Source organism: Tenrec ecaudatus, chromosome 1 (assembly GCF_050624435.1).
Source record: "Tenrec ecaudatus isolate mTenEca1 chromosome 1, mTenEca1.hap1, whole genome shotgun sequence".
Taxonomy (NCBI): domain Eukaryota; kingdom Metazoa; phylum Chordata; class Mammalia; order Afrosoricida; family Tenrecidae; genus Tenrec; species Tenrec ecaudatus.
In genome coordinates, this window is record NC_134530.1 from 175,950,495 (window position 1) to 176,527,210 (window position 576,716).

Here is a 576,716-nt window from a genome sequence, read left to right on the forward strand (position 1 = left end):
CACTGGTCAGCTGGCAACAGAGGGAGGTCTAGCTTTCAGAAGAATAGCAAAAATCTGTTTTAATTTTCTCACCTCTATCAATTCAGAAAGATAGCAACAACTACAGAGTGCTACAGCCAAGAATGTACAGTTCACTCTGCCCTGAGCCCCCAATCAGAGAGTCATCACCACTGAGGGTGAGAACATCAGCTTTGTTCATCCTGCCCTGGGCTGCCTGCTGTTGGGGCTAAATTCTGGGCCAAAGAAGCTGTGAGACAATCGCTCTCCTTCCAATTAGCCCCACGTTTTGTGGAATGACGACTTTATCACCCAGTAGCATTGCTGAAAATACTGTTATCTCAGTTACCCTTGTCCAAGTTCAAGATCTAGATTTTCACACAAAATAGGCAAGTCTGAAAGACCTGAGGTATTTGCCTTACCTTACTTAACACATAGCAGCAGAAGGAAACACTGCCGTGTCCTGTGCCACCCTCATAATCGTTCCTGGGTAATGTCCCCACTGTGTCATTCCATCTCTTCCCTTTTTACACTCCCCTCCCACTTTACCAAGCATGATATCTTTCTCCAGGGACTGGTCTCTCTGACAACATGCTTAAAATATGTAAGATCAAGTCTTGCCGTCCTTGCCTCTAAGGCAGTGGTTCTCAACCTCCCTCGTGATGTGGTGATCCCCCTAACCATAAAATTATTTTTGTTGATACTTCATCATGTAACTTTGCTACTGTTATGAACTGGGCAACCCCTGTGAAAGGTTCATTCGACTTCCAAAGGGGCTGCAACCCATAGGTTGAGAACCTCAGTGTTAAGGAGCTTGCTGGTCTTACTTCTGCCACTACAAACCAGTTTGTCCTTTTAGCAGTCCATGGCACTTTCAATATTCTCCAGCACCACAGTTCAAGTGCATCCATTCTTCCACGGTCTTTCTTATCCAATGTCCAGCTGTCACATGTATATGATGCGAGGGAGAAAACCCTGGTTTGAGTCAGGTGCACCTTGGTCCTCAAAGTAGCATCCTTCTTCTTCAATACTTTAAGGAGGCCTCACGGAGCAGATTAATCCTACTGTAAGACATCTTTTGATCTCCTGCCTGCTGGTTCCATGAGAATTGATTGTGGATCCAAGCAAGACAAAAATCCCTGACAAATTCAAACTTTTCTCCATTTATCACGCTATTATCTATTGGCCTACTTGTGAGGACTGGTGTTACATGGAGATGCAATCCATTATGAAGGATACTATCCTTGATCTTTATCAGCAAGTGCTTTAATTCCTCCCCACTGTCTGCAAGCAAGTCATCTGCAAACCAGATTGTTAATAAGGCTTCCTCCAATCCTGATGTCACATTCTTCTTCATACAACCAATTTCTCTGATGATTTGCTCAGCATGAATATTGAACAATTACGGTGAGAGGATACAACTCTGATACACATCTTTCCTGATTTAAAACCATGCAATATTCCCTCCAACAGAGATCTCAAAACTGTTTCCATCCAATAGAGATATTATAAGCTGTTCTTAAATAGATATACTGCACTTGAAACTAAGTGTTTAGAAGCCTAAGTCTAAGAGTGTTCTGAGAAATAGTGAAGGTAGTATTGAAAGACACTGCGGATGAGATTAGTAAATTCACTGAAGATATGGGTAAACTGTAAGACTGGTTAGTTTGCCACAGAGAAACTGAGAGACAATTAGGAGGAACTCTCTTAGGGACAGAAAACCTTGGAGACAATTTCTTCAAAAGAGCTTGAATCTCATAGGATCAGTCCCTGAAGCAATTTACACCCTGGGGCCTTCTTGGAACAATTGAGCAGAACAATCAGTAACAATTAGTGGATTTAACACCTGGGTCTGTTGGGGAGAGAGTTGAGAAGAGCCTTGCCCAGGCTGAAGATGAAGCAGTTCAGAATTAAGGCACTTCATACTACCAGGGGAAAAGACCTTCTCCACAATAGTCCACCCAGTCACTATATGAAGAATAAATAAACCGTTCATACACACAAACAGCAATAACAATAGTGCAAAAGGGTCAGTACCCAAAATTATGCCAATATGTGTATTTCCTAAAAAATATGATGAGGCATGCAAAATAAATGAATAAAATAATACATAACTTGCACATTAACAATACATGTCTAAGCCCCTCTCAGAAGGGCCACATGGAAAGGATGATAAATCCAGGGTGTGGTACGGCACTGATGAATCACAAAATTATCCACTAGTTCTTTAATCTTTCCTCCCCTTACTGTCAAGGCTATTATTTGTTTGCCTCATTAATCATGTTAGATTTGGCTGTGTTCATTTGCATATTTACTACTGTTCAGTACCTGAAAGTCAAGATAGCTAACACTGCAGAAACAGTAACAGGAGTAATGGTTCCCTGAAGGTGTGGGAAGAGAGAAGGGGAGGGGGCGATGGGGAGCTGATAGCATTTATGGCTGCATGACTCCACTGGCTGTGCTTAAACAACAGCATTATATGTGAATGGATATGCTGAATTGTGTAAGATATGTCAATAAAACTATTACTTAAAAATACATGTCGATCAATAATGAATACCACGTTCTGAAGTGAGAGGAGTACCGGTTTATTATGTGTTAAGGGCCATGTCAGCTTGGTTAGGCCATGATTCTCAGTAGTTTGTATTTAATTATATACTTTGGCAGTTATGAAATGATGATTATATAATTATATATTTATCTTTCATTTTGTAATATAATGTAATCATACTCCATTTCTTTAAAATACGAGATTTCACATAATGACCTGGTCTTTGACATCTAACCAGGTTGAAAAGTGGGAAATGGGAATAATTGAAATTAAAATTTCAATAGTAGTGTGCGCAAAGAAATTTTAATGGCAGAAGAAATAAGGTATAACAATAAAAATTACACAATATGAAGAATAAAATGGAGGAAATAAACAGAAACTCAGAGTAACGTGGGTGACGAAATGCATGGGGCCACTCTGACCTCCCCTGACTACACACGAGGGGAGGAAAATTCAGTTCCACATCAGCACAAGGCCAAGGTTTCCTAGAGGGAAACTTCCTATTATAAGTGAATGTTGTGGAAAAACTTATTGTATTTTCTTGCATCTGTCTTGTCCTATGTCCTATAACCTTTGGTTCTTTTCACTTGAGGCAACAGCCTGGGGTATTTTCTGCCAATTCTGAAGGCAGTCCGACATACCTCCACCATCCATCCTTCTTTACATTCTTCTAACACCAACGATCCCTTCCAAGACACTCACTGTTCTCTGCGGGTTCCATGATCCAAGGCAATGGTCATGAGGAATTCACAGAGAACCCAAATATGGGATTTATAATGGTAGCTAACAGTTACAAAGTGTTAGGGATACAGTTCTTTTGTCCACACTAACTCTTCTAAGATGTGCTTGCAGGCACATTCTCTCAGCCACTCAGTCCTGCTTGTGGCCTCTGTCCTGCTCAGGCAGGTTACACAGCTACTTTAGTGCTGATAAATGCCAAAGGGCATTGCACTTTGCAAGCCTGCTTCTGCTTCAAGGCACTGAATTTTACTTGTCCTTTAAGCCAGAAAGTTTGCTGCTTTCCCTCACAAAACTCAGTGCTGATACATTATGAAGACTGCAGACAAGGTAATGTGTACACACACACACTGAATTGTTGAATCGAAAATCAATTTATTCTGTAAACTTTCACTCAACTCACTATAAAAAAGAGTTTTACATGGCAGCTGTTCTTTCAAAGGTATCAATGCAAGATGAATTGTGAATGGATTAAGTAACAGCAAAAGGCAGAAATTGTTAGAATGCATTTAAAAATAAGAGTCTACAAGAAAAAAATTGTAAGGAATTCGCTAAAAGAAGTGTAATCAAATTGAGGGAAATTTGCAAAATCAATATGCAAAATTCAATTTTGTTGCTATACACCCACAAGGAACAATTTAAAAGGTAAATTAAGAAATTAATTCCATTTATACTATTATGAAAAAGCATAAAATATTTGGATTACTTTTAACAAAAGATGCATAGTTCATTGTATAAAAATGCAAAATATTATTGAAATAAATTAAATAGGTTCTAAATAAATGAAAAAGCATCCCATGTTCATGGATCAGAACATTTTATATTATTAAAATGGCTGTGATAGTTAATACTGTCAACTTGGCTGCACCGGGATTCTCAGTGGTTTGACAGTTCAGAACTAGTAATACCCCATAAATATAATTTAACCATGTCAAGGATTGTTTCTGTTTTGAGCAGCCAATCTACTATAAAAAAGATTAAAGTAGGATGCAACACACTCATATCACAGCCCCGATCTAATCCATTAGAAAATATTTCCTAGGGAGGAACTTCCAATATAAATGGATACTATGAGAAAGCTTACTTGGTTTTTCTTGCATCTACTTTGTTTGCTGACCTCTAGTTCTTTGGAATTGATGCAATAGCCTGGCATATTTTCTGCCAATCATGAGAATTGTCATCAGTCTGCCTTTTTATCTGCCAACTTTTAATCCATTTTCATCTGGAGCCAAAAGTCTGTTGTTTGACCTTAGAATATTGGGATTCTCAGTCTCTGTAGCTACTCATGTCAAGAGAAGCCCTCCAGACTGTCATCTGGCCTGTGAGTTTGGAACTTGTTTGCCTCTACAACTGTGTGAGCCCTGATACTGGAGTGGTTATGTTTTGGGTTGCAATGCATGATCAACAGTTTGAAAATGCCAGCAGCTCCAAGGGAGAAAGATAGGGCTTTCTGTGCTCATAAACAATTACAGTCTTGGAAACTCACAGGGATTAGCTATGAGTCAGCATTGACTTGATGGCAGTTAGTTTGGTTTGAAACCTGTGTATACACTTACATACATATGCATAGTGGTGTGGTGTGTTATATGAATCCATCGGTCACTCCACGGGAGAAAGATGAGGCTATCTGCTCTCATATAGAAACCCAAAGGAGATTACGGTTAAGGTTAGGGCTAGGGCTAGGGCTAGGGCTAGAGCTAGGGTAAAGAATAAAAAGAAAAAGAGAGAGAAGAAAAAAAAGAAACTCAAAGGAGCATTTCTACTCTCTCCCATATTGCTGTAAGTTGAAAATGATTTGTTGGCAGTGAGTTTTATATATATACAAGTTTTACTGTTTTTTTCTCTGGGTTCTCTGATAGAATGGCAATGATTTGAACTGATCTACAGATCTCATCACTTCCTAATCAAAATTCCAGGTTATCTCTTGAGTCACTGGTAAAGTTAAACCTAAAATATGGAAGTTTTAGTGGTCTAGTTTTGTCACACAAACCATATACACACACAATCTTAAAAAAATAGAGTTGTAGCATTCATACTTATACAAAGCGATAGTATCGATACAATATTCAATACAATATTCAATACAATGTATTAGCATATAATAGATATGTATAGGTCAACTGAATAAAATTTAGGATTCATCAGTAAATTACACACATCCTTGATAAATTAATTTTTGACAAGTCTACCAAGATCATTCATTGGACAAAAGAAGAATCTTTTTTTAAAAAAGGTGCTGAGACAATGGGGTATTTACATGTTAAAGAATGAACTTGGCTCCTTGCCTCACACCATGTATAAAAAAATGAACTTAAAATAAGTCAAAGATTTAAGTATAAAGCCTAAATTATAAGACTATTAGAAAAAAATCAACACTTAGATTTGCTGATAAATTCTTAGACATAATACCCAAAGCATGAATTAAAACAAAAACAAAAAACTAAATGTGTAAGTTTGGGTAGACTAGAAAAACAAATTCATAGACATGCATATGTGTATAGGAAAAAAACGTTATATAAAGTTTAATTGTACATTAAGAAAACATCCCAGCCCAGGTCAGATCAAGTCCATAAGTCCAATACTAGCCCAAATGTCCAGTACCAGTCTATAAATTCCTCTTCAGACTCACACAACACATGCAATGATGCCAAGTGCAAGAAGAACACACGCCAGTGGGTTGAAAGTCTTAAAGTCTTGTGGATCCAGTGACAGCGGAAGCATCTTAGTGCTGGTGTGGGTCTCCACGTGGTTCCTCCAGCTCCAAGACTCTGACTGCTGTCAGCACAGTTCCATGTGGTTTGTCAACAGCAATGTATCACAGTGCGTGAGTGTGTGTCCCTGTGTCCCACCTCCAGTTAGCTATTTATCTCCATAGTGCCTCCGGGGTCAGTGAGCTTTGACCAGATTGACAGGCTAAACTCCGCCCCTTCACTCTCCCCGCCCCCTTCACTCGTAATAGTCTCAAATTGAAAACAGATTATGGATTATGTAACTACCACAGACCACCCCTTGTCAACGTGACACTTTCACACAACTCTTTAGCCAAATGTAATTTTCAAACAACAATAAAATCATATCTGTACCTAACAGGATAAAACTAAAAGACATACCATTTTTTAAAATGTGTCACCCTCATTTAAATATCACATTCAAAAGTGAACAAGAGATATTCTCTACTTATGTGAACACCTACACCTAAATCCTATCATCCTGTGAATATATTCTAGCACCTGTGAAAGTTTGTAAGCCAGCCACTTCATGCCTTTATCCGCCCAGTCTTAGGTATCCAATTTCTATACTGCCCACTTGCATCAACCCAGTGCTCTGAAGAGACAATCATATTCTTTGATGTGAAGAATCTTCATCCCAGTCAGAACCTTGCGAAGTCCGCATCCATAAGCAAAGTTAAATCAGGACAGGCCATCCATAAAGTCAGCGGTTACATGTACCAGCTCAGAGGCTCATATATCTTCTCTTATCTGGTCAGGTTCTGGTCAACTCAATGTAAGCAGCCTCACTTAGCCTCACCAGGGTGCCCATTGGCTGCCTTGCCTTTAGACCACGGGACCTGTCACAAATTCTCAATAACTCTAGCCCCTTTGGGCTAGGTCCTTAACTTCAGACCAGTCAAGCCACTCTCGTCTTCTCCTCTTGTCCCTGTGAACCAGGTGCATGGGTGCCAGTGACCAGACTCTTTATTGCTGTGTTTCTCTCACTTCCACCAACAAGTGGATCCAGGTGGTGACCTAGCAAGTATTTCTGCCTGCTCACAAGCTCTCTTTAACAGTCAGTCCACGAGAGGGGAGTTTCTTCATGGTTTCAGATTTTTTTCCCACCTTCAAGCACAAACCACTAGTTCAAAATTTTAAAAACCCAAAAAGCTTCTTCTTTTATTCATCAATCTGTCAACAGCCCCTTTGGCAAGTCTCTTCACCTTCAAATGTCCTGAGCACTCAAGAATTATTTTTTCAGAGCCTTCTTTGCAAGCGTGTCCTAAACCCATTTAAATATCTAATTTTAATGGCTAAAGGCAAGTGGTCTTACAATCTATTTTCATACTTCTCAATAATCACTTCTATGAATCATTATATCAACATATATAATAAGCATAAGAAATCAAAATAAACAAAGGAGAATTAGAACCTAAACTCAATTCTTAAAACAGTAAAATTCAATCCTTTTCTATTTTATCTTAATCTTAATCTGAACTATTCTACTGATACAAAATATGACATTAGGCCTGTAACTGCATCAAGTCAGACCCATGCTTTCTGTCAGTCTTTTTCACTATGTAGCATTGTCTCTGAGAAATTCAACAGGCAGTTTCTATCCCTGAACTCAAAATATATATTAACTTCATTCATTTTCCCAATTTCAACCAGGAATAACTGAAAGCAACAACCAAACAAAATAATCAAAACTTTTAACTTCTCATATTATTTCCAGAAAACAACCCAGTGTACCACATGAATCTATCTGACCTCCAGCTAGCCAAAACAGGTAAACTACCATGAGGCAGAGATCAAACAAACATCCACTCCCCATCTTCATGATTTATTTCTCTAGTACCCCACTCCAAATATACCATAATGTATTAATATAGGTAGACTAGAGAAACAAATTCATAGACAGTCATGTATGTATAGGAAAGAGCTTTATATGAAGAGTAATTATACATTAAGAAAACATCCCAGGCCAGTCCAGATCAAGTCCTTAAGTCCAAATGTCCAGTACCAAAATGTAAATTCCTTTTCAGACACATGCAACCCATGCAATCATGCTGAGTACAGGAAGAACACAGGCCAGTAGGCAGAAAGTCTTGTGGATTCAGTGACAGTGGAAGCATCTTAGTGCTGGCATGGGTCTCCATGTGGCTCCTCCAGCTCCATGACTCTGACTGTCATCAGCATAGGTCCACATGGCTTGTCAACAGAATTGTCTCACAGGGAGTGAGTGTGTCCTGCCTCCAGCAAGCTATTTATCTCCTTAGCTCCTCCAAATGAGGGCATCAAGCTGAGATCTACTTGACAGGCTAAACTCCACCCCTTTGCTCTTAATAGTCTCAAGTGGACAGCAGATTATATAACTACCACAATGAAAAATAGCTAACATGTACTTCATCAAAATTTGTACAACAAAATGTTGTAATTGAAGAAGACAACCAAGTAAATGAAAAAACATGAAAATTGGAAGACAATATTTGCAAAAGATAAATCTAGTAAGAGGATTATGCCTATATGACATAAACTCACCTACAATTGAACAATAAAGTGATTAAAAATAATCCACTTTAAAAATGGATAGATTGGTTTCCTCAGCTGCCCTACTACATCACATATTGAGTGGTTTTAAAACATAGAAATTTATTTTTCTCATTGTCCTAGAGACAAGAATGATAAATTACGTAGATTTCTCTGAGGTTTCCCAGGGCCTTCTGAAGCCTTCAAGGGTAATCCTCTCGGAGTTCTTATAGCTTCTGGGAGACCTAGATCTTCCTTGACTTGAATTTTCAAATGGCTACACTTTAGCTGCTGGTCTCAATGTCTCTTCTCCACTTTTATAAGGTAAACATTCTTACTGAATTAGGACCCATCCTACTCCAGTTATAATCTCATAGTATTTTAACTGAGAACAACTTCAAAGACCCTATTTCAAAACAAAGCCACATTAACAGGTACAGCATTATGATTTCAACATATCTTTTTAGCACCTGAAGTCTAGCCTGAGGACAAGTTGAACTTTCTGAGGAATCAGAATTAGGATTAGTACAAAGCTGGTTCTTATGAGGTGTAGGTCAGATACACCTCCACTCTGCAACGTTCTCACCATTATAATACCAACCATTCCCCCTATGGCACGCTACTCTCTTATGAGTTCGAATGTTAGATAAATCATTTGCAATGGCCAAAAAAACCATAAAGACGCTATTCACAATTATGCAGCTTATTAGAGATGTAAAAGGGTACTGCTCAGGATTAGGATCAACTTGGAAGTAACCGGAGAAACTTGAGACCTGGATCAGGAAGCATAAGGGTGAGGTTTGGAAAGGCTCCGTTAGCGTTGAGAGCACCTGCTTCTAATATTTGGTGCAGGTCAGCTTCCAGTCTGGACAGATATTTCAGCAGTCAGGCCCTTCTCCTACAAGTGCATTCCCCCGCAGACATGCACACCCTCTTTTAGCCATGAACACTCCTCCTAGTTTCCAGACCCTCTGCCATGGGGCTTTCCACTGCCAACAACCCAGCTCCTAGGAAGGATGAGTAGCAGTTTGCTCGGTTGTTCTGGTAACAGCTTTGTGCTATCCCCATTGGCTCTGTCACAGGGCCCCTTTGTGTCTTTTAGCTCTAACTCGGTGGCAGGCACCTTAGGATTTTCACCACCTTCAGTGTTAGATCCCTCAGCCCTCATTGCAGTCCTTTTAGGAACTGTTTTTGCCTCCTCTCTCTATTTACCCTCCTCTCTCTATTTACCCTCCTCTCTCTCTCTCTCAGAAACTCTGTGGGCCTGGCTGCTTAAATAAGGAAGCTCCTTGTCAAGTTCAAGTCATAGCCCTCCCACCCACACACAAGCCAGTAGGGACACAAATGGACCAAGCACTTTGGGTAAATATTCAAGCCATTATTTGCACGACATTTAAATCAACTCTGCAAGGTGCATAAACTATACCAATCACAGGGCAGCCTGAAGCCCAAGGCCAGACGAAAAGTATCAAACCATCACATTGTAGATAGCTTATGTAGGGAGTGTTAACCAACTTGGTACATAGTAACAGATCCTCTGGTATCTCAGAACTCTGATGTACTGCTGGGGAAAATGTCAAATAGTGCAACCACTTTGGAAAAGTTTGGCAGTTCCTCAAATGATTAAGCAAAGAAGTACAATGAAACACAGCAATTCCACTCATAGATATCTTCCAGAGGAAAATGAAATCATAAGACCATACAAAATGTGCATTGGAATGATTTTCAAAAACCAAAAGGTAGAAAGGACAAAGAAATTATCTACCAACTGATGAATGGATGAACAAGGGTTGATATATGAAATTCAATGAAAATTTCTGGTGTTGTTAGTTGCTATTAACTCTACTCTGATTCATAGTCATCTTAAGTACAAGAGAACCAAAAGTAGCTCAATCCCATACCCTCTTCAAGATTGCTTAATATTTGAGCCCACTGTTTTGACCACGGTTTCAATCTGTCCCATGGAGGACTTCTCTTACCTTCGCCGACCTGCCAATTTAGCAAGCACAATGTGACTTACTAGCAATTTGTCTTTCTCAAAGTCTAAAAGTAAGTGAGCCTAAGTCTCATCAACTTTGCTTTTAAGGAACATTTAGGATATATATTGTTCCTAGGACAGATTTGTTCATTCTTCTGCCAATCGTAATATATGCAATATTCTTAACCACCATTTTCAACAATTCTTTTTCTGTCTTCATTTGTCATTGCCTAACTTGTATGCACGTGAGGTGGTTGAAAAGATCATGACTAACACTAGGACCTGCTGTCATATTCATACTGCATTTTGTCTTATTGATATCTTCAACACCATAATAGCTGTAACATTATAGACCCAAGCTTTAGAGCTGCTTGCACTGCAGCCTGCATCTACCTGAGTCCTTACCAAGATAGGCCCCACTGAAATCTGGCATTCTTCTTTATCACAAGATATACTAAGCAGACGATGTTCACAGGTATGAAGGAATGTGTTGTCTCCAAAGCACAAAAAGGTCCTCACGTTGTTTGACTTCCTACTTTGTGTTAAGTATCCAAGATGCAGCAATTGCCCTTTACTTTGAGGAGGATACACCAGCACACCACTGACTGGACCCCTTAAAATGCCACAGAACTGACAGATCTTTAAAGCTTCATACTATTTATTTCCCATTCCCTCGAGTACATGTGTCTTATCAACCCCTTAAATATACTAACAACCTCTTGTTCATTCTGTCTGAACAGCATGAAATATGTTATGGACTGCATCAGTCTAATGTTTTGCAGTATATCCTGACAGTCTAGATATCTTTGGGCAATATTATGACAGAGTACATGAGATTTAACATAGTCCTAAGGCAAAACTCTAAAATATTTTGGTTTTTTCCATGTGATTTCACTGTTTTGATGCTCTTTAAAAAAAAAAAGAAAGAAAGAAAATATGGGGGAAAGGCATTTACCAAATCAATGGCCATATAGTATGCACCAAAGCTTTTATTAACCTTCCCAACCAGTGATAATACATCTGGAATAATATCTAAGATCAGGGCTACTACTTGACTAACCTTGTGGTAGTCTATTGTAACTTTCTTGGATGCATGCATTTTCTTCAGGGATACACTGACAAATCAAGTGAGTATAGAATGGAAATTGCCACCTATGTGTCCTTCAGATCTTCAGTGGCAGCACTAACCTCCACCATTCTTCGTTCCCAACCTGGAACCTTTACTTCCCCATCTGTGCTTGTGGTGAGAAGCTGTTTCTGAAGTTTCTACTTGACTTTTCCACTATGATAATTTTTAACCCATAAGCTCAAGACCCGGTGTAATCATTACTCTAACTGTTAAAATATATCAGTGGCAATTATACACTCAGAGATCATAGAATGAGTTTGTGACCACAGTGGTCCATTGTAGACACGAGGTTAGCCAAGACTCCATTTATGACCTAGCTACCGTAGCCTGCACACTAATAGACGACAGTGATGACATTTTGGATCTCTCAATATCAATGTCCCTGCAGATACGCTATTCAACAGTCCTCAACATGTCTGAGGATTTGACTTTTCTAAAGTACAGACACCTGAGCCAGGGACTATACATTGCTTTGGAGATAAGCAAATTCTTGGGGTGGAGTTTCAGGGTCCTTTGCCTTAAAGACTCAGTCATCTCTTCAGTCTCAGATCTGAAAATAGATTCCAGTTCAGGAGGGGAATGAGAGACTGTGACTTTTCATTAGGACAACAGTCTTCAGCCTGTTATTGCATCATGCTTTCTTTTCAGCTCATTTAGAAATTGTTGAAAGCAAACTTATTTCTTGCCCTTGATTTTGCCCTGAGTTGTTCTATGCACTGTTTCCACAACTTTCTTTCAGGTGTTCCCTTCATCCTTGTGTCACTGTGGGCATTGTGGCCCCTAGTTTCTAGCAGTTAAGCACAGCCATCTATTCAGATGGTTGAGCACAGCCATCTTGCCTATATTCAGAGCCCTATCATTATAATTAATATTTTATATATATATATATATATATATATATATATATATATATATATACATGCATGCCTTCTGTACAAAAATTGCTGGAAATTTGTCATTGAGATGTTTGGAGGTGCTGGTGTCATCACCAGCAGCTCAGTCGTGATGAGCTTGGTGAGCAGTGCGACGCTTCTGTGAAAGAGTCATTGGGTGGGTCTTCCAGCTGCATGTAACACAACGACTGCAGCACCTTGATTTCCCTCAATCTCTTTGTTCATCTTTCAGGACAATTCCAGTCTTCTGGGTCACCATAGGAAGCAAAAGTTCATTACAAAAAGAGGAAAGAAAGAAAATGCCAAGGTGGATGTCAGAATAGACTCTGGAGGTAAGGGAAATGGAAGAAATGATGAAGTCCAAGAAGTGAACACAGAGGCTGAACTCAAGAAAACTAAGTTAAATATTAAAATGAAATGTAAAACCACTTAGAGTTCAAAAACCAAAAAGGATGAATATCCTCAGTGTAACTGAAGGAATGAAAGAAAAAAGTTAACCCTCAGGCTACATTTTGAAAGACTCTATGGGCAAAATATTGAATGTGCAGGAAGCACACACACAAAAAAAAAACTTGTCACCTGATTCCCCTCTGATGCATGTTGGGCCAGATCTGGTTTTCAACGTTTTCTGTGGGGTTTTGTTTGGTGTGTGTGTGTGTGTGTGTGTGTGTGTGTGTGTGTGTGTGTGTGTGTGTGTTTCATTTGGGGATTTATCTCTGATGTATTTTGCAGGTGGGGTAACCCTCTTGAATTTTTGTGATGTGTTTCCTGTTCTTTAGCATATGAAACCCAGGATTGTTGAACCTATAGAAACAACAAGGAGAATAAGGTTCCTGGGCGGGAGGGGGGGGGGCGAATATAGGATCAGAGGGGGTAAAGGGGAGGTGACATCAAGGAGTTTCAAGCAGGAAGCGAGTATTTTGAAACTGACTGTGGCAGTTCTGTAATACTGCCTGATGTGCTTGAACAATGGAATAATATGGTATTTCTATTAGCCCCCAATAAAAACGGTTTTGGGGAAAAAAGAAAATGAAAGAAGATATAGAATCCCAGAATCTTAATGAACTAGTCAATATTCAACCATATCAAAAACTAGCATATGATCCACAACCAGTGATGCTGAAGGAAGACATTCAAGCTGCACTGAAAGCATTAGACGGAACAGGACGACAGGGATCAGCAGAGTACTCACGGAAGTGTTTCCGCACACTGACAAAGCACTGGAAGCTTCACTTGGCTTTGTCAGGAAATTTGGAAGACTGCTACTTGGTCAATTGACTGGAAGAAATCCCATTCCAGAGAAAGATGATCCAATAGAGTGCTCAAATTATAGAACTGTGTCACTGATAGCACAGGCAAAGTCAAATCTTCTGAAGATCGTCAACAATGGTTGCACCAATACATCAACAGGGACCTACGGAAGTTTGGGCCTAATTCAGATGAGGGATAGCATTTCTGATGTCAGATGGATCTTTGCTGAAAGCCAAAGATACCAGAAAGATGTTTATTTAAATTACGAATCACCTTGAGAAGAATGGGAATTCCGGAACAATTCATTGTGCTCCTGTGGAACTCGTACATGGATCGAGAGGCAGTAGTATGAAATCAAGAAATATGTGAGTCAGGGCTGTGTCCTATCACTGTCCTTATTCAATCTGTATGTGGAGCAAATCATCAGAGTAGCTGGGTTCTGTAAAGAAGAATGTGGCATCAGGATTGCAGGGAGTCTTATTAACAACCTGCGATATGCAGATAACACAACCTTGCTTGCTGAAAATGTGGAGGACTTGAGGCACTTGCTGATGAAAATCGAGGATTGCAAGCTTTGGTATGGATTGTAATTCAGTTTAAACAATAAAACCAAAAATTCTCACAGCTGGACCAATAGGTAACATCATGATAAATAGAGAAAAGATTGTGGTTCAAGGATTTTGTCTTGTTTCATCTCATAGCCGATGCTCACAAGTGTAGCAGCTAAGAGATTAAATGACACATTACAATGGGTAAATATGCTGCACAAGACCACTTTAAATTGTTGAAAAGCAAAGAGGTAACTTTGGAGATTAAGGTGCATCTGTCCCAAGCCCTGGTGTTTTCAATTGTCCTATACACATGTGAAATAGGGACTATGAATAAGGAAACACAATGCTGGCAAGGAATGTTGAAAGGTCCAGGGACTGCTGAAAGCACAAACACATCCATCTTGGAAGAAGTACAGGCAGAATGGTCTTTCGAGGCAAGGACGGCGAGACGTCCGTCATGTTGTCAGGAGAGAGCATTCCCGAGAGAAGGAGACCATGTTTGGGAAAGTAGAGGGACAGCCCAACGGAGGCAGGTCTCAGACAAGATGGATGGACACGGTGGCTGCAACAAGGGGCTCACACATAAGAACAACCATGAGGATGGTGCAGGGCAGGCAGTGTTCTGTTCAGTTGTCACATTATGAGTCAGAACCAACCATACAGCACCTCGCAAAAACACGGTCACATTGAGTCAGAATCTATTCCATGGCAGTCAGTTGAAGCTTTGGTTCTGAATTGCCCATCATTTTCTCCATGCTTTGGAGCGCCACTCTCAAGCATTTTGCCTTTCCCCTGCATCCTTGTCGGGTATCAAATCCCATGTCCTAGGAGAATGTCCCCCAGTGAAAGAATTCTTGCTTATCCATTCTGGCCCTTTGATCAAGGACCTTCAATATCCAGTCCCAAGTGTATTCTCCAATCTCCTCTCACAATATGCTGTCTAATCTTTGCAACTGCTTTGAGATGTAATCTTCTTCCTCACTCAACTGGCTCAGCTTTTCTCACACTGAGTCATGCTGATAGCGAATGCCAGCTATTGGCCTGGAACCCAGGAATGGAGATAGGTAGGGTTAGTTCCTCAAAAGCCAGCCGATTGCCTTGCAGAAGAACACTCTGTATAATAGCTCTCCCATGGAGAAAATGTCACTTTTAGTCCAGAGAATTAAAGCAATTCTACAAGAGGCAAAAACCTTCAAAGACATCCTCTCAGATAGCTCCAACATATCCCAGCAGTTCAAGAATTCCCAACCAAAGCCCTGACCTTAACACAACAGACATGTTTTAGCTAAGCATTTTAAATCCTCTGGAGCTCTATAACATTAACTATCAGATCCTGGGTTTGCTCCTGCAACTAGATTCGATAAGGACCTCTTTGTAAGCCACAGGTAGCCTTCAGCAGCGTTCACGCTTGTGGCCCCTTTCAGGATAAGCATCAGTAAAGCATTTAGCAACCATGCTGTCATATTAGCCTGGGGCCATTCTTTCCTTTCATCTTATTCGAAATGGTCTTTCTCACCAGCTACAAGTCAGCATCCACTGGAGACTGGATGGCAGTGAGTTTGCTATTTCTTTAATGTAATATAACCCCCCCCCTCCCATATCACCACTTGGCTTCTTGGAACACTTCCAATACTAGTTGTGTCCATTTAGGCCCTCCAAGAAGCAGATGCAAAGACCCAGTTAGATGTCCAAGAGATTTATTGGGGTAAGTGCCAAAAAGGAAAAGGCGGGGAAGAGACTACAGACACTAGGCAAGTCCAGCCCTATCAAAGAGAGGTGGAGAAAGACGTGGATGAGAACAGCCTCAGATGGCAGAGACCTTTTCCCAAAATCTTGGTCAGACTGATGGAGAGTTGTCCAATAGAGAAAATTCCGTCAGGATTGAATGGTTCCTTTCTGGTTTGTCCCCGTTACTTCCAACTCTAATGGATCCTATGGAGTGGAACAGCAACTGGAAGAGGTCAGTTAGATAGGCGTCTACACTGGGATCTTTTGAAAAGAAGCCTGAGCAGGGTATTGATTATCAAGGTCTCCAAAAAGTATACCTTAAACCTGAACGATCAGTTGCTAAGACCTTGTCAGCTTTATACCAAACTCATGTTACTGACACAGAATTTCAAAAGTCAGTACTAGATTGATAAAAAAAAGAAACTGTATAAAACAGCTCACACTGAGTTAGATCTGACCTCCTCTGGCCTCCCTCTGGCCACGAGGTCGGACATGCCTCCAAAGTCCGACCTTCTTTACTACTCTGACACCAACCATTCCTCCCAGGGCACGCTACTTCCACATTGGGTTCAATAATTCATTGCCGTTGGCACGCAGAATTCACAGGCAAAGCTCACTGTTCTGGGGGGTTATTAGGAAAGTTCACGGGATAGTACAAATCAGGATCAGTAAACAGGATACGGTCCTTAGTTTCAGTAATGCCTCTCCTCAGCCAGCAACCACATCTCTCTCCAGCCCTCAGTTTCTCAGCCATGTGGTCCCCTAGCCTCTGCCTCTATAGACCAGGAAGTGTGTCAATTACTCTCACAGTCTCATCGTCGTGGCCCTGATCCTCTGTTCTGTCTCATAGTTTCTTGGCCACAGTCTCTGATCCCATAGTCACAGTCTTTGCTGCCTCTGGTCTCAGCTTCTGTCACATCAGAGACCGGAGTGCTCTTCTGATGGTCCTGCGATTTCTCTTTCTGTCCAAGACGGCTCTTATTCACAAAGAAATGGCAAACACCTGCTTTACAGAGGGCCGTGGATGACAGTGGAAGCCCACAGTCCATTTGCAGGGTCCGCACATGGATTGAGCCTCCAGTGAATCCATTCCCTCTGACCACAGTCGAGGGCTGTGAATGGTCATGATATCTGCAAATCATGGCAGATGTAGTTAGGTTAAATGTAACATCTTATTATTTGATCTCCCTTGTGATACATTTGTTTTATCATTTAATTAGCCTGGTGATACATTTTAAAGTCATTTCAGATTTTGATATTTTCTGTTTCCAGTTCAATTATGGTGATGTTTATATAACTCTTCTTAATATGATTGAACTATGGCAATGTATGGCATGAGAATTATGCCAATAAAACTATTAAAATGGGGGGAAATTCAATATACTAACATATTCCCAAGCACTATTTGGGATTCAAGTGCCAAAAATGTAACTCAACTAATTAAATATTACCAAAACAGTTTAACTGAAAATAGAAGTCTAGAGACACAGCTGGTTTCAGACAGGTAAATTCATTGATGATGACTCACCAGTGTCCTCTCTCTTTCACACACACACACACACACACACACACACACACACACACACACACACACCCTCTTCCTTCTCTTCCGCATAAACTTAAGGCATATTTTCCACAGGTAAAGAGGACATACTTGAATATGTCTTGACTACTTGCTGCTCATCATTCCAGTGAAGCAATAACGTCTCTCTTCCAAGAGTCCCCGCTGAGTCCTCAGAAGACATCTAATAGGATGAGCTCGGACACTATGCCGCTATCTCAACCAATCACAGTGGCTAAGAGATGGAGTACTCGGTAAATCCTGCCCGGGTCACCTGTGCATCCCTTGATGGAGATGAGCCTGAAACAGAAGGAGGCCACCCTGAGGGGACCGCATAGATCCACTATGTGGGAAGCTCATTGAAGAAGAGCTAAGAAAATGGGGACAGGGGTTCATCAATACACTAGTGTATTTAGTAACATTAAACTTCCTATCATTGAATTAATCATTACAGGACAAGAAAAAGTGTCCCTTCCAGGGAGCCTAGTGGCCACTTGGGCTTCTAACCACAACACCCAGTCCTTAGGAGAAAGACTGAGCTTTCTACTCACGTAGAGAGTGACAGTCTTGGAAATTCATCGGGGACATTCTACCCTGTCCTGCCCGGTCACTGTGAGTCAGAATTGTCTCGATATTGGTGAGGAAGGGAAACATGTTTAACGCACACAGTTGTATAACAAACCTTTAGATTACAACATAAGTTAGCAAGGCCAAATATAGGATTTGAGGTTCTGGATACTGCAGAATCCAAAGAACTCAGCAGAAGCTGAAGAACTCAGAGAAGCCTCCAAAAGGAGATCTAAATGGAATGGCCACTCGCTTAAAGATTAAAAATAGCAATAGGAAGTCAGAGTATCCATTACTCAGACAGGACGATTTCAGAAGAAAACACAATTGAAGTTCTTGAGAATACAGTTTGCAGTCATATAACATCAGTTATAACATCAGTTTGTCTCTGTAGCTTTCAATTTACTTCCTTTAGGAACTTTAGTAATATTTTCAAAAACAACAATGGTAAAACTAGCTAACATTTATTAACTGCCTATCGTATACATAGAACATTTTACACTTTGCATAGATTTACTTATGAAATATCTACAGCAACTCTGAGAGATAGACACGCTTTTTGCCTGTATTTATGAATGAGCATAATCATAACCTGAAATTAAGTACTTGCCAAGGTCATGGAAATGGCAATAAGTGAGGTTGTGACTCAAGCCCGAAGAGGCTAATTAGAAAGGCTCCCCTGTTGACTACTATTCCATAAAACAATTCTAAGCCTCACTGATACTTGTAAAACAGAAATAAAACACGGTATTTACTTCAGGTGTTACATATGAATCAAATAATACTGTGACACGTGGTAAATATTCAATAAATGATCATATTTGCTGTTTGTGAAAGAGCTACAGGGTATTTCATTGTGATGGGGAAAAACAAAGACGTTGGATGTATAAGATCTAGTTGTATAGAGCTATTCATTACTAGATTTCTTTATTTTGAACAATCCATTTAACTTCTCAGAACTTCGCTTCCTTTTATCAGTAAAGTTGGAATTTTAACAATGAAGTAGTTATCTAGTGGTGCTATAATAGAAATTCCACAAAGGGATGGATTTAACAAACAAATTCATTTTCTTAATTAATTTTAGGAGGCTAGACATTCAAATTCAGGATGCCAGCCTCATGGGAATGCTTTCGATCTGTCAGCTCTGGAGTAAGCTTCCTGTTCTTTTTATTATTTTTATTTTTTTATTTGATTTGATTATTTTTATAAGCTTCCTGTTCTTTAGTATCACTGAAGACATGCCTACATAATCTTATCCTATTAACATTAATCAAAATGATCCATTGCCAAATATATTATAGCTAGAGGGATTATGGTATACAATGCATCTTTCGGGGAGACACGATTAAACTCATAACAATCAGCAATAGGGGGAGATCGTTTGCTCATGCTCATTGGTGCAGCATTCACCACCATAAAGCTTAAGACAGAACTATGTAAACTTCATGAACACATGAAATAGTATTGTGACTGTACAAAGAGTTTATATATTCTTGCTTTTATCTTATGCAGTGGCTCTCATCCTGTGTGGGAAATAGTGACAAGTTCAGTGTACTGAACTCATCGCTCTGCTTCCACTCAAGAACTGCACATCCCGGGATGCCTTCCAACTTAGACCATTTGGAAAATGGCAAGAACTGAGATTGCATATCTCCTACATTTTTCTTTTGACCCAGATTGATATAAAAATACTCTCCCTTTTGAGTATATATATTTCTGAATGGTTAGTGCGGTTTGTCGCAAGATTTGAAGGGGCTGAGTAGGAGGTCAGAGCAATACCTAGTTTTAGGATCTTGGAGCAGGAAAAGAAGGATCCAAGCCTCGTTTCTTTCCATCGTCTATGGGGATATTATGACGTAAGAAAGTGTTTGATGTTTTATCTGGCATGGCGGTGGGAGTTGTGACACTGATTGGGGAACTGACCCTATTGAATATTTGGGATGTAAACCAAAGCTAAACTCACTGCCAAGGAATTGTTATCAACTCTGTGGGTTTCTGAGGCTACAACTATTCACTGGAGAAGAAGCCCTCGTCTGTCTCCTGCAGTGATTGGAATTGCTGGTCTTGCAGTTAGCAAACCAATGTGTAATCACATACTAATCCTAAAAAAAAATGGTCTGTCACTTACCTGGCATTCATGCTTAACTAAATAACTTGTGTTTTCATTTGCTAAATATGGCAACCCAGTACACACCGAGAAAATCTACAATGCAGGCTTATTCACTAAAGAAACTGCCATGCTCAACACTATCTTCTGAGTCATGAGGATAACAGAACAACAGTCGTGCACCCACATCTCCAACACACTCACTCATAATTGGACCAGAGATTGGTGCCTGAGGTAAAAACTGTCATTGAGTGTCTGGCCAGCAGTGATATCTTGGACCAGAATGAGAACTCTGCCTACCTTGCCACTTTTGAATGGTAAAATAAACCAATAGGATTATCTTCTATCCTTGGGACTTTTCAAAGGAAACACATATTCCACATTGAGTAGCAAACACTTGAATCTCAGAGCCACCATTTGTTCTGTAATGGATGAATCACATTCAAATTCCAGGAAACTTGACTGTAGTGTTCAACAGATGGCTTTCTGGGTTGGCTTATTAACCTGCTTAGTACCTCTCTGTTTTATAAAACCTGAAAGAGCATTATACCCACCTTTATCCTACAAGTATGTTTCAACACATTCACTCTAGGCCGAGGGGAGTTTGAAGGTTCCTTCAACTTCTCTATCAGTGGGGATGGGGATGAAGATGGGGAAGGGGATGGGGATGGTGGTAGGTGTCTTGGTGATGAAAATCATAGTAGTAGTGATGATGGTGGGGAAGCAGTAACAGTACTGTGGTGGTGTTTCTGTGGGTTATATTGGTGTTATTCATAGTGATAGTGGAGTAAGGGCCATAATGATGCTAATAGCACTAATTTGGGCACTACCCCCTGCTAATTGATTAAAGACCAGGTCGAAGTGAAGAAAACATTTCTTTATTTTTCAGGGGATGTTAGGGACTTTTCTACTCTGGTCTTTATATAGGTTCTAGATCCATTACTAGTAGAAGAATTATCAAAAGGAGTTGAGGTTCAAGGCACAGAGTTAATCAAATCACCTTGAAAGAAGGATGGAATGATATACTATATTGATGCATGAGTGAAACAAACCACTCACGACAATTACACTATTTCTAATTTAGGAAATAAAATTTCTTTTGGCCTAGCATATCACTACAAAATCTTGTTATTGACCAAGACATTACCCCATGTACCCAGGGATGCAGACATGATGCATCAGGTATTTGTACACATCGTACCACAGTTTACTAGAGTTGGTCATAGTGTGCGCATACTCGCTGACAGGGCTCTTTGTACCCAGGGATCTTCCGGGGTTACTGGGCATCCAGGAATGCCCTTGTGTGGCAATTTTATCCTTGCCTCTCAGTCTTATCTGAATTGAGGTAGAACCAATTAAATTTTTCCAAGAGCTGATTTCCAACAGATATTGGGACAGGTAGGACAACACTCTTCCTGGATTTGACACCAAAGAAATGTCATCCATGTGTCAGCTGCAACCTGGTGGCAGGGAAGATCATGGCCCCCAGCATGGCATCCGCATTTCTCTTAATGACCTCACTGTTCTGTGACGGGGAGGGTGACAGCCCAGAGCCCTGTGGAACTCAGGGCCTTAAGGGCAAAAGAGCCGTTACTCTTGTCAGGGAGGAATGACTTCAGCCATGTTAGGCCTGAGGCCATGTCGTTAGCTGCCTTAGTTTGCTATATCTGGCTCACTTAACTGCCTCTGCAATGCACACTTTTATTCCATATACTCTTTGCAAAGAAATATAGATGGCTGCAATCCACATAAACACCGAGAAGCTTGTAATTGCATTCTGTTCCATAACCAGCATGACTATGGAGTAGAGGAAAAGGAAGTTCAGGAAAACATTATAAACTTATACTCACATCCCCAAACCACCCGTTCTCACCCATAATGTCACAGCACATGAATAAATCATGACTGGTTATCAAGTTGAATGAAAGTAGTTTGTTACTAAAAATAAAGCATGAACATTTGCATATCATTTACTGTGGGTTTTTTTTTCACAGAGTGCCCATATAAGTAATGCCAGCACATAGAGACTAGGCAAAAATGACAATATTATGTTAAAAAGCTCATCCATAGGAGACCCATGCATACTCCACAAGTGTCTCATGACATTTCCAGAAGCAAATTTCGGCCTCATTTGCCCTCATTCCATAGTCTACTCAAAAAAACAACAACAACAACAACATAATTTTAATCATGTTTATATAAAACAAGGTATGGTAGTGATGTGGGTTAGGTGCTGGGCTGCTAATTGCAAGGTTGGCAGTTCAAAGCCACCATTTCCTCTGTGGGAGAAAGATGAGGTTATCTACCATAGAGATTTATATACTGTCTTTAAAATCTCTGTGTAGGGTCATTCATAATAGGAATCAACGTGATAGTAGTGAGTTTGAGTTTTAGTAAGCCATATTCAAGAAGTCATGGATCAAGTTTGATATTCAGAAATAAATGATTGAAATTGTGTATTTACTCTGGGGCTGGTCATGGCCAGGCCTTGGGTCCAGGTAAATAAATTATCAATGACAAGGCAGAGAGAACTGTGCCCAGGGCTGCCACAGTTCAAGCACAGGTTTGTCCCAGGGTGGGTGAGACCATTTTGCAATTACTTCCAGGATCCAATATGGTGGCTTCACATGAAGGCAGACAGTAGGACAGTGCCGTGTGACCGTTCATGGCCCTGGGATGTCAGTAAGACTCATCTGGCCAAGTGAGGGACCCACAGCCCATCTGTGCTCACATCTCTCAAGCTTGGCCCTCAGCATCTGTGAGGGAAGAAAACTCGTGGCCTTTCCAACCACTATCTTCAAAAGGGTCTGGGGTGCTCAAACCCTTTGCACTGTCTGGCTGCGGCCAGCGCCTCCAGCCAGGGCACTTTTCAGGGCATAAAAAGTGATTCTAGCTGCATGGAAGAAAGCAGTTTGCAGAAAAAGGAAGGAATCCTGCCAAGAGAAGAGCTGCTTTCGAAACTTGAGAGAGGCTGGTCAGGGTGATGCTGAGGACCAACCCTCCACAGCAACTTCCACCAAGACAAAGGCTTAGCATATAGTCCACTGGACAAAAAAGGAAGTGAAATAAAAGACATCAAAATATAAACAAAACTGGTAAAGCACGCTTTTGAAAAATAAGGTGAGGAGGTGGTACAGTATGCCAAAATGTATAGTGTAAAATAAAACACTTAACAAAGCTAAAAGTGGCTTAGAAGTTACGCTAGTCATAGTACCATCCCTCCTCACTTTCCTTCTTCTAAGGAATCCTGAGCTGGATAGAGAGAAACCGAGTTAAGGATGTAATCTGAAAGTGAATTGCATATAACCAGTTGCCTATTGTCACTGGTATAATTTATATAAAAGGTAAGTGCCTTCTCATGTTGTCCATAGGTAACTATTACCATTTAAAATATCTCAGGGCAAAGAAAGTGAGATCCAATATCCTGATTTACCTAGATATACAATCTTCTGTTTATAGATGGAAAATGTTCCAAGAAGGTGGTGTTAACTCTGATGTTTGGATCTCAGAAGATAGTTGTTGTTGTTGTCGTTGGTTTTTTTAATAGACCAGTTTTATACTCACACCATAGAGACAATTCTGACTTATAGCAATGCTATGTTATACAAGAGGCTAATTTCCAGCTCCAATTTAAATATATCCCAGATTGTAATAGATAAACAATGGAAATCTGAGGGTCAAAATGAGGTACCAAGGCAGACTGGAAATAGAACAAAGAAACACTGCTTTGATTCCCATCAAATGAATACAAGTTTCCTATGTCAGCCTAACCAGGGAACTATCTGTTACATATGTAATGAGAAGAACTATTTTATCCTATAGCAATTGACCGGAGTTATACTGGGTTGTCTAGAGAAGCAAAACCAGTGCCATACATCTATGTATATAAAAAACTTGATATTAAGAATAATTTTATATGAAGCAAACATCCCAGTACAGTCCAATTCAAGTCCATGGGTCTGATGCTAGATGGAGCCCTCTTCAGACTCAAGCAGCTGCAGGCCTATGAAGCAGAATCTGAAAGCAGAAAGATGGCAGGTTGTGGGTGCAGAATCCCATGCATCCAAGATTGGTGGGAACATGGCAGCTCCCAGGGTTTGCCGCCCACATGGGACTGCTGGAAGCAGACATAGAACACAAGCAAAGAAGGAGGGGACAAGCAAGAACCAAAGAGAAAGAGATCCCCAGGGCCTCTCTTAGGCAAAAGGCTATGCCATTCCCCCTGCCCCAAGGAGCCATCACCAAGCTTCCACCTGATCAGCAGGATGGATTCCACCCCTGCCTCCACACAAGTACCATTAAGTTGATGTAAAATCTAACCACCTCAATACCCTAACATTTCTTCTCAAGAAAATAGACTCACAAAAATATATAAATATATACAGAAGAAAATGTATATGTATCTTAACTTTTGCTACAAACATATTCATGAATGCAGTGCACCATAAAAGCAACAGAATTATGAAAACTTCTAATACATAACAAAAGTACCTTGAGGAAACCAGTCACTGGGCTTAGAGGCTCAGGACCATTGTCTCAGGGGACACCCAGGTGAACTGGCATAGCACACTTCACAAAGATCATGTTCCCTACCCTAATTTGGTAAATAGTGAGCAGGTTCTTAAAAGCTTTTAACAAGCTTCTAAGATGCAACTATTGGCCTCCATCCATTCAGAGAGAAGAATAGCAAAGAAAATCAAAAGACACAGGGAACCAATTAGTCCAGTGGAGCAATGCTCTGCGTACACACAAAACCTGAGACCAGAAGAACTAGATGATGCCCCACAACCACTACCAACTGCTCTGAAAAGGATAGTCTGAGAGATTTTAGAATAAACTAGGAGAAAAATGTAGAACAGAACTCAAAATCAGAAAAGAAACCTGGCTTACTGGTCAGATAGAGACTGATGGGACCAGTCACCCTTCAGGTCCGGAACTAAACTCGCCTCTGAATTGGAATAATCAGCCATTTAAAATCAAAAGAGCATCATTTACCTAATGAAAAACTCAGAGGGTCAATAAAAAAGGAGAAATGGAAACAGAAAATGCCGGGAAGGAAATGGAATAAACAATAGTGCATTGTAGGGGGTTGCAGTGGATGAGTTGAATCAGAATGTGTACGAATTGTTGAAGGTAAAATTATTGTCTGCTCTATGAACCTGTGTATCCCCTCCACCCCACACTTCCATCGAGTCAATGCCAACTTATACCTAATTCACAATTTAAAAACTTTAAAATCATAAAAAGAAAATAAGAAAAATTGAATGCCTGAAAGTGTGTCCTCCTTAAGCAAGAAATGTGACAAGGAGCTCCTAACGAATACTGTGACCTGTCTGATGAGTAGGAGCTGAAGTGAGAGAGGCTGCGTCCGTCCCTAGGAAGAGGGCGATGGCCAGGTTTCCAGAAAGAAGTGGGTGTGGAAGGCAGTGTGGTAGGGTCAAAACGGGGGAGAGGAAGACAAGCAGGACACAGTTTGAGTGATTACTACAAGCTCTGTCACCAGTGTTTTCCACAGCAGCAGAGTCCCCCACGCTAAGCAGGTTTCAGCAGAGCTTTCAGACTAAGAACTGACATAGGAAGAAGGCAGGGTTGTCCACTTCTGAGTGGTTACCCCCTGGAGAACTTATGAATAGCAGCGAGGTACTATCAAATATAGTGCCAAAAGATGAGCCCTAAAGATTGGAAGGTGCTAAAAATATACCTGGAGAAGAGCTGCCACCTCAAAGTCGAGTCAACCTGAATGACATGGCTGCAGTAAGCTATCTGGGACCTTCATTTGCTGATGATGCGTGACTCAAGATGAGAAAAGGCAGCTGCAAGCAGACATTGATAGTGAGAACATGAAATTAACAACCAAAGCGAAACCCAGCAGGGCTCTTTCCTAGTAATGGAAAGTTGTCAAAAATGAAACGAAGGAGCTGAGACCAAAGGCTCAGTAGAAAGTAAATGTCTAGAAAATAATGATGGCAACATATGTACAAATATGCTTGATACAATTGATGTATGGATTGTTATAAGAGCTGTAAGAGCCCCCAATATAATAATCGTTAAATTTTTAAAAATGAAATGAATACACATATATCGTGATATCCTAGGGAACAGTGGGCTGAAATGGATAGGTATTGACCATTTTGAGTCAATGCAATCACATGGCTGGGGATGCATATTCAAGCGGAATGATATAGAACTCACCTTCAAAAAGAACACTTCAAGATCTGTCTTGAAATATAATGCTGTCTGTGATAGGATATATATTCACGTGCAAGGAAGTCCAGTTACGACGACTGGTATTCAAATATATATATCAACCACTAAACTAATGATGAAGAACTTGATGATCTCTATAAACTTCTTTAGTCTGGAACTGATCAAACATGCAATCACGAAGCATTAATAATTTATGATAATTGGAATTTGAAAGTTGGAAATAAAAAGTAAGGATCAATAGTTGGAAAATATGGCCTTAGTGATAGAGATGATGCAGAAGAATGTATGATTGGATTTTGAAAGATCAATACCTTTTTCATTGAAAACACCTTTTTCCACAACATAAATGGCTACTATAAATACAGACATCACTATATGGAGCATACAGCAATTAAATTGATTATATCTATGAGATGATACGATGGTGAAGCTCACTATCATCAGCCAAAACAAGGCCAAGGGCTGACTGTGGAACAGACCAACAATGTTCATATGCAAGTTCAAGTGGCAGCTAAAGAGAATTAAAACAAGTCCACAAGACCCAAAATATCAACCTTGAGCATATATCATCTAAACTTAGAGACCACTTCAAGAAAAATTTGACAAAATGAATACTAATAATCAAGGATCAGATGAGATGTGAGATGATATCAAGCAAAAAAAAAAAGCAAAAGGTCATTAAAAAGAGAGAAAAAGAAGAAAACAAAATGGGTATCCGTGGAAACTGTGAAACTTACTCTTGAATCTAGAATAGCAAAAATAAATGGAGGAAATTACTTTGTGAAAAAGCTTAGCAGAAATTTCAAAAAGCAGTTTAAGAAGACAAAATAAGGCATTTTAATGAAATATAAAGATTAGGTATTCAAAAATCAAAAGAGTAGAACACATTCAGCATATTCCTTGAGGAAAAAAACCCCTTACATTTCAATGTTGAAGTATTCGATGAGCAAAATATTGAATAATACAAAAAGTATCAAAAGAAGATGGATGGAATACAAAGAGGCCCTCGGTCAACTGACGGAAAGAATTCCATTGCTGTGCGCATTCTGAAGAAAAGTAGCTCTACAGAGTGAGGAAACTATCTAGCAATATCATTGATACCACATACAAGTAAAATTTTGCCAAGGATAATTCAAAAACAGTTGCAACAGTACATTAAAAATGAGCTGCCATAAACTCAAGCTGGAAATGGATGTGGCATGAGAGAGAACATTACTGATGCCGGATGGGTCTTGGCTGAAAGTAGAGAAAGTACAGAGAGATGCATATTTGTGTGTTATTGTCTATGCAAATGCATTCGACTGTGCGGACCAGCACAGATCATGGACAACATTGAGGAGAATGAGAATTCCAGAATACTGCATAGTGCTCAAGAAGAACCTGCACACAGACCAAGAGGCAGCCAATGGGACAGAACCAGAGGCTACTGCATGTTTAAAATCAGGAAAGGTGTCAGGGTTGTATTATTTCACCATACTTATGGTGTATGTTGGATAAATAATCAGATAATCTAGACTATATTAAGAAGAATGGGGCATCTGAATTGAAAGATTCATGCTTTGCAATATGGATATGACACAATCTTGCCTGCTGACAGTGAAGAGGATTTGAAGCACTTACTGATGAAAATCTAAGACTACAGCCCTCAGTATGGATTACAACTCAATGTAAGTAAAAGAAAACTTTTCACAACTGATAGATAACATCATTCTAAGTGAAGGAAACATGGACTTTGTCAAGGATTTAATTTGCCTTAGATCCACCATAAACACTCAAGGAAAGAGTAGTCAGCTATCAAATAACATCTTGCATTTGGCAAATCTGCTGTACAGCATTTTTTTTAACATTTTAATAGGGGCTCCTACAACTCTTATCACAATCCATTCATATACATACATCAATTGTATAAAGCACATCTGTACATTCTTTGTCCTGATCATTTTCTAAGCATTTGCTCTCCACTTAAGCCCTTTGCATCAGGTCCTCTTTTTTTCCCCCTCCCTCCCTGCTCCTCCCTCCCTGCTCCCCCCTCCCTCATGAGCCCTTGAAAATTTATAAATTATTATTTTGTCATATATTGACCTATCCGGTGTCTCCCTTCACCCCCTTTTTTGTTGTCCGTCCCCCAGGGAGGAGGTCAGAGGTAGATCCTTGTAATCGGTTCCCCCTTTCCAACCCACCCACCCTCTACTCTCCCAGTATCGCCCCTCACAGTCCTGGTCCTGAAGGTATCATCCACCCTGGATTCCCTGTGCCTCCGGCTCCTATATGCACCAGTGTACAACCTCTGCTCTATCCAGACTTGCAAGGTAGAATTCGGATCATAGAAGTGGGGAGGGGGGGGGGGGAGAGGAAGCATTTAGTAACTGGAGCAAAGCTGTATTCTTCATCGATGCTACATCACACCATGACTGACTCATCTCCTCCCCTATACCCCTCTGTGAGGGTATCTCCAGTGGCCGACAAATGGGCTTGGGTCTCCACTCTGCACTTCCCTCTTCATTCACTATGGTAAGATTTTTTTTTATGATGCCTTATACCTGATCCCTTCAACACCTCGTGATCACACAGGCTGTTGTGCTTCTTCCATATGGGCTTTGTTGCTTCTGAGCTAGATGGCCGCTTATTCACTTTCAAGCCTTTAAGACCCCAGACACTATCTCTTTTGATAGCTGGGCACCATCAGCTTTCTTCTTCACATTTGTTTATGCACCCATTTGTCCTCGGCGATCGTGTCATAGAGGTGTGCCCCCAACGATATGAGTTTTTGTTCTTTGATGCCTGATAGCTGATCCCTTCAGAACCACGTGATCACACAGACTGGTGTGGTTCTTCCATGTGGGCTTTGTTGCTTCTGAGCAAGATGGCCGCTTGTTTATCTTCAAGCCTTTAAGACCCCAGACACTCTCTCTTTTGATAGCCAGGCACCATCAGCTTTCTTCACCACACTTACTTATTCACCCGCTTTGGGTTCACCAGTTGTGTCGGGTGGGTGAGCATCATAGAATGCCAATTTAATAGAAGAAAGTATTCATGCATTGAGGGAGTGCTTGAGTAGAGGCCCAAGGTCCTTCCGCCACCTTAATACTAAACCTATAAATATAAGCACATAGATCTATTTCCCCATCCTCATATATATTTGCATGTACATGTCTTTGTCTAGACCTCTATAAAATTTTTAAAGTGTTTAAGAGGAATGATATATCTCTGAGGACTATAGTGGGCCCTATACACAAGTAAAAGCTAGACAATTAATACTGAAAAAAATTGATGCATTGAATTATAATTTTGGTAAAGAATACTGAAAGTACCATATACTGTCAAAAGAACAAACAAATCTGTATGGGGGGAAGTAGAACCAGAATAATCCTTAAGAGCAAGGATGACTAGATTTCATCTCACAAACTCTGGCTAGATTATCAGGACCGTCCAGTCTTTGGAAAAGGACCTTGTACTTCATAAAGTAGAGTTAGTGTAAAAGATAAAGCGTCTCAGGAAATAGGCTGACACAGTGGCTGTGACAAGAACCTCAAACATAACATCAATCTGATGCTGCTGCTCAGGACTGGACAGTACCTGATATAAGTCAGAGCCAACTCTTTGACACCGAAAACCAATTCTTCCCTCAAAGAAGTACGGGTTCTTTGGATGACACCAGGTCAAAAAGAAATTTGGGGCATTCTCAAGGGACTCCAATTGTGTTCTTTTGAAGTGTTCTTTGGGTTAGGAGGAAACAGAGTTCTGATAGAGTAATACCAGACTTCTAAAGTTAAAAAATGAAAATGCTTGTAGAACATGTGCAGTTACGCTTAATGAATGGCATTGTAATGACTGAAAATATTCCTCAGCACAGCTCTTCTTTTTCTCAACAATGAGCTTTCATGTCCCTAAGACGTCTACCTAGGACGGTCCCTCTGTGTCCTTCAAGAACATCTATCAGGATTGCCCCTTTGAAATTCTGAACATGTCACCAGAACTTCCTGAGCTCACTTCTCCACCTTGAATCGGACTGCCCCAGCAGATCCCCTTAGAAGCCCCTGTTTTGATTGGATCGTTTGATCTCTGGATCGTATTGACAAGCCCAAGGTTCATCCCCAGTTGAGATTTGTTCCATAGAACACTCTTCACAAACCTTGATCTTGCTTCCAAGATGAATGGAAAGATCAGATATTTGAACTGACTGAAGTTGGTGCAGCACTTTGGCATGCATGAGCCAAAAGCTGGCCAAGGCCAAGATGTTTACCTAAAATTGAAAATGGTAAACTAATGTGAGATATAGCCTTCAATATCTGGTGCATCAAGAGTAATTCTAATGGAAGGATTACCTGTATAGGATGCCATTCCGAGCTTGAAATAATCTGGAATAAAGGCAAGAGATAAAGGCAATGTATGTACATTACATAGTTTGCCAAAGTTCATCCAACAAATTAGCTAGAACTGAAACAGAACTTATGAATTTTGATTACAAAGAGCATGACCTTCCTAATGCCTATCAAAAATCAAGGGCTAATACTTTTTTCACCCTCAAATAAAGATGAACCTAGAACTTCAAGGAGACATGAGGCTATTGTACATTATGGAATTAATTCAGCTTTTTCTATCACTCTCTATCATCTAGGACTATTAAATAGTCCTACGCCTGGTTTGGTTTCAGAAATAAACTCATGTCAAATATGAAAACCTTGAGCAAACAATTTTCCTGTGCATTACAAATGGATAATACAGGCTGTTAACAAATCTTAGTTATTTGGGTCCATTCTTACAATTTAACCAAAGTCATGTTTTAGGGCTAGCAAGTGAATGGATAATGTTCAAAACTCTCATGAACTTTTTGAATACTCAGCCACAATGCTGTGTATACTGTATGATGTTCATTAGATAGTTGGTGGGAAAGAGATGAATGAATAAAAGTTGTTTCATAAAGGGTAAGTTCACACTGTTTGTTACTCAATAAAATGTCCTCTTCCAAAATCGCTGTAAGTTCTTTAATCCACAGCGTTGAGTGTCCCTGAACTTATCAATACAGTTCTATAATCTACATCGTCTTCTTGATTTTTTGTTAAAACGGTAATTCTTTTCCAGAGTAATTCATTACCTGAGCGAAGGTGGGAACCTTAGGAGATGGAGGGTCCAGTTTGGGCTAGGCTATTTGGCTACCTGACGTTGGGCAAGCATTGTGCTCCTCTAAGCCTGGATTTCCTCCAGTGTAAAAGAAACAAAGTGCTTTGGAGCGAGCTTCTGTACGCTTCACAATGCTGCCTGCAAAGGCCAAGCATTCATTTCTAATTCAGTCATTTCTACCCGTCCCCTGCCTGGATAAAAGTGGCTACTGGGCCTGAACTCTTCCCTCCCTTCTCAACAATTACCGTACCCTGTTTGGACTCAAAATGCTTGCCTTGGCAGAAAATTCTTTAAGGCCACTTCTGTTTCACAGCACAGATGGAGACACCAGGGCCACAGAATGTATGTGTCTCTTCTCTACCACACTGGAGACTCGCTCTGGACTGGAAGCATCTTCTGCAAGAGGCCTGGGAAGTAAGCCATCCCTTCATGTCTCTGGTGAGTCTCCCTCCCTGAGGTCACTGGAGCACACCTGCTGGGACAGGGGGTAATCGCCACAGAATCAAAATCAGAAGCTGCCTTTGCCTCATGCGGCATAGAGACACGTGCAAAGAGAGTTGTGGCAGAGGAGCTAAAGGGGAAAAATCATAAAAGGAGAGGAAAACACAGAAAGTACTAACAGGGGAATACAAAAGACTTAATGGAGCAATGATTTAAAACTATGTGCCTTTATAAGGGAGGCAGATTGAAATTCCACAGAGCTTCAATTTTCCTCTAAAATGCTTGCGATTTCAGAGACTCCCTGGGGTACCTGCTCCCTCTGGAGAACCCCTAGCAGGATGGGAGTTCTGCCCCACCCGCTGCAGAGGAGATGATTTTTTGCACAGAGACAGCCCAGGACATCCCTACACTAATCTGAAGAAAACATGGAGGCATTCTTCAGCAAAGAGCGGGCTTAGCCAGAGAACCATGAACAAGCTCAGAGAAAGGCTTCTAAGCTTCACATGTGCCTGAAGTTTCACCTTCCGTGGTGGTTGTCAAGGCAACAGAGATAAGGAAGAACCAGCAGACAAGTGGCATCAGCCTTGCTGGCTGTCTCCACCTCTACCTGCCACCTGCAGGAACACACAGTGCCCTCTCTTGTCCTGCAGCAGCAGCACAGATGCAGGGAGAGAACACAGACATATATCGTTTTCTATATATGAGACCTGGTCAGAGACTTACTAAGAATTTGGGACCCTCTAAGAGTTTCAGAAAGAGCCCTGGTAGTGTACTGAGTTATGCATTGCGCTGCTAACAGCAAGGTCAGCAGTTCAAAACTACCAGGCACTCCAAGGGAGAAAGGTGAGGCGTTCTACACCTGTAAAGATTTACAGCACAGGAATCGTGGCAGGGAAGTTCTACTCTGACCTATAGAGTCACTAAGAGTCAAAATTGACAGATCAGCAGTGAGTTTGAAGGGTTGTTTTTTGTTTTGTTTTAAGAGTTTCATAGGAGGCCTGGTGACTCAGTGTTTAAGGCAGTCTGCTGCTAAATGGAATATCGACAGTTTGTAGCCACCAGCAACTGCAGAGGGAGACAAAGGTAGGAGTCTGCTGCTATAAAGATTTACAGCCTTGGGAATTCTATGGGGCAGTTTTAATATGTCCTACAGGGCACTATGAGTTGGAACTGGTTCCATTACAATGGGGTTCTTTTTCTTTCTTTAATGAGTGAGTCTTTCAAGTGTAAACCCTTACACTGCAATCTGTTTGACTCTGATTGATAAGGGACCATGTATAAGGTTTCTGAGAGGATCAACCTTTACTCCACCTTTCAGCCTCCTTGTTCTCCATCAGAGTGCTTGCTGAGCTTGAAGCAGTAAGCAGCCTATTACTTACCCCCAAGTGACACCAGATGTCAAGCTTCCAAAAGCTTGGTCTCTTTCATCAGAGTCTGCCAATCTAGGATTGTCCTTGATGAACAAAAGCTAAGAAATGTCAGGAAATAATGTCACCCTCTTTCCCCCATAAAGAGAGATGTATGATTCTAAGTGTTTCCTTCATCCTAATTGAGGAGCCTAAAGATGAACCATAGTAAAATGGACCTCAAGAGCTCCAAGTCACAAAGAAAACCAACACCACCCAGATCGGCATGTTGGCATGGAAACATGCTCAAATTGTGGTTTGTTCCCAAGATGCTGGTACATGGATCAAAGGCAGTTGTTTGAACAGAACAACAGAATGTTCCATGGTTTAAAATGTATAAAATGGTGGGAATCATGATTGTCTCCTCTCACTATACTTATTCAATCTAGATGCTGAAGAAATAATCAAGACGGTGAATTATACGAAGAGGAATGTGGCATTAGGATTGGAAGACGGATTACTAACAACTTGTGATATGCAGATGACACAACCTCACTTGCTCAAAGTGAGAAGGACTTGAAGCATTTACTGGTGAAATCAAGCCAGCCGTCGGATGGGTGACAATGCAATGTAAAGAAAACAACAATCCTCACAACTGCACCAATAGGTACCATCATGATCAGTGGAGAAGAGACTGAAGTTGTCAGAGATTTGGTCCTCCTTGGCTCTACAGTCAAAGCTCATGGAAGCAGCAGTTAAGAGACAAATTGCATTAAGTAAATAAACTGCACAGGATCTCCTTTTAAAGTGTTGGAAAGCAAGGATGCTACTGTTAGGACTAAAATATGCTTGAATCACGCCAAGATATTTTCAATAGCCTCATCTGCATAGGAAAGCAGGGCACTGAATAAGGAAGACGAAGGAAAAATCAAAGAAAACTAAGAAAGACCCGAAGGGGGTGGGAGACATTTGAACTATGGATTTGGGTAACAATGTTGAAAGCAGCATTCATGAACTGCCAAAAGAACAAACAAATTTGTCGTGGAAGAAGTACAGCCAGACTGCTCCTGAGAGGCAAGAATGACAAGACTTCATCGCATGTACTTTGGACAAATTGTCAGGCGAGACCAGTCCCTGCAGAAGGCCAGCATGCTTCCTAAAGTGGAAGAGCAGCAAACCAGAGGAAGATCTTTGACGAACTGGATTGACACATGGCTGCACGGATGGGAAGCACAGCTGTGGGATGGCACAGGACTAGGTGTCGTGCATCCGGTTGCTGTGAGTTGGAATTCACTGCGTGGCACCTAACAACAACTTCTGCTTGAGAAATAGATTGTCTCTTGACTCAGAAAGTGTAATTTCTGTGTTTACTTTGAATGTGCTCAGTTACAAGTCATCAATGGTACTTACCAGAACATGGTTATTCAGACCCCAGCAAGGTAACTCAGAAGAAAACGTGCCTCTGAAAGGTTAGCAGCGGTTCTCAACCTGTGGGTTGCGACCCCTTTGGAGATCGAACAACCCTTTCACAGGGGTCTCCCAATTCATAACAGTGGCAAAATGACAGTTATGAAGTAACAATGAAAAAAGTTTATAGTTTGGGGGGGTCACCACAACATGAGGAACTGTATTAAAGGGTCGAGGCATTAGGAAGGTTGAGAACCACTGGGCTAGAGACTTGAACACTGTGTGGATTCTCTGTGACCTGAAATGACAACTCATCTGGTGTGTGTGTGTGTTTAGTTATGACCACAGTATACATTCTACTTATCCTTCTAAAAAGTTATAGATACTTTATAATAAATGAAATGTTAGAAACTGCTGATGTGCTTGCTATGAGTCAACGTACCTAATCCAATCATTTAATTGGGAATTCCACAAAAATGTATAATGAATGATTTGCCCTGTATTTCTTCTCACTCTCTATGTTTCAAGCCTTTGTATTGTGAATTAGGTCAAGGTTTAGAGAGCAGGTATCTATTCAGTGCTATTGCTTCATTTCACTCATCATCGCCCTGTGCTTCCTATTTCCATTCCTCTTTCTTTGTTAATCCTTTGAATTTGGGGTAAATAATGTCCCTTTTACCTTATATGGTTAATTACTCTAACACAAGTGTGAGTTCAGTTCCCAATTTGATTGGTCACTAAGGGTCACAGTCTTGTGTGTACGGTAATCTCTATCCAACAAGTAAGTCTGGTCTTTTATAATTTTGAGTTCTTTTCCACATTTTCTTCCCACTCTACTGAAGATCCTCTATGGTGATCCCTTTCAGAGCACTCGATAGTGACAGCGGGACACCATCTATTTCTTGCGTTCTCAGGGTTAGGTAGGCTGACGTCCACATGCTCCATTGGTCCATTGAACTAAATGTTTCCATATGTCTTTCCATTGTCATCACTCTTCTTCCTTCCAGACAAGGAGAGACCAATAGTTGCATCTTACATAAATGTTTTTTTAATTTTTATTGAGAGTTAATATAAATATCATACCATCCCATAGTTCACCCATGTCAAGCAGAATTGCTATCATAATGAGTTGCTAAACATTCTTTTCTTCCTGCACTCCTTGGCATTGTCTCCCTTTCACCAACGCCCCACCACTGTAACCAACCACCCCCAACCAACCATCCCATGAAACCCTCATTCTACTTGCTGTCCCTATAGGTTCATCAATCCTGGGTTTCATATGCCAAAACACAGAAAAACGTATAGCACAACTTCAAAAGGGTGACTTCCAATGACACAGCCTCTGAGATAGAACAAACAAAACAAAAATAGAGAAAATGTTGAAAACCAGGTCAGGTCCAGCATGCATCAGAGTGGAGATCAACTGACAAAGTGTTAACTGTTCAAGTCAGATTTATCCTTTTGATCGTCTATACTCGTCTCTCCAATGCACTCTGTTTAGTAACTACTTTCCTCCCACCCATCAATTGTGGACAGAGGGAGTTCACTGGAGGCTTATTTTCTATGTAGATCCCATAAATGAATCTGGGGCTCCCATTGTCGTCCATAGCTTTCTGGAAACCGGATTCTCACAATTTAGGTTCTGATATTATTCCCTCCTTCAACTTCAGATTATACAAGAAGGCATCAAAAAATTGGAATTTCGCTGGGTAGAGCGGATCTTTTATTGTATGCATTCTCCCACTGGGTGAGTATCAAGCAACTTGCTCTGAGGTAGTGCACCCAGTGGCATTGGCTAGGAAGGTTCTCTCTGGTCACAGTGATTTTTTTTTTTAAAGCAGTTTTGCTCAAACCTCGTTTTTTTTGTGATGGCCGATTTAAGAGAACAGCGTGTGGCTGTGAAATTTTGTTTCCTGCTTGGGAAAAATGTCTCAGAAACTGTTGTGATGTTAAACACAACTTGCAAGGACAGCTCTATGGGGAAAACTCAAGTGTACGAGTGTTTTTCTCATTTAAAAAAAGTTGAAATATCAATTGATGACAAACCTTGTTCTGGACATCTGTCAACTTCCCGAACAGATGAAAATGTTGACTTGCAGTGCATTTGGAGTTTGTCCCACCAGTTCAGACTGTTAATCAGGCTTTCTATTTAGAGGTTCTGTTAAGATAGTGTAATGGTGTGATAGTGTGCAACAAAAAAGGCCTGATTTGTACCAAATGAGAGACTGGTGTTGCCACCATGACATTGCACCTGCTCATGCAGTCATCTCAGTTCACCAGTTTCTGGCCAAAAAACCAGCATCCCTCTCTTGCTCCATGCACCTTACTCACCTGTCAAAACTCCGTGCAACTTCTTTTTATTTCCAAAAATGAAGAGAAACGTGAAAGGACAGTGAATTGACAATGAAGAAGAAGTGAAGAAAAAATGATGGAAGTGTTGACAGCCATCCAAACAGATGAGTTTGAAAAATGTTTCCAAGAATGGAATTTCAGATTTGATAAATGTGTTAAGTGTAGTGGAAAGTGCTTTGAAGGTGATAGGGTTGTTTTGCTTTTAAAAATTAAATATATAGCTTTGAGGGTTTTTTTAATTTGGGGGGGGGTTACCCCTTGTATGATTTACATTGTCTTGATGACTGATGATGGTTTGCTTCTTCCCTGTGGACTTAGTTGACATCTCACTTAGATGACTATTTGTTAAGACAAGCCTCTAAGACCCCAGATCCTATTTTATCTGCTAGCTTGGCACCACCTAATTTCTTCATCACATTTTGAGATAGCTGCTTTAAATACTTCTTTTTAAAAGACTTATAAGATCTAAGTGTCAATTGTATTCTGCACATTAATGTGTTACTTTTATCCTCACTAGACTGGAACCTCTCAAAGAGCCAGGACAATGTCTAATTCATCGTTGGGCATAGGCTTCACATGGTTTCCTGCATATGTTATTCATTTAATTCATTTAACAAATATTGCAATAGCACATTCTAAGTGCAGTGGATACATAATAAATAAGATAGATAAAATCCCTGTTTCCATGACATTGACTTTTTAGTGAGGAGGAACAATAGCCAAAAATATATACTAATAACCTATTGTCATGGAGTGACTGTGACCACCAAAGATATCTGCCAATCTAGTAGGACCATAATTATCTGGTTTGATAATGATGTAACCTGATGTGCTAAGCCAATCATTGTAAAAGGATTAAGGGTAAATTGAAAAACCCTTACTCAGGTCACCACATTGATAAAATTCATGGGAAATTTCCCTGATGTGTGACTTGCAATAACTTTTATCTTGGAAGAAGTAAAAAAAGAGAGAAGAGGGCAGAATTTAGAAGGACCGACTCCCACCAATAAAGTAGAGCTGAATGAAGAGTGTCTTTGGTATTATGGTCCCTCAACTGAGAGCCTCCTAGGCCCATGGAAAGCTGTATGCCAAGACTGTAGAGATCTCCAAGGAGTGCTGAACCTGTGGATACTGAAAGGAGACAAGGACCTTTGCCCAGAGCCAACTGAGAAAGGACAGCTTCCCCTAGAACTGGTACCCTGAGTTTGGGCTTCTAGCCTCCTAAATTACAAGAGAACTTATTTTTGTTTGTTAAAGCCATCCATTTGTAGGATTTCGATTATAGAAGCATGACACAATTAAGGTACCTGTGATAAGCATTAAGATAGAAATAAACAACAAAAAAAGAAAAGATATAAAAAGGTACATTTTGTTGTTGTTTTTTTAATATAAAGATCATTTTATTGGGGGCTCCTACAGCTCTTATAACAATCCATACATCAAATGTATCGAGCATATTTGTACATATGTTGCCATCATTATCTTCTAAACAGTTTCTTTCTATTGAGCCCTTGGTATCAGGTCCTCTTTTTTTCCCTCCCTTCCCATCCCCCCTCATGACCCCTTGGTAAATTATTATTATTTTCATATCTTACACTGACCACTGTCACTCTTCCCCCACAGTTTCTGCTGTCCGCCCCCCTGGAGGCAGGGTGGGGTTTATGTGTCCATCATTAGGATCAGTTCCCTCAGTTCCCCATTTGTGTTAGACAGGGTTCTCTAGAAAAACAAAACCAGGACACTTATGAATAGATAGATAGATAGATAGATAGACCATAAGAAATAAACAGCTAATGAGTCCTCAGAGCAGTACAAATGGCTCAGTTCAACTCACTTCCATGAGACAGCTAATATACTGTCAATCCTTCAACTCATGAGGGCTGCTGGATGCAAGTCAAGGAAGCAGACAGCTGACTCTTCTGTAGAGCAATACAGGTAGTCTGGCCACAGGCAACAAACAGCAGGACAGGTCACCAACAGTCAGCCAGATGACAGGATCTGACAGTCCCCAATTCAAGTGATGTATACACCAGCAGTGTTGCAAAGCAGGTCTTGAAGGAACCTCAAACTATAGTGACATAATCCATGGGTTGGGTGTCCCACTGGTAGTGTAGCTTGCAAGGTGAGGCAGAGAACTAGCTAAGGTAGCCACACATTAGGCTTATCATCAGAGAGCAAGAGACAGAAAGGTGAGGCTCACTGAGCCATTTATCTCTTTTCCCATCAATTAAACTGCAACCTTATTAATCCCACATATGTTTATTGGCCAGGTTGGCACAATAAGCCTACCTATCACACCCTTCTTCCCCTCTTCTTCCCACCTTTCTCATATCCTTCTGGTATCGCTAATCCCATTCCAATTACTGGATTCCATGTGTCAGGAGCTTTGATCTCTTACATGTACCTGTGCAAATGCTCCAGTCTAGCCAGAAGTGAAAGGCAGTACTGGGGCCATGATAATGGGAGGTGAGGAAGCCTCAAGGAACCAGAGTAATACTGTGTGTTTTATCAGCGCTTTACAGTGCCTTGGCTGACTCATCCCTTATTGTAACCTTTCTGTGAGGGGATGTCCCATTGTCTACAGATGGGTTTTAGGTCTCTGCCCCATCCTCCATGTTCTCAACAATATGGTTTTGTTTGTTTGTTTGCTGTTTTGGGTCTTCTGATGCCTTTTACCCGGTGTCATCAACACCTCATGATGGCAAAGGGTGGTGTGCTTCTTCTATGTGGGCTGTCGATTCTCTGCTAGATGGCAGTTTGTTTATATTCAAGTGTTTAATATCCCAGATGCTATATCTTTTGATATCCAGGCACCATTGCTTTCTTCACCATATTTGCTTATGCACCCATTTTGTGTTCAGTGATTGTGAAGGGAGGGTGAGAATCAAAGATTTCATTTGTTAGAACAAAGTGTTCTTACATTGAGGGAGGGTATGAGCAGAGGGCCAAAATCTTTCTATTACCTCAGTATATTGCCATATACATATGTACCTAGCCAATCCACTATTTTTATGAATTAATATACTTACATATGTACACACTTGTTTATACTTCTATCCATCGCTTTGCTTCCTAGATTGTTCCTTTGTTGCCTTTTACCTTCCTCCTGCCCCACCATGAAGCTCTTCTGCCTCTTAGTAATTCCTCCGAACTAGATTGCAGTTGTTTCATCACCCCCAGGATCTTTATGACCTCCTTGTTGTTGATTTTAATTGCCTAGTTGTTCCCCTGTCTATAGCATTGTTTCCTATCTACTAGCATCCTCCAAGTCTCTCTGGACCATAGGTCTCATTGCTTTCTCCTCGAGCTTGCTTCTCATGCCTAACTTTTATAAGTAGGCAAACCAGGAATAACAAAAACTAAGCACTGAAGGGCTGGCCTCAATCCCAACTACATGGACACCTGCCCCTCCCCCAAGAAGAGTTTATTTCAGAGGACAGTACTGAAGCTGCAGCTCAGAGAATGAGACATGTCTGATCAGAGCACACGGGAACAAATGAAGGGGGAGGAAGAGAGAGTAGAGCACAACTTGGCCCAACAAGTCTTGAGGATGATATTTCTACTCAGAGCAACCAATCCACAGGGAATACTATATGGCAAGCCCCCCATGAGATATGACATCCCTCACTGACCTATAACCCTACAAGGGACAATACTGGAGACACAATGTGCAAATTGAACCCAATTTGATCCCACCATAGAAAGGCAAAACACTAAGGGTGTGCAACAGAACAGCAAGGGGAATAGAGCAACAAAGTCCCCAGGGAATACCAAAAATATACTTAGGGGCCAGGGCTTGGTGCCCCAACAGACTCAACCGGAAAACATTTATGAAGGCCAACAAACAGTCCTTGAACTAACTATAGGCTTTTCTTGTTGTTGTTGTTTTGTCATTGGCTTTTTGTTGCTGATGTTTTGTTTTCTTTTGCTGCTTTGTTTTGCTCTGTATTGTTTTTGTGCATATTATTATCTCCACAGGTTTGTCTAAATAAGAGAGGCTGATTGAACAATCTGGAGGAGAAAACAATGGGACAGACGGTTTGGCGGGGGCATGGAAGAAGGGGTGGGAGGGAAGTGGTGTTAACAAACCCAGCGGCAAGGGAACAACAAGCGATCCAAATTGGTGGTGAGGAGGGTGTAGGAGGCCTGGTAGGGCGTGATCAAGGGTAATGTAACCGACAGGAATTACTGAAATCCAAATGAAGGCTGAGCATGATAGTGGGATAAGAGGGAAGTTAAAGGAAATAGAGGAAAGAACTAGGAGTCAAAGGACATTTATAGAGGCCTAAATACAGGCATGTACACATGTAGTTATATTTATATATGAGGATGGGGAAACACATATATATGCATATATTTATAGGTTTAGTATTAAGGTAGCAGACGGACATTGGGCCTCCACTCAAGTACTGCCTCAAAGCAAGAATACTATATTCTATTAAACTGGCATTCCATGATGCTCACCTTCCTGACACGATCAATGAAGACAAATGGGTGCATAAGCAAATGTGGTGAACAAAGCTGATGGTGCCCAACTATAAAAAGACATAGCATTTGGGGCAAGGGTCCTCAAACTTTTTTAACAGGGGGCCAGTTCACTGTCCCTCAGACCTGTTTGAGGGCCAGACTATAGTTTAAAAAAAACTATGAACAAATTCCTATGCACACTACACATATCTTATTTTGAAGTAAAAAAAATGTGGCAAAAATACCCAGTGGGCAAGATAAATGTCCTCAGCGAGCCGCATGTGACCCATGGGCCATAGTTTGAGAATGCCTGATCTGGGGTCTTAAGAATTGAAGGTAAACAAGCAGCCATCTAGCTCAAAAGCAACAAAGCCCACATGGAAGGGGGAACTGATTATAAGGACCCATATATAACCTCCTCCCTGGGGTATGGACAAAATAAAAATGGGTGAAGGGAGATGCCGGACAGTCTAAGATATGAAGAAATAATAATAATTTATAAATTATCAAGGATTCATGAGGGAGGGGGAAGGGGGTACGGTGAGTGAGGGGAAAATGAGCACATACCAAGGGCTCAAGCATAAAGCAAATATTTTGAGCATGATGATAGCCACAAATGTACAAATGTGCTCGACACAATGGATGTATGTATGGATTATTGTATGGGCCCACAATAAAATGTTTTTTTTTCTTTAAGAGACCTAACAAAAAGAAAAAGTAAAAAAATAAACAAACATAATTCCAGGTCTGTCGGATGACCTTTATGACAACCTCCCCACTGGTCCTGGGGATTCCCAAGAGCTGCCACGCCTAGCCAGAAGTCTATTTGGGGGGCTCCTCAGGGGCTTAGTATCTTGGTTTTGCTTCCACTGCTGATCTGATATGTTCCGTCCTTGGTTCTCCACACTGTTGGGGGGTACAGAATGGACAACCCCCCTGACCGTATGCCCCATCCCCAGTATTGTCCTCTGTCACAGTATGCTCCAATGAGGGGACAACAGGTCGTGAGCTGTTGTCCGCCCTACAGTCCTCTCTGTGCCTTAGCAGCTCCATGCAGGGACATTGTCCTCGGAGTTTGGGGTGCCAATATGGAGTCTGGACCGTCCGTTCTCTTTTTCCTTCTTGATTTGCAACCTGAAGGTTTAGTGTTGCTCTCTGCAGCACATATTTGTAGAGAGGGGTCAGTTTGGCTCTGAATAGGGCCAGCCCTGAAGCCCAATCATGTCATGCATTGCTCCATGTGCTTTGATTACCTTCAAGGTTTGGTGCACCGTGATGGGGTCCGCATGCACACTCCCAATTCTTTGGCGACATAGATACATCCATCATCTGCTGCCCCCACCCCCTCTTTCCATCCCTCCCCCTTTCTCTCTTTCCCCTTCTTTGTGTTGTAATAACATGGATCTCCTTGGGTTTGGTCTGACCCCCACCTGATTGCCTGTACCTCAACCCTGTATTGTGTGAGATAAGTGGATTTTCTTCTATACCTACTGTACTGATTATACTTACCTCAAGGGAATCATGCAGTAGTTGTCCTTTTGTGGTTGGCTAACTTCGCTTAGCATAATTTCGTCTAACTCTTCCCATGAAATGATGTGCTGCATGCAATCATCAGTGCTTTTTAGTTATGTGCCAGAGTTTTCTTTTCTTTTTTTAAATTATTTTATTGTGGGCTTATACAACTCCTATCACAATCCATGCATACATACATTGTGTCGAGCACATTTGCACATTTGTGGCTATCGTCATGCTCAAAATATTAGCTTTCTACTTGAGCCCTTGGTATCAGCTCCTCATTTTTTCACCTCCCTCATGAATCCTTGATAAGTTAAAAATTATTATTATTTCTTCATGTATTACACTGTCTGGTTTACTCACTTTTCAGTTGTCCATGCTCCAGGGAGGAGGTTATATGTAGATCCTTGTCATTGGTTGCCCCTTTCCACCCCACCCTCCCTTCACCCTCCCAGTATCACCACTCTCAGCACTGGTCCTGAAGGGATCATCTGCCCTGGATTCCCTGTGTTTCCAGTTCCTATCTGTACCAGTGTACATCCTCTGGTCTAGCTAGATTTGTAAGGTAGAATTGGGATCATGATAGTGGGGGAGGGAGTGGGGGAGGAAGCATTTCTGAACTAGAGGAAAGTTGTATTTTACATCATTGCTACAATACACCTTGCCTGGCTCATATCCTCCCCGTGACTCTTCTGTAAGGGGATGTCCAATTGCCTACAGTTGGGTCTTAGGTCCCCAATATGCACTCCCCCTCATTCACAATGATTTGATTTTTAGTTCTTTGATGCCTGATAACTGATCCCTTTGACACCTCATGATCGCACAGGCTGGTGGTCTCCTTCCATGTGGGCTTTGTTGCTGGCCGCTTGTTTGTCTTCATGCCTTTAAGACCCCAGATGCTATATCTTTTGATAGCTGGACACTATCAGTTTTCTTCACCACTTTTGCTTATGCACCCATTTGTCTTCAGTTATCATATTGGGAAGATGAACACACAGTGGTATGATTTTTTTGTTCTTTGATGTCTGATACCTGATCTTTTCAACACGCAGTGATCACACAGGGTGGTGTGCTTCTTCCATGAGGGCTTTGTTGCTTCTGAACTAGATGGCCGCTAGTTTATCTGCAAACCTTTAAGCCCCCAGATACTATATCTTTTGATAGCCATGTGCCAGAGTTTTCTAATCCACTTACCTATCAATGGAAATTTCAGTTGTTTCCAGTACTTTGTGATTGTGAATTGCACCACAATAAATATTGCACAGATGATGGGTCATGGCTTATTTCTTAACTCTTCTGGGTATATGCCCAGTAGAGGTGTAGCTGGGTCATAAAGTATATCAGTTTTGATATGCTTTAAATATTGCCAGATCACTTTCCACAGAGGTTGTATATATCTACACAAGCACCAGCAGTGAAGAAGAGTTTCTATCTCACGACACCCCCTCCAACATTTGGTGCTCTTTGATTTTCTGATATGAGCTATCATCAAGGATGTCAGATGGTATCTCATGATAGTTTTGAATTGCCTTTCTCTAAGTGCTAATGATTGGTCAGGAACATTTTCTCATATTTATTGGCCATTTGGATATCCTCCCTAATGAAAATTCTTTGCAGGTCTTTTGCCCACTTTCTACGGGGCTTAACTGTTTCCCTCTTTTTGCAGGCTATGAGGGTATTGTAGATTTTAGTAATAAGCCCTTTGTCTGTTGTGTCATTGTTAAAAATCCTCTCCCAGTCTGTGTATTCTCTTGTTATCCTCTTGGTGAATTCTTTCAACCCACACAGGTGTTTTATCCTTCGTATAGCTCACATTTTATTGGGGGCTGGGAAGACTCATATCACAATCCATCCATCCATCCATCCATCCATCCATCCATCCATCCATCCATCCATCCATCCATCCATCCATCGTGTTAAGAACATTTGTACATATGCTGCCATTATCATTCTCAAAACATTTGCTTTCTACTTGAGCCCTTGCTATCAGCTCCTCATTTTTCCCTTCCCTCCCCTCTCCCCCTCCTCCATGAACCCTTGATAATTTATAAATTATTATTATTTTGTCATATCTTACACCATCCAACATCTCGTTCACCCACTTCTCCACTGTCTGTCCCCCAGGGAGGAGGTTATATGTACATCCTTGTAATATGTTCCTACTTTCTCCCTCACCTTTCCTCCACCCTCCTGGTATAACCACTGGTATCCTGGTCCTGAGGGGTTCATCTGTCCTGGATTCCCTGAGTTTCCAGTTGCTATCTGTACCTGTGTACATCCTCCAGTCCAGCTTTATTTGTAAGGTAGAATTGGGATCATAACAGTGGGGGGAGGAAGCATTCAAGAACTAGAGGAAAACTGTATGTTTCATCATTGCTACACTGTACCCTGACTGGCTCGTCTCCTCCCACAGCCCTTTTGCAAGGGGATATCCAATTTTCCACAGATAGGCCCTGCATCCCCACTGCACACTCCCCCTCATTCCCAAATCTATGATTGCGTGTGTGTGTGTGTGTGTTCTTTGATACCTGATACCTGATCCCTTTGACGCCTTGTGATCTCATAGCCTAGTGTGCTTCTTCCATGTGGGCTTTGTTGTTTCTAAGTTAGATGGCCCCTTGTTTATCTTCCAGTCTATAGGAACCCAGATTCTATATCTTTTGACCATCAGCTTTTTTGACCATCAGGCACCATCAGCTTTTCTCACCGCATTTGCTTAATCACCTACTTTGTCTTCAGCGATTGTGTCAGTATAGGCTGGTGTGCTTTTTCCATGTGGACTTTGTTGTTTCTTAGCTATATGGCTGCCTGTTTATCTTCAAGCCCTTAAGACCCCAGATGCTATATCTTTTGATAGCTGGGCACTATCAGCTTTCTTCACCACTTTTGCTTATGCACTGCTTTGCCCTCAGCAATTGAGTTGGGACAGGCAGGTGTGTTTCTTCCATGTGGGTTTTGTTGTTTCTCAGCTAGATGGCCGCTTTTTTTATCTTCAGGCTTTTAAGACTTCAGATGCTATAGCTTTTTGTAGCCAGGCACCATCATCTTTCTTACCATATTTGCTTGTGCACCCATTGTCTTCAGTGATCATGCCAGGAAGCTGAGCATCTCAGATTGGGTGTTGGCCATTTTGAATCAGAAAATTACATGGTTCAATATGCTTGGAATGACAAAATAAAGAAGAATAACTTTGCATTCATCATCAAAAGGGACAATTCAAGATCTATATTGTAGTATAATGCTGCCTGTGATAGGAAAATATCTCTCTGAATACAAGGAAATACAATCAGTGAAACTATTATTCAAATATATGAGCCCACCATAAATCCTATTGCTGAAGGAACTGATGAACTTCATAGATATCTTCACTTGGAAATTGATCTCACATGCTATCAAGATGCAGTGATAATAATCGGTGATTGAAATGCAAAAATTGCTATTAAAGAGGACAGAATAGTTTTAAACTATGGTATTGGTGATATAAATGCAGCTGGAGCTCACATGATAGAATTTTGAAAGTTCAACAACTTTGTCCTTTCAAATGCCTTTTTCAACAAAACAAAAGGCAACTACACTCATGGACTTCTCCAGATGGAATACACAGAAGTCAAATTGACTACATCAGTGGGAACAGACAATGGAGATGTTCGATATCAGCATTAAAACAAAACAAGATGTTGACTGTGGGATAGACCATCAATTGCTCATATATAAGTTCAGGTTGAAGCTGAAGAAAATTAGATCAAGTCCACAAGAATCAAATATTACCTTGAGTCTAGAACATCACGAGTAAACATTTGATGCACTGGACACTATGACAGAAAACCAAGTGAGCTGTGGGAGGACATCAAGAACATTATTCATGAAGAAAGCAAAAGGTCATTCAACAGACAAAAAAGAAAGAAAATCTCAAAATGGATGTCAGAAGAGACTTTGGAGTTTGCTTTTAATTATAGTATAGCTAAGATACATGGGAGAAATGATGAAGTCAAAAAGCTGAACAGAAATTTTCAAAAGGCAGCTTGAGAAGACAAAATAAAATATTCAAACAAAATTCAAATGTCTATAGTTATAGAACCAAAAAGAAAGACCATGCTTAGCAGATATTAAATTGAAAGAACCTAAGAAACAAAATCAAGTCTTGAATTGCAATATTGAAATATTCCTTGGGCAAAATATTAAATGATGCAAGAAGCATCGATAGAAAATGAAAATCATACACAGAGTCACTGTATCTAAAAGAACTAGTCAGCATAAACCAGAGATAATATATGAGCAAAAGATAATATATGAGCAAAAACCAATGCTATTGAAGGAAGAAACAAAAACAAAACTTCAGAAATTGATTAAATATAAAGTGAAATCTTTCAACAAGCTGATGAAACACTGAACATTGACTTGTCTATGTAAAGAAATTCGGAAGACAGCTACTAGACCAATTAACTGAAAGAAATTCATATTTGTAACCATTCCAAAGAAAAGTGATCCAGCAGAGTTCTCAAACTATTTAACAATATCATTGATATCGCATATAAGTAAAATTTTGCTGAAAATCTTCCAGCAGCAGTATTTGGACAGGGAGCTGCCAGAGGTTCAGGCCAGCTTCTGAAAAGTATATTGAATAAGGGATATCATTGCTGGTATCAGCTAGATCTTGGCTGAGAGGAGAATACCAGAAAGATGTTTGCTTGTGTTTTATGGACTATGCTAAGGCATTCAACTGTGTGGATTATAACAAATTATGGAGAGTCTTGAGAAGAATGAGAATTCCAGAAATTCTCATTACGCCTATGTGGAACCTGTACGTGGATCAAGAGGCAGTCTGAGAACAGTATATATCAATTCTGTGGTTTACAATCAGGAAATGTGTGCATCAGGGTGGTATCCTCTCACCATGCTTAATCTGTATGCTGAACATATCAACAGAGAAGCTGAATTATAAGAAGAGTTATCAGCATCAGAATTGAAGAAAGGCTTATTAGCAACCTGTGATGTGCAGATGGCACTATCTTGCTTGCAGTGAGAAGGACTTGAAGCATTTGCTGATGAAGTTCAAGAATTGTAGACTTCAGTATAAATTAAAACTCAGTGTAAAGAAAACAAAAATCCTCACACCTGGACCAATGTAGAGCACCATAATAAACAGGGGAAAGTTTAAAGTTACCAAGGATTTCATCTTGCTTAGATTCACAATCAATGCTCATGGAAGCTGTAATCAAGAGCTCAAGCGACATATATTATATTAGGTAAATTGGCTGCAGAAAACTTCTTTAAAGTGTTTGTGTTAGTCTGGGTAGACTAGAGAAACAAATTCATAGACACTGAAAGGTGTATAAGAAAGAATTTTATATAGGAGCAATTGAATATTGAGAAAACAGCTCAGCCTAGTCCAGATTATAAATCCAGTATTAGCCCATATCCAATACCAATTTATAAAATCCCCTTCAGACTCATGAAACACCTGCAATGACGCTGAATGCAGGAAGATCTGAGGCCAGTGGGTGGGAAGTCGTGTGGATCTGGTGGAGTTGTAACCATCTCAGTGCTAGTAGGGGGCTCCACGTGACTTCTCTAACTCAAGGCACTAGGGTAGCTCCATGTGTCTTGTCAGCTGCCTTTTCTCCCAAGGAGTGAGCGTGTGTCCTGCACCAATAAGCTATTTGTCTCCTTAGTGCCTCCAAATGAGGTCATCAAGCTGTGATGTGATTGACAGGTTAAGCTTCACCCCTTCAGTCTTAATCCTCAAATTGACCAGATTATGTAACTACCACAGTGTTGAAAAGGAAGGATTTTACTTTGAGGATGAGGACTAAGGTGTGCCTGATCCAAGCCATGATATTTTCCATCGCCTCATATGCATCTGAAAGTTGAACATCGAATAAGGGAGACTGAAGGGAAATGGGTGCATTTGAACTATAGTGTTGGCAAAGAAAGTACACCCAGCATGCTACTTAGATGCAAGCATGGTGAAATTTTGCCATACATATTTTACACATGTTATCAGGAGATACCAGTCCCTGGAAGAAGACATCATGCTTGGTAAAATGGAGGGGCAGTGGAAAGCCAAACGGTCCCTAGATGAGATGGATTGACACAGTGACGGAAACAATGGGCTCAAAAATAGCAACAATTGTGAGCACAGAACGTCACTTGGAGTGTGCCTTGTGTTAGACGTAGGGTAGCTATGAGATGTAATTGCCTGGACAGCACTAACAGCTACAGGTAGAACATAAGAAACTTGCTTCATCTAGAACTAAAATCAAAAAAGTTTGACTTGCAATCTTCCTGCAACATATAACTATTTTATGTCAGGCCCCATGCCAAGAACTGTGCAGTGGAAAGAGGCAGCCTGGGGTGGTAGAATGATTAGAAGTTCTATAGTCAGACATACCTGGATTGAAACCTAGTTACACTGCTTATTCACTCTAAGAACATAGGAAGATGGCTTACTATCCGTAAGTTTGGCTGCTTGCTCATTTCCATAATGAAGGTGAAGACAACTTTTTGGTTTGTTTTACACACCTGTTGGAATGATTAGGAAATATATAGGTTATATATATTCCAATGCAGATGGTGCAAGACATAGAAAGCAAACAGATTTTCTTGTTCTCCCCTTGCACCATGTAGTGAAGGTTAGTAAGCAAATTTATGTGTATGATAGTAGGTATTCATGGTTTTGTCTATATGGTCTATAAGAGCTACTCAAAAGGGATAAGAAAGGACAAAATGGAGATTATTTTTCTCTTTCACAGCCTCTGTATAACACACGGGCACCTACTTAACTGGTGCTACCCTTTCTAGTCCCCCCAAATTTCCAATGTGGACTTTTAATCTAGCCTTCCCTGATAGCTAAGCTTTAGTATAATAACATGACAGAGTTTCCCCAAGAGATATCATGGATTGTCTTCATTATCCCATCCAATTCTTACAACAATTTTATAGGATAAGACTAATTATTCCTTGGGATATTAACAGTGTTCACTGTTAACTGGTCCACCTTGAAACGTTGAGATAAAATTATTCAACTCCTTGAAATTAGGCACAGTCATATTACTGCTGTTGTTGTGATGCTATTGTCACGTGCCATGGAGTTGATTCCAACTCATAGAGACCCTTTGCACAACATAACAAAACCTTGTCCATCCGCACAAGTGTCCCTACGCTTGAGCCCTTTGTTGCAGCCACTGTGTCCATACATCTCATTGAGGCCCGTCCTCTCTTGTTTTTCTCCTATTTTACCAATCTTATGCAGGGATTGGTCTCTCCTAACAACATGTCCAAAGAAAGTAAGAACAAGCCTTGCCATCCTGGTCTCTAAAGACCATTCGGGCCCTGCTTCTTCCAAGACAGAGGTGTTTGTCTTTTCAGCAGTCAGTGGTGCTTCCAATATTCTTCCCCAGCACAATTCAAATGCCTCAATCCTTCCTTAGTCTTCCTTATTCAATGTCCAACTTTTCTATGCATACAAGGCTATTAAAAAAAAACATGGCTTGGATCAGGAGCATCTTAGTCCTCAAAGAAACATCCTTGCTTTTCCGTACTCTGAAAGGGCCTGGTGTAGAAGATTTCCCTCGTGCAACACATCCTTTGACCTCTTGGTGCTGCTTCCATGAGCACTGATTGTGGATCCACTCAAGACAAAATCCTGACAACTTCAGTCTTGTTTCCTTTTACTAGGGTGTTATCTATTGGTCTGGTTGTGAGGATTTTTGTTTTCCTTACATTGAGTTGTAATCTACACTGAAGGCTGCAATCCCTGATCTTCAGAGCAAGCAAGGTTGTGTTATCTGTATATCAATCCACATTCTTCCTTATAAAATCCAGCTTCTCTGATTGAATAGGTAAGGTGAGAGTATACAATGCTGACACATATCGCTCCTTGTCCCTGATTGTAAACCATGGAGTATCCTTCTGTTCTGTTTGCACAACTGCCTCTTGATCCATACATAAGCACCACACGAGGCAAAAGAGCCCTGGTGGCATAGTGGTTATGCACTGGGCTTCTAACCACAACGTCGTCAGTTCAAAATGACAGATCTCTCTCTCTCTCTCTCTCTCTCTCTCTTTGTTATATTACTAAACTCTACCAAAACTATTCTCACTGCTGTCAAGAAATTCTGACTCATGGACACCCTACAGAACAGAATAAGCTGTTCCATGAAAGTGAGTTTAACTGAGCCTTTTATCCTGCTGTGTGGACTAGTTAGCTGATATATTCCTTCCAGCTGAATATATATATATATATATATATATATATTAGTTACATAATCTGGTGCCAACTTGAGGCTATTAAGAGTGAAGGAGTAGAGTGTCAATCAGGTCACTGTTTGATGACCTCATTTGGAGGTGTTATGGTGACAAATAGCTTGCTATAGGTGGGACACACAGACTCTTTGCTAGGTATTCCTGATAACAAGACACATGGAGTTATACTAGAGCCCTGGAGCTGGAGGACCCACATGGAAACCCACGTCAGCACTGAGATGCTTACAATGGCACCAGATCCACAAGATTTCCCGCTGTCTAGGAATCTTCCTGCCTTCAGCGTCATTACACGTATTGTGTGAGCCTGAAGAGGAATTTATAGATTGGTATCATACATATGGGCTAATATTGGACTTATGGACTTGATCTAGACTGGACTCGGATATTTTGTCAATATACAATTGCTCTTGTATATAAATCTTTTTCTTAAACACATGTGAGTGTCGGTGAATTTGTTTCCATAGTCAACCCAGATTAACACAATATATATTATCATAAGTGTCCTGGTTTTGTTTCTTTAGTGAGCACTGCCTAACACATAAGAGTATCAAGTAAATGAGATCCTTTTATTCCTTCTCTGTTTGGCAATAAGAATAAATAGTGACAGGAAATGAATGAAGATAAAAATATCAACTTCATAAAAAGTTGAAATGGAGAACATGATTTATTCAATAATAACAATGGACTCCTTAATATTTTATCCAAGAATTAAACATATCCATCAAATGACAGGAAGGTAGACAACTTCAGTCCTCCTCTTCTCCACCTGCAGGCAAAAATTATCCCAGGAAGACCACTCCATCCTGAGAGAGCCAACCAGAATTCATCCACTCAGTGACAATGAGCAAAGAAAGATTAATCCATTTTCCCCGCCTCCATATCAGGTGGTCATTTTCCCTGTCAAAATGTCCTGATGTGTTCAAGCAAATAATTTTCTCTCTTCTGCCTCAGTTTTTCCTCTATCAAAGCAGGAAATTGATTCAATGAACTCTTATATCCCTCTGGCTCTATGAATCTAAGTAATGTTCAATCATAAAACTAGGAGAAACAATTTATTTGTCGACAATAATAGAAAAGTTCATCAAATTACTACCAAAATGTTTACCGAGTACCGATAGAGTGCAAAATACTCTTTGGTTACTGCAGTGAGACATGCACGGCACCAGGGATGTTTCTACGGAGCACTGCAGACTCTATAGAAGCAGAGGTGAAGCAAATTATTTGATCTGCAGCAGGCGAGAAGGCCAGGTCATGCACTAGTCCTAAAAAGGAAAGTGCCAAGCCTAGAACACAGCCTATTGGAACAAACCTGAGAGAAAATTATTTCAAAATCTCTTTGATTTATGGCCTACCATATGATATTGAGACATTATTTATGATCAATATATGTGCCTGCTGGCTTCCCACTGGTGCCATTTGTGCTGCTTGCACAGTAGGGGGGTGGTCAGCCACTCCAACAGACATACTATCTGTGTTCTGTTGGAGCTGGCAATAAAATCAGATGTAACCATCTAGCTCCCTGTCTGAAAATGGCACTGGTTATTCAATTCCTTGGGGATGACCTAGAGACATGGGCTTGCAAGAAGGCAGGTTGGTAGAAAGAAAACAGAACCACAGTAAGCTTCACTCTAAAAGAATAATTTGAAATTTCTGAAACTATCTTATTATAATTCTCATTGTTTAAAGAATTTATTCAAAATAGCATCAGGTCACATGGACACATACAATAAAACTTCCTCAATGCATTTATCTTTATGTGCTACAAAGGAAATGCCAATGAAGATAAATATCAGTCCAGATTGTTTGGGGAGTTTTGTTTGTTTGTTTAATTTATTGGGCATTCATCAGTTTTACATTCAATGATTCCTACATATTTTGCCTCAACCTATACAATGCATGTACTGCGCAATCTCCTCATTGTGTCATCATTCATTTCACTGCCTCACTGGGTTTCTTGCTTCATTCCTCCTCCTTCTCCAATCTGCCACATTTGTCCTTGGGTACATGCTGTGCTTTTGGTCTTGAATGGCTGATTATTCTGACCCTTGAGTGATTTCAGTTACAGGTTGGAAGGGTGACTAAAGGCCAGTCTTAAGTCTCCCAACTCATTAAAAAAAAACCCCAGCATATTTATAAAGTTTTGCAGGACAACTGCAAAGGCTTATTGTCTGGATGATACAGACCAATAGTTGAAGATCATAATGGTGTGGAAGGGTTTCCCGAAATACATAACCTTACAAAAGACATAGAGGTCAAGGGAAAATGTCACAAGAACGTGGCTGGCAGTAGATCAATATAGCATAGCTACTGTTGGGACTCCTAGATCAGGGCCATGGCTGGTACACATGCATAATGTACGACAGAGGAGTTTAAAATATCGGACCAGCAACCTCCCCGAAAGGAGTCAGGGCAACCCCAAGAGAGTGATCTCCATCACTGACATACCAATTGAGATGGTTAGTTTATTGAACCAGCCTAGCCGATAAACAGAAGTGGGGTTAATTGAAGGGCGGAGAGATATATGGCTCGGTCAGCCTCACCTTTCTTGTTTCTCGCTCTTTGATCATCGGACCAGTGTGTGGCTGCCTTGCTTTTTCTGTGCCTCGATTTACAGACTACACTACCTGTGGGACACCTAGCCTGTGGACTGTGTCACGGTAAGTTGAGGTCCCTTTAAGACCACATGATTGGAATTTACATCTCTTGAGCTGGGGACTGACGGTTGGTGACCTGGCTCACAGTTGGTGACCTGCTTTGCTGTTTGCTGCCTGTGTTGGGATAGCCTGGCTTTATAGTTAGAATCAGCTAGAGCTTTATAGTTAGAATCAGCTAGAGTTGGGTGAGCAGTAATAAGAAGGTCTTGGTTCCAAGTGCACACGTGGGATGGTCGCAAGTTGGCCCGCTGGCCTCTGTGAAAACTGTGAGGACTGCTTGCTGGTGCTATGTGAGGCCACAGTGGGTCCTGGATTCTGGTTCTGGTGGAGGAGGTCTGTACCCTGGTGCCATAGAGATTCATTCCCTAGCCTGCTTGCTAGCACTATGTTAGCTGAACACAGATCTGGAAACTGCTACCATGGAGGTCTGTTCTCAAGCTTGATCTCTGATGCAACAGAGAGCCCCAAAATCATGGTTGGCCAGAAGGCAAGGGGTGCGGCAAAATTGCTGGGAAACTCAGACATGAGTTGGTTCCCTCCGCCTGTCTCCCTTCTTGGTCCCTCAACCTTAAGGAGACGGCGATGTTGATTCACTGCTGGGAGAAGTAAGGCTGGCTTTTCCTTTCTCCATGTCAATTTTTTCCTATTGTTGTACAGTAGGATAATTATGCACATGTTCATCTAGCTTGCCCTGAAAGGCCCAGATTGGTTTGTAATAAATAATTATCACATATCTGATCATATAAGAAATATAAAATGCTTTACTTTTATAAAATATAAGACAATTTATTTTGATAAATTTTAAACTATTTTATTTGCATACATAAAACATTATATTTACATAAAATAAGAACCTTCTTGTCCTCTAGGAGCTCCCTCTTTTTTTTAAATCACTTTATTGGGGGTTCATACAGCTCTTATCACAATCCATTCATACATGCATTTTGTCAAGCACATCTGTACATTTGTTGTCATCATCATAATTTTCTAAACATTTTCTTTCTACTTAAGCCCTTGATATCAGCTCATTTCCCCTCCCTTCCCTACCCCCCTCCTTCACAAACCCTTGATAATTAATTTTTTTAAAAAAATTTTTTATGTCTTGCCCTGACTGATGTCTCCCTTCAACCACTTTTCTGTTGTCCGTCCTCCTGGGAGGGGATTATATGTAGATCATTGTGGTTGGTTTCCCCTTGCTCCCCCGACCCTACCCTTACCCTCTTCATATCACTACTCTCATTATTGGTCCTGAGGGGTTTATCTCTCCTGGATGCCCTGTGTTGCAGGGAACCTGTACCCGTGTACGTGATCTGGTCTAGCTGGATTTGTAAGGCAGAATTGGGGTCATGATTGGGGTAGGAGGGCAAGTAAGCATTAAGGAACTAGAGGAAAGTTGTATGTTTCAACAGTGCTATACTGCACCCTGACTGGCTTGTCTCTTCCTTGTGACCCTTCTGTAAGGGGATATCCAATTGTCTAGAGATGGGCTTTGGGTCTCCACTCTGCACTCCCACTCATTTACATTGATATGATTTTTTGTTCTTGGTCTTTGATGCCTGATACCTGATTCCATCGACACCTCACAATCACACAGGCTGGTGTGGTTCTTCCATGTTGACTTTGTTGTTATTGGGAATAGGAAAAGAAAGCCATTCTCTCCTAAAAATTTACAATCAAGTCACATTCTATCCAATCCAATGAAGATCATCTTACCCCAGGTCTTTGAACACATTTTTCTTTGCTTGTGTCATTACTGTATATACACTCACCATTTCCTTTAAAATATAAATATTATTGCCATCATCACATGCAGCCCATTACTACATTTCTTGTCCTGAACTTCTTGTAAATATCAGCATGAATGTTAATTTTTGCAGAACTTGGTCCAGTTTTTCTAGAATCACAGAGCTGTGTACTTCCTCTAGCATAAGACTCATCACCCTTGACTAGAATTAATTGTTTAGCCTTATATTTTGTCAGCTACAATGTAGGTCCTTGTTTGTCTTGGTCACACAACTCCAGCATATTTGTCATCTTTGTCATCTGACAGGTTTTAAACCAGATATAGTCTTTATCTTCTAGAAATGGTCTTGGTTACTCATGCTCTTGGGGGGATGACCCTGATATATCATTTTGTGTGGAGCAGGGAGATTTTGTGGATTTCTAGTGACTAGTATAATTTTAACAAATAAATAATAGATGATAATGCATGTATACATATATACATAAAAGATACCAGCTGTCAAGTTGATTCCAACTCAAAGATATGCTATAGAGGGTTTCCACAGCTGTAAATCTTTATGAGAGCAAACAGCTCATCTTTCACTAGCAGAGCAATTGGTGGGTTTGAACCACCAACCTTGAAAATAATAGCCAAATGCCTAATCCATAGTGTCACCAGGGATCCTAGATAAATAGATAGATAATGGATATCTTCAAGTTAACTGTGACTCCTATGTACAACAGAACAAAACACTGTAGTCATCATCATCTTCATGACCACCAATATATTTCAGTCCATTGTTGTGGCTATTTTGCCAATCCATCTCACCTAGGGTCTCCTTTACCCTCAATGGCCAACTACTTCACCAAACACAATGTCCTCCTCCAGGAATTGATTCTCCCTGATGATATGCACCAAGCATGTGAATCAGGCAATGCCCTGTGTGATTCATAAGGTTTCCTGTGGATAATGTTTGATACTAGATTGTTAGTCTCTTTTTCATAGCTAGTCTTAGTTTAGAATTTCCACTGAAATCTATTACAACTGACACTACTAGTATTTGAAATAGTGATAGGATAGCTTCCAGAACCACAGGAGCACACAAGCCACCACAGCATAACAAATCAACAGATAGGTGATGGTGTAAGCAAGCAGGAAGTGTTAAATAAATACTTATGGAAGAATAAACAAATGAATAAATGGAGTCATTACAGTAAAAATCAACTGCATATTACATAAATTACTATAAATGCAATGGCTTCCAGCTCATGAAAACTGAAAATCAGACCCAATGCAGCCATTGATGCAAAGGTCAGTTAAGTATCTGTCTTTTGGAAACAAGGGAGCTGATCACTTTATGTACCTTGGATACTATTTCTTGAAAGAACTTCTAATATATATATTTTTTCATTTCCTCACAATGAACATTTAAATTCATTCCTGAGTGTACATCACTAGCTCAATGCAACATCTTAACTCCCCCCTTCCTCCCAACACAAGCTTTCTTTAGAATATGTGCTGCAAGGGCATCATGCTTGGTCAAGCAGAAAGGCAGTGAAAAAGAGGACGACTCTTGAAGAGATGGACTGGAATAGTGGCTGAAACAATGGGCTCAAACATAAGAACAAACGCAAGGATGGTGTAAAAGCACCTAAAACACCACTGTGGTCATACCTAATCTGATGTCAATTTGAGGATTAAGAGTGTAGGGGTGGAGTCTAGGCTGCCAATCTGGAGATAGCCACTGAGACTTCTGTGGGCATGGCCTTCTCCTGAGAATTATGCGAAATCTGGTACTTCCTCCTTGGAGGCAGAAGACACCCCTCTCTCTCTCTCTGCCACTCCTGAGAGACATTGCAGAAGACAAGCCATATGGACACAAGCAGACCTTGGAAGCCAGAGAACCCACAGAGAGACCCCTGCCCGCGCTGAGATGCTTACAGTGCCACTGGACCTGAAGAATTACTATTCACTGGCTTATGATCATCCTGCATTTGGCTTCATTGCATGTGTTTCATGAGTCTGAAGAGGACTTTATAGATTGGTATTGAATATATGGGCTAGTATCAGGCTTATGACCTTGGACTGGACTGGGTTCGGATGTTTTCTTAATGTACAAATTGCTCTTGTATATAAATTTCTTTCTTATACACGTGTGTGTCCATGGTTTTGTTTCTGCAGTCTACTCGTACTAATACAACCGCCATAGTGTGAAGACATAAATTCTTCTTCTGTCTTCTATTTTAGTATCCAATTTTGCACACATATGAAGTAATTAAAGAAACTATGGCTTCATGCAGGTACCTGGGTAAGGAACAGGACCAAGGGACTGTTCTTAGCAAATACCTACAAACAACTCTTCATGGTTGTAGTTATGAGAAGGAGGCAGTGGCCATTGCTCAGTGGGTCATGCTCTTCAGTTAAGTGTTTGGATCTGTGGAGCCTGTACTCCCTTTGCAATTTCTTACTCTATTGACTCTGGATGGGTTTCTAACAATGTGATAACTTGTTGTTGGTTCTCAGAACTCCTTCTTTACCCACATTATTAATTCCACAAGTATGTGTTGAATGCCAGCCTCTGGGGACCAAAGGTGAACACAGCACACATGGCTACTACCTTAATAAAATTCAAAATTTAGTCTGTGAAATAGTCCATAAAATAAGTTTTGCATAATAATTTAAGAATTTTGAGCTTTGTTCTCCGGGATATCTAGGTCAAATAGCATAACACAGTCCATAAAGACAATAGTCTAAATCCTACTATGATAAAGAGTGATTGAGGTCTGAAAAGCTTCAAAGTGGCCATCTAAGACTTGTCTAACTCATCCAGAACAAAGAAGAGTGAAAGCAAATCTCATGAAACAATTAGTCAAAAGGACTAATGGACTACATGAATCACAGCCTCCACTACCCTGAGAAGACCATAAGAACTTGAGGGTCCTGGCTATCTGATAGGGATCACAATGGGAAATCCTGAACACAGTGGACGAAATATCAAAATTGTAAAGACAAGGCTTATGAGTCTGATAGAGACTGGACATAACAATCAGCCAAGTGCGACCAAAAGGCACAAAGAACGTTAGTTTCCCATCATTCAAACCATTTTTACACATGTCCTGCTGCCAAAGTTCAGGATGAAGGGGGAGAAAAGAGGGACAAACAGAACCCAGAAAAAAAGTGGAAAGGGTGCTGTTAATTGAGGAGCTTGCAGCTCACATCAGAAAGTAAAATGTGTGTAGATATTTGAATCAGATTTTCTTTATAAACTTTCACCCAAATCACCATAAAAAATTTCAGTAAAATTATAGATTGTGGTAAATACCTGGGAAAAAAGGGTATATATTTTGAGAGCAAGAAATGAAAGAGTTTTAAATTAAGGGATTGTAAAAAGATTTTAAGAAGCCAGAATCCTAGAAGGTGAATGAATTTAACTAGAAAAAAGGCAAAGAGCAATATGTTCCAAGTGAGGTAAGAACTTACATATGAGGAAATGAAGGGGACATATGAGGGCAGGGAAAGAGGGCATCAGTAGGGCTTGGAGTGAGAGTAAGGGGGTCCAGGGGGCAAGGAAGAAATAACTAGAGGTCTGATTTCACAACACGTGGTAGACCACTTGAATAGGGTTTCTGCACTAAAAACTGTAAGTAGTGCGTTGAAGTCCTCTTTTGTTTTTTAATTTTATTAAGCCTACATATATTTTTTTAATTAAAAGATCGTCTTATTGGGGGCTCTTTCAGCCCTTAAAACAATCCATACATCGATTGTATCAAGTATATTTATGCATGTTGCCATCATTATTTTTAAAACATTTACTTTCTATTGAGCCCTTTGTATCAGCTCCTCTTTTTTCCCTCCCTTCCCCCACCTCGTGACCCCTATCTCCCTTCCCTGACCACTATCTCCCTTCCCCCACTGACCACTATCTCCCTTCCCCCACGATTTTGGTTGTTTGTCCCCCAGGTTGTCGTGGGGGGTGGGGGCGGTGACTATGTGTTGATGGGTGCAATCGGTTCCCTCGTCCTCCCCATCTTCCCCCTCCCCTCCTGGCATCACTACTCCCATTCCTGTTCGTGGATTCCGTGTGTTGTGCACTCTTATCTCTTATCTGTGCCTGTGGACATGCTCCGGTCTAGGCCGCAGTGCAAGGCATGACTGCTGTAGCTGCTTCGGGAGCAGAGATTGCAGGAGGCGAGTGAGTACAAGAAGTTCCGTGGGGAGGTTGCCGTTGTTGGAGAGACGTTTGTGACTGTGTCTAGGGCGGATACCAGAGGAGCAAAAGGAAGTGAATTAACCGAGACTATAACTGAAGATGAAATTGGCAGGTCCCTCGGATCCCCTTTCTCCATTGAGCTCCACTGAGCTGCGGGGTTTGCTCCAGCAGAACATGCTGACATTCAGACGGACTTCGCCTCAGTTCAGATCAGCCGGTCAGACTGTCGACTAAGCAGCCCAGCTCCGAGTCTGCTGCAGTCTGGTTATTTTGGTCAAATGGACGTGGCCTTAATAACTGTCTCCATTCTATCTATAGGCTCAGTGTCAAATCTGGTGTACGTTGGACTAGATTTTTTCACCTCCCTCAGCTCTGTGGGGGAAGTTTCTCTCCCCAAGAGCTCCGTGGACAGAAAAAACTAGCCAAACATGTATAAAATTGCATGTAAAAGGGTAGCAGGAGTTCTTAGAAGGAGAATTTTATGGCGTGTATCCGAATGGATTAGTGAATCTCTCCTCATGAGCAGGGGACTTGGCTGAGATGCTGAAGCTAGCAAATTGCCTGCTTTATGCAGGCACCCTGTCCATTTCAAAATGTTTTCTATGGATTTTTCCCACGTCATCTATTAATTACCTAATTACATCGTCTAATTATGGGATTCTTCATGTATTTACACTGATTACGTAATTGGGTGCAATTACACTAATTAGGTTAATGATACCCGATAACAGACTACAAATTGCTTTAAAGGGACATTGGGAAGGCTGGTAGGGCCAAAAGCCCTTTGGAGGTAGGTCAGGCTCAGTCTAACAATAGCTCAGGGCTTCTCTCTCTTGTCCTCAATCTGACGTTCCAGATTCATTCTAGAGAATAGTGGGGAGGAATTAATAAATCCGTGTGGCATAGGACAAGGAGACCCTGAATAAAGCTATTTTATAGACCTGGTCTGCGTTGATCACAAGACACCTCCAGTTTAGTGGGCAGATACATGACTCCCAAGATGTGCATGTCCTAATCCCCAGAGCCTATGAATGTATTTTGTTGAACGGCAAGAGGGATCTTGACAATGAGAGTAAAGGAACAGTGAGATGGAAAGATTATCCTGGACCATTGTGCTAGGCCTTATTTTATCACATGAGCCCTTAAAAATGGGGAAATTTTCCAGGCTGGTTCAGAGAGATGACACAATAAAATACACAAGAGTGCCGGCAGAGTGGGCCACCACAGAAAAGGATCCAACACCTTCTGTGGCACAGGGCCCGTGTGAAAGGACAGGAAAGAAAACTCTAGAAGCCAATGGTGAGCCCCAGGGGACAATCACCAGGAAAATGGACTGTTCGTTTGTAAAGGGGAGTAGAGAAGAGAGGTACCAGGTAATTGTGTGATCAACGGAGAATTTTCTTTTAGGTTTTTTTTTTTCAGAGATGTTTACCTGGGGTTCTTGAACTGAACTGAGAATCTCCTGGACCCAGAAACAAAAGCTGCACTTTGTGAGATGGCAAGGACCAGGAGGCCTGTCTGAGATGGCTCCGGTGGGCATCCTGTAGTACAGTGTCTGCAGTGGGGTTGCCAGTCCAGGGAGTGAGAATACAGAATGGTGCCTTAGGGCAAGTCCCGACTCCAGCAAGTCCCAACTAGTGTCCTGTGCCTGCCGGCCCATGCAAAGTCCAGCGGCCTGGTGTGCCTGTGTAAACGGCTCCATGACAAGAGTGAAAATGGAGGGGAGGAGATCATGGAAATACTTCATGTGCATCTAAATTCACCACCTCCTTCTTCCTTTCACCCCTACTAAACCTTGAAAGCCATAAAACAAACAAACAAAAAACTCTATGCAAAACCAGGAAGTCATTTGCAAAACAAGACATCCTTGGGGAGATGGCAACCTTATTAATAGTTTAGACTTGTCTGCGGGAACATCTGCTTTAATGGGACAGCTGTGTGTCGCATTTAACAGGATGACCTAGGCTTCGTCTCAGAGAATAGAATGCATTTATTTTCCCTTTGTGTTTTTCAATCCTTTCTTCTACGCAATTAGTCAGTTGAAAGTGCAATCATTCTGCTGGGTCCTGAAGCAGGAGATCAATAGCTGATGGGCAATGCTATGTGCAGAATCCCAGGTAGCGGCCACAGCTAATGAAGCCGAGGCTGAGTGATTTCACCAGTGTCTGAGCTCTGACGCCAGGAAGAAGCACAGGAATGCCACCCAAGGACCATTCTGTCTGAGAGGGGAAGAGGCCAGCTCCCCACGGAAATAGAGGTGCCTTTAGAAGCAGGAGTGGGGGGCGGTTCATGGACACCATATAAACAGGAGAGAACTGGCGTCTAAGGCAGAGACTTCAGCTGTCCTGATACTTGAAAACTGAAAGGTGCATGAAGATAACAGCTAAATCTCTAGCCATTCAATTCTGTCATCTGTTCATTCATTTATTCATTCAGTGATTATCTACTGGATACCTACTATGTGTCAAACAGTTTGTTGTATACTGAGAATATAAAGACAAACATGAAGTAGGAAGGACTTGCTCCCACGAAGTAAAGATGCCAGTGGGTCACATGGAAAGAAATTGAGATGGATAATTACAAGACATTATGTTATACCTAATGACAGATATGTACAATAATCAATCCTAAACAGATTTGACCAATGTGATACATTATTTGTTTGGGGTTTTTGTTTTGTTTTGACTGCTGTGTCCTTGGATGTTGATTGTGGATGCAAGGAAAAATAAATCCTTGACAACTTCAATCTTTTCTCCATTTATGATTTTGTTATCTATTGGTTGAGTTATTGAGATTTTGTGTCTTGAATGTTGCAGTATACGCTATCTTGAAGGTTTTAGACTTTGATTTTCATCAGTAAATGCTTCAACTCTTCTTCCTCTCAGCAAGCAAGGTTATGTCATGTGCATATCTCAGGTTGTTCATCCTTCAATCATGATGCTATATTATTCTCCACATAGTCCAGATCATGGATTATTTACATAAAGTTTGAATAAGTATGGTGAAAAGATACACTCTGATGCACGCCTTTCTCACTCTCAACTTATTTTAAAATGTAATTGACAACAGTTATCTCATACTATTTAATATAATATTCTCTTAACTCTTCGTTATTTAATAAAACATTCTCTTAATTTGGCTTTCACAGCATATTTCCCTTTCTTCCTTCTACTTTGTAGGCTTTTTCCCTTTTCAGGCTCTTTCACTAGCTCCTCCCCTCTTCCTGAGTGCTAAATATTGGGATGCTCCAATAATCCGTTAGCTCCAGCACTAACCCAATAGCACCACCAGGGCTCTGGTGTCTAAAATTCGTGATGTCCTTCACCTCCAAAGATATTCCTTCCAAAGTTTTCCCCTCTCGGTAAATGGCATCAAGTAGCTCAGACCATCACCCACAGAGTCCTCATTAATTTCCCATTTTCTTTCTTGTGACCCACATATAATCCATCAGCAAGTACTCTTGGTTTTATCTTCAAAATATTTGCCAGAATGAACCCTTTCTCATTATCAACCGTGCTACCATCTCACTCCAAACTGCCACTGTCCTTCACGTGGATGATCACAATAGCTTTCAAACCTGTCTTTCTTCCACCTTTGTTCCTGCTGCTTCATATCCACCACTTGACCAAACCCTTCTGTGGGCTCAAAATCACACAAAGAAGAATGTACTAAGTTCTTGCTATGGCCCTCACGTCCTCCCTGGCACATCCTCCCTGGCTGAAACTCTAAATCGACCCACCCCCACCCAAGGATTCTCTTTCTTAGGCTTCTGCAATCTGGCCTTGGATCTCCTGGCCCTTAATGAAATGCTCGGCAATCTCAAGGCCTTCGCCCTTGCTGCTCCATTTACTTGGAATGTGTTCCCTCTTAAAATAGCATGGCTTACTCTCTTCCTTTACTGAGGACCCTGCTCAAGTGTCATCCCTTTAAAGAGGCCTCTTCTAGACACCTTAGCTAAGTTCATCTCCCACCCTGCTATTCTTTTCTTCAAAGCAAATTGCCTGACAATATAGCATAGATCTGTTTGTGTCTTTCTTTCCCTCCCCAACTAGAATGCCATTCCCCATTGTGTCCCCAGAACCTGTAATAGTGCCTGGTATGGAGTGGCGTGCGGCAACTCTTCCCTGTGATTACATGTTCCCACACTTTACAGATAGAGAGACTCAGACCAGGGAGAGTTATACAAGTTTTGAGTTACAACAATGAAAACAAAACTCAAGACTACCCAGCCAGGACCATTTACATAAGGTCCGGTATTGAAAAGAAAGAGCCTCCCTCAGTTCATTAGTTGGAAATGTTGACCATGGAGCAACTCGGAGCAAAAGTCAGACATAGATGGAGCAACAAAGACATCAAGTCTCCTTTTGCTTCTGTCAGCCTTCCTCTACTCAAGAAAGCACTCAAAATATCAAATATAGGAGCGGGCTTGTCTACTAAGATGGATTGTTTTCACCATTCTGATCAAATGATAAGTGATCTGTCCAGGACCTAAAGATTAGGAAAAGTGGACAGTCTCGAGAGCAATTTAGTAGATGATGAAGATGTATTACTTTCCAAGGATTATGGTAGTGAAATATCACGACTGGGTGGCTGATAAGAACAGAACCATCTCCGGAGGGAGCAAAGGTGCTAACCTAAAGTTAGGAAGTTCAAGTTCACCCTGGAGAGAAAGGCCTGGCAATCAACTTCTGAGGGAAAAAAATCTGCCATTGAAAGCCTTGTGGGACACAGTCCTGCTTTGACACATATGGGTTCGCTATGCATCAAGGTCAAAGAGACAGCCACTGGATAAGACCAGAATTACATTGCTTCCCAATTGTTGAAAGCTTAAAAGTTCTAAATCAGGTGTCTCCCCACATCTTTCTCCTCTTTTATAAAGACACCACTCATATTACATCAGGACTCACCTTATTCTATTTCCGAACAAGGTCATGGACAATGACATAAGGGCTGCCACGTATCTTTTGGGGGAGCACAATTCATTGCATCAAAAACGTCTTTTAAGAGGAACTGATATTTTACCACTCTCTTAGCCAAAACACATGGGTTCCCAAGTGTCTTGAACCCCTCTCAAGCAACCCGAGAGGAATATAAATTATTGCACTTTCCAGGAAACATCAAGGAAGTCTTTTTGAAGGAATGGCTAATACGAAGTTAAAAACCTAAGCCTCACATACATTGGACATGTTCTCAGGAGAGACCCGTCCCTGGAGAAGGACCTCATGTTTAGTAAAAAGCAGGGCCAACACAGAAGAGGAAGCGATGGATTGCCATGGTGACTACAATTGCGAGGCCCGCACGGGAGTACATGCTGTTTGTTCTGTTGTGCATGGGGTTGCCAATGAGTCAGAACTGGCTTGACAGCACCTAACAACAACATCAAGGATTCTGAGGTCAATTGTGCCTCTTCTTTTTGCCCCATCTCTTGGACTCTGTTTGCTCACACCTAACAGTTATATTTTATGTGATATTGACAGGCCCCAGGAGCGCTGATGATACAGTGGTTAAACTTCTCAACTGATCGGTCAGTTAAAACTCACCAGCCACTCCAGAGGAGAAAGATGTGCTAGTTTGCTTCCCTAGAGATTTACAACTTGGGAACCCCGAATGGCAGACTTACTTTCTACTATGGGAAACATAGCAATAGCTTTGGATTTTTGCGTGTTTGACTGATCATGCCCCACTGCATGACTTGCTCATCACATTGCACTTTTAGTGGGAGAAAAACAAACTGGGCGGTGATGAGACTGAGGACCAGGCCATTCATAAGCAATAACTGAGGGCTCAGAAAATGTTTACCTGAAGGAAACTCAGAAAAAAGAAAGTGTCAAGCCTTTATATATGTTGTTTAATATATTTCTGAAAGTAATCACGTAAGGAAAAAGTTAAGACCTTCATTTTAGAGATGAGAAAATTCAGGCACAGAGAGGTTCATAGCTTGTCATAGAGTTAGAATTAATAAGTAAGGAAGCTAGAATTCAAGGTCTAAGCGTCCCAACTTCAAAACTGTTTCTTCTAATACAACACACCATTGTTTCATAATAGTTTAAAGAGTCGATATAATGTTTCTTGATTTTTCTCCTACCTCCTTTTGAGCCTTGTTAGCACCTGGGTTTCTGGCCTTCACACTTTGCCATCTTATCTTCCAGATCAGGTTGTCTCTTACCACCGTTGTGGTGTCAGGGCCATATGTTAACCAACGGTGCCACTGAGCTCCTCTGACACCTTCATGGCCTCAAGATTAGTGATTCTGACCACGGCCTGACGGAACTGTTGGCATACCATGGTTAAGCACGCCATTGCTCAGTTGCATCTGTTAGGTGGAGTGTGAGGGCAATTCCAATGAAGAGTCTTGAGGGTAAACTGGTTAATGTTAGGCCTCATTGAGTTTACCCTCAACAGGTGCTACTCTAAAGCCTCCTAGTTTCCCTCCCCATGCTCAGTCCACTAGGCTGAGAGTTAGGCATTTATCATACATAATTTTAAAAATAAGCTGGTTATTTTGAAATCCTGAAACTATCCATGAAGAATCCCTAGTGGTGCAGTAGTTAAGAGTTTGCCTGCTGGGTGAAAGGTCAGCAGATGAAACACAATAGCACCTTCATGAGAGGAATCTGTGGAAGAGAGTTTCTATAAAAATTACCAGCCTAGTTCCGGGAAGGTGGTGACGGAGTGACACATACCAGAGGGACTCCACAGAATCCAGTGCAGGAAAATTGTTTAAAGGGAAATTCAACGCTGCTGGATCGCAGGAGGAGCATCATAAAGAAAAGTCTGTCTAAATAAGATAGGCTGGATGAACTATCTGGAGGAAAAACAAGGGGACTGACAGTTCCGGGGGGACTTGGGATAGGGGAAGGGTGGGGGGGGGTAAGGAAGTGGTGTTAACAAACCCAGGGACAAGGGAACAACATGGGATCCAAATTGGTGGTGAGATGGGAGTGGCAGGCCTGGTAGGGAATGATCAAGGGTAAAGTAACGTAATGAAGAGGTATAGCTGTAACCCAGGTGGGGGCGGAGCATGATAGTGGAGCAGGAGGAAAGTCAAGGGAAATAGAGGCAAAGGGCATTTATAGAGGTCTAGACAAAGACATGTGCATGCAAATATATATATATATATGGAAATAGATCTATGTGCCTATGTTTATAGGTTTAGTACTAAGGTGGTGGAAGGATATTGGTCCTCTACTCAAGAACTCCCCCAATACATGAATACTTTCTTCTATTAAATTGGATTCTATGATGCTCACCCTCCTGACACAACCGCTGAAGCCAAAGCGGGTGAACAAGCCAATGTGGTGAAGAAAGCTGATGGTGCCCGGCTATCAAAAGAGATAGCGTCTGGGGTCTTAAAGTCTTGAAAATAAACAAGCGGCCATCTAGTTCAGAAGCAACAAAGCCCACATGGAAGAACACACCAGCCCATGTGATCACGTGGTTCAGAAGGGATCAGTTATCAGGCATCAAAGAAAAAAAATCGTATCATTGAGGGCACACCTCCATGATACGATTGCTGAGGACAAACGGGTGCATAAGCAAATGTGGCGAAGAAAGCTGAGGGTGCCCGGCTATCAAAAGAGATAGCATCTGGGGTCTTAAAGGCTTGAAGGTAAACAAGTGGCCATCTAGCTCAGAAGCAACAAAACCCACATGGAAGAAGCACACCAGCCTGTGCAATCACGAGGTGTCAAAGGGATCAGGTATAAGGCATCAGCATTAAAAAAAAATCTTACCATAGTGAATGAAGGAGGAAGTGCAGAATGGAGACCCAAAGCCTATTTGTCGGCCACTGGAGATCCCCTCACAGAGGGGTCTAGAGGAGGAAATGAGTCTGTCAGGTTGCGATGTAGCACCAATGAACAATACAGCTTTCCTCCAGTTCCTAAATGCTTCCCCCCTGCCCACTACCATGATCCGAATTCTACCTTGCAAGTCTGGATAGAGTAGAGGTTGTACACTGGTGCAGATTGGAGCTGGAGGCACAGGGAATCCAGGGTGGATGATACCTTCAGGACCAGGGCTGTGAGGGGACACTAGGTTGGTAGAAGGTGAGTGGGTTGGAAAGAGGGATCGGATTACAAGGAGGATCTACATGTGACCTCCTCCCTGGGGGGCAGACAACAGAAAAGGGGGTGAAGAGAGACGCCGGATAGGGCAAGATATGACAAAATAATAATTTGTAAATTATCAAGGGCTTATGAGGAAAGGGGGAGTGGGGAGGGAGGGGAAAAAAGAGGACTTGATGAAAAGGGCTTAAGTGGAGAGCAAATGCTTTGAAAATTATTAGGGTAAAGCATGTACAGATGTGCTTTATGCAATTGATGTATGTATGGATTGTGATAACAGTTGTATGAGTCCCTAATAAAATGTTTTAAAAAAACAAAAGCAAAAAAATACATTTATATACTTCAAAAGAAACATACAGCTTTCCTTTAGTTCCTGAATGTTTCCTCCCTCCCCACCCTCCCCCTCCCACCCCCACTATCATGATCCCAATTCTACCTTACAAATCCGACTAGACCAGATGATGTATACTGGTACAGATAGGAACTGGGAACACAGGGAATCCGGGACAGATGATCCCTTTAGGACCAGTGCTGAGAGTAGTAATACCGGGAGGGTAGAGGGAGAGTGAGTTGGAAAGGGGTAACTGATCACAAGGATCTACATATAATCTCTCCCTGGGGGGTAGACAACAGAAAATTGGGTGAAGAGAGATAGATGTTGAACAGGGCAAGATATGACAAAATAATAATTTATAAATTATCAAGGGTTCATGAAGGAGGGAGAGTAGGGAGGAAGGGGAAAATGAGGAGCTGATGCCAGGGGCTTAAGTGGAGAGCAAATGTTTTGAGAAGGATGAGGGCAATGAATGTACAAATGTGCTTTACACAATTGATGTATGTATGGATTGTGATAAGAGTTGTATGAGTCTCTAATAAAATGATTTAAAGGGGAAAAAATTGCCAGCCTATGGGACAGTTCTACTCTGTCCAACAGGGTTACAACGGGTTAGGTCAATAACACCATTCTTTTTGTTATGTTTTATTTTGAAGCCATAGATATGTTAGATGACCATACCTATCGATTCAATGGTAGATATATCTGTATCGTTATTGCCACTTCAGAGACCGTGGATGAGGGTGACAAATCCAGGTCAAGAGGTAGACTTTGATCATAAATAGAAATAAAAGTTTCCTAGTGCTACCAAAGAAGTATAGGAGGCCAGTTTCAACTTCACATCCAATTTAAGCTCACATCCAAATTCAATTCCTATCAAAATCTTAAACAAATGTATCTCTATTTGGGGGTATTATCAATTTTGACCTCTGCATTGACACTGAAAATTTTGGGGGGAAGAATTCAAGTTTGGCCTATCAATTAAGTGAACCCAGAAATCTAGGTCGTCAAAATTAGATTAGCAAGCAGTAACCAGAATATAAAGAAACTGTTAGACATCTCAGGGTAGAGATATACCTCGATCCTTGACTCTGCATGAGAAAGAATTGACTGAAAACCTGGTTTGTGATCCAAGTGAGTTTTATGAGAGTCAGAAGAAGTTTCAGGTTTACACAAGCACCCGCAGGACCCCTCACCCCATGCAGTCTCCCTAGAAGCTGCTCGGAAGTCACCAGGTCGGCTCCGGGCCCGCCTTTTCAGTTATTCCACAGGGAGGCCTGGTGGATGACCCTGGTCAACCCCATTGGCTGAATTGAATTTACCTGGCCTAGGTGGGCCTATCCAGGTATAGCACCCACACAAGTGTACCTCCCCTTCCTGGCGGGAAACCTGAGCCTCTGAGCTTTGTACCACTCCTTCATGGGCCTGTAGCTCAGACCTCTGAGCATGTGTAATGGACGCCCCAGTCCCTAGCTAAACTACCTAACAAAACCATGTGGAGTAATTGGTAATTATTGCAATTTGGATTAAAAATAATTCTTCACTTCCACCAATCTCTGGATGACATATTGAGGATGAAAAAAATTGAACTTCATGAACCTTCCTTTGACTTGACCATGGATCATCCCAGCATCTCCCCAGGCAGCTCTTTGTTACTATTATTTCCATAGAGCAGAGGGAGGGAATGAGGTATCTTTGGTAGGATGCCTAACTCACAGTGGTACAGCAAATTGAGGCAAAATAAGAATGAGCATTGCAGTTATCTAGTCCATGGTTATGAACCAATCTGCCAAATGATGCAAGACACCATTAACTGAATGCTTATTCACATACACGGTACATTTGCTAGGTGCTCAATTAATTTCATGGTGTGAGTGCAAAGAAAACACAAAACAACGATAACTTATGCGATGATCCACTCAAGTTTGCCACACGGATGTTTCCGAAATGGCATACACAGGAAGTTTCCTTTCCTGAGAACAGGATTGGGGTGTCCGTCAATCCAAAAAGATCCCTCTCCTGCTCATTAAGCAACATGTATGTGGGCGATCTGTTTCCTGGCATGTTAAACATTGCTTACTTCTCCCGACATTTCAGCAAAATAGAAAGAACTCTGCTAACTATCAGCAAAACAACCAAACTTTTAAAACAGGTATTTAAGCTTACTAACTTCTTTTCTTTCCTTTTCATGGTTAATTTGGTTTCCTGGTCTCTGTTTTAATGACTGCCTTAAATTGCTATTGCTGTTGTTGTTAGTTGCATGTCAACTCTGACTCCTGACAATCCCATGTACAACACAAGGAAACATGACCTGGTCTTATGCCGTCATGCGCATCTCCAGTATGCTCAGGTCCATTACTGCAGTTCCTCTGTACTCAGTACCTTCCAGAGGAGCGGCTGAAGATCTTCCAGTGGAAGAGGTGGCAGTGTTCTGTTGTTTCCCAAAGGGTTTGCATGGATGACTTTTCCAAAGTACATTGCCAAGTCTTTCTCCCGAGTCTGACTTAGTCTGGAAGCTCTATGAGATATGTCTACCTTGAGCATGAGGAGGGCAATGAATACACAAGTGCACTGAACACAGTGGATGGATGGATGAATTGTGGTAAGAGTTGTACGCCCCCCCAATAAAATGATTAAAAAAAGAAAGAAGGAAATATGTCTCGTATGGATGACCTTGGTTGTATTTAAATATTGCCTCAATAAAAGTGACTTGACACAATGGATGGATGGATGGATGGATCGTGATAAGAATTGTACGAGTCCCTAATAAAATGATTTTTTTAAGTGACTTCGCTTTCAGCATCACAGCAACATCCAGTCACCACAGTACAACCAACTAGAACAATCTGCTCATTACTATCAGTTATGGGGGTGCGGTGGGGAATGGATGATGTTTTCAAGGAACAGACAATAGTAGATCCTGTGTAGATTTCTCCTTAGTGCTGACACAAGCCAGATGCCCATAAATACCCTTTGGCTCTAACAATGGGTTTGATGGCCATCCAATGACATTCTTTAAACAAACACTTTGAAAATTCCCATTTTCAACTATTGGGCTGTTACCTGCCAGAGTATTGTATTAAATCCTCTTTAGACAGGACAAGTGATTCCTTGCCATTTCTACCTACAAGGTGGATTATGGTAATTTCTTCAGTCAGACTTAGAGATGTGGCTGAAAAGCAATCATCCCTGAGGAGCACATTGTTGTGCTTTGTGAAAGAGCGATCATCAAAACCTGGGGGGGGGGGGGGGGCAGGAAGAGATGAGGAAATAAAAGTTCTGAGAACCGCTGGGGAAGGTACCTGCCTATTTTTCATGGACCAGAAGTCTGAAATCTACCTACGAATCACCTGTTTCTTCCTGGATGTTTTATAATGACAACTCCTTATCAGGCTCACTTGTAGGCCACATAATAGCAATATAATACCAGCAACAAACACAAAACACTCGGCAGGTTTTGTTTGTGCTGGGATGTATGGGTGTTTGTTTATACGGGACTTTGTAGATTTATAATCAAGCTACATGCTATTAATTTATTTAGGAGATTTGGGGGTGAATATCATGCTAGGACAAATGAAAAACTGGGTGGGCAATTTAAGAATGTCAATGATGGCGGGAGATGGTTTGCATTGTCAGTCACCATTTTGCTGGCATTTTGCTTCCTTCTGAAGCCTGTTTCATGAATGTTTGTTTGTTGTTGTCCTTGTTGTTGTTGTTAGGTGCCATTGAGTCCGTTCCGACTCATAGCAGCCCTGCGTAAAATGGAACAAAACACCACCCCACCCTACACCATCCCCACCATTGAGCTTATATATTTGAGCACCTTGTTGCAGCCACTGAGTCAGTGTACCTCGCTGACGGCCTTCCTCTTTTTGGCTGTCCCTCCGCTCTACCAAGCAAGATACAAAGGACATGAGATAAAGTCTCACCACCTTTGCCTCTCCGGAGACGTCTGGCTGCACTGCTTCCAAGAAAGATCTTGTGACAGTTCGTGGAACTTTCAATATTCTTCACCAACACCATCAGTCAGATGTATTGTCTTCTCTCCCGTCTTCCTTATTCAATGTCCACATATTCACATGAACGTGAGCTTATTGAAAATGGCATGGCTTGAGTCAGACACACCTTAGTCCTCCAAAACACCTCCTTGCTTTTCAACATTTTAAAGAGGTCTTGTGCAGCTGAATGCAATGCGTCTTTTGCTCTTTTGGTTGATGCTTGCATGAGCATCGATTGTAGACCTTGGCAAGACAAAATCCTCGACAACTTCAATCTTTTTCCCATTTATCATGATGCTGCCCATTGGTTCAGTTGTGAGGGCTTTTGTTTTCTTTGCAGTGAGTTGTTATCCACACTGAAGGCTGCAATCCGAGATCTTCCCTAGTGAGTGCTGCCAGCCCTCCTCACTTTGAGCAAGCAAGGTTGTGTCGGCTGCGCATCACAGGTTGTTACTAAAGAGGCCTGATACCGTTTGGCTACAAGTTGGGCTACTAGCTGCCAGCTGCTCAACCCCCCAGCTGCTCTGAAGTGGAAAGAGCAGTGTTTCTAATCCCATAAAGAGGTGCAAGCTTGGAAACCCCTAGGGACAGTTCTACCCTGCCCTGAAAATTGGTGTCACGGCCATGAGTTTAGGGTGGGTTTTGTTGTTGTTATTTAATAAGTTTATTTAATGGGTATGTATAGCTTTTATGGGGCCCCTGGATGGTACAAATGGTTAAGCACTCAGCTACTTAACCCAAAGTTTGGAGGTTGGAGTCCAGTCAGAACAGTCTCTGGAGGGCAACTCTACCTAACACATATGTGGTCACCGGTGTGTGTGTGTGTGTATGTGTGTGTGTGTGTGTGTGTGTGTGTGCACGCATGCGTGTGTGTGTGTTATAAGAAAGTCATAGTGATTTCAGAAATATTTCTCCATCCAGGATCCTCCCTGCTGGATCTGTGCTTCAGGCTTGTCCTTCCGGAAAATGGGGAGGAATGTACAGGGTACGGCATCCCTGATGAAGGGCAGAGTGAACGCAGGCACTGATGGCTGCCATCCACACAGAGTCAATCTATTTTTAATCAGACAGCTGGGATGTGAAGAGTCTAAGATTCTGATTCTATTTGTGGAAACGTACACCATCAGAGAGGAAGAGTGTATGACACGTGCCTGCCTTACTCCTGTGCCTGTCCCAACAGTCCAGGGACTAGCTGGCACAGTAGGTCTCCAGCCCAAGTCCCGAGGTCTTCTCAGGAATTCCTTTCTCTAACCTTGAGAAACTCTCTCTCAGAGCCTTAGCTGGGCACAGTGACCTAACGCACAGGTGGGGGGGGGGGGGCAGGCTGTGAGGAATATCTGAGGTAACGTACCTGGCAACCCTTTGCAAAACCACAAAGTAGAGTTAGATGTAAGAATTGGGGGAAAGATATTTATACTTATCATACAGAAAAGTCCTTTTTTATGAGAATTCTTAGCCTTCTGTAATAAATTGAATTAACCATATAGCTAAGTACAATTTCTCGGACTGTGGGGTTGTGCTCTATTTTGTGTTCTGATGTGACTACCATCAGTGTTGTGGTGTGTTGTAAATCCAAACTTGCATATGTTCATGAGGCAGGTCTACTGTGTGTTGAGACACAACTTTACTCCGACCACAGCCTTACTCGAGTTGCACCTCGCTGGAGTAACACCTTTTGTCTTACACATGATCAAAGGAGAGAGAAGGGTCTTCACTAGCTCCAAGAAATAAAAGTTGAGAGCAAAGCTCTGTCTGTGGATCTAGAGTCACTGCACTGAGAACCTTCTAGACCATGAGTAAGATGAAGGCCAAGATGCATCAAGAATGCCAGGCCCACGGAGGGTGAAAGGAGACAAGGAACTTCCCCTAGAATGAACACAGAGACAATCTTCCTCTAGAGTTGGCACAGGAGCGCTGATGCTGCACAAGGATAGGCTTTGGGCTGTTCGCGGTTTGCACCGACCAGCTGCTCTACAGGAGAAAGATGCGGCAGTCTGCTTCTGTGGACATTTACAGCCTTGGAAACCCTTGGAGCAGTTCAACTCTGTCCTATTGGGTCAGAACCAACTTGCTGGCAATGGGTAGGGCTGGTGCCCTGAATATGGACTTCTAGCCTCCTAAACTATGAGATCATACCTTTCTGTTTATTAAACGACATCTGATTGATTGTTTTCAACATTTTAATATTGTAATTTGGTGGGGGGTTACATTTTAGACCATTGACTTTACATTTATCAGCTCAAACCACTAATCAAACCCTCCACCCACTTCCTTTATTTGATTTTGTTTTCTTTTTTTGCTTCCTCTGAGATTCAGTCAATTAAAATGGACATGAGGGGTCAAAGAAACATACAAAAACATGGTTAGCAACAAATCAATACATCATAGTTACAGGTGGGATTCCTGAAGTGAGATTGTGGCCATGATTGGGACACATAAATTATGTTAGAAAGAAGAGCTTACAATATTGATCTTGGTACTTTCCCAAAGCAGTCAGGGCATGACTTATGACTATACAAACCCCAGTAGAGTGAGATCTGTGTTAGGCAGGGTTCTCTAGAGAAACAAAACCAGGATACTTATTTTAGATATTATAAACATCTTTCCCCCAATCCTTACATTTAACTCTACTTTGTGGTTTTCAGGGGGTTGCCAGGTGTGTGTGTGTGTGTGTGTGTGTGTGTACAGTGAGAAGGAATATAACAGCTAATTAGTCCACACAGCACTACAGAGGGTCCAGTTCAATGGAACTTCCATGGAACAGTTAATATACTGGAAGTTTTTCAATTCACACGGCTTGCTGGGACCAAGGTCAAGGAAGCAGACAATAGAATCCTCCCTCAGGCAAGGCAAGCACCAAACAGCGGGGAGTCACCAACAGTCAGTAGCTCAGGAGCTTAGCAAAGCAGACCTAGATAGCATAGCAATTGCAAAAAATGCAAGATGACAGGATCCGTTAGCTTTAAGCTCAAGTGTGTACGCACCAGCAGCATGGCCAAGCAGGTCTCAAAAGAGCCTCAAGCTCTAGCAACACAATTCATGGGGTATCCTGGCCCACAGGTAGTGTAGCTCACAAGTTAAGGCAGAGAACTAGCTAAAACAGTAGGACTCTGCAGCACACTCCGATCACCAGAGAGCAAGAGAGACAGGGAGTGGGCCTTGCAGAGCCATTTATCTCTTTACCCTTCAATCAATCCATTACCTGATTAATCCCACATGTTCCCATTGACCGGGTTGGCACAATAAACCTAACTATCACAATATCCATTAAGAACATACACATGTAAGCCACTAAGGGAGATTGCCCTTCCCCGGGTCGATCAGGGGTGTGGAGAAAATCTACTTCCCAATGTAATCTGTCTGAAGACAAGACTATTCATATGCCTGGTCAATGGTCATAGGAAATTCAACAGAAGCTTAATCAATATGGGTACTCTGCAAATGGATCTTAGGTTTTCAAGCTAGGTGCTCAGAATTTAAACTATAATAGTATTCCCTCCTCTAATCATCGCTTTTATTATTAACAATCCTTGGATCACACAGACTGGTGTGTGCCTTCCATGTGGACTTAACTGACACCTCACTCAGATGAGTGTTTGCATCAAAACAAGACTTTAAAACTCCAGACTCTATTTTTTCTAGTAGGAAGGGACTGTGTGACTTCTTCATCACACTTTTTTTATAGCATACATATATCTTCAATGATCCCTTCAAGAGGACAAGTATCGAGCAGAGCCACAACCTAAAAATGAATAGTTAGGGAAAAGTCACCCACTTGTGATACTTCTGTAATAGCAGCACTAGCTGCCCTCCATCCGTAATTTATACATAGCCATCCCTGAAAGTTCTTCCATCTGCCTTAGTCTCAATTGTACCTGTGGCATTTGCCAAACTGAGGATCAAGCCTCGCCAATATGTCAAGGACCAGAGAGGGCACATGCATTCCTTTTGTTTGTCTGCTTTGGCTCATCCTGGTGTGTTTGTCTCCTTTGAGTCGGAGTCAGTCTTCTTTGGAGGTGAGCTAATAGCCCAAACAGCAGCAAAGCTTGCTCACTGGGAACTCACGGAGGTGCTGTAGAATCAAGACTGTGTCCACTCACAAGAGAAGAAATGGTTGAGACCCTGACCCACTGGGAAACCTTCCAACACAGCTAATAGCTTCCAATCTCTGGACTTGGCCTGCATTTTCAATCACAGTTTATCCTTTCACAGTTCTAACAACTACACCTCACGAACAACCACTACCCACTTTCATTCTTGCGGGACACGCTATCTTTCATAGACCCACAAAGCCAGGTGAATGAATCCAAGGGAAACAGTTATTTGCATAGAGCCCCAACATCAAGGCCCTGAGTAGAAGTTACTGTGTCAGCTTTTTCTCTGTGTGGGCTGAGAAACAAGTTGCAGGTCCTTGTTTTTCTATTTGTAAATTGAGAGAACCACCTATGAAGTCCTTAAGGGAAGGCATGCTGCTAATACGAAGCATTTTTATTATTGCATCATCGAAGATCATGTTATCCCTTTTTTTTCTTCCATAATGTCTCACACACACACACACACACACACAAAATAAGGCTATTCGCTAGATTAGATGCCACTATTGGTGACAGGTTAGGAAAAGAAGCTGGGTTTGATGCAGGCTGACAGCTTCGTAAATTTGGTTTCTAATTTTCTATATTTATTTCTTTTAAAGTAAAGAGGGAGAAGGGGAATACTCAGAGCCACGAAATCATTAAAACCAATTCCCTTCCTAGGCCTGGCCCTCCCTTTCCCTGAGTATGTGTGTGAAACAATCTTTGCGGCTACAGAGCCATCAGAAGGTATCGATCCAGATGTGGAAATTGGTATTGACTGCTGCTGCTGCTCTGTGCACGTCCCTGGCTTTTAAAGACACAGTGTATAGGTGATTTCACTTTGCACATGACATAACTCCAGAGACATTTGCTGAAACTAAATAATATAAATTAAAAATCCGGTTTTGTATCTTGCTCTCCCTATAAAAACCAAATGGGATATCAAAATGCTTCCCAGCAGCTGGAGACAAATATGAAATCAAAGTCCCTTTCCAAGTCAGAGAAAGGACAATTTGCTTGTACTTTGATTTCATCTTGACCACTAGCAAATGTCTAAGTATAGCCCAACACTGTTGAAATCCTTAGAGGAGCCAAAAGCTTAGTAGGAAATGCAGTCTGTTTATGAGAGAGGCTGTCCTCGTTTTCTATTCCTACCCTACAAACTTACCCCAGACTTAGTAGCTGAAAACAACGAACGTGTAGGATCTCACCATTGTGTCCGAAGTCCTGTACAGATTTCCCTGGACTACATCAACGTGTGGACAGTCTCTGCTCCTTTCTGGAGGCTCTACAGGAGAATCTGTTTGTTTCTCACTCAGGCTGTTGGCAGAATTCAATTCCTTGTGAATGTAGGACTGACATCCCAACAGTGGCTGTCGGGAGGAGGCTAGAATTCCCTAGCTCAAAGCCTTAGTTCTCCATCTCCTTTGCCAGCAAGAACAAGATAAGTCCTTGTGTCTCAGGTGTCCTTTCTTGGACCCACTCCTCTGCCTTCTTCCTCTGGTACTTCCCCACCCCCACCCCCCAACATATCATGCAATTTAATCGCTCAATCATATGAAGAAAGGTTATGTTATCATCACACACAACCCATTTCAGAACATTTTTTTCTCGTGCTCATTCTTGCTAGTCCCCAATCTCCCTTGCCATGACCCTCGGTAATCATTAAGCCGCTTATGGTCTCTATAAATTTACCTTTCCTGTATTCGATATACAGAAAAAGCATACCCCCTCGAAAAATGACAAAACAGAAAAATCTAAAAGAAAACAGAAAATATTAAAACTGAAACACTTTAAAATGGGTCAAAAGAGAGATCACATGATAAGACGTTATATTTTAAACTAAATCCATCTGCCATCGTGGACTTTACAATGTTTTCTGCCTGATAAAAAGGCTATTTGCATCCTTTGGTTATGATTCGAGGGGTTCACTGGAGATTTGATCCATGTGGGGACCATGCACGTGGATTTTAGATTTCCACTGTCATCCGTAGCCCTCTGCAAATGAAGGCTCAGAAGTTAAGCTCTGATACTATTCCTTCCTTCAGATATGGGTTTGTTGTTTACAATTCTTGGATCACACAGACTGCTGAGTTTCTCCCTTATGGACTCAGTTGACACCCCCTTAGATTGTTATTTGTTTGATGACAAACCTTTAAGACCCCACACACTATTCTTTTCTGATAGCCAGACACACCTAGCTTCTTCACCACACTTTGCTGTCACCATATTCTCAGTGATCTCTTCATGGGGTGGGTATAGAACAGGGCCATGTCATAAAAACTACTTTTTCAAAGATTGGGGATAAAATTAAGGGTGAGTCCCAAGTCCACTCATACAGCTCTAGTTTATATTTGTCTCTGGTTCATGTTAGATCCATCATCATCCTATATAATCCAGGGTGAATGTGCCACATGAAGAGCCTTGGATAAATACAACCAGAATGCTCCTTAGAAGCAAGAATTATAAGACGTCAACTTACTTTCTTTGGGCATGTCATCAGGAAAGCCCAGTTCCCAGAAATGGAGAGCATGTTTGGCCATGTAGAGGGTTAGTGAAAATGAGGCAACCCTCAATGACTTGGAATAACCAATAGCCACACAATAGATTCAAACATATCAACTGTGGTAGTTACAGAATCACTTGTCAACTTGGAGGGTTTTAAGAGTGAATGGGTAGAGTTTAGACTGTCAATCAGGTTGCAGCTTGATGACCTCATCTGGAGGCATGATGGAGATAAATAGTTCACTGAAGGCGGGACACACTCTCACCACTTCAGCTTCCTGCTGACAAGCCACAAGGAGCCACACTGATGGCAGCCAGAGCCTGGAGATGCATCCACCACCATTGGATCCACAAAACTTTGCACCCACTGGCCTGTGATCTTCCTGAATTCTGCATCGTTGCATGTAACTATGTGAATCTGAATGGTGATTTATAGACTAGTATCAGACTTATGGGCCAATTTCAGATTTATAGACTTGATCTGGACTGGACTAGGATGTTTTCTTAATATACAATTAACTCTTCGATAGAAAGCTCTTTCTTATACACACGTGAATGGTCATGAATTTGTTTCTCTAGTCAGCCCAGACTAACACAACAACAATCATGAAGATGACACATGACTGGACATATTTTCATTCTGTTTTACCTGAGGTCACCATGAGTTAAAACAAGCTCAATGGGAACCCACATAAGCAGCAAGCATTAATCAAATCTGCAAAATTCCCTTTGTTGCATAAGGTAACATGGTCACAGTCTCTAAAGATGAAAACCCTGAGCAGGTCTTGGAGGTGGGGAGCATCATTCTGCCTCCCACTGTCATTGTAATTCTCTACTACTCTCCATCTATTTCCAGAGGACATAGCAGAAATTTTAAAAACAAACTGGCATGTGATGTTCAATAACGCACAACTATGTCTCTTCTGAATTGTATGTGAGCCTGTTCACAATGGATGCGCATTTATATGATGGAGAAATCTCTCTGTCCACTTTTAATACCCTGCTGTAATATCAAACCTGTCTCTTTAAAGGCTAAACTGCTCACTTATTGAATAACTCCTTCCTATGGTTATTAGCTCAGGAGTCCAGGTGTCCTCGTGGTTAAGTGCTTGACTGCTAACAGAAAGGTCTGTGGTTCGAACCTACCAGCGGCTTCACAGGAGAAAGATGAGGCAGTCTGCTTCTGTGAAGATTTACAACCTTGGAAACCCCTCGGGGGCGATTCCACTCTGTCTTAAAAGGTCTCTGTGTGTTGGAATCAACTCACTGACAATGGGTATATCCAATAGTTCGTATGCTAGCTAGAATTCTTGAGAAACCTCTATGAACAAAACACGGCTTGGATTCCCAAGAAACTCACCAGTCTAGAACAGAGAGAAACATGAGGAACGTAATTACAATAAAGCAGGAACCCTTGCTGCCATTATAAGCCGTTGTTGAATGTAGACTGGGATTCAAAGCAAGCCCGTTTGTGTCTGAGAACTATGAGTCATAGGGTTTTCAGTGATTTTCTTTGGAAGTAGATTGCCAGGCCTTTCTTCGGATGCACCTGAAGTTGTGAGCATGTTAGCCTTCATAGCGCTTAAAGATAATGCTGCTGTACTGGTCTCTAGAAGAGAGTTGAAGAGCTCAGCTACCTTCTGAGCACCTCCCTCGGCTGGAGATGCATCAGTCCTCCTTTATAGGTTGCTAAGGTACCATTAAAAACCCGGTCGTCTGTTGCTTACCCTGATGGTGGCAGATGAGAGCACGGTGCTAAGTGTCAGAACATCTTGAGTATTGCTCCCCACAACATGTTATTCAGCCTATGCAGAGGTTGTTCACTTGCCTATATATTTTTGGACATCCCTAAAACATTTCTCACTATTTTACTTGAGGTGGCCATGGTGTGTAGCTTCTATTCCACTGTAAACCCAACTCGGAGCCGGTTTGAGTTACTGCTTATGCCTACAGACACTCATCATGTGCTCTCAGCCCATGTCAGGGTGAAGGGCCCCTTGACTGAGAGTCCTCTGTCAGCCTGAATGGCTAATTGAGACCTCCCATGTGTTGAGCTGGTGCAGATGGCCATGAATGCCACACTGTTAGATGAGCAGAGAAGGGAGGCATCATGAATATTTAATCAGATAAAAGTAAATATTAATGAAACAATTGCATCTTTAAATGGTTAAATTACTTTCCATGCTCCAGTCTATTTTCATTTTCCATGCTACACACACACACACACACACACAGAGCCCTAATGGCCTTTTCATCCAAATCTATGATTTCCAATTCAGTCTTTTTGATGTGAGAATTCCCCTTACAGTGAAAAAAAAACCCAAGTCTCTTCTGAATTCATTCCTGACATGGCAAAAGCACGAATCGGCCCTGAAATGCAGAGTGTACAACTCCTGGAGTTCCAATGACACGCCTGAGCCTCGTCTACTCTGATTTCATGGCACAAAGCCAAGCATGCCACCGGGAGGCAGGAAACCTGGACTTGAGCTCTTGTGTGGTAATTGCTTTATTCTGCATGAACTCATTCTAACTCCCCCAAAACAAGAGCAAAGCTTAATCTTGCGGTATTAATGACCACATCATTTACTCCTTTGCTATCACCTGGTCAACTGCCTCGGTGGCCTGGATGTAGCCTGCTCTTATTGCCGCCTTCCACCTAGTCCTCAACGGGACAACCGGAGTGGTTGCTTCTTATTGCACTATGATCTCTTTGGGTGTTTCCTGGTCTCTTGACATTTTGGGAAGTTTATCCTGCCGAAATTATGATCCTTGGGCTTGTTTTGTATGTTGTTCAATGTCTTTTATTTCCTATCATAGACTTTTGTCTCCTGCCTTCAGTTCTTCTCACTCTTTTTTTTTTTTGCTTTAATTCTGTTATCTATTTTTCAATGACTGGATTTCATATATCCCCTTTTGTACTTCTCTTCTTAGATTATTAAGTCAAATGGAATGAACTTCCTGTCCAACTGCTTAAAGTCACTAAATTATTCCAGAATCCCATCCTGCTTCAGCATGTATAGGCTCTCCTGTCTCCAACAATCCTTACTAGCCCACTGTCTTCCCCTACCCTTTAGTGCATTGCTTCTTTTTTTTTTTTTACATTTTATTAGGGGCTCATACACTCTTATCACAATCCATACATATACATACATCAATTGTATAAAGCACATCCGTACATTCTTTGCCCTAATCATTTTCAAAGCATTTGCTCTCCACTTAAGACCTTTGCATCAGGTCCTCTTTTTTTTTCTTTTTTCCCCCTCCCTCCCCGCTCACCCCCTCCTTCATGAGCCCTTGATATTTTGTAGATTGTTATTTTGTCATATCTTGCCCTATCCGGAGTCTCCCTTCCCCCCCCTTTCTCTGCCGTCCATCTCCCAGCTTCTTTTTAAATCTAATTTCCCAATTTTCTTTTCATGATCAAGTGACATAATGGTCTTCTGTTCATTTCCTCTAACTGTTAACCACACCCCGTCCTCTGGCAATGATAGAACAATTGGACCATAGAAGAAAAGAACCCTTTCCCCAGGCAAATGCATTCTATTTTAAGGGTAATGATTAGTAAATCCTGGAAATTTCTCTGCTAACATCTACTTATCCAGATTCCATAATCAGATCTTATAGGTCATCCAAATTTTTAATAAATCTTGGCATTGAAATTGTGTGTATATCCCTATTGAATACACATATTTGTATAAACCAGGGGAAAGTTCAGAGGAGGGATGGGAAAGGAAAACAGAGAAGTGGGATAAGTGATGATTCACTGTAGGGATTGCAATCAATGAGGTGAAACAAAACCTTACAAATCCGGATAGACCAGAGGATGTACACTGGTACAGATAGGAACTGGAAACACAGGGAATCTAGGACAGGCGAACCCCTCAGAACCAGTGGTGAGAGTGACTACACCGGAAGGGTGGAAGGAAGGTGGGGTAGAAAGGAGGAACTGATCACAAGGATCTACATATAACCCCCTCCCTGGGGGACGGACAACAGAAAAGTGGGTGAAATGAAAGGAGACATCAGACAGTGTAAGACATGACATAATAATTTATAAATTTTCAAGGATTTGTGAGGGAGAGGGCACAGGGAAGAAGGGGAAAAATGAGGAGCTGATACCAAGGGCTCAAGTAGAAAGCTAATGTTTTGAGAATGATGATGGCAACAAATGTACAAATGTGCTTGACACATGGATGGGTGTATGGATTGTGATGAGAGTTGTATGAGCCTACAATAAGGACAAAGTGGGTGCATAAGCAAAAGTTGTGAAGAAAGCTGATGGTGCCCGGCTATCAAATGATATGGCATCTGGGGTCTTAAAGGCTTGAAGATAATCAGGTGGCCATCTAGCTAAGAAACAACAAAGCCCACGTGGAAGAAGCACACCAGCCTACCCCGACACGAACATTGAAGACAAAGTGGGTGCATAGACAAATGCGGTGAAAAAAGCTGATAGTGCCCAGTTGTCAAAATGTATAGAATCTGGAGTCCCATAGGCTGGAAGATAAATAAGGGGCCATCTAACTGAGAAACAACAAAGCCCACATGGAAAATGCACACCAGCCTGTGAGATGACAAGGTGTCAAAGGGATCAGGTATCAGGCATCAAAGACCAAAATTAAAAAATTAAAAAATCATAGCATTGTGAATGAAGAGGAGTGCAGAATGGGGACCCAAAGCCCATCTGGAGGAAATTGGACATCCCCTTGCAGAAGGGTTGTGGGGAGGTGATGAGCCAATCAGAGTGCAGTGTACCAATGATGAAACATACAATTTTCCTCGAGTTCTTAAATGCTTCCTGCCCTCCTCTATCATGATCCCACTTCTACCTTACATATCCAGCTGGACTGGAGGATGTATACTGGTACAGATAGGAACTGGAAGTACAGGGAATCCAGGACAGATGAACCCATCAGGATCAGTGGTGAGAGTGGCAATATTGGGAGGGTGGAGGGAAGGTGAGGGAGAAAGGGGAAACAGATGACAAGGTCTACATATAACCTCCTCCCTGGAGGATGGACAGCGGAGAACTGGGTGAGGAAGACATCGGATGGTGTAAGATATGATAAAATAATAATTATTTCTAAATTATCAAGGGTTCAGTGGGAGGGGGAGCAGGGAGGAAGAGGAAAAATGAGGAGCTGATACCAAGGGCTCAAGTAGAAAGCAGGTGTCTTAAGAATGATGATGGCAATATATGTACGAATGTGCTGGACACAAATGATGTATGTACATATTGTGAAAAGAATTGTATGAGCTCCTAATAAAATGATTTTCAAATAAATAAATAAAATATTTTAAAATAAAGTGCACTAATTATTTAATTAAAAACTGATATTCTTGGTAAACCTTCACCCAATTCATAATAAGAAGCTAAAATAACATGTGTACACATACATATTTCTATACACATATAGATCTATATACGTGCATCATAAAATCTTACTCCCATTTGAACCCTGGTGAGCAATCTGAAAATGAAACGCTGTGGCAGAGATCCATATATCTAGGAGTAGCATTTTAAAAGGGGAAAGAAGATGAGGACAAACCCTAACCTGCTCTCCAGCTTTGTACGAGAAGCACACCCCTGGCCACAGCATCCCGCCGTCAGCGCTTGCTCCCCTCATGGCCATCTCTATGCACATGCCTGCGCCTCTGCCAGAGCAGCCGCGAGAAAAATAAGAACTCATGACTGCGATAACTAGTAGCTAGCATGCTAACTAGTTGCTTGACACTGCGCAAGCCACTTAATGTTTCTCGGCCTCACGCTCTTCATCTGAAAAATACAAAAGGATTAGATGAAAGCCATAGAATAGGTTTGTTTGCTTTTAATTGTTTAAGCTTAGAAACTTTCTTCAACCTTTTACATGGCCGTTTTTGATCAAACAGAAAAGGTAAAACTGCTAGGGTGGAGAGCAGACAGCACCATGTGCTTGACAAGCTTCTTGCTTTGCCTAACGACCCCCCCCCCCCTCCGGAGCTCCCAAGCCACTGCAAGGGAACTTCTGGATTCCTCTGAGCGAATTGGACCAAAACTACTAGATCAGACAAAATCGAATGTCAGTTTTGACAGTGAACATTTCTACAAAAATAATGAAGCTTGGCAATAATAATAGGTCCCTAAGGTGAGGCAAATGGCTAACGCACACTCAGCTACTAACCCAAAGGTTGGAAATTCAAGGTCATGCAGAGGTGCCTCCGAAGAAAGAACAGCTCTTGAACACCCTGTGGAGCAGGGGTCTACCCTGACATACAGCAGGTCACCATGGCTCGATGGCAATTGGTTAACTTTTTAGGCATAGCATGTACATATTGTAGACATATTCATGTTTTTATTGTAGGGTGTGTGCAGCTAACAGAAAACATTTGCCATTTCAATGTGTTCACATTCAAAGTTCTGTGCCATTCCTTCCATACATCACGTTGCATAAACAAGACCATTATTCATTTCCAAATTTTTTTCATCACCCTTAATGGAAGTTCAGGAGCCCTGATGTCAAAGTGGGTTACAAGGTGGGCTGCCATGCAGAAGGTCAGTGGTTCTAGACCAACAAGCACCTCCTCAAGAGAATGAAGAGGCTTCTGAGGAATTGACTCCATGCTGTGTGTCTGCTTTATTTTTTTAATAGTTTTGTTAGCACATAATCCATATATCATAAAATTTAATCATTTAATTATATCCAGAAGAGTTGTACAATCACTTCCTTCCTGCTTGTACTCATTATTATTAGCTCCCCGTTTTCCCTCCAACCTCCCCTGCCACACCCCCAAGAAACCATTAACCCAGTTATTCTCTCTATGGATCCCCCATCCTGGATGTCATATGCTAAAAAGCATACAAAGACAAAAAGCAGAGAAACAAAACAACCTAATAACAGTAATACAATAAATAATAACAATAAGAAGAAAGAGAAAAACCACAATTGGAAAGAAAGTTCTAAAAACTAGTCTCTAACAACAATAAACACAATAAATAATAATAAAATAAGAACAATAAAATAGAGAAAACCAATTGAAAAGAAACAGGAAGCACTAGTTCAATACGGGCAAAAAGGGAGATGAAATGGTAAGGTATTCAATGTTAACCTAACACCTTCTGCCAGAATCCCTTCTCCAATGCACTAGTGTTTGCTTTTCATGGATGCTCAGTGCCCTCTAGCAATGACCTCCTCCTTCCCCTCCTCTTGTCCCTGATAACCACTCAACTGTGGTCTCTACCTAGATCCTTCGTATAAAACCTACTTCACTTTTTCGTAGGGAATACTGGCAAATTATTTCTCAGCTAACATGGTCTCAGAGTTGCTTCTTTGGTTCTGGCTGATCTTCACGCAGTGGCGCCGTCCTCTCCCCTGCGCGCCGCATTGCTTCTCTCTCACTCTTCCTTTCGGCCCGCGCCGCATCACCGCTCAGCGTCCGCAAGGGCCGAGTGTCAGCTGCTTTTCTATCGCCTACATGTCTCTCACACGGTCATTTGACTGTAATGGGGAAATTGCGTTTGATCGACATTGCAGGGAGAAAGCTGCTTGATTAAATGAACTCTGGGACCCAACTTTTATAATCAAGTGCTTTCTTCTTTTTCGTTCTCGCAGGAGAATACTGAGAGTGGTCGCTCTTGAAGCAGGTGCGTGTTCGTTGTGGATGCAAGAAAGCAGCAGTCGGGTGCTTTGCGATGGCGTGCCAGTGTCGCCGGCACTAGGGGGGCAGTGAACTGAGATCCACAGTGTCGTTCTCCCCTTTTCTTCCCTGGAAAGATCGCTGGCTTGAATGAATAGAATCATTTATTTCTGTATCTTATACAGGATCTACCGGGCTTTACACAATGCATTGCAATAATCAATGAAACATAGTACCTGTGTTTAAAGAGATCCCAATCCACAGGCAAGCCACATAAATAGCTAATTACTGCGAGGCAGCATGAGTTAAATACAGTTTGAATAAACGTACTCGGGAGCGAGCATAGAGAAATCAGTTGATTTTTTTCTAAAAGAAAGAAAGTAGGACCCAGGGAAGGGCCACACGGGAGGTAACATTAGAGTTTACCGAGAAGGAAACATCTCCCCGGCCTGCTTCAAGCGGCGGAGCATCACCCCCGAAGACAGGGCGTCGGAAAAGAAGCCGCTGTGGGTACGACCGAGCCGCGTGGTCTGAGCACCGGTTAGGTAACCCGTGGGTATGGACCGTGAGCTGAGAATGCTAAGGTCAGATTCTGAAAATACATCTGATCTTCTGCTCTATTTGGAATAAAGGTTTTTCATTTAAGTCATGCGGATGAAAATCAGACCTGTGTTTTGGAAAGATCATCCTGACTACATTGGAGGTGAGGTTGTGTGTGTGTGCGGGGGCGGGGGGGGGGGGCTGGGGGGACGGGGAAGGGTTGGGGACAGGGTAGGACGGTTTGTGGTTCAGAGAATAAGAATCAAAACGAAACGCATTGAGTCTCTTATTCTGACGCGTGGTGTCCTTGCGGGGTCTAGAGGGCCTGAGTGCTCCAGCGTTTTCTCCGCTGTCGTCTTTGTGGAAAGCAAATCCGCAGGGCTTTCTTTTGTTACACTGATGGGCGCGCGTTTGAACCACCAAACCTTAGATTAGTGGTCAAGCACAGACCACTGGCTCCACTTTGGGAACTGTCTGGGGAATCATTTGATTTTATTTCAATAGTTGCATGTAAGAGATTTCAATACACATATAGACTTAATAATACCAGTCACTCCATCTGGAAAAGATTTCACTTTGCTACAGTTTTGGACACCCTGTAAGATAGCTCTGCTCTGTCCTCCAGAGTCACTATGAGTCAGAATCAACTTGATAGCAGCTGGTTGGGGGGGGGGGGTTGTTTGGTAACACATGGATGGAAACAATGGTAGAGCTGTGGTCGAATTCTTAATTTCTGTGAAGAAAACCCGGGTTCAATTCCTGGCCAATGTACTTCATGCTGGTATGACGCTGAACGGTATTGGGAAGCGTTTCCAGACTAGGACAAATGAGGGAGAAAAGGCCTGGTGATCTCCTTCTGAAAATCTGCCAATGAGAAGTCTGTGGATTTCAATGACCTACCGGCAGCCAATTACAGAGATGGCACAGGACCCACTAGCATCGTCTTCCATTGCTCACAGATGCCTCATTGGCTGATTTGATGGCAACTCAAAGCAACAGCTACGTATTAGAGCTAAAAAGAAGAGAATGGGGTCCAAGAAATTCTAGTGCTCTCTCACTGGATAACCTGGTAGATAGCCATAGCACTAGAAATATGGAATTGAGATGGGACCAGCAATTTATAATAGACATCTTTGAGGCATGAAGTGGAGTGAATTTAGGAAAAATAAAGAATGTGTCTTTGAACATATTGATTTATAAATGCCTTTAATAAGTTTAGATTGAAATGTGCAGAAGTCCCTGTCCAAGTCTTATTGGCTATGTCAAGCAATCTCAAAGGATATTAAGTTTATCAGGAAGAAAGCATTCTCTGGTAATGGTTAGTTCCTGTACAGCCACCTGGGGATTCAGAGCTTGGTAGACTGGACTAAGGTTCAGGAAAGAAATCATGCTGTAGTTCTCCGCATCTTAGAATAGGATTGTGATGAATGCATATGAACAGAGTTAAAGTAGGAATCGGGGCTGTAAATAGGAAATCAGAGCATTGCTCTATGGGTGAGAGGAAGGGGTAGAGGCAGGGCAAGGACCAAGGGATACAATGATAAATTAATTCTATTTTGCTTGAAAACTGAATAAGATAACAAAATAAGTAAGGAACCAGCACATGCCTAATAAGTACTGTCAAAAATGGCCTCTTAAATATGCTGATGTAGACTTCAAAAAAAGACACGCTACAACTATTTTTTTAAGCAAAAGGGAAGAAATTTATTGGAGCCCATACGGGAAACCCTATGGGGCCCAGCATACCCTACTGTGTTGGCATGCCCAGCAACGGGTCATGCCATTCACTGTGCCCCAATGCTACAACCATTATGTCATTTTTATTAAGGAATTATTTGTAGTTCCTTTTAACCAGAAAGTTGGTTTACGTAATTTCACATAGGAGTCTTCCATTAAGTCATCCATTCGTCATAGGAACTTAAGTCCTAAAGGTAATGTATTGGATTCCCACACGAACACCTAATGTGTTCCCCCCATCATGTCCTCACTATTGCCAACTCTTCCCACCTTGTTTGTTGTCATACTTGTCATTTTCCACACACAAGAGGTATGTTTTACAATATTTGCTCAAAAGCAAATAAGTATGTTTAGAAAATAAATTCATAGAGAAAGTTCAGACTGGTGCTTCTTAGATCGCTCTTCCCTTCTCCTACTGTTTGTTTACCCTTCCCTCCCTTAACCTTTACCCAAGGTCCCTTTTCCTGTGTCCTGTCAAGTAGAAAATCACTCTTAACACAGCCTTTCGGAGACAGAAACTGACATGAAGTTGACTGAAACTTCTCACATCCCAGTGATAAAAAGAATATTAAGAAACATTTTCCTGATGTACAAGAAGTTCGATTTTATTATGCAAACTATGTTTCTGAAGGTCAGACCGCTATAATCTCTTCTTTTGAAGATCTCCCACAAAAATGGCACTTTTTAAAATGAAGTCCCAGCAACAAAATAGACACAGCTTAGTTATAAAAATGTATTCATTAAAAAGAACACATTATTCAATTGTAACGTGAATATGTGTTGTTATTGTGCATCTAGATACTATTTATCCATAGACTCTCTGCTTTTGAAAGAGCCGGACGACATCAGCTTTATGTGGTGCATACACTGTTCTCAGGGAGATCTGCAACGGCATTTTTCAGATCAAATAAGAAATATTTCTCCAGGGTAGGACCAAACACATTGCTACAAAATTATAGAAACCTTTATTAAACAAAAATATCGAAATGTGAAATTATTGTTGCTAGACATGGCGTCCCCCAAGGTCTGTGCACTTGTGATGGCGGGTCCGTGCACTTGTGATGGCGGGTCCATCTCTCCAGATGCTCCAGCAAAGATCTTGGTGCTTCCTTCCTTCCACACTGCTCTCACATGGCAGCTGTGGCATCCTGGGGGTGGGGGTGGGGAGCTGAAGTCCAGTTCCTCTTTGAGGTGAGAAACAAACTAACAAAAGCCTGAATGCTCAGATCCAGGGCTGCAGGGTAAATGTGAAAAAGTTTTCCAACAAAATCCTCACAGGCCAGCCCTTGCTGCCCTTGAAGAATGAGCAGTGCGTCGCAGTGATGGGAAATGTTTCCTGGAAGCAACTTTACTGGACTTTTTCTTAGCAATACAGTTTTTCATTGTCTTAAAACTTCTTCATCATAGCCCATCCTTCAGGAACATCTTTTAAGATCATCCCTGTGGAATCCCAAAACATAGTTGCCTTAACCTTCTGAGCTGAACTTTTTGTTTTGAATTTAACCTGCCCAGTAGTTCCTCTTAGAGATCACTGTTTTGATCGAACCTTTTGTGAAAGGACCTATTGAAACTAAGCCAAGTGCATGATTGAGAGGACTTGTCTGCAGCCTCCACTGATGGAATAGCCATGCTGAAATGCATTTACTTGGAATAAATACACGCTTGTGTCGACGGGAGCCCTAGTGGCAATATGTTTTGACTTCCCTTATATCTTATTCACAGGTATTAATTCCTTTTTCTCACTGAAAAATTGGCTGCAAATTTAAACTTTTGCTCTTCAAATTTACTTAAATGTTTTTCTTTCAAAATTCTTTCTTTTTTAAATATCCAAATGTCACTGTAGTTTGCCAAAATTCTGTTGCATTCAGACTAGTAAGAAAAAGGGAGCTAGATCCACTGAGCTATAATTTTCATAGAATAAAAGGAAATTAAGGATCTAAATCTACCAAAGTAAAAATAAACCTATATGCAAATTTCAGTTAAAACAAACAAGCAAATTTACAAGTGGCCCAAGAATGAGGGAATGAACAATGACAAAGGCTGTGTTCTACCATATACACTTTCGTGAGACGAACCAGGAAAGAGAGGAAAACGAAGTAAAAGTCCTGCCAGGGCTTAGTGTGTGTCTCAGTTTTAGACCTTCTTTGGACCTCAGACTAGTATTTTGGTTTCATTTGTCATTTTTTAAAATTCACTTACTAATGAACACTAAGAAAATTTACGTTTGGGTTAACAAGAGACAAATGCAGAATGAGATCCTTTATAAATGTGTTTAGGAATATCCAACTCCCCTAAAAATATTACTTTATTTATTCTGCATTATATGTATGCGTATATATGTATGTATCATTTATTATACGCATAACAAATGTTTATCATAAGCCCATGTCCTTCAGGAAAATCTTTTAAGATTATACCTGTGGAATCCCACGGTGCAGTTGCCCTAATTTACCCTAACATGTGTATATACGTACATATTAATTTATATATACGTATATACAGATGCATAAAACATAAGAACCTGGGCTCAAGCTATATATTTAAATGGCTTAAAGTTCAAGATATGGTTGATTAGATTATATAAGTAAATAGAAAGGCAAGTTACGTTATAGTGCTGTATTGTCTTGACAGCACAATAGAGGCCAGACAAGTGTAGACTGTGGTTTCATTAAGGCTCGCCACAGACATCTGGGTGTGTTATTGATCACCGTTCTCCCCTTTGGGAGACAGGGAACAGGTGCACAGATGTCATGTGGCATTTCAAGTCTCTATCAGTCTCTCCCTATCTCACCCAGCCATCCAGGACCCAAAGAGAATAAATGCTTGGAACTACTTCTTCCCTCCCTTTTCTCTTTTATAAAAATGTTCATTCCCTTTTTTATTAAATACTAATTCCTCTATGTCCACTACTGAGAAAAATCAAGAGTTTTCTGATGCTTAAATTACTTTTAGGAGACCAATCTCATGGCCAAAAAGCAAACAAATCAGTGAGCAGATTTCAATGCAGTTATTTTCGTGGTGCCTTATCATGGAGTTAGCATATTATTCCAAGAATAATTGATAACTATTGATGACATTGATAACTATTCCTTATCTCCTTGGTTATGGGCTTACTGGCAACACAAGAAAAAATATAATAGGTAAACTTATGAAATCATCCAAAACTCACCAGATGAACCAAACAATAGGAAAGCAATGCTGTGTCTACACACACGCACACAAATACCAGATCCAAAGATGATCAAGTTTTGCTGGCTTCCTTCAGAAACATTGGCTAGCAGACTTATTCAATATTTTGTGTATGGAAAAGTATCTGTTTGATGACTGAAAATAGAAAAGTTACCTACAAGGAGTTTAATTTTCACATGCAATAATAAGTCAAACAGTATTGCTAATAGGGTTCCGGTTATTATATATGTACAGGGTATTCCAAACAAAACTTATTTAAACATGTCTCTAGGTTATAGACAAGTTTTCTCAGTAATACGCTTGTCTTGGACTCATCAGAGTGCCTTCCAAAAGAGGTCCAATCAAAACAGCAGTTTCCAAGGAGCTATGCTCTCTTAACTGAAAGGCCACGCTCTCCAGTCGATTGCGACTCATAGTGACGCTGTAGGACAGGGCAGAACTGCCTGTGGTTTCTGTGGCTGTCACTCTTTACAAGACAAAAAGGCCTCGTCTTTTAACTTCAAGACAGAGAAGCCAACCTCAAGAGGATGAGGAGACTGAGGGGGTAAGCTAGCTACATTTCCCCAATTTATCAAGTGGTGATCTTGGTAGGTTTTCTCAAAGGACATGGTATGATCACAGGGGATTGATATGAACAGGTTTTAGTCAAAGTGAAAACTGCATTAGTGAGGAAAAAGTCAGCAAAGTTAAGGCAAGCAATGTTTTCCCATCACAACAGTGCACCTGTTCATTTCTCAACCGTAACATGGACTGTCCTGTGAGAATTCTGTTGGAAAATCTGACCTGTTGCACCCTACAGCACTGATGTGGATGCTTAGTCCTTCTGTTTGTTTCCCAGACTCCAAGAACATTTCAATAGGTCAGGATTTCTGTACTTCAAGGATGCACAAATGTCATTTTTGCAGTGTGATCAACTGAAGAATGCAGAACTCTTTGGGAAATGGACAGAGAGATGGAAATATTGTCTTCCAAAACTTACAGCCCTAGATGGAGGATCTGTTTAGGAATAATAGCATCACATTTTAATATTTTGTTCAACATAGGTTTCTATGGCTTGTAGAAATACTTTTATTACTCACCTTCATAGATGTATCATATGCCCTGGTAAAAGAACTAGAATGTTATATAGCCTTAGTATTTGACAAATATGGTGTGTTGAGGGTATTTATTAGCATGAATAATAGATTTCACAGTAGTAGATAATCAAAAGCTGAAATTAAAGAAGAGATTATTATTTGAATTAGCATTAACGAAGAGCAACATATTGGCATAGCATGAGAATAAAAATAAAGTGCAAATGTGGAACATATAATTGGTGATAAGCTAAAGGGAAAAATGACAGGGAAGCAGGCAGATTGGCTGGGGAGTCCATTTAATGGTTGCATGATGCATGAGAGCCACTGCACTGGTTCAACAAACGGTAACAAGAGACTAACATAGTAGAAGTGGGATGGAGAGAAGGCAGCTATGAGACATGTTATGGGTGTAAATTGACAAGATGGAAATCTAATTGGGTTTAGGAGGTAAGAGATAGGAAGGTATCAAAGATGACTGGGAATTTTAGAATTTGAGAGAGGAGAGCATATCTATCCTATATTATTTGTCACCTAGGAAAACCCCTGGAATTTATTGGATACAATTCTAGTGTTACAAAGATGGGATGTGAGCTCCAGAGAATTTAGATAATGGACTGAACGTCACAGAGCCATTGTTAATAGTGGTAGACTAGAATCTCAGCCTTCGGACTTTCAATGGTGTCATACATTTGTAAAGATTGGCGAAAGCATTGAGAGACATCACCCCCCCCCCCACACACACACACACCCAGGGGGACAAACAACAGAAACGTGGGTGAAGGGAGACAGTGGTCAGTGGAAGATATGAAAAGAATAATAATTTATCACTGGGACACGAAGCGTGGGAGGGTGGGAGAAGGAGGGACAAAAGAAGAGCTGATACCAAGGGCTCAAATAGAAAGTAAATGTTTACAAAATGATGATAACAACATACGTACAAATATACTCAAGACAAGTGATGTATGTATTGTTATAAAAGATGTTAGGGTCCCCAATTAAATGAACTATTAAAAGAGAGAGAGAGACATAATCAATCGAAGGGCAGAGCACATTTGATAACAAAAATAAAAATGTGAATAAAGACAATAATAATCAAAGATTTCACATATATTCTTACACAAACTAACGCTACAGAAATCAGTTGTCATCTGATCAATTTCAACTCATGGTGACCTAGGCCCACATTTTATACAATTTTAAAGAAACAGCTGTAACAAATGGCCTGACCCCTAGACTTTTAACATTTTCTCCTGTCCCTCCAGTTTACTGACTATAAAAACTGTGCGCTCGCATGCTGCTTACAACATCAATTTAGAAAGGGGAGCGGGTAGGGTGTGATGGAGGCATGTGGAAAGGTTAGGATGTGATGGAGGCAAAGAGGGAATGGGGCATGAATTGTGTTAGAATGGAAGTGAAACCAGTAAGGGTGTAGACACGGAAAATGTGAAAGACAAGACACAAGTGAAGTCACAAAGATGAGAATAGGCATGGCATGGCAATTGTCCAGATCTAGAGTTGACAGGACTAAGGACAGAAGAGGCAATTTTTGCACAAAGTTAACCTTTCCCCTATATCGACAGCCTCTCTCCCGCCGGCCCCCATGCTTGTCATCAGCATTTAATATGCTCAAATCTCCTATTTAAAAACAAAAGCAAAAACACAGCACTGTCTTACTCTAACCACAAGTTAAAAACTATAGACAATCTCTTGCCTCCCTTTCATGGCCACATATCTTAAAAGAATATTCTGCACTCACTGTCTCCATCTTCTTTAATGTGTTTGCTTTTCAAACAATACCAGTTCGACTTCTATACTCACCACTCTATGGAAAGTGCTCTCATGAAAGTCCAAAATGAGCTCCCAAATGGGGAAATGTCAGCCTTCTATTGATCACCCTTGCTCAAAAGGCCTTGTTTCCTTGGTCCAGGAACGAGACGCTCCCACACTTGGGCTTATTCTTCCTTTCTGTCCTCTCAGTAAAACACCCTGAGATGCCTGGTGGTGGCTGTTTTCCTCAAGTCTTGGCACTCAGTCTTTCTGCTCTCAGCAGTCTCATCCACATAGTGAGTCTCTGTACAGGGATGGCCCTCAACTCCACCCTGATTACTCTCTCACGCACAAGACCTGTGAAGCCAATCAAATCCTGGCATGGCCTCTGGAACATCTCCAAATGTATGCCCTGGAGCTGGCTGACATTGGCTCACAACTCCCAAAGATTGTGCCTTTCCCTTCGCTTAGGTTTAATTCTACTGGTAGGATGAAATCACCCATGATAGAAATATTTTCAACTTGGAAATTGGCAAATGGTACACATCCAAGGGATTTTTTTTTTCTTCCTTGAGAGTCTGCTGTTAAGTATTCACCAACCACAAAGATTCTATAGTAATCCTGAGTTGATGCTTAACTACTGACCAAAAGGTTAGTGGTTGGAGTCCACCCAGAGGCACCCAGAAGAAAGGCCTCATTATCTCCGGCTGAAAATTCAGCATTTATTTATTTTATCCCCATGGAGCACATTTCTACATGGATGCACATGGAGTCATGTAACCCCAAAATTCACTGCCACCGAGTCCATTCTGACTCACAATGATCCTATAGGACAGAGTAGAACTGCCTCTATGGGTTTCCGAGACTGGGACTCTTTTCTTTCTTTCTTTCTTACTCTCTCTCTCTCTCTCTCTCTCTCTCTCTCTCTCTCTCTCTCTCTCTCTCTCTCTCTCTCTCTCTCTCTCTCTCCCTCTCTCTCTCTCTCTCTCTCTATTTTTCTTTTTTTCTTTCTTTCGAATGGAGATGCAGTCTCTGGGAACGAAGGAGCACCTGTTCTCCTTTTTGTAGGTGCTGAAGCACTCCTTGAAGTCCTGGTAGGTCTCAAAGCAGCTGCCCAGCTCCATGGCCATCCCCTCTGCCCACACCAGGGGCTCAAGCTGACACCGGAGTTCAGAAGTCACCCTGAGGGTCACAGGCTAGCCTAGGTCCCTTTGAGGTTGGGCCCCACTGGCGGGAATGAAGTGTGGGAAGAGCCTAAGAGACAGAGGGAGTTAGAGGGTAGAGGGGCATCTCAAGATGGTAACTCTTTAGGGGAATACAATGCCTCATCTTTTTCGTGTGGATCTTTCTGTGCTGATCTTTCAATTAGCAGCCAAACATATAACCTAATACACCACCAAGATTCCTCGCTGGGTTTTGATGAGTCGAACTCAAGAGCAACTTGTAATGGGTTGTAATGGTTCAGTAACTGTCTTAAAAGGCAAAAGAGAAAGAAAAAACTCGCTGCCATGATGTCCATTCTGCAACCCTTTGGGACACGGTAGAGCTGCTTTTGTGGGTTTCTGAGACTGTAGCTTTTTTCCCCTCTTACTTTTATTGGCGGGTCTGACATCTCTTGTCACAATCCGTACATTCGTTATATGTGTCAAGCACATTTACACATATGCCACCATCATCATTTTCAAAGCATCCTCTTCCCACTTGAGATCCTGATATCAGCTCCCATTTCTTCCTTCTCCCTCCCCTCCCCTCCCTTTCTCACAAACCCTTGAAAAGTTATAGATTACTATTTTTATATCTTATATCATCCTCCGTCACCCCTCACCCACTTTTTGGCAGGGAGTTATAGGTTGAACTTTGTGATCAATTCCCCCTTCCTCCCCCAACCATTCCCCAATTTTCCTGATATCTCTACTCTCCTTGTTGGCCCTGAGGGGTTTATCTATGCTGGATTCCCTATGTTGCGGGCTCTTTTCTGTGTGCATGTTTCGGAGACCATAGCTGTTAATGACACTAGAAACCTTATCTTTCTCTAGAGGAGTGATTGGTGGTTCTGAACTGCTAACCTTGTGGTGTTGCAGCCCATTCAATATCCGGCCGTTTAGGATTAAATTCATACTGTCCGCACTAAGTGTGAGCTGGGTCTCATGTTGTGTGATCCTGGTACAGGTTGCCATGAGAAGAAGTCCAGTCACTCCACTCCTTAATCCCATCACCAATGCTTTTGGGCATCATGGCTCAATGTTTCTCACTGTTTCTCGATTCTGTCCATCTCTGCCTTGCCATCACTCACTTTTACTGCTTCTGCCTACGACAAGATTTCCCCACTTTCCCTTCATCTAATTGACTGTCGCTCATCCATCAAACTAACTTCAAAGTAACTCCTTCAAGGAACTTTCAGTGACCCCTCAGGTTACACCAAACATCTCAATTACCTTTTCAATGAACAATAAATAAATAAATAAACACTTTACAACATGTAACAAAAGTGAGCCATTCAAACCACGTGTGCGTTAGTAACATTTGTTGTGTTGTTAGGGGCCATCGAGTCAGATCTGACCCATAGCGACCCCATGTGGAACAAAACGAAAATGTGGCCCGATCCTGTGCCATCCTCACAATTGTTCTTCTGTTGGAGACCATTGTTGCAGCCACTATGTCAATCCATCTTGTTGAGGGCTCTCCTCTCTTTCACTGCCTCTCCACTTTGCCAGACATGATGTCCTTCTCCAGGGACTCGTGACAACATACCAAGCCTCTAAGGAGCATTCTTACTGGACTTCTTCCAAGACAGATCTGTTTTTCCTTTTGTAAGTCCATGGTACATTCAATATCCAGTATATCAATATTAGAAGTGCCGAGTACTAACAGCCCCCATCCAAATAACTGGTAATGTTCCTGACTATTTATTATTCCTACTACAGGATTACTTAGCATAACCCAACTAGAGATAGATTGACATATGACAATTCAAGAACGTGTTCCTCCTTCAAATCCAGCCATGTCCCTTTTAGAGACACACTCCTTGGAGTGTGGAATGTGAAACCTAGAAAGATTCTGGGAGAATTTGACAGAGATACCCCAAAGTCAGGGACACCTTTGTGCTGGATAAGGGTGGCATCCCTCACTGACTGCAGATATTTCCAAGGAGAATGTGTTAGAATCCAAGCTAGCACGTCGCTGTCAGACACTTTGTTTGGATGTATGTAAGAACTAATTCTAGTAAGAACAAAAGTTATAATAACATATTTTCATACTTAACATTCTTGGAAGTGTGATGATCGCCAAAAATACATTTAATCTTCACAACTAGTACTTATTACCATCATTCTAATTTTACAGATGAAGACAAATGCATAAAGAGGTTAAATGAATAGCTCAAAGTCACACCTTTTCCTCCACAATTCCACAAACCCAGGTGGGGTGAGACTTTGAAACAGGCGTGCGAGCTGCGGAGCAGGCACGCTTGATCAACACACTAACTATAGGCAGGGGTGGGGCTCACGTGATTTAACAACCAGTACGCCGCCCTAATAACCATTTAAAGTAGTTTTTTCAAGCAAATGATATATCAAAAGGTGTATATTATTTCACACAATTACTACTTAAATAAGAACAGTGAAAGAGATGCACAAAATGGGGTTATATCATAAGAGTTTTAAAATATTAATGAAAAAATATTGAATAATTCCTGAAATAAAACAATAAAACTGTTGTTTAGGATATTTCTATATTGCTTCTTAATTGGTGTCTTCGCTTGCAATCTTCTTTGCTTCTATCCAAACATCATCGGCTGTGTGGTTTAGCGTTACCCATATTTCCACTGTCGGAGTAGGACCCTGTTCCTCTAGAGTCGGGCCAGTTAGGCAACAGTCACTGTGTTTGATATATTAGAAGCAGGTAGGCGGCTTCTCTTCTTTGGATAGATTATGTTCAGCTTTGAAAAACACCTTTCCACGTCTACTGAACTTACAGCAGTTGTTCTGACGATAGTTTGAATTATTGGAACACTTTTGGGAATTGTATAATTCACTCATCCTATCTCCTGGGAATTTGGGGAGTAACACAAAGCTGAAACAAGTAACCTCTGGTGTCAGCCTCTGGTTGTCATGCACTTCCCCCTTTACGTGATATGTTTGTTTACTGAAGTAACAAACATAAGGGAATCAAAATGTAGTACTTCACCAAACGTATAAAGGGTTTTATGAAATGAATATATAAATGTGACAAGCATCCAAAAAAACACACTGCCTTCTAGTTGATGCCGACTCATAATGACCCTACAGGACAGAGTAGAATTCCCCCTGTGGGTTTGTGAGATTATAACTCTCTGGCAATAGCTAGCGCTGTGTGCCACTCCCCTCGAGTGGTTAGTGGTTTTGAACCATTGACTTGGTAGGTTGCAGCCCAATGTGTAACCACTATCCTACCAGGTCTCCCTATTACAGGCAGAGTTCTGTCTGATTTATTATACCCATGGATGAAATGAATATTATTACAGGTGCTTAGAATACACTGTTTGTTGGGCAGATGAATCTTAAAAAAAAGAGTAAACAATATAAATTTGTGATTTCCATATTGGGCAGCTGCTTAGCCACCCTCTTTGGAAAGAATCCTGATTACAAGTGCATTTCAACCACCTGTGAACCAAAGTCAGCAAAAATTAGGTATCTGCTCTGCCCAGCTGGTGCGAACTGGCTGAATCTCACCACTAACGCTAGGTTCTTTTTCTCTGTTTAAAGGTTTCTACTTGAGTAAAGAGGTACAGTCTCAGAGATCCACGGGGTCAGTTCTGCCCTTTCCTATAGGGTATCTGTGAGTTAGAATTGACTCAATGGCAGTAAGTTTGGGGTTTTTTTGAACAAGAGCTGGGATTTGTTAGAAACTAGCAAGGGTAAAGCCTAGTGTCATCTGATCCAGTTTCGTTTTTGAGGAGGAAAGCAGTGGTCTTTCTATCCTACAACTTCTGCCTTCTATAAAGCCTTATTAGCTGTCACAGAGGGGCGTGCGAGCCAGTTTGGTTGAGTGTTATCATTCCCGTGGTTTTTTTCTTTCTCTTTCCCATATCCCATTCCCTCCAGCCCTGCTGTTGGAGCCAGCTATTTGTATGCATTTAACTAAAATACTCAGAGGCATAGGGGGAAATATGGATATAATAACCACAGGCTGCCAAACTTAAAGAGACAGGGGAATGGGGTCAATCGATGCCCTGAGTAGACAAGGAGCACCTTCTCTGATACTCAGGGCAGTCCACAGCCAGGATACACAAGATGCTAGCAGCCTCTTCCTTAGTTGGCTCACTGTAGAAGTGAACTGCATGTGTGGATGACGTACTCATGGAGGGGTGAAAAGAAGCACATTCTTACGGGTGTTTAAAGGGTCAGGGGGTCCTGGTGGTGGCATGGTTAAAACACTGAGCTGAGGGTTGGGACCTACTGGCTGCTCCATGGGAAAAAGACGTGGCAGGAAGCTTCTGTAAAGATTCTACCCTTGCTCCTGGATGCTTCCTCCCCCCAACTACCATGATCCGAATTCTACCTTGCAGGGCTGGATAGGACAGAGGCTGTACACTGGTACATATGAGGGTTGGAGGTACAGGGAATCCAGGGTGGATGATACCTTCAGGACCAAGGGTGTGAGGGATGATGCTGGGAGAGTGGAGGGTGAGTGGGTTGGAAAGGGGGAACTGATTACAAGGATCCACATGTGACCTCTTCCCTGGGAGAGGGACAGCAGAGAAGGGGGGAAGGGAGACTCCGGATAGGGCAAGATATGACAAAATAACGAGGTATAAATTACCAAGGGCATATGAGGGAGGGGGGAAAGGGGAGGGAGGGGGGGGGAAAGAGGACCTGATGCAAGGGGCTTAAGTGGAGAGCAAATGCCTTGAGAATGATTGGGGCAGGGAATGTATGGATGTGCTTTATACAATTGATGTATGTATATGTATGGATTGTGGTAAGAGTTGTTTGAGTCCCTAATAAAATGTAAAAGAAGAAAAGAGAAAAAAATGATTAGGGCAAAGACTGTACAGATGTGCTTTATACAATTGATGTATGTATATGTATGAACTGTGAAAAGAATTGTATCAGCCCCAATAAATTGTTAAAAAAAATAAAAAAATAAAGTGCTGGGAAAAAAAAGATTCTACCCTTGGACACGCTATGCACAGTTCTAGCCTACTCCGTGCTTTAGGGGTGCTAGGAGTCGGAGTTGGCTCAATGGCCATGGGCTCGGTTTGGGGGCAGGGCAGTTTGAGAGTCTCTGCTTTCCTGGTGTATTTTAAGGTCTGACTGGCTGTCTTCAGTCTTCTTTTCCTTTGCAGGCCTGTGTGTGTTTTGAAGACAAAGATGTTTGTTCTGCTTTATAGAATTGCTCAACATTTAAAAGTACAAAAGAGACGTTTAAAAATGTAACTGCAATTGAAATGGCTGGAGAGCAGAAGTGAGCAGAAATGGCTAGTATAGGCATGCTCTCAAGCTTTGAGCACGATGTTCAATCAGAAGCACTCACTGCAGTTAACAGAAGCACTATTTACAGAAGCAAAATGTAAGAGGCACACACCCATGTTGGTAGCTGGCACAGCATTCTCTCTCTCTCTCTCTCTCTCTCTCTCTCTCTCTCTCTCTCTCTCTCTCTCTCTCTGACACACACACACAGACACACAGACCAGCTCTTTTTAAGAACTCATTTTTGATCAAAGTTCATGAATTCGGTTAGAGTGGACTTTATTTAACAGTTCTAAATTCATTTAAAATGTACACACCTGTGTGCATGCATACCTCATCAGAGTTACATGCGAAGTAAGTGCATCAGAAGCCCTGCTAAATAGTCTCAGTCTCACATACACGAGACAGGCTCATAGATTCAGCACCAAGGTCATGGTGGTCATCTTAAATATGTCTTTTAGGAAATTTCCGGAAGGATCTGCTTGCTATGAACGTGCTCATCCACTCTGGAGCCATCAAGTCCATTTTCGACTCATAGCGACCCCAGGTGACAGAGTAGAAGCAAATGGTCAGGTCTTCCTCCCAGGAAGTCACTGGATGGATTTGAACCACTAGCCATTTGGTTAGCAGCCAAGTACTTAAAGATGGCTTCTCCAGGAATCCTTCACCCTAGAACATTAAGAAATGAATGGCTTTCCGAATCTAGGCCTAGAGGTCGCAACTATTCCTAGAATTCCACTTTCTTTCATGTCATGCGTCCCTTGTGTGGGAAGTGACATCACCTGCGCCTCATGTCTCATCCACCTGCTCCCCAGGAAGAGAGCTTGGCCTTCCTTGTCACTCTATGTGTTTGTTATGAGGAAGATGGATGCAGGCACCATCCCCCTTTCCTTCCCGTGTTTCCTCTGTCTACCCTCCCTTCTCTGCCTTGGGCTTTGTCAGTTCCTTTCTCTCTACACTGCATCTCTTTTAGTTCCAAAAATAGATCATTCAATTTAGGAAGAACAATTAACTGGAAAGGAAAAAAAAATCTTAGTATGGAGAGGCATTTCAGCTTCTCTATCAGGCATGAAGTAATTGGAAACGCCACGGCAGTGCCTTCACCCCAGATTCTGCTCCATTCTGCAGACTGAGCTTCAGGAAATTCCTGGTCTCAGAAAGGCCGGGCTCAGTTCCTACATGTCCACAGCACTTTGGTTGTCAGCTCCAAGCATGTCACAGGATAATGAGACACAGGAAGGCTGTACTGCTGTGATTTCATTAGTGTTTGTACTAGATTTTCTCCATAAAGCAAACTTGGATGTTCTCAGTGATTTCTTACCCACTAGATACTTATTATCTTCTCAAAGCACAGGACTGTCCCCTGAAACCTAATTATATCTGACTCCATCTGGTAAGTCCTGGGGGAGCTTAGTGCAGCATCGCAGTCATCTCAAGGCGGTGTTCCTCAAAGTGTGAGCCTGAGAAACACCTGAATCAGAATCACCTGGGATCTTAGTTAAAAAGGCAGTCTCAACCCACTTCTGAAACATGATATTCAGGTAGTTCCAATGGGACAGTAACATGTGAGAAAAGAATTCCCACCTTCCTTTTGGAAGACCTAGGCTCCTGGCCAATGTTTCTCATGCACTGCTATGATGTAGGATGGGTTTCAGCAGAGCTTCTAGGTTAAGACAAACGAGAAAGACAGATCTGACAATCTACTTCTAAAAGTCATCCAATACAAATGCAATGTTCATACTGAATTGGGAATGGGGTTACCAGGAACAGGAGCAGACTTGGTGACAGCTATCAACACAACGTTTGAGAACTATGGTTCGGGTTCCGCATAAAGAGCTATCCCAATTCTACCTACAAATCTGGCTGTAGCAGAAGACATTCACTGGTACAGATAGGAACTGGAAACACAGGGAATCCAGGACAGACAAACCCTTGAGGACCAGTGCTGAGCGTGGCAATACTGGGAGGGTAGAGGGGAGGTGGGATAGAAAGAGGGAACTGATCACAAGGATCTACATATAACCCCCTCCCTGGGGGACGGACAACAGAGAAGTGGGTGAAAGGAGACATTAGACAGTGTAAGATGTGACAAAATAATAATAATTTATAAATTATCAAGAGTTCATTAGGCAGGGAGGGTGGGGAGGGAGGGGGGAAATGAGGAGCTGATATCCAGGGCTCAAGTAGAAAGCAAATGCTTTGAGAAAGATGAAGACAAATGTACAAATCTGCTTGACACAATGGATGGATGGATGGATGGATGGATGGATGGATGGATGGATGGATTGTAATAAGAACTGTATGAGCCCCAATAAGATGAGTTAAATTTTAAAAAAAGAAAGAAAGAGAAAAAGAGAGATTCTAGCTAATGTAAACAGTTACCTCTGAAACTTTCAGGGACAGTTCGACCCTGTTCCCCGGGGTCGCTGTATGCAGGCATTGACTGGATGACAGTGAATGTCAAAAAGTTAAAGGCCCTCTCAGGCAGTGGCTCCCAAGCAGGGCTCATTTTGTTTCTCTGCACATCAGGCAACACCTGACGATATTTTTTGCTGTTGTCATACCTGGAGGCTGGGAGTCAAGGCTCCTCACTTCTAGAAGACCCAGAGGCCAGAGATGTGCTAAACTCCCTACAGTGCAGAGACAGCTCTCCACAACAAAGAATTATTTAGCCCCAAACAGAACCAAGGTTGGTTGAAAAATCCTGCTCTGATTCTAACCCGAAGTTCTCAATACCTATGCAGAAATCCAGTTGTGTGAACCTTTTTTTTTTCAAAATATGAATAATTAAATAAGTTTAGTTGTTTTTGATGAGTAATTAAAAGTTTTTAATTGGGGGTTCCTACAGCTCTTAGCACAATTCATCCATCCATCCATTGTGTCAAGCTTATTTGTATATATGTTGCCAGCATCATTCTCAAAACATTTCTTTCTACATAAACTCTTGGTATCAGCTCTTCATTTTCCCCCTCCCTTTCCCACCCTCCCTCACTCATTAACCCTTGATAATTTATAACTTATTATTATATTTTCATGTATGATGTCTCCCTTCATCAACTTTCCTGTTGTCCATCTGCCTGGGGGGTGTTACCTTTAGATAATTGTATTAGGTTCCCCCATTCTCCTCCCACCTTCACCCTCCCTTACTGGTATTAACTACTCTCATTATTGGTCCTTAGGGGTTTATCTTTCCTGGATGCCCTATGTTTCCAGTTCTCATCTGTACCTTTGTACATGCTCGGGTCTAGAGGGATTTGTAAGATAGAATTGGGACATGATAGTGCATGGGGGAGGAAGCATTAAAGAAATAGAGTAAAGGTGTATGTTTCATCAGTTCTATACTGCACCCTGACTGGCTTGTCTCTTTCTTCTGACCCTTCTGTAAAGGAATGCACAATTGTCTACAGGTGGGTTTTGAGTCTCCATTCCGCACTCCCCTTATCCACATTGATATGATTTTTGGTTCTGGGTCTTTGATACCTGATATTTGCTCCCATTGACACCTCATGATTACACAGTCTGGTGTACTTCTTCCACGTGGATTTTGTTGCTTCCCAGCTAGATGACAGCTTGTTTATCTTCAAGTCTTTAAGACCCCAGATGCTATATCTTTTGATAGCTGGCACCATCAGCTTTCTTCACCACATTTTCCTATGCACCCATTTTGCCTTCAGCCATCATGTCAGGAAGGTGAGCATCATGGAATGCCAGGTTATTAGAACAAAGTGTTCTTGCATTGAGTACTTGAGCTGACCCATAGATTTTTAACTGAATGAGATAGGACAGAATTGAATAAGAAAGGATGCACCAGAGTCTATTGCATTTAGTACTATAGGTATGATTTCATGAATTATTCAATGGAGATACATGTATAAACTTAATTATTGTGGATTATACAAGGTGACTTCAAAAGGTTTATGGAAGAAATGGAATTAAAAAATAATGGAATTTCCACAAACTTTTTGAAGCTCCTCATAAATGAGAAGTTGTTAACGGCATTCCTTTTAAAAATTAAAAATAGCACACATCCCAAAAGCACATTAACCATGAAGGTATTGCTTGATGAATTATTGTATTCATTGTATAATTATAAGGTAAACATTGCTTTAATATTACCCAGGACAACAAATGGAAATCACCTAGAAAACCAGGAGCCACTGTGTACCTCTTAATAACTAGACTTCCCTTTAGCTGCAGGGGAGCAAACCCCACTGCCACCGAGTCCAGTATCGGAGTTCATCAGCCGGACCTTGGGTTTCTGAAACTTTGTAGATCTTTACAGAAGCAGACTGCCTCGTTTTTCTCCCATGCAAAGCTGGTGGGTTTGACCACAAGCCAAGGCTTACCCAACGTTACCACCAGTCTGCTCCAGGACCTGTAGACACCACAGCTAACCATTTCCATAATGTTATGGTCATTGTTATCCTTGGTTTTCTGTTCTTTTTTGGTTTTGTTTTCTAGTTTGTATCTATGTAGTTTAAAAGTTCATTTAAATGGAATTCTATTATATCTAATTTATATTTTCAACATTTACTTTTATGACATCCATTCATATTGTATGTAGCCATGGTTCATTAATTCTTATGACAATATAATATTCCAATGTATAACTATACCAATATTTATATCCATTCAAGTTTTGGCACTATGATAAACGATGCTCATGTGAACATTCTTAAGAATCTGCTGGTCGACATGTGTATGCCCAATGTTGGGAATACTGAAAAGAGGAATTTCCCCCTGAAACTATGGCCCTTGGTCACAAAAATAGCTTATTATGTAAATTAGTTTATATTTACGTCCTGTTAAAAGGTAAAGAAAGTCCATTTGTATTTTCCTTCCTCGACAATGTTTTACCGCATTGGTACTTTGAACAGTCATATATTTTAGGATTATCTTGTTAAACCCCTCAAAAAATTCTTAGGGTTTTGGTTGGGATTACCTGGCTGTATACATCAAATAATAGACCTATTAGCCCAGGAGCATGGTATGAGTCTCTACTGTGTTATGCCTAAATTCCCTTTCATAATCATGTTTAGTATGAGGGTCCCACACAGCAGATCTGCTGGCACACTGCTGAAGAGCTCAACCACAACCCAAAGTTCAGCGGGACCACGCCAGGTCTCCACGTGCAAGAACAGGCCTCAGGATATGGTGCTCAATCACTGAGTCAGATTGGACCCAATGGCATACAACAAAGGCATCTCTCACATATTTGGATGGATTTATTCATAATTACTTGATACTTTATGACAATATGAATAATACTGCTAATTTTTGTTTCTGTGTGATTATAGAAATAAATTTTATTCTTATTAACCAAGTATTCACTAATTCTCTATAAATTCTAATACATTATCTATGAATTTTTGGAATTGTCTACATATATATATCATCAATGAATGTACACTGGTGCAGATAGGAGCTGGAGGCACAGGGAATTCAGGGTGGATGATACTTTCAGGACCAGGGGTGTGAGGGGTGATACTGGGAGGGTAGAGGGAGAGTGGGTTTGAAATAGGGAACCAATTACAAGGATCTACATGTGACCTCCTCCCTGGGGGACGGACAACAGAAAAGGGGGTAAAAGGAGACGTCGGAAAGGGCAAGATATGACAAAATAATAATTTATAAATTATCAAGGGCTTTTGAGGGAGGAGGCGCAGGGAGGGAGGGGGAAAAAGGACTTGATGCAAAGGGCTAAGTGGAGAGCAAATGCTTTGAAAATGATGAGGGTACAGAATGTACAGATGTGCTTTATACAATTGATGTATGTATGGATTGTGATAAGAGTTGTACGATCCCCTAATAAAATGTTTTAAAAATAAATAAAGGAAACGATTAAAAAGAATAATAGTTTTATTTCTGACAGTAGTTTATTTCTGACACAAAGGATCTAATACTTAAATCTGTTTTGTCTCTTTGTGGGCACGGCACAGTTAGGAACTTCAGCATGAGGTGTGATGTAACTCTATCAGTCACCTTTTCTTGTTCCAGAGAGCAAAAGAAAGTTTTCAACACCCAAGTGAATTCCTAAATGTTTGTAATAAATGGAATTAAAAGACGATGGAAAATTTCCATGAATTTTTGAAGCCCTCTCAAATAACTATAAAGAATCATGTTGACTGTAGTCTTCTTAAATAGATCATCCATATCAGATTATGAGTGATTCGTTGTGTTCTTTGCTTATAAAAAGGTTTTATCATGACTGAATCTTGGATTGAAGTATAGGCTTTAACTGTGTCTACTAAAATGATACTGTTATTTTCTTCTTAATTCTATTAACATGTAAAATTAAATTGATTGATATTTTCACGTTACAGCAACCTTGTATTAATTAGATAAAGAGCTCAGTCAATATGGATACCTTTTAAACATATATTGAAGGATTTGGTTTACTAGGAGCATATTTTGTACAGGATTTCTGTATCTATGTTCATGACAGACAAAAGTATATACTTTTTCTATTAAATCTTGTCTCTGTTCACTATTGGTATCGAGGTTATACGACTGTAACATAAAGGGGGATGTGTTCTCTTTTTTTAGTCATTTGCGGAAGTGTAAAACTTACATTATTGGTATATTTGTTCTTTAAATGTTATGTGGGATTTTGACAGTGGAATGATGTAGGTCAGAAGGTTCTTTTGTGGAAATTTTTAACTTATAGATCAAATTTCTTTAAGGGCTATAGACCTGCATATGTTTTCAATTTCTTTGTGTTGCCATTTTGGTAAACTCAATGGTACCAGAAACTTTCCATTTTGTTGTTGTAAAATTTTTTCATAGCAACCTCTTAGTATCAGTACTCAAAGGATCCCTGTTAGAGGAATGGTTAAAAATTCAGCTGCTGATCAAGCCTACCGGACACTGGACAGGAGAAAATACCTGGCGATCTGCTTCCATAAGGACTTCCGCGTAAGAGACCCTGTGGAGCAGGTCTGCTCTCTCTCATAGAGTCGTTAGGAGTCAGAGCCAGTTTAACAGTACCTAACAGCAACAATATATCAATACCATTTTTATGCCTAACAATTATTTTTTTTCTATTTAATTTGATAGATTTCTAAGCATTTCATCATATATATATTAAGAATGACTGAGTAGCTATTTGAAAAAGTAAGTTAAAATCTATATCTCAAACATATAACAAAAGAAAAAATGCCACAAGAAATAATGGAAGCATTTGATTTATAATCCCCTTGTGATTATAAATCACAAGGAGTAGTTTTTAAACTTCTCTGTCCTGAAATGGAATATGAATACTTTAGATGATAAAAATAAAAATGTTTTGCATGACAAAAAAGAAAGTCATTGTGTGTAATTTTAATGGCACATTGGAAAACATTTATTAATCCGATTTCAAAAGACTAAATGTTCAAAAATAGGAAACTTTCTAACATTGTGGTACCGTGAATTTACTCGATATGACTTGTCTAGTCATAGTCTTTTATAACTTCCACCAAATCACTGGATGGAATCATCTGAGTAGGGTGCATGAAACTCCCACAAGGAAGTTGGTCAACTTTGCCATCCCACTATGTATAAAATGAGCCATCTCAGAAAGAGGAATGGAGTCTCTCGCCACCATCATGAACGAAGAACCAGTAGTAGAATGCATCCTTCACACTCGAATATTCCTCTTTGATGTAGGACACAGAGTTGTGACATTGAGAAGCAGCAGCAAAGTGCTAAAAAGCATCAACGGCAGCAGGACCGGAGCACAGGATAGAACAGTAAGCTTCCCAGTCCGCAGAGCTAGGTTTGCTGGCCCATGGAGCTAGAGCCTTCTGTTTGAGGTTGGAGGTGCAGTGGTGTGCCCTTTGAGCATCTATCGGCAGTGTTAAAGGAGCTCTGTAACATTTCCCCAAGCAGGGCAAAGACCATGGCTTAGTTGGCTGTGCAATGGAGAACAAGATAGAGAACTGCCTGTGGGTATTTTGGAGGAGAGTCACTCCTAAACCAGAGAACTGTACCCTGAGCATTTCTAAGTCTGAGTTGTAATCAGTCAGCTTCCTTAATGAATCCCATTTTTGTGAATAGAGTCTGTGATTACTTTAAGGCGATACCCAAAACTAACGTGGAATTTTTTTTCAAAGCTTTGTATTAATTTTTTTTTAATTTAAAACAACGTTATCACTTTTAATGTTCTCTCCATTACACTTAATACATTTGTCAACTCTGCCATTCCATTCTTGGAAACATTTTTCAAACTCATCTCTTTGGATAGCCAGATGGCCGACAGCAACTCTTTAGTTGTTTTGTTTTGTTTTTTTCTCACCTCTTCAACTTCGTCAAATCGCTGCCCTTTCATGTCCCTCTTCATTTGCGGAAACAAAAAGAAGTCTCCTGGAGCGAGGTCAGGTGAGTAAGGTGTGTGGGGCAAGAGAGACATGCCGTTTTTTGTTTGTTTTATTTGCCAAAACCTGGCCCACTGAGATGACTTTGTGAGCAGGTGCATTGTCGTGGTGAAAAACCACCATGTCTGCCACAAATCAGACCTTTTTGTCACACACTGTTACTCAGTCTTTCAGAACCTCTAAATAGAAAGCTTGATTAGCAGTCTGACATGGTGGAATGAATTCCTACTGCACTATGGGTTGACATTGTTCATTCTGGAAGTTGATAGACGGGCAGAACGAAGTTTGTTATCAATCGTCATTTCACTTTCTTGAAACAAGAAAACCACTTGTAATGTACACTTGAGTATTTTCCCACAATGCTGTCCTTGTAAGCTGTGTTCAACATCACAACGGCAAACACAAGTTCACAGCTGCATTCTGTCCTCTTAAATCGGCCATCACCAAAAACAAAGTTTGAGCCAAACTGCTCTTATGAAAACATTCCCTGGGACCAGAGAGAACCTTCTCTGGATGCACTAACTCAGAGCAAGTTGCGTGATGCTCACCTGGTTGGAACAAATAGGTACTGTGAGAGCTCCACCCTGTCCAGTGCAATTCTGAGGTTTCAGGGCCACCTTTCGTATGTGGCCATTGCCATGAAGTGTCCAACCAGCTAACGAGAAGACAGTGCTCTCCAAAGAACAGCTGGACTCGGAATGGGTAAAGAAGGTCAAAAGGCAGAGACATGCCTGGCCGCCCTACCGAGGTCTCATGCTGATGGTGACTTTCCTCCTTCCTCTTTGTGAAATCAGAAGAGACCAGGTTCTGCTTCCACACCATTCTTACACAAACCAATAATAAAAAAAATTTTTAACGACTCTACTGCCAATGAGTCAGGTAGTGATCCTATAGGACAGAGTAGTGCTGTCCCTTTGGGTTCCTGACATAGTAACTGTTCATGGGACTAGAAGGCCTTATCTTTAACCCGCAGAGCAGCTGGCAGTTTCCAAGGACCTAGCAGTACAGCTCACAGCCAACTCTGTCAGCAGGCCTCCAGCAACTTCGCCAACTCACAGCAGCCCTCTTGTATAGGGTTTCCTTAAGGGAGCAGAGAGCCTCATCTTTCTCCCATGAAGCAACTGGTGAGTTTGAACTGCTGGCCTTAAGGTTGGCAGCCCAATGCCTACCCAACAGTACCACCAGGGTCCCCTAGACTAACCAATATCAATCCAAAAGAAAATAAGCAAAGGACAGTAATGGGCAGTTCAATCAAAAGGACTTAGATCTATGATATGATACTCAGCACATTAAGACCATATTGAGATGTCATTTTATTTACCCCATCAATGTGACAAGATCAGAAAAATTGCTACATTATTGATTTGGTGAGAAGAGAAAAGGAACTTCCAAACATTGATAGTGGAAATAAAACTTGATCCAACATCCATTGAGGACAATATAATTACATCTATTTAAATTATATACATATTTTAATCTAATAAGTCCAAATTTGTAATTGGTTCTATAAGCACTCTTGTATATACACAAAATGATGTATTCATTTGATTTAAAAAATTAAGGAAAGAATTGTATTATCTTTCTATTTCATTTTCCCAAAATCTTTTTGAAGCCCCTCAAGTATGTATTTTAAATGTGTATTTTACATATATAATTATTTTATATATGTGCACAGTATTTGTTCACTCTTTATTTCATGGCTATATAATGTCTCATTTTCATAATAAACTAAACTAATTTAACGAGTCACTGCTCAATGGGTATTTGGGCTATGTTTAATTTCTTATTATAACAAACAATGTTGCAGGAAATACCTTACTTGCACATCCTTCTGCATAGGTATAAGCATGCTAGTAGTATATTAGAAAAAGTTCAGAACAGAGTTATAGAATAATGTATAAAAGAAGCAGTGAAAGATACATACTTTGTTAATATAGTAAAAATAATATAAATATATAAATGAAAAACTCTTAAGATTTTGTTTTGGTGAAGGGTAATATTTGGTGGCAAAAGAATAGGAGTGAGGAGAAAGATGTTTTCACTACATACTATCTTCTAGCGCTATCATAGTTAAGCACATCATTATTTCTGTTTAAATAAATAACAAGTGATTTAAATAGTTACTTTTAAAGGTTTCTTGCTTGTTTGGTTTTTTTGTTGTTGTTGTTTTGTTCCTTTGCCCATGACCACTTACTTTAACTATGTATTCTAATTTTCCGGTGGGAACAAGAATTTGGTTGTAACAAAGAAGAATCAATACATAAGAAAAGTTGAGCAATGTTTATGCATCTTCCTTAGCAATAAAGTTCGAGATGGCTCATATTGATTTTGCAGTTCCATATCCCAGAGTCCAATTAATAGAAAAGTATAGGCCCAAACTACTGTTCATACAAACATGTTTCACTACATACTGTTAAGTAGACCAGAGGTTAGCAAACATATTCGATTATGATTCACAGTGAGAAATATATTCTGTGACCTCATCTAGTGCCATACACAACAGAAATAAAAATTTCATTAAAAAAAGAAATAAAAATTAAGACTTATTCCAACATTTTTTCATTTTGTACTTTTCAACTTTTTTAGAAATGGTAATTACTACCTCATGTGCATGTGAAAGTTAAACACTGAACACAGACGATCAACCTGTACCCCTTGGACTTAAGACTGAAATTCCCTGATGGGAGAGGAAGCCAAAGATGGCCACCCAAGACTGTGGACATGGCGATCCTTGGCCTTTGGTTGGGACCCCTGGCTTGGTGGGTGTCCAATTAAAGGGCATCCAGAGCCACCACATATTGAGCGTCTCAATGCTTCCTTTGCATTGATATGTCAGGTATTCATCTGCTAGGCAAAGATCTGCCTTTGTAAGAAATGTTACAGTGAATTTTACCTTAGCACCAGCCCCCAAGCTCATTTTAAATAGAGCTCAATCAATTAAGAAATCAATCTGTATAAAGACAACAGCCCATGAATTGCAGTTCACAGCTGGACTATACTCCCATAAACTCCTCATATCAACAGTTCCTTAAATTCTATGACATTGGATAAATTATTGATATCAATGCAATTACTTTATACCTCAAGAGGATTATTGACAATGTTTATCTTTTTTGTTTGTTTTATTTGAGTTTTTTCCATTTCAATTTTTGTTGGTTTGTTACTGTTTTCTTTGGCTTTTGTTCATGTTGAAATTGATTTTGTTTTTATCAAAATATTATTATCTCCAAAGTAAAGCAGAGTTGACCATGGACCAGTAGGTGGACACTGGGCTTCCACTTAATTCTAGCACCAACCCATGAACATTCTTATAACATATCCCTGCTCCCTACTCACCTTCATGAAATGATCACTGAAGACAAAGGTGCTACAGGAAAGTGTGGTGAAGAAAGCAGATGGTGCCCAACTATCAACTGGAATAGTGTCTGGGGTCTTAAAGGCGTGTATTCAAACAAGCAGCTATCTAAGTGAGGAGTCAACTAAGTTCCCATCAAAGAAGCACACCAGCCTGTGAAATCCTAAAATGATGAGAAGAAAATCCAGATATGATGCAGGGAATGGTATCAGAGTTTAAACTGTGAACATCCAATTTGTAGAAAGTTATGGAGGAGAGTAGGAGGCCAGAATCCATCTGCAGAGTACCTCGTCACAGTAAGCTTCTGGCAGATCCCTGCGGCCATGGAAAGCTTTCCTAACAGACAGAGACTATTGTAAACTTGATTACGGTGGATCGAATTATGCTGTAATATGATATTCAGTCAGTTGACTTTCCTCTTGACCCAACCTGAATTTGCTCCAGGCTTAATTATTTCTCCTTTGTTCCAGAGCAGAAATTTCTTCTCCGGTTTTTAAAAATATTGTTGGTATTCTTTTCTTTCTTGCTCTTTGTTTTTATCTTTGTGTGATTATCATTTGCTTCCTTCTGTTTCATTTTGTTTTTACTTTTTCTGTTAGGTTTTCCGATTTATGAAGCACAGGAGTGGATTCACAGAGGCAAGAACTAATGTGATGGTTTATCAGAGAAAGTGGGGAGAATTTGGGGAGTAAAACAATGAATGTGGGAGAGGGCGGAAGCACTAAAACTGATTGTAATTCTGTATATACAACTCTTTTTAAAGGTGAGTTAACTATGGAAGGGTTTTGTGAATTTCGTATTAAGGAAACTATTTTTAAAAACGAACCAGAGTTGCCATGATTACGCGATGGTGAAGAAGGAAGAGTATTTGCTTAGGGAGGCATTGAGTGTATGTTAATGGTGGTGGAATAATCTGGAAAAGGATATCAATGATGGTGACACGACAGAGTATAATCATGGCACTGAATTATACATGTAGAAGCTGTTGAACTAGAGAAAGTTTTGTTGTGTATATGTTTGCCACCATTAAAAATGACACCAATAACGAGTGTTACGAAGAAGAAAATGTTCTAAAATTGACTGTGGTGATGATTGTACAACTCTTCTTGATATGATTAAACAATTTAACTGTATGATATGTAGAAGTGTCAATAAAACTAAAACAATTTTAAATGTAATATATGAATATTCTTATGCTGGAACAAAGGCATAACAGATATTAAATAATATATGTCAGGAAATTTAAAAAGAAAATTTTAAAACTTTGATGCATTTGAATTATGATACTGGTGAAGAATATTGAAAGAACCAAGACAAACCTGTCTTGGGATAAATGCGGCCAAAATCGTCCTGAAGGTGAGGATGAGGAGACTTCATCTCCTATACTTTGGACATGTTCTTAGGAGAGAATGGTTCCTGGAGAAGACATCAGGCTTGATAATATAGTGGTGCTGCTAAAAAGAGGAAGACCTTTGACAAGATGAATTGACAGTGGCTTCAACTATGGGCTCAAACATAAGAATAGCTGTGAAGAATGGCTCAGGACCAGGCAGTGTCTCATTCCATTATATGAGGGGGTACCGCACCAAAACAATGAACAGCCCCACTCGTCAGAGCTTTCATAGTACCTGCTTTTCCTACTAGGTGAGCATCAAATAACTCACTCTGAGTTAGTGCACCCAGTGGCATCCCCTGAGAAGGTTCTGTCTAGTCACAGTGAATTTGTTGGTGAAAGCAGTTTCACTCAAACCTCATATATTTGATGGCCAATTTAAGAGAGCAACATGTGGCTGTGAAATTGTGTTTCCCCCTTGGGAAAATTGCTGCAGAAACCATTGTGATGTTGAACACAGCTTACAAGACAGCGCTATGGGAAAACTCGAGAGTACAAAAAATTAAGCTTTCGTCACCAAAAAGGTTTGATGATAAACTTTGTTTTGGAAGTCTGTCAACTTTCTGAACAGATGAAAAGGTTGACAAAATGCATGTACTTGGGCTTGAAGATCGACAATGGACCATTGAAGAGATGGGGAAGCTTTGTGGACCATCTTGGAACAGAGTTCAGTATATGTTAATGGAAGATTTGGGAATGAGAAGGGTTACTGCAAAATGTGTGCCCCAAGCTCTGACTGACCAGGAAAAGGCGTGTTCAGTGGAAATATGCCATGTTTGAAAAAACTGCTCTGAAGCCACCCAGACTTTTTCCCCACGGTCATTAATGGTGATGAAACATGGTACTATTCTTAAGACCTCGAAAGCAAATATCAGTCAAGTCTGTGGAAGATGCCATGTCACCTAGCCCCCAAAAAGCATATCAAGTGAAATGAAAGATCAAGAGAATGCTCATTTGTTTTTTTTTTTCATATGAGGGGGATAATGTATTTGGAGTTTGTTCTACCAAGTCAGACTGTTAATCAAGCTTTCTATTTAGAGGTTCTGAGAAGATAGCTTAAAAGTGTGCAATAAAAAAGGCCTGATATGTGGGAGATGGGGACTGGTTTTTCCACCACACAATACACCTGCTCACACAGCCATTTTAGTGCACCAGTTTTGGGCAAAAAACAGCATGCCTCTTTTGCTCGACACACCTCACTCACTTGACCTCACTTGATATGATCCCTTTTTGCTTCCGTGAATTCAGAAGACCATGAGAGAACAGTGATTTCATGATGTAGAAGAGGTGAGGAAAAAATGAGGGAGGTACTGTCAGCCATCCAAACAGATGAGTTTGAAAAATGTTTCCAAGAATGGGTTTGCAGATTTGACAAATGTATTAATTGTAATGAAGAGTACTTTGAAGGTGATACGATTGTTTTTGTAAAAAAAAAAAAATAATTAAATACAAAGCTTTGAAAAAGATTTTTCAGTTTTGGGGGGGGTACCCTCTGGTACTCTATCTACTGTGGCTGTAAGTCAGAACCAACCCCATAACAATGGATATTAGAAGCCCTGATGTCGTAGTGGGTCATGCATCTGTGTGGTAACCAAAAAGGAGCAATTCAAAGCCACCAGCTTCTCTGAGTGAGAAAGATAGAGTTTTTCACTCGCACAAAGAGTTACAATTGGGAGATGGACAGCAGAGAAGAGGGCAGAGGGAGACATCGGATAGTGTAACACAGGACAAAATAACAATAATCTATGAATTATGAAGTGTTCATGAGGGAAGGGAAGGGGGGAAATGAGCAGCCAATATTAAGGGCTCAAGCAGAAGGCAAATATTTTGAGAATGATGATGGCAATAAATGTACATATGTGCTTGAAACAATATGTGTCTGTATGGATTGTGATAAAAATTATATGAGTCCCCAATAAATGATTTTTTAAAGAGTTACAATCTCAGAAACCCACAGGGGCAGTTTTACCCTGTCTCTTGACTATGAGTAAGAATCAATTCTGAGTGAGTGAGGGAGTGAGTGAGTGAGTGAGTGAGTGGATATTTGAAAAATACTGTGAAAAAAACAAAACAAAAACCTCACAATTTTCACCACTAAGAATCGTAGCATGGACTCTCGGTGACATTGTGGTTAGGTGTTGGACAGCTAATTAGAGAATTGGCAGTTCAAACCCATTAGCTACTCCAGAGGAAAAGATGAGGTGACTTGCTCCTGTAAAAATGTAATACATAAACCCCATATATATATATATAGAGAGAGAGAGAGAGCCCCCGTGAGCCAGGATTGATTCAATGGCAATGATTAGACATGGAGGGCGTGCTTTGGGGGATACTTTAGCCCCACCATAATTTCCATCCCCACATATTTTTTCAGCCAATCCAAATAAACACACATCTGTCTTAGAAACCTAAGTTTGTTATATGAATTCAGTTTCAAGACAAGATCTGAAGACTTCTTTCGACTCCTTAAAATACTTAGCTCCACATCCTGCATGGACATTCTGGAGCTAGGTCAGGGACAGTTCTGTCTGTCTACAGGGTGACTGTGAGTCACCATTACTCTATGGCAGTGAGTTGCTTGTTTTAGTTTTTTTGTTTAGGAAACCATACTCCTCTCTCACTCTCAGGGGATTACATGGGAGAGGATATAAGCAAACAATGAAAAGAGAATTGGAGAAGAAACAAATGCAAATGAGGCCATGCCACATATATTGGGGAAGGAAAAAAAATGCTTGAATAAGTGTTATCTTTCCCAGGGTTCAAGTTCATCTTATCTGTTAAATGTAGCTAGATGGAGTGAAGAAGAGTCAGTGCAGGCTAATAAAAGGCAAGCCCAATTTTCAGTGCAGGAGATAGAAAGGAAGATAAGAAAACACTATTTCTAAAGATAGGATTCAAAGGTATGGTTAGTAGGGCAGTGTTATTTAAAATTCTGTAGAAGGAGTCATTTGTAGATCTGTGGAATGGTCTTGTCCAGTATGGGCTTCAGTAGCAACACGTGACTCCTCACATTTATATTCATTCAAATTAAACAAAAGTTGAAACTCAGTTCTTGCGTTTTATCACCCACATTTCATCTGCTCAGCAGTCCCATATGGCTGTGGCTAGGGGCTGCTTTCCTGGGCATTGTGGAATATTTCCATCATCACAGAAGGTGTTGTAGGACAGATCCTACATATAGACTCATCTCCTAGCCACTAGGGCCAGATTACAGCATGGGTTCACTTTAGCAGAAGATGGACTTAAAGACACTAGTGATATGGATAGGAGTGATGATCTTTCTGAGAGGAAAATTAAGGAGTTCTGAATGTGAAGACCACAACTTCCTCCCCTATCTAACTTCTGGAATGCTAACACAAAGTTTGCATGACCCAGGTAGAACCCTCGAGGGTGCTTTGGAAACGGAGATTAGATTTTTAATCAGGAGGAAAAAATAGTTATTCAGGGTTCTCAAGAAGAGTATGTTAGTCAAATCATTTTATTGGGGGCTCATACAACTCTTAACACAATCCATACATATGTCAATTGTTTAAAGCACACTTGTACATTCCTTGCCTTCATCATTTGCAAAACATTTGCTCTCCACTTAAGACACTGGCATCAGCTCCTCATTTTCCCCCTCCCAACCCACCCCTCTCCCTCATAAACCCATTATTTTGTCATATCTTACACTGTCCGAAGTCACTCTTCACCCATTTTCTGTTGTCCATTTCCCAAGGAGGAGGTGATATGTATATCCCTGTAATTGGTTCCCCCTTTCCACACCACCCTCCCTCCACCTTCTTGGTATCGCCACTCTCATTACTAGTCCTGAAGTGATCATCTGTCCTGGATTCCCTGTGTTTCCAGTTCCTATCTGTACCAGTGTACATCCACTGAGGACATTTGTCTGGCCCGCCGGGTGTTTTTTCCCCATTTTGCTTTTCACTTCAAAATACGATATGTGTAGTATGCATAGGAATTTTTTCATAGTTTTTTTAACTATAGTCTGGCACTCCAACGAGTCTGAGGGACAGTGAAGTGGCCCCCTGTTTAAAAAGTTTGAGGACCCCTGGTCTAGGGTCTTAAAGCTTCAAAAGTAAACAAGCATCCATCTAGTTCAGAAGCAATAAAGCCCACATTGAAGAAGCACATCAGCCTGTGTGATCACAAGGTGTCAAAGGGATTAGTTACCAGGCATCAAAGAACAAAAAATCATACATTGTGAATGAGGGAGAGTGCAGAGGGGACCCAAAGCCCATCTGTAGGCAACCGGACATTCCCTACGGAAGGGCCTCAGGAAGGAGACAAGCCAGTAGAGGTGCAGGGTAACAATGATGAAGCATACAAATCTCCACATACAGTTTTCAATCAACCTCTCAGTGCCATGAATGACAACAAAATAATGCAAACAACAATAAATGAAAACAAAAAGACCAAGGCCCCAACCAATAAAGAACAACACCAAGCAGAGACCAAGGCAAAGGAGGGCTTGCTAGGAGACGTTATGGTTACTGGTAAATGCCTTCGAACTCATGGCCATCCCACATACAATAGACCAGTGGTTCTCTACCCTCCTATTGCCGCGACCCTTTAACACAGTTCCTCATGTGGTAATGACCCCCAACCATAAAATTATTTTCATTGCTACTTCATAATTGTCATTTTGCTACTGTGATGAATCGGGCGACCCCTGTGAAAGGTTTGTTTGAACCCCATAGGGGTCGTGACCCACAGGTTGAGAACCACTGCAATAGAAGGATCCACTGCTGGGTCCTGTGGCATCCTCACAATTGTTAGGTTTATGCAGCTACTGTGTCAATCCAGGAGACTCTAAATGGATAAAAAAGGTGGTAAATCGATAATGATGGTGATGAGTATAATTAATGCCAGTAAATTGTACCTGTGAGAAATGTTGAAATGAAAAATATTTTGTTACATACATATTTACCACAATGAAAAAGAAAGGAAATAGAATGGACTGAAACCTGAGTGGCATTCACAGATAAAAATGGTGTTGACCAGAGGCCAAATGGCTATCTGAGGGACTTTCAAAAATATTTTGGAAATATGGACTTAAAAGATAATGAAATTTGTGAAGCCCTTCCTATCAACTCTGAAACCAAGAAACTAGGCCATGCATCAGTGGTAAAAAGAAGAAGCTGAACCTGAAAGGCCAGATTAAATCAGGGACCTAGGAGAGATCCTAAAAATATATCTCTCCCATCTAAACTCTGCCATTAAGTCCATTCCTACTCATAGCAACCCTATAGGACAGAGTAAAACTGACCCTGTGGGTTTCTGAGACTGTAACCTTTTTACTGGAAAGCCTCACCTTTCCCCCGTGAAACAGCTGGTAGAGTTGAACGGTTGATTTTGCAGCTAGCAACCCAAATAGTAACCTCCTATACCTCCAGGATTCCAACCCATAAATCCTTACTGAAATACCAAATCACAGCCAATTCTCTGTGAAGGAAAATATCCTCAGTGTCAGACTCCAAGGCTTTTCCATAATTTAAGATCAATCATGACCTCAAAAAAATATCAAGTGGAGAAGATGGGCAAAGGACCTGAACAGAATTTTCACAGGAGCAAAAATCCGAATGGCCAATAAACATATGAGGAAATGTTCCCGGTCTTTAGCCATAAGAGAAAAGCAAATTAAAACAGCAATGAGGTACCACCTAACACCCTCAAAGATAGCCCAATTCAAAAAATCAGAAAGCAACAAGTGTTGGAGTGGCTGTGGGGAGACAGGAACTCTCATCCACTGCTGGTGGGTCTGTAAGTATGTACAGCCACTATGGAAATCAATCTGGCGATACATAAAACAGACGGAAATAGAGTTACCATATGACCCAGCAATCCCCCTACTGGGCATATACCCAGAAGAGGCAAGAAACAAACAAAGGCCAGACATCTGTGCTCCAATGTTCATCATGGCACAGTTCACAATTGCAAGGAGTTGGAAACAATCCAAATTTCCATCAACTGACGAGTGGATTAAAAAACTGTGGAACATACATACAGTGGAGTACTACGTATCGCTAAAAAGCAGTGTTGAACACATGAAACATACTGCTGCATGGGAAGAATTGGAGGAAATTATGCTAAGTGAAGTAAGCCAAGCACAGACAAGTACAACATGAGTCCACGGAGGTAAGTTTTTAAAAAACTATGCAACGGAGAGGAAATGAGCCAGTCAGGGTGCAGTGTAGCAATGATGAAATATACAATTTTCTTCTAGTTCTTGAATGCTTCATCCCCTCCTCCCCCCACTATCATGATCCCAATTCCACCTTATAAATCTGGCTGGACCGGAGGATGTGCACTGGCACAGATAGGAACTGTAAATACAGGGAATCCAGGATAGATGAAGCCCTTAGGAGCAGTGGTGAGAGTGGCGATACCAGGAGGGTGGAGGGAAGGTGAGGGAGAAAGGGAGAACAGATCACAAGGATCTACATATAACCTCCTCCCTGGGGGATAAAGGCAGAGAAGTGGGTGAAGGGAGACGTTGGATGGTGTAACATATGACAAAATAATAATAATTTATAAATTGCCAAGGGTTCATGGAGGAGGGGGAGCTGGGAGGGAAGGGAAGGGAAAAAATGAGGAGCTGATACCAAGGACTCAAGTAGAAAGTAAATATTTTGAGGATGATGATGGCAACATATGTACAAATGTGCTTAACACAATGGAGGGATGTATGGATTGTGATAAGAGTTGTACGAGCCTCCAATAAAATTATTATTTTTTAAATGCAAAAGGGGCATAGGGTAAAAGCTATTGTATACAAACATTCCCGGGGTAAGGACCAGGTAGTATGGCAGGGGCCAGACCAAATCCAGGGATACATATGGTAGCCAACTAAAAAGGAGGGTGGGGAGGGGAAAATAAAAGAAGAGAAATGCATAGCAGGGACTCAGGGCACTAACACCGCAAGGGGAGGGTATTGTTTGTATCTCCACAGGGAAAGAAATATCAGACTTCAAGCCAGTGCCCCAAGATGTGAATGCACCATGCTGGCATGGAGTAGGGAACCAGTGGAGAGGTCTGAGGGGCCAGCCCCAATCCCCACTATGAGGACACCTGCCCCTTCCCCCAGAAGAATTTATTTCAGAGGACAGCACTGAATCTGCAGCTCAGGGAGAGGGGCATGTCTGATCACAGCACACGGGAGCAGATGAAGGGGGAGGAAGGGAGAGTGGGGCACATCCTGGCCCACCAAGCCTTGATGACAAGATTCCTGCTCAAAGCAGCCAATCCACAGAGAAGACCATATGGCTGGCCCCACTATGAGACATGACATCCCTCACTGACCCGTAGCCCTACAGGGGGCAACACTGGAGACAAGTGTGGAAATTCCGCCTGATCTGATCCCTCCACACTGAGGCAAAACACTAAAGGTATGCAACAGAACAGCAAGGAGAACAGAGTTACGAAGTCCCCAGGGAATACCAAGAATAGATTTGTAGCCAGGGCGTGGTGCCCCATCAGACTCAACCGGAAAACACTCCTAAAGGCTAACAAACAGTCCTGGAACTAACGACAAGCTTTTCTTTCTTGTTTGTTGTTTGTTGTTGTTGTTTTGGTCATTGGCTTTTTGGTGTTGTTGTTTTGTTTTCTTTTGTTGCTTGGTTTTGCTCTGTCTTGTTTTTGTGCATGTTATTATTTCCGTAGGTCTATCTAAATAAGATAGTCTGGATGAACAATCTGGAGGAGAAAACAACAGGACCGACAGTTCCAGGGGACATGGGAGAGGGGAAGGTGGGGATGGGGGGGGGGGAGAGAAGTGGTGCTAACAAACCCAGAGATAAGGGAACAACAAGTGATCCAAATCTGTGGTGAGGAGGGTATAGGAGGCCTTATAGGGCATGACCAAGGGTAATGTAACTGAGAGGATTTATAGAAACCCAAATGAGGGCTGAGCATGATAGTGGGACAAGAGGAAAGTAAAAGGAAATAGAGGAAAGAGCTAGGAGGCAAAGGGCATTTATAGGGGTCTAAATAAAGGCATGTACATATTCAAATATATTTACATATGAGGATGTGGAAATAGAACTATGTGCATATATGTATAGGTTTAGTATTAAGATAGCAGATGGACATTGTGCCTCCACTCAAGTACTCCCTCAGTGCAAAACACTTTGTTCTATTAAACTGGCATTCCATTATGCTCATCTTCCTGACACAATCACTGAAGACAAAGTGGGTGCATAAGCAAATGTGGTGAAGAAGACTGATGGTGCCTGACTATCAAAAGATAGAGTGTCTGGGGTCTTGAAGGCTTGAAGGTAAACAAGCAGCCATCTGGCTGAGGAGCAACATAGCCCACATGGAATAAGCACAGTGGCCTGTGTGATCACACGGTGTCGAAGGGGTCAGGTGTCAGGAATCATCAGAACAAAAAATCATATCATTGTGAATGGAGGGGAGAGAGGAGTGTAGACCCAAAACCCACATGTAGGCAATTGGACAACCCCTTACAGAAGGTTCGCACGGAAGAGAAGAGCCCGTCAGGGGGCAATGTAGCAACAATGAAACATACAACTTTCCTCTAGTTCTTAAATGCTTCCCCCACGCCCCTACTATCATGATCCCGTGTCTGTCTTACAAATCTGGCTACACCAGAGGATGTACACTGGTACAGATAGGATTGGAAACACGAGGAATCCAGGGCAGATGAACCCTTCAGGATCAGTGGTGTGAGTGGCGATACTGGGAGGGTGGCGGGAGGTTGGGGTAGAAAAGGGGAACCGATGACAAGGATCTATATATAACCTCCTCCCCATGGGAAAGACAACCCAAAAGTGGGTGAAGGGAGACATTGGACAGTGTAAGATATGACAAAATAATAATTTATAGATTTTCAAGGTTTCATGAAGGAGGGGGGAGTTAGGAGGGAGGGGGAAAATGAGGAACTGATACCAGCGGCTTAAGTGGAGAACAAATGTTTTGAGAATTATGAGATCAATGAATGTACAAATGGGCTTTACAAAATTGACATATGTATGGATTGTGAAAAGAGTTGTAAAGAGTTGTGCCCCTAGTAAAATGATTTTTTTTTAAATCAAATGTACAAGGACACAGATTAACATGAGTAAGATTTAATATGAACTACAAGAATTATGAGGACTTCAAAAGTCTAGATACTAGAATTATCCAAGTCAGAATAAAACTTTTATACTAAACTTTTAAATCAAAATTAGTGTAAGTGGAATACAAGAAATGAAGAGTCTTTTTATTTTAAATAAGACTACTCAAAATATTTGGCTATTTTGAAGAAAAATAAAATACTCCCTTTTTATACAAATAATTCATGTTATATATTTGACATACTGTACAATCCAGCATATTATTTCCATAAACACCATATTTATATTTTTTACATGATAGTTATTTCAGTTTCAGTTTTTAACTGTCCAGCAGGTTTAACATAAACTCTGCGTTTGGGTACCTATTTATGCAGAGGTTTGACTCCCATCAGCATCTCTACAATCCATCCTCTGGTTTCTGTAGCAGCCCTTCTCTTAACAAGATGTCTTCCCTGCTCTGTAAACCACCTTCTCAAATGTGGAAAGAATGCTTTTGTTTGTTTGTTTGTTTGTTTCAGAAACACTCATTTCCAGGGCATCCAGCTCAAGGCCAGGATATGGGTGACTCTGTGCCCTCAAGGCTGAAGAAGCCACTCAGTCAGGCAAGGACAGTGTGTTGTAGCTACAGATGTTCTCTCCCATCATCTGGAGGGCTGGCCACGGTGACTGGGCTGATGGAGAGTATGTCAGAACTTCTTTTACAGAATTTTATCATTTCTACCCAGGAATTGTGGAAAATATAGATTTTTTTAAATAGAATTTTTTTAAATGGCTGAAATTTATAATTCCATGAATGAATTAAATAATTTAATTAGATATAGCTGAAGAGAGAATTAGTAAAATAGAAAACACACATTTTGGTAAATTACTGAAATTGTAACAAGATACAAATAGATTGAAACTATGAATGACAGGTTAATTCTCCTAAAGAAATTTTGCACAACAGAAATTCTGAAAACCTATTCCGTCACCTCAGGTTGGAGCTCCCGGACTTGCCTACTAGAGATCTCAAATCCCTCCAACATTTCAGGGAACATAGAGGTCACCATTTTGATTGTCTTTGAGATTGTCCTCATGGCTGTCGGAAGAGAGTCTCTGTCTTACCGAGATCAAAGAAAATTTGCATGACACATGGAGCAACCAGGCTGCAAGAACGTTTGCGATGATGTCTTTTTACTCTTCTCCTATGTGCACCTCTAGACGTTCAAGATTGCCTTGGTTGCGGCACCTTCAGTGATCAACATGGTCTATGCCATTCATAAATCTGCCAACGTGGAGCATGGTGAAGCGGACAAGACGGCAGCTTGGAGGAGACCCCTGGCAATATGTTGGACTTGCTTGAAGGCACCGAAGAGGACCAGGAAGAGGATCCAGTGATGTGTCCAGAATTAGAAAGCAAAATACGTAATAAATGGCAGGACTAACCTTAAGCCAACAATGTTGGTCCACCATAGATTTGAGAACGATCAGTTTCCTGAAATTATGTGCTACAGTTTTTGTCAAGGACTGTGTTTGAGGGGAGTTTTCTGATAGACAGCAATATTTTCTGTATGGCTTCCCAGTCCACCCATTTTATGTGTACAGCAGACTTTCTTGCCCACGTAAGATAGACTACTTTGGGGTCTTAAAAGCTTGATGGTAAACAACCAGCCATCTAGCTCAGAAGCAAACAAGGCCACATGGAAGAAGCACACCAGCCTGTTGATCACGTGATGTCAAAGGGATCAGGTGTCAGGCATCAAAGAAGACAAAAATCATATCATTGTGTGCTCACCTTCCCAATATGATCACTGAAGACAAATGGGTGCGTAAGCAAATGTGGTGGAGAAAGTTGATGGTGCACCTGGGGTCTTAAAGGCTTGAAGGTAAAGAAGCGGCCATCTAGCTGAGAATCAACAAAGCCCACAGAGAAGAAATAGACCAGCCTGTGTGATCACAAGATGTTGAAGGGATTAGGTATCAGGCAACAAAGGAAAAAAATCATATCAATGTGAATGAGGGGTAGTGCAGATTGGGGACCCAAAGGGCATCTGTGGGCAACTGGACATCCTTTTACAGAAGGGTCACGGGGAGGAGATGAGTCAGTCAGGGTGTAGTATAGTAACGAGGAAACATATAGCTTTCCTCTAATTCTCAAATGCTTCCTTCCCGCCCCACTATCATGATCCCTATTCTACCTTATACATCTGGCTAGACCAGAGGATGTACACTGGTACAAATAGGAACTGGAAACAGGGAATCCAGGACAGATAAAGCCCTCAGGACCAGTGGCAAGAGTGGCAATACCAGCAGGATGGAGCATAGGTGACATATAAAGGGGGGACTGATTACAAGGATATACATATAACCTCCTCCCTGGGGGATGGACAACAGGAAAATGGGTGAAGGGAGACGTCACACAGTGCAAGATATGACAAAATAATAATGTATAAACTATCAAGGGTTTTTGAGGGAGGGGGGAGCAGGGAGGGAGGGAAAAAATGGAGAAGCCAATACCAAGGGCTCAAGTAGAAAGCAAACGTTTTGAGAATGATGATGGCAACAAATGTGCAAATATGCATGACACAATGGATGCATGTATGGATTATGAGAAGCATTGCACAGCCCCCAATAAAATGATAAAAAAAATACCAATTAAATAAAAAAGATAGACTGCTTTATTTTTAGACCTACTGAGAAGACTATCTTCCTTCTGATAATATACGGTGTTACAGGCCTTTGTTTATTAGTTAACATGTGGGGTGTGCTTCCTTTTCTGAAACAGAAAATCCAAAACCACTTCTTATTTTTATCCTTGAGAATTGACCTTGATGAGCCTTGTTCTAGAGTGAAAAAAAGGGACACACTTTAGTTCTTTTGTTCATAACGAAGGCTCCAATATAAAGAGAATGGTGCAGTGATGAAGTGCTCAACTGCTCACTGAAAAGTTGCTAGTTTGAACCTACCCACTATGGTAGAAAGCTGGTTGGCAGTCTCCTTCCAGAGTAGAGCTTTCTTAATCACCAGAGGCAGTCTGACCCTGTCCATAGGGTCACTGTAAGTCTGAATTGACTAGATGGCAGTAGATTTGGTTTGGGTTTAGAAGAAGAGGGTATAAGAGGGGCACGTTTGCATGAGGGTCAGCCAAAGGTTGTGTGTATTTGTGTATGCCTACCATTTAGACGTCACTCCTGGTTGGCTCAAACAGAAATCATTCAATTTTAAAAATAATGGCAAGTCGTTTCCCTTACCTATTTTTCTACTGAATGTCGCCTACTTGATCAGTAGAGATTTGCTTTCACCTGCCTGATAACTTAGGAAAGTGTCATATAAAATCACTCCTAAATCTCAACTAATTGAGGTAGTTATTATTGATTTAAGAAAGATAGTTGCTATTAACTTACATATTTGATATTGATGATATAAAATGCAATGCACTGAAGAGCAGCATAAGACTCTCCGTCATGTTATTATCATGACTTTGTCTATTAAACAATTTTATGCTGCCTTAAAATTTGTTGAAATCCAAAGTGCCAATTCAGGAATATAAAGCTTATTGATTTACAAAGTAAAGCGAAGATTTGAGACAATTAGTTGCATAATTGAATCCTACCAGCTCTTGGTTTTAACTCTTCTGATACAGCTATTTAAAAACGCTAACTTTCTCCTAAGAATTTGGGAGCTAGAAGGGATCTTAGATGTCTTTATAGGTCAACCCCTTTCTGCTGTATGCATCGCTCTCAAAATAATTGCCTGCAAAAATGATTCACTCTGTATGTGAAGCCATACACTCAGATTAATGTTAATTAGAAGAAATAAATAAAAAGAAAAGGGGGAAAATCTGCAGTGTGACCTCTTCCGTCTCTTTTCTTCTTTCTTGGCTATATTGAGTTTTCATGTGCCAGTCACCAAGCACTGAAGTTATCCTCACGGCACTCACAGATCACTGGCAGATACTTAACCATAAGCAAAGAGTTGCGTGAACAGCATGCAGGGGGCCCTCAGGAATTAATAATTCATTTTGCCTGGGCAAGTCAAAAAGGACTAAGCAGCGAAGACATTTGAATTGAATTGCACCAGTGAAAGGAGACACAGTGACTTTTCTGGTAGAGCATATCCTGGTTCAAAGAGGTGAGAGAGTGTACGGCACACCTGTGGAGCAGTAGCTCAGTCCGCAAGCAATACGAGGAAATAAGGCTGGAGATAAAGCCCGAGATCAACGGCAACAGGGCTGGGTCTGTGTGGCCTGTAGCCACTGGGCTCTGCTGTGCACCTTGTACCTTGGGCTAGGACTTTGGCACCGTCGTAATTGTGCTACTGAAAATCGTTTCTGCATTTTGACCGCAGATTATAAATATCTGACTTGCTCTATTTGGACTGTTTGTTATACTGTCCACCTCAGTTTACCAGAATTGATCTAGTCTCCCAAGCACAGCCTGCTCTAAGTCTAAGTCCCAAGCACAGGCGGATCTAAGACCTCCCAAAGGGGTCACTCAACCCACAGGTGGAAAACTGCTGATCTAAGGGAACTCTGGAGAGGGATAACAATCATGATTATTCAACATGAAGAGGATAAACACAGCACTATAATCGATTATACACGTAGAAGTTGTTGAATTGGTGAATGTTTTGCTGCGTATATATTTGCCACAATTGAAAAAAAAGCTACACGAGTAACTATGAGTATGGGTAAACAAACGAAAGTGTAGGGGGAAAAAAACCTCTAGGGCCGCAGTTCTCAAACTGTGGGTCACGACCCCTTTGGGGGTGGAATGACCCTTTCACAGGGGTCGCTCAGTTCATAACTAGCAAAATGACAGTTATGAAGTAGCAACGAAAATAATTTGATGGTGTGGGGTAACCGAAACATGAGGAACTGTGTGAAAGGGTCACGGCATGAGGAAGGTTGAGAACCACTCTTCTGGGGAGAAGTCTCCTCCAGCTTCTTGTAGCCCCAGTGATTCATTCCTGGGGGGCTGTAGAAATCCAGTCTCTCCCCGATCTTCATCTGCTATCATTTCTTTGTGTCTCTGCGTTTCCGTATCTCTTCCTCTTAGGACACCAGTCATGATGTATGTGGGGTCCTTCCCACTCCAGTTATGATCCTAATTTGAAACAAGGTAACCTTCTGAGGTTCTGGGAAAGACATGACTTTGCAGGAAGGTGGGTACTAAGGAACTCCATGAAAACGCGGTTTCAGATAAAACTATTAGAGAGCACACATAAAGCACATACTGTGAGGCTCCTTGTATTGATTTTGCTTTGTCTGTTATTTTGTGTATGGTCAATCAAATCTAAATAATCCTTACTATTGGTAGAGATGTTACGGTAGATAGAGCATAAACTTTGGAATTGTATCAGTAAGTGGCTATACCATTTATTCAGTCAGGTCAAAAATAAAGATGCGATTTCTGATTTCTTCATTTCTGGATATCTCCAGAATTATCATGAATTTGATCATCTATCCATATGTGTGCTCACACCATACTTGTTCAATCGGTATAGTGAGAAAAGCATGAGAGAAAGTGGATTATATGAAGAAGAATGTGGCATTAGGATTGGAGAAAGGCTTATTGACAACCTGTGATATGCAGATGACCCAACCTTGCTTACTGAGGACTCATAGCACTTCCTGATGAACATCAAGAATTGCAGCCTTCAGCATGGATTAAAAACCAGTGTAAAGAAGACAAAAATATTTACATCTAGACCAATAGGTAACATCATGATAACTGAGAATGGTTTGAAGTTGTCAAGGAGTTTGTCTTTCATGGATCCAAAATTAATGTTCATGGGAGCAGCAATCAAGAGATCAAAGGACACATTGCATTTGATAAATCTGCTGCACATACTTCTTTAGAATATTAAAAAGGAAAGGTGTTACTTTAAGGACTAAGGTGTGCCTGACTCAAGCCACTGTATCTTCAATTGCCTCATGTGAGGAGGCTTGATACAGGGGTCCTCAAATTTTTTAAACAGGGAGCCAATTCACTGTCCCTCGGACTCCTTGGAGGCACGAACTGTAGTTTTTGTTGTTTTTTTTTTAAGTATGAGCTAACTCCTATGCACAATGTACTTATCTTATTTTGAAGTAAAAAAATAAGTGGGGCAAAAATAGCCGGCGAGCCAGATAAATGTCCTCAGTGGGCAGCATGTAGCTGGCGGGCTGTAGTTTGAGGATGCCTGGATGGTTATGTGTTGGGCTGCGATCTGTGATGTTGGCAGTTCGAAACCACAAACCTGCTCTATGGGAAAAAGATGGGTCTTTCTACTCTAGTAAACAGTCTCAAAAACTCAAAGGAGGCAATTCTACCCTGTCCCATATAGCTGCTATAAGTTGGCATCAACTCTATGCCAGTGTGTTTAGTTTTGATCATATACATATAAAAGTTGGACCTTGAATAAGATGAAGAATAGGTGCATTTGATTTGTGGTGGTGCTGAAGAATATAGAAAGTATCTTGGACTGCCAAAAGGACAAACAAATCTGTCTTGGCAGAAGTATGGCCAGAGAGCTTCTAAGAGGCAGGGATGGTGAGATATTGTCATCTATGGTTTGGACATGTTGCCAGGGGAAATCAGTCCATGTAGAAGGACATCATGCTTGGTAAAGTAGACAAAAAACCAAACTCACGGCCTTGGAGTGGATGCTGACTCATAGGGACCTATTAAGACAGGGTAGAACTGACCATGTGGATCTCTCCTGAGGAGCAGCTGGTGGTTTTGAAGTGCCGACCTTTCCAATCGCAGCCCAAAGGATAACCACTGTGTCACTCAAGCTCCTTGGTAGAGGGGTAAAGAGGAAGGCTTCCAGGGAGATGGACTGACACAGTGGCTGCAGCAGTGATCTCAAGCAAAGGAACAAAAACGAGCATGGCACAGGGTCCGGCAGGGTTCGCTCCGTTATGCATAGAGTGACTAGGAGTTGGAGCAACAGCATCTAAATGCAGCGCTGTTGGATTTGCCTGTGGTTTCCTCACTTCTGGATTCTGATCTTACGAAAGTCCCCAAGCATCCTTCCTGTTTCCACTCCTCTCCGCACACCTGGCGCCCACTCTGTGCCTTAAGGTGAGCAACAGGTTAAGACAAAAGTCAGATGACTTTTAAAACTCTAAGTGCATTGTGTTTGAAGCCCAATGCAGGGTTAAATGATAAGATTTACTTGATTATTCAAGGCTAGTAGATATAATCTTTTTTAAACCTTAAAATTCCTTGAGATTTGGATCAACCATACACTCCATTCAAGGAAAACTGTAAAATAGTAAATACTATCAAATTTGGTATGTGACTTTTAAGAGTTCATAAATCTTCTAAAGTTCACTCATGTTTAGACTCTGCCTGCATTACTGCTTAAAAGCCACATGCAAGGAAGGGTGATGTTTTAGTTTCTAAGGGATGCTGTAACAAAATACCATAAATTGGATGACAAGAACAACATGGTATCATTTCACAGTTCTGCGGGCAAAAAGCAAGGGAAGGAGGAAGGGAGAGAGGAAGAGAAGAAGGAAGAAGAACCACATGCCATTGAGTGGAATCTGACTCATGGAGACCCCATGTGTGTCAGAGGAGAACTTTGCTCCAGGCAGTTTCTAATGACTGATTCTTCAGAAGTAGAGTCCCAGGCTTTCCTTTGGAGTGCCTCTGGGTGGACTTGAACCCATCTATAAGCTAGCATGTAAGCATACTGCTTGTAGTAGACCCAGGGTCATGTGTCTAGAAGCTAAGTGGCCAAACTCAGGATGTCAACTGTGCTGCTTCTTAGGCTTTGAAGGAGAATCAATTCCATGTCCCTTCTCTAGCTTCTAGTGATGGCCAGCACTCCATGGTGTTCCATGGCCTATAGGGCAACTTCTTCCATCGTGTCATGCCCACATTCTCTCTTTGTCTCTGTTCCCACGTGTATTGGGTTAGGACCTGCTCTACCACAGTGTGACCTCATGTTACTTGAGTTGTTGGCATCATCAAATACCCTGTTTTCCAACAAGTTCACCTTCACAGGTATCACAGGTATCACCTTCACAAGGGTACTTCAACATATCTTTTGGGGGCTACAATGAGGTTCTGCTTAATGAGGCAAGAAAAACAGCATCAACTGGAGGGGTTTCAGATCTCTGTGAGCAGAGAGATGAGAGGGTTGGACAACAGCAAAGAAAGCAAGAGTGGAAACATCAAAGAAATGGAAAAGAGGATAGCTGAAAGAGACAAAAATCCTTGGACATTAATAGATGCCATTCATTCATCATCTTAGATGCGTTGGTTGGTTATAAGGATTGATTCTGCCTCTCTTGGGAAGTAGAGGACTTACAGAAACTTAGAATCCAATTAAAATACAAACATGAAAATGCACAGCAGAATTTCTGCTTAGATGATATAACATCATGGGGTAGTGAATGTACTTTTGTGAGAATGCTACGGAAAGCCATTCCTTTGCGATCAGTTTGTTTTTGGGGGAATGGAGAAGGTTCTTGTACATTCACTTAGTACTCCCTCTTTGTCCTAAAGAACATGAAGATATATACTAGTTGCCTGTTCATGGGGTTTGAAAAAAATAGGATAACTGAGACAGTTCACATTAGTTGACAAGTACATTTCTAGTTGACCAGATTTTTATAATAATTTCTGTCTTTGCAAGATAAATTAGTGGGTTTCAGTTATTAGTCAGAAGAACTATAAAGTGGGTACTTGATCTATTAATTCTTTTAGCTTGTATTTTTAAAACGGCTATAAAAACTCATACACTGATGAGATGTGGAAAGTACAAAAAGTATTATCCATTCCTTGTTACAACTTCGAAAACAGAAATTTTATGTGGAAGTTTTTCCTCAAACTCCACTTTTATGCATTTCTAAATATAAAATCAGGAAGCTTGCTGGCTTTAACATTTCACAAAATTAAGAAAGTTAAGATAAAAAACAAACACAAAAAACCACCAAAGGTTAAAGAAAAAGAGAGAGAGAGAGAGAGAGAGAGAGCTAGGATCTTCTTCTCTGAAGGTATCTTTCAATTCCATTCTTTGTATGAACTATTTGAATCCTCATCATCTTGACATTTCAGCTTACGGCCATTGAGTGAATGTCTACTCACAGTCACTCTATGGGGCAGAATGAAACTGCTCGTGGGCTTCTGGACTGTAAATCTTGACTGGAACAGCTGCACATTTTAAACTGCAGACCTTGTAGCTAGCAGCCCAACTTGAGCCCACCAAAAACCCAACCAACCCAAGCTCACGGTCATTGAGTCCCTTTGGATTCGTGGCGACCCTCTTGGGCAGAGCAGAGTGGCCCCGTGAGGGTCCTGAGACTGTAACATTTTATGGGCGAAGAAAGTCTCATCTCTTCCCCACGGATTGGCTGATGTTTTCTAACTGGAGCATAAAAGAAGATACTAGCTTTTTTTAAAAACCTTTGGTAGGTTTTTGTTTTTGTGGCAGTTATGTAATTGTCCAGTTGAGAGGATTAAGAGTGAAGGGGTGGAGTCTAGTCTGTCAATGGAATCATAGCCAATGAGGCTTCTGTGTGGACCTGGCCTTCTCCTGAGAATTCTGGGAAAACTGGGGTTTCCTCCTTGGAGGTGGGAATCTCTCTTGTCACACTCTGAGAAAGATAGCAGCTGACAAGCCACATGGACCCACCCTGAGACAGAGACCCCTGCCAGCACTGAGATGTTTCCAATAACACTGGATCCAAAGATTTTCTACCCACTGGCCAGTGATCTTCTACATTCGGCGTCATTACATGCGCTTTATGAGTCTGAAGAGGACTTTATAGATTGATATTGGACATATGGGCTAATATTGGACTTAATCTGAACTGGACTGGAATGTTTTCTCAATGTTCAATTGCTCTTGTATATAAATCTTTTTCTTATACACATATGTGTGTCCATGGACTTGTTTCTCTAGTCTACCCAGACTAACACAGTTTTAATCTTGACTTCCTTAATTTTGTGTATTGTATTAAAAATAAGAGCATTTTCATACACATAGTTTGCCAATTAATACATCTAGGATCCTTGGTTTCTTCGCCTGAAAAATTGAGATTATAAACTCACAGGGACGCTAATTTAAATCAGAGCGTAGGGAACACAACCAGCTCTCAGAGATTGTACCCACCACTGTAATTGTTATTCTGTTAATACACCACATCCTTCCCATCCACATTAAACCCATTACTGAATTTGACTGACTCGACCTTGGAAACGGTCCTCACTGCGCTCTCCTTTCCTTTATCCTGCCACTCTCTGAACTCAGGGGCATTCCATCTCCCTTCTCAACCATGCTGTGCTGAGTAACCAACCACACAGTTCACCTGACAACATGCTTTTCTGCCCCCAGGTTTAAAAGAAACCGACAGTGGCTTTCCATTGCCCACCAAATAAGCACAGTCAGTTGGTTCAGGTTCTCGCAATAAGACCTTTCTGGTATCATTGCTATTTTCCCTCAACAGTGTTTCTTCTGTCCCAGTGGTTAACTCTGCCCTCCAGATCCAACTTCTCCTTCAGACCTGCCTCAAAGCCTGCTTCCAACCATCCTAATGGAACTGGCTCTTCTCTAATCCGTTCTGAAGAGCCTGGTAGTGCTGTCATATAAGAGCTGGCCTGCTAATCTTAAAGTTATGGGGTCAGACCCACCAACCACTCCTTGGAAAAAAGTTTAGTTGCCTGTTCCAGTAAAGACTTACAGCATCAGAAACCCTGTATAGAGTCTGTGTGAAGGTGCGTTTAGATGTTGAAAAGCAAAGTTCTTACTTTGAGGACTAGAGTGCGCCTGACCCAAGTCATTTTCAATCATCTCCTATGTGTGTGAAAGTTGAACACTGAATAAGGAAGACCGAAGAAGTGATACATTTGAATTATGGTTCTGGTGACGAACATTGAAAATATCACGGACTGCCAAAAGAGCCAATAAATCTGTCTGGGGTGAAGTACAAACAGAAAGTTCTTCAGAGGGAAGGATGGAGAGATTTTGTCTCATGTTCATTGGACATGTTATCGGGAAAGACCATGCCCTGGAGAAGGACATCATGCTTGATAAAGTAGAGGGGCAACAAAAAAGAGGAAGATCCTCAAGATGGCCTGATACCATGACCGCAACAACAGTGGGCTGAGACAGAAGACCCAGGATGAGGATGGCGCAGAACTGGGCAGTGAGTCATTCTTCTGGACATAGGGTTGCTGTTGGTCAGAATCACCTTGATGGCAACTACCACCAACAGGAGTTGAAATGGATTTGACAGCCGTGTATTGGATTTCCGTTTGGGCTGTTCTAGGGTTTCTAGACCATACTATTACTTCTTTGTTTTTTCCCCTAATCATTTTCTTTTTTTCTCTCCTCTATTCTTTTTTTACATTTTATTAGGGGCTCATACAACTCTTATCACAATCCATACATATACATACATCAATTGTATAAAGCACATCTGCACATTCCCTGCCCCGGTCATTCTCAAACCATTTGCTCTCCACTTAAGCCCTTTGCATTAGGTCCTCTTTTTTTCCCCCTCCCTCCCTGCTCCCCCCTCCCTCATGTGCCCTTGGTAATTTATACATTGTTATTTTGTCATATCTTGCCCTATCCGGAGTCTCCCTTCCCCCCCTTCTCTGCCGTCCATCTCCCAGAGAGGAGGTCACATGTGGATCCTTGTAATCAGTTCCCCCTTTCCAACCCACTCACCCTACACTCTCCCAGCATCGCCCCTCACACCCTTGGTCCTGAAAGCATCGTCCACCCTGGATTCCCTGTGCCTCCAGCCCCCATATGTACCAGTGTACAACCTCTGCCCTATCCAGCCCTGCAAGGTAGAATTCCGATCATGGTAGTTGAGGGGAGGAAGCATCCAGGATCTGGGAGAAAGTTGTGTTCTTCATCGGTACTACCTTGCACCCTGACTTACACATCTCCTCTCCTAAACCCCTCTATGAGGGGATCTCCAGTGGCCGACACTTGGGCCTTGGGTCTCCACTCTGCACTTCCCCCTTCATTCAATATGGTATACACACACACACACACACACACACACACACATATATTTTGCATGATGCCTTATACCTGGTCCCTTTGGCACCTCGTGATCGCACTGGCTGGTGTGCTTCTTCCATGTGGGCTTTTTTGCTTCTGAGCTAGATGGCTGCTTGTTCACCTTCAAGCCTTTAAGACCCCAGATGCTATCTCTTTTGATAGCCGGGCACCATCAGCTTTCTTCACCACATTTGCTTATGCACCCATTTGTCTTCAGCGATCCCATCATGGAGGTGTGCAGTTAATGGTATGATTTTTTGTTCTTTGATGCCTGATAACTGATCCCTTTGGGACCACTTGATCACACAGGCTGCTGTGTTCTTCCATGTGGACTTTGTTGCTTCTGAGCTAGATGGCCGCTTGTTTATCTTCAAGCCTTTAAGACCCCAGTCACTATCTATAAAAACCAACAAACAAAAGCCCCCTCACTGCCATTGAGTCGATTCAGACTTATCATGATTCTAGAGAACTATAGAATATAACTGCCCCAGTGAGTATCCAAGACTGTAAATTTTCTGGGAATAGAAAGACTCATCTCTCTTCTGGGGAGCGGCTCGTTGTTTCACACTACTGACGTTATGGTTAGTAGCCACACTTGTAACCCACTACACCACCAGGATTCCTACCACTTCTGTACGTTTTCTGTAGTATTTTCCATTAAAATTACTAAAGAACCTTCAGGACCAGGGGTGTGAGGGGCGGTGCTGGGAGAGTAGAGGGTGAGTGGGTTGGAAAGTGGGAACCGATTACAAGGATCTACATGTGAACTCCTCCCTGGGGGACAGACAACAGAAAAGGGGGTGAAGGGAGACACCGGATAGGGCAAGACATGACAAAATAATAATTTATAAATTATCAAGGGCTCATGAGGGAGGGGAGAGCGGAGAGGGGCGGGGGAAAAGAGGACCTGATGCAAAGGGCTTAAGTGGAGAGCAAATGCTTTGAAAATGATTAGGGCAAAGAATGTGCAGATGTGCTTTATACAATTGATGTATGTATATGTATGGATTGTAATAAGAGTCATATGAACCCCTAATTTTTAAAAAAAGTTTAAAAAAATTACTAAAGAACCAAGGAAATTCAGCACTTAGGTTGAAGCAGGGTGCAGCTGCCGTAGCTGGTTCCCTGCTTCAGCTGGCAAGGTTCACTTACTGTAAGACATCCCTGAGGAGAAGCCATATGGACCTACCCTGATGCCGCCATGGGTGCTGGAGCAACTGTGTAGAGACTCCTGCCTGTGCTGAGATGCTTACATGTTCACTTATTTGGCTTTCCTCCTGCAGTCAGCATCATTGCGTGTGTTTTGTGCAATGGAGGAGGACTTTGTGGATTGGTATCAGACAGGGTTTCACGTTGGACTTGTGGGCTTGGGCAGCACTGGGTTGGGATGTTTTCTTGATGCTCACTTAACCTTTATATAAAATCCTTTCTTATACATATAAGTCTCTGTGGATTTGTTTCTCTAAAGTACCCAGACTAACACACACACGTATTCAAAAATTGCTCATTATTATTGGTTTTATATTTTTATGCACTTTCTATTTCTTTACTAAAACGCTCCTTCTTACCCCTTGGTGGGGTAATAGGTTACATGTTGGGTAGTTTACCTCAAGGTTTGCATTTCAGAACCACTTGCCGATCTGTGGGAGAAAGATGATACTTTCTACTCTGTAATCCTGGTGGCTTAGTGCTTATGTGTTATTCCTTAGATCAGTAGTTCCATACCACTGGCTGCTTTGGGGAAGAAAAACTGGAAAAATGTCTTGGAAACTCAGAGGGTGTGTTCTACCCTTTCCTTTAGGTTCACTATGAATCCACATTGACTCGATGGCCTTACGTCTTGTTTTGTTTTGAAAAGCGACCCAGTCTCAGAAACCCAAAAGGGGCCGTTCTCCCTGCCTTATAGGGTCGCTATAAATTAGAAGGGACTCTGGCAGTGAATTTTGTTTGGGGCTTATCCTTTGAGCTTCTGTTAGGCTTGTACTTAGAATCACACACCGGCTGGCACACTGATGCATTATCGTCTCTGGGTTGATTTTGTTTTATGCCCTAAGATGTGATAACTTCCTCTGCCATAAGTGAGATGCTAACTCACATATCATATGTTGGTTGAAGATGTAGTTTAGTGCCCAACTTTTGATGAGTGTTGATAAAACAAACAGGTTACAAGTTAGAGTGCATATGTGAATAAAACAGTTGTTAATAATAGGACACTGTCATTACAACGGATACTCACGATTGCACGTCCTCATACAAAAAAGCGCCATGTAGCTTCAGAACTGCTTTCATACGTGCTCCTTATCTTGCCAAACTTGTTTTGCTTAATGATTGAGAAGGAGGTTGGATTAATGAAAAGAATAACATTTCATAGTACCTGATAGGACTAGCCCCATTTTACAGGTTGGGATGTTGCGGTTTGCAGTGGGTCAAGCATTTCCTTTGGGGATACTGCCATCCAGGGAAAGGGCTGGTTACACAGGAGTAGGATATTGTCTAATTCAAAATATGCCGGGCTTTTCCTAAGCCACTGACTGGTCTGCTATGTTTTCTCAAACAGACACTATGATGTGTCACCAGCCAGATCGCCTCTCTTGCCTGTGTTGTGTAATAAAACAATTAGAAGCAAATTCTGCCACACCCTCGAGTATAGAAGGACTTCAGCTGAGGGTTTATTACTACCTTTTTATACTGATTCCATTTAATTCTTGTTTTTCTTTATTCCTTATCGGCTACTTTCAAGTTGGGTCATCGTGTTTAAATATGTGTCCTCGGAGTCCTTGGGTAATCCAAGTGGTTAAGTGGCCTTTCTACTTATAACAGAAAGGTTGGTCTTGCCAGCACACCCAAAGGTGGCCCCACAGACTTGGGCAGTTCGCCACATGAGGTCGTCCTGAGTCAAACTCAGCAGCAGCGGGTTTGGGAAGCTCTTTAGGTCTCTTCTCAAACAAAACAAAACATACATAACTAATATTTGCACTCCTTGTGCTTCCATTAGTTTGAAGCAGGGTCTATAGCAGAAACCCCATTGTTTTTGAAGAGGAGCACACTTGTGTTTGAATTCTACTTCCCATACTTACTAATTGTGGGAACATGGACACGTTATTTAACCTTCCTGAATTCCTTCTCTGTAAAATGGAAATAATACACCATAACTCACAGAGATGTCTTGGGGATTAAATAAGCTAATGCATGTAAATTACTTAGTGCATAGTAGGCGTTCAATAAATGTCAGTCCTCTTCTCCCAGTTAATAATGCTTATTACACTATATTAAAAACGAGAACCAGACTGTGATAATGCATTTCTTTATTAAGTATTTAAGCCAAATAACTAATTTCCCCCAGGGGGAAGGGAAAGAAATGCTGAATTGGTTTCATTTGGCGAACTTATTTCTTAATCTTTTCTTCGGCATTATTTAGTTCCATAGTCCATAATTAGTTTTTATACAATGGAAATGTCACCGCTCAGTATTCCTTTTAACTTTACTTTGATAGTGGTTTCTCATCTATTATTATTTCTGATACTTACTAGCAGTCACTAATTATCGATGCGCTTTCAGAACTATTTCGTGCTGACAAAACTTTTGCTTTCCACCATTTCCCTGAGTTCCAAGGCTTTCAAAGACTCGAGTTTTAAGTGGGCAAAGTTACCGCAGAATAAAACTGGGGCAATTCCAACTCGACTGTGTGCTTTCGTGTTAATGTTTGTAGGTTTGCATTTTAAGTGAAGTCACGTTTTCCTCAAGGACAGAACTTGAGAGAGACAAGGAAAACGAAGTGGAAATGACAAATCCTACTGAAACTGTGGTACCCTTGTACCTTTAAGGACTGGAGACTTGGTATTAGCTCAGCCTCCTTCCCGGCCCACCTCTGAACTCTGATTGACAGGGCGCCGGGTGAGGAGGAGCTGAAGGAGGCTGAAGAGGAGGCACCGGGAGGAAAGTAGGGGGAGGAGGGGCCCTTTTTTCTCTGATGGCCAATCAGGGGAGGGGGGCGTGGTCCTAGACGCCCTCCTCCTTCCTTCTCCCCCCCCCCTCGCCTCCTGGCTTCCCCGCCCCCTCCCCCTTCCCGATGCCCCCTCCTCTCTCCTCCTTCTCGTCCTCCTCCTTCTCCTCCTCCTCCTCCTCCTCCTCCTCTCAGGCTGTGGTTTTTCTGTCTATGTTTCCAGAGTCCTGTGCCTGAGCTAAACAAAAGCAGGAGGCTGCCGGGGCTGCCGGAGTTTGCAGAGACGCGGCGGAGAAGCGAGCCTGTGCTCTGCCTGCCGCCGCGGCTGGGGGAGAGCTGGCTTTGGCAACAGCCCACCCCCTTTGAGATCACTCTGGCCCGGAGTGGGGGTGGGGGGCAGCGGGGGGTGGGGGGGAAAGTTTGCATTGCAATCCCCCTGCCTTCCTCTCCTTTCTCCCGATCCATGCATATTTGCCAAAGGATTAAGCCACAGATTTAAGCGCCGGGAGCCCATTTCTGCCTTGCCAAGGACACCGGACTGAAAAACCAAAAGCCAGCTCTGATTTCTTTTCGCCAAGTGGGAAGGTGGTTTATTTTTCTTGCTTTTTGGAGTCAACACCCTTCCCCACCAAGCCCTTATCCCCACCCTCACCCCGCAACCCCTTCACGCCCCCCTCCCCTTCCCCACTCCCCATCCTCCCACCATCCTCTAAAGAGGCAAAGGGATTTTTTCCCCCTCCTTTTGGCGTTCTTTTTTCCCTCTTCCCTGTTTATCCTGAAAAGGATTCGAAGACAGCTCGAAGGATAAAAAGCCTTGGTGCTTCCCAGCAGCCGCGCCGAGGAGCAGAAGAGGAAGAGCCGGGGCTGCCTTTGCCTTGGGAGATGGACGAGCAGCCCAGGCTGATGCATTCCCATGCTGGGGTCGGGATGGCCGGACACCCCGGCCTGTCCCAGCACTTGCAGGATGGGGCCGGAGGGACCGAGGGGGAGGGCGGGAGGAAGCAGGACATTGGAGACATTTTACAGCAAATTATGACCATCACAGACCAGAGTTTGGATGAGGCGCAGGCCAGGTGAGATGGAGGCTTTTCTTTTCCTTTCTTGGGGTTTTTTGTTTTTCTGCCTCTCGCAGGAGGAAACAATGGGAACGGAATCACCACAGCGCTTTCTTTTAAAATGTTATTTCTTCTCCCTTTTTGGCGAGCAACTACATGGCGGAGGAGTAAAATTTAAAGGAGCGTTGCTATCGAAAGTGTAATCGTCCTTGCCGTAATGTGGCTGTGTACATTAATTCTATATACATATCTATGTCTATGTGTGTCTGTGTGTAGTGTGCCCGTGTGTGTGTGAAAATAGAGATATATATATATATATATATATATCCACAATCACACTGGGAGAGACGGCGAAAATGCTGCCAACTGATCCAAAAGCGGCCCTCGCACTTTTTACTGCTTTAAAAAGTGTCGAGAGCAGGATTGTCAAGTTGTGAACAGCACCCCATGCCTCCTCTTCGAGGGACCTCATTTTCTTACAAAATGAATGGTCCCAAGAACTCTTTTAGTGGCCACTTTTAGTGGACTCCTTGCCTACCTGATTCAGCGACGTGTGATTTTTCTCCCTTGATGGGGCACTCCGAAATTAATTTGTATCTTTTTCCTTGTAGCTTTCTCTCTCCCTAAAAAAAGAGAAAGAAAACAACAACAACAACCACAACCAGGGCACGTCTTTGTCACTCCCCGTCAGCATATTTTGCATTCATTCAATTCTGTACCCACTCCCCCCAAAGAAGAAAATGTATTTTTGCTTTTAGGCAGGTTTGTTAGTTTTAAGAGACTCAGATGTTTAGTTTAACTTTATTGTCTCTCAATTGGAGTCGGCTTACTAACCATTAGGTGACACAGACAGCTATGTATGGTCCTTTAAAAGGGGGTGGGGGACAAAAATCCAGCAGCATGCTTCTTATTCCATGCTTCCTTCAGGACCATTTAGAATGCAACTACATAGAAATGAAAGCGTGTGTGAATTTTATGTCGTTCAATATGGTAGGTCATGAAGATCTTCATTAAGGAAACATTATAAAGAAGCAGTGTGGCTTCCCAACTTAACCCTGGACCGGATCTATGGTTCTGCACTGTAGGATTATATAAAAATATACTCTTTCAAAGTAAAACCTAGGTTAAGTAGCAGCCCACTAACATTTTACCTGGAGCCTGCTCTGCAAAATATATATATATATATATATATGTCTCTGCAGTTAGCCAGCTTTGTTAAATCTGAGAAGTATTTCTTTCAAATCTTTTGAACATGTGCACACAATCCCATATACCACAAATGACTTATTTAGCTGGAGAAGATGCATTATGTGCATCTGTGTCTAGGGGAAAAAGGAATTTCAGTTGAGAAAATGAGAAGCAGCGAAAAGAAATCGTGAATGTTGTGAATTACAGCCCTAGTTTAGCTGCGAGCACATGCAACATGTAAACTGAAAAGTACGCGGCTTGCGTGTGCTTGACAACTTGGAAATATTTGAAGACTAGAACTGTTCTAATTTTTGTTTTTGATGTGGGAAAGTTTTTACTCGGTAGGCTTCTTGAGTTGTATTATCTGACAGAAAAGCTAAGAGATAGGCTCAGTAAGTAGATTTCCCATTGACAACACTCTTTTGAATTGGAAAGATTTCTCTAGTGTATTGTTTCAGAAAACTAGACTCAGACATACCAATAAACCGGCTTCGTAACAAGTTTGTAAAGTAGAAAGGGCCTGTGGGAATGGACAGACGCCACTTTTCTGATGTCAGGTCCCTCTCAGCTTCTGTGACCCAAAGCCAGCCCCAGCTTTTGGTGGAATCCCTTTTCAATGCTGATAGGGACCAGGAACAGTTTTAGAATAGAGGATGTTTTTCCTGTTCTTCCTCTCTAACCCCGGTTGTATGCTGTGGAACTGTAGTATTTCTATAAAGCCCCCTGGGAATTGTTATTAGCCCTTGGGCCTATGGACAAGAATAACATTAATTGAAGCTATTTTTAAAGAGGTAGAAAGAAGTCTTTGGTGTGCTAAAGAGGGTTCCCTCTCCCTTTCTCTCACCCCACACTGGGAACTGACCAGATGACCACCGGCTTTCCTTTGGGTTAAACAATGTAACTCTGCTCAACAAATAGTATGCTTTTTTTTTTAACTATCCCAGTAACACCTTAGTTTACCAAGTGGACAACTCATATTTTAGACACAATGTATACATTCATTTGTATACTCTTGAATGTTGAGCTTGCTACTCCATTGCTGTGTAGCACATAGAGCATGCTTCTGGTTTCTGTTCTTCCTGAAAATATGCCTATTTCTTAATTTTCAAAGGCATTAAAAAGACTCGCACGTTTTTTATGTGCAGGGCTTCCCTTTATCTTCGCATATTAGTGTTTGCTAATGAACAGAATTCCCCTAACTAATAGCTGATATGATCAGCATCTTGTTTCCAAAACAATCTCCTTCTGCTAAGTGATTCTACATAGTGAAATAAAGGGAGAGCTATTGTTTTCTTCCTGGAGTGCATTCTGAATACAAACACACACCCAAGAACTAGGTAAATCACTAACCTAAATGGCAGCATTGTATTTATTCCCCCCCCCCAAAAAAATGGGTGCAAGTTTCTAATTGTAAATAATTGAATTTCAACACCTGCAAATAAGCGAAGTGTGCACAAGAGGCATAATGTGAACATAGACGAATGAATTTATTCCCCATATGGGTATGTTTGCCCCTGGCAATGCATTTCCATACTCTTTAACTTGGGGACTGAAAATTTTATAAATTGACAGTTCTACTCAGAAGACCTTTCAAGCATCTTGTGTTTATGAGAATACAGGGGCATCTGCAGAATGAATTTGAACACATGGATGAATTAAATTTGAACACACACACACACACACAGACTGAGAGGCAGACAGCTCCTAGGTTGGTATGGTTTGCATAGATTAAAGAAAACTGTTAAACCGGTGCCTTTGGCTTTGCTGTATCCATTTCATTGAATAGGATTATTGGTTTAGAATTCCTTGTTGATTAAACCACTTAAACAAACAAACAAATAAAAACCAACAAACAAAACTCAGCCTGAAGGAGCCTAATGTAGGTTAGTTCTGTTCTATAGTTAAATCCCTGCTGCTCTCTGCTGCTAATTAACATGATTTCTTTTTTCTATGGCAAGACTCTGTGCTAAGTCATAAAATAATTGAAGCATGCCACAAGAGTTATGCTGGACATATAATTTTGGCTAAATGTCTGCATTTTTCTTTGCCTGTGTATTATCAGCAGTTTAATCTTGAAAGTCCACCTAAGCTATCGTGTTGTTGTTTCTTTCTTTCAGAAAACATGCTTTAAACTGCCACAGAATGAAGCCTGCCTTGTTTAATGTGTTGTGTGAAATCAAAGAAAAAACAGGTAGGAATGAGATTCCAACATTTAAGCATTTTCTTTGGCCAATTGCATCACTTAAAAACCAGCAGTTGCTAACTCATTATTATTAAAATCTCAGGATAAATGCACTATCAAAATGGAGCATATTATCCCAATAGGATACCCTAATCCTGCTTCCTTTAAAAGGAAGCATCAAGTTTCTTTGACAGTTATCCAGCATTCCTGGTTTATTCTTCTTAACTATTGCTACCCTATTTGAAATTGGGACGGAAAAGGAGATTCTGAAGGAATTTACAAAAACGGAGTCCTTGGGAGCAACGTGTAGGCCACTCACTCTCCTGAAAGACTGTATTTTGCTCCTTATTGAAAACCGCGACTTGTTTTGGAGTTGACCATGGGAGGCCGGATTGTTTGAAGTTTCCTTTCCTTTCTCCCCTCCTTGTAATCACACAAAGCCACAGACCGACCTTCCCAGGCGAGCGTGTTATCAACTACCTTCGTGGAAAGCGCTGCCTACAACCTTAGGTTCTCAGTATTTGGAGGTGCCCTGTGATTTTCTAGCAGGAAGGCGGCTTGCCTCGAGCAGTGTACGCCACGAGACCACTCGTTCTATTGTTTTCCTACTTTCTAGACCTTGTATCATGGACTAACACACTTATAACACGTCCCACGAGGGCATTTAAATTTTAAAGCAACAATTAAAAAATAGCACTCATCAATCAGAGGTGTTCTTGAACAACAGATGCTCGGGGAAGGACATTTAGCAACATCCTCTTGTTTGTTTATTTCCAGCCTTCATTTTACAGAGTGGGGATGGCTCTCCCTGCTAAGAAGAATGGGTGGGGAGGCAATCTGATAACGGGGCGCACACGAGGGGCAGGAGGTGGTGATATAAAAGCAGGAGCTGCCGCTGGGCTCTGTCCCGCTCGCTTCTGAGTGGTGCAAAGTACCTGACATCCCATTTCTTTCGTTCTTTTTTACAACAAGGAGGGTAACGGTCAATAATTCATCTCTAAAGCATAGAAGCAAGGGCATGACATGAATGAAAGTGGCAATAAATATAATTGCATGTCCAGTTGATCTACATTGATAGTTACACGTAAAGCAAAACAAAACAGAAACAGGCGGGTGGTGTTGGCGGGCATGCAGGGTGGCATTTTATTTGAGAGCTGGCTGTGGGTCACCTTAACACAAAAAAGGGAAGAAATCAATAGTTTCTAGATGTGACCATAGATTGGGTATGCAATTACGTGGGCCTTGACATATAGATGTATAATTAGTAAATCTCTCTTCTGTGGAATGCTACGTGGGCTGTGGATACAGCATCCCAGACAAAGCCACCTGAGCGGTGGTGTGGCGACCTCTCAGACCTCCAGGCTGCATTGCCTGAGCCTAACCTCATTGATGCCGAGCTGTGAATTGTTATTTTAGCGGGGAGGCACCTTTTTAAAGAGATTTATGGGTTGTGTAGATACACATATCCGAGGAGCCCTTTCAGTTGGTCACACTTCTTAGTTTGTTTGTTTTGTTTTCTTTCCTCTCAGCCCAGAGCAGGAAACCTAAGTGTGCTCCTATTTCCCCCCACCCTCTTCTCACCATCTCTCTTCCTTCTCGTTTTTTTTTTTTTCCTTTTTTGATCTCTGGTGCTTACTTACTTTGTGAATTTGGTTTGTTGCGATTTGCTTCCAAATGAGTATCAGTTCTTGCTGATATGGATTCATAAAAATGGTGAATCAAAATATAAAGGCAGAGGTGATCACCCAGGCAAATGAGTCGGCTTTTGAGGGCAGTGTATCAGATTTTTTTTTCTTTTTTACTGAAAGGAAGCCGGCTAGGCCACGTAACTGTGCACGGTGGCCCAGGTGCACCATCCCAAGCTCCTCATTAAAACCTCTGGAGGCGGTAGATCAAAGAGGGTTGCTGTGACAGGCATCCTGCTCAGGTGTGGGTTACGGGTTGGCGCGGTGTTCACACTGGCTGAAGTATGGTGATAGGAAGGGGGTGGGGGGGCCAAGAGAGCCTTTGGTCAGAATCATGTTCTGAAGGTGCACGTTAGGTAACATTTTCTCTTTCAAAATTTTTTGACAACATTTCATGTGTTTGCATTTAAAAATAATCTAAATCGGATATCGTATGCTGGCTCTAAAATAACATATTTTTAAAAAGTGTTTATCAAGTAATATAAATGAAAGCTGAATCAATGCCCCTGTGTGCAGAGGCACACACGTGCATTGTGCGTGCGCGCACACACACACACACGCAGTTTTGGATTGACGGTACACCAGGGTGAAAGTTGGAGGGGACATCCTAACCCACTACCCACTGCCCAGCCAATTCCAGAAAAAATAAGAGGGCCTCGCCCCCCCCCCCCCTTCTTTTTTCACTTTGTGTGTTGGAGGAGCAAGGGCACGAAGAAGCCTCCTTGGAACTCTGGGCGCTCTGTAGGAACTCTGTTCAGGGTGGGAGCTCACTGTGGGGTGTGTGTGGAAAAGAATTCCCTGAATTCTAGCACCCTCACTTCGTCACAACTCCCCGTTCTACATGCCAGCGTTTGAGGGGTCGAAGACTCACAACGGTGCCTCGTTAAAGTTGCTGGGGTGTTTTCCTTTAGATTGCAGAGCTCCTGAAAAGATTGCTGGAAAGATCGGTTCACCCACATGCCTTCATTGTTTGGGGACTTGAAGTCCTTTTCATGTGATGGGCATTCCTGACCGGGTGCAGGCACTGTGCAGGTTACTTGACTTGAGGTGGGCTTTGTTTGTTTGTTTGTTTTCTGACCCAGAGCTCACTACTTTCGCCTCAGCCTAGGTCATGATAAAAGGCAGGCAGGACTCTTGGAGGAACATAATGAGGTTGATGTGTTGCTTTTGCGATTTTCTTTCCCCCTTTTCTCTTTGGTTGATGATTTTTTTGGTGGGAAGACCCAGAAGGAAATAGGCAAACCAGTTAAGATTGTCCTACCGACCGTTTGGAACTTTAAAGTGTCATAGGCTCACACACCATGCAAAGTAGGCAGTGTCATCTAAATTACAGTTGATTGATAAGCGTTTAAGTCGGAAATCACTGGGGATAATGGGGCAAAAAAGGGGGGGAAATGAACAGAAGAACCCATGTGTTTTTTGCTTCTGAATGTGAGTAGGTTTTATTTTGATACTTTATTGCTTTTTAAATAAGTCTCAGCCTCCCCGCACCCCCAATGGGAACAAAATGTTTAAGCAGCAAATCTCAAACAGCAACACGAGAATTCTTCTCCAAACCTACAACTAAGTGCATCTCAGATGTGACTTTTGTCTACTTGCTCATTTTGGGCACACAGAAACTCAATAAAGGGTTTTTGAACACTTACTGCTACATTTTCTTTGTATTTATTTATTTAAAACAAACAGAAAAGGAAACCTTCCTAGTCTCTGACCGTAGAGTCATAGGTTGAGTTTCATGTGTGTGTTCATGTGGGTTGAAGAGGGAAAAGTCAAGCATAAATGCATTCCTGAAAAGCACTTTGAATTAATTTTTTAACCTGTATGTCATGATCACACAGTTTAAAAAAAACAGGTAAAGACAAAAAAAATTGAGTTCCATTTTCTAAGAATATTTATAGGTAGCAACCAATAGCTGTAATTGTTTGAGTAATTTTTAATTTTAGAATCTAATAGCTATTTAGGGTGCTTTGTAGCCCGTTTTCCTCTGCACTGAAGTTAACTCAAATCAAATCATTGGAGGAGGTTAAAAAATTATTTTTTGCTCCCCAAACATCCTTTTGTTCTCTCTCTTTCCCTTTCTCTCTGTGTTCAATTAACACCCCCATCACAGAACTATAGTGCTTCTTTTTTTTAAGTCTACTACTGTATTTCACTTTTGACACCCTCCCTTATTATTCTCTCCTGCCACATCTTTTTAATATAGCAATTATGTTATGGGACTTCCACTCCTCCCTGCCCCCCTTAAAGCCTTAACATAATAATCTGTGTTTGAGTTTGTGGGGTGTGTGTGTGTGTGTGTGTGTGTAAGTGTAAGCAGGTGGGGATAGGAGCCGAGCGTGCCAGGAGGCTGTGTAATGCAAGGAATTGCTCTGAGGGATTGGGCCTTGAGTACAGAACAGGAGTGAAATAACTGGATCATGGAGAGACACTCTGCTCAGATATTTTTTTTTTAGGGTTGAGGTGACCAGAGATACTTTTCACAGAAACTTACTTCCAGCAGGAAAAGAGGGGGTGAGGGAAACACCCACTTTCTCTTGCTGATGAGAGAATTCCAAGTATGTTGTCTTTTACATTTCTGTTTTCATGTTTGTTTATTTGTTGGCTAGTGAATGAGGAGGTGCAAATGAAGGGAAGCTACCAGCCAGTTCTACCTGAACACATCACACGCAGCACAATGTGTGAAGGCAAAAGTCATGTGATTAGCCGCACGTTCTTTATTGTAATCTGGATACAAGCTAGGGATTTACAATAATGATTCTCTGAGTGACACTGTACCAGATGAGTTTACAGCAAGCGAGAGGCGCCCCTTCTCTCTCTTCCGTATAATCTGGTTTCAAAGACAGGTTTAGAAAAACTCTGGCATTTGAGATGTAGGGAGGAGAGTGCAAAGAATAGTTTGAATGTAGCTAACAGAAATAGAGGAATGGGGGGCAGAGAGGCACACAGAGGGCAGTGATGTATCTGTGGTGGTTGGAAATGAGAAAGTTTTTAGTAAAACTGAGGAAAATGGGAAAGGATTTGTAGGAGGAAAAACCAAGAACGAAACTTCAATTTAAGTTGCTGTGGGGAGCTGGGTGCTTTGGGAGTAAGGGTGCCTGTTCAAGTTGGGGGGCAGGCTGATTGACTCTGGGCAGAAAGGGAGCAGTACTTGTGAGATGTTGAACTCGTTGCTGGGGCCTGTGCTTTCTACCTGGCGTTTGCCCATGCTTTCTGGTGATCTCCATAAACTTTTTGTTGTTAGTAAAATCATAAAAATACCACAGACAAATGAAAGCCTAGCTATTGAACAATTTCGATTTGAAAGCATTTAATTTTGAATTTAACTTTTTTTGTAACCCATGGGACATATAAATCCCACTTGGATTTTCCACCTCAGGAGTTTCTTGGGAAGCTTTTATCCCATGAATTATGTGCGTTGGTGTCAGGAAAGGGGCTTGTGTCTCATTGGAGACACATTGCTGTCTTGAGAGGTTGTGCATCTTGGAGGAATGAATGAGTAGTTTTAAGACTTTTCTCTCTGGGCTTTACAATGAAATGAGACTTAAAAGTATATTCGCTGTCCTTTGTGTGTTAATGAGAGGGTGTGCTGTTCAGCATTAGTAATACTCAAGGGAATAATTTTCTACTGCCCATGTCATCTGTGCAAACCACCACGGTCCATTGGGACATATATGTCCCACATGATATTGCTCAAAATTCTTCAAACTTAACAAGATATTGAAAATGCTCAATGATTCCACATGCATTAATTTCACAAGAAAGCATGATGTCTGCAAAATCTCACAAACAATAATTTGGTCACAAAAGCCTGGCTTCTTTGAGATGTGTGTTATTCTTAATTTGGTTTTTATACCTCTTTCGCTTGATGCTATTTTCTGTTGCACTTGGTGAAGTATATCTAAATGTACTTTTATTGATTTTCTTCCATTAGAGAATAGGAGGTTGTTTTTTTTTCACCTCAAAGCATGTATATGACAAAGGCAGCGGCCTAGGTTCTGTTACTAGGACCATTCCTAATTCATGTTCTTATAACCCTGAAAACACCTTGACCATTTGAATTGTCCTGTCAGCCTGAGTTCCAACCCCAATCCACTGCCATGCAGTAGACTCTGACTCCCAGTGACCCTACAGAACGTAGTAGAAATGCCTCTTAGGGGGTTTTGGACTGTACATCTTTCCTAGAGCAGACAGCCTCATCTTTTCCCTTTGGAGCAGTTGGTGGTTTTGAACGGCCAACCTTGTGTTAGAGTTTTGGAGAATTGGTATAGTCTGTTTAAGAAATGAGGGGGTAGAGAGGGTAGTCACGTGCCTTAATCCATGACTCTACTAGGGCTCCGTTCAGTCTAGGTTAGAATTATAATGCCACCCCTCTATGTCACTAAGTTGCTGTGGTGAAGTTTAAGGAGTGCAGAAATTGATAAATAAAATTAAGTGGAGGTTTAATGTGCTGTTTGCAGAGTGCTTTGAGCTTCCTTTGAGTAAACCATGTAATATGGGGTGTTTTGTGTCTGTGCTGTAATAAATAAGCCACTGTCTTTTTAATGATGCTTTACCCCAGAATTCATGTTTTTCCAGAAAAACACATCCCCCCTGCTTTATAATTAAGTGCTGGGAATATGAGTTTCCGTGCGTTGGGACTGACTCTATATGGCACCCAGCAGCCACGATGAAGTCAAGGGGGTAGTTGGTATCTTCCCATGAGGAGAGTGCTCTGGCCGCATTTTGCCCCATCTGCCTCCCTGAGACAGCACTTTGCAGTACATGGCAGAGTAATTCCCAGGAGGGAGGAAACAAGTACAGCCGTAGACTGTCATAAGATAATAAAACCTACCTCCTTTGATGGCAGAATAAGGTCAGTAGTGACTTACCAGAAGGTCTGACCTCTCACAGCTCTCTTTTAATTTCAATTATCAATGGAAATCAAGATGGAAATGGGTGGAAAAATGCATTCTTTTTGGTGTAAGCCACTGCTGCAACCATGTAGTCCACTGAAACGTGTGCCAGTGTGTGGTTCCTGGGGCGGGTGCACTGTACCCTGTGCCAGCTCTGGATCGGCCACCAAGAAGTGTAATACCACGGGCTAGTTACTCAAATCATTGTAGGAGAAGGTATAACAGTGGTTGTAAAGGAAATGGTCCTTGGCAGCACCTCTGCTGCTGCTTAGCTGTGTGACTTTATTCAAGTTGCTAAACTTCTCTGTTGCCTCATTTTCCTCATGCTTGTAATGGAGCTGATCCCAAGGGCTCAAGCAGAAAGCAAATGTTTTGAGAATGATGATGGCAACAAATGTACAAATGTGCTTGACGCAATAGATGTGTGTATGCATTGTGAAAAGAGTTGTACGAGCCCCCAACACAATGATTTAAAAATAAATAAATAATGGTAACTGAGAGTTTCTGTAAGGATTAAAGGAGGTAATACATATAAATTTCAGTACCTGGTCATACTTATACACAGACAATCCTGTTAGCTTTTATTATTTCTGGCCCTGTTTTCCTATCTGAAAATGAGAGGCGTGTACCACATGGTCCCTAAAGGGACAGCCAATCCCCCAAATCTGTGATTGTATGCCGAAAAGACACCCAAGTTACTGAATTTAAGATTTGCTTTCTTTTGTTTCTCTTGCCGTTGTTCTCATTTGAGAGTTCTCTAGACCCTGGCTCCAAGGCGGGACTGGCTCTGCCAGAAGAAGAGCAGACAGTGAGCTGGAGCAGAGACAGTCTAAGTTGCCCACAAAACAGACAGCGACTTTAAAATGTTTGAAGTACATGCAATGTGATGGTGTTTTCTAAGCATCAGCAACTGGAGAAGTGGAGATGTCGCGTAATCCTAGTTGAAAGCATTTTCTCTCTGAAAACACCTAGATGCATACATTTCACTCTGTGTTTTAGAGCAGTAAGAATAAAAGGAACTGAATTTAGTGTAATTGGACTTTTTCTATCTTCCGAATATATTCCTTATTTAGGAAGACAAGTATTTTTGTTTTAAGGACAGCATCAATGTATGTTTACTCCCTTTTTATAGTTTTATTGAGATATATATCATGCCCCATAAAGTTCACCCATTCAAGAAATGTATTTCCAAAGTTACACAATTATCACCACAATTTTAGAACACATTCAAAGGGAAACCCAAGACTTAGTGTGACCTAAGCCTATTTCCCCCCTTCATCTGGCCCCTGGCACCTGCTGATGTCCTTTTTTATATTTGCCTATTCTGGACATTGCACCTGAAAGAATCATGTAATCTGTAGTATATCTGTGTAAACTCACAGGGACAGTTCTATCCTGTCCTACGGGGTCACTGTGAGTTGGCATAGACATCGGGTTTGGGTTTTTGCGGCTGAGTATGTTTCGTTGTATGGATATACCACAGTGCATGTGTCCATTCGGCTTGTTTCTACGTTATGGCTATTGTAAATAATGCTGCTGTGAACAGTTCCACACAGGTGTTTGTATGAACATGTTTTCATTTTTCTTGACTAGATACCCTAGGAGTGAGATTTCTGGATAGTATGATCAATCGCTATATATTCCATTTAAGAAGCAGCCAAACTTTTCCTAGTAGCTTCAGTAAGGATGTTCTTAAGCCGTCCTGACAGTAGGTTGTGCCTTCATAATTCCCAATACCTATTTCCACCTCTTTATTCACTTAATGACTTTCCTTTTTCTCCACGTATAGGGCTCTAATATATATATATATATATATATAACCTTACTTTCTGTGGTCACTAGTGACTTTAAGAAGTATGCTTATAAGAGTTGTATGAGCCTCCATTAAAATGATTTTTAAAAAAAGAAGTATGCTTGGTCAAAGGAATGAATAATGACTTTCTAATGTTAGAATTTCAGTTGCCAGGTTCCTCGACAGGAAGACATTTTGGGAAAAAAAGATTACAAATTTTTAGAAGAGCAATTTCATATACCGTATATACTCCAGTATAAGCCAACCTGAATATCAGCCGAGGCACCTAATTTTACCACAAAAACTGCATTAAAAGTGTGCTGAAAAACTCGGCTTATACCTGAGTATATATAGTAATTATGCATGGACATTGGCTCAAGCTAACCTAGGTTCAAACCTTACCATATTGCACGACCTAGCTAAACCTTTTGACTGGACAGCACTTCAGTATCCACACATTAGGTCATTGAAAATACCTACTGTGTTTGTTTGCTTGAAGAATTAAAAGACAATCATTCAAAACACATAAGTCAGTGAGTTTGCCCAATAAATGGCAACCACTGTTGTTTTTCTGAAACCACACTGAAGAATGCTACCTCCTTTCCCCCACCCCTTATCAATTTGCTGTCTGCTTATGTTAGGTTTTCTCCCTGTTTTACCAGAGTTTTGGGGGTCCTCTAAGTGCTCCTATGCTAAACAGTTAACTAACTACATGAAAGAAAAAAAAAAACGGTCTTGGGCAAAGGTCACATTGCAGGTATCCCCTACACTCCTATATCCCACCAAACTAGAGATTCCTAAAAAATCATGCTCTTCCCTGAACACATATGTTATTTTAAATGTTACATTTTAAAATACCTTAGTGTTCCCACTGCAAGGAAAAAGTACCAGGTGAAATTTGTTTTTATAGTATAGGCTATGTAACCTAGTATGTCAACATGATCATTTCAACATGTAACCAACATAAAATCATATTGAGATATTTTACATTCTTTTTTGTTTGGTTTTTGTACCAAGTCTCTGAAAATTCATCGTGGATTTTATATTTACACATCTCAGCCTCAATATGGACTAGTTGCCCCGCATGTTCACATGTGGCTGGTGTCTACCAAGTTGAACATCCCAAACAATGGATATTCTGGTATAAATCTTTGTTTGATTCCCCCCAACCCCCACCCCCCTTTTTGGGGTCATGTTTTCACAGTCTGAAGAGGATATGTGGCTACTCCTGACTTGGACTTGGTCTAGTGCTTCTGTGTAAGTTGAAAATGTTTCCTGGTGGATAGTTAAAAAATAAAGCATTTCTAAGGAGGATTGGTGGCACAGTGGGCTATAGCCAGTTGGAAACAGTGGTTCAAACCTACCAGCAGCCCCATGGGAGAAAGATGAGGCTGTTTGCTCCTATAAAGATTTAAAGCCTTAGAAAGTCAAAGGGACAGTCTACTTGGTCTCATGTAGAGTTGCCCTAAGTTGAGAATCAACTCAAAGGGAGTGAACTGGGAGTTAGAAGGCATCTCTTAAGGGATCCTGGTGGCACACTGAACTAGGTGTGGGACTGCCAAGCCCCATGGTCCAAACGTAACCAATGACAACGGGGGAGAAAGATGAGGCTATCTATGTACTCTTGTAAAGGTATAGTCTAGGAAACCTTGAAGAGCATTTCTCCCATCTATAGGTTTGTTGGTGCCCGGGTGTGTCATGCACTAGACTGCTAACAGCGTCGTCAGCAGTTTGAAACCACCAGCTACTCCATAGGAGAAAGATGGGCCTTCCTACTCTCACAAAGAGTTACAGTCGCGGAAGCTACCTGGTTCTATAAGGTTGCTATGGGCTGGCATCCACTTGATTGTGGTGAATTTGGTTTTGGTATGGTAAGACTGATAGGAGACAGAATCTGTCTTTGATTTGTTGGTCTTAAAGTTGGGTTTTGGTTTGGAAGGCATCTCTTAAGGAGTCCTGATGGTTGCAATGGGTTAAGTGCTTGGCTCTTAACTGAAGGGTCAGAGGTTCAAATCCATCAGCTGCTCGCTCCATTGGGAAAAGAATTGGCCATCTTGAAGATTTCAGCCTGGGAAGCCCTGTGGGACAATTCTGTTCATCCAAAGAGGGCCCCTATGATTTGGAATAAACAAGACTACCAGGCTTCTCTTCTGGCAGAACCATGCTATTACATCCTCCTGAAGTTGCTGCTGGGAGCCGGGATAGGAGGGCTCCCACCATCTCCTGCCCCTCTTCATTTCTTTCTTTCCCTGACTCATCATCTTAACCTTAACAACATTGGAACTATTGCCTGAAATAGAATTAGTGGGTGGATGCGGCCTCCTTGTCTTATCCCGCGAGAGACAATGGAACGATTGCAGGTGTTATCGATAAAGTTTGCTGGACATGGAGATAGGGGCCCCAAGGTTTAACCGCTTGGCCTCAATCTTCCCCATCTGTGGAATGGATGGCTCTTGACAGCCACTAATCTGACCCCACATTCCAGGATCAAGTATTCCAAGATCCTTGCTGCCAGTGCCATGGCTCATAGGAGGGAAGGCAGGTGGAACATTTACAAAGGAAAATTCTTTTTCCATTATGGCCGTTCTAATTTATCCTGTGAGTCTTCCTATCTTCTAGCTGGTCATGTAAAACTGGTTATGGCAGTCTTGAAGATAGATCCATCAATCACGTTGAATTGGAGAAGGCAAAAAGAAAGCAAAATGAATCAGGGACTGTTTTTGTTCCTTTTAATTGAAGTGTTCAACATCACATTGAGGCCAGTTGGAGTTCAGTTGTCATGTAATCCACCACACGCACCGGTGCTTGCCTGAAACCAAATGTTTCATTGCTGTGTCTTTGGGCCCATTGGACTCTGGACTAGAAATCGCTTTTGGAAAATGCAGAGGTTAGAGTAGCAGGATCGAAAGTGCTGGCTGCCTTTGTGAGTGCCTAGGGAGTAGCTGAGAAGTTAAGAAAATTTGGGTTGCTTGCTTGGTAACATTTGCCTCTGCTCAAATATCGACCTAGTCTCTGTGTCTCACCTCCCTGTCAGCGGATTTCTGGAAACTTAAAAGACGGGAGGATATTTCGGAAAGAAGTCTAAGTTTCCCTAAGAAAGTGGGAAAAGGACTTGTGGTAGAAAAGTTATTTGTCTTGTGCATCAAGCCAGGGTTGAGTCTGCCAGTAGATCAAAGGAATACATTTACCTAATGGCCTTTGCTGGTGGGTTATGTGTCTTGGGGTGGGGGTGGGGGTGGTCTCCAGTCGTTTATTTCTTCTGAGGGGGTTTAGGTGATGTGAGACCCCCGCCCCCCCCCCAGTGTTGTCACTATAAGAAAATTCTCCTTATAATGACCATTGTTAATAGAATTGAAACTTTGGGTTTATCTTTTGCCCTGAACAAAGTCTCCCAGCCACCCTAATGGACGAGGCCAGCCTACACGCATTCTGAAAGCCCTCTGTGGCTTGCTCGGTGTGGACGTTAATTCCTCGCTACGGAATTAGCATGCAAAGGCTCTCGGCCCTACACCCGGCTCACATTAATAACCATTTAAAAACAAAGCGCCAGCCACCCAGCGCAGCCTTTCTTTGTGTGGCTCCCTGAACTGGGTGCCTGTAATCCCTAACCCCTCCTGAGGGAGAGCCTGGGTGGGTGCCGGTGGGTGGTGGGGCAGGACGCAGTACCCCGCATAAAGGCTGGCAGGGCGAGCTTGTCGCGTGAGGAATACATTAAGGCGGCTTGGTCGCGAGGCCAATTAAGGGGGAGAGGGGGCGGCGGTGGGGGGAGAGCTTCATAAAAAAGATGAGCGCCTGATCGCGACGACTCGGTGGAGAAGTGAAACCGGAGTCGGCTGGATGGAGTTTGGAAGTGGGTGCATCGCACAATTGAAACTTTTGCAACTAAAACCAAACCAAAATAAATACTCCCACCCCACCAAAAAAACAAAATAAAACCCCCAACCCACCCCCGTTAAAGAACAGTGGCGCGAGCCACATGGTGTGCTGCTAAGAAGGGAGACCCCTTTCAGACAGCGTAATGCCACCGGGTACCGGGCCGGGTCTGGCCGCTGGATCCCGCATAATTAGCCGGGGCTGCCACGAAGCTGCCCCCAAAGCTGTTGGCTTCTCCACCGACCCGCCAGCTGCAACCGGCCTCTACCCGGGCGGGGGCAGAGGGACCTGGGCGAGCGTGGCTCGAACCCTCGGCGCTGGCCGCGCGCAGCCGGAGTGGGCTTGGCAGTTCCCCATCACATCCTTTCTCTTTTCCTCCTGTAGCTGGACACCCCAGTCCGGCACTGGCGTTCCGTGCTGGCCCAGCGGGAACCTCTCTGCCTGTCCGAGGCTCACCCTCCCCCCAAATCCCCCCAGATCCCCTACCGCCAAGCTGCCCCTGTCTTCTCTCCCAGAGATTGCGAAGGAGAGGACCCGGCCTTAGTCTAGGGGGAAAACACGCGCTCGGGAGCCATGATTCCTTTATTAAAAAATAAATAGTAAAGAGCAGCCGTGGGTAGGAGCTGGCCCAGGGTCTGGGGCGCGGGAAGCAGGGCCCGCGCGCGCGGTTCCCCCGGCGAAATGGAAGTGGCCGCGGTGGCGGCGGCGGCGGCGGTTTGGCTTACAAAAGTGAAATTCAGAAGGCAGCGCGCGCGAGCACGTGGGGCTGTGTGTGTTCACACGCACGCACGTGAATTTCCAGCTCCTTTCTCTGCCGTCCCCGGCGTTCTCCTCTCGCCGACAACTATGCCTTGCAGTTGTTGCTTCTTGGCATAGAAATGAACCAAATAATAGAACCCGAAGTTCCTGGAGGCAGGCCCCTCCCGCCGCCCTTCTCTTTCTCTCCGCTCCTACAGTGAGCGCGTCATTGTCCCCTGGGGAGATTTTTAACCCAGAGAACCTTGACGTACTTTAAACAGCACTGACATTTGTTTTCCTTAAGCTTGGTCTGATTTCTTTAACAGTTGAAGGAAGGTTTGGGGCCTTCGAACATACCTCGTTTCTTATATGGCAGGAATGTCGAAAAGGGGCCTTACTTTGCCTTAATTTTGGAAAGTGCCTTTTGCAAAAAATGCAACCTTGATCTTGGTAGTTTACGCCCTCGCACCCATCCCCTGCGTTGCCTCCCCGCCCCATGTTAGGCCGCCACCACCAGGCCAGGAAGGGGCTGTCATCGTGATCATGCTGAAGCCGCATTACTTTATTTTTCTTCGTGGAATTTGACTCCAGTGAACATGTGCTTGATGTGTGATTGTTATTCTTCAGTGCGTTCTTAAAGTCTTCCTATTACTCCTCTGCTACAGCTTCCAAGGGCAAGCACCAGGTCTTCCCCTCCAGGAAGTTCTGTTGACTATGGGAGAACTGCAAGCCAAGAGGTTGAAGTCCCGCATTACTTCGAAAATCTGTGAATTAATTCCCCCTATACATTTCCACCACCCGGGTCCCTGATGTACTTGCAGATGGTCGCCAGGGCCCCTTATTAATTTCACAGGATGCGATTTTTTCACCCTAGTAACTCTGGGGGAGAGCATGGAAGGGTTGGGAAGTAGGTTGAGAGTTCACTCATTCCTTCTGACTGCTACAGATGTTGTAGCTAAAATATAAGGGTAGCAGCAACAATATGAGCAGCGGTGGTGATAACAATGTCCAAGGAAAATAATTGCTTCCCTCTGCTTCTGATTTGGACAGCCCACCGTCCGCTCATTTGCTGTGCAGACTCCATCCTGTAGTGTTTGAAGCCGGGATGTCTTGGTAACCACAGCTGTGGATTGACTTCCCAGAGGTTCACACAGGTGCTAAAAGAGGGAAACAGTATCTCCCTGGTGGCTTCTATTTGGGCATGAGTGTGCAAAGATTGGTTGTCGTGTATAGATCCCCCAGAATATTGCCTCGCCTCACTTATAATGTCACTTTGGATGGTTGCCCTTTAGAATGGGGGTGGGGTGGGGTGTTATGGAAGCTTAATTGTTTTTAGATAAATTTCTCCAAATATTTTTGAACACCATCTGTTCGGGAGATGTTGGGAAAACCTCCTATGCACCGCTGGTTGAATAGTGAAAAGTTAAAAATGAATTTCTGTCTTTGTTGGCTATTTTTTTTCCTCTCTCTCCCAACATGTTAGACATTTTGGTTTCAGACCTTCTGCAGGCTAGGACGGGATGGCAGAGGCCATATTCAGTGTTTGTCCACGCGTTGCTTTAGTGGCTGCTTTGCAGCTCCTTCTGGGTCTCTCAGCATTCTGAAAGAGGCCAAAGCATATTCAAAGGTGTGTAGCTAGCCCTTATCCTCCTTCTGAGGATTATGACATGGGCAGCTGCTTGGCTCCCAGCGCCATGGGTCCCTGACAGTGTTCCTCTGGGCTGGGATGCAGAGTGTGGTTGTAAAGGTTACCCTTGATCAGAACCAAGGTTCATTGCCACCCTGGATGAGTGTGTGTAGAAACCAGCTTTCTCTGGTCCAAAGCTCTCTGGCTTTTGCCACAGCCAGAGCAATGCGCTGTTGACGCCCTTGCATGCGTGGCCATCTTCCCTTTCCCCGCGCGTGGCAATCCCTTTCTTTTCCCTCCTGCCTTTCCTCCTTAACTCTCTTTTGTTCCCACCTTTTCCTCTGGTGGGACCTCTCTTCTTGTAGCCCCCTTCCCCCAATTGCTATTTGCCAAACTTGTGACCTGAGACCACTTGGCATTTCCAGGGATGGCTGGAATTTACCACTCACTGAATAGGCATTCTGTGACATTTGCTCACCTGGGCAGCTTAAGCTACATGGTCTGTGTTAGAGGAGTGTTGAGAGGAAGGGTGAAATTTACCTCTGTGCTCCAGGGTTCCTGCTAGCAGGGAGACAAACAATGATGCTTTTGAGATGCAGAAATTAGTTTTTACCATGGGGTCCATATTACATATAGATGCATGTTTATGTTTGTATCGGTACACACATGTATTATGTATTTAATGCATGCATGCAGACCATTGGTACATGACCTGTCATTCTTGTCATTATTTTAACAAATTAAATGTTCTTGGTTAGCTTCATCTCTCATTCATAGCTACATTCTTCCCCCCCCTCCCTGTCTCCTGCTGGTAGGAGATGGTGGGTGATGGGGCCGCTCTTCCAGACCTTGGGCCACAGCAAGGGTTATGATGGCTAGAATGGTCTTTCCTCCTGGCCCTTCTGGTAAGGAGGTAGCTGCCTGTCTCTTTCGATCAAACTGGTCTAGGAGCTCATTCAGTGCAGTTTCTGGGACAGGACAGTGGTGAAGGTTTCTCCAGTTCTTGGAAGACACAGACGGTTAGTCTGTCTGTCCTGGATATCGGTCTAGGAAGGGAAACAGAAAGTGTTGGTGGTTAAACAGTTACTTTATCCTGGCATTTACCCTGCTCAAGTGATTTGAAGGGAAGTGAGCTCTGGGCCCCACACTGGGCAAAGAGAAGGTGGTTGCTCATCATAGAATGTAGCCAAATGGAAACTATGGGCAGGGGTGCTTCCACCCACTTCCCACTGGAGCCGGGAATGCTTTGGCCCATAGGCGGTGATAGTACATGCACACAAAGCACTCCCTGTACGCACAGGTCCTATTATTATTACCTTACTTTATTAAGATCAGGAGACTGAGACACAGAGAGCATTTAATTAACTTACCCAACGTCACCAAGCTAATGAGAGCCTGAGTTGAGACAGGCTTGATTCAGGAACGTTTTACTTAGTGTAGATCTTTCTATGAAAATAATTCTCAATGAGTGACAGCCCTTCACATTATGATTCTTCCAAGAAAATCCTGTGGAATCCAACTTGCATGTCTAAATAACAATTGGGTTGGCTCCACTCCTGCCTGGTCCCCTTTCTCAAAGAACAGAAACTGTTTTCTCCTGTCTGTGCTCAGCAATAAACCATACGGTAAACAGGATGCAGCCAGAATCTCTCCTTGGGCTTGCCTTCTGATTTTCATGAAATCCCTGCCTACTTTCTTTTTGACTCCACCTCATTTCCCAGGTCTCTTTTGTCAGGTGGCTTGATGTGGCCTGCTCCTTTTCTATCACCTTTTGGCCCTCTCTCAAAAGCTGGGGATTTGACGGGAACATGGAGATTCCTGCCTTTCTGGTCTTGCAGTCCCTTCTGTCCCACGGCCATGTGTGATCACACTTCAGGCACTGCCTACTCCAATGTTACTGAAGAGTGCAGATGGAAACTTCTCTTGAAGAGACCCAAAGTGTCCCCTCTCCAGTGAGAGGATGATTTTGTCCGTAGGACGCTTGGTCCAGCTCATTTGACGTGGGTGGGCTCCGTTTCGAGGAGAGAACATCAGCACTCTCCCCTCACCCCCCTTCGGAGTAGTGGCCCAGAGACCCACCTGGCTACAGGTGATGCCCTTGCCTAGTCACATTTGCTGGGTATGCTCCTTTCGTATCACTCCAGGTGTTCGCAGTGGAAGGTAAGAATGAAAAAAGTAAGCAAAAACAAAACCAAGACGGGATGTCACAGGAAGATTTGTAAAACAGAAGGTTCTATGGGAGAAATTCCCCTCTATTCATTCTACCCTAGCTCAACAGCTGTTTTCAGCACCCCCCACCTCCGAGTTTATACTTTCTTACTGTCATTTTCCTTATGGCTGTATACATTTTCTATTTCTTGAGGATGATTACATACCCAGGGATGAAATCCTCTCTTATTTACCAACAGAACCTATTATTCATCTTACGTATTAATTTAATGCTCATCACCTTCCAAAGAGGTGTTCAAGCAGCTTAGCCTAAGGTACAAGGATGCATAGAAATGCATCACGTAAATGAGAAAAGCAGACAAGGAAATTCAGATACAGCAAAAAGGATAAATGCAAGGGACTGTTAGTAGGTAGAAATACATGCACATGATATTTTCTCATGGTCTTTCCAACCCTTTTCTAGGTAGGAAATAGCTGCTACCTGTATCTTCAGATCAGATGTAGGGACTTGCTTGGTTTAGACGTCTATAGGTTGGCTACATATTTGACTGTGCTTCCTCATAGCAAAGGCAAAGAGGGAAAGAAGATCATTTTCAAATTTCAAAGCATTTTTAACATTTAAATTAAGGTCTTTGTGAGATGCAGGCCCTCCTCTCTTCTTGGATACTAGCTCATGTAAGACATTTCTTTTATAGCCCTCATAATTAGATACTAAGTATTATGCTGGACAATATCCTTAAGACCATGATATACAAAGTATTAATAATGTCTCTCTTTACTATACCCCTGAAAACATAAGCTCACCCTAGAACACACCGAATTTTATAACCACTAGATCCACTTCCTTCATTAGACTGAGTTTCAGGGACACAGGCATCAGGATTTAAATTCCCAGCACACAGTAGATAGTGAAAAAAAATTTTTTTGAATTGAAATGCTTTTATTGCTTCTCCACAAAGGGGGAAATTAATTTTTTCATTAACCTTTATTGAGTACTTAGTAATCTTGAGTCTAGAAATAAGTCCAAGGTTTCTAGAGTTTGTGGTCTTTGGGTAATAAATACAGCCTACTGGGCACACTCACAGCGAACTTATAGGACACAGTGGAACTGCCCCTGTGCGTTTCCAAGATTGTAATTCTTTACAGGCGTAGAAAGCCTGGTCTTTCTCCCTCGGAGCGGTTGGTGGTTTCAAACTTCAGACTTTGCAGATCGCAGCCAGAAGCAGCCACCGTACACCACCATGGCTCCTCTGAGTTGGTATTGACTTCAAGCAGTGAGTTTGACTTTTGAGTTTGAATGGACCTACCAGGTTTAAGCTTGCTAAGTGCTCTAGAAGAGGGGTGTGAACATCCTATCTTTTGTGAGAGGAGGTGGAAGATCATTTAAAATACCATTATCTCATTGCAGGTAGCTTCTCCTTTTGGCAGTTGGATCCTTAAGCCAGCAGGGGAGGGAAAAGTAGAAGAGTGTCTGAGAATTTCTTGAGAGAGGTGATTGCTTGCAGATTTCCTTTTTGGTTTTTTAATTATTTTTCAGGGGAGAGGGATGGCCCTGCTCCTTGACTAACTAGCTCAACCTCCCTAACCCCCAGGTATGTGGGGCAAGAGGGATGGAGACTCCCTCCTTTGGTCTCCGAGCTTAATGTGGTCTTAGCTGAGAAATCGAGGAAACCCGGTGATGTAGTTGGTGACCCATTTAGCTGCTAACTGCAATATCTGTGGTTAAAACCTACCAGCTGCTCCACAGAAGAAAGATGAGACTAGTAATTCTCATACAGGTTTACAGCCCCAGAAACTCAAAGGGGCTTCTCCTGTATCCTGTCGGGTGGCTCTGAGACACATCAACTCAATGACGGTGAATTAGGACTTTTTTCTCTCTTCTTTCTTTTAGTTGAGAAATGCCATAGTTCCATTTTCGGAGCAGCAGAGTTGAAGCCACACACAACGATTTCTGTAGGACGCTTCCTAAAATGTACTTGGGAAGAGTGGAAGAAGTAAATGATGCCATGCCTACTAGCTTTTGACCTTGTCTATTTCATTTTAGACATTCATTACTAAATCGACCAGAGACTTTTTTTATTTCCTTGTTCTCCTTTCTTTCCTTCCCCGCTTCTAGTTAAAAAGCATTTACTAATGACTTTGCTAGACATGGTGAGAGGTGCAAAAATAGGGCCCTGGCTTAAAATTGCTCACCAGGGGATGGAAAAGAGGCCATCAGGGAGGTTGGATCCCTGGTGGCATAGAGGGTTCCACATTGGGCTGCTGACCACGAGGTCAAGGGTTTGAAGCCAACAGTTACACTGCAGGAGAAAAATGAGGCTTCCTAGTTGCATTAAAAATAAAGATACGTTACAGTCTCAGAAACCCACAGGGGCAGTTCTACTCCATCCTATAGAATCAGTATGAATCCGAATCAACAGGATAGCAGTGAGTTTGAGCAAGGAGACATGGAAAGGGAACTGGAGTGTACAATATAGTGCTGAATTCAAAGTATGGCCATTAAAGAAGTCAACATCTGTTTGGTTTTTTTTTTACCTTCCCCCCACCCCCACCCCCACCAAGATCCTAACTTTCCCCTTCCAGATGTTAAACTTTTAAAGGTCATCCTTTGCTTGCTTTTGCATACATAGTCCAGCGCTTGGTTATGGCCATTATACTCCATACTCCATTGTTGAAGGAAGGAAGGAAGAAGTCACAGGTAATCTACTTAGGACTTATTTATAATATTTTCCAACTGAACCCCTTGAGAAAGTGTCTTCAAAATTCTGACTACCTGCAGGTAGGTATTAGCTTTCATGCCTAAAAGATGAACCTGTGTGTCAAAGAATGGAGGAAGCAGGGCAGAAATGCAGCTTAGCTCTGCCTGGGCACGCCAATCACTGCTCCATGCCCAGAGCTCAGCAAAAGACGCTTATGGTTTCAATCAACCTGCTTGGGAGTCGGGGAGCGCTTTTGAAAGGCTCCTTCGATTCAGGTTCTCTGAGTTATGATGTAGGACTTTGTGGTTATCAAGACTGAGAGCGGTATGCAGGGACAGCAAGGGGGTGTATGCAGGCGGGGACACCTGAGAACCGTGTAAAGACAAGCGATAATCAGGTTTAGGAAGCCGGCTAGACACAGCCTCCAGTGGGAGCGGCAGTGGTGGGAGGGGCAGCCGCTCCTTAGCTCATCACTCCGGGCTCAGGTTCCAGCACCTCCCTGATCCTCATCCACAAATTGGCCTGTCTCTTCCTATCTGCTGAGCCTCCCCTTGGCTCTCTCCTGTTTCTCCTAAAAGTTAAAACTTCCATCTGCTCGAGGTGAGGTTTTTACCCAGCTTCCTTGCCATCAAGGCGGTGTCAGTGCTCGGGAAGGAGTCTTCCTACAGGGAGAACGACCGCCACCAAACAAGGCTGGAAAGAAGACAGAACCTGGAGCCTGGCCATTTATCTCCCCCTTCTCCCGCCTTATGGTGGGATGGCAGAAGGGGCTGTAGAAGCTGAGACAGGGGAGGGACAGAGGAGGAGGCTCAGGTACACACACACACACACACACACACACACACACACACACACACACACCCCACAGTTTCCCCCACCTCCTTCCCACATGACCCAGTGTAACTTCAACCTCTCCCTGGGGAGAAGTAAAGGAAACATTGCCCCTGCCTTTCCGCTGAGTCCCCTCCTCCCTCAGAGCAAATTCCTAGTCCGAGTCTGTGGTATCTCAAACTTGGCTGTCACTTTTCAGGGTCATTCCCTGGGGACACCCTTCCCCCATCCCTGTTCACTTCAGATGTTTCTGCGTGAAGAGTTGAAGGCAGAAGCACGGCTTCCCCGATATATCTCTCTCCTCATCAGCTCCATTCCGTGGAGGGTCCTGAACGTGCTTTGCTGGCTCTGCCTTCTCCTGGGGGGTCTTAGGTACGGAATCTCTGCTGGCTTTGAGGAGGGCAGGCCTGGGGACTCGCACATTTCAATAAAAAGCGGCCTGCTGCCGTTGAAGTGCTGAAGATGGAGTTGTTGGGAGACCACTGGGGCTCCACCTTGGACTTCGCTGTGACTCCCGCGCTGCTTTCTTCCCCTGTAGAATCAGGACGGTGCCTTCACACCACACTGTGCTGACCGCTTCGTACGCAAGCTCTTCTAGGTTGTTGACGCTCTCATCTCCACGGGGCACGGTGGCAGATAAGGACAGCGTGTGCCGAGTGGAGATGCCATTAGCAATTTGGCTGTAGCATGTTTTATTTACGGCCCCATGCTCGCTCATGTGTAGTTCTCTCCTGAATAAGGACCCCTTTCTTTCACGTGATGAATGGCAGAATCCATTTTCAATTTACAGTCTCACTTCTTCTCTGTAACATCCATTCCCAATGCAGTTCATCGTTCACGTAAATATTCAGCACATGGCTTCGTACCTGGGTTACTATGTAAAAAGGGAGAGGGGAGTGACTGGGACAGCTGGCAGGCAGACACACATGCGCACAGAGACGATCTGGGCTGTGCTCACACCCTCTGAGAAGAGGGCATTTGTTACTTTGTGGAAAGTACCGTCAATATGGGGGAGCTCTCGCAGTCTTGCTGGTGGATGCACACCCCAAACCCGATAGAAAAATATGCCCAACGTCCACGTCTAAGCGAATCATCTCCTATGGCTCACATGCACATTGGTAAAGTTATTGCCCTACTGTGGTCAAAGAGACAGGCGTGAGAAGAGCATCTGTAGAAGATGCATGTTCATCTCGGGCAGTGTTGGTTGAGAGCAGCAGTTCTCAACCCATGGGCCACGACCCCTTTGGGGGTCGAATGACCCTTTCACAGGGGTCACCCGATTCATTACAGTAGCAAAAGGACAGTTATGAGGCAGCAACAACAATAATTTTATGGTTGGGGGGTCAGCACAGCATAGGCAACTGTATGAAAGGGTCGCAGCATTAGGAAGGTTGAGAACCAGAGGCCTGGAGGAATCCATCCCTTTTGTGAGAACAAATGTCCTCCTGTGTAAGCCCCCCAAGAGGTGTTCAAAGAAGGTGCATTTTGCTCCCTTCATTTCCAGGGCAAACCGAGGCCTGTTTGGAGAGCAGCGTTCTCACCAAGCTGGGGACCAATTCCTGTCTTTCTCTAGCCCCTTTGACTGGATAGGTAAGCAGGGACCCATTTCCCCATCTGTGGCAATGACGGCACTCCTGATGGGGCCCAGGCCACCTTCAGGGTGGTGGTGACTCTCCATTGAGATACGAGTATAAAATGCTTGGCACATTGCAAACATGGTGCAACGCTGAAGATTTCTGTTGTAACCTCTACTGTCACAGCTGCTTGCGACATCGAAGCAAGAGAAAGATGTCACAGATTGGCGGGCATGTGGAGGACTGATTTAGAGCATGGCATGGATTTAGAAATCTTGTTGAACACAGAATTGGTGGGGCATGCAGTGAATATGGAGCCGCCGATCCCAGGAGAGTTGAACACAGAGGTGTGATTGAGAGTTGGATGATGGGGAGAGCTAGAAGACAGCAGTCGCGGTGGCGCAGGGAGCACAGCGGCAATCGCGCACCAGGGCTTTGTACAGAGCATGCGGCCCGGGTGTGAGACCTCAGAAGAATCTGAGTCCTTGGGATGGAGCATGTGGCAAGGTGCTATGAGGCATGCTCAGCAAACAATAACAAGCCCACCCGGGAGGGTCAGCAGCATAAGCACATTTTGTTTGGGTGTGCCCCTTCCTACCTATTTGGTAGCCCCTGGTTTCAAGGTGTACTGTGACTTTTACTTCGCATGGATGCGTTCTTGAAAAGTGTGTTCGTCTGACTTTGGTAATTTGTATCCTATATTCAAGAGCCGCGGCAGAGTGGTGGTTATGCATTGGGCTGTTAACCACTAGGTTGGCAGTTCAAAACCACAAGTCGAACAGGGGCAGTCCTACCATGTCCTATAGGGTCACCTATGAGTCCATATCGACTCAAGGGCAGCGATGTGGAGTTTGCTTCGTATTCTACATTTACGTGCCTTACTTAGCTGCATGGAGGAAATGTGGGGGCAGCGATGTGGAGTTTGCTTCGTATTCTACGTTTATCGTACCTTACTTAGCTGCGTGGAGGAAATGCGGGGGATGACGAGAATAACAGGCCCGTGGTGACGGCAGAAGGCATTTGGTGTTCGTTGCCATCTGGTTGCTTGTGAATCATGGCACCCCTTGTGTTGCCCGGTAGAACCGTACCGTGGGTTTTCTCGGTTGTCATCTTACATGGAAGCAAATGACCAGGCCTTTCTGCCAGCCTGTGACTGGGTGGGTTTGAACTGCCACCTTCAACATCAGCAGTCGGACATGAGTTGCTTACTGCGTTCGGGGGCTCGGCTGCCTGGTCTCTGAAGAGAAGGGGTGAGATGGGAGTGATGAATAGGTCCTTTCCAGGGCTGGGCTTCCAGCACTGCCTTTGTAGAGTGAAGAGCCCTTTTTGTCGTGTGTATACTCACCCTGCAGCTTAATCTGCCTTTTTGTGTTACTTGTTGTTCTCTGCATGTCCGATTTTCTTAGCCGAGGACATCCTGCACACATATTCAGTGTGTGGAGTTGATTCTCCCATTCAAAGGAATGCCGAGTGAGAGGGTTTTCAATGCCCCCTTTCACTTCCTACCCCCCAGTTTCCCAGAAGGCCACTTCATTGGCTGATCCGCCTTTCATCAGCCTCTCTCCTTCACACCATGCTTTCTTTCGGGAAGGTGCCGCTGACTCTGGGCTGGGCTCACGCTGCCCCAGGGAACGGGCCTGGGTTCCACTCCAGCCCAGGGCTGTTCCCAGGAGAGGAAGCAGAGGGACCAGGTGCCAGATGTTGTCGTTCGTCACTGTCGTCCCTTCCCATCTTCTCCCACTGCAGTCCCCAAAGCAAGGGCTGCTGAGAAGCAGCCGGAGAGGGTGAACGAGCCCCCGAGGCCTCGCCTGCACTCACCCCGTTGGGATGCACATCCGGCTTCTCTGTGTTCGGCATGGACAATCAGACTGAGGCACAGAGTTGAGGCCAGAGCCACAGTGACTGCCTGATTGCGGGTGGGCGCAAGATGATTGAATGAGAAGGGGATCCCCAGCACTGGGAGCTGGAAAAGCCTCGCGTCCAGATGTGGTCAGAGAGATTCACGGAAGGAAGCAAAGACCATCTGATGCGCAAGAGACCCACGCCTGTGGCGCGCAGTAGAGAAATCAATCGTCCTGGCGGGGGGTGGGGGGGTGGGAGGCGTGTTAGCTGGATTGGACGAGCATTAGCGTTAGCAGTGGCTCCAACTGTATGTAATGGGGTGCTTTCAGCTGCAGCTCCCCTCCTTGGGGAGGGGAGGAGGGCAGTCACCCAGGAACTGTGGTCAGTGGGACAGAGGAGGAAAGTGGAATGCTGAGAGGCAGGACAATAGGGTTCCAGGGTGTGAAGTCGGCTCCAGTGACGTGTGCTCCCATGCACCCCGCGGGCCTGCCTTTAGTTTGGACGTTCAGAAAGCAATCAGTTGGCGCTCTCTCTTCCCATCCATCCCTGGTGCCTCTGCGTTCCTTTTGCTCTCTGCAAGTCAACTGTGGCTTTATTAGGAATTCCCTTTGCTTAAGGGGGAAGGAAAAAAATCAGAGAGAAAGAGAGACAGACAGACTGGAGGGGGAAGAAACAAAACTAGCTCTTGGCCGGTCGCCCACAGCGTGGGCCCAACAGCCTTCTCGGAGGGTAGCTGTGACCTTCTGTTTTCTTAAGCAATTCCCCCCTTGCCCCCCCTATTTTTTTTCTTAAGGGGGCCAAGGGAGGCTGCTTCTACCCTCTTACGGACCCCCCTCCTTCTCTCTGTTCTTTAAAGACAATCTCGCTCCCTTTCTTTTCTTTGCTTTTTTTTCCCTTTGAGGCTGGAGCCCAGAGAGGGAATGTCTCCTTGCCGGCCTCTTCTCTCCTCCCCCAGCCCCCTCCCTGAGGAAGAGTTCATCCAAAGTTCGCATCCAGACGCTGAACAAAGTGGCTCAGACCTTTTCCTGACTCCTCACCCTTTGTCCTCATCACTCAGTGACAGACAGGAATCAAATGCTGAGGACCCAGCCAGCAGAGGGGCAGTGGGGGAAGGGGGGGGGCAGAAAAGGTCCCAGTCCCTCCCTGCCTCCTCAACAACCAACTGCCCCCCCCTCCCCCGGGAAGGGAGGGAGAAGGGTGGGGGGCCCCCAGAAAGGAGTTTTGTTTAAGTTTCCCCAGGCACACACTGAGCATTCCCAAGTGGCCTGCAGACGGCTTCATCTGGATTCTGTTTGAGCCTCAGGGAGTGCGGGGTGGTCAGTAAGGAGAGGGGGCGGCTTGTGGGGAGAGAGGAGACTGCTGAACCAACAGGATCTGGGGCGCACCCCCCCTTCCCCTGAGTCGCAGACAGGCCCCCAGTCTGAGCCTGCTGTGAGGGAGCGAGGTCTCTGGGAGTTAAGGGTTCCCCTTTCAGAGGTGGATTACACTTTTGAGGACACCAGAGGACCATAGAGCAAATTACTTCTTCCAGAGTGCTAAATGATCCCCGGGTGCCCCGAAAGAGCCCGTTTACCTCCGAAAGGTGAGTTGTTTATTGCCAGAGAGTAGAAGATTGGCTGGAATGCAGGCTCATCCATCCTCTCACATCCCCGCGAGGTGGAGGTGATATTATCCACCTGTCACCACTCGGGAAGGGGCCTGACAAATACCTCTCGGGGTCCTCTCCCCAAGACTGAAGTGCAAGTGGAGGTGGAGGTGACGTGACTTTCCCAAGGTCTTGTGTGAACCAGAGAGGCGCTGGGTTTCGACTCCTGTTGCAGTCTTCTTGTGCTTCGGAGATGAGACCTCCGGGGACTCTCAGTTCGGCCACCCTGGGTATTGGAGTGTGCACGATTAACCCTCGGGCTGCCTCTACCCGAAAGGGGACTGATTTGAAAGTGTGGCCATCTACTGCCACAAACCCAGCCCTTTAAAACTTGATGGTGCAAGTGAGTTCCCTAGTGTGACCCACGTAGGGGGTGCTGTGAGGGGACAGGCCTGGTGGCAGTTGGGTTGCTGTCACTGCAGGGACGGCTGCACAAAGCCTCCCAGAGAAAGTCTGGCCGGGTGGAGGGGGCGGGAGGACTGTGTCTCACCCAGTTCTGCGTGGGAAGAAGGACCCTTTCAGGCTTGTTGGGAATTCCCCCAGGGACTACCAAAGAGAGTTCTTCCTGCCAACCTGCTGTTTCCTTTTTGTGTTCGGGTGGGCTGGGCTCCCTCCCCAACCCTGACTGCCGGCCTGACCCACTGCTGCCCACAGTTCCCTGTCCTCCCAGCCCCTCCCTGTGCCTCAGAGGTCACTGTGCCGAGCGCAAGTAAATAGGAAGTGACTAATGGGGCCGAAATTCGTGAAACCAGACCTAGCCCACTACTTTCAGGAAGGTAAATTGCAAGGTGCTGGGGTGTGTGTGTGTCCCTTTATGGGGAGAACAATAGTGTGAACTTACTCACTTGGATCACTGGCCTTTTTCTCTCCCTGGGCAGCAAAGCCCAGTGACCTGGATGGCTGGTTACAGGAAAGCTTAGGTTCTTAAGAGGAGTGATACCACCAGTTGGAATGCCAGGGTTCTGTTTCTCCTTCTGCCTGCAGATTTACTGAATCCACTAGAAACCAAATGAAGACTGTGTTTACACGTATATATGCTCTGGAAGGATCGTCTTAGTCAACAAGCAAACCTCGAGTGTGGGATTACACTTCTAATTGGTATCGAACATTTATGTCCGTCCCTGTATATAGCATTTCATAGGCATTATTAAATTTTATCCCTTTAAGTATCCCGAGGTAGGATTTAGGATTATTTAGAAGCTGAGACAGCGACAAGAGTGAGTGATGGACTCCTTTGTGTTGGGCCAGTTAGTGAAGAATCCTGTGCATCATTATGGAAGTACAGCACATTTCCAATGCGATTCCTTTCTTTCTTTCTTCCCGAAGAGCTCTAGAGAGCTTTGCAAGAACGGAACTGTTATTCCTCAGGGCAGGCATCCTCTAACTACGGCCTACGGGCCAAGGACATTTGTCCGGCCCGCTGGGTGTTTTAGCCCCGTTTGTTTTTTACCTCAAAATAAGATATGTGCAGTGGGCATAGGACTTTGTTCATAGTTGGGTTTTTTTGTTTTGTTTTTAAACTATAGTCTGGCCTTCCAACGGGTCTGAAGGACAGTGAACAGGCCCCGTGTTTGAAAGGTTTGAGGACCCCTGCCTTAGGGCTTTGTAGAAGGTGGACTTGCAGTCAGTTGAGGCTGAGTTGAATGAGAGCCTGAACCTTTTCACACTTGGGAAGGAGGGGCTTTCTAACTAGCTTCACAAGTGGTGTTCTTGGGAATCTGTATCCTGCTTAAGAGAATAAACTTTTCAAAAATTTAGCAGCAGCATTTGCATATAATAAATGTTTTAATTACTAATGATCCTTGCCGATTAATTAAAAAGTATGTCTGTCATGGCACTGCTTTCTTGGCAGCGATTTTATTGACAAGAGTTTATGTGCACATTTAAATAACTCAGTGACATGTCTTTTAAATGTTTTTCAACTCTGGCTTTCTATGGGGGAACATCCTGTTAGCAGCAAACTTGCTTAGATTTTGTGAGTCTTCCATGCTGCACCCTAAACAAGTCACCAGCTTGGTAGCAGTGGGGACCTCCTAGCCCAGTGCCCCGGCATTTCCCTGCCCTCGGTGTTTCTCCTGTGCTTTTAAAGGCAATGGCAAAGTGGGGGGCTTTTTGTGAACAGGGGTGCTGTGCTGCCGCAGTTAGAGGCAGTCTAGACTTCCCACCTCCCCTGTGGCACTTTTGGCAAGTTGACAGGTATAATTGATGAGTTATTCTAAGAATGTGATCCCTGAGTAACTCTAGAGTGGAGTGACTATGTTTCTGAGTAGTTAATATGACTGGGGGGTGGGGTGGGGTAACAACAGAGGAAGAGGAAGGGGGGCTGGAAGACTGGAGGGAGGAGGGGAGGGAGAAGGGTCTTTGTTCATGCAAAGTTTTGTTCTAGGTCTGAGAGGATGGTGGCAGGAACCTTGGACTGCAAGATCCCCTAATGCAGCGGTTCTCAACCTGTAGGTCGTGACACCGTTGGGGATCAAATGACCCTTTCACAGGGGTCGCCTGATTCATAACAGTAGTGAAATTACAGTTGTGAAGTAGCAACGGAAATAATTTTATATCGGGGGGGTTACCACAAAGTGAGGCACTGTATTGAAGGGTCATAGGATTAGGAAGGTTGAGAACCACTGATCTGCTGGCTTGTGGTTTTGCAAAGAGAAGATCCACGGGGGTTTTCTAGTTCCTTCCAGTGTGTGTCCTGCGGAACACAGCAGAAGATACCCAGCTCGAGCTTGTCAACTTCCACACTGGCCATTTCACTTGAGTCTGTGCCAATTCACCAAGCAACCTCCATTGCACCAGAGTTGCCTGGCTTATCCGACTGTCCAAAATTACTATCGTGCCCAGCTGGTCCTTTAGTTCTCACGGATCTGCAAGGGGAATGGTTTGAAGACAAAGGAAAAGAGATGTTGAGATGTTTCTCATGGTCGTCGAGGGTGAGCCGTGTTTAATGAGACGGGAACGAGCAAGAGAGGCATTTGGGCAGGGTCTAGCCTAACTTTGGAAGATGAATGGGAATGGCCTTGCTGGCATTGGCTTGGCATCTCCACACAACTAATGCGAAGCAGTACAGGATCTCCGGCCTCTAAATCTCTGGGCATCCTCTTAATAGATCTTGAGGACCTTCCCCCGTCCTGCCTCTTAGTGGAATCCCCTCTGCTGACTGTAACTACTCTCTTGGCTTGGGGATGAGGAAGAAGACTACCCTCTGAGTTGTTCTCAGGAGCACTCAGTTAGTACAGGTTCCTGCCTCCCACTGCCCACACCAGGAGCTGGACCTTTCACAACGAGTGTAGGACCCTGTCCTAGGATCTTTTCCAAAAAACCAACCTATCTATTTATAGATCATGGCACAATTATGGGATTGGATTTTGAGGGTGGTGGGTTAGCTGTGGCAGTAATTCTATTTTTCAAATGTTAGGTGGACCCCAGATTCCAGGACTACCTGAGGAAGATTAAGTTAGTGTCCCCCAAAACTTAGAAACACTCCACCGGCCCCATACAATCTTTCCTCGGATGAAATAAACAGTTGGGCACACTTGAGTTTGAATTGAATTGGGTTGAATTGATTGGTTACCAGCTTCCTGGTCCAGAGCAAGTAGTCTCTGAACTTGTTTTTGTCTCATCTGTAAAAATGTGCGTATTTGACCTACATGTAAAAGTTGTTGGGAGTTCTAAAAAAAAATAATGGATAGATACAGTGTCGTGGGAAAATAATTGCCGATTTTCTTCTCTCCTTCCTAGCTTCAGTGAGGTCGAAAACACCCCACCATGCGCTTCCTGTAAAGTGTAGGGTACTCACTCGGTGCTCTGGAGACCAGGGTGCTTTTTACACCCAAGCATGTACTTATGTGATTATCTTGGTTTCTCCCTGGAGCCTGCATGACTGTTCAGGGTCTCTCTTTGCTCCCCAGAGGTTCAGCTCCTGATTCTCCCAGGGTTCATTCGTGCCTGTAAGCTTGGCAACTTCAAGGTTAGGCTGATGGATTCTTCCTGTGGGAGGCATTACACTTTTCCCACTACCCTTCCTGTATGCCTGTCAGTCCATGTTGCTGTTTCTTTGCAGGGCCTCCTGGGAAGTAATAGCATAGTGTGATAATTATAATAACTTAATTTGTATGGCACTTTGCTAATTTCAAGCCACATCCCTATTTCATTTCACTTCAGAGGGGAAATTAAAGAACCCCTCGCTTCTCCCTGTTCTTGTTTTGCTGCCGAGGCAGAGTTGGCGATTTTCTGGCTGAGAGGGTGGTCCTGTCATCTAGTGGAATGTAGGGGGAGCATCCAGGTGGAGGGAATGGTTGGCAATACCACAGCTTTGTAAACAGGTGGCACAATATGCATATGTGGAAATAATGGCATTGCAGAGGAACTTGGTGTGGGGGACATAGAGATAATTTTCCACTGTGTTTCCAAGTTTGTTGTCCAATGAACCACACGTCCCTCTTTCCAGATAAGGAACTTGAGACCCTCTAACAAAGACAAGGCTTGCGTCCTTGCGAAGGTCACCGAGAAGCATAGTGCCTTACAGCTGCAGGAGGCACTTTCAGATCTTCTCATCTGGCGCTGAGAAACAGAAAGATATTCTCACTTTAAATAGAAAATGATGTCTATTTTAGTAGCCATATTAAAAAAAAGAAGTTAAAAGAAACAGGTGACATTAGTTTCAATAAAGCAGTCCATTATGTGTCAAGTGTTATTTCAGCATTTCATAAAAATAGCCATTATTGATGAGATGAGCTATTTTATATTCATTTTTTTTGGGGGGGGGTGGTTTGTGGGAAATACTGAGTTTTACATTGCATCTGAATTTGAGCCAGCCACATTTCAAATACGTAATCACCATAACTAGCTAGGGAGCACCTTGTTGGTCAGCGGAGACTAGTCGATCCTTTACATTTTACTGATCAGGAGACTGAGGGGCAGGACACGATGAACTAATAAATGGCAAGCATGAAGCCAGTCTCTCTTCAGAGTCCTATTCACTGTATGCCACCTTTACTCAACTGTCATCAACTAAAGAACATACTTTTTTTGGCTCCTAATTTTGCATCATAACCCCTTTCATGCTCTATAGTGTGGGCTTCGGAAAAGGTACCTTCTGTTCCCAAGTTCAGAGACTTCGATGCTCTTCCCCAAAGTCATACTGTGGTCTTACCAAATACTGTGCAGAACGTTCTGCTTCCTAGCCATTGTGTTGCTGTATGTGTGGGAAGTAGAAATCGGTTCCCTTTACAAACTTCCCTTCAGAGAATAGAACATTGCTGCTTTGAACTTTCCTTACATTCCCATGGGACCTTGGACATAACCCCCCCACCCCACCCCCCTAAATCCTTGGAAACTGTGAGCAGAACCCTTGGCAGAGGGCTCTGGAGAGCTAAGTGGGCAATATTCAGCGATGGTTCCCCAGAGGCACGCTAGCTGCAAGCAACTGAGGAAGACATGACTAATGACTCCCGAAACTAAGACTGAGCCGTCTTCATGGAAAACGGGGTCACCTACCTGTCTGGAGGATGAATCCAGGAGCCTTTTATTCAAAAGAGAAGTTTTTCTTGTTGTTAGATGCCATCAAATTGATTCCAACTCAGAGACCTTATGTACAAGATAATCTGTCCCTGTGCCATCCTCATGCGCGGACCTATCGTTAAAGCCATTGTGTCAGTCCATCTCATTGACACGCTCTCTTTAAGTCGATCCTCTGCTTCACCAAGCATGAGGTCTTTCCACAGGGACTGGCCCTTCTTGATCCCATGTTTAAAGTGCAAGATGCAGAGACACACGATTCTGGTTTGTATATTGTCCAAGATAGGATTTGTTTGTTCTAGTAATCCATGGCATATTAAATGTTCTAAAACAATACCATAATTCAATGACACAAATTCTTAGATGTTCCTCATGTATTGTCCAACTTCCACAGGCATATGAACAATTGAAAATACGCGACTTGCTCAGGTGTCCTTTAGTTCTCAAAGCGCCATCTTCCCTTGTTTTCCAGCAGAGTTGCCCAAGACAGCATGTAGGTTGATTTCCGGACTCCTGCTTCCATGGGCATTGATTATTGATATCAGTCAAATGAAACCCTCGTCAACTTCAGTATTTTGGACCATGGGCTGTTGTTCTTTGACCTTATTCAGAAAGTGCTTGCGGTCCTCTTAGCTTTCACCAAGCAAAGCTGTGTCACCTGCATTTGCCAGCCTGTTAGTGAACCTTTCTCCAATCCCGATGGGGCATTCTCCTTCATATATCGACATGTCCAGTTTCTTGGATTGTTTGCTCAGCGCACAGACGGAATAAGTATGGGGAAAGGAGACCATCCTGAAGCACACCTTCTTGTTTTAAACCACTTGGCATTCCCTTGTTCTGTTCCAGTGACTCCCTCTCGGTCTGCGTACAGGTTCTGCAAGAGCACAATGAGATGTTCTGGAGTTTCTGTTCTTCTTTATGTAATTTATAATTCCTTTTGATCTCCAGTTTCATGACTTTGAGTCGTCAGTAAAACACAGGTAAACATCTTTTTGGTATTCTCTGCTTTCAGCCTAGATCTGTCTGACATCAGCAAGGAGAGGAGGAACGTTTATTAATCACTCGTTTTGGCGTGTTATGTGTGATCCATTTGCTCATTGTCACCACCCCGCTCCGCTTCCCTTGTAGCAGGTGATCATCAACCTGATAAGATGGTTGTATATTCACCGACTTCTAGAAACTGCCAGTGGGAGAGCGTGTTTACGGTGATGATGGTTATGGCTGTGATGATTGACAGCGGTTGTTCCAAACATCCTTTTTATCTGGTGTGTTAATCAGCAGCAATGTGAAAGGTGCTCTAAAGAGCACGGCATTAGACCCTCTCCTTCAGTATGGGCAAAGAAGAAGAAGACACATAGAAAGAGACACCTAGCCTGGGTTAGTGAGAAAACAAAGATTCCAAAGAAACACAGCTGTCAGAGAACTCCAAAGCCTGCACATTTGGGGGCACAGCTGGGCCCAGTGCTTTCCTTACCCTGGGCATGAACTAGGAAAACTGGGAAGGAAAATGTCCTAGTCACAGAAAGTTGTTTTCATAAAATCTCACTTTACGAGTGAGTTATAAGAGAAAACATGAGGGAAGCGTTGAATTTTTTTTGTTTGAATATGTGCATGTATTTTCCTTTATGAAGCTATGGAAGTATTTTGCCTTATTGAATAAGCGAATGTGGTAAGAGCCGTTTTCACAGTCCTGACCATGGTGGAGGAGGGTGTGGATGTGGGGAAATGAGCACTCGTTTGTGCAGCAGGGTTTCTGCTTCAGTCATTGGGATGTTCAGGACAGCGTGTAGCTTTCTAGCAGTAGTTGTCTCATAACAGTCAGGATAATAGGAATGACATCAGAGCCTTTAGGCAATTAAGGCATTATTTTTCCTCTATTCTACTCTAGTTTTCAATCCACACTGACCTTCAATCTATTTTTACCCTTTCTTTTTGGTTGCTTAATTTCTCTAGAACAGGGGTCCTCAAATTACGGCCCGCGGGCCACATGCGGCCCGCTGAGGACACTTATCCAGCCCGCTGGGTGTTTTTGCTGCCACTGCCTGCCCCGTTTAGCATCCAGTGTGCATAGGAATTTGCTCATAGTTTTCTTTTTAAACTATAGTCCGGCCCTCCCAATGGTCTGAGAGACAGTGAATGGGCCCCCAGTTAAAAAAGTTTGAGGACCCAGAATAAAGTATATCCTGGAGGGACCTGGGGTTCAGAGAGGGTGAGTGAATTGACCAAGGCCACAGAGCAAGTGGGTGGTACCACTTGGTGTGAGGTTGGGTCTCCTGACTTGAGTCAGTGACTTGTGTGTGGACAGTACCTTTCTTCTCCAGTGCTGTTCTTTGAAGGCCTGGGTGTTCATTGATGGAAGCAGACTCCTGATCCCAGGCTTTGTTTTGCTCTGCCTTAAACACATGCTTTTGACAAATGTTTTGAGAATGATGATGGCAACCAATGTACAAATGTGTACACATACACAATGGATGTATGTATGGATTGTGATAAGAGTTGTACGAACCCCCGATGAAATGATTAAAAATGTGTTTTTGAGAAAAAAGGTATTGCAGTTTAAAAGTTTGAAGACATGCTCATGATTTTAAGTTATATTGACTTCTTTTTGAGAATACCATGTATCTAGCTTTGGTGGGTTATATGGGTTTCTTTGGACCATTGGGAGGAAGAGCCCAGGTGGTACAGTGGTCATTTGCTTGACTACTAGCCTAAAGGTCAGCAGTTTGAAACCAGCAGGTACTCTGTGGGAGAAAGATGTGACGGCTTGCTTCCCTGAGGATTACAGCCTTGGCAATCCAATGAGGCAAGTCTACTCTGTCCTACAGTGTCGCTATGGGTCAGATCAGCTCGATGACAGTCCGTGATGAGGCCCCGTGGTGAAACAGTGAAGCACCCTGTTATGAACTGAAAGGCTGTTGACTTGAACCCACCCAGCAGTTCAGAGGGAGACAGAGCTAGTGATATGCTCCAGGGAAGGCTACAGTCTAGAAAACCTTCGGGGACATTCTGCTTCTCTGTCACATTTGATCACTGTGAGGCGACAGTGCCTGGATGCCACCCAGCAACCATAGCAACGTGGTCTTTCAGGTCCTTCTAGGAAGACTCTCCCTCTTCCCTTTTACTTTTAGAAAGTTCAGAGTTAGTGGCTGTCTCACCGAGAGGCCAGTCATCTCATCCAGTACAGGTGCATGATGATCACAAGGTGAGGCATTGGTGTCTGAAGACATGACCTAGTTCTTTGAAGAAGTGGGGCAATCTAGTGTTTTTGGAAGCATGATAATGAAATGGAGCTTTTTATTGTCTGCGGCAGCCTCAAGTGTCCTGGCCCAAGCGCCCCCTGAGGAGGTCCGTCTTGCCTATTGTGGATGTTTCCACGCAGCACGATTCTAAGTGGGTTCAAGTTGTTGCCTTGAAGGGAGACCTGTTGGACACTGTTCCTCCAGAAAGTCTATAAGTTTCTTCCAGTTTTCTGAACTACACCTTAAGAATGGAGGGTTTCAGGCTTGTGTTTGGGGCTTTGGGGCCATGTGAGTAAAGATGGTATCTTTGGGGGTGTTTGTAGATGCTAACTCTGGGTGTACAGAAAGCCCTGGGCTTGTCGGAAACTGGATTGTGGCCATACTTTTCTGAAAGGTCCCCGATGACTGGGTTTCCTTTTTCTCTTCATCTGGCTATTAGAATAAGAATTATTTTCGTATTCTCTGTCTTCTCTCTCTCTCTCTCTCTCTCTCTCTCTCTCTCTCTCTCTCTCTCTCTCTCTCTCTCTCTCTCTTTTGGTATCTCCCTTCCTGAGGGTGCTAGACACCTTAGCTATGATTTCACATACGTGGATGCAAAGGTACGTTGTGGAAAGACTATGGCATTACCTCCCATAGAGTTCTGGCTTTTGTATATCGGTCCATTTTGATTCTTACCAGTTACTCTTTGAAGGTGAGTTGGCTCAATTCACAGAGGAGCTTTCTAATGAGCAAACTCAGGTTCAAAGAGGGTCACTAACATGACCAATTTCTACCTTTGATTTTTAGCTGACTGACTAAAGCTCTCAGTATGCAGGCATACCTTGAAGAACTTCATCATGTTTGCTTTTGCCCCAGTTGCTTCTTAATCTTTTAGAGCAATAAGCTACACTCATTCCAACTTTACTCTGCCTCTATTTTTATCCTCTGTGACTTTTGGAAGGACTACCTGGGCAGCCAAGTTTTTCATGAAGAGCCTCACACCTAAAATAGCTTGACATTTCTTTAGTAGCATAGACTTACAGCACATTTCATTTATATGCTCATTATGATAAGAGTTCACCTTTAGAGAACCCACAGACTGGGGGAAAATTTGGGGGAATGATTTAGCAGATAAAGAGCTAATCTCAAAAATGTACCGAAAACTGTAACCCCGTGTTGGGAAGAAAAAGTAAACAATCCAATCAGAAAGTGGGGAGAAGGCATGAATTAGACCATTCACCCAGGATGGCTTCGGTGGGGGGGGGGGGCAGTAAACATGAAGAAATGATCCCTATCCCTGACCGTTAGGAAAATGCAAATGAAAACAACCATGAGATGTACCCACCTCACACTGGCACTGTATTAAAATTACAAAAACAAACCAACCCAGGAAATCACAAATACCGGAGAGGATAAGGAGCGATTGGAACTCTCATCCACTGCTGGCGGGACGGTGGAAACCTCAAAGCCCGTGAGAGCAGTATGGGCTCCTTCAAACAAAGAGAGACCCTTTAGGACAGGGTTTCCGAGGCTGGGAAAAGTTCAGGATGCAGACAGCCATATCTCTTTCCTGTGGAAGAGCTCCTGAGGCCCAAGTGCTGATGTTGGTCACCATCTAAGAGCTTAGCCAGGACCCCTTGGAGGTAGAGGGAGAGAGAGATTGCCCACTTTAAGGGGGCATGCCCCGCGGGATTCCATGGGTCTGCTGGAGCTTGGATGCCGGTGTGTCTGGCTGCCGCCCTTGCCCACAGACCACGTGGCATTTGTTCACACCTGATGTCATTTTCTCTACCCCCTGACTTCTGATTCTGTTTGCCAAGAGCAGTGTCCCTGTGATGGTCATTCTCTCTTCACACCTGCTTCCAGTGGATTGCTCGCCCCTCTGCTTGGCCATCTCCAACACTGCACAGACTTCGCTCTGTCGTAACTGGGGAAGTCTTAAGAGAGCCTGCATTGGACTCCACAGCCAACGACGACTCCTGGTCCACACTTCCGTCCATTTCATTTCCTTTCTCTTGCCAAATGTCGAACCACTGGGCAAATATTTCACTTTATATATTATGACTATGCATGTCAGGATTACATGTGGTAACACTTTAAATTAATATGTATTATATAAATTACCATATGGTCATACTATCAATTAATATGTATAAATTTACCATTTGACCATATGTCTCTTGTTGGCCTCTTCTTAAACCAGTTTGTTCCGGGGAAATGTTGATAGTTCACACCCAATCTTCTTTGCCTGTAGGAGAACTGTCTCCCCACGCCCGTAGGACGGACAGAAGCCAGGGATGTGGACAGCTGGGAATTGAGTTTAGATGCTTGACTGAGGATACTGAGTGGCAGATAGTGAGGACACTTGCCTGATCCACAATAGAAAGAGGGACGCTTAGAAAAGCTTAGACTGAATGGGTGACATCCTTCTAAGAACACACTTTGAAGGCTAGTAGGACTGGAAATGGCATAGAAACTCCTTTGGGCTTGCTACTTAAAGAGCAGGCTTGGTACAGCACCCATCTCCTGCTCCTGTCCCCCTCTTATAAAAAAGTTTCTATATTCTTAAAACAAATCAACAGAAGTTGAATCTCATGTGTGTGCGCAATACATAAGCAGTTTTTTCCCCAAAGCACATTGTAATTCACTTCTCAGCTGTCAGTTTGTGGAGTGTGTGTGTGTGTAGGGGGCTATGCGTGTGAAATGCTGAGCTCCAACCCAGCCTGGTGATCAGAGGTACCTCTCTCCATGCTGAACATCTAAAATTAAGGTGTTCTTCTTTCCGAAATCTCATGTTTGCTGTCTTTGGCTGACAAGTAGGAGTATAATTATGGGAAACATTAAATAGGATAGTTGAGTCAGGGCTGTCCTAAAAAAAATCCAAGATGTGCTGGCATCCAGGAAGGTGGGACTAAATTAATGAACATATTTAAGGACCGAAACAGCACTATCATTTCCCATGAAAGAGACATAATGCGGACCTACTGTTGCTTCCCCGTTGATGAAGGCTCCACTGTGCCAATTTTAAACAGCATTGCTTCAGTGGTTGAAGCACTCGGCCAGTAACCCGTGATTAGGGGTTCCGTTCCCTGGGGGCCTGTTAGTTTTGCGGGTTCCTGGCCACAACCTCCTCCCTCACGTGGCACAGCCTGTAGCCAGCTCATAAATGTTCCCCTCTGATCACACCATGGTTCCAGCTACTTAGAATAATCCATGCAGATCATTTCTGATGGATCAGCTGTTATATCATCCTCACACTTGAACAATGGGCATGCATTGAAAAAAAAAAAAAAGCAAAACCGGGTCCTCGGCCTTCAGAATATCAGAAGGGAGGAGAGCTTGTTTTGCACTGTTTGTTCTGGAAATGACCAGATGTCCCCAGTTTGGCTTTCTGGCTGACCTGTTCACCAACAGCCAACTTTATAGGGTCTGGTCTCAGAAGGAGGAACTCAGGTGGCACACTGGCTTACCCACAAGTTGTGTTGTTCCCTGGAAAGCTTGGCGATTTGAATCCACTAGCTGATCCGGGGGAGAAGGATGAGGCAGTCCATTTCTATAAAGATTTATCGCCTTAGAAGCCCTGTAGAGGAGATCTACTATGCCCTAAAGGGCCTCGGTAGACTTGAGCTTTTGCATTTTGGTCTCAGAAAACCTATATGATTGCAGTAAAACAAAGAGAAGAAAACGGTATCCTGAAATTAAAGTGGTTACCCAGGGATTCTCATTCATTCTCAGGCCAAGTGCATTATGAAGGGGAGGTTTCCGCACGTCATGTGACCCTGAGTGGCAGGGTTTGCAGCAGAAGCATGGGAGGGTCCCTCGCCCCCCCCCCCGTGTGTGTGTGTGTGTGTGTGTGTGTGTGTGAACGCCAGGGGTGGATGGGATTTTCTATGGTAGGAGGGTGTGCATCTTTGGGAATGGAACCTGGTACTCTATCTAGGTTTCCTATGGAGAACACATCCTGCCTCCCCCATCCCTGCCACCTCCTTCCCTTGTATTTCCAGGGCAGGCTAAGTGGTTTTAAACGCTGCAGTTGGGCTTCTGTGATGGGAGGCTAGACACATTTTTCATTAAGCATCTGAATGTGAGATCCCAGGCCTTCGGGGTGGACTTTCTATGGCCCAGTCTGGGGACACTTGAGAGCGTGATTGGAAGGGGACTTAGGAAGTCGCCATGCTTCTTCCTTCACATGGAGGGGTGGGTGTAGCTCACCCCATCCCAGATTCTGGCTGAGAGCAAAGACCAGCTTCCACTCAGCCAGGAGGGTGTTCTAGCTCTGCACCTCTGTGAATGTTAATCCGGTTAGGCAAAGCTGTTAGTTAAAAAGGTAATGCGTTTAGCTTCTTTCCCGATCTCCTTCAGCCTGCGGAGAGGGCAGTCCATGTCTTCTTCCCAGGGCTCTGCCTTTTGGCTGAGTTTGACTGTTCCTTGTGGCCTGGAGGAGCAAAGCTGCAGAACCAGTTTCCAGGTCCGGGTTAGTTTAAGCTCTCAGTAGGCCCAAAGAGGAACAAAGCTTCAGAGAGCACTTGCTCTGGTGACTACCAGAGGGCCCCACCTCCTGATTCACTTTCCCCACTGAGCTGAGTTTCAGTTTCAGAGCTTGGGGCAAGCTTCTGGGTTCCGCCTCATTCTCCTAAAATGTTCTCGTCTGCTTTTGGGGTTGAATTTGGTCACTAGCACTCAATTAATTAGATAGTATGTTAGTAGGGGTTCTTGTGATTTTTATTTTTAAATTGCTTGAAAAATTTGGCTGCATTGTTCACATTCAAAATACGGTATTGAAATTTACACTTGGTCAGATATTTTTAAACATCGATATTGCTTGAGAAGTTTGGCTTTACCATATCTTGAGCAATAGCAATGGCCACCCACTTAACACCCCCCACCCTGCTGCTCACCCCAGGTTCCATCCACACAGCTCCCAGCATCTGTGCCTGCACACGTACCTGGACCCCGACCCTCCATAACACAGACCAGCTCTGTGTCTGGGGCTGCTCCTTGACACCCTTCTTCTCCAAAATCTCCAAACAGACCACCCCCCCAAAGAGAGGAAAAGAAACAAAACAAAACAGCTAAAAGGTTTGCTGGCAACAAAAGGACTCTTGCCGTTGAGGGGAGCTCTCTAGACACCTTTCTGTCCTGAGCGGTCCCCAAAGGTACTTGTAGGATGCTTGCCCTTAAATGGTTCTAAATGAAGGGCCGAGTGTGGGGAGTGTAATGCGGGCGGTTGGGGAAGCCATTCCTCCCCCGCAGGCTGGCAGGCGTGCAGTTTGAGGAGCTGGCTCGCTAGAGGCCCAGTGAGTCCTCCAGTGTCAGGTTTCAGCTCCCCTTTCTTTCTTCTGCAGTTCTACCCGGCCCCCTCTGCTTTCTCATTCTTCATATCTTCCCTTCCTTCCTCCAGAATGCCTACCCCTACCCACCCTCCCTCTGGATTTTTATACAAGCGACCACAAGGCATAGAGTGGGGGTAACGAGGGCGGGCAAGCAGCAGTTCTTTCTTCTCCCTGTAGGACCCGGGGCCCCAAGGGTTTATTTATTTACTGTGCTCCTCCCTTGTGCTTGCTTTCTCCTGAAGCCAAGGTTGGAATTGCTGATGGCAAAAGAGCGGGGTTTTCAGGAACTGCCTGAGTTAGACAGAACGTGGAGAACTTTCAGCTCCTGCCCAGGCATTAACAATTAAAAATAGGGAAGAATAAAACAATGTTAGCTTTGCGGGACTGGCCGGGAATAGCTAGGGGACTTCCATAACCCAACCCATACTATAACCTCTGACTCCCGACAACCGCATGCCAGCCCTGACAGACTGCCACTGGAGTAAGGAAGGGGCTGTCTCACGTGAAGCAATATGCAATAGCATTATGTGATTTAGAGAAATATACATGGAAACCATCACACATTTTCAAAGAAGTCCTGTGTAAGTCAAGCAAACAAATGTTTTAAACCGCAGTATAGAAATGGTGCAAGGCGAGGTGGTTCTTAGATAACAAGCTTCTGACTCAGTTTAAGGCATGATGAACTTTCCCCCAAACCCATGGCTACTTGGGATATGGTGTATTGATGATCTAGCATGTGGAGAACACCCAAATACCATATACCCCGAGTGTATCCTATTGTCATCTGCTTTAAGTTTCAGCTGGTGTGCTGTGCAGTTTGGTAATAGGGCCTCATCTATGGAACAATAACCGATGCTTTAGAGGGCGTGTAAAGTGTGTACACACAGAGCTTGCTGGGAGAGCACACAGCTCTTTATGTCCATTGTTTGATCTAACTAAACCCCATTCCCATTCTGGAAACAAGGAAACTGGGGAGGACAGAGCCTATGTACCTTGTATGAGGCCATACTGCCTATTCACACTGCTCATGATATACCTTGGCGTGCCTGGGTGGTGCAGGTAGGTAATGTATTGGCTGCTCACGCAAAGGTTGATGGTTCAAGTCAGCTCAGAAGTGCCTCAAAAAAAGGTCTGATCGACTTCTGTAAAAAACAGCCACTGAAATCCCCACTGAGCCTAATTCTACTCTTGTCACACGTATGGTTGACTTGATGGCCGCTAGTATATATGTTTAATACTGCTACTTGCTCTGTGGTCTTGTTACTTTTAAATTTACAGCTTGGCTTCTTAGGACCCTTCTCTCCTGTTCACTCACTCGGCATATTGCGTACCTACTATGTTCCATAATGCCCAGCGACTCAGGTCAGCTCCAAGTAGTTGATGATCCAAGCTTGTCACAGGATCTCATGATTCAGCCTTAACAAATCAGGGGTGGGCCTGGGCCTTTCGTTCTGCCCCGTAAGCCATTGCTTTGGCTCTCTACTTATTACTGTGGTATCCGCGTGTAATAAATAACTTATCAAAATTGCCATCAAGGACTTGGCAGATGGAATGAACTGCTAGAGAAGCCTGCATTAAATTTTAATAGGACGGATTCTCAGTAATAAGCAGAAAATGCATCTTGGTGGAGCGCTGAGTCATTCTGTTGAGGCTCTCTCTAGGACCTGCCCCGATCCAGGGCTAACATTCTTCTTTTAGGAATTCCTGCACTTACAGGCACGATTTTATTTCGAATTTTTCACTTGGCTTAAGAGACAAAAGAACAACGAAAGCATGAATGAATGCACACACAAAGACAGGTGTGGAAAATAAAGAAGCGAAACAAACAAACAGTGGTCCCTTATCCTGTGGTGGTTGAGTGCCTTTTATGTGTCAAGCACTGCGTTTCGAACTCGACGTCTGTGATCATATCATGAACCCAGAACTGAAGGAGGTTGTACATTGGTGGGATCGTTCACATAGCTCATCAGTTAGAGCTTACCATCACCAATTTGATCTACTTGCTTTGGAGGTTAAACATGCTACTAATCGGTGGGCATATAGGTCTAATCCATCCAGAGACACCTTGGAAGACAAGCTCTGAATAGAGCAGTTCTACTCAGTAAGCAGGGGTCACCATGCCTGGAAATAGATTTACCAGCCCTGGCTTAGATAAGCCAGCAGTCCTAGCTCAGTGTACAGGCCTGTCCCCGCCTTACAAACTTCCGCTTTAGGGCCAGGGGTGCAGGGCCGTGGGGAGGAGCTATTTGCTCTTGAATGTTATGTAAATTTGCCCTCACTTTGAAGCAAGTGAACTACCTGACTTCTAGATGGCATCAAGCCAAGTGTGCAGCCAATTCTTTATTGTAATTGTTAAGGCCCTGAGCCCGGGCACTAAAACCAAACCCGGCCCACTGTCATCAGTTGCTTTCGAGTCACAGAGACACTTGAATATTTCCAAAACTAAATATTTATGGGAGCAGACAGCCTTGCCTTTTTCCCAAGGAGCGCCTGGTGGGTTAAATTTGACAAATTTTCGGCTAGCAGTCCAAAAGTAAGGCTTAAGAAAAGCGTATGCACTCACGGATTCTTAAAGAACGAATGACTTTCTTGGGTGGCCTGGGGCTCTGTGCATGAAATGCTGTGATGGGGAGTACGGAGAGCACCTTACCATCTTGATGGAGGGGAGGTGGTTATGGAAGTTTCTCTTGAAGAACTGACATCTAAGCAGAGATCTAAGGTAAATACACATATACAGGACCCCTCTGTCCCTCTCTATCCTCCCTCCCTCACCTGGTCAGCCTGCATGTCTATCCCGGCTTCAATCCACACGATTGCCGGATTGGGCCACTCACAATCACCAAGTCAATGTTGACTCATAGTGACCTCCCTGTGGGTTTCCAAGACTGTAGCTGTTAATGGGAGTAGAAAGCCCTGTCTTTCTCCTGAGGAGCTGCTGGTGGTTTTGAACTCCTGATCATGCAGATTGCAGTCCAATGCATAACCACTACACCACCCGGGCTCCCTTAGGGGATTGGATATGTAACAGTATTTGTCTCTGTTGCCTTTAATCCTTGCCAATCTCCCAGTGTCTTTTATTTTGGAGAAAATTGGCTTCTTTATCCTTTAAAATTCTACGGTGAAGCTTCCGGGATTGTGGGAGGGGTTAAGATGTCTGAGAGCAAATGAGGAAATCTTTTGGCTTAGGCAAGGCAGAATGGCCTTTAACCTTGGCAGGACTCCTCTGAAGGGGATCCCTTTGCTCCTCTGAAGGCGATCTCTTTGCTCCTATGAAGGGGATCCCTTTGCTCCTATGAAGGGGAGTCCCTGAGTGGGCAGAGGAACGCTGCTGACGATCCTTCCTCTTCGTTCAGAGGAGACAGAGTGCGTCCCCTTGATTCAGACCCCAGTGTTCAAAATGTCTGGTGATGGCAGCTCCTCCCCATAAGAAGCAACTGACCAAGCAGGTAAATAAAATCATTCTTAAAACAATAATAATAATGATAATAATACTTAAATAATTAAATTAATAATAATACTCAATAATAAGTATGTGTTGAGTATTTTCATATGTAGGGTGCTGGGTTAATATGCTCTGGATTGCTCAAGGAATTATCTAGCCAGTCTAAAAAGCAAGCATACTTTATAAAGACTTATAAAGGAAAGAGCCTCCATTCACGTACAGATTCCATCTCAGACTCTTCTTGAAAGCAGGTCAGATGGTGTCTCTTTATAGAAAGAGTTGGTTAACAATTAGTGTTTGCAGTTCATAAGGGTTCAAGATTGTATTTTTACTGCAGTGATTTCAGTCCAGGCATGTTTAGTAATTCGTTTCTCCCCTTCCGTTTTCATGGATGGGTCCCATTTTACTGTGGTGCCCTCTTTTATCTTACTTATATTAATGATGGTGGACACACATTACAAAGGGCTGGGGAACGGAGAAAAGAATTCTTTTTTTTAATCATTTTATTGGGGGTTCATACAACTCTTATCACAATCCACACCTACAACAATTGTATAAAGCACATGTCTACATTTGTTACCCTCAACATTCTCAAAACATTTGCTCTCCACATAAGCCCCTGGCCATCAGCTCCTCATTTTCCCCCTCCTCCCACTCCACCCTACCTCATGAACCCTTGGTAATTTATAAATTATTTTGTCGTATCTTGCCCTGTCCGATGTCTCCCTTCCCTTCACCCACTAGAAAATCATCCTTTGCAGTTAGGAGACACTGACAAGTTTTTCATTGTTTAAGAGTCAGAATTGGGTGTACTTAACACAACTTCCAGATTCCAGTCTACCCATCAATCGGACCTTGCAATGAATTTGTGATTGGTAATCGGATTTTGTATTGGCTTCGCATCTGGTTTTACCACTGAACTAGAAGCTCAGGGCAACAGGGACTGTTTTCTTGATAGAGTCTCAGCGCCTGGAATAGTCCTCACCACATATTAAGCGCTGTATATTTATTTATGGATAAGGCAACCAGTGAATGTTTGTGCAAGAACACAATCTGCTGTTTGCAGATTTTGTATAAAGCACAGTTTCTTATGTATGACTTTTTGGGCTCCGAGGGGTGCAAATGCTTGGCTCTCGACCTCAAACTGAAGAGTTGAAGGAAGGTGCTCATTGCCCTACCCAACTGTGCTGTGGAAGACAAGCCTGGAAATCTGCCTGTGTAAATGATATTATAACTTAGCAGACCCTATGGAGTTCAGGTCTGGTCTGTGCCATCGGGGATCAGAGGGCCACGTGGGTGGTTTTAGTGTATAGGTAACTTCCTTTTTTCATGAGCGAGAATAACTTCAGAATTTTGCAAGCGTATATCTGTACTGAGTAGGGCATAGCTGACCCCACTGTAAGGTATTAGTGAAGAATTCTAAAGTGACTTTGGAATGGGGTTTCTGGCTCCCGGGCCTGGAATCACTTTGGATATACTGGTCTAGGCCAGTGCTAGGCATAAGTAGATTGAGGTCAAATTATGGTAAACAATTTAATTTTGTAGGCATTGGGAGGCTACTAAAAATTAGAGGGCAGGGGAAGGGAAAGTGATTAGAGTTTTTAAAAGTCCAATTAATATTTCCGGGGAATTTTGACGACTGGAAGGAGGCTAGATTAAAGTAGTGGTGAGTTGAGAAAACAAATTGAACTAGGAGGTGAGAGGTGATCTGGGAAAGTGGGACACATACCCTAAAGGCATAGTTTTGAGGGTTGTGTAAGTCTGGGTGGACTAGAGAAACAAATCCAGAGAGATGCTCATATGTGTATACAAAAGAACTTTACATACAAGGGCAGTTGAATATTGAGAAAACATCCCAGCCCAGTCCATATGAAGTTCATAAGTCTGATATTACTCCATATGTCTGACACGAATCTATAAAGTACTCTTCAGACTCATGAAACACATGCAATGATGCAGAATGCAGGAAGATCACAGGCCAGTGGGTGGAAGGTCTTGTGGATCCAGTGGCGGCAGAAGCATCTCAGCGCTGGCAGGGGTCTCCATGTGGCTCCTCCCAGCACCAAGGGCTCTGGCTGCCATCAGTGTAGCTCTATGTGACTCGTAGAAAATCATGTCTCCCAGAGAGCCTGCATGTGTCCCGCCTCCAGCGAGTGATTTATCTCGTCAGTCCCTCCAAATGAGGCCATCAAGCTGTGGCCTGGTTGACAGGCTAAACTCCACCCCTTCACTTGTAAGTTTCAAATTGACAGCAGATTATATAACTACCACAAGGGTAAACAAACTATTTCTTCATGGGGAGGAGGGTGCTAGGGAGAGAGAAGTGTTAAGGTCTAGCTGGGAAAGGTGAGAAGAGAGTTAAGGAGCTGGGTGTTGAGTGGCCTGTTGGCTATTCAGGTGCAGCTGTCTAGGAGGCAGATGGAAATTTATGTCTGTCACTGACTCAAGAGGTCAGGGTTGGAGACATAAATTTGGATGTAATCAGCTCAAAATGGCAATTAAAGTCACAAGAGGGAATGCGATTGTTCAGAAAGTCTGTGCAGAATGGAAGAGGACACGGGGAGAATCCTGAGAATGCCCAAATAGTACAAGGTGGGTGTTGTTGGGAGCCGTCCAGTGGACAGCTCAGGCTCATGTGTGACAGGGTCCAGCGGCCGGTAGGGTTAGCCTGGCTGTAATCTGTCTAGAAGCCGCTCAGCAGCTCCTTCATCCATAGAGCAGCTGGACGTTTGACCCTCCAACTTTCCTGTGAGCAGTGCTGTACTTCGCCGCATGCCTCCCGGGCTCTGTACGAGGGTGTGCGAGGAGAGAGGAAGGAAAGGGTGATCCAAGAGGTAGGAGCGAAAGTGGAAGAGAAGTGTGAAAATCAAGGCACGTTTGAGAATTTATGGCTCACCCACACCATCAAATACCATGGTCATGCTCTTTTTGTTCCCTCTCTCAATGTCTTATATTGGAATTTATTCCATTTTTCTGTTTACTGTCTTTTTCCCATGAGGTTTCAAAACCCGGGAAAGCAGTGGCCGTGCCTTCTATCTTTGTGCCTAGGTCCGAAATGGCAAGTAGGTTTCATGTGCCAACGCTAAGAACTCTAGGCTTAGCAGGGTCTTCAGAGAAGAGTGCCTTGCTCCATTAGGCCTTTCTGATGTTGGTTCAGGATCGGGACTGGTGGCAACTTGCCACGTATTTTTCATCTCTGCATTAGGCACTCGTTCATTCATTATTCAACAAATATTTACTGAGCGCTCAGCAGGTGCCAAGTCCTGTGCCAGTTGCTCAGTAAATGTTTATTGAATAAATGCTGCATGGTTAAAGAGTCAATGGCCCTTCGTCAGGAGTGGGAAAGGGACCGGATAGGGACAAAGCCACCTTGGGGAGCCTAGCTGAGGTCAGCCTCAGTGCTGTGTACTTTATTCAGCCCTGTCCTCCAACTCTGGTCAGTACAATGACGCGGTTCACAGAATGGAGTCCGTAAGTGGTCAGCAAAAAGGTTGCAGGGTCAAGTCCTAGTAGAGGTGCTTCGGAAGAAAGGCATGGTAATCTACTCCCAAAAAAGTCAGCCATAAAAGACTCTAACAAGCAGTGGTTCCCAACCTTCTGAATGCCGCAACCCTTTCATACAGTTCCTCATGTGGTGGTGACCCCCAACCATAACATTATTTTCGTTGCTACTTCGTAACTGTCATTTTGCTGTTTTTATGAATCATAATGTAAATATCTGATAGGCAGGATGTATTTTAATTGTTACAAATTGAACATAACTAAGGCATGGTGATTAATCGCAAAAACAATATGTAATTATATATTGTGAAATATTTACTTCTAATGACAAATCAATGAAATTTTGTCTTGAAGCATGGTGTAACATGGGTAACGGTCTTCACACTGGGTGCATGTGTGCATGTATCTACATGTGGGTGGACCTGCCTGGAGACAGATAGAGTAGCAGTGTCTCAGTTCCTAAGACCATCGGAAATATGTGTTTTCTGATGGTTTTAGGTGACCCCTGTGAAAGGGTTGTGCGACGCCCAAAGGGGTCGGGACCCCACAAGTTGAGAACCATGGCTCTAGAGCTTCGTTCAACTCGGACATGCTTGGGGTGGGCAGGATTGGACTCCATGTCAACTGGTGACGGGGCAGAATGCCAGAGGCGAGTGATGTCAACTCTTCCCAGTTTGTCAGCTATGTAGCGTTTTAGAGCACGCTTGCATCTCACTGGGTCTTTGCCCTAATCCATTCAGAGAGGGGTCCCGTATTGTTATCTCTATTGGACAAGTGAGGTCACAGTGACATATAATTTGGGCAGTCCCCTGGTAAGGGTGATAGATAAGATCACTTCCTAACTTTCAGAAATTGTTTGTAAGTCAGACTGGGAGCGATTAGTTCTTGTTTAGCCTTCCTTTAGTATAAAAACCGGAGCCCTGGTGACGTATGGAGTTAAGCATTGAGTGGAAGATTTCACCAGCCCCTCCGTGGGGGAAAGACAAGACTTTCTACTTTTGTAGAGTTGAGTCTTGGAAACTTAGGGGGCAGTTCTGCCCGGTGTGGTAGGGTTCCTGTGTGTCAGAATGGACGTGACGACAGTGAGTTTGTTTTTGTTGGTATGAAATGAGGACCCTGTAGTACAGTGGTCAGATGCTTGACTACTTACTCAAAGGTCAGTCTTTCTAACATACCAGCTGCTCTGCAGGAGAAAGACGGGGTGGTAGCATCCATATACACCAACAGTTTTGGAAGCCCTGTGGGGCAGGTCTAGTCTGTCTAAGATCAGCCCTATGGGGTAGATCAGCCCTATGGGGTAGATCAGCCCTGTGGGGCAGGTCTAGTCTGTCTTAGATCAGTCCTATGGGGTAGGTCAGCCCTATGGGGTAGATCAGCCCCGTGGGGCAGGTCTAGTCTGTCTTAGATCAGCCCTATAGGGTAGGTCAGCGCTGTGGGGTAGGTCAGCCCTGTGGGGTAGGTCAGCCCTGTGGGGTAGGTCAGCCCTGTGGGGTAGGTCAGCCCTGTGGGGCAGGTCTAGTCTGTCTTAGATCAGCCCTATAGGGTAGGTCAGCGCTGTGGGGTAGGTCAGCCCTGTGGGGTAGGTCAGCCCTGTGGGGCAGGTCTAGTCTGTCTTAGAGGGTTACTGTTGTGTGAGAATGGACTCAACTGCAGTGGTTCGGTTTGGGCTTTGGTTTGGGGAGTACAAGAAAGAACTCGAAGCCTTTTCCGTGTTTTAAAAGTTGCATGAGCAGCACGCGAAGGTGATGGTGATGAAGCATTTGTTGCAAATAGAGGTTGGTTCAATTATTTCAAAGTGAGAGTAAATTTACATATCATGGAAGGGTAAGCAGGAGCTGTCCCTAAATTGGACATTCATAACTGGGGACTACCTGTATTCAAAGAGTTCACCAAAGTAGGCCTGGGCAAGGATTAGCACACAGTTCTTGGGGTTCTGCCACAGAGATGGAGATTTCTGATCAAGAAATATTCCTGAACCCATTCACACCTCTTTGCATCTGAAAGAGCCTGATTGACAGGCACTGTGGCTGAACCGCTGGGCTCAGAGTGTGAGGATGAAGCAGGCCTGGGCAGCCTTTCATTCTCTTATACCTCAGGTTGGGGGGACTGACTGCAGGGCACCTAACAAGAACCGCATCCTCTGGAACCCAGTGTGGACCAAAGGCAGCCTTCTGGGTGGTGGAAGGTCAGGAGAAGGCAGGGAAGACATGATTGGCTCCTAGAGACTTCTTGGACTCCTGATTCATGATTCTTCTGTGTCGCTAATTTTTGTTAAGTTTGAGAATTCCAGGAATCTTTCAGGAGTCGGGGAGACCGCTCTCTCCTGAAATATGAAACATCTGGGCTCGGTCTCCTTGGAGCGCACTGTCTGGGGCGAAATCTGGGGAAAAGAGTTGATATGAAACAGACATTGTTTCAAACAGTAAATCCCCCTTTGCTCATGAATGAGAGGATCAATTTGGGGCCAGAGGTGTGACACTTTGCAGGAGGCCTCTCTTCACACAAGAGTCCTGGTGGCATGAGGGTTCAAGTACTCAGCTGCCAACCAAAAGGTCGAGACTCCTTCAAGGGTGACAGCCTTGGAAACCCGGTGGCGCAGTTCTGCCCGGGTCCTATTGGGTCTTACCCTATGGGAGCTGGAGTCGACTCGAAGGCAGTGGGTTTGGTTTAGTTTCTTGCAGCCCTGACTTTTGTGCTGAACCCCACTCCTGCTCCCTGCCCACATGACCCCCCACGGTGATAATGTCTGAGCAGGAAACCAAGTTCCTGAGAGCACAGAGTTTAGGGGGGTGGTTGGACACGACCTCACCCCATCACCCCGCCACGCTTCCTTCAGCAAGCTAGACGGATGTATTTAAACTTGGGAAGGTCGACAGAGCAGATCAGAGTTTCACACGCAACAATTCACACCTTCCGATTGGACTCCTGCCACTGAGGCAACTTCATTTTCGTACGGGCACTTTCTCCCTGGTGACCGGAGACAGGAACACCCGAGGGGAGGGCTAGCGTGGCAGGACATGCCTAGAAATCTAAGAAATGTGTAGGCAAATCCCCCAGTGAACCGTTCTCGGGCCTTTGCTGCTTCCTTTGTCCCTCCCCTGTGAGGCATTCTCCACCGCTGGCGGCTCCTGTTCCCTCCCAGGCTCCTCGCCACCTTCTTGGGGGTGCAACGGAACCTCCTGGATTGCTGTACTCCCCCTAGAACGTTCCCAAAAGAGCTCTGGAAATGGGGAGGGGAGAAGGGAAAGCAGAGGAGTTTGGTGATGGAGAACATTTCTGTTTTGCTTGTCCTTGTATGCCCACGCCCAACCCAGTGACTGGTGTGCTGTAGGCCCCCTGATCGCGGATCTTTGTTGAAATGAAATAGGTCATAATTGGGCGACGTAGCAGTCTGTTGGGGCATCTTGGCAGAGAAAGGAGGCTTGTTGCGGGGTTGGGGGGTGTTCCAAACAAAGTCTCCTCAAGATCACAGACTCTCCAAGGCCTTAGCCTGTGACCCCACCGCGTTGGTGTCTGTCCTCTGAGGTCATCTGTCAAGGGTCCGGCCTTCCATGCTGCCGGTGCTGGTGCTGGTGCTGAGTTCTGTTAGGGTCTGTGCAGAGGGGATGGTTACCACCATGTTGGTTGGCTCCCCTGCATCCCCCACCCCCTCCCCCTCATCGCCATTTGCCATCCACCATAATGCAATGCTGGGGCCAATTGCAGTCTCTCTTGGAGCAAAGAGCTGCTTGAGGGACTGTGATTGTGAGGGAAATGTAAGCTCTGAGCTTGGAGGGTGGTCCCTGGGCCCCTCCCCTTCTCTTCTTTGAAGCAGGGAGGGGGCTGCTTCCAGGGCTCTGTGGGAAAGCTCTTTTGAAGGAACTAGCACTTGGGCCATGGGGCACCATTCCACTATAGTCCAGGAGGTCCCTGTTGTGTTGCTGAGCAAATGCAGTGGGGTTAGCATAAAAGCAGAGTTTAGCAACCCGGATCCCAGGGGTCTGTATGGGCTGCTTTCTTAATTGCTGGTGAATGAAGCCAGGAAGGGTTAGGGGGTGGGTGGGTGGATGGGTGGGGAGAGCTTTTGTAAGAGGTTAAGGTCCTGGTGGAGTGATGATAGGATTAGCCACGATTTGGAGGAAACAAGCAAGCAGAATACCAGGAGCCATATAAGTGATCAGATCTGTGCCATTGTCTGCCCTCTCTGTGGCTCCTCGAGGAGGCTCAGGCCCATTGCCCCTAATGACCACAGGGCTGGCATCTCCCCGACAGGGGGCCCCGAGGGGAGGGCAGGCTGGCATGGTGGACTCCCTGGGTGCCCCTGCCAAAAGTATTGTACATATTCTGCTAAGGATGGCACATTTGCATGCTCCTCTCTCCTCCAAGGCTGAGCAGGGAGGTCGGGGAAGAAAGAAAAGAGAAAATCAAATTAAATGTTTGACCAGGACAATGAATTCTGTCTCCAGCCAGGCTGGCTTCCATTTGTCTCGCTTTTTATTTTCTGAACTTTCTCTCACCATAAATCCTTTTCCCTCCCCTTTTGCCCATTAAAACGTTTTTAATCTTTGTGCCAACACTTTGTCCTCTGCCTGGTTGTGTGTGTGTGTGTGTGTGTGTGTGTCTCACACAGCACTGTGGCCCTCAGTCATATTCCGGCCCTTCCGGAATTTGAAGAGTTCTCCCTCGCCCCACTCCAGATTTTGGGATTTCTTGCTTTGTGGTGGGATATCCACTTGCCGGCCTTCTGGGTGTCTGTTTTTTCTCGCTAGCTTTGGGCCATGTTCTCCATTCTGCCTTTCAGATAAAATTCTTACCCTCCTGTACGCTCAATCATGGGGCCGCTGATCTCCCTTGGGTTTTCTGTTTAGAGAATTGAAGTTGACCCAGGGAGTGGAAATTGTTTCCAGGATGTTGCTATCCAATGCCTGTTCTCTGCTCTTAGGTCAGGGGAATAAAAGTCCCTTCGCTCATCCACTTTAGCTGGAGAAGGGAAGAGGGCGCCCTCAGGAAATGGGGGTACACTGTTTTTCCGCGGGGAGGCTGCCTGGTTTCTTCTGAGATAGGGAAGGCCTGGCTGCGCCTGTTCTCCCACTAACGTTGCCTCCAGCCCAAGGAGAGCTGACAGGGCCACAATGGCCCCCTTTCTTCTCCCAGGGCCAGTGTTTTGATAGTGTCAGGTTCCACCCAGCCTCCCCCTAGCCCATTTATAAACCTGACACGGGCAACATGATGTAATGTTATTTTTCATGATCTCAATGAGGGAATTTTTTGCCCCAGGTCAGAAGAATGCTAGTTGATTTTTGTTGAAATGAACCATGGCATGGTATAATAGATGGGCTGCTAGTCCAAGGAGGCGGGCAGGGGGCTGCCCTACTGAGTTGGTGGGGAGGAGTAAAGCTTTGTTTCCAACCAAAGTGGGCCCTTCCCACCTTTGAGTGTTAGGCGGTCTGTAACTGGTGGGAGCTGAGGCTCCTTAGAGCCACATTCCCCACTTTCTTTGCAGCCCTTTACCATTGTGGAACTGCCCAGGTGGTTGAACCTGAACTAGTGGTAACACAAAGAGGGAAGTGGGGCCCCTTGGGTTGTCACCTCTGGCAGCCCTGGTTTCTACTGGTGTGCTGGACAGTGCTGCTGGACTTGGCTTGGGGAGGGGAAAGGGAGGTTCCAGCGAGGGGACAGTTCCACTTGAACTACTCTCCGGGGCCTTTCCTAAATCCTGCAGCCCAGTCCCATATCTGTGTGTGTGCGCGTGTGCGCGTGCGCGTGCGTGTTTGCATCAGGCTCAAAACGCAAACTGTAAAGAGGTTCCAGTGAAAAGCTACCTGATGCCCGTGAGAGCATTATCTTTGATGCGCAGGGGAGGTAGAGAGCCAGAGGGGCTCCTGCATCAGATTCCATTGACTTAGTCCCTCTGTGTTTTGCAGAGCGATGCAGCATGGTGGTTATGGGCACTGGCAATGGAGTCTAGTTGGATTTTAAAATCCCGGCTCTGCCACTTACGGTGTGGTTGACTTTGGACCAGTTATTTGAACTCTCTCTGCCTCAGTTCGTAAGGATGGAGGATGGGGAGGGTAGCAGAGCTACCATGTAGTTAAAGGGGCAGATGAAATGAGTTCATGCACACAGAATGCTTGGAACACAGCAAAATGAACATTTATTCTTTCAAGTCCTTGCAGAGATATTTTTGCAAATTGCAAATATATTTGCTCTCCCTCTTTGTCTCCTTTTAAAAGGAACCTTCAAGGGCATAGTGGGTTCCATTGCCGGGCTGCTCACTGCAGGCTCAGTGGTTTGGACTCACCAGCTGCATTGTGGGAAGGAGATGTGGCAGTCTGCTTCTATAAAGATGGGCACCTTCAGAAACGATATGGTGTGGGTTTTTCCTGTTCTATAGGAGGAGTGCTGGTGGGATAGTGCTTCTACGTTTCGCTGCAGCCCCAAGGTCAGCAGCTTGAAACCACCAGCCAGTGCCACAGGAGAAAGAGGAAGCTTTCAGCTCCCAGACAGAGGCCCAGGCTCAGAAACCCACAGGGGCAGTTCTCACTTGCGCTCCAGGGTTGCTATGAGTCAAAAATGGAAATGAGTTTTATGTTTTCTGAGGGTCGTTTTGAGTAGGGATTGGCCTGATAGCAGGGGGGCTGCTTTCTTTTCAAACAAGTAATAGCATATTTTACACACTGTTCCAAATCTCGCTTTTAATGATTCTTACGATCATTTGCTTGTTCTTAGCGGTGTATGGTTTGTTGTTAGCTGCCATCTGGTTGGCTCAGACACATAGCGACCTTACGTACAACAGAACAAAACTCTGCCCAGCCCTGCCCCTTCTGCATAATCCAGCTTAGGTTTGAGGCCACCGTAGCCGCCACTGTGTACAGGGCCTTCCTCTGTTGGCTGTCCCTCTGCTTTAGCAAGCACGGTGTCCTCTTCCGGGCATCTTCTCTCCGGAGAGAGAGTGTCCAAAGTAGGTGAGATGAGGGCTCGTCATTCTTGCTTCTAAGGAAACTCCTGGCTGTACTTTTTCTAAGATTCACTTGTTTAGCCCCCCAAGTTCAATGGCTCACATTCAGACCTTATGTTCTAATTTTTGATTCATAAGGTTTTCTTATCCTATGCACAGGCCAGTCATCTGAGGCCATCAGAGTTTGACCAGAAGCCGCCACACGGGGCTGCCAGGGAAAGCATTTGAAACCAACCTCACTGAACTTGCCACCAGTCTCAGAGCAGGTCATGCCCTTTGCAGTCTCTAGGTCTTTGCACTTGTGCCTGGAATGTCCATGTCTCTCCCTGCTTCTAGAACCAGCTCCAATGTCAGCTCTGCCTGAAACCTGTTCTTGACTCCCCACCCCGGCTCCTCCCATGAACTCCTGCAGCGTTCTGCACAGTTCTCTGCCCAGCACATCGGGCTGTAGTTCTGATCTAGGTCTGTGTGGAAATGCCCCCTGCCTCTCCAAGCTCTTCAAGGAAGAGCACCAGCGGTTAGCACACTACCTGTGACAGGTGATGCCGATAGCATTCTTACCTACATTGAGTTTTGCCAAGTGGCGGAGGATGGGTCTCTTCACTTTTCTGTGTGTCTGTTTTCTCCGTGAAGTGAGGAATCAGCCAACACTTTTCTGAATTCTTCCATCGATAGCCCTCTTCGAAGCTCTATGCGTCTATTTCCCAAGTGACCAAAGGACAGCGTTTATGTATGGCCTGCGTGTGAACACTGATGGTCACAATGGTTCAGGGCTTGGCTGCTAACTGAAAGGTCGGCAGCTGGAACCCATCCAGTGTCTCTCTTACTGGAAGACCTGGAGACCGGCTTCAGGAATGATCACAGCCTGGAACACCATATGGGGCAGTTGTGTCTGTCACCTGGAGTCACTCTGAGTCAAACGACAGGACCAGTAACTAACAACTAAGCCAACACCCTGGATAAGGTTTCCAGCACTATAAATCCTTAGGGGATTTTCATCCACAATAGGTTCCATGGTCAGTATATAAAAATAAAGAATATATAAAGAAACGCGAGTCAGAACTTACTTCTTTTTCTTTTGTCAATAATCCATGGCAGTCCCTCAAAGTGGGTCATACTGCCCCTTGGAGACAGTGTAATGATCCAGGGGCTGCGAAAGCAGATGCCCACACTGTATCCCAAGATTGATCCTGGATTGTGGACTATAGCACAGAAGTTGTTCATTGCCAGGGGTTTGGTGAGTAATTTTTTTCTTTTTCTGGAAAGGGGCTGGTAGGCCACATATGTTTGGGAACTATGGTCTATGAGTTAGCTTGCCTCGATCGGCCACTTCTATGCTTACTTATGGCTGAACAATCTTTTAAATAATCACAGCACAAGTTTTAAAAGACAGGTTACTTACTTTTCCCCACTTCCAGTTTTCTCTGCACTGGTATAAATAATAATAATAATACATAACTATTATTTTACTAGAGAAATTGTTCTCTTCCTTTAGGCAAGGGCTCTTATAGTAGAATATTCTTGATTTTATACAAAGTCGAGTCTTCAAAGATGGACAATGTTCAAACTTGAGCCTTCTGACTTTTTGGTACCAAATTAACCTTTGGAGGGATTAATTTGTTTTGTTCGTTTCTCTCTCAACTTTACTAACAGCCAAGTGCTCATATCATTGACTGGATCGACAAGGTGGGGATGAGAAGCAGCTACTAAACATGGCCAAAGTAACCCGACCGACTTTCGTGTGTTTTTGGAGTTCTCCACAAGGACTCTGTTAGTTGGCACAGCATTTAATTGTGCCCACCACAGCTAAATAAAACCCAGGAGAGTTACAGACGATCTGTCATCGGTGGGGAGGAGCAAAGTGGAAGACAGCCCAGGAGGAGGGAGAGGCTACAGGCCTCTGTGAGACACCGTAATTCCCTACTGACTTGGGATTGGTCTTGCCCGGGCTTGATTCCCCTGCAGAGGTCCCAGAGTTACGAGCCGCGAGTTTGTGGGGCTGGAGAGGGTTATTGTGTTTGGAGACTGAGGTGCCTTCCAGGTGCTCACCGTAGAAATCCCTTCCGTGTGAGATCTCCTGCGATGCTGAATGGCAAACATGGCCATGTGGTGCCCGGTCACGTGAACCGCGGGGCAGGGCTGAGCAAGGCTGGCGAAGATGCGGTGGCTTGTCTCTGAAGCGGTTGGCATCGAAAGACTCCAGTTAACTTTCTCCTTTTGTCGCCTGGCTCCTCACTGCCATCCAGTCGATTCTAACTCACAGTGACCTTGTAGGACAGGGTAGAAAGAAGGACAGTTCTGAGGATGGCGCAGGACCGAGCACTCTTTCTCCTGTCCTACATGGGGTCATAATGAGCCGGAATCGCCCCAATGGCACCGCCAAACCACAACAGTCATAAACTTTCAAATGCCTGTTCATTAAACGCGGGGCTCAATCCGTCTTTGAGCAGCTCTAGATGGTCTTTTCTACGGCTACCAGAGCCCCGTCCAGGAGGCCCAGCGTTAACTGCCCCGCGCCCCTGTCTGCCTTTATTTCTGTTATCACTGGCTCCTGCTGCCTGCTCTGCTTATCCTCACCCTCACCTCTCACCTTTGCCTTTGTCCAGCCCCTGCCATCCCTGCTGGGAAACACTGTTTGTTTACTCATCTATGTTACAGTACCAGGGCTGGGCCAAATCAGAATACCTTGCAATTATTTAGCATTACATTGGGTGTATCTCCCTTGAGAAATATATTTCTGGGAGTAGACCAGTCAAAGGAGTTTCAGTTTGCTGAATCATATTTTATACTGACTCAAGTTGTTAGTTTAGAAATCTGTTCTCAAGGACAAAAACCTGACCAAGGCCAAACCACGCTCACATTGAAATTTTCAGCGAAGGTTTTAAGCGGCATATTTTCTGATAAATTACAAAGTAAAATCACTTCCTGGAACAGAAAGGAGGGGAAAAATTCTACAGTTATATTTCCTTGATGCTAACTGAGATGATGGAGTCCTTTGAAATGCAGTGGTAATCACCGGTCTTTATTGAGGCGTCTCATGTGCCGGGCATAGTGCTCAACCTACTGGCATAGATCCCTGTACGTAATCCTCATACATATCCCTCTGAGAAATGCAATGCATTTCTCCTGATTTGGGTACTGAGGTTCAAATAAGTTAAATAATTTGCTCAAGATCATAGTGCTGTGAAGTGGTGGAGCTGAGATTTGAACCAACGTGGCCCCCAGCTCCAGGGGCCATGTCATATTGCCTCCAGACTGTGTCTTTCCTGTCAGGACAAAATAGAATATTTTCATTTTAGGTAGTATTTTAAAAACATTCACGCTGATAAGCCAAAGTCCATTGGCCATGTACGGATACCTTTAAATTTTTATTTCCCTAAGCAATTATAAGTAAGGCCAATGTTGACAGCTAGTCAGCTCAACTTGGTTAGAGATAATGGGGCCACGGTGAAATGGTGCAAACCCTAGGTGAGTATATTAGGTAGGCTGAGTTTCACGATCACACACTTAACCTGTCACCTTGGTCTGTTGCCTCAGCTGTACCTGCACTTGATCCAAGATAAGGACAGGTGAGCTGAAACCGGTCGAGCAGCCTTCCAAGAATATGGATGGTGATTTAGTAATGTTGCTTCTTCTGTTTGCGACTAGACAGGATTGTCATTTAGTCACCCCGACCTCCATACCTTGTTGTGCTCTGGTTTGGTGTTTGTGGTGGGGAAAGGTGGTGTTGCCAAGATAGTTGGCGAAACAACTTAAAGAACTTTCATAACCAGAGGACTTTTCTGAGCCTCCAGGTGCCTTGTAAACCCTTGAGAGGGGTGCACTGCTTTCTCAGGATGCACTTGATCTGAGGACTTTCTCCTTGAGGGTGATCTTAGAAGCCAACTCTAAAATATGTTGTCTTAGAGCGCATTTGCTCTGTTTCTCGGTTTGTTTTAAAACTCTTTAACAGTACTCTCCTTCCACATCAGGGCGCAGTCAGTGAGAATGAAAGGGTCAGTTTCCGCTTCCCCAACCTTTGGTGTGTGTGGGTTTCTTTCAGCAGGTTGTAGCGTTGCTATTTGTATGCCTTTCCTCTAATTTTGTTCTTACTGGCCTGGTTCTGCCGCCACGGGAGAGTCAGCTGCTGGTGATAGCTTGTGCCTCCCATCATTGAAGTAGTAGGGACTAGAACCCAGGCCCCCAAGAAGCGCTCACTCATCTCTCTTTCCCACAGCCTGCGCTGCCTCCCAGTGGACAGAGCATTTCCAGAGAGCAGAGACCTACTCCACTCTTTTCTAGAAAGACTTTGCTTGGAGACTGAGCATTTCTTTGGTTTGCCATTGTTCTTCACTGCCAGATGGCATCCTCTCTCCTACTTGGGCTGACTGAAGAATCCCCCTCTCTGCTCTTAAACATAATAACAATTACGTATTTACAGACACCCCAACACATCAGGTTTGAAGAGCAGCTTCTCTAAAGGGAGAATAGAATAGCACATTGGAGCTACTCAGAAGGCCACCGGCCTTCTCTCAGGCTCTCACAGGGGGCCTTACATGGGAATGCTTAGACACACTTGAAGCTCATCAGTGTTGCCTTCGTCCTCCAGCGCTCACCGTCTCCTCTATTTCTGTTTAATTTTGTACAACTCCGGCCAACATTTTGGTGGTCTGATCGTTTTGGAAATAAGGAGCAGAAGATTAATTTTATTTTTCTTGGCAAAAAAAATCACCCCCCAGTGAAGAATAGCTGTGCTCTATTCCTCAGTAATATTTAGATGCTTCCCCTGAAGAATAATAGAGCTGCCAACGTTTGGTAGTTTCTTCCTTTTTTAAAAAACTAAGATCTGCTTCAGTAATCCTATCACTTGCCTGAAGAATTCATTATCATGAAATAAACACATTAGGAACCCCTTGGTCTTTTCCATCTCTGATATTTATGAAGTTTGGAGGTGCCAAGGCAGCCAATGAGGAATAGGCAATTCACAGCAAATCAATTAACTAGGTGTTAGTCCTCTTCAATTGCAAAATATAGGTGCCCTGATTAGCCCCATATGTGGACTTGCATGATTCTTCAGCCAGTTAGGAGCTAACTAATTATGAATATTGAAGTATAATGTTCTGGTTTTTAACATAAGGCACTTACCTTTTAATTAGCCATCAGTTGTTTTTAGTTCTTCTGCAACTCCATGGGGATTCAGAGGAAATAGAGAATCAGCCAGTCGGCAGAGAAAAGGGTAAAACGAGAGTGGATCATTACGTGGCAGTGGGGAAAGTTAGGGTTGGGAGAGAGGGAGAGAAGCAAAGGAAGGCGGTGGGGTGGGAGACAGAAAACCAGTTCTCGTCCCTCGTAGCACCAGTCACGCATGCCCCTTTGAAAGCACCTTTTAATCCCCTCCTCAGCTTGCAGGTAGGGCTTGTGTGCACTGTGGAGCCGACATCTTCCAGCTTGATCACAGATGTAACTCCTTCCTTCCCCGAACTTGGAGCCAAGCAGAGGGCAGGACGTTGGATACGCACTGCACCAACTTGGCAGGGAAAAAGAGACCGTTAAGGGAAGGCTAATTGAAGCTGGCCCAAACTGCACCCTGCTGGAGCTACTTACAATCTCTCTCAAGTAGGGACTTATTGAGTTGTTCAGTTCAGGGGTGTTGGTGCAGGGGTAGATGGGGAGCACTCAAGGGGAGGAAAATGACCTGGTGGACCAGCTGTTTGAGATGGTGGTGTGTGCGCTCTTAAACCCTCTGAACGGAGTAGCTTCCGCTAGCGAAGACCCTGTGCATCACAAAGGTCTGACGTGCCACTGATCGCGGGCGACCCAGGACCGGTGCCTGTGGAATCGGAGCAGACTTGCTTGCAGCCAACAGCAGCAGCAGCAGCTAGATCTTTGGCACACATCGGGAGCAAGGCACCATGTCTGGGCCATGTGCCCCTTATGTTCTGCCGAAAAGCTAGGCCCTTCGCCCCCCAAACACATGAACTTAGACACACATTTTCAAACTGTAATTCCAGGAACCCCTAAAAGGCCCGCCCGCCTGCATTCTCTATTTGGCCAGAGTAAAATAAGCTTACTTTTTAGATCCAGAGTTAGGCCCAGGGAGTTTTCTAGCACTCAGAACTTATTGTTAAAAACTCTGGTGAATTGTGGCTTTGGTTCCCCGCCCCTCCGCCCCCCGCCGCCTGCCCTCTAGTAACTTGTCCATCATTTCTCCCTTCCTGTTCCACGGTGATGGGGCCCTTTTGAAGGAACCTGTTTACCCCGGAGATGGGCTGTATTTGTTACAAAAACAGATACTAGCTGCTGAGTAGAATCAGACACAAGGCAACCCCCATGTGTGTCAGAGCAGTTGTGCCCATAGAGTTTCCAATGGGTACATTCTTTCTTTATTTCTAAGAAATACATCACCAGGCCTTTCTGACGTGTCTCTGCATAGAATCGAACCACCAGCATTTTGTTTAAGCACCGAGCTCAGAGGTGTGGGCGCCTTCCCCACACCAGCTTCCAGTGCTGCACAAGAAGAGGCCAGGAGAATGATCTCTATCCACGGTCAGATTTTACCGAGTCAGTTTGACTGATTCTGAATATGTCATCATTCTCACAGGGACATGGCTGCAGTTTGCTTCTGTTTTATTTATAAGGCAGAGCATTAAATAAATACTGTAAAAACCTAGGCAGAGTTTCCTAGACAAATATAAAATACTTGAAGGAAAAAAACCACCACCACCAACACCAACAACAAAATCCACACAGCAACAATTTGTATTTGGGCATGTTGAAAACACTCATTTGCATTTAAAATTCAAAATGCAAATCTATTAAAGCAGGGCTTGTATGTGCCTTTCTTTTGAGGTGGTATTTTGTTAACTGGATTCTAGCTGATCCTAATGACTGTATGCTTTAAACACCATCTAAATACATAACTTTAAAAATAGCCCTTTACAATTTAGACCACAATAAAACAAGCCCATGAGCCTGTTTGTGCAGATGTGATTTTCTCCCTTTTACCTCTCCACAGGCCCTGAAATGACCCAGGAGGCTAGTTCACAACTCTATCCCCATGGCCTGCAGCTGGGTCTGTGGCAGGGTAGGTGGTTCAGTGCTTGCTTGGAGCAAGCAGGTTAGGTTTGCCGATGGCAGGCAAAATGTCTTCCTTTCCACTCATCATTCCCATTTTAAGCAATCCTCCTCCTTGTTTCCCTGATCTGTTTGTATGTTGCTGGCCTCTTCTGTTATCCCCAGTGTGCAGAGAATGAAGTACCCAGAGCCTGCTATGAACACCTGCGTGGCTGGCAGGCACCTGGGAAAGAATTGCCAAAGCCTGCCTAGGGGAGAGTTATTAGGGACTGGGCTGTTTGTGATTGGACCTGCTTCAGGGTCTTAGCGGAGGTCGGTGGTTGGCAGTTCTGGACTGACACAGCTGTCCATTCCAGGAGCTACAAAGTCTTCTAGATTGACATAAGCATGAAAAATCTCGACGCCATCTTTTTGGGCATTATAAAGAATCCTTCACTTCTGTGTAATCAATGCTACCGATTTGTACCTGTGGGTTGAGTAAAGGTTTTGATGTGTGTATTCTCACACCAATAACAATAACAATAGTAAAGATTCATTCACACCCAGGTTGCACGCTTAGCCAGTGGGGTTTCTTCACAACTCCATTGAGGAAAAAAGGTGCCCGGACATAGTGAATCAAAAAGAGTTCTGTGGTTCTGGAATGCTGGAATTACACTCAGGATCCACAGAGAATTCCTCCTCATTCTGCCCAATAGTGTGGTAGAGTTAAATTCTACTGTTCTACTGGGACATTTTTTCAGAACATGAATTTTGGACCCGAATAAAAGGCCTCACCTTTCACACCAGACCCAGTCTATACTACCCACTGAGCCTCTCTGATTCCCTCTTCCTCTCCGCGAGCCCTGGCTGCATCATGGGACCGTTGACCCGTCATCTAGGGCATGCATTTGGTGTCAGTTGGTTGAGACAGTCCAGTACACATTTCCAGATAGACACCACTTAAGCTTATCCAACCTTTCTTTAATGGGGAAATGCCAAGTTGACTCTTGTCACCATTGCAGACCTGGAGGCACGATACCATCACTAGCTAGAAGGGAGCATCCCACTGCGAGGGCTGTGATCCTGTCCTCGGGGTTCTCTCTGATGCAGACAGTGGAGGAATCCTATTGTGATAGGTTCTTCTGCGGATTGCACTGCAGATTGCTTTGGGTGCTTCCAGGTCCTCTGCTTGATGTTTCAAGCCCTTGGAAGTGAACGTGGGGAGTGTTCTGCACTGATAGACTAGGAGAAATTTTGGGGCTCTTTGGTTCTTGACTGGCCTTTTTTGTTTAGTAGTGCTTGGAAGAGGTCTTTTGATTGTTTCTGAGGTTGCTCCCCCATGCCTTCAGCCTGTGAGCTCTTGGTTCACGTGGGCCAACCTCCGCCATATTCATGAAGAATCAGATGCTGGATTTGCACCTGCTGTCTTAACTCATCTCTCCCAACTCCTTCATATTGCCCACCCGTCATAATGCTTGTCAGTTGCCTAAACCAAATACTTTATTTTCTTCTTGTCCTGTGAATCCTAGCAGACACATTTAGAAACATTTCCATGAAATATGAAAGCCAGGCTCAACTGGCTGTTTGAAATGACAGTGCGCATCTGGCTCTTTGCCGGCACGGGCGCCCACCTTGCCGGACACACACTCACTACACGTCTACTTGGTTGTTGTTTTTAATGCCCTCATTGCTAACTCTTCTTTGCCTCTCACATGCATATACTCTCCGGAGGTCAGACCTGCCCCGTTACACACACGGTGATCACCACTAACACAGGGCGTGCAGCTAGATAGAGACGTCTAGCAGCTTGCTATTAAAGGGCCTGGCAAGGAAGAGAAAAATGTCGCCCTTAGGTAAGTGTAAGAGTATGTAAAGATGACGGGCCGGGGCTGCTGGGAGGAATGCACCCATGTGAGGTGAGTGGAATAGGGGACATGGACCAGGGTTGTACCTGTTCTTCCTTCTCTTCTTGTCTAGGACCTTTATAAAGCTTGCTCTGCTTAGGCGAATGGGGAGGCCTGCCAGGCTGTTCCCTCCCAACTGGGATGAATGTATTAGGTTCCTTCACCTCCCTGCCAAATTTGCTCCCTAAGTGCCCCTGGCAGTGACTGTCCCATGCTTTCTCCTGGGTGTGTTTTCCTGCTTCTGCCCCCCCCCCCCCTTCCTCCATCCCCCGTGTGCCTCTTCCCTCGTTGTGTGCCTTTGATGGCCTGTGTTGCTCTCCGTGTCTTTGTGGCTTGGCATGGGTGCCCGGATGGATGTTCCCCACTTCTCTGTGCGGCTTGGTTCCTGCCGAGCCTGCCTTGTGCCTTTCATTACCACGTTAACAAACTCGAGTCGTGCCTAACGAGGACGCCTCATACGTTATGCTAATGATCAAGAGACATGTTAATGATATTTTAGAAGCCTAATTAGTGGAATATATAACTATATGCAATTTGGTAATGGACTGTGACAACAAGTTCTTAAAAGGGGGCTTGACAAATCCAGTTGCATGTGGCCTGAGACAAACAGGAGCTGAGAATGGATGAGTGAGACCGAGGCAGGGAGATCCAGGGAGAAGGTGGGCACTGAGGTAAGGACCCTTGTGTCCACTTAGACGTGGGGGTCAGCCCTGATGCGCAGTGTTGTTTTGCTGTGCTTCCACTGGTCTAAAACGACCAGGCGATTGGTAGCTGGAGAATTATTTACTAATCTCTTTGAAGCAATTGCTACTGCTGCCATTGATCACACACATTTATCTCAGAAACGCTATTTTGATCATGTTATTGTCCAAAATGCCCTCACTTTCCTTTTGTAACCAGAATGCACACCCAGAAGAGAGGCTCTTGTGCCAAAGAGAGACTTTGTGCAATAAACCAACAACCAGGACCATGTAAACTGGGGCATCATCTGTATTGTGTCTATCAACATTTCGATAGCATTGGTAGGAGGAACACAAGGAGTGGGGTGTGTGAAATCAGTCAGCTGTTTGAATGTCATTTTCTCTCAGAGGGTTTGGTAGAGGTATAGATTTTTCCTGGGTGGGACTCTTCATCCCTGTACTCTAGCGGTGCCCAGTTTTCAGGCCATGGGGGCCTTGAGGTGGGCGGGAGACTGGAAGTTGTTGCAAAGGTTTGGTAAGTCGATGTCCATACCATACGTTTTGTTTGTAAACAGAATACGCTCTCCCTTTATCTCTCTCTCTCTCTCTCTCTCTCTCTCTCTCTCTCTCTCTCTCTCTCACACACACACACACACACACACACACACACACACACACACACACACACCCTGTGGTGTAGTGGTTACACTTTGGGCTGTGGCCAGCAGAGTGAGAAGCTGCTGGTAGTTTCAGGAGAAAGACTGGGCTGTCTACTACGGTAAACAGTTACAATTCAGAAATCCATCCGCAGGGGGTCCCTAGAAGTCAGTACTGACTTGAGGGCAGACAGTTTGGTTTTTGGTTATGTATGTATGTATGTGTGTATGTATATGTGTGTGTGTGTATGTTTAACATGACGATCAGAAGTTGTTGCTCAAAGAGTAACAAAAGTATGTTTGCACTATTGTGTTTCACCGTGGGCTCAAACTTTTAGAAACATGTATCCAGTATGAAGATGTCTCAGGTTTCAGGCTTTTCTTCTATCAGCAGCTACAGAGACAAATGTAGTGTTCTGTACATGTAGTTTATGGTCTCCAACACTCGTGTATCGGTACTGCCAATGCAGCGTATTTGTAAGTTTTTCTCGATGCTTCTACCCATCACCATTGTGAGGAACTTGGGAGAGTATAGACCTTTTCATTTGTTTCTGATTTGATTTCAGGTCAGGCACAGTTCAGACTGCCTTATGAATGGTTTGGTTCGAGGTTCCCTGTGTGATTTCTTTGAATTTAGCACAGGAAACTGAGCTTGGGGGCAGAGTATCATATTGTTGTTTTAGGCACCATCGACTCAGAGCCTGTGCACAGATAACAAAATACTGCCTGGTCCTACCATGTTTGAGCCCATTGCTGCAGCCAGCTGTGTCCATCTGTCTCATAGAGGGCTGACCTTCTGTTGCTGATCCTCTACTTCTCCAAGCATGCTCTTTTCCAGGGACTCGGCTCCCCTAATAACATGTCCAAAGGATGTGACGTCAAGGCTCATCATCCTTGCTTCTAAGGAGTATTCTTCTGACAGCCTACGGCCCACTTGAAACTCTTCACCGACACTATAGTTCAGAGGCATCAACTCATCCTCAGTTTTCCTGATTTGCTCTTTAGCTTCCTCATGCATTTGAGTTGACTGAAAATGCCCTGGCTTGGGTCAGGCACACCATTAGTCTTTCAGGTGACGTCTTTGTTTCATTCTTTGCATGCTCTTTCTTTGCCTTGTTCAATGTAGCCTTAAAGCACTGACTTAAAGTAGCCATAGATGTATGTATGTATGTATGTGTGTATATCTATCTATCTATCTATCTATCTATCTATCTATCTATCTATCTATCTATCTATCTAATCTATCTATATATCAGTCCACTTATTAAATTGTGCTCTCTTGACATGCCAGGCACATAGTCTTCCGAATTTTGACCCTGCCCATTGCCGTGTTCATGATAAATGCGTGCTGGGGAGGAAACTGCTCTTTAAAGGGCAGCAGTTGCTATCTTTCCAGAAATGGCCAAGGAGACTTACTGAGAAGCCCTTATTGAAGGCAGCAGGTTGAAAATGGAATGGGTGTTCTTCTCTGAGAAAGTTCTCTTTTCTTTCCTCCTGTTTCTCTCCTCTTCCCTGAGTTGAAATGTTGGAGGTTTCCAAGGATTCCAATCTGGAGGACCCGACTCACTAACTCACTCTGCTATATTAATTGCCATGTGACAGAGATTTGTTGGGGTTCCATCGGCTACCATTTTTTGAACTGTATTGCCAGATGACCGTAATCTTAATCTGGAAGCTCCGCTGAAACCTCTTCAGCATTCTAGTCACACGCAAGCCTCCACTGCAGAGGCCACAGGCGTGTTGAACGGGACCTGGATCTGGACCCAGGTTGCCTCGTTGGAAGGCACGCATTCCACCCTCCCCCACCACAACTCGCTCCATAGGACTCCTCCGCTCTAGCCTGCCACTTTCTAGCCTGCTTCCTCCGCCCTGCAGGGTGAACGTCCTAGTCCGCTTCTCCTTCTCTCTTTTTCTTCTACGTTTGTTTTGCTGAAGCAACCAAGGGGAATTTTGTGGGAACTCGGGAATCCGTTTATTACGTCTGATTTTTGTTTCTACTTAAAAAGGAGAATGCATTTTGGAGCGGGAGAGGGGAAGGGGAAGTTTATAAGTGACCCAGTGGAAAAAGCACATTCATTACCAGTGCTTTTCTCACTACGGCGTTTGAAGCTGGGAAAATTAGCAGCCTCTTTGAAGCCAGAAGATCTTTCATCTTTGTGCATGTGAGCGTGTGTTAATATTAAGTTGAAATTCTTTTTCTTGCCACTTATTTGTGTGTGTTTTTTTGTGGCTACTTATGAAATCATAATGAGATCTCTGATGGAATTGAAAAAATGAAAAATATAAACCACCTCACATGGATGATCCTATTCCCCCTCCTTCTGCCTTTCTGTAAAATCTGTTCTTCCTAAGAGGCCTTTGTCTCTGGATGAGAGACAACTGGAGAAGGCCAGGTGTCGAAAGGCCTCCCCCTTTTTGTTTGGGGAAGAGGGCACACAGTTTTGAGGTGCAGGGCGCTCTCCACAACTTCCACCCCCATGTCCAGCTATCTGTCCTGTACCCCTGCCATGCTGGCCCTGACTGTTGATTAAGTGACGATGTTATAGGATACGTGCTGGATTTGTTACAGGTGCATGGCTCCCTTCTTCCTGTTAACGGGAAACACTCTTGGTTTGGCGTGGTGTCTAATGGTGCACGCAGTGCTAGGCTGCTCTCTGAAAACATTAGAGGGTCGTGTGCACCCAGAAGCTCCTCAGACGGGAGGGCTGGTGATCCACTGTAGTAACACCTGTCATGGAAACCCTGTGGATTCTACCCAGACACACATGGCGTTACCCTAAGTTGGAATTGATTCCAACTGGCTTCTTTCTTTCTGTTTTTAAATCAGGGGACCGAGCATCTGTCTTGATTGGTAGGAGGAACAGGACCTGTCAGCACCTTAGGAAAGCTTTGTTGAGGACGGTGCAATGTCTTGGAGCAGGTTTTCCACCCCAGTGCCTCTGATTCCTCTCCCGGGACCCTGGGTCCCTGGGGGCTTTGGGAATTGCCCTTGACGGCAGCAGGTCTGCTGTCCAGCTTGGGTTTCCGCACAGGCATGGACTGGATGGTTCCCCTGGGAGAATGACTCAGACTTCCCTCCTTTGAGAAGTTTGTCTCTTTAGGGAAGGAGATGGCTCTGGCCTCACCCCACGAGAACAGTTCCAGCCTCGACCACTCTCAACTGCGGGGAAACTCTTCCATAAGCCAACATAAGCCTTTTCGGCTCTAGTGGTTTGTCCTAGGCCAGAGATGGGCAAGTGCTGGTTGTCCACGTTAATACTCCATAAAAGTGGGCCCCGGGGGACTCGGCGAGGTAAGACACCCTGATGCCTTTGTGTATGGCTGCCTTCTGAATGGTTCCTGCTCAGGTGTCCTGATGAGCCCTCATGCTCCGTTTCGGGTTTCGCTCCACATCACTCCCCTCTTCCCGCCATCTCACCATTACACGGTGCACTACAGCTGGGGAATCTTTACAGTTGGTGATTTTATATCATAGATCAAAGATCAAAGCAGAGGGATACACAGCAACCGTAAAATTAACTGCTTTTTCAATTTTACAATGCTTTCCGCGATAGAGAATCTTATAAATTTAATATTAATTAAACACTTAGCTTTTAACCTCCTCCTGCATCTACTTTTGGCTGGTGGTTGGGAAAAATTAATTGAGCATCTTAAATCTTGTGTTCCTAACGCCTTGACAGGAGGGGTTTCAAAACCACTTAGAACTCCAGCAAAATGCACTTGGAGCATTTGTCCTTCCACTCGCCTAATTGAACATGCTTTCTCTTTTCTTCCTTCCTTTAAGGGACAATGAGCTGCTTGCTTAAAAAATATATTAAAGGAAGTATATCGATAACTTATAGCCTCGTTTCACAGGCGGAGTCTTAACTCAGCCCCTTGGCACATTTAACACTTCACAAAATGGAAGCTGTTAACCCCCCATTATTCTAAACGCCCTATTGATTTTTGTGTGTGGGTGCAGCTGTGTGTTCTGATCATGTGTCACCTGCAGCCCGTGAGCTGGTGAGCTCTCAGTTCAACAAGTGTGGCTTTCCTGCTGTGGAAAAGACGCCTAGGGCTCAACAGGGCGCTGGTGAGCCCATGGAGAGGCCTTGAAGGTGATGGTGGGTCCCTGGAGAATGGACTCTCATTAGCACCAACAAGAGTGTCGCCCCCCATCCCCCCCCCACACACTATAGTAAGAGAAAGGAAGTCCTATTCCACATGAAGGAAGGGCCCTGTGGTGCTTTATTGTTTTTAAAAATCTATACAACACAGCAGCTGCCAACCTAACATTTTCTGATGGTATGATATCAATTCCATTAAACATGTTGTACAACTATAGCTAAACTTGCCCAATTTCTCCAAATTTCTGATTATAGTCCCGTGTGTCAGCATGCATGCGCGCGCGCGCGTGTGTGTGTGTGTGTGGTGGGGTGGGCAGGTCACACTCCCTGTATTGTCCATCTCCATCTGGATCTGAGAACTGCCTCAGTAGAAACCATAATTCCCAATATGCTGCCTTTCTAAAGTCCCCTTTCTCGGGAGAGCGGCAGCACTTTCTTCCACACTGGGAAGTACTTAGGGACACAGGCAGCATCAGCCTTCAGACCCTAGACATGGTGATGGTGGAAGTTCAAGTTCACCCAGTGGCGCCTTGCAAGAAAGGCCTGGCGAGCCACTCTCCCCAAACCTGATGTTGAAGGCACAATGGAGACAGTTCTACTCACACGCTTTGTCTTGTAGCATGTCCCACGAAATGCCTTGCAGTTCCGTGTTACTTCACTCTCAGAAACAAAAACAAAACAAGGAGGTGGGTGTCAGAGAAATCATTCTTCATAGTTCAAAAATCTCTTAAATGCTCCATTCCAAATGGCCTCTTGGAGGTTTGCTGTGAATTACTACGTCGTGTAGTCCTTGGCCGAGGCTGTAAATCAGCCTTACACTGGGACACCTGGAGTGCACGTGTGGGACCGGGAGGGATAGACGTGCTAAAGCACAGAAGGCCCCCATCTGCTGCACCGGCCTATGACGGTGCTCTCTCCTGGATCCTGACAGTCACCTTGACAATCCCTGGAGGCCGCCGGGAGCTTTTAATCCAACTGTGAAACCATAAATTAACAGTGGAGTCACCACTGGATCCGGGAACCCTCGCTCTGCACTTGCCGTCCCCGCACCTAGCAGCCAAGCTCTCCGAACCTTTTAAGAATGGAATTGATGGGACGCGGAGTTTGATGGCCGATAAATTAAGGATATTGGTAGATTTAACGGCTCCATTAGAAGGTGGTGCTTCCAAAATCAGGTGGACCATTTGCTTGCATGTTTTGTGAGTGTGTCTGTGGAGGTTTTTATACATGTTGCTCCCGGCCTCGCTATCTCTCCAGATATCTATGATATGTGGGGCACTATAAAATTTTTAGTGCCTTAGTTTGGACTGACCGCCTTATTACTCACGAGTGCACTATCCAGGTCGTCCTTAACAAGTGACAGTAAAGGCTTTACAGTACCCCTTACACCACCACATATTTTTGTCTAGGCCACATATTGTCTTTTTTCCTTTCTAAGTCTCCCTTTGCTCATGTCCCTCTCCAGTACCTTGGTTGCCGTGGCAACAGCTCCTTGGTTGCTGAGGGTGGAGCAGCAGAAAGACATCCTCACGCAGGATTCTTTAAGGCAGCGCTGGCTTGGAGACGGACCTCAGACACTCAGCTGGGGCCGGGACCGGGGTCCTTCCTCTGGCCATCTGTGTCCACTCTTTCCTCTTTCCTGCCTGAAGCTCTGTTTATGAGACTGCTTCTACATTAATCATCCCGCATGTGCCCATGGACCTGCCCTCTAAGGAATGTGAAGAAGCGGACACTCAAATAATTTAAAATTTGCAGAGTGGGCCAGGGGAGACACAGTTCATGTTACTCATTTGGAGTTGAATGTGGGGCCGTGAGTGGTTGGGTGTGTCACTCCTACTGCAGCCAGGAGGAAGGGGGAGTCAGGTGCTTCTTCCACACATAAAAGCCCTCGGGATCGCTCCTCTTAGACCCCCCTCTCTGAGACGCGGCGGGAGTTTAGAGACAGAATACCCACTTTCTGCGCAATAGACCCCGCGTAGCTTACTGGCCAGCGCCGGGGGCTAGGGGGGGATGTTGGTGTGTGGCGCTGTGCATCTGCCTGGGTTTTACAGTGCGCTAGGAGGGAAGGCCTGGTGAGCTATTTCCAAACATCAGCCAAAGAAAATCCTTAAAACGGCCCCTGCTGCCACTGAGCATGGGGGTGGCCCTGGAGTGGATGGATGGCACCCTCTCCTGTGGTTGGTTGTGGGGCCCTCATATGTCGGGGCCCCATTTGAGAGTCATCAAGAACAACACGTCTGGCTGTGGTTCTCTTTCAGCAGATGTTTGTCTCCTGGCCACGGGGAATGCCGGTGCTGAAGCAGAGCCGAAAGGGTCATGGAACTGAGCCCAGCGAACTCCCTCTCTTTATAGGGAACCCCAGGCCTTGTGACCTGAGATCGCACAGCCCCTTGGCGGTTCAGACGAGACGAAGGCTCATGCCTCCCAGTCCCTAGTGACATTTAACTTTGCCGTGACAAGGTGCTTCTTTCAGACAAATTATTCACGAGGTTATACGGGAAGGCTAATTTCCCATCCAGCCGCCTCAGCATGTCTGTAAACTGTGGGTGTAACCGTGGTGGAGAGCTCCCGTGGCACAGGTGGGAAAGGCTGTACCTCCCCAATTTCTCAATGCCTGTTCCCACAAGAAGGGTGACTTGCCAACTCCTTGAAAAAAGGTAGGAGTTTCTGTAATCTGTTATCTCATCTGCTGGAGGGCGGTTGCATAGATGACTCCGTGTATTTATGTATTTTATGGGGGTAATATTTTGACGGCTTCTTCTCTTGAAAGACAGTATGACTGAGCATGCCAAAAAAAATCACAGACGATATGAGAAATGCTATCAATAAAAGCAACTTTTCAGGTAGGTGCACGAAACAGCCCCTCACAGCCAGGGAGCACTGCTTCTAATGCCATGTTGCAAACTGGTGAGGAAGGCTTGTGCCTGTGAGTAGCAGGGGCTGGGGAGGGGTTCTCAGAAACCGACCTGGAAGAAGATCCTGTTTTTACTGGGGAGAAGAGCTACAGAGCTGAGAGCCTTCTGGCAGAGACACCAAAGAAGATGGTGGAATTCTTGAACGGCATGAAAAGAATTCAATAGCATTGTCTATGCTTTGCTCTGTGGTCCATCGGGTCGCTCTGAGTCGGAACCAACTCAATGGCGCCGAAGAACAGCCACAAAGCCTGAGGATGAAGTCTTTCCAAACTCCCGCTACTGCCACTGATTCCATTATGACTCACAGCGACCCTGCCGGATGGGGTAGCGCTCCCCCTGTGGGTCTTTGGAACCCTTAACTCTTTACGGAAGGAGAACGCTTTGTCTTTCTCCCACCGAGTAGCTGGTGGTGTCGAACTGTGTTTTGCATAGCCACTATGCCACGAGGCTCTTGTGAGATAAACTTTACGTCGATAGAAAATGTGACACACGTTGGACACACGTTTTAGACCTTCACCCGGGCTTCCCGCCTCTGGAGGCGGTGCGTGCTTACCGATTGGAGGCCTACGTTGCTCTCTTATGTAAGCTGACTTTCGCAGCTGGCACCTCGCTATGAGTTTATCCCTCAACCAAGAACCTCCATACTATTTCACACCAGGTGATAGGATCCGCCACCCCCAACCTAAATATTAGGGAGACGAGAAAGCTAGCACCCACTCAGATCTTACTAAACTGGTTGCTGGAGAGCTGACCTTGACTGGTGATGACCTCGTGTGTCAGAGGAGAACTGTGGGTCTTAGGGTTTTCCAGGGCTGAGTGTTGGGAAGCAGGTTGCCAGGGCTTAACTCCGAGACCCCTCAGGGTGGATTCCATCTTCTCACTTTTCTGTTATTGGTGAAACCGATGGATGAAACGAGAGAGCCTTATGTGAAGTACACAGAATGACCTTGGCGGGACTAATGATCCCCACTGGACAGATGAAGAAACTAAGCCCTGGAGATATTAAGGGACTTGCCCAATCTCATACAACTAGCAAGTGACAAGGCCCATGATTTCATTGTTCACTCGCTGTCCTCTGCATCACTAGGCAAGGACTCCCTTTGGGCTACCTTTGGATCTTTGCTTTGATGATGCGCTTCTTGCCACCCTCCCTCCACAGCGCCCGGTGAAGTCAGAAAGATGAGCTCTTGGCCTTGCCACACAAAAGCCTGAGAAAGGTACCTGTGTCAGGTGTGGCAGGCTTCCAGGTAGAATGATGTCACTGACAGAGCAGATTAGGAGATGCTTGAGTGAATTCCAGGGAGGGATAGAAGCTGTAGGGGGAAGGCATCACCTATCAACCTCGCAAACACACAGAGGCTTAGTCCTTTCCTTGCAGGCTAAAACACGTAACTGTTTTCTCATGATGATTGTGTGTGTGTGCGTGCGTGCGTGTGTGTGTGTGTGTTTCCTCCTCTCCCTAAGATACCTTTTAAAAGACACCACCTAGCTTTGAGTGCCAGATGAAAGATCTGGTTTAATAAAACAAACAGTTTCATAAACCTACTGGCAGGGAGGTTTCCCCCTCACCCGCCTCCATTATGTTCAAAGTGCTTTCTGAACTGACTTGCGTGTCTCTGGATGTAAAACGACATAGAAAAGCCAGAAAACAGAGCTCTCCGACTCAAGCTATAAAATTTGCGGGGAATTAGATAGGCGGGGGACCAAGGAATGAAAGCAAAAGGGGGAAGTACAAGGGACCCCTTTGCACCGGCCCTTTTACTGAGATAATGCGCCACCCATAAATAAGCCATCCGCATGGAGAGTGACAAGTCCACTTATTTAATTCATTATTTATTTTACTTATTGGAGAAGCCCGTGGCTGCTTAGCCTCTGGGCATATTTACAAGTGTTCGAGAAAAAAGACAGTTCCTGCCATTACTGTTTACAATCAACAATAGATAATATAGAAACAAGACATATTGGTGTTGCAGACAGACACATGCATCCAGATAATGCTTCAAGCAAGCAGGAGTAGCGCAATTAGCATGCACATGAAACCGGGACGATCCATCCGCTTGTGCTCCAAATGGAGGAGAGTGGTACAGATTCAAGGTGTCTGCCTCGCTTTAGGCCATCCTTGACCCCTTTGCCTCTTAAGGGAGAGCCGATGTGGCTGCTGCCAAGTAGCAGACTGGCGAGCAGTGTTGTGACTTGCTTGTTGCACAAGCTGGGTCTGGGCAACACTCAGTAACACCCCTCACCTTCATGGGCCATCAGCCATAGCGAGGCAAATTAGCGTGGTGGCATACAGCACAAATCACAGGCTGTTGTTAGCTTCCGTCTGACCCTTAGCGTCATTTCATCCGCGTCCTCGCCAGTTTAATGCGCTCTCCTCACACCGCCACCCCTCTCACTGGACAAATAGGAATGTCGTTATTGTTATCACCATGATCACTTGAGTCTGACCTTGTGCCCTCTGCCCTGACGTCTCCCGGGCCGTGGCTGGGCCAAGGCATTCCTAGCCCTCGCTGCACCTCATCGGCACAGCCTCCTGCAGTTGGCACAGCCTCCTGCAGTTGTGGTGACAAAGAAGGGAAGCATCGTTTTGTGCTCCTTGGTCTTCAACAGGCAACCCCCACCCCATGGAATTAAATTTCATCCTTTCAAGGAATTAGAATCTCAGATATTCTGATTTCAGGCAGAGTGTGAGGTCCGGGAAGTGAGAACTGGTATGCCTGCTGCCTAGCAAGCCGCTCTCCTACTGGACACGAGGGAGGGTAGAGCTCGTTAACCCACCAGTCCTTTCAGGGATTCCTGCCATGTCCTGGGTACAGAATGCCCACTGGGGGCTGGCCATTGCACACAACCTGTGCTCTGCATTTCCTCCTCATTCTATTGTGTGGCAACTAATTCCCCAGTCTACTTAAATGCAGTCTTTTATTGTGACACATGGCCTGGTTTGGGGTCCTCCTGTCGACTCCACTTTATGGTGAGCCTGCTTGTGCGGAGCGAAGATACTCACAGGGCTGCCAACCAAGCCTGGCATCCAAGGTGTGCCCCCTCTCTCACTGCCATCAAGTCCACTCTGGCAACCCTGTAGGATGGGGTGGAACTGCCCCTGGGGGGTTCTGAGACTCAAGCTCCTTACAGGAGTAGAAAGCTCCATTTTTCTCCCGAGGAACCCCTAGTGATTTTGAACCAACCTTTCAGTTGGCAGCTGAGTGCTTAACCACCGCACTCGCAGGCCCCTTGCTGAACCTCACCGTTGTTCATATTGTATTAAGAACTGGCACCACAAACTCAAGCGCGTTGGCTCGAGTCAATCCTGACTCACCAGAGTAGAACTTCCCCTGTGGGTTCCTAAGACTGTCAATCTTCTTGGTCAGTAAAATGCCTCATCTTTCTCTTGCACACCAGCAGGTGGGTTAGAACTGCTGACCTTGTGGTTAGCAGCCCAGTGTGTCACCCACGACACCCCCAGGGCCCCGATTAAGAACTGGAAACTCTCTGCCATCAAGTCAATGGTAACTCTTAGCGACCCTCCTGCGGTTTCTGAGACTAACTGTTTACGGGAGTAGAAAGCCCTGTCATTCTCTCTCATAACTGTTGGTGGTTTCCAACTGCCAACCGTGCAGATGGCGGCCTCTTTACAGGACCTTCGAATCTCCAGCCTCTTGTTTGATAGCTGGAACACTCAGAGCAGACACTGCCTCATTTATGCCATGTGATCAGTGGCATAACTGGGACTCGAACTGGATATCCAGTGGACTGTGGAAGGGTACAGCTCGCCGGGCGTACCCCATCATTTGGATTGCACTACTTGGCCATTTCCCTAAGGGTGTCTCCTTGTACGTGAGTGGAAGTACAGTTTGGCCAAGAGCTCCGGTTGTGGACTCGGACGTTCCTGGGTTGGAATCCCAGCTTCCTCTTTCACGGGCTAGTTGATTAGGACACATTCCACTTCCCTTCGCTTCAGTTTGCTCATTTCTGTGCCGGGTCCTCGAGTAGCCTCGGACGAGTAAAGGCGGTGTTTTCTTCACAGGTGTCCCGCTTGGCGTGGCTCTAGGTAGACCACTTGCAATAGCGCTCGGCCCATTTCAAGCCGCAGACGCTACAGTGCAGAGGGTTGTATTGCTGCTGCTCTTGGTGTCCCTCGCCCTCCAGCAGTGGTCGCGAGCCACCTCAGAGGTTACAGAATGGATCCTTTAGTTGAGTTGATCAAGCAGCGCCCTTGTGACGGCCCTTGAGCACGACCAGCCAGCTCTGCTCCAGCCTATCCACTAGTGGTGGGCGGGCAAGTCCCTAGTGTCAGCCAGCTCACCCCCACCCGTGCCACTCAGCCTCAGTGCCAGCTTTGTCTTCTGAGTCTCTACTAAATAAAACTCTGTCTTGCTCATCCAGCTCATGCCTTCCCCTGGGTTCCCAGAGCCTGTGATTATGGGGACCTGGGGGACTTGGGCAGAGGTTCCCTTAAGCACACCATGGTCAGGTGTCTCTCGTGCCATGATTGATGGCCCTCACCTGCTGAAGCTGCCCAAGATGATAGTTCTGGTGAAACACTGATAGAGGTAAGACTTGTAGGAAAGCTTCCAGCACCCCTGCTCTTTATCTCCGTGACCTTATTATTTCACGAAGGCCCAGAAGGCATTTTGCACTCCAGTCTCTGTTGGAATTGTTGGGACTGGACTGCCACACCGGCGCTTAAAAACCTACCCATTATTTTTGTTACACATCCCCGCCCCCCAAGCCACCACCCCATGGCCATTGGGTTCTGTTTCTGAATTATGAATGGTCAGCATTTAAATTTTCGACAGTATCTGATGGAGGACTGCCAGCTCCCAAGGCCCGTGTCTAATCCCTAGTCACTTGCCAAGCAAGACCTTCTCTGCGCACAGGTGTGCTTCTCCTGTAGCCTGATGATGGGGGGTCAGGAGACCCTTGGACACCACGCAGCCTTTGTCTCTGAAGGTTGCACTCAGTGGCAGGCAGCGTTCTTCGTAATGGTTTCCTAGCCCATAGGGACCCAGACAGGCCCAGGACCTTGGTGGGGCCGGGCCAGCTGCTGGAAGAGTCAAGGCACAGCTCTATACCGGTCTGTCTGATGGCCCCTACAGCCAGCGGTGGCAGGAGGTGGTGAGGCATGTCTTTACAAGTCCCAGCTGTGCATAGGCTTCATCTCCTAGGCTGCTAACACTCTGAGCCCCCTGTCCTTCATCCTAGAGGAGGCAAGAGATGCGGCTTAGAAGGTTGAAATGTGTGTGTCTATGGGTGGTGGGGGGCGGGGGGATAGGAGAGGGTGGGGGTGGGGAGAAAAGGAGGAACAACTGTAAAAATGTTAATTTATTAATCACTGAATATATAGCAGTTCATCTGAAATGCTGTTGCTATGCCAACACCCTGGGAGTTTATTTTCTTAATCCAAGAGAGGAGCTCTCAGTCCCCTGCTGTGCCATTTGAATTTGCTGCTGCCACCGCTGCCACCATGGTATCTGTTTTAAAAAGTGGGGGGCGGAGAGGGGGGCTGCTGGGGGAGGGGAGGGAGGGGCATTCGGGCCAAACCACCAAAGCAGTCACATGCAAAGCAGTAAGAGGCCTTTCTCAGTGCGACTTAGTAAAAATGACACAAATTAATATACTCTACTTAAACCAGACCAAGATTAATGATTCTCTTTCAGTGCAGCTTAGCCCAACTGTCACTCGACAGGCGTTTGTCGGACAAAATCAACACTAATCAACATTTATTCCTCTCTTGCCCTTGGGTCTGAGGAGCGCGCGCGCGGGCTCGGCTCGCTACGCTTTTCACCCTCCATCCAGCTCCGCCATACATCACCCTTCCTCCCGGTGCCGCTCCGCGTGCGCATCCGCGCGCGCAGCTATCAGGGTGCATTAGAGGCATGATAGATTTTCTGTTTTAATTTACATCTATTATATTACAACCTAACGGAGTCTGATTCAGTAGAGACCAGTGTCTTCTGCAGCCGCACTCCTTGGGAGGATTTCTGCATTAACTTATTAAGCTTCGTTAGGATGTGGCTTCAAATAGACTCCCCTCTCCCTTGCTCCCTCGCACGCTTTCTCTCTCTAGCTCGCTCTTCTTGTGCTCTCTCTCTCTCTCTCTCTCTCTGGCATGCTCAGTAAAGATGTCTGGGTGTACCGTATTCACAAGCACCGCTCATTTTCTGTACACTTGGCTTCCTGCGTTGGATCACATGAGCCTGGCCCGGTCGCTCCCTTACTTTCTGATTGGACTTTGATCAGCCAACAATGGGAGCTGGGAGCTCCCCCTTCCCAGACTGGCCAGGGTAAATGGGCCTTGACAAATCTAGTGGCCTGGAGTCAGTGGGCACCCCACCCCCCAGCCCCAGGCTGTGTGTCCTAGCCCCAGCATCATCCCTGCCCCTCCCCCTCCCCTGTAACCTCTCCCCCTCCCCCGCTACCTCTCCCCCTCCTTCCCTGGCACCAGTGCTTCCTTTTTCTTTTGATCCGAATTACCTCAAAGTTGAGGTTTAATTTGGGTTGGAATCCTGGTCAATGGAGATGGAGAAGAGAGAGAAGAAGGAACGGGTAAATGGAGACCAGCAAGGCTGGTGAAACGTGGCTGATGGAGGGAGGGTGTCCTGGCCTTTTTCTGTCTACATGGCGATCTTGAAAGTCTGAATTTCAGCAGGGTGGTGCATGAGCCAGCTTGTTAGGGTTACATGGCATACTTACAAATGTACCCAGTTTCCTTGTGGTAGAGGGCTTTTCCAGCGCCCGGCTGCTGTCGTGGTTATGCATTGGACTGCCGTATGTAAGGTCAGCAGTTCAAAACCACCACCTTTCTACTCCTGTAAAGAGTTACAGTCCCGGAAACTCACAGGGGCCGTTCTGCTTTGTCCTACTGGGTCGCTGTGAGATGAATTGACATCAACTTGATGGCAGCGAGTTAGAGTGCTTTTCCACCTCCTTGATGAGATTGGGTATTTGTTTTTTATTACCATCCCCCACCCCAAATCGAGTCAGAATGGACTTGATGGCAGTGGATTTAGACTGAGGGGCTGTTGGGTTGGTTTGTTGTTTTTTTTTTTTTTTTTTGACACAGCATTCCCCCTTGACTTTGGGTAGGATTAGGGTGCTCTATGACTCGGGATCAGTAAGCACATTAAACTGTGGGGAATCCCTGGCTGTGCATCTGAACAATGTTTGGAAGTCTGAGCCCATCCAGAGGTACCAGGAAAGAAAGGTCTAGGGATCTACTTGGGAAGCATCTGTCATTGGAAACCCAGTGGTGGGCCCACTTCTGCTCTGTCAAGGTCCCAGGTGAGCGGTGGTCCTCTGGGTGCCTGTTTGCTGCCTGCAGAGAAGAGCGCGAGGAGGAGAGAGCGTGCGCTGAGTCCTTTCATTCTGGGTGCTGTACTTGGGGACGCCCGGCTTTGTTACAGACCCAAGGAGATTGTGCCTTCTCCTCTAATTGACTGTAACACGAGGTCCCCTGGCCACTTAGCAGGCCTTGTTCTGTCCCCACCTCCCGGAGCAGTCAGTTCCACCCGGTGGGTGAGTTTCCGTGGTGGCCAATACGGCTCCTGTGTGTTTGCTGTGTGCCCCCTGGAGTGTGGGAGATTTTAGGAGGATGGCTTAGGACTTCTATTTTCATTTCTTATTATGCAGCCATAAAGTAAATGACGCTTAGTATAACTTTGCATCTACAGAACGGTAGCTCAATTTAAGAAACAAAACTCCACCGACCAGAGTGCTCGGTACCTAGAGCTTGGGAAACGGACCTCGTTAATTTTAATGAGGGGAAAAAGACTCCATCTGGGGCCGAGAAGAAAGTGAAATGCCAACGAGGTTATCACTTTGGATGGTCTCCCTGAATTCAGAGTAGAATCCGAGCAATGGTTGGAGAATTTTCTAACCTCCTGTGGAGAAACTTAGGGGAGAATGTATGTGTCCTTGTTAAAGCAGAACTCTGGATCCCCAAAGCCAACCAAACCCACTGCCAACAAGTTCATTGTGAACGCATAGACCACCCGTATAGGGTTTCAGAGATCCTAGACCTTTTCGGGAGCAGACAGCCTTCACTTTCTCCCTCGGAGTGGTTGATGAGTTTGAACCACTAACCTTATGGTTAGCAGTCCAACACTTAGCTTCTGGCGGGCCTTTGGACATATGTTGATCGCCCTGAGGTTAGGGGAGGTGGGCCAGTGAGCTCTGATATTCAGTAGGCAGCTATTTGATTTAAACAGTAAGTGGACGACTTTGGCCTGGCTGTTAGGGAACTGAAAGATTGTGACCAATGAGCTTAGGGTGACCGTGGTCCAGTTTTGCCCTCAGGAGAGCCTTGCCAAGGAGTGCTGGCATTTGATCAAGGACCATGGAAAGAAGCATCACCGTTTAAGGTAACTGGTGGTCTTGCTTTATCCTTGTCCGATGATGGTGGATCATGAGAAGTACAGACCTTCTCCAGAACGAGAGATGGCCTCACCCCATCTCTCTGGCACGTCCACTGCATTCACTAGAAGACCTGTGACACCTCAGCTCCAAATGGAAGTGTCACTGCAGGGACATGTTCTTATGACATGGGGCGATTCAGTCCTAGGGCCTATGCATTCCCATGAAACCCAGCCCCTTTCTTTGAAAGCAGTTATAGAGACTTGTGCTGCTGCCATGGCTGTGTGTGTATGTGATGGGAGATGCCGGTTGCCAAGCAGCAGGGAATGGACATAATCATGCTGCCTAGCAACAGCGGCAGCGTGGTCACTTGCGCAGGTTTCTGCCCCTCTTCCTGTTTGGTGTGCTGGGAAATACAGATGGCGTCTGTGGGTCTCTCTCTGCCTGCCCACAATGAGTTAGAAGTAAACGTTATGAACCAGGGCAGGTAAACACACAGGTGCAGGCTGTTGAATGGTGACTTTCCAAACTGCCCTGGGCCGAGGCCGGTCTTTGCACAGCCTCCCTCAGTTTCCCTCCTTGAAGTTACTGCTGTCAGGTTGACTTGGGAGGAATCTGAGACAAGCTGCCAACTCCTCGAGTCATGGCCTTTGTGAAGCCTGGCGAGCTTTTCTTCTGCGTGTGTGAATATGAAACAGTTTTCCGATAAGGCTGGAGACACTGGCACACACACACGCACACGCACACGCAGCAGAGCGTGGCTACTGGCTGTTGGGTGAGGCTGGTAGGACAATGCAGTTGGCAGAGAGCATGACCAGACGGGTCCAGTTGACGTGCCCTTTCCCTGAGCGCTGAGTCACTCCTCATCCAGGTCACCAGCTCGCCACAGAGTCAGAGGTTGGCGCGGGGCGTAGCTCCTACATTGACACTTCTTGGTGGTTCTCTACATGGGACACTGGAAGAATCTGGAGCTGGATACTTAAGGAAGAGATCGTCTGGTAGGGTGGCAAAAAAAGAGTGAACACATATACCCCCGCCAAGAGAAGTAGGTGCCGTCTGCCCGTTTACTCTGTGTAGCAGCTGAACAGTAGCCAAAGTATAAGCTTGGCATTGATCCTAGTCTCTGCTGCCTACCAGTGGTGTGTCTTTGGGCAAATTGCTTGTCCCTTCGGAAGCTTAGTGCTCTTGTTTAGACCACCAATTGCCATCGAGCCCATTCTAATGCATGGTAGGCCCTGCCTGTGTCAGAACAGAACTGCCATCCCGTAGAGTTTTCAGTGACTGACTTTTCACAAATCAGGTGCCAGGACTTTCTTTCGAGGCACCTGTGGGAGGACCCAGACTCTCAGTCTGCTAGTTTGTGGCTGTGCCCCATTGGCCATATGCACCACTCAGGGGCTCCTCTGATCTGGAAGAGAGAGTGATATCTGTCTAACAAGGGGCTTGAGGCTTCCAACCGTAAAAACCAAACTCACTGCCATCAAGGTGATGCCGACTCATCTAGACCCTATAGGACAGGGTAGAACAGCCCCTCTGAGTTTCCAAGACTCTAACTCCTTAGGGGACTAGAAAACCCTGTCTTTCTCCCTTGGAGTGGCTGCTAGTTTCAAACTGCTGACCTTGCAGTTAGCAATCCAATGAGTAACCACTATACCACCAGGGCTTGGGGCTTAGAGATATAAAGTGGGAGGAGGGGAGAATATATGGGTGAATTTGTTTGGCAGCAAGTGTGAAGAAGTTGTTGGAATCTGTCTCCTCCCAGGAGATAACAGGAGAGGGAGGGGGGGCTTTGCAGACGTCCATCTAATGCCCAGCCTCAGCATCTTGGCTCTTGTCCTTCAGCATTGCCTTCCAAACCCCAAGTCTTTTTGTCCCTTTGTTGAGGTGACCGAGGGATGGAACCTTCTCTCCTTGAGGTTTGACTTGGTTCAGCGGGTGCCTTGAAAGTACCCCTTTATTCCTAGAGCTTTCTAAAATAAAGCTCACAGAATCAGGTGGGATGGCTTGTGCCCCTTTCACGGGTGTGGAGATGATAATGCCTAATAGTGAGAGAGTTTGTGTGAGATCCTAGAGGTCAGTTCTAAGATGAGGTCACAATCCTGGGAGTAAAGGAGTGGATGGTGGCGGGGGTCCGTAGAGCCCATGGCGAAGCCAGAGAGTCTGGGGTGAGGCGGAGAGAGACAGGTAGGGAGGTTTCTGAGATGTAATACAGCTGGAGTATGGGCAAGCAACAGTTAATAGTTCAACCTCCCTCTCCAAGGAGGGATGTGGCGTCTCAGAGCCTCTCTAGCTAGAACCTTCAAAGATCGGACCTGTCCCTGATTCTAGACTCCTTGGCTGTGCGCCATTCTGTGTGCGGGAGGGCCATCGCCCCGCCCTCCGGAAGCTCCCCTCATGGCAGCCTGGCAGCAGTAAGCTCAAAGCAGTGTGGTCCTCAGATTCCAGGTCACCTGTTCATTCAGTGTGTCCTCTCTGTCACATTCCATGGCCCTTTGCCACAGCCAACTCGTGATCCTGGTCTTCAGAGCTTTTCTTGGTTGGGTGCATGTGCGTGTGTGCGTGCGTGCGTGTGTGTGTGTGTGTGTGTGTGTGTGTGTGTGTGTGTGGAGAAGAACAAGGCGAAGACAGGGGAGGGGCAGGAATAGGATTTGTTCCTTTAGTTCTCTACCGGCACCTAAAGGGGTCCACTCGCTTTCACTGTGGCCCTGAGGAAACTAGCCCAGCGACCTAATCTGGACAGTGAAGTGAGTCTGGCATCCCTGTATCCCTTCCACTCGGCCTCATCTGAAAATAACCTGCCGTTATCTACCTACTTCCCTGGGACGAACACTTTGGTCACGACTCACAGCAGTTTACCGAGAAGCCATTATTGGGGAGGGGACTGTGTTGGCTCGAAGGTAGACTCCTCTTCTACGTGAGAGGCCTGGGTTTAGTTTTGGCCAGGGTGCTTCATGAGCAGCCACTGCTCCTGCTGTGGGGGAGGCTTGCATGGCCAGACTAAGATTATGAAGAAAGGCCTGGAAATTGTAACCAATGGGACGCCTGTGGGTCACCAGCCTGTCATGGGGACGGTATGGGAGTGGGCAGTGTTTCCTCATGTGCATGGGGTATTCATATATTGGGGCCAACTTGAGGGTAGCTAACAGATTTTATGGACAAAACCCACTGCCCCAGAGGCAGAGCAGAACCGCCCCTTTGCGTTTCCGAGACTTTAAAGAAAACAACAAATCTTTACGGGAGCAGCTAATGACCTGCAGTTATGTAGCCAGGACTCCTACCATCCTTGCGAAGCAGATACGAGGAGAGCAGGGTTTAGGAACAAATGTGGAGCGATCTGTTGCTTCCCGTGTACTCTTTTATTCCTGTGGACTTTGAGAAGTTCAGCTCTTGCTCGGTACCCAGAGACGTGCTTGTGTGCTGAGCCGCAGTCCTTCATGCGCGTGGGCTTGTGGCTTTGCATTTTTTGCGGGGCAGCTCTCACATTCTGAGTTTGGTTCAGCACGGTCATGGTGACTTTTGGTGTTCAGCTAACACCCTTCCTCTGAGGAAGTTAGAGCCCTTGATAAGCTTTAAGCCTTTGATCCTTACAAATACCCCTGGAAAACTGAGAGATATAAAGTGCTATGATTAGAGTTACATGAACTTGTTTGTTGTTTTTGGTATTTCTCTTTTTTTTCACTCACTCTCTTGCTTATTTTGTTGAATGAGGGCGGGGAGAGGAGCAGGGGTGGGCAGAGAATATGTAGGTTAGCAATACTTTGTTTTTAGCTGATAGGCTCCATCGTTAGGCCTGGTTTTTTTGGGGCCTGCCTGTTTCTCAGAAGAACCTCTGCATTTCCCCATTCCCATCACCAGCTTCCCAAGAAGGGTTCAGGGGAGAAGTCAGTAGTGATCCCAAGTCAGACCAGATGGAACCAAATGCGAGGGTGAGTCTCTACTTGGGATCTCCAAACTTGGGGAGACTGAGTCCCAGCACATAGAAGTGTCTTGCCTATGGAACGAGACCGTGACTATGAAGTGGGACTGAATACGGATCCCACGATTGACTGTGACATTTCATCCACCATTACATCCCCCCTGGCATTCGCCTCTGCCCGGGACTTTCAGTCTGCTCTCTGTGCTGGGAAGGCCGAATCAGGTGTCGGGTCGATTAGCAGACCAGACAGATCCTTTAGGAAAGGAGGTGAAATCGGGCAGGGCGGGGCTTAGGGTCCCTAGGCCTAAGGACTGGCATGGAAATCTCGTCCTGGAAAGGAGCTGTCGACATCCCTACCATCTGTGTTCCAGCTACATTTCTTGATTTGAAAAGATGTCAGTATTATGGGGGGTGCAGGCCCTTTCATACCAGCAAGGGTTAACAAATGTGTGCTGCTTGCCTCAGAGAACTGGACTGCAGGAGGTGTGAAGAGACCTTGGAAAAGCCGTCTGCCCTCAAGGCACTTGGAGTTCAGTGTGGAGCCTGGGCAGACACACAGAGTCTGCTCTCTGACTGGGCTGGCGCCTCTTGGAGGGGGTGACGGGCAGGAGCCTGCCACCCTGCAGTCTTCCCGCTGTCCTAGCAGCTTCTGACGAGACCCGAGACCCGCGCAAGGCGGGCTCCTGCCATGATGGAGGTGATGTTTTATTTTCAGATAAAGTGTGGAGGCTGATTGATGGATTATAAACTGGGAGGTCCAGGATACCGCTTCATTCTGGGGGCATCAGTATATTTCACTGGGAGCCTCCTGGGCATTAATTCTGCCGTTAATTTTGTTATTAGAGACCTAACCAAACAAAGGGAGGTGGCGAGGCTTGAGGCTGGTTTAACCTTGATGAAACAGTGATTTCACCAAGGATGATGTTCCCCCATCTATCTTCATCCATCAAGGCCCTGCTGAAATATGCTAATGGAGCCCGGAGATAGGAGCACAGAGCAGTTAAATGGGGCGTTGCAGACGCTCTCCGTACCCCCGTGACAGGGCGATGCCACTTACTGTCCAGATTTAGTATAGGAAGGAGCGCGATGCTGACGTGGCATTGCGGTGGCAGATAAAGTATAGGTGGAGGTTCCACTTAGCAGACAGGACGGGCGAGACGCAGAGGCATGCCTCCAGAGCCAGATGGAAAAGTGTTGCTTTCTGAGACGGGCCTGGTTTCCTTCCCTCTCTTGCACGCCGCTTCCCACCTGCCCACATGGGCTGCCGGCTGTACACTGTAGGGAAAGGCGCATTTCTGTTTATAATGTTCCAGAATGCCATCTCTGGTTTTTGCCAAACCAAGTAATGCCACCGTGTCAATTTTCAATGAGTAAAGGAACTGATAATCCCTTGACATTCCTCCCCCCCCCCCCAGTTAGTCTACCACGTACTTTTTGAATGGGCTCAGCATGCTCCTGAATTATTTTCTATACCTTCGGGTTATTAAAAGAATCCCTGGTGGCTTACTTGTTAAGCAGTTGGCCATTAATCCACCCGGTGCCTACGCGGAGGAAAGACCTGCCAATCTCTTCCCATAGAATTGACAGTCTGGAGAAAACCTATGTGACATGTGCTTCTACTCTGTCACACGAGGTCACCATGAGCCCCAGATGGACTTGGCAGCACCTAACTGCGATGCCTTCAACAGCACAATGAAATTCTTGCAAGCACCCGAGGATGACATTATAGGGCACCATGGGCTTCGTGTGGGGCTGCCAACCCCAAGGGCAGTGTCTCAAACCCACCAGCTACTCCAGGGTAGAAAAATGAGGCTCCCGTACAGATAGATACACCGTCTCTGGAACCTCCTGTAGGGTTGCTATGAGCTGGGATTGATTGGATGGCAATGGGTTTGATTTGGTTGGTTAGTTGGTTGGTTTAATTTAGAATTGACATTTAAGAGTTGAAAATTCACGTCCAAAATTACAAAGTGGCATGCCTGGCATTCACACTAGGTCCGTGTGCCTCCGAAGCCCATCCTTGACTCACCACGGAGTGACAGTTCTTATGCAGGGAGTGGTGCGAGGACCACGCTAGCCATTGGAAGCTGTGGGGTCAGTTTGTCATTTATGCATTCTTTAGACTCGGTGTAACTTCAGCTTTAGTTGTCCCTTCTTTCTTCCCCCAATAGATGGGGAGCTCTGTGTGCCCTAGGTCCTAAGTCTGGGTCCCAACATGCCACTGGATGTTTTGATTGATACCTCATTTCCCAATGGAATCAAACTCCCTGCTCTTGATTCTGACTCCTACTTATCCTGTAGGGCAGACTACACCTGCTCCTGTGGGGTTTTGAGACTAACTCTGCACACGAGTAGAAAGCTTCGTCTTTCTCTTGTAGAGTGGCCGGTGGTTTCGAATTGCTGACCTTGTGATTAGCTGTCCAACGCATAACCACTGCACCACCAGGGCTCCTTTTATGCATTACTTAGTTCTCTGTCTTCTACCTGAGATCATTATTTTTTGGCCCGGTGCTTCCAAACCAGTTGCTGTTGAGTCTGTTTTGACTGACGTTGAACCCAGTGTATCAGAATAGCACCGAACTCCCCACGGCTTTCAGTGGTGGATTTTTCAGAAGTGGATTGCCAGGACTTTCTTCAGAGGTGCCTCTGGATGGGTTCAAACCCCCGGCCTTTAGAGAAGCAACCCTGCATGTGGACCAATTGCACTGCCCTGGGATTAGGCATGCTTCTCGTGGGATGGTAAAGTAAACGCGGCCAACCGTTTCTTGGTTTTCATGCAGTAGGGCTTCTTCTATTGACAAGTGAGTCCTGTTGAAATCATAGACTGATTTCTGTTGCACTCAGTTTATATGGATTCATTTTTGTGTCTTCCAAGTCCCATCTAGAACAGGATGGGCCATACAGAGAGAGAGAAAAAAAGGGGGGGGGAGAAATTTTATGATATTTATCAAACAGCATCTTTGGGCCAGACCATGCTTGGAACTGTGTATATAATTGAGCGGCCCTAGAGCGTTTCTCCAAGGGAGTGTGCTGGCCTCCGAGATAATGGGGGGTGGGCCCTGCACTATGAGGTGGTTTTAGGAAAATCAAGCGAAGGGATTTCCAACTCTTAAGTGAAATGTTTGAAGGATGGATTTAAAAATCAACAACAAACAAGTAAGTGAGATGTTAGGTAACACCAGGTTCCTGAAAATAAGCTGTGCTGGATTAATAACTCCATCTGAGCCTTCAATCCTATTCTTCCCTTGACTAACCCAGTTCTGAACTGAGGGGGCCTAGGCTGGGCTGAAAGAGTTAATGCCCAGAAGCCCAAGACTTGCCAAGAAGGAGCCTCCGCCCGTGGACTCAGTTGCACTCTCCGTCTGGCAGTTCTGTCTTTCTCAGCGGCGTCGCTGCTAGCTTTTAGACAGGGAGTTCATCTACAGTAAATCTTGCTCTTAATAAAGCCGTTTTTCAAATCTGACTTTGGACTGGGGACTGCTTTTTCTCCAAATGCAACAGCTGTTGAACATGGAGCATTGGGCATGGCGTGTATCTCTTTGTTTAGTTTGGGGCTTTTAATATGAGCGGAGGCATAAAGGAGTGGGAGGACTCATCGATTTCTTTCTACCCGTGAGTCAGCGACTGGGTTTGGAAACAAGGCCTCCAGCCATGAAAGCTCCCCCCGTGCCACCCCCCCGGTTCCCCGGACTACTCACCCTTAAGGATGAAGCCTATTGTCCCCCCTAATAACCAGCACAGCGCCTCACCCCGCACTCTTTTGGGGAGAGAGAATTGTGAGCTCAAGGTGTCAGCCAGCAGAGGCCCGCCCTTTTGGCCCCTATCTGTCCTGGTAACGTGGGGAGAGTCGTTTTGCCCCCTTCTTTCCCGTCCGTCTGTCACTGTCTCTGTCCCCAATGCATTGGGGAGCATTAACTCCCTGCAGGGGAAAAAAGTTCACAAAAGAAATGAATTATGCATATGGAATTCATTTCCTTGATGAATAGGGAATCTCAACCAACTCCATGGCTGTTTGATTTTAAGGCAGAGGGGAAAGGGGGTGGGTTAGGGCTAGAGAGTAGAATGGGGGGTGCGGAATAGAATTTGGAGGAAGAGAAGTGGGAAGAGGAAGGTGACAGAAGGACCTGAGTTTGAAATAGAAAGGACAGAGTAAGAGGCCCTTCAGAGAGTTCCTGGCTCATTTTTCTTACCCGCGTGCACATGTACACACCTGCCTCTGGAGGCAGGAACTAATTCTGCAGCACAGGAGCTGAGGCGATGGTCAGTTTGGGCTGGAGGGAGGTCACAGCCCTGGGGGTGGGGGGACACAGCCGTGATGAAGGGAAGTTTCCCAGTGATGTCTGACTGACTTGAATGTGGGGGAAGAAGGACGCTTGGGATCGACATGCAGGCGTTGCGTGAGGCCGGGTAGAGCAGTGCATTTACAGGGGAGCACTTGGATCCAGGCTCTCTATTCAAATGTAGTGACCTTGGGCAAGCCATTTCATCCTTCTCAGCCTCTCAGAGTATAAGGAGGGACGACTCTTCCATGGCACAAATGGTTAAGCCCTCAACTGCCAGCCAGCAAGTTGTCCATTTGAACCCAGTGGGCACCTCAGACGTCTTGCTTGGTGAACTGCCTCTGGAAGCCCCAGCCTTGAAGACTATGGGCCAGCTCTGTGCATCCGGATCCACGCAGGGACAGCTAACAACACTGCCTGGTAGAGATCGTACGCGGGCCAAATCAAAGTGCTTTGACAAGTAACATAGAATACAAGGCTGGTGGGATTTAATTTTATCTTTCTACCTTCTCTGCTTGAAGGCTTTCTCGGTGTTCAGACCTAGTCTTTAGAGCATGCCGGGATTTCTTTAAAGCAGAACAGAAACACAAAGGAGAAATGGATTCGGGAGCAGCAGCAGCGTGATGATTAGAAAAAAAATAAACAAGTGGACAGCAACAAAGTCTTCGTACGCTTATCTCAACTCTGTTAGGGAAACAACTTAGAATAGTGTCTGCCGCCTATGATCAGTGTAGCCTCGGAACCAGTCCTGGGTGCTGGATAAGAAGTTGGATCAGGTGTAGGAAAGTTTGTCACCATGACCACATAGATTAGGAGTTCACCTGATGTGATTGTTAAAATGTTTGGTAGGGCCGATGATCAAGAAGCTGTAACTTCTCTCCTGGATGCCCATAGAGGATCTGTAGGTGCCTTGTCCATTGGGGTGGGGTGGGGGGGGAGTGTGTGGCCAGAGTTAATGCTCCCCTTCCAATTATCTTGCCTCAATCTTGCATTCTGAATTAACTGAGAGCTTGGGGACCCTAAATTTTCAAGTGAAATGATAAACACACACACACCCAGAGAAGAGATAGAGAGATGTTAGGGCTGTTCCCCACCTGGCTTTTTTGATCATCCTGGGTTCCCGAAATCCCATTTCAGGATTGAGCAGTGCTTCTTAATTTGCTTTATAATCCAGTTTGAAGAGGCGCTGCTTTTACTCTCTCATGCTCATTACAGCCAAGGCCACCTCCTCTGTCCTCCTCCTGCAGCTGGGAGAGGCCATGCGAGGAAACATGCAGCCTTTGGTCTGTGCATCACAAACACGCCCGTGTCCCCAGCACTCCGGGAAGAATGAGGAGGTGCCCCAGGGTTGGCTGCTGGGCAGTGAGGGGCTGAACCCGTGAGGCTGTGTGCGCTTTGCCTAAGGCCATCCACTGCACCTCACATTCATGGCTTTTACTCCTGTGGCTGATGGATCAGGCTCTGCTTCTAAGAAGTCTTTGAAACCAGTGCAGAGTCGGCCACTACTCGGTATGAATTATTTATTTGTTTATTAAGATTTCCACCGCACCTTTCCTCACAGAGCTTAAGGCGCAATGCGGGGCACTTCACACGGACACAGTTTAGCACTAGGGATGGGAGACGAGGCCAGCTGATGAAGAAGCAACAAATACTGGGGAGGGTGGGAAAATCAAGTGCCCAGCATCAGCAGACACACGGCGGTGCTGACTCAGAGAGGCAGGTGGTGGAGACCTAGTCAGGCAGGCTGTTGGCGTCCCCGCTTAGGCCAGTCTCGCAGGGACAGCCTCTGGACCTCTCTGCTGTCCCTAAGTGGAGGGTGCATTATTTGACCTCCAGAGCCCCTTCCAGCGATGACCTTGCAGGGAGACTGAGGAGCTTTCTTTCCTTTGTAGGCAAAGGGGCCTCACCGTCTTGTGGAATCGTGATGGTAATAAAAATGGAAATAGAAATGTGTTTTTAATGTCCTGCATAAACCTTTCAATAACAAGTGTATTTGGTTCAGAGTGGTTTTCAACCCTGGCTACGCATTAGAATCACCTGGGGAACTTTTTCAAAAAGACCACCAATGCCCGGGGTCCCTTTGGGGTCCCTTTGGCTCCGTTCACTCAGATTCTCTGGGGCGGGGTGGGTGGGGCAGTGCTGAGGGTCTGCTTTCTCTCCGAGCATCCCAGGTCTTTGTGTTACGCACTTGCAGTAACAAATACTGCTGTGGGGCAACTGGGGAGGGTGAGTCCAAATCTAACCCAATCCCCGAAGTCATTTTTATTGCCGCCGGCCGGAGGCAGACTTCCACAGCTTTCTCTGCCAGGGGCTGGTGGGGGTGAACCTCTGCTCTGGCAACTCGTAGCTGAACGCTCACCTGCCTCTCTGTGAGACGGTCACTAGGCGCGCAAAGAAAGAAGGGCGGAAAGAGAGTGATGCTTTCATTACTTCTTAGCTGTCCTGTGGGGCCGGGCAGGGAAGGAAAAACAATGCGGGTCCACTAGCTGTCGGTTGGAAACCCACACGGGCAGTTCTACCCTGTCCTGCAAGGTCACTGTGATGGGCATGGACTTCACGGCAGTGAGTTTGGTTTGGAGCTGTAGAAGGTTCTTGGAGGGAATGCTTCTTCTGGCTTGTGTTGTTTGTTTGTTTTTCATCTTCTTTGAGGCTCTGAAGCTTCAGAACTGCCACGGCATCTCCTTTGGAGACTGGCTGCTGCCTGACTCCCTGATGAAAGAGGAGCTGCTCGCTGCCACGCTCTGTTTCTGATGGAGTACACGTGTGAAATTTCATGTGCACATACTAATGAGGGTGAAGGAGCCCTGGGTGCCCCGGGACTGTGGGGTTGCTAACTGCAAGGCCCAGTTACTCCTTCAGAGGCAGCGATCTGCTCCTGTAGAGAGTCACGTCGGAAAACCTAGAGAGTCACTAAGTCGGAATGGACGCCATGGGAAACCAAGGCCCCGAGAGGCCCCACGACTTGAGAAGAGCCAAGAAGGGAGTCAAACCTGTCTGTGCTCCCGATGCCCCAGCTCCCCGCCCACCCCTGCCACCATTATTCTTCCGGCTTCACATCACATTACCAGCTGCCCTCTCTCCATGGGAAGGCCTTTGGCTCTCTTCTCTCCACTAGACCAAAAAGAAAGACATGAAGGGAGAAGTCAGCTTCAGAAGAGATTCCCTCTGAGAATAATGAAAACATGCAAATGAGGGGGGCCCATTTTCCCAGGCCCACTTGAAATCAAGACAGGACAAAATGAAATAAAATTATAGGGGAGCTGAATGTGACTAGTAACGGGGACAGACCATCCCTTTAACTGTCATGGCTGTGGCGCCCTTGACGCCAGTTGAGCTCCCAGGGACGTTGGGAGGCCCTGGCTGGTGAGCAGAGTTCACAGCTGGCTCAGCGACTAGTTGGGACTTTGGAGGTTCGAGGCTCCTAGCGGCAGCCTGGAGGAAAGGCCCATCAACCCCCAAAGGCAGTCGTTGGTCTCTCTGTGGAACAGAATTCGCCACTGCCGCACACGGCTGCCATGAGTCATAACCCACTGGTGACACGGTATTCCCTCTGCGTCCTCGCGAGGGCTTTGCTAAGGGCTCCTGGACTCACTGTGACAGCACTGCCCCCAGATGTCTTCCGTTCCTCCCAGAGCCGGACCCCGAGTCATCAGACTGCCACCTTCCAGACAGCGTCCGGTGTGGGTCTGCTTCCCGCCACACAGGGCTTCTAGCAGTGTATTTCCCAGCTGCAAAGTAGAATTGTCTCTCACAGGTAAACACTTGTATAGCACGTTCCCGAGTGGGCTGCTTTCCTTCAGGGAGTGAAATACTTAGTATGAGGTGCTAACTCCTCTCTTGTCACATTGGCTAGGGAAGGAAGGCGTTAGCTATTTCTGATGACAAACTAAGGTTCGTCAGTGTTGAATGCAGACATGTTTTTCTTTGGAGTCTCCAGCCTTATGACCATGACCAGTTTGACAACACTGCCATATCTCGTGGTGGGGGGAGGGGTCTGGGCAGGTGTAAGTCTCACTCATGGTGAACCAAGCAAGAGTACAACTGGCCCATATCTTTTTCTGGATCTATCTATGTATCTATCTATGTATCTATGTATCTATGTATCTATCTATCTATCTATCTATCTATACTTTCTTGTGCTGCAGGAGAAAATTGACGTAAAAACGAGCTTTTCTAGTCAATAGTTCATCCATACACTCATTGTTCTGTGACTTTGCTTGCATCTCCCAGGATATGTCTTGACACCCCCCACCCCCATTTCTCCCTGGGGTCTCCATTACTATTAGTTTACTTTCCCCACTGCTCCCAGTCTCCTTACCTTTGACCTTGGACAAACATTGTCCTGCTGGTCTTGTCTGGTTGATTGTACAGAGGAGCACATTCTCACGTTGTTTAATAGTCCCGTCAATATTCTGGCTAGAAGGTCCTCGGTGGGAACGTCTTCCTTTTCAAATTAGATGTTTTCTTCAAAGCCACTGTCTCAGGAGTTCCTCTAGTCTTCTTCCGACCAGGAAGTCATTTTTTTGGGGGATGGGATTTTTGACTTAAAAACAAACAAACAAACAAACAAGCACCTTCTCACTCTGACCTTCATAGTGGTGGTCAGCTGGGTGGTAATGGAGGCTGGGCACCATTGCATTCTTCTGGTCTCAAAGGAAACACGTTCTTTTGGACTAACTGCCTTCTTGACTTTGCATTTTCCTTCATTCTTTTATGTTCCGATGGGAAAGTCCCATAGGAGCTTCTTAGATCTAGGCTGTAGTCTTTGTGGGAACAGCCTGCTAGGTCTTTTCTCCCATGGAGTAGCTGGTGGGTTCAGAATGCCAACCTTGCCATTAGCTGCCCTAGTGCTTAACTATGGCACTACCAGGTCACCTTCAAAATTGCCATGGTTCCCTGGGAAGATGAGACACTCCCAAGGTGTCATTTATCTTCCAGTGTCAAAAACAAACCAGCATTCCCACCCCCACCCCTCATCAGTGGTTCACACCTGTGCCACCTGGTGTCCTAGATCACAACCTCCTAGGTTCAAATATAAGGAGCTCCCAGTCCTCCAAACCCACAGCTGGCCTGCGGCAGCCTTCATATCCTTGTGGTGGACCACTTTCAGACTCGCAAGTTAGCCGTTTTCCTTTTTGCCCTCCCTGCCTCCCAGCAGGGATCTGATAAGCCAGACTTTTGTTCATGCCGCTCACAGTGATGCTCTTGCTGGATCTGGTCTAAGTTCGAATTCTGTGTTTGAGCCAGCTTTTAAATGCTTTCTCTTATGAATTTTCTCTAATGTCAGTCAATAAAAATATGATGGCTTTGCTTCCCCTTCCTATAATAATATTGCCAGCTTTGGGGGATGCTTTGAAAAACACGTTGCTTGAGGAACCCCAGGCCAAAGGAAACAGGGGTATTTGGCTTTAAAGTCTGAGCTCTGGCTCAGCGAGGGTCTCCCCGAGAAAGGCTGAAAGAGGGAAAGAGTTGACCATGCATTCCGGGAAGAGGCTAGGGGGAAGCTCTTGACTCCAGCTGTACAGATTGTAGCTTCAATTAGGGGGAAAGATGCCACTGGAGATGCCAGCTCAGGGCTCCCTACGGAGCCACCTTCCTCTTAGGTCATTGGAGAGAGAAGCCTTTTCTTCGCTCTGGCCAGGGTAGGATTATTTCCACTGGAAGAGAGGGAGACCCTGGGTTACAGTAGATTTACCGCCACAGAGTCAATGCTGAGTCGTAGCAACCCCTTGTGAGTTTTCGAGACTAAAACTGCCACGAGAGTAGAAAGCCCAGCTCCTTTCTCCGTAGGATCTGCTGGTTCGCTCCGAACTGCCAAACATGCGTATCGCACGTGTGACAGGGTTATAGTACGGAATGGTTCATTATGGCTACATTGGGGGAGAAAAGAACCAAACCCGTCGCCATTGTCGGGGCTGCCTTATGGTGAGTTAGCATGTCTCCGTGTCCAGCGCGTTCCACATCGTTTTCTATGGTTGGTTCGGGGGAGGAGGAGCAGGGGGAGTGGATCTCCAGGATTGTGCTCTGAGGCGTCCTCTGGGTGGACTCAAGCCTCTTCACTTTTCAGGTAGCACCCAAGCACCTTCTAGGAGAAGAGCGACCACTGCCATCCAAAGATCTTGCCAGCCAACCCTGACGTCGGTCTCTGCTACTTAACCAATAGGAATCTGGGCCCCTCCTCTGCTCCACAGACAGGTGCTTTCTGCTGTGCCGGCTCGCACAGGTTGGGCCTGAGTTCAAGTTGTTCCTTGGTCCAGTGCATGCGGCCTGAGTTTCCTTTGTCACCTCCCTTCCCGCTCAGTGCCAACCCAGAGGAAAAACGCAGGAAAGCCAGCATTTTTGGCTTCTGTCTCTCTCCTTGCCTCCTCTCCCTCTCTTCCTTTATGGACAGGGAGAGATGGAGCAATGGCTGTTGATGGTGGGGCGGATTTATGCTGCGCCCAGAAGGAAAAATCAGCCAAGAGCATCCAAAGCTGGCGGACTGGGGGGCGACTGGGATGGGGACGCGGGAATTCCAAGCTCAGCCCAACCCAAGCTCCCACGCCCCCAGCCTCCTTGCCCCAGGTCTCTGATGAATTCGGTTTCTGCCACCATTAAACTGTTGAATGAAATTTGTATGTTAAAACAATGATAATTTAATTGCATTTTCTTTCCCATCCACACTTCCATCTCAAGTGCGCGCTCCCCACCCCCCACCCCCTTGTTTTATTTTTTATTTTACTCGCTCCTCAGCTTTGGGTAAGGAAGGCGAGGGCTGTGTGGAGGGGGCGGGGGCCTTTGCAAGCTGTCGGTTTGCATTGTGCGGACGGGGAAAGGTCTCTACCTGGCTCGTTTTGTCCCTTTTGCGAGGCTGTCACTGCTGACAGTCCTCATGTTTATTTCATCTCGCGTGGTGGCTGTCTCGTTTCCCTATCCTCCGATGTCATTAACGCACAGAGAGCGGGCCCTGCAGTGTTGAGCCTAATGAATGCCGCTGCGGCTGCTCTGCTCCCCACCTCGTTACCAAAGCTCAAGGTGTCAAATTAAACCCAGCCTAGAGAGAAAGAGAAAGTGCTGGAGAGAAAGCAGGAGCAGGGGGAGAGGGGGTGCCCAGGGCACACAAACAACCCTCCCCAAAGGAGAAGAACATTTGAAGGTGGGAAAGAGAAGGGCAGAGGTGTGGGCTGGAGAGGAGCCCCACAGATGGTGACCGCCTGTGACCAAGTCCACTCCAAGCAAGACGACATCCTGCCTGTCCCCAGGACCTAAAGCCCAACCCCCCCCCCCACCCCCGGTGGGTGGGGACTCGGCCTTGTCTCCGCATGTCGGCGTGTCACCTTTTTCTCATTGCCCGGCTGATTTATCTTCCTGGTTTTTATGCAGATTGGGAACCTTGCAAAGCAGGTGCGGAGTAGGGAGAGCAAGGGGGGGGGCAGTCAGCCGCAGGGTCTGGAGGAAAGTGTGTCTCAATGCACCATGGGGGGACAGCCAGAGACCACGAGGATACCTGAGTGTATCAGGGAGCGTGGAGACCTAAAAGTGTCAGGGGCTCTGAGAAGCTGCAGAAATCCTCGTCTTAAAATGGTGGCAAGTGGATGTCCTCATGGGCTGTAACTAATCGCTGTGGGGAGGCTGGCTAGCAGACCCTCTCTCCTCACCTCTGCTTCAGTTGAGCGTAAGAGGCTGTCCTCTGTCTCCTTTAAAACACGTGGCATGAGACTGTGCACACAGATTCTTTTTTCTGTCCTCCAGTGGGGTTTTCTCTTTGGAGCTTTTGGTGCAGACTTCTGTTCAGAGAACATCCCCGTTTTACAGATGGACGGAAATGAGGACGACACAGGCTAACTCACCTGTTCACGCCATAGAATGAAAATGGCAGAGTTCATCTGGCGCCTCTGGTGCAGAAGTCGGTATCATTTTACTCTGGACCGCTGACCATCCTTAGCCAGGGAGGTACAAGGAAGCTGATGATGAATGCCTTGGTGGTTTTTAAGGAATTGACGCAAGTTCCAGAGCAAAGCCCCAAAGAGCCGTCCTTGTGCTGACGCCCCGTATGTATCTGGGTAGAAGTGTACTCCACAGGGTTTCCCGTGATGGCATTTTTGGGTAGTAGATTGCCAGTCTTTTCTTCTGAGGTGACTCTGAGTGGGTGCCAACAGCCAACCTTTTGGAGAGCAGTCACTGAACATGCTAACGGCTTGGGTCAGCCCTGAACTCTTGGGCTAATTTGCAAACAAAATGGATAGATCTCAAGTCTACAGTTAGATGCATTTTAATAATGGTATACATCCATGTAACCAACACGTTAAGATTTATAACATTTGATTCCCCAAAGAGGGGTCTTTTCAGTTCAGCCCCCTCCAAACCCAGAAATGGCTGTTGTTCTGATGGTTAGCATCCTCATTACGTTTTTGCCAGTATTTGAACTTCTTACCAATAGAACCATGCACTATACCCTTCGTGTCTGGCTTTCACACATCAAAATGCTCTTAAATATATATTTTTTAATTTGGTGAAAATATACACAGCACTCCTCCCCTGGCCCAGTTTATGGATGTACTGATCAGTGACATTAGTTACAATCTTTATGTTGTGTCAACATGATTGTTACTTCTGGTTCTTTCACTTCCATTTACTTAAGATCCCGGCTTCCCTTCCCCTAACCTTCTTTTCTGTGCTTTAAAATAGCTGTTGGCGTGACTTTGGGCCTTCCAGAGTTTTTTATGAAAACCCCATATTCGTGGTGGCCATCTCTTTGGGGGGAACGGTTCCTTCATTTACAGATGGCTTCAGGATGTACCTTCAGTTCAGGGTTTGACGAGCACCCCAGAGTGTATGTAGTTTTGAGGACTCCTCCAGTCTCTGTAGACCCCGGAAGTCTGATTCCATTACCCTCCTTTCATCAGGATTCATCTCCTGTGTTCGTGATGAGAACAGACAGCAGTGACGGCTGGGCACCATCTAGTTCTTCTTGTCATAAGGCGAGATCTTCTGAGATCTCTGTGGTGGCCTGCATCCACAGTTTGTTCGTGTTGTTTGCTGAAGGCTAGTCCCGTGTCTGAGTGCACCCCATTTTATTTATCCCATCTCATGGTGGTACGTGTTTGCTGTTTAGCACGCAAGGGTCAGAGCACAATGGGGGGACCATCTAGGTGGGTCTGCTGCTCTGGATGCCTTATTACAGTGGTTCTCAACCTTCCTAAGGCTGCGACTCTTTAATACAGCTCCTCATGCTGTGGTGACCCCTCCTCCCCAACCATCAAATTATTTTCATTGCTACTTTATAACTGTAATTTTACTACTGTTAATGAATAAGGCGACCCCTGTGAAAGGGTCATTCTACCCGCAGAGGGATCGTGACCCACAGGTTGAGAGCTGCTCCCTTATTGGCTGAGCCATTCTGCCAGCCAAGGAGGAGCTGAGGTGCCAGGTAAAGACAGGCTCTGGGTGCATTCCTTTCGAACTTTGGGCCTGCAAATCAGGTTTTGAACTGGTTTGGCCTTTATGTTTCCTGTTAGGGAAAGTGCCCCTTGCTGATATGACAGTGAGTATGACCACGGACTAGATTTTCCCCTCTTCTTTGGGGTTTTGCCACTCTGTGTTGGCTATTTGATTAATAAAGTGGACTCTTTATGCTTGAGAAACTTATACCATTCCCTTCCCAAATAGTAGAGAGCCTTTCTAAGTATATTACAAAACAGCAAGAAAAGCCAGGTTCCTGGTGTATTTGTAGCCCCAGTGCTTTGGTGGTGCTGGTGCTGTGTGTGTTTTTCTCTCAGGGCCCCTGAAAACTGCCACTTTCTGTTGCTGCCCTATCTTTGATACTCTGGTCACAGTTGATGTCACAGCAAGTCATCAGTCCTCAGGTTTCATTGATTTAGAGTTATTATGTATAGTGATTATCTACTCACTGATGGTCTTTTTCATTAAATTCACTCCTTCAGCCATGCTGAGCACATTAGCGTAGGAATAGGATGAAGAAGGGTTTGGAAAAATGTGGACAAGTGAAGCAAGACATCCTGGAATTTAAATTCTCTCCATCTTTAAACTTTTCCCTGACTGTGGTTGTTCCATCCAAAGAGTTAACATTGGGGGTAGGGGCAGTGGGGGACAGGGTGGCGGTGGTGGTGGGTGTGACCAAAGAAGAGAAGTTTGTGGGCAACATGTCAATAGCCCTTCCTCTCTTCCTGACATATACATGCCTTCAAAGAGATTCAGTTGTGTAGCATTATAAGGGCCTATTCTGGAAGGTGTAGTCAGTCAATGCAAGAATCAAGGCAGTTAAGCAAACCATCCATCCATCCATCCATCCATCCATCCATCCATCCATCCATCCATCCATCCTCCATCCACCATCTACATGTATTTATTATAAACTGTGGAGAATGAATATGGTTAGCTGCTGCCCTCGGGGACTCACCATTGGCAAACCATATGTGGTAAGTGTTTCCTTGTAGAGGAGCGCAAGGTGGGATGGGACACTGGGGAAGGTATATTCTTAAATGGTTTCGAAACAGTGTGTGCTACTGCTAAGAGAGTCAGATTAAGATAGCTGGCATCATCTGAGTCATCAAACAGAGTTGGAGCTGGGTCAGAGACACCACCCTGGAGAAGATAGCTGGCATCATCTGAGTCATCAAACAGAGTTGGAGCTGGGTCAGAGACACCACCCTGGAGACTATAGCTGGGAGAGGAATGGGTTTTAAAGAAAGGAGTAGAAGGAGACAGCTGCTCATTCAACCTGTCTCCACTTGCACCTGTCTCTGCAGGGCGCCATTCTCTGGGCCTGTGGTCGGGCAACCCCGAGCAGGGAAGGCTATTGTTCAGTGGCATCTGAAGAGACTCGTGGGTATTGTGATGATATTTTTAGCTCCCCAAAGGATGAGGTACTTCTGGTATTGTCCCATTGGGATGATCAAGAGGATGTGTGTGTTTTCGGCAGTGGTCTGTGTCTTTTATTCTTGTGGTTGACCTACATATTGTGCGTGCTGATCTCGGGGGAACCAGTTACCTCCTTGTCTGCCTTCATTGGGTTTTGCTTGGTGTGTTGGTTGACACTGGGCATTAGTTCTCACGCAAAAAAATAAAACACTGTGTTGCTTCATGAAAAACTGCCTAAACCTTAGGGCATATTGGCTTTATCACGGCAACTACTTCACTTGCTAGACTCAAAAATGCATCAAGGCTTTGTGACTTCAATTCTGCAGCCAACAAGACCATGGCCATTCTGTGGGTCGGCCAAAGGAGGGGGCTTCCAAGAGTTCATGGACAAATGGAATTGAATGATCATGGAGACTTTCCATGGACCTTTTGAAACCTTGTCATCTATAGAACCAGAATGCAATGTAACTGTTTTCCATTACACAGTGTGCATCACATGTTGGGGGGTCATTTGTGGATATTAGCCTTCATGTGCAGGTGGACAGTGGAATATGCATCGTATATTCTTACCTATTTTTAAAATGTGTGTTACAGCTAAGAGAGTCAAATTAATAGAGCTCTCGTTATCTGATAAATCAATCAGAATTGGAGCAGTGCTAAGTGTAATGGAGGAGCCCTGGAGGCTTAGTGGTTATGTGTGTTGGGCTGTGGAAACTGCCAGGCGCTGCACAGGAGAAAGAGTGGGATTTCCCCACTCTTGTGATGATGTATGATCTTAAAAACCCACAGGGCAGCCTTACCCTGTCCTGTATGGTCGCTATGCGTGGAGACCGACTTGATGGCAGTTAGTTTAAGATCCTGACAATTGGGAGACTGCATGGCGTGCAGTGGTTTTATGCTCAGCCGCTAATGGCACGGCTCGTGGTTTGAATCCACAGGCCTCCCCATGGGGCTGAGATGTGGAAGTCTGCTTCTGAGAAGCGCTCAGCCTTGGAAAGCATATGGGCAGCTCTCCCCTGCCCTGGAGGGTCACTGTTGGCATTGGTGCAGTGACAACAGGGTTGACTTTCTTTGTAGGGCTGCTTTGAGTCATAAGCAACTTGACTACAGTAGGTATTTTATAAATAATTGTTACAAACAAACAAACAAAAACCAGGAACTTTTCCCAAGTAAAGCATAATTCAGGAGGCAAATGTATATATATCGTGGAGGACATTTCCCCCGGCTGCAGTTGCCTGCAGAACCTGAGGTCTGATGACTATGTAATTCAGAGTCTGCCGAGGCTGGAAATCCCAAGGATCCAGAGTTCCAAGCAGCTGAGATGGTTGGGATTAACCACAGGCAGGTCGTGCAGAAGCTTCTACTCTTCCTGTCACAGCTGGAGGAAACCATACTTCTTCATAGCCTCTCCAGACTAAGTAGGTGCCCAAATTTATAAAGGACCAGCAAACAGCCATTCCCTTCATTTTAGACACATCACTGAGGGTTAGAACCCTGGCTGGAGTTTGGCTGAAACATGGCATGCCATTTGGTGCCACTGGAGGATTTGCCGCACGTCACTTTGGGAGTGAATGATGGGCACTGAGGAAATGAAGAGGGGGCGGGGGGAGAACAGCCTTCTTAATGGCAAATAGAAAGTGTAAAGGACAGTCAAATGCCAAATGACAGGACAGTCTTATAATGTGACTATCCATTCTACTTCTGATTTCCTATGTGAGAGAAATAGTGTACTATTATGTTATATAGTGCGTTGTGGGGAGGGTGTTGCCATTGAGTTGATTCCGACGCATGGCAACCCTGTGTGCACCAGAGCACCGTGCTCCAGGGTTTTCAGTGGCCAGTACCTTGGAAGTAGGTCTCCAGACCTTTCCTCTGAAGCAACTCTGGCGATTGGGAAACATTGGTCTCAACAGTAGACAATAGTTATAGGGTTGGACGGAAACCTCCAACCATTTAGTTAATAGTCTAGTACATTAACCATTTGCTTTGCCCAGGGACTCCATAATTTATACTCTATAATATAATGTGCGTTGTAGAATAGGTTTTATAATATACACAATGCAGTATAACATGTTTAATCTATATGTTACCTAATACATTATTTCACATTGCTATACTATTTAGGAGCCCTAGTGGTATAGTGGTTACGTGTTGAACTACGAGGTCTGAGGTTCAGAACCATCAACCACTCCGCAACAGAAAGATGGGCCTTTCCACTCCTGTCAAGAGTTACAGGCTTGGAGACTGCCAGGGTAGGTTCTTCACTGTCCTACAGGGTCACCATGAGTCGGCACCAACTCGATGGCTGTGAGTTGAGTGTAGGTTATGATTACTCTAAGCAGCATAACTGATAAACTTGTTGGTGAACTGGTGCTCCAAATATGAATTTCTGAATGTGTGCATGAGAGTGAGCTTGTGTTAAAATATAACTTCCAGGGAGGAGAAAATAATATTAAGACATTATATTCCAGTCTGGATCTGTTAGATAAACCAAACCAAACCAAAGATAAACAAAAGAAAAGAAAACAATGGAATGTATTTGCATTGTGAAGAAAAATAAGAGAATATGTAGAGCTGATTTAAAACTGTCGTTTACACCAAGGCAAAGCTTCAGAAATCAGTGGTGGGTGACCGGGGCCAGGGCAGTGACCCCTTACTGCCGTCCCTGGAGTACTGCAGTCTGCTGCAGTCAAACCGCGTGAGGACTTAGGAGAGGCGTCATGTGTTTGCTCTCTGTCTGCTCAGGTGAGAACACATGTGGCCGGTCAGGCAACTGGGACACAGCTCAACAGCAGATCATCATCATCATCATGATATAAACCAAACCCCATGTTATCATGATATATTAAAACTGTATTAATCGAGGCAATAAAATCCAAATGACCGCAAAGCTTAATGCAATCTGTGAATACGATGTACATCGATATCTGAAGTAGACCATAATTTCACGGTTCCAGCGTACCTCATGATACCTGTTCGGAGGGGGCAGAACCGAGACACACCACTTCCCTGGGAGATGCTGCTAACTTGACTAGTGCGGGCTTGTGGAGCTCTGGCCGGAGAGCACTTCTTACTACACCCTCCTGCTTAGCCCTAAGTGATCTGCACCAGCCCGCTGCATCCTTGGGGCGCTGCCCAAGCAGAACGGAGCCCAGCTCTTACTTTGACAGGGTGGCTGAGAGGAGAATTGCTCTTTTTCTTCCAAGTTAGATTTGCTGTCTTTTTGCCTTTCATTTACTCACCCTGATCTGTGGCTTTATTGACCGCTGCGGTTTAAGTCCGTGCAACCTGCATGCTGTGTGGGAAAGAAAGGTGACAGACAGATAGTCCCAGAGTTAAACCAACTCCTGGTGCCCCTGCCACTCCACAGCCCGTCGTCCCGTCACTCCAGTGGCTTTGGGGATGGCCTCCTGCTAAGGGCCCACTTAGAAGCGCCTACCAGCGGCCTTGGTGTCAAGACTGGTATTTGTGCCCCACTGTCAGGCAGCTTGTAGGCAAGGAGTGGGCAAGTGATGGGTGACAGGTGGGTGTTGCGTAGGGAGACCTCAAATTCGAAGATTGGTCCTTCTCTCAGCTTATAAAAGCATTCTGAAATGATGGCGACTTCTGAAAGAAAGAAAGAAAGAAAGAAATCAAAAAAGTAAATCTGAAAAAAGTACCCAAACCAATCAGCCTGACGTCCTACCCCAGACCTGTAGCCATGACTGTTTTAACCTGCACCCAACACTAACCAAACGGATGCTTCATTTTGAATGGTTCTCGTCAGCCTGAAGGATAAATCAGCCATTTGCAAATGTTTTTTTTCTCTGCTGTCGTTGTAGGGATTTCTGGGCAATGTCAATGTTTACCCTTCTCCAAATGACTAAACATAGATAATTACTATAAATGAAAAAGAATGTCAAACCTATTGTTGTCAGCCAGGCACTCCCAGCTCACAACCACCTTATAGGACAGCAGAGAACTGCCCCATGGTCTTTCCAGACTACCCTATATGGTAGAGGCAGACTGCCATCTCATTCTCCCATGAAGTGACCGGTGGGTTTGAACTGTTGACCTTCTGGTTAGCAGCCAGTGCGTAACCACTGAACCTCCAGGGCTCCTAGGGAGAAAACACGAGAGAACTCTTCTTGCAGTTACTTGGGGGGACTATTCCTTAGCATCGAAAGCAGTGGGACGGCAGCTTTCCTCTGGACCAAAGCCTGGTACCCCCGAGTGTGTCGGACAGCTGATAGGGACCAGACACCGACTGTACTGCTCCTTGACGTCAAGCTTGAGTGTGCCATCCCCTCCCTGCTACATGGCTACACAGAAGGTCAACTCTTATGCCCTTGGACAGGCTACTTCTGAGTACTTCTCTGTAAAACAGAGATGGTAATCAGCCTCCTCCAGTTCTACCTCAGGCTTTAACAGAGTGGAAATTCCTGACGATCATCTTTGTGGAAGCACATCACCAGGAATTTCTCTCAGGGGACCACGGAAGGTGGGAGCCACCTTCAGGTTCCTAGTGCACTGCAAACCACTAGCTACCTTGTCATAGAGTAGCCAATATTGATTGACGCCTGGGCACCAGCTACTGTTGCAATCATTTTATACATAGTTTATCCATTCTAATAGTTCACCAAAGTCCTTTGAATTGGAAACTCTATTCTCCTCCTTTTGCATGAGGCAAGGAAGGACAGAGAAGTTAAGAAACTAGCAGAGCTGGCGAGGAACATACTCACCGAAGCCCTTAGTCTGTACAGTAGCTCCCAAGATCCTCCACGGAAACCATCCAGCACAGAGCCTGGTGGGCAGGGGGCACTCCGAGAGGACTGATTCCTTTACCCTCACCTCTCCCTACCTACAGACTGGGTGGCCTGGGTATCGAGAGGGGACAGTTACTTCTGTCAAAACCCCAACGTATTCTGTTTGTCCTTTCAAGCTCTGGAACTCTCCTTCTGGGACGGTGGTCCCAGCATCCCAGCTCCAGAGAGGGAAGGTTCCTGTGGAAAGCTGGCCCAGACCCTGCATCTCCACCCTCTCTCCGTAGACTTGGGAGCGCTTAAACATGGCGCCTGCAGTGTTCTCTGCCACCTCTTCATGGGAATGTAGCCCCTCTCCCCTTACGTAAGCGCCTGTGTTCTTTGGGGAGCAGGACTGGAGCTGCACTTCCCCCACTGTCCCAAAGACCCGTGGAAGAAAACACGGGAGGACTGCTCCACTGGGTGTTTTTCCAAGGGGCGGGCCTTTCCAAAGGCGATCTCCAGGCTTTTCTTCCAGTGTGCCGCGGGGTGGGCTTGACCCGCCACTGTAAAGGTGGGGAACTGAGCGTGTTAGCTGCTTGCACCTCCCAGCGCCTCTTGAGTTTCCAAAGCACCTGACATGGCATGAATAGGTCCTTCATATTCAGTACCTCCTAGCTAGCCCAAGTGGGGGCCTTTGTGCATGTGAAGGGAAGTTGGGACTTGTATTGAATCAGCAGGAGATGCCTTGTGAGGTCTCCTCCCTGGGGAACTGCAGTGGCTGCTTACAGAGCCTGCCTCGACTCTGCACGCCTCAGGGATCCCTGTTAAGCCTCCTCCTGCCAGGAGTGAGTATGGGGACATGCGCACACAACACTTGGCCAAATTGGGGGTATGTGTCTGACCTTGAATTTTGAGGGCAAGAAGTAGAGAACCGGGACGACTGCAAATGATTCCCAGAGGTGGCAGCGGGATGGGGTGTGGTGGCTGTGGCGGGTTGGTATCCCCCCAGCGAGCAGGGCTCATGTCCGTCTCCTAACAGACTTCCTGCGGCAGCACCACGGCCGCCTTCTCAGCTGCCCGCGCTTATTTTTCTGAGCTTGGTTCTCCAGGCTTCCTGTTGACTCTGCGAGGCACCGCGTATCTGTCCAATAAATTCCTTTCCTGGCTAGGTTAGCCAGAGTCCATTCTTGTTTGCAACCAAAAACCTTGACTGGGGTGCGAGGTTCGGGTGGACGCAAATGCCGTCTCAGCAAAATGCCCAGAGGGAAAGGAGGAAGGGGCTGGGGGGCCTTTTTCTCAGGGTAGATTCTTGATAAGCACTAGGCTTTCTCAGTGAGCCTAAACATTTCGGGGAGAAAAGGAAAAAAAAAAAAAGCATGAGGTCACCAGAGAAGGAGTGCACCTGGCTTTGAAACATAAGGGAATGTTGTCTAAACCTGAAATACTGGTTTGGGTTTTGAAAGGAGCCTTTTGGGGACCTTGTCTGCACGGACATGCCGACATGCCCATGCCGGGGCCTGGTATTCTGGGGCAGCTCCCGGGAGAGGGGGAAGGCAACTGCCAGAAGGCCAAGGACTCTCAGCTGTGGCTGACATGTGGTGCCCAGATGACGCAAAACACCTGCAGGGTGAGACTGGCCAAAGGTCAAGGACAAAGTAAGATCTCCTGGGAGAACACATAGGGTCTCTGCCTTTGTAACCTGATCGCCTTTGTGTTCAAGTGCTGCTCCCTGTCATTCCCTCAGCCGGATGAAACCAGAATCGGTTAGTTGGACGCCGCATGGGCAGAGGAAGAAGGAAGTGGTTTTGTCTAGAGTTTACACTTAGTGGTTGTACTGACGCCTGCCGCGAAGGCTTTCTTCTCTGGTTAACAAACGGTGCTTTCAGGAACATTATCCTTGCCTGCAGCTCTTCAGTGCGTTTGCCAGATGCGGAGCTTAGAGAACCAAGCACAAGTGGATTCTTTTTCTGCAACTGCCCGCCTCCGCCGCCCCCTCCCCTTAATGCAGAATTTCATGTCGGCTCTAAGAGTAATACAGATTGTGGTCTATGCCTCTGAATAAATAATGCATCCGCTGTAGATACTAATTCCCTATCGAGGATTTATATTCTCCTCCCCACAAGTTCTGTTCAGCGCTAGGGTTACCTGCCTTACCTGTGGAGCCAATCACCTTGATTCATATCTGTGCCGTCCATCTGTCCGCGGTGGGCAGCCTAGATGATTGCCGTACGAAAGCGGCTGGGCACCATTGGAGGCAATCTCGTGGCTTACTGTCATACCTGTTCACCTTGTTTGCATAAACACAGGTGGTGGCACCTGCCCAGGGCAGAAAATGTCTTCACCTCCCCTGGATTTGTCAGTTCTTCTTCCTTGGCCTCTGTGTGCTTTAGAAAGTGAACCCGGCTCCATTCTCTTGGCCTTTGCTTCATCAGCCCCCCTCGTGGTCCCGAGGGAAAGCAGGGTGATGTTCTGAGCATGTGCCTGGGCTCTGCTGAGTTCCCGCTCTCCTGGGAGTCCAGAGGGCACTGCCTCTGGGATGATGGCAAAGGCGGTTGGACAGTGTTACCCAGGGCGCCTATCAAAGAGACCCTCGATTCGGTAAGTCGTGCCCGAAGATCGGCTTTCTTCTACTGGACTCCAGGGTGACTTGGCAATTTAACCACAAGCCAGTGTCTTTTCTTTTTGTTCTTCCTTTCCTAAATTCCTTTTATTTTTATTATTATTGAAAGATAGACATATCAGAATAGATACCAGCTCAACCATTTCTTCATATACAATATACAATCGTGGTGTTGATTACATCCTCCAAGTTTTTAGCCATACTTACCCCCTTTTCTGAATTGCTCCACTCCAAATCATTGTAAACCTAATGCCCCCTAACTTTCCTGTCGAACCTTTCAAGTTGTCAGTTTTCCCCATATGGATGCAACGAGGACATAAACCTAAACTCCTTGCCATTGAATTGACTCCGACTCATAGCGACCCTATAGAACAGGGTAGTCCTGGCCCCGTGGGGAACTGCCCCGGGGAGTGGAACGCTCCTCTTTCCTCTGTGGAGTGGCTGGTGGGTTTGCACTGCAGACTTGGAATGCTACCAAGGGTCCTGCCACAAGGGTACTGCTTACAAATGCGTAATGGTCAAAGCAGACTTTTTCTTAGCATTTATGCTTACCTGTCTTTAAGAGCCCTTTAAGTGAACCCAAAGGTCATTGGTTTTGACCCCTAAGCCTCTCTGCAGGAGAAAGATGTGGACCGTCTGCTCCAGTAAAAATTACAGCCGGGGCTGGGGCAGCTCTTCCCTGCCCTAGGTCAGAGTGGACTCAATGACAGGGAGTACTCGTGGTGGTAGTAGCAGTGATCATGGTGCTGTTTGGTTTAACGATATCCGGAGTTATTTTTGATTTAGGCTTTAACTATTATCTCAGGGGAATAATGTCAGGGGTTCGTTCAGCCTCAATAGCCCTAGAAAGTCTTGTAAGCCATATTATTTTATTGACCTTTGTAATTATAGTTTTTGGTTTTAGTTCATGTGTGCAAGTATTGTTACCTCATTGGAAGTTTGGAAAGAGAGTGCCAGCTTTTTGAATTTCTAAACCATATTTTCAAGCAAGGGTAGATAGAGGAGGAGAAAAATAAAAAACTAAAGGCCTAAAAATACACTCTCCCATGGAGACATCAATTGTCTGAATGCTTTCTTTTTGAATACTCTCCAAATTCTATCAAATCCTCTTCCTAGAGTAGAAGAAAGAGCCCTTTAAAAATACCCCTTTCATATTTTTTTCAGAAATTTCAAGTTCACCAGACTGTAGGATTTCCAGGAGATAGTGTTTAGGCGAGAATTTAAGGGCCTTTTATTTCAAAACTATGATAACATCTCAAAACCATGGGAAACTGCAAGTGCATCCTTTGTGCTCTCCCCAGGACCAAGCCTGCCTGGAACCCCCACTGTCAACTGTGGTGGTGGTCTGAAACCTTTCCAGATGGCTCAGTCAGAGGAGAAAGGGTGCACTCCTTCCTGAGAAGCTAGAGCACCCCCACCCCCGCCCCCCAACCATGAGGGAGTCAAGAATGTGGCCTTTGACTGTTCCCTGGATGAGGCTGGGCCTGGTGCCCAGCAAGCAGGAGTCTTTGCCCCACACTCCGGGTCTTCCAGGCTTGTTCATCATTGCATGGATTTTGGTTGCTCCCTTATTATGCTCACTCTCCCCCATTGCTGTCTTGTTACGCGAAGGTTGATCCTTTTCTGTTTTCCATGCATGCCAAAGGCATGGATATTTACTTGCTATTTCTGTGTTCCACTGAGTCCGTTCGGACTCGGAGCCTCAGTCGAGGACAGAGTCGCACTGCCCATCAATCGGGTTTTCTCAGCAGGTATCTTTATGGCAGTGACCGCCAGGGATCTTCTCCCAAGGAACCATTGTGAGGTTCCAACTGCTCGCCTTGCAGTTAGCAGCTGAGCTTAGCTTTCGCAGGCCCCAACCAAACTCCAAACTCATGGGTTGATGCCAACTCATAGTGACACTATAGGACAGGGGAGAACTGGCCCTGTGTATTTCTAAGACGGTGACTCTTGATGAGAGTAGTGAGTCCCATGCTCCTCCCCTGGAGCAGCTGGGGGTTTCAAACTGCTGACCTTGTGGTTAGCAGCCCAACTCTTAACTACCATGCTTCCAGGGCTGCACATCACAGACCCAGGACTTCATTTTTCTCTTTTGCTAGCAGTCGAGCCAGTCACGGTGCAGTGTAGCAACAATGAAACATACAGCTTTCCTATAGTTCCTAAATGTCCCCCCCCCCTGCCCCCGATCCCACTATCATGATCCCAATTCTACCTTACAAATCTGGCTAGACCAGTGGATGTCCACTGGTACAGATAGGAACTGGGAACACAGGGATGCAAGACGGATGATCCTTCAGGACCAGTGGTGAGAGTGGTGATACTGGGAGGGTGTAGAAAGTGGGAACCGATTACAGGGATCTACATATAACCTCCTCCCTGAGGGAGGGACAACAGAAAAGTGGGTGAAGGGAGATGTTGGACAGGGCAAGATATGACAAAATAATAATTTATAAATTATCAAGGGTTCATGAGGGAATGGGGAGCGGGGAGGGAGGGGGGAAAATGAGATGCTGATGCCACAGGCTTAAGTGGAGAGCGAATGTTTTGAGAATGATGAGGGGAACGAATGTACAAATGTGCTTGACACAATTGATGTGTGTATGAATTGTGATGAGTTGTATGAGCCCCCAATGCAATGATTAAAACAACCCAAAACATTGGCCAGCGGTACATGTTCTCCCTCCTGAAGTGCAAACAGCACCCTTACTTTTGTTGTGTGTTTGGCACAGAGCACTGCGTACCTAAAACCACCCATGTTTTGAAGTTGAAGATCACATGGAGCAATCCACCCTGCTCACGCCAGCACCACACTAGAAAAATATGCCCTGGCCGGCTGTGTCACCGTCTTTTGGCTTCTCTGAAGCCACGAGATTGTCAGCCGGAGGGATACACCTGAAGACATTACAGCAAAACATCGAGTTCTCCTCCCCCAGTAAAGTGTTTTACTGGAGATTTGGTCAGAGAAGTAGATGTCTTCGTGAGGCACCTCTTCTCTGGATGCAGAATGATCTGCTTTGATAAGTTGTCACCGTTCAGGAACCGACTGTTCAGTTTGCTGTGCTTTGGGTGCACTGGCCCGCAGCTTGCCTGAGAGGCTAGGAAAGTACAGGTACTCATCTTCGACACGCCGTGTGTTCTTTAAAAGTAAAAGCTATATCAGAGATACTTACGTTTAATGAGATGATTGCACCTGTCTGTCACCGCAATTAAAACATTTATGAGATCATCAAACACGTTTTTGAGTGCTGCTCAATGTATTGCTCTTGGTGTGATATCCTATCCATCATAGTCCTAGCAAATAATTACATTAGCAAAGGGTGCCGAAGTGTGTTGGCTCCTTAAATAAAATATCAATTGCCAGGAAAGTTTGGGGTGAACCCTAGGCCACCTTTCAGAGTAGAGCTATGACTAATCAGATGATGTGGAAGCTAATGATTCTTCCCAGAAGCCTCCTGTGGAGGAATGTTAGAGGTGGTGATCCCATGAGTGGGAGCGGAGCACCTGCGGAACGCTGCCTGGCTGTCTTATCACAGGCTTCCCAGAGCCGCCCTCGGTGGGTGTGACAGGCAACTCCTGAGGGAATGACAGGGCTGCATTGTCGACTGGGGACAGAGCAACCATCACAGCCTTCAGGGAACACAATGAGTTTCTCAAGATGAAGCCCCATAACCCAGGGAGAAGATGATTTGCTGTCCTCAAAAAAGGGACATAGATGTCTCAACTGGTCTACGGAAGCATCAAGCCTATCCCTCACAACAATGTAAAAATTATTGGAGAGCCGAATATGTTTCTTCCAACACATGAAATCACCATTATCTGAATGCGATCTCTTTAAAATTTTTTTCAGTTTTACTTCAGAGCCACATGAATGTAACAAAAGAGCCCCGTATACTTGAGAGCCACAGTCTGCTGCTCCTGGCCTCCATGAAGTGAGACCGTGGAGTTTGGAAAGTGCAGGTTCCCCTTGTCTTCACAGAAAGGATTTCCTTCTAGTTGCTGTGGATTTTCGGTGCGTTCAAGTCCGTTCTAGCTTATGGTGGCCCGTGTGACAGAGTGGAACTCTAGGATGCTCTAGGGTGCTCTAGGGTGCTCTAGGGTGTCATTTTTAGGGAGCAGAGCCTCTTGTCGGGCTGGGGTCCACCAGCCTTTGGGTTGGCAGCAAAGCCGTAACAGGGACACCACCAGGTGCTCTGTCCTCCCCGTAGAGTACGCCTCTCACTCACCAGCTGGAGGGCCATGTCCAGGGACCTCTGAGACTCCCTGCGCGGGATGAAGGACGCCCTGTGTAAGGTGAGGCACAGGCCTCTCTAATCGGAGGCCCCGATACTAACAGTGTCCACAATGGTCACAACGGTCACAGTCTCAACCAGCTCCGTTCTTCAGATCTGCACATGAGTCGGCCCCGTCAGGGGAGATGATCCTCGGCTGCTGTCTGCATCATCGTGTTGGAGCTTCGTGATGGCACAGACCTGGGATGGGTTGTTTATAAAAACAAACAAACAGATGCTTTTGGCCGCAGGGTGAAGGGAGTGGCGAGCTTTCCTCAGTGGAGTTTCAGTCCGTCCTGTCTTGAATTTTGTGGAAAGTTTAGTGGGAAGATCCCTGTCTGAGTGGGTAGAAAGGATCGATGAGCTCCTTCTTGTACACAAGCATCAGAGCCGTGTTGGTCAGAATGTTTAGTTGAACTAAAATAATATACACTATCCAGTTTAAATGACAACATTTTTACAAGACTTTGGATTGAGGGGGAAAGAAAAGCTTAAAATATTTTGGGCCTTGGCTTACATGCAGTTTCTGGGAGGGCCAGCCGCCCGTGTCTACAGCCCCCGGCTGGACTATGGCTGCTTCTCGAATGGAAACACGTCTGCCTCTGCTCCCAGCAGCCATACCGCTCAGGGCCTGAGGCCAGGACAGGGCCATTTCTGCTTCAAAGGATCACGTGCGGCCCAAAGATTGAGTTCCCTTCACTTGACTGCTTCTGTTCTTTAGAATCAAAGGCTGACACAAGAATTCAGGACAGCGGTGGTGCCCCTGGTACCTGACTCAGGGGAGTTGAGGGTGGGGTAAGGGGGTCACCTTTTCTGTTTTCAACTTGGGAATGTGGGAATTACCTACATAATAGTGTGTCCAAGGCAGCTTAAAAGCCTTTGTCCAGTGTCCACTCTGACCAGCGTCAGCCCATGCGGGTTAGGGAAGAGCTGCTCCACAGGGCTTCCAGGCAGCAGTTATCTTGGCAATAGCTCACCAACCCTTTCTTCTGAGGGGTGTTAGGCCAGGTTGACTAGAGAAACAAACCCGATGTGTAAGAGAGATAGCCTTATATTAAGATGTAATTATGAATCAATAAAACATCCCGGCCCAGTCCAACACTCAAGTCCATAAGTCAGATACTACTCCATAAGACCCTCTTCAGATGCTCAAAGCCACGTGCAATGTTGCAGAATGCAGGAATGGGAGCATCACAGGCCAGTGGGTGCAGTCTTGTGGATCCAGTGGTAGCAAATGCATCTCCAGGGCTTGCGTAGATTTCTACCTGACATCAACAAGAAGGTAAAGGTAGGGAGAGAGTGCCCCATCGTCAGCAAGTCATTTATCTCCATGGCACCTTCAAATGTGGTCATCAATCTGTGACCTGATTGACAGGCTAAACTCCACCCATACTTTCTAACGGGTACCATGTTGGCACCCAAAACCCTAACTATTGCGTTAGATGACTGAGTGGATTTGCACCTCCAAACTTTTGGTTAGCAGCAGTGTGCATTAACCATTTGTATTACTCCTCAAAGGTCCTCGAAGGCATTTGTTGTCGTCGTGTGTCGCCAAGTTGCTTCCTCCTTATGTCAACCCTGCTCTAGGACAGGTAGAACTTGTGGCTTTCTAGACCTTGCTAGACCTTGTCACCTGTGGAACCGAGTGGGTCCAAATCACTGGCCTTTTGGTTAAGGCCAAAGGCTAAAGCAGTTGTGTGCTTTACCACTGCACCACAAGGACCCCTTGTAAAGATGCTTGAGGGTTGTCAACCTCAGGGTCTGGGGTTCTCAATTAGAAGGAGCGGTGGGGAGACCAACTGGATTGGAGGAGACCGAGCCTGGGCCTCCCGGGTGCTGTTCCCATGATGACCTCCCTTCCCAGAGGAAGCCTGCTACTTCCCTGCTTGTGAGGCACAGCTCAGTGCTCTCAGTGGGCTGACCCCACGGCAAGCCAGGTCTTCCCAGGGGTCTCGGAAGTGGCTGGAAAGGAGCCCCTGTTCCCTCCTGCATTCAGCGGACACATTACAAATACGAATGGGAGGGTGAAGTCCATTATTGTCATTATTCTTATTTGATGCCTTTATGTATAAATGTGCCCAAGGTTTCAAAGATTCGGTGATGTATTTAGCTGATGCTGATGTTGTTCTAATGTACTCATGTGTTCATTTCTCAGATTAGCCTGAGAAGGAAAAATGAAATAATGAGACTTGCTCTAAGAAGCCTGATAACAGATTCTGGCTGATGGAGCAGATATTCTGCAGCTTGATAAGCTCAGTCGAACTATGGGGCTTTTGTTATTGCTATTCTAGTGATGGAAATATCTCCAGACGAGCTTCAAAAAATATCTGTAAATAATGCATATGGGCCTAGGAGAGGGGATGAAAGAACTGTGCCGTCTGAGGGCCGAGGATGAGAGGATCCATGAGAGTTTGTCAAACACACTCCAACCAGACTTCCGGTCTCAAGACAGTTCCCCCTCCTAGTGAGCCTGTGGACAGAATATTACTGCCCCTGTGTGTTTCCCCAGCTGTGCCTCTCCCCCCCGCTTTTTTTGCCATAATGTTTTGAGTGTAGCTTAGGTGGCTGTTTACATTTCAGAACGTCCACCCTGCATTCCACCTTCTAAACTACCAATCAACTTTTTACGACAACAGAAAGCTTCATCTTTCTCCTGCTGAGCTTAGTGGGTTCGAACTGCCGACCTTGTGGTTAGCACCCCAATGCGTAACCCACTAGGCCACCAGATCTTAAAATTGGGAGGGGCTTCGGAGATGAAAGCCCCGACAACTGCCAAAAAGAAAACCCCAAAACGTGGGACAGTACGTAATAATTTAATAATGGCTACCTCTGATCGAGTGCTAACATCTGTAATCCTTGTTGCTGATCACCATCACGCTGACTCCAAGTCCAGATGACCCTGTAGGATGCAAGCAGAACTCCATCTGAGAGGGTTCTCGAGGCCTGTGACATGTCCGAAGCCGATCATCAGACTTGTCTTTCCAAGAGCCTCTAGGTGGGTTAAAGCCACCAAGCTTTCTGCTTGTGGTTGAGAATGAAGCCATCTGCCCCATGGAGGGATAGGGCATCCCTTTGTGGGCACCTCATGTAATCTGCCCCATTCTCCTAGGAGGCACTGACTCTGCTTCTCAGATGGAAAAAGTGATGCTTAGGGGCTCTACAAAGCCAGGCTGTTGTCCCCTCTGAGGTGCGCCTGAGTGTTCTCTGACACACTAGACTACACCCTTCCAGACACCCGCAGCTTACACCATTAGACATTTTGGCTGCTTCTGAAGGTCTTTTCTGGTCACCTGCTTCATCTTCATGGACGCCCTTTGCCTTCCTGAGATCACCTTGAACACCGGGGCTGTACATTCAGTCCCATCTTTGCATGGCAGTGAGGGAAGTATAATGAAGTGCGAGCGTTTTTACGTAACTTGAAGCCTTTGCCTTATACACATGTCTACTCTGGAGCAATACATGTTGGCAGGACAGTTGCTCAGACCCTGGCACAGATGGTTAATGCCATTGGCTGCTAACAGAAGGGGTCAGAGGTTTGTGTCTACCCAGAGGCACCTTGGAAGAAAGGTCTGGTGATCTACTTCCAAAATGACAAAAACTCAGCCTTGGAAAACCTTACGCAGCACAGCCCTACACACACATGCACGCATGCACACACACACGGGGTCCTTGTAGGTCTGGATGGACTCTCTGGTAAGCAGCGGACATTTGGGTGGAGACCAGCCTTGGACGAGGATCCACACTAGGCTGTGCCTGGGACTTCTTGGGGGAGCCTCTTCAGCCGGCAGGCGTCCCATGGACAAAAGGCTTTCTCAGAAATCGATAAGCCGTTTCCCACGTAAAGCACCTTGGCGTGCAACGATTTAATATTCTTGCTTTCAACTATTAAAAAATGACCACAAGTGGCTACGGCATGTAATCAGCTGCAATTCTGCTGAGGCACAAATTTGAATTACTTGTGCAAGAGTGAGTCATTTAGCCAGCGAGAGAGCCCAGCCAGCTGCCAGCAGCCGCATGGCCACGAGTGGGTTTCTAGCTACGGGGATTCCCAGAGGTCTCAGGGCAATGGGACTGACTGTAAACACAGTTGATGTTCCTGTGACCATGTGCCCCTAGGCCCAGGTGGCCCAGATAGTGAAGTACTGGGGGCCAGCAGGCTGTCCGTCTGGCCGTCCACAAATGGCTGCCTACTCTTCCAGAGTGGGTGGCGTGCAGCTTGCAGATCTGGCCCTGACTGACAGGGCTTGTCTGTAGAAATAGAGTGATTAATGTCCGTTTCTGCACACTTAGCCGAGTGAACCGCCTTTGCATTTTGGTCACTAGCTGTGTTATCATTTTCATCCTTCCAGCACCTCTTCCCGACAGTCAACCTTCTTGCTGCACGGTCCTGAACTTGTCTTTTCCAGACTCAGTGAAGTGGAGCACACAGTCCCCCCCAGGAGACTCCTCTCCCCACCACCTCCTTGGAATTCCTTTGTCATTAAGCGAAGCAGTTGCTAAAGGGGTTGGTGTGCTGTGTTTATTTGGAGTTTTCCTCACTGAACCTGCTTGTGTCTTTATTTGGGCTTTGAGGCTCAGGAAGCCTTCAGCTCAGGCCTGGGACTGCCTGTGGGACAAGCACACACAGATCTGTCTCCCCTCCGGGGGCAGCATCGTCCCGCCCCCTTCTATCATGACTCAGGGAGATGCTGGGGTGAGAGACTACTGGTCACCCTGCCAGAACCCAGCGGGGCTGGGTCCCCAGGTGACCTTCAGAGACAGGGGCGGGCAACAGGGAGCCTCAGTGCCAGGTCAAGATCACTTGGCTGCAGCCCCAAGATAACATTTGAGGCCTACTCCATGTGCTGGAGAGCGCGAGCGTCTGAGACGCTCTTCCCCTCTGGCCTCACCTTCCCCAGGCTTGGCCCGCACGTCTTTTTATCAGATGAGCTTGGCACTGCCAGGACAGGCTCCTGGAGCCAATGTGGCAGCAGCCACAGCCCCTCAGCTTGTTAGACTGAAAGAATGTGCCGTTTTAATTAATGATATGTAAATATCCTTGAATGGGCTGCATTTGCATATTAAGAGAGATTTGCGGAATCTGCGGAGTAATATATTTTAATTAAGGATTAATTAAAAATAATGGGAATTTCATTTCGCCTGGCAGAATCCGTTTAGATTTTAGCACACGTCTGCTTGGGAGTCTGGTCGGCAGGCTCTGTGTTGCGATTCCCGCCGATGAGAGAGACACTCCGGCTTTTATCATCTCGAAGCCCCACTCGGGGTAGCGCGGGGAGTAAAGAGGGGGCCCGGGTTTCCTCTCGCTGCCCCCACCACCCTCCCGTCTTCTTCCCTCCTCTTTGTGATTTTAGGGCTGTTTTGGTATTCTTTATGGTAAAGTAAGTAAATGGCTCTGAGACACGGAACACTAGTTGTGTTGGCAATTATGTTAATGGGATGCTATTAGGCTATGATTCTATATGAGCAATTGGGGAGAAGAAATGCCTTACTGAGAGAGAACGATACAACAGACGTCTGTCTTATTGATATAGCTCCAGTGGTGCTTTCTGCATAATTACACTCGGCCACTTTCCGTAGGTGGGGGAGAGGCCTCTGCACTGGGGAGTCTGGAGCAAGGGATCGTCGCACGGCTGCGCCCTAAAAAGGCACAGAGGACGTGGTGGGTGGGTGGGAGGTGGAAACTCTCCTAGCCCGTGTGGGTCCTGCAGGTGAGCAAAGCTGCTTTCCCGGAGTCTCTCCTCCGCTTTCTTTTCCTTTCCACTTCCAAGAAGTAGTCGCCAAGGTGGCCGGAGTCCTGGCTCCAGTAGCCGCTGTTGCCTCAGCTGGGTTCTAGAATGTACTGGCGGCACACCTCTCTCTGACCTTCTGCCTCTTTGCTAGGATTATGTGAATCCCCAGACTCACAGGGAATCCCCGGTTCCACCCTTGGCCCCAAACACTTACTCGCTGCTTTTCAATACTTTCTGCCGTCCAGTTGGTTGCGGAGACCTCGGTGCCCATTTGGGCGCTATTCTTGATCCCTAGGGCTTCTGCAGGTCGTCCCCCCATTCTCTGTACCCCAGCCGTAGCTGGGGTAGAGATCTGACGGGCAGCATGCACTTTTCAGGGGCTGGAAATATTTCGACTTGGACATTTTGCTGCTTCCAGCGTGTGTGAGGGAGCCTGTAAACCGTGGGGAGAGAGAAGCCAGGCTCTGCCCTCCGTGGCCAAGACCCCAAGCCCCCCCAGGCCTGAAAGCTGCCACCAGGGAAAAAGCGCATTAGGTTGTCTCCTCGCACGCGGTGGGACAGACCCTTAGGGAGCTGGAGGGGAAATAGCCGAGGACCTCTGTGAGAGCCCATGGCCTGAGGCTTGCGTCTTTAAAGCAAATTTCCGGATTGTTTCTGATGACTGCCACGGTGAGGAAATGCTGGGGAGGATCCTGGGGGCCAGAGATGAGCAATTATGCTTCCACACACCATTCCCTTTCCAGGAGAATCCCCTGGTGGGAGATTTCAGCACTTCCACTGGAAACCTTAACTCTCTTTCCCCCTTACTCTCATTAAAAAATAGGTATGTCAGCTCTCCCCTCTCCTCGTCCTCCTCCACCGTCACCCCATCCGGCGTTGTGATTCGTAGACGTTGGAGAAATCCACACACAAGCGCTGTTGAGATGGTCTTTTCCTGGTAGGCATTCTGACATCTCAATAGCCAGCTGACTGAATGCATCCAGGGTCAGGTTTGAAAGGAAGATGGGGGAGCGGGCAGGAGAGCGTGCTAAGTGGAGTGTATGGAGACTGCCCAGAGCAAGGCAGAGAAGGGGCCTTAGAGAACCAAGGGGAAACTCTGGGGCGGAAGGATGGGATGGAGAGGGGTTAAGAAACTGATAGAGTGAGGCGTCCTCTAAGCCCAGGCCAGGGCGCCCCTGAAGACTGAGGGGCCAGTGGACAAAGAGTGAGGGTGGGAGGTCTGACAAAGTGCTTCCCTTTCTGCCCGTGTCCGCCCGCCTGCGTGCACTTTCCAAAGGCAGCGCCGTATCTAATGCAAATGGAGAAAATGCAGTTTCTGGTAAGTGCTCCCTAATAAATAACATCAAGTCTTCTTCCCTATCAGCCAGTGACATCCCGCATTTCTCTTCCCTATGCACCAGCCCTAGACATTTAATGATGTGGTGCTCCTTATGAGATGTGAGGGCCATGCTGATGTCTCCACACTCACAAAATGGTGGGGACAGATCTCAGCCCGACTCAATTATTCTCCACCGACAGAAATCATGCAACAAAAATGCACAGTTTCTGAATACACAGAGAGCCCCACCCCACCCCCTCTCTTTAAAAAAAGTCAACAAGTTACTCTTTTTTTCTTCTTCCTCCCCCTCTTTCTTCTTCTTCTTCTTCCCCTTTTCATCATGCAGAAATCCATCCAGGGCTAGTTCTTGGCCGCTGGAGGATTTCATTAACGGAATGAAGTAAAAATAATCAATTTCAGATGCTCCCAGTGTTTGCGGTAATGGGCTCTCTAACAATTCTGATTAGCCATGTGAGATGGAATTTTTCTTTTAAATTACTGCACGTTGACGTCCAATATGGGCAAACTTCGTGTGTGCCTGCGCTCTTGTGCGTGCTCTGCCGGCGGCCTGCCGTCGGGGGCCTTCTGGGCACCCTTGCCCCTTCCTTCCCTGCTGCCCCGCCGCCGGCTTATCTTTAATTTCCCCTGCCGTGACCCTTCCCCTCCTCCAGTACCATCTAGGAGAAGACTGTTCGCTGCCCTTTGAGCTCTCCCCATAAGTAAGACTGGGCCATTTCTGGGAATGTGTGCGGGGTGGGGGGGTGGGGGGGGGGGAGTGGGAAGGGTGCCTGTGTGCGCACGCGCGCCGTGGGGGAGGGTAAGAGAAGCTGGTAAAATCTGCATTCGAATCAATACAAAGCCATTCGGCCTTTGGAGGCCAGGTTTGTGCGCGCCTGGGTGTCTGGTCCGTGGTCCATGTTAGCCTGGTCTCTCCGCCAGCCGCACTGGGGGCTCATCAGAAAGTGTTCGTGGGCCCAGATGCCTTACCTTGTCTCTCTCCCCCAGACCCCCTTGTACTTTCAAAGAGCGAATAAATTAAACGGAAAAGAGTCTACCTCGGGGCCTTCCATTATTAATTTGTTTCCTTTTATTTATTTTTCATGTATTTTTCTTACTCTGGCTGTTTCCCTTTCTTCCCCTCTCCACCTTCCCCGTGCTCCCCCCACCCCACCAAGCTCTCTTTTCTTCTCCCTTTGACATGCCAGCACCCAGCCCCCCCCCCCCACCCTTCCGCCCAGTGAGCAGTCCTGAGGAGCCAGCCGCTGCTCTGTAGTGTGCTTGCGATTCTGCACAGACCCCCGTGGCTGTGGACACACCGGGGAGGGCCACCGCGTGTGTGCATTGTTTGTACTTTTTCCCTTTGATAAGCTGTCATCCGTGGGCCCTGCTCGGGGATTTGATCGTCATGATCTCCCGACCCCATGGAAGACATTAAACACCCTCCCAGACCCTTTGCTCTGCCTCTGCTGCTGAACCTTTCACTCGCCTTTAATGAGAATTCCTCCTAATTATTTCAGTGGCTGCAGCAGAGGGACTGCAGTGTACTTAGATCTCGATACCGGGACGTGACTGTTATGCTGATAAAGGCAAGAGATCAATAATTTAGGCCCCAGCTTTAATGGCCAGGCTGAGAGCTTAAGTGTCTGCATTCAGGTTGAGTCTTAGAGGTTCTTGGAATAGTAATGATTTCCATAGGATTTTCTCCTTTCTTTTTACACTGCAGCAGACCGCCTTCTCCGATCTGCTACATGCTGTTTATCAGAAGACGCCGGCCTTGGCTGTGGGAACATGTGCCTGGATATCACATACATGTGCTGTGGCATGCCTGTGCCCGGTTGTGTACATCTGGCTAGTCACCGACGTGTGCACACCCAGGAGCTTCATCTGTTTTGTTCTTAGCTGGGGAAGAGGCTTCAGTCACATTGCCTTGCCTTTTGGGCTACCGAGGAGCTGTCCTTTCAGAATTCATCTGGCAGTGTGCCGCCACTTCAAAGCTGGGCTACAACGGCGTCTTTTTTCCCCCTCCCTCCTCCCCTCTCCTTCCCTCTTTTTCTCCTTTATCTTAAAGCCACAATTTTGCTCCACTTAAAGGAGCCACACCACCAGCCTGTGGGTGTGCCTGTGTATCTAGTAAAATTCGAAGTTCCCCCACAAGGTCATTCCTTGAGGAAATCCAGGACACTTATGCATTTCAGCCCCCCACAGATTTGTATGGTACTCACCCAGGGGCCAGGCAGATACACGCGTGCATATGAAGATGATCATACTAGATGTTTTAGAAGAAGGTTGCAAGTGGAAAACGGAGACCGCTCAGTGGACGGGCTCAGGGGGCCATTGGTCACTGGAATATTCGTAGCCTACAGTGGTGCAAGGGCACAAGTGAGGAGGGAGCCTGCCACAGTGCAGCGGGGTTCAAAAACCACAGCCGTGTGGAACTGGTCCTCTGGTCAGCCCACGGCTCTAAGGCCGGCCATAGCTCTGGTCGCTCTACTGTTTCTGCACCACCTCCCCCACTGACATCTTTCACGTTGGCCTCTTTTCGTTGCTGATAGGTTCACCTTGTAAATTAAGAAACGGAAGCACCGCTTTCAACCTTCAACTTCCTGAGTGGAAGAAACTATTAGGTAGGGAATGTAGTGTGATTTCACGCTGATCTCAGCACGTGCCACCCCCAGCCACTAGGGGGCAAAGCGACAGACATGTGAGGTCTTTGCATGGTTTCTGGAAGAGGCTGCGCTTGTCTATGGTTATAACAGCATCACAATAGGTGATACTCTTTTCCCTTGTAGAGAAAGCGCACCAGGGGCCTGGGAACTACTAACTCTTTACACACTGGAAACCTGGGCCACAGAGAGGAGGCACAGACTGAGCAGAAACCAGGACACTGGGACACATTCACGCTACGGTTTTCCAGCCATGAGATGGTTTCCCCCATCCAGTTGTCCTTCTGTCATGGGTCTGGTTTTGTTTACTTTCCGCCCCCAATCCCTGGTTGGCCTCAGTCTCTGCATCTCACATCCATTAAGCTTGGGCTTCCTAATTTCACGGGGAGATGGCATTATGTCCGTGTCCCTAAGAAGCTTATTTCTACAACAGATTTCCTTTCCTGGCATCAAGTCTGGTTACCCTGGGTTCATCACTTATCCCTAGACAGAGGAAGGAGGGGGTTGAACTCTAGCCCAAAGAGCATCTTTGCGTTTTCAGTAAGTTTTGTCTGCTTTTGTGATTCAGGTACCCAGACGGTTAGTGCTAAGGAGCCTTGGCGGTACAATGGTTCTGTGCTTATCTATGAGCTGAAAGGGCAGTGACTCTTGCCACCAGAAGCTCCTTGAAAGGAAAGATCCAACAATTGGCTCCCCTACGGATGCGGACCACAGTCTGAAACCCCTGTGGGGGCAGATCTGCTCTGTTCTTATTGTCAGGAGTTGCAATTGACCCTGCGCCACCCAGCCACAACACCAGGAGTTAGTTTTGCTTTCTCTTGTTCTTTATTTTCCTCTGCTGTGCAAAAGGCACCGTGGCTTTTGCTAAGTGGGGGTGCTAGGTCTGCATTTTTGGAATCACCGCCCCAGAAGCTTTTCCAGTTAGAGACAGCCTAGGGACTTGAAGCAAAAACTAGGCGCCAAGGAGTGCTGAGTATAAACTCCAAAGAGGCATGGAATGCCCGGGATAATTCTGCGGTGAAGGAATTAATTCTGAGCCACTAAGTACCATTAAAAACTTGATGCCGACTAAATAGGCAGAAATTTGTTGCAGATGCTGCCAGAATTTAGAAACCACCCAGTGCGCCATGGCTTCCGGGGAGCCAACCGACCCCCTCTGACATCCTGGAGACAAGGAAGAAGTGCTTTGGAAGGCTGAATGCAAGTGGCCAGCCCTAACTGAGACCAAGATGGTGCCTGGCAGTGAGTCAGAGGAAGCCAGGGCAGGCCCATCCACTTGAAAGGCTGGTAGACTTCATGCAACTGGTGTTACGATTTCATGGTACTCACAAAAACACGCCCTTCTCTGACACCATGCTCTGCCGTTTGCCAACTGCTTTCACATCCATAGTCCTGTTTAATCCTCACGACACCCCTAGGAGATTGGCAAAGAAAAGAGGATTAACTCCGTTTTCAGATGAGACAACTGAAACAGAGAGGTCTAGAACAGCTTGCCTAATGCCCTGCCATTGGTAGATGATAGCACCATGTCTTTAAAAGGTCCCCAGCCCCAGGCAGGTAGACGATGTCATCAGCTCTTGCCCAATGAATTTTGGTGGTATATTGTAAGCATGTTCCTCTGTGGAAATAAGTGTAAATAAAGGTTTCCTTCAGGCCTTTACTCGACCCCTGGCATACAGTCCTTGGCATTGAAGGGGACCAGGGTGTTCTTCCTTTTACAGTTCACACGAGAGGCATGGACAAAGAACCATTCGTGCATTCCTGGCCGCTGCACCACCTGTGGACGTACCGCTGGTCTGCCGGTGGAGGCTTCCCTGTTGCTGTGATGCCAAACAGGTTGTAGCAGAGCGTCCAGACCAAGCTGGGCTAGGTGGAAATGCCTGGTAGTCTACACCTGGAACTTAGCCAGTGGAAACTCTGTACATCACAATGACCCAAATCCCTACCTGTTCATGGGCTTGGCACAGGACTGGGTCATATATATATATATATATATATATATATATATATATATATATATATATATATATATATATATATATGAAGTGAGGGCTAAGTTGGCAGCAGCTAACACCACCACCACTGCCTTCTGAGCACCTCATCAACCACTACCCCCTTCCTCAAACCTGTTTGGCTGGGAACCAGCTAGAATGAGATCTGGCCAAGCATGAGGGATTTTCCTCAGCCATCAGAGGCATGAGGAATTGCTCTGATGTCTCCCAGGTACTGGCTGCTTCTTACCTGCCAACCCATCTCAGGGTGTCCCCCACCCCCCACCCATGCCCTACTTGTATAACTACCAAATCCTTAACCAGGTAGTACTCAGATCATCTGGAACGGATGCTTGTACTGTGCCTAGACCACTGCACTGCCTGAAAGTAAGTATCGTCTTGGCGCTGTCTCCCACTGTACTCACTTGAATGAAAACTTGAAAGCACACCATCAGGTCCCGTTGACTCAGTGACAACCGGCAACTGATGGAGGACAGGGCGGATGGGGTCCGGTTATGAAGAGGGAACAAAGCGAGCTACCATGTGTTTTGTCACGTGAATTTAATTCTCACAACCACCAGACCCCTTCAGTATTAGTGGCCCTCTTTTACAGGAAACATACATGAGGGTGTACAGACCCAGCTCCTTCCGAAAGCCCGTGTTCCTCTTTCTGTCGCCCCCTGGGGCCTCACGCTCAAGGCAGGGTTCTTGGCTTGGTGTGGCTGCTGGTGGGGAGCCTTGTGGAGCTGGCAGTGGAGGTGGAGGGTTGCAAGCTGAAGGTGAGCGCTTACTGCACCTGACCGCTTCCCTGGATCAAGACCGAGGGGGTCCCTCGGCAGGACATAGAGAGCGCGCATAGAGGCAAACCTGCATGTCAGACACTGACCCTGGCGGCGGCAGGCTTGGGGGTCTCCCCGGGCTCTCTGCATCTCAGCTGGCAGCAAGGAGGGCTCCTTCCCGGGCCCGTGTCTTTATAATTTATGATGCTTTCAGATTACCAAACACAATTCATTTGGCAATGAAAGAAAATAGTTTTGTGCAATTGCCCTCCGTGTGTGGGAAATTATGTTTCTGATGAGCAGAGCTGTCGGCCCTCCCCACGTGACAGGTAGGAACACGACCCGGTGGTCACAGACTCCGAGGGAGAAATCTCTGCGACTGGTGTTCTCTGCTGCCACGGCCTACTTTGGGGAAAGTTAACCCCGTCCCTGAGACGCTTTACGCCGCACTACGCTGTCTGCTGCTGGTTTTTGCCAGGCCACGTGTACAGTCATGGCTAGTAAAATAGCTCCTTGTTCAAGAAGGGGACGCCTTCCTGGGATAGATGTCACGGGCAGAACACCCCTACCCAAAGAGCGTATTGATGCTTGAATGAGGTGTGGACATGTGTCCGGGTTTTCCTTTCAGCTTCTGTGTGCTAGTTGGCAGAGGGGGGTATGGGGGGCAGTGACGTCAGCAATCCTTCTCACATCTCACGGTGTTTCAGGTGAAAGGGGCATGAAGCAACTGGCTTGTCTGGGAATGGAGGAAAGGGACAAGAAGGAGCAGTGCAGGTTTCCACCCTTCTCTTGCGTTGGGTCCCTGCTGATTCATGCCAAACCATCAGTTCTCACACTCCCTGGGCATCTGGGTGGGTGGCCCCTGCAGTAGAAAGATGGTCTCCCCATTGCTTCTAAGCTCACTGGCCCTCAATGTTGGGGACCAATAACTCAGTGCTTCTTAGACCCAAGTCAAGGGAACTTTCTCCCATAAGTCTCTGCCCACTCCCTGCCTCCAACAATGGACAACTCGCCCTCTTGCCTTCCATATCTGGTAACCAGGGCCTGCTGCAAACCACATAAATCGAGTTCAAAATGAGCCCTCACTCCTCCCACCTGCAGACTTGTTTCCATTGCCATGCAGTTTCAAACGTAGAGGGACCCTGTAGGGCAGAGAATCCCTGTCCCATAGGGTTTCCAGAGAGAGCCATGGGAGCTTTCTGCTAGGCGTTGAGTTCTTGGCCACCGGCCACTGAGGCTTTCTTTCTAGCATGCAGCCTGGCTGGCTTACCACGTTGTCAGGGAAGGAGGGCCTGGTCTGCAGGCGGAGGACTGTACAACCCGCACGGACCCCATTTGTGCCTTGACAGGACTACATCAGTTCATGAGATAGTGTGCTCCTGTGACAGAAGAGGGGATGGTGGCCACATGGGGGATTTTCAGGCCTTTCAAAATGTAGTGCTGTTGTCGCACGAGCGCCACCTCATAGCCACTCAACCAATGCGTAACAGAACAAAGGACTGCCCTGTCCTCATGGCGCAGCACTGCGTCAGTCCATCGCATCAAGGGTCTTCAATTTTACTGAGCATGATGCCCTTCTCCAGGGTCTACTCCCACCTGATGATATGTCCAGCTAAGGGCCCCCTTTGGAAATAGATGATGGGTCATGGCATGTTAGGCAGGGTTCTCTAGAGAAACAAAACCAAGACACTAATGATTATTCATTTACATAGTTATATATTTTATTGTATATATATTATAAACATATTTTAAATTTTATTATATAATATGTATTATATATTATATAAATATACAATATGCATTATATATTATGTATATAAAACACAAGAAATAACAGTTAATTAATCTATAAAGCAGTACAATTGAGTCAGTGTAACTCACTCCCGTGAGACAGTTGTGAGACACTAGCTTCAAGTCTTGAGGGCCACCAGGTAGTCCTCCATAAAGCAATTCAGGCTATCTGGGCACAGGCAGCAAACAGCAAGGCAGGTCACCAGCAGTCAGCCAGATGACAGGGTCCGATATCTCCGCAGCTCAAAAGATGTATGCTCCTGTAGTGTGGTGAAGCAGGCCTTGAAGGAACCTCAAATTACAGCAACACAGCTGACAGGTTAGGTCTCCCACAGGTAGTGCAGCTTGCAAATTGAGGCAGAGAACAAGCTAAAGCAGGCACACATTGGTCTGATCATCAAAGAGCAAGAAACAAGAAAGGCGAGGCTCACCGAGCCATTCATCTCTCTGCCCTCCAATTAATCCCACATGTGTTCATTGGCCATGTTGGCACAATAAACCTGCCTAAGTAGACAATGGGACATGGCATACACATTTATCTGGGGGTTGTATAGTCACTCTTTGAGCACATCGGATTCTGCCGCCTCCAAAACAAGTACAACAACAACTTGGAGATCACTGGGTTTGACACCAAGCCTGGTTTTCTTAGATGTAAAAACATGTTTATTTAATTATTGTATAGAAAGTTAAAATATATTTGACGTTACGTAATGTTTTAGGATTTTAAAAATTTACTCTGGAAAAAACTATTCACTTCTACGTAGGCTGGTTGGCTTTTAAAAGCTTTTCTCATTGGGTCACATTTAGTCCTTAGCACTTTCCTGTGAAGTAGGGTCTCAGGGCAGACATCTATCTCCCTTCTTAAAGTTGGCGTATTGGAGGCTGCGATAACTGAAATTGGGGTTCACAAAACAGGTCTCCTGACTTCGTGCCCCTGCTTTTTGTTGTGGTGGTTGATGCGCTCTGGTGGCTGCTGACCACATTGGAGGTTGGAAGTCACCAGGCAGACTCAGGGAGAAAGATGAGCCTGTCTGCCCGCTTCAGCATGAACAGGCTCAGGCACTCCAAGGGACAGTTGTGCCCTGTTCTCAAGGGTCACGCTGCGTGGGAACAGACTTAATGGCAGTGAGTGTTTTGTGGTTGTTTTAGAAACCCAGTGATCTGATTGGAGTTGGACAAAGGGGATGTCCTTTGGGGACTTGCTTCCTGGTAAGAATAGGATCACAGAGTCAGTCAGAGCAGGCACACGATGTCCACTCCATGGACACAGATGGAGATTAGGACATAACCAGTGTATTGTTGACAGGGTGGCCCTCGAAGAAAGTAGAAAGCGTGTCTGCCATCAGACAGTTGGGCCCAGTTGATACTGCATGAGGAATGAGAAGTTAGCCACAACTTCAATTCTAGAAGATCATAAAACAAACATTTACCATGTTCATTTGCCACTCAACCTCCCATCCCCTTTTATTTTGAAGACAAAGCCCTTTATCATTTGATCACAGGTTTATTTTAGGTTTGTCTAAGAGAAAGGACATTAGGCTTTTAGAACTGCAGTTTCATCAAGGATCCATTGTTAAGTTCTTAACCCAGTGCCTCTAAGGAGCTCTGCGAACCTAACAGGTGGTCGTTCTAACCCTTCCTGACGGTCCCACAGGAGACAGACTGGGCATTCCATCTCTGTAGAGCATTTTAACAATACTGCTGCCATCAAGGAGATTCTGAATCCTAGCGAGCTGCCCTGTTGACTTTCCAAGGCGATACTCAGCAGTGGACTGTCACATAATGTCTCCGTGGATCAACAGGGGGCTTTCAACTGCTCACCTGGTGAGTAGCCACCAAGCTCACTGTGCCTTCAGAGCTCCCGTAAAGATTCCAGCCAGGATAACCAGTGTGACTCACCTGGGCTTGTGATGCAGAAATATGCACATAGCTTGCTGAGGGGAAATCGGCTCACTGGTACCCACCATTACCACCATCCCAAGTGAGCTACCAGTACAACAGTGCTCTCTATTAACATCCAGATTCTGTCTAGGAGTCAGTGGAAAAATCACACGTCAAATATTTTTTCATCTTAAGGAATCTTAGAGTTAATTATGACTTTATGAAAAAAGCCATTGGGCTATTATATACAGCACGTGTTTTTTCTTATGATGAACGGAATCTGCCTCCGTGAATCTTCCCCCCATCTATCCGACGTCTCCCCTTGGACACAGCGGAGAACAAATCCATTGCTCTTCTGCACAAAGGCCGCTCAAATATTTGAAGACCATTATTTTCTTTCCCCTTCATCTCCTCCTCTCTGGGCAGACTTCTCCCAGCGCTACAAGTTTCGCCTGGTTGTTTATACTGTCTTTGTTTTTTATTTACAATTCTGTCGACATCTACAGAGCACCTACTGTGTGTCTGCTGGGGAGGTTTTTTATTTAAACCTTTTCCTGGCTATGTGGATTGCAAGCTGAGAAGTAGGGGAAATGAAAGCTACTATATTCTCTTTTTACTTGGGTAAAGAAAATGAGATTATGTGTTTGTGTCTCCTATGGTTTTCTGTGTGTGTGTCTATATACACATGTAGACACACACAGAAAACCATAGGAAATGAGACCTAGAAAGTAAATAGATGATGAGAAAGAATTTGAACAATTTATTCGGCTTCTAAATAAATCTTTGGATTTTGGATAGTTTCAGATATTAATTTTTTATTTAAGTATAGCTGCTGCATGAATATAGAGCTGTTAAAAAATGCATCGCCATTGATTCTCAGAGCTAGATGCGTTTGAGGAGAGAAATTCAGCCCCTAGTTTTGGTTTCAGAGCAGGACACTGAAAAAACACGAAAGCCAAATTGTGTGTGTGTATGAAACTCTTCTGAAAGTTTTGTTCTCTTGTGAAGGGGAACTAAAATCTACCTTTGTTTTTGCCTGTAAAACCATTTTCCTCACAAATAAAGAAATGCATTAAATAAATTGATAGGGTAAAGATGACTTCAGGGAATAGGCTTTTTAAGCATTTAGCAACCAAAATAGTTAAGCATGTTTATGTATACCTGTCGGGTCCACTGCAGGTACTCAATCATCCTGCACTTACTCCTCACCTCCACACTGCTGTGCCATGTCGGTGTTCTGTGAGAGTGGGGGTTGTGCCCTGGTTTGGGTGCCTACACATACTGCAGGGATAGTGGTTGGATACTGGCCACTCCCGCATGCCCTGGGTGACCACTCCACTTGGCCTCTGCCTGCCCTGGCTCCATAGCTCCACAGGGTTACCCTTCCCACCTCCGTCTAGGACCTGTCTCCCCTGCAGGTCAGGCCCTCATATTCTCGATTTCCCTTGCTCACTCATGACCTTGAAGTACACTTCCATTTTCTCCCTGCCCTCTGTGTTCTGACTGGGATGTGGACAAATTGGAGAAAGTGCCCTAGATAGCTTGATGGCTGCTTTTCCTGATGTGGCCTCTTGTCATTAGGGCCTCCTACCTTTTGGTGGTGGCCTGCCTGATGTGGGGCCCTGACGAACAAGGTCCCTTGTGATTTTTTTCAAAGTTACTGTCAACGTGGGATGTCAAATAACAAGATAATTGAGGAGTAGGTATATGTTGATATATCTCCTAAAATGTTGTTTATGGTGAAAATACAGTAATATTTGAACATTTTAATATATCTAGATATATTTTATATATGAAAACTTTGATATTTATATACTTATCATATTTAAAACTTATATTTATATGTGTATATTAAAAGTATTAAAGGATATACAGAGGCAAACATTTTATTCAACTATTGGTAGCACCAGTGGAAATCAGAAGGAAACAGATCTACATTTGTTTAATATATCCTTCCAGACATCCATTTCTAGTTTATAAAAGTGTTTCTTATTGGTTGTTCAATTTTGGAATCATCGTTTTTTTTGGCAGGTATTTAGAAATGAGAGTTATTTTAGTAAGCTCTTCCTGGACCCACAGACAGACTTATTCATGCACCCCCCTTTCCTTCCATCCACTGAATGAATATTGATTGAGCATCTATTTGGTGCGAGCTGCTGTTCTTGGTGCTTACTATGGATTAGTGCGCATGTAATTCTGAGCTCAAGGAACTTATACTCTAGATTTCATGACTTTCAGTCACTTCAAAGTTACTCTTTCTGTCAACTACCAACTCTTTTTGTGAGATATTTTAACCGTAGAAACCAAACAAAACAAGGCTTGATCCCATGACCGGAGAGAACCAGGCCCAAGTTCTACCCTTTGTTTTTCTTCTGTTATTGGAGGAGCCTCAGACTGTTGATGGGGCAGGCAAGTAAGCAGGCCCGTCTTCTCTGGGGGGAGCCCATCCCAGATTGGCGTCTGCTAATGGGGATCAAGTTTAATCGGAGGAAAGGGAGATTTTCCCCGTTGGCTCACCTCAGCCTCGTCCTTTCTTGCAGGAGGGATAATTGTAGGGGCAGATCAGATCTTGACCTGTCAGACCCGTTGCTTTCATTCTACTCCTTTGCTCAAACGCACGAGCGCTGTGTGCTTGGCCTGCAGAGGAGTTCACTCTAACATGCCCCCGAGAGGAGGAGGAAACAGGAGAGAATGCCTGCCTCCAAGAGATTAGTTTGCTGTGGCCATCGCCACATTTTGGTGTAAAACTCAGAATTACCCGGTGTCTGGTGGAAAGAGGATCAGAAAACGATTGGCAATGGTTGTGCGCTCAGCTGCAACCTGAGGTAGATGTTCCAGCCTTGGAAACTCTGTGGGGGCAGTTAGTTCTCTGCTGTCCCTCAGGGTAGATGTGAGTTGGAATTTACTAGATTGGGTTTGCTGTGGGGCATCGGTTTGTATGTGGCTTTGCATGGCCTCTTACAAATCAATATCATTAATATGAGTGCCGTCCTGCAGCTTTCCAGATACCATGGCAAGTGCTATCTTATTTGAACAATATCAGGATTCCGTGAGATAACTCTGTTTTAGAGAAGTGCAAAGCCAGATTCCAGAGAATCTGCTCAATATCTTGTGGGAAATATCTAAGATAAGGCCCTACTGCTGACCTTACGCTTCCAAGGCGAGGGCTCTTTTTAACCCGCCACGTGGCCTCCCTTTCCTGATTCTCACAACAAGTGGGGTAGAAAAGGGTTCCTGCCGTTAAGAAGAGACCAGGGCTCTACGAGGCCCATTGCCGTCCCTATGACCAATGTTGTTGGTAGGTGCCGTGCCGCTGAGTTGGTTTGGACCCGTAGCGGCCCTATGTGCACCAGAAGGCAACATCATCGCCCGGTCTCGCACCATGTTCACAATTGTTCTTACACTGTCGCCTCTTGATGCAGTTCACTATGTCTGTCTGTTTGTCCAGAGCCTTCCTCTTTCTCACTGCCCCTCCATTCCTCAGGTGTCATGTCCTTCTGCAGGGGTGAGATTGGGGTTCAAATGCAGATCGGCTTCCTGCTATCCCACCTCAATGTGCCAGGAACCTGCCTCCCACACTCAATACACACACACACATACACACACACACACACACATGCTCACATGCACATATGCACACACACGTGGATAGAAATTTTTAGCGTTGATCTGTCACAGGGTAACATCATTGAAGGTTGTTGGACTTGGTTCCTGAAAATCCCTGTAATAGTCAAGCGAAATTTAATTTTTGGTTAGTACCTGTGCTGGTGTCGGTGTTGGATTGATGCGGGTGTATCTTTTGTTCATTGTTTTCCCCCTCCTTACTCTCAGTGGAGGGGTGGGTCACTTGTTATTTTTAAGATTTCTTTCCTGCTGGTTGTGTACACAATGCCTGGACACCCTCATGAACATCCCTGGGAACATCCCCCAGCTTACGGTTGGCAGTTTTCCACCCTTGTTCTCTTGATGCTTTGTCAAAGTATCACAGAAATAAAAGAACATTCCCTGATCTCTCTGATGCTTTAAGGATTCTGAGGGGTTCAGAAAAAAGGCAACTGTGATTTAATGCTTTACTTAATTTTAAGAAACAGGTCCCAAAACTCCTTTATGATCATAGGAAGCCACAATGGACAGAAGCCAGTGGGGTCAAGGTGAACTTGGGTCAAGGGGTACTTCTCAGACCACAGGCGGATTGGTTGAAAAGTTTGAATTCAGATGTTTCCTTCCCTGTACTGGATCCGCAGAATGGATTGACCTTTCTTTCTCTGGATGTCAAGCTGTAGGAAGATGTTCCTTCCTGAGGATGGTAAATATGGAAAGAGAATCACCTCCCTGTTCTCCCAGAAATGACATGAAAAGGAAGGGCCACTTTTCTGAGGAGCATTTTGAGATAGCGGGACCCTGGCAAGTTCTCACGCTACCTTGTGTTTGACAAACAGAATTGGGGCACGTGCTTGATCAGGATGCACCAACTTTGTTTGCATCCATAGAAAGGAACAGTGAGTTGCCCTCATTTGCTTACTCTCATATCCATCACGTGGAAAGTAAGTGAAGTTTATATACCCGCTTCTGGTTAAGAACCCCATGGTATTGATGTGTTGAAATTGTGTATGCACACTCACAGACCTAGCTTCTCCACGATTCCTCAGTACAAGTGTAGGGAAGAGGGGGACGTTATAAAAACAGTTGTTGATTGAGAAAGTGAGTCTCTGAGAGACCCCAAGGACACAAGGTGCTACATACTGGGACCAAGACTTCTACTGAGTCCCCCGGATCCCGAGCTTTAGTTCTGCCTTCTGATACTAGCTTAAAAACCCAGAAGCTTCCAGCAGCGTGTGGTTTTTATTCACGTGTTTCAGCAGCCAGCCTTTGGAAGGCTTCCTGCTGCCGCAGCGACTCCTGGGAGATGGGAATGGCTTGTCTTCTATCTTTCTACAGTATTATTGTTGTTGTTTTTAGTTCGGGTTTTAAAAAAATATATGGTGTGCGTGTGTGCGTGCGTGACTGCCTACATTTAGTTTAAATAGCATTGAGCTACTTATCATAGTGTTCCAGAATGGCAGGAGGGTCTTCTCTCACCTGTGAATTCGCAACACGTTCATACTTCCCAGCGTGGAAGGGAGGCAATTCGAACTTCCTCCCTGGGGTCATTGAGAGCCAGTGTCCTCCTCGTCTGTCCCAGGGCCCAGGCTTCCAATCTGTGCCATTCCAAAGCCTCTGTGCGTCTTGCCTCTTCTCTAGTGAACACTTCCGACCTCCTGGTGGGGACGATTAGGTGCCCCTAGCCCAGGCTGGGCATTAGAAAGCAGCACTGCCCAGGATGGGGAGCCTGGGTGGAGGAATTCCTCAGACCTGTGCTCAAACCCCGCTCTTCTGTGGAAGCCATTCACTGGAGTGGCCGGATGGAGCGCCAAGTGAAGTGCTCATCTGCTAACAAAGGCTTAGAGGGTCAAGGAGCCTTCCGCCCTACTTCTGAAATGTCACCTTGCGACTGAAACCCTCTGGGTCCCTGGGCTGCTCTGTATCACGCGGGTCCCCATGAGTTGGAATCAACTGGGACAGTTGTCGTTTCTCCACTGTCACCTGTTTGTGTCCTGTTTCTAATTTGGCCTTGTTGCTGAAGCTCTTTCAGCTATTTACCTGCAAAGGGAAGAGAGAGCTACCCCACAGGGCAGGCAGCTGGTGCAGGTTAGAGGAGAGAAGAGGTGCAAAGCTGCTCCCGCCCTCCACCCCACCATGGGGAGGTGTTTCCCAAATCACCATATTGATCACCATTGTACTTTCTCAGGTCGCAGTGTCAGGCTACCTGGAACATGTAGGAACATGTTACTCAACACACACAGGCTTTGGTTTGATTGCTTTTAAACAATTTTGTATTGTAAATTAGGTGGGGGTTACATTTCAGACCAACTTTGCATTCAGTACTCTCAACCACTAATCAAACTCTCCAGTAGTCTACCCTCCATTTGCTTCTCTTCCCTCGTGGGACCCACATCCTCTGCTTCACCCAAGTCAATACCCATCAGTGATCCAGCCCACAGTCCCTCCTGAGCCTGTCTCCCACCCCTTGGCAGCCTTCAGAGTCTTTCAGATGAGAGTCTGCTTTTATCTTATTCCCCCACCTTATAACAGTAGTCTCATGTAATGTTTGCCCCTTTGAGACTGTGTCACCAGGTGCATTGCCGTTTTGTCATTGTTTTTAGAAGTGCATAGTATTCCACTGTGTGTCTGTACCAGAGTTTCTTTATCCATCTTCTACTGCTGGAGATGCAGATCTTCTCTGTCTTCTTGCTTTTGAACACAAAGGCTTTCGGATGTGTGATAAAACTGCAAAAGTCTTAATTTCTCAAGTCTTTGTCCATGGTCAAGAGCTTACCAGGCTTCTTGGCTGTTACGAAACCTGTCATTTGTGTCTGGTTGGCCTCCATGGGCAGCTTCCTTCACCAAGTGATAGAGGCAAGCGGGACTGGTTGCAGCTGAGGAGCATGAGCAATAACCAGACCATAAGCATGTTCTTTGGTTTCCCCGAAAGGGTTGTAGGGACCTTCAGTTAAGATCAGAAGGCAAAGAGGAAGGGTGGGGTGAGGAGTCAGCAGCTAGCCGGGGTTAGACCTTTATCAGCTCAGGGAGGCTCACTGACTGCGAGGGTTGGAGAGGAAGGTTATATTTTCATTTCCCTACTCTTTTGAACATAGATAGGCCAGGTACATCTTCAGCCTTGGAGGAGTCTGCTGAAAAATGGAGTGACCTCAGATGCAGAAGTGGATTCTCAGATGCAGAAGTGGATTCCAAGGGTTTAGCCAGGGTGACAGGGGACTAGCCTATCAGGGTAGACACCAGCCACAGTGCTGCTTCAGGGTCCTCGACACCATTCTGAGTAGAGTATGAGCCTTTTATCTGGTGGTGCTTGGGAAAGGACCTGCAAGGGACTTGGTTAGAGAATTAGATAAAAGACCAAATAAGTCCACTGCTATCAAGTCGATTCCAACTCAGAGCGTGATCCCATAAGACAAGCTAGAACTGCTCCTATGGGTTTCTGAGGCTGTACACCTTTACAGGAGCAGAAAGCTTCATCTTTCTCCCAAGAAACACCTGGTGGGTTTGAACAGCTGATCTTGTGGATTAGTAGTCTAATGCTTAACCCAACCATGTCATCAAGTGCTCTTTTATTGGTCAACTAATATGGAAGTATTTCAGTATTTGAACAGTAGTCTAGTCAACATTGAGACGTTTTCCTTGCTATCAGGCCAGCCAGGATGATTATAGAGATTCTCTGTGCAGATTTGAATGAAGCCTAAGAGCATTTCATATGGAATGAGCATTTTATATTATATTTATAATAAGCATATTATTTCTATTAGTTGACCCTTAGTTACAAGTAGGGCTGCTAACTGTGAGGTCAGCAGTTTTAAATCACTACCTGCTCCATGGGGGAAAGGTGAGACTGGCTAGTCCTATTGAGTTGCAGTCTTGCAAATACATGGGGGCAGCCCTACCCTGTCCTATAGGGTTGCTATGAGTTAGAATCTACTCTCTGCCAGTGAGTTTTGGCTTTTTGGCTATTGATGGGACTCAATAGTGGCCGAAAAGGATGGCAGTTCAAAACCAGCAGCCCCAGCATGGGAGAAAGTTGGAACATTCTATTCTTGTAAAGGTTTACAGTCTTGTCAACTCAAGGAGGCAAGTCTATCCTGTGCTATAGGCTCACTAAGAGTTGGCATCGACTGGGCGCTGTGAGATGGGTATGCTGCCAAGTGAGCGGTGCGTGGTTTGAAGCTACCTGCGACTCCACAGGAGAAAGATGTGATATTCGGCTTCTGGGAAGATGACCCAGTGGAGCAGTCATGTGGGATAGCTATGTGCTAAGAACAATGGGTTTGGTTTTGATATTGACTATAGGAGATAGATCAGTCAGCTAGCCACCCTAATAAGCATGGGCCCTGGCAGCCACTTCTGAAATCTAATAAAACATGGAAAATGAAGTTCCTGGAAAACAGAGTTGAAAGAGAATGATTTTTTTTTCCCTCCCAGGAATTTTCTGAATCCCACATCCTACCAACAAAGGAACTACCGCCTTAGCGCTCACTTAAGGAAGAAATAACTTTGACCAGAACCAGGTGGACTGTTCTTGTTCCTTTATTGGCTTCGTGTTTTTCAGACCCCTCTAATTCTTCCCAGCTGTGCCTCCTTTGGGCACCTGCTTTGCGAGACTGTGGGGACTGTGAGACCTCCGAGGTGGCCTGTGACTTTTATGGCAGTGGTTCTGAACCTTCCTAATGCTGTGACCCTTTCATACAGTTCCTCATGTTGTGGGGAATCCCCCAACCCTAAAATTATTTTTGTTTCTACTTCGTAAATGTAATTTTGCTACTGTTATGAATTGGGTGACCCCTGTGAAAGGGTCATTCGACCCCCAGGTTGAGAACCGCAGCTCTATGGGCTCCCTTCTGTGTTACCAGTGTTACTCGCTAGAGGCCAGCGTGGAAGGCGAAGACCTTCTTCTGGGGACATTTCCATCTGTCTCAGTTCTCCTTCCCTCACTCCAGGGCTACCACATTCCAGGCCATCTTTTGTACCCCTAGTCAAGGCTGTATCTGAGACACCCTTAGTTCACCACAGATCAGGTTTGCAGGGGGTGATATTACGCTATTCGAAAGAAGTCTTTAATGTGGTGAAGAGTCTGTAAGTAGCGTCTCTAGTACGTTTGCGTGCACGCGCCGGTCAGTAACAGCCTGAGAGGCTGGTGTGGTGCTAAAGAGCACCGCGCTCATGTTGCTGGTGCCATCCGGAATGGAGGTGCCAATGCACAATACTTCCAGAAACGTGCTTCGTTCTCTGGCTGTGCAGGGCTCACTTACACTTTCTCTCATCTATCCTTCGCACACGTGTGATGAGCCCTGGGTGGGTGGCTGGCACTGCCTCTGTGACCAGTGGCAGCAGGGCCATGACCTCTTAGGTGTCCAATCTTAGGGTCTTCATCCGTGACGGGGGCACTACCTCCCTTCTCCCCGTCTTCCCCCATCTCTTGTTTTCCAGGAGATACCCAGGCTCCGCCGTTCTTCACTAACTGGTTGGCATCCTCAGCTTTCAGATGTGAAAAAAACAAGACTCGATTTCCCGAATGCTTGTTTGCATGCAGCTTCTCCTCCAGACGGCCGTGGTGCGAGGCTGGGTACTCTCGGAAGTGGCCCTGCGTTCACCGATGCTGTTCTGTCTGGCTGCGGAGTGGCAGGCCCGCCCAACCCCAGTAGAGCCATGCTAGCTGGAGGGTGAGCCCAGCCTCCCTCCGTGGAGCGCTAGCTGGAGGGTGAGCCCAGCCTCCCTCTGGCGATGTGGGCCACGCCGAGAGCCAGCGACCTTCCTCCGGGCTCCTGATATTGAGCTGGGGAATGAGTAATTGGGGCTCGCCAAAGTGTTTAAACACCAGAATTGAAATTAATGTCCCCTCATTGCTGGCTACGCTGACAATACATTACAGCAAACACCTTCCCAAAGTGAAATGAATGTTTGTTTATCCTCATGAAATATACATCAAAACATGTTGGTGGAGGAAGCCCTAATGAGGGAAGGGGCCAGGTTTCCTGTTAATTCCAGGCAAGTAGTTAACGGAGGTGGAGGGACATGATTTTCACCCCTTTTCCTTTCCTTTTTAATTTTTTTGAATAACCTGTCCACAGCTGTGTATCTAGGACATTAATATGGGTTTAATGAAAACTCCAGTTGATCTGTCCAAAGATATTGATGAGCATTGCCCAACCATATTAATCATCTCCTTGAGGGAGGAAATGAAGGGAGTGGGCAAGCAGGATTCTGTCAGATGCCAATCCAGAGGCAGCGATGGGAATTTTTTTTTTAAGCCTCTCCATAGCTGTATCCATTTCCTGGGACGGAGGTTGGGCCAGGAGGGAACGAGAAGGACTCTCGACAGTACAGGAAATTCTGGGGTCCATTTAACGTTAAATCATTAAGCTTCTGCCAATAAATCCATTACTGTTAATTATATTGAGATGGCCAACGATCCGCTGACAATATTCCTTCATTGATTTTCATTCGCAGTGAATCGATGTCCTGGCTTTAATCTCTGGCTTTTTCATTTCTTTTGCAAACCCCTCCCTCCCCTCCACCCCTGCTCCCCTCTCCTCTGGGCCCTCTGCTTCGGGGGGGGGGGCCCTGCTCCTCACACATCATCCCTCTCTCTCTTCCCCCTCCCCGTTGAGCATTCACAGTAATGCAGTTCCCTCCTCGCTGGCGATCCAGTTCTCTCCCTAAGTGCCAAATGTTTCTTGATAGGAACAAGCTACATTTCTTTATGGCTTATGGCAAACTGCCTTGATTACTTCTACTGCTGTACCCATTATGTGAATTAAATATGTATTCAGTTGCATGCTGCTTGCGATGTTATTGCAGAGTGACATATGGCGCAGACTCAATTAGAATGAAACTAGCATTAGATAACCCTTCTGATTACATGCATCCTGACCGGCTCCTCGACGGCCTCTCCTCTGCCGCTCCTGCTCTCCCGTGTCTCCGGGTCGTGGGTTTTCATTATCGGTTATCATCTGTGCCCCCTCGGAGGTGGGCTGGGCCTGAGGGAGGGAGGGAGGGAGGGAGGGCACTGTGGGAAGGAAGGCACAGGAGACAGATGTAATGGGGCTTCTGGGGCTGGGGGATGAGGGGCCCTGTGCTTGCACTTGAAATCGACCTTTAAGACGATCGTTTGGGGAGGACCGGAAAGGGAAAGATAAAGGAGGACAGAAATAGTGGGCGCACGTGGACTAGTCAGCCCTTACCTCGGGGAGGATTTCTTTCAATTGGCATTTCTTTTCTCCTCTCGGAGAGTTCATTCTCGTTCGAACGCCAAGTATGCCGTTTGGTTTTTGTAATGCACCTGTGTTCCCCGTACTTGGACCTCCCCTGGCAGGTACCGTGGGAATCCACGCCTCTATTCTAGACCATGTGCTGGAGCCCCAGACAAGGTGCGTTGCATGACAGCTCCAGGTCACAAAGCCACTTGGTGGCAACAAGACGAGGAAACTCCCTGGTCCTTTAAGAACGCAACGAGTTCTGAATTGCAAGCAGCAGCATGTGCACTGGCTCGGTGCGTCTGCTGTTTCTTCAGTGGGCTTCACATGTGTTTGCAGTCCAGGCTCAGCTAGGGGGTAAGCAGCGGGCCTTTGTCCAGTATCAGCCAGGAACAGGCCTGCCCATCGGCTCAGTGAGGACGGCCTGCTCTTAATACCACCGGGCCTGCTTGTTAGCACTGGTTTCTTATGATTCTCTGTCGGGTTTGGACTGTTTTCTCCCTGCGCGGCCCTTGTATGGACCACACTCTGCTCTTCTTTTGTCTGAAACTCCGCTATCTTCGCTCACTTTCTGGTGCACCTTTGGGGGCTCTTTCAAACTTCAGAGAGCTGTTCTCCATTGACATGTTAGAAACTTTTCATACGTACAGGCTCTGTCCCAGCCGGAGCTTCCGACCACCCTTCCGCTAGCCTCCCGAGCGCTGTTGGCTTTTGTTGCAGTGAGTTTTTCCTGTCTGTCCAGTTCAGGAATCTCCTCGTTAGGGGCATTCTCATGCCATGTGTGGTACTGATGGCTTCTCCTGCGAAACTGCTCTGGAGCGTGCCATCATCTCTGGCCTGGCCTCCTAAAGCTCTGGCCGGGCCTTCTCAGTCATTTTGAATGGGGCCTCACCTTTAACTCGACACTGAAACACCCCAGCTTGTCTTGCGGCTTCTGTTATTGTTGAAATAACTTACCAATTGTTTCCATGAACTTTTCAAAGCTCTTTTATCTACTTAATAATCTCAATAAGGACAGGAGCCATCCATATCTCTCTTGTCTACCCGTGTGTCATAAGTCATCAGCGCAATACCTGATCTCCTAAGCAGATTTTCAGTAAAATGGCCCATCCACACCTCTATTTCAAATCACGATGGGTTTTGTGACTTTTCAATGCGTACATATAGATTGTCTAGCAGATGTTTCCATATCAGTGCCCAACAGGCTCCTTAGATTCAACACATTTGGTAAAAGCCTATAGTCTCCCTGCCCACACTTGCCCGTATGTTCGGTATGTTCTCTCTCTCTCTCTCCACCCCCCCCCCCCCGCCGTTGCCTAATCCAGGAAACTCACACTCTTATCTGACTCAATCATTTGATCAGCACTCCACCATCTAGTCACTTAGCCAATTTGTGTAGGTTGTACCTATAAGCATCCATCAAGCAGTGCATGCCAGGCTTTGTGCTTAGGGGGATTTCAAAGCAAGACACCTCCGAAAGGTCTCCCCTATCCTCACCCCCTCCCCATCTGCCATCATTCTCGTTCAGACCCTCACCATCTTTCCCGAGACAATGATACTGACCTCCCGGCTCTCCCCTCACTGTCTTCAAACAGGTCACCCCTCAAACACCCACCAGGTTACTCTCTCTCTTACATGCAACCTGCTTGTCGTACACCTATCCAGGATTCTTCACTGGCAACCCCAAGGTCAAAAGCTGTAGTTCTGGATCTCGAAACGGCAGTTCCATGATTGGTTATGAAGTGTGTCACAAGTAGTTTGGATGTTAATGCTGGCTCAGCCTCTGAGGTTTGCAAATTATGTATTTAAAATTTTAAACAAATTCAAATGATCAACACTGTCGCTTTCAATCAATGGAATTCCCATATATTCTCTTAAATTGAAAAGGAGGCGTAACCTTACCACCTGCCGGGTATCATGCATTCCTCTAGGGAATAGGCCCTAACTACGATCATATTGAACATGCATATACGATGGACATGGCGTGGAAGAATCTGATTAGATTTACTTAGGGAGCTAAAGTCGAAACTTCTTGGTATAACCTGCATTAACCTTGGGATCTAGCCCTTGCCTACATTTAGGTCTCCTTCCTACCATTTTCTGTTATCGCACCCAGTCGACATTTGAGTCGCCTGTCATTGGTAACACCTGCCATGTTTTTCCTCTCACACTTGCAGGTTGCCTCTTCTTCCAGGAATTCTCTATACCCCCAATTGCCTGGATCCAGCCCTATGAAATCCTTCTGATCCCAGAGGAAGCCCCCCTGGACCCTGCCCTAGCCCGAGGCATTTTGTCCTCCGGGTACTCGCTTTGGTCCCTCACTGTCACTCTGACTTGGTGGCCATTCTAATGTAAACTTTGCATCCTACTTTACTGCATCAGCATTTTCCCATTGGACTGTAAACACTTTGGGTGCGTGTCTTGTCTCCTTTTCACCTCTGTCTGATGTTCGGAAAGGAGAGGTCTCCATGTACATTGCTGCTCTTTGCTGCCGCTGAGGGATTCTGATTCAAAGCTGTCCTTTCTGACGGAGTGGAGCTGCCTGCTCGGTCTTTCAGGCCGTCCGTCCGAAGGGAGCAAGTTACCAGGTCTTTTTCTGTTGTTCAGGGGTTAGTGGACTAAAACTGCAGGCCTTCCGGTTAGCTGTTGAAGGCTTAATCTGTGCGCCACCAAGGTTCATATAAAATAACTGATTGAACATCACTGATTGAGTAACACAGGGGGCTTATGGAAGTCATCTCAGCCACGATCCCAACATCCTCCAGAAGCAGGCAGGGGTAGACAGATTCATCTCATGGCTTGATGGCTGGAGAGGGAGGGAGCTCAGCACAGGGAGACTGCGAAGCTGGATTCTAGTCCCAGTTCAACCATGAGTTGGGGCGATGGCCCTCTAGCCATGTTGCATATAAACATATTTACACCTTAGTTCCTATGTGTAGCTGTGGAACTGCCTTATGGAGTAGTTGTGTGGACCAAGTTGGAAGATGCATATTTGAAAATATCAAGGATAAAAGATAAAAGGTAAAGTGAGACTCTAGAGCAGTGGTTCTCAACCTTCCTAAGGCTGTAACCCTTTAATACAATTCCTCATGTTGTGGTGAGCCCCCAACCATAAAATTATTTTCATTGCTACATCATAATTATAATTTTGCTACTGTTATGAGTCATAATGTAAATATCTGATATACAGGATGTATTTTCATGGTTACAAATTGGGCATAATTAAACATACCATATATACTCATGTATAAGCCAAGTTTTTCAGTACATTTTTTAATGCAGGTTTTGTGGTAAAATTAGGTGCCTCAGCTGATACTCGGGTCAGCTTATACTTGAGTATATATGGTAATTAAACCATGGTGATTAATCAAAAAGCAATATGTAAAATTTATATTGCGAAATATTTGTGTTTTTCGATGGTCTTAGGCAACCCCTATGGAAGGGTCCTTCCACCTCTCCCCAAAGGGGTCGCGACCCACAGGTTGAGAACACTGCTCTAGAGGAATAAAGACTCCTGGTTAGAAATGATGCTTAGTTTGAGCATCGCTGACGTGTGCTGAAACCACATTTAAGCAGATGTAAGGTCTCTTAGCATGGTAGAAGTATTGGGGATCTTGTAAAGTCGAGGGAGACTGGAGATAGGGATTTGAGTCAGGGGACAGAAAGATGTGAATGGTATTTGGGTAAGGAGAAGGATCATGACTCCTTCGAGAGGTTTTCAAAGATGGACAGATACTGGTGACCACCTAGCTAGGAAGGGCAGGGCTGAGTCTAAGAAGATGGAATTTTGAATTCATTTCTTATTTTGGACTGCGTTTTTAAACATGAGGTGGGAGATGACTCACAATCGGGAAAAACTGTCTGACAGCCGTAACGTGTCTGTAGATGGCTGGAGGGTGCGGTCACAGGCTCTTGCTTTATCGTGTAGCTGTCGGAAGTGAGGCCTTGCCAGGGCTGTCAGAGAGGCGTTTGCGGCATTTTGTGCAGGTTTGAACTAGACAAACGGAGATGTTTTCCATGTCTCTGTGTGTTCATGTTGTGCGAGTTTTGATCTGGTTTTCTGGGAGAATGGGTTTGGCTGGAATAGGAACAGGGCAATTAGGAAGGGAGGTGGATTGGAGTGCCACAGTGTCGCCTCCACTTCAGATTGTGGTACGTGATCCTGTTTGATGGGATAATGCGATGCTTCCCTTTAATTGCTGGTTTTCTTACTGGCACTATGTCTCTGACCTTCATTTAATTATGTCTCTCTGTCATTCTATCTGCTGGAATCGTGTCCTATCTTTAGATGACTCCTACGCATGAGCCCTCTTCTTGTCAGAGGCCAGAAGGTGCTGAGTGACACTTGTTAGGTCGTTGGTGGTGCCTTCAAGTCGGCTCGACCTCACGGTGACTGCGCCCAGTAGGATGAAACTCTGCCTGGTTCTCTGCAGGTCGCACAAGGGTTGCTAGCTGTAAGCCTCTTGGGGAGCCACTGTGTGACTCCATCTCATTGGAGGGGGGCCCCGATGCCCGGCCCTTCTCCTTTACCCAGCACGTTGTCTTCCTCCAGGGACCGCCCTCTCCGAATGACACCTTCAAAGTCTCCTCTGATTGCTGGTAAGGGGCATGCTTGCCATGCTGCTTCCAACACAGATGTGTCCGTCCTTTTGGCAGCTTGTGGTCTCTTTACTATTCTTCACCAACACCCAAAGCAACAGGAGACCTGCCTGGTTAAAGTTACAGTGGGAAGAAACTGGGGTTTGGAGTGAGACCGACCTTAATTTGTATCCTAGAGCCTCTGCTTACTTGGTGCCCCTGGGTGGCCTCCTTGATTTCTCAAAGGCTCGCTCTGGTTTGTTTTTTCCCCCCCACAACTGAAAATTAGCCTAAGAGTATAACTTATTAAGATTTGGGGCAGGGTGATAATAGCCTATATTAGTTTAGGGCTATCTACAGGCCCTATGTTGCTTTTCATTCATTCTCTTACTTAATCCTCACTGTGAGACCCATCGTTGTTAGCTGCCATTCACTTGGCCCCTGACTCGTGGGGACACCAGCTACAAGAAATGAGCTCTGCCCTGGGCTGGGCCGTCCATCCTCGTGAATGCTCGTGGATCGCACTGCTGTGATCCACAGAGTGTCCACTGGCTGATATTTAGAACCAGATCAGCCTCTCTTCGTCATCTGCCTCCGCCTGGAAGCTTTACCGAATGAAGCCAGTCGGCAGTCCCAAGCTTCGGCGGACTGATGGGTCGTGTTGGAGCAGGGGGTACACAGGCTGGTCTAGTCCAAGTGAGGTCTCCTGAAAGGAGTGCAAGAAGTGTACCACTCATGGGCGCCCCTCAGCCACTGTTGCGGGACATAGCAGAGCAAACATTTGACTCTAGCTTGAATGGCTACTGAATCGGGGCCCTTACTCATGGAAAGCTCTGCCACCTCCCAAATGGCAGTCGTTCTTTGAAAATCGGAAAGCCCTAGTAAACCGCCCTCAGATGAGTTCCTCCTTCCAACATGTTCCTATAATGATAAATATGTAGCTTTAATTGGCACTTATTTTTCCCACCTTTATGTACCTGTTAATTTTAGCCATTTTTACATATGCCCATGCCCTTTATTTAGTTACATGCTTTTAAACGCAGGAACTGTGCTCACCCGTGTATTTTTCCTCTAATGTACATGAAACCGAAACCCAACCCATCGCCCTTGAATCAGAGTCCAACGCAGAGGCCCTGCAGGCCCGAGGAGAACTGCCCCAGGGGGCTTCCAAGACTGAGCTCTGCAGAAGCAGACGACTGTTTTTCTCCCAGGGAGCGGCTGCTGGGTCTGAACTGCTGACCATTCTGTTAACAGTCAAGCACTTAGGCATTGTGCCACCCAGAACTCCTCATTTATAACTGTCTTCAATACTAATCTGCTGGGAAGAAGGGATATGAAAGGTGCACTCTTTCCCTAGGGACACCTTGAGTCACTTGGTGGCGTGAGGTCACCTTTGCCTTTCTGTGACAGAAATAGAAAGAGTAGAGTGCCAGGAGTACTGTGTGCAGCAGATATGAAATATGATCAGTTAAAGTAATGAAAGAGTGTCACTTAGTCTAATTGTGGCCCCTGTATCACCTCTAGCTACCAAAAAAAAAAAAAAAAGTAAAGCAGGAAGGTTGTAAAAACCCAAGTGTTCTTTGTCACATGCAGTTGGCTTGTTTATATTTGGAATTGAATGAGGCAAGAAATAAAGTACCAGGAACCAGGTCTTCCTTGCATTGGGTGTCAAATCTGGTATGCTGTTCCCTTTCAGCCTTCCCTGTTCCTCACACTGGCACCTTTGTTGAGGATGCAGGCAGTATATTAGAGCCCCGTGGTCATGCTTGTTTGAATTTGCAGGTGTCTTTGTTATAGGGCTTGAGGGAACCCCGGGCTGGAGGTTCAAACCCACCCAGAGACCCCTTGGAAGAAAGGCTTGGTTATCAACTTCTGAAAAATTAGCTATTGACATCCTTAAGGAGCGAGTGCAATATTCCTCTGACACAGATGGGGCAGCCACGAGACAGAATCCACTAGGAGGCGGTTGGTTGGCTGGTTGGTTGGTTGGTTGGTTAGTTGGTTGGTTGATTTAGGGGAGGCTGGGAAGGGAGCTCAGGAGTCTGTGAGTGAATCTCTTAGGCGCCCGTAAGTAAGAGGAGTAGGCCCTCTATGTGTTCTTTATCCCATGCTGCCACACCTGAGATTTAAAAGGACAGTCCCTGGCCCCTTGGGTATCCAAAGCAGGTGAAAGCAAGACTCCCACCCCTGAATGCGTATAGATTTCCAAGAGCGCTTTGGAAGGAGTCAACTGACCTCTAGGATGGAGTTGCATAACAATAACCATCCTGTTGTTACAAGTGATAATATACAGAGTATTTCATATCTGTCCAAGCAGTGTCACACATCGTGCCTCACACGCTCGTTCTTTTGGCAACATCGCATGGAGGTTGGATAGGAGGAATCGCAGAACTGCGTGTCAGTGTTCCATGAAAGGCCCTTCGCTATTTGTCTCGTTTTGCTCTCAGCTCCTGGGTTCAGTGAGTGGCTAGGCAGTTACATCTCCACATCTGAAACAACCAAGGTCTCAGGTATCCGCGTAAAGGACCTCATTGTAAGCAGCATCAAGGCCCACAGTGCGCGGAGGCCTTAGGTCCTCATTCCAGTGCCAGAGACTCTCTGGTCCTCAGCTCATAGCAGAGTGCATGCATGGGCGCCGCATGCATGTCCTGAGACTCTCCTCTAAATGCTCCCGCTGTCCTGACGCAGCCGACTCTCACAACCACCCCGGAACCTAGGTCCCACGATCTACCCACATTTGGTGGATGAGGACTTAGAAGAGCGGGGGTCAGTTCCACCTGCAGGAAATGGCCAGCTCTGGCTCCCCAGGTCTGCTGCCACAGCCCCAGGCTCCAAAGTCTCACATATAAATACCTCAGACAGACACGTCCCACCGTGCCCATTCAATGCAAGGCAGAGAGTGCCCAGTTCTCCAGAGAAGACCCGGAAATGGCCCAGCCCAGCCGACGGAGCATGCCTGCAGGACCGCCCTGCTGTCTACCCCCATAGCAGTGGGTCTACTTGGCAGTGATGGTAAACGATTTGGCTCATGAAGAGGAGGTCACAGACTCTCCATATACCGTGTCGGGTCTCTCTCGGTGTCTAAGGAAGCTCGATGGAAATAAAAGCATGTTCTTCAAAGGTTCCTTTCCAGAATGATGAAAAGGAAACCAATCTTGATAAAGCCCCAGGAACCTGGAGAGCAGGCAGCTTCCCAGAGTGATTGATTTCTCCGTGGGTAATGTCTCCCTGCACTGCCGCCTGCTCCCTGGTTCCAGAAGCTCTGCTCCCTGGGCGTCTCCCCTAGAACAAAGGTGACACACCCGGAGACGGCCTCGCACCTTCGGGCGTCTCCCCTAGAACAAAGGTGACACACCCGGAGACGGCCTCGCACCTCCTCGCCAGACTCTCGCTCCAGAAAAGATGGCGCTTATGTGCGCTCCCCTGCCCTGCGAATGAGGTTGCGCACACGCGCTCGCGGCTGGGCTGCTGGCACGGGCCGTGGCAGGCAGAGAGAGGGTCGTGCAGGCCATCTCGGTCCTCCGTGAAAGCACCATGGGAATGAAGATGGGGACCGTGGGGATGGGGTGCCGGTGGTCAGGAGAGAGGACGGGGACAGGAAATCCTTCTTTGTCTGAGAAGGAAAACGCCACGGCTCTCCCTTCCGCCTGTTGAAGTGTCTGTTGGGTGAGAAGGGAAATTCTTCTCCTCTTGGCTTCCACGCCCCCCACCCCCACCGCCATTCCCTTTTATATTTCTCCCTTTGTAGAATAATCTAAAATAAAAAAGCCCAGCAGAAAGGGAGCCGTGACGCTGTCGTCCCTGGCGTTGATGTTATTTATTTTCCTCAGTTGCTGCTCTGGAAGCCCGGAGTTGACAGAGCGGTTTTGTAGAATAGAAACATTATAGACTGTTACTGTCAGAGTGTTAAATGTGATGGATAGAGAAATAGAGGCGAAGGAGGGGACTTAATACTGAGAGCCAGGGTGCTCATGGGAAAATAAACCATCCGCATATAAGAAATGAATGAGGTAATGTGGCGGGAGGTAATGGGCTCTCGCAACATGCCGGAACAGAGATGCTTATTCCAGGGTGTGCTTAACCCTTGGCATGCTGATTTCCCTTTGTGGGTTCCAGGGCTTGTCGCGGGCCCCTCCGTGGGAGCATGTGTGTGACTTTTCTTCAGGCAGGGGAGCAGGCGTGCTCGGAGGAGGGAGACAAACGTGTTCTTAATAATGCTAGATTAGCAGCCTGTACAGCAGAGGGCCTCGGCAGCTCCTGAGGGGCGAGGGATCCCCGTGGCTGTGTGAGACAGCATGCCATGATTGCTGGGCCACAGGAAGCAGGGGGGGCACGCCAAGGGAGCGTTGGGGGCCCTGCTGATTTCTCCGGTGAAGACCTAGTGTGCCCTGGTGTCTTGGGCGAGAAGGAGATCCGTGGTATTTGGCTCCCAGTACAGTGGCTCCAGTAGATCCCAGATGCCAGCTGTTTATCCACTCCTGAAAAGGTGATGGCGTTGCTGGAGGGTGGAAGGGAGAGTGGGACAAGACGGTGGCCACCCTTCCTTCTCCTTGTCTAGTGCAATGGGACTCGCTTCATGAAGTGTTGGCAGGCTCTCTGACATTAGGCACATGGAAAAGTGTTATCACAAATTCTGTGATTAGTATACTAAAAAAAAAAAGGAAGCATACTAAATGTGAAGGTGAAGAACTTCACCCAGGAAATGACGTTTTCAAGCCAACTGCATCCCATGCCTTTGCAAAAGCATTGCAATTATGGTCTGATGTTCCTTTTGGCCACACCACTTAAAAGGTTGGTCACAGCAGCCAACGGACAGCCTTGCGGTTGTATATTTGTGGGTCTTGGTCAGTGGAAGCTGAGGTTGCCCAGACAGGGGACCTTGACCACCTCAGACCCTTGGTATGACTCCTTCTCCCATTTCAGGATTTCACAGAATCCCTGACTTTTGGAGTTGGAGGGGGTCTTAAAGAATGTTCGCCATTGGACTTGGTGTAGTTTGAGAATGCTTTGCTGCTGAAGCACAAATCCCACCCGCAGAAGCTCCTGGATCTTTCTCTGGAGCGCTTCCTTAGAAGGTGTCCGTTCCTTCCTCTGCTGCCTGTGAAACCATGCCACCCGCTTGCCCTGTGCGTCCTGTAGTGATAGGACAGGCCAGATCCTGGGGCGGGGGTGAGGGTGCGGCTGAAAGGGACCTTTGCTTTTTGGACACACTCTGCATTTCTATGGGAGTGGGAGGAGCCAGGCTGGCTTCCCAATATGTCTGGATTCCTGCTCTCCGGTAAGCATGTGGGGCTGTCCTACCTCTCCACTCCTGTGCCGATTTCCGTTTGCGCCTTGCGGGTCCACGTCTGACCCAGTGAGGTTGGTCTGTGGTTCCATTTTTCTTGGCCCTCTACGCGTTCCTCGTGGTCTGCACCCATTCTTCTTTTTGCCCCTGTGGCCACAGAGCCTCTAACGATCCTTCCAGCGTTGCTTCTTACTCTCCCCAGCAGCTTGTATTGATTTTCCCTTCTCCAGTGACTCCAATAGGCGCTGCTGCCTGTAACCGCTGACTCTATGCTGTCTTTGGTGGCTTTCGGCTCGTTCCACACGAGACTAGTACAAAGAAGTTCTTGGGAAAACAGCGATGTCCTTTGTGTATCTTTCCTTTAGAATTGACCTCTCACGGCCCTCTTTTCCCACCATCCAACACCCATTTCATGATCAGGCTTCTTCTGATCCCTGGTTTTCTTTTTCTTTCTTTCTGGTCATGCTACTAGATTAGCAGTTCCTTATAGTAGCCTGTTGTTTCAATCCTTCAATTTATTGGGGCTTTTTGAGAACAGCAGCAGCAATACAAATAACCCCCCTCCTCATTTTGTCAGCTCTGCCTGCTCTGACGTCCTTAACATCCAGCCTTGGGTAATTGGCATCGAAATAAATGCCGTATGTAAATGAAACGTGGAACCGACCCAGGGCAGCATCTTGTTTCCCCTGGGAATGGTATCATTAGCACACTCAGGGAAGCAGAGCTCTGAACAATAAATGAGGTGATCTATGGAAAGGCTCTAACAGGTGCCGGATACCTGTTTGACCTCAGAAGTCTCTGGTGGTAGTGGTGGTGGTGGCTGTGGTCATGATAGAGTTGGTGATGGTGGTGTTTGTGGTAACTTGTTGCCTTTGAGTGGATTCTGACTCAGAGTAACCCTATAAGACAGAGTAGGACTGGCCCATAGATTGGTTATCTAATATCTTCATGGGACTAGACTGTTCCCTTCTTCTCCTGGTGGTGGTGGTACTAGTAATAATAATCATCATTGCCATCTGGAAGTCATAGTAGCAATAATGCTTAATGCCCACTGCCCGCCCTTTCCTGCTCGCTGTACGTTGGTAGAATCCTGCATGTAGTGGTGGACGCTACAAGCCAAGCAAGAATGGCCTCCAGCTCTCTGATCACTTCGTGAGACCCTGGGCCCCTCACTGGCCTTTCCTGGGCTCCTGCAGTCCCAGCATCATTCCTTCAAATATGTAACCACGGAGGCCATATTTCTGGATTCATGAGGGTGGGTATATTTCAGGAGCTACTTAGGTACAAATCCTTGGGTGCCTTGGACATTTCTAGAGGACTTTTAGAGGTGAGTTGGCCTCTTCTCGATGGCCTTTTGGATGGATAGAGTGAGTGGTGTGGTGCGGGTAGAATGGCTATAGAGGGCAAGAAGAAAGTCAATGGGACAAAGTCTCCAGGAGCCCTCTCTTCTCTTTCAATCAGTTATTATTCTCAATTCTCACTTGTATAGGCCCCGACACAAAGCCATTCTTTGAGCTTAAGTGTTGTCTTAGTAATGCATATGTTAGAAGCACAAGGTGAGGTTAGGCAGCGGCCTTTCATCTCGGAAAAGGGAGTGTGATTGGGTTTCAGGAAGGGAAAAGCTAGAGCAGTTCATTTATCAAGGTCAGTGTCTTTCTAGAATCTCTTTGGGGTACTTTAACAATGCAGATTCACACACCGTCTGTCAGCAGGACTGACGTGGGCATGTGTGCGTTGTAACCGTTTCTGATGGTGTCTTGGAAGACTTCTCTTCAGCGCTACATACCTTACTCCCCACTTCTCCCCAAGCCATGTTCTCCCAACTGGTCCGAGGGCTGCTGGTCCCCTAACGGTAGTTTGCGCACATTTTTAATTATGTGCTTATCTGACATATGTGCTTACGTCAGAAGCACCTGTTAAAAACTAGATGATGCCCAGACCGATGCATGGCATCAAGCAACTGTTTAAACGCAGACCATTTTATTTACAACGTGAACCACCGACAGAAAGGACCTGAACCGGACACGGAGAGGGAAAACTTAGGACAGACTGGTTGGCCGTGAGCAGCTGCCAGGGAAGGAAGGCACAAGAAGACCCTGGAGTCCTGAGCTGGGCTGGGCGCAGGAAGACTCAGGGCCACAGGGCCATGCGGTACCCACGTACATGGCAGCTCTCTGCGGATTCCCATGAACCTAACCCCATTTCAACGGACAACGGCCCGTTCGTCAGGAGCGGCAGCCCGCATGTGGCAGTTTGGGTGTCTGCCCCTGCCTCATCAACACCCTGGCTTCCCTCACTGGCTGCTCGGGAGAGCTGGAGAAGCTTGCTGTTCCTGCTAGCCAGGCATCGGCCTTCTGCAGGAAACCAAGAAGCCCAGGGAGGCTGGCCTGCCTCCTCCCTTCTGCAGCCCCTTCTGCTCTGAGATCCAACAGCACCCAAGAGGACCGAACCTCTGTGTTCCAGCAGTCGCTGGCATTCAGAGCATCTTTCCCACAAATCTCTTTTTATTGACGTTTTCTCCAATTTAACCATCCCTGAATTGCATTTGAATCAGTTGAGAGAAAGAGGAGGAAGGAGCGGGGAGGGGGTTCCCACCCCCACCCACCTCCCGCCGCTCGTGAAAAAGCAGCTCACAACCAGCTTTATTTGGTAAAATGCTGCAATAGATGCTTGTCAGAAATAATTTATTCCTGTTAGCTGTAATCTGAAGGAAAACAGATACAAGTCCTATAGTTAAAAAAAAAAGAGTAAAGTAGTCTTGCTTTCGCTGACAGTACAAAGGTGTCATATACAAGAAGGATTGACACAGACCAAGGGGTCTTGTGGGAAATATGATAATAACTATAAAGAAGACAGATTATTCCCCAGTTGCCAACATTCAAACCTTTTTACAGTCAGTTCAAACATATAAAACTTTATTGCTCTAGCAGAAAGGGGAACAATTTCTGGTTGCACAGCCTTCCCAGGGCTGGGTTTATACTGTCTGTGTTATTGCTCTATAGTGGCATTTTAAAGTTTATTGAACAAGACTTTTACAATTGAAGGAAGTATATAAAACTGTAAATTTATTAGATTTTTCAGGATAAGTGCCCTTTCTAGTTGTGCTCAAGAATTCGGAGCTATGAGAAACTGCTAGTTATAAGACTTATTAATATTAAAGACTGGGAGTGCGCACATTTTATACCTTAACTGATCTCAAAAATAATATTATTATATTACTGAATGCCAGAGCTGCGATACTATGGAAGTGGGAACGTGGATGGATGTAGAGACCCACGCGTAGCAGATGGCCTTATTGTTCACTGGCTGAAAAGTTAGCTTTGCTGCCTCGGACTTTACGTAATTTTAACAAGGTTGGTCCAGGTTAGCCCTCTCTTGGTTGAAGGGTGGCTCAGAACGAAGGTTTTGCCTCCTCAGATCCTCGCTGCCTTTCCAACTCTTCTCAGTCTGCATGCACCCCGCAGGGATGGGTGGTGGTTTTGAGGAGCATGGTTTCTGGGGAAGTTAGTGTGTTGTAGTGTGCACAGGAAACAACCTCAGGTTTTTGTCAAACACAAATACCACTCACAAAAGTTCTCTTTGGTGTTTCACTGCATCTCATTTTTCTTTTCTTCTTGTGAGGACCTCCCTGCCTGCTCGTAGGCATGTTGTCATGCACCAGGCCTCTCAGCCCTTCCTGGTCACAGATGACCTTTTGCACCAGGTAACTCTTTGCAAGGTGCCTGTCCTGCACATTGTAGGGATTTTAGCACCAGCCATGCGATCTGCACACTGTACGCCAATAGCTGCCCCCTCCCTCCATTGTACGAGCCAACAACGTCTTCAGACTTTATCAAGGGGGTAAACTCGTCCCCGCGATTAAGACCCTCTCATCTACAGTGTTAGACTACACTTTGGGGGAAAAAATGTGGATTGTGTTTAATAACACTTTAAAAATAAATATATTTTTAAAAGGCAGCCAGAAAGTCTCTAAGTAAACCTAATATATGAAAACCTAGAGTTACCAATAGCTGATTGTAGGCCTCATGTAAATATGTTCCTTGCAAAGGATGTAGAACATAACTCGGCTTTTTAAAACCTGACTTTTGATTTTTGAAGACCATGCCTCATCGTAGTTGGTGGCAGTCTGTTTGACAGCCAACATGGGAAGGTGTGTGAAGATGAGTGTGTGTACCTATGAAAAGGAATTGACTATGATTTCTATTTTGTGTGATCATAAACCCCTTGTATGTACTTACCAGTTTGATATGTTTGTATACACATGCAGAAGCATGTCCATATAGGTACACATATAATAATTGACTAAGCATTGGAAGACTTTGAGAAGTACAGAGAATATTGCCTTACAATTTTTTTCACAGGACATGCTTCATTTTGAGGTGTCATTAGCTTGCTGTTAATTTTCAATTTGTATTTTAGAATTCAAAACAATTCTTCAGAAGATTTTAGTAGCAGATGCAAGAAAAACACTCAAAGTTGTGGTTTCTAGCGTCCATTCATCTTCCTCCGACCTCAAGTTATGCAAGTAGCTACGTGTGAACGGCACTTTGTGCTGGATTTTGTGTTAATTTGTCGAATGGCCATAGCATTTACAGAAATAATTAAGCTAATATGTTTTCAAAAGAGATTAAATTTTAATAGGCCTTTGGCTCTGGAGTTCTTTGCTTTATTATTATTTTGTTTCAATTTCGGGCACTTGGAGCACCCTAAAGGTTATATTGAAAGTAGCTCCGTTCTGTTGGCAAGTGGCAGTTCAGTTTCCCCCAGAGCTTCTGATGGCGGGGCTGTGTTAGCCATGTGACCACGGTCCTTTCTCCCCTGCTTGTCCTCTCTGTAGGACAGTGGCCCCTACCCTGGGAATGCAGCAGAATTTCCCCTGCGCCACTCTGAAATCGCCTTCAGAAGTATAGTCTATCCTGGTGATAGACCGGGTGGAAAGGATCTATTTGTGTCGGAAATTTGCTCGTGAGCTGACTAAGAAAGCTGTGGCGATCCTCTTAGTAAGCCAGAGGATCTATCTATTCACAGGCAGCCCTGAAGGTACACCTGGCTGCTTTAAATCGTACTACATTCTGCTTTGTTTGTTCTGAATAGCTATTAGGTATGCCAATGTGGTACCCATATGCAATAATTGTGTCCCATCTGGATTCATGGTGTCACCTGGAAATGCCCTTCGATCCTGGGCTGTCAGTGTATACACTAAGCTACCCCTTGTCCCTGTAGAGCGGTGGTTCTCAACCTTCCTCATGCTGCGACCCTTTATACATTTCATGTGGTGGGGACCCTCCAACCATAACATTATTTTCGTTGTTACTTCATAACTGTAATTCTGCTACTGTTATAAATCAGGCAACCCCTGTGAAAGGGTCATTGGACGTCCCCAAAGGGGTCGCGACCCACAGATGGAGAACCACTGCTGGAGAGCATGCTGTAATGCTTTACAAAGTTAGATAATATGACCTTAGATTAAAAAATATCAGACAGCAGGAAGATTCACATACACTGATCCACACATACTCAGTTGGGCACATTCACTAAGTAGACTCGGTGCACACACAGGGAGTTGGGTATGTACCAGAAGCAGGCTTCCATGCACACGGAGTCAGGCACTCACATAGAGCTGGACACACACATGGCATCAGGCACACGCACATGAAGCTGGACACGTACATACGCAGTTAGACCAACACAGAATCAGGCAGGTACATGTGGTCGGCTGTCCAGCCGCAGCTGGCTCTTCCTGGGAAGATTTAGGTAGGAGACTTGGGTCCTGCCCGTGTCCCTAGTCACTGGGCTGTCTCCGCAGGCTTGCTCTCTACAGCAGGGAGCTGCAAGGGGCCGTGATGCTTTGGAGGCTGGCTGGGAAGGAGCAGGACCAACATGAAACAGCAAATGTCAGGGAAGTCAGTAAGCCCTGAATCTTTCATGAGGCCTGGGGCATTCTGATCACGGCTCCACTGACTCTGAGATTGGAATACAGATTACGGGAGGGAGCGTCCGTGACACGAAGCCCGGGCTTAAATCTTCCCAAGGTTTTAACGTGCCTTTCCATATGAATATTTTGTTATTTTATTTGGCACTGTTCCCACAGGAGGCCAGGAAAGACCGTGCTGACTGAGTCTGGGGTTGGGTGTGTCTGGAGATGGAAGAGATGAAAACAGTTTAATGACAAGTAAGACTAGCCCGTGTGTGTGTGTGTGTGTGTGTGTGTGTGTGTGTGTGTGTGTGTGTGTGACAGAGAGAGAGAGAGAGAGAGAGAGAGAGAGAGAGAGAGAGAGATCGTGTGTCTAAAGAAGAGCCCAAAATCCCCTTGTAATCCTGCATCATATAAGACCTTGATGTTAAAACCCCAAGAGCTGTTTATGAATTCACTCCAGCTTCATAGCTAACGGAAGGAGAGAGAATAAGAAAACCCCCATGCTGAAATGAATTTATGCGGAAGAGCTTGTCTTGGGAATGCAAATGGGTTTAAGAGTCTTCAAATGAGCTGCCCTTTTGGGGCCCAGGGAAAACAATTTCTGGAGGCTGAGCCAGACAGTGAAAAGAGGTGGCGATAAGGCTCTGGTGCTTCTCTGAGGAGGGAACCGGGCCACCTGCAGACGTGGCATGTGGGCAAGAAGGAGGCTAGTCTGTGAGGTGGTCTTTTCTCCTAGTGGTGAGGATGAGGGGCCAAGCTTGGTTGGAGGTTCTCGTCTGAGACCAGAACTCTAGCTGAGCCCGTCAAGCTGCGGGTGTACTCCGGCTTGCAGGGATGGCCTTGGAGGGCAGGCCTGCCAGCTGCTTTGCTGGAGGATTGCTCCATGGTGGGTAGGATAGTGGACTTCACTTTTCCAGGAGTCCCTGGATTTCGTAGGCCCTGCAGGTTGGTGAGGGCGGCTGCGTGATGCTCAGTCAGACCTAGGCCACAGCAGCAGGGCAGTGCAGTGTGACTAAGCGAGCGCAGCAGGGGTGGGAGCTGGCGCTCTTGACCTCAGCCTTCCTTTTGGTCCATGGCGGTTGAAAACTGGAGTAGCTGCAGTAGGAGCAGATATGGCTGAGCGCGGGCTCGTCATTCATAACAAGCACTATGGAATGATGGGACGTGTCCCCGTGCTCAGCTGTGTACATCTGGTACACAGGATATCACAACCCCTCGGTGACCCTGCAATGATCATCGCCATTTTTAGAGCTGGGGAAACAGAGCCAAAGAAGTCATCTAGCCAGCGTTGGCAAATGAGGTCGCACCAGATTTTGAACCCAGGTGTCTTCAACGTGTACCCATGGCTTTCAGTCCATCACGTTGGGCTGACCAGTTTGGTCTGAATCCATTCCTTTATTTCAGTAGCTAGGGATGGGGTCCTGACAGTGTGCCATGTGCTGGTGCTGGGGTGCAGACTGGAGAACAGCACCCCAGCTCTCCACGTGCCTCCCCATCATGGGGACGCCCAAGAAAACTGGCAGTGCCAGTTGTATTGGAGATGCTTTGAGAAGGCTGGGCATGCATTTGTGGGGCCCCCCATGTAATACCACAGGGCCCCTGTAGCCATTAAGTACTGCCCACACGGGGTCCCCGAGTGAGCAGCCTGGTTTCTTTCTGGTGAAGAGGACCCTCGATTGGCAGAAAAGGGCTTTGGTTGAAATGGAAAACCATTCCTCCTGAGAAACAGACTCTGCTGCTGCTTTTAGGAAACTCTGGTTTTGTGAGCCCGCATGCCTCGAGAACAAGCACAGAGCGTCGTCAGCGAGGAGGGAAAATGAGGAAAACCAAACAGACAGAGAGGGAGTGAAACCTTGAAGTTGTGGAAAGCTGCCCGCTGGTCAGGCTCCCGGTTTCAGAGGGGGGTTCTCGTGTTTCCAGGATGTTTTCAGACTCTGAGGGCTGTTGGGGAAAGAAGGCTGCCCCCTGATACCTGGTCTGGGGGAGGACGGAGCCCACCCCCACCGGGATATGGCACAGAGACCACCTACTGCCGCGCCTCAAGGTCTGGGGCCAGTCTCCAGATAAAACTAGAAAGCAACCTAAGCCCTACGTGTTGGGTGAGAGGAAGAGCGAAGGCAGGTGTTGAAAGCCTTGAAAAAGGGAATTAAAACAAAAATGTACCCGGGGCTCGTTTCAGCTGGCAGCTCCATTTCCCTCCTCTTTGCCCTTTGGGCTTGATAGGATTTCAGAAGCATTCCCTTGGACTCCGTTCTCATTGGGCAGTGGAAAAGCCGACGTCTTCAGGAGCAGGAGGCCCGAGGGTCTTGTGATGGGGCCGCCAAACCCACTGTCCCGCAGACAGCGGGACTCTAAGACGGAGCCCAGGAAGACAGAGCAGAGCAGTCCGCACCCGGTTTCCAAGGCTGGGAGCAGAGTGCCGCATCCTGCACCCGGGAAAAGGCTGGTGGATTTGAACCACAGACTCGTCGGTCTGCAGTTCAACCACTGTATTGCTAGAGCTCCTTTGCCCTCCAACCGGAATGTCTGCCACATCTGCATGGACCCACAGAAGGGGCGAGCTGAGTGGCAGGCGCCCTGGGGCTGGTGGACAAAGGTGGCCCCTGCCTGGCCCCAAGGAGACCCTGCCATCCGACAAGGGCCACCAGTGAGCAGGCTGCTGGGCCGGGGCTTAGCATGGTTTTTAAGGATCAGAGGAGCTCTAAGCTCAGGGCCTGGCACATGCAGAAAGGCGTCTTCAAGATCGCCGGCGCTGGTAGGTGCCCTGTACTCGGTACCCACGCTTAGCGACCTTATGTCCGTTGCCCCGGCCCAGCCTGCGGCCTCCTCCCCGCGGCCCTTCCGTCTGAGGCCATGGTGGTGGCCCCATGCTCATACCCGTGTCTGTCCGTGTCTTCCTTTTCCTCCATGACTGGTCACCGGTAGGAGGGATTTCTTTTGGATTCACGGATTTTTTTTAAAACATCTTTTCTCCCCTCAGTTCTTGCCTTTCATCCCAGTGAGCCTCTGGCACGGGCATTTCTACAGGGGGGACGTCTGCGATGCGGTCACGTTTCCCGAGGAGCTGGAGAGCCCAGGAGGGCAAGATGTGAGGACGCCGAGGTCAGAGCCGGCGACCGAGTTAAGGGTGTCTGGTGACTGGAAGTAGGCTGAAGCCTGAATGCGGACTACAAGAGGGAGTCCCAGGTGGGGCGGATACCAGCGCTCCTCCCTGCGCGAGTCCCACCTGTGCCTGCTGACCCCATCTGGCCAGCCAGGTGTGAGTGCTAGTGTCACCAGGACAGCGACAGCGTCAGGAGCAGCCAGGCAGGTGCCAGCAAAAAGGAGCCTGCTGCTGAACAGAGGAGATGACTCCCCTCCACCCCCCGCCTCCAGGTCCTCCACTGGCTGTGATGCCTTCCCTCCACACCTTTCTGACCATGTGTACCTGGTGAGGAGCAAAGCACATCCGCCTCCCCCAACCCCGCCATTGCAAACCCTGTGTGTGGAGCACTTCCCTGCTGGCCCTCACAGGCTCTCTGTGGGGAGGGGTGTACACACGCACGCACACACACACACACACACACACACACACACACACACGACAGGAGGTGGCAGAGGCTGGCGGCCAGCTGTCCTGAGCTGGGCTGAGCAAGCAGAGAGGAGAACTCTCTCACCCCACCTTTTCTCCTCACACTTTTCCCTCTTCGCTCTACCCCTCCGCCTTTCCCTCCTCACCCCAGCTGGTTGGCTCTAGGTGACAAACTTGAGAAACTAGTTTGTCACAAGGCGCAGCGTGGAGAGAGAGAGGGGGTTCTGGAAGTGCTTTTCAGATACAAAGGCCCCACAAAAGGCCCCACAAGTGTGGGCTTGTCCCCACCAGCTACATGTCCGGGGTGTCCGTGTCTGCGTGTAGGCGGAGGAAGGAAATGCTCCCAACGCATCTGCAGACGCATCCAGACCGTGTGCTGAGACCCTGCTGCGGGCTGTGGGGCCCCTGGAACGAGGCACCCGGAGGGTGGTGGGTCTCTCAGGTGGCATGGCCAGGGGGTAAGTTGGGGCACAGATCATGCTGGTAGAGAGGGCAGGCTATTGACATAGAATTGGGGCTGAAGAGCAAACCCAACCCAACAGTATTATTTGGCTCCCCCCCCCCCCCCATCCCTTGTGCTGTGTTGTTGTTTTTTCCGTTTCTTTAAGAGAATCATTAGGGTCCCATCTGCCTTTGAAGGACGGGTCCTGCTTGGTGACTGGTAACACCTGGGGGGTAGCCCCCCGTTCATCATGCCACCCAGAATATCAAAGCATCTTAGGCGCTGGGAACCAGGGAAGGGAGAAGGGATTTGAGAGAGAGAGAGAGAGAGAGAGAGAGAGAGAGAGAGAGAGAGAGAGAGAGACAGGCCCTGCTGCCAATCGGGCAGCTCTCTGTCTACTGTCTGCAGGCTGCTGCTACCCACTCGTTACAATTAAAATGAAGTGTCCGTCAGCGGCTATCTTCTCTGTGTGGCCCATATGTTTCTGAGCTGATACTGTCCGGATTATTCTGTTCGGGAAAACGATAACGGCTGTTTATAACCTTGGCAAAGACTGAGGCCTAATCAGGCTGGAGCACATTTTCACCGACTGGCTGATAGCAGCCTTATCACTGGGGAGAGATAGGCCAAAATAAGCAGATTTGTGATCACAGGAGCCTAATCGAGTGGTACACACTCTGGCCCCTGCTTTATTTTTAGATTCCCTTTCCCCCGGTTGGTATCAGAAGGAGCAGAGGGAGGAGGTGGGGGTTGGTGGTGATGTGTGCCCATGGGGGTCAGAGTGAGACGGGGAGGGATGTTAGTCAACACTCCAGGCAGAGGGTCAGCCCAGCTTCCAGTGCTCCTGGCTCCCTCCAAATGAGGGAGAGCACGTACAGGTCCTGGGAGACAAAGGGAGGGACGTGACAGTGCTTCCTGCCTGGTGTGTGGCCCGCTGCCCACTCTGCTCAGCGTCTCCTTGCTGCTGGAGCCTCCAGCTGGTCAGGCCAGCTAGGTGCTGGGTTCCCAGTGATGGGGTCTCTCCACGTCTTCTGCTGCTGGAGCATCCTTGGGTGGGAGGATGCAGTGGGGAGCAGGGGTGCCTTCCTGGCATCCCTCCCCCCACAATGACTTTTCCTGACCACTTCTCATTCGCCATCTTCCTACAGGCTCATGAGTGTGCAGAAGGGGACATTGCTTGTGGCACTGGGGAGGGGTGTGTGTGTGCAAACTGATGTCCCCACGAAGTCATTGCTTCGTGGATGACACTAGACTCCCCAGGGAGGCGTTGTAACTTTCAAGAGAGGCCCTGATGGCTACCTCTTCGTGAAACCTGCAAGGGAAGGCCTGTCCAGCCCCGGGGTGGTCATTGGTAGCGGCTGTTGAGTTGATTCCCGCTGCACGGTGATCCCACACATAGTGGATCACAACGCTGCCAGTGCTGTGCCAGCAGTTGGGGATGAGATGGTTGTGATCGACTGGATTTTCCATGACTGAGTTTTGGAATGTGGTCTGTGGCCTTTCTTCCTAGTCTGCCTTCGCCTGGAAGTTCTACCAAAGCCTTTCCTTCGTAAGCTCTGCCCACTGACAGAAGGGTAATGGCGGAGGTGCACGGGCTGAACTTGACATTGAGATCACCTACTGGAGAAGAGAGAGTTGGTAGGTCGAAGCCAACGCTGCAGCTTACATTTGGTCCCAAACCCTTACGGTCCAAATGGGCCTGGACATACATGTGAATCTAGACTAGAACATCTATGGATTTGAGGAATAAAGATCTCTCTCTCTCTCTCTCTCTCTCTCTCTCTCTCTCTCACACACACACACACACACACACACACACACACTTGTGTGTAGATATAACTTTGTGTATGCATATATATATATATGGTCAAGCATGTGAGGAACATAAACTGTAGGACGTACGACACAATACACTGCAATTGCCATACCAAGAAGAGAGAGCATGGAAGTCTTGTTTGTGTGACACAGTGAAATCCCGTGGGGTTTCTGTTTTCTTGGCCTGGGCCATTGCTGTCCTGAAGTGCTCCGTGCTCCCCACTGCCACTGTCTGTACCTCCCATCTCCCCACCCTCCTGGCTCTCCGTGTAGCTGCCTGTTGATGACTCACTGTCGTCCGTCACCTTCCTCAGACTGAGCAAATGGAATCACATGGTGGGAAAGAGGGACCTGGGACCAGTGGCTTGGCAGTGGGGAGGCATATTCAGGGGCACCTGTACTGAAGCAGGCAGACACCATTGGGACGAGTATTGTGCTAATTCGTTTGTCAAACCCAAGCCCCCAGCTGTCCAGTGGATCCCAACTCTTTAAGACAGAGGAGAAGGGCTCCGCAGGCTTCCCAAGGCTGTAATCTTCACGGAGGACGAATGTGCCACATCGTCCCCTGCAAAGGGCAGACCTTGTAGTTGGCAGCCGAGCACTTTAACCACTGACCTACCAGGGTGCCTGCCTGTGCATCTAGGACCAAAAAATAAATTAAAAGGCCAAAATTTACTAAGGTAAAAGGATATGCTAGAGTGGGAAGGGAAGCCTTTATATTTCATGGTCATATTTATATTTCATGTTTATATTTACATATCACATGCATGGTTTCTTAGCTCACATGTTGCAAAATTGCCAGCTGATTTGGCCATGTGAGAAGAATCAGCCAAGTTCCAAGAGAATTTTTCAAGGCTGGTTCAAAAGGTCATGAAGTTATTAAATAGATTTTTTGTTGGTTCATTTTTGTTTAACTAACATTGAGGTTTCACTGTACTACCTTTGGTCCTTGGGGAACTTAGTTATAGATAGACTGCTTGGAAATGCTTTTGATGAATGCTTTGCATTCACTGATTTGCTCTGTAGAGGATCTCTTTCGCGTTCTCACAGAATTCTTGGTAAGGTGGAAAGCTGAAGCGGGGTGATCTCGTTCAAGCCTCTCATTGTTTAGTGAACTTTTAAGAAGCGCTCTCCACCCAGAGATGGGGCCCCCGCTTGTCAAGTCATGCACAGACCGCCTGCATTGCGTTTGGAGCTATTCCCAGACAGGCTCTTGCCCTGCGTTGTGGACCCTAAGCCTGGGCTGTCAGGGGCAGAAAGGTAGGCTTCCGCTCTCGTTGGCTGTGTCATTAAGCTGGAAGACCCTACGCAGAGGGCTGCAAAAGGAGGCCTCACTGTCCTCCGAGAGGCAAAACCACATTGGCCAATGGAATGGAATGGCTTCCATATTGTTTTAGGTCGGACTTCCTATTCAAGTGACAATTCATATTAAAAAGCCACACACTTTGGTGAGAGTGTGTGTGCTTTTTGAGCTAACCCCCAAATCTTACTGGCCACGTGTTGTTTTGGGACCATAGGCTCATAGAACTGGAAGGACCCACTCCAAAAACCACACCCTTGTTTTGTAGATGAGGAAATCAGTGCCCAAGAGAAGGGTCTAGAGTTGCCCCAGGAGTCTGAGCCAAGTTTAGAACTAGGTTTAGAACCTCGTAGCTCAGTGCTTTTCCATCTTTTTGATGACTATATTATGATTCTGTTGTAGGATGAACCACTTAAAATAAATCCCTTAACTGTCCATGCCACTGTTTATTCATCTGTAAAATGAGCATTGTAATTTCCCAATTGATTTTTAAGTTCCTCGAGAGCTGGGATTGTGCCATTCATCTCAGTATCTCCCTAGGCGCCTAACTCAGGCAGCGCTCTTGCGCACAGAGCGGCTCAGTACATGTTGAATATTGAGTAACTGAATGAATGAATGAATATGACTTTTAATTGGACTTTTCCAGTGATGACTCTTTCATTGAATGATTTTTCCAAGTCATGTGTGTCTATTCTTTCTCAGCCACTCTTTCAGGAAAGAAGCAGCGAAAAATGATGACGATGCTTTCGGTAGTGGGGATGGAGCCCCTTTCTGTATTCAGAGGCCCGCTGATAATAGCGGGATGTTGTGCGTGTCTTCCTTACTCTTGCTTGCTCAGGAAGGTTCGTGAAGCCCTAGTCCGTTGACTTAAAGGGTGTCTGGAGCAGAGGACTGTGCACTCTTAGCTGCCCAAGAACTCTCTCCAGTACATCACGATGTAATCTTTGTCCTGAACAAGGAGGGGCAGTTTACATGGGTAATATCTTTTCAGCCACATGCATGTGCTAGAATAATACTTGGACTGTGGTAGGGACTTGATATCTATTTCTTACAAGAATGAATCAAATACAGATGTTTTTCTTGAATTGTCAGCCTTCAAAATAAGTTGGACATTGGGCTGGATGGATGAGGGCTAAGTTCTCTTCCAAATATACGAGAGGATTTCATAATGTTTTGTGGAAAAATTTCATTATGTTTTAATTCCATTTCCTCTTGAATTTTGTTACGCTCCCTCGTACATGTGAATTATCTCAGTCCCTTTCTCTACCTCAGACATCGTGACCGGGATAAAGTCTGCTTCTCAGAACACCAATCCTCTTGGTCAAATAAAGATCCACTGCTCTGGAACGGGAAGTCTACTTCTGAGGCAATTCATATCTCAAGTTTCGTCTCACTCTTGCGCCACGAGCCAAGCACCCACCCTCAGAGGCGCATTCCCTGCTTAGGTTTGGAAAGGAGCAATTCCAAGAGGGTCAGTCTTTAAGGCAGAGAAAAATTGCAGGTGGTGGTGGGTGGTTGGCCGTGGAGTTGATAACGTCTTTTTTTAGTTGCTGTTTTTCTGGGGCTAACTTGCTTTTCAGAGGCATGGAACGGGTGTATTTGGGGTCATTAAATATTAAAAGGATTCTGCTTATGGATTATGCTAGCGAGTTTCTATAAAAACAGGGTGTGTGGTGACTGCCAAGTAATGTCTTCATGCGTGTGTCGCTGTGCACATCGTCCACGAAGATCTCTGCAAGACAGTGGGCGCTCAGCATCCAGTGCTGCGGCATTCACAAGGAGCACAGGCAGGTGGAAAACCTCCATCACTTAAGACTCCTGTGAGCCACATGACTAATCCGATGTTTACTTCCTTCTTCAACAGAATAAAACCTTAAAGTATTGACAATACTTAGGCGATTTCATTCAAGGCAGAGGGTACAGAGGAAACACGACCCACCCAGAGTGTCGGCCACCAGAATTGTGCGCTGTGCTGTTTCAGAACGGCAGATCGCAGGGGGGGCCGACGAGAGGGCTTTTAGTTGGTCTGCAGGTTTTAATTCAGCACCCGCTAGGCGCTGGGTACTGCGTTTAAAAGCCAGTCGCTGTCTAGCCGATGGCCCTCCATATGCCTCAGAGGAGGAGCGTGTGCAATGGTGGTCTCAGTGGCAGGCTTTTCAGAAGGAGACCAGCAGGCTTCTCTTCTGAGCTGTGTGTCCTAACCATTTGGACTACTCAGGGCAGAGGGCTAGTTTACTGTCCCTCAGTCCCGTTGGAGGGTCAGACTATAGTTTTTTAAAAAAAAACTACAACCAAATTCCTCTGCGCACTGCACATATCTTATTTTGAAGTAGAAAATAAAATGGGGCAAAAACACCTGGTGGCCTGGATAAATATCCTCAGTGGGCCGCATGTGGCCCGTGGGCTATAGTTTGAGGACCCAGGGCATGTGGTACTAAGAATGTTTTAAAAAAAATAAAATTCAGTGACAAGACATGCAATCCCTTTCTTATTGGATCTAAATACCATTCTTTTTATTTACTGAGCACATGCTGGGTGCCAAGAAGCACAATACGGTACAATATTGAACATAATTAAAATATTAAATACTACTATACCAACAATGGTTAGTTTTGGAGGCCCAGAACTGTTCAATTCCAGGGTGGTGGTGGTGGTGGTGGGAATTGATGGCTGGGGAGAGGAGTTAGGAGTAGGAGTTGAAAACATGGATATGATTTGAGTCAGCAAATAATAGAAGAATGGGCATTACACTTGAGAAAAACCAGGTAAGCAAAGGTAGAAGGTGGATTAGAGGATGCCATTTTTTTAGTCGTTTTCTTTGTATTTCATTTTCCTACTGGAAGAAACAAGCTTAGTGGTTTGCCACCACGGGAAGACCAGCGGAGGGCGAGCGGCATGCCCATGGGTGCCAACATACTGTCCCTTCGACAGTCAGCAGCATGGCTTTCGAGCGGAGGGGTTTGGATGCCTTGAGAGGCTGGGTGTGAAAGTGTGGAGTTGAGGTGATTCTTGGGAGGCTGGGTCAGTCTGGTGTGCGCTGTGCTCAGAACCAGACTTGGGGAAGAGGGGGACCATTCTTGGCCTTTAGGGTAGATAGAGGCTAGCCAGTGCAACCACTTGGGGAAAGAATCCTTGGGAAAGACCCCTCCCCTTCTAGACTGCGCTCTGTCTAGGATTGTCAGGCAGGTGTTCAAATAAATAATGCAGCTAAAAATACTCCCGGCAGCAGCTGGGAGCTCCTCCGAGTAGCTCTGGGATGGTGGGAGGACAGCTACTTGGGCAGGTGTGCGTTGGCTGCAGAAAGTTCGAACAAACACACTCTAGACACATCCCCTACGTGGACCCGGGCCTCATGTCTGACAGAGAAACAAAACGAAGCATTTACTTCATCCAGCTCTGCCTGGAAACAGGTGCGCCTCGGCTGCGCGCCTTGGAGGTGGACCTGGGAGACTCACCCATCGGTGAATGCTTCCCCACTAGGGGGAGACAGTGGATGCCGAGCTCCAGATCCAGGTCCAGTTCTCTTCCATGGATCATACAAAGTACCTCGGTCACTTTAGAAAGAAGACTGGTCCCTAATAAAAAACGTCATGATGAGAAAGGGGACTAGCTGGTTTTTATTAAGCCCTGGTGTGTCAGAAGCTATGCCAGCTCTTGGAGTTAATTCTCAAACGAATATCAAAGTCTTTAACATCATCAACATTTGTATAGTTTAAGAAGCGAAGGGTCCCTGTAGCTAAGTAACTTGCAAGGAGCAACCGTACTCTGCAAGGCTGAGCTCTAGAGTTGAGAGTCAAACCCGCGTCTGCTGCTGAGCTGGGGATACCCGTTGCCGTCAAGTTGACGCTGACTAGGGTGACCCCAGGAATAGCCCCGTCTAACTGAGCTTTGTGGAGTTTTCAAGCGGCTGCTTTTCAGAAGTGGGGCCCTGAAATTTCTTGTAAGGTGCCTCCAGATGGACTCAAACTTCTAACCTTCCAACCTTTCATTTAGCAAGATCAACCCACAGACTCTTAAGTGAGGGATACTTTAGTGAGAATGCTAGTTGGGTTTCCTATGAGTTGGCTGGTAGTAGTGTGTTTACCATGTTTGGCTCTAAACATGCTCATATTTGAGTATGTGAAAATAAAATAAGATTTCATGCAATTGATATGCTAGCTTATTCAAGGCAAGTTTGGACAGGTTAGGTGGTTTTCGGAAAAGAATCTTGTCACCACCAGCCGCCAGAAAGACAACCATGCCCCAGGTGACAAAAAGCCTTTACTGATAATTGGAGGTTCTCAATTGGATGATGCTCAGGGACTCCGTGGGCCTGCTTCTGAGTGGTCAGGAAGTCAGCGTGAACACACGCCTGTTAGACTGAGCCTGGGGTGCATGGGTTGAACAGGAACCAGGAGCACTTAGGATTTGAGTAACCAATGTGGCCTTTAAAATGTTTCTGTGGGTTCCCTGTGCTGATTACTGACACATGATAACTGGTCGTGTGATGTCGACCTCGGAACACACCCCAAATTGGCCAGGCTGTGGGGCTGGCCAGAGCCGGCGGAAGAATGGTGTGGTGGCTGCATCTGACTTCCTTGAGTTTCACAAGGAGCTAAGAGGGTGACCGACCATCAGCAACAGCCCGAGGCAGATTCCTATGAAGCAGCAACCAGACTGATCTCAACGCTTCTAAGCCTTTGTACCAGCTCCAACCCCAACCAGCTCTCCTATGGAATTCTCTACTCCTCGGCTGGGTTAGACACAATACTTGGCCATATAGAACCTGCCATACTCCTGATTATGGGGTTGATTTGGGGAGTAGCAGGTTACAGTTCAGGGTTAGGGAATGAATCAGAGTATAGTTCTTTGATCTGGACAGCCTCTCCCCAGCCAAGCCCTTAGACAGTCCTCACTTTGACTTTAGTCCCTTCACTGGTGTGTTAGTCTGGGTTGACTAGGGAAACAAATTCACAGATACTCATGTGTATAAGAAAGAGCTTTATATCAAAGAGCAATTGTATGTTGAGAAAATATCCCAACCCAGACCAGATCTAGTTCTTGAGTCCGATATTAGCCCATGTCTGATACCAGTCTATAAATTCCTATTCAGACTCACACAACACATGCAATGATGCCAAATGCAGGAAGATCACAGTCCCAATGGGTGAGAAGTCGTGTGGATATAGTCGCAGTGGAAGCATCTCAGTGCTGGTGTGGGTCCCCACATGGTTCCTCCAGCTCCAGGGCTCTGGCTCCATCAGCGTAGCTCCATGTGGTTTGTCAACAGGAAATGTCTAGCAGGGATAGTGTGTGCTCCGCCTTCTGGGAGGAAGATAGAAGTTCCCGGACTCCTGAGGAGAAGGCCATGCCCACATAGAGGCCTCATGGGCTATGACCTGATTGACAGGCTCGATTCCACCCCTTCACAAGGAGAGTAAGTAACTGTGAGAGCTGTTCTCCACCCTGTTCATGAAAATGATGCACAGTTTCTTAGCATTGCCAGTAAGTCTCTAGGGGTATCCTATTTTGCACCTAAGCTTTGGATCCAAGGTACTGATCACTCTAGATTCTTTAGCTGGCAAGCCTCGTTCTGTCAACAAATGCCCTTAGATGCCACTCTCCTGGTGCAAACTTCCTACCTGAAGGACACAGCTCCCTATTCCAGGGTCAAAGAAGCCCATTGAGCCATCCTGTGCCGGGTCCCCTAGTCTCTGTGTGCTGCTGACATTTCTCTGCTGCGCCCTCTAGCCATTTCTGGTTTTATAGCTCTCTCTGCCTCCTGGGTCTAGAATGTTCTCACTTGAGGGATCCTGGATCCAAGGGATAGGCTCCACTTCTAGCTTTTCTTTCTGGGTTGTAGTGGCCCCCCTTTGTGGCTCACGTTAAGCCTACCAGGATAGCAAAACTGACTGATCCTCTTGTTCGACTACCATACACTTCATTTGCATGGTCTCACCCCTGCGAAAGGAGTATGGAATTTATTTGCATTATTAGTAAGCTGCACAGTCTCATTGGTGCACCATAGCACTTCATTTGCATAGCCAACACAGTCCTTTGGTGGGAGTTAAAAGAGCATGGTGAGACAAAGTATATAAAGTCCATCCAGCATAACCCTGGGCATCTCTGATGCTGGGAGATCAAAGCTGTGAGGTTACCTGGCTTACAGGTCAGCTGAGACTCCTTGACTATGTAGACATCATATTAAGATGGCAGAGATGTTAAAAGACTTATCTTTACAGCCGGGGCTCATTTAGAAGATAAATCTGTTTTGAGAATCTCAGGTTTCAGGCTACTAAACCAGTTCCTTTCAAATACGTCACAATTAGAGTTTTTGGAAACTAAGATTGTACTTGTGTTTTTCCAGTCTTTGCTGTTAATCCCTTCCCTCAAGTGGAATCGCACTTGAATTTGCTGTAAGAGGAAGGGCTAGCCTCAGGATCTGGCCAAAGGACAACTTCTGGTTGATAACGAAAGTGTTTCAAAATGCTGTCCAGCCTTGCTCCCGTCAGATCTGATAAACGGAACACAATTGGGGGCTACCTAGAGCTGCACAGGAGCGATACCCAGGGGATCCGGCCTGTGAGAGGGAACAAATGGTCGGGGTGCAGGAACAGTGACTCAGTGAGGAGCCCTTTCTCTGTCTGCTCTCGGTCAAGGTCAAGCTTGCCCAGACGTAGAGCGAGGAGCCAGTCTTCTGTCTGTGCTTCATCTTGTTACAGGAAAGGTTGGGAAGCTAATCACGTGATGTCCGGGGTAAACTACAGACTGGAGCTCTTGATTCCAAATATTATGAATTCTGTGATGGATGTACGGCCAGAACGTGTACATTAGGAAGCGGTGGCCATTGGTATTGGTCTGAATATTTGAACGCTTTGGCACTTCATTGGAGTTGTAAGTAGAGTATTTCTAGGAAGCGGGCAGTCAGTGGCTGGCATGTTAGAATTCCGCAGGGTGCTTTTGCAAACTGCGCTTGCCCTGCATTGGCATCTCTCCAGGGGGAGGAGGCCTGGACAAGTGTATTTTTGAAAAGCTCTCCAGGTGATTGTGGGCCATGCCTCACTGAATTGAGACCCATTGCTTTTGATGATGGTACAGTGACCTTGTTTTTGGTCTTGGTCACTGAGCATGCCCACTGTGGCACACGAGTGCTGCTGTCAAATCTGGGGGTGTTCCAGGTCTGGGGTGCATGTGGGGATTGATGGGGTGTGCACCTGGGTGGTGTGAGTCCGTGCACATGGGCAGTGGTTTTCTGAGGCTCACCCTCTGCTCCTGGCTTGTGGCATGTGATCAGAGCAACGTTGACATGGCAAGCCCGGGCCAAGTCACTCTCCCCACTTCCTCTGCCTGCAAACAGAAGACACATCCTCAAGGGAAAGCTCCGAAAGCCCACACTGACCTTTTCGTAAAGCATTATAATCAAGTTGAACGTTTCCAGTTTTACCAGAAATGTTTGCCCTGTGGGAAAAATATTTCCCTACATTTTATGACAATTGGTTCAGATTCTGAGGAACTGATTTGTATTGAATGCAAAATGTCCAGGCTTACGTAGAAGCTGGAAAGTCCCCATGTCCAGGCAGGCCCAACACTGTGTTTGTCTTGTTGGGACAAGGGGAGCAATGAAAGATTGTGTTTTTTGTTTCAGAAAATCCTTCCTTGTGCTGCATATTTTTCCCTTTCCTCCCCCCTTTCTCCCCCCCCCCCCAACAAACAGTTCTGTGGGTCAAATGACCACAGTCAATTTTGCAGATATCTGGGCTCGTGGGAAAATTCACCCTGTCTGGAGTCTAAGCTCCCAGATGGCTGAGCTTGCTGGAACTTTCGCTGTATATGAAGTCCCCCTCTCTTAGTACCAAGGATCCATGTGGGAACGCACTGACCCTTCTGAGAGTCCCTGGGCAGCACGAGTGACATTTTACACGCTGCAGTCAAAGTCAGCATGTCGTTCCCCACATGGTAGTTCAGACCACAAAGGAAGCCAGGAGGCTTCTGACTTCATTTGGAAGAAGTCAGAGACAAAAGTTGCTGCATCTCAGGCTAATATCTGACAGAAGCTGAGCCCCTCAAGGGAGCCTCTGCAGTGCCCCACCCAGGGGGCTCACGTGGAGTTATATTATCATTAGACCTTGAGCACCCCCGGCTCCAGGCCAGCTGACGAATTATTCAGCCTTGTGCTTGGGCAAGGAGATAGTGAGATGCCTGTCAAGGAAGCAGCAGTGCCCAGTGGAATGCTACGTGCCTGGTCCCGTGACTCCTGTGTCTATGGGAAGCGCTTCCCTGCCCTGGCCCTGCGGTTGGCCTAGCATGTCTGGGGGGGTCGAGGGGGGTCCTTCCTACTGTATGACCATCGTGACTGCAGGAGACTGTTCTGAACTCGAAGAGGAGGTGCTTCTCCCCAAGGGATGGCAGCCCATTCTCATTCATCCTGGCCAAGAATTCCATTGCCTCAAAGCAGTAAGATGATGGTCAGAAGAGTCAAGGCAAGGGTGTGGTCTTTCGGGTGTTTTCTAATGCCCAGAGATGACTACTACACATAGTTGAGGGCTCATGGGAGATAGTCCACTTCTATTTCTGACATTTGCCTGTTGGCCTGGCCGTGCCGGGCACCCTTTCTGGTTTTCTGTGTAGTGGAAAGGTCAACGAATCCAAGACTGTTACTCACAGCCTTTCTCCCCCAGGACCCCCCAGCAGTCGTTCGGCCTGGTTGGATGTGAAGTCTGAAGCGAGAGGTTCTTAGATTTCTCTTCTTGGTTCTCCACACTATCTGGAATTCTCTTTGGCACACTGCTCCAAATCTCAGTCAGTCCATCTGTGAGCGTGGGTAGCAGTGCATTACGCCCCACCCCTCCTTCCTATACAGACTTTTTTTTCTGCCAAAGGCCATTTGGGTATTTATAAGACCATTCACAGGGCCATACTGGTCAAAGCTTTCCTGAACTCATCCCTAATGTGGTGGCAGGAATTGTTCTCTTTGAGGCATGTGATGGTAGCTGGTATCCATGATTTCTTTTTCTCAGGCTCATAGGAACCCCCCGATGCCCCCCACTGTTAACATGCAGGGTGGGGAGTGGGTGGAGGAAGGATAAAGGTGTAAAGACACCCATTCTTGAATTCGGGGAGCTTCCGTGCTCTGCCGTGATACGTCAGGTCACCCACCTGCACAGTCATTTATGGAGTCTCCCGTCCCCTACCTCCACAATCTCGTGGGCTGATATTGGCATGCAAAGAGAAAGTTGTGAATCATGAACTCTGCTGTCTAGTTTCTCATTCAACGCCTGCCGGGGAGCTGCCCCTTTCTCCAGCTGGCCCTGCCTCATCCCAGGGAAGGGGAGGGGGATGCGAAGGAACAAGAGGAGGTGCCCAATCCCTTCAAGTGCCTCATCCATCCAAATCTGTTGAGCATCCTTTTCGGTGACTGGCCCTAGTGTCGGTACTGGGGATACAACACAATCCTTGCCCACAGGGGACTTCCGTTCAAGTAAAGGAAAGAGACAAGCTATATAAAGCATGGTATAAAATGATACACTACCTTATATAAATTTACATAGCATTTGATCCTGATTTTTTTAAGACAATCTGTCTTATAAAGGGATTGTTTGTCTTAACCGTGGCCGGTTCTCAGCTCTGGTCTCCCTGCCATGTGGTCCCTGCTCTGGCTGTCCTCGGTTAGAGAAACCTGTGGCACTCTAAGCTCAGGCCCTGTAACTAGTTTCTACTGCAGATTCGTGCCGCCGCCGCTGCACACCAGAGCTGTAATCTCGTCCTCTGCGATCAATGGGCGTGGGCCGCTCTCACTCGGACGCTCGTTTTTAATCCCCGCTGCCTCCCTCCGTGTCATCCTGGTCCATTTTTCTTTATAGGCTTGCAGGCCGTCTGGACCTGCTGATTACTTAGTGGAGAGCGCTGGACATCTCCCTTAATTAATTCCATCGATTTCAAATCCCACAAGGTCCAGGGTCCTTAGATTTCTGAAGCAGCTAAATGGAATGTCTAAATTCCAACCTTTTCCTTCTGCAAATTGTTTTGCCACGGTATTGCTGGGAGGAAGTGCTGTGGATTTATTTATTTTCAGGAGTGTATTCCTCCACAGAGGATTCTGCTTCTGTAAACTGGGCTCTTTGTACACAACGCAAGGAGGAGGAAGGGACTGCTTCTGTCTTCTCTTTTCCCTTTCCTGCTCATGCCCTGCTAGGAATCCGCGCCTTCTTCTTTCCTTTGTCATTCTCATCTCCCTCCTTTGCTTTATTTATACGTTCATAAAGCTTCTTCGGCTGAGCTGGGCCCTAGCAGCCAGGGCTTGGCTGAATTATTTGAAGAAAGGCATTCAAAAAGGACGGAGAGCTTCAACTTAGGCCTTGTTTTCAGGAAGCAATTTCCCAGAATCCTTTCCTGGGAGGAGACGCTAAATGCCCCAGAGCAGTGGTCTTGGTGGTATACACATATCCAACCGAGAAACCAGACCTGCTGCCAGGGTGTCGATGCTGACCCTTGGCCCCCCGATTGGACAGGGTAGAGCCGCCCCTGGGGTTTCCAAGAGTGTAAACTGTTCACGGGAGCAGAAAGCTTCATCTTTTTCCCGCGGAGCTGCTGGTGGTTTTGAACTACTGACCTTTCGGTTATCAGCCCAACGTGAAAACTATTACACCACCAGCGCCCCAGCGCGTTGGACACACAGAAGCTTTGCTGATACCAAGGCAAACCCGTTGCTGCCAAGCACGGTGGGATTTCTGAGATGGTCACGTGTGTGGGAGCAGACAGCCTTCCACATCTTTGTCCCCAGGTCGAGTCACCATCCTGCAGTTCGCGGCTCAGGGCCTAGCCCCCCAGCACCCCTCAGCAGCAGTGCTCCTGAGACTGCTCGTTACGTGTCGCTAACTTCTGCGTGGTGAAGTCACCGACTGGATTGGAAACAGTGCCAACTGCCGCCGGAACACCGTCTCTTTCCAATCACGACCTCACTTCTGTCTTAAGCCAATCACCGAACAGAAGGGGGCAAGGACTGCAAAGGCGTGCCATGGGCCACTTCTCAAGAGACACACGCTTTGCTCAGGTTGCTGAGCAGGCAGCCGTGATCCAATGCCTCTGCACCTGGTACTCCGGTCACCGTGGTGGTGGCCAGCCTGATTGTGTCTGGAGCATGAGCAGGCCTCAAAGAGTTAACTTGAAGTGAGGATGGGTGATGCAGATGGGAGAAATTTGAGGGAGCATCAGACAGATGAATGTACGCGCCCCCCTAAACCCCCCCCCCCCCCCGCCCTGCCATCTGACCATCTGAAGTTGTTTGCATGGCAGAGGGGCCAAGAAACACATTCTGAGAAGGGGCGTGGACTTGTCTACCAGGACTTTTCCCTGCCTTTCCGCCTGGTCCAGCCGGGCAGCCGGTCCAGCCCCGCACTGCCTGCGGCTGAGGACGACTCTGTTGCTATGCGCCGGAAGCTTAATTTTATTATTGCTCTCCCCTATTTAATGTCTGTCTCTCAGGCAGCTGGTGATGTTTTAATGAAGCTGGGATTGTATAGTCTGTAGCGCTGGATAATCATAAGCTGCCGAGTCAGAATCAAATTAATAATTCATGAAATTAAAGTGTATAATTAATTTGAACCGTGCAGATGAGGAGAAGGGCCGGAGCCCACAGCCTGGAAGGAACTGAAGGGTGGGGAGTATTTACTGAACTCAGCTGCTCTCCCCAAACAGCGTACATCTGCAGACAGGCTAGGTGTGCCGGCTGGGGCTCTACCTGGACACACAGGATGATGCTTAACCTGCACTTAGCTACTTTCCCCTGAAAGGAACGCTGACCGCCTTAGAAACGCCTCAGCCAGTGAATGGGATTTGATTCTCACTTCCCTGATGCCAGAGGAGTCCCAGGGGAAGGAAGATGGCTACTGGGTTACTTATCTTTGTAGTTGGTGGCTCTGCTGAAAGCACCAGAGTCAGAGCCGTCCCTCAGCCCAGTCGCAGGGACATCAACCCGCCATTTCAAGGTTCTTCCTTTACAAGCGCACCGCCCACCCTACACACAGACACACAACCCAGACTGACTCCTTCCTCCAGGCAGCAGTGAGGACCCGTTTCCCAGCTCCTCACGGCCTCCCTTCCGGTGGCTGCAGATGGGTATTTTCAGTTCTATTTTAGCAGCTGCCAAGCTGAAGGAACAAGCTCCTCCTTCCGAGCTGGGGTCTGGTCTGTACCTTTCGGAACCAGCTGTCTCCTGATCGTGCGCGGCCCTCTCAGACACTTTGGCAGTCTTTATATATTTCTGGCACCTCTTCTGCTTCAAGAGGCGGTGGTTCTGCTTGTTCCTGGTGGTGCTTCTGTAACTTTCCGGATGTGCCTGGCAGAGCGTAGCTGGGACCCTTCGTTGTATCTTTAGCCGGGGACACAGGTCCGTGTGGGAGACCCGGATTCAGTTCGGGAGCCAGTGTTCCGGGAGGCTTGTGTTTTCGGATGCTGAACAGGTTTCGGCAGTGCTTGCAGAAGTCAGACAGGGCAGGCAGAAAAGTCTGGCAACAGCTCCAGAGAACCAGCCAGTGAGAACTCTCTGGACCCCATCAGTCCTAATCCGTCGTGTGTGGGGTCACCTCAAGTCTGGGACTGAGTCTAGGGCTACCAACAGAGATCCTGCTTTGTGCCACTCAGGTTTTGAGCGACAAAGGCTCTGGTACCTTAGTAAACAGAGATCTCTGGCGTAGGCTTTTTAGCAGAAAATCCCCTGTGGCTTTGATGAGCCTCTAAGCTTGGCATCTGGCCTCCCAGCCCCTGCCCTCAATAGAGAATCCGAGAGAATGAGAGTGAAATAGGCATCTGCAATTGTCCATGTCTCTTTGTCAGGCCTTGGAGAGTTCTCGTTCTAAAGGGACAAATGACTGAGAGCCGTGATACAGACTAATGATGCATAAGCCCCAGAAGGTTTGGTTTGCAACGAGGCTCAGTTGACTTCGCATTCTTGGGTCCTCAGAATGCTCGTGGGTTCTCCATGCGGGGCGCCTCTCCATCTGCCTTTTGCACGCAGGCTTCACAGAGACATCAGGGGACGTGGTGCCAGGGAGGTGTTTCCTTAGGGTTGAAAGTATCCTGCAGACCCCACGCTCTCAAGCTTCATGCTTCCCCTACTTGCCCCTGCTTGCATGACCTCAACTTTGGTAGCACATTTCTGCTTCCCCTTCAGTTTCAGGCACTGGAGGCATGCCAAACTGGCTGTTTACCCCTAAACACATCTCCAGGTTCCATTTTGCTCCTCGCAGTGCGGAAACCATTACACGTCTAACATTCTCAGACAAATGCTCAAGTCAGGAACTTCTGGTGCCCAACCCATTACAAACATATTTCGGGGTGGGGTGTGTGTGAGTTCTGTGATATCTGGTTTCCTGTCTTCGAAGCACTTTGCTTATAGGACTAAATCCTCACTGTGCGGTAGCTATCCGTCATTCTATGGCTTGAAGAAGCCAAGACAGAGAAATATAATGACTTGCCCAAGACAACTGGACTGGATGGCACGTGATGGAGTTTGCTTTGTTTTACTTTTCAATGGCTTGATGGGGTCTTTGACAAGTCCAAGACTTGGGCATGAATCAAACTACCGAAGAGCTTCTAGAATCTTCTTCCCTGGTACAAGGGGTTGTGAGGGTGGGGGTGGGGGGTGGGGATGGGATTGAATTAAAAAAAAATCATTGCCCTGGGTGATACAGATGCTGTTTTGGTGGAAAGGTGTTAGACTGGTCATTAGTATGACCATTGTAGTCTTCAGACTTGTATTTGTTTTTGAGAACATTAGAAATCATTGAGAACGCGCCCTGAGTGACCAAAAGCACTCATCTGTGAACTTTCTTTTTTCACTTACAAATATTTCAGTCAACCCATAGCGGCCTCCTCCGAGGAATAAGGTCTTTCTGGTTTGTGTAAGTTGGCATGGCGTTACAGGCATGGCCTGTCCTGCTGAGAGTTTATTGTAGAGAGATTGGAACAAGGTAGAAGTCATGGACTCAGACTAGATGTACATCCCTGAAATAGCTGGACAGTGGCCTTGCTGACCCAGTTATTTTAGCCGCGCAAACAGTGATTAGCTTAGATTGCCATATGATCATTTTAATCAACCGTGTGGCATTCAGCCATCAATATGGCTGGAACCAATTAATTAGCGAGTGGTGCACGCACACACCTGGCTACAACTTGGTAGAAGCATACAGATATATGCTGGAACCACATGAGGGGAAAGGGTGACCTGACAGGCTTCATCAGAGAATTTCTGTTCTGGTGGCAGTCTATTGGCTACAAGAAGGAGGTCTATGGAGTACCATGTGGCTTTTTGGAAGAGGCTTTTGGGGAAAGAAGTGCATCACTTAAATGGCTAATGGCCAAATAAAACTCTACCAGTCCAGGAAAAGCAGCCCAGCACGCCACCCTATGAGAAGTTCTTCACAAAGAGCCGCGTGCACACCAAAGAGGCTCCCAGCTCCTCAGTGACGTTGCCTGCACATGCTGACTGGCCACTTCATGTGTGGATGGTAGCATGCACTTGTTGCGTGGCTTCCTGTCCCCCGTGTGTGTCTACGATGTAGGAAGGTGCCTCCGCGTGCACATTCCGGGTTTCCTTTGGACGGCTTCGTCTGAGTCAGATGGTCTAGCCGTGCAATATGACTCTACTGTTTTGCTAAAGCTGGACACCAAGTCTAGGCGCTATTAAGTTACAGTCCCCGCGGGATAGAGATTTTGATCCTTGCGCAGTTCCTCCAGTGAGTTATTGCACTCACCCCTTGGCTTGCACGTAATGAACATGTAATGAAATTCAGTAATTAAGTTATTTAATTTATGTATTTGTTTCATGTATGCCTGTAATAGTCTGTCTCAGGATCTTCGAGAAACCTCGGCCATTCTGTTGTGTTTTGATGGTAAGATCCTGGAAGACAGGGTCTGGGTCTGTGTAATATTATCTGCCACGCGCTGTGTCATATTCTTACGACTACATTTGGCTGTGATTAAGAGGCATGCCATTCCTATGGAGGGCGTTTTAATAAACTAGGCCTTTGCAAGGGCTAATGGCGTTTAGAGAAATAACGAGGGCCCAAACCGCTGTAATTAGGACCAGAGGCCTGTAGTTGTCATTTGCCTCAGTCTTTTGGCCTATTCCCCGAGCTCACAGAGTCGCAATTGCTCTTGCTTCTTAAGGTTTAGAGATTGATTTAATTACGAGCGTGCGCGCGCGCGCGCGCGCGCACACACACACACACACACACACAGACACACACACAGACACCCCTTCACAAGTTCACAGTGGTAAGGGGCCTTGAGTTAGTGTGGGGCAAAAGCTGGGTCTCCTTGCATGCACTTGCGAAGACCTAGAGCACTTTGCTTGGGCACGTGGCCAGATGGTTTCTGCCACACACACCAAGAAGAGACCCTTGCCTGCTTCATCACACTGTGGCCAGAGGGCGCCACCCCAACTTCTTGGCTAGCAGTCATGCCCTGTCCTAAGTGGGCTAGGCTGGGCTGAGGGTGACGCTTGCATTGACGTGTTTTAGGGGGACTTACCCACATTGCTGTTCTCAATCCCCATCTGGTGAGCACTGGAGAAAGGAAAGCCACCCAAGGTGGAGGCACCCCTTCCTCTTCGTTCTGAGGAGAATGAATGTGGCCCTGGTTTCCCATTTCAGGCCTTGCTTCTTGGAGAAGCGAGCAAACCAGGAACCTCACCCAGCAAGTGTAGAAGGGGGTCCTGGGCTAATGTTCCCCTGCCCCCTTTTGGTGCAAACCAGTAATTTACTTGTTTTCCAAAAGGAAGTTGAGAGGGTAGAAGTAATTCATAATTTTCAGAAATTATTTATTATCACCATAACATTTCCCCACAGGCGGCATCTAGCCCATTATTCAGAATTATAACATATCTGTGATTTAGACGAGGCCAGAATAATGAAATTGGAGGAAATGCAGAAAATATGGGTTTTAATGTTAACTAAACATTACTTCACTTGACAGAAGGCAAAGATTTGTTGATTTTTCTGCCCTTCCCCCCAAAGCTTTTTTTTTTTTTTTTTTTTGCACAGGGCCCTTGGTTTTAAGTTTACAATATCGGTTGGGAGTCATTGATAATTTTTAACTGCAGGATGCATCTCTTTCTTGGTAATCTCCCCACCCACTGCAGCTTATTTCAGTGTAAATGGCCTGTTATTTTTCTTCATCGAGCCGTGTCCCTGCATGGGTGAGAACAAGAAAACCAGTCAGGAGGAATTTGACACGCCGAGTGGGTCAGCTCATTGTAACTTCTAGGAAACCACGAGCTAATTGTAGGGTTACTGCCTGTAGGAGCCTCAACATTGTATATTCTTCTCCGCGTGCCATAGCCACCTCCCTTCAGGGTACATTTTACAGGACATCTGAATTGCAGGTGGTTGGCACGGGCTTTCCAGGGCAACAATTTCAAGGTTGCATGCAGGTCTATTTGGTAGTTGAACTTAGAGCTTAAAACAAAACACACATACACACATACACACACACACAGACACACACACCTACAAATTAAAGAATTGGGCTAAAGTCTTGCAGTTAGCAGCTCAACACGGTACCATTGTACCGCCTCCCAGACTCCTGGACTGAATTCTTACATTGAGTAGGAAATAAATCTTGGACATGGTTTCAAAGTAGCAGAATGCTTTTATTGATGAAAAACCACCTTTATTGGATTTCCCCTAAATGCTACCTTATTGATAGATTTCACTCATTAAGAAATGATTGGACTACTGAATTACTATTTGCCATTTATCCATGTAGTTACAGGTGGTCCTTATTTTTCCCCTTGGGTTTTTTTTGCTTTTTTTTTTTTTTGGTGGGGGCGAGTCTTCTCTTTATCCGAAAGAACTTATTATGAATCCATCTACAATAGCAGTGCTCAACCTGTGGGTCGCGACCCCTTTGGGGGTTGAACGACCCTTTCACAGGGGTTGCCTGATTCATAATAGTAGCAAAATTATAGTTATGAAGCAGCAACAAAAATAATTTTTGGTTGGGGGTCACCACAACATGAGGAACTGCATTAAAGGGTTGCGGCAGTTGGAGGTTGAGCTACAAGGATAGTTATACTTTGAGCCTACCTGCTAGAAAGCAGTGAATTGGATGAACTCTGTGAGAGTCGTTTGACCCCCAAACGGGTCACGAACCACAATGAGAACTGCTGTGCTAGAGGATCATAAGTTCATACAGATGTTTGTAGTAAAAAGACTTCATATAGGTAGATATATGTATGCATATGATCATATATATATATATATATATGCAAATAAGACTAGGCAGCAATTCTATAGCATTGACAATATCACTATTCTCAGCACTTTTAGGTAGTTTATTTAACTTTCCGGAGAGCCGTTTGTGGTAGACATAATTATTATCGGATGCCCAGAGGGGCTAACTAAATTGCCCAAGGTCACACAGCTCATAAATCGTGTATTTAGCCAACCGAGGCAAGCAGTCTGCCTCTGAATTCTGGGCTTTGAACTACTACACTGTACTGTGTCTCCTTATAAGTGTGAAAAGCTTTGGACAAGTAATAATAATAATCAAACATCACCAAGCCTTTCCTATAAATCAGGACTTGGGCAAGCATTTTGCATTCATTGTTAGTTTTAATCCGTGCAATAAGTTAATGATGCAGGTCCTAATATTATCCCCATTTTACATATTTAGAAGCAGGCACTGTTTCTAAATTTGCCCCATATTCCAGGGAGCCCAGTAAGCAGCAGAGTTATTTTTTATTGTTAGCATGGAGCCTAGCCGACTTCAGGACCTGTAAAGGCTGCCAGCCGTCGGTCAATGTGAGGTAACCAGAAGATGGAGATGGCGGGAGTTAGGACTGGCAGGTCGATTGGCTAATTGGAGCCTGGAGTTAAGGGATCCATATATAATCGGTGAACGTAGTCCCTGACTGTTAGTCCCGGGTAATGGCATTGATGGGAAGAGAATGTGGACTACCAATCAGGGGCTGATCCATCCCCACAACCAGATAGGCAATCTGCAGGCAGGAGGCTGTCTTGACCTGTCCACACATGCCTTAGGAAGGGGCAAGTCTGGGTCTTGGTACTGCTCCTCTGGGGATAGTGGTGATGAAACCAGTTAATGGCACTTTCTCATTCTGGATCTTATGCCCTGGTGGAGTGAGCAATTTGGAGGAGCCCGTTCCATACCCCCACTCCCACCCCCAAACCAGTACTCTTTGCTATAGCTACCACAGCCAACTCTGCATCTGACCTAACTTGGCAGGCCAGACTCCTCAGAAAAGACATTGCTCTGGGCACAGTTGATCACATCTAGAGCTAGGACACCAGTTCACAGAAACTCCGCCAGCTCTGTTGCCTGGGCCCTAAGAAGCCCCAGCTGATAGAGCAACCATTTATCACAATAGGCTGCCATTTTTAACTGTTCTTAAGGATCTGCCAACCCCAGGCTCTGAATGGGTGGCATTTGGGTGTTTTGTTTTTTTTTTGCATCTTCCTCTTCTACTACTGTGTGTGTGCGTTTTCATTAGCGTACCTGTAGTCCTTGTTTATTTTTGATGTAAGAAAATGTCCTGGGAGCATGATTGGCTCATCAGAATGTCCTCCGAAAAATCAAGCTAGTGTAAGCTGTGTGTGTGTTGGGTGTGCAAAGTGTGTGCGTGTGTCTGTCTGTGACATGTGGCTCAGGGGTCCTCAGGAGACCAGGCTCCTTCGCCGTGGGCTCAGAGCCCGGGCTAGGAGAGGAGGACCCTCTTGACCTATTTTTGCAAGTGTCTTCTGCCTTCTTTGCTCCGCCCTCTGCTTCTTTTCCTCCATCAGACATGTTAATGGCTCCTATCATCTTCCCTTTTCATCAGCTCTCCCCCCCTCCCCCAAATCTCGCTTGGCTTCTCCTCTGATTTCAGCCTGTCACTTGATGAGGTCCCTGCTATTTATATTTTTGTTTGTTAGGAGGGAGGGGGAAACATATAAATAAAGCCCAGGCAGACCCAACCACCCTGCTGGATATGAAGGGGCTCCCTCATCTTAAGGCAGCAGGGCTCCCTAACTGGTATTTAAGCAAGGACCAAGAGGTCCACACTGTGAATGCCGTTGAAAGGGTTACTGGGAAATGCAAACAAAAACAACATGCAAATGAGGCTGCTTGCAACAGGTAGACTTAATCAGATGCTGTCAGATGAATTCAGCATCTCCCCGATTGTCGCCTCTCTTTGCCTCCCATTCAGAAGCCCTCATCTGCTCCAGATGTGGTTTAATTTACTGCGACTTGGCTAATTACTGTAATTAAGGATTAATTACTGTTAATTACTTTCACATAAACTCAACGCCAGTCAAAGAGCGGAGCCTTATGAAGTCTGCCACAGAAGAGAGCACGGGGCTTGGCGGCCTGTGTGGGCCCTGCATCCACGCAGCTTCCTGACCTCCCAGCATCGCCTACAGGACGAGAGGGCCAGAGGTGTGGGAAGGGTCAGCGCTCAGGCCCACACGGTGCGTCAACTCCTGGGTACTCGGTTGCCTAGTGGGCCACAAGCAGGATAGGAATGGTGTCCGGGAGAAGGCCTGGGCGACCTGTAGACAGGGGTCAGGATCCAGCTCTGCACTGCCGCTGTGGGGGCTGGTCCTGTCTCCCACCGCTGGGTTGACCCTGTTAGTTCGGGGAGCTAGTCTGGAGCCAGAACTCACCACAGTTGTTTACACCCCTGAGATGCGCACCACAAGTAACCGGAGCGAAAAGAAGCGGGATGCTGGAAGTCAGTGCTGCGTCATGGATGCTTTCCGGCCATCTCCAGTCATAACAGAACAATAGTTTTCACTTGGTTTTGTAGTGAGGAGAGGGTGCAGGGCGGGCTAAGCATCCGGATGCCTCTCGTGATGCACCGAGGCAGAAGTGACACTCCAGATACCTGGGTTCCAATTGAGCCTGCGCTCGCCTCTGCTACTCAGTGTTTCCGCATGCTCCGAGAAGCTAAGTGTGTTGGTGTGAACGATAGACACCCGGCTGCTTCCAGAAAGCTTGTCCGTTTGAACCCACAGCTTACCAACCCCTGTGGAGCAGTGTGACTCTGCCACCGAGGGGCGCGCTCAGTGTCTCAATGAGCTCTTCAATGCCTCAGAACAACAGGGGGCTGGTTCTCCTTGGGAATGACTAAAAAAAAAAAAAAACACACACAAAGGAAACTACCACCTAGTCTCCTCCAACTGCTGAGCTCAGCCTTCTGCTGTGCAGCACAATTACACCCTGCGATTCTGAACTCCCTCAGCCTCTCTCCAGCTCACTTCCAGACCCCTATCCCCTCTTCCCTTTGTCCCATTCTTCCACGAGTGCCCCCTTCAACTCGGCTCCTGGTTCTTCTGACTCGATGCTCTGTCCAGCCTGCTCTGGGTATTCCATGTCTTCTTTGTCTCCCTCCAGAGTCATCTTCCCGAGGGCCTTGGTTGTGGAGTGGCTTATGTGCTGGTCAGCAGTTCGAACCTTACCAGGTACTCTGTGTAAGAAAGGGGTTTCTGTGCCTGTGGAGATTTGCAGCCTTGGAGACCTGAAGGGGGAGTTCTCCGCTGTCCTATAGACAGGGTGGTTACCTGTCAGAATCACCTTGATGGTGGCAGGTTTGCCTTGGGGGTTAAATACGTCTTTGGGGCTCAGTGGGTAAGCTTTTAGGCTGCTAACTAATCGGCCAGTTATTTGAACTCCTCCTCAGCTGCTCTGTGGGAGGGCCATGTCGACAGTCTATTCTGTGATGGTTACGGCCTTGCAAACCCTACTGGGCGTTTCTGCGCTGTCCTATGGGGCACCAGGCCTGGGCAGCAACTTGATGGCGATGGGTAGCCTGAAGTCACTCCTACCCTACAGAAAAGCGTTGACGATAGCTGGAGACAGCCTTTCACTGCTGCCGTCATTCCGTCTCAAAGCCGTACGTTTACATCTGATCACGCCATTTCAGTCCGCCTTCACCACGATCTTCCGCTGCTGCTCCTCCCCAGTCACTTAGCCGTCGGCTCGTTGCAGTCTTCCTGTTAGTGGGCTGCCTCCTTTGCTGCACTTGGTGCTTTGCTGCACCGTCCCTCCCCAGAAACTCTTCTGGATTTGCCCCTGTGACTGAGTAGTTGTCTTCCCTAAGACACTGGCCGGTTCATCTCTTTTTCCTGAATGAGCATCTCTTCCTACAAGAGGCCCGGAAATAATTGGTGCGTCCCCGGAGGGCTGACCTTGGGCTAGCAGAGTCGGGGATCTCATTTGCCAGAATCACTCTCGGGGCATTGGTGACACACCCACTCGAGTGAAGGCAGGCTGGTGTGCCCTGCCTGGTGGAACTTGGGGTGTTGCATGGGTACCCCACAGAGACAGCTGCCCAGGGCTTACTTGGTTCCTGTGCCACTTTTGCCATCCCCTGGGGGGGGGGTGCCTCCTTTAGTGTGAGGGGGACCTTTGTGTCAAGGGAGTCCTGGGACTGAAAACGTGAGGTCCAAAGAAGGTTGTCATCGATCATGACAATTCCAGAAAGCTGCATTGTTGATGCAGAAAAGCAAGACTGGGCGCGCTATGTTTTTATTCTGTGCATTCCCACTTGTTCACCAGATGGACGTGCTTCCAACAGTGTGTGGCCCCTGCCCCTCTGACCTCGACTGCAAGTCTGCCCGAGGAGAGCCAGGGTGCTCTCATGGAGCGGACCATCAGGCCTTCGTTCCGAGGCACAACTGGGAGATTCCAACCACTAACCTTTTGCGCATGTCTGATTATCACAATTAAACATTATTGTGTCATGTGGATTCTTGTTTCTATGTGGTGTATGTTTTCCACCCTGATGGCGATTTTAATAGATGTGTATTTAGATTCGTATGATTTCAGTAGGGGCTCCCATTCCATACAGTGCGAATCCATCAGCTACGACTAAGCACCATGAGGTTGCTGTGACCGTTACCTGCTTTCTCATTTTCTCATGGAGTTTTGTGGAATGTCTATCACTGCAGGTTCGGGTTCCCAGAATGCTTTGGGAGGAAGAAACTGCTTTGACATAATGCCTAAGTCTAAGCTTATTTGTGTTTTTAAAATGCATTTGTATTTTTGAAATCCAGAAAACATTACATTATTTACCCTCTCTCTCATTAATACTTGTGTGAACAATTAACTCCAAACTTGACTACAGGTTTTGGATTTCTCCCTTCATGCCAATTGCTGGTTTGACTTGCTAGCCGCTACAATCAGATAATACATTTGCCGTGACTCACCCAGTGCTAACTGATAACGTTAGCTATATACTAGCTTTTCCCAACATATGAAATGATGACAATATTGTTGTCCATTTTTTTAAAATGTCATATACGTGGCTGCTGAATGTCATATACTGCACTAGGCAATAGGATAACTCAGCATTGCATTGTATGCCGTGATGAATCGCAGTGTGATGAAATAAATAATACAACATTAGCCGGAGTAACTAATCCAGTTTGACATATTGAACCTTTCTTCTTTTCTTGAGGTGATATTAGCTTAAGTGCCTGAATAACATGTAAAGGAAGATGAAACTATATCTGATGGTAATGCGTTTCAGAGAGGAAATATTCACGTGCTTCCTTTCTTCCCATGAAATCAATTACTGCAGGACTATCCCTGAAATAAGGGGATGTACAATAAAGGGACAGCCACAGGGCGGACTGTGATCCACGCAGGGCCAGAACTTACGATGTAGGGCAAAACGTGTCAGAGGACATTCCAAATGCCTCTGCAGGTCACTCGTGCCGCCATGAAACCACCCAGTGCAACTTCACGTTTCACAGAAACGCTCGCTTTGATTCCAAGTGTCAACAGTTATTGACATTAAATTGCATACCTTTATAAATGCTATAGCTTATTTATCTTTCAGTTTTACTAGAAATATATTCTAGGCTCTCATGTGAAATAATACATCTATATAATTTTTGTGAAAAGTTGCTAAACCTAGTTGTTTATTAATTGAGTACACGGTATTTATTACTTCGACAACTGACAGCATAAAAACGTATTGAATGTTTAGAAAGACCCAAGGTAAATATGATTAGGTATGCAGGCCATATACATATAGTGAGATTACTGCATGTATTATATATGTATACGTGTGAAGAGCATGTGTGCTTTCGCACTTCCGAAACTTACTGTCAATCTCATGGGCTTGTAAGCACTATTGTGCATGAATTACCCCATGGACAGATCAGTAGAGATGTCTGTGGGGGCCTCCTTGATAGTAACAGGAACCATGCTGGAAAGAGAGCCATTGAAGGGAGAGAGGGAGAAAGACGGAGAACAGTAGTGATTAAGCCGACGTTGTCTGTACAGATCGCTGGCTGCCTGCTATTGTTTGCCAGCATTTGAAGATGAAACATATTCATTGAGCCTTCGGAATGAATGGCTTTAATAAGGGCAGAGCGGAGAGGTGGGGTAACAGTGATGACTAGCGAGACCCATAAAGGCTCCCCCTAAGGCCATTCTGTCAGTGACAAGGACCACATGGCCATTAGCTCTGCAATCAGAACAAGTTTTCAACATTCTGGGGTACCCTTCAATGGCAGAAGGAGTCATTTGGAGTCAAGGGAAGATGTATATCAGCAGTAATTGGATTCCGGCCAAGGCTCTCAGGACAGTATTATCTATGGTGAGGGAACAGGGAGAAGCTGGACAAAGAGAAGAGGCGGTGAAATTCAAGCCACAGCCCTGAGCGTGCAGCCACCACAGGCTACGGGCCCAGCAAACCCCGGGCCCGCAGTCAGTGTGGCCTGCCCGTGGATGGAGGGGATCACCCTTCTCAGGTAGAAACAGGTTCCTCTATGTCCCTCGGGGCAAAACTTTGGCCAGGAAGGGGAGGGGGGGGGGAAGCCCAGTTGCATTTGCCCAGACAAAGCTCTCTATGGCCCGAATGTGCCCCCACCCTGTATATCCCTACTGCTCCGCCCCCCCCTTTGCTCTTCACCCTGACTACTTCATTACAATCTGCCTTCAGGCCGGAATTGCCCTGCTTAAGCCTCAAATCATTATAATTACCATTATTAGAAATAGCTGCAGGGGAGGCCTTGGAAACACCAAGTAAAAAATGTGTGAGTGTGACCGCTGGCCCTGGGATCACATCTTTTGAGCTCTGGGGACCACAAGGCATGAGGACGCCACCAAAGCCAGCTAATGCAACGGCTGTCAGCTCCACTCACCCCACCTGTCAAGAGGGGGATGCAGTGGGGTTCATTTTTTTAATTGACACCTTCCTCTCTCATTCCACGCTCTCTCGTCTCACCCTAATTCCTCCTTTCATCTTCCTGCTTTTCTCCTAGGAAAAAAATCCTTTCCACTGCTCCCCGAATAAAGACGAGGCAAAAGGCACACGAGGAACAATGACACGGGCATCAGTCTCTGGGAAATACATAGATTTTTAACAAAGGCACAAGCCGGGAAATGCACTGAGCGTCAGAAAAATGATTGTCTACCCAGTATAAGGCAGACAAGACAGACAGATGGAGGGCAGGGACACACTGAGAAGGCCACTAAAGCAGGACAGGAAAAATGGAGCCGGAGAGCAAGACTTGAAGGAAAAGCATAGCGAGGTTGAGGATAGAGAAGGGAGGACGAAAACATGGTCGGCTTCTCGCTATCTCCGGTGCTTCTGTCTCTGTTAGCAGCCGGCCAGTCAACTCCTGTCTCTTGGCGATGCCAAGCACAGCAGTAGGAAATGGTGCCCAGTCCCAAGCCATCTAGCTGAGAGCCTACCTGTAGGGGCTTTATGATCCTGCAGCTTTTATTAGCCGATTGGGGGAAATAGATCGCCAGGCCTTTCTTCCTACTTTGTCTTACTCTTGGAAAGGCCACTGAAACCTGTTTGGTACCACTGCAGCATGCCAAGCACCGCTGACAGGTGCTAACAGCAAATGACATACTTTTGCCAAGCACCTTGGAAGGTGAGAATTTCCCTGGGAACCTCAGGAGCCCCCTCACTGTGCTTCTAGTACTTTTCTAAAAGAAGCCTAGACTTTCACTAGTGAAGGAGAAGCGAAACCAACCAAGTAACCCAAACCCATTGCCTCCATTCAAAGCAACCTTATAAAACGGGTTTGTACCGACCCAGCAAGCTCCCCAGGGCTGCATGTTCATGGAAGCAGACTGCCACGTGTTTGCTTTTTCCCCCTGATTCGCTGCTGGCCATGCTAACCACCAGGGTTCCCTCTTGAAGGTCAGCAGAGGGGAACCATGGTGACCCCCAACCAGACATGGCCGTGGCCTCCATTCTGAGGCATAGCCACTCTGTGGACAGGCGAGAGCGGCCCCTCTGGAGGTCTGAGCTGGCGGAATGTTACGGGAGCCGGAAGCTTCACCTTTCCTCGTGCAGTGGCTGGTAGGTTCAAACTGCCGACCTTGTGCTCAGCAACCCACCATGTGCACCACGCTACCACCAGGAACCAGCCATGGATAAAATGTGAATGCCTTCGAATTTCAGTTCTCAAGAGACACTTCCTGTAGCCATTCAGGGTGGGCGAAGGGTGCGGTGCCAGGTGAGAGTGTGGACAGAGATTCCGGAAGACTAGGAAGGAAGGTGTGCGTTCAGGTGGCTTCTGCCCAGCAACAGCTGCCTGGGAGCCTCCCTTCCTGCGCTGCTGGCATTCTGCTCTGCACCCATGTTTTGTAGCACTTGCTCCTGAGCCCCTTGAGTAAAGCTCTTTAGAGGAGCCTTGGCCTGATGCATTTCTCCCATCTCTGTGGAATCTGGATGGGTCATCGGTATTCGGAGTTTGGTTCTTTGTTTTTTGTATATCGATATTTTTCTTTAACATCAACTCTTGCTAAAAATTCAGCTCTTTTTTTTTTTTTGCAAAGATGCTATATCCATGTATACGGTTTCCTTTTTTATTATTACATACTTTCATTGGGGCTCTTACATCTCTTATCAAAATCCATACATTCATCCATTGGGACAAACACATTGGTACATATGTTGCCATCATCATTTTCAAAGCATTTTCTTTCTACTTGAGCCCTTGGTATCAACTCCACTCATCTTTCCCCCTTCTTCCCCCACCCTCCCTCCTTCATGAACCCTTGATAAGATTCCCCTTTTCTCCACCCCACCCCCCACCTTTCCTTTTTCCTCCAAAAAAATCAACCCTTGAAATACAATCTGCATCCCTTAGGTATGCCCATTTTATGTATGCGGGTGGATGAGTTATTACTAGCACCACAATCAAGACCTAGAACATTTCCATCACACCAGAAGTTTCTGCATGCCCCCTTCCAGCCCAACTCACCCCACTGTCCCCTGCTCCTGGTAATTCCTGATGTGCTTTCTTTTCGTCTCTGTAGATTAGCTTTATCTTCTCCGGAATTTCGGAAAACATGATAACGGCATATAGTTTGCTATGTTATATATTTCACCTGACTGCAGAGTTCTGAGGTACTGCTATTTCTCTGCACGGTTGTTGCTTCCTGTTCGTTACAGAGCAGTGTCCACAGTGGGATGTGCCTTCACTAGTGTGTACCTTTACACACAGATGGGTGGATGTTTGAGTCATGTCCAGTGTGGCTCTTCCTAAAAAGCTGCTGCGGACATTTGTGTGTAAATCTTTGTGTGCACATAGGTTTTCATTTTTCTTAGGTAATTGAAGACGGGTGTCCCTGGGTCATGTGGTCAGTACATGTTTCCAAACCTCTAGTTCTTGGACAGTGAGTCCAGAGCCTTCTTTCCATGTAGGACAAGCGAGTGCATGTTGTAAGAGAACTGAGCATGGCCTGGTGAGATAGGGTCCTTGCGCTCTATCCATTGGTTTTTAAGTTCAGTTAAATTGGTTCCATTAAAAAAATTATCCTCCGGATGGGGCAGGATATGACAAAGCAACGATGTATAGATTGCCAAGGGCATATGAGGGAGGGGGGAGTGGGGAGGGAGGGGGGGAAAAAAGGGGAGGAACTGATGCAAGGGGCTTGGGTGGAGAGCAGATGCCTTGAGAGTGATTGGGGCGGGGAATGTATGGATGTGCTTTGTACGGTTGATGTGTGTATGTGTGTGGATTGTGGTGGGAGTTGTGTGAGTCCCTAGTGAAATGTAAAAGAAGAAAAGAGAAAAAAATGATTAGGGCAAAGACTGTACAGATGTGCTTTATACAATTGATGTATGTATATGCATGAACTGTGAAAAGAATTGTATGAGCCCCAATAAATTGTTAAAATTAAAAAAAATTATCCTTTGAATAAAAATCAAATAGCATTACAATAAAATCTTTCTGTAAATTTACAGTCCTTAAAGACTAGTTGACCTAGTTGAATTTTTACAGTTACTTAAGGGAAACTGAAATCCCTGATACTACTGGTTGTTGTCTTAAGAAACCAAGCTCACTGCCCCCGAGTCAGTGCTGACTTATAGTGACCCCTGTAGGTGTCTGAGACCCTACTGTTTACTGGAGTAGAAAGCCTAGCCTTTCTCCCTCGAAGCTGCTAGTAATTTTGAACTGCCAACCATGTGGATTGCAGCCCAAGGTGTAACCAATGTGTCTTACATGCCCTAAGACCTTTCCTAAATAACTCTACTCTGAACTCCCTTCACCACCAGTCATATCATTATTAATTACGTAAATTATACAGGGTTGGGTCCATTCCAACGCATGGCAACCACATGCATCAGACCACGTCAGTGACTGGTTTCGAAAGTAGACCAGTGGTCCTTTGTTATTGTTCGAGGCACCCCTGGAAAGCTGCAACTTCCCCAACCTTTTGGTTAAAAACCAAGTACGCACGCATGCACACGTGCACATAAACACACACACACACTGACTCTAAATTGGACACTGGTTTTGTAACGTATCAGTTATTGCTTATGATTGTTGGCATATTTATTGTTACTCGATCGGGTCTCTGTAGGTCCCTTACAAATCGGGAGTGTTACTCCCCATTTCTCATAGTTACTGTGCTACTTAATAATAATAACCTGTATATGATAGGTGCTCGATAAATTCTCAACGAAATGAACTTAGTCCTCAGAAGCTATGGTTTAGAAGCTATGTACCCCCAATCTACCGTCTAAGGGGAAATGTCTTAAATAACACTGAAGGGATCCCCTGGTGTCAATCTATCATAGACACACACTCACAAGCCCACACAGTTTACATGCTCTTCATTGTGAAACCAGCTCACCCACTCACGTGTGTCAAATGGGCTCCACTCTCAGCTCCCTGCCTCTGAGTAAATAATCACACGATAAAGCTCAAGAAATATTTGGTTGTGGGTTTTATTTTTCCACCTCAGCTGCTGATGTGTTACCTAGCAGGCTGTATTCCACACAGTGCCTGCTTCTCTCTCACAGCTTGTGGTAAGTGAAATTATTCCAAGATTCAATGAATACCTGCTATTGAGCGACTTCCCTAACCACCCAAACTGGTCTTTTGTTAGTGGTTATTGAGAGGATTGTCACAGCCATTGACCTACTCAATTTTACTTCAAAAGAAATGAGCATTTTTCTTCCCCTTTCATTTCTAAAAGCAGATATGGCAATTTGCTTAAATTGCTGTCTTTAAAAGTTTAGATGATTATACTTTTTTCCCTCCCTCTTGCCTTTTTTCTTCCTTTTCATTTCAGCCTCACAGTGCCGTCTCTTTTCCTGGAACTGGACCCAGTTCCTGCTGCCGCATATATGAAGTGTGTGTGTGTGTGTGTGTGTGTGTGTGTTTCCTTAGACGTTAGTATTCATTTACCTGAGATCCAGGAGGTGAAGTCTGATTATAGTGCACTATATGATGACCATTTCATGCTTTTAATTTTAGGGTTTATTTTCTCTCGTCACAAATATTACAGATTTACAAAGGGTAAAAAAGAAAACAACCACTAATGAGAAGTCTCCGTTTCTTTTTGGAAAATGATATGGTAGCAACTAGCCTTATGGATATTGAGGGATAAGCAAGGTACATTACATTTGAATGATTTTTCTATCTGAAGTAGAAACAGAACTTGATATAAATATGGAATAAAGCGTGCCAGTGGGGGCAGGGGGTAGAGGCAGAGCGGGGTGGTAATAAAAGCCCACGACTAGTAACGGAGGCCTTTACTACCTCCTACTTATGGATCCAGCACCATGGGTCCACTCCCCAAGGGTCAGAGTTACTTTTATGGTGATCTGTCACCATGGCAACAAAGCATATTTAGCTATTCTTGCCACATAGGTGTTGTATGCATTGACCCATATGATGAAAACAATTGCATTTCAAATGATGGTATGGAAAGGTTAAGGAGCCCTGGGGCTGCGACAGTTAATCCTGAGGCAGGTAACCAAAATGTTGGTCTTTGGAAAACACCCAGTGTCACCTGGTGATCTGTTCCATCAAGGTGACAGCCTAGACAACCCTACGGGGTAGACCATATGCATGAGGTCTCTCGGAGTGGAAGTTCCACTCCACAGAACCAACAATAACAAAATGGAAAGGATAACCAAGAAGAAAAACCCAGGTTGGCATATACAGCCTTGTGGCTGTAGACTTTATGCCCAAGATTCGTCACTTAAGTTATAGATGGAGGATTATTTCATAGAGAGGAACCAGGGATGGATTATTGCTTGTGCGGGGGGGGGGGGGCAGGAGTAGGGAGGACAACTTCAAAGCGTATACTCAGTAGGAAGGGTTTGTGTATGGATTTGGCATACTGAGCACCTGGTTTTTGCAGGAATTGTGTTAATACATGGGATACAAAAATGAATCCATGAACTCCTTTGTATTACATTGAATGCATACCTATTCTTTGCGTAGCATGAGTAAGATGTCATCTTTGCTCTCAAAGAACTCCTAGTTAATGTAGATTTTAGATGCTTGATCTCTCTCCCCTTTTAGTAATATATGTTGTATAAGACAGAATTTACAAAGTACTATTGGAAGACGGAGAATAGAGTAGTCAATTCTGCTCACGGATATTGATATTTGAGCAATTGTGAAAAGATGCAAAGGTTACAAAGCATCGGGTTGGGGATCTGGCAGTCTAAGTGGTGGTGATATATGCCGTAGACCATGAAGTGGTCTCTGACTCATGGCGTCTTTATATATAACAAAATGAAATAAGCATATACAAATAAAAATCCAAGAAAGGCTTATGATTGTTTGCATTAGCAAAGAATGATAGCCCCTCTTCCTATGGGGATGAAGGGTTTGTCTATCCTAGCTAACATAGATCGCTCAAAACTCACTGCTTTGGGTTGAATTGATAGATAATTAATCGCATGTTCTAAGACATAAGCACAGGAAAAGGCCAAGAAGTCTTTGTGAGCTCCTGAAGCAAGGGCAACATCCGTAGGGTGTAAGGAAGGCGTCTCTGGACTACCAAGAGGTCTTGTTGGCCAAATTCTGAGTAATCAGATTTAATAGGATTCGGTGTATGCCCTTCCTCCTCCAAAGAGCGCTGGGCAGAGTCCCATGGTTGCAAGGGAAACTTCCTGTTCCCCAGCAGCTGGAAAGCGCCCCACAAGTAAGCTGTGCCTGAGATCCCAAAGAGTGGAAGACTGATGGAATGCTGGGAGCATGGTCTTTTGCTCCTGCCATTTCAATGCCTTAGCTGTGCTAAGTATCTGTGCGAAGTATCTGCAGGAGTCGGCTGTGCATCTGTATGGGTTGCCTTGGTGAGAAGAGAGCCAACCTTCTGTTTCTTTCTTTCCTGTGGCACTGCTCTGATCAGCTGTGAGAGTGTTTTTAATAAGCCCCGTGACCGTTTTCATAGATAGTGTTTCTAGAGGAAGACACCTCTTTTTAGCTGCTCCCTGAGGGTCGTGGAGCCAGGGTGTGTGTGTGTGTGTGTGTGTGTACCTGTGTCTGTGTGTACCTGTGTACCTGTGTCTGTGTGTGTGTCTGTGTGTACCTGTGTATGCATGTGTGTGTACCTGTGTCTGTGTGTGTATGTGTGTACCTGTGTACATGTGTGTGTGTGTGTGTGTGTGTGTTTGTGTGACCCTCTGGAGCCACGGTGAAGTGCGAGGGTGAAAATCATCCATGTTAACAGCGGGGAAAGAAAAGTCAACATCGGTTCCGAGAGAGGCGTATAAGCATGGAGCTCTCCGCCACTAGTTGAATTCTTGTGAGGTAGAGTGTTCTTTAACCTTTCTAGGAGAAGCCAGATTCCACGGGGAAAAATACAGGTTTATGGAAACGCTGAGAATTGCGGTTTTCACTTAAGAGCCACATTTAAAAATACTCAACTTTGAGAAAACAGTCTTTTAGGGCTTCTTGAGGAGGAAGATCCTTTTCCTACTCCTGGTGCAGTTGCTCCTGGAGAGACTCTGGATGAGGGAACCCTGCAGATACTTTGCTTTCTCTGAGGCGGGGATAGAAAAGCCTCGTAGGAAGACCCAGCCACTGCTGTCCTCCCAGAACCGTTGCCTTGACTTGACCCCTGGAGCCTCCAGCAAGCCTCCCAGACTAGAAGTGGGGTCCACTGGCTGCCTTTTCAGAAGTAGATTACTAAACCTTTATTGTGAGGAACCTCTGGGCAGATCCCAACCTCCAATCCTGAGGGAGCAGCCAAACACATTAACTGTTTACTCACAGGACCCCATGTTCAGCACTAAATATGACAAAAATGGGATTCTAGTAGCGCAGAAGATCCCCTTTAGACCCAGCCCGTCTCGGCAACCCCCCCACCCCCTGCAAAGACTCTTTGAGACCAATTTCTACACTGGAACTCAACATCCACTTAAGAAAACTGTCATATAGAAAAAGTCCATGTTTAACTAACCTTATTTTAACCTTCATCTCTTGCAAAAAGATCAGACACCCACAGCTTGACTCTAGGGCTGGGATGTGGAGAGCCCCGTGTGGAGATGGCTTAAGGAAATGTCGGGTATCTCCCTCTGTTACTTAGCTAGCTACAGAACGGGGTGACCTCTCCTAGTCAGCTTGCTGCTTGAAAATTCGAAAGGCAGGGCTTCTGAAAGAGACTGTCGCGCAGTTGACAGGAATATGAAATAGTAATGATTAACCTCATCATGGAGCAGAGGTGTGTGTCATGGCTTTACATACTAGTTACTAGACGAAGCTTTCCCTCTTCTGCTATGGGGCAGTTTCTGGCAAATAGCAATGCAGGCCAGTGCAGAAGACCCTTGAGGACTGGCGCCCAGGGATGGAGCAAGGCCAGGGAAGCGCCGCTAGCTTTAAAGTACAGAGTACGTATGACATGGTTTATCTGTTGGGTTGATGATTCCTTCTACCCAATCAATGGCAGCGTAAGAGGATGGCCATACTTATAGCAATATTTATTGCCACGATAACAAATTGATTATGGTTCTATTGACCTTTTTTGTTCGTTCCTTTCTTCCCTGCAGAAGTTGAAAGTCTTAGGCTCTGACTTGCTGGGTCATTTCTTTCTGGCTTTTCTGCCCCTCGCTGTTTTTATAATCGGATACCCTCTGGTCTCAAGGATCCAGCACTTCCAGCCCTTCTACCCTTTTGAACTTCCACTCAAATCCTTACTTCTCATTGGACATAATATATGCCCAACCTGTACTTTTGCATGTGCACATTTATGTTAGCCCTCTCAAATTTTATTAGACACAATTTATGAGACTGTGAATCATCTTTGTATAGGTTTCCAAGATTGAATCCAAAGACATGCCGATTTAGTTAAACAGCGTAACAGAACTATATCATTTACACACACATACAGACTCACGCACGCACACTAGTGATGTCTTGAGCAATGTCTCATTGCATAGTCTTCCAAAGGTGAATCACCTGGGAGCTAGAGAGCTTATAAAAGCATTGTTCAGCATCTAGCTTCTGACCTGAAGTCTATTCCATACCGTATAATGATCGCAAGCATACCAGCCACCACATCAGTGTGCTCGGAGTCCACAGTCACTTATGTGTCGGACTCAATGGCAGGATATAGTTCCTAGGTGGATTTCTCACCTCATTTTGTGCCCTTGGCAAAAGCTGCCTTCTTCTGTCCTCGATAACTCCTTGCTACGTTGTTTGGCCTGAAATAGCAACAACTTTCTTAACTACCGAGGAACTTCCAACTACAACCTCCTGTGTGTGTCCGGTCAGCATTTCCATGTAGAGCATGGCTGTTTTCATATGCAACATAAAGACTCACATATTTGTAAGAGCCTCCTAGGGCCCCAGTGCTTCACGCACTGCCTCACGAGAGTCCCTCAACAACTCTACACGGCAAGCACAGCATCTTGCCGGAGGCTATGGACACCGAAGGACAGGGTCTCTGTGATTCACCTGTGAGTGAGATCTAGATTTGTCTGCATCACCTCTGCATTCTGGGGACCCAGACTAGTGCCTAGCACATAATAATTGCTCAATAAAGCACCCCTCACAGTCTTCCTTGGACATTGTAAATGGTTAGAGTTGGAAGGGCACTGCTGGTCAGAAGTAGATAGGTAGGTCGTCTGAGGGGAGAGTAGAGGCAAACAATTTACCTAGATCCCAAATGTTAGTCGAGCTGTTTGGCGTAGTATCCTATCTGAGAAGACAGGAGGTATAGGAGAGGTGAAAGGGGGGTTGCGTCTTGGCTGATTCCCTGTCCTCCGGTAGACTCTCGGCCACGTAATAATGCAAACTTGGAATGTTTTTGTCCTCTACACCAAACTTGCCAGTTAATAGTCTTAGTTTCTTTTTAAAGATGGGGTGACCAAGTCTGAGGGAAGACATACTTGTTCAAGATCCTCTCCCATCCCCATCCAGTGAACAGTAAAGCTAATATTACAGATCATCCCACCCCTCCTGCCACTATGCCACACTGCTCCTCCGAGGATTTGCCATCGCAGGAAACGGACACTTTATCATGAAAAATCGATGGCAGGTGCAGGCCACAGACTGAGCAGTGGTCTGGAAATGGGAATGACTGAGTCCTTTCTGTTCCTGACGCCGCCCTAGGGCTTGTCTTATCCTCACAGGCTGCGTGTTCAAAGGACTTTATGAAGGAGGAGCGCTCGAATATGGTATTTCCTCCTAATCATAATAGCAGACCTACATCTCCATTTCTGCCCTTGTATGATTGGGCGAGCGATAGTGTTTCTTCACCAAAGTGCTGTGATCGTTAGTTTGTTGGAAATGCCCAGAGAACTACCAATGATGTACCTTTTTAGCATCGCTGGCTGTCAACGCGGGAACTTTGTAAAGTGATTGGAGGGCTTCTAATTGAGCCGTGGCATCTAAATTTAAAATAACCACTGATGGTGGTGGCAAGAGCCAAGGTATCAATTCAACAGTGATTAGTAATAAACCTAATCCGTCCACAACAGAGAGGACCAGAGCTGCTAAGCCTTTTCTGCCCCAGAGAATTTACTCCTGCTCTAAAGTGTCTAACAAGGACACTAACTTAGTGAGAGAGTCCGTCTGAGAAAAGACCTTTCTAGGAGCCCTCAGCAAAGTCTCCTAATGAATTCTGTTGCTGGCCTTCCTCTAAGCATAAATGTTTTGGTTTTTTTTTTAATACGAAATACCTCGGATGTTTTCAAAGAATCCTGTGAGATTGTCATGATTCTGTGTATGTGCCTGGGGCAGGAGGCGGGGGAGGCTGGCAGAGGAGCTCAGACAGACCCCATGTTTCTTGTGGAATACGTCCCCGACCCCACCTTTCGAACTGTTTTACAAATTGAGCTTCCAAGTAATCTTAAAGTATTTGTTTACGAAATCTTTTGGCAGCCCCTATGTTTTCCGTCCTTCTGTCCTCACCGTACATCTCAGAGCTGCTGTTGTTTTTCCCACTGCTCGTTGGAGGGAGCAAGACGCATGCCCATTTCCATAGAGTCCCTAACTCATAAACTTTGCATTATCTGATTCGAAGTGTTCTTATTGTATTACTAAATAAGACTGCCTCTATTTCCAGATTTAAAATACCAGTGTGGTTGAGAATGACCGTGTGGTTTTTGTTCTTGTTGTTGTTTATTTGTCTGTTTTGGTTTTTATTGTAGCAGGTGTATGGTGCAGAATATATATATTTCCATTTGGGCAGGTATAAACTAAACACACACAGATACACATGTATGTTTCAGATATGTATTCTGAAGGATAAAAAGCTAAGACTGGAACTTGTCACCAAAGACAAGTGTGATCATGAGATATATTCTTGACCCACGAAAGCTATCATGTAGCAGTAGATTTGGGGGAGATTTTGTAGTCTACTTGCTAGATCTCCTTAGCAAAGCACTTACCAATGTGTGACCCCAAGCAAGTCTAACTCCACTTCCCTGGATCTGGCATAACCAAGGGCATGTTGGAAAGTGCTCGCCAGCTTCCTCATGAAGTGTGGCAAAGCACCATTGTGTTTGCAGACTTCCCTGGGACCCAGGATTAGAGTAGTTATGGGATAATTAATAATCCTCTGAGTGTGGAAGTTTGCTGCACTTTGGCATGGCTTTAAGTATTATAGAACTTGACCCCGGAAAGACTGCCTTCGTGGAGAAATTATGCCACTCGGACATTCTGGGGCCAGTGGTTTGGGGATTTTGTTTAAATAGGAAGTTGAGAACTGAAGGATGAGATTTACCTATCAGAAGAGGGACTTTTGTTATTTCACCTTCAAAAGCACCAGGGGGCTTCACAAAATTGTGGGCAAAAATGAAATAGAAAGATAGTGGAGTTCCCCTCATGAATTTTTTGGAGCCCCTTCTTACGCAGAGCTATTTTGAGTCTTGACTACTTCATGGCATGCCGTCCACAAGAAGAGGGCCACCTCCCATCCTAGCTTCAAAGTGAAGAAGACAGAGAGCCAGCAGGATGGTTAATATGGGCCCCGTTCATCCGCTCCCTCTTTTTTTAATTACTTGTTTATCCAGAAAAAGAAAGATGCTTTTAATTATACAAAGAGTCGACAGGAGTTGAGATGCAGAGGCTCAACAACCAAGAGCCTCCTTTATTAGGAATACAAGCCCAGAGAGAGCATACCGCACCACAAATAGTAATTCTACAGGACCAGTGGTGTGCGTGTCTCCAGGGATGGGCGGGAAAGCCAGTTCACTGGGGTTCCATTGACTTCCGCCGCCTCCTGTATCTTGCTGGTCTCTAGAAGCAGTCATGTGTATCAGAGGACAGGGCAAGAGATAATTAAGTGGAAATAAGAAGTCTATATCTGGCTTCTTCAGAAAGAGGCAGCAAATCCTCCTAATCAATTCTGATTCCTGCTGGCTTTGTTGCCTAAGGTCAGCTTACCAGTTATTAGAAGAGGTCGTGGCGGGCTCCCTGATCTCTACCATCTGAGGTTAAATCATACGTCATTCGAGGACCCATCAGGCAAGGGCAGATTCTTGCTTCGTGATTCACATATTTTGCAGAAGCTTCTGGCTTCTTGGGATTTGTGTCCCAAATTTAAACGTTCACAGCAGAAATATTTACATGTTTCAGAATGGCTGATGTCAAAGACAGCTCTTCCTCAAGGTCAGTTGAGTGTGGGAATCATGGTCACGAGGAGCAGAGAGGTTCATGCTGTGTGTCCTTCCCCTGGGAGGAGATGAGAAGGAAGACTGACATACTCTGTCAGATCCCCGGATGGAAATTTGGAGACATCACTTTGGTCCTAAGTGTAGCACCTCAGGGATAGAGTGGGCATGGCAAAGGGGAAGCTGATGGTGGAGAAGACCCGAGAAATCCAAGGTTCCATTAAAACAAACAAACAAACAAACAAACAGAAATAAGAGGAGTAAGCAAAACATTGAAGAAAAGAAAAGAAACCACACTCATGGCTTCATAGTAGTTTGTTTAGCTTTTTCCACCTGTTCTTTTGACCTTCTTTTGCTGGGCAGACCTCACTCCCTGTGGGGACACTTTCAAAAAGACCAAATATAGCAAAACTCAAGAATAGCAGAAGCCCTTTAAAATGCCCGTCATCTCTTCATTGTCACGAAGATGCTAGGAATGCAGTGCAGAAACTTTGAGAACAGAGGAGAAGGAACACTGATTGTCCTAGCTCTTAAATACAGCAGTGCTTTGCATTTTCAGTCGCTCCCTTCTCAGTTTGTATTAATTTGCATATGCATATTAGTTAGCTAAAATTGGAACACACTATATGTATCTTGCTTATTAAACTCAACAGCTTAAAACAGCAAAGGAAATTTCCAAGTTGCTCCATTACTTACAAAATAATTATTTTAATGAATGCTTAGTATTCCTTAGAGTTTTCAGTGTCATTTCGCTAAGAGTGGGTATGAGCAATGGCAGAGAGACTTTACTCCTACACTCAGTCCTGGACAAAGGGCGTGAATCTATGTTTATGTTTCTCTTCTTTTAAATTTTGGCAAATTCTACTCTTCAGCAAACAAAGGTGAACAAAAATATCCATTCAGAACCCTGTGTGTCGATCCATGGAGAGTTTTGGTAGGTTTTGTCCTTCCTACACTTGAATTTACTGGTATGACCAGAGTTTGGACCCTAGTGACCATGCCCAGTTTTCTACAAAAGCTGGGTGGGTGGCTGCATGGGTGGAAGGATTAGTGGACAAAGAATGGGTGGGTGGCTGGCTGGATGAAAAGGGGTAAGTAGGGAACAGCTCTGCCATTGATCACCGTGCATTGTTTAGGACAAATCTGAAGCAAGGAAGCCGGTGTACACAGCCCACTCCTTTGATGGCAGAGCGAGAGTCAATCAATAGGAACAAGGGTTTGAGAGAATGCAGGCAAATAAATCCAAGCCTCTTCACTTTAGGTAAAAGGGTAAGATTGAAACAAAAACCTAACTGAATTGGAAAATGCATATCATTTTAAAAAAAGTATTCCATCCTTTTCAGAAAATGTTTAAACCTATTGAATGCTTGTTGTATTTATATATATCTGAAGTCTCCCTGCAAAGGAGCTTTCAGCTGGGGGTCTTGGCAGTGTGTGTGTGTGTGCATTCTCTGAAAGCTCGCTGCTAACTGCGGCCTTTCTTACTAAACGGCATGTGTATGTGTCTATGTGTATGTATAAAATCTCTAAGAATACAGTATTTAGAGCCCATTAGTGAGGGTAAAATGTACAGATAAACTATATCATTTATGGGTATGATACGGCTACTGTCAAAATAACATGCTATTTTGACAGTTGCTTTACCTTTCCTCGAATTGAGTCTACAATAAGAAACTAGTTTCTTAGCAACTAAAATATAATCTCAAACAAGCACATTAAAAAAGAAAATGCTCACAAAAGAAAAAATATAAATAAACCATACTTGCTGTCTGGGCAAGCCTTTTCTGTTGGGTTGGAACACAATTCGTCTGAAATAGCACGGTGTCCTCTTGCCTGGCCTGCTCTCCTTGTCTGACCAAAGGGAGTCTGCGGGAGGACTGAGGTAGCCATTGTCCTTTTCTTCCTTGGCTTTTAAAAATTACTCTTTTTTATAGTTCTGTGGCCCTGGGTAACACAAAGAGCTAAGTGCTCTATGATCAGCCAAAAGATTGGCTGTTAAAACTCACCCAGAGGTGCCTCATGGAAAAACGGCCTGGTGACCCGTGTCTGAAGGCCACTGCTTTGACAATGCTGGGGCGCACTTGAACTCTGCATGTGCAGGGTTACCATGAGTTGGAATCAACTGGGCGGCAAGTGGTTTGGTATTTGAGTTGCCTCATACGTCCTAGGTAAGGAAGCTCATCCAGAGCCGGCAAAGACTGGAACCGAAAACTTGCATTCTGCTATCTCTGAACGTTGGCCTTGTAGCCAGGAGTTTAGATTGTCATCTCTTAATCGACCAAAATGGTGATGAGCAGACACTTTGCCATCCAGACAGTTCCAGCTCCTGGCCATGGTGACAGGAGAGCCCACTAGTTCAGGCCTGTCGTGTCGTGTTTCCAAATTAAAGCAGCAGTTCTCCAAGGATGATTTGGGGACTCCTGAGATCACTGGGACCCTTTCAGCTGGGGCCAAGGGCCAAGCTGGACCCCTTGGTAACAACAGTCTCCCTCCCGCCTGGGACTCTGATGCAGGGTATCGTCACAGGCTGCCTTTAGAAGCCAGGATGGGGATAACAACTGTCCTCTGTGAAGAGGATTCACCCCAAAATGTAAAACAAAGCCACGATTCTCACTAACTTTGGTTTGTTTGTTTTAACATGGAAATGCTATTTTTGATAAAAAATGTGTTATTTATGTTCCCATGCGGTGGCTTTATGACTGTGTTTAAACAAATGAGTAAATAGTTCTGAATGACCTAGTTTTACATTTGTAACACAGTGAATATCGACAGAGGATGGATACAAACAAAACCCCTTTGGAGTTCACAGTCATTGTCAAGACTGGATCACAGTCCCCAGACCAAAAGACGATAGCCCTCACTGCCTGCCAGGAACAGCCGCCTGCCGGTACCTTTGTATGATTGATGGATTTGTGGGGTGTCACCAAGACCATTTCCCTTCAGATTCTTCGTGTCCCCAAACCTAGAAGTGGCTTCCCAAGAAAGGAGTGAGTTAGAGGTGGCAGGAAGTTAAATTAGAGCTCTGGACTGAGCACTTGTGGTTAAAATTTTCAAACAACACCGATAAACACGTTTTGGTATGCATTTCTATTTCCTGAGTAGACATTGCTATGGTTATAATTATTGGCGTGATTGGACTTTCATTCTTTTGAAATAGCTTTCCTAAAAAATACCTCAATACCTGCCCCCTCCTGAAAAGTAGTCGGCAAGGAAAGTGGAGCCAAGGCAGTGGGAGTGCTGGAAGAATAAAATGGGAAGAGTCAGGGCCATCGGGGCAGAAGGAAAACGATAGTTCAAGGCAGGTGATACAGTAGCCAGGTGTAACTGAGGTTTTTAGGTTGACCTTACTTTCATGCTTCCGTACCTGGTAACACAGTGGTTACATATCGAATTGTTCACCACAAGCAAGGTCAGCAGTTCGAAACCACCAGCTGCCCCTTGGGGGAAAGAGGAGGCTTTTCTACTCCATGAAGAGGCCCAGTCTCAGAAACCCACAGGCGCAGGTCTACCCTGGCCTGGAGAGCTGCCGTGAGTTGGAATCGACTGTATGACATTGAGGTGGGTCCATTTTCCTAAGGAGCTCCGGCAGACGGAAGGTTCGGCCTTGGGCTGCAGAGACCGCCAGGCTGCCTGCTCCCGTAAAGATTTGCAGTCTCCAACCCTGCTTTGGGTTTCCCTGCGTCAGCATAGCAGTGGATTTGGTTTTCCGGGGAGGTGCCTTTGCTCACATAGAAATGGTCATCCTGAACTCCCACCCCACCCCACCCCACACACACACCTCAAATTGGTTTTATCACTCATCTATTTCAGCAGTCCTTAAAGATAGACATATGTGTTCCATGGCTTTATATTTTAAGATATGGACAATTGTGTGTAATAAACTAAAATATAAAAAAACAAACCCCAAACATTAAAACCTTGTTTAAAAGGTAAGTTAGGAGGCAGCCGGGTTCCCTTCTCATTTCCTTCATGCCATTCTTTCGGCTGGTAGGAAAGCACTTGGCGCACTGATGGTTAAACGGAGAGGAAGAACCGACTTTTCAGAAGGAGACCCACCTGCCCCCAGAGGTGCCTTGTTCCTCAGGCGCCACCTCCACCCTACCAAATGCAGTGAGTCCGCTGGCCATTCTGGAACAAGGTCTGAGAAATAAGACATAGGGGAGACTTCAGGCTGTGGAAGGAGGAGAGGGGGGAATTGTTAATTAAGCTCTATTAAATATTAATTGAAATATAAATTCAAAACCTCCCAACTCCTGACAGTTATATAATCTAATTAAGTGGTAGGGTCTGCTGCCCCACAGTGGCATCGGGCAGATTCGGGGCATAAAGCTCTCTTCTCTCATAAACACCACCAGGTCTTTATTAGTCCAAGGCACGCGCCAATAACATGGAGGGGCAAGTTGGACGTAATAACAGTTTTATGGAACATGGAAGAATTGAGGGGGCAATTTCTGTCTTTCTGGATGGGAGGTCCGACGGGGTGACCTGGGGATCATGTGAATGGTTTGGCCTCGGGGGGCGAGGGGTGTAAGAGAAATGAGGGGGCGTTGCCCTGTGACAGAGCCCACGTTTACGTGGAAACACCTGGACCTGAGAGGTGACTATTGAATTCCTGAACTCATTTCAAATTTATTAACTACCTTTAGAAAAAAGATTATCTTTGAACTCTCATGCCCCAAAAAGAAGGGATAGAAGGAGGAGGGGGAACCCAAGCTGAACATGAAAGGGTTTTTCAGATTAATGTGATTCCTTAACTGTGTTCGACACTTTTTTTTAATTGATAGGAGTGGCGGAGGGGGTGGGGGGCGCTGTAAACATCACCCGAGTCTTATATGCCTGCCCCGAGAGCTTGGGCGTGACTTTTCCCCCAGTTCAGGAAAGTTCATTCGACAGTGCAGAAGAAATGCAGGCGATTGTCTGCTTTGCTTTTCTTAGATGATTTCCTATGTTTTCTGAATGTGTACAACATGTGGCTCTAAGATTTAAAAAAAAATTTTTAGGTGGTATGACTCAATTTGAAAAAAAAATCACTAACATGCGCTAAACCAGTCCTGCTCAAATCGCCTTTTGAAAGTACATCTTTCAAGGTTCTAGACTTACGTGCGTCAGACCGATTTCAGTTACTGGAAGGGAGGGGTGGGGCAGGCTCACTCGCAGTCTGCCTGGTCTTTTAGTTGCCCCTCTGGGCAGTGGTTTCATACTGGTGGATAGTACCACTTTATTACCCCTGGGCCCTGGGAACCCAAGTGTGTGAGTTGCTGCTATTCCAGCTTTGGAAAAGGAGGGCAGGGAGATCTAAGCATGCATCCGCCAGAACTTCTGCCCCGTGCAGCGTGTCCGCCCCTCTGGCTGCAACACAGCCTTTGTGTCGTTCTTAACCCCTCCCCTCCTGGGCCAGGGTGGCTCACAGGGCTGGGGCGGGCGGAATGTCTCCTGGATGGCCCGGCACACCCGTATGTTAACAATTTTACTGTGGTCTCTTTTATTTCCTTTTCAATTTGGGCTGGAGCAGTTTCCTAAAAGAATGTGGATGAACGCTCGCAGTGCTGGGCGCAGGGATGGTGCCATTTGAGCCTAGGTGTTTGCCTCACTCTCTGAAGGACCTGGGCCTCAGGAACCTAAGAATGACCACTCAGAGGAAAGTGGTCTCATCAGTGGGCCCGACAGGAGCCACTGAACCAGTTATCCTCTCATCCCCTCCGACTCGTTGGGCAGCTCCTGTGTATCCCATTGCAACTGTACTATGTAGGGTTTTCAGTGACTGGTTTTTAAAAAGTAGATTGCCAGGCCTTTCTTCCGTGGCGTGGTGGGTTCATACCACCAACCATTTGGTGAGCAACCAAGAGAGCTAACGACTGACACCATCCAGGCACTTGTTTTGTATCTATGGGCTCGAAAAAGGATGTCCCCTGGCTTCGGGGAGGACCGGTATGGGACATGTGCATCTTGGCAAAGGTGGATTGAACACGTGGAGGGGCCGTGGTATTTAGTGTATACTCAGGGTCCAAAGATGGGGTGTGTGTTCACTGCCCCGTGGCTAAGTGCCTGGCTCCCACACAGACATGCGCTGGTGCGGAGGCAGTCCCCCCATGGGACAAAGAAACGGCTCCGGCACCTTTAGATTGTTTGGCAAAGGTTTCCCTGTTGCCTGTGGAGTGTTTCTTTTCTTGAAGCCAGAGCTGGATCCGGGGTCTGTGCGGCTGACATTTTAGAACATGGGAAAGAGCTGCGGTCGGAGCCAAGGATCTGCCAGACTGTGTCGGGAGAACCTTTATCATTTCTGTCAGATACATCACAACTCGCTTGTCTTACCATACATCTTCCTAAATGTGACAGAATATTCAGCTGTTATTAATTGAATACTCTCTAATTTAACGGCTTAGCGGGGGAAAGAGTGACTGGTTTGTTTCAACACGGAAAGCTGGCACCAACCTGGATGCGGGTTTCAATGTAGTTGAATTGCACGTCCTGAAAAAAAGCCATTGTGTGGCAAGAAATGGCTACCTTACATAACACCAAGGTAGCCGAATTCAGTTTATTGTTCTTCAACAAACCGAGAGGGGGGGTGGGGTGAGAGAGATGGGGGAGAGAGGCACACATCGGGACGCAATACAAGTGGGTTACGGGGAGCTGGTAATGCCGCAGCAGCTTTTCCCTGATAAGGGTGATGTGGTTAGTACGCTCGGTTGTTTGGCTAGTTACCAGTGAGTCAGTTACAACTCGGGACCATCCTGAGGGTTACAGGTCCAAATGGTTTCCATAGTTTCCCATGCTGTGACCTCCCAAGGTGTTGCTGGGTGGGTTGAAACCACGTGCCCCGCCCAGGGGCTCCGATCAAACTCTACCATTTCCAAAGCAGTCCGCTTCACTAGAAAGCTCCAGGCCCCCTGGACCGCTTCATAGAACAGGCGAAATTATTCCGTCTTTATGTTTTCATCAAAATATATCAACCGAGAACCCAACAGTGTTCCTTGTGACAGGCAATGGGATGCTAAGCCTGAAAGGCCATCTTCATGAGAGAAATTCAGAGACTGACGGAGCAAAGGCTGCTGAGTTTCAGACCTTTGGTAGGAGAACAAAGGCCTCAGCGTAAAGAAAACAAGCAACTTCAATTCATTGATCTTGGGGGGCGACCTGTGGGTGATGGGGACAGCACAGCCCACTTCTGCCGCCTGCATTTTTAAAACATTGTTTTGTTTTGTAAGCGGATAGAAATATGTACTCCCTGCCAACATACCTCTGGATACTTAGACAATGTCTACCTTTTCAAGTGAATGAATCCAAAACATGACCATGACTCGGAGCCAGACGTGGTGTGCAAGGGACGCCCAAGCAGGGAGGGTACGTGGGGCAGTGTCCTAGCTAGCCAGGAGGGTCTGCTGAATGGGCGTGGGCACTTCGCAGAGACAGGTGAGGTTTCTGAGACTGAGGACGGGCAAGAGCATACCTGTAGTCCTCCGAATCCCCCATCATGGGACGATTAGCTTGAGCCTTCTGGAATATATTATTAGCCCCGGGGCGCCATGTAACTCCCTAGCTCCTGACAAGCTGCCAACATGGCTCTCTCTGGGCTGCAAAGTTGGAGCTCCCCTGGCAGCCTGCCAGGGTTTTAAGAAGGCTCTGGGGGCCCAAGGTAGCCTCCTGGTGCCAGTCAACAGTCATTGTAAAACCCAATTCAGGAGGGAAAAAAAAGAGGGGGGAAGAAAACCCTCTTGCTTTCCCTTCTGCACAGAACTCACTGGCATACATGGGCCATCCGTGTTGGCACACTGCCCTCCACATTAGGGGCAGGCTTTCGCTTTGGGACGGCAGGGAGAAGAGGACTATGTGCTTTGTGGCTTTTGATGTAAGTCATCAGTGTCATATTACATGAATAGCACCATCACACAGGGCACGGCCGCGCACAGAGTGTAGTCCCCGATCCCTCACATTGTCCTGTGTCACCAACGTCCTTGTCACAAAGAGGCTCTCTGATTATTTTTCTCTGCCATAAATCTTAGGGAAAGTGGAGCCTTTCTTAGAAACCCTATTTTAAAAAATGTAGCCCTCCCCCCCAAATTCGGGCATTGCAAACCATATTAGAAATTTGAGAAGTCATATCTAGAGAGACATTTTGCACATTGGTGCACCCCAAAATGAGCATAAGTGTAATTGTGTTGATAATAACTTTGCCTTGATGGGATGAAAATAATTAATAATAATAATGCACCTGACTACAAAATCTGAAAGTTTGTAACATTACACACAGCCACAGAAAAAACGTCAAATAAATCTTAATCATTCAGAATAGAAGCCTACTTGTGTCCAGTGAAAAGACGAGAACTTTACAGATCTACCAGTAGAGGGAAGCTCGTTTAGAGAACTCTCTGGAAACTTCTTAACCTATTCGTGGACACGAGGCTCAGGGTTTTTAAGACAAATTGTAGAAAGGCAATGTATTCAGTAGATATTCTGTGTGTTTGAACATCCAAATATGAGGGTAAAACCTGCGAAAGGCGGAACCCGGGTGAGGCCAGCATCTGCTGAGAAGGGAGCACACATTCTCCACTCAATGGAGCAGTCGCAAAGTGGTGGTGAGGCCCCGGCGGAACACCTTGTCGTCTGGTCTCCCTTCGACTCATCCTACAGCCGTTCCAGGCTTTCTGTTGTCTGCTCTCTTTGGGGATGAAGCTTGTCTTGGTTTTATGGTATCGTTGTTGCTTTTGTTGATTTCTTGTTTGTGTTTTTTAGTATGCTTTTCCTTTTTTTTAATTGGTGAATTTTTAAAAATCATTTTATTGGGGTTCGTACAACTTTTATCACAATCCATCCATCCATTGTGTCAAACACATTGGTATATATGTTGCCATCATCATTCTCAAAATATTTGCTTTCTACTTGAGCCCGTGGTTTCAGCTCATTTCCCCCCCCTGCCCTTCCCGCAACCCCCCCCAAGAAACCTTGATAATTTATCAATCATTATGATTTTGTCATATCTTACATCGCCCAACATCTCCCTTCACCTACTGCTCCGCTGTCCTTCCCCCAGGGAGGAGGTTATATGTAGATCCTTGTAATCTGTTCCCCCTTTCTCCCTCACCTTCCCTCCACCCTCCCAGTATCACCACTCATACCACTGGTCCTGAAGAGTTCATCCTCCTTGGATTCCCTGTGTTTCCAGTTCCTATCTGTACCAGTGTACATCCTCTGGTCTGGCCAGATTAGTAAGGTAGAATTGGGATCATGATAGTGGGGGGAGGGAGGGAGGAAGCATTCAAGAACTAAAGGAAAATTGTGTATTTCATCATTGTACACTGCGCCCTGATTGGCTCGTCTCCATGCAGCCCTTCTGCAAGGGCATGTCCAATTTCCCACGAATGGTCCCTGGGCCCCGCTCCGCGCTCCCCCTCATTCACAATGCTGTGATTTGGTATGCTTTTCTGCAATGGAAATCCAGGACAGGCAAATCGTTAAAGAGAGGCGCTGGATTAATAATTGCCTAGGTGCGCGGTAAAGGAGGTGGGGGATGGGGAGCTAACGACAATGAATATGAGGAAGAAGAAAACACCATGCCCTCGATGGTTGCGCAGCCACTCTGAGGGAACCATTGAATTGTAAGATAAGTGAATCTTATGTCAGTAAAACTTTTTTTTTAATGAAAAGTGGTAAGAGCACACACACCTTATCAAAGGCAGAAATCTTCTGGAATACAAAAACCCCGTGCAGCCCTCTTGAGTGCTAGCTGTCACGATGTAAGGGTTTAGGTCAGCCTGACGCATGAGGAAACACACACACACAGGAAGCCGGTAGGGTTGCCATCCAGCTCAGGTGATAATAGAACAGAAAGAAAACTGTAACTCAGTGTTGTCAGTGGTGAAGCCTTGGTGAGGAGGGCATTTTGCATTTTTGTACCAACTCCCCAAGAGCTCAAGGGTCTGAGCAGTATGCGGGGAGGGAACTGGGGGATGCTGGAGTGCAGGGAGCGTGTAACTATCCGCATATTCCCGACAACTGATTGATGTGGACTGCTGCCTCGAGAAAGACGCAACACAATTTTACACCAAAGACCCCCTTTCTGCTGAGTCAGTGCCAACCCATGACGGCTCTATACCGGGTTTTCTGAGACTGTCCTGTCCTGCGCACAGCACAGGGCCCCCTTTCCCCCGCACCGGTACCGAGGCGACGGCAGTGAAGAGCACAGAGTGCCCCTGCCTTTCTTCGAGCCCAGATGCGTGCAGGGGCGACAGAGATAAAATGTAACCTGCTGGGGTACAGTGTTGTACTTGATGGATTTATAATCACCATCAAGATTATAAATGGGGAGAAAAAGTCATGAAATACTTATTTTTTAAATTTTTTACGTTAACTTGAAACCTGGAAAGTTTTACACAACCATGTAACCTAATACTACGCTTTCCTCATCGTGGAGGCTCAACTCTTCAAATCCCTGGCGAGTCTGGATTAGTTTGGATTGCTATCTGATATTTGACTGAATCAGAAATGCAAACTAGTTCCTTAGAAGAGCCTAAACAGCACCCCAAAGTCGCACTTTCCCATTCAGAGGACCCAGGAGGCTGAAAGTGCTCTTGCGCCCCGTCTTCCCCTCGTGTCAGCTGTGTCCACATGATCATGCTGGCTCTGTGAGGCCAGCGTGTTCGCCTGCAGTCACTTGTGTAGTCATAGGGAAGGAGGGGAGATTTCTAGAAGACAGTTTTCCAAGCTAGTCCGAGCCTTTGTTCAGCCTGTCAGAAGGAGCCTTTGGAGCTGTTTGCTTCTTGGCTTAGTTATTTAGGGCGGCTAGAAGAGAAACACCTTCAGTGGGTGACTTTAGCCGACGGAGACGTGTTTTCTCACAGTTTAGCAGGCCAGAAGTCCGATTGGGTGTGATGTGGCTGTGTGTGTTGAGCCTCGAGGTTTGAGGGGCTCAGTCAATCCGTAACATATCCCACGGGGCTCAGTACGCATGCCCTGAGTCAGTGTTTCTCACTGTGGGATTTCCACATGGCTTTTGAGGTGATTAGAATTTGGGGCAGGTGGAATTTTTTTAAGGATTTGATTTTTTATTTGCGTGTGTGTTTGGGCGGCTGATCTACCTACATCTGCCCAGTTGGCCACTTGTAACCCGCTCCCACCACGACCACCTTCTGTTCACATAGCACGTTGTGTGTCTCAGAGCCTCTCTGTGGGGCAAAGGCTTAACGCAGGTGGCTGCGAACAGAAAGGCTTCAGATTCAGATATCTCGGCCGGCACCTCAACAGAAAGACCTAGATATCTATTTCTGAGAACTCTGTCTTGGGAGACCCGTGGAGGGCAGTTTGTTCTCTGATATACACCCGGGGCCGCCGTGAGTTAGCATTCACTGGGTGTCACCCTTTAAAATCATGATGGTAATAATATTAGGATACGCTGCATGGTTCACAGAAATCTGACCTTTCGGTCTCCATATCCTGGTCCCCCCATGCCTTCACCTGTGGTGGAATCCCGGGTCTGCGAGTGGGGCCTTCTGCTTGCTCACCCTGCCGGTGCTGGTGATTTTCACCACTGGCAGTTTCAGACAGCCTCCGCTTTCCTGTTCATGATTGCTTAAATATATCACTGCTTGGTGTCACTGCGTATGGCTAAGGAAACTCGCACTTGGAATGACGGCAGCCTGGTTTGGTGGGAAGTGACCTCATGAGCTGCAGACGGATTCTGAAGAGCAGACTGGAGGTTTGCCTGGATCCAGGGCCTGATCTGTGCTCTGCCAAGTGGAAGGCATTAGAGTGCCCTGTCTCATGGCACCAGTCAGAGGGAAGGCAGGGGACTTCCTGGGCCCCTAGTCTATTAGAAAACTGCCTCTCCTGGCTGCTTTCTACTCGGTCACCATCGAAATGCATGTTACAGCCTTCTCTCTCAAAGGAAGCTCAGGGTGCACAAGATGATACCGCATTCTACCAACCACTGTCATTGCATCAAGCTACAGGACAGAGCAGAATGGTGCCAGAGGCCGAAGGTTCCAAGGCTGTAACCTTTATGGCAGTAGACTACCCTGTCTTTGTCCCACGGACACACTGACTTTTTGGTTAACCAGCCCAGTGCTTAACTACGGCGCCACTGGGGTTCCTTCAAATTATTCGCCCTCTTTAAAGTGTGTTAATTTAAAGAAAAGAGTTTTCTTTTCTCCTTATGTTCTTGTAATGCCAACAATCAAGAAACGTGGAGTTACATTAGGCACCATCCCTTCAGCTGGCTTAATTCCATAAATATATCTTGAGTAGCTCTTGTGCTCACCTTGCACATAGTACACCCGTTATTGTCACGCTGCCTCGATCTTGCACGGATCCGAGTAGAACTGTGCTTTGGAAGGTTTACAATGGCCGGCTTCTCAGAAGTTGATGGCCAGGCCCCTCTTCCAAAGTGCCTCTAAGTGGACTTGATCTTCCAACATTTTGGTTAGCAGCTGAGCACATTGACTTCTCGGAATACGTGTTGAATGATGGAGTAACAAGGAGTGAAAATCCCTATGGCCATGAACTTCAGAAGCAAGCAAAACAAGGCTCCACGTTAGAGGAGCCAGCATAGTGGCTGTCTTTAGACACTGGCTGAGAAGAAGCTGGTTGGGACTTTTGAGGAATGCCTAGAATTATTCCCTTTCCTGATTCAGATTCTGAATACTGAGGTGTGTGCCCTTTGAGAAAAGTCCAGCTAAGTGTGAAACTAGGATTTATGTGCTTTTATTTAGTGTCTCTCATACAATGATTTTTTAAAAAGGATAATGTCTGTCCTTCTGTTCTCATAAGAAGTGGTGTGGAAACCTATGGAGGGCAAAGGACTGTAACATTATTTGCCGAACGGAAACTAGCAAGCTCTGTGTGACTGTAACTGGCAGGAGAAGAGGAGGGAAAGGGCGTAGCTCCGCCCCTTTTAGTGGCACTTAATAGATGTGGGCCATGTTGTGACCCTGGAGCTGAGGTCCCCATGTCTGACACAGGAGGATGCCCAGAATCTATACCCACCCATCGGTGGTGCAGAAGCTGGTGTGCCTGGCTTGGGAGCTTTGTCTGCTGGCTCCCATTAAGAATTTTTTTTCTCTTTTTAAGAACAAAACATAAGGAAAACATTTTCTCTGACATGGAGTCCACCCCCACATGTAACAGTAATTGCAGGGCCTGGAGGAAAAAAAAAGATCATTCCAATTTGGGGCCAACCAGCCTTGACAATGTTGTGTTAAGCCTTCTGAAGAAATGAAACCAGGCGGTGGCCAGGCAGCCCTGGCACAGGTGGCTATGCAGTCAGGCCCAGAGAGTGACAGTGGGGAAGTTTCCAGCGCCAGGAGAGGAGGAGGGCTTAGGCCCTCTCAGAGCGCATCCTTAACTCCAGGCCTGGTTCTTGGAGTGACTTTGCCCTTGCTCCTCAGGGTGTTGCTGCAACCATGAGCTGATCGGGTGCCTGGGTCACAGAAAGCTGTGACCGCCTGACTTCACTCAGACCCTCACCAGATCACCCCCCTCCCCACCCCGTCACAAGGACACCTCTGAAAGTACTGTAGAAAATGGGTCCCGGGAAAATCCCAGCGTACACACAGTCACCCATCCCTTCTGCTCTCGACTCTGTGTGTCTGTGGAAGTTCACATACGGAGTCAAGTTTATTGTTTCTATCTCGTTTATTTTAAGTATAGTTTTACACTTTATTATGTGCAGTGACATCTTAAATGGAGCCTGTCACTCCATCTTGACTACTGCTAGGGGCTAGAGCCACTTACCATGTCACACTTTTCAGCAGCCCTGATTAACGGTATCAGAATGAGCAGCTCCAACTCCACCTCCCCCCAAAACAGCACCCCGATTTACATGGAGCTCAGTGCTGCGACCCACGGTCCCTTCTGCAGAGGGAGAGGGTTTCCAACATGGTGGCCTGTGAGCTTCCCTCCCTCCCTCTCTCTCTTCCTCCTTCCTTCCTTCCTTCCTTCCTTCCTTCCTTCCTTCCTTCCTTCCTCCTTCCTTCCTTCCATATGTTCTTTTCTTCACTTCTTTGTACCTCCCCCCTGGCCTTTGTCTCCTCCTCTCTGTCTCTTTCTCTCTGGCTTTCCTCATTAACTCTTCTGAGAATGGTAAATAAGTCAAACACATTTTTTTTAACGTATACTCTTTCTCAGTCTTCTAAAATAGCATGTTTGTTAGGCTGTCGTGTTCCAAAACAAGAAACATGTCCGCGCGTGCGCACACACACACCAAAATAATAAAAAATAAACCACTGAGAAAAACAACAACAAAAACTTTTCTTTTGGCCTCCCTACGCCCCTGTTCCGAGTCCGTTGCGATAGCCCTGTCATCGTGCAAGGTAGCCTAGAGTCATTTGAATATTTCATTTTCCCAGCAGCCAGTGCAGCATGCGTTACAGATGGTACTTGCTCCATCCTTCTGGACCTGGTTCAATTATAAATGAAAGTAGAGAGCTGAGATTTGTCTTTTTTGTCTCTGCTTAGTTGGAATAACACAATAAAGCTTGATGGGTAGGAATTTCTCAAACTGCCTCCCTTGCCTGGGACGCTTCCCAACTCGGTCTCTCCTCCTGAGGAGCAGGGCTGCACGCGTATCGGAAACCAAATGTGCAATGATCTTTTGAGACATAGCCTTTCCCTTGGCTCGACTTAAGGTTGTCTTCTGAAAGTACGAGCACCCTCCACTACCCTCCCCTTCTCTGCCGTTCTTATTGCTCATGAATTCCTTAGCGATGACTCCATGACTTATTCAAGAGCGTTGAGTAAAACCACGTCCCTCCTCCGTGCCGTCAAAAGTCCTGTCCCCTCACATCATGCGACTTAACAACACATCAGCGGTCAGGGAAAAGAATGTATTCCTCGCATCCATTAAGACTGGTATCTCTTCCCAGCGTCATGAAGTTCATATATGAAAATGGAGCACACGTGTGTGGTACATTATGCATACTTATGAGTGTAATCGGATATGCACATACTTATTAGGCATTAATAGAAGAAGTAGTGGGAGTGTGTGTGCGTGCGTGCGTGTGTGCGTGCCAAAAAGGCTTTGGGGTTTGGTGTGCTTTTAGAGGTCATAAAAATAAACAGTAAATATATACTTTTTATTAGGGCTTTATTTTTATGAGTGTTTTGGTAAATGCAGAACATGTTGTTTAGCTCAGACTGTGTTGGTTTGAGGTTAATGTGGGGTGCTGTTTTTCTCTCGCTCAAACGAAATTCCTGAGTGCCATCGACAGGTGGGGCACACGGTGCCATTGGTCTTTCTTGGGGGGCGGGCTGATTGAGGTAAATGCCAGTGGTTTCAGAGAAGGGGGACAGAAACCCTGACCGCATTTCTATGCGATTGGCCCGCTGACACGGGACTTGATTCAGGGGGTGCTCCCTGAAGTCTAACTTTTATTTTGATGTGTTGGTCATTTCCCTGTTCCTCACTCATTGCTGGGAAGCAGCTTTGCTGTTTCCCCGCGTGGGCCGGCTGGATCAGCCCCGCCCTTACTTTGCTGATCTCCCCTTACGAAATTAAACCGTTAATCATATATCACACCTCCTATCCACCCATATTTCTGTAAGATGAAGACCTCAGGAGAGAGCCTAGCGTGGCCTGCAGAGAACTTTCCATTTAAAAGAGGAAATGCTATTGCGCTACAGTCGGAACCGCTGCGCCCACATCCACACGAGGCGGCAGAAGCAGCACGGTTCTGGTCTTTTCACCCGCAATTTCAAGGGTCGTTCGCTGAGCACCCCACGTCCCTTTCCTCCTCCTAAATGGCGTCCAACCTAGGTGGAGAAATAGCAGTGAAAATGAACTCAAAAGGTAAGTCCAAGTCTTTCTGAAGTATGGATCCTTTTAAAAAGCAACGCGTGCTTGGTGTTCAGATGAACTTGTGATAAACCCCCTCTCTGGGAGTCTCATCGACCTGGTTCTGGGAGTGTTGTACATTCTCCCACGTGCCCCAATCCACATGAATTCTGACTCAGCTTCTATTATTGACATCATAGGCTCTCAAGTTAATTGGCTCGCTGCTCCCTTTTTATAAAAAACAAAACAAACAGACAAACAAACCCACCTACTCAGGACCCAACTGGCAGTTAGAACCTTTGATACCTGAGCTTGTAATGCAGGGGAAGTGTAGGCATCGGCTTCGGCAGCTCCTCCACGCGGGTCCAGTGCCCCTCCGCAGACACACGCATCCCAACCTTAGAGACTAGGAACTGGGGAGAGTTAGAAATGCCAACCACGTTCCACGTTTTTCGGGTATTTAAAATAACATATCTCGTGCAAATTTTCTAGGAATGCAACAATCAGAAATGTTTAATAACCTATGGTCACTTTCAAGCAAGTAATTATCTTGAACTCACTCTCTGCTAATAGAACATCTTGCCAGAATAATGAAATTGGAGTTCTGGCTTTCAGCTAATTTTAATTTATCAACTGTTGACCTACTTTTCTCTGGAAATTTGAAACAAACTGGAAAAATAAATGGCAATGATATTAATATTGATGTAGTCATTTTCAGGCTAGCCAGTGCTTTTTGCATATTTTATCTCAATGTTGGACCTCAGAGTAACCCTGAAAGATAGGGGGTGGGGGAGTAGGCTATCTTGTTCTTAGTCGACGAATAAGAAAACAAACTTAGAGGGGTTAAACAATGCCTCATATCCATAGAGACTGGAGTGCCCTTCAAGCTCTGGTGTAAATTCTGAAAGTTGAACATGTGTCTTTCTAGCAGCATGTTTCAGTCTGTGTCTACTAAATTCCTATGTCCATTCCCCCTTCCTGGGCTTGGAGTTACTTTTCCAATGACCCCACAAAGCCCAAAGTGATTTATAGGATTGTGGGAATGTATAGGGTCAGCTCTTTAGTTAGACTGTTCCAAATGGTCTAGGAAATTAAGCACATGCCACGGTGGAGAGGGCTTTTATGTATTTCTTGCCAGCTTTTATTTTAGAAAGAGGAAATCCAAGTCTCGGAGTACTTGGACATGTACTTGATGCTTTGCAGCCTCTCTGTCTGTCATGTAGGTGGTTAGGAAGCAGAGCTAGACTGACGGGAACCTTCCGTGGTTCTTCGTGTCACAATCCACTGCCCCACAGGCTCTGGGAGTCACGCCTCCGGGGGACTGCTGACTGGGTGCTCAGCCTTTACTTATTGATATTTTTAAGGCACAGGATGCAAACAGAGTGCCCATTATGTTGACAACGGGAAGGGTTTTGTGCGTCTTTGTCTATCCGTACGGAATATTTCACAGTACGTTTATATCTCGCTTTAGTCTCTTAATATGTCTCTTAATAGTCCCTAAGTCACAAATCCATAGCGAGTCTTTGACAGTGCAGGTTTCTCTAATATTTTTGTTGGAGTCACGTGGGGCTGGCCACATCACTCATGACTGAGCTACGCCGGTCTCTTCGGAAGGTGGGGAGAAACTTTATAGTACTGTCTGGGCCGTCACATAGTTTATTCAAGCCACAGATGGTTGGTCTCATAATTTAGTTGTCTGATTTTGTTACATTTTTGGCTATATTTCCCCTGCTTATCTTGCTTTTATACGTCTCTAGGAATGTTTCTAAAGAACTATAGTTGGCTTATGTGGAAAAAGTCCCACTAGGCGTCTCAGCTGTGGCTCACACACCTACGTACAATGCAGTTGGAAATGCGGGTGAAATGGTGTTCGCGGCAGAAAGCTTTGTCAATACCTATATGAAATATTTAAAATCAATAGATGTTATTGAAACGATTGCTTGTAATTTTTAGGACGGTTACATTTTCAGCAAATAAGACCTTATCCTTCTAATTTAACCCTTTGGTGGTGTTTTTGTGAACCAAATTATCACGACATAATCCTCCTTTGAATAGCTTCTTCTTTGGGGAAGGCATTTTGCAGCCCTCGATGACAGGTACTTACAGATTAAAATATCGGTCCTCTACCCTGCCCTTTCCATCTGATTGTTCCTACCACTGACCAAGCACCGTCCACCACCAGTGTCTGGCTAGTGATTGAACTCTCTGCTTCAGGAGCATGGCAGCCCCCTGTCAGAAGGTGACAGCCAGTAGAAACAAAAACACAGAGCCTGACCTGAATTCTTCCATGGTTTGGGGTTTGCTCAGCAACATGAAATGCTGCCTTCAGAGAAAAAAGAGACCAGCGCCCCGAGTGTGTTGTGTGTGCACGTGTGCTTGTGTGTCTGGTATTGTGCACCTGTACGTGTGCAGAGGAGTGGGCAGCAAGTCATTTTGGCTCCAATTACTTTTTGGATGCTCGCATCTGGAAGAGGGGACTCCCCTTCATCTCTCAAGGCTTCTGATAATGAACTCTTTACTGACGCCAGATTTAGGGGAGCAGGAAGCCAACAGCTATAGGCGCCGTAACCATTCCGAATGAATTTTACCTCACGGAAGCAGGAGAGAAGGGAGCTACCATTTGCCTGTGTACTCCAGGCTCTAGCCTAATGACTTGACACACTTGAACTCATTCAAAGATGACGATATCCCGGGAGATTAAGGTGTCTTCTCAGCTTCTACTCGAGGAAACAAACCAGGGTTGAAAAAGTTGTCTCACTTGGCTAGAGTCAACCATTGAGTACAAGGCAGAGGAGGCAAGTCCACCCCGTGGCGTGAACTACTCTTCCCAAGAGAGGGGGGACAAGCCGGACTCAGCTCGTGGCAGGGCTCTGATTGTAAAGCCAGTCAGTTTCAGGGATGCCCGGCGCCTCCCCTCAAAATGAATACCTGGTGTGAGTAGCTGTGGGTCTGACACCTTCTTTCCCCCAGGGAGGGAAAAGCCCCTTAAGACCCTGTTAGCCAAACTCAAAGCTGGTAACTTAATAGGCTGTCCTGCCTGACTCTTCTTACCTGCTATGAATTAATGAAAAAGTATGTATGCGTTCCCGCCCGCCCCCCTAGAGAAACTCTACGTGCCAGAGAGGTATAAAGGAAGGTAAGATGGGAGCCCCTGGGTGCTTTCCACCCTTGACACACTCCGTTGCTAACTAAAAGGTTGGTGGTGCAAGGGGGAGGGGAGGAGTCAACGGACCTCGGAATAAAGTCTTGGAGATCTGCTTCCAAACTTCCCAGAAATCTGCCATTGGGAATCTTATGGAGCTCAGCCCTACTCTCACACCTGGGCCAGCCTGAGTCGGAATCAACGGGAACAGAACCTGGTTGCTCCACTGGTCGGCTGGCCCTTAACAAACTCACCGCCGGCAGTGAGGAAACCCTACTTGGAACAGTGGGTGGCCATACGGCTTTTAATACGCGCGTGGTTTGTGTGGGGTCGGCAAAGGCGCAGGCGGCCTGGCGTATCCTGCCAACAAGAGGTCCAGAAGCAGAGAGAGGGTGTGTTAGTAGGGGTTGAGTTGAACATAGTCTAGGACAGTTTAGATGTGACTGGACAGGTGGACTTGGCCTTACACGACTTTCCAAGTTTGGATACAAAGTACAGGTTTTCTCTCCATCTTGTTTTCTCTATCAACTGGGCCTGGGTTCCTACTGCTCCTCCCCTCTCTCCCTCCTTCCCTCCATCCCTCCCCCCCCCTGCTTCCTTTCTTTAATTTTTAGCCTATTTTCTCTGAAGCTTTTAAAGCTGGAGCCCCAGGCCCAAGCTCACCTGTAAAATAGAACGTGCCTCCGATATGACAGTGCTTGTTAGGTTTCAAATGGGTCTGAGCCCGAGTTGAAAAATAGCTTTTAATAAGAACCGATATTCTAAGGCAGATCCCGTTATATGACCTGTGGCACCTTGTGCAGGTTGAAAATTGCCGCAGGACTTCATAGTGACTGAAGTTTGAGATGGCACCGGAAGGTTAAACCAAACGTGGCGGGGTCGTTCTGAAAACTGGCCTCTGTCCTGTGTACCTTCCTGTCCATAAAGCCAGACCCGTGCCGAGCTTTGGTTCAGAAGAAACTACCTTTGATGCTGGCAGCTTCCTTGGGGTGTCTGTGAGTGGAGTGGGGAGGAAGGATATCGCATGTTGGGGGGGGGGCAGGGTGTGCGGAGTAGACCAATGTCCTGTGCCTGCCCGTCCGTGCAGATGCTCCGAAGTACCAGGAACGTGTTAACTCTGTTGCATAAGGAAAGATGTCTCCTTATTAGTCATCCCCTAAGAATTCTGATTTGGAGCAAAAGGGGAAAATGGAGAAGTGGGAGGCAGTACAAATACCCAAAAAAAGAGCCTCTCTGCTCACTGCCATCTCACAGTTGGGCCATTTTCAAGTCTGTGAGTTTATCATCGCAAGTGTAGAGAAGGCCTACCCCCCCACCCCCACCCCCCCGGTAGAAGTCCCAGCACCTTCTATATGGGTTTCTGGCACCGGTAAAAAAAAAGCAGATGGAATTGAAACATACCAAAAAAAAAAAATCACAGCTGCCACTCTGGACAATTAAGCAAAACATGAAATTGCAGTGAAAACCACAGGGTATTTAAATAGAACAAGATTCTAAACCAAGGACTTGGGTGACTGACGCAGAGTACGATTTAACTCTGCATTTTCTAAAGTGGGCTGCCTTTTGTGTTTCCCCTTCTCCCCCTAACACCCCTTCCCCTAAATCAATAGTAATGGGCCTAGTTATCAAAGAAAACTCTCTCAGTCAGGAGGAGGATAAACGAAAATGCAGTGCCTTCAATCATGCTATCCGAGGTGGAAATATTTTAATACTCTAAAAGTAGGTGCTAGGCGCACACTCAGGTCACACAGTGAGCCCAGTTGTGGGGCTGCTGTCACCGCTGCTTCTGCTGGTGGCCCTCCATTCGAGTCCCACTCCCAGCTCCCACGCAGCACAGAGCAGAACTGCCCCGGGGGCTTCCAGGTGGAACCTCTGAGGAATTCGAACCACTAACCTCCGGATTAGCAGCTGAGTGCCTCAACATCCTGCCACCAGGGCTCCTGGGCTTTCTTTTGTAGAAACACACTTTTATGTCCTTGATCGCCTAGCCAATAAGCGGGAGAGCAGGACCTGGGCTCCAAACTCCAAAGGCCAAATTCTCCCGCCACCACCCCTGCCCCACGCGACACTGCCATATCTGTTCTAAATCCCAACACGAGAAGCCTTGGATACAGGAGTTCGGGAAGGTAAAGGTAAGCCCATCCTCCCAAGCTTGCAGGCGCCTTGCTCTTTGCCTTCTCGGGGTCCTTGCGGAGACGGGGTCGTGCTTTGTAACTCGGCTTTTGCGCCCGTCAATACTTCTGAAGCGGGACTTGGATGTTGATGCGTGCTTTGCTTTCCCACTTGTGTCAAGCGCGGTGTTCCCGATAGCGTGGTGCTCGCCCCTGAGAACCGTTGACTGGTGCTGCCGTGAGCACAGAGTCACCACGGGAAGAGAAGCATATCCATTCTTCTGTAAAAGACACCGACTCTTCGGGCGGCACTGCCTTCCAGGCGCTGCCTCACATTGCCGCTGTGAACCCTGAGTAGCTTCCATCTGTTTTCATGAGAGACGAAACCTTTCATTTAGAAATCTGTTCTCGTCCATGTCAACCCACATCCTTTGCCTTAATTTGCCCGTGTGGCCTGCCGGCTGACAAAGAAATGACTGCTGGTTTCAGGGGCGGCAGATTGTTACGCACCGGGCTGCTGACTCCGAGGGAAGCCGTTTGACAGCACCAACTGAAGGAGCTCGGACACTTTCGGGGGGCAGTTCCACCCTGTCTTACAGGGTTCGCTACGACTTTGTGTGTTTCTTTCTTGTTTGCTGGTTTAAAGGTTTGAGGTGATTGGGAAGACTAAAGGGGGCATCTCAGAGGTGGAAGGAGACTCTGGCCCCAAGTTATGGGCCTGTATCCTGGCTTCCTTTCCCTTCCCGTTCCCTAGAGAGCTGAGCAGAAGAGGAGTCATTTCTTTTGAAGGCAGAATTAGCTCTATCTGTGACCCAGGTCCTGAGAGGGCAAGGACACAGACAGGGAGGACTCTGTGAATGAAGGGCGGGAAGCAGCTCTCGGAATGAAGACCCTGGTTTGGTGTGCCCTCTTCGCTGCCTCTCCCGCCGGGGCTCTCACTGCGCAGTAGATTGCACACGTCCAGGAGAGCGAGGTCCTCTCCTGCCCTGCTGCCAGCATATCAGAGGAGGGATTGCGTGGGCGACACAAAACCAAGGAACAGCCCGTCCAGGAAGCTCGGGCGTGAGTGGGCAATCAAGGGGACATGCGCCAAATGTTGGAGCCAGTGTGTAGTACCGTGCCACCAGGCGTTTACAGGGACCTGTGCTGTCAGTGAGAGAACGGTGCGTTACTGGAAGGGAGTGAGTGGGGTCCGGTTGTTATAATCGTGCCACCCTCTCTCCAGTTTATTGAAGAAAGCCATCGCCGTGTGTATCACGACACTTTCTCTCAGCTTGTCTTCACGGACTCCACCTCCCTGCTCTATTATCCCGTCTCCCAGCCTGAGCGTCGGTCAGTACTTGGCCTGAGACCCCTCCGTACCTCCCTAAACCGGACAACCCGAACTTGTCTGAACACCAGCAGAACCCAGAGCCGTGCAAAGACTGTGACTTTAGCTGAACTCCCCTTGACTGAGCTCTGTGACCTTAGGCCGATTTCAGATTTCCCTTCCCGAAAGCTGGATGCTGATGAGGATCCACCTCTGCCGATGATTGTGCAGATAAGATGAGGCGGTGTGGACGTCCTCTGTAGAAAGTGGAGCATGGGCTAGAAGAAAAAGGAGTTGCTGTCGAAAGGATCTCTGACGGGATCTTTCTTTGTGGAGAGGGGCCTGTTTTCCAGAGAAGTATATTAATAACCAAGACATTGTACAATGGCCTTTGGAACCCCATGAGTCCCATCTCCACAGAGATCACGCGTGGCAGACAATGGACATTGATCTCTTTCATGTGCATGCGCTCTTCCACCATAAAGTTCAAACGGTAGCCGTCAAGTGGACTCCCACACGTGGAGATCCAGTATGTGTCAGTGTAAAACAGTGCTCCAGAGCGTTTCCCATGGCCGAGTTTTTCAGAAGGAGACCCCCAGGCCTTGCTTCCCAGATGTCTTTGGGCAGACTCGAACCTCCGTACTCTAGGGGAGTGGTCAAGTGCATCCACTGTTGTGCATCCTCGTGTGCTCAACGCTGCGCTGTGCTCCTTGTGAAACTGCCATGCTCATCATGCCAAGCGACCGTCTGGGCTCCTGCTGCTTCTGCCTCACAGTCTGGTGGGCATTCCTTCTCACCCCTGTAGACCCGGAGCCCCACCTGTACCTGCGTGATGCCAGGTTTTCTTGCCAGGAGACTCTGAGGTGATGCCTAAGGCCAGCCTGCATCCTTGTGGGTCTGCTATTTTCATCTCAAGGGCATTCTCCTGTGGGGGGTCATTTGGTAAATTTCCTGCTTGCCATCCTTTTTTTCCTCTACCCGCTTTTGAACCCCATCACCCCCTCTCATCGGTGGGTACTGATGTCTCAAAGGATTTCTTTGGGAAGAGTGCGTTTCTGAAGAAAAATGCGAGCATGCGCTGATTTTCAGTGCCCCACATTTCCTGACTCAGGTGCCCGGGGAAGGACTGGAAGGGATTACATAGGTGGGGCGATGCAGTGGGAAGAAGGGGTGGCCGAGGTGGTGGGAAGGCCTGAGCAGGCAGCCCTGCCCGCGTGGGGCTTACCAACCCTGCCGCAGTGCTCCGCTGAGCCTGTCCAGCTGGATTGGCGGTGCCAGTCTCTGTGGGGACTTGTTGGGGCTGCACATTGTGCTGTCATGATCACAGGGGTGACACCGAAATGGCTGTCCTTACTTGTTTGTGCAGAGCTTCAGCAGGAACTTAGGATTTGTTCACTCAAGGTGTCCTGTAGTTAACCAACAAAGGCGCTGTTCTTAAATTCTGTTTACATGTGTCCCTGGGTGCGCACAGGGCAAAGCTCTGTGCTTATTTGCTTATTCGCGCTTTCTCTGTGCTCTGATCAGAGGTGTCACCGAGCGTCGATGAAAGTGATGTCTCTCATCACAGGGTTTCTTCTGCATGGACTGCAAGCACACACTGCTGCTTGCCTCACTTCCGGAGTCAGTGTATTCACTGGGGGTGTCAGATGATCTGGTGTGCTAGATAGACTGTCGTGGCTATTTGAATTCGCGACCTTACGTCAGTAACTCTTTATTTACTTACGTTATTGGAGAACAGAGTAACAATTAAAGGGGGGGGGGATAAACTCACTGCCATTGAGTCTATGCCGACCCACAGCGGCGCTGTAGGACGGGGTAGAAGTACCCCTGTGGGTTCCTAAGGCTGTAGCTCTTTACAGGAGCTGAAAGCCTCAGCTTTCACCCAAGGAACAGATAGTGGTTTCTAACTGCTGACCTTGCAGCCCACAGCCCAACACATTACCCATTATGTCACCAGCTGCATTACAGGGAAAAGGAGCATAATTAAAAGAGGATTCCACTCAGCAGTAAGGTTGTAACTGATAAGTCATTGAAGGATAACTTAATGAAACTATCATGTTAGTGTTCATATGATCTAAGAAATACTGCATTTAAACAGTTCACCATTATGTATCACGTACTACTGAACATTGACAATAGAGATTAATAAGGGTTCTATGTGGTCTGATACTGGAGAATTGCCCATGGGGGGTAGGAGGGGGGGACACCAGGCACCATGCCTTCCTGCATGGGTGAGGCCCCCCTGGTGGTCCCACCAGTAGGTCCCTCCTGATTCTGTGTCCTGAAGTCGCAGCTTTCTCAGGCCTCTTGGGAGGCCTTCCCCCCACTTCCACAGCTACCTGCACTCTCCTTGAAACCTTGAGAATGGGGGGTCCTGCCTTCCTATCCACATCTTCACCCGAGGGCCGGCCGGGCCGCCAGAGGAGCTCAGTGTGCATTGCTTTTTTCCCCTCTCTCTCAGATGGGACTGGTGTGAGCAGCTAATATCTGAGATATGTGGAAGTATGGCTTTCTTTCCTTTTTTGATTATTATCAAAAGGAAAGCGGAGTGTTCATTGCAGCAAAATAAGAACTTGATATGTTTCTTTTTCCTGAGGATGTGTATTTGTGTGTGTGCGGGGGCCGGGGGGGGGGGTTGTTTGTTTGTTTGTGGCAGTGGGCGGGCCAGAGTTCCCTTCCTTTACCTCTGTCACCTGGTAGCCAAAGCCCAGTTCTGAACCCCTTCGGGGCAGGGGCAGGGGCAGGGGCAGGGGCAGAGGCAGGGGCAGAGGCAGAGGCAGGGGCAGGGGCAGGCTGCCTTTCCCAGAGGCAGATGTGTTGTACGTAGCTTTCTCCCCTACCTGCCGCTGACCCCTTTGCCCAGAGGGTTCCCTCCTGTCAGTCTGTCTGTCATCAGCATTCATTTGCCTGGGATGCCGAACACCCCACACTTGACAATTGCTACAGTGTTTCTGCCTTTTCTCTTAAACTGCTTTTTTAAAGCCCCCAGAGACCCTTAAAAAGAAGGGGGGGGGAAAGAATGCAAATGGAAATTGCACTGGAAGCTGAAATAAGCATTGTGAGTCATGCGATCCCGGCCACACTGGGACAAACGATTTTTTATTTTGGGTAATATTTCTTCTTTGGCATTTATTACACCTCTGTTAAACACAGCTCATGTGACAGTGTTACTCATGGGCAATCAGAGAAAAAGCTGAAAGTTGAGCCATTAGTAGGGCAGGGCAACTTATTGTTAATAGCAGCCATTAAAACTGAAAGGAAAAATTACCCATCTGCCCCCAGCCAGACCTGTCTGCCTGAGCTGAGAGTGGGGCTCCAGGCCGGATGGGGGCAGGGGTGGGGGGCAATTATGAGGGAAGGAGAATGGAATGTGGAAACCAGAGATCTTTGTAAGGGAAGGTAGGGCCCTACCCTAGGAAGAAGAAGCCCTCTGAGGCAGCCCCTCCGCCCCACGCCCATCTTGGCCCTAAGAAGCAAACAGTCCTTTTGTTTCACCGCCCTTCCTCAGAAAAGCTCCCATCTGGCAGTCTGCAGCCAGATCCGTTTTAACTGCAGACAGCAGACTACCATGACTCCGATAGCAGCAGCACCTTGCAATTATGCAATGTTCTCCCACCACACGTAACTCCTAACACATTGACCATCCCCAAATCCCTTGCCAGGCGCTGAGTGGGGGTAGGGGGTTGCAATAGGGCCCCTGTACTGACCGCCCCCCCTCACCCCTCTCCCCACCTGACGCCTTGAGAGAAATGATGTGGTGGAAGAATTCTGGGTGGGGGAGTACCAGCTCCAGCCCCGCTCAAGCCACCCGGCAGGGCAGGGTAGAACTGCCCCGTGTACTTCCCAGACGCGGCCTCTTTATGGGAGTAGAAAGTCTTATCTTTCGCGTTTGAAGCAGTTGGTGGTTTCAAACTTCTGGCCTTATGGTTTGCAGCCTAGTGCGTAACCACTATGCCACCAGGGCTCCTGGGGGAGACCCATAGGATGTTGAAAAGGCTAGCCGGAGCATCCCATGGGTGACCTCTGATGTGTCTGGGAGCCTGGAGGAAGCTGGTGGTACCTAACAAGTGGGCCTCACCTGGGTGAGTGCCTGCTTTGTGAGAAGCGGTCCAGCCTGGGAGAATTGGCAAGTTTCCAGGTACGGAGCATCTTATTGCTCAGACATCACCGCAGGGTTTGGGGCTCCAGCCCTGACCCGTTCCTTGGCTATCAAAACTCATGTCAGGTCAGACCTGCTGGCTTCATCCCCAAAGTGAGTCCTCGGGGCACGGTGGCTCCTTCTTTGCATCCTGGGGCCTTGTCCCACGAAGAGCACTGGTTCCTAGCCTCTCTGTGTTGGCATTTTGGGAATACTGGGACTATTACGGTCGCACGTTGGAATGTAGTTCAAGCGGTCTTTAAGGATCTTCAGCCATGTTACACATTTATTACTATAACCCTGGCTCAGCACTTGGACATAGCAAACACACCCATTCCGCCCTCTGGTGACTACCTTGTGTCTCAGCTTCTGTTCTGGACAAGGGACCCTCATTGATCACATTGTGTAACCCACTCCGCCCATTCTACTTAGTGACAGTGCTGTCACACTGGGTAGCCTCGTGGCTTGTAGTCAAAAAACCACCATAGTGACCATGAATCAGCAACTGACCACAACTGTTCAGTAACCGAGACCCGTCTGCCACTCCCAGTTCATACTTGGTGACAAACCACAAGGGCGAGGCTGTCGAATGCACCCAGCAGTAGCAGGGGAGCAAGGTCTGCCTGGAGATGGACTTCAGGAAGCCCCCAGCTATTGGGAGCCCTGTGGAGCACAGGTCTCTGGGGAACACACACGGTTACCAAGTGGGCAGCAGCAGGTGAGCCTTCTGATTCTGGAATTCTAATGGTTCGGTTTCTCCATTATCCATGTTGAAGCACCTTGCCGCTCGGGCTTCGGAGATCACAGTGTTGACGCTTGCACACCCACCTGGATGTGCAGGGGTGCGTGGGGTGGGGTGGGGAGAGTTATGTCTTAGAGGATGAGATGGTCAAGGGAAGAGTGGGGTGGTGGGATCAGTGGGTGTCATTGGAGCTGCAATCTACATCCCTCCGCTCAGAGTCCCCGACTCTGCCGGGGACCATCTCTGAAGGCATCGCTGGGAGTCGTCTTGGGGTGCTTTCTCGCTGAGTGTATTATAACACATTAGGTGCCGGGAAAGTTTGGATGGGTGGGTGTGAGGAAGACTCACTGGGGCGGGTGGAAGAGAAGGGAAGGAGGAAGGACGGTAGAGGGAGACTGGGTTTCCTCATGTTGGTGAGAAGCCCGTGTCTGCCCTGTTGTGCGTGTCATGCGAGATTTGCATCAAGGGGCACGGAAGTTAGGCGGGTAGGAAACTGCCCCTGTGGTTTGCTGAGACTGTGACTCCTCTCGGATGTGGAAAGCCTCATCTTTCTCCCACAGAGCGGCTGCTGGTGTGGAACTGTGGACCTGCGATTAGCAGCCCAACGCGTAACCGCTCTGCTGCCAGGGCCCCTCAATAAATAACAGGACGTGTATGTGTGTGGGGGGCACTTAAAATGTGTTCCCTTTGAAGCCGCCTCTAGAGCTGTTGGACCATCGTTGATAGTGATGGTCTGTCCTTTCAGAGCATTGACTGAGATAGCTTTGAGCAGATGCCGCACTGTGTGAAATTAGAAGTCTTCAACTGAGAGAGAGAGAGAGAGAGAGAGAGAGCGAAAGAGAGAGAGAGAAAGAGAGAGTACAGCTGGTATCATCTGCTTTGGATTTGTTTTGACATCATCGTGGATTAAGTGTTGCAGATCCTGCCGTACCTGGGACTCTAATCCCATTTGGAAGCTGGTGGTTTGTGGTGTTCGGTGTGCAGTTGGTGTGTCCGTGGAGGGATGCTGGCGCACCGGTGGTACAGTGGATAAGCACTGCTGATACCCCCAAGGCCACGGGTTCTGTGCCGCGAGAGAGAAGAGGCTGCGTGCTTCTAGTGCGTGAACACAGTGTCTGCAGCCATGGCCCCACACAGAACAGCAGTTGTGAGGATGGGGCGGGGGCAGGTAGTATGTCCTTCTGTTGTGTACGTGGTCCCTGTGAGTCAGAACTGACACAGCAGTGGCCCACAGCAGTAACAACCATTAGCTCCCATGAAGGATTCCAGCCTCGCACACTGGATCCAGCGTCTCCAGGTTGAGTAAGAATGGACTTGGTGTCTGTGGGGTTTTACTTGGGCCTTATGACGTCCTTCGGAGCCCTGGGAATGTTTTCCGTGTAACTCCCTGCTAACCTCAAGGTCAGCAGTTGGAACTGTTAGAACTGGTTGACCACCAAAGACCAAGGAGGCTTTGAATCTCTCTGTACCTGTGAAAAGGAGCTCTGACGGCATGGTGGGTAACACGCAGACCTGCAAGCCACAAGGTCCAAGGTTCAAACCCACCAACCTCTCCAAGAGAAGCCGATGAGGCCATCAACTTCTGTAAGGATTTAACGTCTCAGAAACCCAGAGTTCTACCCTGCCCCATAGGGCGGCTGAGAGTCTTAATCGACGTGATGGCCGTGGAGCTCCGGTGAGTACTGCGTCTCAGAAAGGGTGGGGAGCACTGGAATGGAACGGACAGGAGGGTTTAATTCCCCACGAGTAGGAATTGATTCCAGGCGTTCGGGGCCTGAGAGATCCAAGAGTGGATTCAGCAAGCAGCGAGCTCACAGTGATGAGGAAGGCGGATGCCAGGCCATATAAGTTCTCCAGGGAGCCAGGGAGCGGAAGCTGAAGAGCCTTCTCCCAGAGCTGATAGAGAACAAACGCCTTCCCTGAAGTGGGTGCCCAGCATTCAGCTTCTAGCCCACCTGAACAGTGGGAAACGGAATGTGTGTGCCAAAGACACTCACGCAGGGTTCTTCTGTTAGAGCGGACAGAGGTACCGCAGACGGGAGAGGATCAAACTCAAAAACTCCAACTCATTGCGCCGATTCAAGTTCAAATCTTCCCAACCCGGTTCACTTGGGCCTTGGATGCCCCTGTCAAAATGGCCTCACAGGAGTTTCTGGGCCTGCATGCAGTGGCAGGTGGCACTTTGGTTCAAGGCCGTGGGCCCTTGTGCTGAAGATGCTTCCATGGGCTTCTGAGGGAAGATGTTGCCCTCTGTGAGGACGGAGGGCATCTAGTATTTTTAATTGGCCAGGAAATCTGTTTGAATTTAGTCACTTCAGCTGTGCCCAGACTGGCAGGAGTAGAGGGTGCAGACACGGTCTGCAGTCTAGTTCTTCTCCCATCCTCCTTGTTTCGCATCCCATTTCTCAATTAATATCTCCCGGTGGAATTGCCACCGCTCACACTTCCTGCTAGCTCCCTGTAGGGATAACACATTGCGCCAAAACCCCACAGGCCAGCAGGGATGCACAGTATCCTTTGCCAGTGTAGATCAGAGCTTGATTACACTTCACGGCTGTAATTCAAGCCTGCTAATCCTCCTCTGGGTTCGGAAGAGAGGCCTGTTCTATTAGATAAGCTGATTACTGTCTGGTGTGTGCTTCATGCCTAGAAGAGTTGTTTGTGTGTGGAATGATTGCCGATTGGAGTCTGTGTTTCACTGCCTGAGAAAGCTCGCTTGAGCGTCTCAACCTTCCTAAGGCCACAACCCTTTGATATAGTTCTTCATGTTGTGATGACCCTCCCCCCCAACCATAAAATTACTTTCGTTGTCGCTTCATAGTTGGAATTTTGCTACTGTGATGAATTGGGTGACCCCTGGGATAGGGTTGATCTACCCCCAAAGGGGTCGCGACCACAGGTTGAGGAGCTAGACTCTAAGGGATCGAGCCTCACCTTGGATGGATAGGGGAGGAGCTGAGAAGTGGAATCCTGATTACAGCTGCTTTTCTCCCTGAATACCTACTCTTCTTCAGGGTAACAACAACAACAACAACAACAACAAAGAACCAGGGGAGATGTCAAGAGTCAGACACCTCGTTGCCCCCAGGATCCTCTGTTACAGTGCGTCAGAGTCCACCAGTCTAGCCCTTCCTCCTTCTGCCGCGGTATGTAGGCGTCTCTTGGCCGCAGGCTGTCTTGAGGGCAAGGCTAGGGAGGAGGCTCCTGGGCCAGAGCTGAGTATGTGGTGAAATCACAGCCACAGATGCACATGGGCCCCGGCACAGGGGAAGGAGCCCACAGAGACCACTTGAATGCTTTCTCACGTTCAAAGCCACAAAAGCCCTCTAACCACCTCGAGTCTCCCCGGACCAGCCCATCTTTGATCTGGTTTGGCTACTTGTGGCTTGGGTGCAGTCTGCAAAGTCCTGGCTCTTCACTGAGGAGGAAGTGCATTTGTTCCGACTGTCTGGGAAGTGAAGTTGGCGTGATTTCTGCTGGTAGCGCTCTGGGGATTTCTACCCATTTCCACTGACGAGGGAGCTCTGCAGAGCGAGGGTGGGGTCTCTTGTCCCCAGATGGAGAGGCTCTGCTTCATCGTGGCTCGTGTGTGTGAGTCTTACAAGTGGCTGCTGGGTTTCATGGGGTGAGGCAGTGAGGTGAGTGCCGAAGCAGAGACAAGCAAAGAGGCGCACGGCCGGCCGTGGGCGACCTGTGCACGAGTGTATCTTGGGATCCGGGTGTGTACTGGAGCAAGCGCAGACAGCATGGTGTCGGACGATGTCAACATGCTGGGTCATGATTATTTCACAAGGGAGGGCGAGTTGGGTGAGTAAACCCTGGACATCATTATATTTTGATGAGCCCTTTATGTATACACACATATATTTTTGTCCACCCTCCTTTCCTGAAACCTTCCACGCAGAGGCAGTGGCTGTGTTTTCCGTGGTCCTGTCTGGTGAGCCCTCACTGAATGGTCGTGCGAGTAAACGGGTGGATGAGCTAAGTAATCGATTTCAGCAAAGCTGGTGCACATTTACGGATCAGAGCTGTGGGTATCAGCACACTGTCGTCGACATGCTGCAGGTCAGGCACACGCCATCCTCCTCTCTTCTGAAGCAGGGGCTCCCTGCTACTAGAACGGAGTTGGAGTTGTTGACTGGACAGCCACTGGTTGGTCCTTCATTGGGTTTTGCTTGACCCTGCCTTTTACACCCAAGGACCACACACCTTGCCCTGAGAGGCGTTGGTGGACTCACACTGCCGTCCTTCAGATTAGGAGAGTCACCAAAGCTCACAGTAGAACTGCCCCTGTGGGTTTCCAAGACGGTCACGCTTTCCTGAAGTAGGAAGCCTCGTCTTTCTCCCACGGAGTCGCTGGTGGATTCAAACTGCTCCCCTTGTGGTTAGCAGTCTAACCTATAACCCACTATGCCACCAGGGTAATCCTTGAGGCTGTAAATCGTTAACGGAGTGGACAGCCCCATCTTTCTGGTGAGGAGTGGCTGGTGGATGTGAACCGCCCCCCTTGCAGTTGGCAGGTTAGCCTCACCCAGCACAGCCACCAGGGCTCCACACAGAAGGTTTTGTTTTCCAGCCTGATAGGAGCCGGGAAAAGAATTTTCTTTGGTGCGTAATGATTCATTTGCCTTTGAAAAATGCAAACAGTTAGGCACCGCTGAGCTTAGCATACCTGTCATTGTGTGGACCACTTGCGCTCCTAAGTTTCAGCAAGACGGGACGTCTATGCTTAATTCCAGGGTTGTTCTCTGTGTACTCGGTGTGCTATACTATGTGAGCCAATGGGTGCTGTCACTTAGAAGATGGAGGTTGAAGTAATAGGCTTTCCCTCCACCCCGTCTACATGTTAACAAAACAACTGCTGGCTTGGCTAGACAGTGAATAACAGCATGAGGAAACCTTACCTTGACCTTTATCTTACCATCTTCCAAATAATACCAGGGGAGTTGTAATGGAGAGACGAATAGTAACACCACCTCCCAGAGAGTCTGGCTGTGGAAGTCCACTCTAGGCACCTTCTCTTAGGGCATCCGTGCGGCTCTGGTGCTTGAGAAGGAGCCCTGGTGGAGCTGTTGTGAAGAGCTAGGCTGCTAATGGAAAGGTCGGTGGTTTGAAGCCTCCAGCCGCTTGGCAGGAGGAAACGCGGCAGACTGCTCCGGTTAAGCCTGCAGCTTTGGACACCCTCTGTGGCGTTCTGCTGTGTGCTGTAGGTCCACTGGGGCTTGAAATGGACTCCGTGGCACCGGACTTTTGTATCTGAGAGCCTGAGGGTTGACCAAGCCATGGCTGTACCGGCGGCACCAGGGCAGAGAGAATGCAAGAAAAGACCCTTGGTTTTTCCTGTGTTCATCGTCCTTTTTAACCCGTCCCCCCCACCACCCCTCCCTGCACTGTAAGGCTGGAGGCCGTCTCAGCACCCCACTGTTGCTGCTATATGAGGGTTCAGACCAGAATCATAGATCGAATGTTTCCCTAAAGTAGAAATCTCTAGGCCGGCGCCACTCCCCTGGCATCTGCTCCCAAGTGGAGAAGAAGATGGCAGGCGCACGTTTGCTTTGTTTGACCCCATGGTCGCTTTAGATAGTGGGGTTCAAGTGCCAGGCTTCCATCACCACTGGGAGATCATTTGTGAAGGTGTGAAATAGGGGATACTTTTATAAGCCTTTCTTTTACCTCCCAGAAATGTGTGTATGAATATATGTCTATTTGTTTGTACACTTCACACACACGTATATACATTTGTTGTGAAGGAGCCCTGGGGGTGCAGTGGTTAGGCACCTGGCTGCTAACCGAAAGGCCAGCAGGTGGAAGCGGGCAGCCGCTCCCCAGGAGCCTTCTGTAAAGATTACAACCTTGCACAACCTCACCGGACGTTCCTACTTTTTCCTACAAGGTCACGGTGAGTCTGCATCCATTGACGGCCCTTGGTTAAATCTCCGTGCCCTAATCCCGAAGTCTGTGGATATGGGCAGCCTGCTTGGCAGTTGGGATTTAAGGTTGCACATGGAACTGGGGTCAATAGTCGGTGGAGGGCAGTGAGTTCTTAACATGTGTTCTTGTGTGCCGCTGAGTGGATGGTGACTCCCAGGGAGTCAGAGTAGAACTGCCCTGGAGGGTCTCCGAAGCTGTGACCTTTCTGGATGCACACCAAGGGTCATTTCTCCCAAATACTCAGTGATAGGTTCAAACGGCTGACCTTTTGGTTAACAGCCTGTCTATCACTTAACTGCGCTACCATGGCTGCCCCCACACTCTCTGAGCAATCCTGATACAGGTGCTAGGAGCTTCTTTGATGGGAGCAATTCAGAGCACCTTTCTTCTCTGTCTTCCTGTGAGCGCAGTGGTCCTTTTGGAGGAGAGGCGTGCAGTAGTGTACGTTTGCAAAGAGATCACTGCGCACGGGAGTGCTGCCTTCATTGTCAGACGCAGCCGCAGCAGAGGAGCTGTAATTCCAGGGCCCCATGTCAGCTCCCAACAGGTCAAGCCCAATTCGGTTCTTAAAAAGCACACAACAAAAGCTTGTACACAACTGTCGTTTTGGCTGGTTAGCTTCTAAGCGGTTCAGGAACTTTTCAGGGGGTGGGTGGGAGAGGTGAATTTAAGACAGACTAGGCTGGAGGGCATTGAAGCTGGGGAAACCACCTGTGGGTTGGGAGTGGCTTTTCTTGGTGTAGGCTAGTTCCGGACAGCAAACAACCAGAATCAAGCCTACTGCCATTGCGTCCGTTGCAATTCACGGCCACCCCGTGTGCCAGAGGATAGAATTGCTCCCTGAGAGTTTTCTCAGCTGTCACCTCTCAGGGAAGCAGAATACCAGGGCGTTCTTCTGAGCTGCGCTACTGGCTGGTGTCAAGCCACCAACCTTTGAGCAAAGCCGTTTGCACCCCCAAGAAGCCAGTCCAGCAAGCTGACGCAGCTCCGAGAAGGACACATAACCTTTGACAGTCACTGCCGCCACTGAACGCAGAGCTGAACGTCCCGGTTAGTCCCGGTTTATTCCTTCAGTGTTCCACTCCATGCTTCCTACCAGCCTTGCTGGGACGAAAGGGACTGGTTTTATAGCAGATGAGTCCTGAGTTCAGCCAGTTGCCCTTGGGGCATGTCTCCTTGGGCCGCACTGACTCCCTGGTGTCTCAGTTTCCTGCGCTCAGGCATTGGGTTGCCAACCACAAAGTGAAAGCCGGACTGTTTTGGACCGTTCTGCATCTTTTGAGGTGTACTGGAGCCCTGGTGGCACAGTGCTTAAGTGCTCACCTGCTAACCAAAAAGATCAGTGCTTCCAAATCCCCAGCCGCCCTGCTAGAGAAAGGTGCAGTGGGCTGCTGTGAAGATGGCAGCTTTGGAAACGCCTTTTAGTCATTGTACTCAGTCCTATAAACTCCCTAGGAGCCCAGCTGGTGTAGTGGTTATGCACTGGGCTGTCATCCAAAAGGTCCACAGTTCGAAACTACCACCCGCTTCTCAGGAGAAAACAATAACACTCTCTAAGATTCACAGAGGCAGTTCTACCCTGTCCTGTAGGGTCGCCCTGAGTCATTGACTCGATGGTAGTGAGTTTGAGTTGGATTAACCTCCCAGGGAACCCTGGTGGTGTGGCGGGTAAGCGGTGGACTGCAAATGGAAAGGTGGGTGGTTCGAAACCATCAGCTACTATGAAGGGGAGGAAATGAGACTGTCTCTTCCATAAAGATCTACCATCTCAGAAACTCTTTATAGTCCCACGGGCTGGACTTAAAGTTCTTGTGAGAATAAAAATAAGGGAGCTCATTTTAGACAAAGCACTCACTGCACATGTGCACAGCACACAAACACGTGGTGCTTCCATAGCACATTGTCCATGGATCTCTTTATTTTTTTTAAATCATTTTATTGGTGGCGCATGGAACTCATCACAATCCATACATACATCCGTTGTGTAAAGCACATTTGTACATTCGTTGCCCTCATCATTCTCAAAACATTTGCTCTCCACTTAAGCCCTTGGCATCAGCTCCTCATTTGCATTATGGCCACCTCCTTTTATTCACGGACGCTTGTCTTCCCAGATTCTCCACACCCCTTATTCCCCAGCATGCATGGCGGGTCTGGTCCAAAGCAGACACTCAGCCCCCCTTTGTGGACTGAGTGCTTGGCCCAGAGACCTGGCTGGGTGCTTGTTGGGTGGCAGCGTTGGTGAGAGTGTGCACGCTGCTCACTCTCGGCGCAGGCTGGGAGGTTTTCATTGTCACTGAGCTGTAAGGCTGTCACTAGACATAAGTGGACATGGCCAGTCTGGCAGAGTGGAGCAGAGTGCTGCTGGAAAGCAGGCAGCCTCTGAAGAGAAGAGTGAGAATACCGTATGTCTGCTAGCCCAGAGAGTGGGCACAGGGCAAAGGACCATCCATGCTCAAGTCAGGGCAGCTGCAGTGCCTTCTCCAGTCTGCCTCCACCTGGGAGGCACCTGGCTCACTCACTAGTCCCCCACCCCGTCCTTGCCCCCCAGCTAGCCAGAGTGACACTCCTTGAAGCACCACCACCCCGAGGTGCCCAAGAAAAGGGCCCGCCCCACATTTGACTGGTGGCACCTGGAGGGCCCCACCGCACCATTGAGACTGGGTTGGGGGAGGCACCAGCTCCCAACTTGAGGAAAACACCTCCCCCCCTCAGAGAAACACAGTAAGAGCCACAGTAAATAAGGCCCAGGTTCAGGGAGGCAGATCTTTAAAGGAAAATTAAGATAGCCCCTCATCCGTCTCTCTGTCAACTGTTGATGTATTTAGCTCCCGCCTCGTGGTGCTAAATGCTTTTTGATGAGGATGATCATGATGACCACCTTGCCTCCCCACAGGGGGAGGGGACTGCCGGTGGGAGCCCGCTGGTGGGGCGTCCTCTCTGAGCCCAGAAAGGATGAACTGGCCGGGGACCGCTCTCTCCTCGTGTTCCCAGCGTTCCCAGTGTGCGAGCGCGAGTGGGGGCAACCACGAGGACCAAAAGCCCATCTGAAAACCGGAGCGTAATCGCTCCCATCTGCTGCGGTGCTGCTTCCCCTCGCTGCCTGCCAGGATGTCTGCCGCAGACGCTAAGTAGCACATTATTTTCGATGAGTTGCAATCATTTACTTGAAATCTACTTCTTTAAAATGTCCCCCTGGAAACTCGAATCGGCGTTTGAGAAGCCCTGCTCAGGATGAAATCAGAATGCTCTCACTTGGGTTGAAGAAAAATCTAAGCCCTTGTCACTGCCCGGTGATGACACCTTCAAGACTCCAGCCGCTTGTGTGGGGAGCGAGGAGGAGGAGAGGACCTGTGAGGGACAGGCCAGACCGCCCAGGGGATAAGCGCCATTCCCTGAGCCTCTTGCGTCCCCAGAAGAGGCACGCGTGTGGAGCTGGTGCCACACCTTCTCCCCCAGCAAGGCCTGGCGCCTCTGAAGGTGCTGCGGTCGGTCGGTCGATGAGAAGCTTCTGCTTTGAATAGTGCTAGGGCTTCTGAAGCCAGGAGGCGTGTTGTGCAGATGGACTCAGCACCTCCACCAGCCAGGATGCCTATTGTACCGCCCCTTGCCTAGAATTCCCTGACTGGTGCTACCAGGTATCACGCTCCACTGCTAACAGAAAGTTCTAGTCCACCCAGAGGCCGGGCGAGCGACTTCTGAAAAACTCTACCCCAGAAAACCTTGCGGAGCACAGTTACTGGGATACACGCCAGTTACTATTGGTCAGAGGGTTTTTTCTTAATTCTCTGAATACGGAGATCTAGGCAAAATCACCTCATGCAGCCCGCAGTAAAAGATGTAGTGACCGTTGGTCCTGTTGTTTTCTTCTCTCATTGTTTGTCCAGCCTATCTTGTCTAGGTGGACCTGCTGGTATAGTAACATGTGCATACAAATGCAGATGACTTTGACAGCGCCCAAGTGGCACATATGAACATGGCTTCGACAGCAGCAACACTGACACGCTGATAATCCGAAAAGCCACTAACATACAAAATTTACAAGGTAAAAAAAAAAGACAAAACAAAAAGATAGCAAAAAAAAAATTGCTAGTAGTTCAAGGTCTGTTTGTTGGCCGTTAGGAGTGTTTTCCAGATGAAACTTGTGTGGTGCCACGTCCTGGCCTCAAAGTCCATCCTTTATACTCCCTCGGGATCTCTTTGCTCTGCTTCCCCCGCTGCTCCATTGCACGCCCCCAGTGTTTGCCTCAGTGTGGTAAGGTCAGCTCAGTCGCACATCCCCCACTGTGTCTCAAGTGCTGTCCCGTGTAGGGCCATGGGTTGGTGCAGGATGTCGCATCTTGCAGTGTGGCCATCTAGCTCAGAAGCAACAAAGCCCACAGAGAAGAAGCACACAACCTAAGCAAATACAAGGTGTTGAATGGACCAGGTAGCAGACACTAAGGAACAAAAACAATCATTGTGTGATCACCTTCCTTACATAAATGCTGAAGACAAAGTTATGCATAAGCAAGTGTGGTGAAGAAGGCTGATGGTGCCCGGCTACTGAGAGATGTAGAGTCTGGGGTCTTAAAGGCTTGAAAGCAAACAAGCGGCCATCTAGCCCAGAAGCAACAAAGCCCACACGGAAGCAGCACACCAACATGGGTGATCGTGAAGGGCAGAGGACACCAGGTCTCAAACAACAAAGGCGGGGTGGGGGTGGGAATCACATCATCGTGAATGAGGGGGAGTGCATGATGGAGACCCAATGCCCATCTGTAGTCAGCTGGACATCCCTTCCAGAGGGGTAGTGGGGAGGAGATGAGTCACTCAGGGTTCAGTGTAGCAACAAGGAAACTCAAAACCTTCCTCTAGTTCCTGAATGCTTCCTCCCCTCCCAATTATCATGACCCCAATTCTACCTTGCGGACCTGGTTTTACCAGAGGATGTACAGCGGTGAAGTAGGGATCTGGAAATACAGGGAATCTAGGACAGATGAACCCCTCAACACCAGCGGTGGGAGTGGCGACAGCAGGAGGGAAGAAGGTGTAGAAAGGGAGAACTGATCTTGGAGATCTATGTGTAACCTCCTCTCTGGGAGATGGGCAATGGGAAGGTGAGTGAGGAGAGACGCCCGGCAGTGTAAGATAAGATAAAATAATTATTTATAAACTATTAAGGGACCAGGGGGAAGGGGGTGGAGGGGAGGGGGAAAAAAAGGAAACCGAGCTGATTCCAGGAACCCAAGTGGAAAGCGAATTTTGAGAATGACGAGTGCAACAAATGTATAAGGGTGCTTTGCTCAATTGATGTATGTAGGGATTGTGATAAGAGTTGTATGAGCCCCAATAAAAAGATTTATTAATAAATAATAATTAAAAAGATGTAGTGACTCCAGAGGCGACTGGGGAGGTTTGGTTCCGGGCAGCCTGTTTGCCGGCTTACTGGGTGGCTCCGGGTGTCTGCGGATGACCCGAGTGATTCATTAGCAGCAAGGCATGTGCTTGAGGTGGTTTCTGTAATGGCTGGTGATGGGGCTTCCCCATGCTCTCCCTGCACGACCCTGCTGACCTTGTGTGCATTTGTGAGACGGCTGGCTGGGGTCACAGGTGTCCGAAGTGGCGACAGCAGAAGGAAAGTTAATTGGCATGCACTTGAAATGGACCTGGGCCTTCCAGAAATAGACCCACACCCTTCAGCCAGCTCCTTCCAGCAACAGAGTGGAGGAGGCAGGTGAGGCCTTGTCAAAAGCACTACGTGTTGGAGAGTCGGTCTTTTTCCTCCCTTCTGTCCTGCCCTGTGCAACTCTGTCTGTAGTCTGAACCCGGCTGGTTTGGGAGGCTGCCTGTGGGCACATTATTTGACCATTTAAACCAAGAGGAAAACCAAACCCTTTCCCATTGAATCGGTGCCACTCCAGGCCACCCATGGGTGACCGAGTAGAACTGCTCATGTCCTTGGCTGTCAGTCTTCATGGGAGCGGGGTGCCAGGCTCCTCTGCGGGGCTCTGCTAGGTGGGCTCAAACTGCCAACCTGGAGGGTCGAAGTCCAGCTCAGACCATGTGGTCCACCCAAGGCTTTAGGAGGTAAGGCCATCCTCAGCGCGGGCCTCATGTAGGCGGGGAGACAGACACACAGCTTCAAGTCGTGTCTTTGAACTTTCTCTCACTGTATTCATCTTGTCAGCTTGTCTCCAGGATTATGGTTTTCTGCCCACTTAGCTCCCCTCTGGTCCAGGGCTCTCCTGCTTGTATTCCTTAGTGTAGCCCAGCATGATGACCAGAGGGTGGCTCATCTCTGTCCCTTGGTCCCTCAGCCCAGACTTCATGGACCTTCTCCCCCACACTGATCATAAACTCTGGGAGTAGCCAAGGGAGACCAAGCCTCTTATTCTGTTCTGGGCCTGCTCGTTCTATAGGGAGACTGTCTCCCCAGAGTTTGCCCAGGGTGCTCGGGTAGGAGCCGCTGGTCTTCATTTACATCTGCGTCTCTCTCGTGCGCTTCGTGTCACTAAGCAACATGGAAGCACACAGCGCTCTAGATGTTTCTTGCACAGCTTAGCTTGCTTTACCTGAGATCAATCAGCTACCAATAGCAAACACCCTTCACGCGCTCCCACCCCGCCCCAGGTCCCCAGCATAGCTGAAACAGTTCCTCATTACCTTCGGGTGGCCTGAAGATGACCATTCAGGCTGCTGTCCACAGGGTCAGCCTAGGCGCTGACCATCTGCTTTCCCTCTCAAGTGCAGCTTCCATTCTCTGCGTCAACTCGCGGTACAGAGCGGCTGCCAGAGACCCGGACATTATCGTCCATCCCAGGTAACGAAGCCCAAAGGAGAAAGGTCATACCACCGTTGTAAGGGAACTTTCCAGCAGTTTATCCGCCACGTCTACTCACCTGCCTCCAGAATGTTGTCACATGAGATGTGGTCACATGGAGGTACAGGGAGAACTGCCTCACTTCACCGTGGCCAAGCACTCGGCTGAAAATTGGGGTTCTGTCCTTTTGGAAAGGGACATGTTGAAAGACTCCAGTAAGAGCATCCATCCCTCTCCCTTCGTGCCAGGACCCTCTGTACAGCATTGCCGTGGGGGTCCTCTCTTCAGGCCCCAGGACGGTGAGGCGCTCATGCTCTGTCATATTGTGTTCTACATCAACGCTCCCATAATGACACTCAGCAAAGGGTCCAATCACCAGTGGTCTTAGCTGTGTTGGTGACAGAGCCTCTGATATGCAGTGAGCCTCTTTCTTTTGTTTCATTCATGACAAACACACGCTACCAGGAAAACACAGCTGCTGTTGAGTTCAACTCCGGCTCCGTGTGTGTGTGTGTGTGTGTGTGTGTGTGTGTGTGAGAGAGAGAGAGAGAGAGAGAGAGAGAGAGAGAGAGAGAGAGAGAGAGAGAATAGGATTTTTAATGTCTGAGAGGTTTTTATTTCCCAGTAGCGTTTATTTGCGGCCCCTCTAGGTGGACCACCAGCCTGTTGGCCAGCAGCTGGCCGCACTGACTTCATGCACCACCCAGGGATCCCAAGACAAACTCGGCTGTCCCTTGTCCCTCTCGCTCTTCAGCCCTGCATGGCCCTGGTGGAGAGAAGTAGAAAGACCCCGCCCGAGCTGCAGACGAGGCGGCTGAGTAGAAGAAACAGGCTCTGCTATGAGTCCGCATCCCACGTCAGGCCCTGACCAGATGTGGCTTGGTTGTGGCCTCCACACCTGTCTGTGGCCCTCCTGGCAGAGTTGTGCCCCACATCTCTGAGAAGTGAGCCTGCTCCTGCCAGGTGGAGGTGTGCTCCTGATGGCGGCGTTCAGCTTCTTCTATATGTGGAACTGCAAAGCATGGTAACCGTTCTTGGCTTGCGTTAGGACGAAATTATCGATTTATTCCATAAGGAATGTGTTCCATAGGGAGCCCTTATTCCATAAGGCCACGGAAACATTGTTTCAGCAACCCTGCCTTTGAATTATTCAGTGGTTTTTCAAAAACTGGGAAAAGAGTCCTCCGGGAACAAAATGCTCTTTATGTTAAACTGAGGTGTGTCTGGTGAAATTGTTCAGAAAGTTGGAGGCGGGGTGGGGGTGGGGGGCTCTTATTGTCCAGCTTGCTGAAACGGGGGGAAAGTTCGGCTTGTTCCTAGGAGGCCAAGCAGCATGTGCCAGTCCTGAGTTGGGCTGTGAACCTCAAGGTCAGAAGTTGGAAATCACCAGCCATTGGGCAGGAGAATGGCAGGACTTTCTACTCCTGGAATCAGTACCACCTCAGAAACCCACAGGGCCAGCTCTTGTAGCGCCCTTCCAGGGGGTGACTTAGAGTGGCACCGAGTGAGAGAGAGGGTGGCAGGAATGATGGCAACGTGGGGTCATACCACACGGGATGCAGAGGCAACAATAAAGGGTTATTTTGATTTGGGTGGTTTCTGGTTGTTTTTTAGTGTGGCCTTTCTGTGTCTCAGCAAGTGAGTCATATATTGATAACGGGAAGGTGATGTCGTGGAGGGTCTGATCACGGGCAAACATCTGAACTGAAACACACTCTTTGTTCAAATCTTGAGCGTGAATAGAGCCTTTCTCCTCTCTGGCTGTGATGTGTTTAATTTTGTTAATGGCATTTTGAAAGCAGCCAGGCACGATGACTTCCAGACTGGCTGGCTTGTATGACACGAGGTGAGATTGCTTCAGAGCCGAGCATTTTCCGGAAGGGTCTTTCAAACTTCCAGAAGGAAGGGGTCTTCGCTGTGTTCCCTGCAAGGCCGAGGAGGAGGCGGGGGAGACTGGAGTCCGCTGGCTCTGTGTGCAGAGGAGACGCTCGGGCTGCAGAGGCCATGGCGTTTTTAACGGGCGTGGAAAGGGGACGGCAAGAGAATGAAAAGGGCATCTTGAAGTGTATGCTGGTGGCTGGGTTTCCACTTCTCATGGTGTGGTGCTGTCAGGGCGAGCTTGCCTTGACTGCAGGGCGGGGGACAGTGTGTGTGTGTCTTACTCTTTGATGGATCATGCGACCGTTCAGGCTGCTCCGTCTTCCCCTGCGGAAAGCAGACTCCTTGTACTCAGCAGATCCCGTTTTCTGATTCTTCCCAAAGGGATCTTGATCAGTGGATTGGTTTATCGATGGCTGGTTCAGAAGCAACCGCCAATGAAATAATATACTAGTTACCCAGCACTGCTAGATGTTTTTTGTTAAAAAACAAACAGCCTTCTCAAAGTCTCACCAGGGTTCTGGGGTGGGCAGCATGTTGATTAGGACCCTGGGCTTCAGGGGGCTTGGAGGGCCAGAGTTGGCGCCTCGGTGCCGGCCCTCACTCTGACACCCCAATTCCTGTGCCGCTGCTTTGTCCACGCGCCATGCTGTGGAGTCCCCGAAGGGAACCCTGTGCTCAGGCTTATGCCCCTCTGGGTGTTAGAATATGCTCCCACCCGGTCCAGCAACTTGATTCTGACTCACAGGCTTCCCAAGGCTGCAGATCTCTACGGGAGCGGATCCCCTCCTTTTCGCCGACCTCTCCCCCCAAAAGTTGTTAGTAGTTTGAACCACCCAGCTGTGGTTAGCAGCAAAATGCTTGCCCTGCCCTGTCATCGGCGTTCCTTAGAAGAGGGGGAGGAATGTGTCGCATATTACATCTTGCTGAAGACCAAACAGAAGAACGGACAAATCTGAGTTGGAAGACAGACAGAGACAGCCAGCCAGAAAGGTCTTCAGAAGCAAGGGAGGTGAGGGTCAAGTCACCAGAGAGGGCAGGGGGGTTACCATGATTGGTAAGGTAGAGCGCCGGAGAAACAGAGGAAGAGTCGATGAGATGGATTGGCACGGTCGCTGCAAAGATGGGCTCATGCACATGGTGGTGGCTCTGAACAGGGGTGCAAGGCTGGGCACGGTTCCTTCTGGTTGCCTAGGGTCACTATCCATACGAGCTGACTCAGTGGCACCGGACAGCAATTCACGCCAGATATTGTGCTAGGAGCGCTTGGAACTCCCCCGATGGACACTCAGCTGTGGGGCTCAGTTTCCTCAGGAGACAAGGGGCCAGGGGTCACTGTCTCGTTTCAGGGACCACGTAGTAAGCCATCAGCCAAGAGCACCACGTTTTTCCGCATGGGGAAACATTTCTTGCGTCACAGGTTGCCAAGTGGTCTGGCGTGCCTCCTCCCCTGGACTGTCCTCACTGAGAGCTTGCCCCCTCTGTCCTGGCTCAGAGGAGGGTAATCAGAGGCCAGAGCCGATGTGAAGCCCCACTCCCACCAGCTTTTGCAATGCCCGTCTGGACAGGAGGGGGTCCCCGCACAGCAGTTCAAGCTGAAGCTGTTTAAGGACCAAAGCCCCTCGCCCTGGCAGCCGGCACCCATCCAGAAAGGCTGGAGCCTGTTGCCTGGCACATTGGCTGCTCTCTGCCAGCTGGCCCAGGAGACTCCGTGTGCCAGGCAGGGGCTCGTGTGAATGGGACCCATGCCCACCCATCCGCCCCCTTAGAAGTGATAAACGTCTTGTGACCAGAATTGCAGGAGCCAAGTCCCGAACAAGGAATGGCAAGAACAATTATGTTTCTCTACAGAAAACCCAAACCAAATAAGACAAGGCACCCGTCTCAGGATTGTGCTAGGTGTTTGTTCTTGTTCTGTGCCCTAGAGACTTCCCGCAAGCCCTGCATGTGGCAGCTCTTAGCCCAGTGAACACGCGAGGGGAGGGGGTCCGGCAGCTCCTCGAAGGGCCCCGTTGTGTTTTAAAACACAGCCAAGTGACTACCTCTTCGAAGATCATCAATACCTTTCTGTGTGCTGAAGTACTCGAGTAATTTCTGAATCTGGCTGTTGACTGACTGATGATGTAGGAGGCCGCACACGGCTGTCAGTTGACCCGTCTACTTAGGCACTGGACTGTGCGGATCGTGGAAACTTCTCACCAAGAACCTGATGTGAGGGTTGGAGGAAGACTTGTCAGCCGCTTGCCGTCTGCAGCGGACACAGCCACGCTTGCGGAAAGGGAAGAGGCCTCGCCTTTGAAAATTAAGAACTTGAGCCTTCAATATGGATCCTGACTCAGCATAAAGAAGACAACCCTCTCCCCGCTGCACCCATGAGTAACATCGTGATAATGGGAGGGGGGGATTAATGTTATCAAGGATTTCCTTGTATTTGGATCCATCATCAATGCCTTTGGAAGCAGTCCTCAAGAAATCAAATGGTGTATTGCAATTGGGTAAATAAGCTGAAAAAGCCTTCTTTCAAGGGCTTAAAAGCAAAAATGTCACTTTGAAGATTAAGGGGTGCCTGACCTACTCCACGGTAACTTCGGTTACCGCCTATGCACGGGAGAGCAAGGCGGAGAGGGGGACCGACATTGTTGGCAGAGATTATTGAATGTCCTGTGAATGGCCAGAAGAACCACACATCTCTCTTGGAAGGATACCTAGGATGCTCCTCGGGAGCAAGGATGGAGCGCGGAGACTTTCTCCCCCCGCCCCCTGCCCCATTCTTTGGGCATGTTATCAGGAGGGACAATTCTCTGGAGGAGGGTACCATTCTTGCTCACTGGGTCCAATAGAAGGGTCAGCAAGAAAGAGAAGGCCCCTCACTGGGTCGGACTGACCCAGCGGCCTCACCAGTGCCATCCAGCGTAGCGATGATTATGAAGAAGGCACAAAATCGGGCAGTATTTCCGTCTATTCTGCACGCGGGGTGCTCTGAGCCAACTTAATGGCACCTGACAACAACTTAGCAAATCACGACCAACCACTAAAAGGGCTCGGAGACATCATCTCTCTGGCAGTGACACCTGAGCCTCACGGGTCCCATCTTCCTGTCCCTGCTTTTCTAAAGGACTGAGAAATGGCGCCGAGGATCTAAGGATCATTTTCAAACTTTTCAGACTCATAGATGAGGATCTTCCTACCCGACAAAGAGAGTCGGGGGTTCGACTTGCGACTGGCGGGCCTCGGCTCAGGGTGTTAGCTGGCTGGCTGGTGCTCATCAAAGTTCCTGTTGGCTGCTGTCTGCAAGGCGAGTTTGTCAAATCCAGACATCTAATTGTTAATCACTTCTATTTGTTTGGTGGGAAGATGCTTTATAAACAACAAGAGAATCTTGCCCAGCGACGTGAGGGACTGAAGAATCAGGGGTGGTGAACATTAGAACATGTCTCTCAGCTTCTACCCACAAATGTTCGATGTAGGTTCCCTTCCTCTCTTCAGTTTCATAGGATCGAATTCGGTGTGTGATTCTTCAGGTTGAACTGAGAAGTTTCTGGTCCGTGGATGTGATTCTGCTTATGAGGAAGCAGAAAACCAAGGGAGGAGGAGAGGGGGCATTGTTCCAAGTGGAGTGTACGTTGCTCACCACCTACTCTGCTGATGTCACGTGTGTACCACAGGTCAGCACAGTTGGGAAGACGGGCAGAGGGGGATTAAGGCTGTGTAAGCCGAGAGCTCCTTAGGCTGGGGTGGATGTGTGACTCGTTTAGGAGGTCTGGCACATTGTAGGGGCTCGGCCAGCAATGTCTACCTGAGCATCCCTCGGAAACCCCATTTGAGATGACGGTGTGTGGGCCAGGCCCCCGGTCACCCTAACAATGCTCCTTCCATGGGCACCAGTCCCTCGCCAGGCTCGCCCCAATGCCCAAGCTGTAGTCACTGACAGTGTGTGTCACAGGGGCACCCGAGGCTGTGGCCCAGGATGCTGTGATGTAGTGCCAGCAGAGTTTGGATCGTCTAGAATTGGTAGATTTGAAGACCAGATTTGACCTTTTTATTTTTTTAATTGAATGTGAGCAAGAAGGCAGACAGAAAAACTTCCTGCCCAGTAGCACGTTGGCTCCGTAACTGGGAGTGAAGGAGGGAGGAGGGAGACCAGGCAGAGATTCCACTGGCTGCTGAGATTCAGAAGACTGGAGCCAGGTGATGCGCTCGCCCCACCCTGCACCTCATGCTGTGAGGTCATGGGAGAGAGACCCGATGGAGGCCACGTTGTCACTGTCTTTCAGGAGCTGAGAGTCTTGTTCTGGGCTGGCAGGCGTGACCTGGGCCTCTTTCGATGGACCGCGCAGTGCCCAAGCCAGTCCACGCACTTGACGGTGGCTGAAGGCACGAGGGCTCACTGTCAGCTAGTCCCCTCGGGGTGGTTTTCACGGAGCAGGATTGTGAGCTGGGACGCGGCAATGGGGGTAGGACTGGGGGAGATTCGGATTTCCCTGGCTGAGAGTGAAGGCGGTCAAAAGAGAGCATTGGAGAGAATTACACGACATGAAGAACCCGCCTCAGATCTCTTGTTCTATCCCAGAGGCCAGAGGATCGGTCATGAGTGAGGCAGCAAAAGACACCGTGTGAGAGTGTGTATGTGTGAAAGTGTGTGTGTGTGTGTGTGTGTGTGTGTGTGTGTGTGTGTGTCTGTCTGGAGAGGTTAGAGATCACATCCTCTTAGCCAGCGTTTATCCAAGAGGCAGCTCCTCCATGTCTTTTCAGAATCGTGGTGGTCCTGCTGTGGGGTGATGTGAAGCGAATCCCCATTTATAGGCACCCCCTGGGACAGAGTAGAACTGCCCACAGGGTTTCCTAGGCTGTCTCCTTTATAGGACAGACCAGTAGGTCTTTTCTCCCTTGAGGGTTTGAACCTGTAGCAAAGGGTTCACAACAAGACAAAGACACCCAGGTGTTGCGGCGTTGACCCCGTAAGTCTGGGCAGAGCTGCGGGCTGTGGGCTCTTTCAAGAGCTGCTGCATTTTTCAAGTAGACATCCAGACCCCCGGTGGAGGAGGGAGAGGGTGGCTGGGACGTGTCAGGCCTGGCTTTAAGTCTGGGCGTTACCTGGCTTGCTTGGACTTGTGGAAAGGTACTCTAGTTTTCTGCCGGTTGGGAATGTGACGTCAGTGCGTGCAGGCGGGCACCCGAGAAAGGGAATGGTGTGACTCGGATGCCCTCAGGCTTGTCACTGCAGTGACGGGCATTCAAGGTCTACCCCTGCCCTCTTCAGAGGTCTGGCTGGCTGCGAGGTGACAGGAAGGGAGGGTGGGAGGTCCTGGGATGGCTAGTGGACAGTCGCACACCCTGCAGAAAGGTTCGGTCTTGTCAAACCAAATACAGTCTGCAGCCTGAGTGTGGGTACCCACCTGGGAAGGAGGCGGTCTTGCTGACGATTGTTTTCAATCCGCCTCCCGGCTGTTGTCTCTCTCCTTTCCCATCCCGTCCTTGGCCCCTACACTGCTGCCCACAGGTGAGATCACCCTCTCTGAGGATCGTCCCCCTCCTTTGTCCTCTATTTGCCCCACCTGTATGGAGAAGTTTGTCTCCAAAGAGGGTATTTGCCATCTGGGTTCACCTGGAGGCACTGGAGACAGGAGCCTGTCCTGCGTGAAGGCAGAGTGCCCTCTTGTGGCTGTCTACTGGAGCTGCTCCGGGCCCATTGCTCACAAGGACAAAACAACCTACAGGCAGCCCTCTGGCCAAGGGTCTTCTGCCTGCCCTGGGGGAACCACTACGCAGCTGGTGACCTGTGGTGAGGACAGCTCTAACAGTGCTGACCCAGCCCTGCTATCTTGGGAGATTTACCAAAGAATTAACACCAGGACAGGTGTTGGCAACAAGGCGACTTGGAATGCTTTTTAAAGGACTTGCCGCAATTTCTCAGTAAGTCACTGGTGTGCTAGACCGCTCTCCTGTCTGAACCGGGTGGATCTGGGAGAAGGGATCTCCTTTGAAAATGGGTACCAAACAGGTCGGATACCATGATGTCAGAGCCCTCTTTGCACATTGTGAATTCCCTGCAAACGCAACCATTTCCTCTGGCAAAGTGCTTCTTAACCTTCCTCAGGCTGCGACCCTTGAATGCAGTTCCTCATGTTGTCATGACCCCCAACCATCAAATCATTTTCGTTGCTACTTCATAACTGTAACTTTCCTACTTTTATGAATTGGGGGAACCCTTGTAAAAGGGTCCTTTAACCCCCAAAGGGGTCACGACCCACAAGTTGAGAACCACTGCTCCAGTTAATCCCAGCCAGAGCAGCCCAGCCCTGAGGACTGCCCCTTAGGATTTCCCAGCTGGAAGCTTGAGGGAGGCACCCTGCCACGTCTCTGTCCTCAGGGTGACTCATGGGTTCGAACTGCTCACCTCTCAGCCTCCCAGCGCTTTGAACACTGCAACACGCACCCCCTGGGGGGCGGGGAGGGAGAGGCGTCCTTGAACTGAGTGCATTTGTGTGTCTGTGTGTCTATATACAACATGGTCATGAAAGTCCACGGGCCTGGCCTTATTAAAAGCCTTCACTCACTGACATCAAGGTGAACTTGGCCCTTTAAAAGCTGTTTCTGGGAAAGCTGTAGGTCTGGGAGGGGCGGGGGCGGGGCTGCCCAGGCTCCTGCCATCAGTAGAGCAGGGAGCTGATCATATGTGATGGTTGCTGGATTAGGTAACAGCCCGCTGGTTGAAATTGGATCGTGGAGGATGCGTGTTAACATCTCTGGTGTCCTGGAGAAAGGGTCATTTGAGTCTTGCATGGTGCCGCAGAGATAAAAAGGCGCTTTTAAACAATCATTTTGTCTCCCACTCGCCACAGGGCGACTTCTAGCAACAAATAGGTGGTATCAGGTCCGCTTACACATATCACCCTTTTCATTTATTTATTTAATGTTGGCGGGGGTTTGTTTTTCTCTTTCTTTTTTCTGCAACGGGCTAGCTGTAGAGTTTCAGTGTCCGTCCACCCCAACCCCATGTTTCTAGTGGCACATGAGGAATTGCCAGGCTCTGGGCGGAGGAGGCGCCCCCACAGTTTTGCTTATTTGGCCTTCCTGACGCCCACACAGCCAGAAAAGTCCATGTAAATTAGTGGGAGACGGGAGCTGTCGTTCTCTTTCTTCTGTGAGCCCTCTCTCCTTTTGGCCCCACCCATCTCTGACTTATTTTCTGTTTTCAGAGTGATTTGAGTACAATCGAGAGACTGTCGTTTGAAGGCGAGGTGTTTCTTGCCATTCTGAAATGGTTCGTTTTTCCCCTCGCATCTCCAGCTGGGGGCATATCTTGGGTGCAAACAAACCAAGCGATGCATGTGTCTCTCACACCACTCGCTGACTGGACCCATTTAGAAACCGATGGCTTAGATGAAGGCGGTTTTTTGTGGTTAGCTGCCATCAAGTTGACCCTGACCTTGAGACCATGGCTGCCGAGTCAGTTATGACTCCGCTCCTGGCAGTGCCGTGGGTCTGAGTAGCACCGCCCTGGAGGGCTGCCTAGACTGTGACTCTTCACTGGGCACACAGCCCCAGCTTTCTCTGGAAGTGCGGCAGACGGCCCTGGACCGCCGGACTTAAGGTTAGCACCTTAGGGATCCTCCCACGGTGCCCCCAGCACTTCTGCGACGAGGTCAGGTGCTGCAGAGCACCCTGTGAACACCCCATCTGAGAGAAGGCTCCCACCAGTGTCCCACAGAACTCCCTTGTTATGCGATTCCAAGCGCACTAGATTCCAAAGCCAAGACCTTGCTTGGGTAGCTGGTGGGAGCGTGTGTGGAGAGCTGTGCTTCACAGGGATGGCTTTGTTTCCAAGTGGAACTTGGGTGTGGATAAGATGTAGCTTAGCGTGTGCACGGAAGAGACGGCATTCCAAGGGAGAGATGAGGATGGCAATGGTGCAGGCCTCCTATCCGCAGCAGCGCCAACCAGACGCGAGTGTGCGCATGCCTCTCTCCACCTGCCTAACATCTCTCCACCGAACTGAGCCCTGCCAGAGGGAGGGGGCGCAGCTAGTCAGGCACATGCTGATGGTGAGGCCAATGCGCTTCTTTCTCTTTCTTCCTTCCTTCCTTTCTTTCTCTCTTTCTTTCTTTCAACATGACTACCATGGTTGAGATAAAAAACAATAGCAGAGCCTGCCAGCTCTTGGCCTGCCTGCCAGCTCTGGGCCTGCCCGCCAGCGGCACGGATTGGGGAGTAAACAAGAGGGCCCACCCAAGTCAGCTCACATATGACAGGCCCCCTCCTCGCAGAACTGTCCTGTGGGCCCCCGTGGCCAATTCAGGGGGCGCACGGTGCCCCAGCACAGTTTCCTACATGCCCGCGCCAAAGTGAAAGGATTAGGGCCCTTTACAAAGACGAGTTCGCGAGTAATGTCTCGTCCTCTTTTCACTTTTAGATGACCCAGAAATAATCCTTGTTGGTAAAGCAATCAGAATTCACTAAATAAAGGGAACCCCGCACGAACCCCGCAGACAAATGCCTTTGACCACAAGGAAGCCTCAGGACTGGGGAGGCGGTCCAGGCACGGCCACGGGGACCCAGGCCACAGCCCTTGGAGGGTCGGCTGCTTTCCTGCAGTGTTGGTGGTGGATGACTGGGAATGCAGGTTGACTGGGGTCTCGTGGCCTCTAGTTGATGCCAACTCCTAGTGACCCCTGGTGACAGCCGCACTACCACTTAGCCCTGCGACCGCTAAGGGAGTGGCTCTCCAGGTCTTCCCCATGGGGCTGCTGGGCCCTCGTGCATAATGCCATCCCGGTGGTCCCTAGCCATTCGCCTCACCGTGCTCGCCACCAGGCCACTGTGACTGTCCTGAGGAAACCTTTGTATTTTCCTCAGAGGACTTTGGAGCTGTGAGTACATAACTTCAAGGAGCAGAGTGAAGTGCCCAAATCCTCATCAGTCAGAGTGGGACAAAGGGCAGTGGCCTGTCTCCTGGGCCACAAAGTACCTCCTGGTGAGGATCCCTGAGCCCGGCACTGCCCCTACGATGCAGGGTTCCCCTTGCTGGCGCCAAGGGGGACAGGCTCCCCTGTGAAAGGGGAAGGGCCTGACATGCTGAGGTTCCCATGTGGGTGTGGGCAGCCTTGCTCCCTGCAGCCTCCCAGGAGCAAGCCTTGTGCGTGCGTGCGTGCGTGCGTGCGTGCATGTATGTGTTCCCTGCCACACACCTCAGGGCTGTCTCCAGTTTCCTGAAAGCAACACCGGGGTTTTCAGAACAGAATTTGAGCTTCTCCCTGGACAACTTTCAGAGTGGGTTCTTGTCATGTCTCTTAGCAGCAGGAGCAGGTGGGCACAGCCAGTGGTAACATGGGCCTTTTATACATGATGGACTGCTTGGGATGTGAAGATGTGCCCTCTTGTTGGACTCACAGCCACAGTCGCTGTCACAGCTGGGCGGGGCTGCCCTGTCCCCCGGCGGGCTGGGAGACATCTGGAGCAGCGGCAGCCCCAGGGGCTCACCAGCTACATTGCTCTGAGGCAGCTGCGACTCTCCTCTCTCTCCCCTGGGCCAGCTCCTTCCCGCCACGGAGCACCCTGCCTGGGGGCTTCTCCCCTGCCTTCAGACACGCCTCTGCCTCTTGGGCCACCACAAACAAGCAAAAATATTTGTATCTTCTCTGAAAACCGTTTTAATAGATAATTCTTTGTCATGTTTCATCTCCACAAAGACCTAAACAGTGACGACGAAACTGCAAGCAGGGGCGCGGGGTGGTGAGGGTGGTGGTAAATTAGGTGCTGGCAGTAAAGAGACTCTTTACCCACTCTTCTCCCGGCGTACTCGGTCACTCACCCATATTTTCCTGTTCAGTCTATATTTTCTCCCCTGTCAATGGCCACAGGGAGCCCAGGTGGTGTAATGGGGTATGCATTGGGCTGCAAACTAGGTCAGCAGTTCAAAACCACCAGCCACTCTGCATGAGAAAGATGAGACGTTCTACTCCTGTATAGTGTTATATAGTCTTGGTAGCCCACAGGGGCATTTCTACCCAGTCCTAGTGGCTCCCTATGAGTTGGCATCGACTTAATGACAGTGAGTTTGATTTTTTTCTTTATAAATGGCCACAGTGTGTGAATAAAAGGGGCTTCTTCTCCCCCGACCCCAAGCAAGGGCCCCTGGTGAAAGAAACCTTCCGCGTTCCCTGTAGGACAGAGCCCTAGAACTCCTGCAACAAATATTGATGCTTGAAGAGTGAGCCCCCTATTTGAGGACCAGTTTGCCTGCTTCCGGGATCCACCCGCCACCACCCTCCACTGTCTCCTGGTCCAGGAGAAAGGCTTTGAGATTTGACACCAGATTAACTGGAATTACCTGACTTAGGTTAATTGGGAAATGCAAGTTTAGGCTGATCAAACCCTATAAAGAAACCCAATGACCTTCTAAGCCACAGACTCTAAGAAATCTGAAAATTAAAGTTCCTGGTGTGGGAGTGAGGGGTTCTGGAGGGGGCTTGAGGCTTGAGGAGGAGGGAGGGAATAAAGGGGAACAAATATCCAGCAGTTCAAGAAGAAAGAAAATGTTTTGAAACCGATTGTGGTAGGAATTGTACAATACTGCTTGAGGGGATTGAACTATGAAATGTTGTACCTGTATCTGTAGGAGCTCCCTCCCAATAAAATGATTCAACAACAAAAAAATAGGCAAAAATTTCTCACCCATTCAAACCGCTCCATTTCTCAAATGCCATATTGCAAACGCATCAGACACTTGTTTAGCCAAGTAGCACTCTTGTTTTGGGGTGTTCTTTTACTCCCTATGTTTACTACAAAAACCTTCTTTCTCTGTCTGTTTTCTACAGTTTTGAGTATCCGGGGAGCCCAGGAAGAGGAGCCTACAGACCCCCAGCTGATGCGACTGGACAACATGCTGTTAGCAGAAGGCGTCGCGGGTCCCGAGAAGGGTGGAGGGTCAGCGGCGGCGGCAGCAGCAGCGGCAGCCTCTGGAGGGGCCGGTTCAGACAACTCCGTGGAGCATTCCGACTACAGAGCCAAACTCTCACAGATCAGACAAATCTACCACACAGAGCTGGAGAAGTATGAGCAGGTAACCACGGCTCATGCTGTTCTCGACGCCCGGGACACCAGGGTGGGGGGAATGGACTGCTCAGGGACTCGTGTGGAGGCCAAGGGGAGCCAACTTTCCCTAGATGTTAGTTAGCATCACTGTGCCCATTGTTTCCTCCCTCTCACAGAGCCTCTCTGAGAACTTGAGCCCCATAGGCTCTGGCCTCAGAGACAGGGTTTACTGATGAAACTAATCAACCAGTTGCCATCACATCGACCCCAACTGGTATAAAAGCTTTGACAATATTTGTGAAGTTGCAAATGATGACATCAAGAAACATTGATGGGACAAGGGAACAACAAGTGTTCCAAAATTAGTGGCAAGGAGGGTGTGAGAGGCCTGTTAGGGATTGTTCAAGGGTAATGTAGCCAAGAGAAATTACTGAGACTCAAATGAAGGCTGAGCATGATAGTGGGACAAGAGGAAAGTAAAAGGAAATAGAGGAAAGAACTAGGAGGCAAAGGGCATTAAAAGAGATCTAAATACAGGCATGTACATATGTTAATATATTGATATATGATGATGGGGAAATAGACTTACGTGCATATACTTATAGGTTTAGTATTAAGGCAGCAGATGGAGATTGGGTCTACATTCAAGTACTTACCTTCCTCAATGCAAGATCACTTTGTTCTATTAAATTGGCATTCCATAATGCACACCTTCCTGACACGATCACTGAAGACAAATGTGTGCACAAGCAAATATGCTGAAGAAAGCTGATGGTGCCCAGCTATCAAAAGATATAGCGTCTGGGGTCTTAAAGGTTTGAAGGTAAAGGAATAGCCATCTAGCTCAGAAGCAACAAAGCCCACATGGAAGAAGCACACCAATCTGTGTGACCACGAGGTGCCAAAGGGATCAGGGACCAGGCATCAAAGAACAAAAAATCATATCATTTTAAATGAGGGGGAGTACAGATTGGGGACCCAAAGACCATCTGTAGGTAATGGGATATCCCCTTACAGAAGGGTCACGGGGAGGAGACAAGCCAGTCAGGGTGCAGGGTAGCAACAATGAAACATACAACTTTCCTCTGGTTCTTACATGCTTTCTCCCCCCAACTATCATGACCCCAATTCTACCTTACAAATCCAGCTAGACCAGAGGATGCACACTGGTACAGATAGGAACTGGAAACACAAGGAATCCAGGATGAATGATCCCTTCAGGACCAGTGGTGAGAGTGGCAATATCAGAGGGTGGAGGGAAGGTGGGGTAGAATGGGGGAACTGATTACAAGGATCTACATATAACCTCCTCCCTGGGGGATGGACAGCAGGGAAGTGGTGAAGGAAGATATCGGACAGCGTAAGATATTACAAAATAATAATAATTTATAAATTAACAAGGGTTGATGAGGAAGGGAGGTGTAGGGAAGGAGGGAAAAAATGAGGAGCCGATACTAAGGACTTAAGTAGAAAGCAAGTGTTTTGAGAATGGTGAGGGCAACACATGTACAAATGCACTTGACATACAATGGGGCCTCCAATAAAATGATTCTTTAAAAAAAAAAAAAACTGAACTCCTGACCCATCTTCCCTGGGTGTAGAGTTTGTACAGGGTCTTGTCAGAGGGATAGGTAGGTTATTTGAAGGGTCACTAACTGACCTGCAGAGGCGAAGTAGGTTTCCTCTGGTTCTTCATTGTTTTTTATTTAAGAGGGTTGCTGATCTTGAGCCCACTGCTGTTGCCTTGGTTCTGATCCCTAGCGGCTGCATAGGCGTCCAAGGCTGTGATCTTGATGGAATTAGACCACCTCATCTTTTGCCAGCACAGTAGCGCATGGGTTTAAACTGCTAACTCCTGGACTAGCGGCCCCATGCCTAGCCCACTGCACTACCAGGCTCCTCAAAGAAATCTGGGTCTTAAAAATCAAATCAAGGGCAGGACAAGATTGGGATCATGTGTTATAAAGCCGTGCGTCCATGGGGCACCATTCTCACCTTCTAAGTGGGAGGCCCAGCTTTGTTTCCCAACCAGCGCACCTCTGCCAGACAGAGCCTGTCTGAGCCTCTGATGTCAGGCAGGTTTCCCGAGTATGCAAAAAGGCCTGACCATCAACTTCCCTCCCTCCCTCCCAAAAAATTAGCTAATGACTACCCTATGACGCACAGCCGCCGCCTCTGGCTGGCCATAGGATTGGCTTGAGTTTGGGCCAACTCAGTGACAAACAGGAAAATATCAATGTAAGGTGTCATTGGTATGAGGATGGTGCTCCTCTCTGCTGCCTGCAGCACACCCCCAAATAGATATGTGTTAATGCCATTTCCTTGTGGAATTTAAGCAATGCTATTTTATTAAACAAGCAAGCAAACAAAAAAAAACCCAAACTCACTGCGATCTGGTAGGTGCTGACTCCTCCCGACTCTATAGGACTGGGCAGAACTCACTCTGAGTTTCTAAGACTGTAGAAAGCCGCCTCTTTCGCCCAAGGAATGGCTGGCTGGTGGTTTTGAACTTCGAACCTTGAGGACTGCAGCCCAAGGTGTAACCACTGTCTCCAGGGCTCGCTGTTTTATTAGTCCAGTCATGCCATGTTTTTCTCCTTTCAGTTTGCTAATCAATACAATAGGGCTTCAAAAAGCTCAAGAGAAAACTCCTTAATCTTTGAATTCAATTTTCCCACCTACCTTTTGAAGCCCCTCGTGTGCATGCCTTCACCATGGTCTTAATTTCCAGAGCTAACTGTCTCTTGTTGCGTATTGCTAGGCTCCTGGGATTCTTTTTTCTTTGACCCCCAAAAAGGATGCAGTGGGGAACAACGAGGTAGAAGACCCTGAGCAGTCTCCTCACGACTGCCCAAGTAGAAGGCAAATGCAAACTTAATAGAAGGTTTAAATTTTAAACTAGAAATAGACATTTTAAAATTTAAAACGAAGAAAGTTCTATTATTGCACTCCATCTACTTTTAAAATGGATTTTTACGAAATTTCCTCCTAGAAGGAAGAGAAAATTGCTGTTGAACTTGAAGCCACACCATGATGGGATTCATCTATCAGTTACAGTGTAGCGAGTGTGCAAAGGGACCTCTGTAAAAGAGGAAGTGTGTGGTGGGAAGTCCGTCACCTTTCTGTGAAAGAAGTGTGGGGAAGGTAGACATTTCCCTACATCCTTGGAAACGCTGAGCTCAGTTTGGTGACTCATCCGTGACTGTTCCCCACACTGGACTGACTGCCTGTTGGAATTTGGAGTCTGAGAGATGGGAGCACTTCTTGCAAAGCTTCCTGGCGATGCTCTTAGCTTCTTCCTTTTTCGTCTTCTCCTAACTTCTGGCATAGAAACCTCCTGAGACTTGGCTTCCAGGCTAGCTCATGACCAACTCCACAGGCAGAAAAAGAGCTGAGTGTGGACCTCTCTACTGGACCCATATTTGGAATGGGTGAGAGCAGGAAGGTGCTGAAACCTGGCTGGATGCTTAGCTTCAGAAGAACTAATGGTGTTCTTTATCTGCGGATCAAGTAGCGACCTCCTTGATTTCGCCCCCTTCTTTCTACAAAACGAGTAGAAACTTGACAGCAACACTCAGATCGCTGATGCCTTGGAAAGGCTACTAATAAAGATAATCTCCTTCAGAAAGGTCTCGTGACTACCCAAGAAACTCACTGCCCTTGAGGTGATGCTGACGCAGAGCAACGCTGTAGGACAGGGTAAATGCCCCCGGTGGGTTTCTTTACTGGAGCAGAAAGCCCCATCAGTGGCTGGTGTGTCTGAACGGATGGCCTTGAGGAATACAGCCCAAACCATAACCATGACGCCAGTAGGGCTCTAAGGAATAACGTTTTTAAAAATTACCAATTCACTGGGGATGGGGCTTCATCAGGTACAGAGCAAAGTCTGTAAGTGTAGATGTACTCGGTAGTTATTACTTTTAAACATATATATGTGTATGTGTATGTACCTGCATAACCATTGCAAGGTAAGAACTGAATGTAATCTAACGTAGTGCAGGTGCTTAATAATTTATTAATATTAGTTGTATGTTAATTATAGTAAATAGCAGATTGTAGAGAAATTATGCCATTAACCTTCAAAGTAGTATGCCTAAGAGATCTATCTTCTTCATTTTTTTTTGGCAACAATTCCTCATGGGAGTGTTTTTAAAAACAGGAAAGTTCAGTAAAGTTAAAAAATGTCACTATTTCTGTAGTGCTTAGATGAAATGAAGAGATCTGCTCTTTCAGGGCTGATTCCCTTGGATTTTGTGTTGTTTTTTGGAGGGTGGTGGCAGATAACCATAAAGTGGCTTTGTAGTAATTAGTTATCCTAGCCCTCCACACCCTGGCCCCTCTTAAAAAACAACAACAAAAAAACGACCTGAATCAGCCATTGTTTCACCCAGAGGTTATTAAATAAAGAAGCCTTCTAGAGACTTCCATTACAAAGAAAGGAGGGGAATTATTCTATTCATTAAATGGCGTTGGAAAAACACCTTTTCAGCAGATCATGTTGGTAGCCGAGGTATTTAAGAGCTGGCATATTCTATTAAATCAAAGCATGATGTCAGAAACCTACATTTTATTCCAGGCGCTATTCACAGAAGTGATGCTCTCGTAGCTTTGGTAAATGATGCGATCAGGGCAGTGCGGGGCACAAACCCAGGGCTACACGGATTGGTCTCGCTGAGTTCACAGCTCAGAATGGCCTCTCGTCTCGATGACCATGGTGGAAGAGGTGAGCAGCCACATCCAGTGTGAAGATGTTAAAAAAGAAGAAGACGCGCTGTAGAGTGCAGCACGTCCACAAAAGACCTTAACCGACATTTTCTGAGACAAATTCTCCACCGTCGAATGCTCCCAGGAACCCCCTTACCGAATGCCTGGAATGCCTCAGACCTGTGGGAGCAGCTTCGGGATTCACCTCACTGCCACTGAGTGGACGCTGACTCATAGCAACCCTAGGGGAGAGGGGAGAACTGCCCCTGTGGGGAGTAGAAAGCCCTGCCATTCTCCTGCGAGTGGCTGGCGGTTTTGAACTGCCAACCTTGCCGTGAGCTGTCTAACATGCAACCACCATGCCACCAGGGCTTTCTAGCTTGGGGACCAGCTCCATGAAAAGTGACTCTTTCTGACGGTCTCTACCAAAGACTCCTCCCGCGCCACGGAATCACCCCGGCTGGGGGGGATCGAGCCAATCGTGCAGGTGGGATCCCGTGTGCTCCTGTGATTGGCCCATGGGGATCTCCTGGCCTGATGGGGTGGCCGGTGCGGCTGCCCGGCCCAGGTGCCGAGGAAGCAGTGGCCAGGGGAGTGCAGGTATTGGGACAGTCCGGATGCGCATCTCCCGTCCACCCGCAGTGACCTGGGAACTCGGCTCTGCCCTCTGCTGTGTGTTCCTGAGCAGCTGTCGAGCAGCTGCCTGGCTCCACCTCAGCAGTGGGTGAACCGACTCCACTGTCTGTTTATGGCACAGCAGAAAGGGCCGCGGGATAAAATGCCCTGAATAAACATCAGATATTGTGAGTATTTTTATTCACCGTAATGAAGCACATTATTATTAGCCAAGAACTGTGGCTTTCCAGCTGAGAGCGGGTGCACTTGACAATATCTCCTCACATCCAGCCCCTCCTCCCTTTGAGTCCCCGCGAGGTGGGGGAGGCTGCAGCACAGCGGGGTGCTGTTCTTCCCCAGAAAGAGGGCTGGGATGCGGGCTCTGAGCCTCACACTCCACCCCGTGGCCTCACAGAAGCCCAGCCAACTTGCTACCAGAGCCCCCGCCCCCCCTTGGTGTAGAGTTAGGGACTGGAGTTGGAGAGGAAACATGCTTGTAGCACATAGTTTGTCCTTATCTGGCCCTTTCCTCCAAGGAGAGCAAAATGCTATATGGGCCCGGGCCCATTTATCTTCAGCACTTACCTGCAGGGTAGCAGGCCCATATTTATGATCACCGTTGATTTACCTGGAGGGAGACTGCGGCCTGGAGGAGCGTACACAGTTGTGACAGCACCAGGGATTCAGCAGCTGCATGATGAAGAGCTAACCGGGGTAAAGCATCTTGGCAGCCAGGCACACCGATTGTCCTGTGTTCAGACCCAGCCACGACCCTTGGAGGGGAGTGCTCTCATCTCACTGATGAGCCCGGAGCTGCTGAGGAGCTTGCTGAAGGGCCCACAGCAAAGCGAGCACCGGTCCCGGAGGCCGGATCTGAATCCAGGAACCGCTGCTTCTAACCAGCCCTTTTGGCTTCATGAACATGCCCCACTGGGTCTTCACAGGAGTGGGGTTCCGTTTGACCTTTGCAGAGGATTGTGGTTGCTGGCAGGTGCCGTGAACTTGATTCTGGCTCTGGGCAACCCAAGGGGACAGAGTAGAACGGCCCCGTTGGGGCTTTGAGGCTGTAAACTTTCTGGGAGCACATCAACAGGGCTTGTCCCTTGGAGGCAGGAGTGGGTTTAATTTGTCAACCTTGAAGCTGGTGGCTGAGTCCTTAACCACTGTCCCACGGGAGGCCCCTGCTCAAGGATTAGAAATGTGTAAAAGTATACTTGAACGTAGCATTGGTAGTTGAGTGGGAGAAATCTTGCCCTTTATAGGGAAGATCCTCAATCAATTCCTGGCCAGTGCACCTCAAGAGCAGCCCACCCCCCTACACCAGCAGCCCCCCAGTCACGGGGAGGCTTTCCTACTGCCGTGACACTGAGCAGGTTCTATGACAGCATCTTGACTCCGACTGTTTAGGAGGAAAGGCCTGGTGATCTTCTGAAAACCAGGCAAGGAAGTTCCGATGAACCCCAGCTATAACGCATCACCGGGATGGAGCGGAACTAGGTGGCATTTCGTCCATGGTGTCACCAGACGACAGCCAGCATCAGGTGACTAAAGGGAGCGCTGAGCAGTACAGAGGTCCATCTGCCCACTGCTCACGGAGACAGCTCCAGAAGAGATCCAGCCCGCACACCTTTAATCAAGCAACCCTAAAGGATCTCTTCAGAGAAATAACTAGCAGATATGTATGCCTGTTAGTGGTCCTGTGTTCTTGAGAAATCTGGGAAAGCAATAGCATTGCGGCGTTGCCAATAATGAGTGTTTCTGCTATTAAGATGAACTTGGGGTCCCAGAGTCCTCGGTTCTCCGCGTCTGAAAGCATCACCATCTTTCATTGCCAATCTAATATATTTTTACAACATTGCTGTGAATTAATCGGTGAAGAGATATTTTATTGACTGCCCAGCCAAGAAAACGAGAGATGTTAAGTAAAATTACAGGGAAGAGGGGGGTGGAGTGGGAATTGATTCCATCAAGGGAAGGGAAAGGACAGGAAAGGAAGTGAAGCCCCTGCTCGGAATATGATGTGTCCAGATGCTGGCTCGGGACTTCTCGTTTCCCGTCCGTGCCTTTGGGAATGGCCCTGCATCTCTCGGGCCATAGTTGGCCGCGTGTGAAAATCAGATGGTGGGATAAATGATGTCGAACTTCATTCCCAGCACTGACACTGTTTTTATCACCTGAGAGCTTTCCCTTGTGCAGAGAGAGTTCCTGAATGTTTGGAGTGGTTTCCACAAGGCCCCGAAATCCCTTTGTATTGTGGTGGCAGATTTCCTTGGTGTGGTATGAAAGGCAGGGAGTGAGTTTTCAGGAGGCCGGCATTAGAAATCCTTCTATTAAGCTAGGGTAGAAGTAGATTCAAGATCAGGCTCTCAGATGAGTTACCAAGGCTTCTCACGCCATGGTTCTGCGAGAATGTGTTTGTCGCGTATCTGGGCCCAAGCTGCATATTTGGAAGTTCTGCTACAGCAATTTAGTGGGCAAGGCAGAAAGTTCATACTGGGTCCATCTTTGACTGAGCGCTGAAGCAAAGGGTGGTATCCAAGCCCAGTTGCTCTCGAGTCAGATCCCACTGAGGACAACTCCATGCCATCACCGTGGAACTGTGCTCCAAGGTCTTTGCTGTGGCTGCTTTCTCAGAAATGGATCGCCAGGTCTTTCTTCCAAGGTGCCTCTGGGTGGCCGGGAGCTTCTAGTCTGTTCACAACTAAGCTCGGAACCTTTGCACTCTCGGGGTATGGGTGGTGATGTGAAATTTTTACTAGGTTCAGGTTCTTGCCTTCCCCTCAGTAAAATCATAGAAACACGAGAATTGAGAAGAAAACATGATTAAGAAATCTATTTTCCCTTAAAACCAAAACCCACATCAGGCTGATCCATAAAGACTAAAAAGGGTTTCCAGGCCTCCGTTATTCTGTCTCTCTAACGTTTCAAAATTTCAAAGCGGCATGTTTCATTTGTGAGAGGCGTGTGTGTGCTCACGTGCACAGTCTCACTCCCCAGACCTGGTGTGTGCAGCGGCTCGTACACCAAACATATTGTGGTGTTTATTGTCCTGCCCTTTCAGGCGTGCAACGAGTTCACCACCCACGTGATGAATCTCCTGCGAGAGCAGAGCCGGACCAGGCCCATCTCCCCGAAGGAGATCGAGCGGATGGTCAGTATCATCCACCGCAAGTTCAGCTCCATCCAGATGCAGCTCAAGCAGAGCACGTGTGAGGCAGTCATGATCCTGCGTTCCCGGTTCCTGGATGCGCGGTGAGTCATGAGGGACTGTCTTCTCCTGGGGAGACCCACTCACCAAGCCTGGCATCCCTGGGCTGACCCTCCATAGAAGCGTCCAGTGCCATCTTGTGGCATGCTGAGCCCTGTGGAAGCCTGTGGAAAGTGCTTAGGTGAGGTAAAGGAGGCTGCAGGACTGGCTGGCCCACTGGTGTCAGAACACACCAGGCAGGTGCCACTGCCTCGCACGCTGAGTGTGAACAGGGACAACACAGCTACCGTGATAGACTGGTAGGATGAAAACCGTGCCAAGTCCATTCTGACTCATAGCCACGTCAGAGGACAGGCTCCAGCGGGCCCAGTGGCTTTCTGAAGCTGTAAATCTCCTGGGGAACAGCTGGTGGCCTTGAACCACTGACCTTGTAGTTAGCAGCCGATTGATTGCATTAACTCACTACACTACCATCTTTATTGGTACATTGTATCCTTATGGGCCCGGAGCTGTCTTCATTGCATGTCACAGGAGTACTTGCTCCAGCTTATACAGTTCAGTTTGCTGGCCGGGTGGAATCTTTTCCATGCTATATATAGATAACAAGTGTTCTCAATTCAAATTGGACCCACACTTATAAATAGATTCCCACGGGCCAGACTCTAGGTCAAGTGTTAAGCATACAAAGATGAAGGCGATGCATATGAGGGGGCTAATAGATGGTCTGATATGGGCCCAGTATTATCTGCTCATGACTTTAGTTGTGAGTTCAGAGCCTTCAGGAGAAGAAATGTGGATAAGCCCTCTTGGAAAAGGAGGAAGAAGGACATCGGAGGACAGGCAGGAGGGCATCAGTTCTTGGCTCCAGGGATCTGTACGCATACCTTTGATCTGTTTGCTTGTTTTCCAGGCAGGCACATGGAGATATAGCCATGTCTTTTATCAACTACAAGAATGTGGAGATGGTCGCTCTTGTACATGAATTTTGAGAGCCTGGCTGTCTTTATGTGATCCACAGTTCATCTTAAATTAGCTCTCTTATAAATGCAGGTGTCACAAATCATTATTTCAACTTCTGAAAATAATTCCGAATGCAAGATTTTTATAATCAGATGGGCAGCTCTTTCAGGGGGCAATGCACCCTGTCCTGATCGATGGCTTGGCCTGTTTTCAATCAGACAGATTCATTCTTCTGTTGGCCTTTTTTTTGCTTTTCCACTTCTGTGATCCTGGGGGTGGTATTTAGCAATTGTACCCACACTTGCCTCTCTCCACAAATGTAGACTTCAGAGAGCATGAGCGTTCTCAGAACTCCCGAGCCCCTTCTCCTCAACACCCTTCCCCTTACTGCATTCGGGGCCAAGTAAGATATGACACCAGTGTTGGCTAGCAGAACGTGTCTGTGGGCCACTAGGATGCCGTACTGTACTTCCAAAATAAGGAAAGATCGCTTTTCCCACTTTGAGTCAGAATCCCTTGAAAGACAGTGGGTTTCCCAGGTAGAATGATGATGGACCCAGGGGAGAGAGACCCCCCCACCCCCACCCCATGCCTTCCCTTCACCCCACAGGCTGGTGCCAGCCACACGGGCTGCTGCCAGCCTGGCTGCTGCCATGCGGACTTCCTCCCAGGATGCCAAGTCCAGGTGACTGGTGGCCTCTGGCTGGGTCCTCCCTGGTCTGCAGCCGCCGGCACTCAGCATGCGTTCCTTACACCCTGTGGCAACTCCCCTCATTGAAATGCTGGAGCTGGTATTTATGTTGGCAGACCCTGAAAAAAAAAAAAAAAGAAGAAGAAAGCAAAAGAAAAGCTAGGCCCAGGCAGCCTTCCTTTCGAAGAAAGAAACCGAAGGAGGAGGGGAGACACAGAATCATTGTGCAGTCAAATGTCTTTTTTGGTGGTAATTCTGTTCGGCCTAGTTGAAGGTCAGCGTCTGAAAGACCCATGCCAAGCCCTGCTTTGTCCACATTTCCATCCTCCTCCCACCCTCTGCCCCCCAACACCAGCCTCTGCCTGGATGATTCTCTTTGGCACCAGAAAGACAGTCACTTTAAGACGAGGTCTCTTTTCTGCCTCTCAGCCAAGGTCCAAAGTAAAGGCAACGATTGTTACTCTTTTTATCATTGCAGTTTGGGGAACATTCAGTTGCTGTGAAAGGCCATAGGCCCAAGTGCCAGCCTACAGCTGAGCAAGCGGCTCCCAGTGTTTGCCCAGACCACCTGATGTGTGGGCTTCCTGTCATTGTCCCCTGAGTCACTCGCTATAACTGGGAGAGGTGGCTAAACACGCCTTTGCCCGAACATTCACATTTGCCTCTAAATCCGTGCATCGGATGAGCATGGCTTCTCCATAATTTAGGGCTGCCAAATAAAGTACAAGAGGGACTCTGGTTTTCAGCACTAGAATCCGTGTTGGTAATGTAATAGGTACATAGAATTGTTCGTTGATGCATACAAATTTAGCCATTTAAAACAAGACAATTTCTGTACACCCCAAGTCTGGGCTTTGCTGGCTGGTTCTCTGCTCTCGCAAGGCGGAGACAATGAAGGGGCAAGCAGTCTTATGACGCTGAAATCAAGGGCTTGATGGAAGTTCCGGGTCACCTTCCGAGCTCACTGTAGCCGCTGGCAGAATCCACTTCCTTATGGGTGGAGGGTGAGGTGCTCTCCGTGAAGAAACTGCCTCGCCTCATAGGCAGTTCACAATATGTGATAGTTGTCATGCTTCCTGGAGCCCCATGAGAGAAGCTTCTGAATTTAAGGCTTTGGTCTCACCTCCCTTTACTGATCAATTGCCTCATCACGGGAGGGACGTAGCTACAGGCCCCTGGAGGACGCACGGACCTGTCCACTGGCAGGTCAGAATCTTGCAGACCATTGAAAATTCTACTTGTGCCCACTGCCTTTGGGCGCCTGGGCCAGCTCCGTCCCACTCTCTCGCACTTTGACTTAACTGTGTCAGAAAAGCTGTCCCGGAAAAGTCCCATTAATTCACAACCATTCAACACTGATTACCTCCTGATGGGAACCAAAGGAACCCAGCTGGTGCTATGGGTTAAGTATGAGGCTGCCAGCCTCACTGGCAGTGCCTGGAGAAAGGCGCTCTCCTCCCATAAAGATTTACATAGATCGGGTCACTCCTTAGCTTAGAATGGGCTAGATGCCAATGGTTTTAGGTTGGGGCTTTTGCTCTGAAGCAAGGATTGGATTGTGCTATAAAACTTTATACTTTTTTTTTACCAGCACTATAAACAGTTGAGAGGGAGTAAGTGATAGTTAATAAAATTATTTTCGTTGCTACTTCATAACTGTCATTTTGCTACTGTTATGAATCAGGTGACCCCTGTGAAAGGGTCGTTCAACCCCTAAAGGGGTCACGACCCACCAGTTGAGAACGACTGAACTAGATGGAGCTTGTGTAGAACCATCATCCATTCTATTCAAGGTCATCATAGATGGACCCTGATGGGAAAATATGGAGTCTCAAACCCATACACAAAACAAAACAAAAGTCCAGGCCTACTAGACTGGTTGACATTAGAGGTTTTCCCAAGACTATTGACCTGAAATACTCTTTAAATGTTGATCTGAAACGAACCTCTGAGGTCACCTTGTACCGAAATAACAATTTGGCTCCAAAAATAGTGAATATTACCCCTAAGCACTGTGCTCTTTTTAAAATTCACATGAGGCCCCGATGGTAAATAACCGAAAAACCAAACTCACTGCCACTGAGTCAATTCCAACTCATAGCAACCCTATAGGACAGGGTAGAACTGCCCCTGTGAGTTTCTGAGACTGTCACTGTTTACAGGAGTAGAAAGCCCCATCTTTCTCTTGCACAGTGATTAGTGGTTTTGAACTGCTGACCTTGTAGATCGCAGCCCAACTCAGAACCATGACACCTCCTGGACTTCTACATGGTCAATAGTTACTGTAAAACAAAGATAATAATTCAAGAGGGCAGGGGAAGTAGATTGCTGGAAGAGGAACCCCCAGGTCAGAAATAATAAGAATGTTCACCCATGATGAGGATCGCGTCTGTTGTCACTGAAGAACTCGTTTAAAAATGGTTGAATGGAAACCTAAACCGTCATGTAAATCCTGTGCCCGAACACAGTAAAATATTACTGAAAACCAAAAACACTGCATGCTGTACATATACAGGAAGTGCATCTGGCACACAGATAGGAGGTCAGCGGACTGGACCAGGTACTCTACCTGAAAGGGGGCTTAATCTCAAAGGAGCAACTGTACATTGCTAGATAGAAGGAATAACATGAGCTAAGACAGTGGTTCTCAACCTTCCTAATGCCGCGACCCTTTCATGCAGTTCCTCATGTGGTGATGACCCCCAACTATACAATTATTTTCATTGCTACTTCATAACTGTCACTTTGCTACTGTTATGAATTGGGCGACCCCTGTGAAAGAGTCGTTCAACCCCCAAAGGGGTCACGATCCACAGGCTGGGAACCGCTGAGCTAGGAGGAACAGCATAATTTAACTTCAGCCCGCCTTACTTACCATGGAGGACTGGCGATGACTTAGGTAGGCATCAGGATGTCCAATGGGAGCCGTGCACAGCTCCTACCCTAGAAGGCGAGACACATTCACACAAGGGCTCTCGACCGGTTCTTTCATGGCTGATGCTGCAAATTGCAACAGGCCTAGATGGACCCAGTGTGGGTCTGCCTGAGCGGCAACTGGGCCAGGAAACCAGTGGAGTGAAGTCTCAGAAGAGGCACAGTGAGCCCTTTGAGACGCCTGATGCAGGGGAGAGTAGGTTATTGGCAGGACGGGAGAGCATCCATTCATATGCACTGGCCGCCATCTTTGTTCACGACTCTGCCTGTCTGGAGCTTTGGTGCCATGCGAATGCTGTTCTGGTTTTCTAGGAGGGAGATCACATTTCTATCAGGGTATCAGCCCATGCGTTGTTTTTTTCTGTTCTGGTGATTTTTCCAGTGCGCCCAGATTTTATAAATACAGGTTCATTCTGTTTTTCTTTGCCAGCCATGACTGAACAGGGAAGAACTAGTTTGAAGCCCTTGATGCAAACATGTGTCAAATGCCGTGGAGGAGACATACATAGGCACGGGAGCATGAAAGCCATGGGTGTCTGTGGGGAATGGAAAACATATGATATGGCGAGATGAAATTATGCAGAGCATGTGTAGAAGTGGGGGTGAATGAGACACTAGGGATAGAACAAATGCACGCGGAAGTCTGAACGGTCCCAGGAAGAGTCTGGCTCCATCCCACTAAGAGTCTGCAGCTCGCAGCGGTGTCTCAGCAGGAAGTGGAGGGATTCACCGTGCGAGTTCTCCAGTCGGGTTTCCAGGGATTCACGTTCTGGCCTCCACTCAAGCTACTCCTGCGATCGAGTTCAGATAGCGGATCATCCCCCAGGCTCCATGTTCTCATCTGCGGAACAGGGATAGCCCTATAAGCAGAATTAAATACAACAATCGGACAAGGCAGCATCGGGTATGGCGCATATTCACAGAACAGGTTAGCTCTTATCGTATTAATAATTACATGTCCTACACAGTATATAACTATGCGATAATGATTATTAATGGTGACATACCAGATCAGTATTTCATAAAAACTACTTTGGCAATTCTCTTGAAGATGAGCTGAACTGGAGTAGAAACTAGTGCGGGGACCGTTATTGACACCTATGATCCTCAACATGGAGGAACACAGTACAGCCTAAGAAACACCTTCCCTATTCAAATATTCATGAAACAAGCCAACAATGTATTTTAAAATAAAGAATGATTTCAACTAGAGTGAAACAGGATTTTAGTCTGGGTATTCGCTCTCCTTCTATTGGGCTGACCAGGCACCATATTTGGCAAGCACCTGTCCAGAGTTAGACTGTCTAGCATGGCAGCAACTCGCCACATGCTGTTATTTGGATTGAAGTTATTTGTTGTTCTTGTTGTCAGGTGCCACTGACTCAGTTCTGAATCTTAGTATCCCTACAGAGTCCAACACTGGCTGGTCCTACACCACCCTCACCATCAATGCTATACGTGAGCCCATTCTTGTAGCCACTGTGTCAATCCATCGTGGTGAGTGCCATCTTCTTTTTCATTGATGCTCTGCCAAGCTGCCAAGCTTGATATCCTTCTCCAGAGACTGTTCCTTTCAGATAACCTGCCTAAATAAGCGAGTCCAAGTCTCCCCATTCATACATTTAAGGAGCGTTCCGGCTGTACTTCTCTCCAAACAGATTTGTCCTTCCTCCTGGCATTAAGTAGAATTTAAGGTGGTACTCTTCAATCACAGTAGCCAGTTGGCCTCTGCTCAACAGCCCCATGTCACTCATGGCTACCGTATTGGACAGCCGGCAGTAAGCACGTGTGCATCACTGCAAAAAGTGCAATTAGGCAACACTGGTTTAGACCATCATCCAAAAGGCAGTGGCTCCTTGAAACCCAGTTTTCAAATGGCCGTGGCCACAAGGGTAGAACAAAAGGTGAGATAGGAAAGAGAAGGGCAGCACTTGTTTTGAGGCCCAAATAGGAACCACCCAGCCTCACTCCCAGGCCGAGGTGCCTGCTAAACACTCAGATTATTGAAGGCACCAACAAGTGCAACTTAACAGATACTAGAAACTATCTGTGGTGATGTGGTTGCAAAACACCAAATTTCTTTCTTAAGACATTTTCTCTGGGTGATTCGCCACCAACCTCCCCAACCATTGTGTCTCTTCATAATGATCAAATAGCTTCCTCGTTTCTTACACACTGACCATCACAGCGTCTGGTTGACCTGCAACCACAGACGTTAGTGGGCTGAGCTGATAACACTTCAAACCAAGCAAAGAAACAAGGTGTCGTAGTGCGATGGTCTGATCATCCGGTGGGTTTTCTGCTAGACTTCTTGACATTCTGAACAAAAAGGCCCTGATACTAGGATTTCCGAGACCCTCAGTTAGGGCTGCCTCTGAAACAAGCACCAAGGGAGTCCATCAGAGTAGATGGGACCACCCCAGGAAGGTCTCACTGTAAGCCAAGACGAGGGCCAGGAACAGCTGTCTGCACCATCCCCACACCAGCAGCCCGCTCCAGAGAGGCTTCCTTTGAGCTCCATTGGAAGAGTCCCAAAAAATACACTCTGATGCTAATGCAAACAACTGATTGAAGGAACTTGAACGGAGGCTCTCGCAATTAGAGAAGCCATCAGGGCCGGGTTCCCTAGACCCAAAACAACTGCCTCCTTCAGGGAAAGCAGCGCAGCTACAGGCTAGGCAAAGACTTGCCTGGTGACCAAATGTAGCCACTTGGTCATCTACTTCATATTCCTATCACATAAGAGTTTTAAGCACAAGCTTACTTTCTAGTTGGGCATCTTAATCCAATCCATCTAAATTCTGACGCTGGGTAACCCAGTAACTCCTAGTGATTCGGAGAAGTGACTTAGGCTCGGCATAATTTGGACAGATGTGGTTCATACCTACAGACAGATGGTGCTCATCCGGTAAAATCAGGTACTTTATTGTGCTAATTAACCCAAATGGGACCCTGAAAATACAGTATTGGCTGAATTTCTTGTCTAGTAAGGCGATCTCAGTGTTTTCTGGTGGTTAAATGTGGGAGATTCTAAGTTCTAGCTAAACCAGGGATGTTCTGGAGATTGTTCCGATCCATACAGAAACACCGCTGATAAAAGCATGCATGTCAGAAGCACTCATTGAGCTCATTAAAAATGACAGCCCACAGTCTCATGGAGGGGCCACGGGTGTCTGCAGGGAGCCTGGGACCAGGCCCCTCATTGTCCACAGGCCTTAGCTGTGAGGAGGCAAGGAAAGAATTCTCACGATTAGTTAGTTAGCACTTTTTTGTAAGGCAGAAAATTGCCCCCTTTTTTGGTTAAGGTTTTTCTAACTTTTATCAACCTGTATAATAATAAGAGGCATCTGTGAATTGTTTTTGTTTGTTTGCTTCTTTTTACCATTTAGCAGCTGCTGTTGCTTAAGAAGTGGCCAATGGACTTCTTTTGAAGGAGGTCAGAGTAAAGGGGTTAATCTCAGTGAGCCCTGGACCCTCTTACCCAGCCTCCTCCATTTGAAAAATGTTGCTATTGGGTGCATTTAATGGGAGAAGAGGAGGGAGAAAATGGTAATTTATTTGTGCCTTACGGCTGCAAAGTCTCCGTGTAATTGCCAAGAGGGAATTTCTGTAGAAGAAACAGTCTGGGTTTTCTAGTCAGACCAACCTGAACTAATAACTTGGCTCTCTCGTCATGTGCCACTGGAGGGACATTTGAACTCATTTCTCCATCAACGAATGGATGTAACCATAGGTACCTTGATTGTGGTGGAAAAGGGGTCACTTGGATTGGTTGCCAAGAGGAGTAAGGCCCACTATCTAGGACAGCAGTTCTCAGCCTGTGGGTCGCGCCCCTTTTGGGTGTCGAACGACCCTTTTACAGGGTTGCTCAAGACCATCGGAAAACACATAAATATTTCACAATCTATAATTACATTATTATTTTGTGACTAATCACTATGCCTTAATTATGTTTAATTATGTTCAATTTATAACAAAATAGATCCTGCAGATCAGATATTTCATTACGATTCATAACGGTAGCAAAATTACAGTTATGAAGTAGCAATGAAAATGTTATGGCTGGGGGGTCACACGTGAAGAACTGTGTTAAAGGGTCGCGGCATGGGGAAGGGTGAGAACCACTATCTAGTAACTCATGGAAAGAAAAGCTGCCGCTTCTGCCCTCACTGCCCCTACTCCAATGATGGTGAGGGCAGAATGGTTCTCTAGGCTGTCTGTTGAAGAAACTGAGGCTGAGAGGGCTACTCACAGTCACCCAGCTCCAGGATTCAAAGCCAACATTGCTAAACTACTGAAAGGTCATGGCCCGCACCAGGGTATAAATATTTTCCATCCTTCTGTCCAGTACCTCCATGGTACATGTCGAAGGATGCTACAGATGCGTATGGTGATGGCGGAGGCAGCTAGCCCCATTTGGGGAGCTCTTCCGGTTGACCTTTTTAAAATAAACACGTGTCTATTTCCTAAAGCAGCTCTTCTCTTCATTTACTTAGAACTCTTTCAGTTGTCATTTTCTTTCTCTTTGTCAAGGCGGAAGAGACGGAATTTCAACAAGCAAGCTACGGAAATCCTGAATGAATATTTCTATTCCCATCTCAGCAACCCTTACCCCAGTGAGGAAGCCAAAGAGGAGTTAGCCAAGAAGTGCGGCATCACAGTCTCCCAGGTAAGGGCCCCCTCCCTAGACACAGCCGAGAGCCTCACCGGGGAAGACCTTCCTGGCAGGGTCTGGCTTTACTGAATGAATCTGCCTTGCCAATGCCATCACCCAAATCCTTAAAATGGCAAGGCAAGCCCATGATGCATACTCGGGGCTACAAAAATGCTCCTGGAAAACAGAAATGGAAAGATAATGGAATCTTTCCCCCAGGACCACTTTAAAACCTCCTGTCAAATGCGAACTTCCAGGTAAGTGGCTTGCTGAGAAGGACACAAGCAAGAGGATTGGCATTGCATCTGTCATCAAAAAGCAGCTTTCAAGATCTGTATAGACGTGCAGGACTGTCTCTGATAGGATAATGTCTATGCGAATGCACGGGAAGCCAGGTATTACAACTATCACTCAGATTCCCGTCGCAGCCACCAAAGCACACACACACTCGCTGTGGCTCTCGCACGCCGCCATCGAGTCTGTTTGAACTCATAGCAACCTTACAGGACAGGGTAGACTGTGCCCCCTCAGTGCAGTAGGCAGCACAGCAGTCTCATACTCAGGGGGTTGTACAGGACAATGGAAAGCTGCCCCACGGGTTTCTGAGGCTGTAACTCATTGCAGGAGTTGAAAGCCTCATCTTTCCCCCGTGGCGCCTCTGCAGTGGTTGTCGAACTGCTAAGCCTGCAGTTAGTAAGCCAGCGTGTGACCACTATGCTTCCATATGCAGAAACGTGAAGAAATCTGCCAACATCTTCAGCCTGAAATTAATCCCACAGGCAATCAAGATGTATTGATAATGATTGGTGTTTGGAATGCAAAAGATAATGGAATCGTCGTTGTTGCTAGGGACAAAGCTGAAGATCATAGGACAGATTTTGCATGGCCAACTATGACTTCTTTTTACAGTTTTATTAGGACGTAATCCACATATCATACCATTCAGTCGTTGAATCATATCAAGAAGAATTGTACCATCACTTGGAACATTTTCCTCTTTCCTGGATCCCTTGTTATTAGCACCCCCTTCCCACCAACCTCCCCCGTCCTACCCCCAGAAAATCCACTTACTGTCTTTAGATCCACCCATCCTGGATTTCACATAGTGAAACGCATTCAAAAACAAAAAGGCTAACAACAATAACAAAATAAAATAGAGGAGAGAAACTTCAATTGAAAAGAAATCAGAAAATATTAAACACTAGAACCAGATTAAAATGGGTCGAAAGGGAGATAAAATGACAAGGTGTTAACATTTAACCTACCTGTATCTGCCATCATCCACTTTCCACTGTACTCTGCATGATAGCAAGGCCGTTCACATTCCTGACTTCTTCATTGCAAATACCACTTCTGTCAGCACAAAAGGTGACTATACACGGACTGCTCCGGACGGGAAGCACAGAAATCGAATTGACTACATCTGTGAGAAGAGACCCGGGAGATGCTCCATATCAGCAGCTAAAGCTAGAGGCTGATGGTGGAGCTGACCAGCAATTGTAAGCAATATGTAAGTGCATGTTGAAGCGGAAGGGAATTAAAACAACTCCGTGAGAGCCAAAGTATGACCTCGAGGCGATCCCATCCAAATTTCAAGAGTATTTCAAGGACAGATTTGATTCCTTAAACACTAATAACAAAAGCCCCAATGAAATGTGGGAGAATATCGAGAATAGCATATATGAAGAAAGCATGAGGTCATTACAAAGTTAGGAAAGAAAGTAAAGATCAAGGCGGATGGCAGAAGATACTCGGAAACTTGCTCTTGATCATAGAGCAGTGAAGACAAATGGAAGACGTGATGACGTCAGCAAGCTGAACCGAACATTTCAAAGAGCAGCTCAAGAAGGCAAAGTCAAATATTGAATGAAATGTGGCAAAGAGCAAGATTTAGAAAACCAAAACGGAAGACTATGCTCAGCATATCTGAAACTAAAAGAACTTAGCAGAAAATGCAAGCCGCCGGTTGCACTATAGAAAGATTCTGTGAGCAGAATATTGAATGATGCAGGAAGCATGAAAAGAAGGTGGGATGAACACAGGCAGTCACCCAAACAAAAAGAACTAGGTGACATTGAACCACATCAGGAGGTGGCAGATGATGAGCCAATGGAACTGAAGGAAGAAATCCAGGCTACACTGAACGCATTAGTGAAAAACAAGGAATTGATGGAATACTGATGGAAATGTTCCCACAAGCTGATGAAGCACTAGAAGCACATCTATCCCAGGAGATTTGGAAGACAGCTACTGGCCAGCTGACTGGAAGAGATCCACATCTGTACCCATTCCAAAGAGAGGTGACCCACAGAACGTACAAATTAAGGACACTGTCGCTGATATCACATGCAAGTAAGATTTTCTGAAGAGCCTCCAGCAATAGTGTTAGGAGTACATTGACAGGTTGTTTGAACAAACAAATCTATCTTGGGAAAAGGACAGCCAGTGTGCTATGCTCCGTCGAGGTGAGGACCGCAGCCTTTGCCTCACTTACTTTGGACATGTTGTCAGGAGAGACTGGGCCCTAGAGAAGTCCATCCTGCTTGGTCAAGTAGAAGGGCAGGTAAAAAGAGAAAGGTCCACAGTGAGATGGATTGCCCCGGGGCTCCAACAATGTGCTCAAACATACGAACAACTACGGGTGTCCCAGTTGTCTCCTTCTGATGTACGCAGGGGTCACTGTGAGTCAGAATCAACTCCATGGCACCTAACAAGAAGAGCATGAGAGTGCCAACCCGGGTAGGAGAGGACTAAGTACTGTGTCAGAAAGAGAGAAAGTTCTTCTGACCGAGTACTTCCACACCTCCAATGGGTGAAGTGTCATAGAAAGACTCCGAAAGTGGCCCGCATTTCTCGTGCCAACCCAGAGAATTGTGCAGTCAGTCAATGGGTCTAATGATAAAAACGTTTGAAATGAAAGAGCCTTACATGTCTTATCTTGCTTGATGTGCTGACTCTAAAACGGACGCCGGGTAAACATTTTAACATGCCCCTGTGATGACATTGGAATGGATGCTCAACATGGCATTGGGGATCATCTTCACTCAAAAATCCGTAACCATTGCAGGCTCCTGTTGGCTTGGAAACCAAAACATTCACTTCCCTGAGTCCACTCTGACTCAAAGCGACCCTATAGGACCAGGTAGGACTATCTTTGTGGGTTTCCAAGACTGTTCATCTTGACGGGAATAGAAAGCCTCGTCTTTCTCCGCGGGAGTGGCTGGTGGTTTCGAACCGCTGCCCTTGTGGTTGAAAGCTCAATGCTTAACCACTTTATCAGCAGGACTCCTAAGGTAGATAGATAGTATGTTTATAAACCTGAAGTCCCCCCAAATCATATGAAGTTAGCAAGTTTAGCATTATTTATGTTTGTATTCAAGATTCTAGTTGAGACCAGTAATGGTAGTTTTGAAACCAATCAGAGAGAATGTTCTCGGGAATGAAGTCCCCAACCAAAACAAAATATGCTGATATCATCAGGAAAAGCAAGTCCAGGGGGCAGTGGAGCAGGAATGGGGAAGTAGGGGTTTGAGGGCAAGGAGAGAGACTCGATGGTTTATTCTAATGAGAAGCTTCACCATATATACACCATTGAAATAGATGCTTCTCTGTGCATACTGAGCATCTGTGCCTCCTTGAATCACATCTTGGCTCTCATTATTCCACCATCAGGAATCCCATCGGCTTTTGTTCAGCTGAGCAGAATTATGGCCAGTAGGAATATAGAATCCCACAGAGGGTATTCACAAGGAAGGATTGCCAGGGCCTCTCCAGCAGACGTGGGTGATTTCTCAGAAACCTTGGGAGCATCCTTTCATTTGAGGACAGTGTGAAACAATTCTTTTGTAACCCAGAGCTACCGTAGTGTTTTGATCCAGCTGAAGGTCATGTACAATCTTGACAACTCTGAGAAAGCAGCACTTCACTGGTCCAATTCAAGTGGCCCAGATTTGTCTAGAGCTCTAGTAACCATTCTTGAGAAGATCTAGCCCCTTTGTCCACCAAAATGGAGAAGTAATCGTGTGTGTGTTTTAAATCTTTGCTGAAAGTGCAAACAGTATTTCCAAGTGTATGAAGACCTCATTAGCTCACGAATCAATGAGTTATGGTCATGACGTCTTCTGCCTCTAAAGGAGAATTCAAGCTCCATCTGGGCCTGATTTCTCCATCCCATCTGCACTGGAGGTTAAATAATGGCTAAAGAAACAGAACTGTATTGTATTTAGATAAAAGCTGGAAAGCTGGCCAGGGCCCACCTTTCCTCCCTCCTTTATGGAAACTGAGTTTGCAGATTGCCTATCCACAGGATTATGCATTGTGTTAGCTTTCCCTTTCTTCCGTGCACCCCCTGCCACTCCATCTCCCACCCCTTCCCCAGTCACTCCCTTCCACATCAACTGCATTGTTCTAGTTTTCCCAACAGGACCCAGAGGAAGACCTTATGGTCCCAGATCATAGACATTTGGGATTTTAGGGAACGTACTATTTTTGAGCCTCTGTTGCCCCATATGCCAATTATGTTTGTTTGACCACATGAGGCAGTAAATCATCTTCAGGTTCCCAAAGCAGGCAGTGGGGGTGATGCCTTTCGGGCTCAAATAGTTTTGCCCTGTTTGTTTTTGTTATTAATCACTTTCTTAGAATACTCTGGACTTGGCTTCCTTTTTAGATTTTCCTTCCTCCCTTAACTATTCCTTCCTGCTCAGTCTTCTTCCAGGATCTGTTGTCTCTACTCTTGCCTCTCTGACTTGTAGCAACCCAGCAGGACAGAGGAAACTGTCTCCTAGCCCTGGTGGCATAATGGTTACATGTTGAGCTGCTAACCACAAGATCAGCAGCTCAAAACCACCAGCAGCTCCCTGGGAGAAGATGAGGCTTTCCACAGTCTCAGAAACTCACAGGGGCAGTTCTACCTTGTCCCGTAGGGTTGCTATGAGTTGGCATTGACACGATGGCGGTGAGTTTGGTTGGCTTTAGAGTGTTTCCAGAGTTGTAAAGGTTGTAACTTATCTTCTACACATTGTAAAGTTGACACTTAACTTCATGGAAGCAGAATGCACATCTTTCCCTTCCCTGCAGAGCAGCTGCTGGATTTGAACTGCTGATCTTTTTGGCTCGTGGCCAAGTGACTACTGTGCCACCAGGGACACTTCAGTGTCTCTAAATGGAAAGAACCAACCAACAAACGAGTGCATTTGAGTCCATCCCAACTCCCAGTGGCCTGCTAAAACAGCAGAGAAGTGCCCTGCAAAGTTTGTGAGGCTGATCTCTGCAGGAGCTGGTGTTATAGCATCTTTTCTCGCACACAGTACCAGGGGAGCTTGAACCACTGACCTTCCAGTGTGCAGCTGAATCCTTAACCTCCACACCACATATTGTTCCCATGCACCTGCAAACTTTCTTTCCTCAGCGTTCCTTTCTTCTCGGCGGGCCTTTGCCAATGGTCCTTACCCACCTTTTTAAGTCATGAATTCTTTTAAAATCTGCTGACTGCCATTGATTCCTCTCCTGACACGAAACCAAAATGCTCTGAAATATCGAAATCCATCTATTGACACCATCCTCTCCCATGATCCTTGAAGAGCCCTTCCTCTGTACCATTGTCCCTCCAAGTATTATGCACAGATAGCAACAGTGGCCTCCTGGGAGCTGAGCAGAAAGGTGTGTGCTTAGGCCTCTCTATGGCCCTGAAAATCCTGGATCAGAATTTTGAGGGGCGGGAGGTGGCGGGGAGATGGTGGGAGGACCCAGGGAATTGTCTCTTAACTGGCTCTCCATACATCCTTACCTTGGACACCATTGGGCTAATGGGGATTTGAACTGCACAAACCCACTGACTCCAGGATTTTTTTTCCATGTTGTGACTGCTTCGGTGAGTTCAGGGCTTGCTTGTATCTGCTTAAAATCTTGTGTGATCCCCAATCATGTCTGCACGGTCTGTCTGTACTTTCAACACTGGGGCCCACCGAAATCACAGCAGGGGAAAAATGCTTTGGTTTTAAGTTGGCAAGTGCATTTCACATGCATGTTCAAGGGTCAACCGCAATCTTGTCATTGTCACAACTGCAAAGAGATCTCTGTTTGTAGATCCAGATGATATACTCGCTGAACACCAAATTCATATCTTATTAGCTACTGGACTTTCCTATGAGTCTGCTCATGGGCTCTTCAAATGGAATATGTTAAAAAATGTGAATCAAATTCTAGCCACAAAATCGATTACTCCTCCGTCTTACCTCAGACTTTGTCATCTGTGTGCATCCAGTGCCAGTCCCATAGTAGACCCTTAGCACGTGATCTTTGCTTGCGAGGGACCTTAGGGAAACACTTCTGTCCACTGTCAAGGACATATGCTTAGCACCAGTGGGCCATGTAGAAAACACTGAACTGACCTCCCTTCTTCCTGACCAGCTCTCTTCCTCTCACTTAGCAGAGAGTCATTCCTACATTACAGCCCTTCTCTACTGCCTTTCTTCTCATTTTCTCATGGGTAGCTGCTTTAATCAGACCCCAGACATTTCTTTTCTGATCCAGAAGACCTCCCAAACTACTTTCATCTCTTTTCTTTCTTCCAGCTCATCCAGTTGCCTCAGAAAAATCTCCCTGCCTTTTTGACCTTCTTCCCATTCCATTTATAAATAAAAAACCCATCATAATTGGTTAGTGTGTTAGGCTTGGTTCTCTAAAGAAGCAAAACCAGGATAGTTAGACAGATGATTAGATAAATAGAGAGATAGATAGGTAGGTAGGTAGATAGATAGATAGATAGATAGATAGATAGATAGATAGATAGATAGATGAACAGACATTTATATCAAAGAAATGGCTCACACAGTTGTAGAAATGGTTTAAGTCCAGTTTGGTTTTAAGTCCATGGATTGGATGTTCAGCTGGAAGCTTTTCCTTTGTGATGGTGCCGAGGCTGATGATGAAACAGATGAATGATTATGATGAAGCTGGGAGACCATGGTTCATGGATGGAGAGGTGATGAGTCCAAGATTGGCAGGTCAGATGTTAGGCTGTGATGGCTCACTAGGTCAGCAAGCAATGTGGCGGGCCATTGGCTCAGGTCCCCAGGACCAGAATCAGTTGAGGTAAATCTGCGGTTCTCAACCTATGGTTCTCAACCCCTTTAGAGGTCGAACGACCCTTTCATAGGGGTCGCCCAAGACAATTGGAAAACACATATTTCTGATGGTCTCAGGAACCAAGACACCTCTCCTTTATCTGTCTCCAGACGTGTCCGCCCACATTCACATGCGCCCACATTCAAGTACTCAGCGTGAAGACAGTTACCCATGGTACACCATGCTTCAAGACAAAATTTCATTTATTTGTAATTAGAAATAAATATTTCACAATATATAATTGCCTATTGTTTTTCTGATTAATCACCATGCTTTAATTCGGTCCCATTTGTAACAATGAAAATACGTCTTGCATACCAAATACTTACATTATGATTTATAACAGTAGCAAAATTACTGTTATGAAGTAGGAACTAAAATATTTTTATGGCTGGGGGTGGTGTCACCACAACATGAGGAACTATATTAAAGGCATTAGGAAGGCTGAGAACCACTGAGCTAGATGAAGAATCCAAACCAGCAAGAAGCAAAGAAACTGTCTCAGCATTGACTTACGTAGGAGCAGGCCACACCCTTTGGGGAACTCCCCTTCAATTGTGCTTCATCCTAATCTTACAATTTCTCAGCTACTCACGGCAGATCCCGTCATGAGATTGATTGCACTGTGTCAGGTGGAATCCTGTGGGATTCCCTAAGAATTCCTAATCCAGCCAACTTGATAAAGAATTTAAATATCACAGCTAGTTTAGTGAGCATGATATTTAGAGAATCATGAGTTTCGAAGTGAGTTTAGGTATACAATGGTCCTTATCTGTACCCAGAAGTGCGCTCTAGAGTTTCTTCCTTCTGAAGTTTAACTCTGTTATGTTGTCCTGGAGGTGCCAACATTTATAATCAAGTGTTTACTTATTAAATTTTATTTTCCTCTCATTTGTTAATATTAGAATGATGTGGCTTGATTACACGCACACATAAAACACACATACACAGACAGATCAAAGGTATGGTACTGCTGTTATATTATAAGCTGGATAAGTCTTTGAGGGTCAGCCTTTTAAAAAGTTTTAACTTTCTTAATGAATTGAAAAAAATAAACATGCATAAGCAAATGTGGTGAAGAAAGCTGATGGTGCCCGGCTATCAGAAGATATAGCATCTGGGATCTTAAAGGATTGCAAGTAAACAAGCAGCCATCTAGCTCAGAAGCATCGAAGACCACATGGAAGAAGCACACCAGCCTGTGTGACCACGAGGTGTCAAAGGGACCAGGTATCAGACATCAAAGAACAAACATCATATCAGTGGGTGCCCACCTTCCCAATAAGATCACTGAAGACAAAGTGGGTGCATAAGCAAATGTGGTGAAGAAAGCTGATGATGCCCGGCTATCAAAAGATATAGCATCTGGGGTCTTAAAGGCTTAAAGATAAAACAAGCAGCCATCTAGCTTAGAAGCAAGAACAAAAAATCATATCATTGTAAATGAGGGTGAGTGCAGAGTGGAGACCCAAAACCCATCTGTAGGCAAATGGACATCCCCTTACTGAAGGGTCATGGGGAGGAGAAGAGCCAGTCAGGGTGCAGTGTAGCAACATTGAAACATACAACTTTCCTCTAGTTCTTTAACGCTTCCTTTCCCCAACTATCATGATCCCAATTCTACCTTACAAATCCAGCTAGAGCAGAGGATGTACACTTTTACAGACAGGAACTGGAAATACAGGGAATCCAGAACAGATAATCCTTTCAGGACCAGTGTTGAAAGTGGCGATACCTGGAGGGTGAAGGGAAGGTTGGGATAGAAAGGGGGAACCTATTACAAGGATCTCCATATAACCTCCTCCCTGGGGGGTGCACAACAGAAAAGTGGGTGAAGGGAGATGTCGGGCAGTATAAGATATGACAAAATAATAATAATTTATAAATTATCAAGGGTTCATGAGGGAGGGGGGCCAGGGAAGGAGGGGGGGAAAGTGAGGAGCTGATATTAAGGGCTCAAGTAGAAAGCATATATTTTGAGAATGGTGACGGCAACAAATGCAAAATTGTGCTTGACACAATGGATGTATGAATGGATTGCAATAAGAATTGTATGAGCCCCCAATAAAATGATTTTTTAATTAAAAAATAACTGTAATTTGGCCAGAATTTTCTCCACAGGCCATTTTAGTGGATGAATATAAATTATACATAATCTGTGGTATGCATTTTAGCAAATTCCCCTTCCTTCACAAAATGAAGTTTCTATTATAAGGCCCACACCATTTTTGTTCAGAATTGCATCTGGAATATGGGGCATAAAACTTTCTTCTCCAGGGTAGGAGGGAGGTAGGTCAACCTTGAATTTCACTGTGCCTCCTGTAGTGTTGGCCGAGGTCTTGCTATAAAGGCAATGGGCCCAGAGAATCAAGCCAGGATAGCTGCTGTGAGCCACAGGAAGGAAATAAATGAACAAATAAACATAAATTAAGATGATTTTTGTTGATTGGATAAACTTTCAAAGCCTAAGAGTCAGAAAAATCATCAGTTGTGTGTCCGTTTTCCTGTAGGTAGTACCATCAAGCTTTGTACAAGGTGCTTAGAATTTAAGTCCATATTAAAGGTATTGTACTTCTAAAAGTTTGAAGTTAACTCATTACATTATGTGTTGATAGAAATCGGAGTGGCTATTAATTGGTATGCATTTTTGTATGTATTTTCCTTACCCACAGCCCGATTTGGCATTATTAAGTGACAGACCTTTATTTTCCTCTAAAATGTTGTTTATGTTAGAGCTATACACAAAGGGACTCAGCAAATTTAATTCCTGAAATTATAAGGGCCCTTGTTCAAATGAGAGAGAAAGTTGAGACAGTGTGCTTTCTTCAAGATGACAGCCGTTAAAACCCGGTGGGCAGTTCAACTCTGCCCTGTAGGGGAGCTATGGATTGGAATTGACTCAGCAGCAGTGTTTATTGATTGCTTGTTTATTTACTTTTGTGTTTCAGTTAAATCATATCTTCCCAAATTTATTTGGCCTACTGTCCCTTTTAAGAAAAAAACAAGTACTCAGTAGTGCCCCTCTAAGCAATTAAACTCTTTTGTACTGTAGCTCATAATCCAGGCTAGAGTAAGGCTGGATCATTCCAGCACCGCCAGTACCATCCACTTTGGGAAACACTGGCTACAGGAGCATGGTTTTCAAATGGTTTGGGTAAATTTGGGGTATGTTGAGCAAGAGAGTATCATTTGGTACAGTCACTCACTGCCCTTAAAGCTCTTGATTCAAACCTTTTTAATGATTTTATGGAGTCGTAAGTAGGATGAGATGTGTAACTCCGCGTCATTAAAATCCCTGTAAGATATTCTGCCGCAAAACTTGTGAAGGGGTGGCCTGTTAACATTCTCGTCTTCTCTTAAACTTCTCTAGGTATCAAACTGGTTTGGAAATAAGCGAATCCGGTACAAGAAGAACATAGGTAAATTTCAAGAGGAAGCCAATATTTATGCTGCCAAAACGGCTGTCACTGCTACCAATGTGTCAGCCCATGGAAGCCAAGCTAACTCACCCTCAACTCCCAACTCAGCTGGTTAGTTTTTACTTTGATTTGGGGGGATGGTGCCTCATTTTTATACTTAATTTTCCTACATTGGGCTTTTCTTTGACTTCGTTGGGTTTTTGGTTGGTTGCTTTCTGTATTTAATTGCTCTCTTTTTTTGTTGTTCTTGATTGCCATTTTGGATTTTGCTTTTTACTTCCAAAGAGCAATGTCGTGTGTTTTCCACATGGAATTGTCTGGAGGTTTGTACCGAGGTGGCCTATCCATTTGTCAGAAGCAAAGTAGTGGATATTGATGCGGGGACTTCTAAATGATTCTTTCACGGGGGCCAGTAAGTCAGCAGGACCTAACAGTTAGGGATAGGCCCTTGGGCTTCTGTCATTAGGTCCGTTTCATATAAAATTTACATCCTTGTCTTTTTTGCTGTTGTCATCCTTTAACGCCTGGGTTACGTGCTAGCATACATTCTATATTTTTATCCTTCCAGTAGATATTTCATGTGAGTATTCTGATCTATAAAGCCAGGCTATGGAGATAAGCACATAGAGGAACACACACACACATACACACACACAAATGATCTTTATCATGTTACTTCGATTTAATCTATTACTTATTGTTGTTTATGTGTGATTAAACTGTTTAATTCTATTTTTCCTCTCAGTTGTGTGCTGTGGCCCAGATTTATTTTAATGCATAAGCATGCAACACTGATTTCAGAGTCCTGGCAAACATACATATTTTAAGATGGGCCCTGTGCCATCCGTTCTGAAGTTCCACTTGTGAAAGAAACATAACAATACATAAAATAGTCTACTGTTAGAGGGCATGGGCATTAGTACACGGTGATTTGGTCTTTTGTTTTATACTTTTTGCCCCTTATGTTTTCTAAGTTGGTAAGGACAAACCAAAGTTTTTCTTCTCTAAATGTGCTTGGTTATGCTAGGATCCCCATGGATACGGATTTGGGCTATGGGCTGCCTATCCAAGGAAATTGACAAGTCCCATTTGGAGGGGGTTTCGCCTTGAAGTTTGTGCCAACATCGTAGGATTTTAAAATGGATTTTCTACCATTTCTGTGGGCAGATGAGGTCTCTGTCTCCAAAACATGTCCCGTCTGCTAAAATCAGTGTCCTCTCTGCCGTGTGGTGGCTTTTTCATGGGAGACATGCAGGGCTTCACCCACTAACGCCTTTCGTGGGCTTCTGGACGCACTAACTTGTTTTCATGAGGGTCTCCAAGTCAGTGGGCGGTGCCATCATGGCCCTCCGGTGTCTAAGTGGAATCGCGCCTGAAGAGCGGCCTGAGCTTTGTCCTTGTGGAGATGGTAAGACAATGTAGCGTTCACTGCAGCGCTGCAGGTCGGTTACTGGGAAACTCGCATTTGCTTTTGGTGTTGCCTTGTTTTCCCATCGAGGCAAACAGGTCCAGTAACCAGAGCGGTTCCTTCCTCCTCCTCCGCTCAATGAGTGAGCATTTCAGACGCAGCCACACAAGTTGAACTGCACTGCCAGGCAGACATTTTCACCCGTTTCTTTGCAAGAAGTACGATTTTGTCAACATTAGCTAAAACACACCCAACACTCCTGCAAAGGTTATCATAATGCAAAACAGATATCAAAATGACTTTTTCCTGCCCCTGTTATATCTGCGCCGCAGATGGCTTAGGATGATTTATGACTAGTCCTTAGAAGGGCCCTGTGGGCTTCCTTCATCACCGAGTTCGGAACTTTGTATTCTTTCATAAAGCACTATAAAAAAGGAAAGTAAGCATTTTAAACCCCCTCCTCTGTGTTCAAGAATTATGTTGGCTCTTGGGAAATGTCAGTCTGCGATTACAGGGGGTTTTCCTCAGGAATTGTTCTGGTGGCTTAAACTTCATCTGACTATTCTGAGCACAAAGCAAATTTTCATGGAAAATTTGAGCTAAGCTTCCCAGTTGTGCCTAAATTATTGGAAATAATATGCAGGTGAACTCCTTCGTGGTGATTTCTCTGAAGGCAAGACAAAGGATAATGATATTGTATGTGTGCGATGGCATAGGATTTTCCAAGATAAACATCAGGACAGGAAACATTGTAAATGGGCTTTTCTATGTGTCTGGTTGGATCTTTACATAACCCACATCGTTGCTCAGAAAGGTGAGAACTTGAAAATGCCCTCACTTTTCACGTAGGACATCGACTCTGCTGTGCGCTACCTCTTCATTCATCTTAAAGAATGAACGAAACGTTGAAACAGATCAACTCAATGCCTTCAAGTCCTTTCCGACTCAGAGCAACCTTACAGGATGGGCTAGAACGGCAGCCTCATCTTTCTCCCACCGAACGCCTGGTGCTTTGGGATCGCTGCCCTGCAGTTAGCCGTCCAGTGGTTAGCCCACGGTGCCGCAGGCTCCACCCACTGAGAACGTTTCAAATTAGAGACTCGCTGTATGTATGTGCCACCCAGAGCTCTGGGACCGGGGAACTTTCGTGTCTTCAGTTTGGACTCTAGGTTGTTGTTTCTTCCCTTCCAAGAGAAAAACTTTACGAAATATACATGCATTTCAAGGGCAAGGAGGATGCTTTGCAAGTGAACTTTCTCCGTAGAGCATTCTGTGTGCAGAGCACCATGGCGTTGGTCCCTTTCCTTGGACCACTCCTACATATTAACATTTGTAGACATGTGCCTTGTCTGCCATTCCCTGAAGCAAGATTCAGAAAGGACACTGGGACTAGGACCTGTGACAGATCTGCAAGCCTGCAGAGACACACCGCGTGCTTCCCTGTTTACACCAGTGCAGTTGGGCAAAACGGAGGGAGCAGGAGGACAGCAGAAAGAAGAGGCAATTCCATTTGGGAAGAAGAAAGCAAAACTAGGAACCAGTTGAAACAACTGTTGTAACCCTGTGTCTCTGTGTGAAAACCAACAGAAAGTTTAGCCATGAGAGTTCTCCCTCCAGCACTCTTCAGCCTGTGTGCATATTTTTATTACACTCGTAGGAGGAGTGAAGTTCTGGATCAGTGGCAGGTTAACATATTAACACTCCAGACTGTACCATTTTAAGAAAAACTTGCATATTTTACACACACACACACACACACACACACACACAGTTTTGTCAATTCAGTCCTAACTCATGGCAGCCCCATGCATGTCAGCCTGGGCACATGTGCTTCCTTGGGGCTACAGGGGCTAGTTGTTAAAGCAGTCGCCTGCCAGGACTTTTGTTGGCTGCACTTGAACCTCCAAACTTGTGGTTGTTTGCAGCCAAGCACATTAGCTGCACCCCTCAGGGCCTCCACTGAACGCACAACTCGAGAGGAAACAGGGCGTCCAGAGAAGTGGACTGGTGTACTTCTAGTAACTAGTCCTCGGGAAACGTTTGTAAAACCAAGCGAAAGATATTCCTCTTGCGTTTGCTCTTCCTCTGTTTCTCCCCTTTACAAAGGGGCTTTACAAAGTTTGTTGCCAAATGAAATGAAAAGGTAATGGAATTTTTCAGCCAAGCTTTTGAACTCCCCTCTTTCCTCTAAGTGTAAAATGGAAACTCGCCCTCCTGAGATTGGAATTCTAGAACTATGATCCCTACCAAAGGCTCACCCATTGCACCAGACAGCCTTCACCCTCTCATTTGGTCCTGAGTGGAGAGAACAATGGTTTGGGGCGCTCCAGTGAAGAAGGATCATGGGAGATCAAGCCCGGGACCTCACTACGCTTTCATCTAGCTACAGGCCCGATCCTTCATGCCTTCCAATGGCATGGGAGCTGGATGGGGCTGGTCACCTTAGCTACGTGGAGCCTGGATGACTAAAGGAGACAAAAAACCCACCAAGAAAAAGAAAAGAAACAAAAGATATGGTCCATGCAATAGCAAATCCATATTTGCGCCTGATCAGTGGTTCTCAGCATTTGGCAATGTCAGGCGGCATTTTTGGTTTTCACAATTCCGTGTGTCAGGGTGGAGTTGTACTAGTGGCATGTAGTGGCTAGGGTCAGGGATGTGGCTCAACATCCTGCCTTACCGAGACTTCCCCCACCACAAAGAGTTAGCAGATCTAAAATGTCCATTGTGCCAAGGTTGAGAATCTCTGCTTTCAGCTTTGTGGGCCTATTATTATTGGTCTTTTTCTTAATGAGTATGATGACATCGATGTTCTTTTCCTAAACAAATACAAGTCTTCTGAAGACTTCCAAGAGGAATGCGTTCTTTGGGAAAGCATCGTGTTATGAAAGTGGATGTTAACGCACCTCAGATCATCATGTGTGCCCCAGCAAATGAGTTCGAAAGCCATAGGTGCTCCACGGTGGCCTTCCTGTCTAGCTGAGTGCAGGTAGAGCTTCGGATTTCTGGGTGGCCGCTTAAATGAGCCGCTTGCCTCCGTTGTTCCCCAGTCAAATTCGGAACCTTGTCACTGACAAGCCTCTGATGATGGCTTATTACTTTACAACAACCCGCAGTCAGATGAAGGCTGAATGACTTTCGGGGTCCACCAGGTAGTGCTGCTTGGGCTCTCAGAGAAGTGTGCAGTACGTCCGAGAGCCCACTCACTGTTAAACCAGCTCCCCCGGAGTTTGGCTCTGCAGTAGGCGCTTGCCAACCTCCTGTACCCGATGAGGGACATGGCCGCCCTTCGTTACTTGAACTTTTGGTGAGGAGTGCTGTCTGCTTTATTGTGGTCTTCGTGGCAATTTGGTCGCTCCCACGAGCCAGCATTGCCTGTAGACACTTACTTATCGGGGAGCCGGAAGCCTGGTGGGATCGCACAGGGTGTACAGACAAGAAAACGCTGAACAGCGCAGTTCAGAGCAAGGAAGAGTTGCCCCAATTACCGCTCTGATCCAAATGCATTTGTACAGGAAGCGCATTGGTATGCGCATATTTCTCTCTGTGCGCATTAACCAGCCAGATGTATTTACAATTTATCTATGCCCACGTTTTTTTAAATCATCGGTGTCAATCGCAATGTCTGTCTTGTAAGTGGCGCAGCCCGTGTCTTCCGGGTTTCACGGATACCATGTTCCTTGGCATCAGTGCGGGCCTTTGGGGCTTTATCCCATTTCACAGTGTGTGTGCTAATTTTCAATAACCAGTCAGCCAAGCATATAGCGTGTGTGTTTATTACATAGCATTTGACTGGGAGACAAACGAAATACCTGAGCCTCTAGCTGAACATTTTCAGAGAGGAGACGAGAGGGTATATAAACCACATGGGTTCTTGGAAGTGATTCTTTGGGGTTCTGATGACATCTATTTATGAACCCCACATTTTAACACACTAGCAATGGGCTTTGGTCCTTTCGATTATATCTCAGTGATAGCAAAGGGGGTGGGGAATTTTGATGGGCAGGGGACACATCAGACCTTAAGATTGCTGGGCATCGCATATCTGAACATGACAATGTGGTCCAGGCCTCTGTGGGGAAGCCAGTTCCAAATGTATGCCCTATGGTAATGGTAATGGGAGGATGCTCAGGTCGCTAGCTGGGTAAAAACCACACCCCAGTCTGATCGCAGTGTCTATTGTGCCAAGACCAACTTGTTGAATTCCTTTCAGCTGGACTAGCCTGAGAAATGTGTTCTGGATGAGAAAGAACGTAGGGCGATGGAAGAGGTCTTCATTCTTTAATTGATGCTCATGTCCCCCAGCACGCCCCCATAAAAGCACTTATTTCCTGTGAAAGAGGGGCGAGAAAGGAGTGAGAGGGAAAAATTGGACTACAGGACAAAACTGTAACCGCCCTTGCATGAGGATGAACATTGCTAGAGGACCCAGAGCAGTGAACAGAGCCGCTTAAGCGAGGGTGTGGATGTCATCTGCTTCCTCTAAAGCACCGCCGATTGTGCCGTAGGAGGATTCTGTGGCTAGCTTAGCAGAGAGGCAGATTGAGAGCATGTTGCCCGTTAGGTGTTCCTTGTAGGAAGAGAAAACAAAAACACGCCCCCCCCCCCCAAACAAGAAACGTTCTCTTCTGCTTGGCTGCAGCTCTTCACGTGGAGCAGGACAGCTCTCTAGGGGAGCCTGGGAGAAACCCTGAACTTGGGAGCAAAGAGAGGACGTGTCAGAGCTGAGGCATGAATCCCTGTTGGGCGCTCGCACACAGATGATGGCTGTCAGCATAGGAGGGCGAGAGAGCAATTTGAGCAATACAGGGTTGGAAACAATAGAGTGGAACTGACCTGGGCCCCTAAGGTGTCTCCTTGCCAGGCTGACGTCACGTTTTAACCAAACCTTGCACGTTGAGCTTGCTTTCCTAATGCACTGAGCTGCATGACGACCTCAGGATACTATTGAGCTTTTTCCACCGCCGTGTGTTTAAGTGGAGAGTGGGTGAGCTTTAACCCACTCAAACTATGGGGTGGTGCCCGGATAGTCCTAAAGGCAGTGTGGCCTCTCATCTGGGTGGTGAGAGCGGAGAGACTGCCCTGTTGAGGCCCACTCACTCTTAGCATCATTTCATGGCCATGCATGCACACGGCTCCCTGGGCCATTCTTCTGCGTCATCTTCCTCTGTGACGCAGCTGGTCTGGAGGAGTAGCTAATCTCATCTCTTCTCACGGTTGTCAAGGGTCCCGCCTTCTGGTTAGAAATCAGGACTGTGTGTGCTCGTAGCACAGGGCAGCCTTATCGTGTGATGATCTGTCTTCGTGCACTGGGCTTGCAGGTGTTGCTCTTCACGGGAGCAAGTGTGGCAATAGCAGAATGAGGCATGAGCAGCCCGGTGGTGGCAGGAACCTTAGTGGCCAGTTCCCATTCCTCTGTTTCTGATCCCCTGGCTGCCAACCCTAGAATCCCAGAGGAATGGAAGAGAGCTCCTTGGTCTGGCAATGGTCTCCATTCCACATAGACTCATAAAAGAGAGCGTGCTCAGCTTGAGGTTGCTGAGGGAGAAGTCCCATTGACTGCGTGTAGTAAGGTGAGGCTTCACGTAACACAGACAACATGCACCCTTTATTGCTTGCTCTGTTCTTCATGCTACTAACCAGACTCTGATGTTGTTTTTATTTGGGGGTTGCTCTGCATGTCATTCCTCCTCCTGGCTGTTAGTTGCGGGGGTTGAGCCTTTTCCTCTCTGTGATTCAGGTGCCTCACTCTTTCCTTTCCAGGTTCTTCCAGTTCTTTTAACATGTCAAACTCTGGAGATTTGTTCATGAGCGTGCAGTCCCTCAATGGGGATTCTTACCAAGGGGCCCAGGTTGGAGCCAACGTGCAGTCACAGGTAGGGACCCAGCCAATGTGCCGCCAGGTGAATGCAGTAGCGTCTAGGAGCCCTCAGTCCTATTGGCACTTCCCACTCCTGTCTAGAGAGAGAGAGAAACAAGAACAAACAAGACCTTACCAACCACCCAAACCAAGACAACCATTGTCGTGGGGAATCTCGTCCACACTTGGTGAATGCATTTGGCTCTGGCTTGTCAGTCACATTAGGAAGGCAGGAGAGGAGCAGCGAGGACAGGTGAGGTGACCAGGGTGTCTCAGGCAAGTAGAACCAGCATGCTCTTTGTTCACTGAAGGACAAGGAAGGAGTTTAGCCTACTGTCTCACTTTCCAGGGCTCCCTTATTGTTTTTTTCTGGTTTCCTACATGCTGTATTTGCCAAATAAGGAAGTAATGAATCATGAGTAGGCAAATAGATGATGCTTTTCGTTTAAGCTTTAAAAACACTCAGCCAGGTTGACGAAACTCATCTTCTCAGTCATCCTTGGGGGTCAAGGGATTGGGGTTCCTGGTGATGAGAATGAGTTCTTGTTGAGAAGCAAACTCAAGAAGTCCTATGGTCTACACCCTCCGTCCTCTTAATTAGCACACGCCCTCCCTTCCACCTCCTGAAGCCTTCCTACTGGCTCAGCTTGAAGGGGGATGGGGGAGGGTGAAGTGTGAGAATGAACAGGGAAGTTCTGGGCCACATCTATCCAGTCCTCCTTTCTCCATGTGGAACAGGAGGCATTCCCTGCCTGGAACAGATCCAGCCCCTTGTGTAGGGAATGTTGCCTAGAAATACTGCCATGTCATGGACAGAGTTCGGTCAATTGCCTGTATAGTTGGCACTCATTGAAGTCCTTCAAAATAAACCAGAGTCGTCATTCGTCTGTTTCTCCATCTGTGAGATGGCTGCCCATGATGGCTCCCCTTAGCAGAGCTTTGACCTTGATAGACTACCCAGCAAAGGAGGGGCCATCGAGGATGACCCACAGGGAAGAGCAACAGGGAGAAATCAAAATGCCTTTGCTCCCTCCCTCCAACCCCTATCCTCACCCCAGTCCCTGTCGGGAATTTCAGCTTTCTCTTATGCTTCCACCGTCTTACTTACTGACCTCAGATCTGGTCATGGATGGGGCAGAAAGAGAGGGCCCAGCCTCCTGCTAAGGGGCCCTTCCCCAGGAAAAAGCCTCTCCAGTGTGGGTATATGAATTTGACGTGCCCCAAAGGTAGCCTGGGTGAAGATGATCGGCCTCCCTCCCCCTGCGTCTTCCTGACTAATTTCTTCTCTGTTGTTCGTCTGTTTAGGTGGATACCCTTCGCCATGTTATCAGCCAGACAGGAGGATACAGTGACGGACTCGCAGCCAGTCAGATGTACAGTCCGCAGGGCATCAGTGTAAGAAAACAAGGCTCCCCGCCCCCTTTGTTGTGATCCGCTCACTACCATTGTTTTAAAGCTACAGTGCTTGGAATGCCACTTAGTAGGACTTGCCTTAGCTGTATGGTCACCTCCTTTCCTGCATCTGTATCGGTCACACCATCGGCAGCACACATACACACACACACACACACACACACACACACAATGTGGCGACTGGGCAGGCTTCATGCACGCAGCTGGCGTCTAAGGCTGTCAGGCGCAATCAGTGTTTGCCTGGCACCTGCGGCACATGCACTCAGCTGAGAGGAGCTGCTAAACAGGTGACACCTAGTACAACAGTGGGAGGACACGTCACCACAAGCTGAGGCCTGGGAACCTGGGGAGGAAGCACCGTGGCCAAAGCCCCTTGCATCCAAGTCCATGGGGGCTTTACAAACAGACACCCGCACCCAACGATGTCTTCCCAGTCTGTGCATGGACAACAACCAAAAGTATTAGCTGAGATGTCCAGTGTGTTGAGGGCCGGGAGGGGGACCGGACCATCTTCTACTTGTGCTCGGGTGCGCTGGCGGCTCCTGACTAGTATGAAAATTCATAGCGACAAGCTGTGTCGCACAGAGTGAAATCGATCAGACAGACGCCCGGGGAACCAAGTGTAGATTTGGGGCAGCAAATCCAACTTGATTACTCAGCTCCACCGTCCGTCCGCCAGGTCAGCGGCGGGGACAACAAGCGGGGACCCGGGGGCAGCATGGGAAAGGAGGCTGCGATTTAGACCACGGGGCAATTCTCTGGGCTTGCAGGGGTCGGTGGAGAGCTACGGCAGCACTGCTGACAAAAGCCCAGGGTTGGCTGGTGGCGACACATTTGGGGAGGAAGCAAAGGTAGGCCCAGCGTAGTGGTGTACTGAACTCTTCATCTATCCTCAGTGCGTACAGCGTCTGCGGTCAAAGAGTTGGCGGCCCCTTCCACTTTGCTTTGGCCACATCAGACCTGGTCGTGGTCCCACTACAAGCCTGTAAGAGAAGACCAGTTATTTTGCCATTAGAGGAAGGGTTGGAAGGATTAGGATTTCTCCGCGTACCGGGGGGGGAAGAGTTGGGTGATACCTGAGGGCTTTCGTCATCTGGGAAGGATTCACGTCCTCACGCGTGCTCTAAAGTCAGTAGGACAGGGTCACAGAGGACCACATGTCATGCCAGCGGGAATCGGTCTTCCTCACAGTCAAGCTTTTTCAGCAAGAGACAAGCGGCCTCTGGAGATCGAGGGTTCCTGCCACTGGGACTGTCTGCGCACGGTTTGGCTAGCCGCTTGCTAAGGCTGTCTCGGGCGGGGGCGGGGGCTGTCAAGCACGGGTGATCACGGGTCCTGGTGCTGTTTAAGGCCCCCCTTCTTTTTTTTCTTGCCTTCTCAGGCAGATCCCCCTCTGAGTTTGTATAGTACCCCGGAGACCCGATCTGGGAGGGACACAGGGCTGCCAACACTTGTTTAATATCCTTCAGACAGTCCTGTCACTTCATCAGAAGGATTCTACTGTCCTGTGTGGAAAGTACTGTTGATTCTTACTGTTGTAATCATGCTAATGATTATTACTGTATTAATGGCTGATCTGCAGAGCCCACGTTTATAGAAACACAAGCTACCGTGGTGGGCAAGTATTTGTGCCTCTGTGGCTCTGTATTTGTCTGTGTATTCACACACAGTTATGCTTTCCCTGCATATTAGATATAGGTTAGATTCCTCCCCATACCCCCCTGCCCAGAGAAAGTTTGCTCTCTGCCTAAGTGGAAGAGAGGAGCCCTAGGAACAGCCCTAGCGTGAGGACAGCAATCAAGGCATTCTCCAGAAGGGGCCTGGACAAAGTCCAGGTGCCTGGGTCGGAAATGGGGCTGGCGGTTCTGCGGTGAGCCATCTTTCTTTCCCAATCAGCCATCCCAGAAGAGGGCAGTGCGCCGACTCAGCGGGGCTGGGGCTGGGGGTCCGCACTGACCCTCTGACGTCATCTGGTGGGCTGAGAGTCGTTTCTGAAATCACATAGCCCAACATGTGCAGGTAATTACGTCTGACTGCATAAGCCTGCCACAAACACGGGGCTCGAGAATGCCACTTGAAAGAGTCGATCATTTTGCATTAATCTCTGCTGTCTCAGTGAACTGCTTATTTCATGTGTAGGCCTTTCATATGCAGGGTAAATGAATCAAAGGCAGATCGTGATCGTGATGAGAGATGTTTGTTTGGGATCAATTTTAAGTCGTGCCACCTGCAGGAGACTAAGCTTGTGCTAGTCAGATGTATTTTTAGGTGGTGGCAGTAGGCACTGGCACGTGCGTGTGTGTGCGTGTATGTGTGCGTGCGCGCGTGAGTGTGTGGAAGCGCTGCTGGGGCTGCCAGGAGAAGAATGAGGGAGAGAAGAAGAGATGGGACAGGAATGAAAGGTTTGAGCCAAGAAATAAAAATAAACAATCCGTCAACCCAAAGCGGGGATGGAATTCCCATCTGGGCTCTGCATTGTGTTTCATTCTGTGGAGGACATTTTCTGGGCAGCTTTTACCCTCTCCCCTGGCGGGGTTTTCACAGCACCCATCTCTTATCCAACCAGCATCTGTTTTCCATCTTCTAAAGCTCAGACTGAGGAGCCCTGGTGGCGCAACATGGAAGTGCTCGGCCGCCGACCCAAAGGTTGCTGGTTCAAACCCCGTCAGTAGCTCCATGGGAGAGCGACGGTGTGGGCAAGCCCAGTAAAGATGACATTCTAGAAACCCCACCGGGGCCCGTGGGCTCGCCGGAGTGGCAGTGCCCTCAGCAGCACTTCCCAACAGCAGAGCCCAGACCATTGCTTTCACTCCTACCAAGTAGCACTGGGGGTGGTGCATGGTGTGGCCATTAGGAGTCCTGCCCATGGGGCCGGAAGACTGACCCTGGGAGGTTGTGCATTGCCATAGGCCAGCATGTAAAGGGTCTCCTGTGACATGGCTCCAGGAAGTCCTACCTTTCGTATCGTGTGCCTTAGAGAAAATAAGCAGGAAGGCACTTGACAGAGCATAAATTGTTCTGCATGAATGCCGCAGGAAGCGGTCCAAGTACTAACTTTCTCATTTGACCTTTTCCCCTACTTGTGTGAGTGGTTGTCCCAGTAGGTAGTTCCTATTGAGGACAGGTTTGGACACAGTTGTAGGTTTTTTCCTCTTCTGATGGAAAGGCATGCTTTTGAGATGGATATTGAGCTATGCAAGGCCTGAAGACCCCCTTCTTAGCTGCTGCTTCAGAGTTCAATTATACCTCTTTAAGTCCTTTGTGTTCTCAAAGGGCAATGGCAACACTTACCAGGTAGAGCTGCTCCCAGTAATGGAGGGAGATTATTTCACTTCTCTGTCAATCAGACGTACTTCAAGATCACTCAGCTCTCACACGCATTCTCTCCAGTCCCACTGTCACCGTCCAAGGTCTAAACGAAGTCATTAGCGAGACGATCGCAGTCAGCACCTCATTGCTGCTGCTGCTTTGACTTGCCTCTTTCATCTGCATGTATCTCCTGGTTTCTGAAGACGTTCCTTGCTCAGAGATCATCAGGCGACTCCCTGAGCCTCATCCAACGCAGAGCCTGGTATTCAGGGCCCTCCACACTCTTACCCCAACCCAGCTATTTACCCAGCCTTGTCCTGCATGGCCAAGGTAAGCGGATGCTGGGCTCCGGTAGGGGCACTTCCCTTACATGGCTCATCATGTCCTGTGTCATCAACGTCATTGCTGTAAGTGCCCTCCCATCCCTGTACCACCATGCCTTCTCATCTCACCCACTACGAAACCACACTCCCTTTTCCGTGCCCCACTCTCCTGGCGCTCTTCCTTTCTCAGTCTGGCTTCCTGACTCCTTTCTTCTTGAAAAAGGAACAACGCACCCTGTTACTTAGTCTTTGTGTCTCGTGGCCAAATGGGTGTGTGGCCTTGACTTATATATCTCAGTTGCTCAAAACGTGTCTGCTGCATGAATAATCCAGACCAGAGAAGACCAAGATGCCGTGGGAATAAAAACACACTGCAGTGACCTAGAGCCATGCCTTATGTTTCTTGTCAGCCATAGCTATCTGGTCGTTTTTTTTTTTTTTTTTAATCACTGTTTTACTCATTTGTAAGCATACCAAAAGGAGTTGTAAGTCTTCCTTTGGGGGCCAGAGTCGTCTACATTGTTGGCCAATGTAGATTGTCTGAGAGTGCGTTTAGAAGCAGCATTAAATCTGGAAAGGCAGGTGGTGAGGAGAATTCGTCTTTTGCTTCCTTTAATGCATACATCCCCAAACTTGTGTGGCTTACCGCCCTCTTTTCCGGATTTTTTTCTTCTCTTTTACTCAGGACCCCCTGGCAATGAAAGCCTTTTGTGTTTTAACCTATAAAAGAGGGTAAAGTGTGGGCAACTGCTTTCACAGCAACTCCCCCCCCCCCCCCACTGAGGGCCCACTTTGGGAACACTGCTTTACGGCTCCCATCCTACACCAGTCACTGGGCAATGCAGCATGGTTTCTCACGGGATTTGCTTTGGCCTCCCTACTGCGTGTAGGCTTAGCACCTACACAGACAACCTGCAGGAAGCAACCTGAAATCAGGGAATGTGGATTCTTCTCATTGACTTTCCTTTTGATGAGTTACTTTCATCTCCTTGTGCTATTGCTTCACATGGAAAGTTTACCAGTTGAGGCAGCTCGGCAGTCCTCTCAGGTAAGTCTAGACCCCTCTAATGCTTACTGTTAGTACCGGGTACCTCAGACTCAATCAAGTGTACCCCTCTCTCCGACTGTTCTTTCATGAAAGTTAGCCTAACTCTACTTCCTAGCTCATCCCAGTCCCCACCCATCAAACTGTGTCTTCAGGCCTCAGCTTAGAACGAGGAGGAGCGAGCATTGCGTGGATGTCTCCCCTTGGCTTCTCAGGGATACGTGCTAAGGAAAAACAGCAGACTCCCCGTCCGCCGTCGTCGTCCGGTACCCTTGCATCCGTCCCAACTCATAGCAACTCTGTGCCCACAGAACGGGCACCACCTGCCCTGTGCCAGCCTCACATTTTCCTTCCGTGTGAGCCCTTGGTCGCAGCCACTATATCGCTCCATCCGACGGAAGACCTACTCTTGTCTTCACGTGAATGAAAAGGAGTGGGGTCCCTCCAGTCCATCTCACTTCTTCCTCGGGGCTCAGGCTCCAGCTAGCCTTGAATGCCAGCAGACACCGTGGTGGGATTTTTCTGAAGCATGCACCCCGGGTGAAAAAAAGAAATGTTCGTGTTCTCCCTGTAAGTGGGACATGCTAGTCACGTCTCATTACTCTGCAAAGCCTTGTTAATTGGGCAATGTGACAATTAGAGTGCTGGAAATTCAGTGACTGAGTTTTCGTTTTTCCTCTCTATCTATAGTACTATAGGTGTTTTTATTTTTAATAATCAAGTCACATATGATAGTAAGTAAAAAAGCTTGCTACAAATTCATAGATTCCTTCATTAAACAAAAATATCGAAATGTGCGGCCCTCTTTAAAAAGGAATTGGCTTATTCTGACCCAGTTCACCCACATACAGTTCTCACGTCATGCATCTCACGGGCTCACTGGCTTTCATAAGAGTTGTGCACGCTGATCACTGTCCACTCCGGGATGTCCCCGTGCTCCTCGTTGCTAACACTCCTTTTCCTGCGCACTCCTTCGCCAGGTTCTTGGAAACTATGAATCCAGTGGTTGTCGTGGTCTACAGGTTTCCTTGTCTTGGTTTGCATATTTGGGGAAAAAAACATACAAAATGAAAACGCAACACAAACAGCCCAGCAACCATGACAGAATAAGCCAGAAAAACCTCAAGTGGAAACAAAGTAGAAAAATATTATAAGTTGGATCCAGAGGAACTCAAATGACAAAGTGTCACATTTTGAATGAACTACCACAGCAGTTGTAGGCCGGCCTGAACGCGTACTCCCCTACTCTGTCTGAGACACACACCGTGCCTGTCCTGCGGTCAGTAGGCAGAGGGGATTTGCCTGGGACGAATCTGCACAGGGAACCCTGCAAGGAGGTTTGGGGCTTACCACTGTCACAAGTAGCCGCCTTCAAGCTGGATATTGAGAATTTAGGCTCCAATACAGTGCTCCGGGTTTAGTTATTATTTCTTACAGTTCTTGGATCGCACAGGCCGGTGTGCTTCTTCCGTGTGCACTTAGCTGACACCTCACTTAGATGGCTGCTGGTTTTAGGAAAAGCCTTTAAGCCCCAATGCTGTTCTTGCTGCTGCCTGAGCACCATCTGTCCCTTTACCGCCCTGTGCTCTCGCACCCATGTCTTCAGTGGTCCTTCCGTGCGGTCAGGCCTGGAGCAGGGCCATGTCCTAAGAACTGGTGGTTCTTAGATTAAGGCTATGATTAAAGCTCTTATTTCTAGACATAGACTCCATCTAGGTCATTCCCTGGAGGATTAAAGCAAGAATCATTAGAACAAAAATAGCCTCTAATTTAAGTGAACCTATTATAGACATTTGATTAGCAAAAGGGTTACTTGGTAACATTTGGCAACGTGCCATGATTCTAATTTTTTTAGACCGGCTTCTCAGGGGTTTCCCTCCACTTAAAGCAGATATTAATAACATGTTGCCAGTTAGTGTAGAATTGTAGCACTGGGCCGTGAGGGTGATCATTAAAATTTACATGCAAGTCTTTAAAAATTCACTCTAATTATACCAAGTTTTAGCCCTTCTCTCCTGCCAGGCTGAATTTGAATGCTGAAGGGATTCTAATATGGGGGGTGGAGGGGCTTCAAAACGTCATTAGAAATAATGGCGTTAAAAGATAATAGAGTTTTTCCTTGAACTTCTTGAAGGCCCATCAAACATTAGTTGCCTTTGGGTACCTTCTGGTAGACGGCCCCAGGCTGGGAGAAAGTGGAATAGAGAGGGAAGCTGCTTGTGGGGCTGCTCAAACGGACCCCAAAGGGGTTACAAGCAGAAGGAACAGCGCACAGACTCCCACCCCCCACCCACCCACCCCAGGAGCTGACATCAGCCTTTCTTCCTGACACAACAAAGGGGCACAAAGTAAGTCTCCCCCCTCCCTTCAAGACCAGACATTGAAACCTGCACACCAACCTTGAGGCCAGAGAGGCACTCCACTTCAGCCCAAACATCGTTGACAACGAGCAAATCCATGTCTTATTGAAACCACCCCTGTGTGTGCTTCATCCTTCTTCCCCAGCTTCCAGGTGAGAACGCTTTTCAAGAGGCAGAACACAAAAGAGACCGACTTGTTTACTGGCTTAGTCACACATTCACTTGTTCATCTGCTCACTCAGCAATCAGTAGCATCTCGACCTTGGGAGAGAGCCTAGGGCATTACTTACATCCAAGGCCAGTCAGAGAGAAACCTTGTAGCCAGAGGACAGAAAGCCCTGAGGCCCATTGGGAAGGAGTTTCACTTTGGGTCTGGTTCACTGCTTTGTCTGGGATGAGCTTTTCTGCTCTTAGAAAACCAGTGATAGGGGAGCCAACCAATTCTGGATTTCGGAAGAAATTCACCATTCTATAGTCGAGGGAATTTAATTGCAAGGCTAGTTTGAGACAGCTACCAGGGGACCATACGCGTGTGATCAAGGATTCCAAGCATCCTGTTGTGAAGACGCCTCTGCTCTTTTTGTAGAATTAGTCACAACCTATTTTGTTGGACTTGAACCTAGCTCTAACTCTGAGCATCACGACTCACAGTGGTGGGTGGGTGGGAGGGGGGCATTTTCTATTGCTACCACTTTCTGTGGACAAGTCACTTTCCCCTGAGAGACTTCAGTTTCTTAAGTTCCTTAAGGGGCACTACAGCTGGATGCTACTTAAGATCTCCTTTCATCTTGGAAGCCTTCTTCCAATTCCATCTTGTGTAATTCTACTTACAAACAATGCTGATTTTCCTATTTCCCCCAAAGCTTCTATCCAGCCATGTCATTAAGTTTGACTTGGGCGTGGCTCCCATAATACGTCCCCCTTTTTCAGCTTTGTCTCCCCTGGCACTGGAATTTTCTTCTAGGCTTGATAGTTCCTCGCAATAGCCATGTTCTTGATTATGGGGTTTGTTGGGGAAGGTAACAGGTAACAATGCAGGTGAGAAATGCTCGGGATACAGGTGTTCAGTCAGAATATGTGACAGTGTTTGTTTAGGGCTGCTAATAAGTGCCCAAGGGGTGTGCCGCCCTACCGTAGGCTTCAACTCAAAGGCACCCAGCTCCAGCCCCATGGGTTCGTGAGCCCAGCTTCCTGAATTAAGGGTTCGGAGGCACCCACTCTGGGAGCCAGCCTCCTGCCTTAGAGCACTCAGCTTCGCTCTGTGGCCTGAGAGATCCACCGCTGCTGCTCTCCTCCATGGCCCCTGGATCAAGGAGGCTCCGTGCATCGGATGTCAGAGGCCAGAGCGCATGCGCCACTTCTGGCTTTTGCTGGGAGTGAGGATTGAACGCCCCTCTTGCATTTGAAATGGCCCGCTTTAGAACCAGCAAGACAGCAATCACCATCAGTCCTGGGAAGGAGTCCTCTCTGCATCTGCGCCCACCTTCCAAGAGCCCCCAGGAAAAGGTCATTTAGTGGGATGTACAGAGGCTATGGCCAGAACTCAGTGCCATCAAGTCCCTTCGGACTCCTCATGCCCCTCCAGGAAGGAGGAGAGCTGCCTCTGGGGGTTTCTGAGACTGTCCATTTTCACAGGGCATTTTGGTTGAATGAAGGGTTCTGCGATTTTGTAGTGTTACTTTTTTACTTACTCTCCGATAGGAGTCGATTACGCAGATTGTTTACAAGCCGAAATAGACTGCCATTTGACATTTTTAATAGGTTTTGCAAATAAGCATGCCCGGAGCTGTTCGTTTTCTCTAGAAGAGCGCTATCCATGGAATTGTTGGCCACAGTGTTGATGTTTCCAGTACCGTCCAATCAGTTAAACAGTAACCCTGCTATGACTATTGAGCAGGTGAAGTGTGGTTAGTGTGACCGCAGAGATGGAAGTTTAATGTTATCTAAGCACCATCAGCAGTTCAAAACCACTGCTGTCCCCTGGGAAGAGATGAGGCTGTCTACTCACGTAGAGTGACAGTTTTGGAAACCCACTAGCGGCAGTGCTACCCTGCACTACAGGCTTGCTGTGAGTCAAAATGAACTTGATGGCAGTGAGTTTTTGACTTGAGTTCATTTTCATTTTAAAAGGCATATGTGGCTAGGGGCGGCCGTATTGGAGGTCCAAAACCTTACAGCACCAGTTCTCAGACTGTGGGTTGCGACTCCTTTAGGGGTTGAACAACTCTTTCACAGGGGTCCCCGGATTCATTACAGTAGCAAGATTGCAGTTATGAAGTAGCAATGACAATAATGTTATGGTTGGGGGTCACCACAACATGAGGAGCTGTATTAAAGGGTCTCAGCATCAGGAAGGTTGAGAATCACTGACCTAGAGGCGCTACCAAAAGTGGAATGGCCAAAGATCATGTTTCAAGAACAGTGGACACCCCAAATCACCAAACCCAGAAAAGTATAAACTTTTGGGTTTAAACAAATCTTTCCTCATATAAATAGAACTCTTTATTAAAAATTAACCTTCTACCAGAAATGAACTCAGATTAACATGATAATTTGCCTTGAATAAGGAAATAATATGCAGGAAGATTTAAAATCTAACTACTTGCACTGGTTTTCTTGGGACAGCCACTAACTTCATTGTACCTAATAATGGTTCAGGCCTAAGCAGGACATGGCCTTTGAATTCATTTAGAACTCTTTAACCTTTGGGGGATAGTTGAGGACCAGTTTCTGTCTCCCGTCTCCCAGGTGACCCATCTTTGGCAGCAATGCCTGCTCCCTCCAGTTCCCCTCCTTTCTCCCTGGTCCTGTTCTTCTGTCTCTAGTTCGCTCTTCAGACCAACAGCCAAAGCCTCGCCTGGGAATTCTTGAGAAATGCTGAATCACAGGCCCCACTCCAGGCCTTCTAAATTGCCTTCTGTATTTTAGCCACATTTCCTGGCGTTTCCTGAGCAAGTTCTAGGTGTTCTGCTCCAGTGCTCCTGTAGGCAAAGGGATCACATTGCTTTCTTTGCACTAAGGTTTTCAACAGACAGACAGAAACACGTTGTCACGATGCTAAGGAGCCCTGCTGGCATACTGGGTTTGGGCTGCTAATGTCAAGGTCATCGGTTGGAGCCCATCAGCCAGCTGCTCTGCAGGAGAACGATGAGGTCATCAATGCCTTTAAAGAAGCACAGTCTTGGGAATCCTACGGAGCCATTTCTCTCTGCCCCATCTGGCCATGACGAGTTGGAATCTACTCAGTGGCAGTGGTGTAGGTCCATTCAGACCCTTAGCACCCACCCTGATGTAGGTCCATTTGGACTCACAGCACCCACCCCAACAGGACAGTGGAACTGCTCCCTAGCACTTCCAAGGCTACCCATCTTTATGAGAGCAGACTGCCCATGGCTTTCTACCACAGGGAAAAATGGGCTTGGAGCACTGACCTCTGAGTTAGCAACCACTTGCTCTTTGAATTATAAAAATGGCCCAACATTTTAATATAAAAATGTTCTAACTTTCAGAAAATGTAAAAGCACTTTTTGGATGCACGTCTAGGTAAATTACAGACAATGGTGCACATTCCCTTGGGTAAGTACGACTGGCCCAGTTATCATTAAAAATAAAGTCCAATATTCAATGTCAGGTTGCTTTATTTACTTCTGAGATCATGTATTTAAACTGAAATTAGTGTACATGTTATAGGCGTATCTTCTCTCTGTTTGGACACATGCAATACGAGTGAGAGATCTTCAGAAAGTTCAGGGGAACGCTCCATTATCTTTTCATTTCCTTTTCCCACGACCTTTTGGAAGTCCCCTTGTATATCCTTATCATGGCCCCCTGACAGGACAGGGTAGACCTGCCCCTGTGAGTTTCTGAGACTGTAACTCTTTACAGGAGTAGAAAGACCGTCTTCTCCTGAGGAGGTGACTGATGGTTTCGAACTCTGCTGACCTTGCCTGCTTAGGGTTTCCAAGACTGTCAGTCTTTACTAGAGAGCCTCTTCTTTCTCCCTCAGAGCGGCTTGTGGGTTTGAACCCCTAGCCTTGCTGTTCGCAAGACAACACTTTCCCAGCAGTGCCACCAGAGTTCCTCACAGTGTAGAGAAATGGTGCACGAGACCTTTCACAGAATGTTCTAGGCTTCTGCAGCCAGTCAGAGTTCTCCCCCCCTCTCTCATTCCTGATACCTCAGACCTCCTCATTCTAGCTTAAACATCAAGCATTGCTTCTTTTCCATAGTGAAATCTTTGGAAATGTAAAAACGGAAGGTAAGAATATTTTAAAACTAAATTGTACTGTGATCCCCTTCCTTACTGTATATACTCGAGTATAAGCTGACCCAAATAGCAGCCAAGGCACCTCAATTTTACCACAAAAGTTGCACTAAAAATGTGCTGAAAAACTCAGCTTATACATGAGTATAAATGGTACATTACACCTCATTTATTTTATCTTTGGGCATTTGCAACATCCCCCCCCCCATTTCCCACCCCCGCCCCCCTCCTGGGCATCTCTTACCCTGAGGTTCATTTGGTACTTTCTAATGCTTCCCAAACCTTCAATAAGCTCATGACTCACACTGCACACCTGTCTACAATTGTCTCAGTCTCCCGTAGGGAAGTGATGCATCATGGGAGTTAGGAAAACCTGGTCTTAGCCCATATTTCCACTGAGAGAGTACTTAGGTCAGACTATGGAGTTTTGTGAAGGAAGCTACAAAAGTCCAATATTTTTATAAATATCAATATTTTGTAGCGCCGGAAGTCAGCTCAGAGAGGTTAAGTAGTTTCCTCAAGGTCGCACAGCCAGTAAGTGATAGAGCCAGGGTTTGGATGTAGGTCCGTCTAATTCCAAGCCTCTATTCTTTCCCTTTCTCCAGATGGAGCCTTGAGCCCCTAGTTCTTACACTAAGAAAGAAGTTGGCAAGGACTTCACAGTAAGAGAATCTCTGTTACTTTGCATAGTATAGTCATACATGTTTTGGAGGTTGGCTGATGTGGAAAGGAAATATAAGAGCTTAGTTCTGAGTATCCTGTTAGGCATCTTTTCAGGGTGCTATATAGGAGGCATAAAATTGGTTGACTTTTTAGAATGGTACACTTAGAAAAATATATTGGAAATTCTTCTTAAATATAACTTTTCTACACTACTGCTGTGTCATATTTTGTCAACCATCGTAGCCCATGGCCAGGGAGCATACACAATAAGAGCACATAGATTTTAAGGCAAATATTTCTTCATAGAAGCAATAGTAATATGTTTTAACACGAGGTCAAGACTGTGTCCAGGAAGCTAGGGTAAATAGCAATAGAAGTCATTTTTTTTCTCCCCATCTGAGGAATACTCCCTTAGAAGGAAAGTCAAAGTTTTGCCTGTTAGCTTACTAGGTGACACAAGGTCAGGAAAATTGCCTGGAAGTGCCTCAGAAGGAAAGCCTGGTGATCTGTTTCTGAAAAATTCTAGCGACTGCCCATCTCACGGGGCACGGTTCCACACTGAAGCACCTGGGCGGGGGTGGGGGGTCGCCATGGTCAGAACTGCCTCTGTGATGATGGGTGAGGGCAGTGGGAGGAAGATCGTTACTGGAGTTGTATGTTAACCGCAGAAGTGGCCTCCCCGCTGGTCTGAGAGAAAAGAAAAAGAAGGAAATATGGAGCGCAAGGACGAGACAATGTGAAGGGAAACACAGTCAGAAAGATGAAATAGAGAACAGTGACCAAGGATCAGAATTTGAAAGAGCTAGGGGTTGAAAACAGAACAGGCCAGAAGAGAGACTGCCAGTCAGGCACAGAGCGGGGACAAGATAAAGTGGCAGCAGAAGGCAAAGCCCACTGTCAAGAAGGGCATTCCAACTCAGAATGACCCCATCCGACAGAATGGAACTGCCCCGTAGGGTTTCTGAGACTGTACCTGAACCTTCTCCCTCCAAGTGGCCGGTGGGTTTGAAAGGCTGACATTGCAGTTAGCAGCCCAACACTCCACCCACTGAGCCATGAGGGCACCTTATATCAGATGGCAAAGTGACGGCCGAAAACAATTCAGATGCACAAGTATTAAAACAAAAACATAAAATCAGCTAGCATGAGTGGTTAGAATAAATAACATGAACGGAGAAGATACTTAACAAAGATTAGAAAACCGATGAAGTAGTAATAAAAAAGGAAGTGGTACCAAGCAGTAAATTAAAGAACAATTAAAAACCAATAAGGATAGAAAATTAACAGGCTAAAATGACACTTAATAATCGTATTAATTGCTAACTCATATTGACTTCTTTCCATGTGCTGGCCGCTTTAAATGCATTAACTGATTGGGTTTGTGTTTATTAAAATAAGTAGGACATCTTAAACTGTAAGCGTGTGCGTGCGTGTGTGTGTGTGTGTTTGTGTGTGTGTGTATCCAGGGGAGGGGGAGGGTGGAGAAACCAGGCATCAGAACAGCAGTAACAACAATGAGAAGAAATCTAAAGTGGAACCAAGTGGCCCTACAGGACCAATATTTTCATCTCTGCCTAGTGCTGTGACTAGTTGCTGAAAGCCCTCCTTTCACTTCTTCACTAGCCCGCAGCCTCCGGAAGCACCAGACCTATGCTAGAGGCTCAGTGGATGGCAGCTTCTGCCCCTCTTGACCCTAGTGAGCCTTGCCCTTTCTACCAGGAACCCACTGCCAGAGGCTAAGTAGGGCAGTGAGCAGGATAGGTTGTGCCCCTCCTATTGAAAGCTGTGTGCTTAGAACTCACCCAGAGGTGCCTCGGAAGACAGGCCTGGCTTTCTTCCTCCAAAGGGTCTCAGTCTTAAAAGCCCCGCGGAGCGAGTTGTCTTCGGACAGCAGCCGGGGGTCAGAATCAAGTCGGTGGCACACAGCGTCTGCAGCAGATCCCTCATCGACATGTGGAGATTTGGAGGGCTTTTTAATCTTCTCCCCCTTTACCTTCACCATAGCCTGGCTTCCACTTCTGGTGGTGTCCTTGTTTATGCCTGGGCTGCTGAACACAAGGCCAGGTGTTTGAACCCACAGCCCCTCTGTGGGAAAAAAGTGAGGTCACGTATTCCCATGGAAGATTTACCACCTCAGAAACCCAAAGGGGAAGTTCTACTCTCTGCTATTGGGTTTTGAGTCAGAATCAACTCGGTGGCAGTAATTGGGGGTGTCCAGTTTTTGCCTGCTGTTTTTTGTCTGTGGGCTTCGCTGACTTCCCTGAGAAATCTCTTACTACTATATACAGACCAGCTAGCCGTTGCTCTTTGTCCTTTGTCCTGGGACAGCTCGTTTTCTTGGTGGTCTTGAGCTTGGCCAAGGGCGCACTCACTCACCCATTCCTTCAGCAGGCCTTAGCTGGGTGTTTATTATGAACCAGTAATTCCATGTGGCAGGAAAGCAGTTCCCCACCTAGGTAAGCTGACGTTGCTGTTCAGCTCAATTGGAACCACTAGTTAACAGTGTCCACAGGCTAATGTTGACTTTTGCAAAGACTTATGGAATCACTTGCATACTTTATTTTCTCACGGAAGCACCCCAGGCCTGCACTGGGCCATGAACTACACTGTCCCATTGCCTTTAGGCAGTGGTTCTCAACCTATGGGTCGAGACCCCTTTGGGGGTCATGTGACCTTTTCACAGGGGTCACCTGATTTGCAACAGTAACAAAATTACGTTTGTGAAGTAGCAACAAAAATAATTTTATGGTTGGGGATCACCACAACATGAGGAACTATATTAAAGGGCCACGGCATGAGGAAGGTTGAGAACCACTGCCTTTAGGAGCAATGAGCTCAGGGGCCTGCCAAGATCTTTCCAAATCCTTACAGCCAAGACCTACCTTAGATGGGGCGTTCCTGCAGATGTCTGTTTTCATATTCCATGCCCTTTTTTCTCTGCTTACAAGTTAATATTTCATGTTGAAAATTGGGGAATTTGCCAAAAGAAAATCCGACTGTTAACTTTTTTTGCTCTGTGGCTTCCTACTGTTTGTGGGGTGTGTGTGTGTAAAAGTTATGATCATATTGAGCATATCATCTTGTAACCTATTTATTTTACTAAAAATACATAGCAAATATTATCCATATCATTAAACATTCTCCTCAGACATAACTAAATAAGTGCAGATGAACCTGTTGGAGGAAAAGTTCGTAATTTATTTAATCAATTGTGGAGCATTGAAACTACCTTTCAAGTTTTTCTGTGCTTTTGTTTTTATTAATGTTAATAACGCTGTGGTACACCTCTTAGTGCAGAGGATTCACTGCCTATGTTTAGTGTTTGCTTGGCTAAATTCCGAGAACTGGAATGCCTGGGCCAAAGGATAAGGAGGAGCTGAAGGGCCACAGTGATAGGTTGTACACTCTTTCTATTTGTTGATGACTGTGTATATTCTGCATGTAATTTATATCATTAGAATGTTTAGAAATTGGTGGAGTCTGCCCTGAGGTTCTTCAGAAGAACGGTCTGGAGACTTGCTTTGAAACATCAGCCATGGAAATGTAACGTAGCAGCAGTCTGATTCTGACACGCATGAGGTTACCATGAGTGGCAATCCTTTCAAACTCAGCAGACACGTTTGTAGTGTACCCCCTGGTCATATTGGAAGGCCCCCATATCCCCACACCTGCCCCATTACAAGGTTTGAGCAGTTTTTCATTCTTTGCCTGTTACCTAATTATAAAACGGCATCTCATTTTTATTTCAGTACATTTCCTTGAAATGTCCATCTTACTGATTTTTATGAACTCTGCATCAGCAGGGGATTAGGGCAGCACACTCAAAGCCAAGAGGGCTTAGGTCCCCAAATTTCCTTGACTACCACCCCCTTTTCAGGAAAGAAATTACTCAGCCCCTGCTCCCCACCCTTCCCTGCAACGAAACACTTGTGTATTGTAGCCCAGAATCCAGGATACAGTGCAGGCCTCTGCTTTTGCAGCACCCCACCCTATTTTTCCATCGTTCCCCAGGGGGCACTATTGCCCAGTTGGGAAATGCTGACAGAGTCACCCTGTTTCTGAATGGTGACGGGTTCCTGAGGTCAAGGAAAGGCCAGAATCTTTGCCTGTCTATCCGGGTGGGGAAATCTGCAGTAAAGAACTGTGTTGTCACTGCGGGAAAACTTAACAGATTACTACTGAAAGAAATCTAAGTCCCACTAATGTGGATCTTAAACATGGGGCTGGAGTGGGGTTGGTTGGTTAGCGGCATTATTTCTGCATTCTGAATCCGGAATCAGTGTGAGATTGTCTTTATTTCTGGGCTCTCAAAAGGCTCCACACAAAGCCCATTGTTGAGCAGTTGATTTGACTTACAGCAACCTGATAAGAGCCACCTGGTTTCCTGGGCTGTACTCTCTCTAGAAGCAGATCACCTGATCCTTTCCACTGTGTAACCCCTGGTGAGTTCATTCACAGCTGAGCACTTAACCATTTCACCCCCAGCCTATCACAAGGCTCTGGTGGACAAAACCATTTTCTAATACAACCCAGAAATACGCCCTTCATTCAGAAAGTTCTCTGAAACTTTACCAGACCCTCAGTCTCACCCTAAGTATTGTGATTTTCCAAAGAATTTCCTAGCTTGTTGGTTATAACCAGGTTAGAGAAGTACAAGCCAATGCATTTTGAAAGTATTGAAACTTAGCAAGACTTAAGTCAAAGGAATGGTCTTTTGTGTGACGAGATGTTTTCGCTTACTTCACATGCTTTCTGGGCTTTCTTGCATCTTCTCCTCCCTGAAAAGAAGCACGATCTTCTAGACTATTGAACTTTTGACCACCCACCAAACGCCTCCCCCCTTCAGGTTCCACAGCAGGAGAACTACAGGGATGCCAGTAAGCCACATTCCCAGAACCAGGGCCATGGAAGCATTCCCCCGCAGAGAATTCTGGGACTCCTTAAAGGGAAAAGTCAAAAATGAAAAAGCAGTATAACCCCGTAGAGCAGGATGAGAATCCCAGAATAAAGGGGGCACCTCTGTGTCCACTGATGATCTCTAGTAGTACCAAATAGGTGTCGGATTTTCGAGTCCACAAAAATTTTAGCTCCCGCTTTCATTTGATCAGTTGTGAGAATTTTGGAAAACATAAAATCCTCTTATAAATTCATTAAGCGCAGAGGGTGTAGGCACCCCCTTCCAGCACATTCCCCTCAACAGTCTCCACATTCTCAACATTTCCCCGACAGCTTCCCACCCTATCTGCGCCCCCCCCGCCCCCCCCCCACACACAACCCTTCTGCTCACTGTAGTGACCCTGCAAACACTAAATGGCATTTGAGTGCATTAAGCAGCAAACCCTCCGGTGACATAGCAATTATGGCTCTGAAATAGATTTGGTGCGTCACAGAAGATAAGGGTTCTGAAAGTTTCTGTTGTGATTATAGCCTGTAACTCCCACAAATAATAGGCTTCAAAATAAGAGGCTGCCAACGGCGCCTTTGTGGCTTTGTCGCAGTGATGGCACGCACATTGCTATTAATGTCCTAAGTGTACTTGAATATGCCAGTCTTTGGGATGTGAAGTTGGCTCCGTGTCTCTCTTTACTCGGCATGTCATTGTTGGTCTGATAATCTGGGGTAATTGCTGTCTCTGGATGGCCAGAAAGGTGGGAGGGGTTCTGCGTCCTGTGCAAAGGGAAGGAGCACTGGGGTTTACACTGAAGGGGCAATGGGCGGCCAGGGTGTCTCCCCGCCACCCTGTGAGTGCATACCACCAGGTGCCCATGCTCCCTCTGTGTGTGGGCCGAGCTGTAGACAAAAGCTGGGTCAGAAAAGCCGAAGCCAAAGCAAGGGTTATAAAAGTGAAATGGAGCATTGGGGACTATGGAGAATCAGCCAATTCGATCATTTTTATTGAGAGTAAACGGAAAACAAAACCTTTTGCTCCAGTTGTCTAGATATTTCTACAAGAATAGATGTAGTGGACAGTTGGTTTGTACAGCTCCTCGCCCACTGCAGGCCGTGTGTGTGTGTGTGTGTGTGTGTGTATGTGTGTGTGTGTTTATTCTTTACTGTAGAGTGAGTACTTTCTGAATGTACATTTGCGGTACGTGCAGATGATCAAGTATGTGGAAGTGATGCCGTTGTGCACACTGTGTGCAGGTGTGTTCTGATTGGTGTGAGTCTGCGTGTAGACAGTGTTTATTGGGATATAAGCAAAGTCCTCTACCTGAGACACCTCTGTTGAGCAGAACCAAACGGAGCTGCTTTTTCGTGGCCAAGAGATCAGGATGGCCTTTGAAGACATACATGAAAGGCCAACATTTCCTTTTTGGCTCGTGGAGATATATTTAACCCTGGGTCCCCTAAGTCTTGGGGCCTGGGACCTAATCTCCTCCTGTCCTATTGATCATTTGAACAGCCTTCCTAAAGCAGGAAGTGGCCGTGACTCTGTCTCCTGTGTGAGCTCCGGAGACTCCTGCACTAACACTACTCTCTGCGTCTCGGGTGCCTGTTAAGGCAGTGCACATTCTGGGCCTTCGGGAAGGTGATTAGGAAAGCAGGATACAATGGAGTCAAAGTCAGGCTGGATCCCAGCCGTGACCCACAGGATCCCTTCTGTAGTGCAGCGCACTGTATGGCCAGGGTTACTGTCCCAATATGGCAGTGTTGCCAAGGATGCCATCTTGCCATTGATTTTGAACCAAGTGTATGTTCGGTAATTGTTTGGCATGTGCTAGTTAAGGCTAGAGACCCTGACTTTTAATAACAGGGTTTATATTTCATATTTGAACCAGGTGAGTGTCTTACTCTACATGTCTTAGGCAAAGCTTGGGAATGTAAGGAAAACCATAGATAGAGCCCAAAGACCTCGCCTTCATGGTGGTTCCTTAGAAGTACAGCCTGAGAGGAACACAGTTTTTGAGTGGCCCAGAGCTGAGGCCTGAGATGGATTGTGGCTACAGAGTAGAAGGTATTAGCGTCGCCTGAAAGACTTCTCAGAGGCCAGAAGTGTGTTCCATAGGTTCTGGCAGCGTAACGAACAGCACAGAGGTTCTCTTGAAGGTGAGCCGAAGAGTGTGAGCATCTGCCGTCAGCCACCAGACAGTGAGGCTGGGCTCTGCCCGTGTGACACATGGCACACCACGTCGCTTGGAATGTACAAGAGGCAGTTCCCATTGGATTTCTGTCCTTCATTCAGAGCACGAGAATTACTGCCATAGCTCTGCACGTGCACCTGTGCAAAAAGGATGGGCAGCAGTAGCCCCGCGCCCCTGTCTTCTTGGAAGCATAATATGATTGTGGGGTGGCAGGGAAAGCATCCACGTCTCTGCCTGTTCAACTCAAGTACTTAATTGAGCAGGCAATAGGCTAGACATGAGCCTGGGTCTCAAACACCTTATTGTGGCATCACTTACTGTCACCTGCAGGTTAACATCAAAGACCATCACAGGGTCTGCAAGTCTTGGCATGCCCCGCCCCCTCAGCTCACCAGCTCGATCTTGCTCTACTCCCCACCATGTTTCTTATCCAGCGTTGTGGCTGGCCTTTGTTTCCTTTATGTGGATGTTGACGTAGTCTCTTTCTTCTGCCTGGAGTATTGCTGCTCCCACTCCTGACTAGCCCACCTCTCCTGAAGCCCGACCTCAGGGAGCCTCATGCTATTCTCTCGAGTTGCACTCCCTGCCACCTGGAATCTGTGTCCGTTCTTAGGGTGATTCACTGAATGTGTATTTCTCCAAAGGCAGTAAACGCCATGATTTTAAATACACTCATTTGCCTATGAGTGTATTCCAGTACTTAATACCAACCAAATATGTATTTTCAGATTCGTGATTAAGTGATGACAACAAAGGATACCTTCTGGTGTTCACACAACCTATTAAGAAAACAAATCAAATCTGCCAGTGGCTGAATGACAAAATAAAGGGTGAGAGGCCAGCTGTCCCAGACTGCAGACGAGTGGGTGAGGTTGGAAAGAAGCGACTTGCTGGAAGAACGCTTGAAAGATGAAATGGATTCCCACACAAACCAAGCAAAGGCAGGAAACCTGTCACGTGCTGTCTCTGTGGCTTAATCAGGAACGCCGCTCGGGCAGCAGGGAAATGCATCGTTCCTTTGTTGCAGCTTTAAACAAAAAAGTCCTGGCAGTGAGGGCATCTGTTCGGTGCCAGGGCCAGCCAAGGTCGTTGTTCATCTTTCTGGAGATAGAGGCCATCACAACACACTGTGTGGTCAGGTGGACTGGGTATGAGTCAACTGGGACCAGCCGAGTGGCAGTCATAAAGCCACCCTTCCCAGGCCAGGGCTTTAAAATCCGGAATCCATGAGCCAGCAAAGTGGAATGATCCAGGCAGAGGTTTGATGTTGGTAACTGTGTTGGCAGATGGTCATTGGAGAGCTGAGGTGCTAGAGCAAGATTCCTAATTCAGGAGCTGGTCACTCTCCCTCTGGAAGGACTAGAGATCAGCTACGCTGAAGTGAGGCATACCCGTGGTACAGACGTGAACTTGGCACAAGGTTGGTGGTGTTACCGGAAGAGGCGGATGCAAAAATCACAGCAGCAAACTTGTTTCTGAGTTACCCATGTTACTAAAGCCAGCGATGTTTTCTGTTGGTTGAGAGCAGTGCTTTCCAGGTAGGGTTGTCAGATTTAACCAATGGCAATATTGCATGAGTCACTTAACACTAAAAAGTCATAAAAAGAGCCCAAAGCACGCCTTGCGTATCTAACATTCCCATTTCACCGGGGGCCGTGTGTTTCAGCTGACAGCACTCTCCCCAGCGCCTAGGGAGGGACCTGAGAATGTGTGCAGCTTCTCAAAGGGCCCAGCCTGGAAGAGGAAAAATGGGGATGGCTTGGGGACCAACCCAGCAGACCAGCTGGGGAGGATGTCTGTGTTGCACATGGGGGTGGCTCCCAGGAAGCGTAAGGTGATGACTTGAGGTTCTCCCAGCTGCCAAGAGGGGTATCCCCTTTCTCCCTGGCCTCTGTCAGAAATGTCCCTTGTTGGCAGCTCAGCGTACAGCAGGCTGTAGAGCTACAGCAGGCAGGTCCCGGACATTCTCAGCTGATTTCCCCAAGTCAAAACAGAGCCATGCAGATACGCATTATAGTTCCTGGTTAAGATGTGAAATCGGAAGAGAACAAATGGGTCGCCTCACTGCCTGAGCATACAGCTGACCTTGCAGGTCCTGCCTCTGCTGTGTATTGGCTACTTTCTAGGTGCCCAGAGCCATTGGCCTGCAGTCAATCTAGCCCTGGAGGTCAGGGGCCTGGTACCACCTCTTCCTCTATACCCACATTTGAGCGCGGATGCTGTAGTTTACTTTTCCTTCATATTACCTACCCAGTACATGTGAGCTGATGTTTGTCTTGCATCAGGCACTATGAGAGATGCCTTGGCACCGATGATTCATGGCAAGGTCTTGCTCTCACAATTTGGGAAGTGAAACGGCCATGCGAAAGAACTCAGTGTAATATGGTGCAAGGTTCTGAGATGGACAGATCATGGGAGGCCCTGTAGTGGTCAAGGGAATCACCTGGTACAGGCCGGGGTGCAAGGATACATGGAAGACGCTCCAGTCTTGGAAGGCAGTCCAAGAGCGGGTGACAAGACTTGAATGAGTGAAGGCGTTGTGTTCCTTGGGGGAACAGGCGAGCAGGAATGAAATAGCTGCTCCGGTGGAGGAGCTTCCGGGGTTTGCTACGGCTGAAGCCGTAAACACTAGCATTGGGCTAAGGAGCAAGCAGGGACAGGGCCATCGTATGTCTGCTGAGCACCCTGCCCCTCTGCGGGAGGCCATTGGAACACCCAGGCAAGGTCGAAGGAAGGAGGTAGCACAGTCAACATCACATGTTTGAAAGTACTCATGTGGCAGAAGAGAGGATGCGAAGGCTTGGACGGGGCTAGGGTGTTTTGACCATTGTAAAAGTTCCCAGGGAAGTTTTCCCAGGAGTGGCCCATGGTCCACTGGGGACTTTCCTATAGCATCTTGAAGCCCCAGTGCCTCTCTTAGGACGTGCTCGCTCGCTGTGTAATCTTGGAGAGAGTGTACGCATATCAGGGAGACATCGTTCTCCCTGTAGCTTGACGGGGAAGTGCCAGTGCTAGCTGACCTCCAGGGTGTAAGGTGGCATCTCCCCTGATGGTCCATAGCTCTGTGTGTGTCTCTGCTGGAGGGATGGGGTGGGGAGGAAGGGTGAGAGCGAGAGCGAGAGTGAGCAGAGACATCCCTGTTTCTTTGTTCCTTCCTGGCCGGCCCCACCAGGGCCTGGGCGATTGAGGGCCTGGAGCACGTCCACCTCCCCCGTGCTGAAGGCACCTCTGTCTGGTAATAGCATCTGGCCCGTATGCAGATCGAGCTCCACGCGGTGCTGACATCAGCCGGTTTGTGGCACCTCAGCGTAGTTCTGGGTTGCAAATGAGAGTTTCTTAGTGCCAGGCTCGCTTGGGCTGTCACATCAGGTGATGGATTCTCTGCATCAAGGGTGCACTGCTAGGTAAGCGCAGAGGACGTGCGGGAAGGAGAAGGGAATGGGACAGGCAGATCGCAGCCCGGACGTGCTCAGGTGCCGCCAGCGCTGGATCTGTAACCGCAACTGCAGGTGGCACCTGTGCCGTTTCAAAGAGGATGGCAGAGCCTGGGGAAGCCAGGGCTTCGGCTGCTATTCCGTGCTCTTGTGTTTTGTCAGGAGAGTCCATGTGGCCCACCCCAGCCCCCTTGCCCCATTCTTAACCCCCATAGTCAGCCGGGGTTGCTTGGCCTTGACCACGTATCAGGTAGCAAAACCTGGTGTGCATCAAATGCGGAACCAAACTCATCGAGGGAGGATATAAACCGTCCATGGGTTTTGTGCCTGCGTACATTCATCTCCCTTTTGAAAATCCAGATTTTTTTCTTTGGGCCTATAGGAAACCTGCCTGTCGTCTACATGGTCTCTGAGCTTCTCCACCCAAGTGAGGCACCCAGTCGTGGCCGATGCTGGCTGTACGTGGTGGAACTGAAGGTTCAGCCGTGCCTCCCCACGCACACACCCACCTCCCAGGGCTCCCAGAACGAGGCGCAAATGCAGTCTCTCCCGCGGAGGGTGGTTTGCAGAGACGGTTTTGCCTGGCTCACTTCCCCAGCTGTACCCTGTCCCTCGGGTCGGGTCTCTACCAGCAGCATTTCAAGATGTGTGCGTTTATGATAAAGGGTGTATACTTTGTATCTGAGAGGCCGGGTGGGGGGTGAGGCTGTCTGTGAGCTAGAGAAAAGCAAAATGCCGCGTTGCCCATCAGCCCCACCGGGAGCTAAGAGAGCATCTCCGTGCCCTGAGGTAAACAAACACACAAAGGTGGAGGCTGCCGCGTGATACTCACCCACAGTCCACGAGCCGGGAGGGAATGCTCCCCAGGGTTACCGTGGCCGTGAGCGAGGGCAGCTGTTTCCCAGGCCGGTGCAGCCTCTGAATGCTGTACATTGAAGCTGGAACGACACGGCTGAAACTGGCAAAGGGATGTATGGGAACCCGGGGACAGTTGGCTTTGCCCGTAGTCGCCAACCCCGTGGAGGTTTTAGCAGCAGCGGCGGCAGAGGGTGTGCCACTGAATAAGGTGCTGCCGGAGAAAATCATTCTCCACCTGCCCCGGTGAGACCAGCCCAACCTGGAAGGTGCTGGTGCCGCTCTAACTTGAACAGAGTACAGTCAGCAGGAAGTGGGTGGTTCTTGGGAGAATTCTCAGCTCCCATGTAGGAGACTTGGGTTCAATTGCAGCTGTCAGCAGATGGGGGATCTGACGTTGAGGAGGTTCCAGCAGAGCGCCCAAACTAAGGTGGGCTAGGAGGGAAGGCCTGGCGCTCTCCATCTGAGAGTCTGCCACCGCAAACCCTGTGGACGGATCCCAAAGGTGGGATCTGCCGCCATCAAGGGCGTGGTGCAGCTCCGGCAGCTGTTTGTTCCAGTTGGTGCTGGGAAGTCTAAGGAGTTGGGCTAAGGCGTGGTGCCATCAATCACTGTGAAGAGATGGAGGGACAGCCTGCGCTCTGGCCTGAGGGGCCTTTGGCCAGGGGCTGGGACTTTGGAATCTAACATTGGGAGAGCCCTCAGCAGACTGAGAGGTCTAGTCACCCTGAGGAGGGGAGGAAGCGGAGGGTGTGTGTGTGTGTGTGTGTGTGTGTGTGTGTGTGTGTGTGTGTGTGTGTGTGTGTAAAAAGGGAGCTAATAAGATTTTTTTTTTGTCGAAAATGTGTGTCTCCATCATGCCAACTGGCATCATTAAAATGCTGGTTTGAATATCAGCTTGAGCTAATTCTTGTCTGGACCATCTGTGAGGTCTCTCTCTATCCCCTCTGGCATGTCGCGCACTGGTCTGAGAAAGGAGAACGTTTCAGGGCAAGAAGTCGGCGGTCTTCTCTTGAGTTCCTTCTGCTCAGACCTGGCTCACAGAGAGGTCCTTCTGGACCCTAGGAGACCTGCCCGTTCCCACATTAGGACCCATGGCAGCACTCCTTTTCTTTCTGAACAGCTTCGTCTGGGGCACCCTGGCTCTCGTCTTCGTGGGGCTGCGCAGCCCGGCTAAAGGATGGCAGTGGTGTCATGAAACGCCTTCGGGCCCAGTGTTTGGGTGGCATGGGGTGCTAACCGCTTTGTAGAGCCCCTCTCCTGCTTCCTTCCCACCTGGCCCGATACCAGGTTGACGCTAAGATCCATCTTCCTTCCTTTCAGCCTCTGCTTTCTGATAGCACCGTAGAGTAATCACGGAGCTGTTCCTCACAGCCTCGATCCAAACCCACCAGCTGTGCCTTAGATAAAGATGCGGCTTTCTGCTCCCGTAGCTTTGCAGTCTCCGAAGTTCCCATTGGGTTGCTGTGAGGCCAAATGGACGTGGTGACAATGGACTTTTTTGATGGAACTTTCTGCTTCATGACATTGTGCTGTCATGGTCCCTTAAAATCACTCACTAGTCTGCTATGCAAGTACACACACCCCTCATTCATTCACTCACTCATCCTATCTAACTGTCTGTCTAGCTGGTAAGCATGCAGATAAGAAAATAATGATTAGGGCAAGCAGATATTGAAACCTTAATAGGAATTCTCTCTTAGCAGCAGGATGCTAACTGTAAATATTTTTCTGTATGCCTTTCCTATTTTATAACGCACATTTCTAATCAGAAAACAAAAATGCATTGAAGGACTTTCTTGGGGAAGATACCAACATGTGGCCTTTCTGAGTCGATCTGAAATGACACTAGTGTGTGTGTTTTCTCAGTCCATCTGAATCGGCACCAGTATGTACGTGTCCTCAGTCTATCTGAATCGGCACCAGTATGTACATGTCCTCAATCAAGAGAGTGACGCTAAGATATTGTTGCCCCTGTGACAAACCTGCATGAAGAAATGGAATTAATGCTATTATTGATTCCGACCACCTACAAAACTCTGGCCCCCAAAACCATGTTCCATCCTTTTGTGACAAAAAGGAAAGTGCTCCACTCTTAGGATCCTCTTTGTGGGAGGAATGACCTGCCTTGAGTAGGAGGTGGGAAATTCATCTACTTAGGCCTGGGCATGGGGGTCCATTTCAGAATTTCTCAGGACCACCTTTCAACCCTCCTGGAATCCAGGTCTGTGATTGTCTGCTGCTTTGTGAGGGGTGGGCAGAGAAGCCTTCCGTGATGCTGAAGTAGCTGGTGGGAGCTTCTTTGAGCAAAACCCTGGCTCTCGGGGGAAATTGCAGTGTGATTTGCGTGAGCCCATGAAAAGGCAAGGCAAATGGAGGAAAAGAGCAAGGAGGCGGGTTCCAACCTTGGAGACCTGTGTTCTTGCCCCCTCTGCTGTCTTAGGAGAGCAGTATGAGCAGGCACTCATGAGTACTGAGGTCGTGTAGATAGTACAAAGATGTAGAAGCCATGATCCTTCCCAAAAGGCACCTGGCCTATCTACTTCCAAAACTCCCCAGGCGACCAAAGGAGAGGAAAGCACACTAGCGGAACGCCATGGGCCAGGATGCCTAAGCCTTGCCTTGTGCGACGGTGGAAGTTATTTTCAGCGTTGGGGTATAATCAGCACCAAATGAAATTAGGGATTGGGGTAGGAATACTTCTGTTTGCGGTAGCATACTTCTATGTCAGCGCTTTCAGACATGGAAACAATCATGAAGGAACTCTTAGGGCAAATCATCCCTTGACTATTTTGTGGCAAGATGTATTTGGAAACAAGTGGTCATTTAAGCAAATCTCTCTGAATGGGGCCATTGTTTGAGCATGGTATTAGTCTTAGAAAACATTCTCAAACGAGTCCTTGCCCATCTATCTCAGCAGCTCCTTAGGCGCATTCCCTCAGCCGAGTCCTTGCCTCTTGGCCCCGTGGCTCCGCCCATTTCAGTCACCCGCATCCCCCTGTGTGCTGTTCAGGGTCACTTCCAAACGTACCCTTTCCCCAGACGCTTTTCCTGATGCTTCAGCAGGAGGACCGCCTTCATTCAGACCTTCACAACTCCATACCATTGCTACCAGGTGGATAACCTTGCTCTCCGCTGGGCTCTCCCATCTCCTAGGTGCTGCCTGGAATGCTAGTCCGTTCATGTGCTTGAATGAACCCTTTCCTTGAGGACAGGAACTTTGTCCACCCTCACTGTACACACAGCCAAGAGCCGACAGCGCAGAACCTTGCACAGAATGGGAACTGGGAGTCCCATCGACCTACGGAGCATTCAGAGCTCGCGAGGACCCCACATATCATTGGGCCCCACCTGTGTCTTGTTCAAGATGGGAAAGCAAGGCCTCAGAAGCAAAGGGGCTTGGCCAAGGCCAACCACTAGCTCTCATCTGTACGAGAGCTCTGGTCTCTTGACCCGCAGGCAGCTATCCCTTCTCGACAGCACGTGCAATGAATGAAATGGAATATCGTTGAGAAGTATGTCCCCGTTGCACAAAGGGGTGGGGTTAAGACGGCACCCAAAGGCTCCCTGGGAAGGCCCGAACTCCTCTGAGGGTAGTGGGAATAATCCTCCCGCCACACTAGCCGCCCACTGGATGAGTGCTACGTCCCTCACACACATTGCCTCCTTGTCGTTGTCTGCTCAAAGGCCACCGATCGCAGAGGACTGACTTCTCTCCCTTTTTCCCTTCTAGGCTAATGGAGGTTGGCAGGATGCTACTACCCCTTCATCAGTGACCTCCCCTACAGAAGGCCCTGGCAGTGTTCACTCTGATACCTCCAACTGATCTCCCCGCGATCGCATCCCGGCTGACCCTGTGCCCCAGTCGGGGCAGGGGCAGGAGGGAGGGTTGCTCTCCCAACGCTGAAGCGGTCAGACTGGAGGTCGAAGCAATCAGCAAACACAATAAGAGCCTCCTTCTCTTCTCTTCTTTGGGATGCTATTTCAGCCAATCTGGACACTTCTTTATACTCTCTCTCCCCCACCCACTCCCACCCCTCCCCCATTTTTTTTCTGGGTAGAAGCCATCCCTCCCCTGTCTCCAGCTCTGAGCCTGGTTTTGACATCTTCCCCACCCCTTTCCTTTGGCCCTAGACTTCCTGGGTCCCTGCCCTCTCTTACGTAACGGAAGGATATTTTCAACAATTAGAGGAATTTAAAGAGGAAAAACCATGACAACAAAAATAATAAACGTGTTTGTATGTTTTCCTACTGGTGGTTTGAGGAGCCCAATTTACCTCACTCGGATCCCTCACGCCCAGTTCTGCAGGCAGTCCCTCTGTTTTTCTTGTGACTCTCACTACCTCTTAGCAGCCACGTGCCACTCTGCCCTCCTGGCTCCTGGCCTCCCTTCCCATCCTGCTCTTCCTCTGATCGGAACACCTCCCTCCGCTTCCTCCCTAAGCCCCATTCCTCTATGGGGACTGCCCCGGCTGGGCTTGTAAAGTGACCCCCCCCCCCAATTTCCAGGCACCCCTTGGCTCAGTGCATCCTCAGGCAACAGGCAGGCAGCTGGGGAGGGCACATGGACAGACAGGGCCCAATCCCCATGGGCTTTCTCCTCTTGCCACAGCTCTTGGTGGCAGAGGCAGTCATTGGAGACCACTTAGCTCATAGGAAGCAACGCTCAGACCCTGCTGCAGAACCACGTCAGAGTCAGGCCTTAGCCTGAAACGCGTCAACTCTCCCTTTGCACACCCACCCACACATACCCTCATGCACAGGTAGGCACATGAATAATCTTAGACCCTTCACTTTACCAAGGTCATTCACAGACCACAGCAGCCAGAGCGCCCAGTGTGGTGGGCTCCAGGGAGAATGAGGAACTGTGGGAAGGCCGCTGACGATAAGCCGCGTGTGTTTGGGGTTCCCAGGACAGAAAGGCTCGCCGCACGGTCATGCCCAGAGCAGCATCTCCAGGACTTGATCGTGCTGAGGGTTGGGTTTCGAGTGTACGCTCTTCCTGCTGCCAGCATCTCTCTAGCTCCCCGGGAGCCACGCACGGCACTTGGGATATCGACGTTAGGTTGGGTTCTGCTCTGTGTGTTTTCATCTGAGAGGAACTGTACCTGCCTGATGCACAGTGTTGTGTGGCACCGTGTTCTTGACACCTGGCCTCTTGTTTGGGCAGAGAGAGAGTTGTGTCAGCGTGGCTCAGGCGCTTTCCTAAGTAAAGTTGGAGATCCGGAGGGCCTCGGGGAAAGAGGAGGAGGAGATGTTTACACTGAAACCTTCACAGTGACATTGCTGCCCAGTCTCAAAAGAACCGCATGCTAGAAAACGGAGTTCACTGGCGTCTCAGCTTGCGTCCTCCACAGCGACTGCGCCGGTGATAAAGATGACTGCGTGGTCCCTTGATTAAGTGGAAGGTGGCTTGCTCTCTTGGTTCCTCGGCTTCTTTAAACTGTCACATGGGGAGGTTTATGCTTGAGTCATCAACAGGTTGGTGCAAGATTGAGGAAACATAGTTCAGTCAGCCCCGGTCTGTAAATGTGAACAGAAGGGAAGGCGTGTCGTGGAGATAAACAGATGGCCCAAACATCACTTGGGGACAAGGCGTGGTTTTCCTCCTGACGCTCTGATGGCATCGGATGGCAGCAGGGTTAGTGTTGGTTTTCTGGGTTTGATTTGTTTGGTTTCTTAGAACAGAGAAAGTATGTCTCTTCTGCCCACTCCTTCAAAGGACCCCATTCTCGTAGTTTGCACTTGAATCTGAAATGTGGCCTTCTAAGTACTTCTTGTTTCCTGTCAGCTTCACTCTGCTGGAGAGGCCTCCAGGTCAGGGACTGGGTTCTAAGGGGTGAGGCGGGTCTGCTTACCTGGTCATGGCAGTGCCCCAGGGCACGGTGGCCATCGTAGAAAGTGCTCCCGGGTTGTGTGGGAGGGAGGGGGCGGGGGGAAAGCGGCTGTTGAGATGCTCCAGGCCCCGTGTGTTTGAAGGAAAGACAAGAAGGAAGAAGTTGGTGAGCCGGGATCATGTCTTGATGGCTGAGAGTGCTGGGAGGGCGGCGTCTACTAGCCCGTGCCGGAGCCAGAAGAGGGTTTGAGAGAGGCCTCCCCAAATGAGAACCCCCCTACCCCCACCTTTGACCTCTCTGTCGTGATTATACCCAGTGGAGAGAGCTGTGTCTGGGTGGCAGAAATATGAGGGGACTTAAAACAGTTGGTGGAAACTTGGAATTAAAAGGCAATAGAATTCTTCCACGAACTTTTCTGAGCCCCCTCGTATATTGAAAGTACCTCGGGCGCTTGGCCAAAATTCAAAGAGAAGACACTGAAAAGGTTCTCTTGGAAACAGGGAGGGCAGTTCCCGATGCGGATGGAAGGAGGCATTTTAGGTGAGATGGTGAAACAGGATCAGAGGCCTCCTGGCACCTGCATGAGCAGTGTCTCCCCCTAGCTAGCTGTACTGGCCATTCACTCTCAGCATCTGTGGGGTCCCCCCACCCTGACCTCCCATCCATGTCCTCTATCTCTTCCAACACGGCAGCCATGCTCCCAGGGCGGCAGGCCAAGCTTACACACACTGGCAGCAGAAAGATGGAACCCAGCCTTGCCTCTGGAGACCCAGCTCCCTGGGAAGTCACACCCAGCCCATCCTACAGGGCACGGCATATATTCCAGGGTTCATTGCTGGATGATCTAAGGGAAGCAGGAACACTCCATTTTCCCGGACAGGTGACCCCACCTTGTCACCCGTTGCTGGGCCCTGCCCCTGCCCCTGCCCTGCCCCACTCTCCCCCCCCCCCCCCCCCCCCCCGCCTAGAGCTGACGCTTGCAGCGCTTCTGGCCAAGCTGCCCTTCCTTTCCTGAATTTGGGGGTTGCTATGGTGATGGGTCCTTCATGTGCCAGTTGCCTTTTCTCACACATATCTTTTTTCCTCTCTTTCCTTCGCCTTTTTTTATTTTTCTGCCCAGAAAAACCTGACTTCGATACCAAAAAAAGATGAAACTACAGAAACTCAAATTTAAAGAAAAAAAAAACTTAAAAAAAACACAAAAAAATACTCAACAATTCTTTCAGCTTTATTAACATTTTCCATTGTTTCTTGCGACTTGTGTCTCGTTCTTTGTAGTATTGATGATGAACATTTGATAATGAATGTTCTTGTATATTCAGATAAAGGAAAAAAAAACCAAAAAAGCGGTCTGAATTTAATAGTGTTTATAATAAAAGTTTTAAAAATGACCCTCATAACACGCAAAACAGGACGGGGGCGGGGACCCCCACCCCGCTTCCTTCTGTGACAACGCGCATCGTCCCCGCATTAGTTTCCAACACCCACTGAACTACCTGCGTTCATCATTTCCCTCCTCTTCTTTTTCATTTTCTTGCATTTGTGAATTAGTTCAAGAATGCTAGAAACGTGTCGAGTTGTACGCATCCATTTCCTGTTTCACAATGTTTAAAAGTGACAGTAACTCATTTTGTAAATTAAACAAAAAAGGTTGGAATAGTGAGCGTAATAGGTGCAGCCTAACACGTTCTTTTGTTTATTAACCTCGAGACCCAGAACGATATTCTTTTCTTTATTCCTACTCTTAGAAATACAAAAAAATAATAATAATCATGTTTTTGTTTTGTTTTGTTATCTTTGGGTTTTTTTGGGGGGGTCTAATTTTTTTCAATGGTCCGGATTATGATCTTGCTGTTTTTTTCGTTATATCTGTACACAAGGCGATGTGAAAAGACGACGCTGGTAGACTCGGTGGTTTTCCTTGTTCTCCTTTGCTTCAAGATTCAGTTGACTTTGAAATCGCTGGAAAGCCATGCCTGGGGTTGGTTCCACAGCTTCATTCCCCCCGAGTGGGACACGCCTGATAAAACTAGTCAGGGGCTTGGGGTCGCCTTAGGATCATTTAAAGACTCGCTGTGTCCATACAGGGGATTTGCCCATATTGTGGGGAAGGCTTCTGTCTTGGTTGATTCTGAATATCTCCACACGAAGTTTTCTATTGCTCTGATTAAGAACAACAGGCCTAAGGCCGCTTCCAACCAGAGAGCATTTTTCTGCCAGATGTCGGTCACAGCGTAGTCACCCCTGGCTAAGACAAGGGCCCGGAAGCAGCCCCTGGGATCGTAGGAGTGCAGATGTAGCTGACACCAATTTCCATGTCCTTCCTGAGCTGAGGTCTCAATGAGGCCGTTCGGTTGTGAGTCTTCAGCACCCGCTTCTGCCTGACCTCTGCTTCCGGGAGCTGCTCGATGGAGCGCAGCGTGTGAGACTGGCTTGATTGGCCATGTTTTCATTAGTTATGGGGACAGGAGGGGGTGAGGAGACAGAGGAATATTATTTGGGAGAAACGTTTTTCCCCTTCACATCTTTAACTCAGTCAGTTCCGATGTGTTCAGACATGAGGCAGAACCTACCCCAGACGGAAAGTGAAGAACAGTCACAGAATTTTGGAGCAAAACCGGGAAGTGCCTCCGCCCAACGTGGGTGTTCTTGGGGGATCAGTCATCAGAAAATAATGATGAGACTTTCACATCACCTTTGGGTTTCAATCCCTAGCTCAAAGCTGCCTGGAACCTTTTATTTTGTGTAAACTTTTTTCCCCTTTTGTTAAAACATTCGATGTGTTGGCCCCCTTCTCTCCATGACTTCTTTACCTTTCCTTTGGCTTTGAAACGTTTTTTCATTATTTTGAAATGCTTTCCTTCAGTGGTTGGTTGTTACCCCCACCCCCCTATTATTCAGAGTATAAACCCTCGAAGCTCTGCTCTGTTTGGGTATGGGAAGTTTAAGCTTTTCTGCTTCTGTGAGATCACAGGCGTCTGGCCCTTTGATTCCAACTGAACTTCTGTGTTCTCTAAATGATACTAACACGGTGTAGGTTCGACAGTCTCCTAATTTGTACTGGTCATGCATATTCCAAATAAATAGTTTCTTTTGTTGCAAAATGTATACAGACTTGTATTTTGTGTAAATTTCTTCTGTACACGCTGACACTTTGTCTCCTTAACTCCCAACACCCCCCTCTCGCCCAAACCCAAGCTGGTCCTTAGTGTGGATCATTGTAGAAACGCTGATCCTAATCATTTTTAGTCTACAGATCACATCACTGGACCAAAAGAGCTCATGAGTTACCTACACCGTCAAGCACAAGGGAGGAGGCCAGGAAGGAGGGGGAGGGAAGGAGAAGGGCTCTCACATGGATACACGTTAGCTGTCAAGACTGCAGTGATAAAGTAGAATACCATCTCTCTGCCTGCCTGTGCCTCCACCAAGCAATGGCTACAAGAACCATTCGACTTCTTAAGCTCTTAAGTCATGAGTGTTTACCCCGGGGTCCTCCTTGCTTCTCCTTGTCTACTAGTCGTAAGGAAACAGTGGTACCCAACGACTGTGCCAGCAGAAGGCAGAGAGGTGACAACTCAGAGCTGCCGGTTCTCAGAAGTGAGCCAGATGCAGCACCTGTCAGTCGCCACCCCTCCCATCTGCTGTCTCCACCATCCCCCTGAGCATCTTTTCTGATCGTTGGCGCGCCCACTGAGCCCCTGCCCTTTGGGGCTATAGCCTGATACACAGTTTGATGTCACAGAGAATTCTGACTAGAATTCTGCTCCACGCTTCCATGCCCACCTCAGCCGTTCACATCATCTTCCAGTCACAGGGTGCCATGGAAGGTCTTGCCCGGCTTTCTACATAGTGGAGACACTGTGCATGTTATGTTCACGTTTTCGGGTAGTAACTCTCCGGAGGCTGTCTCCTCTCAGGAGGCTGTCCAGGACGTATGGGTTGAAAATAGGGACACCAGTCACTCAACCCTTGACCCAGCTTGTGAGTCCATCTAACCAACTAGACCAAAGGACTTGAAAAGCCCAGTGAGAATTAACGTATCATTTTTCAGTGCGTCCAGTGTCTTAGAAAAACACCCGGTTGTCTTCTAATTTGGCTTAAGCAACAAACCTCGGATCTGAGGCCGAAATCTATTCCCTCTTCGCTGGTAGACGTTGGATCCTATTTATGGAAGATCCGGATACACAAGGCAAATTCCGTTTTCTAGTTTCACAATTTGGAACTAGCCCACCCACCTAATGTATGCTTATAATAAGCCTAAATGGTTCTCAGAAGCAGGTCAGAAATGTATCATGACCACCCACGGAACTCAAGTCGTTTTCTCTCCCATAGGAGTGAGTGGCCCTTCTCTGCTAGTAACCAGGGGTTCAGCTCTCATCTATGTTGTAGCCCGACGTCCTCCGCTTCTAGTGGGCAGAAAGCGAGGTCATGAAGCCCCACCTGCTTCGTGAAAACTTTAACCAAGAACCTGCACACTGTCCTTTCAAAGCCCACAGGCGAGCCCTACTTCTGTGGTCACATCAAAAGGCAAGAGCTGGGAGGGACGGGCTTACAAACAGGATCACAGGCTAAACAGCCGCTGCCTGACCGTCATTCCGCCCAAGAGAAGATGTGTGTGACGTGTGAGCAGCTGGCTGTCTGAGTCACTCTTAGTGACTGAAAGGAGACTCGAAAACCCAGGATGAGAGTAGGCGACCTTCTCAATGCGCCAGACATGCATCAGAGCAAACATGGCCTGTCCTCCCAGAGACTGGGCAGGGAGGGCGGTGGAGCTAGTGGTCAGGGCTACGCTTTCTCGAGGGAAGAGAAACCCCTTTTGACAGTGGAAGAGGGAAACACCTTTTCTTCAACAGTCTGCAAATTCCGTTCTCTAAACTTGGCCGCAGGCCATGGTCCTCAGGGCAGGAGATCAGCAGGTGTCACGGCAGCATGGTCCTCCATCCAGGAGGCATCTCTTCTTGTTTCCGGAAGGTTGTGTCTGGTGGCCAACAGCCACTTGAGGGAGGATGTCCCTGAAGCCACAAATCATGGAGTTTAATACGCTCAAGGCCATGTGTGCCTATGTATTTTATCTTTCCAAACAGCCACCACCTTTCCATTAAAAACCAGACCTCATTCAGTCAACTTTGACAGACTTAACGAGGTAACTCCTTTTCTGACAGCCACTTGATACCCTCAAGAGCTTCCGGGAGGGAAACATCCAGCGAGGAGGTGACTCAAGAACTCAGGCCCCAGGCCTCACTGGGCCAATGTTTAAAAGGGCTACAAAAGTGGCCTTCTTGGCCAAACCCTCTGGGGTACAAATCGAGCAGTACATCGGTTGGCCACTGAAGCCAGCCTTAGAGCACCCAGACCTGCCTGCACCCAGGCAGTGCAGAGGTGGGGGTAGAGCCAGGACCACATGGCTAGAACCACTGTGTTCACATATACACCTGGGGCCCCGACAGGAGACAGTTCAGCTGTTATTCCCAGGCACCTCCGAAGAGGTTAAAAGGCCCACTTATTAACTTTGAGTTTACCCTGTATCCTGAACCCACACCTACTTTTCTCCCATGATGCCCGGCCACATTGCCTGGTGCCACTCCCCAGAGTTGCCAGCATGGACCCCTTGAGAGCACAGAGGGTGTCAAAGGCTGCAGTGCCAACAGTACATCCAGATATAAACCTCATGGATCTGTACCCCATGAGAAATTCATATCCAAAATAAAATCCAGAGAAATTGAAGTCTACATAGCCTATCCTCACGGAGTGCCTACGAGGGTGTTGACTCACTCCCAGAGGCAGACCCTCACTTCCAGACCCCTCACCCCCATGAACACCTCCCCGCAGAGCCCCCTCACCCCCAGAGCCGCCGTCACTCCTGGGGCCCCTCTCTCCCTGGCCAGCAGCAGAGATTTCTTTTACTGGAACAGGGGTAGCTCTTCGGGTGCCCCTAAAGTTCAGGGACACCAACCTCAGATATTTCTCCAAGTCAGAGAACTAGCCATCAAGTCGACGTCGACCCATAGCCATCCGATAAGACAGGCTCGCACGGCCCGCAGTCTGACACTGAACTCAGTAGGTCACGGGTATTTCAAGTACCGTCCTCCCACCCAAGTCAACCCCTCCTTAGAAGGCATTTGAAAAGAGATCCAAGCACCCCACTTACCTACATAATCTCGGAAATGAAAGGAAATCCCAGGCTTCTCCAGTAAAAAAGAAATTCCCCACCTCCATCAGATACCATGTGACCGTCGCTAATGTCTGGCCCTAGTAGAGATCTGGGTAGTTAGAGAGCAAACAGAAAAGAGAAGACACATGACAAAGTAAAAACAACCGCATTCCCATCTTCGGAGAGCATCCACTGCAGGGCCGTGACAGTGAACCATCACGAGGTTAATTTGGGGCTCTGCCTGCTTCCTATGTCCTGGGGGAAGCAGTCCAATCTCTGGGTCCCACTTCCTCATCCAGAGAATGGCCTCTCTCACACTCACGTCTCTGAGCAAAATTCAGAAGCCTGCACCAGCCCTTTGCAGTCAGCAGACTTTACTGGAGGCCCCCTTCTGCCTTGGTAGGCAACTGCATAGTTAAGGGGTATCTGCATTTCCAGTTTTCTGTAAGCCTCTCTCCCCCAACCTCCTTCCAAATCCGTCTGTCCCTGTCCCAAGCTGGCTTTCCTCCCTGGAGATCCTGAAACTCAGGATCCACCTCTGAGGAGCCTCCCCCACACACCCAATCTCTAGTTCCTGAAGGAACTCTTCACAAGGCTGGGCCCCTCTCCCGAAGCCTGCCCTTCCCCCAGCCTCGGAGATGCTCAGCCTCCTGGAGCGGCTGCTGCTTCCACATCACCAGTAACAGTCTCCTCGGCCTTTGGGTTGTTTGCCCTGCATGTTTCTTTTCTACTGTTCTTTGCTTCCTTTGAAGCGGAGCCAGCCGAGCTCAGATGTCCTGAACCTGCACATTTGCCTGGTGACGCGTGCCCTGTCTGTCTCATGGAGAATTCGCCCTCTTTGCTGGTGGGCGTTGGATTTCCTAGGATGCTTGGTTGCTGCCCTTCAGGATAGCCGCTGGCTCATGGGGCCCTGTACGAACAAGAGAACAAACGCTGCCCACCGGTACCACGGTGATCCATTCGGTTTCTACGGAGTGATTGCTCAGCAGTAGCTCACCAGGCCTTTCTTAGTCCGGAAGCTCCATGAAAGCCTGTTTTGCATTAGAACTGCACAAACAGAGCCTGCATCTATCCAGGAAACTCTACTGCCAGGGACCAGATTCCATCTCATAGCAACCCCAAAGGACAAAGCAGAACTTCCCCACAGGTTTGCAAGGCTGTCATTCTCACGGAAGTGCACTGTCACATCCTCCTCCCACTGAGCAGCTCGTAGGTCCCCATCACCACGACCTTGAGTTTTCAGCTGAACGCTTGGCCAGGATGCCCCTGAGGACAATAGGAGCAAACGAGGCCCGGCAGCGTGCTCACATCTGTTGCGATGTTGACACCAGCCTGGCAGTCTCAGTATGGGCTCATGGCATGGAGGGTTTCCCGCTGTTTCACGCACCCTCTCCTTGAGCAAGGACAGATTCCTTCTGATCACTGGTTCAAAGTACATGAGCTGAAGCCTCATCCTTCTTGCTTCTGAGTAGCATTCTGGCCATTTGTTCTCATCTGGCAGCTCACGGGATAGTCCATGTCCACTGCCAACCCTGTAGTTCAAGTGCATTGACGCTCCTTCAGTCTTCTTTATTAATTGCATAGCTTTCACGAGCATATGAGTCATCATCCATTTCTTATGCATCCAAGTGAGAGAATACCTGTGTTCTCTATGTTGAGATGTAATTCATACAAAGAGCCGTGGTGACTCAGTGAGTTTAGCACTGGGCTGCTAACTGAAAGGTTGGTGGTTTGAACCCACCAGGCAGTGGGGGTGGGAGGGGTGGGCGGGGGAGCTGAACCAGTCTCCTTTGGGGAATATTCGTAACCTCGGAGACCTTCTAGAAGAGTTCTCCATTCTACAAGAGGGTTGCTATGAGCCAGAACCCCTTAAGGGCAGCGGGCTTTGAGTCGTCCGCACTGCAGACCGCAGGCCTGGTTTCTTCAGGAAGTGCCGCTGTCCTTTTTGCCCTCAGCAAGCAAGGTGGTGTCATCTGCTTGGGGCAAGTTGTCAGTGAGTCTTCCTCCATTCCGGATGCTATCTTCGTCATGTACCCCAGCTTCTCACATTATTCACTGAGCTGTGCACAGATTGAATAATAGTGAGAGGCTACGACCCTGACGCACACCCAGAGGCAGGTGTGCCAAGTGTTTGAGGCACAACGTGAGGAATGATGCCAACGAGACGTTTCTATTTGCCTTTGCAGTTTCAGAGCCAGACGTGAGAACTCAGCCAGCAGTTCAAAACTAATCAACTGTTATAGGTACCAGTTTCCGCGGATACCCCTCTGCAATACTGTTCCTGACTGTGAACCCATGGCAAACTGCCCTTCTTGCCTAACAGCCTGTGGATCGGTTTCACACGAGCACAATGAAGTGTTTGGAATCCTTAGTCTTCTCACGTGGAGTGATCCATAGACCAGGAGATGGTCATCAAAACAGAACAAGGAGCACTGCATGATTGCTCATCAGGAAAAACTCCTAACACGCCGACATAGAGCCCAAAAGGTCCAGGACTCTTCAAAGCATCCACCCAGCTGTGGTCACTGCATCGGGCAACAGCCCACAGGGGGCATCGTCCCGCACAGCACTCAGGCTGAACTCAAACCATTGTCCTAGCAGGGCTTGTTTTGTTTTATTTTTTAAGCACACCAGCCAGGTTCCATGCGTACCGCTGTACCGTAGTACAACTGTGCTCCAGTGCGTTTTCATTGGCGGAAGTCTTTCAGGTGGACTCCAAATCTCAACCTTTTCATGAGCAGCTGAGCTCAGTGACCACTTGCTTTGTTGTTGTCCTCGCCCTTCAGTAAGCTTCCCTGAAGGCCCATCTTCCAGAACATGTGGTGGATCTGGTGCCCTTCACACACTACCTGTTATGTTGGGATTCACTAATAATGCTTGAAGTGATTTTCTAGACTTTCTGGATTCTTCCTACTCAAATGTGTCCATGTATTATATGACCACCTAGTGAACTCAATTGAGTCATTCAAAGGAATCTCACTAGTTGCTTATGTCCTCTGGCTCCCCAACTAACTGCCTCTTGAAGAGGGAGACCCTTGAATCTTTTGGTGAGAAGAATGCATTCCGTTTGCTCTCTGAGATCTTTCAAACCAGGCTATGTAGGTTTAAATTTGCATTCCACTACTTACTAGCTATGTGACCTTGGATAAATTGTTTAATCTTTATGTGCCTCAGTTTCATCATCTATAAACTGGAGCTAGTACTAGTACCTACTTCACAGGGTTGTTGAGGCTAATATGCTGACAGTACATAGAATAGTGCTGGGCACACAAGTGATGCTAACCACGTGGTTCTGATTAACAAGATCCTTCCAGTATCAGGCTTTGGGTACATCTCTCTCCCTGAAGGAATAACAATGGACATACGCTCCTCTTTTCTGGTTCCTTGGATATTTCTGATTCCTGTGGGGAGACATGAGTCTAGCCTGCCTCTAAGATCTGACCCTTCCTGAAGGTCTTCCAGCCTTCACACCAACATAATCATATGTTTGCATGCACTGCTCATTCCCTTCCCACTGCTCCAAATTGATGCCATTGCTCCTTGAAAATGTGCATGAATTCTGATTCATGGGGCCATAGCATTCCAAGGACACACCTTCCAGATATCCCTTTTAGGATTCAGGTTTGTGAGCAGGACCACTGAGAGTTTTCTCTATCACAATCCGAGACTAGGTGGCATCTCTCATAAGCAAGAGTCTCCATTCCTCTGTTTGCAGATAAAATGGTCTTTCTCTGCTACCCCAACACTCTCTCTCTCTCTCTCTCTCTCTCTCTCTCTCTCACACACACACACACACACACACACACACACACACACACACACTGTGGTTTCTGAATCTGGGTTTCTGAATTCCACCAACCAAAAGCAAAGCCAAAGCCGCTGCCATTCAGTCATTTCTCAGAAACCCACAGCCCCCACAGAAGCCAGCCTTCAAGCCTGTAGTAGGACTCTCCAGACCCGCTCACATTTCCTCCTCGGATCTCCCAGCTCCATACAAGAAAGAGAAAGGAAGAATTGAGAGTAACGGGCGCAGTGTGGCCACCTGAGCCGCGGTGGCTCAATGATTAAGTTTGCCCGTTAGGAGATCACCTCCCCTAAAGACGATAGGAAAGCCCATTAGGCAGTGTTACGCTGACATGTAGGGGCATGTGAGTCAGAACTGACTTCAGGGCACGCAGCAACAGCAACAGCATACTCGGTATGGACAGTAAAGGAATAGATGTGAGTATGGGTGAGAAGGCGGATAGATGGATGGATGGATGGATGGATGGATGGATGGATGGATGGATGGATGGATGGATGGATGGTTGGATGGATGGATGGATGGATGGATGGATGGATAGAGAATTGCAAACAATATTTTCTAACTAAATTTGGGCAAAGTTATTCAGGCCTGCTAGATAGCCCCAGAGTTCATCTTAAGAACGTTTACAATTCTTTAAACAAGTCATGAACTTGACAGTAGAAGTGAGGTGGGCACCATTGGCCTTGGACAAACCTGAAGCTCATGCTTCCTTTGCACCCTTGCTCCCTACCCCCACCCCCAGGGTCCTATCTCAGCTTCTCACGAGCAAGATGTGGGAGATCTCACCTGGGGAGAAAGGGTGTGTTAGGCCTCTACTCTTACAAAAAATGTCTTTGAGATGTCAGATTTCTCCAAATGCAAGTCTTTGGTTTAGTCTCAAGTCTTCCGGGGCAAGCTAATTTACTGTTTCACAGTTTCCAGATTCATACTAATCAGCATGGTTAAAATATAGATATAATCAGAATGGGAATTGAAGAATTATTTTTACTAACAACTGAAGAGGTACCCAGTTACTCAACAGATTCAGGGCTCGGGTAAACTTATTTGAGAATGGAACAAAGCTCTCTCTCTCAACTCAAATTGCAGACAGAGGCCCTTCTGTGCAGGACTTCCCTGGATCACCTTTGAGTCACCTCTGAAAGGCCATACTAGTGGATAGAGAGCCCTGATTTGCCCGCTTGGCCGTCACAGACACTGCCTTGAGCAGGGGTCCCAGGGAACAAGAGACTGGGACCTCATCACAGTGCTAACCATGCAGCCTTTGCACCCCGTTTATTCCAGCTAAGTCACTACATCTGGAACCTTTACTAATATAAAAACTATCCCTTCTAGTCGGGGGGCTGTCACTGTGCCTCTGTGTATGACCCTGCTCTACTCGGATAATCTGAACTTCCTTTTCCTGAGACATTTCTTGGCAATGCCAACACCTTCTGTGTGCCGTAGCAAAATCTCCACGGGATTCTGAGTCTCCAGAGCTGCTCTCAGGGGCCTGTTGCGTGGGCCACCGGGAACAGCTGCATATCGCCCAGCGGACAGGCATCTTCTCAGCACTCCCACGAGCCAGACAATGCTCTGAGGCTCAGGAGAAACTTTGCCTCTACTGGGACTGCCATTGGGGTCCTCGGCGTGACCGATCTCTGGGTTCTTGTGGAACATTCGGGTGTGCCCATCAATTGACAGACTTGAACAAGAGTTTAAAATGATGCCATCCGTGAACTAAACCAGGAGGAAATAGTATTAAACTGGACTCATGAGAACAGATGTGGATTAAAAAAGCAACACTGTGGTATTGGATGACATTAAGCAACTAATCCCATTAAGGAATAGAACAATAGGAAGCCAAGATGGCTATGGAGGAACTGTTATGACTCGATTACTTCAGACTTCAGAGCTTCTGGCCACAAAGAAAGGAAGGAGGAGCCTAGGCAAGAGTGGTGGCACGCCGAAACAGTGATGATGGGACTGAGAAGCTCTCCGGGCTTGGTGTGCAGCTATTCTACCTTCCTGCAGCCACCCAGCGATGGAACCCTGCCTCATCCAAGGAAGGTTTATTGGCAGCTGCCTGCAGGGACTACAGGAGTGAACAAGATCACTAGATCTATTAGCAAGTGATTTCTTGAAAACTGCTCGATGTCATTTTGGGTTGCTCTGTAGAGGTGATAAAGGAAGGCTTATCTGATTTAAAAAGCGAAATAAAACAACTCGCCGCGATTGAGTCCATTCTGACACAACAATCCTACAGGGTAGGAACAGATCTCTCTCTCTCTCTCTCTGAGACTTTTAAAATATGTACAGGAGTAGAAAGCCTCATCTTTCTCTCTAGGAACAGCTGATGGTTTTGAACTGTTAACCTCACAAGTCATAATCCACTACTCCACCACTCCTTAGAAAGAAAGTATTCTGTGTCTGGCCATCATTCATTCCTCTTCTTTCCTAGAGGCTCAAATAAAACCTGTTGTGTCTAGCTCCAGCTGTAGAAACGTCCAGCTTGTCCCTTTCTTGCTGCCTGTGCCCACGATGCCACCCTATGTCCACCTAGAAGAAGGGTCCTCGACACACTCGTATGCACCTGAACATTTTCAATCAGGAGTCCCTATCTTCTGTAAAGCCTTCCTCTTGCCTGGGCATCTGTCTTCCCTCCAAACTCTTCCAGTGGCTATGTAGCTGGCCCTGCCTTGAAACTGCTATGAAATGTCCTATCACCCACCAAGCTGGCTAGCACTCAAAGACCGAGGTCCCTCTCACAGGCAGAACGAAGCCCTGTGTATATTGAACCTTTTTTTTTTTTTTTTAGGGAAGCATAAAAGAAGGGAGAGAAGATGGAAAGGAGGGAGGAAGGGAACAGAGAAGATAAGGGAGAGAAAATGGGAAAGAGGAAGAGAACTAGGGAAGGGAAAAAGAAAATAAAGGGGCCAGAAGTAGGAGGAAGTCAACAAGTTAAGAGAGGAGAAGAAATAGGAGGAAAGAAAAAGAAGGACCACCGATAAGAAAGGAGAAACGTTCAAAGCCAGGGGAGGGCAGAAAAGGAGAGGGAAAGATGGAAGTTCTTCCGGGAGACAAGAGTGGCACGCCACATCCTTTCCTCCTGCAGCGAGGTCATGGAGGGCTCCCAAGAGTGTTGAAGAAAGCAGGTCTTGTAGAGAGCAGGCAGCCTGGATGAACACCAACTTCAACGACCTCACCAAGTCCACCCACACCGAGTCCGCTGGAACCCACAGTGGCCCCACAGGACAGAGTACGGCTGCGCTATGGGGTTTCCGAGTCTGTAAATCGTCGCAGGAGCAGAAAGCCTCACTTTCCTCCCATGCGGTGACTGGTGGGTTTGAAGTGCTGACCTTGCATAACCCACTAGGCCACCAGGGGTCCCAGTGACCTCATAGTTTTGTTCAGAAGCAGTTCTACTTGCCTGACTTCTATCAAATATGTGATTTATTTAAAGAATCCTTTTCTTTTTGTTGAGATTAAAACCTTGGGGTGTCTACCAGGTCTGAGTACCCCTGACAGTAGTAAGAACACATGTTTATTTATTCTTACTCATTTATTCTTCTACTCAGCAGATATTTATTAATCATGTTCCAAGTGCCAGGCATGGGTCTGGCTGCTGGGGATAAAATGTTGGTTCAAATCCCTGTTGTCTTGGAGCTTAGATGCCAGTGGGAGCAGAAACAGGCAATAAGCTAAGTAAATAAACTCAGCAATTGGTGTGTTTGACGGTGGTCGTAGAGCTAGGAGACACGAAGGGAGAAGAGGAGGAGGGCAGTGCTGTCGTGAATTAAGAGAGTGATTTTGAAGAATACCTGAAAAAGTGATTTCTAACAAAGAGCTGAAGGTGGTGAGGGTGTAACCTTGGGGAGATCTCTGAATATGGACATAGGCAGAGGGAACAGTGTGTGCAGAGACCTAGGAGCCGGGTATGATTGGATCACAGGGAGAGAGAGAGAGAGAGAAAGAGAGAGAGAGAGAGAGAGAGAGAGAGAGAGAGAGAGAGAGAGAGAGAGAGAGAGACTATTAGGAGATGTAATCAGAAAAGTAATGGTGTAAGGGGCCAAGGAGAGAAGCATTGGAGGGTTCAGTACCAAGGGATGACATGGTATGACTTGAATTTTCAGTCTAACTTGGGAAGCAGGGCTATGGGTGGACCAGAGAGAGGCAGAATAGGGAGACCAGGAGAAGGGGATTTCCATATTGGGGGCTAGAGATGATATTGGCTTGGACCCAAAGAAAAGCCTCTTACAAGTAATCTTGTCTATTGGCCTTCGCTAAAACTTAAATTAGCGCACACAGTTTCTTCTCCCTGAAGACCTTCTCTCTGCAGGAACATCTCCCATTTCAAGGCCAGGGCCAGCGCTATCCCTCCCCTGGGGTCCCCACAAGGCTTCCTGCACCACCACCACCATGTGCTGTTTCTCCCACTCTGGTAGCAGTCTTGTGATACATTTACCTTTATTATTTTTAAATCATTTTATTGGGGCCTCATACAACTCTTACCATAATCCATACATCATCCATTGTGTCAGGCACATTTATGTATTTGTTGTCATCAACATTTTCAAAATATTTTCTTTCTACTTGTGTCCCTGGTGTCAGTGCCTCATTTTTCCCTCCCTCCCCCACCCTCTCTCCCTCACAAACCCTTGATAATTTATCAATTATTTTTAATCTTTGCATGTCTTACACTGACCAATGTCTCCCTTCACCCACTTTTCTCTTGTCCATCCCCCAGGGAAGGGGTTATATGTAGATCATTGTGATTAGTTCTCCCTTTCTCCCCCAACCTTCCCCTTACCCATCTGGTATCTCTACTCTCATTATTGGTCCTGAGGGAGTTTATTTGTCCTGGATTCCCTGTGTTTCCGCTTATCTGTACCAGTTGGTGTTAATAAACCCAGGGACAAGGGAATAACAAGCAATCTAAAATTGATGGCAAGGAGGGTGTAGGAGACCTGGTAGGACTTGATCAAGGGCCATGTAACTAAGAGGAATTACTGAAACATAAACAAAGATTGAGCAAGAGGAAAGTAAAAGGAAATAGAGGAAAGAATGAAGAGGCAAAGGGCATTTAAAGAATTTTAAATACAGGCATGGGCATATGTAATTTTATTTATATATTTGGTGGGGGGATAGATCTATGTACATATATTTATACGCTTAGTATTAAGGTAGTAGACATTGGGCTTCCACTCAAGTACTCCCTCAATGCAAGAATACTTTGACCTATTAAACTGACATTCCATGATGCTCACCTTCCCATCACTATCACTAAAGACAACGTGGGTGCATAAGCAAATATAGTGAAGAAAGTTGATGGTGCCCGGCTATCAAAATATATAGTGTCTGGGGTCTTAAAGGCTTGAAAGTAAATGAGCAGCTATCTAGCTGAGAAGCAACAAAGCCCACATGGAAGAAGCACACCAGCTTGTGTGATCACACAGTGTCCATAGAATCAGATATCAGGCATCATCAGAACAAAAAATCATATCATTGTGAATGAGGGGGAGGGTGGTGTGGAGACCCAAAACCCATCTGTAGGAAACTAGATATCTCCTTACAGAAGGGTCACAGGGAGGAGACGAGCCAGTCAGGGTGCAGTATAGCACCAATGAAACATACAACTTTCCTCTAGTTCATTAATGCTTCTCCCCTCCCCCGCCCCACTATCATGATCCAAATTTTACCTTTATTCTTATGCCTTCATGCTAACCCGAGGCGACTTGGATACCAGCTCAGTTGACAGACCCTTAAAGAGCACCTACTACTGTGTTCTAGCCACTGAGCTGGTCAGTGTTGGATTAAACGACAAATAAGATGCCACCCCAATTACAATCTAGGGTGGGAGAAGGCTGGATAATATTTCCATATTTAATATGGAGTTGGATTCATAGTGGTCAAATGAACAATTATAAAGAATAAAGAAAACAAATGAGAAGCCAAACACCACGGGTAGAAATGTGATGTCATTGTTTGCAGTGGGGTTCAAGGTGGCATACTAAAGAGCCTGTGGCACAGCCCTGACCATCTCTGCAGTCCATGGTGTTGCCCGGACAGGTGTCCAGAGGCTTCCTTGCTGAGAGCTCCAGCTCTTGTTCAAGCAGGGGAGGGTGGCCCTGTAAAGCAGACTAGGAAGTGGAGAGTGGGAAGTGATTAAAGGTGGTGGTCATGGATACATTTTTTTTTCCGGTGGAAGTGTTGCTGATGCAAAGCTCTCTCCCCAGAGTCTCTCGGTGACATTTGTTACTTGGCTTTTAGTCCGGAAACAGAAATCCTGTCCTTTTCACAATTGCTTCTCCATTGCTAATGTTCTGTCTCCCCCAAGTCCCAGGCAGAGCATTTGACATTTGTTATTGGTACAGAGCATCATTTGCTGAGTGAGAGGGGGAAAAGTTCCCCCAAAGGGGACAAGTGAATGATCACCGCAGATCTCTTCACCCTTTTTCTTTTCCTTCAGACACAGCAACATACCACAGAGATGCTGGGCCCCGGCTGGGAGCTGCCCTAATCGGTTCTGGAGTCTAGCTTCCTGGAGCTCTGTTTCTATAATAAGTACAGACATTTCAATGGTGAACAAAGGGGCACGAGTCAGGGAATAATCGGACACGGTGGGGTTGGAGCTTCAGGGATGGACATTTCATGTGAGTTGATCAGATCCCTAAGGACAAGTACCACTCTGCCCCAATCAACAAACGCTTCCTGAGGGCCTACTGTGTGGGGGCATGTTGTTGGTGGCTGGGATTCAATGATAAGCAAAGCTAAACAGACGTGATCTCTTCTCTCATGCTGCTTGTGGTCCAGTGGGGGTGTGTAAGATCAACCAGTTATTGACACAAATAGAGGAAAATTTGCTACTCTGATATGTGATATGAATAAAGGTATATGATCATAAAGGGAATTGAATTAATCAAGGGGCAGTAATGTCTTCTGACAGAATTGCCTTTTAAGCTATGAACTGAAAAATCCGTTAAATGGAACCATGGAAGAGAGGAGTTCTAGGCAGAAGCCCAGCAAGTACAGAGGTGCACAGGTCCTGCTACAGAGGGAGAGAAACTGGCAGGCAGCAGTATCTGAAAGCAGGCCCAAGAGAGCAAAAGAAGGTCTGGAGGAAGACCAAAAAGATGGGCAGGGCTGGGCCCTTCAAGGCCTTTGTTTGTGTGTGTATGCGTCTCTGTCTCTCTCTACATTTCCCCCTGGAGAAGTGGTGGTTGATCAAAAGCTTTCTCTCTCTACACATGCATTTTTAGATAGATATACATATGTGTGTACACAAGGGGGTACTCCCCCCCAAATGGAATAAAGCTCCACTAGGTGGAGCTTTCAAAGTATACATTTTCCTGCTAGACGAGCCTCAAACAACTTGCTCTGAGTTAGTGCACCCAGTGGCATCACCTGGGAAGTTTCTCTCTGATCACAGTGAATTTTTCGTAAAAGTAGTTTCACTTGAACCTTGTTTTTTGTAATGGCCAATTTACAAAAACAGCATATGACTGTGAAATTTTGTTTCCTGGTTGGGAAAATGCCGCAGACACTGTTGTACTGTTGAACACAGCTGACAAGGACAGTGCTATGGGAAAAACTCAAGTGTACGAATGGTTTTCTCAAAAACGGCGAAATCTCATTCTGGATGTCCGTCAACTTCCCAAGCAGACTAAAATGTTAGCTCTAGTGCATTTGGGATTGGTTCCACCAGATCAGACTGTTAATCAAGCTTTCCATTTAGAGCAGTGTTTCTCAAACTTCCTAATGTCACAACACTTTCATACAGTTCCTAATGTTGTAGTGACCCCAACCATAAAATTATTGTTTTTTTTAAAAAACATTTCATTAGGGACTCATACAACTCTTATCACAATCCATTCATGTATCAATTGTGTAACGCACATCTGTACGTTCATTGCCCTCATTTTATTTGTGTTGCTACTTCGTAACTGTAATTTTTCTTGCTATTATAGTTTTGTTGCTACTTCATAATTGTAATTTTGCTACTGTTATGAATTGGGTGACTCCTGTGAAAGGGTCGCTCAATCCCCAGAGGGGTTGCCACCCCCAAGTTGAGAACCACAGGCTGGTTTAGAGGTTCTGAAAAGATTGCATAACAGTGTGTGACAAAAAGACCTGATTTGTGGCAGATGGGGGACTGCTTTTCCCACCAAGACAATGAACCTGCTCACACAGCCATTTCAATGTGCCAGTCTTTTGCAAAACAAAAAAAAACACATGCCTCTCTTGCCCCATACACCTTACTCACCTGACCTCTCTCTACTGGACTTCTTTTTGTTTCTGTGAATGAAGAGGGACATGAAAGGGCAGCAATTTGATTATGTAGAAGAAGTGACGAACAAAAGGAGGGAGGTGCTGTCAGCTTTCTAAACAGATGAGTTTGAAAATGTTTCCATGTATGGAATCGCAGATTTGACCAATGTATTAAGTATAATGAGAGTACTTTGAAGATGATAAGGTTGTTTTATAAAAACAAAAAATTAAATACAAAATTTGAAAAAAAAATCCGTTTTGGGGGTTACCCCCTCGTATATACACATAGAGAGATATGTATAGCTCTATGTTGTATTTATACATAGAGAGAGATGATATATATTTCTATGTGCATAGAGGCATACATATATAGAGATATACATATATGAATATATAGAGACATCTTTGCATCAACACCCACTTCTACAGGGAACTATAGATAGATAGTTATGTACATAGAGAGATGAGTGTGTGTGTGTGTGTGTGTGTATGTATGTATGTATATAAAGAGACAGCCAGAGAGAAATTTATTTCAAGAAAATGGCTCAAATAGTTATAGAAATGGGCCAGTTCAATCCGAATCCCCATAGCCTGGTGGCTGCACAGGCAGATGAATCCAAGATCAACAGGCCAGGCTCTGAATCTGAGGGCAGCAGGTCAGTGCGCAGGGCGAGGAGGCAAGACGGCAGGCTGTTGACTCAGACCAAAAGAACCAGAGCTTGATGAACCTGAGGCAGGACCCAGACCCAGCAAGAAGCAAGGCAGCTTTCCTACAGCACCCATTTATACAGGAAGCTCCCACCCCAATCTTACAATTGATTGGTTGCTTATAGCAGCAGATCCCACTAGGAAGCTATCAAGATTATACCGTGTTAAATCACATCGTGGAGGATTACTGGACCTTCGCTGCCAAGGCACTGAGAATCTTGGCCAAGTTGGTACAAAACCTAACTATCACAGTGGTATTAACGAACTCGTCCTTAGGCGAGCAAATAGTTAATGCACTAACCACAAGGTTGGAGGGTCTAGTCTGTTCTGAAGTGCCCCCAAAGAAAGGCCTGGTGATCTAGTATTTTGAAAACACCAGCCCTTGAAAACTCTTTAGAGCCAAGTTTTGCTCTGACACACATGAGCCTGCCATGAGTCAGAATCAACCCAGGGTTTATTATCAAGTTCTCTGTGATAGTCCAGGTTGATTAGAGAAACAAATCCAGAGACGCTCATATGTATGTAAGAGAGAACTTTATATCAAAGAGTAATTGTTTACTAAGAAAACATCCCAGCCCAGTCCAGATCAAGTTCATAAGTCTGCTATTAGCCAGTATTTTTGATACCAGTCTATAAATTCCTCTTCAGACTCACATAACACATTCAATGTTACTTAATTCAGGAAGATCATAGGCTAGTGCGTGGAAAGTCTTGTGGAAGCATCTCATCTCTGGCACGGCTTTCCATATGGCTACTCCATCTCCAGTGGCTCCTCCATCAGTGTGGCTCCATGTGGTTTGTCAAGAGGAATGTCAAGTAGAGAGAGTGTGTCCTGCCTCAAGGAGTTCCCAGAATCCTCAGGAGAAGGCCATGCCCACACAGAGGCACTCTTGACTATGACCTGATTCACAGGCTAGACTCCACCCTTCTGCTCTAGTTGACAAGAGATTATGCGATTGCCACATTCTCTTAATTGCCATTGGCAGGAAACCCAGGATCAAACCTTCTGCAGATGAGTCATGTCTGACCCATAAACACCCCACAGGACAAGGTAGAACTGCTCTGTGGTGTTTCCAAGACTTTTCATCTTTACCAGAGCAGGCAGCCTCATCTACTTTGAGCAGGGCAGTTGTTGGGTTTGAACCACTGTCCATGTAGTCAGCAGGGCTCCTTGCCGTGGAGCGAGGATGACTCAACTGCAGTCATCTGGGAGAGGCATGTTAAGCCTTTGAAGAGGAAGAAAGATTTGGGCCACCTTAATGCAATGCAGTTAAATTGAGAACCTCCTCTTTGTCTGTTGGGAGTGCCAGGACGGGTGAGTTTCTCACCTGCCTCTGTCTTGGGGCCCAGCATCCCTCCATGCCGATCTGTTCTGGAGAGGTGTCTCTCCTTGTGGTCTTACAGTGAACCTGCCTCTGGGCTGAGTTATAAGCTGGTCCCTGGGGCCCCACTTCTGTTGCCCACGGAATGAATTGTGGCACGCTCCAGGCTGCCGAGAGTGTTATTTATTTATTTGTTTGCTTTAGCATAATTTAATCTGATCATTAAATTGCAATCTGCAACCCATCCCCAAGCCTGACCCTCTTCAGATGGAACAGATTTTTCATAGGTAATGATACCTATAAACTTCAGGGCTGGCAGTTCAGAGCAAGCTGGGGGATGCAGAGGGTGAGGGGCTGCAGCATACTCCATCTGGCTGGACCCTCGCTGTCCTGCTACTGGCCTGGGCTCCCCCTGACCTAACCCCTGGCAGGACAGGTTCTCCCAGAAAGCACCCGTGGCCTACTGTAGCCTGAAAAGCATGTGTGGACAAGGCAGAGGTAAATTGCCTTCATGCACCTTGTCTTTGCATGCGGAAGCTCATCCCCGCTCCACACTGTGCCGGCCAATAAAGGTGTCAGACACCTGCCTTTACGACATCGCATGGGGAGAGAGCCGCACTGATACATCAAATGCAAAGAGGATGCCAGATGGTGCCGGGAGCTCGTGTCCCAAGGTCGTCTGGTCAGATCTAGTGTCACTCTGCTTTGGAGGGACAGCCATCTGACGGCAGGGCACGTGACCCTGCAGAGGGCGACTGCCCTCTGATGACAATCACATTGGCACTGCCAGTTTGTCTAGCTGCTGACACAGTCCATTGGAGCCTTACAGGCGTCAGGGGAGTCCAGGCAGGAGTGACGAAGCCCATTGTATTGCTGATGAAACTGAGATTCAGGGACTAGGGAGTGAATTTTCCAAGGTGGCGCCTGGCTCCCGGAAGACTAAATAATTATGTTTTGAATGAGTGCGTGCGTTCCTGCTTCTCTCGAGTGGATTCAAGTGCACATCTTAAGACTTCCCTCTGGAACACGTCCAGAGTAAGGTGAGGCCGGAGAGCCTGAGACTGTGCAGCCCTCAGTTTCTCCTTAATTGATGGGGGATGGGGTGGGGGTGGGAGGACATCAGAGAAGGGGTTGTGAAGGTGTGGATGATGCATATGAGGAAGAAAAACATACGTTTCCATCTTAGGACAGACTCGACACACCCGTAAAGACGGGTCAAAACCCATTTACTTCCTTTTCTCGGCAAAATTTCTTATTTTTGTTAGCTTCCATGCAGTCGATGCTGACACAGGTGACCTCAGGCAGGTCAGAGTAGAACTGTGCGTCCTAGGGAACTCAAGGATGGGACGCGTGGGAGCAGAGCCCCGGGCCTGACTTCCAAGGTGTGTCTGGGTGGATTCTAACTGGCAACCTTTTGACTACGTGGCCATTTAACTGCTTGCGTCCCAAACGCCCAACGCTCACTGCCCGTGAGTCGATTCCTACTTCTAGCGACCTTCCAGGACAGGGTGGGACTGCCCTGCGGGGTTCTGCGACTCTCACTCTTTTCAGGAGGCAGGAGCCTCGCCTTCGTCCCACGGAGCCCTTCTGTGACAGGGAAAGGAGAAGCCCTTGTACAGGAAAGGCAATGACCAAACTCAAAGGAAGTGTCCCTGCGTCTCCTGACACTTCCTGAATGAAGGGCCCTGGGGAGGGTAGGAGGAAAAAAAAGTGGAAGAAAACTCAAAATAATAAAGACAGCCGGGGCTTCCCTGTAGTACAGAGACTAGTGGAGTCCTTGAGCTGATGGCCCGGCTTAGACGTGCTCCACGTCTCGAACCCAGCGCCCCTCGGTGCCCCAACTTTCAGGCAAGCAATAGCCAGGCCTAGAAGGGGAAGATTGACACCAGGCAGATAGACACTCCCTAGAACAACCAGCCGTGTGAGGTTAAAGGGCAGCCTTTGCCCAGAGAGAGCGCTCAGAGGCCAGGAAGCAACGGGAAAGAAAAGCGGCTGGAAAGGGTAAACATAGGGAGGACGCAAAAGGTGCTGGGAGGGCACTCAATGCCATGATCAAAATGGGACAACATCCTCAGCTGGAGAATTAGTTTGCTTTACACACTTTCATCCAAATCACAACGACAGAAAAGGAAAGACAACGCAGGGGCAGCAGACAACCTGTAGCCCACAGGTATTGCTCAAGAAATCACCCTAGAATGGCAGTGCCCTTAAAAATCATCTCCATTGGGAGCTGCCCACAAACATACGACCGCGATCCTGACCTTGACTTTAGAAGTAGCCTTTCCTCTACTTCTAATCAGAACCCTGGATGCTACCTCTGACGGGACTCCCATCCTGACTCTCCAAATCGCTTGAATATTGATCTCGACTGTGGGTTTCTAAACGTGTTTGGCCTACTGCCCCTTTGACATGAAAAAAAAATTACTGAGTGCCTCCTGGTAATTACAAATGTTTGTCCTCTAGCCCCCAGCCTAGATAAAGTGTAGGTCTCAGTGTTGGCAGCAGCCCCTACAGGATGGTATCTCCCACTTTGGGAAACATTACCTACTTGCTAATTTGCAACCGATTACTAGTAGATTATTTCCTCATTATTTGTGGCCTTGGGGTTACCCAATTAAGCAAGATGGCTATACTTTATACACTTATAAGACAAAACATCGAAGAAAGAAATAAAATATAGATAGTAAAATATATATTTTAAAATGTGACATTTAACCATTTTTGTTTGTTTTTTCTTAAAAGAACATTTTATGGGGCTCTTACAACTCTCGTTACAATCCATACATCAATTGTATCAGACATATTTGTACATATGTTGCCATTGATCTTTTCTAGACATTTACTCTCTATTGAGCCCTTGGTATCCATCCTCTTTTCTTCCTCCCTCCCCCCCCGCCTTATGGCCCCTTGGTAGATTATAAATTATTATGATTTTCATATCTCACACTGACCACCATCTCCCTTCCCTTCTGGTTTCTGTTGTCCTTCCCCCTGGAGAGATGTGTGTGGTTATGTGAGAGTACAATTTAGCACTATTAATTACTTTCACTGTGTTGTACAAACATTACCATACCCATTTCAAAAAAATTCATGGCCCCAAAGAAGAACTTACCACTCTGACATAGGAGGTTCCTCCTCCCTCCTCCATCCAACTCCTAAAAACCACTAATCAACTTTTTCTAGATAGTTCATATCAGTAGGATCAGACAGTATATGTCCTTTTCCACTGAACATATTGCATTTCACAAAGTGTTTTCAAATGTCATGCATGTTGTAGCAGCTATCAAACCTTCACTCCTCTTTGGGCCTGAGTAATATTCCACTGTGTGCCCAGGTGGTGCAGTGGTCAAGTATCGGGCTGCTAGCTGAAAAGCCCGCTGTCCTGCAGGAGGAGGAGACAATCTGCTCCCACAAGGATTCCAGCCTCGGAAACTCAGGGGAGCGCTTCCTCCCAGTTCTCTGGGGTCACCGCTAATGGAACAGAATCGATGGCTTTTTGTTCACCCATTTCTCTCTGGGCGAGCACTAGGCTGGCTTCAGCCTATTGATTATCATGAATGCTGCTCCTATGAGGTTGGGTGTACAAGTGTCTGTTTGAGTTCTTGCTCTCAGATTTTTTTGGTGTAATACCTAGGAATGGGAATTCTGAGTCATAGGATAATTCTATGTTTAACTTTTTGGACAAACCACTAAAACTTTCCATAGAAGTGGCATCATTTTACCTCTGCACCAGACATGTATGAAAGTTCCAATTTCTCCAAAGCCTAGTCTGCAACACATTCCACTTGCACGCGCACGCACACACACACATATGCATGCATTGATACACACACTAGCTATTCATATGGGTGTGTAGTGGTGTCCCATGTGGTTTCCTTTTTATTTCCCTAGTGGAGAATGATTGGCCTCAAATGTAACACACGTGCAATGAAGGTGCAGGGCCAGGTGGTGTTTTGCTATGTTGCACACATGATCACTATGCCTTAGAACCAACTTGATGGCACCTAACAAGAGCAACAACAAAGGATCATGACAGTGAGCGTGTCTTTCCCTGTTGATTAGCCATTTGTACATCCTATTTGAAGAAACATGTATTTGACTCCTTCATTCACTTTTTAATTAGGTTGTACTAAATCAGATTTTAAAATAAATACATTTCAGGGCATCTGTGATTCAAAAGAGACCTAGAAAACCCTTGGCCTATTTTCCCTCTTTCCAAACCTGAAGCCATCCAAAGTGTGGACTCTGACATCAAGCCGGACCTCCGTTTCAGTCGGACGGTGACTGATGGGCGTGTCCGGGGAGAGCTGGTCCTCGAAGGACATCATGCTTAGTAAAGTGGGGGAGCCACAAAGAAGAGGAAGGTCCCTGAAGAGATGTCTTGATCCCGTGGCTGCATCGATGGGCTCAAACCTAACACCGACTGTGAGGGGGACACACTCTGGGCAGTGGTTCGTTCTGCAGTCCACGGTGCAGCCGCGGGTCAGGACTGACTCAAGGACACAACTACAACTGATGGTGGTTTTTAGCAAAACCGAAACTCATTGAAAGCCTGGAGTTCAGATAAAACCATATATGTGGATGGTCACGAAGCGGGAGAGCCTGTGGGAAAGGGTCAGCAATGGACAGCAGGAAATTCCCTGAGCAGCTCAGCCGACAACAAGGAAGCAAGTGACTCCCAGCGGGTCCCAGTGCTGAAAACCACTTCGCTGCTACTGTCAAACCCTTGGCTCGTTGTGCAACCTCTCCGAACTTGTCTTCATCTGTGACTCAGTTCATAGGGTTGCCAGGGTTGAGGAGACAATATATGCAAAGGCCACTGAGCAGGTATTGTCTCCATCTCATCCGCCCCGGGTGCTTTCCTGATATTCTACATTTGCCTCCACCTTCTATGGACAGGCTATAAAACCTGCACACCCAGACTAGAGCTCAGAGACTATACAAACAAACAAACAAACAAACAAAATCAACCACAAAAACCAGCCACCATTTGTAACTTTGAACTCTAGGGAGAAGTGTCATGGGTGACTGGTGGCCAGGAGCAGATAAACAGCATCAGTAAGATTGACTCTTCCATCTTGAATGCCCGCCTGAAAGCCTGTCTCTCCCTGTCTCAAAACAGCTTTGCCATTAGCTCAGAGGTTCTCTGAAATAATTTTGCAGAAAGAAAAATAAATAGATTCCAGAATCAGCCAGATACCCAGAAAGAAAGGCGAAGGGCGGGGTGGGGGGAGGCAGGGAGGCAGAGTCGGACTTGGTTTCAGTCACTGCTCACCAACTGCTTCCTATCCCCCATGGATTTCTTGTCAATGATTATTCAATCTCAGGCCTGACCTTTCTATTCTAAATAACACTGCAATATCAGCTCGGCCCAGCCCGCAGCTTCTGCAGGAAATTAACTGTATCTGGCTCTCACAGGAGACCCCAGAAATCCCCTCAGTAACGAAGCCCAGACTGGTTTACGGAAAAAAAAGACCCAGCATTATCTTCTTCTCATACACTCCTCCTAATCCCCGTCTAAATATCACAGAGCTCCCAGCTGCTTAATTCTAATAAATACTCATCTATTCTCAAAACAGACAAATGTTAGGTCTCAGGTGGGCCCCAGACATATTGTGGGGGAGGAAGGAGAGAATACAGAAAAAAGAAAGAAGAGAGGCTCTCGGCGAGCGAGCGGTAGGATTCCATTCATGTAAAATAGCAGCCGCAGGGAATGGCTCTTGGTTTCTACCTCTGCCAGGGCCAGAGGTACCTTGTGGGGCAGGCCATTCTTATAGCACGAGGCCACAAAGACATGCCCTCTCCTCCCTCCTGGTAAAGACTCGGGTCCCGGGGATGTTGCAGGAACCAGGAAGGGCTTCAAAGACCCCTGCGTTACAATGTTCTCCGTGCACTTGGGCTGGCGGGGAGATGGCAGCTCAGGAGGGATGGCATGCTCTTGAGAGTTAAGATCCAGGCCCTTGTTGGGAGATCCTTTATCCTGAGTTAAATATTAATCAGCATGAGTCTGGGTGGGTACAACACCTACAGAGGCCCTGTGTTGAGCATGAAAAAATGCAGAGAGAGAGAGAGAGAGAGAGAGAGCTAAACACCTCCCTTGACCTCTGAAACATTGTAGATTTTGAATTAGTAAGGTCCAAGTGATAGAGAGAGTGAAAGAGTTAGCCTGCTGTTAATCAAGTCCCTGAAATTAACATAATTTTCTATTTGATCTGTTGAGATTTAGTTTGTTAAAAGGGACTCAGAATGGAACAGCCCCCTCCTCTATCATAAAAACCTATGCCCCAAAAAACCCTCTTAAACCTAATCAGTAAGGATGCTCTAATTCAGGTTCAGGGAAGGGGAAGCAGGGCCATGTAGATAAGCACAGAGCCTGACACCCAGGGTCCTGTCTGACACCCCCTAGAGTAAGGAAGCTGTCAATTGAATATCCCTTGGAGCAATGTGGTCTGTTTCCTGTGATCCTCACTTTGTCCCAGTGTTTGAAGGTCCTCTGATCACTGTGAAACTTGCTCATTATCTCCTGGGCCTGTTGCAGAACCTGGAAAGTATTCCTTCCCCCACCCTTGCCACAAGGTCTGGGATCTATAACTTGTTTGGTTTTCACTGAATCTCTGAAACAGTTCAGAGGTAGAAACCCCACTGTTTCCTTCTGTTCGCACTTGCAGGAATAAACTTAGAATTACTCAAGTCAACTTGGAGGGCTGTGTTTGGCTAAATCACTGACAGGCATCCTGATTACTTATCTGCTGGCAACCCCAGGTCTGAGTAGACTAAGAGAAAGAACAATTTATGGCTTTGGTCAGGACATGTCTGGGTTTAAGTCACTGGTTAGAAATTTCCTATCCTGGGTCTCTTTAACTTTTGCAGAATTCGACGTTTCTTTCAGCAGATCCAATGACTAGCCCTCAGAGCTGCTTCTGAAAGGCTCTAGGGTCCTGAGTAGAGCCCCTGACACTCTCTGAGCCCGGATGGAGTCTCCCAGATGGAGTCTCATGGAGTCGGGCACGGGCCATCACCAAATCCTTTGAACTACTCCAGGAGCCAGTTCAAACCTTTATGTCTCAGTTGGCTCTGGGATGGGGAGGCAGTTTACAATGAGCATAATTACGGTTCTTAATTGTATTACATCTGTATTTCCCCCTTGCTTCCTCATCTAAAAGAGCCGGGTTGCATAGTGGTTACTCACAGGACTTCAATCCACAAGGCCGGCAGTTCAAAAGCATCAGCCGCTCTGCTGGAGAAAGACCTGGTTTTCTACTCTTGTAAAGAGTTGCAGTTTTGGAAATACACAGAGGCGGTACTACCCTGTCCAACATGGTCTTCATGAGTCAGAATCAAGCCACTGGCAGTGAGTTTGGTTTCTGTGGTTCCTCATCTGGGTCAGTGGTCTCTAAGAATGGTTAGGGCACCCTTGCTGGCGAGTGAAAACGGCCACCCCCCTGGATGTTGGCAGACAGGCCTCTGACAATGTGAATGCTGCGTCTGTGTCTTTGGCATGAATTAACAATGAGCACTTATTTTAACAGAACCTAAATATCACATCAATAATGTCCCATCTCCGTCAGCCTCAGGCTTCCCATTTATTTACTGAGATTTATTCAGAATCTTAGGTGAACACTTGACAGCAGTGGTCCATGGGGTTTGTGGACGGAAAGCCTGAAGGCCACAATTCTAGAGCCGTGGTTAAAAGCCCACGAGACCCATCTGTCTCCCTTTGCTCAGCTTGTTAAGGCACCTGGAAAACCCCCATAGGAAAGGGGAGGGGGGCTAGCTTTTCAGATGTGGTTCTGTGTGGCTCTGGTAGGTGTGTAGGAAATATCCAGGGACCAGAATTTGACTATCTACTTGTCCTCTGGCTCATACATTGTGGGGTACCAGCCCCCACAATCACAGGTCCAATGGACGATTGTGTCATTGAGGAGTAAAATCAAAGAGACACCAGACAAGATAAGGCATGCGAATGCTCACCTCCAAAATGGCCATGCTCTCAGCAGCCAGGTCCATGCAGAGAGTACGAATATATTTCCAATCATGGCTTATGTACATTTTCAGGGATATACAAGCCCCCCTGATTACGGTATGACGGGAAGGGGTTGTACCATAGACATACTTGCAATAGGAGGGGGGATGAGCTAGGGGTGTACACGCAATAGGAAGAGGAGGCATTAGGGGTACACATGTGACAAGACGGGCGGATCATGGATTCAAGATGACAGCCTAACCCTGGTCCTTCTTGAGTTGGCTTGACCTTGTCCTTGGGCTCTCCTTCAGGGGAACAACCCACTATCCTTATCAGCAGGAAGTGGGACAGACTACAGAGTCTGAGTGCTTTAGATGGCTGATAGCCTCAGGGAGATAAGCTCTAAGCAGCTGACCTCCAAGTGTAAGCAATTGAGTATGGGGGGACAACCTGGGGAAAACCAATTCTGTATCCCACAGTTCATTGCTAAATCTCACTTTGAAATGCACGGGCTTTTGCTTCTGTTGTCACCAGCACTGCCGTCATTCATTGAACAAGAATTTATTGAGCACTTCTGCATGCCAGGTCCCATTGTTCTCAGTGTATGGGATGGATACCTGAATGGAGTAGATCCAAAGATTCCTCCCCCTGGTTGCATACTGTATCCACGGTAAGAGGAACAAAAGCAAGAGAAAAAAAGTACTTAGAATGTTAATGATAAGAGCTAAAGAGAAAAAAAATGAAGCAGACAAAGGGAGGTGAATGTTGGGCTGGAGTAGGTGGTGGGAGCATATGATTTTAGTTAAGATGGCCAGAAGGGCTTCACTAAGAAGATGCTAGAGAAACAAAATCTAAGGTTGATGAGGCAGAAGGGCATGTGGCTATCTGGACCAATAGGAATCCAGGCAGAAGATATAGCAAGTTCAAATGCCCTGGAGATGGTGCAGCCAGTGACGATAGCAGAGAGTGTAAGAAGAAGCGTGTGGTGAGGGGACCATTCCTAAGGGGCCTGCAGGTTATGGCCTGGACTAGACCATGTACACGGCCAGAGATGAGACAATTCTGGAGGGTTTCCTGTCAGGCGCATGTATTTGGAACATGATAGATTTAGATACGATTCTCCATTTTTCTCTAATGGGAAAACCATCTGGATTATTCTTATCCTAAAATGCCTTCACCTCTGTTGGCCATACTTTCATGGTCGTTCAAAGGAGAAGGTTGATGTGTTGCTGATCTTTCCCATCTCTAACATTCTGTGAATCAAGTCCAACCCAGCAAGAGGCGGGCCCTCAGCGCGGCGAGGTGGATTGAGAGCGTGGCTGCAACAATCGTTGCGAGGAGGGTGCGGGTCACCAGGTGCTTAGTCCTGTTGTCCACAGGGTAGCCGTGGGGTGGGACAGAGTCAACAACTCACAACAGCCACCAGCTCAACTAGTAGAAATGGAAAACCCAGAAGCCATGGGCTAGCATCCTAAAAGCCCAATTCCATTTCCTTCTATTTAGGGCTCCTCCAGAGAAGGGTGCAGTGAGGTATTGTGGGGTGCCCCTCCTCACCCCCTGTGCAGTTCAAGGCCTGGCATGCCTTCCTTGACTGGGAGTGGCAAGTGCCACAGCTTTCCACATTGAAGGTCCACACTCACCCTGGGTCCCGCAGTCTGCGCTCACTGGGTGTCTCTGGGTCACATTTTGGTAATTCTCACGATACCTCAATCTTTTTCATCATGCTGTCGAACCCTTAATAGGTGACAGCATGGTGTAAATGTGATTTTTCTCTGCACTGGGAAGCCAGAGCATTTGAGGGACTCCCCAACCTTCAATATTCACTTCATCGAAGTGTTCTGGACCTGACCCTGCCCTCTCGATGAGGCTCGTCAGTGTAGAAAACACATCTTCCCCTCTACCAGGCTCTTCCTCTCACTCCTTCCTCACACGCCTGCCAACCAGACTGAGCTGATTATCTGAAGCACTCTAGTTTATAATCATTATTCTTCCTGCTTAATTGTGTTCGTTTAATTTTCACTGACTCCTTCTGACATGCCCGGAGGGAGACAGTCTCCTCCTTGGGGAGACGAACCTGTTGGCAGGTAGGCAAAACGGACTCCTGGGACCCAGACAGGCAACAGCTCACCAGGGCAAACAGCAGGTACCCAGTAAGGGGGGCACACCGTTGCTGCTGCCGAGGAGTGCCGAGCCCGATGCTCTGTGAGCAGAGGGACTGGGGCGAACTCGGGAGCCAGGCCTCGGCAGCCAGGGTGGGTTTCGATGGGTGGATATTACCACCGCCAGTTGATTGGCCCCATAAAGCAAGCGTTACATAGTGGGCCATGAAAGGGAGACAGACCGACAGCTTGATGTCGGTGAGAGCACAGGCATGCACAGCTGGAGGTTTGGATTTCCGTGGACTGATCAAAAGTACCTTCCCACAGATCGTAAGACATCTCACGGTAGGGCCTCACAGCGAGCCCGCCTCGTCATGGACGGAGCAGAGGAGACCTTGGGAGGAAGGTCCAGTGGGAGAGCAGAGCTTTCCAGAGCCTTGCCGGGCTCTCCGAGGGCATCTGCTGATTCAGCCCCAAGACAGGATGAAGAAGCCAAAGAGCTATCGTGGCTGGCTCTCAGCTGTCCAGGCAGCTCAAACTCAGGGTGAACCCCACGTGTGTGTGCCAGAGCAGGATTGTGTTCCAGAGGGTTTGCCGTGGCTCTTCTGAAGTAGCTCACCAGGCCTTTCTTACGAGGCACCTCCACATAGACGCCAACTTCCAGCCTCTGGTCAGCAGCCAAGGACGTCGCCATTTACAGCACCGAGATTTCTGCTGGCTGCCATCAAGTCCCCGCCTCTCAGGACTGCAAGGGGTGACATTTCAGGAAAGGCAGATCACTCTCTGCATCGTAAGCCTGATGCATACCGTACTCTATCACAGTGCAAATCAGACAGTTTGTTTAAAAGGTCACACCAAATCCAAAGTTTCCCTTAAGGAGGATCAACCCTTCTCTGAGTCCCCACATCATAGGACAGCAGGAGAGCGCGTCCGCGAAGGCTGAAAAGCCACGACAGTGCAGTTCAATTCATCTTCATACTTGAGGCGGCCTTTCAGGCTCTGTCAAAGGAACGGGGGAGGCAATGAACGCTCTCCCTAGAGATGGTGCCTGTGATTTCTGGCACATATGAGAGGCTGCAGGTGAACCCCGATCTAGAGGGAGGTCACACTGATCTGTGTACAGTACACTTTTCAGGCAATCATGCAGCCTTCGCCTGAACACTTGCTGTGAAAGGGAGTTCACTCCCTCCGCCTAGGAGGAGAGTTTTAACGGCTCGAAAGGTATCTTGATGTTGCCCAGCAAGCTGACTTCCTGTAACCCCCACCCATCGCTCTTGTCCTCTCGTGGAAAGAGCTAGAAACTTGCTTTTTCCAGAGGATCTAATCGATCATCCACATAACTGCTTTTTCAATGCTTTCAGGCACATGTCCGGAACCTCCTTGGTCTGAGCTGCCTTTTGCTCTCCCGGGGTTTAGGTCTCCTCAGCAGGACCCTGGTGGGAGCGCAGTGACTCCCCAGCCCTTTGAAGCGCGGAGCTGAGACAGAGGCCAAGGAGCCTGGCATCCTCTCTCCCTTTGTTCCAGACAGTGTGCTTCCTCTGCGCTGCCTCGGATTGCATTAGCTTGTTGGCAGCCCCGCACACCATTGACCCATTAATGAGCGAGCGTCTGCTCTGGCTCCCCGGTCCTTTTTCAGGTGTGTTGTTGATAAGCCCTCTCGCCCCGCTGGGCATTTGTGCAGCTTGCTGTTCAGACGTAATTGCAGTGCTTTTACATTTATCCTTGTTAAATGCCATCCGTCTTAGTTATCTCGTGCTGCTGTAACAGAAAGACCACAAGTCGGTGCCTGGATTTTTTCCCTTCCCTCGCAGTTGAAGAGGCCAGAAGTCTGAAGTCAGGGTGCCAGCTCTCAAAAGAAACTTGGTCTCTTTGAGCGTCTGCTTTGGGGAGATCTTCACGTGTCTTGGTAGACATCACCCCCCAGCTTTGTTTGCTAGCTAGTAATTGCTTTTCTATCTCAAAAGACAGGGACTCAAGGCACAGGTTACTCTAATCTTGCTTCATTCACACAACAAAGGCAGCCCATTCCCAAATCACCAGGGGCAGTGAGGTTCCCATGGACCACACACACACACACTTTGGAGGTACCTGGAGAAAACGCCATGCTTAGGGAAGTGGAGAGGCATGCCAAAAGAGGAGCCCCTCGACCAGATGGATTGACCTAGGGGCTCGAACAATGGGCCAGGCTAGCACAGCGTGGAAACAGTTGTGAGGATGGCGCTGGACCGGGCAGTGTTTTGTTCAGTTGTGCACAGGGTGGCAATGGGTCGGAACTGCCCCACAGCACCTAACAATGACAATGGATACAGCTTAATGCATAACAGCACCCTCTCTGTGTGGTCCCCCGAGCTAGCCTCATGAGATGGTTTTCTGTTGACCGGGATTGGGTCATCCAGCACATTAGCTCCTTCCTGTAAGACACTGTGCTTACTGCGCCGTGAAGAGCTGAGCCTCTTGGAACACTGGTCTGGGAGATTCTCTGCTTTGCCCAGCCATCCTTCTTTTCGCCCTCACACCATCTCGGAGGGGGGTGCTATGACCCCCATCTTGTCTCCTCTCTTGTTAGGCGCGCTTCTGTTCATTCCAACCCATAGCGACCCCGTGTCCAGCAGATGAGGTGCTGCCCCGCCCCGTGCCATCGCATGGCTGTAGTTAGATCATGGCAGTCACTCTGTCCGTCCATCTTGTGGCCGTCCTCTTTACCAAGCAGGGTGTCCCCGTCTACGAACTACTGTCTCCTGATAAAATGTCCGAAAGGACTCTGTGCTTCTCCGGAGCTGTCTGTCTGCGCTTCTTCCCAGACAGATGTTGCTGTGCTTCTGGAGATCCGTGGGTCTTTCAATATTCTTTGACACCATAGTGATGAGGCATCAATTCTTCTTGGGGACTTCTTTAGTCATTGTCCGGTTTCCACAGGCACATGAGGTGAATGAAAACACCTAGGTGTGGGCCAGGCACACCTCAGTCCTCAAAGGGACCGTGGCGTGTGCAGTGCGTTACCTGGTCTGATGCAGCAGATTTACCCAAGGCAATATGCCGTTTCATTTCTTGACTTTTTCCTTGATCTCCATGTTAATAGATACGGAAATTGACTCCAAACAATTAAGTCACTTATCTGAGGACACAGCCAAACACAGTCAGGATGTGTACGCGATCCTTATGCTCATGCCACTCTACTATGGAATTTTCATCCAAGTCATTAATAATTTGAATGGAGCAAGATAGGAACAGAGGCTGGTGACAAGTTCTTTGAAAAAACAAAACAAAGCCACCTTCCCACAATGTATTGCTGAAAATCTGAAGTCCAGAAGAATTTGCTTAAAATGACATGGATTCGCTCAGAGGCTGTGGTAGTCCCCTAATCCAGTGTCAATTGAAGGATTAAGAGTGGAGGGGTGGCGTCTAGGCTGTCAATCTGGAGATAACCAATGAGACTTCTGGGGTCATAGCCTTCTTCTGAGAATTCTGGGAAATCTGGTACTTCCTTCTTGGAGGCAGAAGACACACCTCTCTCTCTCTGGTACTCCCTGGGAGACATTGCAGAAGACAAACCACATGAACGCAACCAGACCTCGGAAGCCGGAGAAGCCACAAAGAGACCCCTGCCAGCACTGAGATGTTTCCAATGACACTGGATCCAAAGACTTCCTACCCACTGGCCTGTGATCTGCATTTGGTGTCATCGCATGTGTTTCACGTGTCTGAAGAGGACTTTATAAATTGAAATTGGAAATATGGGCAAATATCGAACTTATGGACTTGATCTGGACTGTGCTGGGATGGTTTCTCAATGTTCAATTGCTCTTGTATATAAATCTACTCCTTATACACATATGTGTATCCATGGATTTGTTTCTCTAGTTTACCCAGACTGACACAGAGGCAAACTGTGAAGTGAAGTTGGGATCACAAAAACTTTATCTGGCCTGTAAAGAAGCATCGATGCACTTGAATTATGTTGGCAAAGACTCTTGAAAGTACCATGGACTACCAGAACTGACAAATCTGTCTTGGGAGAAATACAGACAGGATGCATCTTTGAAACAATGGTTGCGAGACTTTGGCGCATGTGCTTTGGACATGTTATTAGGAGAGAGGAGTCCTGGTTAAGGACATCATGCGTGATAAAGTAGAGGGCGACCCTCGATGAGAGGGTGGATACCGTGACTGCAGCAATGAGCTCAAACACAGCCGCACTTGCGAGGATGGCCCAGGACCCTGCAGTGTTTCCTCCTCTTGTTGAGATGAGTCGGAACCAGATTGATGACCTCTAACAACACCTGGAAAGGAAAGGGGGAAGGAAGCTTGGTGGGACACGGAAGAAGACATGAAGCGGTAATGCAGACTCTGCCAGTCCAGCGGATAGCTCCAGCCCAAAGATCCCCCATTAAAGGAATCTCCTGTTGGCAAAAGTGCCCAGTCAGTGGCTGGGGACTGCCACCAGGAGAGGATACTTTGACTCCAAAAGGAGACAGACGCAGAAGGAACTACTAGTCCGAGGAGGTCAGCTAAGTGCACTCCTCATAGCGAGGCAGCGAGCTCTTCCTCCCAGGGGCGTGTCAAGGGGCATTTCCACATCTGCCACAGACCTGGATTTAATCTAGCTGGCTTTATATAAGTTCTTGAAAGATATTATTTTACTGACTTAATAACAACAGCAATGTTGACTTTCAGTCATTATAAAATAAAAGTATTGTCTCACTAGATACATTACTAATGCCACAGAGATATCTATGTATGTGTGTGTATACCCACACACACATAGACACACACCAAATGGTTTTTCATTAAAATATTTTACAGCAGGCATTTGGGCAAGCTATTGGAAATGGCCCAAGGTGTCTCCAGAGTGGCGGTCACTGAACTCAGGTCAACCCCTTGCATTTTCCAGTAGTGAGCAGTTAGATGAAGTCATAAATAAATTATTATTAAGCACTTTGCAAATATAGTGTTATGTAAATGCTAAATAATCATAATAATATAGTAGGATGCTGATCTTGATAAACGGGTCGGCTTCCATGTCATTTAAAATGGATAGCGCAGCAATGTCTGTGAAGATGAATGAGGACCAGGCTCGCAGAGCTCAATAACAGCACAGACTTTCTGCTCTGAAGCTGGGCCTCCTCCCGAGTTGCTGCCTTCTACCTTGGTCTCTGTGGGACAATTAGCAGAGGAGTGGGATTCTGGCCGGCTTTATGGGGGTAGTAAAAAGGATCCTATGCCAGCGTGTTGGAAGTAGATGTAGGTGAGTGCGTGGGGATTTGCATTTCTGAGAAGTCAGGGCTAATCTATAAGGAGGTGGGGGCAGGGAATTAACATTTATTGAGTGTCTCCTGTGACCCAGACACTGTGCTCAGTGCTCGGTGTTTATTATCTCATTCATCCTCCAGACCGGCGCATTAAGGTAATAGAGGAGTGGAAGAAAGCAGAAGGCATTACTATTTTCTGTAGAAAAAGCAAAAATATGGAGCCCGGTGGTATGGCTGGCAGTTTTGTTTTTGCATTCTGGAAAAGAGTGGGGTCCAGAAGCTGGGGAGAGGCCCCCAGGGAATCAGAGCCAGCCTGACCCAACGATTCATCACAGTCACCCAAGGCAGTGCCCTTCAAGGACACACATTTGTATGTTGAAAGAGTTACTCTCCTCCTCCGGAGCTCCCCCAGAATACGCTTCTCCTTGTCCCTGCTGTACACCTGCCTGAGTCCGCATGTCCAACATGGAGTCAATGCTGACTCGTGGTGGCCCCTATTGGTTCCGAGACTGTAACTGTGTACTAGAGTAGAAAGCCCAGTGGTTCTGCAGAGCCGCTGGTGGTTTCGAACTGCGGAGCCAACACGTAACCACCACACCATCAGCCTCCTTCAAACCTTCATTGACCTTAGCAACATCTAGCAGATATTGATCATTGTGATTCAATCAAGAACTCCGCTTGTCGTTGTGTGGATTCCAACTCATGGCAGACCCTGGCGTGCCAGGGTAGAACAGTGCTCTGCCACTTTTCAATGGTACACATTTTCAGAAGCGGATTACCAGGCCTGTTTTCAGAAGGGCCTCCGGGTGGACACAAAGTCCAACAGTTACCTTATTAACTCAGCGTGCTGTTTGTACCACCTAGGGAACGGATACAGGGATTAACACACGCCTACCACTGTGGTGAGGATCCCTGGGGTCACTATCAGTAAACGTTGGGTTGTTAACAACAGGTCAGTGGTTCGAACCCACAAGCTTCCTGGAGGAGAAACAAGAGGCTGTCTACTTCCATCAAGATATACAGCATCAGGGTTGCTCTTAGTTAGAGTCCAGTCCGTGGATATCGGCTTGGTGTTTGGTGATATTGAAGTGAGGGATTTATGTACACGGTCTCATTTATTCCTTCCAACAACACGTGAAGCATGTTTTAGACTAACTAACATTGTGTAGTAGGGACTTGCCAGAGCCATGCAACTAGTTCACGGAGGAAGACGTGAGCAACAACCGCTGGGCTTTTCGCTACGAGATAACCTGGTTAGATGACTTGGGAGCACGAACATCCTGCCAGCTAGAGAGTTTTCCCTGCCATCATTGCTGCATTTTGTTCTTAAAATGATGTGGCCCCCGATGGCACAGCTCTTAAGCACTCAACTGCTACCCAGAAGGTTGGCTGTTTGAACCTATCAGCCTGAAATAGAAAGATCTGGTGATTTGCTTGTATAAAGATTTCAGCCGAGGATCAGTTCTGCTCTGACCCACTGGGTCAGTATCAGTTGAAGCCACCAACAACCCTTAGTTTAATGTGTTAGCTTTTGAGGGTATAAAAATCACTCGAGTGTTTGGGATTTTTGTTTAAACAGTTTTCATTGAGCATTATAAAACCAAACCAGGGTCAAAACCATCGGGTTGATGCTGACTCATAGTGACCCTATAGGACAAGGTCGAATTGCCTCTGTGAGTTTCTGAGACTACAGTGCTTCACTGATTTAAGAAGAATAATTGATATAAAGTAAAGTGCACATATCTGTCGTGTAAAATTTAGAAAAGTTCATTTATAAGGGGACTTCAAAAAGTTGTGGAAAAATGGAATGAAAAGATAATGGAATTTTTCCACAAACTTTTGAAGTGCCTTGTACATATATTAGTGATACTGTCACCACAGCCAAGATTATGAACTGAGCCCATCAAAGTCTGCTGATGTCCCTTAGTAATCCATCCTCTCCACAGATCCTCACGACCACTTCTTCCTCAGGCAACCGCTCATCTGCTTTCTGTTACTGTAATTAGCTTGCATCTTCTAGAGCCTTATGTAAATGGAACTTTAAGTACATACTCTTTCTTTGCCTGGCTTATTTCAATCAGTATAATAGTTTGAGATTCATTTAAGTGTTCGCCTTTTCTTTTTCTTTACAAGGAAGTAAGAACATTGTAGTTTATTTCATTTTAGCTTTGGAGTTGGTCCATAGTACAAATTCCAGTTCTGTCACTGTATGCCATGAAATTTTTAAAAATTAAAAAAATTTAAACCTCTTTGAGGCACAGTTGTCTCATATGTGCACCGAGTATGGTAATAGCTGTGTTACATAGGGTTAGAAGATTAAATGAGAGCATGTTGGTGACGTACATAGCACAGAATCTACATATGCTGGTGTTGCTAGGTGCCTTTACCCTGGCTCTGAAGTTCTGATTCTTAGCAACCTGCTGTACAGCAGGACAGAACACTGCCCCGCTCCGTGACTTCTCAATTGTCATAATGTTTGTGAGCATCGTCGTAGCCAATATGGCATTATATTTAAATTAAGGTCTTCCTCTTTCCCCAACCTTACTATTTTACCAAGAGAGACGTCCTTTCTCATGGACCCACCCCTCCTGATAACATTTCCAAAGTATGTGAGACAAAGTCTTGCCTTCTAATAAACATTCTGGCTGTACTTCCAAGACAGATTTGTTTCTGCTTTTGGCAGTTCCCGGTGTATTCACTGCCAACTTCATAATGCAAAGGCATCAATTCTTCTCTATTTGCCCTCATTCATTGTCCAGCTATCTCGTGCTTAGTGGGTGATGGAGAATACCATGGCTGGGGTCTGGCATGCCCTGGTCCTCAAAGAGACCCTATGAAGAGGTGCTTGTGAAGCAGACTTGCCTAATGCAATATGGCGTTTGATTTTTTTTTGACTACTGTTTATATGTTGTGTTCCAAGGAAAATGAAAACCTGGACAACTTCAGTCTTTCCTCCATGTACAATGATCTCTGTTGGTCGAGCTGTGTGGATTCGGGTGTTCTTGGCAATGAGTTGTGATCCATACCAAAGATTGCAGTCCTGGAGTTTCATCGGCCAGCGCTTCATATCCTCACTTTGAGCAAGCAAGGTTGGACCAGCTGCACCAGGTTAATGAGCTAGTTGCCAAACTGGATGCTTCGTTCTCCATCCAGTGCTGCATGTCAGATTATTTTACCAATATACACATTGAGTAAGGATAGTGAGAGGATACCAGCTTGGCACACACATATCCTGATTTTCAACCCTTCACCTGTCCCCGTGTTCTGTTCGAATGACTGCGTCTTGGTCTATGTATAGATGCCGCATGGGCACAATATTCTGGAATTCCCATTCTTAGCGATGTTATCCAAAATTTCTCATGATCCATACAGTCGAATGTCTTTGCATAGTCAACAAAACACAAGTAAATATCTTTTTGATATTCTTTGGTTTTAACCAAGATATATCTGATGTTAGCAGTGACTTATATCACTTGTCTCGTGTCCACTCCTTCCTGAACCCAGCTGGAATTTCCTACAGTTTCCTGTTAATGTTCTGTTGTAACTGGTTTTTAAATTAGCGTCAGTATAAGGTTGAGATTGTGCAATAATTCCCACCTTCACTTGGGCCACCTTTTCTGAAATGGACAAACCATCGATTTCTTTTAGTCAGTTGATCAGTTAGCTGCCTTTCAAATTTCCTGGCATAGACGAATGTTTCCAGTACTACATCAGCTTGTTGAAACATTTCAGTTAGTATTATGTCAACTTGGAGGGCCTTGTTTTTCACCAATGCCTTCATGGCAGCTTGGGCATTTTCTTGCAGCATGAGTAGGAGCCCTGGGGGTCTAGTGGATTATGTGTTGGGCTGCTAATGGCAAAGTCAGCAGTTCAAGACCACCAGCACCTCTGTGGGAGAAAGATGGGCTTTCTACTCCAGTAAAGAATTACAGCCTTGGAAACCTGTGGGGCATTCTGCCCTACACGACAGTCTATATGAGTCAAAGTTGACTTGACGGCAGTGAGAGTTCTTGGAATAGTTGAACTTGGACCATTTATTGGGAAGAATGGCTCCATGTATTCTGACAATCTTCTCTTGATGTTTCCTTCTTTGTCAGGATATTGTCCATAGCATCCTTCTATATTGAAACTCCAGGTTTGAGATTTTATTCAGCTCGAGAAACATGGAGTGTGTTCTTCACCTTAAATTTTCCAACTCTAGGTCTTTGAACACTTTCTAAAATACTTTACTTGCTGTTCTTAAGCTGCCCTTTGATGGAAAATTTCTGTTCGGCGTTTTTCTTCCATTCACTTTAGCTACTCTGAATTCAAAAGCAAGTTTCAGAGTCTCTTCTGACATCCGTTTTGGTCTTTCTTTCTCTTTTTGTCAATCTTTTATCAAGATTTTGCTTGCTTCATGTCTGATGTTCTTAGCATCATCAACTTGGCTGGTCTTGTGTCATTAGTGTTCAATACATCACATTTGTCCTGAGATGGCTTCTAATTCAGATGGGACATACTCAAGATTGTATTTGGGCTCTTGTAGACTTGGTTTAATTTTCTTCAGCCTGAAATTGCATATGAGCAACTGATGATGTATTCCACAGTGAGCCCCTGGCCTTGTTTTGATGGATAATATTGAGCTTCTCCAGGATGGTGTTCCACAGACATAATCAATTTGATTCCTATGTCTTCCATTTGGGGAGATACACACGTATCAAGGATGCTCAATAAGTAAACCATTACTCTAGCACAATCCAATCCGGCGACCTCCAGCTTCATTTCTCTCCCCCAGGCGATATTTTCTAACTACGCACGCTTACTCTTTGTTTCCAACTTTTGCACTGCATTCACCAGTGAATCTCGATGGATCTTGATTGCATGTTTGATGAAAAAGTGAAATATTCCACCAATTCCTCTAGTCTTAAATTGATCCAACTTGGAATCAAGATGAATTGGTATTTAATGGTGATCAATTTATAACCCAAGAGACCTGAAGAATTCTTCAATTTTTTCATTACTGGCTTTAATGATTAGTATGTAAATTTGAATAAGTCATATTTACTGATAATCCTTGTAGGTATATGAATATTATCCTATCAGATTTATTTGTACTTTAAGAGATTTTTTCCCCAAACCATTTTATTAGGAGTTAATCCAGATAGCATACCATTCCTTAATTCAATTATATCACACAGTACTTTATAATCATTGCCAAAATCCGCTTCCAAATATTTTCCTCCTTCTTGAACTCCTTGATATCAGCTTACTCTTCCCCCCCCACTCCCCTCGCTCACTGTACCCCCAGGAACACCCTTATTTTAGCTGTTGTCTCTATATTAATCTATCCTGGGTTTCATACACAAAAAAACATATAACAAAGATTCAAGAAGGTTTCCAACAATGACAAAATACAGTGGCGATGAACCCCAATATGAAAACCATACAGACAATATTCAAGACCAGATCATGCCCAGAGTGTACCAGAGGGGAGGTCCAGTGGCCAGGCTTTCATCATTCAGGTCAGGTTTTCATGTTGATCTGCGATGGTGGTCCCCCCAGTGCTTCCGTTTGATGAGCAGCGTCATGTCCTCCCTCGGTTATGCTTGGAGAGAAAGTGTATTTCAGACTTCCACTGTCATCCAGATCTTCGGCACACCGGAATCTCGCAGTTTACCTCTGACATTATCGCTCCTTCATATTTGAATTATAGAATTTGCAATCCTTGGGTTACAGATGCTGGTGTGCTTGTTGCATGTGGGCTCATTTGACATCTCACTTAGCTGGCTGCTTGTTTGGAAACAAGTCTTTAAGACCCCAGATGCTATTTGATCTGATACCCAGGCACCGTCACGATAGATTTTGAGGTGTTCTTTTTGAGGATACATGAGGCACTATTCCTCAAGAAACTCTCATGTAGAGGAGACCTTATGACTGTTGATTAAAAAGGGACAACACCAGTCCATTTCAGCTCCTGGATTCCTAGAACGTTTATCCTTATGACTTCCATTTCATTTTTGACCACTCCCAAATTTTCTAGATTTAGATGTTACACATTACACATGTTCATTATTGATGGATGTTTGCAGCTTTTGTTCTCATTTTGAGTCATGTCACATCAGCAAATAAAGGGTTCCAAATCCTTATTCATCTGCATCCTTAAGGTACATTCCATTTTGAGGAGGAAATTCAACTGCATTGAATGATTTCCCACCTATTGGACTCATTAATAGCAGCTGATGTTCCGATGCTAGTTACAAAGTTTTCAGTGGATAATCCGTCAAGTGTGGACATTTTCTTTCTTTCTAGTCTGTCTTAGTCTCGAAGCTTCTCTGAGATCTGTCCACCAGGGGTGACCATTGTGGTATTTGCGATACTGGTGACATAGCTCCTAGCACTGACAGATGAGAAAACTGACAAACTGACAGAGGAGCCGAGAGCCATTAAAATGTTTAATAATGATACAATACAATAATTAATCAAGGTCTATTTGCTGTCTCCCAGGAACTCAGTATTAAGTAAAATAATTGGCACACTTTACTAAGTACTGTTCTAAATAGGATATATGAGTTAACTTAGCTAATCCTTATAAGACGCCTATAAAATATTAGGCTCATTATAATTCCCATAAAACAAATAATAAAATGTAAGTAGGTAAAATAAGTGTCCATCTCACAGACGGTGGTTGTGGAATCAGAATTTGAATTGAGGCGAGTCTGGCTTGAGTCTCTGTATCCTTTCCTATAATTGCCTGGTTACCTGTCGGGATGCAGTGGCATCCTTGCTCACACCTAGCTCCTTGCACAAAGGATTTAGATGCGGAGCACATTGAAGTAACTAAGTAATATTAGAGGAGTGATAAAATAATAACTTTTATTATTCTGCTGTGGTTGCTAGGTGCTGTTGAGCTGGTTCTGACTCATAGCGATCTTACTTATGCAGCACGGAAGGAAACACGGCCTGGTCTTGGACCGTCCTGCCAACTGTTGCTACTTTTAAGCCACATGTCAATCCATCTCAGACAAGCCCTTCCTCCTTTTCACTGCCCCTGCAGTTTAGCATGCATGCTGTCCTTCTCTCGGCACTGGTTTCTCTGACAACGTGTCCAAAGTGAAACAAAGTCTCACCATCCTTGCCTCTAAGGAGCATTCTAGTGGTACCTTTTCCAAGACAGCTCTGTTTGTTCTTTTGAAACACTTCTGGATCTGCTTGCTCTTTTAGAATATTGGAATGCTTCCAACATTCTTCACCCACACCATAGTTCTAATGCATCGAGTTTTCTTTGGTCTTTGTTTTTGCATATTCAGTGACCAGCTCTCAGATGCATAGGAGGCAATTGAAAATACTATGGCTTGGGTCAGGGGCACCTTAGTCCTCGAAGTAGCATCTTTGCTTTTCAACACTCCAAACAGATTTACCCAATGCAATGCATCATTTGATCTCTTGACTGCTGATTCCATGAGCATTGCTGATTCCATGAGATCTAAGCAAGATGAAATCCTTGACAACGTCAATCTCTTCTCTGTTTATCATGGAACTATCTATCTACTGTTGCAATTGTGAACATTTTTGTTTTCTTCACATTGAGTTGTATCTACGCAGTATGTAATGCATATTAAAGCCTGCAGTCTTTGATCTTCATCAGCAAGTGCAAGTCCTTCTCACTGTCAGCAGGCAAGGTCCTGTCATCTGCATATCAAAGATTCTTACTAAGCCTTCCTTCAATCCTGATAACACGTTCTTTTTCATATAATCCAGCTTCTTTGATTGTTTGCTCAGTGTACAGCTTGAATCAGTCTGACAAGAGGATACAACCTTGATGCACACCCTTCCTGATTTTAAACCATGGAGTATTCCCGGGTCCTGTTTGTACAACTACTTCTTGTTCCAGGTCCTGGTTCTGCATGAGGACAAGGAAGAATTCTCGCATTCCCATTCTTTTCAAAATTCTCCATAGTTTGTTAGGATCCCCACAGTCTAATGCATTGGCATTCTCTGCTTTCAGCAAGATCCATCTGATCTCCACAGTGATATCCCTTGTTCCACATCCTCTTCTGAATCAGACAGAACCTCTGACAGCTGCCTGTCAGTATACTGCTATGACTGTATCAAATCATTGTTGCTGTTGGGAGGTGCCACCAAATTGATTCTAACATACAGAGACCCAATAGGACAAAGTGGAAGTGCCTGCAGAGGGTGCCCTAGAATGAAATCTCTATGGGAACAAAGTGCCAGGTCTTTCCTAACAAAGTCAGTGGGTGGGTTCAAGGCATTGACTTGGGTTAGCCGAATACTTAATCATGGTGCCACTAGGAGTCCTTATATTTTTATTAAAGGATAACAAATACTTCCAATTTTTATAAGCCTATCCTGTAATTTAGTTAGTAAGGGTAGTCCATACCTAGGAATCTTGGTGGTACAGTGGTTGAGTGCCTGACTTCTAACCAAAAGGTTTGAAACGAGAATCACCAGCCATTCCATGTGAGAGAAAATGCTTGCCCAAATATCAAAAGCTTTAGAAAGGCAGTAGATCAGCTCTGTCCTGTCCTGCAGTGTCTCTGTGAGTTGAAATTCAGTTGACAGCACCAGATTTGGTCTTGCTTTGGTTAATAGGTTCCATCTGATTTTGATTCTGGAGTTAACTGTGCGGGAGAAGAACATGGAACTTATTAAGAAGAAAGTATGCCAGTCAGAGCAGAATCGCCTTCTGCTGGAAACACTTTAGAAACTTCATGGGGAAAAAATAATGAATTAATTAACAAAAGAAACTTCATGAAAGCCTTGGGGAGGGTAAGGTTGTAGAGCATTTCAAGAAGGTACGCCCATCCCTGAGGCCCAGTCCCAGTTGATCCAACTAGATTCGTCCTTGGTTTGGGAACTGGCTGTCCATTTGGAGTCCCTTGGAGACAGTTTCCAGAAATACAGGGAGTTGAGACAAATAGGTTTGTAAACTAGCGAAAAGGACGGTTTGGGGCATCTTGTGTTCGGATCATAATGAGAGATACAGATGGTAACATCCAACAGGTGGTTGTGTTTCTGGGGTGCTGAGTTCAGGAGGGAGGGCAGGATTGAAGGTGCAGACATGTGAGCTGTTGATGTAAGGAATGTAGTTGAAGCCATGGGAGAGGGTGAGATCACCCAGGGACACCTATGCCATAGGTTGGCTCAAGTACTTGTATGCTATAATTGGGGTGCACTGAAGATCTGGAATTTGCTGGAGTTGGGGAGGGAGAATTAATTCAGTTCAGATGAACAAATGCTGCTGTCTTGCCTGGCACGCACAGAACCCCTGCCTTTGAAAGTCTCATGCTTGCAATGGAGGAGAAAGGAGGAGAAATACAGATCCAATAATTTCAGAGGTAATCAAAGCATTCATTCAAAGGTTATTTAACGCACTGCCATCAAGTAGATGCTGACTTATAGCGACCCTGCAGGACAGGGTACAGCTGTCCCTGTGGGTTTCTGAGACTAACTTACGGGAGTAGGATGCTCGTCTTTGTCCTGCAAAGCTTATTTAGACACAGTCCAAGTTAAAACTGTGTGACTACCTGGGGAAAGATTAGTACCGTGACCTTGGAAACTGTGTGCTGAACACCAAAACAGGGAGTTATGAAAAGCAAAGATTTAAATGGTCAGTTTTGCCATCTGAGTTGGAGATGTAATGAGAGATCCTGGTATTAAAGTCTGACTTGTGTTTCCAAGTAAGTGAGCTCAGGAGTGAGGGCAGGATTGAAGATATAGGCACATGAGTTGTTAGAATCTGGGTGCAGTTAAGCCGTGGGACAGGATGGCATCACCCAGAGACAGGTGCAGAGTGAAAGTAGCTAGTCAACACGGTGACTACGTTTGACCAAGTGCCAGTATCAGAGGCATATTAAAGTAGTGGGACTGGGCATTATCTTACTGATGGTTGTGTTCATGTTAGCTGTCATCCAGCCCCTGATTTGTGGTGATTGCATAAAAAGTAATGTTGTCTCTTCCAATGCTCCCCAAATCCACCAGTGTCAAGCACATACCATTTGTCCCATCTATATAGATATACATTTTAAAGACCGTTGGCATTCTAAAGACTTAGAATGACGATACCAAAACAAACTCAAAAGTCTACCTTTCCCTACAAGTTAGGACAGTAGCACTGGGCAGAGAGGCTAGTGTCATAGAACAACTGCTTTGATAAATCTGATATGTGGAAACCCGTGAGAGACAGAAGTGGAAGAGACTTCCTTGTTTTTCTGGATCTTGAGAGTTGTTCACCTTTGCCAAGGTCCAGTCTTCACACTTTCCTATCTTTCTCTATTAGTGAGAAGAATTTTAGTTTTCCTCCTCTGAAAGACCCCCACCTTATACAGGTTCCAGCTTTTCTAGTTTTTAACTAACTATATTTCTAGGGGATTCAAGTACATGTATAATTCATGAATGGAGAAGGTTTAAAATACTGGAAAGAAGATCTCTATCCTATGATGTTGAGATCGTTTGTGTTATTCTCCCCCACACTGATGTAAAACTGTGTTAGACTGGGTTGACTAGAGACACAAATCCAGAGACACTCATATGTGTGTAGGAGAGAAGTTTATATCAAAGAGCAATTGTATATTGAGTAAAAATCCCAGCCCAGTCCAGATCAAGTTCACAAGTCTGATATTAGCCCATATGTCCTATACTAGTCCATAAATTCCTCTTTAGACTCACGCAGCACATGCAATGATGTGCAATCCAGGAAGATCCTGGGTGAGTAAGTGAAAAGTCTTGTGGATCCAGTGGCAGTACAATCATCTCAGCCCTGACAGGGGTCTCCAGGTTGCTCCTCCAGTTCTCTGATTGTGGCTCCTCAACAGGAAGGTGAAGCAGAGAGAGAGAGGCTCTCGCAGGGCATGGCAACTCTCTGCATGGCTTGTCAACAGGAAAACCAAAGCATAGAGAGAGAGGAAGTTCCCAGAATCATCACGAGAAGGCCACACCCACACGGAGGCATCATCAGGCTGACTGACAAGCTAGACTCCATCCCTTCACTCTTAATATCCTCAAATTGACATACGATTATGTAACTACCATAACAATTATATGTAATACACACACACACAGGGTTACCAAACACAACCCAGAATGTGTTTCAAAGCCATGTATTTAATTTTTTTTAACAAAACAATCATATCACCTTCAAAATACCCTCCATTATACTTGCTTGATACATTTGTGAAATCTGCGATTCCATTCTTGGAAACATTTTTCAAACTCATCTGTTTGGATGGCTGACAGCACCTCCCTTGTTTTTTCTTCATCTCTTATACGTTATCAACTTGCTGTCCTTTCATGTCCCCCTTCATTCACAGAAACATAAAGAAGCTGCCCAGAGTGAGGTCAGATGAGTATAATGTGCGGGACAAGGGCGGCATGCTGTTTTTTGCCAAAAACTGGCACACTGAGATGGTTGCGTGAGCAGGTGCATTCACATGGTGGCAAAACCAGTTCCCAGTCTGCCACAAATCAGGCCTTTTTTGTCACACACTGTTAACCAGTCTTTTCAGAACCTCTAAATAGAAAGTGTGATTAGCAGTCTGACCTGGTGGAACAATATCCAAATGAACTATCCCCCTCACAGCAACAGAGCTTTTCCCCTATTTTTTGTGGGGGCACCCCTCATATGTGTATGAGTACACAAACATATATATGTACAGATTATATGTACCCATCTCTTTATGCTTCTAATTCTTTCTCACTCAATCAGCACTACACTGTTGAGCAGCATCTACGTGTGGATGACCTATTAGGGTCCAGGGACACAGTGGGGAATAGTATATGAGAGTGTCTGCCATTGAGAAACAGACTTTCTGCTCACAGTACTTCAGGCGGTCCCGGGCTTATGAATGTGAATGTCCAACTCATGGAAAAGTCACGCTTCGCCTTTAATTTTAAGTAAATTTGCTGTCACTTTGAGTGATTGAACTAACCCTTCCTCGCCACAAATTTTCCATCACAATCATCTTCATTTGCTACCTATGCAGCTCAGAGATCACAGAAAAGGTGCTAAGCCATTCCTTGCATCAAAACCAACCAAGAATCAAGCTCACTGTCCTTGAATCCAGACCGGCTCATAGTGCCCCTGTAGAACAGAGTTGAGCTGCCCCCCAGTGGACCCAAGGCTATAATCTTCACGGAAGAAGACTTCCACCTCTTCCCCCTGCAGTTTTCACAAAAGTAAAAGTAAATAAGTACCACGTGCTCCTGTTCCAACTTGCCTACGAATTCTTAAAGAGGCACTCAGGACTTCATTGAGTGTACAGCTTGGGCACTGTAGAAAAAGCAGTCCTCCCTAGCCTCATTCTTTTTGTGTCCCCACGCGCTCTGTTGCTGGAGGTCTAACCACCCTTGTGAAGGAGGTGGGGCAGTGATTACTATTATTGTACACCAGGTAGCTAGACACAGGGGTGGAATCAGTTGGGAGAATCAGTCCGGGGCACTGATCCAGATCTTTGGGTTAAATGCTCTTCCTGTTAAGGGGAATGTTTTTTCCCCCCTGCACCCTTATCCTGGGCACCTTGCCTTTGCAATTTCCTGGTTGTCTATTTTATCTCTTCAGCTGACAAATCTGACAGACGCTTGGGGAGTACTGCCTCGAGAATAACTTGCCTTTGGGCAAGTGTTAAGTCGCACAGGTGTGTAATGGACGTTGGAGGGGCCACCGTCAGAGCCAGGGTCCTCTTCCCAGCCCCCTCGTTGTGTCTGGAAGGACGCATGCTGATCAGTGCTGTACGAACCAGCAAGCAGCTAGCACAACCAAAGGCGCTCAAACTGGCTGTCGTTCAGGTCAGCTAATTAAATCAGCTATTGTTGCATTACTGATAAGGACAGTTTGGAAAAGGAAAAAAGCCACTTATTTCAGCAGCCAGAAGGCTGCAGCCAAGAAAATGTGCTAATGGGAACACGCTGAAGGAAACCCTTCTGACTAGTGGCCATATATATCTAGGGGCTTCTGGTGGCTCGTTCTCCAAGCCATCTGCTGAGCTCCATGCTCCCAGCCCTCTCTGGCTCGGGGCCTTGTAGGGAGGGCTACTCCCCAGCTTTCTGGTACCCACATGCATCCGGGGAGAGCCATTTCTCCTTTCCCCACCATAGGTCTAACACTCCTGGGAGTCTCGACAGAAATAGGCATCTTTCTGGGAAAGAACAGCTTACCATGTATTATAAAATCTAATCTTTCCCTAGTATGAGAGCCAGTTGTTATGGAAAAGATCTCCAGGAAAAAAAAACGAAAGGGAAAGAAGAGCTAGAGTACTTTCTATAGGATTAATGTGCACTGTAATCCAGGACACGAGTAGCGTCAAGAAGAGGAATAGGCATTCTAATTTTATGGGGAAGCTTGCCATTATAAGTAGAAAAATGTGATAAGTACCTACTCTATCTAAATGAGGAAGCACATTCTCTGGGTCTCAGTTCATCTTCTGCAAAAGAGAATATCAAACAGCTGTTTTCTCTTCCCAAGTCCCAGCATTCTAAAAAAATCTCGCCAAACACAGTTATCGAGCCAATTCTGGCTCATGGTGACTCGATAGGCGGAGTTATTAAAGTTGGTAAGCTACCTGAGAAATGACATAGGTGAACGAGGCATAGTTACCGAAATAATTCATGTTTAAAAATCTTCCAAGCCCTGAAACAGAGAAATAAAAGACCTTGCTAATGAAGCTAATGTAAAAAGGGAAATCGCTTTAACTGAAAAGTCAAGTTCTCCTTCTGGGTTCAATTGATCAATACCAGAGCAACTTGAAGGTCACATTGTTCGGGTGTGGGATGCTAATTCCACACATCTCAGTGCCACATATCGTATGTCTGTCTTGAGAAGATCTACCTGTGCCTTCAATCCAGAATAACTCTGTCTTTTACAAACCTCAACGTACCCAGTAGTTACATGGGGAATTGGATGGAAAGAAGTCGTTTGGCCTTGGGGATGCCTCTGCCAGCATCCAGTAAAGTGAAGAGAATTTTACTTTATTGTCTTCACAACTCAAAACAATACAAAACAATTGCAGAATCTGTGGAAATGGGGAGGGGACTGCTCTCTCATAATTCTATTACCCTAACAGAGTATATTATTTTTACCTTGCCTCTTTCTGATATTTCCCCATAGGTTTACAACAAAATTCTTAATTTTTAAGAGGTTTATCAATTTGAACTCACGCACAGAAGGTAGAATAACTGGTTCCTTCCCATTTTGCTAGAGGCGTTTTCTCTTAATTCCTGCTCACAAATGTATGTATATCAGCCTTTCTCTAATTAGAGATGGGGTTAGTGTCTTTGAGGTCTTCTCAGCTATTCAGAGACATGTACGCATTCATTTTAGATGTATGTTAACTTTTTAAAACATTTGTATGTATGTGTGTGTGTAAAGACTGATTTGTATTAGGCTTGCTCTGTAGGTCTCTCTCTCCCCCTTCGCTAGCCCACAGTAGGGTCAGGAGAGCTTGCCCTTAATTCATTCTTTTTAGAGGAAGGCAAAATAAAAAGACATATGTTCGTGTCCTGGGTTTGCAACTTACCAGCCCTGTAATCTTGAGCAAGTTGCTTAATATTCTTTGGATCAGTTGCTTCATCTGTAAAACACGGATAATAATAACCATTTCTCAGAGCTGTTATGATGATTAAACAAGCTAATTTAGGGGAAAGTGCAATATAAATGAAACATTTTCCCCCACACTCCTGAAAAGGAAACTATAAATAGATCATTCCACAGGACTGTTCCTAGTATTTATCATGACGAATTTTTCCCCACATTATACGAATGAAAAAGGAACTGAAATTTTTGGTGGCTGATGAGCCATTTCTGAAATCATCTAGGTCCAGGCTGTTTCCTTCTCCTGTTTTCAGCTGGTTAGCTGCTCGTTGAGATCTTGCCAGAGGGTGCAGAAAAGAAATAAAAGCTGAAATTGGTCAATTTGACTCTTTGATAGCAGTCCCGATGAAAGATGTGTGGGTAGAGGATGTGAAAGTTGTGGGTTAAACTGGAATTGTGCCTTCTTACTAGGAAATTGCAAGGACCTACTGATTGCTTGGATGTCTTGACGGAGATGCTACGCCTCTTCTCTTTGCTGACGAAATAGCTTCCCATCCCGGAAACGTCATCTCATCCTGAATGACACCTATCACCTTTTGGAGAGTATGAGGACACCTGCTGGCCCGTCAGATCAGCCAGACCACTCCGGTGAGCAGTGAGCTGGCGAATATTGCGGCTAGATGGCTATTGTATCAACAGAGCCCCAAAGCAACACCCATTCTTTCTCTTCCCCCTCATCCAGCCCTCACGCAATTCTTTTAAAGCATTTATCATGCACCATGACATATTATAAAATTTTGGTGGATAGCAAAATATCAATGACAACTTCTCCACCCTCAATACAATTATAATTGAACGAAGAAGGCAAGAGTCATGCATGTGAAAAAGACAACTAAGCACGGAGGGAGGAGGAAACAATGCACACATTTAGAGCCTCTCCCATATGACAGCCATTGTGTGGGGTGCTGTACATATATACTTTCCTCTGCTCCTCCCCACAGCCATCCCTGAGAGGCATCTCTTTTCTTTTTTTATGGAAGATAATACTGAGGGTCAGAGATGTTGAATAATTTCCCCAAGAGCACATAGCTGGAAAGATGTAGAGTCTGTTTAAGCATACGACATCGAATCCCAAAATATAAGCTCGTTAACCTACCTGCACAGAGCTCAATGGCATTGTTTAGTGCAGTTGGGTCAAAATAAAACTCTTTAAAATAGAGGGGATGATAACACACCCCAGAAGAGCGATCCCGTGGAGACAAAAGGGCAGCATCTACACACAGACAAAGCTCCGACGCGTTAGGTAAGCAGGTGAATGGAGACAGAAAGCACAGGGTGGAAGTGGGATAAGGGACGGTTTATTGTGAGGGTTGCAGTAACCACGACACAACAAATGTGCACGAATTGTTGAAAGAAAAACTCATGATTCGCTGCAAACCTCACCCAGTTCACAATATAATTTTTTTTAAAAAATGCATAGCAACCAAATACATTGTTAAAATTTGGCCCAGGTCTTTTATTGCTTTGGACAGCTTTCTAACCAAAGAATGATTAGAGGCAAGTGGAATTGGCAGCATTGCAGGCTCAGCTCAGCCAAAATTTTGGTGGCTAGCAAAATGTAGACGGTAACTTCTCAACTCAATAAAATGATAATAAACTAAGAAAGAAAGAGTCATGCACGTGAAAGAGACAGCTAACTACAGAAGAAGGAGGCGACAATGAACACGTGTAGAGCATCTCCCACTGACAGCCTTTGTGCAGGCCCTTCGTCTGTGTGTGCTCATCTGAGCAAGTTCCCTGGCTTCTGTGTCTTCATCTGTAGGGTACAGGATTTCTAGCGTCTCCATAGCCACTCACACCACATCATTGGATACGAGCATGAGATGAGATCGCTTTCAGGTCAAGCAGATCTGGGTTGGCATTCAGGTTCCATATCCTCAAACAGTTGGCTCTCGGGCAAGTCACTTAACTACCTGTAAAACAGAGATAACCATACCTACCTCAGGCTCTTTACCCTTATTGCTTGTTCTCCGTGGGTGGGCTTCCCCAGTTATGCGGAGCGATCCCTCTCTTACTGCCTCTCAATCATAACTCAGTCGACCGTTTTAGTGAGGTCTACCTTGAATACTGTATCTACACTTGGAGACCACTTGGCATTCGCTATCTTCCTCCTTCACTTTACTCCTGCCCTTAACACGCAACACCTAACACACAATATGGAGCACTCAATTATCTTATTTATTGTCTGTTTCCCACCTTTAGAGTGTAAGCTCTCTAAGGGCAGAGTTTTTGTATTCTTTTCTGATGTAGCCCAAGTTTCTAGAATGATTTAGGTGCTTAATAAATATCTGTTGCTTAAATAAATGGTTGTTGTGAGGATAATTTGAACAAAATGTTTTACCTAGGCTCCACACATAATAAACATCACATACATGTTATCTGTTTATTTTTGTTTCTTTGCCACACCTCAATACAGCACATGTGTTTCTCTTTCACATTCAAACAACCGTCTTTGAGCACCACAGCCCCCTGGGCTAGGAGTTGGCTCAGTTGAGATTAGTTTAGAAACAAGAGGAATCAGTAATTGTCAGAAGAGCTAGGGAGAAGATCTGAATGGAAGCCACCTTCAAACATATACAGGTTTGTTACATGGATCCAAATGCCTTATTTCTGTGGCACTAGGAATAATTTCTATAAAATATGCTGTCTATGGGTTGAATGAGCTAGGAAGCTATTTCTCCCTGCAGATCTCCTAGATGGTAGATAGCCACAGCTCTTTGACTTTTGACCTCATCATAAAGAAGTGACAAGGTAGGGGTGCTTCCAGAGGATACTCTTAGAGAGCGATAGAGGTGCTTGATAAAACATGGTATCCCTAGGGGTGAGGGAGCTGAGCATTCAATATGAGTATCAAATATTCTAAACAATCAAAGAGATCAAGGTTGGAGGATCATGAGCATGAGGACAGTCACCCAAATGGAAGCCCAAATCTGAAACCCAGTTACCAGAACCTCATCGATTTTCACAATGAAAACCCATTGGCAAAGGGAGAAGCTGGGTCACTGTGTAAAAGAATCCTTCGCTATCAGAGTATATGGTAACATTTCTCTGGTAACATTTGATTCTTCAAAAGGCTCTTGGCCATTTACACAGTTAACAATTTACTGGGAGAGAAAGATTGCCCAAACATCTTAAGGACCATTCGATGCAGGTCCCCAGTTTACATTGATAACTGGGGACCCAAATAGTTATGATGGTTTCATTGGTAGAATGGGAGTCCTAAGCTTGAATCACAAGGCATCCACTAGGTCCATGGAAACTCACTTTGTTATTTAATCTGCGCATGAATGACGATTAGAATGAACATAGTTGGTAGCTGGTAGAAACTGCACAGGGTTTCTTGGTCTGTGGGGTAAGAGCTAAAGAGGACAAGACATGGAATGGTCTCAAATGTCTTTTCCTACAATCCCCACTTCCCTGCCAAAATGAAAAACATGCAACCATATTGTGTCTTAGAATGAATTGAAGAAATGAGTATGTGTCTTAAAGAATTAAAAGAAATAGAGTTGGCACTCCCTTACATATCCCATTTACCGTAATTCACTAGTTCAATCTCTTCAAAATTCCAAGGAATCTTAGCAGATGACAGTATTTAAGTTCAAACTCATAAATGCAGCTGCTCTGCCATATGGCAGCTTTACCGGAGCAGAGTAACCACCTAAGATACAACTTAGTAGCCTTTGCCATGGCAAACACGCTCATTTCCATACCTGGTACCGCAATAATTAAAGTACTTGACTGATAACCCAAATCTTGGTAGTTGTTCCACGGAAGAAAAGACCAGGTGATTTACTGCCGCAGAAGTTATACCCTAAGAAACTCTAAGAGCTGAGTCTACTCTGTCCTCCAATTACTCAGAGTCAGAATGGACAACACACAGAGAAGAAAAGGAGCAGTATGCATTCATATGGGGTGGACAACAAAGCATGTACATATGAGGGGGTACCCCAAATAACTGGATTATTTTCCCTAAAGCAATGTATTATTGTAATCATTATATATTTTTTTTACAAAACAACTCTATAACCTTCAAAATACTCTCTATTACACTTAATATATTTGCCAAATCTGCAATTCCATTCATGGAAACATTTTTCAAACTCATCTGTTTGGATGACTGACAGCACCTCCCTCATTTTTGTCTTCACCTCTTCTACACCATCAAATCGCTGTCCTTTCATGTCCCTCTTTATTCATGGAAACAAAAAGAAGTCACACAGCAATGTCAGGTGAGTAAGGTGTGGGGACAAGTGAGGCATGTTGGTTTCTGCCCAAACTGGCGCACTGAGCTGGCTGTGTGAGCGTTGTCGTGGTGGGAAAAGCAGTCTGCTGTGTGACACAAGTCAGGACTTTCTGTCATACACGATTAAGGAATTTTTTCAGAACCTCTAAATCAGCAGTTCTTAACCTGTGGGTCGCAACCCCTTTGGGAGTCGAATGACCCTTTCACAGGGGTTGCCTGATTCATAACAATAGCAAAATAATTTGCACAAAGTACATGAAGTAGCAATGAAAATAATGTTATGGTTGTGGGGGGGGGGTCACCACAACATGAGTAACTGTATTAAAGGGTCATGGCATTAGGACTGTTGAGAACCACTGCTCTAAATAGAAAGTTTTATTAACAGTCTGACCTGGTGGAATGAACTCCAAATGCACTATCCCCCTCACATCAAAAAAACAAATGATCATCGTTTTGGGGGGTACTCCCTCATATGCTTGCCCCAGGGATATGCTAGTTCTTCCAAACTATTATCACAGAGTCTAAAAGGATCAGGGCTGTATGGCATTCTGAGATCGCCACATTTATCTACTGTGTTGTTAACATCCTATTAATCTGGCTAGATGAACAAGAACTAGCAAGGATGTTGGGGGCTGCGAGTAAGCTACATCAACTTCAGAGTGTAGAAGAGAGAAAACCTGTAATTACTTACCTACCTACCATATCGATGACATTTTTTTTTTTGGAGTGCAGCATGTTGAGACTTCCTTTTCACACTGAAAGGCAAATGATTGCACCTCATATGTTCTATCACAGTGAAGAACCAAAATGATGCATTGGCCTCCCTGGTTCTAGAAGTAGCATGATCCACACTTGCCAATACTGCTCTGACCATTTATCAAGACCACAGAACAAATCCACCTCTGAGTGGCCCCTGAGTAGGACAGGGCTCTTCAGAAGGTTGGGGTTGCCGTTCAAACACAGTGTGCGATTCAGGAGGCTCCCTGATATTACAGGTATCTGTAGCATATTGGTGAAGATGTTGGTCTGCTAGTCAGTAGTTTGAATCCACGGGGACTCTGTGGAAGAAAGATGTGGTGATCTGTTTCATAAAGATTACAGGCCGGGAGACCTGAAGGCACTTCAACTCTGTCTGAAAGTGTTGCATTAGCAACCTGTTATATGCAGGTGATACCCTCTTATTTTTTTTATTGCACAAATCATAAGGATACACTCTTACTTGATTAGAGCAAAAAGGTTTTGAAGCACTTTCTGATGAAGATCAAAGACTACAGCTTCACTAGGGATACAACTCAATGTCCATGAAACAAACCTCACAATTGGACAAATTAACAACACAATTAAAAAAAGATTGGCATTGCAAAGGTTTTCATTGAACCAACACAAATGGAAGCAGTAGTCATTAAATTAAACAACAGATTGCACTGGGCAGATCTGCTGCATGAGATCTGTTTAAAGTGTTACAGAGCAAAGATGTCATTTTCACGACTAAGGTGTGCCCGACTCAAGCCATGGGACTTTCGATCACCTCATATGCGTGTGAAAATTGCATAATAAATGAGGAGGACTAGAGAAGACCTGATGCATTTGAGTTATGGTATCGGAGAATGTGTTAGACAGGGTTCTCTAGAGAAACAAAACCAGAACACTAATAATCTTATATATACTTATACAGATAGATAGATATAATATAATAAACAGCTAATTAAATTATAAAGCAGTACAAATAGCTCAGTGCAAATCACTCTCGTGAGACAATTGTGAGACACTGGCAGTCCTTCAAGTCTTGAGGGCCTCCAGGTAGTCCTCTGTAGAGCAATTCAGGTTATCTGGAAACAGGCAACAAACAGCAAGACAGGTCACCACCAGTCAGCCAGATGACAGGGTCCCACAGTCCCCAGCTCAAGAGATGTAAACAACAGTGTGGTGAAGCATGTCTTGAAGGAACCTCAAATTACAATGACACAGTCCATGGGTTAGGTGTCCCACAGGTAGTGTAGCTTTCAAATTGAGGCACAGAACAAGCAAAGCATCCACACACTGGTCCGATGATCATTAGCAAGAGACAAGAGAGGTAAGGCTCACTGAGCCATTATCTCTCTGCCCTTCAATAAATCCCACATGTGTTAACCAGCCAGATTGGCACAATCAACTAACTACCTCAGAGAAGAATACTGAAATTCCTATGAACTTCGAGAAGAAAGAACAAATCTGTTTTGGAAGAAGTAGAGCTGGATTGCTCCTTGGAAGTAGGGATGGCAAGACTTCGTCTCTTGTACTTTGGACATGTTGATAGGAAAGACCAGTCTCTGGGGAAGGACAACATGCATGGTAGAGGGTCAGCCAAAAGGGAGAAGACCCTCAAGGAGAAAGACTGAGACAGTGTCTGCAAAAATGGGCTCAAACTTAAGTACGCTTTCTGAAGATGGAAGCTAGCGGTGTATTGTTCTGCTGTACCTAAGGTTACTGAGAGTCAGAACTATTTTGACAGCACCTAACACCTACACCATAGGGTTCCTATGCAGTGGAACTGACTCAACGACCACAGGATGAAATGATATCTCATGCCATCGAGTCAGTGCTGACTCATAGAGACCCTGGTGATTTTCCAAGAATGACACTCTTACGAGAGTAGAAAGCCCCATCTTTCTCCTGAAGAGCTGCTGGTGGTTTCAACTGCCAACCAGGTGGGTCACAGACGAACACATAACCAGGGCTACTAATGATAAGAGTAATTCCTTCCAATTGACAATGCTTTTCATAACCAATCAGCCAACCCTTTGAGTAAAACTAAAATAAAGTAGTCTGAGCAAAGACTACCTAGAGACTCAGAGGCAGTGGCCAGTCATTTGGCTTGATGGTCAAGAGTTTGAAAAAAGACTAAATGGCATATCAAAAACAAGGTGACTGGGTCATTTTGGGTTCCCTGCAACAAGCGACCAGTAAGCAAAGTAAGGAAATGGGCAACTGATCCTAATTACAGCTGATTTCTAAGAAGGAGGTCAGCAGGGCTTTCTTGCGAGGTGCTTTCAGGTGAACCCAAACTTCCAAAGTTTGGGTTCGCAGCAGAGCCTGCTCACCATGTATACCCCTCGGAGATTCCTTTAAGACGCCATTCCGATTTTCTGAAAGATATCAGACTAGACAGATACACTATCCAGACCAGGGGTCCCCAAACTTTTTAAACAGGGGGCGAGTTCACTGTCCCTCAGACCCGTTAGACGGTCGGACTACAGTTTAAAAAAAAAAAACTTTGAACAAATTCCTATGCACACTGCACATCTTATTTTGAAGTAAAATAACAAATGGGGCAAAAACACCCAGTGGGCCGGATAAATGTCCTTGGGGGGCCGCATGTGGCTCACGGGCCTCAGTTTGAGGATGCCTGACCCAGACCCTCTACAAGACAGCACAGGAGAGACAAACAAAACAAGACAGGTGTGGATGCTAATCCTGGAACTCCGAGTTTCCGTGAAAAGGAAAGGAAGTGGAATGGGAACTGACTAGGGGAAGTGAAGCAAAAGAGCGAGGAAGGACACAAATGGAACAGGCCAATGAACAGGCTGGAGAGCGATAAGGCTTTCTGCTCCCGCAAAGATGAACCGCCTTGGAAAGTCGCAGGGGTAATTCTACTCTCTTGCAGGTCACGGTGGGGGAGAATGGACTTGCTGGCGGGGTGTATGACCAGCTGGTCTTTGGCAAAGGGCTGAGACACACTAGATGGGGAAGCAAAAGCCTGCTTTACAAATGGTGTTAGCAAAACCGGATATCCATTTGTAGAATATCTACCTCTTATACCGTATACAGTAAACAAACTCAAGATGGATCAAAGATCTGAATGTAAAGCCTGGAATTACAAAGATGAAAAATAGGGGCAAACATAGCGGTCCTAATATATGGCATAAATACATCATCAAACATAATGGAAAGCACACAAATCACAGAACATCAGCTAGATAACAGAAATCTCCTAAAATTAGACACATGTGCATCAAGAGATTTTACTAAATAACTAAAAAGAGAACCCACAGAAAAAAATTGAGGCCAGTGACGTATAAGATAAGGGACTAATCTCTAAAATTTATAGAACACTTCAGTACCTCAACCACAAAAGAACAAACAATCCAATTTAAAAGTTGGCAAAGCTGTGAACAGACACTTCAACAAAGAAGACATTCAGGCAGTCAACAAGCATATGAAGAAGTGCTTGTGATAGTCGGCCATCAAGGAAATGCAAATCAAAGGTACAACGCGATAACGTCTCGCCCAGCGTTATTAGAAGAGCTGGAAGACAAACAACACATGACGGAGGCACTAGAACTCTTGTACTGTGCGGGTGAGGCTGCAAATGGTGCAACCACTGAGGAAAGTGGCTTGGCGCTTTCTGGAAAGCTTGGAAATAGACATAACATGTGACCTGGCAACCTCTGAGCTCTGCATGAATCATAGAGAAACAATAGCCAGGACACAAACAGACCTATGCTCACCCATGCTTATTGCCGTCCCTTTCTCAATAGCAAGAAGACAAAAAAGATGGAAACCACCTAAATGCCAGTGAATAGATGAATGAATAAGAAAACTGCAGTAAACACAATAAAATACAATCCATCATAAAAAATGGATCCGTGAAACACTCATAACATGGATGAAGCAAGAGGGCAATATGCTGAAGAACGCATGTTATATGAGATCACAATTGTGAAAAGTCAAGAAAACACTCAGAGAGTTACTAAGGGGCGGAGGGGAGAGGAGGTAGCTCACTGACTGCCATCAAGTTAACTGACTCATAGTGACCAAGCCTTTAAATAATTACAGGACCCTATGGAGCAGTTCATGGGTTTGAACTGAGAACCTCATGGTTGACAGCTCAAGGTATAACCCACTACATGACCAGGGCTCCTTAACAAGAAGATAGATACATGTCAACTTGGGTGAAGGGAAAGTCAGGGTGTGATAAGAAGGGACTCAGCTTGTGAGGATCGCAGTCAATGATATGAAACAAAATTCATATACTTAGTGGAGAACTGATTTCTCTGTAACCTTCACCTCTAATTTATAACAAAAATACTTTGTTTTTCTTTAAATTAAAAGACACCCTTAAAAGATCATCCCTAGTTCAATAAACATTGGAGGTCAAAGAGCATGGTTACAAAATTATCGGGGACCTTTAGTAAGTGAAATTTTAAAATGGGAAGCTACTTTTTCCCCTTAAAATACCTTCCACTAAGCTGATCCATCACGGAGGCAGTGCTTCGGCCTTCCCTGAAGAACTGGGTGCACTTCAATTAAAACCACAGTGAAACGACAGTTGGAGCAGCTTCTAGCGCAGTGGTTCTCAACCTTCCTCATGCCGCGACCCTTTCATACAGTTCCTCATGTAGTGGTGACCTCAACCATAACATTATTTTCATTGCTATTTCATCACTGTCATTTTGCTACTGTTATGAATCATAATGTAAATATCTGTAAATATGCAGGATATATTTTCATTGTTACAAATGGAACATAATTAAAGCATAGTGATTAATCACAAAAACTATATGTAATTATATATTGTGAAATATTTATTCCTAATTATAAATAAATGAAATTTTGTCTTGAAGCATGGTGTAGCATGGGTAACAGTCTTGATATAACAACAGTAAACTACATTGCTACATTTTGGGACAGTATGCATAAAAAGCCAATGTCAATGCCAAGGTTGAGATAGCTTCTTTCTCACCAGATCAAAAATTCTCAGGCAGTCTTTGCAAGAGCACAATGAAGATCATCTTCCACAACAAGTCTACCTCTGTATTTAGACTCGATAACCAACAAGCTGGAAAACCCTGTTTCACAAAGATATGCTGTTGTAAATGGAAGAAGAAGGCGCAACACAGTCTCAGACAGAACAGGGTATGACTGCAAATACTTGACCCGGAATTTCGTAACTGGCATTGTAGAGAAATCAGTTCTCACTGCATCACTGTTCATAAGTTCAATGAACTCCTCTTGTGCTGTCTCAGGAACATCTGCAACTTTGACTGTGACTGGGCTTCTGGTAAGTGCAAATGGGGTGTCAGGTAGATTTGGAAAGTACAATGAAATTTCACCTGCAAGCATGTGCAAGTGTTCTTTCACCAATATTATCATCATACTCCTTTTGTCTGGTTCCTTGTCATGTTCCTCAAAGAAAGCAGATAAGGTAGGAAACATGTACATTTTATTTTCATCCAATTTTTTTGTGCCAAAGCTGAAGTTTCATCTGAAATGATCGGATCTCTTCAGACAAATGGAGGCCTGCTACATTTGGTCCTTGCAGTGATCAATTTGACTCATTCCGGATGGCAAAGATGTGAACCGAGTCAGCTATTTTCTGCAGTTCACTTTTATTGCTGATAAGTGCATCAAACTGCGGTCTTGCTTACTGATTAAAAAAGCGTTTTTGAGTTCATCATGAAGCTCAAAAACACATTTTAAAACTTTTCTTCTCGACAACCATTTCACTTCAGTATGAAATAGCAGAACATTATTTGGCACATTCAACTCATTACACAGTTGCGAAAATAGTAGACTGTTTAAAGTGCTTGCCTTTACAAAATTGACATAACTTATGACGCTTTTCATTACTTCTTGTAACTCTTGTGGTAGTGTCTTCATTGCTAATGTTTGCCAATGAAACATAGAGCGAGTTCCCATGACTTTTGGTGACTCATTCAGTACCAAACGTTGAAATCCAGATCGACATCCTAGCATAGCTGGAGCACCATCTGTGCAAACACCACAAACCTTTTCCCAAGAGATCTCATGCTCTTTCACAAATGAACCAACTGTGTCAAATACATCACCTGCAGTAGTTGTCATTTCAAGAGGTGTGTTAGTCTGGGTACATTAGAGAAATAAATCCACAGAAACTCATATGTATAAAAGAGAGGTTTATATAAAGTGTAAGTGCACATCAAGGAAACATCCCAACCCAGTGCTGTCCAAGCCCACAAGTCCAACATTAACTCATATGTCTGACACCAATTCACAAAGTCCTCCTCCATCTCACAAAACACACACAATGATGCAGACTGCAGGAGGAAAGTTGAGTCAGTGAATGTGTAAGCATCTCAATGCTGGCAGGGGTCTCCACATAGCTGCTCCAGAACCCAGGGCTGCATTGGGGTAGGTCCATGAGGATTCTCCTTGGGGGTGTCTTGCAGGAAGTGACCCTTGCCAGCTGAAGCAGAGAATTGGCTAAGGCAGCTACCCGCTGATCCGACCATCACAAAGCAAGAGACCTGAGAACTAGGAAGGTGAGGCTCACCAAGCCATTTATCTCTCTGACCTTCAATTAATCCTACATGTGTTTATCGGCCAGGTTGGCATAATAAACTTTAACTATATCAAGAGGTTTGCAAAAAAAGAAATTCATCTTTAAAGTCGCCATTGTTAATATACCTCACGTAAGCCAGTAACTGTAACAGATTGTAAAGTTTGTAGATTCATCAAGCTGTATGCTAAATATTGGAAGTGGAACAGATTTAATTTCCTGGATTACCTGATCAAGAATATCAGCAGACATGTAATCTATTCTTCTTCAGACAGTGTCATTAGATAAGGAAATTTCACTCAATTTCATAACAAATTCGTGTCTGATCATAACCCAAACAATGTCTTTGACCACAGGCAATGGTAAATCCTCAGCAATGGTGTGAGGTGATTCTGAGAGCCACCATCTATGAAACTTCAGTGATTGCTATGTTTTGTTTGTGGTACTTGATACCAGTGAGTGTCAAGTCTGGCTTTCTTGAGTCCATCAGCTTTGCTTCTAAAATACTTGTTATCCTTGCCAACAAAGCTCAGATGTTCGCTATCAAAATAGCATTTTAGTTTGTTTGGCTTCATAGATTTTGCTGATAGAACTTCACAACAAATAACACATTGTAGTTTCCTAATTCCTGCTTTAATTATTGAAGTAAAACCATACTGTAAGAAATTCTCACTATATTTTCCTTTCTTAACGTTCTTCTCTACTTGATCCACTGTCATAAGATGGTTTGCTAGTGAAAATAATATATAACAATATATTTAATCATACAAAAGATGATACATGGCATAGTTCAGTCAATACAGTTTATTAAAGTTACCTATGATTTATCATTCTCTGTGTTGATTTTTTTAATTTACCTGTTACTATCACAAGAGGGCAGTTTTCTCATCAACCACAGCTGAATATAAAAAGACCGATTAACATCCAGATTAAGTTCCCATGGTATGTGTGGTTTTACAGTAAATGACTTTACATTTACCCAGTAATTATAATTCATGAAGTGTCATTTTACCTCTAATACTGCTGCTTTCAACACAGTAGCTGCTTTTAACAGAGTAGCTGCTCTCTACACAGCAGCTACTCTACATGTGTGGCTGTTCTGCATAAGTACATTATGGCGCCAACCCTGTTACATACACCAGTATTTGTATGGGGTGTATGTGATAGAGTTGGCGTGATGATGTCATCACGCTGGGTACTTATATGTGGGTGTGTCTGTACGTGGGCAGACTCACCTAGAGATGGATAAAGGAGCGGTGTCTAGATTCGTAAGACCATAGGAAATATGTGTTTTCTGATGGTCTTAGGTGACCCCATGTGAAAGGGCTGTTTCGGGGCACAACCCACAGATTGATAACCACTGCTCTAGAGGCTCAAATTACGTTCTTTTTAAATGTTGGGTTTGGGTCACAAAAAGAAGTCTAATGGTGTAAGAGCAGGGCTGGAACATGAATGGGGCTAGGCTTCCCTATGAAATCCTCATTGGTCGGCTCTTGATATGCTCCAGGAATGAGCAGATTCATTGTGATGATAAAAAACAAGCCCCCGGTGCAACCACTCTGGTCTTTTTTATCACCAGTGCAGGTGATAAAAACTGAAACTAGATTGTTTTTCTCCTTACAAGCCCCTGATTATCCTGTGTTCCTCCAAGAGCATCCTTAGGAGCCACACATGGGCCCAGCAGTTCTGGAAGTCATTCTGGCTCCTCCCTGCCCCCCGCCCTTCTAGTCGCCATGATCCTAGTGACACTAAGGCCAGCGCATATCTAAGATAGCTTTTCTGCAGGCAGCCAAGGAGGCACAGACTGTTCAAGAGCATTTGCGTTGACACCACCTGGGTTTGTGTGAGCTGGAAGCCTCGTGGCAATACTTGTAAGTTGTCCTAGTCTGTAGGATATCCTCCCCCCGCCCCAACTGGATCGAGGCTTCATGGGAAACTTATACAGAGAAGCATCCCTACGCCCCTCTGGTACACAGATCCCAGGGGAGGTGGCGTTTGCTGGTGCCACCCAGCCCTGGCGGCATTCGGCAGAACGCTCTTGGCTCCAGAGGAAGAGTTCCCCCTGGAAGTGCAGCCTCTCCGCGTATGCTCATTCTCTTTCTGCCGGACCTGGGGACACGTGCCAATAGCAGGTGTCCCCCCACAGAGAAGACCCTATTAAACCTCACTCTGTCTTCCGGAGATTTCCTGCTGAGACGGGCAGGCATGTGTTTTGGGGACTGAGGGGAGGAGGTTAGGAGCGTGCGTTGGGGGAGGGAGAACACTGGTTGTGCCCTGCTCGAAGTATTTCATCTTTTGATTATTTCATCGCTGTGCAGATGCCTCTTTGGATGCCATTTTCATCACGATGACTTATAGTAACTATCTCTACCGTTCAAACAAAAGTGCAATAAAATGTGCTGGGTTTTGTTTGAGAGCTGCTGGTTCACGTGTGCGGCCGATAAAACAGGGGAAAGTGCCCTGGGTAAAGTAAGAGCTCAGGACCCTGCCACCTGCCTCCTGTACGAGTGGCTTCAGATGGGGAGTCTGCTCTGAGCCGCTCAGAAATCTTCTCCAGCTCTGTTGTCTGTGTCTGACCTCTGTGGCCACTCCCTGCTCCCATCAACTCCGGTCTCCAAGTCCTGGTAGCTGGCTGGCTCAGGTGTTTGGGAAAAGTTAGTGGTGAGGCTGGGAAGCATGCTTGGCTTGCCTAGAACTTCTAAAGCCCTTTGGCATGATGGCCTTCAGCTGACCTTGGCCTCTGGAAGCTAGGAGCTTCACAACATTATCTTAACATGATCAAAATGCTGGTATTTGGAGTCAATTAGCAATGCGATCTTAACTTCCCTTGCTCCTCATGGAGCAATAGGACCACGAAAACACACACACACACACACACACATCCTTCTTCACAAGATGGTTAGGGCTGGAGGGACTATCTAAAGAGGCTGTTTGGGGAAAGGGCAGGGTTGGACCAGCCTTTCTGAGGAAGCAGCTTGGAAACAGAATCACGTCCAACAGTTGGGCAAGGGCAGGTGCCACGGATGCACCTGCACTCAGCCAGATGCTCAATGCATTGGGCCCACTGCGCTTTTAAATCATTCTTAGGGCTTTGCAAAACGTGTCTCCTGCCTGCACTCTCTGTGGCCTCATGCACCGAACATGTAAAATGCTCTGTGTGTAAAGGAGAGCAGGCTCCTATATGTCAAGGACTATGGCTCTCTTGACAAGCTGGAGGAGTGAGAGGCTCTGGGTCCGTCTTAGGGGTTGGCGTCATGGGGGGAAGAACTGGAAGGATGGTGTGGGGACAGATGCACACAGCCCACTGTCTTGTCTATCTCTCACACGCACAGACCCACAGACATACATACACAGCCACAGGCACTGTACACCCCATACATGTGTGCCTCTCACCGCCACCTTCCTCCCTGTGCGCGCCTGAGCGTAGTGTCACTGAAGGTACTGCAGTGTGAAAGAGGGGGGCAGTGTGAGAGTAGGAATTAGGGGCCCTGATACAGCAAGTTCGAAGCTAGTTATATAGTCTGGGGTACAATCCTTTGTTCGTTTCTTTTTCATGTCCTTATGTTTTGCCTCCTGACCCAGAGCTCAGCTTCCCGAGGTTGGCAAACTGCTCTCACTGTCTCCGGGGCCGTTGGTCTGCCAAAGCCGGCCCAGAACTGCTGGCTGCTCTCATTGGTGCACAGATTAGGACAAGATAAGGCCATATGTGAAGGAGACGCGGAGCATTTGCCTGGGTTTATCTATAAGGAAATCTACTCCAGGAAGCAGAGGAGGCTTTTTAAGTGTTTGAGTTCCTGTGGGCTTTGAACAGGTTGGTCCAGTCTGATCCACTGCTGAGAATTTGCTTTTCTACCCACAGATAATCCTGAGGACACATCTACATCTTAACAAGAATGAGGTTCTTATGTATGCACATAAATCACCTGAGCATCTTGTGCCTGTCTGGGGTAGAAGCGCAAATTCTCAGCAAAGGGGTTGAACTGGAATAAAGTGCTTTGAATCCCGGGCATCTTCATACTACCATAAGAGAATACCTCAAGGGGGTAGCTTTAAGAACTAAAGTTTAAATTAAAATTAAACTAAATTTAAGAGAAATGTAGTTTCTCACAGTTCAGAAGGTTAGAAATTTATAACATATAACGTACTGAAGAACGATGCTCTGTGGACCACATTCTTTGAGAACCACCAGAAAATTGTGCCTACACACAATATTTTCCTTAAGGAAAGTAATAAAGAACATTAGTTATGAGATTTTTGTTTCTAAACATAGAGGAAAATTAGTAAGGATGTTGCCCTTGGCCTCTCTCATTTTACGCTCCCCACCCCCTTCTTTCTGCTCATGTTCTGTAAGCAACAAATGTTCTGATCTTATAAAAATAACAAATAAAACAAGCCCTTTTCTGTCCAGTCAATTCCAACTCGTGGCAACCCCGTGTGTGACAGAACAAAACTTCTTTGTTTTCAGGGAGAAAAGAGACTCCAATCTCAAATATAACTTAAAGAGAACATCTATTAAGTCTTAAAAGGGACAATGACACGACCCAACATAAGAAGCAGGGAGAGCATTAGCACAGTCATAATGGTGTTCAAGGACAATAGTCAAATAAGGCATGGAACAAAGGAAACTGTCACAAACTCATGATTGGTGACAGATCAATAATTCACAGTTATAAGTGAGCCTACAGAAGTGGGAACAGGGCCATACAGAGATATGTACATGATGTTAGATAGGAGAGTTAACAATACTGGTCCCGGGTCTTCTGACCAAGGCAGTCAGGGCACCACTGACTTACGACTATGTGATTGTTAAGGTTTATTGTGCCAACCTGGCCAATAAACACATGTGGGGTTGATTGAAAGGCAGAGAGATAATTGGCTTGGTGAGTCTCACCTTTCTAGTTCTCAGGTCTCTTGCTCTCTGATGGTCGGACCAGGGTGCAGCTGTCTTAGCTAGTTCCCTGCATCAGCTGGCAAGGCTTACTTCCTGCAAGACATCCCTGAGGAGAAGCCACATGGACCTACTCTGATGCTGCCCTGGGTGCTGGAGAAGCTGTATGGAGCCCCTGCCAACACTGAGATGCACGTTCACTGATTCATTTTTCTTCCTGCAGTCAGTGTTATTGCGTGTGTTTTGCAAGTTTGAGGAGGACTTTGTAGATAGGTGTCGGACATATGGGCTAATGTTGGCTTTATGAGCTTGGACTGGACTGAGTTGGGATGTTTTCTTAATGTACACTTTCCTTTTATATAAAACTCTTATACACATATGAGTTTCTGTGGATTTGTTTTTCTACTTTACCCAGACTAACACAGACTACTTGACCCTTAGTACAGACTACCAAGGACACAACCAGCAAGCTCCCAAGAGACTGCCACTCCCTGGCTGGGTTGAGAGGGGTGAAGGTCATCTGTTTTCCAATGCACTCTGCCTGATGGCAAGATGACCTACACCCTGCCATCGAGTGGATGCCGACTCACGTCAACCCTCTAGGCCAGGGAGAACTGGCCCCATGGGTTTCTGGACTGGAACTCTTCACAAGAGGAGAAAGCTGATCTTTCTGAGTCGTGGCTGGTGGTTTCAGGCTGCTGACTGTGTGATTAGCAGGCCAATCCCGACTCCACCTGGTCTCCTCCTGGGTTAATGATCAGAAGGAATTCAATGGTGACTTAATTTCTGTGGGGACGCCGCAAATGGATTTGGGGGTTTCAAGTTCACAGCCTTCTGAAAATGGGGTACTCGGAATTTAAGTTGAATCCAGCATTTTCTTCCCTGTAATCTTTACGGAAACCGATCATGGGCTTTTCTTCCGTGGAGACTCTAGAGCAGCGGTTCTCAACCTGTGGGTCGCCACCCTTTTGGGGGTCAAACGACCCTTTCACAGGGGTCGCCTGATTTCATAACAGTAGCAAAATTACAGTTATGAAGTAGCAATGAACATAATTTTACGGTTGGGGGGGGGTCACCACACCATGAGGAACTGTATGAAAGGGTGGCGGCATGAGGCAGGTTGAGACCCACTGCTCTAGATGATTTCACAGCACCAACCTTCAGATTAGCAGCTAAGCATAAATTGCTAGCATTATCCAGGCTCAGCGCATACGAGTTTCTTTCTTCTTCCCATACACATAAGAAGTCTGAGAATGGGCTACATGCCAGGCTAGTAAGCACAAGGTCAGTAATTCAAAACCACCAGTGGTGCTGAGAGAGAAAGAGGAGGCTTTCTATTCCCTTAACGAGGTACAGTCTCAGAGAGCCTCAGGGGGTAGCTCTACTATGCCTTACACTAAGTGGTTCTCAACCTTCCTAATGCTACGACCCTTTCATACAGTTCCTTATGCTGTGGTGACTCTTAATCATAAAATTATTTTTGTTGCTACTTCATCACTGTAATTTTGCTACTGTTATGAATCGGGAGACCCCTGTAAAAGGGTTATTCAGTCCCCAAAGGGGTGGTGACCCCCAGGTTGAGAACCGCTGTCCTCTAGGGTCACTGTGAATCAGAATTGACTCTAGGGCAGCAACTTTCCACATAGAGTTCTTCTACTGTGCCTCTAGGGGCATGCCTAGGCAATGCATCCAATTATCTTTTCTCTGATGCCCTAACTCAGCGTTTCCTATCCCATCTCTTGGGCCTCGGGGTTCTTGAAGAGACATGCTCTTTGGTAATCAAATTCACACGGAGGGACTTAGACTTTATGAGGGAAGAAATCTGGCTGCGTCATACAGGGACTTGAGAGCGCCCTGTTGTGGAAATGTTGCAGCCCCAGCTCCCTGTGAGCCCTGGCTCCCTCCACACAGAGGACAGGCCAGTCCTGGTGCCAGGCTCGGGTGAGCACTGCTGTCAGTGCCCATCTTCCTCCCACGGCGTGCACTTAGTGCTCTAGCTGACACCTGGGATGGCACGTTCTCACACAAAAGGCTCTGGGGGTCGAATGAGGCAGGGGTAGGGGCGAGAACTTGGCTTTCAGAACCAGGTACATGTCAAACCACATTCCACTCATGATCAAGTGTCAAGCTTGGACCTCAATGACCTGGATCAGAGTGATCTGTTGAAGTCAAATGACAAGGTTTGTCTGACTGGGACTGATCTGACAAGACATGCTGCCCAGAAGGTGCCAGGGTCCAGGATGGAGGTGGCAGAGACAAGGACAGGTCGGAGAAAAGAGAGGGTGGGTATCTCTCTTAGCCTTGTCTTCAAATTCATTGCTGTCTTGTGCCTGCTAACCTTTGAGCAGATGCTTCTTCTAGAAATAGGCTCTTTTGCTTTGTTTGAGTCTCCGGCCTGGACTGAGCCTGCTGTCACAAAGGGTTCTTTCCATGGCCGTGAGCAGAAGCCCAGGAGCTGGCTCCACAGCAGAGGAGAGGCCAGGGTGGGGATGCAGTGGGATTAATGTTGATGGGAATCCCACATACACGAAGATGTGGGAGCCAGTGCATTGTTTTGAAATGAGACAGATTGTTGGCCATAATATACTTCACGGTGACCTCATGCACAATCGACCCTGCACATTCCCATCCCACAGTGAACTAACTGCAGCAGATCACACTGCACTGTACCACAGGTGGTTCGAATCTACTGCCACTTTAGTTTTTCCATTTTATTGTGATTGTTGATGCTGGGTTGTCGATAATGTAGTCTGTATTTGCGAGCCTCTTTGGAAATGTTTGTAATAAAAGCCCAAAAAACAAAGAAGAGTTAGGTTGAGATCATATAATTGCCATCTTGGGTTCAATGCCATCTAATAGTTGGAAACCTGTTCTTTCAGCTCGGTAAATATTAGAGCCTCTCATCTGGATCTGGATTTTCTTTCCTTCTGAGCTTTGGGGTCCATGGAGCCTGTAGTCCCATCTTTTTTTTTTTGCTTTGGCATGTTTTTAAAAACAGTTTTATTGGTACATAATCCACATATCATACAATTCAATAGTTTAATCATATCAAGAACAGTAGTATAGTCATTAACACAATCAATTAAAGTGTTTCTTCTTTCTTGTACACATCATTATTAGCTCCCCTGTCCCCTCAACCTCCCTTGACATACCCCTAAGAAAACACTAATCCAGTTACCGTCTCCATAGATTACTGATTGTGGATTTCATATACAGAAAAACATACAAACAAACCAAAAAAATCTACCAACAATAGCAAAATAAAACCGAGAAAAACCTCAATCAAAAAGAAAATTGAAAATATAAAAAACTAGAACAAATGTAAAATGGGTCAAAATAGATATCAAATGACAATGTGTTAAATTTTAATCTAACTGCTCCCTTAACAGCCCACTTCCCAATGCACTCGGCTGCATTATAGCTGGGCTGTATTGTAGCTGGGCTGTATTATAGCTGGGCTGCATTGTAGCTGGGCTGCATTATAACTGGGCTGCATTGTAGCTGGGCTGCATTGTAGCTGGGCTGTATTGTAGCTGGGCTGCATTACAGCTGGGCTGCATTGTAGCTGGGCTGCATTGTAGCTGGGCTGCATTGTAGCTGGGCTGTATTACAGCTGGGCTGCATTGTAGCTGGGCTGCATTACAGCTGGGCTGCATTACAGCTGGGCTGCATTACAGCTGGGCTGCATTACAGCTGGGCTGCATTACAGCTGGGCTGCATTGTAGCTGGGCTGCATTGTAGCTGGGCTGCATTGTAGCTGGGCTGCATTATAACTGGGCTGTATTGTAGCTGGGCTTCATTGTAACTAGACTGTATTGTAGCTGGGCTGCATTATAGCTGGGCTGCATTATAGCTGGGCTGCATTATAGCTGGACTGTATTACAGCTGGGCTGTATTACAGTTGGGCTGCATTGTAGCTGGGCTGCATTATAGCTTGGCTGCATTGTAGCTGGGCTACATTGTAGCTGGGCTGCATTGTAGCTGGGCTGTATTGTAGCTGGGCTGTATTACAGCTGGGCTGCATTATAGCTGTTCTGCATTATAGCTGGGCTGCATTGTAGCTGGGCTGCATTATAGCTGGGCTGCATTATAGCTGGGCTGCATTGTAGCTGGGCTGCATTGTAGCTGGGCTGTATTGTAGCTGGGCTGCATTATAGCTGGGCTGCATTATAGCTGCGCTGCATTACAGCTGCGCTGCATTACAGCTGGGCTGCATTACAGCTGGGCTGCATTGTAGCTGGGCTGCATTGTAGCTGGGCTGCATTATAGCTGGACTGCATTGTAGCTGGGCTGCATTGTAGCTGGGCTGCATTATAGCTGGGCTGCATTATAGCTGGGCTGCATTATAGCTGGACTGCATTACAGCTGGGCTGCATTACAGCTGGGCTGCATTGTAGCTGGGCTGCATTATAGCTGGGCTGCCTTATAGCTGGGCTGTATAGTCACAGCCGTTACCTGGAGGCTTAATCCACACGCATTCCCCTTCACTTTCTCTTTCATTGAAACAACCTTTAAATGGGTCAAAGGGGAGATCACATGATCAGATATCACACTCTAACCTAACTACATCTGTCAGAATCTTTTAAACAATGTTCTCTGTCTCCTAGGAAAGCTTTTCATCCCCCTCGATTGTGGTCAGAGGGGATTCACCTGCGGGCTAATCTGCGTGTGGACCTGCAAATGGGTTTTGGGCTTCCACAGGATTCTGCAAACCAGGTGTTCACAATTTAAGCACTGATCCCTTCCTTTGGGTTTCACTATTTAGAATCCATGGATCACACAAACCAGTGTGCTTCTTCCATCTGGACTTCATTGCAGTCTCACTTCAATGGCTGCTTGTTTGAAAACAAGCCTTTCAGACCCCAGGTGCTGTCCTGTTTGATAGCCGGGCACCATCTAGTTTCTTCATCATACTTTGCTATGACACCCATACCTTCAGGGATGGGATCCAGCAGGGCCACATCATAAGAAGTTATTGTTTTTTAGATGAGGGCTAGTACTAAGTGTGAACCCCAACTCCATTAATATATATATATGGTTTACATATGTCTCTAGAGGCATCACTGTCATTTTATGTGAGTGGGCATTGCCAATCATAAGGTGATCCTCTTGGTAGTGTCATTAATTTTGCCAATGGCAAAGAAATTAAAGCACAGTTGAGAAAGGAAATCATCATATAGGTTGTCAATGAACCACAATATGTGAAGTGTTGACTTGTACAGATTAAATGCTTAAGGGACTGGACACCAGCTACACAAAAAAGTGAGAGTTGCTTATAGGGCCCAATTTTCAATCATATTAATTGACAGTGGCAGATCCCTGCCTGCTAGATTAATGCACATCATAATAATTTTCAGTACTGTCCAATAGCCATCGGCTTGGAGCACGCAGCATGCCACAGAAGTTGTCCTTGAAAGAGAAATCAGGGCAGGATTTCTGGGGATACCTAATTGATCGCTCTCCCCTAATGATTCGATTCCCCCCTCCCCCTTGTTAACAGTCTCACTGCCATGCAGTCAGTGCGGACCCCGAGCAACCATCTGTGGGTTTCCTAGAGCAGAAAGCCCAGCCTTTCTCCAGAGGATCTACCAGTGGTTTTGAACAGCCAACCAAGCCGATCGCAGTCCAGTGCTTTACCACTAAACCATCAGGGCTCCTTGGTTGCCGTCAGACCCATTAAAAAGAAACTTGATCCAGGTAAAGAAACATGTAAGAGGATTCTCTGTTCTCCAATAATTAGGGTGCAGTTATGACAGCTCTTGCTTTAAAATCTTGCCTCCATTTTCTCCTTTCAGACTACAGTTCCTGAATGGAACTCCTCCTCCACCCACTTTACTTGCCACTTTTGTCTCAACCTGAGTGACTTTTACTCACTCTAAGAGAGATTTGATACTTTTATGTTTCCTTTGAAGAAAACATATTCACATTGATTATGTAACCTACAATATTTGTATTCTATATAAACTCTATAAATAAAAATAAATTCTAAATAAAACAGCACACGTTTCGCTGGTGGTTGATAAGCAGAATATGAGATGCTTTCCAATTAGAGGAATTCATCCTTGAGGGAGTAATATTAAATTTTTATGTATAAATTCAACTCTTTCAGAAGTATTTTCTTTTGGCATCTTTAAATATTTTTTTTCTGGTCCTACTTGTTATATTCCTTACAGCTTCATTTTCTTCTCTCAAAACTATGAATTTCTCCACAATTGCTTTCATAATAGGTTCTTTTCCATTTTATTTTTTGTGATTAACTCTGTGTTTTCCATCCTTTTCCCCCCATTTGTACATTGTGTGTGCATGTTTTTATAATTGTCATTTTCATTTTACCTATTTTGTCCTTAGCTCTTTATCTAACTTTTTAAAACTAATTTTTATTGTGAATATGTGGGGCGTTTACATTTAAGACTATCAACTCTGCATTCAACAGTTCGAATCATTCATCAACCCCACCCCACCCCCTGTCCTATCCTACCCACCTTCACCCCACCCCTACCCTGGTTTCTCTTCTCCTCTTCTGGACCTCCATCCCCTTTTCACCCAAGTCAATGCCTGTCAACCTCTAGTCCATTTTGCTAACTTTTCATCTGTACTCTTTGTGTCTTAGCTTTGAATTCTTACTTCTTTTCTGTGAGCTCATTTTGAAGTGTACACAATTTCTTGGACACTATGGAGAACTCCTTGTTTAAATCCTTGCTCATTTATTTTATGTAATGAATGTTTTCCATCAGCGTTTATGTTCTTTAAATTAAAAATGAAATGAAATTAAAATTTTAATTTCACTTATTTTTTTTCAGACTTCAAGCCCAGGTATTTTATTACTGCTTAGTGATCCTCCTTGAACAGAGCCAGCAACAAGGAAGGGACCTTCCTTTGATCGGCATTATCGTTCTTTACTCAAATCCCCGCTCACCAGAGCTGTTAGTGCCTTTGTTCTGAGGGCTTGTTTCCCATCAGTCTCAGCGTTTAAGAGTTGAATATTGCTCTCAGCAAATTCTGTTAGTTCACAGGCATTGCAGGCTGCATTCTGCCGGCCTCTGTTTCACACAGTCTGCAGGCTGACTTCCTTGACCAGGCCATTTCAGACATCTCTAAACGACGTTCCGTGAAGCTCTGCGTGATTGGGCTTCTGTATCCCCTGTCCTTTTAGTCAAGACTTAACAGTATGAGACTGATGTGTTTTATAGTTGTGGTTTGGGTGTGACAAAACTTTCACACACACACACACACACACACACACACACATAAGAGTGCTTCAAAAGTTTATGGAAAAATGAAAGTTAAAAAAAGAATAAAATATAAATTATTTTAAATGGATTCATGGATTTTAAGGGAGGAGAGTTAATGAATCTATCATATTGTCACTGTGTATAACTCTATTTTTAAAACATCTAATGAGATTTGGTAACATTTCAAAATTTATTGTGTCTCACTCACTGCCATTGAGAAGATTCAGACTCCTAGCGACACAATAGGGCAGCATGGAACTACCCCTGTGGGGTTGAGACGAAACCTTCATGAGAGTATGAAATCTCATGTTTCTCCCAACAAGTAATGGGTAATTTTCATTATTTAATCTTGTGGTTAGCAGCCCAACCCATAATCCATTATGCCACTGTATTTATATACAGTGATTTCTCTCTCTACATATAGATATATAAATTATACTAGATTGATATTATGAGACATAACCTGAACTTTCTTCCTTTGAAAATAAGACATGGTAGCAACTTTGCCATGTGGACACAACTTTGCTGGGAGAAGAAAAGCATCCAACAGCTGGGATTTACATTGGTTCCTTAAGCGAGAGGCAGGTTGGCACAAGCAGCAGTTGCTGTAACTTCCACAAGCAGTGTCTCTATACAGAGCCACCGTGCTCTTCATCTGTCCACGTAAAGTGAAACTTAGTAACTGACCAAGTCAACGGATGCCTTCCTTTGTTAAAAGACATAAAAGTCTTGTGCGAAAAACAAATAAGTAGGAACAGTTGTTCTTGAGGGTGATGGCATCCTGGACATCCTAGATTTAGCCAAGTGTCATTAGGTTGGATTTGAATAGCTGAATATGCTGATATTTGTGCCCTTCCACAAATTCTATATTTCATTCTCTCATCCCAGGGGCTTTTGTGAGACAGCGTTGTGTCAGGAATAGAGCTGCAGCCAGCCTCCTGGTCATTATGGTGGAATAACTGGCAACATCCAACACCCAGCAATGAAAAAACCAGGAGGTGGGTGAACAGATGGGACTAGATTACTCTTTTCACAATTTATCCATTGCCTTTCTGTGTATGTGTATGCTAAGCATTTATTTAGCTATTCCTTATAAAATCTCAGCAGGGTAACCCCATTCTTAAAATATGAAGCATAGTCATAGAAATGAATCTTTGCATTATGCAATTCTTACTTTTCTAGATGCTCAAGGCAAATAAGTAAGTACAGATAGAGGGAAAGACAATCCAATCTGACATATTAAGCAGTTTAGCAAGAGGTTTTAAAAAATTTTTCTTGCATACTTGGTGTATCTGCAAAATCATGCTCATTGCTCTTTGTAATGATGGGGGAAAGACTAAGACCCACGTGGAGAATGTTAAAAGCTTGTACTTTTCATTTTCAACATAAAATTTAGATTCCTCTGCATTTTCTAGGCTGGTCTTGCTTAATCTGTTAACATGCCTGGACCCATAGTTTCAATGAAACACCTGTCACATATTTCTGTGTCTGCTAAAGATCTGGTACTTTTGCTCCTATTTAGCTATATAATAATGATTAATTTTCATTTACTCCCCAATATTCCCCCAGATTCATTTCTGTTTGCCTTTGAGAGCCAATAGCATGTATATTCTCTCAGAAACCATGTTTGATTCTTCCTCCCTTCAAGCAGGTGAACCTACTTCTGCCCCATCATAATCTATGTCTACCCAACTCTCATAACTAGTTTTGATTGTGATTGTCTATTTCTTTACCTGGACTCTTCTTTCTAGCATATTGGATTGGGATCCCATTGCTTATGGGTTTCAGGCAGACGATCTATGGCATATTTCAAGGGTGTGGAACCAGGGAACTATGAATCAGGTCAGTTGACAAGATTTCTTACATCTCTTCTAATTGCAAGTGTCTGAATGTCTCTAGCCCTATAACTCCATGAGATCCTGGAATTCCTACTCAATAATCAGAAAAACAACCTATTGTCACACTTTATAATCAAAACAGTTTTATTCTTTTTGCTTTTAATTGGCTTCACAGCAACTAGCAATGGCACCAAGAATGGCTTCAATTGGATTATTCAGTAATACAGACTAACCACGTGACTGCCCTCACTATGCAACACTTTCACCTAACTAGGACCGGGGGGGACCTTGTCCTCTGCCTACCTTAGCGCTACACCAGCCCCTGCCTACAGTAGTTCCCTTTAGGGTTTCTGTCTTCGATAGCCATAACTGGGTGACTAGATGAGAATAGGAGGTTTGAAGGAGGATAGCTTTAGGTTTGAACTGAATTCTGCCACTTACAATACTTGTACATAGGAAGCATCCTTGGGCACAAGTTTCCTTGTGAGAAAAGGATTGTTGAAAGGATTAAAGAAGATAACATATAAGAAGTGATTCACCTTGAACTTGGCCCATAGAGGACATTCATTAAGTCATTATTAGTACTATTGTTATCCCAACAGGAAAAGAAAGAGAAAATTGGTTTCTGGGTGTTGGGTTTCATGATCACGTGAAGTGGACGAGCACAATGGTTCCAGCGATTCCATTGACTGCAACACCCTGATTTCCATGGCTGAACTGTATTGTAGTCTATTCTGAGTCAGATTTAATTTTTCTTTCATTGATCTTGGTGGTGTTGATGCTGTTATTACTGGAACCCATGTCTCCAAAGGGCTTACTATGGTGGACAATTCTGAGACTTGTGAGCAACCTCTTCCTAAAAGACAATGAGTGAAAAGGGCAAAGAGATGGCCGAAAGGAAGGAATGGAAGCTGCCCAGGCGCCCGCCCGCTAGGAGATAACAATGTGGCATCTCAGGCAGCAGTAGTAAGGAATCATAAGGAGTGGAGAGAGAGCGAGGCTGACAGGCTGTGACATGAAGAAAAAAATGACCTAGTGACTGAATTTGTTCTAAAGAGGAAGAGCTTGCAACCTGACACCAGGAATGGTCTCCAATCCAGATAGCTGCTAGCACCCCACTCCAAAGGCAAATGCCCAGTGGGAAGAAATCATCCAGAGATCCAGAACTCTGCCTTGGAAATGAAATCAACAATGCATTATTACACTCCCTTGAGTCTTCTACCACACCCATCCAGCAATGGAAAACTTGCCTCAATCAGAAAAAAGCAAAACAAAAAAATACAATCCCTGACATTTGCCAAACAGGTAAATTAAAGACTTGGAAGTTGTTACTTTGAAGGTACTTGAACTTGATACAAGAATTTACTGGACTTTGTTTCTTCTCATTGTTGGATGCTTTCCGTTTTCTCTTGGCATAAAGATTTACCAAATATAGTCAAAATATAGGCGAGTAACCATTGACGTGAAAGTGCACACACACTACCTCAGCAGTTCCTTTGAGGGGATTTTAGATTTCAGAAATGAAAAACACGGTTTGTGTGATTCTTGTTATTCCTTGTAGAACTCTGTAGGGCAGGAAAACACTGGAAGCAAGAGGGATGTCTATGAAAAGAAGTTAAATAAAGTAGACTCCTCAGGCTAGGGAACATTGGTCCCAGAGGGAATTCACCAACTGCAAACGAAGCGTAGCACCGCGCTTCAGAGTAGATGCATCCTCTATATATGTGGGTCCCTCAGTGGTACAGATCATAACCCCCCACAGTGCTGGGGAGAAAGCCTGGCCATCCACTTTCCTAGGCTACAGCCATGGCAACCCAGGGCCAGGCTGTTTTACGTGGGGCACGGCATAAATACTGAAAGAAGAAGCATGATTTACACGCAGTAACCTGAAAAAGTGTCCAAATGTATGTGTATATATGTATGTATGTATGTGTGTGTGTATATATAGATATATATATTCATGATTAAAGAGTTTATTAAGGAAGCTTGCACAGCAAACCTCTGAAAGCTGGAACCCCAAGAAAGGCTGAAACCTCTCAGAGAAGGAACATACAAGTATTTTTCACTCAAACAGCAATAGAAAAGTATTAAGACTAGACTCTTAATACAGTATGCTTGATACAATTGATGTGTGGATTATTATAAGGGCTGTAAGAGCTCCCCATAAAATGACCTTTTAATTAATAAAAAAGATTGGACTCTTAAGCTCAAAAGTGGAAAACTTTCGAGACCCAGAAAATCAAGGCCGTGCTGGCTAGTTCTGGTTCTCACAGGTCTCACTATGAGAAAGATGTGTCACAAGAAATCCCCTGGCCAAAAAAAAAAAAACAAAACCCAGTTAACTTTAACTATTTTAGTTTGGGACTGACACCGGTGAGAAAAATGTTCTCTGATGTGACTCTTGATAATTTTTTAAGTCCAGATAAGACATACACAAACATTTAAAACCATGCTTTTGTGAAGTTCAGTTCTTGGGCTGTCATCCGATCGTATGCTTAAAGCATGTGAGACAACGCCTCGCCATCTTTGCTTCCAAGAAGCACTCTGGCTGTACTTTTCCAAAGACAGGTGTTTGTCTTTCAGCAGTCCACGGTACTTTTCCAGCACCACAATTCAAACGTATCAGTTCCGCTTGGGTCTTCTTTACGCAATGTCCAATTACACATGTAGGTGCAGAGATGCAAAATACCACGACTTGGGTCAGGCATACTTTAGTATTTAATGAGACATCCCTGCTTGTCAAAGAGATGTTGGGCAGCAGACTTACCCAATGTAATGAGTCATTTGATGTCTCGACTGCTGCTGCCACGAGCATTAAGATGATATTAAATAAAAACCAGATAAACCCGTATTTGTCTTGAGGACTGAGGAGTAGAGGGAGGGCAGAGAACTTTGAGTGAGGTAAGCAATGTCTACGATGTTATTTAATCCTACAATTTGTTAAGACAAATATTAAGAATTTCATTTTCCAGACGAGGAAACTGAAGTTCAGAGGGACTAAAGGAGTTGAGGGAGGACAAATGGTAAGTGGTAAAGCCAGGAATGGGAGCCATGTCTGTTCAGCTTCAAAGGCCACACATTTCAACAAGCCCAGTTTTACACTCACTTATTTGTCTTTCTACAGAGCATCTACAGACATAACTGTATAAAGGTTATTCATTTCTTTTTTGCTAAATGCCTTATACATCTGAAGAGGGAATCCACTGGAAGTGACAATTTTATGGTTAACATATAAATGTGTTTTGTAACATAAGCCTTGTCATAAACCTTCCCTATATCTCTAATAAAGGAATGATATTGACTGGACATTGTTGTCACAACGGATTTAATAATTTAGAGAATAGCATCGTGGTTAGGGTCATAAAGAAGACTATAAAAAGAAAACACAGAAAGATATACTTAAAATCACCAAACCATTCCCAGGCCATGTGATAGGGTGAAGCATGTGCTTACTTGGAAAGCAAAGGCCAAACTTCCATTTTCCCACACAAACAAACGATAGTAGGCCTTGAACAAACACATCATCAATTCCAGGCACTTTGAAATTATGTTGATGTGGTCTGCCACCTTCATGGAACACACTATCAAAACCTTCTCTTGCCCTTTAGTGAAACCTCAGGAGAGTCCATCTTGCTTGTTCACTTTCGGCTCTAAGCACAGGGTTAGTATGTTCATTAATGCTACCCCTCAGTAGTAAATGGTCCAACATGAAAATTTGAATTCATATCTGGCATTGGCTAAGTTCCCATCTACTGCAGAGAATAACTGCTCTGTAAGGGTGTCAGTGTCTTATTTTCCAGAAGTAGATTTCCAGGCCTATCTTCTGTGGTACAGGAGACTCACACCTCCCATCTCCCCGTTAGCAGCTGAGAACATTACACATTTGGACCATTCAAGGACTTTGCCTTCTTAGTACCCAGTGGGGAGGTGAGAGCTCCTTCTCTACTTCCTGCTTGCACCCTCAGTCCCTAATACTATTCCTCATGGTCCTCAGTCACTTCATCTGGGGCAGGGGAGAATCATTTTGGAGAGAGAAATACAGAAGAAATATCATGTGTGTTAGTCTGGGTTGACTAGAGAAACAAATTCATAGATACCCATATGTATATAAGAAAGAATTTTATATACAAGAGCAATTGAATATTGGGAAAATATCCTAGCCCTGTGCAGATCGAGTTCTTAAATCTGATATTAGGCCAGTGTCTGATACCAAGCTATAAATTCCTTTCCAGACAAACACAGCACATGCAATGATGCCAAATGCAGGCCAGTAGGTGGGGAGTCTTGTGGATCCAGTGGCGGCATAAGCATCTCAGTGCTGGCAGGGATCTCCACCTGGCTCCCTCAATGGCAGGGCTCTGGCGTAGCAACATGTGTCTTGTTCACAGGAATGTTAAGCTGAGAGTGAGCGATCTACTTATCCAATGATATATTTATCCCCTTATCACCTCCAAATGAGGTCATCAAGCTGCAACCTGATTGACAGGCTAAGCTCTTCCCCTTCACTCTTAAGTCTCAAATTGACAACAGGTTATGTAACTTCCACATCATGACTCACCACTCATCTGGAAATCTCTCAGAGAAATGCTTCTGCCACCCATTTGAATCTCTTAACGGGTCTTAAACGCCTTGGTGGGCATGGAGGGAAGCGACGGTTCTGTTTTCTTTGCGGGTGCACTGGGCGTGTTCTTTAGTCCCTTCCCTTTAACACGAGGGGTTACCGCTTACCCAGGGCTCTCAGCCTTAGGGCTTCAGACATTCCAGGGAACCGAGGGAAGTCCTACTCAGCATCCGATCACGGTCAGCAAATGGTTAGCTAGGGAATTCTTCAAGAAAATGAGAGGACAGAATCCCAAATTCTTCAACAGAAATGATTCAAGTTAATAAAATCATAACAATTTTAGACCTTAGAGGGCTTTAGAAATTACTGTCCTTTCATGATCTATGAAGAAAAAAATTCCTGGAAGAGAAATTGATTTACTCAAGACCATGGACTTGAGGCTAGTACTGGATAAATATAAAATTTGATCTACAGGGTAGGAAAAAGAAACATACTTTTTCTTTTACTGTGATGCTTCCCTCATGTTTATCACTGGGGTAAACTGTGGAAATCCTATGACTGAATAACTCTTAAGAGCTTAAGATTATACTAAAGTACAATCGTCTGGAATACAGTTTGAAAATGGAAACAAGAGGAATTGTGACATCATCTTTACTTTGCTTCATTGAGGAAGAGGTGAATGACATGTAAACAAATTGTTATCAGGAATTTATTTTTTAAATCGTTAAGGCGTGTCATCTATTGATGAGTCAGGTCAATATAGTGTCTTCTCGATTTGAAAACTGAAATGACAAACCTTTGTATTCCTATAGTGCTGTGCCACTTACAACGACCTCTTCCACAACAACAACAACAACAACAATTCACTGCCGTTGAGTCGGTGCTGACTCAGAGTAACCCGGTAGGACAGAGTAGAATTGTCCCTGTGGGTTTCCAAGACTGTCCTTTAAAACATTTTTTTTTCCCCAAACCATTTTAATGGTAGCTAAGACACATATCCTATCATTCCATAGCCCAAATTACACCAAGAAGTATCATAACATTGCTACCACACTCCTTTTCAAAACATTCTCTTCTTTCTTCACGCCTTTATATCAGTTTCCCTCACCCCCGCACACACTGTACCCCCAGGGGCCCTTAGTCTACATGTGCTCTCTGTACGTTCATCAACCCTGGGGTGGGTTCCTACATGAAAAACAGGTAACCCACGGTAGAGATTATTCCCCAACAACAAAATACATCTGAGACAACTCCAATATGAGAACAAACAAACAAACAAAACCCAGAAACATTGGAAATCAGATCAGGCCCCATGTGCATGAGAGGGAGGATCAGTTGACAAGTCAGGTTTATCAGTTTGATCCCCTAGTGCTCTCTCCAGTCATTCTCTTTGGTGACCAGTTCCTTCCCTTCCCTCTGCTATGGATCAAGAGCAATCACTGGAGGCGTATTTCCTGTGCAGACCTCACAAATGTAGCTTGGACTTCCACGGTCATCCGCAGCCTTCAGCACACCAGAATCTCACAGTGTAGGCTTTGATACTATTCCCTGCTTCAGCTTCAGATTATATGATTTACAAACCTTTGGTGACTCATGTTGGTGTGCTTCTGCCACTTGCACTTATTTGACACCCCACTCAGCTACTTGTTTGGAAGCAAGCCTTTCAGACCCCAGACACTGTCCTATCTGATAGCCTGGCACCATCTAATGTCTTCACCGTACATTGCAACGACACCCATTCATTCTGTGTTTCCTTCATGAGGGTGAGTATCCAGCAGGGCCATGATGCAAGAACTAGGTGTTCTTAAACTGGAGCTAGGATTTAGTGCGAACCCCAACCCGTTCCTGGTTCTATGGTTTATTTATTTTTTAACCTGCCTTTAGTTCCCTTTAGAAAACTCCTTGTTATCTCCCTTCACTCATTTTTCTGTTGCCTGTCCCCCAGGGAGGGAGTTATATGTAGATCATTGTGATCATTGGGTGAAGGGAGAAATCAGACAGATATGAGAAAATAATAATAATTTATAAATTATCAAGGGTGAGTGAGTGAGGGAGAGGAAAAATGCAGAGCTAATACCAAGGACTCAAATAGAAAGAAAATGTTTTGAGAATGATTATAGCAACAAATGTACAAATGTGCTTAACATAATGGGTGGATTGTGATAAAAGTTGTACAAGCCCCTACTAAAATGATTTTAAAAAGAGAAATATCCTTGTTAATTTATGACAGAGAGTCTTATTGATCATCTCCCTGGAGCATAAGCATTTTCTGTTAATATTGTCATTGATTAGCCCCTGGTACTAATTTTTTAAATCCTGTTGAGCGAGAGACATTGGGCCAATGTAGGCTAGCTCCATATTGCAATACCTGAATTATTCACTTGTACAGAAAAGAATCCTTTTATGGCTGGATGGTATTTACATAAACAATGCAAGTTTGTTGTCAGGGAAAATTTGCAATAATATTCACTGAGAATGTCAGTTACAGGTTTGACAGAATAATATGTATCTTAATACAGCATACAAGGCATGGATGTAGTAAGTCAATGATTGTCTGCCTACCTGCAGTTCAATATGGTTGGCATAGCTGTTTTCTGCTTCTTCAAACACCATGAAGGTTGTCTTAAGTCCTCAGGTTACAAGTGTGTTTGAGGTAGGGTCCAGTTCACCCAGTGGGGTTTTCACATCAGATCTCTCTGCTGCGGCCTTTGGAGATTGTTGTGCATCTTGACGATCCAGGATTCAGTGCCCCAGGGTTCTATGGCACTTGGTCTGGGTGCCCAGGATGTTCCCAGAAACTCAGGCCACTGTGGCTTTTATGGTGCATGTTACTACGGATACCCTTGGGGTCTTTAAAGGTATTTTTTAAGACTGTAACTCTTCACTAGAGTAGAAAGCTTTGTGTTTCCCCCTGGAGGGGCTGGTGGTTTCACACCGCTGACCTTTGAGTGAGCAGCCCAACGGAGAAACCCTACACCACCAAGGCTCCTCTGCCTTGAGCAGTGAGGTTATACTAACGACTCAGAAGCACTGGGGGTGCCTGTTGTATTATTGTGTTATTGTTGTTAGTTTCCATTGATTGGGCCCAGAAGCAGAGCAACCCCACGCTCAACAGAAAGAAACTTGGATGGTTTGGTCCTGCAATATCTTCACAATCGTTGCTAAGTTTGAGCTTATTGTTGCAGCCACTGTGTCAATCCATCCCACTGAGGAGTTTCCCTCTATTATTTGATATTCTGCTTTACCAAGCACTATGCCCTTCTCCAGGGACTGCTCCTTGTTGATAACAATTCCAAGGTACATGAGACGAAGCTTTCCCATCCTCACCTTTAAGAAGCTTTCGGACTGTACTTCATCATAAGACAATGGAATTCTGTTCTCTGCAACTGACTGCTAAAACAGTTTAGAAACATTCCTTCCACATGTGATGCTGGTAATGGGCACCTCAGCTCACTAGAACCTTCCAATAATTGAATACTTTCATTTTCCTGGCCATTTCAGACATTACCTCTGTACCATGAGGTACATCTCTGCTGATGGTCAGTCATTGTTCCCTAAGAAAAAGTCCCTGCATCCTTTCCTTCACTAAAGATATTTTAAAAACCTTTAAACACATTTCAGAAACTTATCCTCAGAAAATAATTGGGCAAATGTGGAGAGCTGAGTTATGATAGGAGGTGCAGCATCGCTTACAGTTCTGAATATTAAAGAATGCCTTCAGTGTCTACTGAGATGGCAATGACATGAAGTCTATACTGTCAATGAAACTGTGATGGGGAAGACACTTCCACGACACCTGAATATGTTCATGTTATTGCGTCGTGTGACAGATCCAGGCTTGGATGCCAATGGTGAAAATCATAATTTTGCTTCAAAGTTTGGGTTGGAGACTTCCAGTGTCTCCATACTCTCGCCAGCTTGATAAAATGGATGCGATAGGCATGCATCCTTTATTCTTTGGGTTAGAAGAAGAGAATGGACATGCTGGCAGATGCTTAAGGAGATAGAGGAAAGGACGAGGGCTGTTTAAATGATAGGCCCTGTCTTCCTCAACTCAGCCAAAGGGCCTGGTTTGATTGTTCACTGAGAGGAAGGTGAGGGAAAGAAGCTGAAGAACTGTATTGATGAGTGCCTACATGTGACTTCAGGACTTAAGGAGAAGCTCTCTCAGAAAACTGGGAGAAGGCTCACTGTTTGACCCTGTCCTCCACCTGCCATTTGACACTACTGACATTTTAGGCTAGATGAGTTCTCTCTCTCTCTCTCTCTCTCAGCAGGGGACTGTCCTGACGTCCCTAGTTAGGACTAACTGTTTGCACTCAACTGCTAACCCAAAGGCTGGCTCTCACCTAGTGAGGCAGCAGAAGAAAGGCCTGGTAATCCACTTTCACAAAGATATGTCGTTAGAGGTGCTGGGCAACCAAATACCAAGGAGCAGCAGCTCTCCTCTGTAATGTATGAGGCTGGTCTCCCTTGGAATCAATCGAGGGATACTGGTTAAGGGTCCTGTGTTCTGTAGGGCATTTAACAACATCCCTGAACTCTAGCCACTAGATGCCAGGCAGACCCACGTCCGCCATGGTGACAGCAAATAAACCAAGTCTCCAGACGTGACTGCGGGACCTCTGGAAGACACAATCGTCCCAGGCGGAGAACTTCAGATCCAACGGAATTGCAGCCGCATCCCGGCTTGCGGAAAACTGGATCATCACGACTAACCTTGACTGAGCGTGAGGGTGTTCTCTTCTAAGAGCTTCACATGCAGCTCATTTGACACTCACAACATTTCCGCGAGGTTGTGTGCTTCTTGTCATCATAGAGAGGAGAAGACTGAAGTATGGAGGCCTGAAGTCACGCTTCCAGCTCACACTGCTGGGCTGAGAGGGGTGGGGGGTGGGGGTGGGGGGTCACGGAGGGCACTCTAGCTTCGGAGATCCCGAACTAAGAAACAGAGAAATATCCTAACAAGTGGGCCCTTTCTAGGTGATTGCTACCATAGTCTTTGCTGGGGGTAATTAAAACCTTTTCCTCCAATAATAGGAAGCATTTCTCTAATGCTCACACAAACGCCTAGTTTAGCAAGTGATTCAAAATGCCTGAGACCCGAGACGTTCGTGGTGAATCTCCCAGGCAAGCCTTTCCAGGGGAATCCTGGCACACAGCCTCCAAGAAAAGCCTAAGACAGCCAACTGGATTTAACACCAGGAGCGAAATCCCAAAGGGGATAGGAGAGACTTGGCACAGCCCTTGTTCTGTGTGGTGTGCTGAGTTCAGTCTTCATCCCTCTCTCTGAAGGAGGCTGGGAGAATTGGCAGTCTGTTCTCCAGGTCCCTAGCCTGTAGTCCCGACTTCTCCAAGAGGGGATTAAGGACAGACTCTGGCCACCAGCAGGCGGTGGTCCCTAAAGCTGTTTCTGGGTTGCGGGGCAGTGGAGGGTGCAGATGGAGGAGCTGAGGCCACTGGCTTTATTGGACCCTCCTGAGTCTCTGAACATGGGCTGGAGGGTTGGGAGGCTGGGAAGGTACCTGATGTTGGGGGTGGAGCTGAGAGTTTAGCAGAGTCCGCCTGTCAGTCACTGCTTCCGCTCAGTCCTTAATGGCTCTTCTCTTGTCATTTGCCTGGTGTTGCTTTTATCTTTAATGAATTGAACAATGGTGAAAGGTGACAGTCTGAAGTCCCCAGAGAGCAGCTTTGCCAGGAGAGGAGTTGGAACGAAAGAAAGTTCCGCCCAGTAAAGGCCTCTGCTGCCATGCACCCTGGAGGAAGTACCCTTAACCCTATGACTGTGGGGTTAGGCTGGGCTGAGCCAGCCCTAACCCTTCCCTGGGCTCAGCAGTTACCCTTCAGGAAAGCCAGCTGCTTGCAGAACCGCAAAACTGGCAACACCTCCCAATAGCTTTTTCCTTAATGCTCACTCCCAGGCATGTTGCAGGAGGAATCTGATCTCCGTGTTTCTGGTTCATTTACACCTAACTTCACAGGATTCTTTCCAAAGAGTCATTTGGTACCCAAGAAGACTTGTGAGCTTTTAAAACATAGATCCATCTTTTCCCCCCTCCTTCCTACCAGTCACTTCAAAGCACTGTCTAAGCAACACATAGATAGGAGATGTTTTTTTTTTTTCAAGGTAGGAGATGGTTTTACAGTTTAATTCCAGTTTTTTTTGAGAGTGGTTCCACGAAGCTGCCAATCTCCCAGATCAATCCATGGCAGGCATCCATCCCTAGCCCACTGCCGTCGGTTCCATTCCATTGGTTCACGGTGACCTATGTATGTACATGGGGTGTCCAAGGCAGCAAATCTTCATGGAAGCAGGCAGGGCAGGCGGAGAGCGAGGTCGGGTTAGCAGTGCCATCAGGGATTCTTAAGGTAGAACAAAGCAAGTCTCCGTTGAAACCCACCTGAGAGGGGCTGCGAGGCGAAGCGGGGATGTGGACAGGGTGAGGAGCAGAGGGAGGAAGGAGAGAAAAGAGAAGCCTGTAGCATAATATTTTCCATTCCCTTGTCTGACTCTGACTGTATGCTAGGTATTGTGCTGAGCATTGGGAGGATCAGTTCTTATTACAAAGGCCTGGTGGTCATTCCTAGCTGTGCTGCAGGAGAAAGTTCCCTGTTTACAGGTACATAAGCTGGAATTCAGAAGTTCAGTAATTTATCCCATTCACACAGCTAGTAACCTTGGGGTCCATAACTTGAATCCAGCTCAATCTGAGTCCGAAGACCATAACTTTAACCACGAGAGGAGGCAGGATATAGATAAAAGGGAACACAACAGGAGAACATTCCAGGCTCTCTATGCCCTTTGCCACTGTCAATGTAGGCTAATGCTTGTACCATAAAAGCCCGTGGACATCACCGCGGAGTCAGTTCTGACTTGTGACCCTCCAGGACAGAGAAGAACAATCCTGTAGAGCCTGTGAGCAGAGGAAAGCAGACAATCTCACTTTTCTCTTGCAGAGCAGCTGATGAATTCCAACCACCAACGTTCTGGTCAGTAGCCAGTGCTTAATTGCTGTGTCACCAGGGCACTGACATGTTTATGCCAGAGCCTCATCGTCTCAGAAAGTACTGTGGGATTGAGGACACGGGACAGGTTGAGTCTTAGCCTTCTCATTGTAAGTAAGGTTCAAAGAAGTGAATGGTGCTCAACTGCTAATTGAAAACTTGGCGGTCTGAAGCCAGAAGTCCCCTATGTCTGGCAGATTGCCTCTGTGAAGATGGCCACCTTGCAAAGCCTGTAAGGCTTGTTCTACTTTGCCCTATAGGGCCACTATGAATCCAGTGTGACGGCGATGGCTTCGGTTTGGTATTGGGTCTTAGTAAGTGCACCTGATAGGCGAAGACTATGAGTCCATTCAGTTATAAATGTAGAATACCTTTTCCTACTTGAAACCCTAGTGGTGTAGTGGGTTATGTGTCGGGCTTTTAACCAGAAGGTCAGCAGTTTGAATCCACCCATCTAAATGGAACTGTCTGATCCTGTCAAGGGTTTCAGTCTTAGAAACTGCAGAGAGCACTTCTACAGACTCCCCCTGAGAGAGAGTACACTAGTTGGCAGTGGATTTGTCTTGGTTTAGGGGTTCTCCTACCAACCCAGGAAACTAACCTTGTGACAAAATGAGGAAGAATTGAGTTCTGGCTTTCTGACTTTTGGTGAAGCCTGACTTTATTCCCAAAGAGATTTGGAGGAAAATAATTTCCTAGACTCTGAGGTTAGTTATTTGGGAGAGGAAATCCTATGTGGGGTCATTATGAATAAGATTCAACTCAATGGCAGTGAGTTTTGTATTTTTAAGACAAAATTCTATTGTTATGGTGGGTGAGAAATAAGAGCAGGTGTGTGTGTGTGTGTGTGTGTGTGTGTGTGTGTGTGTTGGCTGGGTATCTGGTGGATCAGAGGGCAATTTTCAGCTCTACTAGAATCATAGTTTGTTTATCACGGTTGAATAGTAATTTACGTTGGGCTGTACTTCCTGAGCTATTTCGTTTGTGAAGTGCTGAGGACCTCTGATGGTAGGACTGCTGTGCTGGATATTAAACAAGCCACGGAAAGAAGGAAAAACCATGGCTGCTTTCTCCATCATCCCTCTCTCTTTTTGTACAGTAGACATGGATGATCCTACATAAGCTTCAAGGGTCAAGGGCGCACTCCTATGCTCCCTAATGTTTATTTTTCTCATTTATTTACATATGCATGGACACTGAGCTCATATTCAAATACGGACTTTCCATTGCTTTAAAATCCCTGGGAGATGATGAGAAGTGCCACTATGGAGGCAGCCAAGGAGGAGAAAGATGCGTAAGGACCGCACTCACAGGCCCTGACACTCTAGAGCAGTGGTTCTCAGCCCTCCCAATCATGGGATCCTTTAATACAGTTCCTCAGGTTGTGGTGACTCCCCTACCCTAAAATTATTTTCATTGCTACTTCATTACTGTCATTTTGCTGCTGTTATGAATCAGGGGAACCCAAAGGGATCATGACCCCCAGGTTGAGAACCTCTGGCCTCGCAAAAAGCCAGGCCTGAGGAGAGAGAAGTTAGCACAATAGGAAATGGCGAAATGGAGCAGGTTCATAAATTATTTTCTGTGGCAAAGGCATAGAAATGAATCCCTTCATCCACTTCCAGCAGCTTATATCAGCAACAAATGGTACCAAGGACTATAGACCACTAAGTAGGGAGAAAAGCAATCTAGTTTCAAGAGGCCAAGCCAAGCTCACTGCCATCCAATCGGTCCTGACTCACAGCGAGCCTATCGGGCGGGGTGCGTTTCTCCAGCACTGGAACTCTCTGGAGAGCAGCAATCCTTGTCTTTCTGTTGAGGAATAGCTGCTGGGTTTTGAACCTGCTCCATTTCACCCTTTCCCCTTGCGCTGACTTCTCTCGCCACAGGCCTGGCTTTTTCTCTAGCGTGTCAGGGCTTGTGACTGCAGTCCTCGCAGATCTTTCACTGGGGACTTTGGCTTCGGTGAGAAGTATTCGGTGCTACTGGGACAGGTGGGCCACTTGGATCATCGCTCTTGCTGCTGGGCTGAGAATCGAGCAGAGTTGGGCAGAGGCAATAAAAATAATCATCATAATAAAGCAGAGATGTCTGTCAGGAGACTGCCGAACGAGCAGGGAGAGAGGTGGCCTTGACAAGGGTGCCCGTGGTTACATCCTGGCCTTTATTTATTTATTTATTATTTATTAAAAGATCATTCTATTGGGGACTTTTACAACTCTTGTCACAATTCATACATCGAGGGCATCAGCATGTTTGTACATATGTTGCCTTCATTCTTTTCTAGACATTTACTTTTTACTGAAACTTTGGTATCAGCTCCTCTTTTTTTCCCTCCCACACTTCATACCCGCCTGATCGATGATAAATTATTATTGTTTTCATCTCTCACATTGACCGCTGTCTCCCTTCCCCCATGTTTTCTGTGGTTCTTCCCCCTGGAGAGGGCTGTGTGGTTATGCGTCCATAGACCAACAGGATCTTCCAACCGAGAGGGACCCCACTCAGCATTGACTCCAGGCTGTTTGTCCAAAGAGCATAGAGCTGTCCGGTGTCGGGGGGGGGGGGGGGGGGGCACCGGAAATGCCTGACTTGGAATGGAGATCCCACTGCTCACCCTTGCGCACGGACACGGCAGGGTTCTGCTAGCGACACCCACGTGGGGACAGGGAGCCATGTAAGCCGTGCCCCGGCTTCTGCTGTAGCTCATCGTGGAGCTGCTTAGAGGAGGCCCGGATTATCCGTGGCAATAACTAACGCTTCTCCTCTAAGCCGCCTCCCCCCCCCCCCCCCCCCCGCTGTCTTCCTGTCTTCCCACCACTAATTCACCACAAGGGCAGGCGCACAGCTGGGTGTTTTCCTGAGCCCCCCCTCCCCCAACCCCCATGCTGAGCCCAGAGCTGAGCACAAGGATCGGATCGTGCGCACTGAACAGGCGATCAACAAAATCCGGAAGCCAGGCCCCTGGGATCCAAGAGCTGCTGGGACGCAGGCAAAGCTTCCCTTTACTCGGAGCTTCTTTCCTAACCCACCTGCTCTTCCCCATGGAAGCTTTCTGAACGCGCCTCGCCCGTGCGGTTGGTCGTCCCACGCAAGTGACAGCTGAGTGAGAACCCTGGCAGGTGCCTCTCAGGGGCCGCCGTGCTCGCCTCCAGGTTCCCCAGAAGCAGGCAAATAAAAGGCAGAAGATGAATGGCCTTGGCCTCTGAAACAGCTGCCAAGGCTCCCGCATCTCTTTGGCCAGTTGATGTCGAGATTTGTGCAGAGAGCCTCTGAGCCCCTCTCGTCCCGCCAGCCCCATCACCAGGAGCATCCCCTGGCAGGACTTATCTTTCCTGTCCAGGTGCTACAGGACAAGTGCAGGGAGCTGGCAGCCGAGGCGCGTGCTCCGGGAGGAGAGCTCACACGCGCCCCACAGGCGGCCAGGTGAATGTGGTCCTGCTTTCGGCGCCAAGACAATCATGCTCACCAAAGACGAATGCCCAAGGGGGAGGTTTTCTTCCTGACAGGTTCTTGTAGTATTGCCCGCTCTCTCTCACCTGTACCATAGACCTGAGAGGCAGGGGTAGGGGCATCACGGGAGTTGGTGTCACGAGTGCGGGGTGCGATAATTCATGACGTCATCCTGCCCACCTCAAGTTCATGAGTGAGACTGGCCAGGGAACACACTCTCGCAACGGGGTGCTGAGCCAAGGGCAGCTCCTCCCCTCTAGGGCCAGACCCACCCCCCACAGCCCAGGTTGGTCTTGCTGCCTTGAGTCAATGCAGATACATAGCGACCCCCGTGGGTTTCTGAGACTGTACCTGTTTGTGGCAGGAGAACGCCCAGCCTTTCCGTGAAGAGCTTTTGGGGACTTCCACCTGCCCACCTGCAGACCGCAGCCCAATGCACAACCCCTGCACGAGCGCTCCTTAGGTGCCGTCGACTTGGTTCCCACCCATAGCCAGCCTGTGCACAACCGAAGGAAACACTGCCCGATCCTGCACCTTTCTCACAGGCGAGCCCCTTGATGCAGCCACTGTGTCCATCCATCTTGGGAGGGTCCGTCTCATTCATTCTCTCATTCTCTCTCTCTCTCTCTCTCTCTCTCTCTCTCTCTCTCTCTCTCTCTCTCACCAAGCATGATGTCTTTCTCCAGGAACTGATCCCACCTGGCAACATGTCCCCCATTGCTATCCCTTTTCCCATTGGTCAAAGCAAGGGTGAAGGGGGAGACTGGTGGTGACAGTTACACCACTAGGTAATGGGTGATAGCAATCTTAGTGACAATGAGCTGGCTCACCTTTCCCCTGGGCCCCCAGACCGCCCTCCACCTCCACTGCTGCCATGGCCAACACCACAGACCCTGTAGTATTTTGGTGTGACAGTGTTGGGGTACGCAGTTCACACCCGCTTCTCGCTGCACACTCAGTGACACCACTGGGCAGTGGTGCACATCACAGCACAGTTGATTAAAACAATATGTAATTCAGAAAGCCTTTCCCATAGATCATGGGTGAAATTATTGTCCTTTTCCCCTACTCAAGCCACCCTCTACAGATACTCAAATCAGTTGCCATGGACCAGTTCTTTCCCTCAAAGAGACTTGTTCTTAATAGATTCTTCTGTTACCAAATAAATTAGGAAACTTCGAGTTAACTGTGCTCACTGGGTTTGCTTGTGCAGGTTCTTTGTGCATGACAGAGAGCATCGCAGTCTTCCAAAGGGGAGGAAGGCCACCAGCAACAATATAGGAGCCTAAGTACCTGCTTTCCTGAAGCACCAATAAAGGGGTGTGCTCCCTCAATTGCGCTTTGGGCAATGCTTCCTTAGGTTAATGCTAAAACGGTGTGAATTCTCTGCGACCACAGGATGCTTAGGGAAAGAGAGAGCCCAGGTGGATGCTGAGAAATGGATTGTAAAAGTGCCAGAGGAGATTTTAAAAAAGAAAGAAAGACAGGAGGAAGGAAGGAAGGAAGGGAGGAAGGAAGGAAGGAAGGAAGGAAGGAAGGAAGGAAGGAAGGAAGGAAGGAAGGAAAGGAAAACGGAGGATAACTTCTGACGGCGGCGGTCAGCTTTAGCTGAAGGGCTTTGCCTTCCGAAGTTGCAGATGGGACATGTGCTCTAGGACCTGGCTAGTGCTGCCCAGCACGGGGCCAGGGTGAGGGGTATGGGAGCCAGAATGAAATCCAAACTTTACCTGAGGCTACTTTGAAGGACGTAGGGTCTATGAGAAAATGAATATACGAAATCTTTCACTTACAATAATCTTCAAGGCTGGATCTTAAAGTATGCCAAGTGATAGGAGTCAGTCACAAAGAGGCAGGTATTATATATGCCACTTGTAGGAAATATCCGGATTATTTTGATATCACTAAAGAGCAGGGGTGTAGAATGTTGAAATGACAAAGATGTGTTACATATACTTCTACTACACTAGATGAAGCACACAAGGTTGACGAGCAGTGGGGAGCCATGGCTCCCAGAGGACTACGTTTCTGCTCAGGTGATGCACTGTGTGGAGAAGAGTGACGGTGGTTGCACAGCGTTGTGCCTGTCGTGAATGGTACACTTATAGATGGTGAACATGGGCTATTTAGGTATTTGCCCACAGCAAGTGGCTTGAAGATAAATTTAGAAATCACAGCCTTCGGAAAATTGAAATCGGTTTACAAAGAAGCCCTTTGGCAAACTCTTTCAGGAAACCAGACAAGTGGAATACCAGGGATTTTAAGTTGGATGCAGAGGATTTCATCGGATCTCCTACTTTATCCATCAATCCCCATGTGGTGATTAGAACAGTAATCTTATTGCTCCTTGAACACCCTCAGTGATGGAGGTCTCCTCACCTCAAAAGGTAGATTGTTTTATTTTCAGTCAATTTTAGGGGTCCTCTGTATTGGTTCTACATCAGCCTCCACAGATTCAACCCACCAGGAACCTCAGCTATTAGGCCGATTGGAAAGGGAAGCAGTCAAGAGGTCATAGCAATCCTCAAAGACTGCAAGAGAACATGCAGTATTATTTCAAGTGTATTATACTTTACTGGTACTTTACAGGATGAGGTGGGAAAGTTATATGCAAAATGATACCATCTGTTCAACAACATCCAACACCTATTCCTGTTTAAGACAATCAGGAAGGTAGGAATGGAAGGAAAATTCCTCAATATAATACAAGCTATATATGAAAACCAACAGCCAACATAGTAGTCAATGGAGAAAAGATGTAAACAATCCCACTGAAAAAGGGGACCAGGCAAGGTTGCCCCTTGTGCCCACTCTTATTTAACATCATACTGGAGGTCTTAGCAAATAGCATAAAGCAAAGAAAATACATCAAAGGTAATTGCATGGGGAAGGAAGAGGTGAAACTATTGTTATTCATGTATGGTATGGCTTTATATATGGAAAACCCCAAAAGCTCGATAAGGAGAGTACTGGAAGCAAGAGAGGAGTATGGCAGAGTGGCAGGATATAAGATCAACAAACAGAAGCCTATAGGACTGCTATACACATCAGACCAGACCACAGAAGAAGAGATCAAAAAAGTGGTACTCCTCATAATAGCCAAGCACAAATTGAAATATCTAGGGATACACCTGACTGAAAGAACAAAATGTTTGTATGAGGAAAACGACAGAACACTATTGCAGGAAACACATAGAAGAACACCCCATGCTCATGGACTGGAAGACTCAATATAATAAAGATGTCAGTTCTGCCCAACGCACTATCTAAGTTTAATGCAATCCCAATACAATTACCCTCATCTTTCTTCCAAGAAGTGGAAAAACTGATTACCAACTTCATATGGAGAGAGAAGAAGACCAGAATTAGAGAACTCCTCAAGAAGAAGGACACAGTGGGAGGGCTTGCTCTACCTTACTGTAGTACATATTATATAGCCACAGTGGTCAAAACTGCATGGTATTGGTATAAATGACAGATATTTAGACCAACGGAAAAGATCTGAAAACCAGGAAATAAAATCATCAGCGTATAGACAACTGATCCTTGATAAGGGCCCCAAACATATCCAATGGGAAGCAGATGCCCACTTCAACAAGTGGTGCTGGAAAAAATGGATACCTGCCTGCAGAAGAATGAAGCAAGACCCTTATCTCACTTCATACACAATAATAAACTCAAGGTGGATCACAGACCTCAAGAAAAAACCCCAAACTATTAGGACCATCATTGGGGGAAATGGGACCAACCTGAGAACTTTGGCACAGGGAATACATAGGCTATTAGAAATAGAGAAGGACACAAAGACAGATGAGTCACAAATTGACAAGTGGGATATGCTGAACATAAAGCACCTGTGTACATAGAAAGAATTCACCAAGAGAGTAATAAGAGAGCCCACGGATTGTGAAAACATCTTTAACAATGACGCATCGGACAAAGGCCTTATTACTAAAATCTAAAATACTCTGTTATCTTCCAAAAAGAAAAAAAATTAATTGTCCATTAAGGAGGTGGGCAAAGGAAGAGAGGTTTCACAGGGGCCAGAAACCAAAATGGCCAATAAACATATGAGAAAATGTTCCCAATCATTAGCCATAAGAGAAATGCAAATTAAAACAACAATGATATTACCCAACAACCTCAAAGATAGGTCAATTCAAAAAATCAGAAAACAACAAGTGTTGGAGGGGCTGTGGGGAGACAGGAACTCTCATCCACTGCTGGTGGACCTGTAGGTATGTACAGCCACTATGGAAATCGATTTGGTGACATCTAAAATAGATGGTAATCTTTCAATCACCCTACTGGGTTTATACCCAGAAATGACAAGAAACAAACAATGGCCAGAACATCTAATGTTCATCACAGCACAGTCCACAATTGCAAGGAGCTGGAAAGAACACAGATTTTCATCAACAGATGAATGGATTAAAAAACGTTTATGCATACACACAATGGAGTACTATGCATCCCTAAAAAGCAGTGATGAAGCACATCGCTGCATGGGAAGAACTGGAGGAAATTATCTTAAGCAAAGTAAGCCAAGCACAACAAGATAAGTACAACATGAGTACACTGAGGTAAGCTTAAAAATGCAAAAGGGAAATAGGGGAAAAACTATTGTATACAAAGAGCCCTGGGGTGAGGTCCAGGTAGCATGGCAGGGGTCAGACCAAATCCAGGGGTACATATGTTAGCCAACTAAAAAGGAAGGGAAAAAAGACATGGAGATTGGGGGAACAGGGTACTAACCCACCCCAAGGGGAGGGGATTTCTTATATCTCCACAAGACAGAGGGACCAAACTTCAACCCAGTGCTTCAAGACATTAATGCAACATATCGGCATGAAGCAGGGGACCAGTAGAGAGGTCTGAGGGGCCCACCCCAAGCCCAACTATATGGACAGCCTTCTCCCCTCCCCACAGAAGGATTCACTTCAGAGAACAGCAATGAAGCTACAGCTCAGGGAGAGGGACACGTCTGATCAGAGCACACAGGATAAAATGAAGGAGGAGGGAGAGTGGAGCACAGCCTGGCCCACCAAACCCTGAGGATGATATTCCTGCTCAGAGCAGCCAATTCCACAGAGAGGACCAAAGAGTCGGCCCCACTATAAGACATGAAGTCCCTCACTGACCCATAGTGCCACAGGGGACAGCACTGGAGACACAGTGTGGGAATTGCGCCCGATCTGACTCCCCCACACTGAGGGGAAACACTAAGGCTATGCAACAGAATGGCAAGGGGAGAAAAGCAACAAAGCCCCCAGGGAATACCAAATAAAGGCTTTGGGGCCAGGGCAAGGGCACCCCATCAGATCTGACTGGAAAACACTCTTAAAGGTCAACAAACAGACCTTGAACTATTTACAGACTTTTCTCCCTTTTTTGTCATTGATTTTGCTTTCTTTTGTTGCTTTGATTTGCTCTGTCTTGTTTTTTTGTGCATGTTATTATCTCTGTAGGTCTATTTAGATAAGATAGGCGGGATAAACAATCTGGAGGAGAAAAAAACAGGACTAATGGTTCCAGGGAGACACGGGAGAGGGGGAGATGGGGAAAGGAAGCGGGTGTTAACCCAGGAACAAGGGAACAACAGTGATCTAATATCGATGGTGAGGAGGGCGTAGGATGCCTGGTAGGGTTTGATCCAGGGCAATGTAACTGAGAGGAATTACTGAAACCCAAATGAAGGCTGAACATTATAGTGGGACAAGAGAAAAGAAAAAAGGAAATAGAGCAAAGAACTAGGAGGCAAATGGTATTTATAGAGGTCTAAATATAGGCATGTACATATGTAAATATATTTATATATGATGATGATTAAACAGATCTATGTACATATATTTATAGGTTTAGTATTACGGTAACAAATTGACATTGGGTCTCTACTCAAGTACTTCCTCAACACATGGACATTTTGTTCTATCAACCTGGCATTCCATGATGCTCACTTTCCCAACATGATCACTAAAGACAAAGTGAGTGCATAAGCAAATGTGGTGAAGAAAGTTGATGGTGCCCAGCTACCAAAAGATAGAGTGTCTGGGGTCTTAAAGGCTTGAAGATAAACAAACAGCCATCTAGATGAGAAGAAACAAAGCCCACATAGAAGCACACCAGTCTGTGTGACCATGAAGTGTCCATGGGATCAGGCATCAAAGACCCAGAACAACAAATTGTACAATTGTGACTGAGGGGGAGTGCAGAGTGGAGACCCAAAGCTCATCTGTAGGGAACTTGACACCCTCTTACAGAAGGGTCATGGAGAGGAGACGAGCTAGTCAGGGTGTAGTATTGCATCGATGAAGCATACAACTTTCCTCTAATTCTTTAATGCTTCCTGCCCCCCACTATCATGATTCCAATCCTACCTTACACATACAGCTAGCCTAAAGGGTGTATACTGGTACAGAGAAGAGCTGGAAACACAGGGAATCCTGGAGAATTAAACCCCTCAGGACCAGTAATGAGTATAGAAATACCAGGAGGGTAAGAGAAAAATGGAGGGAGCAATGGAGAACCAATCACAATGATCTACATATAATTGCCTCCCTGGGGGACGGACAACAGAAAAGTGGGTGAAGGGAGACATCGGACAATGTAAGACATGAAAAAAATATAATAATTTATAAGTTATCAATGGTCCATGAGATAGGGAGGATGGGGAGGGGGGGATGAGATGCTGATACCAAGGGCTCAAGTAGAAAGAAAATGTTTTGAGAATGATAATGGCAACAAATGTACAAATGTGCTTGACACAATGGATGGATGTATAGATTGTGATGAGTTTAATGAGCTCCCAATAAAATTATTTAAAAAGAAAAGAACCTAAGTATGGCATACACATAAGTCTCGGGTATTAACAGCTGGTGCTGTAACCAGAGAGTCAGAACAGAACGGGCGAGAAGGGTCCACCCGTCAAGAGACTCTGAAGAGAATTGGGCAGTGGCTGTTCAGTGGTGGAATTCTGCCTTCCATGTAGGAGACCCAGCTTTACCTTGTGGGCAGTGCCGCTCAGGAGCAGTTGCCATCGGTCTGTCAGTGAAGGCTTGAGTGTTGTTATGAAGCTGAACAGACTCCAGCAGAACTTCGAAACCAAGATGAACTAGCTAAAAGCCTGATGACGTGCTTCTGGCCATGAGCCAGGGAAAAGTGCATGAACCACAACATTCCAATGTGCAGCGATCCGGGGGTGGCTCAGTCATGCTCGGGTGCACGGGATCTCCATGAGCCGAGAGCTGATCAGATGGCCCTTAGCAACACCCAGCCCACACGTGAAGGAAGGGCAGCGGGGTGAGAGACCTGTGCAGGAAGGAAACTGACCAGTGAGAGGGCAAGGGCCCTCTTGAACAATACCCCTTCAGGAATCCCTCACCTTCCATTTGCTGCTAACTCCCCAACCGGGGCATCACCATTCACCTCTTCTTTTTGATATCTCATCTATTAGCTAGCGAGTGTGTAAATCCTATCACCTCAACCACAAGACAAGGAGCTTGGGTAATAATTCTCCCTCAGTTGCTAACCTAAATCCTGGCCATTCAAACCCACCCAGGGGCTCCGTGGGAGAAAGACTGGCCATCTGCTTCCTTAGTGGCTGCAGTCAAGACAGCGCTGTGAGCAGTCTACTCTGCCACCGGGAGCCAGAACCCGAGAAATGACACTCAACAGCAAGAGCGAACACAAGCTAACCCAGTGGTGTATTGCTAAGTGCCCCGGCTACTTTAATTACAGGAACAAAGGACCCTTTGGACCAGGCAGAGCAATGAGGGGAAGGCTTTCCCTGTGAATGTCTCCCTGTGTCACTGAGCATCACTTACCCATTAGAGGGAAGATGCATTTCTCAACCAATGAGCCGTTAAGATTTGGTTTCTGGATCAATGGTAGCACCAGAAATGCACTAAAGAGGGGGGAGAATCTCCCTTTTTTGAAGGACGCACTGATGCCTGGTGTCTCAGAACAGACAGCCAGCTGCCTCCCTGAAGAGATGTCCTTCACCCTTTGACTTTCACTCTTGGCACCTGACCTCCCTGATGAAGCCACCAGTCAAAGATGACATCCTTGCTGCTGACTCAGCTGACAGATTTCCTAAATCTTCATTCGCACTGGGATTGCGTACACCAGAAAGCACAGCAAACTTACTGCCACCAAGTCGATTCTGACTCCTAGGGATCCCGAGGCTATAACCCTTTACAGGGACAGACAGCCTTGCCGTTCTGCCATGGATTGACTGGTGGGTTTGAACCCACTGATCTTGAGGTTAGCTAGCAGATGCTAACAGTGGCAGCAGGGTTCCTGTTGGGTTGCCTAGGGCTCCTAGAATAAAGGATGTCCTGAAAGGAGCAGCTGAGTGATGAGGAAGGTGTGGGTGAGAGAGGAATCCTGTGATGATTACAATGCGCACGTGAGTGCAACATCTGGTCCGTGTGCGTGTGCCTGGCAGAAATGGGACAGCCTGGGGTTCCCTACTTTCCTTAGCAACCTACACCTAGAGGCCCCAGGTTGGTATGCATTGAATACAACCTTAGGAGCATACTATTGCTCTGCACAGAGGGGCCACAGCCTACGGTTTGCCTGAAACCGCATCTTTGATGATTTGGGTGGCCTTCCGTATCCAGCCATGGCCTGTGCGCCCAGGGCCCACCTCATCCAGCCACACCCAGAGCCATCTTCCTTCGGGGCAGCTCTCTCTGACTCATGACTCCAAGGGCCTTCTCTGCTTCTGCCTTTTCACCTTTTGCTGACCTCTCTGGAGTTTGTTTCTGTCTACGTGTGTACATCCCTTCTAGGGAACCTCAGCATCAAATGTCTACTTTCTTACGTGAGCCGGTAGGTGGGACCGATTGGGAATTACCCAGTACTCCATGGCAACGAGTTTGAGTTTTGATCCCACAGCATTGGCAGTTAGCATGTTTTGAAATGTGGGAGGGGGGAACGTTTTGGAGGGTGAGCAACCGGTTGGTTCCTCCCTCGAATCTTTCAGGAGCCTTTCATCTCCTCCCTGGTCCTGTAGACTCTCACCTTCCCAGCCATCGCAGGTGTGAGGCCCGCGTGCACCCGCAAGGCAATGGGTGTTTAGAACTTCAAGCTCAGAAGCCACCTGGTCATTTTGGTCCGCTAAAAGCTTCCACACCGTTACTTACCTGGACTAGTGTCATTCTCCTTGGCTTTGACATGATTGGCGGGGTTAGGTGGTGAATGTACATATGCTACATAGAGGGCCTCCTTTTGGTTGGATGGATTATAACATGGGTAATTCACCCATTCAACAATCCTGTCACAGATGAGGAATAAAGTGGTTTGAAATAGATATAAGCTTTGGAATCAGATCTGGGTCTCAATCTGGACTCATCCATGTTATAGTCTAAACCTGCCAAACTTCACATACAAAGTGCATTAGTGTGGACATTTAATGAAATACTGTGTACAAAATAAAGTGCATGTGTTATGTATGGGCTTAATAATGGCAACTGTTAACTAATTATACATGAGTACCCAAAGGCATGAGGTGCTGGGTTAGTTGTGGAGACGTCCATAAAGATTTGACTACAGAATCCAATCCCTTAATCATAGTGACAACAGTTCTCAGCTCTGGCTGAATCTCTAATCGCCCCCAAACGTTTTTGCAATATTGCAGACGCCTGACACTGCTTTAGAAGGTTCCGATTGAGAGATTTGGGGGTAGGGCAGAGGGGTCTGTATTTTTCAAAAGCTGCAGAGATGCTTCTATTGATTAGGCAGAGATTGGGAAGAACTGCTTATAAAGCCAGCTCTATCTGACCACAGAATCAGTTTTTAATGATGCGATAATACCACCACCCCTGATGCAATGACTGATGAGGCAGGGAAGAATAAGCATCTGACATCCCCCTCAGCCAGTGGACACAGCAGAATGGAGGGGTAGGTGTTGGGCCGAATTCTTCACTTTCTTTCTTCTCTATTGTAAAACTATACGGTGGCCTGGTGGTGAAATGGTGCCGACTGTGACTGCTGGCTTGCACGGTGGGTGGCTGAAATTCAGCCAGCATACCCTGGGAAAAAAGCCTGCTGATTGGCTCCCATCAAGATTGCAGCCTAGGAAACCTGGTGGTGTAGTTCTACTCTGTCACCTAGGATTGTGATGAGTTGTCAGCATCTCACAACGAAAACAAAAATGCATCTAACACAGCCTTTACCAATTTAAGGTTTGAACATGTAAAATTTGGTGACATCAATTGAATTTGTTATGTTGTGCGACCATCGCAAATGTGTTGCCAAATTCCCATCACCCTAGACAGAAACTCACTGCTTCCTAAGCACGACTGTACCTTTCTTCCTCCCTCGCCTGGTGGCCACCACTGATAGACTTTGGTTCCCGCACCTTTGCCCAGTCCAGCTCTTTCACGCAAGGGAGGTCATGCAACACTTAGCCTTTTGTGGTTGACCAATTTCACTCAGCCTGATGCTTCAAGGTTCAAGAAAAGTGTATTTAAAAAAAAATCATTTTATCGGGGCTCATACAACTCTTATCATCATCCATCCATCCTTTCATTGTGTCAAGCACATTTGTACATTTGTTGCCATCATCATTCTCAAAACCGAGAGGAGTGAATTTCTGAAGCTTCCAGATTACCTTGCTGTACATACCTTTCCCAGTGGAATCCGACATCAGAGCTCTGTGGGAGCTCAAGTCCCAGCTTGCCAGCAGTAACCTCCACCTCTGGCACTTTCCGCCTGCCTTACACTTAGTTCCCAAACTTAGCTGCCTGTTGGAATTGTCTGGGAAGCTTTTAAAAACATCAATCCCCCATGACAATTAACTTATAACGTCTGAGAGTGGGAGCCAGGTGTCAGTAATTAAAAAGTAAAAAAGATTTCCAGGTGATTCCAATATGCATCAAATTTTGGGATGACTTTAATCTAATAGACAATCCTTTGAAATGGACATAACGAAGCTAAAAATGGCTCCGTTTCACTGATGAAGAAACTCTGCTTGCAAAAAGATAATGCATTGTCCGGGGCTGTGCAAGCATCGGAGCTGATCTCAGGATTTGAATGCAGCTTTGTCCGACCCAGCGGTACACCCTTTTCGTAATGCCTGGCACACCACTTAGCACTCAGCTGAGTGCCACTGGCTGTTCTTGAGGGCATGAAAAGCAGTGCTTCTCAACCTGTGGGTCGCGACCCCCTTGGGGGCCAAACGACCCTTTCACAGAGGGTCAACAGTAGCAAAATCACAGTCATGAAGTAGCAATGAAATTGATTTTTGGTTCAGGGGCTCACCGCACCATGAGAAACTGTATTACAGGATTGCGGGATTAGGAAGGTTGAGAGCCACTGATATAACGCAGAATCATGTCCCTGAAGAGTAAATACCAGCTTTGTGAGATATTCTCCAACTCTGAAGAAAAAATGGAAGACACACACTGAAACGGCAGTAGAATGAATTTAGGTTTATTTTACTTTCTATTAGTTCCCATTGAGTAGGTTCCAGCTCAGAGCAACCTCACGTGTCAGAGCACAATGGTGCTCTGCATACGTTTTCAATGACTGTTTTTTTCCACAAAGTACATGAGTTATATATATATATATAATATGTATAATTATATAATATCATTGTTATTAGGTGCCATGGAGTTGAGGTCCCTACCCATGGTGACCTTTTGCACAACAGAGGGAACCACGGCCCAGCCCTGTGCCATCCTCACAATTGCTTTTATGCTTGAGCCCATTCTTGGAGCTAAGGTGTTCATCTCCTTGAGAGCCTTCCTCTTTTTTTATTTTAATTTTTTTGCCTTCCTCTTTTTCAGCTCCCCCTCTATTTTACCAAACATGATGTACACACACACACACACACACACACACACCCCAGACGGAAATGGAATGTTTTCAAAGCTATATATTTGTTTATTTTTTACAAAACAAACATATCACCTTTAAAGTACTCTCATTACACTTACTATATTGTCAAATCTGTGATTCCATTCTTGGAAATATTTTTCAAACTCATCTGTTTGTATAACTGACAGCACCTCCCTTGTTTTTTTTCTTCACCTCTTTCATGCTGTCAAATCACTGTCCTATCATATCCCTTCTTGTTCGTGGAAACAAAAAGAAGGGACATGCAGTGAGGTCAGATGCGCGGGGTAAGAAAGGCATGCTGTTTTTTGCCCCGCACTGGCACACCGAGATGGCTGTGTGAGCAGGTGCATTGTCATGGTGGCAAAACCAGTCCCCCGTCTGCCACAAATCAGGTCTTTTTTGTCATACACTGTTACTCAATTTTTCAGAACCTCTAACTAGAAAGCTTGATTTACATTATGCCCTGATGGAAGAAATCCATATGCACTGTCCCCTCACATAACAAACACATGAGTTTCATTGTGGGGCTGTAGCTTCTAAGTCATCTCGGGATGTACCAGTCGCCATTTCCACCACACAGGGACTTCTAGCGTTAGATGCCAGGAAACATTTCCTGAGAGAATACTCGGGTTCATTTTAAATAAAAAACATCTAAGAACTGCTTCTGCCACTACTCCTAAGTTGTGCATGTGGGGATACGACCGTGCCATTGTTGCTGTTGGTGTTGTTGTTGCTTTATAGTGAATTGAGTAAAGGTTTGCAGAGGAGGTCTGTTTCCATTCAATAATTCATACACTTTGTCCAGGTCATTGATCGCACTCCCCCAGTGCCACATCACTTACCCCACTTCCTCTTGGTGCCCTCCGTTTCCATTTCTTCTTTCGCCCTTTGGAACATTGTCCCGGAAAAAATCCCGCCCTTTAGACCTCCAATAATTGATCACTAGAGGGTGTGAGTATCTATGGTTTTAGGGTGACGGAAACTGGTCTGCTTGGTCCATTAACCCACTGGACTAATTTTTTCCATGTGTCTTCCATTTTCCTCACCCTTCCTCCTTCTCGTGGACAAATAAAAACTTCCCAGTAAGATGACAAATTAGAGCGGAGGAAGCACCCCATCCACCTGCTCAACACTCCTGGGCTGTCTGGAGAGTGACTTTTTTCCTACAGGGCTCAGAAAGAGCCAAACAGCTTCCCTGTTCTCCTTCAGGGTAGAAATGGGCTCTTTCCAGGACATTCTGTATTCTCCAAAATATCACTTACACGTTACCTTACCAAAGGGAAAGGGTAATTTTTACCCCTTTACATCCATATTTTTCTTAACAGATAAAGACCATCAATTCAGAAAGGAATTACACCCCGTTAGTGATGGAGATGGTGGGAGGAGACCTCATCCCTTTATAAAAGTCCAGGTTCCAAGGCCGAGGTGAGAGAACTGTGTTCTTACTAGAAAATACACGTCTGGTAGGACTAGGGAGGCGATGTCTTTGAAAATCATGGTAAATATCAGACAAAAAGATTCCATGCTAATCCTAATTTTAATAAGAAAAACAAAGGTTGACTGTAGAAAATTCTCGCTAATTAAAACATGTATTGTTTAGGAAAATCATTAGCTAGATAAACAAATTATGATTATTTATTAAAACTGTGGGCTCATTATGAATAATTCATACATCCAGAATACATTTCCTTATCTTGTTATGGTTACCAGACTGATAGATTGAGAGAATTAGTTCTATATGTATATTTCAGGAAGGCATTTGATGGTTTTTTTTTAATAGTATTTTTGTGAAAAAAAATGTGAAATGGCTAGCAATTCAGTGATATGAATTTGTGGAAAAAACTCAAGTAGAAATATACATTCTTGACTTAATACTAAAGAGTCTCTGTGTGGCACAAACAGTTAAGTAGCTCAGCTACTAATCCAAAGGTTTGCAGTTCAAACCTACCCAGAGGCACTTTGGAAGAGAGGCTTGCAGATCTAATGCTAAAAGAATTTAGACATTGAAAAGACCATAGATCACAGTGCTACTCACATGTGAAGTTGTCTTGATCAGAATCAACTCCATTGGATTAATTCTCATTTTTTACACTAATCCAAACAACAGAGGAAATTTTCTAATAATTATTGTATCAATGATAACTAATATCTGTCTCTTTATATAAGCACTTTGCATATGGGTTGGCTTTTATTATATGGCTGTTAGGTCTTTAGTGGGACACTTAGGACACAGTACTACAACCCATCCAGTTAAAGATCATTTTATTGGGGCTCTTTCAGCACTTATAACAATCCATACATCAATTGTATCAAGCATATTTGTACATATTTTCCCATCAATATTTTATAAAAATTTACTTTCTATGTGAGCCCTTGTTATGTTACTCTTTTTTCCCTCTCTGCTCCCATCCTCCTGACCTATTGATAAATTATAAATTATTATTTTCATATATTACAACTGCCACTCTCTCCCTTCCCCCATAGTTTCTGTTGTTTGTTATCCCCCCCAAGGGGGGTATGTGTCTGTCATTCATTGCAATCGGTTCTCTCTTCATCCCCTCCTCTCCACACCTTCCCCCTACCATCCTGGTATTGCTCCTCCTATCTCTGTTCCTGAAGGGTTTGTCTGACCTGCATTCTGTGTGTCATGAGCTCTTATCTATACCAGTGCACATGCTCCGGTCTAACCAGAACCAAAAGGGAGGACTGGAGTCATGATAGTGGGGGGTGAGGAAGCCTCAAAGAACCAGAGGCACACTGTGTGTTTCATGGGTGCTGTACTGTTCCCTGGTTGACCCATCCCTTCCTTGTGATCCTTCTGTGAGGGAATGTCCATTGTCTACAGATGGGTTTTGTTCTGCACCCCCATTTGTTTGTTTGGCTCTTCTGACATCTGTTACCTGATATAACCACGATTTTGGGGAACACCAAGAACACATTTAAGGATGACAACAAACTCGGAAGAACACGCTATGCTGTATGACGTAAATGAGCGATTTGGCCAACAGTCCTGAAGAGGAACCCAGCTCTATCCTTTTAAGAACCAGCTGCCCTCCGGTGGTTGCACTCACAGTCACCCCAGGTTTGTCAATGGGGGTGAAAGGGTGGTTTCCACAACAGATCGCCAGACCTTTCTTCCCAGTGTCTCTGCACGGAGAGCTTGACACCACAACCCCGCTGTTAGTAGCTCAGTGCATGAAGCTCACACACCCACCTAGGACTCTGTTCTTTGCGTCTCACTGCCACTGAGTCACGTCCCTTGGAGTTTCTGTGACTCTTTATGGGAAGAGAAAGCCCACCTATCTTTCTTCCAGGGAGCGGCTGGTGGGTTCGAACTGCCGACCTTGCCGATCTTCCCCCAAAGAACTGCGGAGGCCTCTGACACAGCCGGCACATTTCGGGGGGAAGGGATGCCTGGGTGACATTGGTGCGTCAGGAATTCACAGCCGTCTGGCTATGTGTGGCCTAAGAAGTCCAGGCTACCAAGTCCAGTCTTGAACACTTTCTCATCCAAGAAAGGCCCGCCCTCTTTCACTTCCTTCACCCTCGCCCCCCTCGCTGCTTCAGAAGGGATGCCCAGGCTGGGTTCACTTGTCTGGCTATGAAGCAGAGGCAGAGGAGGATTGGCAGCAGCAGGCGGGAGCAAGAGGGCCTGGCGCCTGCACCCGGCTGAGCATCTTGCCCTTGTTACTAATAATCCTTCCCAAATCACCGAATGGTTTCTGGGCATTAAAGTTATCGTTTGCCATAAACCCCCTGTCTGTTTTCTGGAGAGTTTAATATATTGCAGGAAGTTTCGCCCATAAAAGGTGATGGCTGCGCTCCCGCGAGTGAGCTGGGCGTCTGTAACTTATGACCTTCATAAATGTGAGTGGGTCTCGCGAGCGAGTCCATCCGTCTTTGGAGTCATTCGGCTTCGTGGTAAAGTATTTTCCTGTGCGCACTCCTGTCTGCATTTGCCTGTTTGCGTGGAGGCTCCCCACCCTTGCCTCCACCGCCTCCTTGTGATCCACGTTCCACTCTCTCCCTTCCAGGCGCGGGTTTGAGACCCGCAGAGTCATCTTTGGGTTTTAGGGCCGCAGCTCAGCTCAGCCCCTGGACTCACTGGAGTAGGCAAGGGGCAGAATCAATGAGGCGTTCTCTATGGTGTCTCAGGTGCTCCCTCCCCTCCCCTCCCCTCCTCCTCAGAGAACTGGAGCGGGCCTTTCACCAGCGAGACAATCCTTCCTTATCACATGCCACCCAGAGCTGGAGGGAGCTTCCTGAGGCCTTTTGTCACCCTGATGTCACATGCCGCTAACATGCTACATGACAGTGCCTGGGAGGGAGATTTTTATTGGACGCTGTCCAGGCATTGTGGTGCAGAAAGGAGGCACCTGTCAACGGCATAGTGCAAAATCCGGAAAATTCCCAATCCCCTCTGTGCCTCAGTTTCCAAATGTGTGAGATGCCATCGCTACCTCAGCGTCGTTGGGAGAGCAGGCCAGACCATCCCTCTACCATGTAAAGCAGTAATATTTATAATGTTAAGTAATTGGGGGGGGCATATAATGTAAAGTAACAAAGCATCACACAAAGGAAGGCCATTGGCTATGCATTGATAGACTCTGGCTTATAGTATTGGGAACTGGGAACTGGACTCCCTAACTTTGTGGAGGTGGCTTGAGGAGTCTGAGGAGAAGGTTCCAATATTTCTTAGCCTACTGTGTCAGTAAATTAACTCAGCCTGGTTCAGGGCAATTCCATTTATGTTCAATTCAACAAATCTCGCCTGAATGCCTCGCATATGCCAGGCACACTGTAAGCGTGTACCAGTTAACAAAACACGCTGAGCTTCCTGCCCTCAGGGAGCTTACACTCTAGCGGTGGGACAAAGAGAAGAACGAGGGAGGGTATCTGCAATCTGAACACACTAAGAAACCAGTTAGTATAACACAGAAGAGTCACGAGTCGCAGATGAACTATAAACATTCAGTGATGTGTGAATTAAGTCTATTGATCAGTGAACAGAGAATTGGTCACTCTCTGGGGTTCTACAAGGCCAGGCTCCTTCCTTCCTCCTTCTTTTTTTCCAAGTGTGTGCATCAACTTTATTAGAGGCCGTGCTGTGTTCTCAAACAGACCCACAGGAACCATTGTCCCATCGGGGATGGGTGTGGATACAGACTAGCTCCAAACCTGCATCGGAAGAAGATGCAGTGTTTCTGGCAGCATTTAAACCGAGCATACAGAGCTAAAATGGAGAGAAGAACATCAGGGATGAGAATCTGTGGGAAATGGGGTGGATGCTAGTTCTCTGGGAAAAGTCCATGTTGACATTTTTAAGATTCTCAGCATGTCCCTGCAGTCTCTCCATAACTTTGTGGTTCTCGTCTTTCCATGTTTTGAGAAGCCTGGTTATCGGGAAGCCTATTTTATCATTGATCACTTCTCCAGGAATAACTGATGTCTTTGAAGGGTCACGTTGGTGCACATACTAGATATGCCATAGCTTTGCGGAAACAACGAACAAGTCTGTCTTGGAGGAAGTGTAGGCAGAATGCCATTCAGATGGCAGGAGGGGGAGATTTTACCCTGGTCCCTTTGAATGTTATCAAGAGCAACCAAGATCTGGAGGACATCATGGTGGGTAAAGCAGCTGGTCAGCAAAACAGAAGATCCTTACCCAGTTGGATTGACATAGGTGCTGCACCGATGAGCTCAAACATAACTGTAATTATGAAGATGATGCAGAGACAGATTGCTAACCAGAAGGCTGGAGATTTCCATCCACCTAAAATGTCATTGGAAGAAAGGCCTGGTGAGCTCGTGCCAAACATCAGCCCTTGGAAACCCAATAGAGCAAAATTTCACTCTGACACACATGAGGTCACCATCCGTCAAAGATATTGAGTAAGTCCACATATTCGATGACAACTGGTTTTAATAGTACTTTGTGGTTTATAATATTCTACCATGTATAGCTTGTTTCATTCTTTCTGGAGGCACACAAGTATCTCCCTGTAACAGAAAACAGAAGACGACCATAAAACTTTGAGCACCAGCTCATGACTGCACAGCAAGTAAGGCCTAGGTCCCCATTTCCAAGACACCAAGTATTTACACCGCATCAAATGTATTGGCCATAGGTACATAAGAATGGGCTTCTGGCACTCGTGTCTGATCAACATTCCTCTCGCTTCCTAGTTTGTAACAACCTATAAGCCGAAATGGAGATGTATTGGTCACTTTGAACTGGACAATCAGATTGTCAGAAATTAAAAGTAAGAGGGAAATATGACAGAGGACAATATCTTGATATTTATTGGTGCCCTTGTACAGAATCCAAAGGTTACTAGATATTTTTGTAAATTTGAAAGGGAAATTTTCAGGAGCGTTCAAATTCAAGAAAGTTGGCGTTGCATTCATTGGCAAAAAGAATATTGCATGAAACACATGCTGTCAACGATAGAATAACATCCATAGACTAAAAAGACCAGTTTAAAAAATAAATAAAAAGGCCAGTTAATGTAACCAGTATTCAAATGTATGCACCAGTTGCTAATTTAGGGAGATTTCCTTAAAGGAACATAGGAGCATCTTTGAGCTCATTAATGTGGCCTCCTTTATCTGTTTGTTGTATTGCCGTGACTTGCATGTTGCCACGACGCTGGAAGCTTTGGCACTCACGTTTCATCTCTTATCATGCACAGGTCTCAGTGGGACTTCCAGAGTAAGATAGTCTAGGGAGAAGGACCTGCTGGTCCGCTTCCCAAAGCGGCTGGTCAGTGAGGAGCTAATGGGCAGCAGGAGACTTGTTTGATCGAGTGCTGGGAGATGCGCCCCTCTGCTTGGAAGACACTCAACGTATGGCTGCCAAAGAACTAAGGAGAGTCAAGCTCAGTCAGTTGGGTGGAGTAAAGCTTCAGGACACTCATTTACTGAGGTAGTGTGACTCCAAATTAGAACACACAGTTATAAACATACATTAATCATTGGAATATGAAATATATAAAGCATAAATCAAGAAAAATAGCAAGTTGTCAAAAATGAAGTAAAACACATAATGTTAAAAAATATTCAAGCTCAACTGGGTATTCATTGGCCACTTTGAATTGGACAGATGATCAGAAATTAAGAGTACAAGAGAAATGTAACAGAGAGGACAATGTCATGATATATATTCGTGCCATGTTACAGAATCCAAAGACTGTTAGATATTTTGGTAAATTTGAATGGAAATTTGCCAAGAATACCAAATTCAAAGGGATGCCATTACATTCACTGGCAAAAAGTACATTTCATGAAATATTTGCTGTCAGGGTTAGAATAACATCCATATGCCTATAAAGAAGACCAGTTAACAAAAAAACAAATATTTAAATTTATGCACCAATAACTAATGCTAAAGATGAAGACACTGGAGAATTATACCAAAGTCTGCAATCCAAAAGTGGTAAAGTGTGCCATCAGATGCACCAGGGTTGGAATATGCAAGTTGGAAATCAAGAGGAAGGATCAGTAATTGGAAAATACGGCCTTGGGAATAAAAATGAAGCTGGATGCAAGACCTGTGATTAATTGGGAGTTTGCTGGAGTGTCAGAAGCTGGGGTGGTGTGGACGAGAACGCAGGCATGAAGAGAGCCAAAAAGAAGGCTGAAGTTAACAGTATGAAGGGTGGAGGGGTAGGATAAACCAGGAAATTAAGAGTAAGAGGGAAACATGACAGAGGACAAGGCCATGGCGGTTCTTGGTGGATGAAGTATATTTTTATCAAATATTTTTATATTCGATCAAATATATCTATCGCAGATATTTTTAATCAAAGTTCAAGGGAAATTTCAGAGTGTCCAAGATTAAGGTTTTAAAGCTATCGGGCTTATTTTTATTTAAAATATTTGGAGAGAAAAATATTTTTAAACACCCTTGGGAGTCACTTGGCTCATGGGAAAAAAACATCATGTGCTCTTTCTACCTTTATGTGTAGGGCAAGCATCCCCCTCCTTTCCTGCCGAGACCCCAAACCCCCGCCCTCCTGGACTGGCTGATAATTTAAAGACACCGGAGGTGCTGTAGGAGAAAAATACGACCGTGACTGGGAGGATGATCTATAGGGAGCCCTGGCTGCACACCTTAATTATTGCTAACAAAGTAACATTTTAATAGCTTTCGGTAGAAATTGATGAGGCCTCCTGTTCCCTGGAAGCCTGGAAAAGACACGGCATGACATCTTGTAGATAAAAAAAAAAAAATGTAGAAGCCAGTGGTGTTAAAGTATCTGGCTCAACTGTGCAATGGTCAGTTTTTTTTTTTCCAAGGGCATTGTCCTTGTTCAGCAGCTTTTTCTAAGCAGCATAAAACCCATTAAAGTCCATATGTTCTTCTAATGCATTTCCAACCTTTCTATAAATAGGATGCAAGTATATTTCTCTACTCTTAAAGAGAAAGACACCGAAGAAAGGCATGTCACGTAGGCTTTGCAATGGAAAGCAGGGATGCGCAACAGAAGACTCTTGATGCTTCCAGGCCGCTGACGTCAATGACTGGAGTTGGAATTAGGGCGTCTCAGGTTGGATGGTGGGAGGGATACTGAGGAAATAAAAAAGAAAGGGACATAGCCTCCAAATTTCAAGATAAATCTACTGAAGTCTTAGCATCCAGGTAGAGTGGCGTTCTAAATGCTGAGAAAGACTGGCCACACAGTCAACTAAGCAGGGGTCTTTGGAGTGCCCCCCTCTATGACAGCCCGTTCATCTAATGGCTATGCTTTTGTGGTCCGCATCCCCATTCTGCACCGTCCATCAGCTTCCCTGGCTTTCGTGGTGACATTGGACCTTGTACTTATATCCACGGAAGTCCAGAGTCCCCTCATCCCAACCATGAGCCCTCTTCGGGTCTGCCGAGCCTCGCTCAGCTACTCCAAAGTCCCTCTCAAGAGGTACCCAAAGTAGAATGAAAAGTTCCCCAGTACCACTGTGGGGTGACAAGAGAATGGATATGGAGACAACAGGTCCTCTCTGCTTGTGGAAAATTTGCCACCATTTCTACGCTGATACAGCACATGGAGGTCTTAGGGACACAGCTTCTGGTGTGTGACTTTAAGTCCTGGGCAGTGGAGAGGAGCGGGACAGGAATGAGAGACCCTCCAGACAGACCCACAACAATTCTAATTCGACCATTCACTCTTCCTTCCCAGGGAATTTAGTTCTCTCATATGGACAGAAATGGACTCCGTATGCTTTCTTCCAAATCAGTTTTTATGATGTAATTTTTATTCCCAAACCTACATGTCTGAGATTGAAAACACCCAATAGTCTCCTCTTCTGAATTGCACAATGTCGAGTCTTAAAGGTTTACTGAAAAACACAAAAGCCAAACATTGGCTCATGCCCTTCCCTTCTCCTTGCATTTCTGGGTCTGGACAGTGAGTCAAACGATCCAACTGTTTCTCCAGCAAGGGAAGAAGTGACAGCAGGATTCACCATGGAGGGTGCTTCTGTTAATATTGCAAACTATTCTCCCGCATTATAATTTTGTTCCATCGTTCAGGTTGAGCCAAGGCAACTGCCGAGAGAGGAGACGAGTGGAACTTTCTTTCCCAAGAATTAACCACTCAGGAAGAGGGAAAATGGGGGAAAGGCTTACTTTAGCAGGGGAGAAAGAGGAGAAAGCCAAGCCATATTAAAACACGCTGGCTCTTTTCATGGGCATTCTTTGGCCACCTAGCCATACTATCATAAATATAATTCAATAATAAATAGCTTCCTGGTGCACAGTGTTGAGCTAAGCTTTATTTAGGGAGTCCCGGTACTCCTGAGTCAAATCGATATGCTCTCACATACATGTCACAGCTGGTCTACATAAACAACGGTCTGTGAACACGGAAGACACGATGCGGCAGTCGAAGGAGGAGGGCCTGGAATTCGGTAGCCGGAAAGGGAACAGAAGAATCTCATTGCAAAGAGAATGAAGAAGAGTAGATGCCGCCTTATTGTGAGTAAAGAAGGAATGAACCCCTGACATCCTTTGCAGAGATGGAGGGCAGAGCAGCTGGGGCCTCAGGACCGGTAACTTGAAGGTGCATTGGACATGCTAGGTGGAGCAGGACTTGTGGTTGGCAATCCAATGGCTGTGCTCAATGCCCAGTCTGTGTGGATAACTCTATAGCTAACCAAGATTTAGCCAGGTTTTTGGGAGGGGAAAAATATGACTGAAGAGAATTTCTGAATTGTGAAATAAAAAGCTCACTGTACAAAATCTGTTGATAACAAGATTCAAGCCCCTCCCAAGAAATCATGTATCAAATGATCTAGAAGCTTCTAATCCATGCAAACGAAAAATAAATGGCTAAGGGTTTTTAAAAGAAGTCAATCTTGTTTTTTAAATTTAAAAAGAACCAGCCGTAGGTTCTGTCATAGCCCGTGCACTCCAGAAAGCCAAAGGAGAGGGACATTACAGTGGGCTTAGCTGTGCAACCCCAGGGCAGGAGGCAGAGCAGTAGAAGCGTCCATAGCGGAAACGTTTGCAAGTCTGTCCGCTCCGGGCGCCAAGTGCGGCTACTTGAACAGTCACTTCCTAGGACGGTTCCATCAGATGCAGGAAAGAGTTCCTCAGCTGCCCCCTCTTCTTTTGTTTGTTAAAGCTTCCCCCCATGGGGGCTTAGTGCTCCTGTTACTTGGCTGCTTCCATTTCAGCTACCAGGTCTCTGACCAGGAGGTGACAGGGCAGAAGAGAGCAGCCGGGCCAAGAAGCCTGAGGAAGGCGTTTCCACACAGAAGGCAGGACGGCCACACGAAATTGACCCCAGGCCCAGGCAAGGGGCCTAACGTAAATCTGGCCATCATAGCAAAGGCACTGTTGGATCACGTTCCCACTGGGTGGCCTTGTACCGCCCCGAGAACATGGTGGTGACCAGAGGGAGTGTCGTAGCAACCTCCTATGGGAAGAGAAGGTCTCCAGGTGGTGACATTCTGAAGCAGGTCACTAGGCCTGCCTTCCCACGTGCAGGCTCAAACTGCCGATCTATCCCATCTTATCCCATAGTCGGTGAGGATGGAGCCATTTGCCCAAGAGACTCAATTGCAACTAACAAAAAATAGCAAGGACAGAAAACATCTCCGATAAATTTGGCAATAGGTCCTTTCTCCAAAAATGTGCAGGCATCGGCTCCTGAGAGCCCCCTCGGCCCGTCTGCTTTCCCACAGTGAACCCACAGCAGTATCAGCGTTGGAGGCGGGCGAGAGTTCCAACAATCTGCATCCACGTGCCAAGAACCCCGGTTTCCACTGTGAGCTAGGTACAATCGCAGCTCCCTTCCAGAAGCAAATCGTGTTGCCTGCTCTAAATGTATTTTTCCCATGCTCCACAGATGTCCTTTCTCATAAATTCAGAAGTATCTGCACGTCCCAAGGTGAGCTGGTATCTTCTTTTTATTGCCGGCAGTTTGCAGGCAATGGAGCTGCCATTAAAAAAATACGGCACTCACTTTTGCGAGTGTGACCCTCCACTCGTCTCCTTCCTAATCTCCTTGCAAGTCCATTTGCTCTGCTTACTTTTGTGCTTCTGGCTGATGCACTGGCGGGTTGCGGGGCCTCTCCTGGGCCCGTTGACTTCTTGCTCGGTTGGGGAAGGAGGCGTTTTCTCTGCAGATTGCTTCGGAGAGACACAGCATCTGTCTAAGGCGAAAAGAGCCTCCAGAGGACTTCCTTCAGCAGTTTGCCAACTAACCCATTTTGCATGCTTCCTGGGGAGAAGCAATATACACCATCGCTCGAGATGAAAGCGGGGAGATATTGGAGTAAATATCTCAACGGAAATTTATGATGCTGGTGGGAAATTTAAGCCCCTTAAAACAACTGCTGGTTTGTGAATTTACGGAGCACATTTTTATCACCCTGGGCCGGTACCTTCCTCATCCCCTTCCTGCGGGCCAGTGACATGGGTCCAGTGGGCTCGCTACTCTCCTTCCTGTCACTGCTTGAGCCTTTTGGTAGACATCTCTCAGGTTAGTTAGTGAGCAGATGGGCGATGGCTCCTGGGCTTTCATCTAGGAAGCTGCGGTCCCCTTTGTGGGTGTAAGGACCGACACTGTGTGACTTGCAGGGATTATCAGTTCCCCCCTCCTCCTCTGCTCTCTCATCCTGCAAAAGGACCCAGTCCAACCTTGGGGCTAGCAATGTGCCTGGGAAAGACATATTTTTTATGTGGGCACTTGATGAAATTCTGGCCAATGAAGTGTTCTGGACGCTGTTCAGAGGAACTTCTTTGAAAATGTCATTAAAAACAGAACAAAAACCAAAACTCCTATCTCCTCATTTGTCTTCCCTACTTTTCAAGGAGCAGCATGGATGTGAAAGCAGACACCTCATAGTCATACTGGATCATGGGGCAAACTTGGGGGAGGAATCTTGAACTAAAGGTAGCCCCGAAGGGAGGTCGACGGATCTTTGCTTCCTGTCATGTCACGCCTGGACTGCCTACTCAAAACTTACCTTATTCCGGATAGCACTACTAGTCCTGGCTATCAAGTCCACTCCGCCTCTCGAGGGCCACTGTGTTTCAGAGTAGTTCTGGATCCATAGAGTTGCCCGTGGATGTTTTGGGGAACTATCTCCTGACCTGCCTTTACCAGCTCGACTGAGTGGGCTTGAAGCTCCAACTTTTCGGTGAGCAGTGGAGCGCTGGGGCCCTTTGCACCCCTCCGGTGATTTATGATTCGCTTGTCCGCAGCAAGACCTCATCTCAATGCATGCATTCTTTATCTCTGTGGTGAGAAAATGCCAACAATGCTTTTTCCTAATTGACCGATCCGCAATGCTATACTATTATATTTGCTAATATTCTGTAGGTGGCACGTTATCAAAGCCAATTGGAGCTAGCTGTGATAGTCAGGTGTTGTGTCTCAGGGATGTGACAGGAGTCCCCATGATGAAGTTTAGCACAATGTCATCAACTCCATGATGGCGTTCAACGGAATGGAATTGATTCTGTGAGTCGCCAGCAGCTGGTGGTGGAATTCCACACCATTTCATTAGGTCTCGGCCTTGGGACAATTTGAATAATGACTCCTAGGGGGCGTGGCCTGCTCCTTTCTCAGGAGACTCCTTCGAAAGCGTCTTCCCTGCTGGATCTGGCTCCTGCATCTGGTATAGGGACTTCCTGCCATATTGCCAATCCCAGGAGGTGGACGGCCTAACCTGGATTCATTCAACTTTGTATCTACCAGCCTGTGGTTTTGCTACTGTTTTTGTTTGCTAGCCCCCGCAGTTACCTGAGACCACTGTGCCCCTCTCCGAGATCCAAGTGTGCCCCAAGTGCCACAGGGCCTGCATGCCTATGGAAAACGCTGGACCCAGGAAATGGAAACCGATCGGGACTACTCTTCACCTCTGTTGCTGTTCCTTTCTGTGCACCAGCTTCGTTCCTCTGTCAGTCACTTGACCGGCCACCCTCCTTCATTCCTGGGCTCCACACAGTGAGGACCCCTTAGGCCCCACCCCCCACATCTGAGATACTACGTCTCCAGACTTAGACCCAATTCCTTGTGTTCTTAGATGTGCTCTGGAAGATGTGTCCGCTGGCCTAGCAGAGAATCATTGACATAGAGAATGTGGCTTCCTAAATATTGCTCTTACGTGCAGGTTTTTCTGAAATTATCCCCCCAAGCATTTTCGGGTTATTTTGCTGAGCAGAGTTCTGAAGGGAGATGGAAAGCGTCATTGCTCCCTGCTGCACCTCTAGCGCTTGATCGGGACATGACTGGTTTGTCCTGTGTTGTATACACAGGTGTAAACAAAAAACCCAGATCACTGCCATGTTGTCGGTACCAGCTTATCATGACCCCATAGCACAGGGGAGAACTGTCCCTGTGAATTTCTGAGACTGTAACTGTCAACAGGAGTAGAAAGGCCCATCTTTCGCCCAAGGAGTGGCTGTTGGTTTTGAACTGCAGACTGAGGATCACAGTCCAATGCATAACCACGACACCACCAGCCTTTAAATACTTAACTGATTTATTTGACAAAATGAAAGAGTATCAATTCTCAATTTCTTTGTGTGGGTGCCTAGGAGTTGGGGTAGTTGGGTTGGGTAGTCCTAAACCCTGAACTCTCTGAGATAACTGAGCTATTGAGCAGAGCACTGCGGGGACCCTCTTCTCCTGTGTGATTGTTCTGACCTCCCAGACCACCTACCTCCGAAGCTCAGAAGCTTCACTCACCTCGACTGAAATCCTAGCTGCTGAGTGATACTCATGGCTGGGAGAGTGGAGAAAGATGAAGGGGGAGGTTCAGGTGTCAGTGGCTTCTTTTTCTTCCACTTCACTTGTGGCCCAGCCCTCACTGTCCTCTGCTCTCTCTAGGTCTCGTCTGATAAAGAGCTGCCCAGTCCTTCTTTCCCCCTTGGCTTCCCAGCCTTCTCTTTAGGGGCCAATGTTCCTGCACTAGCTTTTCTCTGCCTCAGTCCCCAGTGCGCATCTGTGATTGCAGAATCCTGCATGGAAACTCGGAGCACCCCCACACTCCTCCAGGCCCATGTGGGAGCCTTGTATCTATTTAAACATCAGAGTTAAACAAAGAAACAAGCAATATGTGAATACTTGATTTTTCAGGCTAAAGATGTCATAGTTAAGAAAAAAATAACCTCAATCTTACATGAACACATTTAGGAAATAAATAATGAGGCAACACTTCCTAGCACTGTTTAAGATATGGGCATAGCCTTGGCTCTAAAAGGGACCGAGACATTACAAGTTAGGAAACTCATAGTCTAAACTGTCTCATAAATATCCATCCATACTGTTTTATAAGCATTAACAAATAAGACGGGGCTTCAAAACATTGATGGAAAATGGAATTAAAAGATAGTGGAGGTTTTTTTTCAAACATTTTATTAGGGGCTCATACAACTCTTATCACAATCCATACATACATCAATTGTGTTAAGCACATCTGTACATTCACTGCCCTCATCATTTTCAAAGCATTTGCTCTCCACTTAAGCCCTTGGCATCAGGTCCTCTTTTTATTCCCCTCCCTCCCTGCTCTCCACTCCCTCATGAGCCATTGATAATTTATAAATTATTATTTTTCATATCTTGTCCTGCCCAACGTCTCCCTTCATCCCCTTTTCTGTTGTCCATCCCCCAGGGAAGAGGTCACATGTAGATCCTTATAATCGGTTCCCTCTTTCCAACCCACTCTCCCTCTACCCTCCCAGTATCGCCCCTCACACCCCTGGCCCTGTAGGTATCATCCACCTGGATTCCCTGTGCCTCCAGCTCCTATCTGCACCAGGGTACATACTTTGGTCTAGCCAGACTTTCAAGGTAGAATTTGGAACATGATAGTGGGGGTGGGGGGGAGGAAGCATTTAGGAACTAGAGGAAAGCTGTATTCTTCATTGGTGCTATATTGTTACCTTGATGGACTCTTCTCCTCCCCTAAACCCCTCTGCAAGGGCATCTCCAGTGGCCGACAAATAGGCTTTGGGTCTCCACTCTGCACTTCCCTCTTCATTCACTATGGTAAAAATTTTT

The 576,716-nt window shown here is 46.1% G+C and overlaps 1 protein-coding gene and 1 pseudogene across 4 annotated transcripts; both read left to right on the forward strand.

Moving 5' to 3' along the window:
- The first annotated feature begins 124,429 nt into the window (after positions 1 to 124,429).
- On the forward strand, positions 124,430 to 139,464 carry LOC142438828 (gap junction gamma-1 protein-like; annotated as a pseudogene).
- A 220-nt stretch (positions 139,465 to 139,684) lies between these two features.
- PBX1 (PBX homeobox 1) lies at positions 139,685 to 461,823 on the forward strand. Of its 4 annotated transcripts, none has more exons than XM_075564295.1 (9): positions 139,685 to 140,536; positions 143,824 to 143,897; positions 392,333 to 392,577; positions 400,930 to 401,120; positions 410,195 to 410,330; positions 420,814 to 420,862; positions 428,034 to 428,146; positions 429,436 to 429,525; positions 456,612 to 461,823. In XM_075564295.1, exons 1-9 carry the CDS (start codon positions 140,346 to 140,348, stop codon positions 456,702 to 456,704), a joined length of 1,182 nt encoding a protein of 393 aa, XP_075420410.1. In that variant the 5' UTR covers positions 139,685 to 140,345; the 3' UTR covers positions 456,705 to 461,823. The 4 variants fall into 4 exon arrangements, with proteins under 4 accessions (XP_075420410.1, XP_075420400.1, XP_075420424.1 ...); XM_075564285.1 differs by having other exon boundaries at positions 139,688 to 140,536; positions 420,814 to 420,973; XM_075564301.1 differs by having other exon boundaries at positions 140,400 to 140,536; positions 143,824 to 143,894; positions 392,329 to 392,577; positions 420,814 to 420,973.
- Positions 461,824 to 576,716: the final 114,893 nt, after the last annotated feature.

What these genes read in the sequence shown, in the direction of transcription:
- PBX1 (XM_075564285.1), top strand. Translation starts at nt 140,346, where the DNA reads ATGGACGAGCAGCCCAGGCTGATGCATTCCCATGCTGGGGTCGGGATG. An exon ending in TGAAATCAAAGAAAAAACAG is followed by an intron (nt 143,898 to 392,332) that starts GTAGGAATGAGA and finishes TGTTTTCTACAG; the next exon opens with TTTTGAGTATCCGGGGAGCC. An exon ending in CTCAACTCCCAACTCAGCTG is followed by an intron (nt 420,974 to 428,033) that starts GTTAGTTTTTAC and finishes TTTCCTTTCCAG; the next exon opens with GTTCTTCCAGTTCTTTTAAC.